The sequence below is a fragment of the Gorilla gorilla genome, chromosome 1, assembly GCF_029281585.2.
Source record: "Gorilla gorilla gorilla isolate KB3781 chromosome 1, NHGRI_mGorGor1-v2.1_pri, whole genome shotgun sequence".
NCBI lineage: Eukaryota > Metazoa > Chordata > Mammalia > Primates > Hominidae > Gorilla > Gorilla gorilla.
Genome location: NC_073224.2, coordinates 132,509,039 through 133,085,754, shown reverse-complemented (window position 1 = coordinate 133,085,754; position 576,716 = coordinate 132,509,039). Strand labels below are relative to the sequence as shown.

The window sequence follows — 576,716 nt, the reverse complement described above, 5'->3', positions numbered from 1 at the left end:
CCTTCATTTTCATCCATAGTTTATGTATTGATTTCTAAGTTTTACTCAAGTTTGAGTGAGATTAGATATCTGCTGAAAAATAATACATAAAAGGGTTGGGGAGGATGAGTTATAAGATACAGAATTCTAGAGTCTGGACTAAATTTGTGATCTCAAACACTCTCATACCAAACTATTTGTTTCCTTTTTCTTGAGTGCAGGACTATTTGGTATTCAAGTAGTCACTGAGACTCACAGAAAATCCTTTTATGTTAAATGTTCCCTAGGCTGCTGCTTCAACACCTGCCTTACTTTTGGCACTCACCCTTGCATAGCAGGGTAGGCTGCAGTTAATAGAACAGGGAGTATCAGTTTGGTTTTTACTTTGTTGCCACTTCCTCTTCCATTCTATGCTATTAAACTTGTGTTCTACAGGGATGATCTGCACTTTTCTGCAGCCACTGTACTCCCTGAATCTTACCATTTTTTATCATAGAAGCATTATAAATGCCTTCCTGGACTGTAATATTTACTTTTAGACATTCTATATCCATCCATGTTCAAGGAGGCAGGTGTTGGCTCTCAGCATCCTGCCCTGATTTGGTCCAGATTTTACATCATTTGGGGGAAATAGTTTGTAGTTTGAGATTACAGCTATTTCTTTGTTTCATTTTAGCTGGAATTTTTCTTTTTTCAACTTTCTTTTCATTATTTTTCATAGATTTCAGAAAAGAAAAAGAATAAAAATGCCTCAGCACTGCCATCTTAAACCTGAAGTTTGGGTGCATTGATTTAAAAGTGCTGCAACAATGGGGCACTTCGATAATTATGCAAAGAAATACTGAATTATTGTGATTCCTTAAATAGTTTAGGAGGTTGAAAAAAGTACAATCCCATATAAAGAAACTCTCCTTTTTGAAATTGGGACCTTTAAGGTGTGTAACAGAGAAGTCAAGAGAAAGGACTGGCCTGGATGTAGAGCAAAAAAGTTATCCTTACATCATTAAAAAGTAAGAGAATATCAGATGGATTATTTCTAAAGCGATACCTGTGAACATTTAAAGTCATGTACCCTTTCATCTATTTGATTTTAAGTGCCTGTCCTAACACTATCTATTTCTTGTTATGAGGAGAAGAAAAGTTTCTGCCTGAAAGATTTTATCCCTTACAAGCTACATTCTCACCCAGCCTGACCCTGCAGTGAAGTCAAAATGACAAATTCGTGACATCATAATAATTTTTTTTCTCCAGGAACAAACTGTGAAGCCATTAACACAGGATGGTGACTTCACTGCAGGATCAAACAGAGCAGCTGGCTAGGGAGGGAAGAGGGAGCATTCTTATTCAAACACACATATATCTTCAATAATAACCAGGGAAATTCAGAAAATTACTGTCAAAGTAAATTGCATTTTGTATAAATGCCATCTCCTTTCAAGTTTGCCCCAGCATGATCATCCTTCTTTATTTAGTGGTGTTGCCCTTTTCTCCTTAGAGACCTTTAGCAAAGTCTCCTTTTATATTTCATGTATCTTTAAAATGACTTAAATGAGTAGGAATGGGGCATGCCTGACATTTATTTTTAATTATTTACATAAATAAAGAGGTGTCTTTATTTTATGACAACTGCAGTTCTGAAAATATCTTTTACCAAGTGAATTTAATGTTCAAGTTAGTCTAAAGCGCTGAATAGGTAATAGCTACTCAGTAGTTAGTTCACCCAGCCAAAAACTGTATATTTTGATTCACAAGAAATCCCTTGAGGTGATAATTATTTTTCAGTAATTATTATTCATATCTCTATTCTAATCTATGCTACACATGGTGAGGGATAAAAGGTAATACAGTCATATGCCATATAGTGATGTTTTGGTCAACAGACTACATAGGCAACAGTGGCCCCAAAGATTATAATATAGGTGAAAATTTCCTATCACCTAGTGACATGATAACCATCATAACACTGCAGCTCAATGCATTACTCACGCAAATCTATAATGAAAATGGAGAAACAAACCAAGCAGACCACGATGGACATATTTCTGTAATAAAAGAAGAGCCTCAGGCAAGTCTTTCTTGAAGCATTCCAGAAGACAGCATTGTAATCATAGGAGATGACAGCTCCATGCATGTATTGCCCCTGAGGAACTTCCAGCAGGACAAGATGTGGAGGTAGAAGACAATGATATTCATGATCTTGACCCTGTTTAGACCTAGGTTGTGTTTGTGTCTTAGTTTATAATAAAAAAGTTTAAAAAGTAAAAGTATATAAATTTTTTTTTTTTTTTTTTTTTTTTTGAGACGGAGTCTCACTTTGTTCCCAGGCTGGAGTGCAGTGGTGCGATCTCGGCTCACTGCAAGTTCCGCCTCACAGGTTCACGCCATTCTCCTGCCTCAGCCTCCTAAGTAGCTGGGACTACAGGCGCCCGCCACCACGCCCAGCTAATTTTTTGTATTTTTAGTAGAGGCGGGGTTTCACCATGTTAACCAGGATGGTCTCGATCTCCTGACCTCGTGATCCACCTGCCTCGGCCTCCCAAATAGCTGGGACTACAGACGTGAGTCACCACGCCTGGCCTGTAAATAAATTTTTAAAAAATTGAAAAACACTTAGTATAGCCTAAGAATATAGTGTTTATAAAGTCTACAGTAGTGTACAGCAATGTCCTAGGCCTTTAAGTTCACTCACCTCTCACTCATTGCGTCATCTAGAGCAACTTCCAGACAAGCAAGCTCCATTCATGCTAAATGCCCTATATAGGTGTAGCACTTTTTAATCTTTTATATTGTATTTTTATTGTACCTTTACTATGTTTATTTTCTTTTCCTAGCCACTAGATGATTGAGGATCTATGTTTAGATGTGTTTAGATACTAAATACTTACCATTGTGTTTAAATTGCCTACAATATTCAGTACAGTAATGTGCTATACAGGTGCATCACCTAGGAGCAATAAGCCATACCATAAACCTAGGTGTGTAGTAAGCTATGCCATGCAGGTTTGTGTAAGTACACACTATGATGTTCACACGAGGACAAAATCATCTGATGACACATTTCTCAGAGTGTATCCCCATCAATTGATGCATGATAGCATATGTTCTCTGTACTTAAGAGACAAGGTTAATATACATGACAAACTAAACAATAATGTAAGTAAATATGAATACTACCAAACAGACCACACATGCCAGGAATTCAGTGGAGAATCTCATGAGCGTGAAGGACATAGGGATTAAGAATCCAGGCTCTGAAGTGGGTCAGCTCAAGGCTCAAATCTCAACTCTGCAGCTTAACTGCTATATGACTTCGTTTCTCAAAGCTGTGATGTCCTCAGCTATAAAGTAGGTGAAATTGATATCTATGTCACAGGGTGTGGTTGTGAAATGCAAATGAGTAATGCATGGAAGGCACATAGCAAAGTGTGTGACACAGCGAAAACCTTCAGAAAATGTAAAAACAAAAGTGAGCTGCAACTTGAAATCAGTTTGCCCTTAGAATTTTAAGTCAAAACAAGATTTAAAAGCCAGAAATCTTAGATCATTATTTTGAGAATTCTCAGAAGGAAGTGATTGATAAGATGTATACAATATATTTGGGAAGCAAGATGTAAATTAACCTATAAAAGGAAAGACTCACAGAAAGCAGTGAAGAAAGATAGGGTGAAATTAGTAGACTGGGGTTAAACTCTGGGAAACGTTGAAGTCAGCCTACATTTAGAGTGGATCCTTTATTATATTATTTATTCCATAATATTTATTGAAAACTTACTCTTTTTCTGACAGTCATCTAATAACTGAGGATATACTAGTAACTGAGATGAATAAAGACCCTGTCTTTATGAATCTTATACGAAGTGAAGATATTGATGGCTCTGAATAAGGACATAATGTAATATAATTTATACTTTAGAAATATTAATTAGATAGTTATAATCAGAAGACATGGACGCATACAGGGACCAGAGTTTTCTTGTGGAATGCTACTGTAAAGATGCAAGGTCAATGGAAGGAAATTCAGTATAAGACTAGAGACAGTGAGACTAGGAAGAAAGGTTTTAATTTGAGAAAGATAGAAAAGAAAAATAATTGTAAGAATTAGAGACTGATTGAATGTGAAAATGTCGAAGTTCAGAGGAGATTCTATTCTTATTTTAAATGCAATAGAATATTCAGGTGAAAATTTAGTAGATAAATTCCATGGGTGGTTTGTGATTTCCCTCCTGCCTTCTTCTCTTTTCCCTTCTTTCTTTCTTACATTGTTTTCTGGAAGTTGTTTTCGTAGTAATGATGGTTGGAGATGTGAGTGGATAAAATCTTTGAGGGAGATGTTAACAAATAAGAGACAAGGTGGGAAAATATCACATCAGATATTCTGGAAAAGAAAAAAATAAAGCAGAATGGAAAACATAAAAGAAATAAAAATACATAGTTCATAATATTTCATAAATACCATGGGAGGAGTTTTGTGATAAAGTGGTCAATTGTGTTAAATGTACCCAAACATCAAAAAAATGAGAACAAAGAAAGGACTGTTGTATGTGACAAATGAAGAGGTCAGTGGAAGTGATTTCAATGAGCAGTCTCACTAGGGTGGCGAAAGAAATCATTAGATTGCGGAAAATGAAGGCAACAGACAGACCCCACTCATTCAATAAGTTTGGCATTAAAAGAGAGAAGTGTGTCTCAAGTGCCAAACAGATGAGTAAGTCACTAAGTCACTCTTCTCTTCCATTCCAGATGTTAACTGTAATCCCAACCAATCATTTCAGAAGTACCTGCTTTTGATTACTGGGAAAACTAGTGAGCAGAAGTAAACGGCTTGATGCAGATTCACCACCCTTGAAAGAGAAGAAAAATACTTTGTAATGATGTCAAGTAATTACATTATCTTTGTAGTTAGAGCATTCAATTGACATTTTTAATATTACACAAAATTCTGAAGCCCTTGAGGGAAAGGAACTATGTTTAGAAGAAAAAGTAAAAAAGACAACCTCTGCCTGCTACCTGCTGAAATACTTATCTGTACAGAATTCTAACAGAATGTCTGCCCATCCTATACAGATTTATGAATAAGCTTCTTTATTACCAGATATCTTTCCTTCTTGAGGATGACAGAAACCTACAGCTGTCAATAGCTAATAAGGTTAGTTTTCCTGCATCACAATCCACTCTACAGTGTGTTTTCCTTGTAAAATCCCAAGAGAAAGAAAAAACAAAAGCATAAGATACATATCTGCAGCCGACTGCAGTGAAGCTGTCAAATATCCAATCTGATTTGTCCCTATCTCATGTCTGAATTAACTCATACAGTTCTGAGGCATTTCTGTCTGTCAAGGTGAGGCCATAAAAACGTGCCACACTTATCACCCCTTTCAACTCCTATTATCCCAATGTGCATGCAGTCTGGCTTATTCCGATTTGCATTTCTTGATTAGATACAACCTACAGCATTACTTCTGAAAACCCTAGCCCCTAATGATGGAGAATTAGAGACCCTGAAAGATGATCCACCCATCAAGTCACTGAATACTTATAGTCCAGGAAATTTTTTATTGTACCAAAACTTATGCATATTCTGAGTCCCATAGAGAGAGACAGGCTGACTTTTGCTATTTCTTTTTGAATTTTGTATTATAACAATGAGAAGTCTTAGAGTGCTTGTCGTTGCCTTAGTTTTCTCCCCTGTGTAGAGACTATAATGAAAGAATCGCTTCTACATGCCACACATTTCCCTCAAATATCTTACCCCTTGGTCACAGATTCATGTTTTCTATACTAGTGCAAAAGAAAGTCATGGCCTACACTAGCTCATGATCTTTTAAGAACAGAAATCATCATGAACATTCCTATCACCATGAATTTATTTAAAGAAATGTTGGAATTGTAGCACATGACATTTATCCTGCAGTTCAAATCCAGTTGGGAAAAAAATCATCCTGTAGAGAATATATAAATGAAAAACATAAAACATAATCATCCTTATGAAATAAATTGGCTTCAATCTAATTATGATTAAATGTCTCTGTATCATCAGTGGCAGTCCAGTTGCCATGTGAAATAGAGAAATAAAACTGGCAAAACTCACGGTGACTTCTCAGTTTAAGCTCAAAGTACACTAAGGTATCAAAAAGACCACAAAGAATGTGTGTCAAAGTCTCCTTTATGAAGACTTCACAGAGGCCCTTCACTAACCTCCTGGGCACTGCATTCAATATTAAAATATGTCCAAAATATGGTGACTCCCTCAGGGTGCTTACAGTTTTAAGAGGAAAACTTGCGCATGTAAAGTAACTAGATAATTACAAAGCAATGTGTAATGATAATTTGATGTTTTACATGTGCCCTTTATGTTTAGGGGAAATGGAACATAAGCGTGTACACAATGTCATAGGAAGAAAAGAGTTTTGGGTCCCACTTGAGAAAATGATAGAAATAAGTGGGTGAAGAGGAGGAGAAAGGAACAGAGATGAGAATGATGGTGACGTAAGAAAAAGATAAAGTAATAAAATATGAGCTGGGGCATGTCAATCAGGTTCCGTATTTTAATAACAGCCAGGCATCAAACTAACCACTGGTAGGGACACAAAGTTACATGCCAAAAGTCATAGAGATGATTCAGAGATCATCAGAGACAGATCCTTTATATATGTATAAAATATAGTATAATAATACACTTATAATGTCTATATAATGTGTTACAATAATGCTATAGAAGTGCTATAACAGCATTGGACCCATTATGGATATAGGGACACAAAAAGAACAGATTTTATGCCAGGAAAAAACCGAACAGAGAGGCAATATGCTCAGGAAAAAATGTGGAAGAAAGCAGCTTATCAATTCACAAGTGATTTGATAAAAATTCTTAAAATTTTAAAGAGAATTTACCACTTCAGAAGGCTCGTCTATGATTTCTTCAATGATAATGGTCGCTCAATCTATTTGCACGTTAGCATTACTTGTGGAGATTTAAATACTATCAGTCAATATCTCAGGTACAAGTATTGGTAAGTTTTAAGTGTTTCCTGGGTATTCGTTACGTGTAGCAGAAGTGGAGAATATTGCATCGAATGATGAACCAATGAGGTAAGTAGAGCAGGTAACACTTACTATATTCATTGGTATGTGTGAGTTGAATAGGCAAGGAGTGTCCCACTCCCACCATGGACCTCTAGAGTCCTGGCAGCAGGAAACCCCACAATCCGCATGGACACTTTAGGTGGCAGGTAGAGCTGCTTAGAGAGCTGTAGGTGTGGGACTCCAGCCTGGGCAGAGCCCAGAGTGTTTGATGCAAGAACATCTGCAGTGGAGCACAGCCAGAACACCCATCCACCAAGGCTCACCATGATCCCGTAGGAGACTTTGGCCGCAGGGTGTCTGTCAGACCTGGACAGAGCAGGGTGGCCTTGCCTATGAGATGAGACCAGTCATATCTGAGCTCCCCTCCTATCTGCTGGCCTTTCCAAGAACTCCAGCCTGGCCATAACCACTGGCAGTGCAGCATCAGATTCTCAACAAAGTCTCTTCCTGGGTGCCCTCATTATAGCTCCTTCATCAGAAGACCACTCCTGACCATTGGAGAGCTCCAGCAGAGCAACGTCCACTGATGTGCACCAGGCCACCCACATCCTGCCTGTACCACCGCCTCCCTCATGCTGCTGAAAGGCACTAAAAGCAATTACAACAAAAACAAAAATTAACAAATGGCACCTAATTAAGTTAAAGAGCCCTTGCACAGCAAAATAAACTATCAACAGAGTAAACAGACAACCTGCAGAATGGGAGAAAATATTTGTAAACTATACGTCCAACAAAGGTCTAATATCCAGAATCTATAAGGAACTTAAGCAAATTAACAGGCAAAAATCAAACAACCCCATTAAAAAGTGGGCAAAGGACATCAACAGTTTTCAAAAATAGACATACATGTGACCAAGAAGCATGTGAAAAAAATGCTCAACATCACTAATCATTAGAGAAATGCAAATCAAAACTACAATGAGATACCATCTCACATCAGTCAGAATGGCTGTTTTTAAAAAGTCAAAAGTAACAGATACAGGTGAGGTTGCAGAGAAAATAAAACTCTTATACACTGCTGGCTGGAATGTAAATATTTCAACCACTGTGGAAAGCAGTTTGGTGATTTCTCAAAGCTCAAAAAAGAATTGCCATTTGACCCAGCAATCTCTGATTGGGTATACACATAAAGAAATAGAAATTGTTCTGCCATAAAGACACATGTACACATATATTAATCGCAGCACTCTTCACAACAGCAATGGCATGAAATCAACCTAAATGCCTATCAGCGTTAGACTGGATAAAGAATACTACATAGCCATTAAAAAGAATAAGATCATGTCCTTTGCAGAGTCATGGATTGGAGCTGGTGGACATTATCCTAAGCAAACTAATGCAGAAACAGAAAACCAAATACTGCATGTTCTCATTTATAAGTGGGAGCTAAACATTGAGTATACATGGACATAAAGAAGGGAACAGCATACACTTGGGCCTACTTGAGGCTGGAGATTGGGAGGAGGGAAAGGATTGAGAAACTACCTGTTAGGTACTGTGCTTATTATCTGAGTGACAAAATCGTCTGTATACAAATCCCTGTGATATGCAATTTACCTATCTAGCAAACCTGCACATGTATCCCTGAACCTAAAATAAAAGTTTTTAAAAAGGTAAAAATGGCTGACATAAGGGCGCATGGCTGGATAATGGTAGATCCTGACATGGAGTCTCCACCTATGCTCTTAGAAGCAGTTTACACTGCTTTCTTTATACTGCTTTCTTATATTAGAAACATTCTGAATAGCTGGACAACTTGCAAAAATGGTCTTTGAGGTACATGAATCTACTTCCTGTGAGCAGTGCTGAGTAAAAAGAGCCTGAAAGCCTGTCACTTAGGAATATACTACAATATATTGGATACTAGGGGATGCTGGAGATGTGTGCAGGCATAATTCATAAACGAGGATATGCATTGACCAGATAGCAATGTGAAGTCAGGTTTACATCTTCAAATTTGAGGCATTTTCCAAAACCTAGAAAATTAAAAGCCTACTTTTACAGTCTATTTATATATCGTTAGACTCATAATTATTCTAATCAGTGGTCAGCTTCAACTTACTGGTGATGGCTATGCAAATCAAACCTGAAAGCACAACTGTAGGTCAATGAATTGTAATTAAGTTTTAAACACTTCTACCTTGTGAAGAAAATGCAATACCTTCCAGTTGATTAGATACCTGGAAATGTCTGTTAGATAAAAATTCTGTCTCATAAATCACTGAGAAAAGAATGAGTCACAATTACTTGCAGAAATATTGCTTAATCTCAACACTTGTGTGTGCATTATTAATTAATAACATACATTGCTCATAAACTACTTTTAATGCTTGTTATCAAGTACAACAGTTGACCTCGAATAGATTCATCTTTTATGAATTGCCAAATGGCAATATTCTTCTAGATGTAAATGAATTTGACAGATAAAAGGATTATATTTGTGTGTTTACTCTTAAATTTCTGAAAAATTTGAAGATTTATGCTATGTGGTTTTATGGAGAAATTCTTTATATTGGTAAGGACTGAATTGATTTAATATGAAAGCCCATACTTGAAAAGGATTACCCTTCAGCTCAGAATTTAGTTCCCGATAGAAATAATAAAGAATGTGTTATGAAAGAGAACTGGTTGACCTCCTTGTTATTAACTTGAATTTACTCATAGCTTCTTTTAGAAAATTGTTATGGAGCTATGATATAAAATCTAAGATTTGAAATACATAATTGTATTTGCCAGTATGTAGCTACTTTTTATTATTATTTCGAATGTGTATAAGTATTTGGGTAATGAGTTCTATTCTTTTACCATAAGTTTGTTACCTGCAGTGTAAAGCAGTGCTTCTATTTATTTGAAATGTTTGAAATGGGCCGGGCGCAGTGGCTCACGCCTGTAATCCTGGCATTTTGGGAGGCCGAGGCGGGCAGATCACGAAGTCAGGAGATCGAGACCATCCTGGCTAACACGGTGAAACCCCGTCTCTACTTAAAAAAAAAAAAAAAAATACAAAAAATTAGCCGGGCGTAGTGGCAGGCGCCTGTAGTCCCAGCTACTCGGGAGCCTGAGGCGGGAGAATGGCGCGAACCTGGGAGGCGGAGATTGCAGTGAGCCGAGATTGTGCCACTACACTCCAGCCTGGGCGACAGAGCCAGACTCCATCTCAAAAAAAAAAAAAAGAAAAAGAAAAGAAAAGAAATGTTTGAAATGTTATGAGTGCTAACAGTTAGTCACTTGTTGTATAAAGACAGATATGCAACAGAAATACCCTACATAAAGCAAGTTCAGAAAATGACATTGAGCAAAACCTGCAAGAAAAAAAAGCAGCCAAAAATTGCAGCTCTCTAGAACTCTCAAGAAATTAGTTATGAACAGCTGAGTTCTCTACATAGCTAAAATGTACTCCTTTAAGCTATAAAATTTTCTTTAATAGTTATGAAGTTAATACCTGCAAGAGCCATGCAAGCTAAAGACGACGGCTACTCAGTCTCAATTATTTGTTTGTTCGTTTTGTTTGTTTTTATGCTAAAAGTAGTTACTGAAACATAAGATGCTTACAGCAAAATATAGAACTCTTAAGTGTATAGCTTGATTAATATTTACAAATGTATATAACTATCACTTGGATCGAAATAAAGAATATTTCCATTTGCCCACAAATTTTACTTCCCAGTCAATTCCCTTGCCTCCTCCCCTACCCCAACAACTGCTATTCTGATTTCTAGCATCATAAAATTAATTTTTTTGTTCTTAATTTATAAAGAAATCACGTACTTTTTTGCCTGGATTCTTTTGTCCCATTATAATATTTTTAAGATCTATCCATGTTGTATCAATAATTTGTTTTTGTTTCAAAAGTAAAATTGTTTTATAAGGCAATAAGCAATACTGTTAGGTAGTATTCTCTGTATGGCTATAACAGTTTGTTAAACCATTCTTCTGTTAATCAATGTCTAGGTTGCTTTCAATTTGAGGCTACTATGATTAAAGTTGCAATGACTATTCCTAAATAAGTATTTTTGTGGATATGTACATATATTTCTCTTGGTTAAATTAGGAGTGGAATTTCTGGGTCATGCTTTAGATGTATATTTAACTTTATGAAACGCAGTCAAGCAGTTTTCCAAAATGATGACATGTTTATTCCAAATAATAATGTATGAGAGTTCTTATATATTTGAATGTTGAAAAGTGAGAATATGGGTTCATTATCACCATATCTTCAAATTGTTCCAAGAAATCCAGAAATTCCAATTTATAGGTGAAAGTTACTGATTTTTAAATACTAGTGAGTAATGCATTGTTCTAATAAAGTGACCTAACCAGATATATTAACCAGCCAGAATCTTCCCACAGCCACCGATTTGATAATTTTGGTGCATTACATACTTCCTTAACTTCTTAAATAAAGTAATCTTATCAGATTGAATATTTCTTGACAATTCAGGCTACTTATAAATATTAATTATTATTCCATATTTTTATAACTTTGTATGTTGTTGGAATCTATTGAGGTAAAAAAGGTCTTTCTCAATACAAGTAATCCCCATCATCCACGAATTTATTCTTTTACATCACTTTTGCCTTTTATAATTTTTCTGTCTCCCTTGTTGTCATTAAGCCATTAGCTATATTCTTGATGATAGACATATGGTCATTCTTCCCATTTCTAATTTACTGCAAAAATATCATCTGTATGAATTCAGATAATGACTTTTTCTTAAAGAACTACGTGTAAAATATGGACAAATAAACTTTGAGTGAAGGCCTAAAAAATACCTCTAAATTAAAGTGGGAAAATTTAGGATATAGATTTTGTGACATCTAATTTTCTGCTTATAAAGGCCTATTTGTTTTCTTGTACTAAGCCAAGTTAGTATAAGCTAAAGAAGGGAGTTAGCAAGAGAGCTAAATTTTTAGATAGCTACAGTGTTAGTTGTATCAATGAGGGATTTCCAACAAGGACAAAGATATAAATAAGGGACTAATAGGCAGAAGTGATATGATGTTCCATAATGTAAGTTTCTTCAGAAAAAAATAAGCGTTTCCATGTTAGCCTTTCATTATACAACAGTTGTATTTTATGATATTTATCGTGAATATTTATAAACCGAGGCTGATAGAAACAATTGGTTCTCAAATGATGGTTAAATATTTTTGGGAATGCAGAAAATACTCCCAATTTCTGGTTTAATTTTGAAACAATAATAGTTAACAGCAGTCGAGTGGTTCATGCTTGGCCCCATCTAAGCATTTTATGTGCATTGTTTGATCAGCTTTTCACAACCATTCTACCAGTATAGTAATTATCATTATGCCCATATTCAAACTGAGGAGACTGCAGCTCCAACAAGTTAGTCAATGGACTAAACTCACTCAGGCAATAGGTAGTGGAAAAACAGGTGGTGGAAGGAAAAATTGAACCCAGAAATTTTCTTCCAATGCCCATTATATTGTTCACAAAGTAACATGCTTCTGTGTCTACACCTTTTTCTTTTCTAGGTCGAAATTTTAAGAAAATACTTTAATGGCACATTGCAATGACTTTAATAGCTTGCTATAAATCATTGTCCTGGTTCCCTATGTTCCACTATAAACTGACAGAAATCATTACAGAATGAGCAACATATCATGTGTAGGCTTTTTGTTGTTGTTGCTGTTGTTTGTTTTTGTTTTTTTGAGACAAGGTCTCACTCTGTCACCCAGGCTGGAGTACAGTGGCACTATCACTGTTCACTGTAGCTTTGACCTCCCAGGGCTCACGTGATCCCCTAGCTCAGCCTCCCAAATAGCTGGGACTAAGGTGCATGCCACCATGCCCAGCTAACTTTTGTATTTTTTGTAGAGACAGCATTCATCATGTTGCTCAGCCTGGTCTCGAACTTCTGAGCTCAGTGATTTGCCTGCCTTGAACTCCCGAAGTGATAAGATTACAGGTATAAACCACTGTTCCTGGCCATAGGCTATTTTATAAGAAGCCTTTGTAGTAGAGGACAAAATCGTGAATCCACTGTGCTTGCTTACATAATAGATGCCTTTGAGGTGTTATAAAGAAGACTATAAATGGTCCATTCCATTTATTTCCATAGCCATATTTGCAGTGTATTCACAAGCAGACACTGACTACGTAAGTTAGTTTGACATCTCACTCAGAAAATCAAGTGATTTGCATCCGTAGGTACTTAAAAGAGAACAATTAGCTTTCAACTAGAAAAAAAACTCTGTTTAATTGTACATAGACACAGTACAAGTTGCAGTGTTTCCTCATGTTAAATAATTAATCGCATATCTCTAAAAATGTTCCACTTACTGATGTACTGAGAAGGCCTTTCCATGTTTGCTTGCTAGTTCACAAAGTCCTGCCATTCTGGCAGCTATAATTAGGAATGAGTAGGATTTCTAAATTTGAAATATTATTTGCTTGGCAATTAACATAACTTTTAATACAAATGTGTGAGTGGGTTTGAATATGTTCTTTAAAAAAAAAAACTCCCACGAGAATTATAAAATATAGAATCCTTGAATGTAGACATTCTCCACACTTAATCTTAACTAAACCTCACACCTCTTCTGCTTTTTCTGGAATTGAAAAGGTCAACTAAGATGAAGGATTCTCCTTGTTTGGAAAGGCAGCCTCTACTGGGCTTTCTACACCAATCTTGCGTTCAACTAGGCCTTCACAAGAACCTTGTCAAGGGTTTCATGACTCATTCAGCAACTCACTGGGTCACTACAGAGTGCTAGACATTGTACTAGCTTCTTCAAACACAAATATGAGTAAAGAAAATATTCACCTTTCCATAGTGACTTAACAACTTCTCCCAACAGCTAAAAAGATACTTTAAAATTTACATTATTCTTTTAAAAAGGTAAAATAAAAAGAGTACTACAAATGGGGCATTTTAGATTCAGATATGAATTTAAGGCACTCTTGTTTAACAGAGTGCATATTAAAGCTTGCCATGATACCTTGAAATAATAATCATTTTAATTTGATTGTCTATAAGAAATTTTAAATAGCTGTTACAGGGGAAAAGGCTGAATAGGACTAATGATTCTGATAAATAATATCAGATTCAGATAAATAATATCTTTTAACAGAAAGGCCAGTATTATATATTGTATAGATAAAATATTTGATGCAAGGGGACATCAGGTTAGGAGTCCCATCAGTTTACAAAAATCAAAGTTAATTTTCTGAATACTTCTGTTTATATCAGTATAGACATACATAGCAATTGCTATTATTAGAAACAGTCTTTGAGGTTGTTCACGCCTTGACAATATGTTTTGACTAAGCATTCCGTATTAGGTCTAATTAAGCAAATTTAAGCATATAAAAGCTTTCAGTTCCACCAGGAGTTCTTTCGGTGCTTTAAAGACACCCCATTGAGAGAAGATATGGCCCTCTCCTCCTATCATAAACAAGGTCCCATCAAATCTCCTTTGTGAAAGTCCTAAGCAAATTGTATGTAAGAAATATTATAAGTATATTTTGCTGCTGTTTCACTGGGAGATTAATAGGTTCTCAGTGGGATTGCTCAAGTTTTTTAATGCATTGTATTTTTATACGGGAAACAGATCACAGCCATTGTTCTTCTTAAGGACAAAACAGAAAGAAAATAGAGTAAGAGTTAACACATACTGGTTTTATAGCATCTAAAAGGAGTAAGTTCCTTATAGGAGCAACTGATAATTACTGGAATGTATTATGGAAATTTGTTTCTCTGGAGGTGGCAAACTGGTGGCCCGTGGACTGAATCTGGTCATCAGATATATTCTTCTTTGCTTGCACAATATTTTAACACATTGAGACATATCATGTAAAAAATCATATTTTATGCTTCTCTCAAATGATCTGGTAGCCCTGTGCTCAAGTGACTAGCTGACTACAACCAGCTGGAGCTGAGCATCAGCTGTCCCCTACAGATTGGACATGCTCTCTCCAGTTTACCCTGGTTCCTTTTGATTTCCAATGCCCTATTGTCTGCCTCTCAATGGCAGCTGTACTTTCCACTGCTGTTTCATCCATCCATTCTAGCCGGTCATGATGTACTAAACTTTTGCTACTGAAGTTTCAAAAATCTAATAATTTTCCCTCCTCCTCAATCTTAACAAAATGCAGAGAATGAAGTAGCAACTAGAAAACTCAAAAGTTTTCAATCTCCAAAAACAGGAGAAGGAGGAGAGAAAGAGAAGAGGAAGAGGAAGAGGAAGAGAAAGAGGAAGAGGAAGAAGAAGAAGAACAACAACAACAACAAAAACGACAGCAACATAGGCAACTCCAAACAGCCCCCATATAGTCCAAAATATCTGGAAAATCATAAGTTTTGAAATAATCAGTTTAAAAGCATTTAGTAAGTGTCTTTGGTAAGTGTCTTTGGCCAACAGCATATGGGTTAAAAAATATTTAATTCATTCCTACCTTCATGGTAAGTGCTGGATGCAAATTAATATAATACATGGTGAAATCCTAGAATCCCTTAAGGTCCCATCTTCTTCTTAAGTCCTGTGTTGCTTTTCAGATGTAATTAGATAATGTCTTGTTTGAAAAAGCAAAGAAATGACACACTTCCAATAAATAATAATTTCCTGGGGCCATGATGGCTCTGCACTGAGTAAAACCTGGATCATTCTAGTATTCAAGTTCAGGAAATTGGAAGAAACAGAAACCCAAGCGCTGTACCAAAGCCATTTCTGACATCAATGTCTGGGAGAAGTGATGTACCCAGAGTATTTGAACCAGAGTAGGTCAATTGTTAATACCCCATCCTGTACAGGACAAAATTATAGCACTTATAATCATGTAATGAAAGGAATACTGATAATAGCCAATCGAGAAATCAGATGAGAATTTTCTTTTATTGAACTGTATGTAAAATTACACCAGTAAAAACAATTTTTAAAAAATAAAATAAATATTACAGCACAAAAAATAAGGAATTAATATTTTAAGGGGAAAATACTTCTATTAGTCTGTAGCAGTAATGGATAATAATGTTGTAATGTTTATTAAGTATATTCAATAAAATCAAAACATCTCACAATTTACCACTGATGTAAGATTTTATTTTCTTTATTTTCTACTTTTATTTTTTATAGTTATTATTTTTTCATTTCATATTCATTTTTAATGTGACCTAGGAAATAAACTCTTGTAAATGTCTTCCAAAACCATTTCTTTTTTTTATTGTTGTTGTTTTGGTTTTTTGTTTTTTTAATTATACTTTAAGTTTTAGGGTACATTCTCAGCAAACTATCGCAAGGACAAAAAACCAAACACCACATGTTCTCACTCATAGGTGGGAATTGAACAATGAGAACACATGGACACAGGAAGGGGAACATCACACACCAGGGCCTGTTGTGGGGTGGGGGGAAGGGGGAGGGATAGCATTTGGAGATATACCTAATGTTAAATGACGAGTTACTGGGTGCAGCACACCAACATGGCACGTGTATATATGTAACTAAGCTGCACGTTGTGCACATGTACCCTAAAACTTAAAGCATTTTCTACTTTTAAAACAATGGTTAATAATTTTAAAAGAATAAATTTCATTTTTAGAATACATTATTCAAATTCCATAAAATATTTAATGCATAGATTAATATTTGCACTTTCCAAACAGAGTAAAATATTACTCGTTTGTGCTCTGTTTCACTGTCCTAAATTTTAAACACAAATAAACACTATAAGGGGTCACGTAGAATAACGAAACTAAAATAGCCTGGCTTCTCTTTCTTTGTTTTGACAGCCAATGTGACAGTGACTGCCTGCATCCCAACAATGACTCCCACTACTCTGTCCCAGCTCCAGCTTTCTACCTCTGTCCTGACAGGAATGCTCCAGTGTGGCTGGAAGGAGAGAGAACCAGAGTAGTATTCCTGGTCAGGAATACTAATGTATTGTATTCCTGTAATGATTCATTCAATCTTGTCTGCTCCCTTGGCTCTTGGGGGAAGGGGCAACACTGCATGCCTTAGCCCTTCATTCTAGCAGCTACGAGACTGCATGAGCAGCAGATTTTCAAATAGAGGGGCATTCTCCTGGGCAATAAGCACAGGACATTCCAGACTCCATCCCAAAGCACTTCTAACTCAAGATTACCAAGAATAGGCTTGGTTGGAAATGGAAAGTTATCTGGTACTAATTTAGCTTCTGAAGTATTCATGCACCCCCTAGAACAATTGCTTCCCAAGCTTTATTGTGCATATGAATTATCCAGGGATTCTGATTTAATACGTCCAGGATGGGGTCCGGGATTTGTATTTCTAACAAGCTCTCAGATAATGCTGATACTTGCTGGTCTAGAACAACCTCCTGCATTTTTCATAATTTTTTCAACAGCTCCCAAGGGTCTGGGATAATGTATGGATCTTAAAAGGAACAGTTAAAGAGACAGAAAGAGTAAAGAAAGAGAGAAACAGAGTGTGAAATTATGTGGTAGGATAAGCAAACTTCTGAGAAATCATCCACGTAATAGTTATAAATTGTTTAGACTGAACTTTCAAACATTAAAATGGCTAATCAGTAAGTCTGGTTATTAGTATTTGATTTAAAATGTTAAAATTTCCATTTTATTTATATTTTAGGTAAAGATCATTTGGCTTAATTTCTAGTGATATTTATAAATAACAATCAAATGATGCTAAGGATTTCACAGTCTATTCTGTTATTAGGCTTGTGAACTAACTTTAATGATCATTATAAGTGATTGTTAGTATGTCACCTTTAGATAATTTCTTATTTTAGATCATCCAAAATGCTATAAGAGTTCAAATTACTTTTTAGTTTATCAGTATTTATACATTAATATAAATATCAATTTTTAATAAAATTTTGACATAGAACTTAAATGTATATTTGGTATTCCTCTGAGTATACAGGTTAAAAAAATGATCAGTTCTAGATTTTTTGTGTGCTAAACTCCATGTGGTTAATGCAGTGGAGAGAGTTCAGTCATTTCTTTGGTCTAGATTTCAGATTCAATCCCTTAGTTTTCTTATGTCTTCCTTCCTTGTGTAGTAATCAATTTGGGTGAAATAAAGCGATTTTTAATGGAATAGACTATTCAAATGACCCTATTTCCTGAAGAGGGCATTTTCATGAATATTTATTTAATCTCTTTTACTTTTCTCAGGTTTTATTTTAAATTATGTTCACCAGTATAACCTCAGGAGTTGAAAAATCTATTTTTTCATGAAAGCATTGAATAATAAACATATACCTGTTGTATAAGTTTCTGATAGATTTCCAGAACTTGCTTTTAAAATATTCATCTAATGCCATCTGCCAACAAATAGCAGATGCACTTCCTCTTTTCTTTAGATTTTTTTTAAATAGAGTAAAAACCAAGGCATACAGAAATGATATAACTGAAAGGTAAAACAGAATAATTTTATTATTTAGAAAATAATCACAAATACAAAATATTGGTAAGTTTGTGATGAAATGGGGAAGTATGCATATCTACTGAATACAAAATTTTATATCTCTGAAATACATAAACAAACAGTTTGCATAAAATGTTTGATGACTGCTCATCTCACAACGTTTGGTTTCTTAAATTTTTGTACTAACTTGGGCAGAAATAACTCAGTTAAATGTTTTCTTACTCATGCTTTAATCAGAACCATTAAAATATTTATTTAAATTCTAGTTAGTAAGTGTTTTAAATAGCTGAAAATAAGTGTGAGTAAATTTGGTCTATAATAATTCTTTTCCCAGATCATTATAATTAGAGTTAATGAAAGGGGAAAAATGTATTTTTCAGAAACATTCTGATTCCTCTAAGTTCTAACAAAGAAGATAGAAAACATGCAGCCCTAGACTCATCAGTACTAGATTTTTTAAGTTACCATTAGGTACAAATGTCTCTGGCTGAGGCCATCTTGTCTTGTGCCCCTATAAATACTAACAGGGAAATCCTCTTCCATATATCATAGGTTTGAAGGCATAACTAACTCACCTTCCTCAGAACCAATGTTAAAAATGGTATTTGATAGCAGGGCTTGTGAGATGACTGAGAAATTAACCATCATTTTGAACAATTTTAATATTGGAAGCATTCTGGGCTTTAAACAAACTTACAAAAATTTGCACACAGGTTGTGCACAGTTTGGGGCCTGCTAAGTTATTTAACTTTTCTTGTTCTCCCTGTCTATGCTTTCCATATAGAGGATTACATGAAATGACTAACTCCTACTGCCTAACATCATGCCTAACTCATAGGAAACAGTCCACAAAGCAGGACTTTCCTCTCTTTTGTCTCTCATTGTCCTCCCCACCAACCAGATTCTAAGAATCTTTGAAGCGGATGGCTGCTTGAAGTTGTTTGTCATTATAATAAATGGCACACTTGTCAATTTTAGATTTTAGAGCCAGCAAATCCAAAGATGAATCTTCAAAATGTCATGTACTCTCTGTATGAGTCACAAGTTTGCTACATTTCCTCATTAGCAAAATCCTTAACCCATGGGCTGTTGTGTAAATCAAATTAGGTAATATATATGGATGTACTTTGTGAGCTACTTAGGGTAACAATGGTCATGAAAGCAAGTAGAAAGCTAATTTTAAACTCAGAGGTAGACAGATCCTAAAGCTCCACTAGAACATGGTGCAAAAAGAAAGAAAAAGAAGGAAGGAAGGAAGGAAGGAAGGAAGGAAGGAAGGAAGGAAGGAAGGAAGGAAGGAAGGAAGCAAGGAAGGAAGGGAGGGAAGAAGGAAGGGAGGGAGGGAAGAAGGAAGGGAGGGAGAGAAGGAAGGAAGGAAGGAAAGAAGGAAGGAAGTGAGGGAGGGAAGAAGGAAGGAAGGAAGGAAAGAAGGAAGGAAGGAAGTGAGGCAGGGAGGGAGGAAGGAAGGAAGGAAGGAAGGAAGGAAGGAAGGAAAAATTAGCTCCTAAGAAAATGTTTGCCTTCATACACTTCTTTCTTCAGAAAACCAAATGCTGAGTGAAAAGGTAACTACTGCACTACATAAAAATCAACACGGTGCCAGATCCATTTGAATGCAAAACCCAGAATCAAATTATTATTTCTCTTCACCTTGATATAATTTTCTCAGTGCTATGGATAAAAGGCCACAGGTATTAAGTCGACTTCTCCTTGACTTTCCCATAAACCTTCAAAAAGAAGCAAATCACAGCAAGGACTGAGCTTATTTTGTTCATAGGTGTAAGGCTTGCCAAGGAATGGACTTGGCTTTTCATATGAAAAAGTCCTGAGGCTTTTAGTTGACTACAAATTCAATATAAACTTTCTCTGCGAAGCATCTGCAAATAATACTGATAATAGCAAAACCAATAATAGTAATAGTCAATATTTATTGAGCATTTACAATATACCAGCCGTTGTTCAAAGAGCTTTATATGTTGTCATTTATTTAACCCTCATAATAATACTATGAGATAGGCGTTATTTTCTCCATTTTTCAAAGAAGCTACTGACATTAACAGCTGGCACTGAGTAAAAGCTTATTATGTGCCAATTCCTCACCTAGATGTTATATGACCTTTATTTTATCAAATTGTTAGCATAATTTTGTGACCAAAATGCAAAAGGGGAAAAAAGGGCCCCAGGACAGGACTGTCATACACTAAAATTCAAACTTTATACATGTTTTTCAATTGGGTGGGACTGTTCAGGGTGCTTCAGGACAATTAGCATCCCTCACTACTAAATGTCAGTAGTAGCCCTTTCCTAGACCCCATGACAGCTAAAGGTTTTCTACTGATATCTGTCTTATTTAAAGTACTAGCTTACTCTTTATTCAGAATTAAATTAGAGGGAGAATGGCAAAATAGTTCTTTTGTTTAGCCAGGAATGGATTTTGAATGTCTGTTTATAATCCATTAATTCAGTATATGTTTATTGGACGTATTATCTTCGTAAAGCAGCACAATAGGTGTCACTGGGCCATGAAGATGAGATGCACACAATCCATGTCTTGTTCACAGTGTATTAAAGGGGTAAGACATGAATAGAAATAACCATTTAAACGAAAGCAACATGTACCACAAGACATGTGCAAATTAACATGCTCTTGGAGCTCAGAATAGAGTAGTCATTGCTAGCTGGAGAAAGACCCCAAAGATTCCATGGAGAAGATAGGGATCAGGACTAAATTTTGAAGGAAGTGTAGTAGACTTTAGACAAGTAAAATCTAAAATGAAGAGAATTCCCATTAAAAAAAAGCAACATGAGTCAAGATGTGGCAAAGTGTATGGTATTTTGACAAACCATGATAGCGCTATTATGGCTGAAATTGCCTGGCTGGGGATGGGGAGTGAGTGGGGAAGTGAGAGAAATAAAGAAAAAATCAGAATGAAAATCAAGGAGAATTGCAAGGGTCAAGTTATAGTGGCAAAGGGAAGTCACTGAACATTCTGAGAAGAAAACTATGACGACAGACAAAAACTGTCTGTTGAAAATATTTATCTAGCAGCTATAGTAGAATGAATTGAAGAGGACATAGCTTGGAGACAGAGTGAAATATGAGGAGAAAATATTGCCTTTGTCCAAAAAAAAAAAAAAAAGTACTAGCGGAAAGAGGAGATGGATTCAGGAGATGTTCCAAGATTGGCTCCACTCTGTCCACTGATTTAATGTGCCTGGGTAAGCTTCACTCACATTGGAGTTTTGAGCTTGAATAAATTAATAGTTATTTATTTAAACAAAAATTACGGAATACTTATGCCTATTTGTGCAAAGTAATGTGTTAGGCACGGGAGATGAGGAATAAATGATTCATAGCCTTGGGCGAATAGAAAGGAGTTAATGACAGGTCCAGTAAAAGAAAGTCAATAAGAGGAGTAGATTTCATGGGCAAAGATAAATGCAGTTATGGAAACAATGAGTTTGAAAATCTGTCTGAACATTCAGAAAGATGTGTCCAATAAACATTGTTTTGAGTGCTGTCTATGCGCTAAGGACTGCATGAGACTCAGGGATACAAATTTTTCAGTGCCATTGACTCTATTTGATTCATATCTCTCTGATCTGCCCAATTTTCTTTGTGCCCAAACAATTACTCTAATTCAGGCCTCCATCTCCTCTCAACTTCGTGAATGTACCAGCATAACCAGTCCTTTACCTGCAGTTTTACCGTCTACAATTCTATTCTTTATACTGGATCCTGAGTGGTTTTCTAAAACATAGATCTGATCATATCCCTCCCTTGCATAACACTTTTCGGTGGTCTCCCACAGCTTGAAGAATAAAGGTCAGATCATGCAACATTACCTGTAACTCTTAGCCTCTGCTCAACTCTCCAGCATCTTCTCCCGTTGCAGGCTTTAGCTATACATTCAGATCATCAAATCCGCCATCCTCTCCTTCACTGCCGGGTCTCCTAAGGTGCTGTTCTTTCCATGTGCACGACTGTTGTCTTCCTCCTCATTTGCCTGACCACTTTTCAACTTTCAGTTAATCTACCTATACCCCCAATTTTTGATCAAATGTCCCTATAGTATGTTTTCATAACACACTGTGTTTATCCAATCATAGCACTTATCATTTTTTTGTTTTTTTAATTTTTTATTTATGCATTTATTTATTTTTATTATTATACTTTAAGTTCTAGGGTATATGTGCACAACATGCAGGTTTGTTACATATGTATACATGTGCTATGTTGGTGTGCTGCAGCCATTAACTCGTTATTTACATTAGCTATATCTCCTAATCCAATCCCTCCCCCCCCAGCCCCACCCCACAACAGGCCCTGGTGTGTGATGTCCCCCTTCCTGTGACCAAGTGTTCTCATTGTTCAATTCCCACCTATAAGTGAGAACACATGACGTTTGGTTTTTTGTCCTTGCGATAGTTTGCTGAGAATGATGGTTTCCAGCTTCATCCATGTCCCTACAAAGGACACGAACTCACCTTTTTTATGGCTGCATAGTATTCCATGGTGTATATGTGCCACTTTTTCTTAATCCAGTCTATCATTGTTGGACATTTGCGTTGGTTCCAGGTCTTTGCTATTGTGAATAGTGCCGCAATAAACATACGTGTGCATGTGTCTTTATGGAGACATGATTTATAATCCTTTGGGTATACACCCAGTAATGGGATGGCTGGGTCAAATGGTATTTCTAGTTCTGGATCCCTGAGGAATCGCCACACTGTCTTTCACAATGGTTGAACCAGTTTACAGTCCCACCAACAGTGTAAAAGTGTTCCAATTTCTCCACATCCTCTCCAGCACCTGTTGTTTCCTGACATTTTAATGATTGCCATTCTAACTGGTGTGAGATGATATCTCATTGTGGTTTTGATTTGCATTTCTCTGACGGCCAGTGATGATGAGCATTTTTTCATGTGTTTTTTGGCTGCATAAATGTCTTCTTTTGAGAAGTGTCTGTTCATATCCTTTGCCCACTTTTTGATGGGTTGTTTTTTTTTTTTATTCTGGATATTAGCCCTTTGTCAGATGAGTAGGTTGCAAAAATTTTCTCCCATTTTGTGGGTTGCCTGTTCACTCTGATGGTAGTTTCTTTTGCTGTGCAGAAGCTCTTTAGTTTAATTAGATCCCATTTGTCAATTTTGGTTTCTGTTGCCATTGCTTTTGGTGTTTTAGACATGAAGTCCTTGCCCATGCCTATGTCCTGAATGGTATTGCCTAGGTTTTCTTCTAGGGTTTTTATGGTTTTAGGTCTAACTTTTAAGTCTTTAATCCATCTTGAATTAATTTCTGAATAAGGTATAAGGAAGGGATCCAGTTTCAGCTTTCTATATATGGCTAGCCACTTTTCCCAGCACCATTTGTTAAATAGGGAATCCTTTCCCCATTTCTTGTTTTTCTCAGGTTTGTCAAAGATCAGATAGTTGTAGATGTGTGGTATTATTTCTTAGGGCTCTGTTCTGTTCCATTGGTCTATATCTCTGTTTTGGTATCAGTACCATGCTGTTTTGGTTACTGTACCCTTGTAGTACAGTTTGAAGTCAGGTAGCGTGATGCCTCCAGCTTTGTTCTTTTGGCTTAGGATTGACTTGGCAATGCAGGCTCTTTTTTGGTTCCATATGAAGTTTAAAGTAGTTTTTTCCAATTCTGTGAAGAAAGTCATTGGTAGCTTGATGGGGATGGCATTGAATCTATAAATTACCTTGGGCAATATGGCCATTTTCACAACATTGATTCTTCCTATCCATGAGTATGGAATGTTCTTCCATTTGTTTGTGTCCTGTTTTATTTCATTGAGCAGTGGTTTGTAGTTCTCCTTGAAGAGGTCCTTCACATCCCTTGTAAGTTGGATTCCTAGGTATTTCATTCTCTTTGAAGCAATTGTGAATGGGAGTTCACTCATGATTTTCCTCTCTGTCTGTTATTGGTATATAAGAATGCTTGTGATTTTGCACATTGATTTTGTATCCTGAGACTTTGCTGAAGTTGCTTATCAGCTTAAGGAGATTTTGGGCTGAGACAATGGGGTTTTCTAGATATACAATCATGTCATCTGCAAACAGGGACAACATGACTTCCTCTTTTCCTAATTGAATACCCTTTATTTCTTTCTCCTGCCTGATTGCCCTGGCCAGAACTTCCAACACTATGTTGAATAGGAGTGGTGAGAGAGGGCATCCCTGTCTTGTGCCAGTTTTCAAAAGGAATGCTTCCAGTTTTTGCCCATTCAGTATGATATTGGCTGTGGGTTTTTCATGAATAGCTCTTATTATTTTGAGATACATCCCATCAATACCTAATTTATTGAGAGTTTTTAGCATGAAAGGCTGTTGAATTTTGTCAAAGGCCTTTTCTGCATCTATTGAGATAATCATATGGTTTTTGTCGTTGGTTCTCTTTATATGCTGGATTACATTTATTGATTTGCGTACGTTGAACCAGCCTTGTATCCCAGGGATGAAGCCCACTTGATCATGGTGGATAAGCTTTTTGATGTGCTGCTGGATTCGGTTTGCCAGTATTTTGTTGAGAATTTTTGCATCGATGTTCATCAGGGATATTGGTCTAAAATTCTCTTTTTCTGTTGTGTCTCTGCCAGGGTTTGGTATCAGGATGATGCTGGCCTCATAAAATGAGTTAGGGAGGATTCCCTCTTTTTCTATTGATGGGAATAGTTTCAGAAGGAATGGTACCAGCTCCTCTTTGTACCTCTGGTAGAATTCGGCTGTGAATCCATCTGGTCCTGGACTTTTTTTGGTTGCTAAGCTATTAATTATTCCCTCAATTTCAGAGCCTGTTATTGGTCTATCCAGAGATTCAACTTCTTCCTGGTTTAGTCTTGGGAGAGTGTATGTGTCGAGGAATTTATCCATTTCTTCTAGATTTTCTAGTTTATTTGCATAGAGCTGTCTATAGTATTCTCTGATGGTAGCTTGTATTTCTGTGGGATCGGTGGTGATATCCCCTTTATCATTTTTTATTGCGTCTATTTGATTCTTCTCTCTTTTCTTCTTTATTAGTCTTGCTAGCAATCTATCAATTATGTTGATCTTTTCAAAAAGCCGTCTCCTGGATTCATTGATTTTTTGAAGGGTTTTTTGTTTCTCTATCTCCTTCAGTTCTGCTCTGATCTTAGTTATTTCTTGCCTTCTGCTAGCTTTTGAATGTGTTTGCTCTTGCTTCTCTAGTTCTTTTAATTGTGATGTTAGGGAGTCAATTTTAGATCTTTCCGGCTTTCTCTTGTGGGCATTTAGTGCTATAAATTTCCCTCCACACACTGCTTTGAATGTGTCCCAGAGATTCTGGTATGTTGTGTCTTTGTTCTCGTTGGTTTCAAACAGCATCTTTATTTCTGCCTTCATTTCATTATGTACCCAGTAGTCTTTCAGGTCAAGTTGTTCAGTTTCCATGTAGTTGAGCGGTTTTGAGTGAGTTTCTTAATCCTGAGTTCTAGTTTGATTGCACTGTGGGCTGAGAGACAGTTTGTTATAATTTCTGTTCTTTTACATTTGCTGAGGAGTGCTTTACTTCCAACTATGTGGTCAGTTTTGGAGTAAGTGCGGTGTGGTGCTGAGAAGAATGTATATTCCATTGATTTGGGGTGGAGAGTTCTGTAGATGTCTATTAGGTTCGCTTGGTGCAGAGCTGAGTTCAATTCCTGGATATCCTTGTTAACTTTCTATCTCATTGATCTGTCTAATGTTGACAGTGGGGTGTTAAAGTCTCGCATTATTATTGTGTGGGAGTCTAAGTCTCTTTGTAGGTCTCTAAGGACTTGCTTTATGAATCTGGGTGCTCCTGTATTGGGTGCGTATATATTTAAGATAGTTCGCTCTTCTTGTTGAATTGATCCCTTTACCCTTATGTAATGGCCTTCTTTGTCTCTTTTGATCTTTGTTGGTTTAAAGTCTGTTTTATCAGAGACTAGGATTGCAACCCCTGCCTTTTTTTGTTTTCCATTTGCTTGGTAGATCTTCCTCCATCCCTTTGTTTTGAGCCTATGTGTGTCTCTGCACATGAGATGGGTTTCCTGAACACCGCACACTGATGGTTTTTGACTCTTTATCCAATTTGCCAGTCTGTGTCTTTTAATTGGAGCATTTAGCCCGTTTACATTTAAGGTGAATATTGTTATGTGTGAATTTGATCCTGTCATTATGACTTTAGCTGGTTATTTTTCTCGTTAGTTGCAGTTTCTTCCTAGCCTTGATGGTCTTTACAATTTGGCATGTTTTAGCACTTAATCATATTTTCATTGCCTGTAACTCTTCAGTGCTTGTCACCCTCTAGACTGTAATTATCAGAAGGACAGGGGTTATTTTTATTTACTTCACAATTGTATTACATAGCAAGTACTTCATAAATATTTGTTGACTGAATGAAAGGGGATTACATTATAATACAGTTGAATACTACTTTTTCTACCAATGAACCCTACTAAATACGGGTATTATAATCCTCATCTCAACATAATCACAATTATTTGTTTCCCCAATATATTATGAACTCTATGAAATCAAGGATTTTACTTTATAATTTCTGTATGCTTTGTGTCTTCCAACCTTTCTTTAACATGGTAGGAACTCAATAAATTTTTGCAAAGTGAAAAAGTGAATAAAATGCAGTGCATTTCTATCTATATCTATCTATCTATCTGCATATATATCACTGCATCTAATTCCCCCTCCCTGCCAGCAACCATGTATTATATTTATAGACAAGGTATTGGATAGTTTTGCAGCATATAAGCAAATACTATTTTCTAAAATTCTAGATAGGCTTAATAAATTCACAGTAATTCATATGATAAACATCTCCAAGATCTTCACTCCAATCAATTCATTTTCATGTTATTCTGATAGGCTAAAACAATGTTCCCTGAGACAAGCCATGGACCACTTTTCTAAGAATTGCTTGGGGTGCTGGTTAAACTACTGATTCCTGGGCCCCACCTACACCTCGTGAATCAAAATCTTATGACAAACAAAATTAGAGAATGACAGAATACATAAGTAAAAAAAAAATCTCACTCACACTCACCTAAAAAGATTCATTTCCCATAATGTAACAAAAATTCAAACAGTTGTCCTTGACAAAATTATAATCACATCTGTTCTCAGGAATCTCTATTTTAGGATCTAGACATATTTCAATTACCAGTTAAAAAGAAACTAAAAAAAAAGAGAAGCAAGCAAACAAAAAAACCCAAAAACCGCATTCCTTGAGCACTTCCTACATAAATATTATTCTCTCTTTATTCTCTAAGGCAGTCACATTTTTGATATTAAGTAACACATTGACCCCTTGCAGGAGCAAGTGATCCTTTGATGGGACACAAAGCTTGCACTGGGAAGAGGATGTATTTACTGTCTGAGTATATCCACATATAGAAAGATACAGCTGATGAGGCAAGGACTACCCAGATTAATAGGTCACCAAAAAATGAGAAAATTTATCTTATTCAGAGTTCTCTTCAAAAAGATTTTTAAATTTTTATTTTCAGGCCCAGCATTTAAAATATATTTAATGCTCCTTAATGATCAAATTGTCATGTTTTTATTACTGTACATATTTACAACAAAATGTAATTATGAAACTGGATGTGAAGTTCATTTATTCATCAATAATAGAAACATCATTATGTGAAAATATATCATTCTGTTTTTTGTTCATTTGAAGGAGTAATGAAGAGAACACCTCTCAGTGGATGGAAATTTGTGGATCACAAACTTTGTATTGCTATTTTATTAACTGTGATCCTGAGAACCTTATTTTGTCATTCAGGTTTTTTTATCTATTGTATTAGTAAAGATTTTTTTGACTATAAGCAACAGAAAAGAACCCTAGCTTACTTCAAGAAAAAGAGAATGTATCGAAAGGATATTAAAGTATCTCACAGATTTCAAAGAAGGGTTTGAAAAAAAAAAACGCAGGCCTCTAAAATGTGAGGGACAGGAACATGTCATGGAATTCAATATATTCTCATGCTTCCATGGATGTATCTAATGAATCAACAACTCAGTCTTTTGATCCTAAGCTCAAGATTTTAAATTATAGAGAAGCAGAAAAAGAGTTTATTGATCTATTCCTCTTCTGGCATGATGGTATTAAAATTAAGGATATCTGTTCAACACAAATAATATACCCAAAGTTAAGGAAGAGATAAGAGAATGAAATAAGACACTTAGAAAGTCAAAAACTTACAAAATATTTGTAATCAGAACATATCAGGAATCCTTGCAAATTAGCTAGGAAAAAAGGCATCCCCAATAAAAAATGGATACAAGTAATGAACAGACAATTGTAGAAGAAAAAATCCAAAAATTCATGAATCGTATGAAGAAATGTGAAAACATTCTAGTAATCAAAGAAATGCAAATTAAAAGCCACAATTAAAAAAAACACACTCTACACCTATTCAGCAAAAATTAGAAATGTGAACAATGCCAAGTGTTGGTAGTAATATGAGTCTGCAGGAACCAGCAGGTACTATTGTTGAGACTGTGGAATAGAAGAGCTATTTTTGAGAACGACTTAATTCTACCCAGTCAAAATTAATATGTACATAACCTATAATTTCTACTTTTGATATAGATCCCAAAGAAGTCTGTACAGAAGTTCTAGGGGAGCATGTACAAGCTTATTACCATCAGCGTTATTTACGGAGGCAAAATTGTGTGTTAATCAATGAGACAGTAACAGGTAAAATGTTTTGAATGCACACCATGAAGTATAATGTACAGCTAAAAGTAACAACTTAGATATTATTATAGACACATGAATGGATTTAAAGGCATTGCTCAGAGTGAAAAATAGAAGTAAAACAAAATATATTACACAATGCCATTTATGGTCATTGAAAGTACACACTCACAAAAAATATACATTTTGTAAGGTTACAACAAACCAAAAGGCATATGTTCTGTACACTAGAAAATTTGCCTATGATATGGAAAGGGAGGGGAGAGGAATTGAGAATTGAGACAAAATGGAATTGTTAAATAAATCAAACAAAGGAGGGGTTTCATATGGACTAAATATGATAATGTACCATGAGATAAGTAGTTAGCCATGCTACTTATCTTGTGGTTATATATCTATATATGTTTTATTAACATAAGCCTCATTAAAAATAAAAGTCCACTTAAATGTATTAATTATCTGAACAATATAGATTGAGGTACAAGGAAGCTGGATGTCAAGATGGATTACAAGTAGTTACTCTCACCTTGTGATCCAGCATCCCTTCCACTATTCGAATACATTGTACAATGTTCTTTTATAACCACAATGTTCTACAACTCCATGGGGCCTATTTTCCTGGCACAACTGTGCATTTTCCTTCCAGCCTGATGTTCCCTTTCAGTCTTATTGACTTTTACATCCATGTCATGACTCATTCAACTTTCAGCCTCAGTTTGTGGCCCTCCGTGAGTCAGCCAACAGCTTCCTCTGCTATGCATTATTCATACACAGACTTGAACATTATCTTAGGCCTTATGTCACATTTTTTATAGGCCTCTAATAAATTCTTTACAGTGTGCTTTTCCAACTCCTTGCATTCACTAAACCTTCTACTTTCCACTGCCGTGTGGACTCTAAAAGCTCCAACACAGATTGTTACAATTAACAATTGACTTCTTAATACCATAGTCATCTAATTCTTTAACATCTAAAATCTCACTACTTCTTTCTTAGCAGATGGCCTCGTTTCAACTTTATTAGGGATATTGAGCTCCCTAACTACCGTGGGTCTCAATTCTCCAAATATTGGTCATTATCCCTATCAATTCATACTTTTATCACTTTCACAGGAACAGAAATCTTTCCTCGTATCCAACTCTTCCATCTCAGTCAGAAAAAGAAAACACTTTTCAATTCCCAAGAAACATTGCTCCCACATGTATCTTATTTCCTTGAATATGTCCAATTTCTCTCTTTTTACTAGGTCCATTCTCTTCTTTCAAGCATACCTAGGTCTTCTCTCATCTTGAAAACAACCTTTGCACTGAAATCATCCCTTCCATCCTCAGTCTTGCTCTCCATGATCTAAATACTGACTATATTTCTTAAATGAGACACTTAGACAAACACCACCTTGCATTGTGACTTAACATTTTTACACTGGGTAATTGTTTAACCCTTCCTGCTCCCCACCTCCTGACACAAACATATGGGGATACATACAATTGATTTCTTAGAATGCCAATTTTTGTTACAATATTAGAGACAATCTCATTCACTCTGTGGACATATCCTTCCCAATATCAAAGACATAGAAATATGAATTATTTACAAATTTTCCCTGGATAATTTCAATGGCTTCCTAATTAAATTTTACATCTCCATTATTCCTCCCTGCTCCAACTTCCTCTTTTTCTACAACACAAGTATCTTTGTTTCTCTATTGCCTATAAAATAAAGTTTATTTTTTTAGCATGCATATAATTTTTAGCATAGCATAGTATTTAATCTTTCAAAAATTTACCCCAACTCTTTTTTCTTTTTTTAATTTTTTTCCAAGTCTTCCTTTGTTTCATCTTCTACCAGCATCCTTCTCTTTTCCCATGTGTTTTAAGTACTAGCCATATCAAACTATTTGCATTTCCTGAGAGCAACCTGCTACCCTTTTGTTTTATTTTTATGCTTTCCATTTTTGTGTATCTACCCAGAATTTCCAATTTCCTTGTCTCTACCTAGTAAACTCTTAGTCACCCTTTAAGAACCCTCTCACATATTATCTGTCTTGTGATTTTCTCAGGTAATAAGGTAAACAGTCACTTTCTTTCTGTTCTCATGGCCCTATGTTAGCACCCTGTACTTCTGCTATCATAACACTCATCACATCTTATGGTAGTTACCTAAAGAACATCTGCCTTTACTACTGGAATGCAAGAGACAACTGTCTTAGTAACCACGGTATCGCCAGCAACTAACTCACTCCCTTTTTTTTTTAGACAGAGTCTTCCTCTGTTCCCCAGGATGAAGGCAATGGCATAATCTCAGCTCACTGTAACCTCTGCCTCCCGGGTTAAACCGATTCTCCCGCCTCAGCCTCCCGAGGAGCTGGGATTACAGGTGCATACCACCACGCCTGGCTAATTTTTGTATTTTTAGTAGAGATGGGCTTTCACCATGTTTGCCAGGCTGGTCTTGAACTCCTGACCTCAAGTGATCTGCCTGCCTTGGCCTCCCAAAGTGTTGGGATTACAGGCATGAGCCAACATGCCCAGTCCTCACTCCCTATTTTGTAACCGATAGTCTATAAAGATTTGTTGGATGAGTAGAAAAATGAATGAATGAATATATTAATTGTATTTATCTTTGTATGCCTTCCACTTCATCCACTACCCACATAATTGTTTCAGACCAATAGTTAGTGCTCAAAAAGTGTCTTTAGTAGATAAGTGGGCAAATGAATAAATGAGCGCTTCCATTTTCCTTCATCTAGATTTTGTCAAATCACACCCTCTTCTATGGGGGTTTGTTGTTAGACATTAAAATTGATAAGAGACTGACTTCTCTTAGCTTTATGGGTCCCTGACACTGTCAAAAATCTGTTAAATATTATTTGCAATATATTTACAAATATATTTTATGATAGTTTATTTTCATTGTTATTATATCCAGGGCACAGTAATGAATTAATTACAACCTTTGGTTAATGAACATTAACATTCTTGGTCATTAATGCCCTTTTTAATTCTATTTGTTTATATTTTTGCTTATTTTACTGAATGGATGTCTATAAACCCATCAAACGACCTAAAAATAGAATATTATCAATGACTTATGGCTATGTCTGTGTTATTTCTTATTGCGCACCTCTTTCCCTGCTGTGCCAAAGTAACCTATATTGAATTTTGTTTTTATCATTCCGTTGTTAGTTTTCTTTTCCCTTATCACATATTTGCCTTTGAACTGCATAAAAAGTATGCCATACTGTATATATTCTTCTGGGAATCCCTTTATTCCCTGAGCATTATACTAAAAAGAATCAGCCCATTTTTGTTTTTCCTGTAGCTGTAATGTTCTCTTTGGGAATGGCAAAAGTCTATTGTATTTTAATTGCACTGTCATTTACAGGAGAGAGATGCCTCCTCTCTGAGGAGTCTGGGTCCTTTCAGACTAGTGATTTTTAAACACTTATACAGTGATACAATTAGTATATTTTTAGATTGAGACTTCAAAATGACATATCCAAACTCTAAGCACATTGCCTATTGATTTATCTTTTAATAAGGCATAAAATTTCATGCATATGAGTCTGCAACTAACTATCCAAATATATCTGGGAATACCCTATGGCTTACTAACAAGAGCCCTCTAATCTCTTCTTGTCTAACTGGTTCATTCAAGAAGAGTTTTTTTTAGCCTGCCTACTATGTGCCTGGCACTGATTATAATGCCAGGTTCTCCTTTTGTTTAGTCATTTTCCAGACTTGTATTTTACTAGCCAATCACATAAGGGCTGAGCTCTGCATATCACGAACCCAGTGTACGATGATTAAAAGTATTCTCACCTGCCAATAGGACATGATTTTAGCGTGAGACAAAAGTAGGGAAAGCAGTAGCCACCTTTGACATCTCTAGTGAGATTGTCTCCAAAAAAGTAGAAGGCAGCAGAGTGTAACAGTGAAGGACACAGACTTTTTTAACTGGCTCTGCCACTTTTTGTCTGAGTGTTCTTTGAGCAAGTTATAAAAGCTCTGAGTACCTCAGTTCATTCATCTGTGTAATGGGACTAACAACAGCACCTACTTCACAGGATTGTTATAAAGATTAAATAATTTAATAAGTTCTTAGAAAATGTCTGTCCCATAATACAAGCCAATGTCAATAATTGATAAATAAATGGTTTTACCGATATTTCATGTCATATTTTTGCTTCTAACTTTAGCTACATTTTGATACCCTCCAAAAGTTACTAATAATTATCTATTGGCAATCTTTTTGTGAGAACTTTTGCTTTTGGAAACCATGATATTTTATCCAACTTGGAAATTCTGGTATAAGATCCTGTTCTTGATAATTACGGATTGTAGTTTTATTTTGAATATACTCAAATTTCAGGTAAGGACATTGTACTGACTGAATTCATTCATGTAATTATGCAATAAATATTTGTTGAGCTCTTTATGCAAGAGCTGTATGTATGCACTGCACAAAGTTTTTTAAATGTAAGAATAAATCAAACTTGGGACTTGACTTTCAGCTGCTTACTATCTAGCTGTGGAGAAGACATACACATACAATAAGGGAAGTAAAGGTGAATTATTATAGGAGTTTGGTAAAGGGAGATATTTTGCCCAGATAGAGGTGCCAAGAATTTGTGAGAAGGTTGCAATTCAAGTAAACTCTGAAGGACGAGCAGAACATGCAAAAGAAGAAAGCTATTCCAATGAGAGAACACAGGATTATGCCTTTGGGCAGCAAGTTAGCCAAGTATGACTGCAAGGAAACTAAGACCAGAGGATAACAACCAGTCATCATTAAGTATGTATTATGCTTCAGGTGCTGTGCTGACTGTTCTAATTACATGATCATATTTAATGCTCACAATAACTATGTGAGTAGGCACTAGCATTGCCCCATTTTACAGATGAAAGTACTGAAGGTCAGAGATGTTAAGTTAGATTCATAAGTTCCCACAATGACAAGTATGAGAATCAGAGTTATGAATCAGGTCACATGAATAATAAAGGCTCAACTGAAGACAATAAAGATGCCGCTCAGAATTAATTTTGAATTCGTCAGGGTTTTTTATTTTTATGCAACTGAAGCTATGGAAAGAAAGATTTGAGTTTTAAATAAGCAAATGTTAAAAATCCTTGCTTTACAAAGAGATACCATTTGAATAAGGCCCCAGGCCCATATGAAAGGAGTGTAGATCTGAGATACTTTCATTAACACTAACTCCTTGCAGACTCTGAGATGACATTGCGGTGCAGTACATTCCTATAAAGGTAGTGTTCTTACATCAACACCTGTGGGAAAGAGGAAGAAAGCGGGATTGGGTGGAAAAATTGTTCTGCAGTAAAATCTCAACAAACTCCTCAGTCCACATCGTGGGTAGCTCTGCCACTGAGTGACCCCTGAGAGACATCTCCAGTTGACTTCAGGGGGCCCAGCCTCTATACTGGCCTGTTCACCAGTCACTGGAAGAAATTCACTCCTAGAAAGGAGGATGACCTCGGATAAGACGAGACTCTTCTATCCAGGCATTCTTTTTTTTTTTTTTTAATAATGGAATTGTAGGGTGAAATGGTACTTCTGTTTTAAGTTCTTTGAGAAATTGCCACATTGCTTTCCATAATGGCTGGTGGAAATGTAAATTAGTATCCAGGCATTCTTAAAGGTGGCTGACAACTGAGGACACTCTGCTGGGAGCACTCCTGGAAAAAGTTCTTCACTTCTAAACAAGGACCTTCTTCAAGAAGGCTCATCCCTGCTTCCACAGTAAGTGGTAGATTAATCCCCAAATCTCAAAGACTTAATTTAAGAGAAATTTATTTCTTCCTCACATAAAGTCCAGTTGGTGTTAGTTGAGAGTTGCTCTGTTTATGCATCATTCAGGAGCATAGGGTCCTTCTATCGGTGGCTCCCTTCACCTTTACATCCTTGGCATCCTCTCCATTTATTCAGCAGAAAGGAAAGGGAAAGTAGAGGATCACATAGGAGATTTCACAAGCCAAGCCTGGAAGTGACAAATTCAGTCATATGGCCACACTCACCAGAAAGGGAAAGTAGGAAATGTAGTCAATATATGTACTCAGGAGAAAAGAGAAATATGTTTTGGAACAAATAGCCAGCCTTTGACAGAAGAATTTTCCTACTAATACATATTTTCCTGTCTTTTGTTTTGTTTTGTACTAAGCAATGTGCCTTCCAGGCCATTCAACTCAGAAAATGTGAACTCCTTTGTAGTAAATGGCACTTTTGAGATCAGGTAGGCCCAATGACTGACTGAGACGAATGCCAGAACTTAGGAAATGTGCACATGCAAAAAACACAATCAAAATGATTGAAAAAAGATGCATCTGTATTGTTGTTGTTGATCTTAAGTCACTGTTTTTCTTCCCCTAACTTGCTCCTAAAAAATCATAATCAAAATCATTTAATTTGTTTATAATAATATTCTATTACAAAGCTCATCAATTTTTTCTTCTTTGGGTTATACTCTCTAGGTTTGGGCCAAGTGACTAGAGGAAAACACCAGTAATCCTTGCTGTTGGAAATACTACAATATACATCCTGGAAAGGTCCTCAGTAAGCAAGGGGCAAGTGGCAGGTTTTATGGCACAAACATAGTAAATAATTCCAATTTATGAATTCCAAACACAATTCATAAAATTCCAAGTTTGTAAGAAAAACTTATCCCAAACCTATCAGTAAAAGAAATACATTACTTACCTTTTGGTCTTCTCTCTAGCTCAGATGGGCTGGCATACAATAATATACCATGCTGGCATGCGTATTTTCTTGTGCTGTACTATACAGCCATTTCTCTCCCTCGTTTACAGTGCTATATTTCTAAAATAACATCCCGACACTTTTTATCCTCCATTTGTATTATTCCAGCACTTTCCTCTTCCAACTGCAGCTTGAGATGTACATTCACAAATATAACACGTCCGTGGATTGTTTCATACATGGGAACCAGCACTACATTAAAAGCAACTTTAAAAACTCAAGCGTGTTGATCTTTCTGCCTTTTTTCTAGGTCTATCTGTTGCTACCTTCGAAATCCTGTGAATAGAAACAAACTATTTTACCTCTACACCCTTCAGTTTTCTCCTCTATGGAATAGGGGTAATGATAACCATCATACAGAGTTGCTAAAGATTATTGGAATTAACACTCATTATGTGTCTGGTATTGTTTTCAGAAATTTTAGTCATTTAATTATTAAATACCTAAACTGCATGAAATGGGGATGATTATCCCCCCACCTCCCAGTGTATAGATGAGAAAAGTAATTCACAAGAAAGTAACTTTCCAAAGGTCATAGTGAGAGCATGGGCAGGGCCAAACTCCAAATCCAGCCAGTCTGATTCCAGAAATTACACTTTCAACCAGCAAGCTATATACTGAGAAATGAAGCTAATTCACTCAGAATCACTTAAAACATCCCCACTGGGCAAAAGTCATTCTGCGTTACAGAATGGGAACCTAAGTCACATTCATGAATTATTTGTCCCAGACCCATGCTGTGGCTTAATTCTCTGAGTCTGTATCAGCAGTAGAAAATAGGAGTTCAAAATTCTTTGTCTTTTCCAATAAAGATGATGTTGATGATGATGACAACGATGATTTGTACAACTAAAATTTTACCTGCAGACTCAGTTTATCCTACTAATTATTCTCCATAAACCCAACAGGATAATTTTAAAATTGTTTTCTTTTAAAGTAAAATTATGTAAACAATAATGCTAATATAGGGATAATTACTAAAATCAATCATGTTTCAGTGATATGAAAAAAAATCCAATAACTGAAGTTTTCAATAAGTGAGTTGTTTTTTCCAAATACAATTTCATTTCAGAGTGTTCTTTCTTCATGACTTATAAGAAGTTAAAGATAAAATTCAACTTCATTTAAAATTGTCACTTTTCAAAACCTAAGAAATCGGAAGTGTCTTCTATATTTGTTATTAAATAAATCACTCTTGAAAATAACATTTTTATATTTATATAGCTCACTTATCTAAAACAGTCAAGCCAGAACACATATTGTAATAAATTACCCATAAAATAAAGCTTGAAATTATAACAGGACAAAATATTTAAATTTAGAACTTTATTGGTAAAAAATCCCCAGAGACTCTCAAGGATTCCTAGTTTGATGCCAGCTTCGAGAGGAATTGGAATCGAGTATAGCATAACAGTCAGGTGGAGAGAAGACATCATGGCTCCTTTTGTTTTGAACATCTGTGTGCTGCAAGGGGAACCTGATACTCCAACCTCTAGGACTGGGACCAGGATTACCTCAGCACAGGAATGTTTACAGAGGATGCCTAATCCTCTTGTGTGATACACAGTAGTCCATCACAAATCCTAACTGTTGCTGCAGATGGTGGCCACAAAGAAACTGCTTTCTTGTCTTCAAATATCCAACAGCATGTTCAATCTTCATATTAAAACTCTTACTGCATTCTACATTGTATTATTGTTTGTTTATATCCTATCTTTTCTTCTGGGTTAGAAATTCCTTGAGAAAAGTGACCAAGCCTTCTTTATTTTTGCATCTCCACACCCTTAGTAGATACTTATCATTTACTAAATGAATAAATTAATTAATGTGTGATGGATGAATGGATGTGCATGTCTGTAGAGTGATAGTGTATTAGTCCATTCTCATGCTGCTAATAAAGACATACCCAGGACTGGGTAATTTATAGAGGAAAGAGGTTTAATTGACTTACAGTTCAGTGTGGCTAGGGAGGCCTCAGGAAACTTACAGTCACGGTGGTCGGTGAAGCAAACACATCCTTCTTCACGTGGCAGCAGCAAGAAGTGCAGTGCAAAGTGGGGAAAAGTCCCTTATAACATCATCAAATTTCATAAGAACTCACTCATGATCACAAGAACAACATGGAGGTAACTGCCTCCATGATTAAATTACTTCCCACCAGGTCCCTCCCAGGATATGTGGGTATTATGGGAACCACAGTTCAAGGTGAGATTTGGGTGGGGACACAGTCAAACCATATCACATAGTGTCTGAAACTCTACTCCAGTCAAGTGGTGTGTATCTTTCTAATACGTGTAGAGTCCACGTATTCATGAGCTGTGGACTGTGAGCCTATTTTTGAAAACACATCACCAACTACCATGTATTGAATAGACATAATGTGTCAGGCAATGTTTAGATAATTTTCACAATTTATAGTCCTCAGAATAATTTTCCAAAATAGCAGTGTTATCCTCATTTTTTTAATAGAAAATAAATACCGAGAGGTTATGTAGTTTGTACACACACAACTAGTAAATAGGAAACCCCAGTCTAAATTCAGTTTGTGGTCTTAAAAAGGCATTTTAAAAGACCAGATTTTTCTCAGAGTACACTATTGGTATCATCATATTTTATAACATAGTAAACATAATGTATGAAGGTTAATGCAGTGTCAGTAAAGTATTTTCAGACAATAGGAAGATGTGCCCTATAATTCCCAAATCATTCTTTTCCTGTCAGTATTTTCTTTTTCTTGCTTGCTTTTGTAAAATACCTTTTATTATTTCTCAGAACTCAGGGTGTCACTTACCAATCCTCCTTTGCAGAAATATATGCAAAAGTTTTACTAGCCAAATAGGAAACAAAGTTCGAATTTATCAAACTATGTTGTATAAAGTATATTGATAAGCTATAGTGTTTAATGAGGCTTACACCTGAGGCTGAAGTGGGATTTCCTATCCCTCACCCTGTGATTGGTAACAGCAAAGCTCAAAGAAAGGCTCAGTCTGACTTATCTCCCATGGTCAACACAAAAGCTGGCATGCAGAGAGAACTCGAATCCCTGGTGCTCTGCCTATTCATCCCTCCCTCTTAGACAGAGTCTAGGATTTAAATAAGGTTTGTTTATAAAAATAGATTGTCAGCTACCATGTGACAGCTTGGATTATTTTTTTGGCTTTTCCAAGCTTGGCTTTTCTTCTCCTCTTTCCTCATTGCTCCAGGAAGTCCATGGTCACTGGTTGCCTCACACCACAAATGTCAAGTGCCCACATGCGCCCCCACCCTGCACAACTGAAGCTTTTGAGCCTGCTGCACACCAGGGCTCATCCAAGTCTCTGTAATTTTTAAGATGTAAAAGCTGCCATGTGCCTTGTGCCTCTGTCCTTTCTTTGTGTTATATTTTATCACATATGGGTAAAAGTAGAGCCCTTATCCCTCAATATCTTTAAGAATCCTTGCTAAAATCACTTTTTCAGGTATTATTCAGTACACTCTATCCAAGACAAGTCTCACAGGGAACCAAGCCCAGGGATAATTCTAAAGGCCTTAATATACTGAGTGGCAAATGGGTTTGGTGCTCTAACCCAGACTTCAGCAAAAGTGTTCTGTAAAGGACCAAATAGTAAATACTCCAGGCTTCGTGAACTTCATATGTCCTCTGTCACATATTCTTCTATTTTTGTTGTTATTGATTTGTTTTGCTTTTCTACAACACCTTATAAATGAAAAAAATAATTCTTAGTTTGAAGGCCTATTTCTGCAGGCCACTAACCAGATTTGGCCTGTAGTTTGCCAAATCCTGATCTAGATTCCAGCCAACCTTGTTTGAATTCTGTCTCTGACATTTACTAAATACATAACAGATATGTTTAATCTCTCTAAGTTTCCACATGTCTGAAAGGTGGATAACTGTTCTTATCTTAATAAGATAGAAGGAAAATTAACCACAATAACACCTTTGAAGCTCTCAGCATCATGCCTGAAACTTGGTAAGCACTCAATAAATTATCTATTATTACTATTTCTCAAAAGGATGTATCCTCCCTGACCACTGGGTCTTTATTACAGATCAAGCTTGTCTGACTCTCTCTGCCTTTAGGATAAATTCTCTTCCAGGAATTTTCTTGTTCCATTATGCAAATAGAATCCTTAGGGACCTTCCCATCCATCAGCCTGATTTGCCCAGATGTGTTTAGTGGCATTGTGAAATGTGCTTAGACATAAGCTAAGACTCCTCCTACAAAAATGGAAGTAGAGAATGATAGATAAGATGGATATCACCAATTAATACGTGTGCAGCAGATTGCTCAACAATAAACAGACCAGTTCAGTTTTGAATGCTCCAACAATGCCTAAATGAGCCAATTAGCAAAAATATTGGGGTGAGTTACAGCTAAATCTCATTACTTAATTTCCTCCCAATCTTACATACTACCCCCATCAGTTTCCAGTGAGAAAGTGAACATTTGCTCTTGGCACAGTCTGCAGTTTTTCAATTCAACAAGCATTTATTGAGCATCTACTTTGTGAAAAGCATTGAGCCAGGCATTATAGGGGAAACAAAGAAGAACTAGACACAGATCTGTCTTTAAGGAGGAAGGAAAAAAGAAGGTAAGTGCCAAAGCAGGCATATAAAAAGTGCTGTAGAAGAGGTGCAGAAATGAGGTATAAGAAAACTCAGTTTGTATTGCTTCAGAAATGCAATCAGAAATGTCTCCAAGTAGCTTTTTGGCTGCATCTAAAAGGATGGATAGGATTTCAACAGGATGAAACGGCCTTTCCATGATGAAATTACATAATAAGAAGAATGGTTTATGTTAGAAGATTTTTAGAGGTATAGTTGACCAAAGCACAGGAGTCGTGACTGAGGGTAGTGAGTACTAAGGCTAGAATTAGAACAAAATGAAAATAAGTGAGAGTTTATCGAGTCCTAACCTCTTGCATAGCACATGAGGAAACTGAATCTCACAGAGAGATTAAGTGCCTTTCTTGTGTCACACAGCTAATGGCTGAGCTGAAATGCACCTCAGCTCCCCAGCTTCCTGGGCTAGTTCACTTTCCATTACCTAATAGCTGGAGAAAGATAATGGATGAAACTGAATACCACACTAAGGTTTTTGTTTTTCCTCTGCAAGAAGTGATTTGACACTGAAAAATTTGAGCAGCAGCGTATAATAGTCAACGATATAAAAATCTGATTTAAGCAGCGCCATGAAAGGGGAACCAAGGAGGGAAGAGGCTGGAGGCAGGGAGGCAGATGAAACTGCTGCAATTGCTCTGGGCCTGAACTAAGGCAGTTGCACTGAATGCCTTGGATGGGACAGATAAGAGGATCACTGTGAAAGGAGAACCAAAATGACTGAGAGAATAAGTAGAGAAGAGAAATGAGAGAAGATGTCAAATAGGACCCCAAAGATTTTAGCAAATACCTGTTGAGCGTGTCCTTTATATGAAGTACTAAAGAGCAATTGCTTCTGCCTTTATTCTCCATATTTTTATATCTCTGCAGACCAAATACATTACCCTTTTGTACACAAAAGAGAAAGAGTATAGCAGAAAGAACATGGTGCTTGATCCCAGATCTGCGGCCAACTCCTTCACAGCTCGTAGCACGTCACTACTCTGATCTTTCAGTCTGCAATTCCATAATGCGAGGCATTTCCTGGATGATACCTAAGGCCTCTTCCAACTCTTATGATAGTGGTTGTATCTCAGATGTGAGAGGAAACACAGGGGCCAAGGGCTGCCACCTGGCACAAATTAGTATACACATCTTTGGGGTTGAACGGGCATGGGTTTGAGGAAGAAGTTGTTCTCTTGTCTGAGTTCAAGGAGAATTCTGTTTAGTTGTGCTTCATCCTCCCTGAACTCTGAAGTTAAACACATGGACTAATGAGATGGCAGGAGAGGTGCCAGAGAGATGTGCAATAGCTTAGCGGTCTGCCTCTACGCAGCAGGGTCCAGGAATAGCACACCCCAGGCAGGAGTTTGCCCTCATGTGTACCCTTCTCGAAAGTATGCTAAGCAAGTCACTGAGATGTCAGCTTCATGGCAGGTAGGCAATCAGGGAATTGTGTTCAGCTTGGGAGAACACCTCACTGAGTGTAAGGCTTTCTGGTTATTGAAGAAGACCTTCTACTTTTCACTTCATTATCCATAGCTCATGTCAGGAACCTGTGACTACTCAGTACTTTATTTCAGCCCCCAACATATTCTATACTCACTGTGTCAAGGCACCAACCAGAGCTCCAAACGCACAATCTTCTGGGTAGTTTTTCTGCTTCTTAGCCAATGCATGTGCCCTACAGCACAGTATGATGGATATATCTTTCAGTATCAAATAATTAATTATGCAGAATGCTTCATTAACAATAACCACTAGAGTCAATGGCCAGGGTCATCACAACACGGTTCATCTGTGCTTGAATTCACTGACCCCTCCCTCTCTCCTTGTCAAGAAATATCAAGAAACAGATTCATCAGGAATAATGGCCAGATGTTTGCTCATTAATGATCCTTCCATAATCAGAAAAGTGATGACCACGGGACACTTAATCTTGTCAATTTTTGTGACAGAAAACATGCTTAATTTATCATCAGCCTTTGCAAAAAACAGAGCTCTCATTCACCCAAACCAAACCAGAAAACAAAATAACTATTTAGGATTTAGTCTTATTTGCACTGTAAGCCCAACATAAGCTTTGCATGATTGGCCACACTGCTTCTGCTTCTTTAAACAGAAGTATAAACATAGTGTTGGGGACTTGACCAAGCAGCTCCCAGACCCCACTCCAAGTGTTGAGCTGAGCTGAGAGTTGTGCAAAAATGAGCAGTAATGTTATCAATGCCAGACTCCTCAACCTGGCTGTCCATCACGAGCTCCATCAAGGGCTCTGCTTTACTTCACAGTGTGGTCACTACGCACAAGCTTCTGCCACTCTCAGTGCCGATAATCCCCTCTGCATTTAATCATGCACTCTGGCAACCTAAATGTCACACAGACGACTGAGCTCCTGTTAAGGTGTGTGTGTGTGTGTGTCCCTCACAAGGTATTCTCAGCTAACACTAACCACAATGTACTTTTCTACTCCAAATATGAATGTGCCTACCGTCTACACGATATACAATCATGCTGTATGTGTGTCATCTGGTCATTGTATACAGTGCCATCTGGTTGTTTCATGTCTTATATCCCCAGCTGAATCAGACGGGATCCAAATATCAGCTCTCTGGTAACTTCCACAGTTTATGAATTGGGTAAAGATATAAGAAATCCTCACAGAGGCAATAAGAAATATAAAAAAAAAAACTTCAAATCTGAAGTTCAAAACCAAGCTTAAAATTGTAACTCTGACTTCTACCAGCTGTGTACCTGTGGACAAATTATTTAACATCTCAGGGAAGTTTTTGTGAGGACCAAGAGAAAAATAGAGACTCTGGCACAGTGCCTGGTATATAGTAAGGACTCTATAAATTGTCAATTCCCATTTCCTTTTTTAATTATCAAGTAAAAAGACCAGAACCTATAGAATCTTTCTCTCTCTCTCTCTCTCTCTCTCTTTCTCTCTTGCTCTCTCTCTCTCTCTCTGGGTTAATATACATTCATTCACACAGAATCTTACACAAACATAATGCCCAGCAATCGAAGGACAGATAAAAAAAGAAAAAAAAGTGTTAAAACCAATAGCAATATAAAAAGTATACATCTCACTTAATGAAGGGCTTGTTTTAACATTATCAGAATCTTTTCAGTCTAGAAAGAACACAAACGCACAACAGTGTCAGAGCCATGTCACATAAGTATTGCCCATAAAACTGCAAAATGAGCCAGACGCGGTGGCTCACACCTGTAATCCCAGCACTTTGGGAGGCCGAGGTGGGTGGATCACCTGAGATTGGGAGTTCGACACCAGCCTGACCAAATGGAGAAATCTCGTCTCTACGAAAAATACAAAATTAACCGGGCGTAGTGGCACATGCCTATAATCCCAGCTACTCAGGAGGCTGAGGCAGGAGAATCACTTGAACCTAGGAGGCAGAGGTTGCAGTAAGCCGAGATTGTGCCATTGCACTCCAGCCTGGGCAACAAGAGCAAAACTCCATCTCAAAAACAAACAAACAAACAAAAAAATTGCAAAATGTAGTCACCCTGTTATGTTTCATGACTCTGAAAGTGTTATGTGTTTTTTTAACAGTAAACAGTCACTTCAATAGTTTATTATTTCTTATCATTATTAGTAATATCATATCAATATTTTAAAGCTGAAGTTGTTTCTTCAACCCTTAACTTATAAACTAAAACGCAGAGTACCAAAGTTTGCTTTGCAGCATAAAACAAATTAGGAGGTTGCTCTAATTTAGTTTTTAACTGAGTTTTTGTTCCAGAAATAATAGAGACACAATAGACAAAGAGCAATAAAGAAAATAAAAATACACTGCATAATAAAATGCAATTCCATATTCCCCAGTACCTTGGGTAATGATGTTAAAATACCCCCAAAACTACAAATACTATCAGGAAAGCTTAACTAAACAGCACTGTTTTCCACATCTACCCCTAGCAAGGTTGAATGTCCTGGAGTTTTCCAGCTTCTGGATTTCAGAAATATCCTCTTTACTACTGTCCCTCAAGTCACACAAAAGCCCACTAAGAAAACCTCCTCTCCTGTTTATGTGTCAGCAGCTGGTGCCTATTCAATGCTCCAGTTCTTTCCATGGTGTTATTGTCTCCATATAAGGCTGCTGTTATGAAAATAAGTGTTAATGATGAAGGGCTAAATGCCGTGTGATAGAAAAAAAAAAAAGGAAGAGAAGCAGGGTAAGAAAGAAGAATGAAGATATGAAAGAAGACAGAAAAAATTTTAAATACCAGAAAAATATTTATATTTGCAAAGTACATCAAAAACACCAGAATTGTAGCAAGTGTACAGAAAAAGGAAGAGCTTTTGCACTGGAGATCTATTTATTTGGCAACTTATTACAAAATGTTATCATGAAATTTTTGATTATGCTTTCCTAAATTTAAATTTACAATTCTGGCACCAAATGACATTAATCTATTTATATAATAAAGCAGCAAGTTGGCTGGGCCCGGTGACTCACACCTGTAATCCCAGCACTTCGGGAGACAGAGGCAGGTGGATCACGAGGTCAGGAGTTCAAGACTAGCCTGGCCAACATGGTGAAACCCTGTCTCTACTAAAAATACAAAAATTAGCCAAGTGTGGTGGCATGTGCCTGTAATCCCAGCTACTCAAGAGGCTGAGGCAGAGAATTGCTTGAACCTGGGAGCCAGAGTTTGCAGTGAGCAGAGATCATGCCACTGCACTCCACCCTGGAAGACAGAGCAAGATTCGGTCTCAAAAAGAAAAAAACCAGCAAGTCCTTAATGGATAACTGCAAGTCTCATCAACAGCAATGCTATTAACTGAACTGGCTCATCAGTAATTGACACCCGTGTCTATCCACTTGCTCATGCCAAGATGTAGGTGAGTCACCCTTGAGCTTTGCCTCTCTTTCATCCTATTTGCCACAATTCATCACTAACTCCTCTCAATTCTACTTTCCAAATACATCTCTAGTCCATTCAATCTTCCTGGTCCTCACTCTTCCCAGCCTAGTCCTGGCCTCCATTGCCTCTCACTAGGACTTTTCCGGTGGATGTCTAACCACTTTTCATACATTCTTCTCCCAATCCATTCTCCAAAAGTAGCCAGAATGATCTCATAAAATGCAAGTCTGATTATGTCACTTACTAGCCTAAAATCCCTTTAACTCCCAACATTTTTTCAGGAAAAAAAATGTCAAAATTGTTAACAAGAACCTATACATTTCTACAAAACCTGGCCACTACTTCTCTCTTTAACTTTTTCTTTTCTCTCACTGTCCCCCTCTCTCACTTTGCTTCTTCTCACTGGCCTACTCTCTTTTCCTCAAATATGCCAATTTCACTCTTACATCAGCCCTTTCCTACACACTGTTCTCTTCACTTGAAGCAAATGCCACCAATCCTAGCCCCTTTATCTAGCTAACTCCTACTCAGTCTTCCAGCTTTTGAATGCTTCTTTTTCAGTAGATCTTTCCTAGCCACAGAGTTTAGTTTAAGGTCTCTATTATACTCTTTCATGGCACTAATTATATTTTCTTTAAGGCACTTGTAATTGCCGTCATACAGATATTTGTATGATTATCAACTTAATGCCTGCATCTACCACTCTGCTCTAATCAACATGACAACAGGGACTGACTCTTTTGTTTGCCACCGTATCCCCAAGGCTATCACAATATCCAGCATGAGTGTGTCAGCGCTTTGTTGAATTAATTCATTGGTAAGTTCCTTTTACTTCTCTTTAATCAAGCGGCTGTGTTCCCACACAGTTATACTGCTATACTAATCAATGGCTATCACTGTTTGAACATTTATTATATGGCAGGCACTGTGATAAGCATTTCACATATGTACTCTTTATGGCATCTCTACAGTGTAGTACAGTTATCATCCTCATTTTATTATTTAGGAAACTGAGCTGCTTCAAGTGACAGATTAGTAAAACTGCGATTCAAAGCAAAGCTTTTCAGGCTTCCTGGCCCATATTCTTAAACAATTCACTATACTGCTCCCTGGCAAGTACAGGTTGATTGAACTGCATAGGGTAAGAGAAGGGAGCAGGAAGCATGTGTTTTGTTAAAAGTTACCAGCATTTTGGCTATTCATGGTTACTGTTTCACACTAACCCAAGGACATTGTTTTTCTCTGTATTTGTCATTTCCATCGGCAGCCCCTCTTACTACACCATACTGAAGGGGGAAAATGTGTTCCCAGTTTCCAGAGATATTAAGCCACAGGTAGAGATGAATTGCAGCCTGCCTCTTTTAGCTGGCTGAGTTTGTTTGTTGGTTGGTTGGTTTTTCAATATGAACATGAAAGATTTCTCCTCTACTGTCCTCAACACTGGTTTTCCTGCTTAGCATACATGCTGGCTAAGGATTGTAGGTAATAGAAACAGTGGTATATATGTGCCAGAATTCACACCATGGGAAAGAATACAGTGATGTTTCCAAGGGAAATTAAAGACACCCTAGTTAGGCTTTAACTTAAATTGTGAAGGATATTGTTTAATTACTTTTTTGAAGGACAACCAACTCTCCTACCATAGGAGTATCTCAACCTTCAACTTTATCCATTAAAAATCCTGGTAATAGCCAACTCTCTGTTGTATAAATGTACCTTCAGGCCTTTGCTCCTCCAAAACTGTTCCCTTGGTGACAAGTCTGTTCCCTGGGTGATAACTGATGGATTCTTTCCTGATGTCACTCAGACACTCACTTTAATCTGAAGAAAGGTTTCAGCTCCTTTTGAAGCATTAAAAACAGGATGCAATCATGGCTCTCCTGAGGATAAAAAATGGAACTTTCTTGTAAAGCAGGAAAAGCTCCATTTTGGGAGAAACATTTCCATGCTTTTTTTTTTTTTTTTTTTTTTTTTTTTTTTGGCTAGTTCTGCTCTGTGTCTGGACTCTGAGTAAGTAAAAGTGAATGTCTGCATTGCACAAAAATGTCATTAGTGACTACAATTAGCCTCCCTTCACCACTGAAGTGACAGTATTTCACAATCCTGGAGAGAACCTTTAGACTGCATATCCTGTTTAGCCAGTTTATTAAAAAGAGGCTTTTTTTTTTATAAATCTACTTTTGTGGGAGACTTAAACTACAGTCAGCAATACCTTTGGTGTTTATTGTTTATTTATAAAAATGTTTATTTTCTGTGTACCTTTTTCTGCCTATTAAATATCAGGTGTTCCAAGAGGCAAAAATAAAGCAATTAAAAACTTTGAAGCTAGCCAAAATCATTTTTACAATACAATTATTTTTCTCTGATTTCCCGCAGATGATGAAATAGCCTAGTCCACAGGGGCTGAAAAACAAAATTGATGTCCACCTAAAACTATTCATGCTTTTTACAAGAATTATCAGGAGGCAAACAAAATATCCTAATGCTTAATGTCCATTTTGGTCATGGTTCTGAAAATCCTATATTATTTTGCATGGAGTGTTTTAGGTAGGTATGCACCTGGTACATATGGTTAGCATTCTAAATTAAATCTTTTAGCATCACAGTTGTTGCATTTTAACAGCTTATTTTAGGTGCCTTATTCACTTCAATCATTGCTATCATTAAAAGCAGGATTTTGAGATTTCATGTATACCATATAAGAATGCTAAATTTGGGTTATTATGAAATTTAAAATCTTAAAGCCTCAGATTAATATATCAGTGTGCTACCTGATAAAGTTTGTGTGCTCCTTTCCCACTTGCATTATCAGCATTGTTGACTCTTCCAGCTTCTTTTAAAAATCCTGCAATAAGTAATCTCTTTCTCTTATTGTTGAAAGAGAAATGGCTGCCTTTCTCTTAATGTTCCCTAAATAAATATTGCAGGAGGGACAAAGAAACACTGAGATATTGAGTCATTAGTGGCAATGAAAGAAGAATTGTGCATCCAGGAATAAAAAAAAAGGAAAGAATTTAAACTCTAACCCAGATTCTGCTTCTCATGTCTTTGGCCCTGTTATGTTGAGCTGTTAGAATCTGGCTTTTCTCAGGTTATGCTCTGATGTCTTTAATTTTTTTTTAACCTTGTTGCTGTCGAGAGTAGCAATGCTAATATAGTACTTTGACTCTCCAATAGTGAAGGCAGTGACTCAGAAGCAACATTTTGATAATTGTACATTATGGAGAAAGAGTACATTTTATCTCAGTTTTCATTCTATTGATGTTTCCCAAAGTCACAACAGTTACAGACAAGAACAATAAAGGTGACCAAAGTAACCAATTTAGGGTCAGAGATATTCTTGACTATTTTTGCTTACTTTTTGCTTATTAATTTCTTTACCATTACAATGGGTATGGGTTCTTCATAAATTGGTGCTTAATAAAAACTTTGTGAATGAACATATATAGTGGGGTGAGGAAGGGGTGCTGATGTGAAATTACAACTGACTGCAGCAGTTTCTGCCTCCTTAGAGAATGGCATAAATTCTCTCGGCTTAGCAAGACACATTGATGGGCCATTTGGGTGTTGATGTGTAGGGGAAGAACTCAAAGGCAGAAAAGAAAAAGGAGAATTAAATTTATTGCATAATTAAGTACAAACTTGGGCGTTTCCGGGAATATTAGGAAAGTAGAATGGCTTTCCAGAGAGAAAGAGAGGATAGAGAAACTCAGCAAGGTGTGAAAACTGAGGTTTTATATGAGTAAGCCAGGGACTTTTGATAACGACCCAGGGACTTTTGAAAATGTGGTAAAATCTTGATTTTAAATTTTTTGCATATGGACTGTGATGTAATCCATTGCCTACACATTTCAGTAAATGACTGCTTAACCACAGAGCCTTGGGTCACTGATACCTTGGGACCTGAAGGAGTCAGAGCATTATCCAGTTGGGGAAAGCTACTGGAAAACAGCTGCAACATATTTGTGATGATGACATCATCCTCGATTAAATGAATTCAATGGAGGCAGAAATCCCGAGCCAAGAGAGGCTAAAGGAAACATAAACTATCCAAGTCACTGCATAGAAAGAGAGGCATTTCAAAAATCAGGATACTCCCGCATATATCTGCATTACAAGTAGTACAAACATTATTAGCTTCTCTTCAGTTGAACCTGTTCCCAGTCTTCCAAATATTACTAATACAAGTGTTATATAAACTACAAACACAAGGAGCAAGTTTATACTATATAACATTGTGTTGATTCTATTTAATTGTGGATTGGGTTTTTTTGGTTGTTGTTCAAGGGTTTTTGTTTTCATAGGTATCTTAAATTATATAAAATACCTCTATGATATCTTTTAAGTATCATGATGAGACTATGTAGTTGACATTTGTATATCCATTTAAAAAGATGAAATCTTGGGTTCAGCAGTTAAGTAATTTGTCCAAAAGTCACATGGACAGTAAGATACAGAGTCAAACATTGAACCCATGCCTGCCTATCTCCAAGGCCTATGGTTACCTGTCTTTCAAAATGAGCTCAAAGGAGAGGAGGTAGGCCATTCTGAGAAGAAAAACAATTATTTCTCCCTTGAATCAATCTCTGATCCTGAGAGAAAGTCAGTCTGTAAAACAGAAGGCTTTCTGCAAAATCTGTTTTATATGGAAAACTATGAGCCCCACTGACCAAATAAAGAAGAGAACTCTTGAGTCTTTTCTATAGCATTCAGAATACCAAGAACTAATTGGAATAGTTCTAAAGCCAACAGGGCAAGGAGTAAGCAATATAATTAAATCATCTTGAGGGCCGTTAGTTCACAGTGCAAGACTGGGCACAGATCCAACTGCAATATCCACTTGTCTGTGTCTCTGTTTCTTCATCTGAAAAATGGGTATTATAATAATGTCTACTTCCCAGAATTGTTGTGATAATTAAATGAGGCAATGCAACTAGATTACCTGGTATGCATGCATCAAACAAGGTGAATGATTAAGAGGGTGATATACAAAATCATCCCTCCTGCTGAGTTGAACAAAAGTGTCCTTGATACTAGCACGTAATTCCTCTAGGGCTGCTGTGGGACTACAGATTATGGTAACCACTTTAAAGCAAAATTTTGTATGGATTTTGCTTCCTTTTAATTAAAATTCCTCCTGACATGCTGGATCAGGAGTTTCTAAAAGTGAGTACCAAAAGGCTTTCCAATAAGATCTTTGTCTCAGTATGTTTGGTGATAGCTAAAGGCAAGAAAACAAATGAAATCCTACACATTATGTATGTAATAATAGCAAATGGAACAGGTTACTATTAACAATTTTTATCACAGCTTATCTGTTCAAATGGTACAATTATTTGAGAAAGAGTTTTCTAAACGCCATAGAACCCGAAAGACCAAGTATATAGGAAGAAATGTTCCCTGAGTGAGTAGCATTGCTTTTGAGAATTCTCCTTTGTCAACCTAGAAAAATCATAACAAAATCCAAGCTAATTAATATAAAATAAATAAATTAATATCCCCATATAGGTCTTGAAAAGGGTGAGAAAAATGTCACCTATTCCTTATCTCACTGACAAAGACACTTTAAAGAAAACAAGCAGACACACTGGTGGCTTCTAGGTGTGTTTAACTAATTGGAACAACACTGAATTTTGAATAGATCCCTCTGTGTGCCAAGGGCCATGTTTTACCACGTAGGAATATAGCTGCTAATGTGAATTCAAGCAGTGCACTCAGAACTGTCTCAGTATCTTGCAGAAGAGACACAGAATATGTGGAAGATGTGGTCTGTCTCCTTGACAGACAAACTTCTATTTCACTATCGCTTCTCCAAAGGGTTAAACAACGGTGACGTGTTAAAGTGGGGGGAAAATGTATTTAGGAAATAATCAATCTTCACTGCTATATGGTACTCTGAAAGGTTGCTACTGTAATAAAATTAGAATACCACTTTATTATTGCAGTGTAAGTAATTTTATTTACTTTTTAAGTCAACACACACACAGGGCGGTGAGAGCAATCAGCAGCTGCACTTGTTAGCTCACTGATTAAATATGTTGTCACCTAACTCTGAACTAATTAAAGAAAATTGAATCTGTTTGTGCATTAGCCAACATGGTATTAAGTTTGTTAACTGAGATTTTTGAGCTTGCCTACTCTTTTTACTGCCATATTTTTTAAAATAAGTTTTATTTGTCACTAGCAATTTCACCCAGTTGCCACAACTTGTTAAGAGAGGTCTTTGAATATTACAGTGTGTTATTTATATAGTAGCTATTTACATCTTTTGATTGTGGAAGAAACCCTCAATGAGAAGTACTAGAAAATTGTAGGAGACAGAAATATAAAATTAATTTATATAAGTTTTAAGTATATTTTTCCTACATGATGCCTCCATTTGCAAGTGGACCTATGTATTTCAATAGAAGTAAACCTATAAAGCTACTCAAAGTATAACATCAAGCGGACGACCCTATAGAACCAACCTAAATCCCAAGAACTCTGTGACCCCACTCCCCTGGCTTCTGAAATCAGCTATCTGAAAGTATCTTGGTCAAAGGTAATGCCACTGTCTATGACCTTCTATTCAAGACCCCTATAGTCCAGCTGCCCCAGTACCCTAAAGTTGAATAAGTTGACTTGTCTATTTCCAAAAGCAGATAGATGTCAGAGGTCGTTTTCTCCAAAATGCTAGCTCTGAAAGGCTGTTGCTTTGTTTATTGCTGTTCTAGTTTTAAAAAGCAACTTTAGGGACGCAGGGATCCAAAAGAGAAAGTCTTAAAGTACTTCAGAGGAGAAAGGAAGCAAGGAAGGAAGACCTAGAGCAAAAGTTGAACCACTTTGCTGTTCAAAACCTACTTCACCCATGTTAACTTACCCAAATGAGAAATACCAGTACTTTATATTCATATGATGCCTTTAACTTCCTCAAAACACTTCCACCTATATCATCCTGTGGAACCCAGGAGCTTATTTTTTTAATAAGTGGAAAGAACATAAGCGATCCTAGGGTGTTTCTAAAAGCTCCATACCGAAAAAAGCTGTCAGGTTTAATTAAAGGAAAATTGCCCAGAAGAACTTCAGACTGGGGCTATTCAAGCAACATGCTTGAATATTATCAGGAGAAGAAAACACCTGTCCATTTAAATCGTTGAGAATTCAACAGTTTAAATGATGTAATAACAATTCTAAGCAGAGCTAAATGTGCAAGGATCAGCTGGAACCACTTTTAGTCAAAGTTGATTAATCTAGTTTTCACAGCATTAGCTGGCCAAACAACTAAACAATGGCTTTTCAACTCTGATGGTCTATATTGGCTTTAAACTCATTGTATCTTACTGGATTTTGAAAATTATAAATCCACAAAATAGTCTGGGAACAAAACGGAAGTTAATTCTGGTTCATTGTGAAACACACTTTTTAAAAATGGGCTACGTATACAGCATAAAATAGTAAGTGGAAAATAAAACTAGTTAGATAATGACCAATATACTCATTGTATTAGGTCCATTTTCTAAGAATTGCAAGACCATGGATTAGAAAAGAAGTGAACATCAAGGACAGCTATGAAAAAAAAAATCCGTGGTCCCTATATCAGTTGCCTTAAAGCAGTGGTTCTGAAACCTGAGTGTGTATCAGAGTCACGTTTAGGGCTTGTTAAAACACATTTCACTAGACCCCTCCCCCAGAGCTTCTCATTCAGAAAGTTTCAGTGGGGCCACAACCTTTGCATTTCTAAGTTTCCAGGTGATGGTGGTGCTACTGATCCAGATACCACACTTTAAAAATTCCTGGTTTGGAATTAGTGATTTGGGATCAGAGACACTTGAATTCAGGTACAGTTCTAAACACTTTACGCATGTTATATTATGCAATTCTTCCAACAGTCCTGTGGTAGAAATTAGTAACACCTTATAAAAAAGACTTAAAATTTGAGATGCTTAGTAACCTACCCAATGCTGCATGCCTAGAAAGGGTCAGAGGCCACATTCAAAGCTAAGTCTGACTTTAAATTCTATTCTCATTCTGCTACACAGTGTAGCCATCCAACCCACTTCCCTGTATTATATACATTGTGAGGCATTAATAAACATAAATTGATTATTATGGCATGTTGAAAAATGAGAAAAAGGAAGATAACCCTTTTCTTTGTCATAAGATACTGAGAAAATTTCATCCTAAATATAATAATAATGTATCTCTAAGAGAGTTTACACAAAAGGATTTTTCATAATATTGTTATTGTGCATCTTCCACAATGTTGTACCTGTTGGAAAGTTAATCTGCTAAAGACCTGAAAATCACAGTCTTAGGAGAAAAGAAAGAGAGAAAGAAAGAGAGAAAAAAAAGAATGAGGGAAGGAAGAAACCATCCACAATGAATAAGCAATTGGGTATGAGTAGAATTTATTCAGTTGGTGGCTACTTCCCAAGCAGAATGAATTGGCAGAATAAAGGAATATTACTCTATAATAATAATGTGTGTTCACAAATCTTGAGGTCTACACTTAGTTTCTCCACTAATTCTGTAAGTGGACTTGGGCAAGACACTGGACAAGGTTTTTCCCTAAAAGCCCTTACAGAATTAGCAGATTATGATTCTGTGAGGAACACCTTGAAAACATGTTTTATCCACATCTCTAGCCCTAGCAGAATATCATTGTTTACATTGTCATTGTCAGTCTTTCACAGAAAACAGGATGACCAGTTTATTAATGTTTTAAGGAAACTTCTCAGCATGGAAGTGGCCATCAAATCCATTTCTATACTTTGTTTGGATATAGAATCTCTCAGAATTTTCCATGAGCTTTCAGACACAGTCCCAATACACCCTAGTGGCTGGCCCTTGTTAGCTGCCAACTTAATCCATCAACTGCTTTAACTGAAAGCTCTAGAGAGCTGAGGCAGCCAAAGTTATTGGACTCTCCCAGCACAGCTGAGGAGACATCCCCTCAATAGCTGTGGAGACATGGCCCAGATTGCTTTTTCACTAAAAGGATGTAATTGCTAATGTAGTTATTGACTTGATGGATCTGTCCCAGTTTAGCTTATTTCATTAGGGCTGTTTCCTCAGCCATTTTAGGATAAAATTTCTTACGTATCTTACTACAAAGAAAATGCCTGTCTTCCTTTTCCCCTTATTTTTAACATCTCATTATCACTGGTTTGTGTTTTTAAGGGTTCACAATGTACTAAGTACTATATATAATGTATGGCTGTAATCTCTCAGCAGTTTATATTCTAAATATGCCCTATCAGTGAATACAAAAGCAGCCTCCATATTCGAGATCCCTAAGATGCCCGTGAAAAGCTTTGTTGCTTTCATGAGTCAGTTATTTTAGGCCACTTATGGTTCATTGATCCTCTTAAACAATTGCTTGATCATTTGCTTGTTCATCAAAATATGGGCAATGTTGCCAAAGAAGCAGTGTACCCAACAGCCTTGGAATTTCCTCTTGTGTGGCATGAGTTTTGAATCCATTTTTCAGTTTCAAATTAGAAGACCAAGCCCCTTATTTTTTGTCTTTTAGCCAAAAAAAAGATCCCAGTGATAACAGTTATCAAATGCAGCTTGCAGATCTAAGTCTGAGGTATGTTTGCTACAATAGCCCAGAGAAGTTGGTTTATTCAGAGTGTCAGGTCGCTTTGATCCAAACTGACAAATGAAGCTATTCATTATAACTCTAATGATAGTATTTTTTGGAAGGGGCAAAGAAACATAAATAAAACAGATCTATGTACAAACCTGATGACTTGGAGTTACACACTTTCAGGATTGCATCACCAAGCCCACTTGCATCTGAAGCATTGAGTGAGTGAAGGAGTTAATGCCACGCTTCTCACTCCAGCCCTTGCTTGCCACCCTGTAATTAAAGCGGTGTCAGCCTTCCACTATAAACTAGCGGTATGATTTTCAGAGGTTTATGACTCAACCATAAAATTCACTCTAGGCTCAAAACTGGCTGGCACAAGGCAATGAAACTTGAGAACACAATTTTTAGAGAAGAAAATCATTTCAGCTCTTTAAGGTTATAGAAACTTTCTTCCTTAGTTTTCATGCTCACATAATGAAAATAAATCTGCTTTATATATACAAATTTTCTATGAATTTATTGAATTTCAATAACCTATGATTAGAGCTTAAAAATATTTATTTTATATATCTTCCTACTCTTGAATAGAAATATATGATACTAGCAGGTATTAGGGCTTTGGAGAATTGAAGTTGGAAGAAAGCAGAAGAGGACCAGATCTCATCCCTTTTCTCCATGCAGACAGCTTCCCTAATGACATTTTCTTTCTTCCTCTTACTTCTTACTAAACGTTATTGATAGGTTAAGACTAATCCCTTCCTAGGGTTTCCCAATAATTCCTTTTAAAATCTGTAACCCAAATTTCCTAATTGGAAGCACAAGGACATTCTATTCTTTATAAAATGTCTGTAGAAGAATCTGTGGTAGGAAAGTAACGTGGTTTTTGCCTCAAAGAACATTGATTAAAAGAATTGGTTTGGCCATTGCAGATTGTAAAATACACCTTCTCTGTTTGGGAAGGAAGAATTTGTCTTGAAGCAGTAGAATCAAAAGAATAAATGAATTTTTCAGATACGGCAGTTACAAACCTATTCGTGTTTCTTTAGACAAAACTCACACACCATTAGATGGCATTTGCCATACATAAGCTGTCACTTCAAGACCTTAAAATGTGTGAAGACCCATTTATGGATTCAAAAATTCCTCCCATGAAACATCAAACAACTATTATTCTTAATAATAAAAATGATGAAGCCATTCTTCAGGCATGTTTTTCTCTATCTTTATAAAAACTGTAAACAAAAATATCCAGTCCTAAATTTATTCTCTGATGAACTCTAGATTTTTCCATATTAAGCATGTTATTTTAAGTCCACTGATTTAAAATAATTTGGAAGGTTAAGGATATGTTACGGAGATCACTAAGAGAAAAAGACAAAATATATTAATATTTTAATAATTTTTAAAAGATCAGTGAATCAGAAGAAATGAAATCATCTATTGTGGCTTAGACAGTTTTCTAGGCATGTTACATTCACATATTGAACTTAAGAAAGGAAAAAACTTTCATTTGAAGTTGATGCTCTCTCTAAGAGGTTGAAAGAGTCTAAATCACAGGGATTGGGGGTAAGTAAAAGAAAGCACAAGATCATAGTAAAATTCAACACTGCCTTTGAAGAATGCTCTTTCTTGCATTCATGTGAGTAGACATAATGTATGCACCAAGTCCACAGGCAGAAGGCTATAGACTGTCCTCAGAAAGCACATGGGAAAAGGTGAGCCCCTATACTGTCAATTAAGCCATAGGTTTGTAATAATTTATACTTTCCCAGTAAGTGTGAGGGTAATGAAGAAAAGCTCTTGGGTGCTCACTCTTTCTGTTAAAGCTGAACATACCCAAATGGCAGAGCTCCATTCTGTTGCACATTTTTTAAAAAGTTAAGCTTTTTCTCCCAGCTAAAGAATGGAATATTCCAGATGAGCAGAAGAATAACTAGAGGAAACTGATGGAGATTTCGCTTGTGGCAGCAGGCAAGAAAAATATTTCCAATGACCCAATTTAAAGGACTATAACCTTGTAGGGCACAGAGAAGACACAGCATCCTGTAGGACAAGTAGAAGCTTCATGATCAGAGATGAAACAATTCAGTTTGACAACACTCCGACTTTGAGGCCAAGACCACCAACAGAGCAGGCTTGGCAAGCAGCACTTAGAATCCTTGCTCAAAGGACAGAGTGGACTGGAAACCATGGTGTGCAAAAACTGCTGATTGGCCGCTGGGATTTTCAGCCACATCAGCACATACAGGAAGGAACACTGTCAACTCGGCCATCTCTAAATGCAATAGGCAGGAAGAGAAAATGAATGTAGTTTTGAAAACTAATGAAAAGTTCTTTCCAGTGAAGAGTTTTTGAATAGCAAAAATAATTTTACTGAGGATAGACTTGGGGTGTTGTTTGTTTGTCATTGTTGTGTGTGTGTGTGTGTGTGTGTGTGTTTCAATGTTCTCACCATGGATTTACCAAGTGAAAATATGAACTTCACACTTTCCCTTTAATATTATTTTTCTAAAACAAAAAGATATTTGATCAAAGACTGCATTTTTAGCAATTGCTACTTTCATTTCAATCTTAATAATATGAAAAAAGCAGAATTGAGATATAGATGTGGCCTTCTACCTTCTGAATATTTTTAGCCTCGGAAACATATATAATGATTTTTCAGGTAAATTATTTTTGGGATAATTTTGCACAAATAGATAAAATTATTTTATATAATTTTAGATCTTTTGTTCAGGAATCAATTTAGATTTGCGATCATGATTTATATTTTGATGTTCACAACATAATTAAGGCAGTTGCAGATGAGCTGTGAATTGATCTTTTATCTTTATGAATACCAGGAAGGAGAAATTACCATTTATTTATTTGTAATGGTAATTGCAATTGTAATTGTAATTGTAATGCCTGAAACCGCTCAGTTCACCTTGACTCACAAGACTGTCCAGGTTCCCAAACCATATACTAACTCACCTTCCCTGAGTCTAATTTCTCCTTCTTATTTATGCTCCCAATGTCTTGAATGCTGGAAAGAATGAGTATAAACTTATGAGCATGATCTTCCCTCTGCTTTCTATGATATATGCATTGTCCACTTTCTAAGCTGAACTCTGAACTTGCCAACATCCTCTTCCCCACCATAGATCACATATCCCCACATCTCATTGTTCTGAGGCCCTGGTACAGGATTTCTTACCTCACGTCAGATTTCATCTCTTGGTTTCTCTTTCCAATCCTTATCAAAACTAATTGTACAAGCTGTCACCTTTGAAAAGCCCAGATTAAGTAAATCATCACCTACTTAACATTCACCCTTCAGACATATAACTAAATGCCATTCCAGAAGCCTTCCCTAAAACTTAAGATTAGATGGTCTTACTATTATACGCCTTAAAGAACTTTGTTCTTTTCAAGATTCATCACGACTACGATCGTATAACTCTTTGTGTAACCACGTGTTTAATGTCTATCTTTCTTGCAGTACTATTAGATACTTGTGAAAAGGAAATTAGTCTGTCTTGTTTCCTGCTGTGGCCTCAGCACCCAGCACAGTGCCTGGAAAATGGTGGGCCCTCATGAAATGCTGGTCATTGCTGTTAAATTAATAGTCACTGGTCCCGTAAGACATTATTCCTCACAGGGAATATTTGTCTTTAAAAGGGGAAGAAAAGAAACATGTTTTTTAGTCCGTTTCAGGTACCAGTACTATGATGGGATCAAAAACATTTCCTTAGTGGTGTTCTTAATAACCCTATGAGGTATGGATTATTGTTCTCATTTTATAAATTACCTGTTCAAAGTCCCATAGCTAGGCTCCAGTTTAAAACCAAGTCGGCCGGAATCCTAAATATTTTCACTGCACCTTGCTTCTTTGTTCCCCAAAAAAATAATCTCTGTGACAGAATGCACAACATTCCTTTCTTTCTGACCCTTCATTCATATTATAGAGGTGATCACTTATGTTACTTGTGAGCTTTTAACTGTTCTTATTGTTTACTCTCCTGCCTCCTAAAATCCTTTCTCTCTACCACAGCCAGAGTAATATACTTAAAATATAAATTATGTCACACCACTGTCCCACCTTAAATCATACAGGTTTTTCAGTGCACTCAGAATAAAGTCTAAGTTCCTTGCAGTGGTCAGCAAGGCCCACTGTGATCTGACCTCTGCCTGCCTTCAGACCAGACTTTATCTCTCACCCCTATCCACTTTCATTACCACACTCACACAGGATAGCCCTTTTGGTTTTCCTAGGCTACACCAGGCTCATTCCTGTCACAGGGCTTTTGTATCTTCTCTCCTTCTGAAAGTCCACTGTTCTGATAGTCACATGGCTGATTTATTCTTGCCATTGAGGTCTCAACTCAAATTTTACCTCCTCAGGGAAACTCCTTTGACTCCCAATTTAAGTATCACCCTTTCCTTGATCCCTATGCCTCCCCACCATGGTGTGCTGAGATATTTTCTCATGTAGCCAAGTCAGATATTCACCTAGCTAACTCTTCTCATCTAGGCCTCAGCCTAATTGTCACTTCTTTAGGAAAGCTATCCCTAACACTCCAGACAGGGGAGGTTCATTACTTATAGATTGTTTAAAAAAGAAAAAAACTACACTTTGTATTTGCTAAACTTATAATCAGTCAAATATTGATATCTTTTAACTAACTGGTATTACCTTATTTAATTATGTGATTTCCCAAACATTAATAAGAATATAAGCTCATTGAGTAGAGCTTTATGGGTCTGTCTTTTGTACTGAAGTATACCCAGAAATAAATAGTTCTTTTTCATGAAATTTAGAGTATAGGAAATGGATTTTAAATAATTCAAAGCATGATGAATATTACAAAAGAGCAAGCAGAGAACTTGGGGCATGTACAATAGACCCATTCTAGTCTGGATAGAGGAGAAGTCAAGAAAAGCCTTTCAATCAAGTGATGATTAAGCTCAGAACTGCAATATAAGTAGGAGTTAGCCAGGCATGGTCTGGAAAGCAGGGTGAGATGGCAAGAGAAGACTGTAAGAATATTCCAGGCATCTAGAAACTCATGTGTATCCTAGAATCCACCACCCCAGACCTCCACTCACTCTGTCCCATTGCCCTGTTCTCTTAATAGAACTCACCACCGTTTGGAAATACATCATTCTCTTGGTTGACTGCCTGTCCCTCAAAATCGTTAAAATAAAATTTCCATGAGGGCAGGGACTTTGTCAGTCTTGCTCACCATTGTTCCATAGTGCTCAGAACAGTCACTATCATTTAGGAAGTGATTGATAAGTAACTTCCAAATGACTGTGTAAAGATCCTGAAGCAGTAAAGGTAAAAGCAAACACCAAAAGAAAAACAGCATGACTGTCACATGAGATGGGAGGAGATCATGGCATAAGATGATGTGGGCTTGGGGACAGATGGGTAAGCAGAGAGCTGAACTTGTAAGCATATTAAGGAGGTCGGACTTTATCCAAAACAATGAAAATATATTAAGTTTTAAGCCAGCACTGTTATATAATAAAATATGCAACTTTAAAACGTCATTCTTATTAAAGCATAGAGAATGGATAGAAAAAGAGCAAAACTGGAAGAAGAGTAGCCAATATTGGGAAATTTTACAGTTGACCACACGAGAAATGATAGTCTCCTGGACCAGGAGGGAGGCCATGGCAATAGAGAAGAGCAATTGGATTTAAAAGTATTTAAGTAATAGGATTGAATTTATATAATGAATAATTGGATGTAGCAAGTGAGAAGAGAGATGACAGTGTTGATTCCCAGGCTTGAGCCATAGATGAATGATGGGGCCATTGTCCAACTAGGAAAATCACTGGAGAAGGAGCGGGTTTAGTGTACAGGATGGTGAGTTCAGCTTGGCAGTGTGGATTAGAAGGAAGTCTGAGACTTTCTAGGGGATAAGTCTAAAAGGCACATGGATATACAGGTAGGTCAAGCTAAAGATAAACGTTTAGGAATGATCTGCATGCATTATTGTTGATTAGTTGGTTATTTTTAAGTTTTTTCCTCAACTTTTATTTTAGAATCGGAGTACTTGTACAGATTTGTTACGAAGGAATATTGTGTAATGCTGAGGTTTGGGGTATGACTGAATCCATCACCCAGGTAGTAAGCATAGTACACCATAGGTAGTTTTTCAGCCCTTGCCTCCCTCTCTCTGTGCCCCTCTTGTAGTCCCCAGTGTCTATTTTTCCCATATTTATGTTCATGCATACTCAAAATTTAGCTCCCACTTATAAGGGAGAACACGTGGTATTTGGTCTTCTGTTTCTGCATTACACCTTTGTTTGTCAGTTTTATTGTCACTGTGTATTGATAAGAATCTGGATTCAAACTGCCTAAGTTGGAATCTTGGCTCCCCTCCACTTTTGTTGAGAGATCTTGACTAACGTACTTAATATCTGCTAGTCTTGGTATTCTCATATAGATGAATGATGGGGCCATTGTCCAACAAGGAAAATCAGTTTTACTAACTATCAGTAATCAGTTTTACTAACTGATAATAAAACTATCAGTTTTACTAACTATGTACAAATGCAAAATGAAATCAATTAAAGGACTAAAGTGAAGTTAATTATATGTATAAAATATAGCCTGTATAGAATGAGCTCTTACTAGATGTTAACGGTTCCTATCTGCTATCAGCCCTTTTGGCATTATAAAGGTTATCAACTTCATGGGTTTTTGTTTAACAGTATAGAGCTCATTCAAAGCCAACAGACTTACAGGTCAAACTATTTCAGTCTTCATCCAAATACAGATCATATCATTCAAATCTTCAACAATAGTAATACGTAAGTTCCTACTAACAGGCTGTTACCTTTAATTATCATAGCAAGTACTGACACCATTTTTGACACATTCCATTCCATATTTTTTTCTGTTCTTCATATTATACTTTTGTCATTTTTGGTAAGTAGTTCCTAGAATTAAAATATGCATTACTTTATAATAAGGAAGAATTGATAGAAATTAAATGTATATCTTAAATTTTCATCATAATTGTTTTTCCTAACTCACCGATGCAAAAGCATTCAAAATGTAATATTATGCTTCCACGGGTATATGCTGAAAACTGTTACTGAATAATGGTTCTCTTTTTACCTATACCAGATAATATTGTCAAAAAAACATAAATAACTTTATTAGCTGTCACTATCTTGCTATTCTTCATCAAAAGACACTGTGGAATGAAGTCTAAATACTAAATAAAGATAGAGCTATATGTATGTGTGTGGGTATATGCATATATACACATACATATGCACAGAGTAAATTAAAATGGAATGTAAGTTATAAAAATGGAATTTTTTAAAAGATAATGAAGAAATATTCATCCTGGAAGGGATCCTAAGAATCACAGCCCAGTGGCTTTGTTATGCAGATAAGTGCATCTGTGGTCTGCAGAGGTGGGATGAATTGCTTGACATAATGCAATCATATGTGGCAGAGAATTCTGGTCTCCTAATTCCCAGGCCAGTGTTTCCCCACTATACTGTCATTAACACACTTACTACTGAGCTTCATTTTAAATTAATTCTGATAGAAAATCATGAATGTATTTGTGGTGTTAAACATCTCATATTCCCGCCATAGTAGCTAAACAGACTCAAATCACAGTTAAACTGATTATCTCTGCCTTCTTTATTTAACTATATATTATAGTGTTAAAAAAATAACCCCAGATAGACAATTAAAAGATTCACACAGAGAGTTATTGTCTACAAAAGATTTGAAAATAAGGCTGACATCTGTTACAAAGAAAGATTAATTAGGTATCATTTTAAATGATGAATTCTGGCTCCATTTCCCATGAGAACAGTTGGTAAATGTACTGTTCTAATTAGGGATTTGGATCAAAATATCATTTTATTCTAATCATGAAGCATATTAAGATTTTTATTAATACTATCAGTTTTACTAACTATGTACATCACACATGTTTATCTGACAAACACAAATACTTTTCCTCTGGTGAAAAAACAATCTTATATAAATGATATTTATAGTTAGGGTTATGAATTTAGGGTTAACCTACTACACTATAATTCCTTTGTCTTTCATCATATCATGCTTTCTTCATGATATCTTATTAAAAGTATTGTTATTAAAATCTCATAAAATCCTATAAAATAAGTGACAGAACAAGCAAGACTCTGCCAAGAAGTGTGGCAATCATGGCTGAAATCATGGGCTTGCATTCTCCATGAAGGTCCAGTTCCTCCAAAAGTATTTCCAAAGAGAAGCACATCCCAGAGTCCCCAGCTTTTATCTATTATCTCTCTAGTTCCACCTAAATCCAGTCACATGACTTGTCCCAGCTACTGAAGCACAGTTTGGAAAGGCAGTGTGGATAATAGAAAGAACACAGAAATCATAATGTGAGGTCCTGAGATTGAGTTCTGCTTTTCGCTACTTACCAGTTCTATCACTTTAGGCTAATTACTTAAGCCCCTAAACTCTTCATAATTTTATTTTGCCATTTGTAATAATGGGATAGTTATGATGATAATACACTTATTTTTCAAGGGTTATTGTCAGAATTAAGTGAGATAATTTTGGGAGGATGACATACAGTGTTATTCAAGGGATCAGTTATTCAATACTTTAAGTAACTCTCCCAGAATTTGTGAATAGCTGTCTTACACTTTCCAAAAATGTATTACATCAAGATTAGTTAGGGAAAAGAATGGGGAAAGTTAAGATAGAAATACATGTATATGTGTAATTAAAGACTAAATTGCTTGCAGGTTTCTACTGATAATGTGCTGATTTTTATAAATGTTTGATTATTATTTATGAATTTATTGCTGGAGAAGAATTATCTTAATCTTAGAGCAACCAGAGACAATCTCTTTTTTAAAACATTTCATTATAATGGGCAGGAAAGGAAAATAAAAAAACATCCTATTAAAAAACAGACATTTGGAAAAGCTAGTTACATGAGGAGGCCTGCCCTGTTGTAAATGCATCCTCACTGATGCATTTACACGTACACAGCATGCTGTCACCTCAAAAAACTAAAAGGTAATGATGGCAGAGATGAAGCTCACAGGCAAGCCCAATATAGCAGAGAGGTATTTGCTGGATGGATTTTCATAGATGGAAATGAGGGAGCTTTGCAGGAGCAGTGTGCATGTGCGTATGTGTGTGTGTGTTTGTGTGGTGTGTGTGTGTGTGTGTGTGTGTGTGGTTTATCTAAAAAACTTACCTAATATATTCCTATTTAGACTCATATGTTTAAACTCCTTGAAGCAAATTTAGAGCATCTTTCACCCAGCAGGCCAAGAAAACATCTGTGATATCAAGTGATGTTTAGAAAACAGCATTTTAGAATTCAAAATAAAAACACTTTTATAGCGATCCATAAAAATACTTATTCTTACAACTTGGATTACTGACTTTACTGAAGAGAAGAATGCCAGCGAGAAAATTGGCACTACATATTAGCTACTAAAATGTTCAAATCTAGACATATTTTAGAAACAGCAATAAAGAAACCAATATTAGCCTTCAAACTGAATATACGTCACAGGGCACAACTCAGAGTTAGTTCGACCACAAATAGCTTACTGCTACAAATACAAAATCTGCATCAGTCTATTACCAAAAGTTCTAAGCTCAACTAATTATAATCACTCCCTTGCAAACTACCCCTATTGGTCTCCTCTCACTGTCTTGTAACTGCTCTGGGAAAACTCTAAGCTGTATAAACCCAGTTGTGTGCCTCTAGGCTGTCTCCTTGAAGGTGAACATCAACGAAGAGATTAGTATAACTGAGTAGATCTGTTTCACCACAAATTTACAACCATTAATCTCTTCTCTTAACAAAGTCCTTTGACTCGTATTCTGAGTTCCAGGCTCTCTTGCCTTCCCAAGGAATAACTTCTTTGACTATTCTTTCTTTCTCCTTCATCTTAAACCTCTCCTCTCAGTTGGATTATTTATATTAACATATAAGCATGTTTTATTTCTGATCTTCAACAAAATAAAAATGTCTGATCTCCCAATAGTTACTGCTCTAGATTTCTCTGTCTGTTCTTATCCAAAACTTACTTTAGAATATTCTTCTTGTCCTGGTTTCACTTCTACACTTCCTGTTTACCTTTCAACATCAGACATGTCATCTGCCTGCAACACTCCACCCAAGCCACTCTTGCTAAAGTTGTACTGACCTCCATACAGTTTTTAAGCATTTGACTCAGTTGGCCACTATGTCTCAAAACACAGGCTTCACTGACGCTGACACCACACTTCCTCCTATTTCTTTGACAACTCTTTCTCAGTCTCTTTTGCTAACAACTCCTCTTTTAAAGTTTTCAATGTTGGAGTTCCTTGGTTTCAGACATAGTACTTTTTCTTCTCTCATTAGGTTCTCTTCCTAAAAGGTATCATCCATTCCCATGACTTTAAAGACAGTCTGTGCCAATGACTCCCAAACTGATATTACTAGTCTGGATCCCCAGAGTTACAGGCTTATATCCAACTAACTACTTCACTCAGTCACTTACATGCTTCTAGGTCCCTGCATACCAATGTGTCCAATATGGGACACTTATTCTTCCCTCCTCTCTTTCAATGGCTTTCCATTTCATTTAGAATAGAATCCAACCACTTTAACATGGCCTCAAACTCTGCATAATCTGGACTTTGTCCAGATCTTCAAACTCATCCCAAGCTTCTATATTGCAACCTCATTGAACCAATTTCAGTTCCTAGAAAACACCAAGCTCTTGCCTCCCTCAGGTATTGAATATGTTATTTCTTATCTGGACAGCTTCTTCACTTCTTCCTACCCATCAAGTAAGAGTCTTCATTTGGCTAAAATCAACTCATCTATCAGGGTCCAATTCAAGCATTGTACTCTCCAACTCTCCAAACCAAGATAGTTATCATTCCCCAGATGTTATTCTTTCTTATAGAATTCAGTTAATTTATTTCACATAAATTATCACAATGCTTAGCTAAGATCATATGTATGCTATGTCCAACTCTTCTATTAACAGTAGACAATAAACTTCCTTTAATAAACCAGTTTTTGTTTTATTCACCATTATAACACACTGCTTTTTCCGCAGCAAGTGTTCAACATACATGAGTTCCTCAACCAAATGAATAAAAGTTCATGACTGGCTACATAAGCAGATTAAGCTACTTAACCTTGCAATAATTCTATATATACTATCCATGTCTATTCGAAATACAAAACATTTCATGTTTTTGTCTCATTTAATACCTGAATTTACACTAGGTTTGAGACATGTCCTAACCAACTAGAGAGTTATCCAGTTAACAGAATGTCCCATTTTGTTGTTGCATTTGATATTCCAAACTTATTTTTGTTAGCAGATAATGAACGAGGCATAGAAAGATAAGACTTGCTAAAATTCACATTTCTAGTAAGAGAGCAGATCTTTAGAATCTCATCTCAAATATTCTTTACATTTATAAGACTGCTCCAAAATTAAATTTTAAGTCCTTGGAGAAATAGGTCAGAAACACAGTTTTGTTTTTCCTTTTTGTTTTTCTTTTTGAGACAGGGTCTCACTCTGTCGCCCAGGCTGCAGTGCAGTGATGTGATCTTGGCTCACTGCAGCCTCAACCTGCCAGGCTCAAGCGATCCTCCCACCTCAGACTCCCAAGTAGTAGCTGGGACTACAGGTGCACACCACCACACCCGTTTAAGTTTTCTATTTTTTGTAGATACGGGGTTTCACCATGTTGCCCACACTGGTCTCTAACTCCTGAGCTCAAGCAATCCACAAGCCTCGGCCTCCTGAAGTGCTAGAATTACAGGGCTGAGCCACCGTGCCCAGCCCAGAAACACAAATTTAATCTGCCACTTATTCCCTTGAAAGACAATTGCAAGAAATATTAACTTTGTTTTTATTAATAACATCAAATTATGAAATTTACCTTCACCACTCCCACCAAGTATAATGCTAAATAATTTTGTCAGCAAAGCGAAAACCTTTGAAACTATTCTATCTAGGAACAAACTATACTATCTTGGTTTTTCTGGTTTCATCCACTAGTTAAAACTAAAATAATGTGGTAATGGGAAGAATCCCCCTAATTTTGAGGAGAGGAAGTTAAAAAAGTCATGGCTGGTTTGGCCAATCTATTATAATGCTAATGACTTTCACAAACCTATCCAATAATTAGGTGATCCGCATTTTATTTCGATAGTTCTTTTCCAAGTTTAAACATATAAGCAGAAAAACCTATTTATTAGATAATGCAAGTAGATTATTTATAGTATTATCAAATGTAGACTCACATGGAGCCATTTCTCAAACAGCTGCTCTATTTTATTATTAAGAAAATAATAGATAACATTTACTGAGTACTTATGAAGCTCAATGCATTATCCTAAACTTTTAAAGTGCTACCTTATTTTATTCTTGAACCCCTCTTTAATATAGACATCATTTTATCATTTCTTTATAGTAATAAATGCTGAATTTCATGGACCAGAAGACTGGATGGACCCCAAGTTTACTCAGCTGGTAGGTTATTCATCTGAAATTTTAACTTTTTAAGTTGTGTACTTAAAACGCATTTTCTTAACATGTTGGTAATACTGACCATCTTTGCCTTTTTAGATTATAGTTGACCTTGGTTTTTTTAGCTTCAAGGTAGTGATTATAGCCCTTTTTTCTGGATGTCTAACATTTTCATGAAAATCCTTTAAAACCTACATTAAGAATGAGTGTCAGCTGTGAGCATGAAATCAGGCAGAAGCAAGAAATCCCTTTTTTTTCACTTACTATCTGTTGATCTTGGGCACATTTTCTTACTTCAATAAGCCTCGATTGCCTTGTCTATAAAATAAGGGTAAAAATAATCATAAGCTACTTCTCATAAAAAATAATTAATTCTCATAAGAAATAATTAATGCATGTTGTTCATCAAGCATGCTCCCTAGCCCATAGGAGATGGCCAATAGGTGAAGTTCATATCATATTTTTCAAAATGTTTTTGAGAAGTACTTGCAGTTCCAAAATCATGGCTTAAACACAAGCTGGCTTCACTTTCCCCCACGGAAAACTAAAAACAAGTATACAGCACCAATATTATCTCCAGCAATATCCCAGAACTCAAATATGATAGTCAGATCTCAGGGCCACAGAGAAGTTAAAAAACAAAAAACAAAAAACAAAAAACTATGAGCCAGTGGTAGGAGAATAGGCTTTTCATGGCTTAGCTGCCCCTCCCCGCAATCTTCCTGGCACCAAGCATGTGAAAAATTTCCCCTAACTCAGTTTCTACACTAGAAAAAGTGAGATTCAGGTGGACAACTGGCTTTTTCACTGTCAGGTTCTTTGTCAGAAGTTCTGTCCATGCCTCAATCCACACGAAGCAATGTGAGTGCCTGAAGGAAGACATATTCCTGAGGAAAGCTAAAGACAAAAGAGAGGAAACAGGACTACGGTCCCCACTCCTGGAAATCCTGCTGTATAACTCAGTCAAAGGAGATGCCAAAAAAGAGTGGCTGTTCGGCAGCACTACTCATGAAATGTATGTTCTACAGGTCCCCTGGGCAGGAACCCACTGCCAGGAGAGTCCCTTTGGAACCTCTGTCTTTCCAGATGGGTCTCACGCTGATCCTTTACTAAAACTGAGGCAAACCTGGCTTAAGGAGCCATCTAGTGTCAAACAGGAGGCAGTGCTCTAGCGGAACAAAAATATAAGAAATTCAACAAGTAAATTACAAAGAATCTCTAAGCAAATATATCCAGTAAAAACAATGAATGTTATCTATGAATGGTATGTTCAGAACAATTTGCTATATGTAGAATAATCTTAATTTTTGCTTTTTTATATTTAATACAAAATTATTTCTGTCCAAATATTTTCACAGGTAACATGTTTTACCACCATTCAAAGTATCAGTGTTGAACAAATATATTTACAAGTAAAATTGTCAATAAATTGATTATTTTTATTATTCTTTTGAATGTTTCTCCAAAATCAATAATCCTTTCAATTTCTTTTTATGATACTGAAAATAAATGTATACAAGTAAAACCAAAAACTACAGTAAAGCATTTTTCCCATCAAATAAGACTTTCTAAAATGTAATTATAGGATTTTAAAATTAAATTATGTAGAACATTTACATTCATATGCTTTAATTTTTTCAGTTCTATATTTTGCAAGAACAATTTCAGTGTCTACCTGCTTGTATGCTTTGTCTTCAATAATTGCAAGTCTTCCAAAAGCTTCAAAAGTTAAAATTCCATTGATATTCTATGATTAAAAACTTTCAATTATTTTAACAACATGAAACTACGTATTAAAGAACTTGGTTATTAAAAAATCAATATAATTGTAAAACGCCATAATTTACAAAATCATTCTTTGTCAGCTCAAACATTTCTAAAATTGAATTGTTGATGGGCTGCAAGAAGAGAAAATATATATTGCTGTAATGATAAATTTGTGTATGTGCATCCAATACCAGCTCTTTCACAAAAATTTTATAGTCGAATTTCTCTGAGTATGTATAGGATACTTGTAAATTTAGATCATTATAGCTTACAAAATATTGTAGCTTATTTGGATTATAAATTATACATGTACTATAACAAGTTTCCTGTATATATCTGCTTTATAAGTTTATTAATTTATGAAGAAACAATGTTTTGCTATACATTGACTACACAAAATACGCAGTCATATTATCACCATGAAAGCAAATATATCTTCAATGTTCACCTTTATAAATGAATTCACAAAGATGTTCAAAATAATGTAGATGTTTTGCTTTCAACAGAATGAACTTCCAAAAGATTTACTTAAATTCCACGAATTGGATTCAAAAGAAATCAAACCATTATTGGAATTTAACTAATTTTTCAATTTGAAATTTCACAATATTGGCATAAATCTACATGAGCTTATACTATGGAAATTGTATGTATGTATGTATGTTTAAAAGTGGATAAAGTCTCTTATGTGTGTGTATGCATGTATGTATATATTTAAATCATTGATGCCAAAAGTTTCTAGTGCCAAATAAAAGTTACCAAAACTAAAACCAGTAAAAATGCATAAATTGAAACAATTTGGTGAATGAAAATCCATTATAGAAAGAACAGAATACTCTCTAATAATGTTTCCAAATTTCTAATTGATACTAATCTTTGGGATTCGAGAACTAAAAATCAGAAATCATGGTAATTTTTACAAATTCCTGAAGTTATAAATTATTCTGCATTTTTCATAATATATCATTTACATTATTTTAATAAATAATGAGTGGCCATAATAATGAACAGCAAATTTTTCTTCTGTGATATGGTTATACTAAAATTTTCATAGATTTTTCCCTTTTAAGAAGACAATAATAATGAATGCATGGTTTTCCTTATTACTGTAATGCAATACATCATTATAAGATTATATATTTCAAATAAATATAAATTTATAGGATTATATATTTCAAATTTGCTATGTATACATAAATTTGTTATATATACATAAACATATTAAAATGGTCTCTGCTACATAGACTTTTGAAAACAGAAACCCTTAAATTAAGGTAACATTAAAAAATAAATAAAAATCATTTAAAAATTGAAATATATTCAAGACATAGAACACTTTCTCTCATTCTGCATTTACCTTAATCAAATTTTTAAGAATGGTTCCAAAATCATCCTCAAGTTGGGCATTAGGGTATGTGTTATTTTATATAAGCTCATTTCCTTTTATAGTGATGAAAATGTCTTGTCTCCCTGCTCTTATTTTAGTTTTGCCTTTGAAGTCAATTTTGGTTTTGCTCATTTATATTATAAATCAATTACTGATTTCACTTGCAGTATTTCAGAACAACATTCACATCTTTTCTTCTTTGCATTTCCTCTGGTAAAGTATATTTTAAAACATGGCCTACACTGAAAATTCAAACACTAAAAAATGAGAGTGAACATTATTGAGTAACAGTCAAATAATACAGTATTTGTATATCCTGGCAAGATAACAGCACTAAGTAGAATCACATGTCAAAATTGCCGATTTAATGACTTATTTTGCTTTCGGAACATGTTTCTTGGAACACCACTTATATTTTTTGGAACATCCCTCATAAAATTTGCGCAATGTATTTTATAAGTATAAACCTATTACTTTTTTTTTTTTTGCAAGAATGACTCACCATTAGCAGCAGATGGAGCCAAGAACATACAATTATATAATGGCAACAACTATAAGCAAGGCTGATTGATAAGATCGTGGCCACTTCTTTCCATTGTGCCCCTGTCCCATTTCCTCCAGGCTGGCTGATTGCATTTCAAGTACACAAAATAGTTCATCTCTAACACTCCCACTTCTCAGATTCTGTGATTGCTCAATGACCTATACCATGTGACATATTACACATAAACCCAGAAGTAACCATTAGACAACTTGCCAACCTGCCTGAAACAAAGGATGAAATTGTGCAGTGAATTATGTATTTATTCCATTTTCAAAGCAGTTAACTTCAGAAAAAATTGCCTAGGAAGCCTATACATTAATATCTTGGAGGTTTGAAAGATCAAATTAGGCCATCATTTGAATGCTTCTGTATCACATTAGAAAGAAAATCAGATGACCTTGAAGCCACTTAGAGCCCTGCAATATGGCTGAATTTTTGAAACAAGGAATTAATCCATTAAGTTATCTCCACTGACTGTTAGCAGGCTGATACTCTGAGGCTGATATGAGCTTCCATACTGCTTTGAGCTAAGTGACTGTAGAAGAAAGAAAAGTCATATTAAGCTGCCATACAAAAAAATTAATAATAAAATATACAACAAACTGGCTTAGGTGTTTAAAAATTTATATAGTTACAATTTGCATCTAAATAAAATATGGTCATTATTTTTAAATCACTGTATTCAGGGAAGCATGTTATTAATATTAAGGTTGTGACAGAAGTAAAGGAAATTTACAAAATGTACAGAAATTACAGCTAAATCCAAAATGGGTATATCAGTACATGAGTAAAACACATTTTCTTGATATGCTTGGCTTCTATCCCATACCACTAATTACTTCTCAGCTCAAATGGGCAAAATCGTTAGTGTTTTGCTCTGCAATAGGTGAAAAGATATGTTTCTTTTTTTTTTCCTTTCCCTGTGGAAAATTGTCTGCATTGTACTGCAATGCTGAGCAAGTTTATTCTCAGCAGCATGTCTCCTCAGACATTTTATGGCAGCATGGGGAATATTAAATGTAAGATTAATAAATAATTACAACTGTGTGTCCAATCTTTAGTTCATATTCAAAAGGAGTTTTGAATAGGTGAGACATCTGAAAGGAGTTCTGAAAACAATATATTTATACATTTTGATTTAGATTTGTTCCAGAGTTAAAGTACAAATATTTACATATTCCATGCAAACTTTACATATAGAATTATTTTAACCATTGCCAGTATACAGCTACCTCCAGGGAGAAATGCAATAAAAAACTGAGCAGCAGGAAAACATAGTAAACAACAATTTTGGACAGAAGGTAAAGAGTCTTGTAAACAAAGAGAATCTGAAATTAGAGAAAGAATTTTTAATTAGGTGGAATTTAATCACTCAGCTTGAATTTGTCTACATTACCAGAACAGGAGCATTTTGTTGTTGTGGAAAGTGCTTTCAGATATTTCATTAACAAACCAAGCAGAAAATCCCATTTCAGTTTTATCCACTGCCTCTCTCTCTCTCTACCTAAGAGTATAATGCAATGTGAGCTTAGCTTATCCATCATTGCACAGTGATGTGATAATGGAATGAGCACAACATTTGCAATGTGGTTTAGGTTCTGAACTTTCTGGAAAAGCCCCAAATTCCTACTTGATCAGTAGTCCTTCGTGTTAGGTTCCAAAGTTATAATCACTGTGACTATGAAAGAAAAGGCTGTGGACGTTTAAAAGAACACTTCTACTTCCAGCTCTACCACTCAGTGTGTGACCTAAAATGTCTCTTAAACAATTGAGATAGCAGTCTCATTCTCCCTTTTTATGCAAATACATGGATGCTAAAATACCAATTAGCCCTCTCATTCCATGGTTTAGCTAGTGTTAAGCAAAATGGCCTAGCAATTAAAAACACAGACTGGTACCATGTGCCTGGATTTGGATCCCAGCTCTGCTAATCCCAACTCTGTGTTACCCTGGGGAGGATATTTAATCACTCTGTTCTCGGCCTCAGCTTCTTCATCTATAGAATAGACTTGATGATAATGTTAATTTTTCACAGAGTTGCTATATGAGGCTTCAGTGAGTTGAATGTATACACATATATATATATACATATATAGAGAGAGAGAGGGCACCTAAAATACCACAGAATGTAATGTAAATTAATATATGTATTAATGTAAATTAATGTATGTATTGATTAAATAAACACACATTAAAAAGGACAGCATAGGAGTTCAAATTTGCTACTAACTTTTTCATTCAGTTGCTATTCTTTCTTTGTACTCCATCTCATAATACCCTAAGAAATAGGTTCTTTTCTATATGAGAAACCAGATTAGAGAGGTTAAGAAACATGCTCACAGTTTTGTCCAGTTAATGACACCTGATATTTAAATCCTTGTACATCTGGTTTCAAATCTGTGCTCTCTAAATACAATCTCCCCAAAGTTCCCAGAGGTTTTGCAAGCTGGTTATTATCCTGTTATAATATGTCTCGGTCCTGAGTTCATTGTCTGCAAAAATCTGTGTGGTGGTTAATTTTAGGTGTCAACTTGATTGTATTAAGGGATACTAGATAGCTGGTAAAGCACTATTTCTAGGTGTGTCTGTAAGGGTGTTTCCAGAGGTGACTGGCAAATGAATTGGTGGACTGAGTGAGGAAGATCTTTGCTCATTGTGGGCATGCACCATCCAGCGGGCTGGGGACTCGGATAGATAGAACAAAAGAGCAGAGAAAAAAAATTAGCTCTGGCTCTCTCTCTCTCTCTCTCTCTCTCTCTCTCTCTCTCTGTGTGTGTGTGTGTGTGTGTGTGTGTGTGTGTTTGTGTGTCTCAGAGCTGGGACACTCCTTCTCTTGACCTCACATATCAGATCTCTAGGTCCTCCAGTCATTGGACTCCCAGAATTGCACCAGCAGCTCTTCAGGTTCTCAGGCCTTCTCCCTCAGACTGAGAACCTCACCAGGGGCTTCCCTGGTTCTGAGATTCTCAGACTTGGACTGAGCCATCACCCATACCAGCATCCCTGGGTGTCCACCATGCAGATGACCTATCATGAGACTTCTCAGCTTCAATAATCTCATGAGCCATTTCCCTGAATAAGGTCCCTCTCATCCATCCATTTATCCATCCATCCATCCAATTAATTCTTTCTCTTTGGAGAAAGCATGATGTTTGGTAATAAAGTGATTAAAAAGCAATTCCTCTGATTTAGTTTCTCACTATAAAGAAAAGCAGTTAAAGAACCAGAGTCTCAGCAGGGGAGGGAGGCTCACACCTGTAATCCCAGCACTTTGGGAGACCCAGCTGGGAGGATTACTTGAGGCCTGGAGCTCAAGACTAGCCTAGGCAACACAGTGAGACCCCATCTCCACAAAAAAATTTATAAAATAACCGGGCGTGGTGGCTCATGCCTATAATTCCAGCTACTTAGGAGGCTGAGTCAGGAGGATTTCTTAAACCCAAAAGTGTAAGGCTGCAGTGATTTATGCTCATATCACTGCACTCCAGCCTGGGCAACAGAGTGAGAGAAAAACAAACAAATAAAAAAACAGAGTCTAGGGTCTAGACTAGACTGCCTATGTTTTTATCAATGACCTTGGGTTTAATCTCTCTGTGCTTCCATTTCCTCTTCTGTAAATGAGTATAACAGTATCTAATTTAGAGAATTATTTCAATATTAAATCAATTAATAAAAATAAAGCATTTGAACGGTACCTGGTGCATAGGAAGGACCATGGAAATGTTTCTTGCTAATACAATTATTACTACTCCTACTACTATGTGGGAGGGTTGGGGGTGCATTATAGGAGAGACCTTTATTGGTACTACATAGATGTAATCATGGTCCTACAGAAATGGGTAAATGTGCTTCCAGCTTTTATTCAAACAGAAAGTCACTCTTCCTGTCAAAAGGGATTTAATCCTCCCTCCTCGCAAAGTAATGCTTCAGTGTGTAGAAGGACATTGATCCCCAAAGAAGAAACACTTAAAATACTCAGCTTAGAGATACAGACAGCTGGAGATTATACAGGCCCAACTAACAATAAGCAAGAACGTTGAAAGGAAGCAAAGCCTTCCATGGAAACCAGTTGTTCAAGATAGAGTGCCTAATAACTAGTCTGTAAGTACTTTAAAAAAAAAAAAAGCTCTAAAATCTAATGGAATAAGTCTGACTGAACTTGACCTGGATAAATGAGAACAGTGTCACATATAGAAGGAAGTGCTGGCTGGAACAGAAATATTTCCTTGGCTACACCTGTTCAAAGTTTTCAATAATCAGTGAGTGAAGAGCAAAAGGAAACTGATTTCAGAACTCTTGTACAGTCTTGAAAGTTTATGTATGTAAACAGAGTATAGCTCTCAGTAAAGAATGTACCCTTAGTTGTTTTTCCATATTTATAGAATCCTAAATGAAAGAGCCTCTTCCAGTATTGTAAAGGAAAGTTGCCTGAACCAGCTGGACCCCACTCAGCTGTTAGATTTGATATACTGGTGCTCAGAATGTGCAAAATAAGTAGGCCTTACAATAGTCTCTCTTAATAAGGCTTATTTCTGGGTGGGCTCTTCTTAGATTTGTCTTGGTAGGGTTTTGCTTTCCCATTTGCTTTTTCCTTTGTTTTCAGCAGAGGAAGAACTGAATAGATCTATCGAGAGACTCAGTGAATGGGTCACTAAGAGGATTGGAGATTTTAATAGACTCTTCTCTTTCCTACCCACACAGCTAGCTATTTCCTAAAACTCTAAGTTTGAAGGATTTGAAATAGAACTTTAAATATTATACAGCTGAATCATCAAAGGGTTTTTAAACCTGCCACTGGATGAAGGACAGAAAGAAAGAACCATCTGATCTAATGACACAAGTTCTTAGCAGTTAGAATGGTTCCCCTGGAGCAGAACAGAGAAAAACAGGAAAGGAAATACTTAATTGAACCAAAATAGTCTGCTAGGACATACATGGAAATCAAAGCTTTAAAATGACAAATTAAAATAAAGAGTAAAGAAAGCAAAGGTGATTTTAACTTTCTCTCCTAGAGGAGGCTAACTTATCTAGGACAATGGTCCCCAGATGCTAAGAAAAGTGTTGGTCCAATAGTGTTTTCAATTGTCCCCTGCAAAGTAAGGACAAAGTGGTATTTTTTTGTTAAATATAATGTATCCAATTTAAAATATTATTTCTTATTTGGGGAGTATGTTCTACTTACATTTTGGAATTAAAACATCCTCTCTTTGGAAGGAATGGTGATAACATGTGGTAGTTTTTATTGTTGTTTAATTTCAATGTCCCTGCCTCAAATTAAAGGTCAGCAACACTACACTGCCCCCAAATCAAAAAAGAAAAATGTTCTCTCCTGTGAAAAACAAAAGTTGAGACCCAACAAACTGTCAATGTGCTTGCAGAGGATGGATCAAAACTACCTTGGAAGCAGTTTCAAAATAGGCATTGTCCCTACTCTCCTCTGTGAGCTCTTAGCGAAGAAAAGTAGAAGGAGGAGGAAGAATCTAATACAAATCTTAATTAATATCCACTGCTTTGGGGGGAGAATTGCCAACTATCATCCTTGGAAGACCCAAATATTCTTTTTATTTTCCTTGACTTTATTCACCTCTGTGTACAGGAAACAAATAGTTTACAAAGGATTTTCATAAATAAGTTGGATAATATTTTGGGAAACAAGTTTCTATGTTCCATGTAGAAAGATCTTTGACAAAGAAACTTCAATCAAATGACAGCTCTTTTCATAAAGAAATTATAATATTAAAACTCTAGGGATATAACAAATATATTCTTGACTGTGGTGGCAAGCTAAATAAAGTCCTTGAGCTAATTCTAATGGAGAAAGTTTCTACACATAAACCAAATAAGTAGACATACTCTATAAATATATGTTTCTTGAGCTCTAAAAAGCTACATGGAGGAAAACTAAACCAAATATTCAAACTATACAAGACGTGTGAGAGAAAGTGCAAAAGTAAATCTAGATTTTTTTTAACACTGTGAGGCAAAATAAAATGTTTAAGATACTGAGTTTCTCTCTGTCCTTGTGGAGGTCACAGTCTAGCATAATCCTTTGCTTTAATAAAGCTGATTTCCTCACTGGCCTATATTTTCTACATATATATATTAAACCAAGTATAATTTATATATATATATAAAACCAAGTATAATTTATATATATATATAAAACCAAGTATAATTTATATATATATATTTTAGATATATAATGAAATTTAATTGCTAAATACGTTTTACATAAAATGTATTTCCACTAAAGGCATGGCTTCCTTGCAATGTTATACTGTATCCTGTCCTTCTTCTCTCCTCACCCTCATGCCAGCATTGTGTCAACTCTTCCTATGCAAATCCCATTCATTTTCTAATGCCTATTTAGTGTATACAAACACTGAATGCTAAGCATGTGTCAGGCACTTGCTTGGCCCAAAAAGCCATGAAGAGCAATTATACAGTTTAAGGACATTTGTGTTTTAGAATCAAGACAATGGACTGGAATATGGCCTGGAAAAAGTCCTGAACAGGGGAATCCATTAGATGGCCATCGTAATAAACTAGTACAATGGTTGTCAAAATGTGGTCGCCAAACCGACAAAATCAAAAGCACCTGGCAACTTGTTAGAAATGCAAATTTTCAGGCCCCAATCCAGACCTACAGAATCACAAAATGTAGGTTCCATCCCAGTCACCTGTGTTTTAGCAAGCTTTCCAGGTGGTGCTGGTGCGTACTAACATTTGTGAACCACTTGTTTAGGATACTAGTGGTGGGAGACAAGATGAGTCACAATGGGTTTGGAGAGTGGAAGACACGCTTTCCAGATGCGATAGAACTGAAAGACATGATAACAGATTAGATGGAAATGGAAGTAAAATATAATTTCAAGGTTTATGATTTGAGTGACTGATGCCTACTAGAGTCTTTCAGAGATCTAGGAATAAAATATTAAGTTTGGGGTGGTTGGCATAGAAAATAAATGGTTATTTCTCATTGGGATGTGTCAAATCTGAAATACTGGACGTTCAAATGCAGACATCCAGAATGGTAGTGTAATAGAGAGATCTGAATGTAGAAAAAAAGATTATGATAAAAGTGATTTTAGGAGTGATTAAAGTTGGAGAGCTAATTAAAATCGTGGGAGCAGAAGAAGTCACCCAAGGAGAGTTGAGAAGTAGAGAAAACTGAAAGTAGAACCTAGAAAACACTAACATTTAAAGAACAGATTAATGGCAAAACCTAGAGAAGAAAAAACATAATTGTGGTATTTTAGAAATTTAGCAAGGCAAGAGTTTCAAGAAGTGTAAAGTAGTCAACAATTTTAAATGTCACAAGGAGATTAAGGTAAGGATATATGTGTCCATCAAGTTTAGTAATAAAGATAGTTGGACCTTTGCTAAGAAAAATTTTGATGGTAAAGAAGTCAGATTACAGTATGAAAAAAAATGAACGAATTAGAACTCCAACATGTAAAAAGCTTAGAATTTGTCGCTCTTGTCTGTATAGCAAGGAACAGTTAAACAAGCTGAAAATAAACAACTTTCTCACACCCATCAGAGAACTGAAGTTTCAGGGCAAATCATCACCTCAAAATCCGGAGAAAAGGAACATCCCAGAAGAAAGAGGCCAGATCTGTTTACCTGGTGTAAAAGCCACTGGAGCCATAGACTGATATGAACACTCAAATAGTAATTTTGGCCAATTACTGGGGAATGAGGATGGACTGGAGTGAATGTGAGAAACAGCCGGGAGCCAGTCTTGTAGGGGCTTCCACAATACCACAGACTCCTTTCTGGTGAAGATCTAATAAAGACTCCTTCCTGACTCTTTCAGCGGCAGTGTTTTGATTACCTCCTCTTCATCCCATTGGTGAGGAAGAGAGTCCACTCTAGCATTGTGGGAATGACTAGGCACACAACATCCAACATCAGACAAATGAGACAGACAGCACTTTATTAAACAGACTCACAGCACAGGGAGGAGGATACCACACGCAATACAGAGACATACGGGATTGCACTTGGGAGCACAGTAAACAATCAACGACTGTGGGAGGCAGGCTTTGTAATATCAAGAGTGGAGAGCACCCTCAGGTCCCATGTTGGAATGTGATTGGCCTGTCTGAATAATTCTGCAAGCTGGCAGGGAACTGAAACCCGACACTCATTGATGAGAGGGATCTGCATTTGGTCTATTTGCTAAGGAGGGCTGGTAGACTAGGGAACCTCATCCAAGGGAGCACAGTTGGCGGGTATAATAACCATGCTTCTGTATTTGATGCTTTGACACCCGGGGCGTTGCTGATCCTAGGGGAATTCCTTCCAGGGCCAGCCAATTCCTAGAGATAGTAAAGTCCTCAGCTCTGCGCACACTCTTTCTTTCTTTCTTTCTTTCTCTCTTTCTTTTTTTTTTTTATTTGACAGAGCCTCACTCTGTAGCGAGGCTGGAGTGCGGTGGCACGATCTTGGCTCACTGCATCCTCTGTCTCCTGGGTTCAAGCGACTCTCCTGCCTCAGCCTCCTGAGTAGCCGGAACTACAGGCAGGAGCCACCACGCCCAGCTAATTTTTATATTTTTAGTAGAGACAGTGTTTCACCATGTTGGCCAGGATGGTCTTGATTTCCTGACCTCATGATCCGCCTGCCTCGGCCTCCCAAAGTGCTGAGATTACAGGCGTGAACCACCGCGCCCGGCCGTGCACACCCTTCTTATGCAAACCAACCAATCCAAAGCCCACACCCCAAACTCCACCATTTACTGAGCTTTTACACTCCAGGCCACTATTTCCCTGCCCTTATTACCCCAGGACTTGTTACCGGAAAACAAAGGACAATTCCTATGCCATGCCCCAAAACCCACTAAAATTATTCAAATAAGCTAATTCTAAGCCTGCCTCACTTGTTTCTTCCCACAAACACCACAATAAAGGCTCTTGCCCACATTTTTCCCTCTCTGTCTGTCTCCTCCTGACTGACCTGGGTGCTTCCCTGTGTGGCCCTGCCTGGCATGCTGTGCCTCCTGCTTCTAGGGCTCTGTGAATATAAAAAGTCTTCCTTTATGACAGTAATGTTTGGATGTCTTACCATACCTGTTTCAAACAATTCCCTGGTACCTTTAAATCAAAGAATAACTTGTGGTTAGGCCATTCAGGACCCTCTCATTTTTACCAGATGTCAAGGCAGCAAATGATATTAATTTTGCAAAAAAAAATAGAAGCAAAGGGAATAATGCTTCCTAACTCAATCTATGCAGCCAGCATGTCCTAATATCAAAACTAGATAAATATATTACAAGAAAGGAAAACTACAGACCAATATCTCCTATTAACATGGACATACAATCCTCAACAAAACATTAGCAAATCAAATCCAACAGTTTATAAGAAAAATGCTCACAACAATCAGGTGAGATATGTTCTAGGTATGAAAGGCTGGTGTAACATTCAAAAATCAATTACTTAACCCATCACATCAAGAGGTTAATGAATTAAAATCCCATGTCACTGGATACAGAAAAAGCATTTCACAAAATCCAGCACACATCCATAATAAAAATTCTCAACAAATAGGGAATAGAAGGGAACCTCAGCTTGATGAAGAACATCTACAAAACAATCTACAACTAACATCATACTTAAGGATGAGAAACCGGACATTTTTCCCCTAAGATTGAGAATAAGGCAAGGATGTCACATCGCACCCATCCTTTTCAACATTGTACAGGAAGTCCTAGCTAGTATATTGGCAAGAAAAAAATATATAAGCTACATAGATAGGGAGAAAAGAGACAAAACTGTCTGTTTGCAGATGACATCAAAGTCTATATACAAAACCCCAAAGAATCAACAAAAACATCTCTTGCAGGATACAAGGTTAATATATAAAAGTAAATAGCTTTCTCTTACAGGCAATGAACAATTTGAATTTGAAATGAAAAACACACCACCATTTAAAACAGCGCCAAAAAAAAGAAAGTTAAATATAAATCTAACAAAATATGTACAAGGTCTCTATATGTGGGAAACTACAAAACTATAATGAAATAAATCAATGAAGGTCTAAATAAATGGAGATACATTTTGTGTTCATAGGTTGAAGATACAATATTAAGATAACAATTATTCTTAACTTGATATATAGAATCAATGCAATTCCAATCAAAATCCCAGCAAACATTTTTTATATTGACAACCTGAATCTAAAGTTTATACAGAAAGGCAAAAACCCCAAAATAACCAATACATCGTTGAAGAACAAATTAGAAGCACCGATATTATCCAAGATTAAGACTTGTTTTAAGGTACAGTGAACAAGACAGAGTGGTATTGGTGAAAGGGCTGACACCTTTATCAATGGAATAGAAAAGAAAGCCCAGAAGCTGACCCCTCAAATATACTCAACTGATCACTGACAAAGGAGCAAAGGCAATTCAATGGAAAATGGATAGTCTTTTTAACAAATGATGCTGGAACAGTTGGTTGTCAATATACAAAAAAAAGTAAATCTAGGAATAGCGCTTATACCTTCCGCAAAACCTAATGGGTCATTTGCATAAATATAAAAAGCAAAACTATAAAATATTTGGAAGACAAATTATGAAAAAAAATCTAGGAAACGAGTTTGAAATGAGTTTTTAGATACAGCACCAACAGTACAATCCATATGTATATGCTGTTATTTTTTAAAGCTAAAATCTTCTGTTCTATGAAAGACACTGTTAGGAGAATGAAAAGACAAGACACAGATGGGGAGAAAATATTTTCAAACCGTATATCTGATTAAGGACTTTCATCCAAATATACAAAGAACTTTTAAAATTTAAGAATGAAGTTTTAAAATGAGCAAAGGATATGAACAGACACATCACCAAAGAAGATATACAGATGTCAAATATGCTTAATAAAAGATGCTCAACATCATTTGTCATTAGAAAATTGTAAATTAAAACAACAATAAGAATATAATTTAGCAATAAAAATAAAAGAAAATTGTAAATTAAAACAACAATAAGAATATAATTCAGCAATAAAAATAAATGTTAACAAGTCATATTTTGTGGCTTGAAGGAAAGTTCATAACATTAAATGTCTACATCAGAAAGTCTGAAAGCGTGCAAATAGAAAACCTAATGTCACACCTCAAGGAACTAGAGAAACAAGAACAAACAAATACCAAATCCAGCAGAAGAAAAGAAATAACAAAGATCAAAGCAGAACTAAATGAAATTGAAACAAAAAAATACAAAGATAAATGAAACGAAAATCTGGTTCTTTGAGAGGATAAACAAAATTGATAGACCATTAGCAAGATTAACCAAGAAAAGAAGAGAGAAGATTCAAATAAGCTCAATTAGAAATGAAATGACAGATATTACAACTGATACCATAGAAATACAAAAGTTCATTTGTGGCTTCTATGAACACCTTCACATGCACAAACTAGAAAATCTAGAGGAGATGGATAAATTCCTGGAAATATACAACCCTTCTAGATTAAATCAGGAAAAATGAAAAACTCTGAACACACCAATAACACGTGAGATTGAATCAGTAACTTTTAAAATTGCCTTCAAAAAAGTCAAGAACCAGATGGATTCACAGCTTAATTCTATCAAACATTCAAAAAATTGCTACCAATACTACTGAAATGATCCCAAAAGATAGAGAGAGAATCTTCCCTAAATCATTCTATGAAGCCAGAATCACTGTAATATCAAAACCAGGAAAGGACATAACAAAAAAAGGAAACTACAGACCTACATCTCTGATGAACATAAGTGTAAAAATCCTCAATAAAATACTAGCAAACCAAATCCAACAGCATATGGAAAAGATAATACATCACAATCAAGTGGATTTCATAACAGGGATGTAGGGATTGGTTCAACATATGCAAGACAATAAATGTGATACATTGCACAAACAGAATTAAAAGCAAAAATCATATGATCCTCTCAATAGATGCAGAAAGAATGTTTGACAAAACCCAGCATCCCTTTATGATAAAAACCCTCAACAAAATTGGCATAGAAGGGATATACCTCAAAGTAATAAAAGTCATCTGTGACAAACCCACAGCCAACATCATAACGAATGAGGAAGAGTTGAAAGCATTCCCCCTGATAACTGAAACAAGACAAATATACCCACTTTCACCACTTCTATTTAACATAGTACTGGAAGTCTTGGCCAGAGGTATCAGGCAAGAAAAGAAATAAATGGCATCCATATTGGATAAGAGGAAGTCAAACTGTCACTATTCACCAACATAATCATACACCCAGAAAACCCTAAAGACTCATCCAAAAAGCTCCTAGATCTAATAAATGAATTCAGTAGTCTTAGGATACAAAATCAGTGCACACAAATTGGTAGCACTGATGCACACCAACAACAATCAAGCTGAGAAACAATTCAAGAACTCAATCCCTTTTACAACAGCTGCAAAGAAAGAAAATAAAATACTTACGAATGCACTTAACCAAGGAGGTGAAAGCCCTCTACAAGGAAAACTACAAAACACTGCTGAAAGAAATCATAGACTACAAAAAACAAATGGAAAAACATCACATGCTGATGGATGAGTAGAATCAATATTGTGAAAATGACCACAGTAGCAAAAGCAATTCACAGATTCAATGCAATTCGCATAAAAATATAATTACATTCTTCACAGAATAGAAAGAAATTCTAAAATTCATATAGAACCAAAAAAGAGTTCACATAGCCAAAGCAATACCAAGCAAAAAGAACAAATCTGGAGGCATCGAAGTACCTGATTTCAAATTATACTACAAGGCTGTAGTTACCAAAACAGCAAGATTTGTTTAAAACTGGTATAAAAATAGGCACATAGACCAATGGAACTGAACAGAGAACCTAGGAATAAAGCCTAATACTGTCAGCCAACTGATCTTCAACAAAGCATACAAAAACATAAAGTGGGTAAAGACACCCTATTAAATAAATCGTGCTGGGAAAACTGGCAAGCCACAGGTAGTAGAATGAAACTGCAACCTTATCTCTCACTTTACACAAAAATCAACTCAAGATGGATCGAAGACTTAAATCTAAGCCCTGAAACCATAAAAATTCTAGAAGATAACATTGGAAAAATTTCTAGGCATTGGCTGAGGTGAAGAATTCATAACAAAGGACCCAAAAGCAAATGCAATAAAAACAAAAATAAATAGATGGGACCTAATTAAACTAAAATGCTTCTGCACAGTAAAATAAATAATCAGCAGAGTAAACAGACAACCCATAGAGTGGGAGAAAATATTCGCAAACTATGCATCTGACAATGACTAATATTCAGAATCTACAAGGAACTCAAATTAGCAAGAAAAAATACAATCCCATCAAAAAAGGGGCAAAGGACATGAATAGACAATTCTCAAAAGAAGATATACAAACAGCCAAGAAACTAAAAAAATGCTCAAAATCACTAATTATCAGAGCAATGCAAATTAAAACCACAATAAGATACCACCTTACTCCTGCAAGAATGGCCATAATTTAAAAATCAAAAAATAATAGATGTCAGCATCTATTATTGGATGTCGTGCAAAGGGAACACTTTTACAATGCTGGTGGGAATGTGTACTGGTACAACCACTATGGAAAACAGCATGGGGATTCCTTAAAGAACTAAAAGTAGAACTACCATTCAATCCAGCAATCTCACTACTGGGTATCTACCAAGAGGAAAATAATTTATTATATGAAAAAAACACATGCACATGCATGTTTATAGCAGCACAATTGCAAAAATATAGGACCAACCTAAATGCCCATCAACCAATAAGTGGATAAAGAAAATGTGGTATGTATACACCATGGAATACTACTCAGCCATAAAACAGAGCAAAATAATGGCCTTTGCAGCAATTTGGATGGAGCTGGAGGCCACTATTCTAAGTGAAGTAACTCAGGAATGGAAAACCAAATATCATATGTTCTCACCTGTAAGTGGGAGCTAAGCTATAAGGATGCAAAGGCATAAGAATGAAATAATGGACTTTGGGGACTCAAGGGAGAAGGGAGGGAGATGGATGAGGGATAAAAGACTACATATTGGGTACCTCAAGCAGTGTACACTGCTCAGGTGGCAGATGCATCAACATATCAGAAATCATCAATCACCACTAAATAACTTATTCATTTAACAAAAAATCACCTGTACCCCCAAAACTATTGAAATTTTTAAAGTAAAGAAAAAAAGAAAGAAAAAAATATATATATATATTCCCTGACATGGAGTTTTAAATGTACAGATGGACCCCAATTAACAATACCTCAACTTATGAGCTTTTTTACTTTATGATGATGCTAAAAAGGTATATGCAGTAGCAACCATACTTCCAGTACCATACAACTGTTCTGTTTTTCACTTTCAGCACAATATTCAGTAAATTACATGAGCTATTCAATACTTTATTATGAAATCGGTATTGTGATAGACGATTTTGCCCAACTGTAGGCTAATGTAAGTGGTCTAGACTACTGTAGTCTATGCCAAGCTATGATGTCTGGTAGGTTAGACACTTATTATAAATGCATTTTATGACTTAGGATATTTTCCATTGTGATGGGATTACCAGGATATAACCCCATTGTAAGTTGAGGAGCATCTGTATATTTCAAAGTGAAAGAAATCTGAATACTTACATGCTGTATTATTCCAATTATATTACATTATAGAAAAGACACAACTATGGAGTTAAAATGTCAGGGAATGCTAGAAATTAGAGAGAAGAGAGATAAATACGTGAAGCACAGGGTGCTTTGGGGGCAGTGAAACCATTCTGTATGACAGAGTAAGGGTAGATACATGACATTATCTATTTGTCAAAACCTGTAGAACTTTATAGCATAGAGAGTGATCCTTAGTGGGAGTAAATTAAAATAAAAATCATTTAGGAGGTGAGGGGATCCCAAGAAATAATGCAGACTGTGATCTGTGATGAAAGTCATCTCGGCCGGGTGCGGTGGCTCAAGCCTGTAATCCCAGCACTTTGGGAGGCCAAGGAGGGCGGATCACGAGGTCAGGCAATCGAGACCATCCTGGCTAAACGGTGAAACCCTGTCTCTACTAAAAATACAAAAAAAAAAAAAATTAGCCGGGCATGGTGGCGGGCACCTGTAGTCCCAGCTACTTGGGAGGCTGAGGCAGGAGAATGGTGTGAACCTGAGAGGCGGAGCTTGCAGTGAGCCGAGATCGCGCCACTGCACTCCAGCCTGGGCGACAGAGCAAGACTCCATCTCAAAAAAAAAAAAAAGAAAGAAAGAAAAAATATACGAAAATCATCTACCGTATGTGCCAACCTAAGTAACTTGGGAAATAAATGAAGTCTGTAGATTAAGAGCAAAAGAAACTGCCTATAATGTGAGTCAATAGAAGTTGTTTTCCAAGGGGGTATAGTTATCAATTTTGATACTATTATACATGTATACTGGAATTGAAAAATTAGCTAAACGGATGGCAGATTGTGTAAGCCAGGTTTCTTGCTGTTGGAGTAGAAATTTAGGTATTGGCCAGGGAGGAGGCTAGAATGATTTATGTAGTAATGGATTAGAGCAAGAGACATCAGTAAGAGCTCATATTTAACTTAATATAGATACAGATGATTACAATATAGAAATGTTTATAAGTATGTATATACATATGGGTTAGTATACATGTACATTTATTTGCTCTGTCAGCTTAGAAGACCTAGAATAATTGACACTCCAGTAACAACAAGAATCCCCACAGCCTGGACATTGATTTCTAATACCATTCTCCAACAAGAGGAACCTAAGCTCCTTGGAGAAATTGAGAATTATAGAACTGGGGCAGAAAATATACAAGATGAACCTGGAGCACCTTAAAGTACCAGAAAGTAAGCAAGTGAACAAAAGCAAACAAACAAAATGCATTGATAGATTATGTCCAAAGGGCACAGGAACCAATGGAAAGAGCTCCCAATAGCCAAAGCTGGAGCACTTTGAGGAAGAGAATAAAGCAGTAATGGATTGCAACCCAATGTATGCATAAATTTCTATGAGTCTGTATTGATATAAATAAATTGTTAAATAAATTAATAATTATGGGAAAAGAGATAAATTGCCTATGCAGAAAATTTTCTAATAATCATATAGCTATCCTACCTTAAATAAGACAGAGCGTTAACTCCATGGGATGGGCATAGTAACTTCCTTATGAAGAGTACAGAATGAAAAGTTTGGGTGAAATAACGTTACAGTGCAGAAACCTGACAAACACTGCTTTAGCCAGGTGATCATAATCAAGATTAACAGTTATAAATCATGTTGATAGTGTATGCCCTCGAGATGGCATGATAAGAAGGGCACTTTACCTCTGTAATCTTTCTCCAGAAAGGCCATAACCACAGTTTAATCACGAGAAAAAGATCGGACACATTCCAATAAATTGTCATTCTACAATATGAGTATATCTGGCCAGCAGTCCTCAAAACTGTCAAGGTCTGAGAAACTGTCACAACCAAGGGAAGCCTAAAAATACCTAACAACTTAATGTAATATAGCATCCTGGATGGGATCCTGGGACAGAAAAATCACATTAGGTGAAAACTAAGGAAACCTGAATACAATATGGACTTTAGTTTATAATAATGTATCAATATTGATTCATTGGTTGTGACAAATACACTAAACTAATATGTTAATAATGATAGAAACTGCTGGGTATCATAAATTCATTTAATGTAATTGCTGTCTCAGCACCCATTTCTAAGCCCAACATAAGTTTTTTGAAACCCAGTTGTACCTCATCACCTTTGGCCTAATTAAAACTTCCCCTTCCCATGTTTTTTGTTTGTTTGTTGTTTGTTGTTTTTTTTTTTGTTTTTTTGGGTTTTTTTGTAATATAACCCACTGTTCCTCATCCTACTGACCAAAAACTCGACACACCCTAAAGCTGCTGAGCAGTGCAAAAATTTAAGAGTCAATACAAGAACGTAAATAAGTTCCTTCTTGGTATGTGTATCTATTAAACTAGCCAATCCACAACCCTCAAGGGAAAACCTAAGGGATAACACTCATGGACTTTAATAAAGGTGTAGTCCCACAGATGCCTTCTCTCTTATTCTCACTCCTCACTACTGGTTGAGTTTTGAACTTCCTCTTGGTCTCTTGTTGGCCCCCCTAACCTCTCTGGGACCTGTGAGTAATAAATTTTTGGTTTCATGCATATTGGTTTCACTTCCTCATTGTGTCTCACCTGACCAACACACCTGAATCTAACATTTTCCCCCGGTCAGGGCTCTCCTGGTAAGTGGTTATCATGTCTTATGACCACTCTCATGTGGTAGACCTCAAAACCAAATTAGAAAGAAACCATAACAATACAAATCACAACAAGGAGAAAGGGGGAATACACAGGAACTCTCTGTGCTATCTTTATCATTGTTTCTGTAAATCTTAAACTGAAGATTTCTAAAATAAAACAAATTTTTTTTATTATACTTTGAGTTCTAGGGTACGTGTGCACAACGTGCAGGTTTGTTACATATGGATACATGTGCCATGTTGGTGTGCTGCACCCATTAACTCGTCATTTACATTAGGTATATCTCCTAATGCTATCCCTCCCCCCTCCCCCAACCCCACAATAGGCCCCGGTGTGTGATGCTCCCCTTCTTGTGTCCAAGTGTTCTCATTGTTCAATTCCCACCTATGAGTGAGAACATGCGGTGTTTGGTTTTTTGTCCCTGTGATAGTTTGCTGAGAATGATGGTTTCCAGCTTCAACCATGTCCCTAACAAAGGACATGAACTCATCGTTTTTTATGGCTGCATAGTATTCCATGGTGTATATGTGCCACATTTTTTTTTATTATACTTTAAGTTTTAGGGTACATGTGCACAACGTGCAGGTTAATCCATTCTATCATTGATGGACATTTGGGTTGGTTCCAAGTCTTTGCTATTGTGAATAGTGCCACAATAAACATACGTGTGCATGTGTCTTTAGAGCAGCATGATTTATAATCCTTTGGGTATATACCCAGTAATGGGATGGCTGGATCAAATGGTATTTCTAATTCTAGATTCTTGAGGAATCACTACACTGTCTTCCACAGTAGTTGAACCAGTTTACAGTCCCACCAACAGTGTAAAAGTGTTCCAATTTCTCCACATCCTCTCCAGCACCTGTTGTTTCCTGACTTTTTATTGATTGCCATTCTAACTGGTGTCAGATGGTATCTCATTGTGGTTTTGATTTGCATTTCTCTGATGGCCAGTGATGATGAGCATTTTTTCATGTGTCTGTTGGCTGCATAAATGTCTTCTTTTGAGAAGTGCCTGTTCATATCCTTCGTCCACTTTTTGATGGTGTTGTTTGTTTTTTTCTTGTAAATTTGTTTGAGTTCTTTGTAGATTCTGGATATTAGCCCTTACAATTGCTTCAGAGAGAATAAAATACCTAGGAATCCAACTTACCAGAGATGTGAAGGACCTCTTCAAGGATAACTACAAACCACTGCTCAATGAAATAAAAGAGGACACAAACAAATGGAAGAACATTCCATGCTCATGGATAGGAAGAATCAATATCGTGAAAATGGCCATACTGTCCAAGGTAATTTATAGATTTAATGCTATCCCCATCAAGCTACCAATGACTTTCTTCACAGAATTGGAAAAAACTACTTTAAAGTTCATATGGAACCAGAAAAGAGCCCACATTGCCAAGACAATCCTAAGCCAAAAGAACAAAGCTGGAGGCATCACGCTACCTGACTTCAAACTATACTACAAGGCTACAGTAACCAAAACAGCACAGTACTGGTACCAAAACTGAGATATAGACCAATGGAACAGAACAGAACCCTTGGAAATAATACCACACATCTACAACTATCTGATCTCTGACAAACCTGACAAAGACAAGAAATGGGGAAAGGATTCCCTATTTAATAAATGGTTCTGGGAAAACTGGCTAGCCATATGTAGAAAGCTGAAACTGGATCCCTTCCTTATACCTTATTCAGAAATTAATTCAAGATGGATTAAAGACTTAAATGTTAGACCTAAAACCATAAAAACCCTAGAAGAAAACCTAGGCATTACCATTCAGGACATAGGCATGGGCAAGGACTTCATGTCTAAAACACCAAAAGCAATGGCAACAGAAGCCAAAATTGGCAAATGGGATCTAATTAAACTAAAGAGCTTCTGCACAGCAAAAGAAACTACCATCAGAGTGAACAGGCAACCTACAGAATGGGAGAAAATTTTTGCAATCTACTCATCCAATAAAATGAATTTTTAATGAATATATTAATTGTAAGAAAGCTGATAATAGTGGAGAGAAGAATAGTTTGTCAGAGAGACAGAAAAGACTGGAGCACTTACTTTTCCCTGTGGACCCAGCTGCCATAACAGTTTCAACATTGTAAGAACAGCTGTGAGAAGCAAAAGGAACCTCATTATCTCCACCAATTGCATGAGTCAGGTGAGACAGAACAGTCTTACAACAAATTCATCAAAGCAGATTTATACTCACAGATAGGAAACAAGGATAAACAAAAGCCTAGACTCCATGGAGAGCTAGTCCACCAAGGTTCAGGAAGGCTGCGTAAGTTGTATGGAGCATTGTCTGCTCATGCCCCACATCATACCACAGCTGAGGGACTCTGAAAGCACTCCACCCTGAGTGTATATACACTGTACATGACTAAACTTGCTGAGCACAAACATTAAAAAACTTCCTGTTCTCAGAGGAATGAGGATACAGCCTGGGTTATTCCAGACACATCGCCCTTATCTCAGGTTATCACTTTCTCAGTACATTCTGCAGTTATTCCATGGACTGCAAGTGGGAGGAGGAAGAGCTGGTTTGGCTAAGGCTCTCTGAGAACGTGTCCTCATAGAATCCCTACATAGGACTCCCCCAAAATGAATCATACCATTTTAGGAATAGAATCAGCTTTGGTAAGCAGGATTCTCAGAAGAAGGTAGTGAGATCAGCTATTAGAGAGACTTTAAGAGGAATTTTCATGCTAAGCAGGAAATTGAAAATTCCTTTATAGAGGTCTTTGATTCACAGTAAAGTCTATGGCTAGGAGACTGAGTTAAATCCACTGATTCATAAGATTGTAACTTAAACTCTGTTTTCTTTAGTACCAGAAATTAACCAATTGCTTTATCCAAAAAAAAAGTACTTAATGATTATTTACTAAGGAAAAGGAAATTCTTTATAAAGGTATTATAGAGGATTTACACTAATGGTGTCTACTACATTTTTGTTTACCGTATGCCAAGCATGATTCTAAATGCTATACATTTAATATCTGATTAAATCATCATAACAATCATTTAAGGTATGACACTATCCCCATTTTACAGATGCAAAAACTGGGACCAAAAAATGTTTTTTTTTAACCCACAAAACTAATAAATGGAAAAGCCAAAATTTGAACACCAACGGTCTAATCACGGATTATAACTTCATGCGTTATAGCTTTTCATGCATTTTTGTAATGAATTTCTTGTTTCACTGATATGTATCTATTATAATATAATGCAAGTTTAAAAGGGAAAATAAGAAACTATCTCAGCATCTGAATCCCTGTCTGCTTGCTCTTTTGACAACCTTCATTAATCTTTCAGAATATTCCTCCTGATTATAGAATTTTTCAATTAACTAGCATGAATATAGAGAGGTGTCTTCACTAAATGAAGTTTATTTATACTTGTAGGGTTACAATGCAATATGGCAAAATAATCTTTAGCATCCATCAACTCTAACCCTACAAGATAAAGTATTCTATCTACTAGAAAAGAGAGAAATATCTTTCATAAACAAAAGTTAACAGCTTCCTTTGTTTTTAACAAAGAAGGCTGAACTTGTGATTATATATTTAGGAATCTATTTTAAAGAAATAATCAGAAATATGGACAAAGATTTATTTAAAAGATATTATTTACAATAATGAAAATTGAAAATTATCTAAATGCTCCCAGGAAAGAGTAATGATCAAATTAAGAGTAATGAACCTACAAATAGATTTTCATCCAACCATTGAAAATCGTATTTTGAAAAATAGTTAATGTCACCAGAATATGCTCATTATATAATACTGGGGGAAAGGACCCCAATTTTTTAAAAAATGAATTAGAAGCATACCTTTCAAAATATTATCAGTAATTTTATCTTGGCAGTATGATTTGATTAGAGGTGATTTTAATATTCTTCTTGGTGCTTCTGTTTTCCAAAAAATGTATAAGCACAATATGATTTTATAATAAAAAATTTTTATAAAAGTTTTGTGGTTGCTTTTTGAAAAAAATAAGAGAATTTTTACACATTGTTCTGGAAATGATGAGTACACGTATGGAGCATTATACTAAAATGTATTTTAACATACTGTTTAATTACTAAAAGAAATCTATCAGGCTTCCACTTTCAGGCAAGATCCTGTAACGTAGACTGGATTTGCCCCTTTGCCTGAAGCAATGAAAAACTGGGTAAAATACATGAAACAATGGTTTTCAAGACACTGGAGGCATCAGACAATGAGGGACAATAATCTCCGAGGGACAATTCAAAAGATATAATTCTTACAATTGTCCCAGCTTACTGCCTTGAGAAGTTTCCAAAGCCTGGCACTGGGTGAATGGGGAAAAGCCCAGTCAGAGAATAATGATTCTCTGAGGTGAAAGTATAGATTTGCGAGTCCAGGGATATCAAAAAAGCTAAAGTTCACAGGAAAAGTCACTGAAAAAGAAATCTGGGCCGGGCGCGGTGGCTCACGCCTGTAATCCCAGCACTTTGGGAGGCCGAGGCGGGTGGATCACGAGGTCAGGAGATCGAGACCATCCTGGCTAACACGGTGAAACCCCGTCTCTACTAAAAATACTAAAAATTAGCCGGGCGTGGTGGCGGGCGCCTGTAGTCCCAGCTACTTGGGAGGCTGAGGCAGGAGAATGGCGTGAACCCAGGAGGCGGAGCTTGCAGTGAGCCGAGATCGCGCCACTGCACTCCAGCCTGGGCGACAGAGTGAGACTCCGCCTCAAAAAAAAAAAAAAAAAAAAAAAGAAATCTGCAGAGAGGGAACTCGAGATCAACAATGTGTGAGGAAGCTACCTGAGACCTAAGACAGAACCACCCTGCAGTATTGCACAGACTCTAGGATGAAAACCATGATCCTCACCTCTAAATATTCACAACTTTGTTTAATCCTCTCTCTCTGAGTGTGAGAAGGACCTGTGACTCACTTCTGATCAATAGAACACAGCAAAGGTAAAAGGATGTATGTGATTACATATATTACATAAGATTGTAGCATCATTGTTACTAAAAGACATTCTTCCTTGCTGGCTTTGAATAATCAAACTGCCAAATTTGTGAGCTACCATATGGAGTAGGCCACACAGAAAAAAGCTTCCAGCCAACAGCCGACAAGAAATTGAGCCACTTGCCCTGCAACCGTGAAAAAAACTAAATACTTTTACAAACCATGTGAGTTTGGATCTGAATTTGAAAGCAGATACTTCCTGATTTGAGCCTCATGTCATACCACAGCCCAAGCCAAAACCTTGATTCCAGTCTTGTGATATTCTGAAAGAAAAAGCGAAGCTTTAAATAAAACAAGTGCTATCTAGTCTCCTGATATTGCACTATCTTCCAGTTAAATCTTTGGCCCTTACAATCAGCTTGATGAACAAGGGCTCCATGTACCTCCACTTCCCCAGTTAAAAGTTAATATGGTCCAATATAAATAAAACAGAGTTTTTAAGGGTTAAAAATCTGTTAAACTAGACCTATTTAGAGAACAGAATGAAAGACACTGATTTCACCATTCAGAATATACAATATTGGGCTCTTGAATAAAGCGTTTAATATAACTTTCACCACCCTTAGCAGATACAGGTTGCAGATCTCATAAGTGCCGTAATGGCTTACTTAAGTGAACATGATACATTTCAATCATCAGTCAAACATCAGGAGTGAATTACGGTAAATGGTCCAATTCCATTTTTATTTATGTCTGACTATTTGCAACTTTCTTTTAAATCCCATTCCTCCTTCATCCCCTATTACCCTACTGTGAGCAAGCCCATGTGTTCCCCCAATCGCCACCACCATGGTGCTTAAAGCAGGCAAGCCCCAGCCTGAGTGCAGGAGCCCTCATTCCAACCCCACTTTCTAACCACAATAAAACTCAAAGCCAGTTATCCCTTCTTTGCTCTCTAAAGACATTTTCAGACCTGCTTAAGAGCCTGCCCTGTGCTCCTCACAAAGGCTCATTATATGAATAACAAATCTCTTCATATCCTCTTGCTGCACTTGTGGCATCATCAGTCTCAAAATCCAAACCAAATTGTGGGTGTGGAGTTGAGACTATCTCCTGTGGGATGATCATAATGGCCACTGAGCCATTATTCCTAAAATTAGTAAACAGAAAGAAAGAATCAAACATTCATGCTGCCTTTCTGTATCAATTACATTCTCAGGTAACAAATTGCAGACAAAATGAAAGAATGAGAAAAATCATCATATTGCAACCTATTGGAATACTGAGTTTAGGTAACAATCATCCAATGAATGCTAAAACCATTAAGTAAAAGATTAATGGGCTGCTTTATGATGGATTAAGCTGGAACTGTCTGAACTGACTGATAACTTGAATAGCCCCAGAAGAGAAACAACCAGCTCTATATGTGTCCTGACAGATGCAAGAAAAAGTACACAGCACCATCTGCTAAATTTTCTTAGTAAAATTGAAATATGCATCTAATCAAGACTTTCGATTAAACTATTAGCTAATAGAAAATGTGGTGGATAGAGGAATGTGTTAAATGTCACCATAAAACTGAAATTCTGAAATCTGATATATGAAAATTCCCTGAGACAAATCAACAGGTTTCTTTCAAATACAAATGGCATTTAAAATGAGAAAAGGAAGTATTACAGATTAAGACATTTTAGCCTATTGCAATGTGTGGACCTTGTTTGATCCTGATCTAAGCAAATCACTTATAAAGATTGTTTTCTGGCAATCAAGAAAATTTGTACACAGACTTGGTGTTAAATGATATTAAGAAATAATTGTTAAATATAGTAGATGTCATAATGATATGGTAATTATGTATGTTTTAAAGGACTTATGCATTAGACATCATGCAGACTTGTAGATGAGGGGATGTAAGGCAAGGAAGGAGGCAGATGTTAGAGAACACGTGCCACTGGCAGATATTAATTCCTTGGCTGAGACCTAATGGAAATGGATAGGAAGGAGAGGAAAAGAGCATTCCATGCAAAACAAATAGCACATGGAACATACTGAAGATCAGAAAGACCACAGTGTATCCAAGAAACTGAAAGACACAGTATAACGGTATTGCAGAGCCTGAAAGGGAACGTGGTAAATTGGAGAACTAAGAGGTCACCGGAAGCCTCATCATGAAGAGATTTGAACATTATGTTTAGGAGAAACAGAGACCATTGAAGAAGTTCAAGCAACAGAAAGACACCATGATGTTTTTGCTTTAGAAAAGTCACTTTGACTATAGTATGTGGAATAGAAAGGTAGAGTAAGATTGGAGACAAGGTGACAATAAGTAAAACGCTTTCCAATAGCAGATATATGAGGAAAGAGGAAGTATAATTGATGAGAAAATTGTTAATAATATAAGTGGAAAAGAACTGATGGGACATGGTGATTGTATGTTGGGGCAGAGGGTGAAAGGGAGAAAGTAGTTAAAGTTGATATCCAGGTTTCTAACCTGGGGAAATGGGGAGGAATTGTCTATAAGCTGAGAGAAGGAACATAGAGTGAAGAGCTGGTTTGGGAGCACAGATTAGTTTATTTGCAGCCTCACTGAATTTGAAATGTCTTCAACACACCTAACTGAAGAGATATCCAGGAGTCCTTTGGACATGAGTCAGAATCTCAGGGCTATAACTTTGACTATCATCAACATATACAACATATACATCTTACTTAAAATTATAGAAAAGTGTGAGAAAGCCTTGAAAGAGTGTATAACGAAAAGAAGAAAAGCTGATAAAGGAATCTTAAAAAAATCATCTAGTTCCAAAAGTCTTGCACTTAAAAACTATAACTATTCTGTCAAAATAACCAAGGGCAGATACTATGTTTTGTATTTATGCGTTTGATTACTATTTTTAATTTGTTATTGACTATTTCAGAGATTCATAATTATTCTCTTTTCAAACCCCTTCTCCTATCAAGTCACATATTTGCTGTTACTAATCATGCCACAAGGAACATTCTCACACATGTCTGCTTAGGCACAAGAGTTTTCTTAGGGTATATATGCAAAAGTAGAATTCCTAGGTGACAGGTGTATCAGAGTTCAGTTGTAGAAAGCAGAAACCACCTCAACCATTTTAAGCAGAAGGGGATCTGATATAGAGTATTAGGTGCTTGTAAAATCATTGAAGAGGCTGGCAGAGTCAGTTCCACACACCAAGGAATGACTCAGAATAATGCCACTAAATGAACTCAACAGGAGAATTCCACCTTTGCCACAAGCAGGAAGGTAAGAAGTCAGGAGGCCAATACTGTAACTATTTAAGTTAAAGAATAAACTACTGTCACTGTGATCCCAGGATCAGGAAATCACAGCCTCTGAACTATGACTACCTCTCAACTCTGATGAGTGACTTTACAGTCACTGCTGCTAGGACAAAAACAAAAACAATGTCTTTTGCCATAACTTTGCCTGCCAGCCATAACAAAGGTATAGGAATCGCCCCAAATCACTTCTGCCTTCAAAATATTGCCAAAATGCTTCTAACTAACAGAACATCATTTGCTTCCAGAGATCTAACTTCATAAAAGTTAGAGAAATGTTTATTTCTGGCCTTCAATCTTTCACAAGACAGAATGGCATAGTTTCCACAGATATGGAAATAGATGCTGAGGCTCCTTTTTTGTATCCACTACATAGTATCCATGCATCTTAAACTTGACCACACATTGTGAAATAGATCTGCTATCTGGTTTCACCAGTATACTCTCACCACCATGTAAGAGAATTCCCATTGCTCAACATTCTTGCCAATGTTTGGTATTCTTTCTCTCTCTCTCTCTCTTTTTTTTTTTTTTTTTTTTTTGCACTCTTCCCAATCTGATAGGTGCAAAATTATCTTATTCTGGTTTCAACATGTATTTTTGATTACCATTTAGTATGAACATATTTTTAATTGTTTCTTGGCAATGTAAACTTTCTCTTAAGTTTAAATGTATTGTCCATTGTTTCCTATTGGGCTTTTAATTTGTTCTATATTAGTTATAGGAACTGTTTATAAATTCCACATTCTAATCATCTCCTGCTTTTATGCATTGAAATTATCTTCTAGTCTATGACTTATATTTCATTTAACTTTTCTGTTGTTGTTTATAGCATCTCTTTATCCTACACTTTTTTACATTTTAATTTTTTGTATAATCAAAATTAAATTTTTCTTTATATGCTCTCTGGATCCTATTAGTCATATTCCCCCTCTAGATGTATTAAAAGATATTTTCTAACAGAAATTCTTTACAACTTCTAAAAGATCTAAAGACTTAATTTGCACGGTAGGTTTTATTAATATGTCTAATAGTAACTTTTGGATATGGCAAGAGGTAGGAGTCAAGTATATATTTTATTCAAGAGTTGTCTGAGCAACAGTTTTTATAACCAGATCCACCTTTCTCTCCTAATAGGTAATGTAACCCTCTGTGATACATAAAATTTCTGAATATGATTCTGAAGTCCCTATTATAGCTTTTCTACCTATACACAAAAATGCCTTAATTACTTTATAATTTTTTGTCTCAAAGTCTGTTTTATCAGATTTTAACATACTAGCTTCATTTTTTTAAAAAAATTATCTGTTCCACATTTAATTATTTTACTTCCAATTTTTCTATTTCTGTTGAAACGTGTGAGGTTTTTCCTTCAAATAACAGTAACGAGATTTTTTTTAATTCAAGTCTGATAATTTCTCTTTCAACTAACATAATAATCCATTCACATTTATTGTGATTGTAGATATCTTTAGATATGTGCCTTATTTTGTTCTTTCTGTTTGACCTGATTTTTCTGTACTTTGGTATTTTGTTATTTCTTGCCTTCTTTTGGATTCATCAGCTTTAAATTTTATTATACCTGTTATTATTCCATTCCCCCTACCCTATTTCTTTGGGAGTTATTTCCTCCATTTTATTATTTTAGCATTCATAATCCCCTTTTAATTATTTGATGTGTGTAATAGATTGTTAAAATGGGACGCTTTCTATTCTGGAGTTTCAGCTAAAACCCCAAGACCACAACAAATAGATAAAAGTACCTTCCATATTCAAAAATAAGTGTGTTAGATCATTTAAGAACAGTCAGAAAAGTTAGAGACCCAAACTAGTTCTGCTACAGCACAGGCCACCACCAGGCCATATAAGAAAAGGCTAAGGATTCATCAGAGGTAGGTTAGAAACTTCACTGGAAGGTATTGTCTCAGCAGTGCACTTTCTCTTTGTCTGTCTCCACCAAGGAAGTGAGGTGGGACTGGGGGATTCCGAGAAACGTTTGGAAACTGACTTGTACTACCTGGAGTTTGGAGATCACAAAGTAACTGGAACCTGACTCTCTCCTGGAGCAGTCTAGAAAGATGGGTGCTACGTGGGTCCACCCTGACAACAGGGCAAGTAGAGAGGGCTGCAGTGCAGCAAGTTGACACCGGGTCTCAGGAATACATGTAAAGACAGACATATTGTTTCTAAACAAACCCGTCTCACCTAAGAAACCCAGAAGGAGCGAAGTAACCTAATAGAGAAAATTCTGTGTAGGATGAACTGTCAGAAATCAGGGCTTGAGACAGAGACATGATGCCTCAAGAGAGCATTTCCCATGTTAAAGCCTGAAGAGAAGGAGGTGGCCATGAAGAAAAGTCCCTGAGAAACTAACAAAATTGCCACTTTAGAGAAAGTGCCAACATTTATCTGTCTGCTACACGGAAGGCCCAACATTTAATTAAAGAGTGGAACCTAAAAAACGCTGGAACTAAAACCTAAAAAGTGATGACAAATGTTTTAATACACTGAAGAACAGCAACTTACTCTAGCCAACATGAAAAATGTGACATAGTTCATCAGAATCTAATATTCTTACTATTTCTTCTTTCTGTTTGTCCTAGTTAGCTGCTGAAGGGTGTACCTCATAAGCTCTAAATATCAAATACTATACAGACAATAAGGAGAAAGTTGTTTGTTTGCCAGTGTATTTTTCAAGATTCTGCCAAGACACAGGAGATGAGCCTGAAAGCACTGCCTATCTCTTACCAGAGTGGGTCCCTCTCTCAGCTGATGATCTGCTTGCCACCCTGCAATTGGACTTTTCCCTGCCCTCCTCTACTCTTTGACTCCCCAGCTCCTGGATCTCCCACTGCAGCACATGACCCAGAAACAAGTTCTTAATTGGTTAATTTACCTATTATAAGAAGGCTGTTGTCAGGGAAGACATTATACCCAATAACCAAGAGCTGACTTTATCTTTTTTTAATTTTTTTTGACGGAGTCTGACTCTGTCGCCCAGGCTGGGGTGCAGTGGTGTGATCTCAGCTCACTGCAACCTCTGCCTCCAGAGTTCAAGTGATTCTCCTGCCTCAGCCTCCTGAGTAGCTGGGACTACAGACACGTGCCACCACATCCGGCTAATTTTTGTATTTTTTAGTATAGACGTGGTTTCACTTTGCTGGCCAGGCTGGTCTCGAACTCCTGAACTTAGGTGAACCTCCCGCCTCAGCCTCCCAGAGTGCTAGGATTACAGGCGTGAGCCACCACGCACAGCCTTGATTTTATCTTTATGTTAATTACTCATATGATTTCAGACTGCAAGATATTGAACAAAATAAATGGGCAACTAAATAGGTGGTTGTATTACAGTATTCCCCCCGTTATTCAATCCTTGATTTTGCTTTCTCCCAGTTTCAGTTACTTATGGTCAACTGTGGTCAAAAAATATAAAATGGAAAATTCCAGAAATAAACAATTTATACGTTTTAAATGACATGCCATTCTGAGTAGTGTGATGAAATCTCATTCCACCCCACTCCATCTTGATGGGGACTTGAATCATCCCTTTGTCCAATGTATCCATGTGTGCTACCCAGCACTAGTCACTTAGTGGCTGGCTCAGTTATCAGATCAACCATCATGGTATCACAGTGACCATGTTCAAGTGATCCTTATTTTATTTAATCATGGCCCCAAAGTCATTATACCAAAGTAGTGATGTTGACATATCGTTATAATTGCTCTATTTTATTATTAATTATTGCCGTTAATCTCTTACTGTGCCTAATGTATAAATTAAACTCTATCATAAGTATGTATGTATAAGAAAACTCTATCATAGGTGTGTATCTATTGGAAAAAACAGTACGGTGCTCCTTGACATATGATAAGGTTTTGTCCCTATATGTCCACCACTACTTGAAAATGTTATAAATCGAAATCCATTTAGTATAACTAATCTACCAAACACTATAGCTTAGCCTAGCTTAATTTAAATGTGCTCAGAACACGTCCATTTGCCTACAATTGGGCAGAACATCTATCACAAACCCTATTTTATAATGGTGTTGAATATATCATGTAATTTTTAAAATATTGCACTGGAAATGAAAAACAGAATGGTTGTACGGCTACTCAAAGTACAGTTTCTATTGAATGTGTATCATCAATAGATGATTTTTTTTTTACTTTTTGACTCCCATCATCAGAAAGTCAAAAAAAAGGTAAGTTGAATCATCATTATATATACTTATGGAATATGTACATATATATGGTACATGTGCATGTTGATATACCATATGTATATATAAAGTTTGTTTCTATTCATGGTTTCAGGTATCCACTGGGGATGGTGGAATGAATTCCCCATGGATTAGGGAAGCCTACTGTACTTAGGGTTCTCCAGAGAAACAGAACCTATAGGATATCTATAGAGACATGAGAAGGAGATTTACTATAAGAATTGGCTTATCATATAATTATGGAGGCTGAGAAGTCTGCAAGCTGGAGAGACAGGAAAGCCAGTGATGTAATTCAATCCAAGTTCAAAGGCCTAAGAATCAGGGATCTGCTGTTGGAAGTTCTGAAGCCCAAATGTCTGAGAATCAAGAGTTTCAACGTCCAGGGACAAGACAGGAAGGATATCCCAACTTGAGAAGAGAGAGAGAGAGAGAGAAGTCACCATTTCTCTCCCTTTTTGTCCTATTTGAGTCCTCGATGAATTGGATGATGCCCACCCACATTGATGGGAGCTGATCTTTACACAATCTGATTCAGATATTAACCTCTTCTGGAAACACCCTCACAGTCACCCAGAAACAAAGTTTTACCAGTTATCTGGGCATCCCCTATCCCAGTCAAGTTGACACATAAAATTACCCATTATGATATTTTTAAAAATGTATTTTCCTCTATATTCTTCAAGTTACTGTTATATTATTTGCTATTTTCAACATGAACAATATCCAAATAGCTAAGAACTCATGATTCTCTCTACTACTACAAACTTTCACAAATTAAAAATGTACCCCCACATTGTTGGACTGAGTCAGTGAGAGGGGTAGGATCGTGCAATTTGTGTAGCCAACAATACCAGCAGCAATTGCCAGTCAGCTACCATCACTGCCAAAGCTCTGTTTCTTCTTCTTTTAGGCTCTTTTTTGAAATCAGAAACTCAATTGACATTTGCTAGAGTGTAAAGCTTCCACTAAGCCTTGGCTCAATTTTGGTGTGAAATCAAGCTTTCCAAATCATGTGTGGATCTAGGCTGAATTCCAGGTTCTGATACTCCCTATCCCTTTCCATCCCTCAAGAGTCCGCCTCACTACCACTGTCTCCTTACGGGGAAAACCCTTCGGCTTGACATTCCTTCTTGTCTGATGTGTAAAAGCCAGGTGGCCTTCTTCCCAGACTTAATTTATTTGCCAATTCTCTCTGTCATTTTTTGAAGAGGACAAAATAGGGGAATCCTATCTTCTTGTAACTTTAGAAATGTTGTAAGATACTGGGCTTTGTTTTCTGATTTTTAGGAGGTGTTTTTTAGGATTGAAATGAAGATTTGAGATCTCTAAATTTCTGCCAATCTTCTGACTGTTTCTGCAATTATTTGGGATCCAAGTGTTACAATAACAGTGAATTTTCTGCTAATACACTGTAAAAAAAGAAAAACCTATCAATTTAGCTGATTGTTTGGGTGTCACATTTAGAATATAACCACAAGGTTTAAAAAGAGTCGCCACAACTGGGTCTTTCTAAATTTTTTTTTAAACTTTAAATGGCAGAGTAGAAAATCAGTGCAATGAGACTTTCCTCCAAAAATATTTGCTGACATATTTAATCACCATAGACAAACCAATGGTTCAGATAAAATTTCTCTTTCTGCTTCCAAAGAAAATAATTATTAAAACATATCAGCAGTTCTCAAATTGAGCTAATTGCATCTCTGCTCCACTTCATTTGCTTGTCTGTGTCTGATTCACACTCTTCTTTTCATTTCCCAGCCATTTAAGGCTGGCTGATTTCTTAGGTAAGGCAAAGCTACACTGCAGTAACAAATAATTTATTTTTTGGTTCACAGGTCAGGACTTTCACAATTATCCTCTATGTGGAAACTTAGAGATCTAGGCTTCTTCCATTGTGTATCCATGTCAGTGGGAACATGTAGGCGCTAAAGTCAAAATACCAGGAAAAGTTGTGAGTGACGTAGCTTACTGGCTCTTCTTCCCTGCAATGGGTACACTTACATTGTACTGTCTGGAGCCATCATATATAAGGGAGGCTAGGAAATGTAGAAGAACACATAGGTAGTTGGTGAGCACTAATCACTTCTGCCTCAAGAGTGAACTTTTAAAACCGGGCTCATGCTTTCTCTTTTTCCCTGAGTTTCTAATGTTACAATTTTGCTCATCATGAAAGAACGTTTTGTGGTTTTATTCCAAGCTTAGCAACTCTTTTTTTGGGAGTACATTAAATTTCCAGCAACTTGGTAACACAGTTTTTCATAAACATTTATTTACTCTGTCAGGGTCTTTGAGTTAGGCTGGAGGCAGGAGGTGAAGAGCTTGTCAATAGAAGCCTAGCTGCCTCTTTTGGTCATAGAAAAGGGAAATGAAATGTGGGACTCAGTCAGGTATGGAGGGGCTCTTTTAATTTATCTAAGGAATTTGTCATGTGAATCTAGTTCCATGTGTGCAGGAAAGTTAAAAAGAGAAAGCCCTGATGAATCCATTGGAAAGTACCGGTGTAAATCTACTACATGTTATTACTTGCCAACATATATTTTTCATGTTTTAATAAATCACAAAACAGTATTCACAATCTCACTCACTAGGAAAAAGTAGAAAATAGTTATCCTGTTCTTTCAGGGAATGAATTCTCATCAGCTAGCCTAGTGACCAGTTTAAGCAGAAATGATTTCAAATTTGCCTATACAGTACAGGAGAAAATGCATGTGGCTATATTAAAAATGTCTTCACACCATGCAAACACTACACAGAACCACCAATAAATAATATCTAGCCTGAAATGCAAATAAATGCCAGCTCAGAATTAAGGGAATACAGAGAGAGAAAAAGAAAAACTGTGGTAACGAATGACTAAAATATGAGGCTAGGACATTCTCCGAGCAGGTTAGGCCAGGTGATTTACCTATGCAGATCATTATCCTTGGAGGTTTTGGTCCACATCTAAAAGATTAGTAAATTGATAAAGAATAAATCAGACTAAGTCCCTCCTGCTACTTATGTAGAAGAACCCATGTAATTCACTGGGCCTCAAGATTCCCATTGTCACAACTATAAAAAATGTTTCAAAATACATTATGGCATGTAGCTAGTTTAGGTAAGCATTGGAATTTTTGATGCCATCCAAGATGATAACCTGATTGAACACACACACTTACACACATATACATCAAAACCAGTAGCTCTCAACCAGGTGTGATTTCGCCCTTCATGGAATATTTGGCAATCTCTAGAGAAATTTTTCATTGTCAAAACTGTATGGATGGTACTGGCATCTAGTGAGTAGTGGCCAGAAATGCTGGTAAGCATCCTGTAAGGGCAGAGCGGGGGGACTCCCCACCAAAGGAGTATCCTATCTAAAGCTTCAATAATACTACTTTTTAGAAACTCTGTCCTGAACATTAATAATGCTTTTTCAGGATAATGGAACTGAGAGTGATTGTTGTTCCTTCTTTGTTCTTTCCTATATTCTGGATTATTTACAAAAGGTAGGTATTTTTGCTTTTTTTTTTTTTTAATCAAGAGAGAAGGAAATTTCATTTGGGAAAAAAATATTATATTAACATATTTGAATAAATTTACATTTAGACCTAGACAAGTGTGGTTCAGATCACGCTGGAAACCTTCATTGTCAAGTAGAAAGATGGCAGATTCTATTCTGTGACCTTCCAATTCCAACGAATTTGTGCTGTTTTTCACTGTTACAACTGCTGCTCAACTTCGCAGAATTGCATTGTTGTAATCCTAAAAGTGAATTTGCCATTCATCATTCTTACAATAAAACCACAGTGTCTAAAGCATTCATGAATCAGATGCTGACTGAACTGATCAGGAGTTGGGAAAGACGATTCCTGATTATCTCAAACCATCCTAAACATTGCAGGCTATTTATCATCCCTGCCCCCCCACTAAATACCAGTAAGACCCCTCCCATTCAGTCATATAATAATGAAAATTCCCAAATACATTTCCAAACACTCCTTTTTAGGGGCTATAAACAGTCCTGGCTGAGAACCACTCAAGAAGATGATTTCCAAAAGTTTTTTCCAATCTTAGGATTCTTTGACTTCCCATATACCAAACAGGCCCCCATTCTTTCATTCAGGAAAACATTTTTTTCTCAAATAGAAACATCAATATTCTCAGACTTCTCATATTGAAGAAATGTCATTTTATAGGTAACTTGGGTTTTGATCAGTTAAATCAAAATGAATTCAAGAGACAAAACAATAGATGGTAATATAAAAGTCTGAGTGCAGCCAGTGGGAAATGAATGTTTATTAAGAACTGTTGGCCGGGCTCAGTGGCTCAAGCCTGTAATCCCGGCGCTTTGGGAGGCCAAGGCGGTGGATGACCTGACGTTGGGAGTTGGAAACCAGACTGACCAACATGGAGAAACCCCGTCTCTACTAAAAATACAAAATTAGCCTGGTGTGGTGGCGCCTGCCTGTAATCCCAGCTACTCGGGAGGCTGAGGCAGGAGAATTGCTTGAACCCGGGAGGCAGAGGTTGCAGTGAGCCAAAATCCCACCCTTGCCCTCCAGCCTGGGTAACAAGATCTACACTCCGTCTCAAAAATAAATAAATAAATAGGCCAGGCGCAGTGGCTCACGCCTGTAATCCCAGCACTTTGGGAGGCCGAGGCAGACGGATCACGAGGTCAGGAGATCGAGACCATCCTGGCTAACATGGTGAAACCCCGTCTCTACTAAAAATACAAAAAAATTAGCCAGGCGTGGTGGCGGGTGCCTGTAGTCCCAGCTACTCCAGAGGCTGAGGCAGGAGAATGGTGTGAGCTTGCAGTGAGCCAAGATCGCGCCACTGCACTCCAGCCTGGGCAACGGAGCGAGACTCTGTCTCAAAAAAAAAAAAAAAAAAAAAAGGAAAAAGAAAAAAAAGAAATGTTGACTTCATGTGATTGGTAAGAGCATTTTCAAAGATTTGACATTTCTCTTAAGATTACTGATTGCTTCTAATATGAGTTCTTAAGTAAATGCTATAAATAACCAAAATTTCCTCATCTCCATGACTTAATTTTATACATTTGGTCAGGTGCATTATTGTCTAAAGAGTTGTCTTTGGAAGTATTGTTACAGAATATTTTAACTAAATTTTTGCACTACTCTAAGGCACTACTGCATTTAAAAACACATTTCAGCCGGGCTAGGTGGCTTATGCCTGTAATCTCAGCACTTTGGGAGGCCGAGGCGGGCAGATCACTTCAGGTCGGGAGTTCGAGACCACCCTGACAAATATGGGGAAACCCTGTCTCTAATAAAAATACAAAATTAGCCGGGTGTGGTGGCACATGCCTGTAATCCCAGCTACTCAGGAGGCTGAGGCAGGAGAATCGCTTGAACCCGGGAGGCGGAGGTTGCAAGTGAGCCGAGATTGCGCCATTGCACTCCAGCCTAGGCAGCAAGAGCAAGATTCTGTCTCAAAAAAAAAAAAACCACGCACACACATATTTCATATTTCAAAAATTCATATTTTACATAATATTAAATAATTTTTATTTCTTGTGGAGATATACTTTTCTTAGACAAATTGTCATGGACAAACATATTTAGTGACTTTGAATTTATTTTATTAAGGTACAATAAAATCCTTTTCATTTGTCAGCTGACATACAGGGAAAGGTACACTGGGCTATGATTAGAAGATCACCTTAAGGTAGAGTTACAAGCAGAAGAGGAAGAAAAGAATTTTAAAAGTGGACTGGTGATCAATTTAGTGGCTAAGTAAGCCAATAATAGCAGGACTCTAGATTATTAGGAAGTTAATTTGTTTCTTGATGTCAAATACTTGCAGTGTTTTGACGGAAGTCCATAACTTTTCTAGAGACATATAATTAAAATTATTTTGAATATGCAACATAGGTGACAGAATGCTATGTAAGTTTTTAAGTAAAAACAACTTGAGTCTTGGATTTTAAAAAAACACCTTTATGAGGACTATAGAATAGCTCTTTTAGAAAAATTTGTGTTATGGGAAATTTCAAATACATACAGTGATAGAGGGTATGTATGATGAACTCACAAGTGGACATTATCCGATTTCAACCATTACCATCACAAGGCTACTTTTGCTGTTTGAATATGTTTGAATATATTTTAATTTTGACAAGTACCTCTCTGACTGGATGAATTTAGGAGAATCTTTCCCAGGAAGTGTGGACATAGCCTGCACATAGGATATCACAGGATTTCCCCTTTCAGTCTCCAAATAACTACTAATATTTCAGAAAGATTAAGATCCAGGATGAAAACATCAAATCGCATACACCCATTTACTTTTTCTCCCTCCAGAAGTCCCACCAAAACTATGGTAAGTATACTTTTGAGGGTCATTATCTCACAGTAATGAGGAGTACAGTAGAAAAGATGGGAGCAATAAGGTCTGGAAGTTGGAAAGCAGGTGGAAGAACGATATATAACTGAACTCTAAATGGGAACCAGGCAAAGCTAAAAACCAGTCCCATTTACATCTCAGAATCTCTGAAGAATTTAGGAATGGAAAACTAATCCCAGAATGACAGCAGCCATCCTTCAACTCCACACAGGTGACTAGAGGATCATTCTCTGCAGAATCTAACTGGCGTAAGGTAAAGCCCAAAGATAGAGATATCAGAGTCTTTCCCATCAACCAGCCCAGCCAGATTACCCTACAGCAAAGCTCACAGATAATAATTCCCTTCCAGGTCTCACAGCTTCCAGTAAGTTTTATTTCCCCACTTTGAATATGAGACAACTGAGTGGTACCAGACATCTGAGGAAATTATCTAACATAATAAATTGAGATCACGATAATCAAATAGAAAAAGAAATGTGGAGGAAAAGTGGACTATAGAGCAGCGCGAACTCAAAAACAAAACAAAACAAAAAAACTATCATCGATATCCTCAGAGAGACAAAAGAATGTACTACAGCCATGAAACAAAAATAGGGTATTATTTATAAAGCATTTTTAGAGAAACAAGAGAGCTCTTGGAAATGGAAAAATATCATAACAGATATGCAAAACTTAATAGCTAACACTGAGTACATCTGCCAGAAATAGGAGGAAAAGAAATAAATGGGAAATAGAAGAAAAAGATTAGAAAATAAAAGGATCAATCCAGATGATCCAATCTCCAAACAATTGAAGGAAAAGAACAGAGAACACAGAGAAAAATTTCCCACGAAGAAAAAAATGAAAAATTTCCCCACCGAGTGCCAGCAAAAATTATAAAAATACAGTCATATCACAGAACTTCATCAGAAAATGTCTAAACACCAACAGCAAAAGCTTCTAGAGTTTTTTGTTTGTTTGTTTGTTTAAAAAAAAAGAGTTCATATACAAAGAAACAAGGATCAGAGTAGCGTTGGACTTCTTGACTCTGGAAAAAATCCCCCAGTCTTAATAAGGTAAATGCTGAACACTATTCCAGCCAAAATTATAATATTGAGTTGAATAAGAAAGGAAAGTGAATAAGAAAGTGGGAAAGGAGGAGAGTGTGAGTGTTGACAAAATGAGACCTTCCTGATAGCTCAACAATTTTACATCAGAATAAGATCCTACAGAACACTGACTGAGAGGGCTAAATTGTTGAATTGCTTACAATCAGACTCTAATACTGAGAGTGTGTTTTGGGGGGGGGGGGGAACTGGAGAAGACAGAGCTAAAACCTTGCTCTCCATAGCAGGGAGTCAGTAGATAATGCTTAAAATTAAAAAAATCAAAAGGCAACAATATGTTATTTAGAAACATAAGATAAATACCATGCACACACATTCAGAGAGAGAGAGAGATTTAAAAGGAGCAAAAATGGTTTCTCTGGGGAAGGCAAAGGTGACAAAAGAAGGGAGAGAAAGATTATTATTTGCTCATACCAAATCGTATTTGTTTATTAAAATTAATAATTTGAGTTCTAAAATTTGTATAATTTTGGTAAAAATTCTAAAACTGCAACATTGACTTAAAAAAGAAAACTGTGTTCAATGTTTTTGTATTACTTGTAAATTGATAGTTGTGTTAATTTCATTTGGATAGACTCCTCATATAATCCGAACACCCCATTTTCTAACACTTCTGAATAGCCTGCAGTCCTCTGTGTATATTAGAAAACTGCTGCAAGGCAGATTTGAGAATGAGCTTTGACAAAAGTTATGAAAGTAAAACAGAAAACAACTGACCCACACAGTGTTTAATATGTCTGCTGGGCACACAAACATTTAATTAGCTGAAATGTGTTGACAAAGTAAGACCTTTCTGATGGCTCAACAATTTTACATCAGAAGATCCTACAAAACTGACTGAGATAGTTAAATTGTTGAATTGCTTACAATCAGGTTCTAATATCTACACATACTTTGTCTCGAGACAGGCTTAAAGAGCAATATGGAGCTTTAAAAACCACTAGTAGGTATTCATCAGACGATAATTTTCAGCCACTAGAGACTTAAAGTGAAAGTATAGTACTGATGCGGCCACAGCCCTACTTCCTAGTTATTTGCTGATGACAAGCAGGAATCTAAACTCTTCATAACTTAAATTATTGATTTACTCTACTTATTTTTTAAAATTAGAGCATCTTACTAATAGACCTAACCATTTCCATGTGCACCAGGACCAGTGTTCTCCTTCTACACACCACCACCACCATCAAATATAAAAAATGCTGGCATTTAGAGATGAGTAAACTGTGATTTAATTCATAGGAAAAACAGAATGTATCTATGAGAATCATTGATGTTTTCAACCATCAGATCAGCTATTTCAGAATATATCTGAGGAGATGTGAGAACAGTGTGTTGTTTTTTAAATAGATTAATGTTTTAATATTTATAGAGGGCTCATACAAATCATCAATATGCAAAAGGAAACTTCCACACAGTTCAAAGAAAATACAAAGATGTCTAAATTAAATGAGTTAAAAACCAGGACACGAAAGTAACAATAGAATTGAATACTTTTATTTATGATTTCTGCTACCAGACATTCCAAACATTAATGTCATACTGAAAAATATTGATCATCATTCCACAATTACAAGACCGAAAAGTCTCATACTTGTGTCTTTATGTTAATAATTTAATACAATTAAAATAATTTCGATTTATTTATTTTATAATTGGCATAGCTCTCTTATTGTTAATTTCCTTTGGTTTTTTAGACTATAGCAAGCTCTGAGCAATCAATGGGGAAAATAATGATATGACATGAAATATAATAAAGTTATTTCAAAATGCATGCACCATTTTAAACTTGCATGAAGCCTTTTTTTTTTTTTTTCATGCGGAGTCTCTGTCTGTCGTCCAGGCTGAAGTGCAGTGGCGCTGTCTCGGCTCACTGCAAGCTCCGCCCCCTGGGTTCACGCCATTCTCCTGCCTCAGCCTCTGGAGTAGCTGGGACTACAGGCGCCCGCCACCACGCCCAGCTCATTTTCTTCATTTTTCGTAGAGACTGGGTTTCATCGTGTTAGCCAGGATGGTCTCAATCTCCTGACCTCGTGATCCGCCCGCCTTGGCCTCCCAACGTGCTGTGAGCCACTGCGCCCGGCCAGCTTTTCTTAAAGGTAGTTAGCCATGTCCATATAGTTAAGACTTGTGCTGTAATTCTGCTGTGAGATTAAAAATCAGATATATGATTTAAAATATATAATATTCTCACTATTTAGTAACTAGAAAAGTCAGGGTCATAATTGGTGTGACCAAATTTTCTGACACTAGATTGGGAGAGTTCTGAGACTTTTTACTGCTTACACGTCTAGGTCCACCAGGAATAGTCCAAGAACACATACCGGCTCCAAATGATTGCAACTTTATTTCACAAATGCTCACAAACTATTATTTCATAATTGATTTTAGAATCCTGCCTAGATCTATTGAGGGAACTACAGTTTATAAATAAAATATCTTGATACTTACTGAAAATGTAGATCTTATCTATCCTTACAAATCTTTCATGATTCTTTCAACATTTCCTACATAAGTTCAGTAATATTATCTTCAAGTTTCCTGCAATTTTTCTGAATTCAGATATGTAAATAGTTTAGATTGCCAAAGATCTCAGAGCCTGCATAGAATGTATACTTCAGACGGACAGGGAAGCTGGTTGTGCACAAACTCTTGTCCATCATTAGTCGAAGATTTCTTTAAAAAAAAAATAATTCTCAAACTTGGGTTTGAAAATTAAGAAATTTGGGTTTCAGTTCCTCTTCATTAACATTTGTTCTACCCTTTTCATTGAAGGTACGGATAATTTTTCTTGACAGAGGAGGAAGAAGCAACATTGGTTCTGTTTTTGACATTGGTTAATGCACATTCCTCATATCTTTATTATTCATACTTTACTTTCTAAGATAGCCATTTGCGTTGTCTCCAGAAATTTTCATGGGCATTGGTTTATTCCAGGTTTACAGTTTTTTGGTTTATCCATATTCATCTTTAAGCTTTCCCTATTTTGCCATCTACTTTCAAAATCTGACCCAATCTGAGACCACCCGTCTTAGATTAGTTTCCACTAGAAAATCTTGAATGCAAGTTTATAAATGGTAGGTTATCCTAGGCAGCGTCCACAGAAAAGTGAGTGAGACAAGGAAAGAAGGAAGCCAATGCAAGGCATGTTACAAATTAGGATGCCACTGTAGCCAACAGGAGCTCAGATCTGCTGAGGAGCTTACGGAGACTGCAGAGAGCCCATCTCAGAGGGGCAAGGAAGCTGGCTTTTCATGCAAAAACTCTTGTCAACCATTAGAGTCTTCCTCAGAAATATTAACATCTTTGGCTCCCCCTTGCAGGCTGAGAACTCTCCACCTTCCCAAGAAATATCTCAAGCTAAGAGTTGTAGGTGTTTACTGTAGGAAGTTCTTGGGTGAGGTATGCAAGTTCAGGAATCATATGTGTCCAATGGATATAAACAGGATACTGAGTTCATCAGCTCCAGCACACTAAGGTGACTAATATATCCCTTTGGAAAACATTCACTCTTTACCGTGATGAGATCATTTCTTATATCATTATTAGAGTATGTTTTCAGAAATTCCAAATCCTACTAACCCATCCTCTCCATTACAGCCTCAAATCACATAGGCCTACTATGTTTCCTTTAATTTTTGAAACTCATTTCCCTGATGTATATGGTAAATACTGGAGTGAAACTGTAGTGTGACAGGTCCCCCAACAGGTTACTTAAGGTTGTATGTCTGCTGATTGAACCCTGAAGGCCGAGGAGTGAGCCACAGCCACAGTGCCCAGCTGAGAACCCAAACATCCTAGAGAGGATCTGAGAACATACCAAAAAAAAAAATAGTCCCATTGTGTACACACAGCAGACAAAGAGCCAGAAACTTAACTTAAAAGCGGCTCAGAGATGGGAAGTGGCACGGATCCCTTAAAGCTGTCTCGCTGCCATCCAGGAGTGTCTCATAATCAATTCCTAATAAACTCACCTACTCACCAAGCTAGACTTGTCTGATTCATTCTTTGGTCTCTCAGTTTCCTCTCAGTTTAGGGGAAGGTGTGTGTGTATATATATATACACAATTCTGTTTTTTTCTCAGTATGGAGCCAATTGTTCCTCTTGCCCATTATTCTAACATGATAACTCCACTGTTTCATAGCTTCAGCTAATAGAAAGGATCTCAATGTTCTCATGCATAAAGTGAAGATAACAGCATATCTGTTTCATAGGTTGCAAAGATAAAGTAGATTAAGGTGTGTAAAATGTTTATCATAGTTAATAAAAAATTGTAAGCACACCAGTGTCAGCTGTTATATTATTGTCATTGTGATTTTTAATTACTCCTTTCTCTAAAGATTTTTCTTAACCTCCATTTTTCCTTCTTAATCAAAATTATGCCTAGAAGAGTAGCTCCCTTCATCTCTGCATTTTAGAACAGGGTTTCTGCAGCACTATTAACATTTAGGGTTAGATAAACATTTATGGTGGGAAACAGGTCTATGTATTGCAGGATGTTTAGCAATATCCCTGGCCTCTACTGACCCTGTTCCAGTAATACCCTCACCCTGAGTTGTGACAACTAAAAATGTCTCCAAATACTTATTGTCAAATGTCCCCTGCAGGTGAAGGGCAAAATTATTAGGAGAAAAGTAATACATGACAAATAAACAAGAACTCAATAAATATTTCTTGAAAGAAAGACAAATGGGGAAAAAAGGAATTAAGGAGGGAGAGAGAGAAGGGAGGGGAGAAGGAAAGGGGGATTAAAGAAAGAAGGAAAGAAGGTATTTCCCACAATAAATGGCAGAGTGTATCCTATGTACCACCTTGAGCTGAATGGAAATTCCAGCAGATGAACTGACAGCTAATGTTCCCCAAGGCTGCTGCCATATAGTTTCTGTATCCATTTTATGATCAGATTCGTGGATATACATTCCCTGTGTTTAACCTGGACATGCAGTCCTCTGTTAAATTCTTTTGTCCTATTATTCGGTACCCAAATGTTCTTCAGTCTGTCTCAACCTTCAGGTTCATGAGTTTTTACGATAGGTGAATATTGTCTTGACGAATGCCATTACTTGATTTCTTCTGCTTAGAGCTCTAAGCAGAAATATATATCTGTTCTGCTCTGTCCAACATGGTAGCCACTAGTCAGCAGATTTAGTATGAAAAGAAAATGAATGTAAAATAGCTAACTAATAGTTTTTATTGGATTACCTGTTGAAGTGATAATATTTCGGATATATTTGTTAAAGAAAATATATTAGTAATACTAACTCACCTGTTTATTTTTACTTTATTAATATGTAGTTTAAGTGATCTGAACTGCAAAGGTGACAGCACAATCCTCCAGATTAAATGCACCCAAGACTCTGACACCAACTGCCTGGAGTTAGTGTCCAACTACAAGGTTAGAGGGAAAAGCACTCTCTCTTCGGGTAACAACTGCAAGTTTGTGGGGTTTCCAAAACCACCCTTAGTTTTGATAATTTGCTAGGACTCCAGGACTTATTGAAAGCTATTCTACTCTTGGTTATGCTTTATCATAACCAGGACTTATTGAAAGCTATTCTACTCTTGGTTATGCTTTATCATAGACAAAGGTTACAAACTGTACTCAGCCAAGGGAACAGACTCATAGGGCAGAGTCTAGGAGAGTTCCAAACATGAAGCATCCATTGTTCTCAGGACATATCACCATCCTGGCATCAATGTGTGTCACAACAAACACAGGGTATTGCCAATCGAGGCAGCTCACTTGAGTTTCAATGTCCAGAGTTTTTATTGAGGCTTTATTACATAGGTGTGATTGATTGACTGATTTCCCACAAGATTGTACTCAACCTCTAGGATGACCGATAGATACCATGCAACCCAAACCCCCTACTCTAAATCACATGGTTGCTATTTATGCTATTTATGGCATGAACAGCCCCATTCTAAGGCTATTGGGTGTGGATGGCATCGCTAATAAGATCTAGTTTAACTGGCACCAGTCAATGTATGTCATACCTGAGAGGAGTGTCTTTGTTTACAGGGTCTAAGCTAAACCTCTTTTCAGACAAGGTCAAATTCTTTACTACACAAAGTGGCTTCTAGAACATGTTAAATGTTAAATGACATATGTGGCTCACATTATGGTTCTATTAGACAGCACTTATGGATACCTTTCCGTAGACAAATTTCTTACAGTGAATCCCATCATACTGAATCTTAGTCATATATTGAAATTCATACAACCAGGTTGTGCCATCTTCTGCCATTTTAAGTTGTTTCTCTTTTTTTCATTTCCAGTATGACCTATTGGGAACTTTCTCCATTATTATTCCTATTTCCAGATCAGTTCAGGGTAGGTAAATGTATTTATGTTTTTTAGAATCCATGATCTATTTTCAGATGATCAATCTGGCAGATTTCTTAGCAAGTGAATTTCCTCAATCCTTAAAGCTCCATCATGAGCTCAACATTTTGGCAATCTTAAGTCATTGTCTAGGAAACACTGACATCATTTAGCAACCAAGTTCTTAATTGAACATATTCTCTTTTCTCTTTCATAGTGTATACCTTATACAGACAAAGAGGAACTCAAGGCTACATAAGACCTAGATATGCTCTCTAGATCATTTACAGAAGTTTCATTCATCCTTTAAAAATAGTAAAGTCTGAGGCTGGGCACAGCGGCTCACGCCTGTAATCCCAGCAGTTTGGGAGGCTGAGGTAGCTGGATCACCTGAGGTCAGGAGTTTGAGACCCATTACTGGGTATATACCCAAAGGACTATAAATCATTCTACTATAAAGACACATGCACGCATGTGTTTACTGCAGCACCGTTCACAATAGTAAAGACTTGGAACAAACCCTAATGCCTTTCAGTGATAGACTGGGTAAAGAGATGTGGCACATATACACCATGGAATACTATGCAGCCATAAAAAATGATAAGTTCATGTCCTTTGCAGGGACATGGATGAAGCTGGAAACCATCATTCTCAGCAAACTAACACAGGAACAGAGAACCAAACACCACATGTTCTCACTCATAAGTGGGAGTTGAACAATGAGAACACATGGACACAGCAAGGGGAATATCACACACCAGGGCCTGTCAGGGGGTGGGGGACTAGGGGATGGATATCATTAGGAGAAATACCTAATGTAGATGATGGGTTGATGGGTGCAGCAAACCACCATGGCATGTGTATACATATGTAACAAACCTGCACGTTCTGCACATGTATCCCAGAACTTAAAATATAATTTAAAAAAAATAAAAATAGTAAAGTCTGAATCATGTTCAATAACTTTCACCAGTTACCTTGTCTAATTGCTTTGAAGAGAGTCCTCTTTCCAGTTAGCCATTTCAGGACTTTATATAGCTCTCTCTCAGTCAATATTTTGACTGAGATATTTTGATCAGACATAAAATTATTGGTTCATGCACTATTTGTTGAATGCCTGTGTAATATTAAGCAAGCATGATAAAAAATGATGAGTTCATGTCCTTTGTAGGGACATGGATGAAGCTGGAAACCATCATTCTCAGCAAACTATCACAAGGACAAAAAACCAAACACCGCATGTTCTCACTCATAGGTGAGAATTGAACAATGAGAACACATGGACACAGGAAGGGGAACATCACACACCGGGACCTGTTGTGGGGTGGGGGGAGGGGGGAGGGATAGCATTAGGAGATATACCCAATGTTAAATAGTTAATAGGTGCAGCACACCAACATGGCACATGTATACATATGTAACAAACCTGCAGGTTGTGCACATGTGCCCTAAAACTTAAAGTATATTAATAAAAAAAAAGATTGAAGAGAAAGTTTCTGCCCTCACTGAGTTCTTAGCCTAAAATGGAACTCAACAAAAGGCCTTGCATAATCAGTGTGGGTTAAGATGATGAACTCTGTGGGAGAGGCCATCTGACAAAAGTCCAAGAACTGAACTTCTCAGTCCACAGATTATGAGATCCCTGAGGAACTTATTCCACATTACTATTAATCTATACCTTGTCAAAACAAAAAGAAAGTTGTTCATTTTAATAAGACCTTGATTAAGAAATACCCACTTTTAAGGAATGTGTCTTATAACAATTGGGTAAAAGCAATTTGTATTAGTCCATTTTCATACTGCCTTAAAGACGTACCCGAGACTGGGTAAATTTACAAAGAAAAGAGGTTTAATTGACTCACAGTTCTCACAGCAGGCAAGAGACAGAAGTGCATAAAACAGGAAGAGCCCCCACACTTATCAAACAACCAGATATTGTGAGAATTCACTCACTATCACAAGGACAGCATCAAGGAAACCACCCCCATGATCCAATCACCTCCCACCAGGTTTCACCCTCAACAAGTAGGGGATTACAATTCAAGATGAGATTGGGGTGGGGACAGAGCCAAATCATATCACAATTCAATTAGCTATGCCGTTGTAACTGAGATTCCTAAATTCTGAATCTCGTGAACTTAAAATAAGACATTAATTATGTTCAGTTTTCATTCATCTTCTTACTCCATTCTGTCATGGGGTATATGCCATTTAAAACATATACACATTGTTTTTAATGGACACATTAAATAGGGGTGACAATCACTAACACCACCAAAACAACTAAACTGTTCTGTTGTGATTAGCTCTGGAGGACAGCATTGTACGAAATTCTGCAGCCTCAAGCAGTTCTGTTGATGGCTTCCATTCCTGGCAAAACCACTGAGGATGACTCTCTAATAGATGTTATATCTGCACATATGCTGTTCATTGCCCTTCCTTCACGCTTATTCTGCCCTGGCTGACTTTGCACATCTGTTGTAATTTGAAGAATAATAATAAATACACTTTTGCAATGTGTGAAACACAAACAACTGAAAATTCACCAGGCAGCTAAGATTGGAGAAATAATCACATGGTATCATGAGCCACCTCCTTGTGGCCACTGTTTGCCAAACCAGAATTTAGGAAAGCTGAATTCTGATCCCAAACTTCTATTCCTCCTTTGATGAGAGGTATTGGGAAAAATTTCTTAATTTTTCTTCCTCAATTATTCATCTGAAGAGCAGGGCTAGTTTTACCTGTGGCTGTCGCTGCACAGAGTGATTATAAATATTAGTTGAGGGTTTTCTTAAGTACTTAAAAAAAGAGCCTTAGGCCGGGCGCAGTAGCTCATGCCTGTAATCCCAGCACTTTGGGGGGCCGAGGCAGGATCACTTGAGGTCAGGAGTTCAAGACCAGCCTGGCCAACATGATGAAACCCTGTTTCTACTAAAAACACAAAAGTTAGCCAGGTGTGGTGGCACACACCTGTAATTCTGGCTACATGGGAGGCTGAGGAAGGAGAATCACTTGAACTCGGGAGGCGGAGGTTGCAGTGAGCCGAGATAGCGCCACTGTACTCCAGCACTCCAGCCTGGGTGACAGAACAAAACTCCATCTCAGAAAAAACAAACAAACAAACAAAAGTCTCACGAGTCTGTACATAAATCTTTTAAGATTTTATTGACCTTAGCTTGATTTCCATATTCCTTAAATGAGATGGGTTTCAATGCCACTACATAATAATCAGTGCCTTTCGGGTGACAGGTTTGAAATTTCTATTACTATCTCATAAGCCTGACATTGTCTTCTGAAACAGAAGTCATAATGTTTTGATCATCCATTAAAAGATATGAAGGCAGCAGTTAAGAATCTTCTCAAACATGCATGCTAGTGAGAGAAACCTCAGAGATTTGGCCACAATTGAAGACTACAGACTGTTTCAGGAAACTTTTTATGTTTCTTCTTTCTTGTCAACAGGTGGTCGTAGTTTTTCCTTGATTACTAAAGCATTCCCTGACAAAAAGCCATATTACCACTGAGTGGTAAAACAACTCTCTTCTACCATTATTCTATGCCCATGGAAATGTTTTCTGCTGTTGACTCATTGCAAATTAACTCAATGGCGCTGAAATTAATCACCCATACTCTTTATCTCTATTTAGAAAAATAGATACTCCTTTGCTTTTTGTCATTGGTACCATGAGGAGCCCAACAGAACTTTGCATCATTTATAGTCTTCTGTAACTGCCTTAATAGGTTTAACTAGTATACTGGATTTTGTTTTCCAAGAGCTTGCATATTTTTAATGGGTTTGCTCTCTTGTTAAATACTCTAAATGACTTTCCATGAAGACCAAATTTCAATAGGGGTAGAATGGATATCAGTAAAAAATACTACTAATCTTAGATGTTTTTTCCCATGATTTTCAGTTCAAATATTTAGTGGTGAGTATTTACCAATTACAAGCACATAAAATACATTAATAGTAAAATTTCAAATGTCTTATGAAAACATTTTTCCGTGATTATAAGTTTAAATATTTAGCAGTGAGTTTTCAACAGTTTAAATATATGTGCCTTTTTTAAAATAAAAATAAAATGTCTAATGCTGGTTCAAGAAATATCTTCCATATCACTGTAGTCAAAATGTTAAAAAATAACAATATCTTATACCTGAAAAGCACTTCAAAGTGTCTTCATAAGCATTATTTATAGTAATGCATCCTAAGTGTTTCAATAAATGATGGAATACAGATGCTCTAAAGATTCTTACTTGGAGATAAGTATTCTTTTCCTGTTTCTTTTGATAAACATTTTTACATTCTTTACAAATTAGGTAGAGCATTAAAAGTGGTGGAAATTCTGACAATTTATTTAAAGGGGAATTATTTTATTCCATATGTTGCTACAGAAGAATTACAATCAAAAAAATCATGAAAGACATTTATTGGTATAATACCATCTAAAGAAGATAAAATATATGATAATTTTGTTTAAAGAGAGGAAAAATAAATAAAAAGCTGGTCTTTATAGATCAGACATTTTGAGAAATGTGAAAATAAAAGAAGACAACCTAAGAGTGTTTATATGTTAAAAACTCAATACACTAACAAATGTTTTTGGAGTGTTCATTAGATCCCAGGCACTCTTCTAGGTCCTGGAGACACATTAGTGAACAAAAAATAATCTTTGATGGAGTGTAATTTATATTCTCTTGGAAGAGACAGCAAAAAATGAATAAATAAATGTAAATTAAAATGTGCAGCAGAAAAGCAGGATCCAGGGCTGCAGAGTGAAAGAGGCACTCTTTCAGAGAGGACCATTAGGAAGGACCCAAGAAACTAAGTTGAAAGAAGACCTGATTGAAGTAAAGCAGACAGACTTGTGAATATCTGGTGTAAATGCATTCTGGCAAGAAAACTCATGCAAAGGCCCTGAGGCATCATGGTGCTCAGCACATTTAAAAAACAGAATTGAGGTGTGTGTCGCTGGAACACAATAGGAAATCCATCTTTTATTAGACTTCTTGTGACAGTGACTGTTAGATTTCCACATAATGGTTTAAAATGTCTATTACCCAACACAATGCAAAACAATAACAACCTTTGAATAAAATCCACAGACATACTAGTAAAAAGAAATGATGTGATCAGTATGTGGACCACACTTGTGTTAAAGGAAAAAAAATACTACTGAGATTATAAATCTATCTCACTACTGATAGATTATAAATCTATACTACAAATTATAAATCTACACTACAGATAGATTATAAAACTATCTCAGTAGTGTGGTTTTTTTTCCATAATCCTGGATTTTATGGGATTAACACAAGTCACTATGTTTTTTTGTTTTTTTTTATTATTTTAATTTATATAAGTGTTTCTATCTTTATAATTATTCATACAAATTTATTCTGCATCATTAAACAGATGATAGACTGATAAACTATGTATGCATTGATTTTATGTGCACATTAAATGGGAATGATAATTATGCAAAATAACATAATTAAGGTGTTCTTATGTTATTTGCTCTGGAAGTTATCTTTTATGAGATTTTCTTTGTCATATAACTAATCTAAACAATATTTAGCAGTAAAGCAACAAGAAAGCAAAAAAGAAATCTACTACTTCAAGTAGAACACAGACCAAGACATTGTGTTAAATCCCGGTTCTGCCACTTACTCACTGTGTGACAGCAAGTTTCTCATTTTTCCTAAGCCTTAGCATACTGTTCTGTAAAACCAAGATAATTTGATAATTTATTATTGTTTTCAAACATGCACTATCAAAATTATAGGCACAGTATCAAACAACTAGTAAGGTGCTCAAAAATTGGCACTTATTTAATTATGTGGGATATAATGGCTTTTTTAAAAAATAATTTGATCAATCTTTTATTCTTTAATTTATACTACCCCCTCCTTTCTTTTTCTTTTTCTCCTTTTTCCTTTTTGCCTTTGTTAGATGCCTAGCCACGCCTCAGTACCAAGCATTATTAGCACCTGCTCACATTCCTTTCCTTATTTAAAAAGGGGACTAACTTTCTAGCTCATTATAAACACCCCCTTCCCCTTTCTCTCCACTTTCTTTTACGTACCCACCCTACCTAAAAAAACTAAATGTTTAGCCAACCGGGATTAGTTGAAATTGTACAACCTGAGCCAATGGGGAAAGGGTACAGGGGCAGGACTTGCATCAGAAATAAAGGCTCTTGTGCCCTTTATTCAGGTGTACTCTTATGGCAACTGGCCAAGGAGGCACCCCTTTGAGCAGAAGTAAAACTATTTTGCTAAGAATCTTTTGTTCAAGTGTTTAATTTCCTTAGGATTTTAAGCATTATTCCTAACAATTCATATTAGTAGTTTGTTTTAATCCTCATCATCACTATTACTAACCAATTGTAAATCTCAATTGTTGACGGCAGTACAACAACATATTCCCCAGATGAAATTATAACACCTGACCCTGCCAGGATGTACTGGCAACTTAAGAGGACTTGCTCAACCTTGCATTATTAACTTACCTTATGGCAGATGGCAATTCGTGATAATGTTACTCCTGGGAGTTACGTTGTATTGCTATGTCATTGTTTGATGGTGAAGGCCAGGTTAGCACAGAAGAAAACAGTGACCAACATCTGCAGAATTACAATCCCAGTGAAGGATAATAATGAAGAAGGTTGTTCTCACAACATTTTTGTGTAAGAATTATTCTATAACATAAGTACACTTTAATAATTTATACCCTCTTCTTCAGTAAATGACAGTTCCATACTTCTACGACTTACCTTCTGAGAAAATCACATTAACAAAATGCTTCTATAAATGATGTAACACTTCTTAAAGAATATTTATTTTTATTAATCACAATAGTTTTAAAAACAATACACATAGGCACTAAATACAGGATACATATTGAACTTTAGCATTTATAAAGGTGGCATCTCAAATCCAAGGGGAAGAGAAGGACTATCCAAAACAAGGTTTTGAGCCAACTGGATAACTGTACAGAACAAAATGAATTTGGTTCAATACTTCATACAGTAAAACAAGATAAATTTCTGAATATTAAAGAGTGAAGCAGTCAACACATTTAGTGTAATACTCTGCTTCCCCAAAAGTCCCCAAGGCCATCAACATGGAATATTCTAAGATTACCAAGATAGCATATTCTAAGATTACCACCACTCCACTCAAGGCCGAGAACCTAAAACCATACCTGCTAGGACTTCTGTTCTCTTAATCAGAAACACAGCTCCCCCATCCCCGAAACACTCACACCCTCCAATTAATACACTAAGGCCTGAAGAGGTTCTCTGCCTTGAATACTCCCAGATTTACTTCATTATACCTTTACCTCTATTTATGGCCATGATCACACTCTTGGAAAATCTACCCTTTAATCATAGTAAGAATACCTACATCCTCATTCTGTCATCTTTTCCCAAGTCATCCAATTGCTGAAACTCTTCCACTGTACTCCCTGAAATTTGTGGGTCCATTAGCAGCAAAATTCTATCCCCTTCACCTCCTTTCCTAACTGAAACCTGGCTCTCCCTATGGGCTCTCCTTTCCGTACAGTGGCTGTTTTTTGATCCATAGCCCTAGTGTCACTGGGCCTGTGACTTAAATGTCATCTTGGTCCTCATTGCTGCTTTCAGAGCATCCCCCCTCCCTAAAAACCCAGCTTTGATATATTGTCATCAGATAATATCACCAAATACTCTACCTTTCCTGACATATTATATGCTCTGAATCCTTTCTCCTAATTTCTCAACAATTTTAGCCCCTGATTCTTCACTATCATTCTCTTCAATACAACATCTTCCTTCTTCCATGGTGATTTAATAGGCATGCCATATTAGTTCACTTGGGCTGCCATAACAAAACCAAAAACGGAGTGGTTTAAATAACAGAAATTTCTTTTCTCACAGTGCTGAAGGCTCAAAGTCCAAGATTAAGATGGCTTCAGGGTTGGTTTCCTCTGAGGCTTCTCTCATTGACTTGCAGATGGCCACCCTCTTGCTGCCGCTTTCACACGGTCTTTTCTCTGCATGCATGCATCTCTGGTGTTTCTCTTTCTATGTCCTAATATCCTCTTTTTACAAGGAAACCAGTCCATGTTGTTTTAGGGCTCACTATAATGTCCTGATTTTAGCTTAATTATCGCTTTAAATTCCCTGCATCCAAATACAGTCACATGCTAAGGTATTGGGAATTAGGGCTTCAACATATGAATTTGGGGGAGACACAATTCAGTCCATAATATATGCAGATGATCCATCTTATAATCTGTCTTCTCTTTTTTTTAACTTCATCCCTTTTAATGATCCGTCATTAAAGCTATGCCCTTTAAAATACATGTCATATGATGTTTTTTACCCTATCTCAGCTACTCATTCTCAATATCACATCATAGCTTTTGTCAGAACTGCAACCTCTCCATAACCTCACTTTACTTCCCATTCTGTCTCCCCCATTTCTCCTCACAATTTACTCCTACTAATATCTCGGTCTCCATAATTCCTCAACCCCATTAACATGAATCCTACCATCTTTTCCCTGCCTTGGTGTCCTCATTCCCCTCCTTACACAGCATAAATTATTGGTCTCTGTACCCCTTCTCTCACATCATTGAACTGATTTAGAAATGCTCCAAAACTGGTCAAACTAACTCTCACCATTCTGTACCTTCAGTGTCTCTGCTGAACATAGCTGAAGGAATACATGCTATCTAGTGTCACTCTAAATCCACGGTCATGAACATCAAGAGGGCCCTTAATGCTACCAGCATACTTTATGCCTCTAGTACATTCAGTCTCCCACACTCCAAGGTGACCATAACTCCTTAGTCTCTCTCCTCACCCCAGCACCTCCTCCCTCATCCTCATTCTTAAAGGCCTTGCCACTTATCTTCTATAGACTGAATGTTTGTGCCACCCACGCTCCAATACCAATTCATATGTGAAAACCTAATCCCCAGTGTGATGGTATTAAGAAGTAGGGTCTTTGTAGGTGATCAGGATATGCAGGTGGAGTCCTTGTGAATGAGACTAATGCCCTTATAAAAGAGATCCAAGAGAACTCCCTTGCCCCTTCTGCCATGCAAGGACACAAGAAGTTGGCTATCCATAAACCAGGAAGCAGATCCTCACCAGACACCAGATCTGCTAGCATTTTGATCTTGGACTTCCCAGTCTTCAGAACTGTGAGAGGTTAGTATTTATCACTTATAAGCCACCATGTCTATGGTAATCTGTTATAACTTCTCAAAATGAGTAAGAAATTACCTCACTGAAATATTGAAACATTCCATAGATCCTGGCACATAATACATATGCATCTACACCCATCTCCACACACAGGGTCTACTTTTCTTCCCATTGGCATAGATTAACTATCCATCTTCATAATCTAAATCTAGTCCCTCCATTTGTGCACCAGATCACATCCTTCCTGCCTAATCAAGACCATAATTTAGCACTTTTCACCATGCTTTCCATCGTCAAATCCTTAATCTCTTCTGTATCATTTCTATCAGTATACACACATGCTATTATTTCTCCCAACTTAAAACAATAATAATTACAAGAAAAAAGTCATTCTCTCAGCCTCACTTTTACTATCAGCTACAACAAACATTTTCCTGCACAATAAAATTATCTGAAAGAGTTGACTAAACTGATTGTCATCCATTTCTCTTTTATCATGTCTTTTAAACCCTACTTAAATCAGGGTTTCATCTCCACCACTTAATCAAAAGTCCTTAACAAGGTCACTCAATAATTCCACATTGTAAATCCTATCATCAATTCTCAGTCCTCATTATCCTCAATGCTTACTGCTATCAGCAACATGTGACACACTGTCTTTATTGTTAGCTTCTTTTGCTAATCCCTTCTCTTGTCCTCAGAGTCTTAATGACATGCCCCAGATTATGCTGTTTGGTCCTTCTTCTCTCTATACTCATTCACTTGGCAACTGCATCCAGTCAGGTGCCCACTCAACATCACTACTCAGAAACCTCCTAAAACTCTATGATAAAACAAGCTCATATGAAACTTCTGATTTCCCCCCAAGTCTTTCCACTGATAGCATTTGCATTTTGATTGCTGGTAACTCCAATTTTCTAGTTTCTCAGGAAAGCCTTCCAATCATTTTGGCATCCTCTTGCATTCTTTTTCCCATATCCAATCCATCAGGAAATTCTTTTGGTAAGCCCTATAGAGTATATTAATGTGAGCACATCTGACCATCTCTACTGCTTCCACTCTGTTCTGTCTTCATCTCCTCTTGTCTAGAATTTTGCAATATAATTTTAACTGATCTTTTCATTTCTACTCTTGCTCTTCTATATTCTCAACACAGCAGCCAATATGATCCATTTAAGACATGTCATATTTGTTATTCCTCTCCTCAAAAGTCAATAATGATCCCTCATTTCACTCAAAGTAAAAGCTAAAGTCTTGACAGGGGTCTAGAAAGCTTTACATGATCGGATCTCTATTGCCTCTCTGGATTTCTCTGCAACTACTCTCCTCCTCTTTCATTACCTTCCATCCCAATGGCTTCTTGCTTCTTCTCAGGCATGCTCTTGACTTAGGGTCTCTGCCTAGAATTTTCTTCTCCCAGATATTTGCATGAAAGTCATTTACTTTCTTCCTGGCTTTGCTCAGCTATTACCTACTCCATGAGGCCTACACTAATTATCTTATTTAAAATTGCAACTTATATACTCTGCTTGATACTCCAGTCCCCTTAACCTGCTTTTTCTCTTAATTTTAAGAGCACCCATCACTCTCTAACATTCTATATAGTTTACTTATTTCATTTACTTTTAATCTATTCCTCTTCACAGGAATATATGTCTGTTTCCCTCCACCAGAATGTAAGCTCCACAAAGGCAAGGATATTTTCCTGTCTTGATCACCAACATATTCCAAGTATTTAAAGCAGTTTAGACTACAAATCCTGTTGACTTATGATGGGATTATATTTCATTAAACTCATAGTAAATTAAAAATATCATAGGTTAAAAATGCTTCTAATATACCTAACCTACTGAACATCATAGCTTAGCCTAGCATAACTTAAATGTGCTTAGAACACTTACATTAACTACAGTTGGGGAAAATTATCTGACAACACAGTATACTGCGGGGTGTTGGTTGTTTGCCCTCGTGATCACATGGCTGACTAGAAGCTGCAGCTCTTTGCCCTGCCGGCATTGTGAGAGAGTATTGTACTCCATATTGCTAGCTCAAGGAAAGATGAAAATTCAAAGTATGGCTTCTACTGGATGTGCCTCACTTTCACAACACTGTAAAGTCAGAAACCCAAAGTCAAAGCATCTTCAGTCAGGACCATTTATATGTGACAGACACTCAACAAACATTTATTCAATGAATGAATCAATCAAACAAAAATTCAAATGTTAAAAAAATGAAATTATAAACTGCTGGAATAAACTTTTGTGTGTTGGAGAGGCAACTATAAAAAAAGGCCTTTTATTGTACCTCGAAATTCTAAATCCGAAAAAAAACTGAATTAAAATAATTTTGAAAGAAAAACGCAATAAGCCAAGACAAATCTCAAATCACACAAAAAAAACTTGGCTCACATATCAAATATGAAGACTAATCTTTGTAATATATAAAGACCTTTTAGAAACTGATAATAAAATCTAACAGTCCAATAGGAAAATAGGCAAAGGCTATGAACATAAAATTCATATAGAAAGAATAATGATGGTTTTAACCATATAACAAGATGCCCAATTGTTTTCATAATAAGAGAAATACAAATTAAAACTGCCCTGAGATTGTATATTTACCCATCAGAAAGACAAAATCCAGAGGCTTGATAAAGCTCTCTACAGGTAAGCTTGATAATATCACTCTCACACATTGAGAACATAAACTGGTGCAGCTCCTGTGGAAAGCAATTTATCAATATCTGACAAAATTACAAATGCGTACATCTTTTGACCTAGTAATACTGCTTCTGGGAATGTATCCTACACAAACCTATTTGGCACATGTCACATGAGGTCTGTAAGAAGTTATTTGTCACAACATTGCAAGTTGTAGTAAAATAATAGGAACAAAACAAATGTATATCAGCAAAGCATTGGTTAAATAAATCATAGGACAGTACCCCCATCAAATGAAATACTATTCAACTGTATAAAAGAATGCAGCTCTCTGTATTTTGGTATGGCATGAACTCCAAGAAATAGTGTTAACTAAAAACTTCAAAGTGAAGAACAATGGCGTCTTGTATTTAAAAGGCAGGTCAAAAAAAGTCATATAATTTGCACTACCTTACATGTTGCCTTAGTCCATTTGGGCTGCTATGAAAAAAATCTCAAACTGAGTTGCTTATTAATAACATAAATTTATTTCTCCCAATTCTGGAGGCTTGGAAGTCCATGATCAAGGCACTGGTATATTCAGTGTCTGGTGAAAGCCTGCTTCCTGCCTCACAGATGGCACCTTCTCAATGTGTTCTTACATAGTGGAAGGAACTAAGAGTCTCTCTCAGGTCTCTTGTATAAGGGCACTAATCCCATGTATGAGTGTTCCATCCTTATACCTAATCACTACCCCAAAGGACTCACTTCCTAATACCATCGCCTTCGGGGTTAGGATTTCTATATATAAATTTGGGGAGAAAGCAAACATTCAGACCATGGCACCTGTATATAAGCAAACACTGGAAAGATAGAGAAAACATTAATTAAAGTAGTTACATGTGGAGTCAGACAATAGGACTGGGCAAAAGAGAGAAAAAGGTGGGAGCAAGACTTTCATTGTACTATTTTGCATTTTTAATATTATTTTTGAATGATAAAAAGATATTATCTATCCTAAAAATTGAATGATAAAAACTGTTGCAGAAAAATAACTCATAAAATTACCTCAGTACTACATTATTGAAACACAAGTAACTTCATTTGATCAGTACCTAGATTGAACAGTTTACATACACTAAATATGGAGCCAGAGAAATAGAAGTTTCCTCCGTTTTGACTCCAGGAAGACTGTAGTGAGGGAGGAACTGGAACTGGGAAAGAATTCATCACTGTTATTTATTAGAACCTGCAGGCCAGCAAGCATGTCAGGGATCTGAATAAAACAAAGCAAAAAGCATTATTAGCATCAAAAAACAACCACTGGCAGTGAGCAACGCCACTTGCAGAATGAATAAACAGGTGTATAGCCACTTAAAACATAATTTCCACATAATAGAAGCAAATAGGTACATAAAAGAGAAGCCAACCCACTGAGACTGAGAAAAATTGGACCACAGAGCAGTAAAATGGCACTGTTGTTGAAATAACAATCAAGTTAGCAGGTGATGAAAACAGAAAGAAAACAGTGAGGAAACCCTCCATACATTTAGCATCAGTCAATCCCTTTCTAGGTACAGCTCAAGGCCAACAGTTGAAAAGAAGCCTGCACCCTAATGCTCCCATCTCTTAGTCTCAAAGTATAGTATTAAAAAGTGATATGTAGGGACAAGTAGGTTTCTCCCACCATCCTAACAAGACTCTTCACCAAAATCTGAGCGATCAAAGGAGTGTAGCCACATTAATTAAAAACATAATTGAAGAATATAACAATGAATATAATTGGGAGTATTTTACCTATAGAAGAGAGGGGTAATATTACTAAAACACCATGGGTTCAGTCTAGGCCTCGCCTCTTACCATGAGCAGAAAGCCAATGACTGAGACAAGAAGTATTGCTAAGGAAGAAGGTTTTAATTGGGTGCAGCAGCCAAGGAGATGGGAGATCAGTCTCAAATCCATCTCCCTGACTGACTAAAACTAGGGATTTAGATGGCAGTGAAGAAATGTAACTATGTGTGAGAAAACAGGAACTCAGGAGGGGTAAGGAAGCAATCATAAGGAATGAGGGGCCTGGAGTCTCATTGTCTGAATGCGATCATCTGGTGAGTTGTAGTTCTTTGATACTTTTCGAGAGGCATGAGAGTCCTTTTCTGAGGAAGAAACTCAGGTAAAATAAATTAAGTGTTCAAGCTTTAAGTCCAGAAGTGTCAATTTCTATGTTTATTCCCCTACCCCCACAAAAAAATCTATGGGACTACTGGGTCAGTTTCAGTAAGAAAAAGACCAACTATGATCAGCATCAACCAGAACAAATATTATTTGATTACCAACCAGTTTAGGTCTTGGGAATTAGAGAATAAAAGAATAAACCTTGCCTCAAGGAGCTTAGGAGATAAGGCATATACACTCAAAAAAAAAAAAAGTTGTAAACTGTTTCCTTATGGGTCGATCCAGCACAGAAATATGTTATATTATAGAATGATACATCAATATTTAAAATATTAGGCAATTTCATATAAAACTTTGGATCTCAGCTTTGCTTCAAAACCAGGACACAGAGGATTGTTGAGTGTTGAGAGGAGGAAGTGTTTCAGGGACCATGGGATATATTTTGCACTGAAGACAAAAGAAGCACCATGTATGAACTGATGGGGACTCTGGCCTATAAAGCGCAGAGCAAGATGAAGTACAAAGTTGAGAGGTATATTAGTCAGCTTGGGCTGCCACAACAAAATATCATAGACTGAATGGCTTAAACAAGATAAATTTGTTTTCTCCCACTTCTGGAGACTGGAAACCCAAGATCAGAGTGCCACCATGGTCAGATCCTGTTGAGGGCTCTCTTTCTGGCTTGCAACCAGCTGCCTTCTCACTGTGTCTTCAAATAATGGAGAGAGAAGCCCCCAGTCCCATCATGAAGGCACTACCCTCTTATAAGGCCCCCAATCCCATCACGTACGCTACCCTCTTGACCTAATCTAACTATAATTACCTCTGAGAGTACCCATCTCCAAATACTATCACACTGGGGGTCCAGACTTCAACAGATGAATTTGTGGAGGACACACTCATTCAGTCCATAACAAGGAGCTAAGGTAAACCACTTGCTAGATAATAGATTTGCATGTAATAAAAGCCTTGTTGGAAAAGACATGACTTTTCAATAATCTCATATCATCACTCTTTTATATGTTAAATTCAGTATACTTAATAATCTTTCTTTACTCCAAACTTCACCCTTTATTTTACAATACAAATATTATTCCCCAAAATGTTATCTTGTACCCCTTCCTACTCCTATTTATCATTTCTAGCCAAGGTAATGTACAATCCATTTCATACCAGTTATATACATAAAGCCATGAGCTCAATTTCACAAACCACATGAGAAAATTTGCCTTGTTAATTTATATTTGCTTTTCATACAAAATAATATTTTTAATTAGTAGAGATTTAGAATCTTGTCAATAATAAAATTAGTTAATTCAGTGATGCTAAAGAGAGTCAAATAAGGTAATGTTTTACTTTAAAATTAATTACCTGTGCACATTCTTTAATAATAAAGAAGCATTTCACTTATTTTGTAAAACTGCCATTAAATATTTAATATTTTAAAACATCCTGTTAAGATTTGCTTTTGTCCATAATAATCACCATATTTACAACACTATTATTCTCCATTGCAGCTCTTTTCTTTGAAAGCGGGTGGCTTGAATTTCATAATTAGTAAAATAGAGCATCAAAATGCAACTTTTGTCAATATCCTAAAAGAATAAACTTACATCAGAATAAGGTCCAAATTATACTGGTGTTAGAGCCGATGAAATCAGCAAAACAGGGGCTCCCTCTTAGTGCTCCATGTACAACTTTCCCTTTAGAGGTCTTCACCTCACCATCAGAGTCCCTGAAGCTGGGTTTGGAATCAGCATTTGCTCTGAGAAATGCAGGAAAAGAATGAGCTTATCTTTGACAAGAATGTTAATGCAAAAGAGACCTCAAAACCTGTATAGCCAATTTACAGATTTGAACCACTATCACAGCTCTACCACTTACTAGCTCTTTGGCCGTTTAAGCTGTCTGAAATGCAGTGTCCTCATCTGCAAAAGTGGTATGATAATAATGCCTATTACCTAGAATTATCATGAATTAAGTTCTTAGCACAGTGTCCTACAAAAAGAAAGCAATTCAATACAGACAAAAGAGCCAAATGAATACACGAATTTATTTTCCCTCCTTCCTGAAACCATATGATATTAGTTGCGTTGTTTTGTTCTGTTGTTTTGTTTTGCTTTACTTTGATTTTTTCAATATGCAAAGCTGAGAAGAGGAGGGGAGGGGAGGGGAGGGAAGGGAAGAAGAGCAGCAAAAGTTTGGAAGCCAGAAAGTAAATAATTGACTAATAGTAACTGACAGCAAAACCAAGAAAGCAAAATACAAAGCTGGTACTGGGAGAAGTGAGAAGCAACCCTATCTATTTACAGCAGGTAACTGCCCTCCTCTGGAGGTGTAGGTGAAAATAAATCCAGAAGACGAAAATTGGTCAAAAGTGTTTTTAAGAACCACTTATCTCACCACGATATTGTCAGATGAGCTCTGATATGGTTTGGTTCTTTGTTCCCACCCAAATCTCATCTTGGATTGTATGCCCATAATTCCCATGTGTCGTGGGAGGGACCAGTGGGAGATAATTGAATCATGGGGGCCATTTCCCCTATACTGTTCTCATCATAATGAATAAGTCTCACAAGATCTGATGGTTTTACCAGGGGGTTCTGCTTTTGTGTCTTCTCTCATTCTCTCTTTGCTTGCTGCCATCCTTGTAAGACAGGACTTGCTCCTCCTTGTCTTCCACCATGATCGTGAGGCTTCCCCAGCCACATGGAACTGTAAGTCCAATTAAACCTTTCTTTTGTAAATTGCCCAGTCTCTGGTATGCCTTTATCAGCAGCATGGAAATGACTAATAGAGTAAATTGGTACCAGTGGAGTGGGGGCGTTGCTGAAAAGATACCCAAAAATGCAGAAGCAACTTTGGAACTGGGTAACAGGCAAATGTTGCAAAAGTTTGGAGGGCTCAGAAGAAGATAGGAAAATGTGGGAAAGTTTTGAACTTCCTAGAGACTTGCTGAATGGCTTCACCCAAAATGCTGATAGTGATATGGACAATAAGGTCCAGGCTGAGGTGGTCTCAAATGGAGATGAGGAACTTGTTGAGAATTGGAGCAAAGATGACTCTTGTTATGTTTTAGCAAAGAGACTGGTGGCATTTTGCCCATGCCCTAGAGACTTGTGGAACTTTGAACTTGAGCGAGATGATTTAGGGTATCTAGCTGAAGAAATTTCTAAGCAGCAAAACATCCAAGAGGTGACTTGGGTGCTGTTAAAAGCATTCAGTTTTAAAAGGGAAACAGAGCATAAAAGTTTGAAAAACTTGCAGTTCGACAATGTGATAGGAAAGAAAATCCCATTTTCTGAGGAGAAATTCAAGCCACCTGCAGAAATCTGCGTAAGTAACAAGGAGCCAAATGTTAATCCCCAAGACAATGGGGAAAATGTCTCCAGGGCATATCAGAGATCTTCACAGCAGCCCCTCCCATCACAAGCCCAGAGCTCTAGGAGGAAAAAGTGGTTTCATGGGCTGGGCCCAGGGGCCCTGAGCTGTGTACAGCCTAGGGACTTGGTGCCCTGCATCCCACCTGCTCCAACCATGGCTGAAAGGGGCCAATGTAGAGCTTGGGCCATGGCTTCTGATGATGCATGCCCCAAGCCTGGGCAGCTTCCATGTGGTGTTGAGCCTGCAGGTGCACAGAAGTCAAGAATTGATGTTTGGGAACCTTCACCTAGATTTCAGAAGATGTATGGAAACTCCTGGATGACCAGGCAGAAGTTTGCCACAGGGATGGGGCCCTCACGGAGAACCTCTGCTAGAGCAGTGAAGAAGGGAAATGTGCAATAGGAGCCCCCAGAGATAGTCCCTACTGGGGCACCACCTCGTGGAGCTGTGAGAAGAGGGCACCGTCCTCCAGACCCCAGAATGGTAGATCCACCTACAGCTTGCACCGTACACCTGAAAAGCCACAGACACTCAACACCAGCCCATGAAAGCAAGTGGGAGGGAAGCTGTATGCTACAAAGCCACAAGGGCTGAGCTGCCCAAGAGCATGGGAACTCACCTCTTGCATCAGTGTGACCTGGATGTGAGACATGGAGTTAAAGGAGATCATTTTGTAGTTTTAAGATTGGACTGCCCGGCTGGATTTCAGAATTGCATGGGCCCTGTAGCACCTTTGTTTTGGCCAATTTCTCCCATTTGGAATCGTTGTATTTACCCAGTGTCTGTACCCCCATTGTATCTAGGAAATAACTAGCTTGCTTTTGATTTTACAGGCTCATGGGCAGAAGGAACTCACCTTGTCTCAGATGGGACTTTGAACTGTGGACTTTTAAGTTAATGCTGAAATGAGTTAAGACTTTGGGGGACTGCTGGGAAGGCAGGATTGGTTTTGAAATGTGAGGACATGAGATTTGGCAGGGGCCAGGGATGAATGATATGGCTTGCCTCTGTGTCACCACCCAAATCTCATCTTGAATTCTACTCCCATAATTCCCATGTGTTGTGGGAGGGACCCGGTGGAAGATAATTGAATCATGGGGGTCATTTCCCCCATACTGTTCTCATGGTAGTGAATAAGTCTCATAAGATCTGATGGTTTTATCAGGGTTTCTGCTTTTGAATCTTCTATCATTCTCTCTGCCTGCTGCCATCCCTGTAAGATGGAACTTGCTCCTCCTTGCCTTCTCCATGATTGTGAGGCTTCCCCAGTCAAGTGGAACTGTAATTCCAATTAAACCTATTTCTTTTGTAAATTACCCAGTTGGATGGCTGTTTCACCCCATTGAACATTTACATCCTGAATTCCAAGATCTTTGCCTTCTTACCCCATGCACTTCACAGAGGTTGAAAGCCAGGCCTATAACCTTTCCAGCAAGAGATTGGAAGCAATTACTCAAAAAATCTGACCTGTACACTGAAAAATAGGATCAAAACAAAATGAAAAGGCTTCCCAGAGAAACATAAACTATCCAGAGAGAAGAGATTTTCAAAATATTATTATTAAGATACTCGGAAACCTAATACAAGATAGTTCATCTATGAAAAAGAGAGCAGAATACTATTTTTAAAGAGGAAAATTAGAAAACAAAGAAGGGCTTCCTGATTTCCACTCTAGGCAGTGATACAGTAAGTGGAGTTAATATGCCCCCGTATGATTTCCAAAATCACACAAAGGCCACATGTGAATATCATTCAGCTCTGACATCCTGCTTTAACATCCTTTCTTCATATTCATCTTCCCTGATTCCCTATTTTGGTTTGAATGTCCCTTATGTGAATGTACAACATATCCTGTGCATATGTCTTTCATAGCTCATATACAATACACCATAAATTTTTATGTTTAGTTGTCCATCTCCCACAAAGAGTGTGAAAATCCTCCAGGGAAAGACCGGGTATCACCAACACATGGCATGATGTCTGACATATTAGTATGTGCTTAATAAACGTCTGTTGAATGAATAAATTGAATGGATGAGTGAAATGCTGTCACACTAGTTTGGTATGTCACCAGGACTGATAATCCCAAAAGTCCATTATCAGCTTTGCTGAACTCCCATGCTGAAATCAGCTATGCCACTTTGCAGAGGAAAAACAAAAAACAGAAAAATGCTTGGGTAGAGAAAGAAAAGAAGGATAGGATCCTTTCTTCAGTAAAGAATGCCCATTTGAACAAATAATATCTAATTATATACAAGAAAAATAACTCTATGAATCACCTATGGATTTCTCCTTCCAATTGCAAAGGCAAATGCTCTGTTACTATCTCCAAATTCCCACTCACATACTTTCAAACATTAACAGTAGTCAGATCTGAAGATTCTTTTTGGTTCTATATTTTCTGATGTTTCTATAGTAGACAGGTATTACTTGGATAATAAAAATTAATTATATATATATAATAATATAAATTCAAATCAATACTGAAATATACTTTAAGAAAATCCCCACCTCTTTCTGAATCAACAATGGCATAGGGTTCTTAACCTTGTTCCTACATCATAGTCAACAGTGAAGCTTGTTAAAAGATACTATTGTCCTGGCTCCTCTTAGATACGCAGAACAAATATCTATGAGAGAGACATCTAGGTATGCATATTTCTAACTTGCTACACAGGTGAATCTGATGTCCAAGCAAAGCTCGTAGTCACCACTTATAGAACATATAAAGGCTCGTTACAGATCTATGATCTTAATTAAAGAACCAGGACTCCACCCATTCATTGACTTCATTCACAACTGACAGGTAAGAAAGTACTCATTAACTGGGTAAGAAGAGGGAAAAAGAATACATAAATAATAGGATTTCTCAGGGTAATGACTGAACACAGTTTAATCCAAATCCAGAGTATCTATTAAATGAAGACAATGAGTAAAACAGGACTTACCAGGATTACTTCAAGTTTATCTTGCTTTTCTATATTTCTAACTGCTAAGGCATAATTTATTAGAGGATTACCTCCGTTAAAACCCACCCTCTTAGCGTTTTTGCCAGCAATTCTTTCCAAAGCATATAAAAGCTTATTTCAGTTCTTAAGAAGCTAGTTAATCAAATGGATATTCAAGTTCACTTGCCTGGTGTCCTTTGCAAAGAGTTGACACTGAAATAAGGGCTTATAGCATATGCATTTGAGCTATTAACCATGCCTTCTAACTATTTGTCTTCCTTCCCAGACTCAAAAGCTAAAATTTTGTTAGCCTGTCACTTTATTTTTATTCAACATATTGCATTTGGATAGCATCACTATTATATTAATGTAATGGATCATTTCTGTAATTGAGTGTGAATACTATCACTTTTCACCCTTCTAGAGTTATTAATTTCAGTTTATTCATTGCATTTTTGAATGTATCTGCACAGTAAATAATGCAACACAAAGAGGCGTTAACCTATTCATGAAGCCTACGACAAGGATATAAAGCCAGTGGTGTATTAACTTTAAAAATAGATTAATCTTATCTTGTAAAAAGAAGATAAAAGATAGTTCTGTCAGTAAGAACAACGATGCTTGAGGCTGTAAACCATACTTGAGAATATAAAGAGAAGCCTGGAAGCATATGTTAAATTTTTCTTTCTGTCCTTGGAGAAAGCCTTCAACTCAGTGGACATTAAACACACCACACACACACACACACAGAAATACACATACACACACGCACACACAAACACATACGCCTTCAGTCATTCAGGTATTTCTTCATATTGGCTATGTTGATAAAGCATAAACCCAACAATAACAACAATAATTATAATGTCATCTCACAGCACTTTACTGAAGCCTTTATATACATGAAACTGAAAATTGATTGAATTCTTAAGTGTGACCATTACACTGTCCAATAATATCCTAAGGCATATAGATTAGAAAACGAAGTAGAGAACGTAACAGTATTAATCAGACTAACACAGTAGTTCAAACTAGCAACAAAATTCAGTGCAAATTACATATCTGCAGAGTCATGTAGGAAAGATATTTGAATAGCCTAAGAATTATCCCCAAGTTTTTGAGAAAAGCACTCAACATCATTTGTAAAACATAGACAAACCTGGATTAAAGGACTGCCAAATGGATTATGAGCTCTCTGTATTGTGAGCTCCTTAGGGTGGACTGAGACTGCCTCATCCTCTCTTTCCTAAAGCCTAGCACAGTGCTAGCTATATACAAGGAGCTTAACAATTTTAAGGGAATAAACCAGCTAAGATTCTTAAATACAGCCTATTACAGAATAACTAGTGATACCCATACTACAACTCTGTTGAGTCAAACACATGTAGGATTAGATACAAGCACAATGTCTAAAGTGTTTTTTTTTTCCTTTTGTGTGTAGAAATAGAGTAGCTACAGGACAGAGATGGAAGAAACAAGAAGCTCACTTACCTTGTCTATTCAAAGTCGTTTATATGTAAAGCATAGTGTATAACATAGTGGTTTTACAGGAAGCTGAGAACTGAATATGATACAGCAATGAAAATGAAGGAACTACTGTTATATGCAACCACATGGATGAATTTCAACACACAGAGAACCTAGACCAAAGGCAAGTCACTTTGCATTTTTTTTGTGTGTGTTGTGGTCTGAAAAATGAGGCTAATAATACCAACCACATAAGTTTTCTGAAGATTGAGTTGTCTCTTGTGTATAAAAATCATAAAATAAATGTTAATCATCATCAAATTTATTAATGTTATGATTATATGTGTGGTGCTCCCCTAGCACTGTGGAGAGATTGTATCCTGTCAGAAAGTAGTTTACAATCTGGTAGAAAAGATAAATAAGAGGTGGATGTAGCTACTGTGTGCCTTTGTTTTTCCATTTGTGAAAATAGATAATAACACCCACCTCATCAGTTCACTGCACTCCAGCTTGGGTGACAGAGCAAGACCCTGTTGAGAGGTGACAGCGTGCTGGCAGTCCTCACAGCCTTCGCACGCTCTCGGCGCCTCCTCTGCCTGGGCTCCCACTTCGGCGGCACTTGAGGAGCCCTTCAGCCCACCGCTGCACTGTGGGAGCCCCTTTCTAGGTTGGCCAAGGCCGGAGCCGGCTCCCTCAGCTTGCAGGGAGGTGTGGAGGGAGAGGCGCGAGCAGGAACTGGGGCTGCGCGCGGCGCTTGCGGGCCAGCTGGAGTTCCGGGTGGGCGTGGGCTTGGCAGGCCCCGCACTCGGAGCAGCCGGCGGGCCCTGCTGGCCCCGCCCTGCCGGCCCCGGCACTGAGGGGCTTAGCACCCGGGCCAGCGGCTGCAGAGGGTGTACTAGGTCCCCCAGCAGTGCCAGCCTACCAGCGCTGCGCTCGATTTCTCACCAGGCCTTAGCTGCCTTCCCGCAGGTCAGAGCTCGGGACCTGCAGCCCGCCATGCCTGAGCCTCCCACCCCCTCCATGGGCTCCTGTGCAGCCCGAGCCTCCCCGATGAGCGCCGCCCCCTGCTTCAGGGCCCCAGTCCCATTGACCACCCCAGGGCTGAGGAGTGCCGGCGCACTGCGCGGGACTGGCAGGCAGCTCCACCTGCAGCCCCGGTGCGGGATCCACTGGGTGAAGCCAGCTGGGCTCCTGAGTCTGGTGGGGACGTGGAGAACCTTTATGTCTAGCCCAGGGCTTGTAAATACACCAATGGGCACTCTGTATCTAGCTCAAGGTTTGTAAACACACCAATCAGCACCCTGTGTCTAGCTCAGGGTTTGTGAATGCACCAATCCACACTCTGTATCTAGCTACTCTGGTGGGGCCTTGGAGAACCTTTATGTCTAGCTCAAGGTTTGTAAATACACCAATGGGCACTCTAGCTAGCTCAAGGTTTGTAAATACACGGATTAGCACCCTGTGTCTAGCTCAGGGTTTGTGAATGCACCAATGGACACTCTGTATCTAGGTACTCTGGTGGGGTCTTGGAGAACTTTGTGTGGACACTCTGTATCTAGCTATTCTGGTGGGGATGTGGAGAACCTTTGTGGCTAGCTCAGGGATTGTAAATGCACCAATCAGCACCCTGTCAAAACAGACCACTCGGCTCTACCAATCAGCAGGATGTGGGTGGGGCCAGATGAGAGAATAAAAGCAGGCTGCCTGAGACAGGAGTGGCAACCCGCTGGGGTCCCCTTCCACACTGTGGAAGCTTTGATCTTTCGCTCTTTGCAGTAAATCTTGCTACTGCTCACTCTTTGGGTCCACACTGCTTTTGTGAGCTGTAACACTCACCGCAAAGGTCTGTAGCTTCACTCTTGAAGCCAGCAAGACCACGAGCCCACCAGGAGGAAGGAACAACTCCAGACGCGCCGCCTTAAGAGCTGTAACACCCACCGTGAAGGTCTGCAGCTTCACTCCTGAGCCAGCGAGACCACGAACCCACCAGAAGGAAGAAACTCTGAACACATCCGAACATCAGAAGGAACAAACTCCAGACGCGCCACCTTAAAAGCTGTAACACTCACTGCAAGGGTCCGCGGCTTCATTCTTGAAGTCAGTGAGACCAAGAACCCACCAATTCCGGACACACTGTCTCTAATAAAGATAATAATAATCATACTTATATAATGGATTTTGGTAATTGGAAATTATTTCCTAAAATATAAATGTCATAAAAACAAGGATTTGTCTGTTTTGTTTACGCTTATACTTTTGGAGCCTACATGGTATTAGGTGGTTAGTAAATATTTGTTGAATTAAATGTATGCATGAATGAATGAATGAATGAAGCATATAAAACACTTAAGAAATGCCTAGCACATGAAAAACATACAGTAAGTTTTAGCTATCATTAATAATATATAATATGGTAAGAAAAACTAACATTTATTTACATAAAGTAGAAAATTTGAAGAGTTAAAAGACTTGTGCAAAAAAAAAAACCCAAAACACTATGAAATTCCTGAAAGGAATGATAATTTTTATTTAAGAGGAACTGTGCAACAACAGAAACACAGTTAAATAAACTATGGTATATTCATAATTTAAAATAAAATAAACCACAGAAAGTGAAAAAAAAAGCCATACATAGTCACATAGAAGACTCTCAGGAGCATATACTCTATTATTCCAGTTATATGAAGTTCAAACCAGGTCACCAAATATTTTGTAGTATTATTAGAATACTTACTTTTGGGAAAGATGGAAAGTATAGGATTGGAAGGACATAGGGAGGACTCTAGCGTTAGTAATGTTTTATGTAGTGACTTGGGTAATAATTCCACAATAACGATGTTACTGAAATACCCAGGGTTCAGTCTAGGTCCAGTGTAGGTCCTGCTGCACAGAAAGCCAATCACTGAGAGGATTATTGCCAAGGAAGAAGGCTTTAATTTGGTGCTGCAGCCAAGATCAGTCTTAAATCCATCTCCCTGACCCACTAAAATTAGGGGTTTAGATAGCAGGGAAGAAATGTAATAATGTGTAAGAAAACAAGTAGGAGGAGGGGTAAGGAAGCAATCACGGTGAATGAGGGGTCTGGCATCTCATTGCCTGGACTGGTGATCTGGTGAGTTTCAGTTCTTTGATACTTTCTTTTTTTAGAAGCCTGAAGGTCATTTCCTGAGGAAGGAACTCAGATAAATTAAATAAAAGTTTCAAGCCTTAAGACCAGATGGGTCAATTTCTATGTTTATCAAAAACAAAAAAGCAAACAAAACCTATCTATTGATGAGACTATTGGGTCAGTTTCAATAATTCATTCTGTATGTTTATTATTACTCAGATTTGTTTTTGCTATCGTAACAAATAACCCCAATATCTCGGTGTTCACAACAAAATGCATTTTGTTCCTTGCTTCCATTACGTGAGAACCGTGGCCTGCTATGTTCTCCTGGGTTCACTTAGGCTCAGCTCAGTTTCACTTCATTCCAGGAATCTCCTTTCTGTGACACAGGCTAGAAAAGTAGCTACTATTTGTGGCATGCTTTTCATATGGCAGAGTTTAGAAACTCAAGGGTGACAGAGGCAAACTATGCAGCTGTATTAAAATTTTCTGCTCAGATGTAGAGTACATACCGCTTGTTCAAAACTTTGTTTTTCGTCTATTTGACCCAGTCATTTCTGTTACCAGTAGAGGGTGTCAAAGTTCTTAGCATTTTGAACAAAGAATGGGACAAAATGCACAAATAAAGCAAGGAAAGAAAAGCACAGATTTATTGAAACAAGAGTACACTCCACAGAGTGGGAGCAGGCTCCAGTAAGCAGCTCAAGACTGCTGGTTACAGAATTTTCAGGGATTTAAATACCCTCTAGAGGTATTCCATTGGTTACTTGGTGTACACCCCATGTAAATGAAGAGGCTGAAGTGAAGTTACAAAGTTATTTACTTGGTGTACACCCCTTGCAAATGAAGAGGCTGAAGTGAAGTTACAATGTCATTTACTTGGGCTTAGAAAGTTGGGGTTTTTCAGTTTGATTTAGTTCTAGGAAGTCCTTAGGTTCCCTGCCTCCAGACCATATTGTCCTGCCTCCATCTCTACATGCCATGAGCCAGACACATATTCTTCTGAGACATAGATTTCTTGGCAGATATTTTAAGTTTATCAAGCTTTGGTGGGAATATACCATTAGTCTCTATCCTCAGTCATTTCTCCAGCTGAAAATATTATTTTATGGATATAAATGAGGTCCCATATTAGTGGAATTTGAGTTAATCAAAGTTATCCTGTAGGAGGGAGTGTGGACTTGGACCAGGAACCTTCCTGAAATAGGAAAGCTTCTCCTCTTGGCCTTGAAGAAGTAAGCTGCTATGTTGTGAAAGAGTCTGGGAGAGGACCACATAGCAAGGAACTGCCAGCAGCTTCAAGGAACTGCAAGTAGCCCCCATCTGACAATCAGGAAGAAAAGGGGAACCTCAGTCCTACAAATGCAAGGAACTGAGCTCTGCCAACAGCAATCACATGAGCTTGGAAGATAATTTGAGCTCCAGAAAGGAAGGCTGCCAGGTCAACACCTTGATTGCAGCTTTGAGAGGACACACCTAAGCTGTGCCTGAACTTCTGACCCATTGCCTCTGTGAGATCAAGAAAATAAATAAAAATAAAAATAAAAACCATAGTGTTTTAAGATGCTAACTGAATTTGTAGTAATTTGTTATACAGCAGTAGAAAAAAATAATAGATGCTCCATTCCATAAACTCTACATGGCCTCACATTGGTTCTTGTACTCTTCAAACTATCTAGGTAGGTAGTGGTTCTCAAATTTCAGCGTCCATCAGAATCACCTGAAAGCCTATTAAAAAGGAAGACTGCAGATTCTCTTCCCCAAAGATTCCAATTCATTAGATCTAGGATGGGGTCCAAAATTTTGTAATTCTAACGATTTCTCAGGTGATGCTGCTGCTATTGGTCTAGAGACCACACTTTGAGAACCACCAGACTACCGTGAGTATAATGTGAGTATAATTATTTCCATGCACTTCAAATGCCCTCAGTAGCAAACTACTATGAGAACATAAGACTCTGATAAAGACCAATAGTTGTCCAGTCTATCATTAATGGGCATTTGAGTTGATTCCATGTCTTTGTTATTGTGAATAGTGCTGCAGTGAACATACATGTGCATGTATGTTTAAAACTGAATGATTTCTACTCCTTTGAGTATATGCCCAGTAATGGGATTGCTGGATCAAATGGCATTTCTGGTTCTAGGTCTTTGAGGAATCGCCACACTATCTTCCACAATGGTTGAACTAATTTACATTCCCATAAACAGTGGAAAAGCATTACTATTTTTCTGCAGCCTCGCCAGCATCTATTGTTTCTTGACTTTAATAATAGGATTCTGACTGGCGTAAGATGGTATCTCCTTGTGGTTTCGATTTCCATGTCTGTAATGATCAGTTACATTGAGCTTTTTTTCACGTCCATTGGCTGCATAAATGTCTCTTTTTTTTTTTTTTTTTTTTTTTTGAGGCGGAGTCTCGCTCTGTCGCCCAGTCTGGAGTGCAATGGCACTATCTCTGCTCACTGCAAGCTCCGCCTCCTGGGTTCACGCCATTCTCCTGCCTCAGCCTCCTGAGTTGCTGGGACTACAGGTGCCCACCACCACGCCTGGCTAATTTTTTGTATTTTTAGTAGAGATGGGGTTTCACCGTGTTAGCTAGGATGGTCTCAATCTCCTGACCTGGTGTTCCGCCCTCCTCGGCCTCCCAAAGTGCTGGGATTACAGGCGTGAGCCACCACGCCCAGCCAAATGTCTTCTTTTGAGAAGTGTGTGTTCATGTCCTTTGCCCACTTTTTAATGGGGTTGTTTATTTATTCTTGTAAATTTGTTTAAGTTCTTGGTAGAAGCCAAATATTAGACCTTTGTCAGATGGATAGATTGCAAAACTTTTCTCCTATTCTGTAGGGTGCCTGTTCACTCTGAGATAGTTTCTTTTGCTTTGCAGAAGCTCTTAAGTTTAATTAGATCTCATTTGTCAATTTTTGCTTTTGTTGCAATTGCTTTTGATGTTTTTGTCATGAAGTCTTTGCCTGTGCCTATGTCCTGAATGGTATTGCCTACATTTTCTTCTAGGGTTTTTATAGTTTTGGGTTTGACATTTAAGTCTTTAATCCATCTTGAGTTAATATTTATAGAAGGTATAAGTAAGGGATCCAGTTTCAATTTTCACTTTTTCAATATGATTAGTCAATTTTGCCAGCACAATTCATTAAATAGGGAATCCTTTTCCCATTGCTTGTTTTCGTCAGGTTTGTTGAAGGTCAGATGGTTGCAGATGTGTGGCCTTATTTGTAAGATCTCTATTCTGTTCTATTGGTCTATGTGTCTGTTTTTATACCAGTACCATGCTTTTTTTGTTTACTGTAGCCTTGTAGTAAGTATAGTTTGAAGTCGAGTAGCATGATGCCTCCAGCTTTGTTTTTTGCTTAGGATTGTCTTGGCTATATGGGCTCTTTTTTGGTTCTGTATGATTTTTAAAGTAGTTTTTTCTAATTCTGTGAAGAATGTCAGTGGTAGTTTAATGGGAATAGCATTGAATCTCAAATTACTTTGGGCAGTATGGTCATTTTCACAATAGTGATTCTTCCTATCCATGAAAATGGAATGTTTTTCCATTTGTTTGTGTCCTCTCCTATTTCCTTGGGCAGTGGTTTGTAGTTCTCCTTGAAGAGGTCCTTCGCTTCCCTTCTTAGCTATATTCCTAGGTATTTTATTCTCTTTGTAGCAGATGTGAATGGGAGTTCATTTATGATTTGACTCTGCTTGTCTATTGTTGGTGTATAGGAATGCCTGTGCTTTTTGCACATTGATTTTGTATCCTGAGACTTTGCTGAAGTTGCTTATCTTAAGGAGCTTTTGGGCAGAGACTATGGGGTTTTCTGGATATAGGCTCATGTCGTCTGTGGTACATATACACCATGGAATACTATGCAGCCATAAAAAGGAAAGAGATCATGTCCTTTGCAGGGAAATGGATGGAGTTGGAAGCCATTATCCTCAACAAACTAATACAGGAACAGAAAACCAAATGTCACATGTTCTCACTTATAATTGGAAGTTAACAATGAGAACACAGGGACACAGGGAGGGGAACAACACACACTGGGGCCTTTCAGAGGAACAGGGGGAGGGAGAGCATCAGGATAAATAGCTAATGCATGTGGGCCTTAATAACTAGGTGATGGGTTGATAGGTGCAGCAAACCACCATAACACATGTTTACCTATGTAACAAACCTGCACATCCTGCACATGTATCCTGGAACTTAATATAAAATTAAATTAAATTTAAAAGAAATCATATGTACTTCATAATTATATACACCTAATATGTACCCATAAAAGTTAGAAAATAAAAAAGCATGACACAGCAAAAAAAAAAAAAGCCAATAGCTGACTTTCTTTCATGTTAAACGTTTGCACAAAAGAATAAAAAAGAGAGAGAAGTTCTATTAAATGATATTCATTAGGCTTAATATCTGAATTTCATTAAGCTACCCGATTCTCATTATGCCTTAGGCAAGTAAGCAGGTGTACATTTCCATGGATGCACTGAGACATAACTTTTCCCCACATTATAATTTATATTCCCATTTTTCTTTACTATTTTTATTATGGTTGGCCTGATTTATAGTAGAAATTGTTAAAATGTCATAATCAATATTTATACCTGAAGTTGTTACAGTTCAATATTCTGTATTTTAAGAGGGCTCAATAAATAGAAACTGAATTGATAATTATTAATTAAGCGTATAATATCCTTGTTTATACTACCTAAACAATTCAATACAAACTTTTCTTAAAGAATTACACCCACTCATAATAATATCATCAAGAAGCTACGAATTTGCTATTCATCTGTTTCAGTATGGGGTTTAATAGCTGGGCCAATACACCACGGATCTAAAAGACACTATACATATCAAGATAATAACATATACCTAGGCTTTCTATGTTTGATGTTCCAATTTGTTTAGACATAAAAGTCACCACTTGTGTCTTTATTTTCTGTAAATTTTTTTTAACAGTAGTACTTCTTTCTATGCTGGCAGCTTCCAAGTAACTGCAGAATGGCAAGAACTACATCATTTAACGAATATTCATATCAAAGAGACAGTTATAACATTTTTCATGCCATTGCTCCTTTACCCTTCCTCAACACACACTTTGAGAATTACAGTGAATTTTTGAAATCCTGAAGGAACTATCTTCAATCCTTACACTAGGCTTTAAAAAATATTTTTAAATAATATGCCTTTGAATTAAAAAGGGAAAGAAATTTAGAAATAAGTATTTGTGGGAGGATATCACATCAGCGCATCCAAGATAAAATAATACATGAGAGTTGAGACTTAAAAGTGGTATAATAAATTGCTAGTAAAAAAGCATAATAATAGATAACATAACATTAACACAAAAATATAAGTTCCTCAGAGATAAGAATGTTTGCTTTTTGTTTACTTTATTCCTTATTTCTAGAATGATAAAAGTCCAGAATGCCTGTTGAATAAATGAATGGTTGAACAAATAAATGAGTGTGTTTGATACAGAAAAGAGATCATGATTCTCCCAGTCATCCAAAGCACATCTGTGAACCTCAGTATACTTGGGAGCAACAATCTGGAATATGGAAAGGTCCAGATTCCAGCACAATGCACTAGGTTCTCAGCATAAAAGTGAAAAATACAAAATCTTGGTGTTCAAATGTCCACAGTCCAAAGCCAGATACATAAATAGTTCTGATACAATGATACAAGTGCAAAAAGAGTTATATGTATTAAAGGGCCATAGACTGGCTGAAAAAACATCATTTGAGCATTAGCTAAAAAGATGAGTGAGAGGAGGGAAGAGTAGAGGCACGCAAAGCAAAAGTACAGAAGTCCCAAAATTCATAGCGTTTTTGGAGAACAGTAAGCTGTATATTGCAAACTTTTAACCATAACCTGAAGCAAGAAATATACATATAGTACTTTTTTTTTTTTTTTTTTTTTTTTTTAGACGGAGTCTCGCTCTTTCACCAGGCTGGAGTGCAGTGGCACAATCTCTGCTCACTGCAACGTCTGCCTTCCGGGTTCAAGCGATTCTGCTGCCTCAGCTTCCTGAGTAGCTGGGACTACAGGCGCGTGCCACCATGCCCAGCTAATTTTTGTATTTTTAGTAGAGACAGGGTTTCACCATGTTGGCCAGGACGGTCTTGATCTTCTGACCTCGTGATCTGCCTGCCTCGGCCTCCCAAAGTGCCAGGATTACAGGTGTGAGCCACGAAACAAGTTTTATGAAATAATACCCACCTTTACTCATTTGACACATTTAGTATTTTCTGATCTATTATTTCTTCTTAATAGTGGTCAAGTTGCACTAAATTAAAATTTCAAGATCATTTGTTTGAAAAACTGGGTTTGAGCATTGAATAGACGTGGCAAGCAGACCGCTGAAATGAAAATACTAAGAATGCTCTGCCAGCAGAACTCCAACTCTTCTCCTATGCAGGTGGTTTGCTGCTGCGCCGCACGGCTTAGGGAAGGGCTATGATCTAGGTCCCTTTCCTACTTAAAACATCTCACTGTGGTACAAAAGATCAGTAAAGAACTCCTTCTCTATATCAAATAAAAGGGCAGGAAAGGAAAGTGCCACAGGCCTTTTTTAATCTGCTCTAGGGATAATGTTTGGTGCTAACCATTATTCTATCTAGAAGCATTAACAGTGTTTAAAATTTATACTATTCTCATTTCTGGGAGCATTCCACATTCTATCTATATCTGGATCTATCTCAGAGTTTACCAAGTCACATTGTCACACTGAACTAACGAAGCAAAACTCTCTACATCCACAATAGACTTTGTTGAAGACTATTTATTGAGCACTTTCTATGTGCCAGCTTCTGTTTTAGTGCTAGGGACTGCAATAGTGGGAATACAAAAGTCCAAGTCTCCTGGAGTTGATATTGTATAGAAAACAAATAAATTAATTAAATACATACAGATAATAATGAATGCTGGGAGGGAACAAAATAGTGTCTTGAGTTTGAAAATATTATTTAAGGAAGCCAGGAAAGGCCTTTTTCATGAGGTAACATTTAAGTTGAGACATGAAGGATGAGAAGCCACTAAAGAGAAGTGCTAAGGAGAAAAACAATTTTCTCAGCACCAGAAGAGTATGCATGAAGACCTGACACAGGAAAGAAATGTGTTATTAGAAACCAGTATATCTTGAGCCCAATGAAGAGTTGGGAAAAATGGTATGAGATGAGATGGGAAGTTACCTGAAGTTACTGAATTGTTCCATTAACTAACATGGGAAGTTACTGAAGAATGACATGGCCCAATGGGTTTTATAAAAGCTTATTCTTTCAGCTATGTAGAGAAGGGATTAGATAGGGTTGAGATTAGAAGCTGAGCGATCCCTTAGGAGACTAATTTTCAGGCAAGTAAATATGGAAGATTAAACTAGGGTGTTGACAATAGAAATGGAGAAAAGCAGATGGATTCAAGATATGTTTTGGAGGTAGAACCAGTGAAACCTATATTCAGAATTTTCTTAAAAGAGACCATAAGGAAGTGAATTGAAAATTGGGTGAAGGAATGAATGTATTTAAAAGGAAAAGGTGACATTTTGAGGAAAGAAAGAATGGCAAAAGTATACACTAAGTAACAACCTATTAATAAAAGTAACATATTAAAGTGGTCACATTTACAACTCTAATCTGATGTCCTACACTGGGCCTCAATTATCTTAAAATAAGATATTAAACCAAGGCAGAAAAAGAGAAGAAATACTTCAAGGTTTTTAGCCTTAAATGGTTGAGCCCAGGCCACTGAAAAAAATATAATTTACCCAATTAAAATAACGAAGCAAGATTTAACTAAGATCATTTTAGTGAGAAACAGTTGTTCTCACCCTGGCTGCCCATTAGAATTCCCTGGGGAGCTTTTTAAAACTAGAAGCCCAGGTTCCACTGGAGTGATTCTGATTTAATTGGTCTGAGGTAGACCCAGGCATCGGTATTTTTTAAAAAGCTCCTTAGAGAATTCTAATGAGCAGCCAGGATGGAGAGTCTCGAGTTAGAAGTAGAGTACAGCTAAGGATGCCACATCAATAAACCTATTCTGCTAATGAAAGATTAATAGAGAAAATAGGATGAAAGAACTTTGATCCCAGACAAGGAATACAGGCCTATTGGTTACAAGGACATAATTCAAGACCACAAGAAAATAAAGGTCCATTTTTCTCTGTGTGGCTTTTTTTTTAAGCTGGCAGAAAATGGCATTATGCCCACCTTGTTAATAACACGGACACTCATACAGATGCCACACATATTTAAAAATACATTTTATTTCCATTATGGACAACAAAAAGAGAGTAACAGCTGATGGTTGACTACAAGAAAAATAGAAGAGAAAGAGGAGAGTGTCAATATTGCCCAGACAAGGAAACACAGGAGAAAATGAATTGCATTGAGAAAGTGATTAAAAGAAATTGATTCCGTTATTTCTGAGAGGAAAAAAAAGCATATATATATAGAATACACCTAGCAACGAGTTTGCTTGTATCACATGGCTCTTGAGTCTGCACTTTTCAGGATTTAACTCTTGAGAGAGCCACAGAATTATCAGAGCAGAGCCGAAAGCCAAGTAACTATTCTTCTAAGTAGAACCAGAAACATAATTCTTCCCCAACTGCAATGAAGATTCGCTGGTGGGTGAATGGGCAACTGAAGGCCAGAGAAGTTCTATTACTTGCCCTAAATCACTCAACTAATTAGTGGTCATACTGGAATCAGAACCAAGATTTTGCATTGTTAGGTTTTAATTTTGTTACATTTGCACTCTAACTGCACTGAAAACAGAAAAAAGAAATGCGTAGTGCAATTTCTAAATTGCCACAGCTGGAGCACTTTAAGAGCTACAATTGTCCAGTTAAGGCGGTAGTGGGTGGATGGTGCCGCCCTGTTAATTCGGTGGAATAAAACCAGAGGGGAGTTAGGCCGGGCGCGGTGGGTCACGCTTGTAATCCCAGCACTTTGGGAGGCCGAGGTGGGCGGATCACCTGAGGTCGCCAGTTCGAGACCAGCCTGACCAACAGGGAGAAACCCCGTCTACCAAAAATACAAAATTAGCCGGCCCTGGTGGCGTGCGCCTGTAATCCCAGCAACTCGGGAGGCTGAGGCAGGAGAATCGCTTGAACGCAGGAGAATCGCTTGAACCCAGGAGGCGGAGGTTGCGGTGAGCGGAGATCGCGCCATTGCACTCCAGCCTGGGAAACAAGAGCGAAACTCCGTCTCAAAAAAAACAAAAAACAAAAAAACAAACAAAAAAAACAGAGGTGAGTTCAGCAGAAGAAACAAAGATGGATTATTAGTCTTAAGTGGGCGTGCCTACTTCAGGAAGGGAGTGAAAGCAAAAAACTGAGGAGCTAAGGGTAGGAGGGGAAATGAAAGGATCTCAGAATGTGGGCGTCGTGGGTGGGAAAAGGGATGCCAGGACACCAGAAGAGCAATACAAAACAGCTCCCGTAAGCAGGCACAGGAGACCTTCCGCGCCGCCGGCCGGGCGACCCCGCAGGAAGTAGGAAGGACGAGCGCGCACTACAAGTCCCAGAAGCCCCCGTTTCCTGGAGCCCGCGCCGTGCCGCGCTACGCCCGCCGGGAGCCGGACAGAGCGGCCAAGATGTCGCAGCCCAAGAAAAGAAAGCTTGAGTCGGGGGGCGGCGGCGAAGGAGGGGAGGGAACTGAAGAGGAAGATGGCGCGGAGCGGGAGGCGGCCCTCGAGCGACCCCGGAGGACTAAGCGGGAGCGGGACCAGCTGTACTACGAGTGCTACTCGGACGTTTCGGTCCACGAGGAGATGATCGCGGACCGCGTCCGCACCGATGCCTACCGCCTGGGTATCCTTCGGAACTGGGCAGCACTGCGAGGCAAGACGGTACTGGACGTGGGCGCGGGCACCGGCATTCTGAGCATCTTCTGTGCCCAGGCCGGGGCCCGGCGCGTGTACGCGGTAGAGGCCAGCGCCATCTGGCAACAGGCCCGGGAGGTGGTGCGGTTCAACGGGCTGGAGGACCGGGTGCACGTCCTGCCGGGACCGGTGGAGACTGTGGAGTTGCCAGAACAGGTGGATGCCATCGTGAGCGAGTGGATGGGCTACGGACTCCTGCACGAGTCCATGCTGAGCTCCGTCCTCCACGCGCGAACCAAGTGGCTGAAGGAGGGCGGTCTTCTCCTGCCGGCCTCCGCCGAGCTCTTCATAGCCCCCATCAGCGACCAGATGCTGGAATGGCGCCTGGGCTTCTGGAGCCAGGTGAAGCAGCACTATGGTGTGGACATGAGCTGCCTGGAGGGCTTCGCCACGCGCTGTCTCATGGGCCACTCGGAGATCGTTGTGCAGGGATTGTCCGGCGAGGACGTGCTGGCCCGGCCGCAGCGCTTTGCTCAGCTAGAGCTCTCCCGCGCCGGCTTGGAGCAGGAGCTGGAGGCCGGAGTGGGCGGGCGCTTCCGCTGCAGCTGCTATGGCTCGGCGCCCATGCATGGCTTTGCCATCTGGTTCCAGGTGACCTTCCCTGGAGGGGAGTCGGAGAAACCCCTGGTGCTGTCCACCTCGCCTTTTCACCCGGCCACTCACTGGAAACAGGCGCTCCTCTACCTGAACGAGCCGGTGCAAGTGGAGCAAGACACGGACGTTTCAGGAGAGATCACGCTGCTGCCCTCCCGGGACAACCCCCGTCGCCTGCGCGTGCTGCTGCGCTACAAAGTGGGAGACCAGGAGGAGAAGACCAAAGACTTTGCCATGGAGGACTGAGCGTTGCCTTTTCTCCCAGCTACCTCCCAAAGCAGCCTGACCTGCGTGGGAGAGGCGTAGCGAGGTCGGAGGGGAAAGGGAGATCCCACGTGCAAGTAGGGGGAATATCTCCCCCTTTTCCCTCATAGCCTCTAGGGAGGGAGAGTGACTTCATTCTCCATTTGAAGAGATTCTTCTGGTGATGTTTACTTAAAAAGTGATCCCCCTCAACAACGGATACAGCGTGCTTATTATTGGGCATTTAGCCTCAAAAGCATGTAGTACCAAGCACTTGTATTTCCGTATATTTTGTTTCGCGGGGGAGTGAGGGGGAAGAACACGGATGAAAATGTCAGTTTTTGAAGGGTCCATGCACATCCCTGACACCTCACACCTTATCTAAGTCTGAAGCTGGGGAGAAAGGGGTTCATTTAGACTTCATACATTTCCAGTACGACTTTAGTATCTCTCCAGAGCCATATTTTCTCAGTCCGAATTAATTCCCCCTCCCTAGGTGCCTGTAGGCTATGGTACTTCTTCCTCATTGTTTTCTAGGTAAACTTCACTACTGGTAATTAAGGGGAAGGATATGAGGAAGCAGTTTAAATAGCCCTGTTCTCATTACTCTGACCACATACATCATAGGGTGCTAAAGTTGATGAACACATTAATCCGTTAAGTAAAATGGACTTTGTAATTGTACAGCATACCTAAGAAACTCAGAAGGTGCATTTAAGAGAGAGACCTGAAAGAAATAGTATGGATTTTTTAAAATTCTTGTCTCTACTATTACAACCAAAAAATATTTCTTGTATGTCCCATAAAAATATTTGTGTAATTCTTATGAAACAGGCTGGTAGAGGAGGTTTCTGAGCCCAGCCCAAGGGCTTATTCATCACCATGGGTAAATTATTTAAACTCACTTAATTAAGGAAAATATTTTCCCAGCTAGAAAAGTATACTCATTCTCATTTAAACTCTCTCATTTGGAGGGATCATGTGAGTTGGCCTACTTACAAGTAGTGAAAGTTCCCTTTTCAGTTTTGTTTTGTTTTTTTTTTTTGTCTCTTTCACTCAGCCAAATGTGAAAGTTGTGAATTTAGGAAAATCACTTGTAATGAAGTGTGAATCTTGTTATCAAATTTATTTCACTGATGTTTCCTTCCTTATCCTTGTAGCCAATAAAACATTGACATTCTCACGTTTTATAGATGAAGTAAAAAGTCTTGTGTGCTGTGAGTTATAATGCTTTTGCCTTTTTAATATTATTAGTTCTTAAGTGTTACAGCCCCTTCAGAATATAACTTCAGGACAATTCAAACTATGCTTAATGTATGATTTTCGAGCTTCTGTATGCTAAGAAAATAGGTGTGAAAAACTGGTGTTCTGAAATAGCCTAACATTTATTGTAATTCTGAGTTTTCTGCCCTTTTATTCATTGCATATTAAAGTATTAGAGTATAAAAACTAATTTGCTAAACTTTGGTTGTATATAACACAGATCTTCCATCATGGAGAGACATACATGTACAGAATTATCAATTTACAAGATAATTGAGTAGCAAGCAGTACAGTTGTAACCGTCACCATTTTGATGCTAAGATAGTGATCATCTCATGTAAATGCTACAGTCACAGCAAGCTAGACTTAAGCTAGAGGGAAAATAGAGCTCCTTATAAGGTGTTCTATGTTTTAAATCAAATATTTCTTTAGAGTTTGAGTGTGTGATTTTGAGTAGGTTTCTGGTGGTTTGGTTTGTTTTTTAAAAAAAACTTGATTTAACAATTCCTTTACTAAGTGATAAATGAGAATATTCTTCCAAATTCTATTTTTTGTATATTTGATAAATACTATAGAGTTATCATTATCAGTATAAGCACATAAAGGGAACGTCAGTTAAAACTTGGAGGAACTATAGAAGTAAAGGGTATGTATTCCATAGTTAAAGTAAGCTTCAGGATTTTTATTACTCCTTCCCAAAAGAAAAATGAATTATAAAAATACAGCGACTGAAGCAATTAGTCAAGAGTTAGCATAACATAATGGCTACAAAATTGGACTCTGGAGCCAGACAGCCCATAGTAGAACCTAGGCTCCACCACTCTTTGTGACCTTGGGCAAAATATTAAACACCTTTTTTTCCTTCAAAATGGAGGAAATTCCTCTCGTATGCAAAATGGAGATAACGATAGTACCTATGTCATAGATGTGAGAATAGAATGAGTTAATACATGTGACTACATAATGTCTGGTATGTAATAAGATCTCAATAAAGCCTCAGTGTGGTAGTTAGGGAAGAGTCAAACCTGGAGCACTTGGATGCATGCAAAATGTGTGACAGAATAAATATTCAACATTTTGATTTTTTTACAGGTATTCAACAGTATGTGGTTGTACGTGAGGAGCAATGTATGACACTGTACACCAAATGATCCAAGAGGAATTCAAGACCTTTGGAGTGAGGACACCTCCAGAAGGATGAAGGTGTAAGATGTATCAACATCCAGGCACTGTCCAATCTGTCTGTATGGACTGGTACTGACTGCTCGGTGCCATTGGACCACAGGCAGGAACTACCAGGCCCAAAGGAGAGGAAAACATGGTAAAGTTCAACCTGCTTCCCTCAAACAACTTAAATTTATTTTGCGCTGTGAAAGTTTACAAATATTTTCATTAATTCATTGGACCAATGGACATTTTATTGAGTATACAATGTAACAGTCATTGTGATAAGCATTTAGGATACAAACCAACAAAACACAGTTTCTTCCTTCAAATGATATGTTCATAAGATAAAATGGTAAGTACAATAAATGATAATGGGCTAAAGACTGGGATGGTCTTGGTGTTAGAAAGGGCAAGTAATTAACTCAATTTACATACCAGGAACAAGAGTTATACAGATATTGAAGGACTTGGCCTAAGGTTACATAGCTAATTTTTGGCTTTTAATTCCTAACTCCAAACAAAAATTCACATGTTTATTATATTAATCTTGCCTGCTTCAATTAAAAACAGAAGTGGGCATGGTGGCTCACGCCTGTAATCCCAGCACTTTGGGAGGCCGAGGCGGGCGGATCACCAGGTCAGGAGATCAAGACCATCCTGGCTAACACGGTGAAACCCCGTCTCTACTAAAAATACAAAAAATTAGCTGGGCATGGTGGTGGGTGCCTGTAGTCCCAGCAACTCGGGAGGCTGAGGCAGGAGAATGGCGTGAACCGGGGAGGCTGAGCTTGCAGTGAGCCAAGACAGTGCCATTGCACTCCAGCCTGGGTGACAGAGCAAGACTCTGTCTCAAAAAAAAAAAAAAAAAAACAGAAGTACGTACCTCCTGAATGAGTGACAACAGTTTTTATTGTTTGATGAATGAAGGAATGGGAAACGTCCTTAGCTTAAGGAAGTCTCTATTAAAGATGTATCTCATAGGCCTCAAAGAACCACTTTCAGTGTATAGGATCTCACACTTGACAACTACTAGGCACTCATTGACGTAAATACCCCCATACCAATTTTCCCAACAGTTAGTCAATTGTGGCACTCTCTGAGGCCCCCAGAAAACTGACTCCTCAAAATAGTAGCAAAGGTAGATGAACTCACAGATGCTTGGTGGTGAGGAGCAGAGGCATCTGATGAGGCTAAAAGTGGGCAGGAGTAAAAAAAAGGTGAGTATGAAAGACACCTCCAGCAAACAAAACTGGCTAACATTTTGCTTATAGCCATCCCTGTTAGCATCTTCACACTTTATACCACCCAATGCTGAGGAGAGATGAATCAGTCAATGAGGCCCCCCTCCTCCCATATGTACATGTTTTTATCCATTCATTTCATGATTTAATAAACACCAACTATAAAACATTCAAGTTCTATGATAAGCAAATCCTACCCTCTAAAAACTAGTATACAGTATGGGAAATAAAATTACCTATATCAGTTCAGTAATTTGCATCCTTAGCCTGGAAAGACTGTCAGGGCCAAGGGAAAAGTTCTCTGTGGCCCTCCGAAGTTTCTCTGAGAAGTCAACTCACAAATGCAAATTAATTGGAGAAAAGGCATACAAATTTATATAATCTGTACACACGAGAGCCCTCAGAATGAAGACCCAAAGATACAGGAGAAAGTGTCCATTTTTATGCTGAGGTTCAATAAAATATGGATAACTATTTAGAAATATGATTGCACAAAAAGGGTATGATCTCATGCTAACAGACTGAGCAGGGGATCCCAGCAGGGCCTGTCTGTCTAGATTCTTGGCCTCTCTGAGCATGCATTCCTTCCTTCTTGGTGTGAGGCAACACCATCTCTGGAATGAGGGTCTTATAACCCATAGTCAAAGAAGGTAGGTCACATAATTTCTTTATGAGTAGTTTTTATATAGAAAGGCAGAGCGAAAGTGAGTAATGATTTTAGGTCTTATGACTGGCTTTGGGGAAAGGGGGTTCTGGTGTCTACAACCTGCCTTGGGGAAAAGCAATTCTAGTTTCTATGGCTAGCCTAAGGGGAGAATTGGACTGAGAAAAGGAGAGCAAGAGAAGATCAGAGAAACACTTTTGCTTCTGAGGTCTTCATTTTGGGGTATTTTCTGAGTCCCAACATCATTCCGACTAAATCTGTTGAAGCAAGGTTGAGAAGAGCCAGGCCACTTATCGTTAGTGGAAAAAACTCCCAAGTGCAAAAATATTACTTATCACATAGATCATGAAATCCTCAGAGAAAAAGTCTTCTCTGTTATTAGTTCCAAAAGTAAGTCTATGTCCTCTAAATAACTGGTTTGTTTCAGCTAATGAACACAGTATATTGCATAGACGACCCTTCTCACATAGGCTACTAGAGAGCTGAGCCAAATTTATGCTTTGCTGTGCTTTTTTTTACTTTACAACGGCTCCACTTCTATACTCCAATTTTTTTTCTTGATTTATCTTCTGTCATTTATAATAAATATTACGTGTTTTGTTGGAACGTGTGTAACCTTATTCTCTTCTAAATTTTTTGGCATGAAAATATCTTCCTACTTTTTGGAATACCTGCAGAAGCTCTGAGGATAAGGAGGCCAGAAGACTCTGAGATATGTCCCCATTATTTCCTACAAAAGGTGGTGTCTCATCACATTGTTCATATCGATGGGTAACTGATGTGATCTCATCCTTTTAGCCAAATTTATAGCATTTTACATTTTATAGAATCAAGAGACTATGTGAAAAATCTGAGACATGAAGACAATTTGTGGAAACTAAATGTTCTGCAGGACTTTCTAAGCCTAGAACAGGCCCTGATTAAAATCTTAAACACAACAGTAAGGAGAGTTACAGACTTCCAAACCTTTTCCATAATGTGTCAAAACAATTTAAGTGATAGGGAAGAAGATGATACAAGGAGACTATTTCTCAAAATATTATACATGCTCATAGGAAAAGACATTTGAAAAAAAGAATCTTGGACCTGATTAAAATTAAGAGAATTTTAGTAAAATTTAAGACGTGACCAGTGACATCGGAATTGTACTCATTTGGAACTTTTGGTAATTAAGTTTATCATTATTGATAATAACTGTAGGGGAAGGCACATGATTTTAGTTGACTGAGTAAACCCTTATAACAGACACTTAAAATGCAGGGAGCTGAGAGAAAGAAAAAAAGTTCCTTTGTCTCTCTCTCTAGGCTGCCTCCTACAAGAAAGGAAGGACAAAAAGAAGAGGTAGGATGGAAGGATATTTTCCCCACACTTTTTGAAATACTTTACAAACACTCCTATAATCATGTGATATATGTTCCTGAAAAACCCCCAAAATTCTGCAAAATTATTCAATAAAAATAACAAGCTTAAGGGAAAAGTGGGTTTGGTGAACCATCAAAACATATGTAACTTTGTAACCAAGAGTCTAACAAGTGTGCGGTGTGGCTCAGGCCTGAAATCTCAGCACTTTGGGAGGTCGAGACTGGAGGATTGCTTGAGCCCAGGATTGCAAGACCAGCCTGGGCAACACAGAGACACCCCATTTCTACAAAAAATAAAATATAATATAAAATTAGCTAGACATGGTGGTGCATGCCTGTGGTCCCAGCTACTTGGGAGGCTGAGATGGAAGGATAGCTTGGGACCAGGAGGTTGAGGTTGCTGCGACCCTTGATCGGGCCAATGTATTCCAGTCTGGGCGACAGAGCAAGACCCTGTCTCAAAAAAGTACTAACAAAATAATAGCAATTTTAATAAAACTTGTTAAGGAATATAAATTTTTAATAAAGAAACACTGCAGTAAATATAAATAAAAATAGCTTGATGGAAGGAAATAAGGAAGACTTATACAAAGTAAAATTCACAAAGACAGAGAGAAGGCTTAATAAACATCTCTAAGACAGAATGAGCCAATAGGAAGAAGTAGGATGCTGCATTCAATTGCATCAATATATTTTGTGTTCAGCAACTGTTACCTGGTGGTGCTAACGCTACATTCTATAGTGATGTCATTCCACTTGCCAATTGACTTCATTGATTTTACGGAAACATGCATTGTAACAAAACATTCTGTTCTTTGTGAAATTTCTAGAAACTAAATTCAGAATTCCATTTGGGTTTAAAAATCTTTTCAGTGAAAATTTTCTGGAAGGGAAGGGAAGGTTATAACCACACTTTAGTATGCATTAATTTTGTTATTTTAGTCAACAGGAAAGTTAATAGGAAGGGAGAATACAGATTCTGACCAGTGTAGAGTGAAAGGAAAATAGTTAAGTACAGTTACCTGCATTCAAAAGGTAGTTTGATAGAGGGCATTGGGGACAATAGCTGTTTTTCCACAGTCACAGGGTGACATAAAAACATCTTGGGGCCAAAAAAAAGCCTAAAGTGAGTGAGAGAAGCATATAAATGATGAGTAGGATCCCTATGCATACTTTCTGCCTGTGTCACAATTTCCTCAGGTCATTTTCTTCTTCCTTAAACCATGGGCTTATAACAGTATTTTGATTGACATAACTGTTGCTTATTTTGATATTTGACATTGTCCTTAACCTCACTTTTCAGCTTAATTTCTAAATCTATACAAGGGCTTTACTATGTAAGAACTACTTAATCCTCTCAAATTTGTGAAGAAAACTTTCCACTCCCCATTATTGCAAGCTGTGTGCAGTTTAGTATGTGGTGTGGAGTGGTGTGACTATTAGGCTTTCTTTTTAACACTTGCAACTTTGCTTTTGGTAAAATTATTATGTTATATATTATATATTAATTACATATATTAATATATTAAAGGTAATATGTTTATTATAAAATTTTTCTAAGAGCAAACTGTAGAGTTTTGACTTTAAGTTATATAGGATGGTAAAAGGATTCCAGTCCACAAATGGTTAAAACATTTATTTTTATGCATTCATTGGCATCAAACTTTTTACCAGGAATCTTTATTAAAAGGGCAAACTGCTTATTCTAATATGAACTTCTCACTCTACCATCATTTATCATCTGGTGAAATTATAAAAATAAAAAACATTTAAATGCTTTAGAATGAACAGTAAAAGAATTAAAAAGAGAGTATTTGGAAAATCCACAGATTAAATATCCAGTCACTGAATAATTAAGAATTTACTCTAGGCAAAATAATTAGAGGAAAACAAGGAGAGAATGACAACAATTACAAGAGGATTTTAATATAAAATGAAAATATAAATCGCTGGGAAATGTGTTTTTTGTAAAAATAAAATTAAATATTAGTTAGCTTTGCTTTAAACCCCAACCAAAGATACTTCATAGAGCCCAGGCATTATTGTAAGATAGGTTTACATATAAATTAATACCTTGGCACTGGGTCAAAGAAAAATATTATAGTAAAGTTTCAGAATGGTAAATCCATATACAGATAGGAGATAAAATGATTGAGTTACTATAAACAAAGTTCTAAAAATTAAAACCAGACGTAGAGGATGTGGTCATTGCACTATCCCCATAAACAGTAATGTTATTTAAAACATTAAAATGATATATTATTCAGTGATAACATATGTGATATGTCTGTTAATGGATTATAATTTTTCATTTTTTTATTCACTATATCTGATTTATTTTATACCAAATAATAGTGCATTTGCTGGGATAGGTTGTGAAGAAAGCATATGGTGAAACTTTATACCAAACAATATTCTAATGCAGCCACTACTACTCAGCATGTAGAATATTTTTATGCAATAATGGTATATTAATCAAGCCATGCAAAGTTCCATTAAAATCAATAGTATATTAACTTTATTTACTTCACATGAGTTATACATAATAAAATAATGTTCTATAAAGAGTGATTTTCATTCTAAGGAAGACTCCAAATCTATTATAAATTTCCATTTAAAGGAAATGCCTCCTTTTGTCAGACAGGCCTCAACCTACCTAGAGAGAAGCAGTCATGATACTTGTATAAAGCATCTTTGTTAATTTTTTTAATCATTATTGAGTGCCTAATGTGTTAGATAAATTTTAAGCACATTATCTTATTTACTCTTCGAAATAGCTCCATGAAGTAGTTCTATTATCAATCCTATCTTACAGATGAGAAAACAAAGGCATGAAGGAATTTGGTGACTTGTCCAAGGCCATGGTGTAAGTAAATGACCTAACCATGATACCTGGGCTCTCAAGAGTTAAAGTGACATCTGTAGGCATTTAAAGCCGACTGGTCATTGTCTTAGGTCAGAATCTCCAGGAACCGACCTTGAGATAAGGATACATGTAAAAGTGTTATCAAAAAGTGTTCCAAAAAAATGTCAGAAGGGTAGTTGGCAAATGAGACTAGGAATGGGAAGCCAGGCTAGAGTGTGATATCGAGCAAATTCCCAAGAAATGTTCAGTCTCACAGAGATACTCTGGCTGCAGGATGGATCACGCCTCAGAATGTATCCAGTGAAGAAGCAAAAAATCTGGAACATTCCTACCTTCTCACCTGCCAGTCATTCGTTAATGACTGCCCCAGGGGAGACATAAGTTTCCTGGCTTTCTACATGAATGTGCATCGCAGCTTCCACAGGCTAAGGACAGTCACCCAACAAAGGGTTGCCAGTGCAGTGCTGAGGGTTGAGATGAAAGCACTGGGGGAGCAGATATGGGAAAAAGAAGAAAGAAAAAAGCAAAGGATATAAAGCAATGTAATTGGAACACTGATAGGATATGGCTATAGTGGTAAATGTCCTTTTTAAGATTCCTTTACATTCTAAAATAGTTGCAGACACATTTGTTTTATGTCCCTCTTTCATTAGGTTTTTGAAGCTGCATTAATAAAGTGCGAATGAAACAAATTGTTTGGAAGTAAAAAGTTAATAATTCCCTGTTTCCACAGTCCAGTATATCTTTCCACTACATAAACTTACATACAAATATTTATATAATTTTTTACAAATATGGAAACGTATAATTCATGTTACTCTGGAAATTGTTTTTTTTTTCAGTTTAACTCTGCACATACTAAGTATCCCAAGAACTCAATACATGTACAAATAACTTATTATTGATAATAGCAATATGAAAGTTTATGGTATGAAAATTTATTGTTTTGTGTACTGATATTTCTGTATCTTTAGGCTAGATTCCCTTAAGTATTTGCTTATTTTTAATTTTAGTAAATCCTGGCAGATTGTTTTCCGAAAGGGTCATATAATTCACATTCCTAACAAGGATATAAGAGAAAGCCTGTTTTGTGATACACCCACTCACCTGGATTTTATTAATCTTATTTATGTTAATCTTATGGGCAAAAAAATACTAGCTTCTTGTTTTAGTTTTTATTACCCTAACTCCTGGGGGTTGAGCATCTTTCTTTATATTCATTATCCATTTATATTTCCTTTTCTGTGAATATATTACTTGCTTTACCCATTTTTCTATTGGATTTTATGGCTATTGGGGGCTCTTTATTAGGCATAGTCCATCATGTGCTATCGTGCTTTCATTTGATTTTTTTTTACTTCATTAATATTTGGTCATTCAGAACTTTTTTATTTTTATTACTCTAATCTATAATCTTGTTTGTTATTGCTTGTCAGTTTCTTTTCTAATTAAAAAAGCCTTCTCCTAATCCAAAGGTGAGGGACATATTCCCAAATTGTCATCCATTTTCATTATTTAATTTTAAATCAGATACTTAATCCCTATGAAATTTATGAGTTTTTTTAAACAACTTGAGGTAAAGATTCTTTTCAATGCAAGACCATAAAATCCATGTAAGAAATACTACTAGATTTCACTTTTAGCATAAGTTGAATCAATGATTTTCACACATACCTCAGCATTTCAGAAATATAAGAAAGTATAATTTTAATAATAGGTAAGATGGGAGAAAGAGAGAAAGCTACATATAAGAAAATATATGGAAAACAGCAATAGGTAGATTTTCATGGTAAAAGAAAGAGAAATAAAAAAGGCCTAAGTTAGAAAAGAAAATGCAAGAGGAGTAGACAATGTTGGAGAGGATCGAAACAACAGTGGCAGACTACAGCATAAGTAATGTTCTCACTAAATGTTAGGAGTTTGGAAACTCAACAGATGTTCAGAAGATAGATACAGGAGATGAGATAAAATGTCTGAGCTAAAGCAGAACAAACAAAATTTATCATTAATGCTTGCGATTCAAAAAACATATTTATTTTAAAATTATTTTTAAATTATTTTGGAAAGATGGTCTACTACATTGCCCAGGCTGGTCTCAAATTCTTGGGCTCAAGCAATCCTCCTGCCTCAGTGTCCCAAAGTGTTTGGCACCCAACCAGAAAAAGCATTGTTTCAAACTATTTTCTGCCCAAGCCAACTTTGATGCAATCTATGTAATGAAGAATAAATATTATTTCTAACATAGTCTGACATTTTCTCTTCTCTTAAAGGATTGATTTTTTCTTAATAAATATTTGTCTTTTTTATTCTTTATTATTAATATTAATAAATATTTATTTTAAAGCTTACAGCCTGGGCACAGTGGCTCACACCTGTAATCCCAGCACAGTGGGAGGCCAAGGTGGGCGCATCATTTGATGCCAGGAGTTCGAACCAGCCTGGCCATCATGGTGAAACCCTGTCTCTATTAAAAATACAAAAATTGGCCGGGCACGATGGCTCACGCTTGTAATCCCAGCACTTTGGGAGGCCAAGGCGGGCAGATCACAAGGTCAAGAGATCGAGACCATCCTGGCCAACATGGTGAAAACCTGTCTCTACCAAAAATACAAAAATTAGCTGGGCCTGATGGCGCGCACCTGTAGTCCCAGCTACTTGGTAAGCCGAGGCAGGAGAATCACTTGAACCCAGGAGGCGGAGGTTGCAGTGAGCCGCGATCGCGCCACTGCATTCCAGCCTGGCGACAGAGCGAGACTCCGTCTCGAAAAGTAAATAAATAAATAAATAAATAAATAAATAAATAAATAAATAAAACAGTTGTGTATGGTGGTATGCGCCTGTAATCCCAGCTACTCAGGAGGCTGAAGTATGAGAATTGCTTGAACCCGGAAGGCAGAGGTTGTAGTGAGACGGGATTGCACCACTCCAGCCTGGGCGACAGAGCGAGATTCTTCTCAAAATAATAATAATAATAATAATAATAATAATAATAATAATAATAAAGAAGAAGCAGGAGGAGGGGAGGAGGGGGAGGATGGGGGGAGGAGGAGGGAAGGAGGAAGGAGGAAGGAGGAAGGAGGAAGGGGGAAGGAGGAAGGAAGAAACCTACCCAATAGAGTTCGTTTCACATTCAACTAATGTACCCTGTTAGTCAAATATACACATAAGGCCGGGTGCAGTGGCTCCTGCCTGTAATCCCAGCACTTTGGGAGGCCGAGGCAGGCGGATCACGAGGTCAGGAGATCGAGACCATCCTGGCTAACACAGTGAAACTCCGTCTCTACTAAAACTACAAAAAAATTAGCTGGGCGTGGTGGCGGGCGCCTGTAGTCCCAACTACTCGGGAGGCTGAGGCAGGAGAATGGCGTGAACCCAGGAGGGGAAGCTTGCAGTGAGCTGAGATTGCGCCACTGCACTCCAGCCTGGGCAAGAGAGCGAGACTCCGTCTCAAAAAAAAAAAAAAAAGAAAAAAAAAAATATATATATATACACACACACACACACATAACACACACACACACACACTTTGTAGAGATTCTGGAAACGAACCCATAAAGCAACATCTATTGGGCAAATGTGGCTCAATTCCTGAAAAAAATATGGTGCTATCATCTCAAAAGTTGTCATGCAATTCCCTGGCTCCTTTCCTTTGCTCATGCTGCCATGCCTATCTAGAGAGCTCATCTGCTCCCTTTCTCTTTCCATATTCGACCTTCAAGATCCTGCTTAAATGCCACCTCCCATACTTAGTATTTCCTCATCTCTCCCTCAAAAGCAATCTGCTCTACTCTTTTGGGTCTTGCCTGTGTCTGCTTTGGTTTTGCTTTATTGTCCTTTAAGGGCCTGGCACATTTCTTATTCATCTTTGCATCCCCCATTTTGCCTAGGATTTAGTACTTGTTTCCATTATATAACATTTTCTTGGTTTCTTCAGGTTCCTCATGAGGGAAAGTGTTTTTATACTTTAAGGCCAATTTCCTGGCCTAACCAGTTTTACAAAAGGTCTTAGGTGAACTTAAATTAGGTGAAAATCCATTTAATAAATTCCATTACTAACAGGAAATCAGAATATTGTATCCCAAGCTGAAGATGGCTTATTTTTAATTGAATACTAACTTTGACAGCCTGGGCAACAAAGCACGACCCCACCTCTACAGAGATTTTTTTTTAATTAGCCAGGTGTGGTGGTACGCACCTGTGGTCACAGCTGCTTAGGAGACTGAGATGGGAGGATTGCTTAAGCCCAGGAGGTCAAGGCTGCAGTGAGCTGTGATTTTGCCACTGAATTCCGGCCTGGGTGACAGACGAAGACCCTGTCTCAAACAAAATAAAATAAAATAACTTTGAGACTAAGTTCTGCTTGGCACAATAATAAAAATATCTATTTATAAAACAAAATTGAACAAGTTATTGTTCCTCAGAAGAACCTTAACCAATTTACAGCAAGTTTTATCAGGAAGAAATTCATCCCAAACTGCAATACATATGCCAACTTCTGGCATAATGTGTTAGAATTGCTTCAGTGTAATGTTTGTGTTCCACCATATCTAATCTATACATATGAAATATAGCAGTATTATAGAGAGTATTTTTTCCAAAAGCTTTAAAGTAAAAAGTGCTTTTAATTAAACATTTATCTTAATATATTACCAAAAGTCACTTTATTTCAGAACAATTCGGCAATATTTTAAGTAGATCTTGACAAAAATGCACTAAATCTATTTTTTAAAATGTTTTATTACTTGCAAGTTTCAGCCTGATGTGATTTTAAAATAGCCAAGTTATAAGTCCCTGAAAATTGGAGTTTATAATGGAAATACTGACAGACCCTTAACTTTTAGGAGAGCGAGTGTGCTGTCATAATAACATTTGCTGTTGCTGCCTCAGTCAGTGTAGCAACATGACTAGGGTGCTAGATATGGTATTTCAAATATGAAGCTGGCTGAAAACTTGCTGAAATACTTTTCTATGTTTCTAAATTTTTAGAAAACTTGAATCTTGTTTTGGAAACTCCTTTTCTCTCCAGTTATTGCAATGAACAAGTATGAAGCCCTTTTCTTCTTTCTACAATATCTCAGTTGTCTCCTCTCAGTTGTCTCTTCCTCCTCCATGGCTGGTTTTTCCACAAAGCTTTTTAATCTCAATATACAGCACCCTGACACCTACCTCTTTGTTCAAGCCAGAAAACTAGATGTCAGTCTTAATTCCTAACATTACTTCTTCCCCCACATCTAATCTGTTGTAAACACTGAGGGGTTTACTGCCAAAATATATTTTGAAACCAGTTAATCTTCTTTGTCATCACTACCATCACCTTCATCTGTGTCACCATATCCTCTGATCAAGCCAATCACAATAGCTTCCTAGATTCCTTACTATCTTCCCAATGGACCTAAAATAAAATCCAGACCTCATATCATGAATCTACAAGATCTTACCCTCTCGGGCCTCATCTACATTTCACCTCCCCCAAAATCTCATCCACTTCTCTGCCCTGCATAGGGCACTGAAGTCACACTGGCTTTCTGGTAGTGCCCAGAATATGCCAAGCTCTCTGGGCTCTGTATGTTTTTCATTTAGAACACTTTTACCATATTAATCTTCATCATTCTTTATGCCTAAGTTTAAATGTCATTTCCACAGAGATATAGACCTAATCACTCAAGTGTACATGCCCCCTCCATGATTATGTTTTATCAAAATAGCCTCTTTAATTCATGTCATTTTACATAACGTGTAATTATTTCATTTGTTTTTTTCTTTCCTTCAAAAATTTAAGCTTCATAAGACAGAAACCATATTTTCTTTTTTTTCTTTGCCATGCATTTCTTTTGTTTAGCAAAGTATTAAAAATATTGGCTGATTATAAGGATAATTGGATGGAACAATGAATAATAGCTAATATTTATTGAGCATTTTCTATGTGCCAAAAACCATTGTATGTGCTTTAGAGTGCACATATAGTGCATATTTAATCTTTGTAATAATTTAGAGATAGATAGTATGTAAAAATAATAGACTCCCCTCTTTAGCCCTAGGTAAGCATTTTCCCCTAAGAACTGACATCACTTAACACCCTAGGGCCCCCAAAAGTAGCTGCTTTGCTCCAGCCAGAACAATTTTTATTTTTATTTTTCCCATCCTCTCCCAAACCATAAGCAGATGATATCCCAATATCTGAAAGCTCAGAACTGCCTAGCCTCAAATTCATCTCTGCCAGAACAAACAAGACAAACAATGTCTGGTCCTGGGCTGAGATTCTCCACCACTATCTTGAGGGTGTAGGACTTGGGGTTGTGTGCCAGTAATGAAGAGTTCATGTGCTTTAATTCTGTTTTGAGCATTGTAAACCTGTAGGAGTATCTTTCAATTCTGGTGCCCAAAGAAGAGAACCATAGTATTATCATGGAAAGGACATATGTCTCAATCTATTCCTTTTGGATGGAGTGAGAAGCATGAAATAGTTAACTTAGGAAAAAATAATTTTACTGGGAAAGCATAATATGATTGTTAAAATACAATCAATCAATTAGGTTGCAGTTTTTCAGAAAACATTTTGATTATTTCGATTAGATTCACAGAAGTCAACTGTGCCTTGATTTAATCCAGGATATAACTTGATCCAAGATTATTAGTAAAGTATCCCCTAAAGAATAGGAAGAATAATTTCTAGAAGTGGCTAATATCAACTACAGGTTGATTTTCTACTAATTTTGTTTTAATAGCCTAACATCTGATTGCATCTCTAAATTCTCAATGTTCTCTACTATGATTGCCTGTGCCCCATTAATAACAACATTAATATTTTGCTTCTGAATAATGCAAAGCTCTTTCACAGATTAAAAAAATTATTCTTACGACTTTTCCTTTAGAAGAGACAAAGTTTACTAGTATTCCTGTTTTCCTGAAAAAGGGATTAAAACACAGACATTAAAAACACTGTCCCCAAATCTATCAGATTTATTTGACTTACAGTTTAATTCTTATACTATAAAATTTGTATGTGTAAACATGAATATGTAAACTAAATGGGACACTTAGGAGAGTATTAATAGGAGGTTCCAATTCCTGCTTTGTCTCCTGAACTTACTTCCTGTAAGACTCATTTCAATTTAATCATCATGAATTAAAGATCTGGTATGTTTAAGGCATCTAGAATTTTGCACAAAGGCAAAAATATCAATTCATAATCATTTGAAATGAGACTTAACCCCAAAGTGTATTACGTTCATTCAGCAGGTCACCGTTTTTTACAATTAAAAATGACAGGTTGATGTCATTTTTAATGACATCATTTTTACAATTAAAAATGACATGTTGATGCCATTAGACTTAGCTTTTGCTGCTTTTGCTGTTGTTGTGGTTTTGCTAGTAATAACTGAACTTCTAATTCACTGATTTCAGTGCAACAAATGGAATTGTTCAAATTTTTCGTTCAATTCAAGCAAAACAAACAATTCAACTACGTGTTTCATATTTGACCCTAAATTGGGTAATCAGCAATCTTTACCATCCCAGTTGGGGACCCCCTTCTATACCACTTGATATTACTAGTTATATTTGGGTAGTTCAACTACATGGCAGTTAATTCAAGATTGATGTTTACTATTATTTGGGTATGTTTCTACTTACTTAACACATTTATTAGATGTACTAGGTACTCAATAAATATTGATTAATTTTATATTATTTAATTCTGACACTTTTCAATCACATCAGAATTGTTTGAAGGAAGAGTTTGGGTGTTCAAGTAGGCAATTAAGCTATTTAAGAATCTAACAAAGGTTGGAAGAGACGTTTCTGAACTAGAGAATTGAAAGAAAAAAAGAAAGAAACTTGTAAGAATGGTCATAACATAAAAATAAAAAATTAATAGATGTTGGCATGGATGCAGTGAAAAAGGGAACACTTTTCCACTGTTGGTGGAAATATAAACTAATACAACCACTATGGAAAACAGTGTGGAGATTCCTTAAAGACCTAAAAGTAGATATGCAGTTCGATCCAGCAATCCCATTACTAGGTATCTACCCAGAGGAAAAGAAGTCATTATACAAAAAAGATACTTGCACATGCATGTTTATGGCAGCACAATTTGCAATTGCAAAAATGTGGAACCAGCCCAAATGTCCATCAATCAACAAGTGGATAAAAAAAAATGTGATACACACACACACCATGGAATACTACTCAGCCATTAAAAGGAATGAAATAATGGCATTCACAGCAACCTGGATGGAATTGGAGAGCATTATTCTAAGTGAAGTAACTCAGGAATGGAAAACAAAACATCATATGTTCTCACTCACATGTGGAAACTAACCTATGATGACACAAAGGCATAAGAATGATACATTGGACTTTGGGGACTCAGGAAAGGGTGGGAGCTGGCGACGGATAACAGACTACACATTGGGTACAGTGTACACTGCTCGGGTGATGGGTGCACCAAAATCCCAGAAATCACCACTAAAGTATTTATTTATGTAACCAAATACCACCTGTTACCCCAAAACCTATTGAAATAAAAAAAAAATTTAAAAAGAAAGAAAGAAACTCGTGGCTTTGACAGAAAGTAGTTGAATTATAACACTTCTTGCAGTATCAGACAGGGTTGTGTATTTGGTGAAAAATAGGCCTACAAGGCAACCTCTGCTGCCAAAAGTGGTACTTCCAGAAGTCTAAAATGTCAAGATTATTGGTTTAGTAACCAGGACAATGAAGCTAGTAACATTGGAGAGGAAAGATGACAATCCAAAGGGGACAGACCAGACAGCCACTCTCTTGGTCACACCAGTGATTCAGTGAATTCAGTAGATTCCCAGGAAAGATCTGAGACTCAGCCAAGGCACAAATACAGCCCAAGGAGAAAATAATATAGTATCAAAGTATAGGTTTTGCATGCCAAGGTTGTCCAGGTATTCTGAATCTACATAATAATGAATGAATAATTTTTAATGGAAATATCTTGATTATTTTTAGTTATTTATGTACCAAGCATAAAGCTGCATGCTTAGGGCTAAAAATAAAACTGAATAAAACAGTCTCTGCCTTGCTGGACAACAAGTACTTCTTTGAAAAGGGATCTGTGGGAGCACATCTCTGGGTCTTCCACAAATCCTGTGTCTTGATGTCACTTCATTAGAAAGGTCTTCCCAGACTACTTTATTAAAATAACTCCTTACCCCTTCACCTGATAGCATATTGTGTATAATAGGTGCCACAATAGAACATGAGCACCATGACACCAAGGACTTTGGCTTACCAAAAATGCCTATATATAAAAATAAATATTTGTTGAATGAATGCATGAAAGAATAAAGAATTAATCTTGTTATTGTTTTTGAGCTATTGCAATCAACTTTGGAAGGAAGATTCTTATATTTATTTTTGTCTATTTGCCTAATTTTCTTAAGACAAATTCTTAGAAATTGAATTGTTAGGTATGTATATTTTTAAGGAATTTTGATAGAATGGCCAGTTATTATTCTGAAAGGAAATTCAAATTCACATTCTTCTACTGTGGGAGAGCACTTTTTTTCTGTAATTTTCCAAAAAAGGACATTATCATCAATTTTTAAATTTGTACTATTAAATAGTTTTATGGGTGGTAAAAAATATTGCAGTGGTGTTTTATTTTGAGTTTGTTTGATTACTAAATGGATTATAGTTAGGTTATTTTCATACTAATTATTGATAGTTCTTTTGTGAATTGTTACTACAGTTGACTTATCTTATTCTAATTAGTTTTTACTTTCTTTCATTGACTTCTAAAAGCTATTTGTATATTAGAAATATTAATCCTTAGCAAAGTCATGGAATATTCGAACAGAAGTGTCCATCAGTGGATGATTGGATAAAAACAATATGGTACGTGTATACCATCGAATACTACTCAGCCATAAAAACAAATGAAATCATGTATTTTGCAGCAACCTGGAAGGAATTGGAGACCATTATTCTGAGTGAAATGACTCGAAAACAGAAGGTCAAAACCCACATGTTCTCATTTGTAAGTGGGAGCTAAACAATGAGTACACTTGAGCATACAAAGTAGAATAATAGACATTAGAGACTACAAAAGGTGGAAGGGTGAGGCGGGGGTGAGGGTCGAAAAATTACCTATTGGGTACAATGTTCACTATTTGGTTTGATGGGTACACCAAAAGCCCAGACTTCACCACTACATGATGTTTCCATGTAACGAAACTGCACTTGTACCCCTAAATCTATAAAAACAAAAAATAAATAAAATTTAAAAATAGAAATATCAGTCCTTAGTCACATATGTTGAGAAATATTTTTAACCACTTTTGTTATTTGTTGTTCAGCCTTTTTCATTATGGGAGTTTGGCAGTAAAACTTCAAACTTTTGTGTCATCAAAACAACAAAATTGTCCTTGGAGGTTTGTTCCTGTGGTGGACTAAAAATTGCCAAGAATCCTTTGCAGCTTATTTCATGGAGAGACAGAGTTTACTTTCCCACTTACTGTAACTGGCAAACACAGTGACTGGCTATGAATGAGGCAGAAGTGACTTTGTGTAACTTTTAAGCTAGGCCTCAAATTCCTTGCAGTTTCTGCTTTTGCCTCTTTGAAACTCTGGGGTGACTAGCCTCTGAGGAAGCCCAGGTTAACCTCATTAAAGATGAAAAACCAGGCATTCCATTTGCCCTAGCTGAGCCCAGCCACCTTCTGACCTGATTGCAGCCACATGAGTCAACCCAGTCAAAAGAACCAAAAAGTAATTAGAAAAAATAAATCATTGTTTAATCCACTAAGAATGGTTTGTCGTGCAGCAATAGATATTTAATACTATGGCTTTGGTTTACACTCAGATACTTCTTTCTCAACTTATCATTATAGAAATGTATACCTAAATTTTATTTTGGTATATGTATATTTTTAAAAATTTATATCTCAAGTGGTCATTATTTTTGTTGTGATATGTGAGGTAGGATTTCAACATAATTTTATTTTCCAAATGGCCATACAATGTCCCCAAATCATACTGAAAAATGTATATTTATTTTACTCACTGTAATTCTATCTCTATCACACCAAGATTCCCATAATTGGGACTTTTTTTTTTGGTAACACTTAAAACTTTCCCATTCTTTTATTTATTCCTGATCAAGCATCACACTTTTAATAAATGCAGCTTTGTAATATGTTTTAACAAATTAGATAGTTGTTAGAGTTCGTTGAGACTAATTGTAAGGCCTTTGTTTCCTTTTTATTCTACTACAGAGTTTTCAGATTAATGCTCCCTATACTTTATTTGGCTCAACCATGGCAGTTCTTAAATACTTTCTATTAAAATTCAAATAGTTTTAAATTCAAAATTTAAGAATCAGAAGATTTTATTTAAAAATAGAGAATATTTACTTCTCTTAAAAGTTTGGATGATCTGGCAATACTGCCCTAGAATTCCTCATGACGGCAATTGGGTACAACTGACTAGCAGGCATTTCTATCTCCAGAACAAATGTCTTTTATAAACCATAGACCATATTTCCAACTGTTTACTGACATTTCCTTGTCCATAGAAATAACTTTTCTGGTTTTTGCTGTTGCTAAGGAAAAGTCTGAGAACAATCTATTTTTTCACTCTTCTTCAAGTAACCTGCTTCATTTCCTTGAATTTTTGGAGGAATTTTTCTTTATAGCACATACACATTGAGCATTAAATTCCATGACAGTCAACTCTTTATGAAAAGATTTCTTCAACATTCTCTAATTCAGTCTCTACCTCCGTATCTCTTTCCAAAATGGGAAATGTTACTGGAGACTTTCCAGACTTACACCACTTGTTCCCTAAATCACTGAATCACTGCTTTTAGAAAGATTATTTAATGTCGAATTATAGTGTTGACTTTCAATTTTTTTTTTTTCAGTTTATACTGTTCCTAAAAGATACTCCATAAAGTTTGTGGTATAAGTTTGAAAGTACTTTCTAGTTTCAATTTTCTTGCCTATTTTGTTTATTTTGGTAAATTTTTAGTGAGGGCTAGGTTATAAGTCTTCTCTTATTCCTACATCTTTCCTGGAAATGGCCTCAATGTTTGATGTGCATGTTATGTAATATGTGTGGTTCATTAAACTTCTTAATATAACTTCATTATAAAAGAGCTTGCTTTTCTTCTTTCAGATATTTTCTTTTCAAAGATAGGATATACACTAGCTGTCAGCATTCAATAAAACTAATTACATAGGGAAATTTATGAACAGTTTATTGATGGAGTTGCTACGTGAATACTTGGCTGGTGTTCATGGTTGTTAGGCTTAGATATGTTGTCACTTTCCTTCTCGCTTAACCTACAGGTCAGGAAATAAGGTACTTTTAATCTTGTATTTACTCTGAACATTCTAAGAACTCTCACTTAAAAGCATGTTTTAGACTGAGCCTAATGGCTCACACCTGTAATCCCAGCAATTTGGGAGACCAAGGAGGGAGGATTGCTTGAGGCCAGGAGTTCGAGACCAGCTGGGGCAACATTGCAAGACCCTGTCTCTACAAAAAAATTTAAAAATAGCCTGGTATGATGGCACATGTAGTCCCAGATACTCAGAAGGCTGAGGCAGAAGGATCGCTTGAGCCCAGGAAGTTGAGGCTGCAGTGAGGTGTGATCACACCACAGCACTCCAGCCTGGGTGTCAGAGTGAGAACTTGTCTCTAAAAAAAAAAAATTTAATTTTTTATATAGGTCAAATGGCTTTTCTAAGGTAATTGTAAGGTAATTTTTCAAAGTAATCATATTTATAAAAGTATGTTTTTGGCATATTTGTGTTATTAGAAAAGAAGATCCATCCTCTGGTGAGCCGTCTGTTTGTTTACTCTTAATGTGAACTGACTGGAACCATAGCTATTTTAAACCAGCATTATCATAACACATTACAGGAACTGCATATGCTGAAAAAAAAACTGGCCAGTAAGACATATTGATGAATAGTTATTGACAGCTTTTATTCAGGCATGCATTTGCAGAAACATTGAGTTCATATTTTTGCAACAAGCATCTTATCACAAGTCTGCATAGATCAGAATATGCATATAGTCTAAGCTCAGAAACAAACATGAACTGAATATTCAAGTGTTGCTCTAGTGTTCACAGATACATCTGAAAAGTTAGATCCGATTTTTTTCTTTTTTTTTTTTTTGAGACAGGGACCCACTCTGTCAGACAGGATAAAGTACAGTGGGGCACCATTACAGCTCAAAGCAGCCTCAATATCCTAGGCTTGAATGATCTTCCCACCTCAGCAGCTGGGACTACAGGGGCATGTCACCATGCCCAGGTAATTTTTTTTTATTTTTTGTAGAGATACGATTTTACCATGTTGCCCAGGCTGCTTTCAAACTCCTGGGCTCAAGTGATCCTCCTGCCTCAGCCTCCCGAAGTGCTGGGATTACAAGCATGAGCTACCACTCCCAGCTAGATCCAGCTAGATCCATACTTTGATACAAATATATAGAAAGAGGGGGATGCATAATTCTGTGGAAAGCCTTTGCTAGGTGTACTGTAATATTATTCATTGAAATGCATACTTTACATAACAGTTTTTTAATTGAGAAATTAACCATTCTTTTCTCTTGGAAATATTTAGTACATATTCCCTTTTTTTAGGTCTTTATTTTTTCAGTCTGGGGAGTGAATAATTTTACAGATATAGAATGTTTGCTAACCACATAACACTTTGTACTTAACAGAAATGCCGTGAAATATCCTGCATTTACTTCATCGTTCTGCACTCAGGGTTACCCCATGCCAAAACTTGGCACTGCAGGATTTTGATTGTTAACTTGTCCTTTACATAATATAACTCTCCCCTAGTTGACTAAAATAATCTTCTAGTTGCTACCAATAAAATCACTACTGGTTTAGGTTTACTCGCCATTTTTTTCCAAAATAACCACCATTTAAAAGAAATTCCTATTTGTGCTTATGCCACTCTTTATTCTGGAAAAGTGCTCATTCCTCTTTCAAGCTTTACTTTAAAATATTCCTCTTTCAAAAAAAATCCTGAAATGATTCTGTGTAAAATGGTTCCAACCGAGGACCTCTTTCTCTGGGCTGCAGGTGTTCTGTGGCATTGTGTATGTGTGTAATGGTGTGCACAGAGGGTAGCAGGACAAAACAGAGATTTGTATCATGAATGACCATTACTCTTGCTTTGCATTCAGAGTGAAAGTAGATGTGGATGTGTCATAAAAGAAATATTTTCTTTAGGACTTCAGGAGATTCAACAAAAACAGTTCTTGAGTCTTAGCCATGATGATCTTGCTTGATTGAAAGCAAGACCCAGCCCCCGGGAGGTACTTCCGTGTCTTATCCATTGGTTTTTCATTGTGTCCACTCATTAAGTTATTCCTTCTCTTCTCACTTGAAAATTTTACTGGAATCAGTTAATAAACATTAGGAACCTCATTGGCTGACTACTCCATCTCCAAAAACACAAAATTTTTGTCATCTCCAAAGTTCTTCCTACAATTTGTGCCCCATGTATACTGCACCCATCGCCAGAGTCACTACTCAAAAAATGTAATCTCTTCTCTTTAATAAGATACATTAATGGGCCACTAAAACAAGACCTGAAATAATCAGAAATAGAAATACAGGCTTATCTGAAATAGTCCCAGGATAGCAAAGAAAAGAAGGAAAAAAAAAGTGTTAACTTTCCAAGCTAAAAGTTTGAATATTTATACTCTGCTACAATGTCTGTGTGGGGAAATCAAGAGATTTAATAAACGGCATTTTCTCTGGAAAGCTCACAAACAAACCTTTCTTCTCAAATAGTTTCACAGGATGCTCCCTGCATTACTTTGCTTTTATCTGCTTTCTCTGTGTCCTCTCTAATAGAAACAGCTTATCTTCCCATCTCCATCTATGATGTGGCCAGAATGTGAGATTCTGACAGGGCTGCCTGTTGTAAGCTTTGCATGAGACAGTTTCTTTGAGACAGTTTGGGACGGAGGAAAAGGATAGCATCTCTGTGTACAGTGATGAAGGAGAGAGATGCAGTTTGTTTGCAATGCCTCCTGGGCTTATCTGGCATTACAAAAGAAAGAGAGATAGACGGAGAGAAAAAAGGAATGAAGAAGAATGGAAAGGAAGGAAGGAAGGAAAGAAGGAAGGAAGAAAGGAAGGAAAGAAGAGAGGAAGGGAGGGAACAAAAGAAAGAAAAAAATGCTATGTATTTCAGGTCGAAGCATTCCATTCCTTTCATAACATAGCGGGAGATCTTTATGCAATCCTACAACTTCAACCACCGCCACTACTTTGATCACTCCCAAATCTCCATTTCCAGCCTTTCGATAATTGTATGAGACATTACCATGCTTGCAATCTAACAAGTTAGATTGCCACAGGTTCATGGATGCTGGCAGAAGACTCAAGGCACTTGGGTCAGAGACAAAGACCTTTCTTACTCATAGCACAGCAAACTGAGTAAGCCTCATATTCATGCCAGTTATCTTTTTCCATACAGGCCCATGAGGGTACTGTAGATGTAGAGAGGCCAGTTTGATGCAGTGGGTTTGCACCGAAACTGAGAAAATCTGAGCTTAGGATACCCCCAAATTTTAAAATGGACTACAAGAAAACCTGTCCAACCTGTGCTCCAGAGGAAGATATTATCTCCTAGCCCCAATTTTTAGTGGCAAAATGCCTGTAATGAAAATGTATAATCTCAACCATTTTTAAGTGCACAGTTCTGTAGAATTCAATACATTCATAAAGTTGTTTAATTAACACCAGTATCCATCTCCATAACTCTTTCATCTTGCAAAAATGGAAACTCAATGCTCATCAAGCAATAATTTCTCATTCTTCTGTACTCCCAGCCCCTGGCAACCACCATTCTATTTTCAGTCTTTATGATTTTGAGGTACTCTTAATATCTCCTATAAGTGGGACTATACAGTATTTATCCTTTTTTACTGGATTATTTCACTTAGCATAATGTCCTCAAAGTTCATCCATATTATAGTATACATCAGAATTTCCTTCCTTTTTAAGGAGAATAATATTACATTTTATGAATATATCACATTTTGCTTATCCATTCATTCATTAATGGGCATTCATTTTGCTTCCATGTTTTAGATATTGTGAATAGTGCTGCTACCAATGTGGGTGTACAAATATGGCTTTAAGCTCCTGCTTTCAACTCTTTTGGGTCTATATCTAGAATTGGAATTACTTGATCATATGGTGTCTGTTTTTATTTTTTTTGAGAAGCCTCCATACTGTTTTCCACAAGGGCTGTTTCATTGTATATTTCCATTAACAGGGTGCAAGGGTTCTAATCTCTCCATGTCCTCATCAACACTTGCTATTTTCTGAATTTTTTGTTTGTTTGTTGTGTTTATTTTTTTAATAAGTGCTGTCCTAGTGGGTATGAGATGCTATCACATTATAGTTTTGATTTGTGTTTCTCTAATGATTTGCAATGTTGAGCATCTTTTCATGTGTTTATTGGTAAATTGTACATCTTCTTTGGAGAAATGTCTATTCCAGTCTTTTGTCCATTTGAATCAGGTTATTTGGTTTTTAGTTGTTGAGTATTAAGAGTTCTCTATGATCTGGATACTAGTCGCTTATCAGGTATATAATTTGCAAATATTTTTTCCCATTCTGTGGGTGGCCTTTTACTTTGTTGGATATTATCATTTGATGCACAAAATGTTTTAATTTCTATGAAGTCCAATTTGCCTATGTTTTCTTTTGTTGTCTGTGCCTTTGGTGCAATATCTAAGAAATTATTGTCAAATCTAATATGTGGAGCTTTTGGTAAGTTTTCTCCTAAGATTTTTAGTTTGAGTTCCTACATATAAATACATTATATATTTTGAGCTAATTTTTGTATATCATTTTAGGTAAGTGTCCAATATCATTCTTTTGTAAGAGTTGTCCAGTTTTCCCAGCACCATTTGTTGAAAAGACTGTTCTTTCCCTCACTGAATGTTCTTGGCACCCTTGCCAGAAATTATGTGACTATATAGGCAATGGTATATTTCTGGGCTCTCTGTTCTTTTAGATTGGTCTATATGTTACTGGGTTGTTGTTTTTTTATGCCAGTATCACATTGTTTTGATTACTGTGGCTTTGTGGTAAGTTTTGACATCGGGAAATATTAGTACTCCAGTCTTGTTCTTCTCTTTCAAAATCATTTTAGTTAATCAGGGTCCCATAACACTCCACATAAATTTTAGGGTGGGTTTTCTAGTTCTGCAAAAAAGTGTCCTTGAGGTTTTGATGGAAATTGCATTTGTAATTCTCTTTTGGTAGTACTGACATCTTAAAAATATTAGGTTTTTCAATCTATGAACATGGGATATCCTTCCATTTATGTCTTCTTTATTTCAGCAATGCTAGCTTTCATTGTACACATCTTTTACATCTTTGGTTAAATTAATTCCTAGGTATTTTATTCATTTTGCTTCTATTGTAAATGGAATTGTTTTAATAATTCCCTTTTCAGATTACTTATGTTAGTATATTTAACGCAATTAACTTTTGTGGGTTGACGTTCTATCCTGCTACTTTGCTGAATTCATTTATTAATCCTAGCAGTATTTTGTGGGTGTATGTATGGAATCTTTAGGGTTTTCCACATATAATATCATATCACTGTAAGAACAGAGAAAATTTTACTTTTTTCTTTCCAATTTGGATGCCTTTTATTTCTTTTTCTTGCCTACTTGCTCTGGCTAGTACTCTATTTAATAGAAAGGACAAAAGTGGGCATCTTTGATCCTGATCTTAGAGGAAATGCATTCAGCCTTTCACCATTGAGTTTATAATGTCCACTGTGAGTTTTTCATATATGGCTTTTATTATGTTAAGGTAGTTTCCTTCTAGTCCTTATCTGTTGAGTGTGTTCACTGAGAGTGTTGAATTTTTTCAAATGCTTTTTTCTGTATCAATTGAGGTGATTATGTGTTGTTTTTTCTTCAATATGTTAAGGTGGTGTAATAGATTGACTTTTGCCTGTGGAACCATCCTTGCATTGCAGGAATAAACCCCACTTTGTTGTGATGCACTATCATTTTAATATGCTGTTGAATTAAGTTTGCTAATATTTCATTGAGTGTTTTTGCAGCAGTGCTCATAAGGAATATTGGTCTATAGTTTTATTTTTTTGTAGTGTCTTTGGTGTTGGAATCAAGATAATGCTGGCATCATAGAATGAGTTAGGAAGTATTCCTCTTCAACTTGTTTGAAAAGTTTGGGAATAATCGGTATTAGTTATTCTTTAAATGTTTGGCAGAATTCACCAGTGAAGCCATCAGGTCCAGGGATTTTCTTTTTGGGGAAATTTTTGATGACTAATTCAATATCCTTACTATTTATAGGTCTATTCAGATACTCTGTTTCTTTGTGATTTCATCTTTGTAGGTTTTCCATTTCTAAGTATCTGTCCATTTCATCTAGCTTATCTTATTTGTTGGTGTATAATTGTTCTTAGTACTCTATTATAATTCCTTTTTTATAGAATTGATAGTAATGTCTCTGCTTTCATTACTGATTTTAATAATTTGAGTCTTCTCTCTTTCTTTCTTAGTCCATTTAGCTAGAGGCTGCTCAATTTTGTTGATTTTTTCCAAAGAACAACCTTTTGGTTTTATTGACTTTCTATATTGTTTTTCTATTACCTATTTCATTTCTCTCTGCTCTATTCTTTATTATTTTCTTCCTTCTACTAGCTTTGGGTTTCATTTGTTCTTATTTTTCTAGTTTCTTAGGTTGTAAAGTGAGATTGCTAACTTGAGATCTTTCTTATTTTTTAATGTAAGCACTATACATATAAATTTCTCTCTTTACACTACTTTCTTTGTGTCCTATAAGTTTTGATGTGCTGTGTTTTCATTTTTATTCATCTCTAAATATTTTCTGTTCCTTAGAATTTCTTCTATGTTCCATTGGCTGTTTAAGAGTGTGTTGCTTAATTTCTACAAATTTGTGAGTTTTCCAGCTTTACTTCTTTTATTGGTTTCTAACTTCATTCCATTGTAGTTAAAAAAAAACTTTGCTTGATATCTATCATTCATTTTTTTAAATATTTTGTGACCTAATATATAGTCTATGCTAGAAAATGTCCTATGTGCCCTGGAGAAGAATGTATATGCTATTGTTGTAGGGTAGAGTGTTCCATATATATCTGTTAGATCCAATTGGTTTATTGCTGTTTCTTTCTTCCAAATCAAATCTGCCTTTGAATCTCTCTGGAGAGTTTTCACTTCAGTTATTGTATTTTTCAGCTCCAGAATTTCTTTTTGGTTTCTTTTTTATTTTATAAATATTTTATTAATATTTTGTTCATAAATCATTTTCTTGACTTTCTTCACAACTTTCTTTAGTTCTTTGAGCATCTTTAAGACAGTTGTTTTAAGGTCTTTGTCTAGCAGATGTGCCATTAGTAATTTTTCAGAGACAGTTTCTGTTGGTTTTTTCCCCCTTTGAATTGACCATACTTTCCTATTTCTTTGCATGCCTTGTGATTTCTTTGTTGTGGAAACCTGGGCATTTGAATCTAATAATATGGTAACTCTGGATATCAGATTCTCCCCTTCCACAGGCTTTGCTGTTTTCTGCTGCCGTGCTTGTTTTGTGATTGTTGCAGGCTGTCTCTGTGCCAAATATCAGCCTGAAGTGTAAATTTAAGGGCTTATCAGGCCTTTTTTGAGTTTCAGCTTTCCCTGGGCTTGTACAGTCACTTTCTATTTTTCCCCACATATGTAGTTGCTTTTGAATTTCCTAGTCCTTAATGTGTGGCTCCATAAAAGGAAAAACAGAAAAAAATGAGGGTGGGGAAAAGAATTAGTGCTGGTAGCCCTTTAATTTCTCTGGAAAGAAAGCTGGAAGAGGAAGAGTTTACACCAATAGAGAAAGGTGCAACAACAATGTTTACTCAACTTTTTCCCTGCACCTCTGTGATCAGAAGGAGAAATAAGCAATTACAGCATAGATTCCTGATATTTGGATGACAGGGTCCTTTTTGCCCACCCCGGCCCCCACAATCTGTGTGCAAGCTGCTCCAGGAACATGTGCACAGCTGACTGCCAAAAGGCTGAGGGTAGGAGATAGGTAGCTGCTATGTGTTGAAGCTGAAATTGACCACAATTAACTGAAAGTATTCTCCAAACTTTTCCCTGGAAGTTTCAAGCCTTCAATAGGCTCCAGAGTCCCAACATACTTACATCAGACAGATTCTTCCAGTCCAATCGTTATCTGGATGGGGAGACAAAGTCCTGGTGATTACTACTTCATCATATTCCCACAATCCTCCTCTGACATACTATCTGTATTATACTTTAAAGCAAACAAACCTGCTCTGTCTTTCAGAGTGAGACACTATCACTATCTTCAAGCCTTGAACATCCCTATATAACCATCCTTGAAAAGATGGTACAGAACCAAAATCTGTCAACATTTCTGCCCGAAAGACATACCAAGATGTTACAGATCTCTGCAGAATTGTCTCCTATCATAGTCCAGCTCTCTTCTATTAATTCCAGACCCACATACACAGTTTTCTACTTGATACACCACCAGGATATCATAAAGGCATTTCAAACTTAGATTGCCACAGTGAACTCAGAAGATTATTTCATAATTCACTTTTCCTTTGATTTTCTATCTTAGTAAATAACTACTTATCTAACCGACTGTCTTAGTCTGTTTTGCACTGCTACAACAAAATATCTGAGATGGGGTAGTTTATACGCAATAGAAATTTATTTCTTGAAGTTCTTGAGTCTAGGAAGATCTAGAGCAGTGCACTAGCAGGTTAAGTTGTCTGGTAAGGGCTGTTCTTTGCCTCCAAGACAGTGCCTTGTTAATGCAACATATGGCAGGGATGCTGTGTCTCACATGAAAAAAATGCAACAGGGCAAGAGAGCCAAATGCTTCATGAAGCCTCCCTTATAAAGGCCTTAATCCCATTCACAAGAGGAGGATCCCTTGTGACCTAATCACCTTTTAAAGTCTGTACCTCTTAATACCATCACGTTGGCCATTAAGTTTCAAAAACTGAATTTTGGAGGGGGTATATTCAAACCATAGCAACCATCTTGATACCTGGGGGTCATTCTACATGTCTGTTCTCTCTCATCCCATCTCCCAGTCCCACTCCTAGCTAATCAGTCACCAAACTCACTCAATTTAATCTCATTTGTAGCTTTTATACCTGCCTACTCTTCTCCATAATTATGCTGTTCTCTTAATTAAGGTCCTTAACACCTCTTTCCTGGATTTTAAAATCCTACTGGTAGGTATCACTCCAGGCCATTCTTCCCACTTCTACCAGATAGTTCTTAATGCTGTTGTCTATAAAATAAAATTCAAACCTCTGTGTCACATAATGCTATTTGCCTTCTGGCCCTACCTTCCTTTCTCAGCCTTTTCTCTCCTCTAATTGTATACATTTGTTTAACTGTCAGCCTCCTCGTGGTAGAATATGAATTCCTCAATCTCAGGGACCTATTTATTTGACTTTGATTCTACTAAGAACACAGTGGACGTTGAATAAATTTGTACTAGATAAATGTTTATTGAGAACCTATTGTGTACAAAGTTGTTTATACTTTGCTTTGTATTTCTTGGATTTGTGTTTTGCTTACATTTATAGGCTAAATTTTAGAAATAATAAGAAAACTAAATTTTAGACCAGCTGTCTTATTGAAACTTTAAAATTTTCATTTTTGTCATATTTATAGACTTTATTTTTTTATTATACTTTAAGTTCTGGGATACATGTACAGAACATGCAGGTTTGTTAGAGAGGTATGTATGTGCCATGCTGGTTTGCTGCACCCATCAACCTGTCATCTGCATTAGGTATTTCTCCTAATGCTCTCCCTCCCCTAGCCCCCCACCCCCAACAAGCCGCGGTGTGTGTTGTTCCCCTCCCTGTGTCCATGTGTTCTCATTGTCCACCTCCCACTTATGAGTGAGAACATGTGGCGTTTGGTTTTCTGTTCCTGTGTTAGTTTGCTAAGAATGATGGTTTCCAGCTTCATCCATGTCCCTGCAAAGGACATGAACTCATCCTTTTTTAATGGCTGCATAGTATTCCATGGTACATATGTGCCACATTTTCAAAGAAAGAAGCTATTTATTTTTCAATGTTTCCATTTGCCAAAGGGGACATCCTGTAAATAAGAGTTACTAGCCAACCAGCTATTTTTACCCAAAAACTAACTCTCTCTCTCTATATATATAACTGACTATATATATATAAAACTATATATATAACTATACATATGTATATATAACTATATATAACTAACTATAGTTATATAGTTATAACTAACTATATAACTAGTTATAAAAAATAAAAAATAACTATATATTTATAGTTATATAACTATAGTTAGTTTTATATACATATAGTTAGTTATATATACATAGTTATATATATAGTTATATATATAGTCAGTCATATATATATAGTTAGTTATATATATATGTGGTTAGTTATATATAGTTATTTTTACCCAAAACTCACTAAATATATATATATTTAGTTAGTTTTTATACTATAGTTATATATATTTTATACTATAGTTATATATAGTTATATATAGTTGGTTATATATAGTTTCTTAACCCAAAAACTAACTCTCTCTGTATATATATAACTATATATGCATATATTATACATAGAGAGAGTTAGTTTTTGGGTAAAAATAGCTAACTAACTATATATGTATAACTATATATATAGTTATATATATATTTAGTTAGTTTTGGGGTAAAAATAAATATATGTAACTAACTATATGTAACTATAGTATACATATATAGTTATATATAGTTAGTTATAGCAAAACATATATATATATGTGTGTTTTGCTATTGTTGTTTAATTTAGAACAAGATTTCTCAATCTTGGCACTATCCACGTGTCCTTGGCAGATAATTCTTTTCTGTGAGGGCTGTCTTGTGCATTGTAAGATGGTAGCAGCATTGCTCCTTTCTATTCATTCAACCCCAGTGGCACCCCCAATCTAGTTTTGACAACCAAAATTATCTCTGGACATTGCCAAATATCCCAGGAGGATTGCAAGAGTGGGATAAATTGCACCCTGTTTGAGAATCAGTGATTTAGAGCCACTTTCTGGCACTTTTTAGCTCTCTACAAAGTATTCAAACAGAGTAAAGATTCCGTACAAGTTTCTGTAACTGATATTTATGAATTAGTAGAAATATACATCCCAGCCAGAAAATAGTGCACTATAGTAACAATGTTTTAAGCTGTTTCACAGAATATACATACATATTAATGAATGGGATATTTACTGTGTAGAACAAAACCAGTGAAAGATATGATGCTCCAAAAGCTGCAGTGGTAAACCACATGGACCATCTTAACCATATGACTGTCTTTCTCGAACCATAAAAGAGATTTATAATTTCTCTGCATTTATAGAATCATCTAGCTGTATAGAGAGGGCTATTTTAAACTGTTTAGAAGATTTTCCTGGCTATTAAAATTCTTACGGCACTTTTATTGCCATAGTCAACATTAATTTATGGTAATACTAATAAATGTTTGTAAGTGTGGTTGATATTTTCCAGGAGGATATTTTCAGAATGATTTTTAACAGTTGAAGTTTGCAAAGGGATTGCCATCATATTGTCCAATTCTTCTTGGTATTTTGAATAGAAGTGTTTAAAACTGCTGAGATATTATGCCCTAGAAAATGGACTTGAGTGTTGTACAATAACAGCTTTTCATTTGGGTTATGAGTCTTAACATTCACTTAGAGCATCAACTCCAGTAGTTTCAAATATGCTTATGAGCCATTTGGAATTTTAAAAGCATTCATAAATGAATGCAAACCAGAACAGTTCCAACTGGTTGGATAAATAATGTACATTTTTAAAATTAAAGTAAAATAATATCAAAATGCATACAGACTTTGGTTAAATAGAATAAGTGTCTTTTGAGCCGTTCAAATAGATTCTTTATCACATTGAGTGGGCCTTTCAGAAATGTTGTTTTTACATTTTATAACAAGTAGCAAAGAGTACACTAGAACTAGCAAATGTCAGGAAGAGTAGTCAAGATTTCAAATAAGAAAAGGATATTACTATATGATTTTTATGAAGAGTGAAAATCAGAAATCTGTTGCCATTTCATTTTTAAGAAACCTTATTTATTAAGAACATTAAAGCAAAGATACACAAATGAATGAGAAGCCTTATATTACTTGTATTCAGCAGGCATAGTATTTGGAAAGAATCAAATTATATCACACAGACTGAAAGTTAATTAATAGCTGCTTTTTAAACTTTCTTATATTTCAGACTTTATAACTAAAAATACCAAATACTTATTTTTTAAAATCAAAATTGTCTTATTCACCTCCCCTCCTGCCACAATTCAAGAATCCTAAGGTCGGTGAGAACCACTCTGCCACTTCTCACCAAGGTCTTCATGGTCCTTTCAGCACATTTGTGTGCTTTACTTCTATGCCAGGTATGAATGAACACGGGAATCTTTTTTTTTTTTTTTTTGAGATGGAGTCGTGCCCTGTTGCCCAAGCTGGAGCGCAGTGACTTGATCTCGGCTCACTGCAACCTCCACCTCCCGGGTTCAAGCAATTCTCTGCCTCAGCCTCCTGAGTAGCTGGAATTACAGGTGGCCGCCACCACGCCCGGCTAATTTTTTGTATTTTTTTTAGTAGAGACGGGGTTTCACCATCTTGGCCAGTCTGGTCTTGAACTCCTGATCTCATGATCCAGCCACCTCAGCCTCCCAAAGTCCTGGGATTACAGGCCTGAGCCACCGCTCCCAGCCAGAATCTTTATCAAGAATCCTGACCTCCCTGGGCACATGAGCAGCCTTCACTGTTTGAAGTCATACCTGGCCCTAGCATGATGGTATAAATAGGAAACACAGCCCCTTTACTGATCCCATAATACCTGTGTCCTTCGAGGCTCAGGGTCTGGCCACCTTCATCATCTTCTCAGATGCCTATTCCCATTTTCTCCTCTTCCTTAGCAGTCCTATGTGATTCTCTAACATGTTAGATAGAAATTTAAAGTTGTTCTTAATTACTACTGGAGCAAGAGAAGCAAGAACCAGGTTGTTTAGTTGCTCGTCCATTCTTTCTATTTTCCCAAAATGGTGAGAATAAATTGATAATTTTAGTAGGCTTATAAATTATCTATTGCCTCTCCATATATTTCTCTACTCCTCACAAAACTTGTGCAACACATGTTACCATTTTGCAGCCCGGGAATGACACTGGGATCAATCATCTAGCTCTTTGCCCAAGGTTATAAAAGTAGAGGAGGCAGATCTGGGACTGCAACCCAACTCCATGTGAATCAAGCCCCTCAAACTTTGTAAATGTTTCAAATGAGATTAATGAGTCAATGATGACAAAGTCCTATTATTAAATTTAACCTTAGATAACTATAGAATAGTAATTTCAATCCCAGTTTTTGGTGTCTATGATAGGAAAAGTAATGGTCCCACAGGAAGACCACACCTTAATGCCCTGGACCTGTGAATATGTCAGGTTACAGGGCCAATGGGAATTTAGGTGGCAGATATAATTAGGGTTGTTCATCGGCTGACCTTGAGAGGCCTAGTTTGTCCTGGATTATTTGGGCAGTCCCAGTTTAATCACAAGAGTCCTTAAATGTAGAAGACGGCGGCAGAAGAGTATGAGTGGTGTGAGAGGGACTCAACTGACCATTGCCGGTTGTAAAGACGGAAAAGAGACCACAAACCAAGGAACACAAGCAGCCTCTGGAATCTGGAAAAGGCAAGAAAACAGAAGTTCCCCCTAGATATCTAGAAAGAGTGCAGCCCTGATAACACCTTTATTTTGGCCCAGTGAGTCCCATTCTGCACTTCAGAACTAGAGAACTGTAAGATTATAGTTTTAACCACTTCATCTGTGGTAACTTGTTACAGAAGCTATGCAAAATTGATACAGTGTCTATATCAATTTTATGTTTTCAAAACATTCTAAACACAATTAACATTTGCTAATAAACCAGACAAAATCAAAGAAGTTAATATTCCATTATCTTTAAGAAATTTTTTTGTCCAAGGCTGTCCTAAAACTACAAATCCAAAGTTTCCAGTTTTGGTGTTTTTTTTTTTTTTTTGAGACAGAGTGTCGCTCTTTCACCCAGGCTGGAGTGCAGTGGCGGGATCTCGGCTTACTGCAAGCTCTGCCTCCCGGGTTCACGCCATTCTCCTGCCTCAGCCTCCGAGTAGCTGGGACTACAGGCGCCCGCCACCGCGCCCGGCTAGTTTTTTGTATTTTTGGTAGAGACAGGGTTTCACCGTGTTAGCCAGGATGGTCTCGATCTCCTGACCTCGTGATCCGCCCGCCTCGGCCTCCCAAAGTGCTGGGATTACAGGAGTGAGCCACCGCGCCCGGCCCAAAGTTTCCAGTTTTTCTTTCTTTCTATTTATTCAAGTATATAGTTATTCAATCAACAATTATTTATTAAGCACCTATTATTAACTTGGTGTTGAGGAGATAGTGGGAAGCAGACAAAGTTTCTGGCCTTCATACATTCAAAAGTCAATTCATTCAGTGCTCTCTGAGCACTCACCTCATATCCTATTGGTGGCTTGAAATCAGCCATTACAGAAGCATACACACCAGAGAAAACAGTAAGTGACCCCCAGGCACTGTCAAACATTTCCTAGTACACCCATGCCTGTATACCAAGTACCTGGGGTAAGATGGTGCCTGATCCATAGTTAGCACATAATAAATAATTGTCAAATGAATAACTGGAAAAGTGAATATAAAATATTTCATAACAACTAATATCACAGGAATAATATCTTAATAGAAAATGCTTTGGGGACTGTTTTGTTGAAGGAAGAGCCACCTAAGGAAATGCCTTTAAGGAAGTTTTGCCAAGAAAATAAATTTCATTGAATGACCTCATTTCCTGTTCTGTCACTGTAGAACCAATGAGTTGAATGGTGATTTTTTAAAAGTCTTCCGCCTTTATTTTCACCTTTGTCTCAACTGCAAGTAATTAATTTCTAAAATATCAAGAAACCAAATTATGCTGTCTAATAGACCAACCCAGTGATATAGTTGGGCTGTGTGCCCACCCACATCTCATCTTGAATTGTAACTCCCACAATTCCCACATGTTGTGGGAGGGACCCAGTAGGAGGTCATTGAATCATGGGGGCGGGTCTTTCCTGTGCCATTCTCATGATAGTGAATAAGTCGTATGAGATGTGATGGTTTTATAAAGGGGAGTTTCCCTGCACGAGCTGTCTTCTCTTGACTGCCACCACACCATGTGAGATGTGCCTTTCATCTTCCACCATGATTGTGAGGCCTCTCCAGTCACATGGAATTGTGAGTCCATTAAACCTCTTTCTTTTGTAAATTGCCCAGTCTGTCTTTATGAGCAGCATGAAAACGGACTAATACACCCAGTATGTAATACCTAGTTTTTCAGTTGTTTACACTTATCACCCAATGGTGGTGTTAAAGAGGTTGAGAATGTGTATTCTAATGTTAAGTCTTTAAGTGAGAATGATGGAGAAATAGACTCTATTTTGTCTCTATTAAAAATAGTCTCTATTTAGAATAGTATCTATTATTTAGTCAGCCAGTAATGTATATTGGTTGACTAAAAGTAAAATCAAACATAATACTGTTGCCCCTTGAATAACATGGCTTTGAACTGTTTTGGTCCACTTACATGCAGATTTTCTTCCACCTCTGCTACCACTGAGACCACAAGACTAACGTCTCCTCTCCTCCCTTCCCCTCAGCCTACTCAACGTGAAGACCATGAGGAAGAAGACCTTCATGATGATCCACTTCCATAGTAAATATATTCTTTCTTCCTTATGATTTTCTTAATAATATTTTCTTTTCTTTAGTTTACTACTTTTCTCTATCATAAGAATACAGTATATAATACATATAACATACAAAATATGTGTTAGTTCATGACTTAGGTTACAGGTAAGGCTTCTGGTCAACAGTAGGCAATTTCGGGGAAGTCAAAAGTTATACACAGATTTTTTTTACTGCTTGGGGGTCGGCACCCCAACTTCTCACATTGTTCAAGGGTTAACTACAAGAGTAAAATAAATCCTTATTCTTCCTGTATATCTTAAGACTTCTTTCCCTTAAATTATTACCTTCTCCAAGAAGATTTCTATAACCCTCTAGGAGAAAAAAATGGGTGTTCCTCTCCCCCAGGCTTCTATGGCATAATGTATATGCTCCTATGTGCATGATGTGTATTTATCATATATAGAACAATATAATTGCATATAAGTATCTGTCTCCTCAATGTGAGTAAATAAAATGTAATGACTTTGTTTTTATTAATAATTATACACTCAGAGTATAAGGAGTTCAGTAATGTTTGAGTTTGTGGTCAAACTGGTACACTAATGGATTAATTAATAGTCCTTTATGTCTTAAAGGTAAACCCAAGACTTTTATAGAAGTAAACAACTAAGAAAAAAAATAGAAGAATGCAGATTTTTTTGAGGCCAAACCGATGCCAATTGTTCTTCAGATTTAATGAAGAGTTGTCCAATGAACACAGGGTGTTTGGTATTTGTTCCAAGGCATGAGGGAGAACAGGGATACTATGTTAACTCTTGTTGAAAGTTCAATGACAAATGAGTAGAAACAGGAATTTCTCCAACATGTATTGAATAGCCAACACTTCTAGTAAACAAGCATCTGGTTGAGATGTTTTAGAATCTCTATGGAAAGGTTATGTCCACTTAAATTCCAGGACTCAGTAATGTTTCAGCACATTTTACTTAGGAACTACTTATACCCACGTTTATTGTTTGAATATATTTCATTCAGGAATTGTTTGACTCATTTATATTTAAGCACAATTAGATACAATCAGTAGAAAGATCAAACGTACATTTTCACCAATATTTAGTGTAAATAACAAATGTGGTACGGGCGTGGTGGCTCACGCCTGTAATCCCAGCACTTTGGGAGGCCAAGGTGGGCGGATCACCTGAGGTCAGGAGTTCGAGACCAGCCTGGCCCGTCTCTACTAAAAATACAAAACAATTAGCCAGACGTGGTGGTGGGCACCTGTAATCCTAGCTACTCGGGAGGTTGAGGCAGGAGAATTGCTTCAACCCAGGAGGTGGAGGATGCAGTGAGCTGAGATTGCGCCATTGCACTCCAGCCTGGGCAACAATAGTGAAACTCCGTCAAAAAAAAAAAAGACCCCACAAAATGCAGAGAATAAACAGCTGAACTGGTTTACTGCCCTCTGCATTTTCTTGAGTAGATGTTACAGATGCATCATTTTCTGTGTCCTTTGGTTTCTTCCAAATCACAGCAGCCAATCAATGCATATTCCTCCTCTCAGTCCCTTTGGTGCTATTGAACAGAAACAAGTGCAACTCTCCACTTCAGTGATCTGGGCTGGGGTCCAAGAGAAAGGAAAATCTTGAATTTAGAATTTTGGCTTATCCACTGCTCAGCAAGACATTCCAAAATTTAAAGAAGATGTAACTAACCAACATACATGAATAATATAACTGGGGCCTGTTTTCACTGGTCATGAGACACCATACTCAATTGGGGAAATAATCATTTCTGTCTTGTTAGATTTCAGACTATTGTGCCATCACTTGGACATGTCTTTTTATTATGTACTATGTATCTTTAAATAAGTATTCCCTATTTTGGTAGTTGTTATTTTAAAACATTTAAATACTAGATTCAATAATATTTTGTATAATAACTATGAATCTGGAAAATATGATATTCTCTTTGGTAGGGTAATTATTAGTTTTATGCCCATCAGGAAGTAAAGGCTAAATCTCACCTGGGCACATGGGCAGGGGAATTCCATGACTGGACACAAGACTTCCTGTTCTAAAGATTCTTTTTAACATCAACAATTTAACATCAACAATTTGATTAGAGACTTTTATATCAATTGATTTTTTTGTTTTCATTCATTTAAAAAAATAATTTTGGACTTGTGAAACATTTTGTGATACCATTTTAACTGACTATTATCTTAAAAATTATAGTTTGTATTTATAAAGACATAAATAGTAAATGCTTTTTCATAAAACTTTCTATAATTTTCTGTATAAAAGAAAACTATATCTTTTTGTGTTAAAATAGTAAGATAACTGATACAAAACAATTAAATTTTAAAACATGGAGGGGGTGTGTGTGTGTGTGTGTGTGTGTGTGTGGTGAACACTGGGTGTAAGTTTTCAGGGGCAAACACAGTTTCATTTCCAATTTCAAAATATTGCACTAAGATTTATTTTAGAAGAGAAAAAAAAATAAGGAAAAGTAGAGCCTGTTTCTTTAGTTTCACACAGACCCAAACTGTGATTGCCTTTGATTCTCAGCAGCTATCAAGGGCATAGTTAAAATATCCTAAAAAACAAGGATTGTGATCTACTTTCATTTTCTTCCCCCGCAATCTCTCATTCACCCATTCTCCAAATAGTGATTGATTGCCTGACGCTCTGCTAAACACTCATAACACTGTAGTGGCGACTGTATGTTCCGAAAATGACAAGAGTATTGCCTATTCTACATGCTCTTTTATGATATGACCAGGCCAGGGCTTCCTCAAGAATTCACTTCCTTCCTGTTCATTGGTCTAGCCTTAGAATTTGCTTCTAACAAATTGAATGTAGCAGAAATGAAAATGCAAGTTTTTTTTTTAATTTCACTTTTATTTTAGATATAGGTACATGTGCAGGTTGTGTTATGAGCATAGTACCCAATAGGTAGTTTTTAAATCCACACCCTGCTCCCTCCCCCAACCCTCTAGTGGTCCACAGTGCATATTATTCCCATGTTTATGTTCATATGTGCTCAGTGATTATCTCCCACTTATAAGTGAGAACATGTAGTATTTGGTTTTTTGTTCCTGTGTTAATTTGCTTAGGATGATGGCCTCCAGATCTATCCATGTTGCTTCAAAGGACTTGATTTTATTATTTCTTATGGCAGTGTAGTATTCAATGGTGTATATATACCACATTTTCTTTATCCAATCCACCGTTGATGAGTGCCTAGGTCGATTCCATGTCTTTGCTATTGTGGATAGTGTGGTGATGAACACATGAGTCTGTGTGTCTTTCTGGTATAATATTTTCCTTTGGGTATATACCCAGTTATGGATTGCTGGGCCAAATGGTAGCTTTGTTATAAGCTCTTTGAGAACTTTCCAACCTGCTTTCCAGAGTGGCTGAACAAATTTACATTCCCACCAACAGTATATAAGTGTTCCCTTTTCTCTTCAGCCTCACCAGCATCATTAAAGATTTTAATATAAGACCTCAAACTATAAAAATCTTAGAAGAAAACCTAGGAAATACCTCTCTTGATATTGGCCTCAGCAAATAATTTTTGACTAGTTCCCCAAAAGCAGTTGCAACAAAAACAAAAATTGACAAATGAGATCTAACTAAACTAAAGAGCTTCTATATAGCAAAAGGAACTATCAGTAGAGTAAACAGACAACCTACAGGATGGGAGAAAATATTTGCAAGCTATGCATCTGTCAAAGGTCTAATATCCGCAATCTATAAGGAACTTACATCAACAAACAGAAAATATATAACCCCACTAAAAATGGACAAAGGACATGAACAGACACTTTTCAAAAGAAAACATACAAGAAACCAACAAACATAAAGAAATGCTCATAACCATCATCCTCATCATCACTATTCAGAGAAATGCAGATCAAAACCACAGTGAGACACCATTTCATACTAGTCAGAATGGCTATCATTAAGAAGCCAAAAATCCAGGTTTTCTGAGGCCAGGTCAGAAAAGATCCTTGCTATGGTTTGAATGTTCCCTCCAAAATTCATTGAAATTAAATCTCCAATGCAGCAGTAATGAAAGGTGAGACCTTTAAGAGGTTATTGGGTCATGAGAGTCTTGAATCCATTCATGAATTAATGGATAAATGTGTTAATGGATTGATGATTATTACGGGGGTGGGACTGGCAGCTTTAAAAGAAAAGCAAGAGGCCAGGTGTGGTGGCTCATGCCTGTAATCCCAGCACTTTGGGAAGCCATAGAGGGTGGATCACCTGAGGGGTCAGGAGTTCCAGACCAGCCTGGCCAACATGGTGAAACCTCATCTCTACTAAAAATACAAAAATTAGCTGGGTGTGGTGGCGGGTGCCTGTAATCCCAACTACTTGGGAGGCTGAGAAAGGAGAACGGCTCGAACTCGGGAGGCAGAGTTTGCAGTGAGCTGAGATTGGGCCACTGCACTCCAGCCTGGGCAACAGAGCAAGACTTCATCCCAAAAAAAAAAAGAAAGCAAGAGTGACCTGAGCAGGTTAGCATGCTCAGTCCCCATGCCATGTGATACCCTGCACTGCCTGGTGACCCTGCACAGAGACTTCACCAGCAACAAGACTCTTACCAGATGCAGCCTGGGCCTTGGACTTCTCAGACTCCATAACTATAAGAAATACATGTATTTTCTTCATAAATTATGCAATTTCAGGAACTGTTATAAGCAACAGAAAGTAAACAAATACAATTATGCATCTTCTGCCTGGTTTTCTTGAAAGTCTTGCCCTAGGGGAAGTGAGCCACCATGTAAGAAGTTTGACTTAACTGAAACTATCTGATGAAGAGACCATGTGTAGGCACTTTGATCAGTCATTTAGCTGAGATCAGGCTTTGCAGTATGATCACATATCAGATGTGAATGACTCTGTCTTGAATCTTCCAGCTGCTCCCAGTCAGCGGTACAAGGAATAGGAAATTGTCCAGAAAATCTCAGCTTGGATTTCTGACCTACAAAATTGTGAAACATAGTAAAATGGTTGTTTGTGTAAGCCACAAGATTTTAGGATAATTTATTGTACGACCATAGATACCCATAACAATTACTATTAATAAAAGCTAGCATCCATTGAGCTCTTTTTTATCTCTTAGGCACTTATTTAATCGTTAGGTAAATACTAACATTGTCTCCATTTTCTAGTGGGGAGCAAAAAAACTGACGCAAGAACACACAGTTTGGAAGAGATGAAGTCAGGATTTAAATGCAAGACCTGGATTTCAACTGCTATGGTCTACAAAGTCCCTGCCTTCAAGGAGCTCACAACCAGTAGAGAAATAAGCTCGTAAGTAATTATAATAAAATGTGACAAGATGCTATGGGCTTATGCAAGACGCCATGAGAATTTAAAAGAGAGGTAATATACTTTTTTTGGAGTGAGTAGAGAATAGGAAAAAAGTAAAACAAAAATTGAAAACATAGTGTGATTGTGTGAAGATCAGGTGCTTCAGAGAAGAATACTGGCCATCATTTTCTCTTTTTCTTTCTTTTTTTTTTTCTTTTTTTAGTCGGAGACAAATATAGCTGAAGCAAAAGAAAGTGACAAGATGGAACAAAAAATTTGAGGTGGTAATATAGGAAAGGTTAGCATGGACCATCTCATTCCATGCTAAAGCTTCTGTAATTTTTTATATAAGTGATAAGAAATCATTGAAAAAAATTGATTAGAGAAGCAGCAAAAGAGAGCTTGCAGTTTTACAGTATAATTCTGGTTGAAGTGTGGAAGACAAATTGAATTGGATTTAGAAATAGGTACTCAAATACATATTTTATATAAAAGAATAGATGGATTAATTTAAGTTGTAATTTCATTTCTCTTTGTCTTTCTCTACTGCCTTAGGCAATTTGTCTTATCATTTACAGAAAAACAATATAGAATATACAAAACAGTACACACAGCGATAATAAGAAATAACATTTATTGAACACTTACTATGTGTGCTGTCCTTTAATCCTAACAATAAATCACATTGTAAAACTTAATATCTTTTTTATAGGGGGGAACTGAGGTATAGTTTATTAAAGATTAGTTATTTGGTCGCAGAGCTGGAATTTCAGCCAAATTTCAGTTCCAAGTTCTGAGACAGAGTTCAGTAGTGGCAAACCCTGAAGCAGATATTTTTAATTTAACTTAGTAAAATTTATCATAGAAACATGGATACAGTGCTAGGAATATAAAGGAAAGGGGCCCTTAGCCAAAGTGAAAAGTTTGGGAAAGGCTTTCTCAAGTGCATAAGGGAATCCCAAAGGATGAATTTCTTCCTTCAAGTATTCATTCTTTCATTCATAAAATATTTTAGAGTGCCTATGATCCCAGGCACCATGCCAAGGGAATAAGAGAGTTGTGGGTTTTGCATACTTGAAGCATAGTTTGTAGAATGTAGCATTAATAAAAAAAATTACAAGATTAAATAACATTATGAAAAGAAAAGTACATGGTTCTATGTAAGCTCCTCAAAAAGGAATCCTCATCTAACCTGGGGAGGTAAGGTTTAAGCCAAGTGTTAAAGGGTGAGTAAGAGTTACTCTGGTGAGGCGGGGGAATGTGATGTAGGAAGAGCATTTCAGGCACAGGGAAAATCATAATGCAGGCAGACAGATGGATGAGCACATGAATGGAAAGATATTAAACGTGATGACAACAGAGAGTAAAAAGCAGAATTATTAGTGTAATAGGCAGGCCTAATCCATGAGGAGTTTAATGGCATCCTATGGACTATGAGTACCATTTGAAGGCATTTAAAAATTTGATTTAGGGTTTATTAAGTTCACTCTGGCTGCTGTGTGCAGAATGAGTTGACAAAGCACCAGGATGGAAGTGTGGGTACATGGATAAATTGTAAACATATTTTTGAAATATAACTGGTAAGATTTGGTGATTGATTATATATCAGGATTGAAAAAGGAAACAGCAATGTAAAGGATACTTTGTCCATTTATAGATTGCATGACTGCATAGATGGTTATACATGGAGAACTGCAGGAACAGGAAGAGGACTAATGGGGTAGGGGAGGGGAAGAGAAAATGGGGATGGGAAGGAGCTAGTCCAAGCTTAGTATGAGCTCTGAGCTACTCAACGTAAGAGCTAATTAATAGTTGGATATTTGGAGTTAGGAATGATATCTGTAGTGAAGATATAGATTTTTAAATCCCTGCAAATAGATATATGGTACATGAAGTCATGTAATTACTTAGGAGGGGAAGATAGAGTGACAAGATAAGGCTGCCATGGGCAGAGGGGTGAAGAACACTTCAGGGTTGGATGTGTTAGGAGACAAAGGAGACAGTAGAATATCTTAGAGAGTTAGGAGTTAAACCTGAGCAAGACCATGTAATAGAGAGTTTCAATGTGGAGGAAGTAGTTTATATGTCATTTGCTGCCAATAGAAAATGTGGAGCTGAAAATGAAAGTGTTGAATTGTGCCCTTTAGGATAACATTTGTTTCAGTGGGGTGTTAAGGGCAGGTTGCAGTGTGAAGGGGGGAAGTCTCTTGAAAGAAATTTGACTGTGAAGGATATAAAACAGCACCTGGGTGAGATTCAGGATCAAGGAAGGCATTTTATTGTTTAATGGAGGTTTGTCTGTTTTTATTTATTTATTTATTTATTCTTAGTTTTAGAGTGGAAGATTCTAGGTAGTATTTGAATGTTCTTGTCAGAGTTCATCAGGCAGAGAAAGGTGAGTATTTGTATGTCAAGTCTTGCTCATCCCACCAAGGGAACGGAGTTATTTCAAAGAATGAGATCAAAGAGAAAAAAGAGATCACAAAGATCAAAATTTGCTTGGAAGGTGAGAACATGACCAGAAAATATATTACTACAATAATTTTAAGAAATCTTTTCCAGAGTCTTTTTTTTTCTTATCACTTCAAATAAATCTGTGGTCATTTGTATAGCCATTAATTCTGCCTTGTGAGATTTGTGGTTCTTTTAATGCAGTTAATAACCCTGATGTTTATTTAGAGTAGATATCATTTCAACATTCTGCATGTCAGATGTGCCCAATGAAAGCATATTTTCATGTCTGTATTTCTCAAATACCTAAGCTCATCTTCATATTATAAACAAGAATTTGTTTTCTAAAAGTAATTCTAGATTCTCGGTTCCTGAAAACACAAAGACTTAACACAGGTTGCTAGCAACCTTTATTGAAATCCAACACTTGATGTGACATAGAAATGAGATAAAATTTCTCACTCTGAAAAATTAATGATGACAACAGCAACAGCAAAAATTAATCCCTGAGGAGAACATTGCTGGCCCCTTCCTCACTGTAAAATACAAAAAAGCAGCTCTAGTCAGCACCATGGATGGTAGAAGCTAAACAGAGAGGCACTCAAACCCATATTGCTATGAAGGACATGAAAACAGGTGCTGGCTGACCATGTAGCTCCTGGGTACTTCTACTCACAGTTCTCCCCTACCCTGACTCCAACATTGGAGCCTCAGTCATAGCATGGTTAATGTAGACATGAAGCAAACTGGCTGTCCATTACTGGGAGAACAGAAAATTAAATATGGTGGACACATACTATGAAATACTATGCAACAGTTGGAAGCAATGAATTAGGTATGCATTCAAAATCATGGATAAATGTTAATATATTTTGGGGGTTTAAAAAAGTGTAAGAAATAGAAAGATAACTATAATTTATACTATAATACCATTTACATAATTTTTTAAAGAGTCAAAACAATACTTAACAAGGATAGAACATACAAATGGACATATCTTAAACAAAATAGTGTGAGTCCCTGCTGAGAGAGGGGGTTGGAGAAGAATGGAACTGGTGACCATTGATGAAAAGGATAATTAGTAAAAATAAAATGAAATGAGAACTAATAATGACGATGTGCCATGAACCTAGACTTATGATTAAAACATGTCTCTGTATCACCATCCAAAAAAGATAAAAGAAATTATAACAAAACCAGCTGTAAAAAATTGCATAATGAAATATGCAAATAGGTTTATAGTTAATGTAATTTTCAGATTGCAAACTGCCCAAATGTAAATTTAGAAGGGGATAGGCTTTCTGCTACTGAGTCATTTCAGATGAACAAACAATTCAGCAGCCATTCCTACAGGCTATTATTGATTCATCAAACTCTCCCTAGTAGTTTCAAAAGGCACATAGTGAAAAGGGTCATAGAGGGTACAAAATAAGATTTTCAATGAAGTGACCCTTTGATGAAAGAACAGGAAATTTGGAGAAGGGTTAAATAATCTCAGTAGGCTAGTAAAAACCTCAAAAGATTGATCAATTTTGTCAAGCTCATTTTGAAACTGCTTTCATATATCATAAAATATTTTTGAGAGACAAAGATATAAGGCATTACCAATTAATAAATAACAGAAAATCTATATACTGGACAATTTTATCGAATTAATATTTTATACTTGTGTTGAATGTCAGTCTTGACCTAAACAATGCCATGACTTTGAGTAGAACAAAAGAAGGTTGAAAACGTCCTTCACATGAAAGTTTTATATTCTGACAGTACAAAGGAATGAAATACTTTCTCATCTGAAATAGCAGTTGTCTGGGAGGTTCTTTTATTCTTTCATTGGCACATAGTAAATTGAGTCTTTTCAACAGTAATGCAATTGGGAACTTTAAAGATAATTAAGAAATATAAAATATGTCAGTCTTCTCAAACATAGTTGGAATATGAGTTTTAATCTCTCTCCTTGAAGAACAGTAGTATAAGTTTAGGTCTCATCATTTTTTAAATAATATTATTTAAATACGTACCAAGAAAAATGTCTAATAACTGTGTACAGAAAAATAAAATTTCTGTGTTCTATAAATATTTAAGAGCTGTACTTGAAATATATTGCTAATATATGAGCAAAAATATTTTAATATTTTGATACAATGTAGCAACAAATATTAAAAAAGAGAAAGGAAATCCTGTAATAAAAATTAGGTTTGATGACTTGCTCTGGTATAAATGTAGGGAATCAGTTCTCTCCTGACTATCTTGGAGGTCACAGACAACACAGAGGGACAAGCAAATATCTATCTGTCCCAACCTCTGCAGCTAAATTGATTGCAGCACAGCTTCACTGGTTGCAGAACTGACACCAATTCCCTATAGTATCTGTAGTCTCCATGAGGTTTCCAACCATCCCATCTAGTTTATAGAATTTAAGATGGAACCTTGTGATTCACACCAGCAACATTAGCATAGGTGATTCGTTCCTCAACTCCCATTCAAAAGAGTAAATTTTCATGAAATTTCATATAGGTGAAACCCTTCCGAACATTGTCATCTTATTCATAATCCACTCTCAAATTACTCTTTTCCCATTTCCTCTGTGATCTGCCTCCACATTCTACAATAACTCAGTCTATGATCAAGAGAGACATTACTCCCAATTCAGAGTTGCTCCTGAGAAGCACATTTTAGTTCCCCCTTAAAGGCTCTCGATACATTGAGGACATAAATCTCTGAGCAATTAACATTGACAGTCCCCACCTGGTCCAAGATATGATTGACCTCTTGTTATCAGAGCTCCTACTCAGTTCCAGTGGTGTTTTCCTCAGGATCCATCATCATTACAAAAGTTGAACACCAACATTGCATAGGTCCTATATAGCACATGTGGAAATAAAACAGAATCCTAGCTATAGTTCTGCCTAATTAAAAAGAAAATTTTGCTGTGCTCTAAAATAAAATACAGAGTCTCACCAAGAAGTCTCCTCAAAGAGACGTAAGACGGCCATTAAAGTATCTAACTTTTAAACATCTCAGACCCAGGGAAGTTTTCTGTATGCTAATTTAAATATTTCTAACATAAAATAGAGAGCTTGTCATTAGATGACACATGCACAGAATAACATTCAACCTTCAGAGTTACAAGGCCAAAGCAGTTCTCATCAAACAAGACATCGACAAAGAGAATGGTTCTCCGTTCTGTACATCTTTATGGAGAATGAAGGAGGCCACCTTTCCTGGGCTCATGAATTCTCTTTTCTCCTTTCAGAGCAGGAATTCATCACACAAGGTTTAATTTGAGAAAACATCTCCTTGGAGTTACAACTTAGCATAGCTGAATACAGATCTACATTTTAATTCCAATTTTGCTACTAATAAGTTATGTGAGTTTGGGGGAGAAAGCAAACACTTCAACTCTATAGGCCTCAGTATACAAATGTACGCACTAAGAAGTTTATATTAGATGATTTCAAAGGTTCTTTGTACCTCTCGTTTTTATGTTTCTTTATTCTAAACTGAATTTCATGGTTGTTTAATTTGTTTGATAATTGCATCATATATATCTAGGGAATGCTAGGTGTGTGCTAAGCATCGAAATACAAAGCCAAAAAGCCACAGCATACATTTTATATATCTATAAAAACATCAATATTACATAATATATATTATACGAACATTATACGAAAGATATTTTCAAGATGAGGAAAAGAAGTGATGAATTCTTTCTGGGATATAGAAACAGTTATCTCAATGGGAAGCGTTATTTGATTCAGACCTTGGAGGATGACTTATTTCCTGCAGATTGGGGTGGACAGAGATGCCATTTCCAAGTCCCTTCAAATTCTGTGATTCCAAAAAATAATTTACTGATATTTTGACCAAGTATTAAACAAATAAATATCACCATTACTAGAAATAATAAATATTTGAGTGTGTACCTCAATGTTAAAAGTTATAAAATTGAAACTAAAGCCACTGGATTACCTCACAGTCACTACTGTATCAAAGACTAGACTACTAACATTTAACTTCCTTTTTCCATTTGTATTCTTTCAGGGCTTTTGGTGGCAAATGACAAAACCCAACTTGAACTACATAATGGAAAAGCAGAAATGCTGCTAGACCTGAGGGACAGTGGAAATTCAGAACAACAGAAACTGCCTACACTCTAAATTGCCAACTTGACTTCATTCTCTTAGTTTAGTTTCTTCTATTTGATGAAAAACACAGCTGCTAGCAGCATCTGAAACTCTAAACTTACAACTTCTACTCTTCCCGCTCCACCTCCTGCTTCTACTGGTTCTTCTTCCTCAACTCCAATTTGGAAAAGAAAATTACTAGTTTGGGTCTTGTGCTCCCCATCAGATGAGTCAATTGAGGTTTTTGCGACAAGTAATATCATCGGACCCATTTGGTTCTGGTAACTAGCATAGAATTAGCACTGTCACTAGGAAGCGAAGGCAATATAAGTACATGTTCAGGCCCCACCATTTACTGGCTGTGTGATATTGGAAAAGCGACTTGATTTTTCTAGGTCTCCTTTTCCTCATCTGTAACATGGAAGAAATACTAATTCCCAGCTTAGAGCGATCTTGTGAATATTAAATGAATTAATGTACATGAAGTGATTAGCATAAGATCAGGTACATATGAAATGCACAATTAAATAGTGAATAGTATTTTTAAATTATTATGTTCATCATCATCATGGAAGCTCTCATCAGAATCACATTTTTGGAAGAGGGAAAGGTGAGTTCCCCAGAAAAATAGTGGAAAGTATTGGACAAGTAAAATAGATATTTTATTTACACCGCTGCTAGAACAACTTATTTTGAAAATTATTTTTGAGCAAGAATATAAAAAACAGTTAAATAAAAAAATGAAAAGATGAATCATTCATCTAATGGAGAAGAAAAACAAGGATAATTAGAATAAATTTACAGATAACTAAAAAGAAAGCACAAGTCTTTTTTATAGTGTAGCAGCTAATATATCCTATTTTTCCTTTGATCATATAAATGCATTAGAGTCACAAGTTTTACTCACAGTGCAATTCAGATGTCTTCCTCTGGGGCCACACCCACTGGTACAGAGGAGGGGAGAGATGAAAGAAAATAAATGAAATATTAATTATAGACTTTATACATAATTTATATATTATAAATTATATGATTTAGTATAATACAACTTTCAGGTAGGGTCCAGCTTTCCTTGGCAAAAATATTCAGTGGTTTATTTAGATTCCTCTCCTTGCTTCTTTCTCTGAAATGTTGTCTGGATAAGTGATTGTAGTTGGAGGAAGGAGAGGAGTTTTGCAGCTTTTATGTCCTTGAGGATTGTCAGGGGTGATAAGGCTTACTAGCTGCATGCAGGTCCCAAGTGGGACACACTGGACTTAGGGATACTGGCCCTGCTGACATCTTGTGAATCAAGTTTCTGATTGCACTGTTTATGATTTGGTCTCTCTTGCTTGGTCAGGGCCTGGTAGTTCTCCTTGACTATCTCCATCTCAGTGTGGCTACCGCTGACTGGAGATACTTTGGTGAACACCAGCCTTTTCATCCAGCCTAGACTGGTTCTTCTGCAGCCTCTGCCTCTGCTGGAGGTGTATCTGCCCCTGACATGGTGAGTCTCATGACAAGCCTGCTGGCACTCAAGGCAGCATTAGCCTCACCCGGGAATGCCACTCTTTCAGATATCCACTTGGTGTACTGCCTCATCTCCTTCAGGATTTTACTCAAGGATCACTTTTCAGTGAGGCCTAAATAAAAGTGTATCTCCCACAGCACTTCCTATTCCCCTTCTTGCTTAGCTGGTAATGCCATCTAACTTTTAACATATTTTATTTATTTATTTTTTAATGTGTGTCTTTCTTTCACTAGAATGTAAGCTCCATGAGGGTAGAGACTTTCATCTCTGTTTAATACAGCATATCCCATGTTTAGAACATAGCCTGGAACAAAGCAAGCAGTGAATATGTATTTGTTGAATACATGAATAAACAAATAGAAACTAGGAAATGCTGCAGAGTCCAAATACATTCTCTCTCTCTCTGTGAATATACTGTTTAATTCTCCTAACTAGTGTGGCTCCTGGCACATAGTAGGTGAATGAATAAAAGGGTCTACCTTCAATTTGTCCCTTAGTCCTTGGTATGGCTCAGCCAATGTGGTCCTTGAGCTAGCCATTTGGCCCCTTTCCAGTGTTTGCTTTCATTCCTCAACTGTTACTTGATGACTCTCCTTCCAGGGTTTTCAATTCTGATTTAATTTTATGTAAACCACTGTAGCATCCCTCCTTGTGATATGCCCTTGAAGATTCTGTATCTGTCTTTTACCCGTGCTTTATTCTAGCCCCTGTAACTCCTTGCCTGCTAAAAAGAGGAATTCCTGTGTAGACAGATCTCCACTATCCTTACTTGGTTTCAGGCTGTTAGATTGACTACTCATTATCTCTCTCTCTCTTTTTTTTTTTTTTTTTTTTGAGATGGAGTCTGGCTCCGTCGCCCAGGCTGGAGTGCAGTGGCTCAATCTCAACTCACTGTAACCTCCACCTCCCTGGTTCAAGCAATTCCCCTGCCTCAGCCTCCTGAGTAGCTGGAATTATAGGTGCACACCACCATGCCTGGCTAATTTTTTTGTATTTTTAGTAAAGACACGTTTTCACCGTGTTGGCCAGACTGGTCGCAAACTCCTGACCTCAGGCAATCCGCCCGCCTTGGCCTCCCAAAGTGCTGGCATTACAGGCGTGAGCCACCATGCCCGGCCTGCTTATTATCTTTATGGTTACTTCCGGAATGCCTTGTTCATCTCATTTGGACTTCATTGAACAACACACTCAAGTTACCCTGTGTGAAGTTTCTTTATATAGTCGTACTGCACCTTGCTCCATTTAAAGACCAATGTATTAAGAATCCAAATTCTATAAGCATACTATGAGTATTGCAAGTTTATGTACAAGCTTGCAGCTTTAAAAATAGCAAACATTTATTGAGCTTTTATTATGTGCCAGACACTATGCTATGCATTTTTTATGTATTGCCTTATTTAATTTGCATGTAACTTTATGAATAGAGGTTGTGGTTTTAGCCCATTTGCTAGTTAAATAGACTAAGATTTAGAGAAACTAAGAAATGTGCCCCAAATCACACAGTAAGCAGCAGAATTGAGGTTCATGGTTAGTTGTGTCTGTCATCAAGGCTTATGTTCTGAAGGACCACACTAAACAGCCTCTATTATTTACGGCCACAAAAGAGGAATTTTACCTTTCCACAATTCATTTATTAAATAAGTGAACTGTGTCAATTCAGAGCCAAGAATTCTTTTAATTTATAATAGAGCAAAAAAGAACATTTTTGTCCATCAGAAATATCTTATGATTTGGTAAATTCCCAGAAGGACACTGAGATCACAAATAAACAAATGGATTTCAATAAGACAGAAATATCTTTTTTCTTTTACACCAATATCATCTTTTCTTCATCTTTTCTTTACTCATTTGTCATGCTATATTGCATTCATATTCCATTGTTTAGAAAAGACAACACAAAACTATTTCTCTAATACTCCCTCTTATCTCTTTTCACATGTTGATTTTGTCTATTAAGCCACCAACGTATACACATTTTATTTGGCAATAGTTGCAATTCCAATTAATAGCTTAAATAAATGCAGCAGCAGCTGGCTGATCAATAATGTGCTAGACCACATTAGAGCATGCAACTCACTCTAAAGGTATTTACTGGTCCTCATGATATTTTAATTACCAATATAGTCAGTGACAAAGCACATTTTGTTGTATTTTCTCTCTCTTTTTACATGACTCAGCATGGATAAGCTGTGAAATATATTAGAAAACAATGTTTCTAATGATTTTATTTCAAAATATGTTTCAGATTCTTCATGCTGAGAAAGTTACCCTCTGAATCCTTAAACTGCCAGGATGAACCAAATGCTTAGAATTCTCCTACAATCATTTCTGAAATCTCTAAAACGAGGGAAATCTTCAGAACAGGAATCACTTTATGAACCATGACCGTCTCCCACTTTGTGTTCACATGGGGCTGAATTTCTGTGGCCTCATAAGTGAATGTTTAAATCCTAAAATAGAAATAGGGATAGAAGATGGTCCACAGAAGATAAAAATTAGATCAATAGATTATAACTGCCCCGGGGACCACAGCCATAGCAATTTAGAGCTAAATTTCCTCCATATCAAATCACTCAAGCATCATTACTAAGTCTATACACACACTTGCTTTCTCTTTCAGCAAATAGGGTCTTTCATGCCTCTTTCAGAGCAGCAACTACTTTTGTCAACAACAAAAGCAGCACACTGCTGTGAAAATAACTTGGAGTAAAAACCAACCAACCAAATAAAAAATATATTTGTTCCTCAAAATCGGAGTGGAAAGGAAAATACCTGGGGATATTATATTCAAAGAAATATGGTAAGGAAGTTTGCAAAATAATGCTGTAAGCCTTGTGGGATACACAGCTCTAGAGTTTGAAATTCCTCCAGGAAGGAGGCCATTCTGGCATCCTTTAACAATGAATACTTGTTAAATGAATCTTCCACATGCTGTTGTGCATTGACAATTCGGTTGAATCAAGAAGCGAGTGAGGAAAACGGGGTTAAATGTATTTATGTTATTTTGTGATTCTAAGGTTCAATGTTACTGAATCTACACGTTTCCTGGAGCTCTGACACATAACTGGAAATTCATTAAGTGATTTTAATCATACTTAGACTGTGATTGATTGAAATGATTAAAAGAGCCTATTATTGAAAAGAGATGCAGAACTTAGCTCATGGAACTCAGCTCCTGGCTTGAGAACAGAAATGCCCTAGAAACCCATAATAGGAGATATCTGAAATTTGAACATTAATACGTTAAATAACAAAAATAAGTTGTTTTCATGAATTCTGGGATAAAATTAGGGCGTTTGTGAAGTGACAGTGAAGCTGAGATAAAGTTAGGTGTCCTCATTTATTTACCGTGATCAGATACAGTCCTGAAACAGGGACCATAAGGCATGTTAAACATCCACTATACAAGGTGCAGTCACATGACCTTTGCTAGGATAACTCATTATTTACTGACACTGAAAAATGTGGGTGAGCACTCGTTACATTAGAAAGATTTTGAGAAGTACCATATACCTTATCCCAGTAATTACACAATATCACAAAATAGGTCACACCCTTATTGTTGTTTACAATTCCAAAAATTTGGTCTACTGCCTCTTAAACAACTTTTCCTAGTCCAAGGTACAGTACAAAACATATTCACAGAGAGAAACATTCCCAAGAAAATTTCATTTAGATTTCAACCCTTCTGTTGGATGGTCACCTTTTCTGGTTATTTTGATAAATTTCTTCACATGGGCAATCCTCAGTATAAAATACTCTCCTAGAGATCCTATTGCAGCCATTTGTTTGAGACACAGGAAATATTTTCCTAAGACTTGATGCTATTAGGCTAATTAGAGTCACCCAAGCTACAGTGCCTATTTAACAAATAAAATCGCAGGTCTATTTAGGTTAATGTACATTGTGTCATCAGAAAACATATGCTAGATCCTCCTGGGAAACATCTTTTCTGATCCTAGCGGTAAAGTGACCTTAGTTGTAGTTTGTCCAAAAGCCTTCTTCCGAAATCACTTCTCACCTTGTCCAGTGGCTTAAGGATTTGATCTTCATTAGAAAGTACAACTTTAATTTCTTTGTAGTCATTTACACTTACACTCTTTTATTTTATTTATTTATTTTTTGAGACAGAATCGCGCTTTGTCACCCAGGCTGGAGTACAATGGCACGATCTTGGCTCACTGCAAACTCCATCTCCTGGGTTCAAGTGATCAAGCAATTCTTCTGTCTCAGCCTCCTAAGTAGCTGAGATTAAAAGTGCCCATCACCACACCTGGCTAATTTTTGTATTTTTAGTAGAGACAGGGTTCCACCATGTTAGCCAGGCTGGTCTCAAGCTCCTGACCTCAAGTGATCCTCCCGCCTTGGCCTCCCAAAGTGCTGGGATTACAGGCATGAGCCACCATGCTTGGCCTACATTTATACTCTCTATCAGTTAGCATCCAATCAGAGAAGCATGACCATGATGTGATGATAGATGATAGATAGATAGATAGATAGATAGATAGATAGATAGATGATAGATAGATAGAGAGTTTTGTTACAGGGATTTGACCTTGCGAGATTTGGAAGCTCGAGCTGCTTACACAGTCTCACTAAGGCTGTTTTCTTTGCATCTCACTCTAGACTATTGTGTAGTAGCAATCTATTTCCCCTTCATAGTCAGGATCAAACACATCAGCCAATAGAATAATCCTTTGCACTGTCTGTTGATTCAGTGGCATAAGGAAACCAAAGTATCCAGGCGGCAGTTTTAACTACCAGTTGATTGGAATAATTGTTGTGTCCCCAGCAGAGTGTAATGTCATGGAAATGAGAAACAGAAATGTTGCTAGTAGATCACTTAAGGGATTAGTAAAATGAGTCACTCTCCTTTCTATCCACGAATCCTGGCTATAGGAGGCCAGCAGCATTGGATGCTGATTTCAGGTATATACCACATCTGAGAGGATACTGCACTACTTCTTTACGTGTTGCCACTGGCCTAGCACCAGTCTTTACTTAAACCAGCTGCTCCAAGATGATGAGGCCATGTTAAGACCAGTGAATTTCATGACCATGGGCCCAATGTCACACTTGATTCACTGTGAAATGAATTCCTTGGTCAGAAGTGATGCTGTATGAAATACCATTAGGATAGATAAGGCACTTTGAAGTCCATGGTTGATAGTTTTGGCAGTAGCATTAGGGGAGGCAAATTCATCTCTAGAGTAAGTGTTTATTTTGTGAGAAATAAGTGTTGCCTCCTTCACGATGGAAGTGGCCTACTGTAAATAACTCAACATGAAGTAGCTGGTTGGTCTCCCATGGGAATAGTGCCATATCAGGAGCTCCACTAGTTCCATGTTGTTCTCTGCAGCTGTTGTCTGCTATAATTGAGTACTCAACAGTGAGTATAGTCAGATAAGCCTGGTGAGAGGAAGTTCATAATGCTGGGTCTACGTATAACCTCTATGTCTGTTATCATAGTCATTTGTTCATGAGTCCACCAAGCAATGACAGCAGTGACTGAAAAAGGAGGCTGACTTTGTCCACAGAATGGGTTCTACTATCCATCTGGTTATAAAAATCCTTCTCTGCTGAGGTCATCCTTTGATGCACACTCACAGGGAACATAAATCTTCAACCTCTCTGCCTGTTTGGAAAGGTCTCCTAACAAACAATTTTCCAATGGTGTTCCTTTGAAGTCCCTGACAAACCAGTCAAACCATTAGCCATAGCTTACAAATTAGTATAGACTTGGCTGAGCACAGTGGCCTCACACCTGTAGTCCCAACACTTTGGGAAGCCCAGGCAGGTGGATTGCATGAGCCAAGGAGTTTGAGACCAGCCTGAGCAATATGGTGAAACCCCATGTCTACAAAAAATACAAAAATTAGCCAGATGTGGTGTCATGCATGTGTAGTCCCAGTTACTTGGGAGGCTAAGGTGGGAGGATCGCTCGAGCACAGCAAGTCAGAGCTGCAATGAGCCATGACCATGCCACTGCACTCCAGCCTGGGCAACAAGGTGAGACCATTCTCAAAAAAAAAAAAATGGTATATACCCATGTATCATGCCAACCCTTCATTGAGGCAGAATGAAAACCAAAGGCACTGCTTGAAGTTCTACCCACTGGGAGGATTCCTTCCACTCCAGTTCTTCAGCATTATCCCAGAGTAGAACTGCGGTGCTATAACCGTCCTCTTTTGGGTAGTGCCGACACATCATGCAGAATCATCTGTAAAACAAGCACAAGACTTTTCTTCCTCAGTCAACTAGTCATGCACAACTCCCTGTAAGTCCATAGTTACATGTTGAGAAAGAGAAGGTAATGCAACAGAAATCGTAACAATGAACATCTGGGCCACTTTCTCATGCAACTTACTTTTGCATTGTGGACTTGTTTAAACACTACATTGTATATACTATTTCTATTTGATGATGCAGGGTAGTTGTACACATCCAGTTTTATGGTTTGGTAGGCCAGGTATCACATGCAGCTCATGACGGGCAGTTCAGACTACTTGGTAACTTGATGGTCCATGGTCAAGTGGTCAGTGTCAGTCCCCGCTGCAGATCAAAAGCTGTTACTTACTTCTTTCTCTCCCTCTCTTCTTTCTTTCTTTCTTTCTTTCTTTCTTTCTTTCTTTCTTTCTTTCTTTCTTTCTTTCTTTCCTTTTCCCTTAGATCAGTGAAATATGTGAACTACAGAATAGCTATCATTTCACTTTTGTCCTTCAAATCTCACAGAAAAATCTCTCTGGGGCCCACTGTAACCAGAAACATAGGGAAAAGGAATTCTGGGAAATGTAGTTCCCCCTAACAAATTTGACACACTACAAAGTCTCCATACACCTGAGGGGAAAACGCTGTATCAGAAATTTTCTCATAAGATTTTTGACAGTTGATAGGAAGCAAAAGAGTCGAAATGTTCCGAGTGAGTGATTAAGTGGACAGATAGTACATAGCAACTATGTTTAATGGATAAACAGTAAAGAGGCTCCTGTGTACCAAAATAGAAACTTATCTACTCTATAATGTTATGCTATATTGGCTTCTAATTTCCCTTATTGATATCTTCACTCACAATAATCCTGTTTGCTTATTTCTCACAGATTCTGGTAAAGATTTCTTTTTCTCATGGAAAGTAGATGGAGGTGGGGTATGTGATTCCTGTGCTTAAAAATCTGGACCTTGGTTTCTGCCTCCTTAATTCCTTTGAGATATTCCTACATAACTATTTCTATTTCTTCAGTTGCAAAAACATTAGGTTTATTTCTCTATCACAGAATTGCTGAGTTTATTAAACATGTAAGTGGTTGCAAAGTGTTATATCAATACTGAGAAGTTGAATCAATCACAAAGTATAACTAAATACAATTGAAAAGTAAATTAACCATAGTTATAGTCAGATTACTATGTTCCTTCAGTATTATTTATGGCTTTCATTTCCATGGTAGATTATAAAATTTTAATGTTTTTATGTTATTAATATCTTTATTAATGAAATTAGGATACAAAAAGATTTGTTTAAAAAGATTAAAGTTTTCAAATCCTTTGAATTTTTGGCAGGGAAAATAACTATGATGGATACTGTCTCAATTATGAACTTCCCACTTGGAAATAACCAGTTGCATGTTCCATTTCAAACCTTCTCCTAACTCACCTGAACTTTTTAAAATTTTCAGCTCCAACGGAAACAATAACTGTTATTTATTGAATACTTTCATGTGTCAAGCATGCAGTTTACTGATTTAGCCTTCCAAAATTTGAAATGGGAACCTCTACTATGTACCTAGCGCTTTACCTGGCACTGGCGTTATGATAGTGTTTTCAAAGCCATCTCCACCTTGTGGAAGGTGGAGATTAAGGAACAAAAAAACAAAGAGGTAGTTAACTGCAGCAAAATTAAGAAAAACATAAGAAGTCAAGGTGGCACATAATAGGGACATTTAACAAGCCTTGATGGGTCAAGAAATGTTTACGGAAGTGAGACCTGAAGGATATTTTGAAGTCCGGAAAAGGTGTCATAGAAAATAAGGGAAGAGCATTCCATAAAGAGTGCATACTATATGCAAAGTCGGAAGGTAAGAAAGAAAAAGAAAAGAACTTTGAAAGAAGTACAAATAGCTAAATAGGATTACAGAGTAAATTCTGCAGGCATGAGTGGTGATATGTGAGGATGGAAAGGTAGCAGAGGTCTTCTAAAGGGTAGAGCCAAGTTGGAATGATGACATTCTATCCTAAGGACAGTAGGGAGCCGTTAAAGACTGATGAGCATGTGAATACAGGATCAAGTTAATATTTTAGGAAAATCTGATGCTTTTACGGAATAAAATGGAAGAAAAGAATGGTGGCAAATAAGCCAGTTCATAGGTGAAGAATGACTGGGACCATTGTCAACGGCCTTAAATGGAAATGGATCAAGAGACATTTAAATGATAGAGCTGTCAAGCTTTACTGCACTGATTAGATGACAGGAAGAGGTAAGACCAAGATGATTCCCAACATTCTAACTTGGGCAACTGGTTGGATAGTGGTGCCAACCACTGGGTTAAGGAACAAATAAAGAGTAGCAAATTTTTCTCACAATATTCCTTACATTAGGTGTTTTTATAGACACTTTAGAAATGAAGCTCAGAGAAGTTGGATAATATCCTAAGGTCAAAGATCTAGTAAGTGGTGGAATCTACAGGATTATGCCTCTTACAGACTCTAGAGTCCATGCTAGCAGTAGATGTTGTGGTCTGCTTCCCAGATCTCCTCTCAGGATTTATCACCTTGTTCTCCCCAGCTGTTGGGAGTGCTGCCAGCTGACAGGCCCCCTTCCAGGAAATGGACTATACCAGTGATTCCCCAAATACAATCCCTGGACCAGAAGTAGCAGCATCACTTGGGAACTTGTTAGAAATGCAAGTTCTCTGGCCTCCTTCCAGACCTCATTAGAAACTCTGGCAGTAGGACCCAACAATCTGTTTTATTAAGCCCTCCTGGGTTCTGATTCTGATATATGCTAAAGTTTGAGAGTCACTCACCTAGACTGATGAGAACTACCTTGGCAAAAGTCCCTGACAAAAGTCTTTCCTGAAATTTTTTGTTTCAACTTAGAAAAATCCTGTGGCAAAAGGAAAAGCAAACATTATCAGGCAGAGGGAGAAATTGGTCTGCAATGCCGTCTTAAGGGAGGCCTCAAAGGATCCACTGGAAGTATGGAAACTGAGATAGCCACAGGTATTTCTCCTGCATGCTAATCTCCGCCTCAGATTTTGCCTCCTCAGTAATCCAACCAGCAATTGTTGATACCAGGAGTGGCCAGGGAATACAAACACTAAAACGGAGCTTGAACACCTGCCATTATCCTGGCAATGAGGACCCTATTGCTGGTGGTAGATGGAGCTCCTGGCAAAGGTAGCAGTGACATTGTTAAAATGCTTACTGGTGGTGAGTGGGGTTGGTATAATAATGGAAGGAAATGCACTAGTGGTTGCAATGTATCAGTTGTTTGAGAAACACAAGGTCATTGTAAGGATAGTGAAATTATCTGGTTATTGATGGGGACAACTGATGCTTTAGAAAAAGTAATAAAAGACTGAGAATAGAAAATCAACAATTAAGGGGTTGGCATGAAAGACTGAAATCTTAGCAGCATATGAAGAGACTTTGATCTCTTGGAGCTGGATGGCAAAAAAAATGCTGAGAACCAGGCCCCAAATTAATTTTTTATGAAAAGTATCAGAACTCCAAAAATGGTTGAATTATCAACTTAAGCAAATCTGCTGTCAAGACCAGGACCTTAATTGGGAAAGAATGGGATCCTCTGATAAAAGATGCTCTTGAACATCTTAAATCACCAGTTTTAAGTAGACCTACTTAAAACTGCAGACCTGCAGACACTGTCCAGTCCTCCAGAGCAATAATTAGGGTTAAAATCACAACATAACCTGGCTGGAGAAGTGTTAGACCTGACAAGGGGGATAAAGGACACCAAAGGAGGTGTAGGATCTAGTCAACATGGACCAGAAAAAACTAGGAGTCGTAGTAGATTCTAGGGGTGCTGGATCAAAAGGGACAGAACATAAAGTTGAATGAGGAAAAATATGTTGATGTGGGATCATTGTCCTGGAATACAGAATGTAATATCCTGTCAAGGACCCTTGGGAAAAGTGTTAGTGTGCTTGGAGGAAGCAACAAGCAACAGCCTACCATAAATGAAGTAGAAATGTCAAAATTGCTATGGTAGCAGAAGGAAACAAGGGCTCAGAGAAGCAGCATGCATGAGTGGGTATATTTTGTAAAGCCTAAAAACTCACCTAATGCCAATGTTCTGAGATATTCCATTTACCAAAGCAGTAAAGAATACATGAGTGACGAAAGACCATTCATATCACGAAGAGTGCATTGGGGGCTTTCCCTTACAAACTATGGCTAGAGATGTCACAGAACTAGGCTCTCAAATGGCGATGCAAAGATAGGATCATAAAATGATAAATGCAAAGTGGTGTGTTTCTTTGGCTGCCTATTACCAACTGATCTCACACTGAGATCAGGACTTCCATAAGCCAGTATGTACCTGTAAGGACATTCAGTGAGTTACAATGTTTAAATATTTCTGCACTAGTCAGTAAATAGCCATTGTCGTAAGCACTGTGCACCTCCCAACTTCTAGTGTCCCATCTCCCCATAACCAAAGGTTTAATTCCTGGCACAGCATTAAACAGGCTCCTATGTTAGCTCTGTCTGGTAGGGCCCTGTGCCATACAACTTGTTTACCACTGCAATATTTTGAAGAGTCTTATTTATTAAGTACATTATGGAGATTTGAAGAAAACATTAACTATTCCTTGTTGTAACATATATAATGCATATTTATACAGTAGTCCTCCTTATCCACCGTTTCACTTTCTGCAGCTTCAGTTACCCACAGTCAACCGTGATCTAAAAATATTAAATGGAAAATTCCAGAAAAAAAAAACAATTCGTAAGTTGTAAATTGTACACCATGCTGAGTGACATGCTGAACGCTCTCACTATCCTGCTCAGTCCCACATAGGACATAAATCATCTCTTTGTCCAACATGTCCACACTGTCTATACAACCCACCCATTAGTCACTTAGTAGCCTGCATAGTTGCAGGATTGACCATCCTGGTATTTCAGTGCTTGTGTTCAAGTAACCCTTATTTTACTTAATAATGGCCCCAAAGCACAAACATAGTGATGCTGTCATATTTTTATAGTTGTTTCATTTTATTATTAGTTGTTGTTATTAATCTCTTACTCTGTCTAATTTATAAATTAAACTTTATGATAGGTATGTAGGTATAGGAAAAAAACGTAGTGTATATGGGGTTTGGTACTATCCTCAGTTTCAGGTATCCACTAGGGTGCTTGCAATGTATCCCTCATGGATAAGGGGCAGGGGGCTACTCTATGTATTAACTATATATTAAAAACCATATAACATCTTCTTTTGTATTATATTAACAACACTTATTTAAATGGAAGTACATCAGGATAGTATGGAGGCCATGGTATTGGGGAAAAAGTAGCATAGAGGATGGAATGAAAAAAATAGATAACATGTTTTCTGGTTACAATCTACAATAAGAATATCAAATATATAAGCAAGATTTAATTATCCTCCACCTTGTTTAAATTTTCACAACTAAGAAATTACTACTTTTGCAAAACCTTACAGTTTTATATTAGAGCATCCCTTTGAATCTAAAATATTTTTAAGCTTTCAATAAAACATGTATTTAAATCCCTTCGTTTGCTGACCTATTATTGAAAATTGTTGTAGGCAATAAAAACACATTTAAATAATTCTCCCAAATTAAACATACTCCAGCCAAATATTCCCCAATGTGTGAAACAACAAAGGCAATAGATGAAAATGAATGAGTGATGCTGTCTGGAATTTTAGTTTAATTTTTTTGCAATTGCTCAAATATTAATAACCTGAGATCTGATCTTTTTATACATGCGGAATCTGCTTAAGCCTTTAAAAAATAAAAAAGCTAAACAGAGATGTAACACCACACTGTAGGGAGCAATCCCAATCTGGTGGAAGAAAAAATCAGGCAATTCAAGATGGCTTAGGGTTGTTATTTCTATGCATTCCTACAGACTGTGTCTTAAATGGGGTTACCATGAGGAAATTGACTCTGCATTCCATTAAGTACTAGACTACACCTGTGCTGTTTTGTCACCTATTCAGACATTAACAGAAATTTTTGAATGAGTGGATCAAGATGGTGGGTTTTGAACTGCAGGTCTGAACAGACAGAAACAACATGCAAATCACTAAAAGCAGGAACTGTTTTGTTGTCATAGTTATGGGAAATTTTTCAAAGGCTGAGAAATAAGTATTGAATCCTTAATTAGAAAAATTTTATATTTTATAGATTTTGCTTTTAAAAATATGAAATAAAGAGCAAAAATATCTTGATTGCTGAACTATCATGGGTTCCTGAAATTTAAGCTGCTATTCTATTAAAGTTAGAATTAAGAATAGGAGGCATATGAACATGAATTTTCTCCTAAAAGCTATGATTGTAGTTTACTTCCACTTGATTTTTTTTTCCTTGTTGGGATCCGTATGCCTCATTTTCTTTATCTGTACAATAGGCATTATGATAGTAATTACTTCATAAAGTTTGGGGTAGCTAATATACATCAAATGCTGAAAATATCACCTGGTATTTTGTAAGTACTAAATAAATATTAGCTATTGTTATTTTGTCAAATATTGGTATTTTGTCAAATGGGAAGCCACAGCATTTTCAGTAGAGAGTTTTGCTACCTTGTAGGCAAAATGGGCTTTTATGGCCTTGAAACTTAACTGGTTTTAATAACACAGGATCTATAGGAAAATGCATTCTCTAGTCTAAGCTACCAATTTACATTTCTATAAAACGTGCATGTATGGTCCCTAAGGAATCATTTGTCTAATGTTTTCTTAGGTCTTAGGTCACTCTTATAACAGGATAGTTTTAAAGTCCAGTCTTCAACTATTTGACCATGGTTTTAAAGAGGAAGGGCAATGAGGCATCAGTTTATGTGGTAGGAATTTTCCTCTAAGGTCCCTAAGGTCCCTAAGGAATCATTTGTCTAATGTTTTCTATACTAGGCTTATCTTTGGAAAGTGGTTCAGGTGACAAGATGCCCACATTTCTTACCTTTCTTAACTTATTAAGGAGAGCAAGGGGCAAAGTCTCGTGAGATCAGCCTGACTAGGTAGGCAGGTGCTAGAGCACATCTTTCCTTACAGGCCTTGCTAATGGTTTTGTTTTCATCCTCAGAACAATGGAGAGACACCAAATGTGTTAAGCAGAATGTGATAGAAGCTTAGATATGTTTATAAGAAGATCACTCTGGCTGCCATGTAGAGAATGGATTGGTGGGAGGTTAGTTGTTTGAGAACATGTTAATGTAACAGAGAACAGTCTATGACTAATGCTGTGGGCTGATGAAAAACAATATTTTGGACTGACTGTGGTTGTAGCGGAAATGAAGAGCAGGAGAAAGTACATGAGCATTTCTTTGAGAAAGTTGAATTTAAAGCCAGGCAATTTTCCAACATCTCTGACTGTTTCCACATTTGTAAGGTGGAGACATTGTAGTTGCTATACACAGTAGCCGTAAAGATTAAAGGGAATGTAGGCACAGGGATCAGCAAGGCCATATAGCTAGAAAGTGATGATGCCAAGATTTAAACCCAAGATGTCTCACCCTTAAAGCTTCTCTTTGTGTGGGATGCCATGAGAATTAAATGAGGTGTTACCAATTGTTGTGGCTGTTAAATTTTTTTTAATTGCATATTTTAAAGTACCATGATAGCCAAGTTATAATGCTATCCATTTAACAGAGACTGGGTGTCAGTCACTCTTATAACAGGACAGTTTTAAAGTCCAGGCTTCAACTATTTGACCATGGTTTTAAAGAGGAAGGGCAATGAGGCATCAGCTTATGTGGTAGGAATTTTCCTCTGCAGATGATTGTTATGTGTTCCTCCTTGCTGGTTGCTGTGGTGGTTTTGAGAGGGGATGCCAAGAAGAATGAAGCTGGGTCTCAATGCCCTTATCTGAACAAACAAGATGTGGTCTGCAGCAGCCCCACCCCACCCCAATTGGGATTTATCCTTGTAGTGAAGTCGTCCATCCTTGCCTCACTGGCATATACTTGTTCATCCAATGAGAAGGAAAATGGATCCCAAAAATGTTAGCTTACTACTCGGCAATATTCTTATCAAGGGGTTAGCCTAAATGTCAACAGAACTCATGCAGCTCAGAAGAGAGATCTAGTCAGGTTTAGGGCTGCTGAGGAGCACACTTAACTGGCTCGGACCGTACTTTGAGACTCAACTGAACCTTATTTGACTTTACCTTAAAAACAATAAGCAAAGCAAATGAATTTGATATCCCAGCACCACTGTCAGATCTGAAAGAGATTATTGACATCACATGCCTTTCTCTTTGTATCCATCTGAACATGTCTGAATGCCTGGGCCCAAAGAACCTTCCATGCTAGAAGCAGGAATGACAGATTAGGGAGAGAAGGCAGCAGTGCCTTTTCTATCCTTTCCTTTTTGTTTCCACACTGTTTAAATGAACTTTCTCCTTTTTTAAGCACCAAGTATTAATAAGTGCTTAATTAGGTCAAAGCTTGGGTGTAAGCTAGGGAGAACTGAAGTAGGCTGCCAATGAATCAAGTTAGCCCAGAAGTCATGCTGTAGTATTTGTGCCCTTGCGCAAAGTACACACCCAAAACATATGTGTGGGGCTGATTAATTGCAAAATTTGGAAGAGATGTAAGGGGCCCTGCAATTCCAGCTCCATGGGAGAGTTGAGTCATTTGTCCTTGCCAGAAGTTCACAATGTGCACGACACCAGTGGAAGCCTCATGTGCATAAAAATCATGCATTGTGCATGGAGGTTCAGGTGGTAATAAAACCTGGAATCAAAATGGTGAATTTTACATTTGCAAAATGTGGTCCATGAAGTGAGTCAGCTAGAGTACATCATAAATAGTACCGTTAAAGAAACGGCAGTGAGATGGACCAGGTTACATTTTCACAGAACATCTGCCTCAGACGCTGTAACCTCTGCACCTCTGTCACTTTACTTAAATGTCCATTCCATCATGAATCTGCATCTACAGCTTATTGAGTAGTTGAAAATATGTTCTCCGCATCTCTTTTAAATACCTTTAATTTTCAGTAGCTTCCAATAGCACTATATTATAAACTAAAGGAAAATACAAATTCTAATGTGTTTCACAAAAGCACAAACTTACTGACAATAAAAAGAAAAAAGTAGCTTCCTCCATTTCTTCAAATAGATATACAAAGAGCAATGAATAGAGATAATAAACCCCAACCAAATGCAACATTTCTTGGTGACCGAGATGGAGACTTACCGATTATGACTAAGGCAGATGTATCCATAAATATAAAATTGAATTTGCAACTTGAAAGGTATTACAGTTGAGCTTCAGCACAGACCTGCCAAGTCTCTCCAGAACTGGCCTTGCTATTCAAGAGAGAAAAAAATGAAAGCATTATGGTACCAAAAAAGGCAAATAATAATTATTTATGTTTTTCAAATCAGTATGAGACTCACATCTTTGAACTTAAAATGTGTGTGACAAATGAAGGAAGCTAGGTGTTAGATATTGCTGTGTTGACTGTTTAGCTAACTCAGGAATGCTAAAATGGAATTAAGTTGATGATCTTTTGTACTCCTGGCTCCTTCAGCTGTAACATGTCTATAACTGTGCCTCCTGTTGGGCTCAATTATACTTGTTGAATCCCTTTCTTCTTTCAACACAGCATGGATTGTGAATTGTTTCATTTGTGTTCTGTTGTGTAATCAGAAGTTTAACAAATAAAGAAATAAAAGAATTTAGATTTTAAATTAGGATCTTTCTGAAAAAATGATGCCTACAGAAAACAGGTATCTAATTCCTTGCTCCCTGTGGCCAATTATACATATTCACTCTTTTTATATCTTTTACATATAAAAGTATCTACTATACTGAGCCAAACATAGTGTGAACATTTATTGGAGTAAGACTTATTAAGTCTTTAAAAAGCTTAGTAAGTTTTATAATCCTGCATTTAGAATAAGGAGGATGGAATTATAGGATGTGAGAGTATAAAGGACCTTACAGAACATCCATCCCATAGCATTTTGCAGAGGAAACATAGGTTCAATTAGGTCAAAGAGGCAGCATTCTATTATACACGGCCAAAGGGACAGGGCTTTGAAATCAGTCAGTGCTGGGTTCAATTTATGATGCAATAATTTCAGAGCAGGTTACTTAGTGCAAGGAAACCTTGGTTTCCTCACCTGAAAAGGGTGTAAGAATGCTTATATCACAGGCCTCTTGGGAAGATTAAATTAAATAAAGATACCAACTGTCTAACACATGACAAGGTACATAGTAAGCATTCAAAACATATTCTTTGCCAATCTTTCCTTACCCAGGTTCCCACCCCCATTCAGTGGCAGGATGGAAATGGATACTATAGGTCTCCTGAAGCCCACTTATACAGCATCAAAGTGGGCTGAGTTGTGGTTGATCTTCTCAAAGACAGCCTTGTCACAGAAGCCCAAGCAGCCAGGGAAATTTGTTCCAAACTCTTCAAAAGATAACAAGGTGAGGTGGAGAAGATGGGGAGGAGCTAAGACGTTAACTGCTTAAGATATAGCACATCTGAGAGTGTCCAGTTGCTCCTTTTCCATTCCTCATGGATTTCATTATAATTAAAAAGATGGTGGGTGCTCCAACTTCTGTGAGCAAGGCCAGTAATATCCTTCAATATCGACCATAAGTAAATACACTGAATAAGTCCCCAGAAACAGGGGTCAAATTTTTCATGCTCACCTGTGGACATTATGTCAGAAACACTCTTGTAGGGGCCAAGAGGTTAACATTTATTGAGCACCTACAAGGAATGAAGCACTCTTTTCAACTAGGCTGTGAATTATGAATAGATGTTATTACCGTCATTTACAGACATAGGCTAAGAGGAGTCAAGGATATAACCCAAGGGAAATAGGGCAGTAAGTGTCAATTCCAGGATTTAAATCCAGACACATCTGAATTCAAAGCCCACACTAGTTTCACTGCACTCCCGGCCTCCTGGAATTGTTCATTTTAATACACACTGGCTAGGGGTGTTCAAATGAAGCTGTATGAGTAGTTGAGACAGTAATAATCCGATAATAAATCATTGACAGGGGCCACTGTGGTTAAAGACATGCTGTGCAAACTGTATTTTATGACCCATCACATGGGTACAGTACTACCCAGAAGACTACTTTAACTAGGGAAGGACATAATAGCAAGTCAAAGAGCAAGACTATATAGTAGGAAGTATTTCATTATTATCTTTCATAGGAAAATATGTTTTCTAATCAATTTTCACTGGTCAGAGAGTCTAGAATATATTCACTATGAAAAGATATAATGTTAGTTTTCCTTTATGTCTTTATCATACGAGGCTAAAAAGTAACTTTTTTAAAAGTGAGGAACTCAGTATAGAAAAGTTTTTTTTTTTTCAATTTTAAAAGACTTGGAAGGAAAAAAGAGCAAATTAAGTTACCATGCATGTTAGAAGGTCCAAATGACAGAATTATTATTTTAAAATAATTTCACTATAATACTTAAGAAGTGATTTGTTATAGTTCTGGTAAGTAGTGATTGTTCTGCTTGGCTGTGATGTATCTGGATTCTGTGCTTAAGTCGTAGAAACTGTACTCACTAAGGTGCAGTTCGGCCACTTCAACAAGACCCAAAAAATCTCACATAACCATCCAAGCAGAATAGTCCAGGGCTAATATGGTGGTCTGTTACATCATGAAGACAGGATTCTTTCTCATTTGTTCTGCAACCCTCAAAGTATGGTTTCCATGTCACGGTTCAAGACAGTTGTTCTAGCTCCCACTTTCCCATCAACATTTCAAAAGGAAGGAGAAAAAAGGAAGGTAGGACTCCTATCCTTTAAAGAGATTTCCTGGAAGTTTTACATACTATTTAAGCAAGGCTGGGAAATGTCCTCAGCTAAAATTCTATTACTAGGACAGAAAGAAAGACCAGGTAATGGGATAACTACTACAGAGCTGCAACCTACTATCCACGATGTGGATCTTAATGGGGCAATTTGAAAATTACTCTGTCATAAGCTATTTCACATTGAAAAAATTTCACAAATTTTATAAGACATACTAATTTGCTACTGAGCAGGACATAGTCCAGAAGTGCATACTGAAAGAGGAATGTGATAAGGCAAGGCAGGGCTAGAGAAGGTAGATGACCCTGATGGTTCCTTGCAAAAGAGCTGTGGCACTAACCCCTTCCTTTGTTTCTCTGGAAGCAGTACAACCAATAAATTGCAAAGATCAGCAAAGATTTCCCAGTAAATGAAATTGTCATTTATTTTTTAAAAATTATTATATATGCTTGATAAAAAAAGAAAAAGATTATGCATCACAATTTTTATTTTGATATGATAATTTATAAGTAAATGCAATAATTATGTTCACATTACTAAATAAGGTTTGTATAGTATCTTATTTGCTGCATATTTTGTTACACAATCCAAAAATGACAAAAGTTATAGAATGATTCTCTAATTGATTTGCCTGGCATATTTATGTTAAATAACATTCTTATGGGCACAGGCCATTTAACTTAACCTTCTAGTAATTGTAAGAGTCATATAGTATCCCCATTCTACACATCAAAAACAGGTTCAGAGGGAATGAAGTCACTTGTCGAGATCACATCGATCTTAAGTAGATGAGTTGGAGATCACATCAGGGCAGTCAGTCACCAAAGGCATATATCTGCTATAAGAAAGCCCAAAATCTACACCTATTTCCTAATGGCTATTCTAGAATATTTTAAGGCCATTAAAAGTCCTTACATCAGCTGGGTGCCATGGCTAACACCTGTAATCCCAGTACTGTGGGAGGCTGAGGTAGGAGAATCACTTGAGGCAGGAGTTTAAGGCCAGCCTGGACAACATAGACAGACACCCCACCTTCCTCCGCCCATACCTACCAAAAATTTTTAAGAAGTGAAAAAAAAGGGTGGGGGGACAAACAAAAAAGTTCTTGCGTCATACTTATAACCCAGCAGTGAAAGATAATTAAAGTGAGGTGTGGCTCCCAGCCTGGGGCTGTCACCTCCTTCCTCCCTCTGACTTATTTTAATCACTTAGGATAAACATCTTCCCTCCCCCAACTTTTAGCATAGTGTAGTAAGAAATTAACTTAATCAGAAAGCTCTGGCAAAGTGTAAAATATGTTACAAGGAGTTTTCCCCTTTTCTTGTATACATTATTAATCTATGGCAAAAGAATTTGAGTTCAAGTCATGAACTGAAATGATACCTGAAAAAGAATTTATTTGGTTTACAATTGTATCAGTTGATGTTCCAATGAATGTAATTAGTCTTTTATTTTTAATTTCAGATTAATAAAGCCTTAGGATGCTTATGCATTCAATGCTATATTTTGGATGGCAAAATTTAGATGGTCTGAAAATATTTAATTTGTTATGTTTTCCCAAAATAGCCACGGAAAAATCTTTAGTTTCTTCTTGTCTCTCTATAAGTTCTGTGAGGACCAACTGATTCTGAGAGGACAAACGGTCAAGTTAATCATGAATTTTTGTGCATGTTAGGTGATATTAAAGTTAGCCTATCACGTGCTGCAGCAGAATCGCTTGAACCTGGGAAGTGGAGGTTGCAGTGAGCCAAGATTGCACCACTGCACTCCAGCCTAGGTGACAGAGGGAGACTCTGCCTCAAATAAATAAATAAATAAATAAATAAATAAATAAAAGTTAGCCTATCAACACTGTTGATAATTTGCAGCAAATACCTTTATGTTGAACAAACTCAAACATTTTTCTTTACAACTTGAAATAACAATTAGGCTTTATTTGTTCAGTGTTAGAAAACTGCTGGCTGGTGCTGCCCTTTACTGGTTTGCAGTGGTACCACAAATCACTACTCATGGTTAGCTGTCAAAGGTGTGAAGATCTCTACTTGCTATGCATCATTCCAAGTAATGGGTATTTGTGAAGATCAGCCAGGCAGCCAACTGAAATCACTCTTCCTCACCCACAGGCTCACAGAGGCTGTGTGCTATTTATTACGTGTCACTGTTTCCCCACTGGAAATCAGGTTCATCAGAATTTCCTATTTATTTTTTCACTATTATCTTATCCACCTAATTGGTCATCTGTGTCCTTATGACAAACAAAATTGATATGGTCAGTGAGTAGACATTTTCACTGATTTTCATATAAATCTAACACATGAAATGTAATTAAGAGTTGAGCATGAGATAAATATTACACATAATGATAAATATATAATGGGTACCATACCAAATGCATACCATAAATCCACTGAAAAAATTTCTGTACTCTCAAAACAACTTTTAAGAGTATCATCAGTAAGTGGAGATTCTTAAATTGTGATTTTTAAATCATAATGCTGCCTTGCAGCAGCTCTACAGCTACTGATTTTATGTTCTGATTATTCTAAATTAGATTATGTTCTAATTATATGTGATTATTATATATATATTCTAAAACATTAATGTGCTGTTTCTCCTGGACACATACACAATGGGCATTAAGTGTTTCCCATGACAGTAAATTTAACAAGTTTGGTAAAAACTGGAGTAGGAGAAAAGCCTTTCAATCTAACCTTGGTCATGATGCTACGGCTCCTGTGCTCTTTTTTATCTTTTTGAGATGAAGTCTAACTCTATCGCCCAGGCTGCAGTGTAGTGGCATGATCTCGGCTCACTGCAACCCCCACCTCCTGGGTTTAAGCGATTCTTCTGCCTCAGCCTCCCAAGTAGCTGGGACTACAGGTGCATGCCACAATGCCCAGCTAATTTTCATATTTTTAGTAGAGACAGGATTTCACCATATTGGCCAGGCTGGTCTTGAACTCCTGACCTCGCTATCTGCCCGCCTCCCAAAGTGCTGGGATTACAGGCGTGAGCCAACGCGCCTGGTCCCAGTCTCCCATTCTTAAGCATTCTTATCAAGATATGTAACAAAACTGGCAATTCCATCCAAATTTCCCTGGTTTGAATTCAGGATCTTAATATGGAACAAGGGACAGACATGTAATTTGTAGAGTTTGTAAACATGTGGTTATGTGACATCCTAAGTGAGAAAATGAGATTCTTTTCTGCTACAACAAGTATAATTTCACGTGTATTCCATGCTTTTCCCAGAGGTGCTTGAGATAATCAAATGAGGTCGTGAATTAAACTGCCTCTCCCATGAAACATTTTTCTCTATATTCATATCTATGACAAAGTTGTTTAAAATATTATTTCATCACATCATATTCTTTTTTTTGAGAATCTCCAGGAAAAATGTATGTATGGTCTTATTACAAAAAACATAGAAAATACTTTTTCTCTATACATAGGTTTTTAAAAATATCATATATGTTATCAATTGAGTTATAAGATTTTTCCTTTTGATTATCCACTAGCAAGCTTAGGGGAAAGTTAGTGGTATGTGGATATTATGAAGTGCATTTTAAGCCTTTTTCTCACTTCACTTTGTTTTTGCTCTTTTTTGGGGGGATATCGCCTAGCTATGCTTGTAAGTGGCCTAAAATCCTTTCTGGACTAATTAGTAATCCTTTCTGCATGAAGCACAAAATTGAAAAGGAATGAATAAAAAAACCCCTAAAACAGAAAACTACGGAAATAAAATATTCATATAAAATCAATAATATTAATTAAATAATAGTAATGCTAGCTGACATCAAATGTGTAAAGCACACTTTTTTCCATGCTGTTCTTCACTGTACATATTTATATACATACATATGTATATTAGAAAGGCTCACAATTGCCTCATAGAGGCCTGTGTGACACATAAAAATAGTACAAATATGGTTAAACCTCAAAGAGTTGTGTAAGCACAAATTTGAAAAGTGATTTGCTGTAAGTTTTTGTCAGACTTTAAAAATAAATTCCTGGCCAGGCTTGGTGGCTCACACCTGTAATCCCAGCACTTTGGGAGGCCAACGAAGGTGGATCACTTGAGGTCAAAAGTTCTAGACCAGCCTGGTCAACATAGTGAAACCCCATCTCTGCTAAAAATACAAAAATAAGCCAGGCATGGTGGTGGGTGCCTGTAATCCCAGCCACTTGGGAGGGTGAGGCAGGAGAATCGCTCGAATCTGGGAGGCGAAGGTTGTAGTGAACCGAAATCATGTCCACTGCACTCCAACCTGAGCAACAGAGCAAGACTCTGTCTCAAAAATAAATAAATAAATAAATAAATAAATAAATAAATAAATAAATAAATAATAAATTAAAAATAAAACAAATTCTTAAATCTCTAGCTACACTGGGCTCTTCCAACATGCTGGGGAGGCTCAACCCTTGAGCTATTTGTTTCCTCTGCTGTAACATTCTTCCCCCAAATGTCTGTGAGACTAGCTTGCTTTCCTCCTTAAGACTTTGCTGAATATCACCTTCTCTGCAAGGGCTCCACTGACCACTCTATTTACACTGGAAGCGTCCTCAATGTATCACTCCAAATCCCTCATATCCTGTTCTACTTTTTCTAATTTACATATATTTTTCTCTTTCAATAATAGTAATTACTTATTAATTATGTTTAACATTTCTTCTATCCTTTGTCCCCCAAGTAGAACGTGAGGTTCATGAGTTCAATCTTTGTTTAGTTCATCATTGAATCTCAAACTCCTACAACAATGCATATGATGCCTTCAATAAATATTTGGTTGAATAAAGGAAAGATATGTGCAGTTTGAACATTTGAATGAAAATGAAAATGTAAGTGCTTTAGAGGACTGTTTTTATTCTCATATAATTTAAAAGAATTGTTTAGCTGAAATTATTTGTATAAATAAATTCTATCAGAAATCTCACTGTTGCCTCACATATTCATATATTCTTTTTTTCTATTTTAACAACTACTGTTTTGGTATAAATCATCATCTCTCTGGCTTCATATAGTAGACTCCTGATTGCTCTCCCTGATTCTAATAGTATCTCCCTAGTCCAATTCATTATGAACAATATTTCCAGGTAAATTTGTTTAAAAACACCACATTATTCATGAGTCTTTCCTGCTCAGAACTTTAATTGCTCCATGTTATCTCCTGCATAAATTTCAGACTCTTCACTGGGGAATTCAAGAAGCAATGAACTTTGGGCTTATTGAATTTTCCAAAAGTATGTCCACCATTCTGTAACATGCTACCTTAATTCCAACGACGCTGCTGCTCCCCGATCTCTTGAAAATGGCTTGACCTTTCTGCCTTTCCTGAGTTTGTCCTTGTGCAGTCTCCTTCTTGCTGAGATTCCTTCCATTATTTGCCTATCAAACCCTAAAAGGTCTAGCTCAGTACCTCACCTGCTTCAATGAAACACTCCTTGATCTTAGAAGGTCAATTGCTAGCCAGCTTAAAACATTTGTATTTCAGAGTTTTTAAGCTTACACTTTGTGATACTGTTATAAAACCTCAAGTAAAATTTAAGTTTTTTAAATGTAGAAATTACAGCTTATATTTTTTCTGGATTTATTTTCCAGAGCACTTGGTACAGTGTTGTGAGCATAACAGATTGTCAAAAATGATTGTTTACTAAATAAGTAAGTAATTAAATAAATAAATGTCAGAACTTATGCTATTTATAATGGAAGCTTCAATACCATAATATAGAAAGTAAATAATATCTAATATTTGCAAACATTTTTTGTTATATCAAAGAGCACATTTATTCTTCATAGCAATCCTATGAGATACTCAGCAATAGTCCTATTATTCCCATTTTGTAGCTAAGGAAATACAGGCTCAGAAAGGTTAAGCCAGTCATCTAAGGCCATGCAACTGTTTAGCAATATATCAAGGACTTTACCTTTGGTCTTTGAAGACTTGCCAATACATTAGAATACATTTCACAATAATTAAATACACAGAAAATGCAGGCAAATATACAATACATATATACATATATATTGTTTAATTGAGAAGTTTTTACTCTGATATGTTTTGAAAGTTCTAACCTTTGTGGAAATCTGATTGCAATAATTTACAAGGACATTTTATAAAGACATATAAGCTAGTGCTGGTAAAGAAAGTCCAATAATCCCTGACTAATTTTAAAGAAACTCAACTGGAATAAAAAGTTCAAAAGCTTTTAAAACCTCATGACTGCATCTCATGGTAGTTTTCAGAGAACTAGTTTTTACCAGTTGAGTAACGGACTTCTAGGAGAGATTATGGCAGCTTATAGCTAATACATGTGTTCCAGAAATTGGACATCAGTGAGCATGGTTTTGATTTTTTTTGTGTGTGTTAAAAATATTATTTCAAAGTCCTTGGCCTTTATTGTATCTAATCTTTCAGGGAATCAAACATATATCCCACTTAATTCCAATATATAGACAGTTATATACAACTTTTAGAAATCATAGCTCCTATTCTATCATCCAGAAACATGAAGGATAGATTTATTTTTGTCTTAACTTTCATTTAAATTAATTCCAACCTCAAAGCAAGACTCAAAATGCAAAATCTGGAGCAAACCTTAGGCTAGTGGTGTTCAAACTCTAATGTGCTTAAATAAGAACCACCTGGGGAGTTGCTAATTCAGGCAATGTGGGAGAGGATGGACTCTTCTACCTGCTTTTTAGCAAGCCCCTAACATTATTCTGAGGTAGGAGGTTTATGAAACCTATTTTAAGAATAACCGCCTTAGAATCATCAGATTCAACTTCCTCATTTTACAGATGAGGTAGTTAAGGCCCAGAGAAGTAAAATGATGTAGGAAAATTCACACAGCAAAAAAGTGTTTTAACAAGGGCTTAGTTTCTTGGTTCCTAGTTTAGTGATTATTTACACTATATCCCACTGGATTTTCTGAAAATTCATTTGCAGTATCTCAACATACGAATTTTAAGCTAATCTTGCATTTCGATCAGTCTCAATTTTCTACTACTGAAGTCCTAGGTTATACTTGTGAAGGCTTTAGTGCGCTGTGAGTATCTGGCTCTCCTTGCCTATCAGTCAATTCTTAATATAAGAATAATTGAGCCAGGTTCACACCTGTCACCCCAGGACTTTGGGGAGGTGAAGGCAGGAAGATTTCTTGAGTCCAGGAGTTCAAGTCTGCAGTGAACTATGTTTGTGCCACTGCACTCCAGCCTGGGCAACAGAGCAAGACCCTGTCCCTTAAAAAAATGATTACAACATCTATACAGTGATATATATACCATAATATACGGTAACTGACAGTCTACCTCTCTTTCATTATTGTGCACTCAGCTCTCAGGCTAGTGGGGGCAGATAGAGTTTCAGGGCAGTGGCTGAGGTGATTTCCAGCATCTCATTTTACATAGATATCTAAAAAAGAGGTTTAAAAATGCAGAAGGCAGTGGGAGTATGTGGGGAAAGCAGGTAAAAAATAAGAAAGATGATTCATTTTTTTCTTCATCACCAATATATCTCCTGACCTTTTGGTCATAAACCACTTAAGAACTTGATTAACCAAATTCACCAAAAAAGGTAAAGAGAAAACGTGAATTTCACTTTGTCTTAGAGAAGTACTTGGTTACTGTAATCATCAGTTTGTTGCTGTTTCCTTGTATCATGTATAACGATTTCTAAATTTCTTGATTTTTAGCATTATTTCCTATATTATATTATTTTCTTCTTTATTATTGACAAATAATAAAGAAGTTTTTCTCCAACTGGAGTTGGAATGAAACAGTGATTTAGGAAGGCAAAAATGCAAACCATGGTAGAATGATTGAGGACTGGTTCTTTATGTCCAAGGCTTAACTGGTATCTATAATTACTAATTACTAAACTTTTCATTATTCATGTGTGGCGTATGCCTGGTTAAATGCTTGAACCTTGGGTTTCTCGGTCACCCACAGTCTGCTCTGCAGGCACGTTCTCATGCTCAATGCCTACTCAGGGAAATCCAGCTAATTTTAATACCAATCTTAGCACAAAATCTCATTAGGAAGGTATATCTCCTGCCAAAAGAAGGAATATAACGTATTCCAAAAGCAAATATAGAAGTTTAAAAATTATTTGCTGTTTTATTCTCTTCTCTTAAAACAGGTTACTAAGAACTAAATTGGAAGTACTGGATGCTAATAGGTTGAGACATATGAAATTGCCATTTTTGTAGGTCAATAATGATAAATTATTGACATGTTAATATATCTCAACCTAAATAATATAAGATACTTTCTTATTCTTGATTTTTCTCCTAATGCCCTCAATTTTTGTTATTTTTGGTATCAAAATGCTTGTAAATGTGCACTACAAAGGCCATCCATATAGTGCTGTGAGCTGTGCAGTTGTATCAGATGACTTGGAAGTGTCAAAATATGCTCTACTGTCTTCTACTTCCTGACTTTGTACCACCTGCTTTCTGGTCACAATGTCTTTTGTGTCTTTGTCTGCTAGGTGAACGGCTACTCATCTTTTGAGGTGTTACTCACATATCATCTCATCTATCTAGCTTTTCTCAGAATCCCAAAGGAGAATTATACATCTTTTCCTTTGGGGCTAACCTGCTCCCTGTGGGTGTCTATCTCAGTTCCTACGGTAGTATTACATTGTTTGTTTACAAGTGTATCTTCTCCAACAGACAGTAAGTTATAGAAGGGACTGTGTTATTTATCTTGTTATTTCTAATTCAGTCCCTAGCACATAGGAGCTAAATTCATGTCTGAGGAAGAGGAAATAGAAAGGCAGCAAGGAAAAAGAATTTCTATAAGATCATAGAAATCTATTGTAATATCTTACTATTGTGTCATTTTCTATGGGACTTCAAAGTTTGAAGAACTGACAATCAAGTTTCTTCCTGACTTACTGAAGTAAGAAGAGAATTCATAATACTTCTGACTTTATTCCTCTCTCTTACAAATCGAGGCAGGATTTAAGAGAATTAGTCATTTTCTGTATGAGAGGGAGAATCCTTGGCAGCCCACCGGGAAGTAAAGGCCACTTGGCATGACTCCAGTTTACTTACTAGAAGCCAATATCCAGCTTATATCCATTGCTTCCATTCAACATGGAAGCTAAAGGATGGCAGCAATAGAGCTGCTAAAAACAGTAGTAAAAATAATAATTTTAGAACAGTAAACCTCAAACTAAACCTGGGACCAAGAAGTCAAGAAAAGCAGAAAGATGCATCTGGACAGAGTACACCCCAAACCAAATAGCACCCTGTGACCTATGTTTCTCTTCTGTGCCTGTTTTTCTCTCTCTCTTTCTTTCTCTCTTCTTTCTTTCTCTTTCTTTCTTTTTTTCTTTCTTTCCTCCTCTCCTCTCCTCTCTTTTCTTTTTTCTTTTTTTTCTTTTCTTTTGAGACAGGGTCTCAGTCTGTTGTCCAGGCTGGAATGCAGTAGCGTGATCTTGGCTCACTGCAACCTCTGCCTCCTGGGTTCAAGTGATTCTCCTGCCTCAGCCTCCAGAGTAGCTGGGACTACAGGTGTGCACCACCACCCCTGGCTAATTTTTGTATTTTCAGTAGAGATGGAGTTTCACCATATTGGCCAGGCTGGTCTTGAATTCCTGGCTTCAAGTGATTCCCTGACCTTGGCCTCTCAAAGTGCTGAGATTACGGGCATAAGCCACTGCACCTGGCCTGTGTCTGCTATTTTTCTATCCTTGAACCATTTTTGCCCCATATTTATATGACAGTACAAGGATTGCCCACAGAGGCTACTAAACCAGAGAGGTTGCACTCTATTTTCCTTTGGGTCAATGGCATGATACAGATATTTGTGGACATTTAAGAGTGCACAAAAGGAGTCCCTAGACTTGACCTTTACAGCTGCCTTTCCCTTAAGCTATCTCTAATATAATACTAAAGATGCACATTACAATTAGTTATTCAGTTCTCTCTAACATGATTGTTACCACCTACCTAGACTCGAGAGCTTTGCATTTCCTCCAGCACCAAGGACAGTTCCCAGCAGGCCACGGGTGTTCCACCAATGTTCACTAATTTGAGGAGAACTATTGGTATGGAATTGATGTAAAGTTCTCTAAATGAGGCAAAGGGCATTACTCAATCTTCTCCACGTATTTTCCTTCTCATTTTGAAAAGGCTGCTAATTTTGTTGTTGTAGAGAAACTGAAATTATGAAAATTACATTTGAGGAAATCCACACAGCTGTTGATTTTTGGGGCTGAACTTTTTCAGCCAACACACTAGATTAATTGTGGAATCTCCTGTTTTCAAAAAATAAGTTGAGGATCTTAGGCTGACAAATGAAGCTCAATAAAACATAAGCACATGGGAGCTTATTGAGTTTGTTCAGACCATAGAATTATCCAAACCTGCTGGTGGGATGCCTTTATTTTTAATAGCCTTAGAAGAAAGATAAACTGTTAAACAAATATTGACTACATGTTCTGTCTGATTCTCAAAGAAAATGGGTAATAGAAGCTCAGGGTGTCATGATTTTAAGAGATTCACCAGTTGGATAAAAACATCTAGTATCACATACTCAGAGCATAAAAATTAAAAAGTGATTTCTCTTGATTATTTTATGGATAAGAAGGGGTAAACAAAAAAAAAAGAAAACTTTATTTTCCATTAAACATTTCTAGGGCCCTAGGATTGGAATAGAAAGGAGACATAAAATATTTGACTAAAGTTAGTCATCTTTTAAGTTAGCATGCTTTCTCTTCAAAAATCCATATTTTGCTCATTTAAAAAATATATTATTTAACCAAGCAGCTAATTTTATTATTTCCAAACTACTTTACACAGTGCCATATACTAGAAAGTACATGGGTGCTAGAAGACATGTTCCCTGCATCGGTCACTAACTGGCAATATCTTATACCATTTGCTAATTTTTGTGCTCCAGTATCATTAACTCAGTAAATATGTATATTTTATTAGATTAAACAATATGTCCTTTGGTCTGCTGTTAGCCTTGAGAGGAACTAAATGAGACTGTTGGTATACATATGTTGAGCATGATCAGTTACTTGAATTGTCTGGGCTTGCGAATTTAAAGCTTTAAGAGAAGTACCTTGGTATTCTTACAACAGAAGGAAATGACAGTATAATCTAGTTTATAGAGCCCAGACCAATGCTTAGGGCTTGCTGGAGGTTTAAATGTCAAAATATTTGAGCATTAAAAAAGCCTGTCAGGTAAGAAACTTCAAAACTTGTCAAAACTATACAGCTAATGGCTTTGTAGTAAAACATGTCCCTGAGCACAAAGTGAAGGCAAGAAAGAGCTGAAGGATGTTTCTATTGGGACACAAGCAGCAGTTATAAACAGCATCTACCACATAGTGTACAATTGGTCAAATAGAACTTGGTCCTTGTTATGAAATAAATGTTTTTTTCTATACCCACTAAATTCATAAGTTGAAATCCTAACCCCTGATGTGATGGTATTAGGAGGTAGGGCCTTTGGGAGATAACTAAGTCAAGAAGAAGATGGAGCCCTCATGAGTAGGATTACTGCCCTTATAAAAGGGACCCTAGAGAGCTCCTTAGCCCTCCTTCAACCATGTGAGAATACAAGGAGTCAGTCTATTGCCTGCAACCCAGTAGGGGGTTCTCACCAGAACCTGACCATGTTGGCCCTCTGATCTCAGATTTCCAGTCCCTAGAGCTGTGAGAAATAAATTTCTATTGTTTTAAAGCCACTCAATCTATGGTCTTTGTTACAGCACCCCAGAATGTCTAATGCACCCATGATTTGGATATTTTAGACATCTACATATTAATTTAATATGGTGAGAGTTAGCTCCTGTTACCAAAGAGGCCATGAATCTTGAGAATAAGCTAAAGCTATTCACACCTGCACTGAACATTTATCTTATACCTACTTTATGTCAAGTATTTTACAGTATTTATAAAAAAGACACATTTCTTTTTGGACCAGATATATTGCAAATATGCCATCACTACCACTTTGGCATATTGAAGTTACAAATATTGAAACAACCCTGCCAAATCTCTAAAGAGAAGATTTTTAGGCAGCTAAGAACCTAGAAAAATGAACAACAGTTAGAGACCTAACAAGATTACAAATAAATGGATATCTAAGTTGAAGAAGAATGAGGAATGTGTAGAAACCAGCCAAAGATCTAAAGCCAGAGAACTGAAAGATCAAACCATTCTTCTCCAAAAGGAAAAAGAAAAAAAAAGTAGAGTTGAAAGGTTAAATAAAAACAGAAAAATAGTCTTTTCCAAAGAAAGTTAAATATATATATGGCTAGAAAAAGCAAAGAATGATAAGAAAAGGTAGGTATCCCCTAAATAATTTATCTTGGTGGCAATGAAAACTCTAAAGTCAATTTCTGATCAGTGTATATCATATAAACAAATATGCAAAGGTATATTGAGGAAAGCTGGTTTAATATATGCACGTTAGTTTGGGGAAGTATATCAAATCCACTTAAAGTGCTTTTTTGGAGAAAAAGTCCTTACTACCTGATTGCTGCTGGAGGAGAGAACATGATCTGGAAGGGAAGGGGTTTTAATGTTGAAAAGTCTCTGATGATTCTGATTTACTTCCTTGAGTTTAGATCCACATGTTTAGTTGGTGATTCACTGAGCTTCTGCAAAGGTCAGAGCACATGTTCCACAGAAAAACTCACCTCTGAAAGACTCTCCCACTCCCGTAGTGGGAGGTGTTACCTAATTGGAGAGGTTCCCATTTACATATCACACTTACTTGGGATTGCCTCATAGTCAAAGGAATCCTGGGAATGAGGGATGATACAGGAAGAGAGGAAGGGAGGTCAGTTCCAAGATTTTGACAGATGAAAACAAGTATTTTTCCAGGTGGGGAGCCAAAATCACAAAGATCTTGGTATATTCCAGAAGAGAGTTCTCTAATCTCTGCATAGATTTGTTTTATTTTTACTACAGAAGGGCCTTAAATGACCAGATAAAGCAGAGGATGAGAGTTCAGAAAGGCTTTCTTGGCTTGAGAGAGAAGGGCGAGAGAGAGAGGAAAGGCTGAGAACTGTCTGTATTTCAGGATCTAGGCCAAGGGGCCAATGAGAAATAAGAAGGCCACTCTTGGTATTGTTTCTTATATCCTATTGCAAAGGGCTCCCATAGAAAGAACTGGGATCTAAGGGCCTGTGAAGGAGGATTAGGTGGTGAGTAACATCTCCATATAGTCAGTATGTTTTAAACCTGGAGGAGCATGGCTAGAGACAGGGGGAAGAGCCAGACTTGGCCACTGTCTAAGAACCCTTGGTAGGAGTTTCAGCCCTGCAGGTAACTCCTTTTTGCAATGTCAGCACTACAGGACAAAGGTGGGAAAGAGGAAAGCACATGAATCCCAGATTCCTGCACTCAGAGATTCCGAAGGCGACTTATTGTGGCCTCTTAGGTGTTAGAGGGAAGGCTGGGGGTGCCTGAAATCCCTGCCCACTTCCTGGCTGCCCAGGGCCAAGGAGGGCCTGGTTATAGGCCCAACTCAACAAACTTCTCCCCCATCCATCCTTTTACCACACCACCCCCAGTCATCACAGAAAAATGACCCAATTACTCAGCCTCCTGCCTTAATTGTGGGACACATAGTGACTAAGTGTTCACAATTGCCCATTTCTTCCCCCCCCCAACTTTGCCTTGACCAAACATGAGTCAGGCTTCTCTCCAGCAGGTCCCTGGAATTTAGCTTGCCCCCCAAATCTGAGCAAGAACTAAAATGTGAAACATTCACCGTTGTTAGCTTATCTTCCAAATTCTCGGACCACAGAGACACATTTCTTGTTCAACCATGAGGGTCTTGAAGTGAGTTGTTTCCCCCATCCACTTGGCTTTACCTATTGCTTGCTCCCCCTTATATATATAGAAAAAAAAGGCCGATTTCTGTTTGGTTTTGAGAGGTTTGCAGATTTCTGAGATCAGAGCGTTTTCCCTGTTGCAATAGTCTTTCTTTCTAATGGAAGTCTCCCTATCTTATCTAAATTCGGATTTATTTCTGTTTGACGTTACTGTGTAGCTAAGAGTGATCCCAGGTGAGTCTGAGCCCGCCTTGGTGGGGAATGAAGCCTGGAGCATCGGAGCATTTGTCTTTCTCTTAGAAAAGGCAAGGAAGCCTGAAATGCGCAGCTCTCCCTTGAACTTCAACTTTTTAAAGGGGAATGAATTTCTAAAGGAGGAGGTTCCAGTCTAGGGCTGTAGGGGCCTCCGGGAAAGGAAGTGCTTGTTGAAAAACAACATTGTGATCACTTCCAGCGGCGAAGGGTGTGCTTGGGAACGGTTTGGGGAGGGGACAGAAGAGAGAGGGGTGGGATGGACGGCGGCAGAAGTGGGAGGTACACGAGGAGTTACTGGAAACGGCGCTTCTGTGGAGGAGCCGGGGGGATGGGGAGTAGGGGGAGGGTGCCCTGTTGCCTCAGCGCCCCGAGGTCGTGGAGCGGTAGCAGCTGCGGCCAGAGCAGCACCAGCAACAGCAACAGCGAGCGGGACGGAGTTAGGACCGCTCGGAGCGCACAGGTCTCGAGGTAGTATAAGGTTTGCTATCCTTTCACTTGCTGGCAGTTGCAGAAGAAGATCTGCTTTTTAAGTGAAACGTACATGCCACCCCTCCGAGGGCTGCGGCTTCCCCGGGCTTGCTTCTTTGCCGCTCCTCTTTCCGGCTCTCGCGCTCACTCTTTAATTGGCACTGGCCCCTAAGTTTGCCAGGAGCTCGCTGCCCGCTCGGAGCGGGGTCCCGGCCGGGAGCCGCTGGCGGGGGCGGGGAGTCCGGGAGCCGCAATCCAGAAGCGTCGTGGGCCATGTATATTTCATCAAACGGACTTTGGGTGCGTCGCGTCTCACTGCCATCAGTGCTATGTGCAGTGACATTTCTGACTTGAGTGGAGGAATGCGCGAAGGAAACCTGGGCGAAATTGGTATTAGAGGATCTTCTTGGCGCCAATGCTAATTGTCCTGATTTATGCCCCTTCTGACTAAGCTCAACGTCTTCATCTGAAATAAAATGAAAGCGGTGCCAAGCGGCATAGAACCGCCTGGCCGCTGGTTCTGATCCCCGGGAAGCAGAAAATCGTCCTGCGGCTTGGAAAAAAAAAAAAAAAAGAGGAAAAAAAAAAGAAATAGAAATAGAAAAAAGAAAAAATATCCCTCAGTAAAAGTTTAAGGCGAGAAGTGTCAGAGGCAGCGGAGCGAGGAGGCGCGGAGGAGAGCCGGCGAGCAGGGGACTGGGCTGGCACGACCTCCGAAGGCTGAGATCTCATTATTAATATCACTATATTTTTGGAGGGAGAGGCACCTTTCTCATCCTCTCTTCCTCTCCGCCCACCCTTACTCCCTCCCCCTCATCTACCTGTCAAAGTCACTGATCTTTTGCATTTCGGAAGAGGACGTCAACGGGAAGGAATTCCCCCTCTGGGTGCCGGCTCCGAGAGGGGGCGACTTGCAGGAGGCTCCCCCCGGGGGCGGAGGCGAAGGTAATTAAGCGGCGGGGAGTGGCGGGCCGGCGCTCGGTTCTCGGTCCTCGGGGTCCTCTCCCGCCGGCTGCCGGGCGCGATAGGGATCCCCGGGCTGCGGCGGTGGCGGCGGCTCGGGTCCTCACGCCCACCCCTCCCGCTCCGCCCGCTCCCGCCCGGGGAGGAGGCTCCGCGGGAGCTGCCGCCCTCCGCCCGTACGCCGCCCGCGGGCTCCGCTGCTGCGGCCGCCGCCCGAGGCGGACCAGGCTGGCTGCGCAGGGCCGCCGCCCCGCGCCGTCGGCTCGGCTCCCGCCCGGCGCAAGGGCAAACGAGCCACACGGTAAGTGCCTGCGGCTCGCCTCTCCTACTGCGACCCGCGCCTCTCGCCCGTGCCCCTCTCCCCCGGGTTTCCCCACCCCCCGCCGTCCCCCCCCCCCCACCCGCTGCGATGCACAGGCGGGAGGGAAGGCTCCGGGTGGGCGAGGAACTTTGTAAAGCGCCCCGAGGAGGCAGTGCGCGGAGCCCTACGCGCACACACACCGGCACACGCTCACACCCACACATAAGTCTTCCCGGGGGTGCGCCCCGGGCCGGTGATGCGTCCTCCTGCTGTGTCCCGAGCCCAGGCGCGGGGTCTGAGCCTCCATCCGCCGACTGACAGGGGCCCCGCGCTGTCCCTCTCTCACGCACACCTGGCCACACACATCGCTCAGGCGGCTTGTCGTTATTTTTTCTTTCTTTCGCCAATTATATTTGTTTGGGGAAAAGCAAACAAAAAAACAAAAAAAAAAAACCAAACAAACACTTGCCCTATTGCCGGCCTTGGGGATCTGGTGGCCACATCGAGAGCTTTTGAAGTCCCTTCTTTTAATCGCCTTTATTGGTGCTAGATTAAAACATTACTATCCCATGTTGTGCAGCTGGCGAGAAAGGGAAATTGAAAGAGGGAGACTTGGTGTAGGGATGCTGTTTGGAATATTCTCTCATATTCTTTACTGGCATCATATTAATCGGTTGATGGATTCGGCTAGGGACATTGAATTGCTCTCCTGTATGGATCTGTGGATATCTATATATAATACAAATAATACTGAATATTATTGGGCCTAAAATAACCAATTAAGTGATTCATACAAGGAAAAACTTAGATATAAAAAGAAACTGCGCCCTCTGCTGTTAATTTTAGTACCCTCACCCGGGGACTTTTTTTTTTTTTTTTCCTTCAGAAATCCACTTAAGAGTAGGCTGTCATCTTACAGGGCAAGGGAAGAAAATTCCTAGCGGGGATTTTAAAGCAACTTTACTTGGAAAAGTCGCAGGTTGAGCTCCTATAGTTGCATCAGGTACAGATTTCCAGTGAGTAGACGGTCCTCCTCTCTCACCCATTCTTCTCTTTATACAGGGAATAATGGAGCCACTCCTCATAACAAATTGTCAGTCTTTGGAATGGAAAATTCTGAGTAAGATTCAGAACTCCACCAAACATATGGTGAATCTGGCAGTAGAATTGCTCTAGAAATAAGGCCCTGTTTTATGACTGAAAATACTAAAAGTTGTTTTATCTTACAGAAATGAAAAAAAAAACCCAGGAAGATCTTCCATTAAAATCACTTATTCAGATATGCTTAGTAGTTAAGCTTGTTGGAAAGTTTTCCAAAAAATAATTTTTTTTTTCAGGGGAGGCTTTTCTGTTTTGTTTGTCCCTTGAGGAGGATCTCTAGTGAGGGAATTAGCAATTCCACATTTCATTACGTATTTTGAACTGTGTCACTTTGAATGCCTTACCCGCCTCCCTTTCTCTTTGGCAAAGGAAAAGCAGCTCAGTAACTGTCCAAGATTCTTTTTGAAAATAAGCAACTTTCGATTTTTCATTAAGATAAAATTTGGATCTCTGCATGTGGATCAACATGCAAGGAAAAATGTGCATCAAGTATTTCACATGTAATGTTGTTCCAGGGATATATTTTCTTTTCTGGATGCCGTGAAATGAGATATATTTCACCCACTGAAGACCACCATGAAGGCATTCAGGATTCTATGTACTGGACTACTAATTTGGTGGTATTTCCTACTGTGGATTTTAAGACGGATAATCTTAAAACTTTTGCATGGAAACAGTTTATTTGAACATAAAGCTGGTTTCCTGTTAATATTTTTGTTTTGTCAGTTTTCAATGGGTATATGTGTTAAAATGATTCAGGTTAGCCTTTTTAGGAGGAGGCAAATGTATTTTGCAGTTTCCTTTTGTATATTTGCAAGTGGTGCAAATACCTATCTTTGCTTCCATTATTATTCTGAAAAATATTCAGGTAATTTGTTTAAAAAGTTAAACCATTACACATTCATTTGATAGGATTTCTAAGTGTCATAAAAATTTGGAGAGTTTTAGTTACAAAGGCATCAAGTCACTTGGAAAAAAGAAAATTGGATTCAACTTTGAAAACCAATTATATGTTAACATGGAAATATATGTGTGTGAACTATATTGTATAAGAGATTATATTAGTAAAGTCTTAGGTTAGTATGAGATTTAGCATACTTTAAAAAATAATTTTATTTGCAGAATCCAAAGTTCTGTTTCAAAACTTCAGGTAGGTGTAGATTTTCTCATATATGCGTTTGAGACCTTAGATCTCTGAACTTCCCTGCATGAGAATTAAATATTTGTTTTTCATGTGGTAATTAAACTCCAGATTTCTTCTAGGCTTAACTGATTCTGAAATAGTTTTGGGTATTATCCCATCCTCAATCATCCTGCAAAACATGTGCTATCTAATTTCTTGAATCAGTCTTCTCTCAATGAAAATAGAGATCTTTCAAATACCAAGGTGTGTTATTTGGGTTTATTAAGAATCTCATGATAGACAGTTGCTCATAATACCCAATCAAGTGTGAGTAAGCTATGCCAATGATGTTGCAGTACATGTTAAATTCCTTATATTTTGAGAGACAGTTAACAAAAGGATAGAAGCATATGTTTTCCATTAAGATGACTAGAAAATGCTTTCTTCAGAACAAATAGCTGCAAAGAGCATTGAATTCATGTTAAAATATCTTATGTAATAAATTTCATTATGACTGCTGGAAGCTGCTAATTTTGATAGGTTATAATTTTGTGTATCTTTATCTTTTTATATTTTCACTCAATGATCTATATAATTTTCCTTTTGTTTCTTCCCATTCAGAAACATGCATATTTATAAAATTCTTAATGTGAATGAGGAATGAGTCAATAGTTATGTATTTCAGGTACCCCTGAAAAGCTGAATATTTATGAAAAAAAATAGCTTACTACCACCATTCCCACCTGCTAGTGAGATTATATAATAAAATGAATGCTGAAAACCAGCTAGATTAGGAGAATTACTGATACTGTCTTCCTCTCAGTTGATGAAACTGGCAATTGCTTTTGGAATATAATTGCCTATAATATTAATCATTATTACTTCCATGTAATATTTTGGGAGGCTTTTTTTTTCTGGTGAAAGAAAGGGCCTGTGAAAATGGCTTCTGCAAAATTAATCCAAGGTGGAAGGGAATTAGCTGCAGAATCCTGGACAAATACATGTTTTGTGTGTGCAAAGGCATTTTATAGCCCATTTTAGTCCTGATCAATAATATCTATCAACTTGAGGGCCATGACGTAATTTTACCTTTTATTATTGGTTCTGCAAATTTATACACCGGAGGTCTACGGGGTACTCACAACCTATTAATGGGTATTTTTATCAAAGAAGACTTCACAGTACTTTAGTTCCCAAGTAGAGGTGGTAGCATTTTTGATTACAGTGAGTTCCCAAGGTCTGCAAAGTGAAGAGGTAGAACTGGAGCTGCCCAGAGCTCTTATGAATCTGTTCTTATTTAGGTGATACGGACACCTGAGACAAATTTAAAGGCCACGTCACTTCACAATTAGTTCAGTTATGGGCCAGAAGGGATAGGTTTAGTATATTAAGTCCCCAAATACGTTATTCACTGTCCTTCTCATAATTGGTTTCCCTAGCTGTTTGCTGTGATGACCTAGCTTTTAAGAAGCTATTGATAATTTTAACCTGTTTGAAAGCACAGCAGATAGACACAGTGCCATTAAATAGTGGAGGTTCAGTTGTAAATAATATTCTATTTTTACATCATTGTATTTTCTTTGAAAACTCCATAATTATACTTTAATAACAAATTCCTGATTTTCAGAGGCTGCTTTTCCATTGTGTGTCATGGAGGTTCATGGATTTAATTTCTTACTAATTTGAAGTTAAGAGGATTTCCTTTGAAGTATATGTGACACTGAAAAGTAAGAAGACCCTGAAATGCAGGATACATAATGATAGTACAAATATGAAAATTAGAATGAAATCAAATAATTATGTTAAATAACAGCTTAGTGTCCCTCTGCTCCTGATCTGTAATACGCCGTGGTCAATATCTTTTTCTGTGTCAATGGGAGCTCATTAAATGTAAACTCTGCAGACTAACTGAGCCATGCCATATTAGTGCTTGCCAAAGCTTGACATTTTTAATACATTAATAATATGTCTGTAATGTAATGGAAAACTATTAATCACAACTGGTTATGTGCCAGAAATTTAAGCTATAATTGGCTGCCTCTTGTCAAGAATGTCTGTTGCACAGTCCTGCAACTGCCTAATATTCAAATATCTTGCACTCTTCTGCATTTTTCCTTGTCAGTTCTGTAAATTCGATCAATGGTGTAGTCCATAATTCTGTGTAATGACCATCATTATAATCCTGGTATACTTTAATGAGAATTCGTTATATTGGGATTGCTGTTGTGTCAGGAGATAGCAAAGGGTTCACATATATTTCCTTAGTGTTCAAATTTTTCCTGTACAAATGTATGGTCACCCTTTATTTTGTGGTTGCAGTAATGCAAAATGTGGTTGAGGACAGAGTAACCGAGAATAAATGGATGAGGAGAATATCATTTGTTGGTTAAAAAAGAAAGTGAAGACTAATCTCAGGAAGCACTCAGATATATTTAAAGTGGTATTTTCAAACTAATATTAAAAATAAACACACAATGCTCACTCCATTCAAACTCAAAACAGTCAATTCCGGGTCTTCAAGATTATATCATTCTTGATAAATAAATTACTGTGTATTTGAAACTAAGAATTAAAGTTAATAATTTCTGACCTAATAGATTTTACACTGCTTCAGTTATAATGCCTCCATCCCCGGGCCCTTTGGAAAGTATTTGTTTCCTCTTATAAAAACTAGTAAACACAGTTGAAAAATTCATCTCAAAAATGTAAATTTGTATCATTTTAACACCTCAGATTATTAATTGTCAAATTGTTGGATGTGTCTGAAAATATCAACTTAAAATTACTAATGAATCTGAAAAAAAGCAGAAGGCTATAGTAGCCACAACACATGCTTCTCTGATTTTTTTCTTTTTAGCTTAAGATTTCAAAATGTGCTTTACCCAGTATAGTTTTTAGGTTACAAGGAAGAGGCTGATTCAAATCTGTAGTTTATACATATTTAGACAAACTACTAATTATTGCTTCATAGGAACTCAAATATTCAACACTTTTTCTATTAGAAAATATCACAAATTGCAGCTGTATGATAACATTTTATGAATTGAATATAATGAAAATTGCACTTGCATCCATAAAGCAATTATTATAAATTACTTTGCTATGGAAACACAATTCAACCATCTGTTGGCATTTCATAGTTTCTGTGGCTTAGTTCATTTTAAGATGGTACATTATTTAAATATAATGAATTCCCTTTATAAGATTGTTTGAAGATAGCGAACTTCCATATTTCAACTGTTTAATGTGAATTGAAGGGTCTGTGATAGAATTTTCTAAAATTGTAGGCTTTTTTGTCCTTTTTGCGTTGCTTAAAAATCAGTTAACTTTTAGACTATAAATATAAGTAATCTAATTAAGAAATTATACTTTTTAATACCTGGTTTCCAAATGTTAGCATTTGTTTAGATTTGGATAGTGATCTCTAAACAGAAAAGTGGCCAGTTAAACTCACCAATGACTTGTAGCCATAGTTATGTAGGATGCATTATCAGTTAATCAAAAGTACTTTTACACAGTAATTTTTATTTTCTCTTAGAATTAGTGCCATATTATTCTGCTTCATGGCCTGTTAACTCACCCTCGGCTATTTTTATATGTGCATTTTAAATTGTGCATTTTACTACAGAGCTTTTAGTTTTAAAGCAGCTTATAATATTCGCCTTTGGGACAAATTCTCTTCTGTTACAAAAAGTAACGGCAAATGCAGATGTAATGGCTATAAAAAGATGTAAAAATATAGAAAATTCTTATGAAAGGAAATTTTGCTCCTTTGGTTTTATTTTTGATTTTTTTTTCAGAGAGCCAACTTATCTTTATTACTAAATGCAACTAAACAAAAGATGCTAAATTCTTCCAATGTAATGAGCAAATCCACAGGGACAGGCTCATGCCAACAATGCTGATTTTCACTCCAGCAAACAAAAGCTAAGAAAAGTACAAGGAATTTGGAGATTTTTAGGGTCTCTTTGCCAAGAGACAAAAGGGATATAAGTAGTTGTCATTTCTTTGTCATCATTATAAAAGCGCTCATTTACCCCATTGTTCTCTTGGAAGATTTTCTAGCACTGCAATGTATGAGAAATGTTCAAATCTAGCTGCTTGCTCTCAGTTTTGTCAAGATGGAAATATAATTTTTGAAGTGAAAACCTGTAACTCACGCACACGTGTCTGTCTTTGTTATGGAAGAGTTAAATCCTTCATATTGAAATTCTCCCCAATGTGAATGATTTCCATGGTTTGCTCATTCTAGCAAAGCAGCTGAGTAAAGGTTATCTGTATTACACCAATTTGCTTTATATTGCATCAGACCTCCAAAATGTCAACATACTGTACATTTCGTAATACATTGATTCTGGGACAATAACTCTTACTCTTATTGTTTCTAAAAGGGTGTTGGTGCCAGAAGAAAAGAATGATTGATGGGAAACAGACACCGGGCTATAGACACTCATCCTTTTGCTTCAGATACTGATATCTCAGCCTGCCTGAGCATCCCTTGTGAGCTGTGAACATTGAGGATCACTCAGGGTTATCGGATGTACAACGGGAGAGCCATCACTTTGCTAAATTATTATCTGCAATTGGACATCTTTTACAAAAACCAAACTAGACCTGAGTCTAATAGATATGTTCTAAGACAAAGAAAAAGCTGCAAGTTGTTAACGCCTAACACACAAGTATGTTAGGCTTCCACCAAAGTCCTCAACATACCTGAATACGCACAATATCTTAACTCTTCATATATGGTTTTGGGATCTGCTTTGAGGTCCCATCTTCATTTAAAAAAAAAAATACACAGACCTACCTACCCATACGCATACATACATATGTGTATATATATGTAAACTAGACAAAGATCGCAGATCATAAAGCAAGCTCTGCTTTAGTTTCCAAGAAGATTACAAAGAATTTAGAGATGTATTTGTCAAGATTCCTGTCGATTCATGCCCTTTGGGTTACGGTGTCCTCAGTGATGCAGCCCTACCCTTTGGTTTGGGGACATTATGATCTGTGTAAGACTCAGATTTACACGGAAGAAGGGAAAGTTTGGGATTACATGGCCTGCCAGCCGGAATCCACGGACATGACAAAATATCTGAAAGTGAAACTCGATCCTCCGGATATTACCTGTGGAGACCCTCCTGAGACGTTCTGTGCAATGGTGAGGTAACCCTTTTGCATAAAATATTTCATATAAATAGGGTCTAATCGCATATGCATACAGATGTGGTGAGTGTGAAGACAATTCATGCAATAAGTTGAATCTGCAGGTGGCAGATTTGTGTTAACAGGCTAGTTTCTTTCTCAGTGGAGGCTTACACTGCCTGGAGTTACAATTTGCGCAGGGCGATTGATGCCCTGGAAGGAACTTACTTTCCGCTTCCCTGAAAACCAATAGTTTCACTGAGGCAGGTACACTATAGCATATATTATAAAAGAAAAAGTTCGATTGAAGGTTAAATTTTAGATTGGAGGTTGGAAATATGATTAGGTCATATCTGTCATGTTAAGGATAAAATGCATTGGCAAACCAACTTTAAAAACACAAATGTTTCTTCACATGTGTGTATAAAGCCAGTCCTAAATTCTGTAGTTCAAGGAGAGACTAGATCTCATAATTATCTTCATCAGGAAGCTGCTATGATTTGGGAGTCCTTGGTTAGGAGATCAGCAAGAGAAAAAGTAGAGGAGAGAGGAACTAAAGCCTTGTGAGAAGTTTTTCCAGAAAAATCTTATTTGCCAACTCCCCTTATTGTCAAGGTCATAGTTTTCTATGTATATTTTAAAGATGACTTTTGGAATATAGAAAACTTATTTGCTGAAAAGCAAGGACTCGGCATATACAAATTCAGATACTTTTTTTTGATGAGCAAAGTTACAGAATTCATTGTTCTGAAGGCTTATATAAGTCCTTTTTTTTCTGCACAGAAAGTTAAATACCATGTGGAAAAGGTAATATTGGAGTAACACATTGAATTTTTAAGAAAGACATGGCTGACAATATTTCTATAAGTATTAGTAAAGAGGCTGGTGATTAAAATAGTATACATTAATGTGCTAAAGAGTTCAGATGGTGAGTTCATTTGGTTTGTTTTTTTTTTATTATAGGTGGTTTTTATTTGATAGAAGAACTGCGATCCTGTTTTTCTCCACATAACAGATATAATTGTATGGCAGATTTTAATAATAATCTTACCTGACTATATTATCTTGAACCTGGCCTGGCATTTTCAGGATAGTGAAACTATTAATCAAAGTAGCATCTGTTCACAGTCCCCAGTGAGTTAAATTAGCATAAGATCATCTTAGACCTAGCACCATAAAAAAGGTTTTGTAACAGGAAACAATTTTGAGCAATAAAGAGTGTTTTCACCTTAAAGCTAAGGGCTTGCCATTTTTCAGAAGTGCCTTTGGGGACTGGTTTGAATTATAGTCTAAACCTGATTTTGTGGAGAGTGAGAAAAAGCGCTTGGCTATTAGGTGTCACTGTTACTAAAGTGCCCTGAAAGACTAAATATTTCAAAGAGAGGACCCGTCTCTATGGGAACAGGTATGTGCTTTGCAAAGAAGTTGCATTTTGGAAAGCAGAGACTTCCAGAGAAGGAGTTTATTCAAACACATTAGCAAAATCATAATAAATCTGTAAAGGAGCAGAGACATTTGTGGTGGCTTTATGTGAGGTCTTTAATAATTTCTCATAAAAGGTCAACTATAAGAGCTCATTACAAATCTGGGTTGAAATTGCTGTTTGGGTGATAGGTTGTATAGTCGTCTACTCCTTATAGCAGAGGATGAGTTCCAGGCCAAGTCTGCATATTGTTAAGAACACTCTAGCTCTGTATATTGGTTTACATGACACTTGTAACAACATGTCCCTTCTGGAATTGTTTAATAATTTACAGATCTAAGTAAAATAGCAAATTTCCTTTCTCAGGGTGCTGTTTTCCCTCTCATAGGCCCTGTGTGATGTTTTCAAGGTGTGATTTGTGGGTGCAGCTTCCCTGATCTCAGTCTCTGGCCAGAGAATGCTTGCTCAGCACTGCTCCTGTCTGTCATGTTGAAGGGTTTACTTGGTGTCTTCAGCATGCGTCTTCCTCCCATCATGAGTGCAAAGGGCATGTTACGGATCTTCCCATGCCTGCCTTTCAAAGGGCCATGGGCTAAGGTATTTAAACAAGTCAATTCCTCTCAGTCCATTGGCTAAGTGATGTTAGAGACCAAATGGGAAAAAAGAATTAAAATGATATCCCTCAGCTTTCTCAAGTGCAGTAATGTGTATACTATGTATGTTCACATGAAACTCCGTAGGACAGTCTTTAAAAGGCTGCATCTTAGTGTGATGCAGATATTTGGAAGCCCTGGTGGATGTAAACTTGTCATTGGACAGAATGGTTTTCCAAGGGAGAATGTAAGATTTGTGAAATGTTACCTATCAATGCTTAATTTGTATTCCTTAATATGCATATGATAGGCATAACAAATTTAATAATCTATCCTTTAAATATATACCTTGTGACTATTTGTATGCATATTATATACCACGTCAATGGTAATGGCCTAATATAGCAACACTTCCACTCTGCAGTTTTGGATGTTCCATAAAACTCTTTAGCATAAGGATTCCTGACAGAAGGTTGGGAAACTGTCTCAGGATGCTGTCATATCAAACCTGTTTAGGTACTCCTTAGCCCAGGGTGTAATGGGGATTCATAAAGTCATTTGTGTTATGACTTATGCGTTCTCCCCTCCTTGACGCTTGCATCCATACCTACTCCCTCAGAGTCATTATGGCCTATTACATCAGGGGAGCTGCCACATGAGTACAGCCACTGCTTAGCCCCTATATGTAAATGTTTGCTGCAAAATTGTTTCAGTAATCACTTGTTCAGCTAGTGACACTCCTAGTAGCTGTGGCTATAGCTGTTCTGAGCATCGAGGGAACATGTGCTAAGAGAAATACCTATAATTCCCAGGGCCAATTTCTTTAATATAAAGTTGAAGTTCATTGGCATTGCATTAAGAGTCTGTGTTGCTGCTTTTTTCATTGACTTCATCATTATATGCCAGTGACTATCCATGAATGTTGCATTTATTTTAATATAGGGTAAAATTTCAGGAAAAGAAGGAGCATATGGATTCCATTTAACAATAGATCTCTGCTTATTAACCTGGATGGCATACTTAATAAATCTTCAATGTGAAGTACTTTAAAATTGTTCTATATTAATTGTACCAGTATTTATAAACATTAGTTTTTCAGGAGCACACTGCCATTTCTATTAATCATAGTGGGTAAGGAAGAGGAATATATATATATGCACACACATATATATACACACACATATATATACATACATATATATACATATATACATATATACATACATATATACATGTATATACACATACATATATATAAATTGCATATATTGAAAACCATATATTTTCTTTTTAATTTGATATATTCCTTTTGAGTTGATGATGGCTAAAGAAAATCTCTGTTTTTGTCAATGGGGAAGAATCTGAAGGGAAGGTGGGGGTTAACCCTTTTTTTAGGCTGGGAAAACACATTTGAATAGATCCTATCTTTTCAGCCACATTGAAAGCTTCAGGTGGCAGAGCTTTGTTAGGAAACACAGATCATCTAGTGACTACAATTTGTTTCAATTTGCATAAAGAGCAGAGAGGATGATCTGAACCTGTGTGTAAAGCTGAAGTGACAACACAAAGCTATGACTTTTTCTTTGTGTTTAGACAAACTTAGCTGTCATATCTTCCCGCACACCCCAGTGGCTTAAAAATGGCAAAATTATCTGCAATTATCTCTAGCCTGCAGCTAATTTTCTGGATAAGTTAAACAGACGCTTTGAAAAGGAGCCTACAGACGGAAGAACTCATGTGTGTTTATACAATTTATGGCTCAGAAGTGCTGATCACTGTAGAAATGGAAGCCCTTGAGTGCTGCTATGGATTTCAGAGCCAATCAAAACTAAATTAGGAAACAAAGATTATTAAAAAGTCTTCTGTGCATGTAATTTTGGCATAATATTATGAGGTGGACATTAAATGTTTCCCTTGGAGACGTTCAGCATCATTAATGCAGCATGCCTTTAATTACAAGTAGACTCATATTACTAAAAAATTGGAGAAAATAAAGTACTCTGAGGTATAGTTAGCAATAACCTCATTATGTTTACTGAAATAAGTAAAAGAAAAGGTATAATTTTTCTAAATAAAATGTCAGAATGTGAAATGAAAATGGATTTTACTTAGGAAATTTACTAATGTGTGCCTTTGCTCTCGATAGGCATTTATTCAAGTACCTTAACAGATCTATTAATGATCATTCCATATTGTGCTATTTCTAGATACACTTCTATTATGAAAAAAACTTTAATTATTGTAAGCATTGTGGATAGAGCATATTTCATTATGTTCAAATGGAATTTACAGAAGTGGTACAAAGACTTTGTGTTTTGTGGTTTCAAAGGAACGCTGAGAGATGAGTGACTGGTAACTCATAGTCTCAGGGCTATCTATAATTTCAAGTTCTGATTTACCTTTGGCTCAGGTTGCCATCTGGTGGCTATCAGGTGACCCTTGAGAAATGAACTTGATAAACTCAGTTACATTTTCCATGACACGGAATTACTATCAATTTTCCAAAAACTGGAAATGACTTTGATTTATATAATAATCAAATAATCTTAAAAATACACTCTGTTCACGTGAAACATAATTCAGTAAATGAATGAAGTTTTAGTAACAGTGACTCCTTTCATTTGAACTGATTTATCCCTTAATTATGCCAAAATGGAATTTTTAAAAACCTTCAGTTCTTTCATTATTAACACTTCATTGTTATTAGTTCATTATTTAGACTTATTTCTTAGAAAAGTTTAACTCATGTTTGGAATGAATTAAGTTCCAAGGAAATCAGTCTTTCTCACATACCACTATATCAAGTATTTCCTTTTTGAGGAGCCTACAATAGCTCCTTACTATCTATTGCATCATGTCTAAATTACTCTACCTGTTTTTTGAATTTGGGTGCATACAGCCTATCGTCCACTACTTCTCATCAGGACTCTATAGCATCTCCAGGGGACTATGGCTGACAATCTGATTGGAAGGGGACAACTGGATTTGAGTTGAAACTGCCTCGGCATAACATGCATGGCTTGTTGGAGAGGTCTTAGGAAGGAGCTGATGAAGATTATGGCAAATGTAACAAAACCTAAAACCACCTCATGTCATTTATTGTCCCAGATAGTGTGCGTAAGTGTTCTTTGTTGAGCTAATGCCTCACAAACATTACTGCAAACCATTGTTTGCAGAGTGAAGTGAACAGAGCATTCAGCACATGCAAAACCTAGTGGTGGTGGAGATAACTAATGTCGAATAATATATGGTCATTGCGGCCAACAGAAGTAGAGTCCTGAGCAAAATTAATACAAAGTGGTGTGTATACAGAGGGTAGAAGAATAGAGAAATAAGACCAGCACTCAGAATTTAAAGGTGAAATATTATTTTGCAACATGTCAAAGGGCCACTTGGAAAATACTAGCTGGTAGCCAAATGCCAGAAAAGGAGAAAAAATATTAAACAGTGCCAGAAAGGGAGAGAAAATAAGGCTGGGTTGGCCAAGTACAGTGGCTGACACCTGTAATGCCAGCACTTTGAGAGGCTAAAATGGGTGGATCTCTTGAGCCTAGGAGTTCAAGACCAGCCTGGGCAACAGAAAGAAACCCCATCTCTATAAAAATTAGCCAGACATGGTGACATGCACCTGTAGTCCCAGCTACTTGGGAGGCTGAGGTGGGAGGATCTGTTGAGCCCAGGAGGTCAAGGCTGCAGTGAGCCAAGATCATGCCACTGCACAACAGCCTAGACAACAGAGCAAGACCCTGTCTCAAAAAAAAAAAAAAAAAAAAACTGGGTGGAGCAGATGGTGGCGCAGTGTTTTAATGACTGCCTGGTGTCCTGGTTAATGGTAGACTTCTTCTTCTATCTGGCAGATATAGCCAGGATGGAAGAGGAACAAAATAATAAAGAACCTGATATATATATATCAGGTAATATATATATGTATATATATATTTCAAATATGCATAAAGAGTTATTAATTTAAGAGATACCAGACTATGTTGAGTAAAACAAATATGGCTTATCTACCTGGAACTCCAATTTCACGTTAAGATTAGGGGAAACATTTAACCGAATGCAGAGATGCAACATTTTTAAAGGTGAAACATGAAACCTCAAAATAATGAATGCTTTGCAGTGGAATACTGAAGTTACCTTCTTCAGTCCCCCCGGAGATAACCTTGTCTGCTTTTAATCTAGAGGATCATCACTTGCAAAGTGTGAGAAGCATTGTCCTAAAGCATCAGTCTCTCTGGACTGTTTTGAACTATAATGAGAATATTCTCCAGAATTTTGGAAGGCTTGCTCTGCTTTTCTTTGATTTTTGTTTTGTTTTGTTTTGTGTTTAACATGGGCTTTAGGATGGTCTCTTGATCCTCTGATTTTGAGGACTAGTGTTATCACCATGAAGCCCTCATGTCATCTCTTGTCTCTAGGAGGACAACCAGAAGACATTTCTTCTGTTTGGCATAGTCCGTGCTCTTCTCCACTTACTCTGATGCCACCTATCTTTCAATGTCTAGCTCAAGTTAATTTCAGGTCATATCATTCTCTTGACTTTTAAACTCTTGTTAAATCTCTCTCTCTCTCTCTATCTCTATCTATCTCTCTATCTCTCTATCTCTCTATCTAATATGTATAGATCTCTATATCTAGATAGACATATATAGTAGCCAGCACTGCCTGTGTACTCAACTGTACTCCACCGTTTAGCACCTCATTAGATCTTATTGATTTATATACCCACATACACATTCGCTTCATGTTTACTGTATTCTGACTCTTTAAGTGGGTCACTACTCTTTAAGTGGGATGATATGTGAGAGAGCCACCACACTTGCTAATGCATAGTAGGAATTCACTAAAGACTAAATATTATATTGTTTTTTATTCCTTGTAGCATTTAACATACTCCAAGGCAGCAAATAAATGATAACATGGTTCTAGCTAATTAATTGATTTGAATATTTTAAAGTCATGCACTACATAATGATGTTTTGGTAAATGAGGGACTATTTATACTACAGAGTTCTCATGAGATTAAAATGCTGTATTTTTGCGTACTTTTTCTATGTTTAGATAGATTTAGGTTCACAAATACTTAACATCATGTTATAGTTTCCTATAGTATTCAGTATAGTGACATGCTATACAGGCTTGTAGCCTAGGAGCAATAGACTATACCATATAGCCTAGGTATGTGTAGCAGGGTATACCATCTAGATGTGTGTAAGTACACTCTATGATGTTCACATAACAACAAGATCACCTAATGACACATTTCTCAAAATGTATCCCTGTCGTAAAGTGACACGTGACTGTATTTGATTACCGTAATGTTTTCTATTTCTTGAGCACATTTATCATAAATCTAATGTTTTCCTCTGTAAATTAAGAGACAACTAGTAAAATTTAGCTACTGTACTTGGGCAGCTTATGCTGCTCTCAAAAAAGAAATTGTAGAGGCAAAATCTACTCTGAACTCAGATACTGAAATCTCTCTCTCTTTCTCTAGACTATATATGAGAATTTTTTTCTATTTCTAATTAAATATAGGAGGTTTGGTATATGAGGAAATAAGACTCTGTTTAGATAAAAAAGGCTATCCTGATATATGTTCAACACAGCATTATAACCAACGGAAAAAAGAATGAAAATATCATCAAGATATCCAAGTGGAAGGCAATTAAATAAAATATTGTATAGCCACATAATAGAATATGTATAGCTATTAAAGTAATATTTCTGAAGGATATATAATGAGAAAAATAAACATGGAAAACATAGTAGTAAATTTGTTTAAAGAATGATATGGCAAAATGATTTCAATGTTGTGTATGTTTTTAGGGTGTTGAGCTCATTGTATTGTATTTAATTGAGGCTAAAAATTTAGGGCTACATTCCTGTGTGGTCCAGGGACGGAACTGCCATTGAATGTATACTCCATGTCAGTCATGGGGAAAGAGGTGTCGGGGAACTTAGGCAGGTCCCACTCTCTGGTCATTGCTCTCTTTTGTCTGTGCTTCTGGAGGAAGAAGGAAGATAGCCTTGACCACATGGTATTAAGCGAAGTCAGGCCATCTCTTTGGAAGCAATAAGCTGAAGATGAGTAAATTACACCTTGTAAACTATACCTGTGGCTTTAAAATTTGCTTTAAATTGATCCACAGTGAGAAATAGATTTTATGTTGGAACGCAGTAAACACACACTTATCCCCACACACAGCCAAAACAAAAGCTTCACAAAACAGAGCTTACACTTTCTATGTGTTATGGCCTCTGATATTTTTTCTTCCATTATATTCTTTTCTCTTATTTAACAACTAATTGGAAAGTATATACTGATTATGATCCACAAATTATATGTAGCATTGTTTTTGAAACTTGAATAAGTGGAAAAATACTGTACCAAACATTGCATAATGTCCTTTTTTAAATTGAACATGATGAAGTTTTTGAGATAAACTGTTGTATAGTATTCTACCATATGAATATCTCTTCAGCCAGCCTTCTATTCCTAAGCACTTCAGTTTTTTGGATTTTACACTCTAAGGTTCTTGATTGGTGTTGTCAAATTGTCCACCAGAAAGATAGAGAAAGATAGTTAACAATTTGTACTTCTACCAGCATGTTATGCAAATATGCTAGTCATTAGATCCTCATCAATACTGCACATTATATTCTCACATTTTCTTCCACTAAAAGGCCTTAGCAAATAAATGAGGATATGGAGTTTAACCAAAAGAGTAATGACAAAATTATCTTATTCCCACCATCTGTTTTCCTAAGGTTATAATGTTTTAAATTTGAGATTGATATAGGGACATATTTGAAGGTAAAAATGGCATTTCATTTTTTTAAAGATGCATTTATTGAGAGGGTTGATTTTTAATATGTTTCTTGGCTATTTAAATTTCTTTATTTCTAACTGTAAGAGTTTTAACTCCTTTGTGCTTTTTGCCTCTTGGACTCTAACTTTTTACTAAAGCCAAAAATTAATATTTATTTATATATATGTAATATTTGGACCTTTTACAAAAACTCCATTTTATGTCAGCATAATCCATTCAAAATATGAATATCTTTTTGCCATAGAACAGATATCATTTCAGAGACTTTTCCACACTCCTCATTTTGTGGAAATGTTATGTGTTTCTGCACTGGATTTTGGTGGTAGAGACATAATCTTAGGGCTGGGAAAGATTCATCTGAGTGCCTGCTTCTGTGTTTTGTTCCTATTATAAGAACTTAGCTAAGTTGTCATTTACTCTCAGGCAAAGCATCCTTTCCACTTAGAATCAGTCCCTTTGAAAAAAGTTGAATCCTAAAACATAATTCCTTGTATTAAACTGCTGGTATGAAATCTGCTCTAGTTTTAATTCGCCAGTCTAATTGGCAGGCTGGTTTTTTGTGTGCCATTTAAAAATTTCAGAGTTTCTTTTCTTACAAAAGGGGTAAATGATGAAATTCGTTTCATAAGCATAATATTGGAAAAAACTTACTGAGATCGGCAGGTTGTAAATTTCTTTTCACCTTGCTAGGAATAGATAGATTCATATAGTAACTATTCCATGAAAATTAAAGATGTGAGCTGAGGAAAAAACAGAATTGGTTTCTCTTTGACCTGCTTTGAAGCTGACTTCTAAAATATTAAGTGAAGAATTGAACTAAGTGTTGCTCCAGTACAAAGAAATAGCCCTTTTGTTTCAGAGAGTTGATGTCCATTGAGAAGTCCAGCTGCTGACATTATCATGAGGCCATATCTGCACAGTGATTTTTCACCGTCATATGTGACATTTTGTTGCTTTCCTGTTGCTCCCTTTCCTTCTTGGAAATTGTAAAATGAAGAAATCAAGTACACTTCCAAACAATTTCTAAGCGTGGCCTGGAAACTAGTCTTGTGTTTCAGCAATGTTGTCATGGTTCCTCTATAGTGATTCGTATGAAGGAAAAAATTATAAACTGGTAGAAAAGATTAGACAAGTGTAAGGAATATGAAGCCTGCCGAGAAGTTAAAAGACTGTTCTAGAAAAAGAATTCTATATTTCAAAGAAAGATATTTTAGTGTATGCATAGGTGCCAGAAGACATGAATGTGGGATGTGTAAAACTATAAATTATCTGCCAGATATGGAGAGCTGAGATTTGTAGGTCATATGAAGGTTATACCAAAGGGCCTCAATCTTTTTGAAAATGACATTCAAAATTTTTGGATTCCTTTGTGGGTCAGAGTAGACTGAGGTCATTCATATTGTGGACCATCTGCATGCTCTCTCAAGAGAGAACAGAACCCAAAGTGTGTGGTCTGCATAACTTACAGAAGAAGATGTGTGCATGACATAGAGAAAATGAGTTGGTGGCCAATATGCTAATCTGAGGTTGGTTGTTGATGCCTGGGCCACTCCATATGGGTTTTTATTTCAAAGTTTAGAAAGACTAATCTTATATGAGGTGTTAGGGAGCATACTCATCAATGTGGCTACTATCTGGCTCAGAATCATGTTCTATTTAGCCATCACGGGAGACAGTGCTTTTATAGTGCCGAGCATGGTGTGATGCATATAGGAGTAGTTACATGCTTGTTGAATTGAACTTTGTGCTATATTTTTACAAATAATACGTGTAGCTGATATTTATGAAGAACTTACATGGTGTCATGCACTGTACTGAAAGCTTGGACTGTGTTGGTTCTTATAATCCTCAGTCCTGTCTTATCCTTACTCACCAGAGTAATTGGAGCCTGAGGTTAAATAATTATTCTAAGTAAGTAGTGCAAACAGGATATAAACCCACTCTGACACCTACGTTCCACTCTTAAACTATTCTATTCCTCCCCTAATTTTATTTGCAGCATATGGAATAAGACCATAGTGAAAACCTTTTTTAAAAAATCAAATTTTTGATTTGGGCTGTGAGCTACAATACTATGATTTTGTTATTTAAAAAGCCTTTCATCTGAAATAACCTCAGAAAATTGGATTGTGTAAACAGAGTGTATGGAAGGTTGAAAATACATATTACGTGATGAGTGTCTTCATTCAGGGACAAGAGAACTGATCAACAGTGTTTGTTTCCATTCTTGCTTTGTTTTCCATTAACGTGTTCATATAAATGGAAATAAGCTGTTAGAAATCATAGAGAGCGGAGTACATATTGTATTCATCATGTAAAAAACAGAATAATAAATCAGCAACTGTTGGCTAGTTAACAAAATCATATTCTTGTGGGTGAGGTGTTGAGAAAAGTAGTTAGTGTGATGCTTTTGTTTTGTTTTTGGTTTTTTACAGTATCAATAACAACTGTTATCATATAGCCAACTGCCTACATGCTGTCTCTACTTGGATGTCTAGTAGGCAGTTTAAACTTAATGTGTTTATTATAGAACTCTTGATTTCTTCTTCCTAAATCTATTCTGCGTCTAGTATTTCCCATATCTGTAAATGGCAACTTATATTCATCTAGCTGCTGAAGATGAAAAATCTAAGAATCCTCCTTAACTCCTTTATATCCCTCACAACATATATTAGCAAGTGCTGTTAGCAAAATCATCAAGATATATTGGAAATCCAACCACTTTTTACCTTCTTCACTGCCAACAGCCAGGTCTCAACCAGCTGTGTCTCTAGGCTAGACTCCTGCAGTATCTCCTAATTGGTCTCCCTGCTTCCTACTTTTGTCCTACTATCAACATCATTTATATACTATATAATATAAGCTATTATAAAATAGAGACGTACGTAACATAATAATGTATGTGTGTGTATAATTTAAAAAATCTCAGCCAGTCTGACCCTTTCCTTGTTCATTTTTTCTCGTAACTTTGTGTCCATTCAACATCATATGCTAACCCTTACTACTGTCTGGAATTTCTTATCTAATCTGGCTCCTGCATGCCTCTCTAACCTCCACTGTCATTGCTCCTACCTTGCTCAGTCCTCTCTAGCTGCACCCTTTTGCTGTTCCTTGTAACACTGTTTATTCCTGCTTCTTTGCTTGGATCTGCATTCTCAATATCTTCCTATAGTTTTTTCCTAACTTTTATTCAGGTCTCCACTTAAAAAACCTCAAAGGGGCCTACCTGACCACCCTATTGAAATGCATCCTCTGAATTTTTTATGGGGATTATAGTAAAAATATTTACAAACTGGGAGAGCACAAACACTGACCAATCAGAAGAGATGACAATGGTTTTACTCCTTACAGGCCACTTTCTGACTATCAGACTATAACTGATATCTCATAGGTTATATATTTGCTCATTTATTTATATCTCTTTTCCCCTCCAGAATACAAGCTCCAAAGGGTAGGAACTGTGTTTCGTAGTGCCCATAGTAGAGCCCCATAAACATTTGTTAAATGAATGAATGAACTGTTAAACAGAGATATATTTGTTTGACCATAACCTTCATATCAAAGATTATTGCTCTGATATACACAAGGTCTTCGGGGTATTGGCTGTGCTGGAGGCCCTTAATCTCTTAAAGGTCCTTAACCTTTAGCTTTATTTTTCAATTAAAAATATTTTAAGGTACATAAGCAGTATAATAAATACACATGCAACCACAACTTATAGGCCGGGTGTGGTGGCTCATGCCTGTAATCCCAGCACTTTGGGAGGCTGAGGCAGGAGGATCACTTGAGGTCAGGAGTTTGAGACCAACCTGGCCAACATGGCAAAACCCCATCTCTACTAAAAATACAAAAATTGGCCAGGTGTAATTGTGTGCACCTGTAATTCCAGCCACTTGGGAGGCTGAGGTACGAGAATCACTTGAACCCAAGAGGCAGTGGTTGCAGTGAGTTGAGATCGTGCCACTGCACGCCAGCCTGGGTGACAGAGGGAAACTGTGTCTCAAAAAAAAAAAAGAAAAAAAGAAAAAACACCAAAAAAACCTCCATGACTTATGATTAATAGTGGTAATGTTATATTGTTTTTGTTAGAATTAAAAAAAAAAGATATCACTGACAGAGTTGAAATAATCTTTGTCCCTATTTCCCTAAGAAGAAATCAGTATCTTGCATTGCTGTATTTCCTTCTAGTCCATGCTTTTATGCTTTTATACATGGATTATGTGTTCAAAAATAACACATACTTTTGATTTTGAATTTTTTTAATGTTACCATCCTGGAAAAAAAAAAACTATTCTGTAACTTGCTTTGTCATTCAATGTTATATTTGTAAATTATCCATTTGATCTATATGATCATGTTAATTCATGTTAATACTATATATATGTACATATGTATGCATATGCATATATTTCATTGCATAAATACATAACTCATTAATGGAAATTTAGGAAGTTTCTTTTTTTATTTTTAGTTTTTGCAATTACAAGCCACTCTACAAGAAATATCCTTGCACCAAACTCTTCGTGTGTATGAGCAAGTTTTATTTTGTTTTTCCCAAGGAATGCACCCCAAAGACAATCTGTTGGACTGTAGAGTATGAACATTTTCGTCAAATGGGGATGCACTACTTTGAACTCCTATCAACAGATTTTAAATATTCTCCTTAATAAGTTTTGTCGTGTTTATTGATATGCTTCCTCTTATTATGTAATTACTATATTAAGAAATCATGTTTCTTTTATTTCCTTAGCTGACAGGAATAGATTTTATGATGTATCATGGTAACCACAATTAACTTAGGATTTTTGGTAAAACTCTATGTACTATGCCTCTTAATGTCTCACTTTTGTTTTACTTATTTAATAACAAATCACTTGGAAGTTGTATAAGCATCACCAATAAATATTTAGAATGGCAAAATAACAGAAAGAAGCATGAAATTTGGATAAATAAACATTGAGCTAAATTATGAGCAAATTTCTTTGACTAGAACTTTACACAGGGGGCAACAAATTTTAAGAGTGGCACCTTACATCTGGCCACCCGAATTGAAAGGTATACTCTGAGCTATACAATTTGTATAAAAGTCCCTCTTTTAAAATTTTTAATACTTAACCATATATAATTTTTTTCCCAAGTTTACTGTCTTCATTACTAGACTATAACAATAGCCTTATAGTGCTTTAAAACTGGAAGTCTTTTTGCTTACTTTGCAAGATGATATATAAATATTGCATCATCCATCAGTGGAATAACTTGTCTCCTAGATGAAAACCTGAGGGTGATGTGTAACTGTAATAAATTTGGACAGCAAGGAAGGGTTCTATTTCCAATTAAAACCACAGCCAGGAAGTTTACATTTAGACTGACAAGGGAGGTAGATCAGTACACATTTTGTACATCTTCTTGTTTGTTCATGGGGAATTGGAGGATCTTTTAAGAGTAGCAATGATAAGTCTTTACATTTCTTTATGACCTCATAAAAAAGAGTCAATTGTCCCTTCTTGAAAGGAAGTTTCTGGGATCAGAAGCTTTTTGGGTTTTTAGACATTTAGAGCCAGGTGTTCTGAAGTGCCGTGTCTAACATGGGGAAGTGCATACCTTTATGGATATTTTATTTGGATTTAAACAGGTCTGAAGGTTCAAGATGTACCTCAGTCAAGTTATTTTACTTCTTTGTTTTGAAAAATAATAAGATGATGTACTTAGCACAGGGCCTGGCATATAGTAAATACTCAATAAATATTAATTATCTTTATCATTGTGATTATCATTTATGTTGCTAAAACGTACAAGTCCTTCTGATGCTTATTTTCTGCTTTGAATGAATCTTCTGAAGGTTTTCCTATTAGTTTCCCTTTCTGAAACGTGTCTGGCTTTCCTGGATGTTACTAATGGCAGCTAGTAGCTAACTGCTTGTGAGGTTCAGGCTCCAAGTAAGGTATTTAAAATCAAAATAATTTCACAACTGTGATTTTAAATTAAACGAAGTGTATTCTAAATAACACAGAATTAAAATAATCACTCATGGATACAATGACATTTGCACTGAGATTATATTGGCTCGGTGTTTTAACAACTGCTTTAGAAATGTCTACGAATGATGTAATAACTATTTCTGAAAACAAAGAAAGCTAACAAAATAAACAATTGTGCAAATAAATTAAAGCTCTTTTTATTAATGACATATTGGAATAGGCTCAATATGTTGGCTCTCATAAAGGCATAGCAAGTGAGAGGAATTCCTGCTGCATGGGAAATGGAAATGCTAGGTTCTAAATCAATTATTTTGGCTGCCATATTATCCATATTATCCCCTTCCTCAAAAGCATCCAATGGATTTCCGTCACACTGCTACTTAACAAAACAAAACATTATTAGATGGAACCTTAGCTCCATAATTTCTACTTACTCCAGTTGCATTTTTTACTTCACAGTGTGTTCAATTAGAGACAGCAACAAGTTGCATTATCAAGGTGACTGTGAATTAAAAAGAGGTGCTATTTCCTTCCAATACATGTAGCTTTGTACTGTGGCTTGAGGAAGGGAGAGCAGGCTGGATCTCAGCCTCCACCTCTAGCTTGGTTGGACTTCCTTGTGCTGGTCACAGCCTGGCCAACAGTGCCTGCTGGTCCCAAGCACCATGCAGGCCTCACAATTATAACTTGATTTTGTGCAGGACTCATACTACATTCTGGAAAGAGAAACATGAAGGATGAAAAAGCTGTTGTAATCCATACAGAAACTTTATTGATGTGACCATTGGGTGATAAAAGTAACAAGTGTTAGTAATTTAACTTACTGAGTACCTGTTATGTGCAAGGTACTGAGCTAGAGGTACAAAAATGTGCAAAACAGACTTATTTCCTAACCTCTTGGAGCTCATAGCGAAAGCAGAAAGAAATACTTAAATAAGTACACCAGTAACTACTACTGTGATACACACTTCAAAGAAGAAATTTAAGCTCCTATGAGAGTATGTAATCTTAATGCTGGTGATGTCAGGAAAGTAAAGACCACTGTTCTTGAGGAAAATATGAACGTTGTCAAATGCTAGATTTGTGCAGTAATGGTTTTGGTTTTGCATCTACATTTTTACAGCTGTTAGAAACAAAACGCTTGTTCCTCAGTGCCACAAAGAAATAGCACTCAAACATAAATTTAATTTTCTCAGCAAGGCAATTTTTACTTCTATAGAAGGGTGCAACTCGCGACTGAATAATGGCGAGAGCATACCTAGACAAGGGAGGGGAAGGGGTTCTTATTCCTGACGCTGTGTGGTTCCCCTGTTGGCTAGGGTTGGGCCGCACAGTCTAAGCTAATTCCGATTGGCTATTTTAAAGAGAGCAGGGATATGAGCCAGAGTGGGGTGAGTAGTTTGGCGGGAAGGGCGGTTACAGAACAGGTGACTCGGAATGATTCAGGTCAGAGAAGGTGACCAGGAGTGACTCAGGATGGAGCAAGTGACCAGGGGTGACTCAGGTCAAAGCAGGTGACCAAGGGAACAGATGTGAACTACTGATTAGAACTAGCGGGAAAGCTGTTTACTGAAACTAGAGGCAAGGGGCGAAGAGAACCAGGAAGTTAAACTTTAAAATGGAGAATCAAAGAATAAGAGAGCTGAACATACTGACATACTGATTCTTTGAAGAGAAACTTGGAATTCACTATATCTAACACAGCGATTAAGACATGCAACTTTATTATTAAAATTCCTACATTAAAATAGCTTTGCTGTTATAAGACGAAAAATCCCTAACTCCTCTTTGTCACTGAAACTATGTTTTTAAGTTAATTAAAGAGCAAGTTTTCTTAGCAATGCAACTGCCCTCTTGTAGTAGGCAATTCTCCTTAACAATGCACTCACCATTTCATTTTGTAATTATTAGTTACTAGTCTGCCCCCCACATCAGATTGTAAGCTCCTTGCAGACAGAAATGAACCTGTGTTCTCTATTGTATCCCTGGCAATTAAGTATAGTGCCTGATACATAGTGAGCCGTTAATATCTAAGCATGGAATGAAGAATCCTTCTACCCTGTCTGCTTTCCTAAATTTCTGCTCTCCACTTTCACTCTTTCATTTTAATTATTGTCCGTCAATAATCTTTTCTGCCACATTTTTCTTATTTCCAGTGACTTTGCCATTATTTATTATATCAAAGTAACCTCATGAAGAATCTGGCAGAAGGTGATACTTGGGGCTGTTTTGTGGGAGTATTTAGTGGTTTCTCTCCACTGTGAAGTCCCTACGTTGTGTTCCCTAAGTGTTCTCTAAACAGTTAGTTTAGTGCTGCATGTATTTATGAAATTCCTTGCTCTGTAGAGCCCAGGGCTGGGCATAATGGGAGATAACAATGACAGACTGGCCTCTGCCTTCAAGAAGCTTTATAAAGTAAATAATTGTTTACAAAGAAGAAACAAATATTATGCCAGCACTACATGTAAATAGCAATGGGAACACAGAAAGAAGCCGTTCATTGCAAACTCAGAGGGATCAATGATAGCTTCATAAAACCAGAAGGCCTTTGAGCTAAGCTTTGAGAAAAAAGTAGACTACTCTAAGCTGGAAGAAGAAATAGAAGGACATTCTAGCTTAAGGAAACTGCAAGGTCTTGTATTTCGCTTTCCTTTTAGAATAAGTTTCTTTTGTAGATTTATCTCAACAGTAACAAATGTTACCATTGTGCTATCTGTGAATTAATCTAAATCCTGCTCAGCTCTCCTTGTGTTTCCCAATACGTAATATATACTACCATCGTTTCTTATACTTGGCTTCGTCTCTCTATAAGCAATCTTTAAATGCAATAATGTAGGTGAAGGTACTTTATAAAATTCACAGTACTAGATAAAATAGGAGGAAAGTGGTATACAAAAGTAAGTTACCATAATTCTTATTTTGTATTTATTTGCAAGCTCAGTGATCACAAATCATAAGTACTTAACAGATAATATAAAGATCCAATTCAAAATATATTTACAAAAGCCTAATCAAGTAATTTTGGACAAGTCACTTATTTAAACTTTCTGGGTTTCAGGGAGTTTTTAATTTTTTTTTTATGAAGATTATCTGAAGCAATTAACTGTGAAACCAAAAGTACAAGAAAAAGTCACTCTTAATAACATACCAGACCCTTGGATTGACTCAGGCCTTTGCCTATCAAAAGCGTTCTAGAGATATGAGACTTACATAATTGAGATATACAATATCTACATAACAGTAGATGGGTAAATATCAAAGTCACTGGTACTGTCATTAAGTACCATGGGTTTAAGTGCTTTTATTTAGAGATGGGTACAGTCAGAAGGATCACAATGACACAGAATTCAGATACAAGCAACTTAACCTGCTCTAGGTCATAATCTCTGACATTCAGAGGGCGTTCTGTAATCCCAGCCCAAACCTCAGTTTTCCCTCCAATTCTAAAATATGATTCATGACTATATGACAATTTCAGTGGTATATTGGACTGTTGGTTTTACCACTGTTTTCCAGTAAGAAAGATTTATAAAATTGCTTAAGTTCTATTTTATTTGATTTGCTCTTCAGTGTTACAGAACAAATCTTCATAACTCCATGAGACTGTCTACAGTTATCCTTAGAGTGGCACGAATGTATACATGTTCACCGAGAAGAACTTTATTTTAGAAGAATCTATCTGTAATGACAGAACATCGGCATTACCTTTTCCACAGTTTATTAGTAGTGGGGATAATATATATTCTATATGATTTATTATTATCAGTGTTAAAATTTCAAAAGTGCCCAGAGTTCAAGACCCATATTTATTATACTAATAATTTGTATAATTATTAGTACAAATATAAAAATAATATGTATTTTTATATTTGTATAAAAACTTAAATATGGTTTTATGTATCTTTAGTCATGTTAATTCTAATATGTAGGTAAAAGCCTCATTTAAAAAATGAGGAAACTGAGGTGAAGAGGTTAAATGACTTGCCATAAGTCACAGTAACTAATAAAAAATAGTTGTGAGATTGCTGGATATCATTAAGGTGATAATAATTAATTTTTATTGAGTATATTTCATCAGGCACTGTCTTAAATGCCTAACATGTATTAATATAATATTTGAATGAAAGCGTGAGTAGATTTTAGAAAGATGTAAATATATTGCCCTTAAGTTTTCCAGTTTTTGTAAAGCCATTCTTTTTTTTCATGTGTATATTGTTTGTTAGTTAAGTAAGCATTTGGAAAACAAAACAAAACTTTACAGTCATAATTGATGCTTCTTACCTTGGGTTGTCATAAGGCTTATGAAAGGCTCTGCAGAAATAATGCTAAAACAGACTCCTCTGGGCACTACAGGATGGAAGGCTTTGGGCTATTGACAAATTGATACCAGAAGAGAACTTTGAGATCTCTGAAGGAAAAACACCCTGTAATTTCACAGTATAATTAAAGGGAGCTTTACTTTGAAACAAGATTATTCATGAAGTCTAGCCTGAAATGAACAAGACAATAAGTGTTGCTCTACTGCCCTCCCTCCCCTCATCCCCCTTATTTCCTTCCTTCCTTCTTTCTCTTTTTCTTTTTTAAGGAAGTACATCATCAGCACAGGAAATCACTGGTAAAGTCCTCATTTTCACTTTAGAATCCTGTCAAAAAATGACCTTAGCAACTAGATTGTAATAAAAATAATTTCAAGAAGCTGTAAAATTATGTCTACAATTAGTTATTAATCGATGAAGTAAGACACTACATCTAGAAGAGTATTTTTCTGATATATAAATCTTATTTGTTTTTAATATTCTGGACAGTTTAAAATATTTCTCTCTCTCAGTAGAAACTTTTCCATATCTGCTTTAACTTGACACTATGCCCCTGTCTACAACTGTTCATGAGCATCTCTGCTCCCTTGAGGAAAATAGAAGTGGAACTACTTTGAGGTGACATTTACCAAGGACAACAAAATAAACCCAATAGTAAATCTAGCTTAAAATAATCATATTTTAAATTGCATCCTGGATAAACATAGGAATAAGCACATCGTATTATATCTATAGCAATATCTGTGATTTCACTCCTATTTGGCTCAATCCTCCAAACTCAGGACAGGCCCATTAGTCTCTTAACCATAAAGGGCTGATTCATAGAACCAACATAGCAAAACAAAATCTGCAGAAACATCTCAAAATAATTGGATATATTTGTTGAGCTGATGACATTTTGAAAAATTGATCAAATTGGTCACCAATTTCAAATATACATCATGTTTTTGACAGACTGAAATTTGCTGAAGTCATTACTAAGGCTTCCATATGTAGGCTAGCCTTCTTTTTCTATTCAATCTGTACCCATATTTAATGTATAGTTAAAATAAAACTAACCATTGCAAACAGTTTAATCTGTAAATGCATTATTTGACTCCATAGTCTTTGAATCAAATTCTTTTTTCTTGAATTTATAGATTTTACAAAGAATGGCAAGAGTATTAATATTTTAGAGCATCTTGGTAGGTTCCATTCTGATAATGAAATCCTTTGGGTATACATTCCTATCATTTACAGTCTTGGCCACCTGGGAGAAGTCAAACTTGTAATTCATTAGAAATTCAAGGATATGTGGAGAATTACTAGTTCTGAGAGGACTGGCCCTTGGCCAAGCTACACAGTAGCAACGCTTCCATTTGATGCTTACTCTTCTGCTGGTCTTTTATTATTATTAAAGATTTAGGGTATACAAGTGCAGTTTTGTTACACAGATTTTCTGCATAGTGGTGAAGTCTAGACTTGTAATGTAGCCATCGCCTAAATAGTGTACATTAGATCCACTTAGTAATTTCTCATTTGATGGTCCTTAGAGCTCTCCTTCATATGTTCATATGAAGTGCCAAGAAGCACCTCAAGCAGAAGTAGGGAACCTCTAATGGTGAAGGCCTTCATAGGAATAGTTTATGCTGTTACCCCTTCTAGAAATACTGAATTTTTATAAAATCTTACAAATAAGTGAGTGGCTATCCAATAATGAAATTTAAAAATGGTAAGGTGTATATTTAAAGCAAGTAGTTTTTACTCTGTCTATTTTCTGACACAACCCCCAGGACGCCTTGCACTAGCCTACTGTATCAGTCAGGGTGAGTCATTCATTAAGACATCGAATCTTCACTGTAACCAGAGAAGCAGAGCTAGTAGATGTGCATTAAGAGATGCCTCGCAAAGAATTGGTTTATGCTATTGTGGAGGCTGTCTAGGCAACTGAAAAATCTTTATGGCAGGCTGTAAGAAAGGGGAGTCTGGAAGTCTTGTGCACAGACTAAAGCTGCTGTCCACAGCTGGAATTTTCTCTTTTTTAGGGAAGACTCAACTCTGCTTCTAAAACATTTCAATTGATTGAATCAGGCCCACTCAGATTATCTAGGATAATCTCCCTTACTGAAAATCAACTGACTATGGACTTAAATCACATCTATAAAATATCTTCACGGAGACACCTGGATTAATGTTTGGCAGAGTAACTGGTGACTGTAGCCTAGACCAGCTGATGCATCAAAAAGACCATCACCTCTACTTTTTAGGAATACTAAGAAAATTATTTTTAAAGTGGATTATTGATTAAGGCTTCTTACGTAAAAATAACTTAGACCTAAAGGAAGTAAAAATGAAAGGGAGTTTGAGCCTAAGGAAGATAAATAAGTTATTTCTTTTTTTTCTTGGGCCACATCAATGTCATGTATGAAAATTCAAATGAGTAGCAAATTTTAGTACCCATCTATTATTTTATTTATCTTTATGATCATCCTGTGGATGATATACTAGGTTAAGGGAAGTCTGTTCAAAATTGATTAGCAGTCTTAAAAAAAATGACGAATGTATTAATTACAAGCAAAAAATTTTTGTCACTGATGATACTGGTAAAAGAAAATAATTATTTAAATGGCAGATTTAACATCATTAGGATTAATAACCAGATATAAATGGAACATAATTATTGCTGCTGAGAATCTAAACCCATTGGAAGTGGATTAATTGGATAGATTATTTGGTATTTATATGTTTTGTTTTAATAGTAGCTATTGTATTGAATGTGATTTTTCTTGAAGGGGAAAAAAAGAATAAAAAATGGAATAAAAGTAGCTATTATAGGCTAAGTTCCAAAAACACATTATAATTTATTAAGTTACCATTGCTGACTCCATAATCAAATATGGGCAGTCATTGAAGAATATATTCAAGCTTGCAATTCCCTTTTCTTTCTTGGGAACTCTTTAATCAGAATAGTAGATTCTAGTAAAGAATGCATTCTTCATATCTTAATAATGGGACCATCAATACTTATAGCATCGTACAAATATTTAGTGTCCCAATCCACATTTTAATAAGACAAAATTTTATTGTGCTGAAATCTAGCCTTTAGTATGTGGTAAAATCAGATTGACTCATCTTATTCTGTCAGGTCAAAACCAGATACAGTTTTTAGCATGACATTTTCTATATTTCAAATCAATACCATACTCTGTGCCCTTTTTAATATTTAAAAATATTAATGGCTAAGTTATTGATGTATAAAAATGCTCAGTAAATATTTTTCCTTTTCCACCTTATATTTTTTGAGTTGAGTTTCAACACATCACAATTTTTCACCCCCAAAAAAGTTTCCATTTTTTCTCATTGTATGTGTGTGTATATATATATTTATAATGATAACCCTTGCTCATTTTCCATGTCCATTCTATACCAGCTCTGAGTTTTGCACTTAGATTCCTTCCATCCTTCAGCAAACAGCTTTTTCTCTTCCTCCTGGCCTTTCACTGTCTCCTCACAGCCATTGGCAGACAGGACTGGAAGGACTTTTATGACTTGAGATTCAAGTTTTTCTCTCTCAAGGAGTCTGGATGACTCAAAGACACTGGGTTCTTTTTCGGTCTCCTCAGCAGCCAGTGGTCTGCCATTGTGTGTGCCAGCAGGAGGCTTAGAAGCTTCCAGACTGCCCTGTGTGTGGAACCTCCATGGGGCTCTGTACTGCAGTCGTCCTCAGTATTAGTCACTGCACACCTGCTGCATTTATCGCTCTAAAATCCATTTCTCTGCCCCTCACAGACATAACTGCCATCCACCCTCTGAAAACCTGCAGTATTTCTGGAGATTCTGCAGTGACAACTGTTCACTTTATCTAAGTCAATATGTTTGCTGAAAGCTGACCAGAGTTACCAGCGATTTCCTAGTCTCACATTCACATTGGAACATAGGATACTTTTACCAACAGCCTGGATTTTTTCCCTTTTTTTTTGTTTTCCTTGGTTTTTTATTTTTTATTTTTATTTTTTATTTTTTTTTGAGATGGCAAGTGAGAAATCTAGGAGTTTTTAGAATGAAATATTAACTTACTTTTAGTCTGTTTTTTATTCTTTTGCCAGTTTGACAATCTAGTATATATGCTATTTATTCACTTCAGTTGCTACATGCTATTCAGATAACCACCTGACTACGTATGCCAAGCATTTTGCTCCTTGCTTGTTTAATCCTCAAACAGTTGTATGACATAGGTATTATTATCCTGGAAACACTTGAGAACACTGAGACTCAGAGAGCTTGTCTATCACGAGTGTTGTCTATCATGACAAAGCTAATGAAGGACTGAGCTGAGATTCATCCCAGTTTCAAAACCTGTACTCTGCCAAGGGAATTCTTGGGGACCTTAGCATAAATTATTAACAGCTAACTTCTGTCAAACATCAACTGCGTATCAGGCACTATTGTAAGACTTTTATATGTGTTCATTCATAACCATCTCAATGATTAGGTACTATAATTGACCCCACTTTTCAAATGCGGAAGGTAGGACGCAGAAAAAATTACAAAATCTGTCCAAAATCACACAATTAGCAAAAATCTTGGCAGTCTGGTTTCTGACTCCTTATGTTTACCCTGCATCCCATAATGTGTGAAGTTAAGTTGCAGAGTCCAAGACTTAAAATTGTCTTTCTACTGTCACTATAAAAGAAAAGAGGCCAGTGGTTTGGTTAAGACATTCTTGGGCTGTGGCGAATACTGACTATGCTTTTAAAAGTTGTCTTAAAAGGAAATGGAATTTTTATGGAATCAACCTGATTAAGGGTTTGCCTTAAATTATAGACTCCTTGTCCCACGAGTCACTAGGGACTCTCATAAATAGAAATTTGCTATGTTATACCAGAAGAAATATTTAAAAACTGGCATTTTTCAAGCAATAGGTACTTGGTAGAATTTTGTGATAGAAGAAAGTAATTTTTCTTGGCAGACTCTAAAGTAGATAATATGGCAGTGTCCTTCTGCAATCTATGTGCTGTGAACTTGACTTTTGAGAACAGCTGCCTTTCTAGAGAAATCACCTCATTCAGAAGAGAAGACTTTTCTGTTTCCAGATTAGTATGAGATTTGTTCAGGAGAGCTCAGTAATGAATTAACTGGTCCACGAGAACATCATAATGGCTCTGTAGTAGGAACAGAGATTATACTTCACTTCCAGGCCATTATATGATATTTGTCAAAGAATCATGTAGTAGTGTTTCAAGGATTTATTGAGATATATACCCAGCCAGGATTTTGTTGTGTTGCTGTTTAACGCATCTTAAAACCTCACAATTCACTATTCTAGCAGTTTTTCATTTTATGTTTTGTTCCTTTTTTCCTTTATGCTTTTTAAAAATTTCTAAACCTTAGTCTAGGATACAGAAAGACTGGTGATTCTTTAGAAATAACCATTTCAAAGCCCTGGTGGAAGAGAATTGGTGTTTCTCTCCTTCAGTAATAGATAAATTGAATAACCTGGCTTATTGTTTGCTTGAGGCAGGGAAGAAGTAAAGGATTGGGCCTAAATTTCTTTGACAACAAAGTATGATCCACAACACTTCGCTTTGCCTGAAAAACTATATGCCAAACCCGGAATCCTTCAATAATGCCCAGCACACTCAATGCCTTAGAAGTGAAGGTTTTACAGCTCTCTGGTTCTTAAGATCATACCAATCTGGTGAAAGGAGTGTGAGGTGTTTAATAAGTTCTTATTTAGAACAATGAAATACAGTGGGAAAAATTGTAGCTCTTTTTTTTTTCTTTTTTCTTTTCTTTCTTTTTTTTTTTTTTTTGCCTGCTATTTTAAGGTAGATAAGCAAATCTAAAGAATGAAATGATTTCATGAAGAAAATACTTCAGAGTCACACTGAGAGTTTGTTTTGTCCTGGAAGGTAGATTTGATTTTTAACATTTCCTTTTCCATATGGAATCCGAATTCCATCAGAATTTTCTGGTCTTGATTAATGAAAGTGTTACACTAGTCAACACTACCTTTGAGAGAGGAAAGTTGAGTCCTGTTTAGGATTAATGTGGCATAAAAAGTAATGTGCACTAGATCCCATATTCCACAACAGAAAGATAAAACAGGATTGTTCTTATTTAATCTTGAGGTTTCAGTCTTCTAAACAAATGGAAATTATCACCTTAATCGAATCACTAAATTATTGTTTAATTTAAATAGTATCTGGGTTAGAATCCTCTAGATTTACTTAATGATGAGTGTTCCTGGAACGTTTGCTTTATGCCATATTTTATTTCTGTTCTTTATAACAATCCTATAAGGTATCTATTGCCCCCAATTTAAAAATGAAGACAAAAATAAAAAGCACAGTTACTTGCCCAGGAGCATATTGTTGATGTTTGAGCTGAATCCCTTACTCCTTCCACTGTGGAATGCAGCACTTTGGCTGAATGTTTGCCCTTTAGTTTATTGTGCTAAAACGTGCATGTGTTTTTGCCTACTTAATTCTTTATTTTCTTGTCTCCCTCTTTCTGCCCTGATCCTTTTTGAAAGTTCTTTTGTTCTTCTGTAGAAGCCATTAGGTTACTTTTATTGGTAAAACTCTCCCTGTTCATTCCTCTACCTGCTGCCCACCAAGGCTGAGTTTTATGACCTTCCAAAGTGCTCCCATAACATGGGGTCTGTGCCTATGACAGCAATTAACACAGTGCATAATGATTTCCCATTTGTTGTGCAGTTCACCTCTTAGAGCAAGGATCTCATTCCCAGCTCCACATTAGAACCTCCTAGGGTATTTTTAAGAAATGCCAATAATATTTGAGAACTACTTTTGGAGATGAAATTTAGAGATTTTTTTTTTTAGTTGTCTACCTAATTTTAGTGCAAGCTGAGAGTTGAAAATTTATCTTATAAATTCAAGGGCAAGGATAATTCAGCCATATTCCCAGAACTTAGTACCATCCGTGATATATAACAGATACTTCACTAATAATGACTGGTTGAATGAATGAATGGATGAATGAATGAATGAATGAATGAATGAATTTTTAAATGCTGACTTACCATGGTTTTCGTAATGTAAGTATTTTATTTATTGATTTGATCGTTGTATGATTCTTGAATGCCTTAATGGTGAAATATTATCAAGCATTAAGCAGCAATTATAATAGTTTCAAATTCAGTTAGTGCTTTACGATTTTCACAACGAAATTGTATTTGCCTTTTGAAACCTAGCACAGTGGCTCTTCTATGATGCTTCTTAAGAATTCCAAACTCAAGAAAAATCAGCTTATTGAGATGACTGAAGTTTAACAATAGTGCAATCAGAATGTGAGGGTTCTCTGCAATTTGATTTGGGACTTGAAGGATCTTTATCTACTGGTATGTTATATCCTGATCAAACTTTGCGTCAGAAAGCAAGAGGCATTTTAGAATTCAACAGCCTGCAAAAGGATCCTGGCACCAGCACACAGCAGGTTACTGCCTAGGGCAACTTCATAGGAGAAATTGCTTGTTTCCCTAGGTAGCCATCAGGATATTACTAGATTTCTTAGAGCCATGAGAACATTAAGTGGGGTTTTCAGGACTATAATATATCCTTCAGCTCTCATTTCAACGGCAATCAATGTTCATAGTCCTCCTTTCAAAGCACTGGCAAACATTCTGGTATAATTAATGTCACTGAGGTATTGTTTTTCCCATTGCTTTCTGTGTGTGTGTTTTTTTTTTTCTAAGAAAGGCAAGTTACAAGACAGATGTCCTATATGAAAAGCTATTATGCTATTATGTAATTTGAAACAAAAGGCCAGTCTCTAATAATAGTGTGGGTGTTAGAGGGCACAGAGTAAATTTACTTGAATGAGATAATTTATGGAAATTCTCTAGGACACCATATTTCAACTTGGCATAAAAATTCCAGATTCATTTAACATATGCATGGTGAGAACAACTAATAGTTTTAAGGCCAGTTTGGTAAAGATTCATAACTTTGTCAGTTGATTATGTCTCTGCATAGGATCATAAGTAATTTTAGTGTTGACAAGTACAGATTCTTGCTGGGGGTTGTGTGAAGTTTAATTCAGCAATTCAATACAAATCAATAGCTACTTATTGAGGGCCCACTGTTTTCACCTGGGTATTTTGAGGAGAAGGCAATTGAGTAAGACAAGGTTCCTACCTTCAGGGAACGTATGGGTAGTTGAGTAAAATTTCTACTATTGGGTAGAAAAACTGCAGCTTTTGATTATAAAATAAAGTTTTGTTGCCAATAAATTAGGTCTATAGAATAACACCATGGTAGGAGAGATTGATTTAGGGAGAGTTAAATGTTTTCCCATTTCCTATGAGTATCTTTCTTTTCTTTCAACTGCAATCAGCAACTTATTTGATAAGGGAGGTTTGGAAAATTATGTACATTGTGTATTTCTGAAATTAAAATAAAAGTATGCATTTTCATAGACATGAAGAGCATACCTTTACTCTTAAGTATCTGAACACAAGATGCTTTGGAGGAATAAGTTCGCTGAATTAATCTTTATAAATAACTCAGTTGCATTCATCCTCAAGTAAGGAATTCAAGGGTTGCCTTTGCCCATCTGTTTGACAAAGTATGAATCTTAACATCACTGTTAAGTGAATTATCTGACAGGATGAACTGCATCTACACTTACAGTGAGGCTTAAGGGTGCTGTGGTACTTACATGAATTGGAGTATTTTGAAAATGTTCAGGTTGACTGCAATGCTATATTACGTTAGGAATTGACTAACATGGATAAATGGAATGTAATTTTTTACAATCTGTATTTTCAAAGGTTTTTGATTTTCATTTACCCATCCAGGTTGCCCCCAATACTACCAGTTTCTCCTCATCTTTCATTATTTCACTCTTTCCTTTATGTTATTTGCTTAGTTTGGTGTCTTTTTATCTCTCATATAAACAAATATACGTAGTCTAAAGCAAGGTTTCTCACACTTGGCATAATTGACATTTGAGACTGGATAATTTCCTGTTATAGGTGGCTATCCTGTATAGCAGCTTACTGGCACTAGATGCCAGTAGCACACACATCCAGTTGTGGCAAACCATCATATCTTCAGATATTGCCAAATATCCTCTGAGGAGCAAAATTGCCCCAGTTGAGAACCACTGGTCCAAGTCAACTTCCTAAATCTTCTTCTTCAGTCTCAACTTCCATCATGATAGCTGCTATTCTAATGATTCTAATGCATTATTTTACTGAGAATCACACGTCTGTCTTGTGCCACTGAACTTCCAATGACTTTTACCATAATATTCGAGTCCCTAACTGCCCTTACCCTGTTTTATTTAAGTTTCATTTTTAGCAAAATACTACATGCTCATGTTAACAAATGAGAGAGTACAGAAGAGCTATGAAAAACAAGTCACCTGGTCTCCTTCTCCCCACTCTCATGTCTAAGAAGCAACTTTTTTTTTTTTTTTTTCCTGAGACAGAGTCTTGCTCTGTCACCCAGGCTAGAGTGCAGTGGCACGATCTCAGCTCACTGCAACCTCCGCCTCCTGGGTTCAAGCAATTCTCCTGCCTCAGCCTCTTGAGTAGCTGGAATTACAGGCACCCACGACCACGCCTGGCTAGTTTTTGTAGTTTTAGTACAGATGGGGTTTCAGCATGTTGGCCAGCCTGGTCTCAAACTCCTGACCTGGTGATCCACCCGCCTCAGCCTCCCAAAGTGCTGGGATTACAGGCGTGAACCACCGCTCCCGGCCTTAAGAAGCAACTTTTAAAGAACTGTTTCTGATTTACTTCTTGCGTTTTTCTCCATAACTCTAGATATATTTATACTTTTGTTTGATTTATCAACTTTAGGCAACATTGTCTCTCTGTTTTCAAGATGAAGTTTTAGATCAGTTATATAAATTGCCTTTTTTCTTCCCTTTTTTCCATTTTATGATATTTAGGTGATTGTATTCATGTATGTTGATCTTGTAAACATAATCTATTATTGGTCAATCAACTTTCAGGACCACATTGTTGTACTTTCTGGAGCTAGGAGGGACTAGAGACCCAACTGATTGTATCTCTCAACCCTCCCATTATAGTAAGTTGAGAACTTGACTGCTTTTACCTTTTCTTCACCTCTTCCATATCCTACCTGCTGTCAGCCATATTTTTATTTACACTACTATTCACAGTGTTAAGATTTTTATTCTGCCTTGCAAATGCAACTAAGTCTTATGTCCTTTATTCTTAGGTTAACTCTTTAAGTTGAAAGTCATTAAACCAAATTTACATTATCATGACTCTGCAGACATTTTTCAATATTACATCAAGTTTAGATCTATAATTTTATTTTATTTTGCATAGGTCCAAAGTCATGATCCTTGCATCACATGGAGTATAATGATTAGTATCAGTGTCAGATAAATTCTTTTTTTCTTCAATTCTTATCAGCTGTGAAAAATCATGCCATATTTTACAAGTAACTCCTGTCTTTCTTGTGAGTTTTCATTTGCCCCGTTTCTTGCACTATTTGCATATTTTCCTTCATTATAGTCACATGTTTATGAGGTCAGTCTTTTCTGGATCCCAACCCACCACCTGGGTTTTTTTTTCACTGTTGTCCTAGGTAGGACCCATAGTTTCCCGTGTCTTTCTAGTTTTTGTTTTATCTTCATTTTGTTAGGACATAGGTTCAATTAACTTATAAAGAAAAAGTGTATGGGCAGTCAACTTTGCATGGGTACTTGCTTGATGAAAAATTTTTCTATTTTACTCTCACCTTAATTGATAGGTTGGCACAGAATCCTAAGTTAAAAATATTTTTGTCCACAATTCAGAAGGCACAGTTAGACCCAATGCTGCTGAAAAGACATACTGTTTTTCTTTTCTAGGTGACATATTGTTCTCTTGCATTAAGTTTCACTAAGTTAAGCCATGGCGACACACAACATAAAAATCTTAGTGGCGTGCAACATGTTAGCTGCAGATTAACTTTAGCTTGGTCCCACATGATCTAGACTGAAGAATTAGCCCCATCTGGGAATTCTCACCTCTTGGCTAGAGAAAGGAGCTGTGGTAGATCAATGTGGCTGCTTGGACATAGCATATGTTATTTCCACTCATATTTCAATATGTCCAAGCTTGACATTAATGTAATAGGAAACATTCTCTCCAAGCCTCCTCCTTTTTTAGCCCTGCCCTCCCCGCAAAGAGAAGACCCAGGGAGGGGCCCTGAAAGATGGGCCCTTTAGAGGGGGACAGTGAATAACTAGAAACAATAAGACAATGTACCACACTCTTGAAAGAGTTGAGGACGTTCTTTTTATCCTGAAAATTAATAATGAGTGTCCAGCTGGTTCTTTTATTCATTTATTATTATGCTGGAACTTGGTGGATCTACCCAATCCAAAAGACTTAAATCTTTCTTGTGGGAAATATTTTATTATCTTTTAAATAACTCTTCTTCCTGTTCTTCATTCATTCATCCTAGAAACTGAAGCATCTCAGTTGTTTTTATCTGTATCTTTTATGTTTTTATTTTTTGAAACACCTGTGTCATTGTTTTGTCTTTTTGCTCTATGACATTTTTCCAGGCATTTATTTCAATATTTTTTTAAAAAATTGACAATACAAATATTTTTACTGTTTTCTCTCAAAATATTTTATTTTTGTTATATGAATATAAAACATTCTTGAACTTCTCTGAGTAGATTCGTTTTTGTTTTTAACCTTTATTTGAAGTTCAAGGGTACAAGTGCAGGTTTGTTACACAGGTAAACTTGTGTCATAGGGGTTTGTCTAAATTATTTCATCACCCAAGTATTAAAACTAGCACTATTAGTTATTTTTCCTGATCCTCTCCCTCCTCCTCACCCTCCACCCTCCGAAATATTAATGGAATTACTTTAATATTCTTTTCTGTTTCCTGAGTTATCTCCATTTCCCTTAGGGTGAGCTTTTCTGCTTATTTCTTTTGGCTTTCTTTTCAAGAGTTTCTGACTAGAAGCATTGTGAGGGAGTAAGTCCAGTTTTACATTAGTAAGTTGCATGTCAGGAAATGGTTGTCCAATATGCAAGATTGCAAAAGCTCCACTTTAAAACTCCGGTGTACACACAGGAGACTTAAATTTGCCCAGTTAACTCAAGGCCCTATTGAAACCCTTGCTTCCTACATACCAGAGAGTGTCTTAGATTTTTCTATCTGAAGATAGGAACCTGGATTGATTTCCACCCCTGGCAACAATACAGGAGTTGTAATAAAATCTCTGCTTCTTTTTGCAAAGCCCATTAGGAAATAAAAATGTATTTGTGTTCCTATAAAATTGTGAATTTCTCAGAGCTTACATTTTAGATAGGTATGGAAGTCTTAGTCAATCCTTTTACTTAGTAAGCATAATAATCAAGTTTGTCTGGCTTATTTGCGCTCCTTCTCAGTGTCAATATGAACCTTGGATGATTTGATGAAGGGCCCTAAAGTACAGTCTTTCAAACTTTTTAAATCTAAAATTAATGGTAATGCATTTTACATCAAGACTCAGTAAGCACATATAAACATAAATATGCATTTAAGTGAAATAAAAGTTTCACAAAAATGCCTTACTGTGTACAAAGCAATTTTATGTTTTCTATTTCAGATTTTAAAACTATGATCAAGATTTGCTAAACTGGTTTATGACATACTGATAATTTTATAATGTAAAAACTAGTGCTATAGTACATGGTCCTGAGAAGTAAATAAAAATGTTCTCTAGGTATTTAAATAAATGTCACAAAATCCCTATTCTGAATATATTGCCTTTATTTTGTAACATTGCTCCTTAACTCAGAGGTTTATAATTTTTGGCAGGCTTTGTTATCCAAAATTTTCTCCAAAATTAAAGCTTAGGAGGAAACCACAAAACTAAAACATAATAATTGCCTAGATTAATAATGGATATATGTGTCCATTGTCCTAATTAGGATAATGTGTGGTTAGTATCGCCTAGATAATAGTATCTTCAGTATCTCCTAGATAATATTTCTTATAGCAGGGAATTTACAACATATTTCTCTTCATCAAAAAGATTTAACCTTTGTTGCTTGATTTTGGTCCACCTCTGTATTTACAGATCCCCTAAGGAAAGTCAGAAACAAATGGCCAAGGACTGTGCTGCAGATTCCCCTCCTGCAAGTGGCCACTTATGCCGAACTCTTTTCTAAATATTTTGGTGAAAAATAGAGTCAATCACACTTGCACAAGATTAGCTGAGCACTCCAAGATTGATTTAAATCTGGGACTAGCAGAAAAAGGGATTCAACAACAAAAATAAGACGTGATATTTTGTTATGCAAGGAAAAGAATTTTGTATTCAGAGCTGCTTTCTTAGAAAACTAGAGACAATGACAGTGAGTTCTAAATAAAAAATACATTTCAGTGAAATAATCCATGACTGAAAAGTAACTGTGAGCACACCCTTGGTTCACATCTATCAGTTATATATTGCATAAATGAGGGTTTGTTTTCAATTGTTATTAGAGGAATTGAGTACCTTTTAAGTGGCTAGAAAGTTGCATAAAGTGCAATTTTAAGTGGCTTTTGTTATGCTACTAAAAGTCTTAAGTGTTGGTTAACTTGTATGAAAGAGAGTGTGAAATACTCCTTGATAACATTTTTTCTTTCAGTAGGGTTTGTGAGGAAGGTGGCTTTTAAAAATTTTCCAGAATCCTTTCAAAAAACTGTGGCTGAGGATTCTTTTAAGTAATAGCCACACAAATAATTGCGGATTACAGTGTCATACAACTCCATTAACTCGGTGAAGGAAAATAACAACATTTTCATTTTAATGAGATGTCAGCTCCCTCCCTTGCTGTACTGCGCTTCTTAATGTCCTTGCTGTCTGCACTGACTTGGGGCTCCAAGGCTCTCTCATTACTTGGCAATTCCTTTCTCTAATTTCTTGTGACACACGGTGCTTAAATCCACAAGAAATGTGAGGTAAGGCTGAGAGAATTCCTGCAGACTGACTTACTATATGCAGAACGCTCATTTGCATTATTCATTAGATAAGAGCACTGATTTGCATCTCATTCTGGTTGCCTCCTTTAGGTGAAAAAAAATGCCAGAGTACTCTCAATATTCCCCTGTTTTTTTTATATTAATAATAATTATTAGGGGAATTAGGGTTGATTCCTCTCCTGTACCATTTGCAATTTCTCTTTAAAAGAAAACCCAGAAAACTCTAAACACTCCTAAACCCCCAAACCAATGTGCATTTTCCCTTTTGTCTTTAAAGTATTTGAAGCTTTAACATTTGATAAAAGATTTGAATGCATAAATATATTTTATTGAAATGCAAGAGAAGACATTTATGATCCATATCTAACATTAGGAATGGGAAGGAGGAGGAAGCAGTTAAAAAAAGTATAGGCACAAGTACAGCGTTTGAGTCTCCCCAAATCTCATTTTAGAGAAATTTCCTAGCAACAGAAACATGCCACATGTTTAATGATAACTGCCAGTAATAAATTCTTCCCCCCTTGATGGTCAAAGCCAAGTGAAGAAATTTTGCTTTGCATTTTGTTTTATTAATTGCTTTGTCAATTAAGATTATACTTTATTGTAAACATCAGCTCATCATTATTAAAAAGTCATTGATGTCTGACTATGTGTTGAGCTCTGTGCTGGCACCTAGAGTTCCTGTGTTAGATAGATACGAGAAAAAAATGATAAAATATCCTTCATTCCTTGCCTATACTCAATTCCCCATGGTCCTAGTAAACTTCCAATCACTCACCATTTCCTTGGCACAGACTCTGTAGGCTTTATTAAATGTCATCTAGTGATTCTCTGGGATTTTGAGATTTGAGCTGCACAGGAGACCCGATCTACAATCGCACATTCAATTGGGACCACTGATGTATTCACAAAGGGAAAGCAGGGCATAGCATGGATGGCAACCTTCTTTATCCTTCATGAGAGACAAGGACAGACAAGGACAGAGGAGTCAGAGACCATTCCTCTGTCCGCTGATTCGCTGTGATTCAGTTGCCCCTTGAATAAATGATAGCATTCTGTTGAAGGTTGCAACAAACCTAGTGTCATGGATCAATCACAACATCCAAAAATGAAGGAGAATTCCAATGATATTAAGGTCACATTGTAACCAGAAACATGGGATCTAGCAGGCTGGGATGATTTGTTTTGAGTAGAGGTTTTGTACAAATTGCACATTGTTTCATCAACACAGGTAACAGAAGACCGAACCGATTCTTTTGCTCTACTTTTTCATGTCTCCCAGAGCATTTAATTCCGTGCTGGAAGAGGTCATCACAAACATTCATTATCCTTGTTCATGGGGCACCCCCTACCTTAACTGCTGTTTATTCTTGTCTGGTTCCTGTGATTAATGCTGGAATGCAAAACAGCTACTTCTCTTCTTTATGGCTGTATCTGGCACACTGATCTGTTTAAGGTCTTTGGCATCCCCATAAGGAACACCAGTTTTGAAATAGCCCTCATTTGCATTTAGACTGAAACTAGAATCCAGTCCAGGATTTGATTTTCGGGAAGCGATCAGTTAGATCAACCTCAAATTGTGTTTTTGTTGCAAGGGTGATTATTTAAATATGTTTTTTCTACTTCAAGCATTCAAACATCATCAAGTAATAAAGTTGTATTTCTCTTATTTAATGAGGGCCAAATGGTCCCCTTTCAAAGTAACAAGCACTAGTATTAAAAATGAGGGGCAGCTTATATTTGGTTGTATTAGTTTTGGATGATTATGCCACTTGGAGGACATCGAGCTTTTGTTTTTGTTAATGTCACAATGGGCTTATAGTGCCATGCTTCATAGAAATGTCACTGCTAAACTAATTCTACTATGGAAGTCATACTGAGGTTTCAGAATCCCGAATGAGCTAAGGAGATTGCATTTGAATGTCTCATACACATTTCAAAAATAACCTGGACAAAAGACAACTGTGATTTCCTCTCCTGCACTCCTTAGCCCCCTTCCCCCAAAACTGATTATCTTAGCAAGTGGGATCACCTTTCAACCAGTTGCCTAAGCCAAAAACTAGTAGTCCTATGTGATCCCCCTCCCTTTTCCTGCCACAATCTGATTACTATTGCTGTGTGACAAACTATCCCAAAACTTAGTGGCATAAAGCAGAGAAGAGCATGTGAGATAAAAGATGCTGTAGTAGCCATCTTCAGTCAGTACAATTGATATATCTACTGTCCACAACTGTTCACAACCTTTCTACATGTAAAATACACCCAGTCCTTCCCCCAACATTCCCAAAATCTCACCTCATGACTTTGAAGTCTAGGATGTTGTCATCCAAGTCATGCCTGGTACTGATGAGGCTCTTTGGATGCAGTTCTCCTAGCATGGCTCCTCTTAATTTCTGAAGAGCTGTCAACAAGATGCTAATTGTCTTCTTTCCACATACCACCATGCACTGGGGGTCAGGCATGCATTCCTGTTCAAAAAAGGGAGAAATGGGAGACACACAGCAGTCACTGTCCAACAGCAGTTCAAAAGTCAATTGTTGCCAGATCCACCTTCCCAGCATCTGACACAACTTTCTGAGTTATTCATCCTTTTCCATAGTAAATGGCCCGTTGTTGCCACTGAGTAGTTTTCTCATCCTGCTTCCTGCTGAAAGTAGTTCATGGGCCCAGAGACCTCACCCCCTTCATTTTATGGTGTATCTCTCATTTTAGTTCAAGCTGATGGAGTTCCTTTAAAAAAACTTTATGGCTTCCTGTGTATCAATTTATATATCCACTACATTAGACAAAAGACACACCCACAGATCTCTTTAGTGTAAGCCTTTTTCTACCATGGGCTTCCAGTGAAGCTGCCATGGACCATCACCCTTAAGATTCATGGGTGCCTGTTGTTTTAAAAAGGCAGGTTCTTAAATCCTGAAGGCTTTGTGTATGTGTGAAAAGTTTGTAAGGAACCATCTTAAATCTTTCCAAAACCACTCCAAAATTTAGTGGCAGGAAATATTCATTTATTATACTTAAAGATTTCTGTAGATCAGGTATTCAGACAGGGTAAAATAAGGATGGCTTGTCTCTGCTCCACAATTTCTAGAGTTTCCACTGGGAGAACTCAACAGCTGGGGACAAGTTGACATCTGGGATTGGGATCATCTTGAGTTGAGGTGTCTCCTCACGTGTCTGGCAGTTGATGCTGGCTGTCAGTTGGAACCTCACCGAGGCTACTCACTGGAGCACCTTCATGTGGCCTGGGCTTCCTCACTGTGTGGTGAACTCAGAGTAGTCAATTTGTTACATAGCAGCTTTGAGCTTCAAGGTGAGTCGTAGCAGACAAGGTGTATTTTAATTTCCTGGGACTGCTGTGACAAAATGCCACAAATTGGTTGCCTTAAAAGCATGCATATATCTTCTCACAGTTTCAGAGGCCAGATGTCTGAAATCAAAGTGTTGGCAGGACTGCACTCCCTGTGAAGGCTCTGGGGAAGAATCCTTTGTTACAGAGTCCTATAGCTTCTGGTGGTTGCTGGCGACCCCTGGCCTTCCTTGGCTTGCAGCTGCATCAGTCCAATCTCTGCCTTCCTTATCTTTACACGGCCTTCTTCGCTCTGTGTGTGTCTGTGTCTGTGTGCCCTTTCTTCTTCTTATAAGGACACAAACCATATTGGAATTAGGGTCCATCCTAATCCAATATGTCCTCATCTTACCTAATTGCATTTGCAAAAACCGTATTTCTAAAGAAGGTCACTTTCTGAGGTTTGAGTGGCTATGAATTTTTGTGGGACACTATTGAAGTCAGAACAAGGTGGAAATCACATTGTCTCTTTAGCCTTGAAAGTTACATAGCATCGTTTGTGCTGTGCTTCAATTGGTTACAACAGCCACAATCATACTGAGGTTTAAAGGGAGGAGACTTCCAGATGGGGGACAGCTAGGATCACATTGTGGAGCAATATGCGGCCTGTGAAGTGGCATTGTGTTCATTTTTGAAAAATGCAGTCTACCACGTCCTTATCCAGTCTGTGACCAACTTCTATTTTTTTTAAAATTTGTATACGTGTAAGGGGTAAAAGTGCAGTTTTGTTACATAATTATATTCCATAGTGGTGAAGCTTGGGCTTTTAGTGCAACCAGCACCCAAATATCGTACATTGTACCCACTAGGTAATTTTGCATCCCTCGCCCTCACGCCCACCCTCCCACTCTTCAGAGTCTCCAATATCTATTATTCCACTCTGCATGTGCATTATTTAGCTTCCACTTATCAGTGAGAACATGTGGTGTTTGACCTTCTGTTTTTTAGTTATTTCACTTAGGATAATGGCCTCCAGTTCCATCTGTGTTGCTCCACAAGACATGATTTCATATGGACTTTACCTTCAAAATATATCCCAAATCTGTTCACTTACCTCCTTTGCCACCCAGTCATGCAAAGCACCGTTATCTCTCATCTGAATTATGGTATTAGACTCTTATTTGATCTTTCTGTGTCTACTCTTGCCTCTTCTAAACCACTCAGCACCAAGTGGCAATAAAAGAGATACTAAAACTATGAATGGACTTATGTCACTTCTCTGTTTAACTCCTTTAGAGACTTCTGATTACACTTAGCGTAAAATCCAGATGTGTCTCAGAGGCCTAACTGGCCCTGCATGATCCCTCCGAGCCTGTCTCTTCAACTCTATTCTATGTCAGCTTCTTCTTCCCTATGTACTATTAGGTTGGTGCAAAAGTAACTGCAGTTTTGTCATTAAAAGTAAGGCGTTAAAGTAAAGTACTAACTCTCCGGCCACCCAAGCCTTCAAATTGTTCCTGGACCAAGAACTGTTTGTACCTTAAAGACTTTGCGCTTGTGTTTTCTTCTGCCTGGAAATCTCTTTATTCAGGTCTTTGTCAAGCTCACATTTTGCACACTCTAAGTTTCATCTTAAATGTTACCTCTTTAGACAATAATGATAATAATAATTATAGTTAACATAGTTTTGAGTTAGCTCAAAATATAGGCCATGCCCCAGAACTAGACATTCTACCTGGATTATCTCTTGCGATCCTTGTAACATCTTATGAAAGAGGTTTTATTATTATCGTTATTTTACAGATAAGGAAACTGAGGTTTAGGGACGTAAAATAATGTTCCCAAATCATACTATTGCACACATATGCAGTATACTGTATACAATGAAGCACAGAGTTTAGAATTACACACTGGGCTTTCTGGCTCCAAAGGCTGCCCTCTAAACTACCAGTCTCTGCTGCCTCTAGAGAGAGGCTTAACCCTCATTTTATTCTCAGTTATAGCATCTGTTTCTTTTCTTCGTTTTGCCTATTACTCTTTGTATTTTTTTTTAAAGAGTGTATTTATTTGTTTATTGCCTATCTTTACCACTAGTACTGAAAATTTTTATTGTTATTTTTCATTGTTATACCCTAGCACCCAATGCAGTACTTGGCACATAGTAGGTACTCAATAAGTAATTGATGAATAAATTTAGTAATGTGTTGATCTAACAGCTAGCTTTGGGTATAAGGTCAGGGATGATTTATAGCTTTTTAAAATTTCCATACTCTTACTGCCAACCAATTTCAAGTTGCAAACAGTTTAACAATTGGCTTACAAGATCTCTGAAAGTTAAGCTCTAGCATATCACTGAATTAATGAATAAATGAATGAATGTTGCAAAGAACAGAGTAGCTCATCCACAGTAATTGGTTTCCTAGCAGGGTAGGGGGTTGCCGTTTCTGCATAAACCCTTGTGGTTTCAGCTCCAAACAGATCACATACATTGGTGTGAGGGTTCAGAGCACAGCTGTTATCAGAGCTGCAAAAGGACAACGAAGAGTTAACTCTGTATCTGAGATACTAAATATCGCTACAACAATGTGGTGAGAAACACTGAGACCAGATACTGTCATTTCTTCATCTGTTTTCACTGCCTCAGGTGTCGGCAAGGACACATATGATGCAGAAGCAAGGGAAGAATGACTTTCTTTTACCCTTTAAAGGGAGAGGATGGCAGAGATTGGAGCAGGAAGGAGTGAAAAGAGAAAAGGGGAAAAAGCCATTAATATTTTACATTACGCTTAAAAATTCTCAGTTACAGCTTTGGCTAGGAGGAAACATTTCCTTGAGAATGTTTGTTAGATGTTTTATGCTGCATGATCATACAAAGGACTGATTTATAATTAGTCCAGTTACTTACCTCTGTGTGTAATCGGGAATGGCATAGGCATTTTTTTTGACAACTATGTGCCACTCAGCGTTGCTGATAACATCTTATTTGACAGTTTTTAATTACAAAAGTATCAATTGATTTTTTTTTTAAATCAACAGTTCCGTAGTCCTGATTGATGTGAAGCGACAATAGATCTGAATGAATTTGTAGAACTTGGTGGGACTGTATTTATCACAGTGGGTATGAGATTCCTGACATATGTTGCCTGGCTGCAGCACCAAGGCAGTAAGACAAGGGGTGATGCTTGGATGTCTTGTCTCAGTCATGGCCAGGGTGTAATGTGTCTGTCATTTAACTGACAGGTCTACACCTTGGCCCCAGATGCTACAGCTCTTCACACTCTGCATAAGTAATACCCCCTATTATGCACATTCACTCTGGGATTTTGAATGAATAAATTCTGAAATGCTCTCACAGAAAGCTCCAGAATCCAGATTTTTTAAAGTGCACATGTAATTAATTTTGCTTTAGAATTTTGAATTAATGCCAAGAGAAATGCCTTGCTCTATCTCTTTATTAATTTCCAGGTATGAGCCTGAAGAAAACAGCCAGCACTTTGCTTGAAATCATATGAATAATATTAGAGCAAGAATGTCTCCGTTGGAGACAAAAACATTATATTTGGGTCTCTTGGTAATCTATCCATTGGTTAATGGACCCAGAACCCTCTAGACAGTTCACAAATCCACATAACAGGGCAGAATTTTTCATTAGGATTCCTGACTTAGCTGAAAACTGTGAAAAATCAGATGCAGCCAAAGAGTTCCCTATTGATTACAAATGTAGGGATCAAGAGTAAGTTATTCCGTCTAAGGCAGCATTTATTTAAATTTAAAATGGTCCTTCCTGGTAATCTCAAATTGGATAATGGCATACAAATCAATGGAATTTTTCAGAGTATTAATTCCATCTCATTTGAGGGGCTTCCTATTCAATATTTGAAAGAATAGGTGTTGGTGTACAGTCATATTTTGGGGGACTGTAAGAGTTTGGGTGAATATAGGCCTAGCACCGTGGCTCTCACCTGTAATCCCAGCACTTTGGGAGACCGAGGTGGCTGTATCCCTTGAGGCCAGGAGTTCAAGACTAGCCTGGCCACGTGGCGAAACTCCTTCTCTACCAAAAATACAAAAATTAGCTGGGTGTGGTGGTGCACGCCTGTAGTTCCACCTACTCCAAAGGCTGAGGCACAAGAATCGCTTGAACCCAGGAGGCAGAGGTTGCAATGAACCGAGATCAGGCCACTGCACTAAAGCCTGGGTGACAGAGAGAGACCCTGTCTCAAAAAAAAAAAAAAAAAAAAAAAAAGTTTGGGTGAATTTAGAAAAGAAAATGAAGTTTTGGGACAAAATTGTAAGTAACTCTTAGTTTTTTTTAAAGGAAAATAAACAACCAGTGGTCTTGAAAAAAAAAAAGGGGCGGGGGGGCACGTCAAGCCCTGTCAAAGTACTCTTTGCTGCACAAGTATCTTCATAGTTTGCCAATATCATTGACTCAATTTCTTTCTCTAGGATTTGAGCATAGCACCAGGTTCATATAGGTAGGTTTATAAAATGTTTTAATATTCTCTACATTTTAAAAATATCCTAGCTGAATGTATAAACCGTCAGTTGCCCATCATCCTGTCTGGTGTATAAATTCCTTGTATATCACCCTGGACGACAAATAGACAGTTCTAGCTCAAACACATCTAAAAACAGAAAGGTCTCAATGCCCTAAGACAATTGAAGCAGAGCTATGGCCTACCAAGTCAAGAGTTAAAAAAAAAGGGGCCTTACTGGATCAGGTATTTGTGTACTAGTATTCACAGCAGCATTATTCATAACAGCCAAAAGGTGGGAATAGCCCAAATATCAATTGACAGATGAATGGATAGACAAAATGTATATATATACATACAATAGAATATTAGCCTTAAAAAGAATGAAATTTTGATACATGCTACAATATGGATGAATCTTAAAGATATTATAAGTAAAATAAGCCTATCACAAAATGGCAAACATTGTACAATTCCACTTATGTGAGCTCTCCAGAGTAGTAAAATCCTAGAGACAGAAAGTAGAATGGTGGTTTCCAGGGACTGAGAGGAGGGAGGAATGAAGAGTTATTGTTTAATGGGCACAGAGTTTCAGTTTGGGAAAATAATGTTTCCGAGAAGTATTGTGGTAATGGTTGCAAAGCAATGTTAACACATTTAATTCCACTGAATTGCACACTTGAAAATGGTTAAGATGGAAAGTTTTATGTTGTGTTTATTTTACCACAATTAAAAACAAAACAACAACAACAAAAAAGATGTCTTAGAAGAAGCCAAGAGTTCTTGGGCATCTTTTTGTACCATCTTTTTTTTTTTTAATTTTATTATTATTATACTTTAAGTTTTAGGGTACATGTGCACAATGTGCAGGTTTGTTACATATGTATACATGTGCCATGTTGGTGTGCTGCACCCATTAACTCATCATTTAGCATTAGGTATATCTCCTAATGCTATCCCTCCCCCCTCCCCCCACCCCACAACAGTCCCCAGTGTGTGATGTTCCCCTTCCTGTGTCCATGTGTTCTCATTGTTCAATTCACACCTATGAGTGAGAGCATGCGGTGTTTGTTTTTGTGTCCTTGTGATAGTTTGCTGAGAATGATGGTTTTCAGTTTCATCCATGTCGCTACAAAGGACATGAACTCATCATTTTTTATGGCTGCATAGTATTCCATGGTGTATATGTGCCACATTTTCTTAATCCAGTCTATCATTGTTGGACATTTAGGTTGGTTCCAAGTCTTTGCTATTGTGAATAGTGCCACTATAAACATACGTGTGCATGTGTCTTTATAGAGACATGATTTATAACCCTTTGGGTATATACCCAGTAATGGGATGGCTGGGTCAAATGGTATTTCTAGTTCTAGATCCCTGAGGAATCGCCACACTGACTTCCACAATGGTTGAACTAGTTTACAGTCCCACCAACAGTGTAAAAGTGTTCCTATTTCTCCACATCCTCTCCAGCACCTGTTGTTTCCTGACTTTTTAATGAGTGCCATTCTAACTGGTGTAAGATGATATCTCATTGTGGTTTTGATTTGCATTTCTCTGATGGCCAGTGATGATGAGCATTTTTTCATGTGTTTTTTGGCTGCATAAATGTCTTCTTTTGAGAAGTGTCTGTTCATATCCTTCGCCCACTTGTTGATGGGGTTGTTTGTTTTTTTCTTGTAAATTTGTTTGAGTTCATTGTAGATTCTAGATATTAGCCCTTTGTCAGAAGAGTAGGTTGTAAAAATTTTCTCCCATTCTGTAGGTTGCCTGTTCACTCTGAAGGTAGTTTCTTTTGCTGTGCAGAAGATCTTTAGTTTAATTAGATCCCATTTGTCCATTTTGGCTTTTGTTGCCTTTGCTTTTGGTGTTTTAGACATGAAGTCCTTGCCCATTCCTATGTCCTGAATGGTATTGCCTAGGTTTTCTTCTAGGGTTTTTATGGTTTTAGGTCTAACATTTAAGTCTTTAATCCATCTTGAATTAATTTTTGTATAAGGTGTAAGGAAGGGATCCAGTTTCAGCTTTCTACATATGGCTAGCCAGTTTTCCCAGCACCATTTATTAAATAGGGAATCCTTTCCCCATTGCTTGTTTTTCTCAGGTTTGTCAAAGATCAGATAGTTGTAGATATGTGGTATTATTTCTGAGGGCTCTGTTCTGTTCCATTGGTCTATATCTCTGTTTCGTTACCAGTACCATGCTGTTTTGGTGACTGTAGCCTTGTAGTATAGTTTGAAGTCAGGTAGCGTGATGCCTCCAGCTTTGTTCTTTTGGCTTAGGATTGACTTGGTGATGTGGGCTCTTCTTTGGTTCCATATGAACTTTAAAGCAGTTTTTTCCAATTCTGTGAAGAAAGTCATTGGTAGCTTGATGGGGATGGCATTGAGTCTCTAAATTACCTTGGTCAGTATGGCCATTTTCACGATATTGATTTTTCCTACCCATGAGCATGGAATGTTCTTCCATTTGTTTGTATCCTCTTTTATTTCCTTGAGCAGCGGTTTGTAGTTCTTCTTGAAGAGGTCCTTCACATCCCTTGTAAGTTGGATTCCTAGGTATTTTATTCTCTTTGAAGCAATTGTGAATGGGAGTTCACTCATGATTTGGGTCTCTGTCTGTTATTGGTGTATTTTTTGTACCATCTTACACTCTACTTGCTCTGTGCCCCTGTGTATCTGACTTCTCCTTCATGCTTTCGACCTTCTTTTTACACAACCATCCTGGATGGATAAGCCTGCCCAGAGTGTTTCCTAAGACATAAGTAGATGGATTTTGTTCAAAAGCCTTATCCCAAGGGTTGACGTCAGTTCTAATGTGTCTCACTATGGTTTCTTCCAGGAGTCTTCTCAAAACCTCTTGGCCCCACAGTCTCAACTGTTAGCCCCAAATGCCAGTATCTGGAGATTCTTTGCCAGGTTAACCCCTACTTTCCCCTTTCAAGTCACAGGGGCCCTAGGGACACATGTATTTGCCTGAAATCTCTCTCTTTTCTTGTGTTTGCTAATTTTCTGGCATATCTTTTCCCTATCTTGATTTTTTGTATTTCCAAAATGTGTACATAGTTTAAAATTTTAGGATACAAATGCCATTCCTGGGTAACTAAAATGGTCTTTGCTACAGTTATTATTCCATGTGTGAGTACCTTGTGCATGCTTGGACATTATCAGCAAAGCCATGGGATTTGATTCTAAAGTTTATTTTAATTCAGCTGGTTCACATTATATAATAAAATCTGACTAATTCTGAATAATGGAAGTTAAGACTACTGTGATTTCCTGAAAAATGAGAATCATTGACTAATTTTCAACATAATTAAATTGTTTTCCTTTTAAATTCCGTGTGTATCATAAACAAAGTAAATAGAAACTAATAGGTAAAATGAGATCAGTTACAGAATGATTATGAACCAAAATATAATGGCCTAATGAAATAAATGCCCTTGAACATATACTAATTGTTCAATGGTTAGACTCAGAAATTAAAAGTACCTTGATAGGTTTCTCATTGTCTTCTCTGCTGGATAGTAGGATGATTTTCTCTCCAGGTATTCTTCTTACCTTTTTGAGAACCCCTTCCACAACTTCTTCACTCTTGTCACTTCTCAATACTCTCATCTTTTTTGCTCACTGGTCTTCTTACTTCTCATAGTCTTCCTGACATAATTTCAAGTTCTGCCTACTTGCTGCTGTTTCTCCAACTTCGGTCATTTTGTGTTCTCCAAGCCTGGATTCTCATCTGCCAGCTGAACACTTCCACATCTCAGAATAAATTGAAACTCTAGATACTGTGAACTGAATTCATGTTCTTTGTCCTCATAACTCATTATTCTGGTATTCTCTGTACTTCTCTGGCCAGAAACCTCCTTCCTTAATCTTTTAGTAATAGCCAGAGTAGTGTCTAATATTGTGGAACTGTTGCTATGTATTGGCCACTTTCATACGCAACAGCCCTTGCAAGTGTACTTAATTATGTCCTCAGTTTATGGGTGAGCAGATGTAGATTGAGTGAAGTTAGGTGAATTGCCTAAGAGGTCCAAGTGAAGGTTCAGGCATTAAGACTACAAGGTTTATATTTTTAATGCCACTATCTTAGTTCAAACCCTCATAATTTCACCTGGAATATCTATTAATTTGCCTTAAATTTCACCTTACTCAGGTCCATTCTCTTTACTGCCACCAGACCTTCCTTTCTCCTTCCTTCCCTCAATTCCTTCCTTCTTTTTTTCTTCCTTCCTTCTTCCTTTTGAGTGAGTAAAAAAGAAAAGACCTATTGTGTCTCTCTCCTGCTTAAATGTTTCGAAGTCTCCATCTTGCCATCCTAATCAAATCCAGACTCCTTAACCCTTTATGATCAGGTCCCTGAATTCTTGCCCAGGATTTTATCTCACCATTTATCTAATGATTTCCTTCTCATCACTTCCAACTGTACCAAACTGCTTGAAATTATCAACAGACCATGCATGCACTTCCACCTTTGCCTAGAACTCTCCTTGTACTGGCAAACTCTTACCATTCTTCAGAACTCAACCTGTCCTCCCTCCACCTCCACCATGTTCCTATATTGCTCTGGGCTCTGGGCTTCTCCAATGCTGTTAGGGACAATAACCAAATGTTTTTGGATGGTTATATCAGGTGGTTACCAGTGCAAGGAAGTCTCTGGTTTTAAATCACTTCCCTATGGCATTCACAGCATTCTTCTGCCTTTTTTCCTATTATTCCTTAGTTAATTACATCTTAAATCAGTACGTCCTTACAGAAACACAAATTCACATCAGTCTCCTCTTTTCTCCTAAAACTTTTTCCAGTTAATTCAGCCACAGAGGTGAATACTTTGATTTATTCTTCTTTCTTTCTCCCTTTCTCTCATATATTTTCATCTGAGAGGAAAGAGACAGCCCCAGTTACTGGTCACATATGCAAACTGACATCTGTATCCAAGAAAAGAAAATGCAAAATGTTTAAAAGTGAGATCAGCATAGTAAACCAATAGCATCCATCTGTAATGTGTTTAGAAATTTTTGGTAGACACTGTTAAGTCTTCACAATGTTTCCATTAACTTCTGATTTATCACAATGCAATTTGCTTTACATCCTACAGCTCCATTAAAAAGTAAATAAGAATATACTTCCTGTTAGTTTTGTCTTGGTTAATTATAAATATGGCAACATGCTTAGCTCCTACTATATTTTTAATTAAAAGTATCTATGGTGATCAACTAGAATACGGATTATACAGATGTTATCGTTTGATCTGGAAACTAATAACCATTTGTAAGAGTATTTCTATAGGGAAAAAAAAGGCCTTCCAAGTTTTTAATAGCTGCCTTACAGACTTTGAGGCATAACCCTTCTAGAAGCTGTGGTCTTCTTACATTTAAATTTGTTAAAGTTTCACTGCATATTTAAAGAAAATTTAAATTGTTTTCCCTGCATGCTTAGGGAACAATGAAAATGTAATGAAAAATGCATGCGTTTTCAAGTGAGGCAGATTGGTGTTTAAATTCCACTGCGACCATTTGTTTTTTCTATGTTTAGCTTTACTTAAGCTTTCTGAACCTCAGTTTCTTGATCTGTAAAATGAAGATTAAATCCACGTACATTCTGCATCCGCCCCATTAATAAATCATGTTCACTTTATTCTCAAAAGGTATTCAGAATCGTACAATTTTTTTCACCTGCACGCTGCCATCCTGCTCCTAGTCATCATCACCATTATCTGGATTGCTGCAATGGATTTCTGTTTGGTTGCCTTACTCCTGCCTTTGCCTCCCCTTCAGTCTATTTGCAACTTTGGCAGCCAGAGTATAAATATTAAAAAGTGAGTCAGTTACACCATTCCTTTGCTCAAAAGTCTGTAAGAGGTTCTCATTTCACATGAGTAAAAGCCAAAGTCCTCACTATGTCCCACAAGGCCCTACATAATTTGATTCCTATCCTTCACTATTTCTGACTTCCTAAACACACACGCAGGCAGACACACACACACATACACACACACCTGTGCCTTAGCAGTCTCCCTTGCCCACCTTTTTCCAGCCACATTGTCCTCCTTGTTCTTAAATATTCCAAATATTTCAGGTATGTTCAGGCCCTTGCACTTGCTGATTCCTTTGCCTAGAATGCATTCTGGATATCTATATGACTTGCTCTCTTGTTTATATCAATTCTGACTCAAATATTTTCTTCTTGATAAATCCTTTCCTAGACACGCTTTCTAAAATGGCCAGTGACCCTCTTTCTCACCCTGTGCCCACACCTCATGTGCTCCTTTGCTTTATTTTCTCCTTAGCATTTACCAGTCTCTAAACACTGTATCTTTTATTTACCCTCATTGATCTCCCCTCCTAGAATGTAAGCCTCATGGAGGATGGGAATTTTTGTACTATTTGCTTTTGTTGTACTCCCAGCACTTAGAACCCAGGGCCTGGCACATAGTAGTAGGCACTTGATAACTTTGGTTTAATGACTTCCTACCTCTCCAATTGTTTCAAAGATTAAGTAAAATAATCCATATAAAGGATCTCCTACGTAGCAGTCACTACCTCTTAAGAAATTTGGCTTTGGTGGGAGTGGGGGCAGATGGACTTATGTTTAAACATACCTCTTTTGACTACCAGCTCTTGATCTGTGGGCAATTTACCTAGGCTCTCTGAGCCTCAGCTCCCTCCCCACAAAACCCCTTCCATGTATAAAATGGGTTATAATTAACATCTCACCTTACTATATGGAATAAATAATATAATGTATATAAACTACTTGGCACAGTGCCTGGCATATAATTAACACTCAGTAAGTCGTAACTGTTAATATGCTGATTTTTAAACATCTTATCCCATGGAAGTTGAGGAAAGTAGATGGTGGGAAGTAGTGGGATGGACTCGGAGTCCTTGGGTCCTGTCTTCTGTTTAATTCTGCTCTTTGATAGATGTGTGCCTTTGAAAAAATAACACAACCTTTCTCTGCTTCAACTTCCTGTGAGGAGTACAGTAAATGATGACAACATAACGCCCAGGCAAGAACTATTTGTCAAAGGGAAACTAGTTTCTCTATGGAAAAACTGTTATGAGTTTTATTAATAAACTAAGTATGTTGGGTAGAAAAGAAAAGTTCTACATGCCAATATCAATATGCATTTTAAATTTTAGATAAAATAAAGATAAAAATATTTTATTCTAATTATGGATTATCTGTGTCTTTCAGGACTGTATGTGCATTCTCCCAAATATCAGCTCTAATGTCATATTTTTCTATAATAGTGTCAGACTAAGAGCATATGAAAACCTTGTCATTCTGGGGCGGGTGTGTGTGTGTGCACACGTGCATGCATGTTGGGGTTAGGGTTACCAAATAAAATACAGGACAACCAGTTAAGTTTGAATTCATTGTAAACAATGAATATGGTTGTTATACAAGTTTTAGCGTATAAAAGTTTAGTGTAAAACTATTTATTGTTTATGTGAAACATTTTAACTGAGCATGCAGTACTTTTAGTTGCTTAATCTGACCAACCTACAGGGGGCGCTGTATATGTCTGTATGATACCCTTAGGCTTGTGACACAGGAAATGCGGTCTGATTAGTTCTGCAGCCTTAGTTACAAGGGTCAGCTGTGCTGAAACTAGGTAGGTCTCTGCTGGCTTACTGCCACTCCCAAATGCTGCCCTCTACAACAGCCAATTACATTGTCACCGAGCCTTCTCATTAGACACAATCTAATGAGAAATGGCAATCGTCAATACTTTGGAATTTTGTTCTTTAGAAACTGTGTGGCAGATGTAGCAATTTTTCAACATTTAGTTTCATAATGAAATGATATCTTTGAAGTTCTGCATATTATATAAGAATGGGTTGACAATATTTAGACTCATTGAGTGTTAGATATGGAAGGGTCTTCAGATGCCATCTTGGCTACTCTTTTTATGCTGATAAGGCGACACTCAGAGAGTTCAACAGATTTGTGCAGGACTACATTCTGGCTTGGATGAGATTTTGGCCCTCTGTCTTCAGGCTCCACTGGTTTTCCCTACAGAGTTTCCCCTATGGTGCTCCCTATCTAATCCCTGCCATGACATTAGAATACACATTCATGTAGTGACAGAGTAGGATCCATTTTTCTTTCTCTGTGTGGCACCTTGCCCAGGATCATTTGGATGTATGGATATAATTGATAATCTGGTGCACCATGGTGTGTAAACATTGCCATCCACCTGGCCACTGTTATTTTAAATCATAAGCTCATCTCTATTCACATAATTTTCTATGCATTAAATTGGGTCACTTAATGTGATTATACAAAAATAATGAGCCTATTCCCAGGCCCTTATGATAATGCACATTTTTTTCCTATTCTTTGAGGTGCAATGTCAAAGGTAGATTCTAGTGTAACTTTCATCACTACAGCTTATTTAGATATTCTGCATTTTCAATATTTCAGTAAAATTTAAAATGTTCTTGCTTCAGAACAAATTCTAAATAATATGACACCAATGGGACAATTGGAAATTTAAACAGTGACTTTAACGGTGATGGAAAAGAATGATGTTTCATTCTTTAGGTGTGATAATGGTGTTGTAGTTACGTTTAGAGACACATACTGATATACTTATGGATGTGCTCTTGGCTTGACTTCAAAATTATATTGTGGAAGGAGACAGGATTAAGTAGGGAATGGATCAAACAAGATTGCTATTGAGATAATTACCGAAGGTGGATAGTGAGTACATGACAGTTTCATTATACTACGCTGTCTACTTTTGTATATGCTTGAAATTTTCCAGAACAGTAAAAACTATATCCTTATCTCCAAACTCTAGTCTGCTTATACAAAGACAAAATAAAATTACATCACAGGAAATCAAAGATATTAATGCTCATCTTTAGTGGGGAGAAATAATATTTGTCCAAAAGTTCAGTACTTGTGTGTCTGCTTCTTTTGTTCCCCTTCGTATTTTTGTGTTTGGGGGAGAGTAAACATGTAAGAGAAAGAACTTAGAACTGGGGACTCAGGGAGTCTAGATTCTAGCAAGTTTCTGCCTTTTGTTAGTTGTGTGACCTCAGGCAAGATACTTAATCTCTTTGGGTCTCAGTTTTCTCATTATGTAAAATGAGAACATTGCACTGTGTGGTTTCATAGGGCGTTTGGCTCTAAAATTGTTTGACTTGATATCACACGCAGGCTTTCCAAATCCCCTGCAAACTTGGCTCATGGCGTGTTTAGTCCTGTATTCTGTCTCTATTAATGGAGCAATGGGCTATATTCTGGGGACAACTGATTTTGACTTAAAGATATTAGGAATGAGACACCGAAATATTTTATGCTTCCCATGAATCTCCTGTGCAGCAATTTATTATTTAGTTTCTTCTGAAATTGCTATTTTTTTTTGAAATTTTCTAGTCAACAATGAGTTACAGAAATTATTTCTCACTTTGAAAAGTTGAAATTTCTTGATATAGTGCTAAAATAAACTCAAGATTTTAAAAGTGCACCCTTCTTTTAGTAGGCCAAGGTCTTCTTAATAATACCATATATTCTATATATCATTTTATGATTTTATTACCTTCAGTTATGTCCCTAGTTTTCTTAATTCTTTTATGTATTCTCATGTAGCCAGATCTCTTCACCAATTTTATTACTTCTTTTTTTTTTTCTGTTCCTAATTCCGGAATTTGGCACACATTACATATGTTGTATTTAGGCCATAAAAAAAAAAGCTATAGTGAGACTTCTGAATATGTGAAGCACAACCTTAGCTCACTGTAGATCTATATCTATGTAACTTCTACACGAATATTAAATTGTATTGCAGTCCTATAATCATTGCAAAACATTTGCTTATTTAAAATATGTACTGGATACTACTTTATAGTAATACTAAGTATTATCTCAATGTCACATCAAAATTCATCCATTCAACAAATGTTTAATGAATGTCTTCTAGATGTGTTAATTCTGAAAAGCGATTTCACAGGAAAGAAGGCTTAGAAGAAATTACCAGAGGACACAGATTTCCAATTTTAAACTGATTTATTCATCAGAAAATGTTACTAAGTGACACTTACTTATTCATACACACAGTCCTCCTCTTGCGTAGATACTTCAAAATTACCATAATTAATTCAGAGACCCAACTCTGGTCCTCTTAAAGTGACTATTTCAGTGGAAGCCATAATGGAATATCCCTAAGAAATCCATTGTCACCCTTAAAAAAATACAAATCCTCTTGGCTTACTCAATGTCTTTGTGATAATCCTTTTTATCAATCAGTAACCTTCTGGACCAGGATTTGTTTGTTTAGTTTCTATGAAGCAGTGATGCTTTTATCTAGAATCTTTCAGCACCAGTTTTTGATCTTCATGGAATCATGGGCTTTTCTCTCAATTTGTTAGAAGTGCTAGACATGACAAGTACTATGATTTGTTCCTTCTTTAGCCAGATATGTACTCTAGTGACAATGCCAGATTCTTGGATACTGCTTTTGTAACCATTCCTTTCTTTCACCATAATCTCTGACTGACACATTAGGGTGGGCTCTGTGGTTAGCTATTAATATTAACATTCATTCATTTAGTCATTCATAAACATTCTTTTGGTCATTCACTCTTTGTTAGGTAAGTACAAGAGTGACAAAGATAATCCTGGCACCCTCCATTTCAAAATAACATGTTTCTTGTTATATAACATTTCTTGTTAATAACAAAATAACGTATTAGTGATACTTGGTAGCATATCAACTAATCATATGGTCTGTGGTTGAACTTAAATAGTCTGTGTTCTCTTGATCACAGTGTCTTGGGTTTCTTTTTGAGTCTTTAATAATATTTTCATGAAGATTCCCATCAGGCTGCAGGGGAACATTAGGGGAACATGTGTCCAGGGGAAAGGATTAACCAAATCATTCTCCCTTCTTGGCCAACCCTTTGGAGATTTTTGTTGTTGTTGTTTCACCGTCCTTTTAATACTCTTTCATGAGGAATATTTCAAAGCCTTTTTAAAATGAAAAAAATTAGGGTCACTGGTTGCCCTTTGATCATATAGTTCTCTCATTTTCACATAACTGCTTTATGTAAAAGAGGGCTTGATTTTCTATTTCAAAAATCAATTTCCTCCCTGAGCCCCTCCTATTACTCTCCATAGTGACTTTTTATTCATTCATTCAACAAATATTTACCAAATGCTTAGTGTGTGTTAGCATTGCATAGATAAAAAACTCAGTAAGTATATTTTTCTTAGGAAAGCTATGACTCAGTTCTTTTCTCTGACCAGCATTATTTTTGTTATTGATATCCCTCCCTTGAGTTGTGTTTACTTCTTATACTGAACATTTACTGTGTTTGTTTGTTTCTGTTTGCCCTAGCATTCTAAGCAACACAACGCAATTTTGGGTACTGTAAATTTTTTCAATTTTTTTAAAAATTAAAACTGAAGGAAATAATTCAAATATTCTTCAAGCCATATCTATATTATCCTCAAAAACTTGTACCTTTATTTTTTTAACATTATCCTCTAAATGTATAGTATTAAACTTTTCCCTAATTCTCACAGATAATGATGGAGTAAACTTTACTTCCTGGGCAACTATCACTTTTAGGCATGGAGAACAGGGAACTTTGCCTTCCTTTTGTGTATTTGTTCCCAGAATCATCTTCCTAAAGTCCCTGAATTTGTCTCCTGACCACATTTTAAATTGTCCTCAATCTTCCAATCTGAATCTCGCTCTTCTCTTGTGCCAACTTGTTAAATAGCCCTTCAGTTCTCACTTGTAATCCTCATATAATTTTCCCTCATTGTGTTACAAGGATTTCTTCTTCATTTCCCTTTTGTCTTATGAATTCCTGTGTTTGGGGAGTGGGTGGTCACTTCTGTGACAAAGGAGAGAAAAGATTGCCAAAGATGTTATCTCTTGTGCCCTTTTTTTTCCTTTGCTCCACACTCTCCATTCTGTATTCTTGATCACATATTGTAGATGATTAGGTTGGGAGGAGAAAGAAAATCAGGCACATATTTCACATGTCAATTTGCCTAGAATGTATCAAACCTCTTAACTGGTCTTCCAGGCTGTACTTTCTACCCCAGGCAGGCAATTCAGCAGACAGATAACATGTAACCTGTTAAAATGCAATTGTACTTATTCACACACAGATATTTCTTCAGGCACATTAAATAATGCCTGTTCCCATTTCCTTAACATTCCCTTTATTTACAACTATCCTGATATTCAGTTCATTCTTTAAGGAAGAACTCAAATGCTACTTACTCCATGAAATGATCCTTCACATTTGTAAGAGAATTAATTCCTCTCTCCTCTGTTCTATAGTTTTACTGGATTATTCTAATTATATAATGTTCCTCTTTATCCCTAATAGTTCTTTTGGCTTTAAATTTTATTTTGTCTTATATTAATATTGCTGTAGCTTTATTTTTTGTTTTATATTTTCTTTAGTATTTTACTAGAAGAGTTTTTAAAAAACCTTTTTATTGTTTTGCCTTTCCATGTAATTTTGCTTTAGACATGTCTCATAACTGGACTTCAAAAAAAATCCAATCTGATAGAATTTAATCCATTTGTATTTATTGTTATTCTTGGCTGACTTGTACTTTTTCCTATTTTCAAATCTCAGTTTCAACCTTTACTAACTTTGTGATTTGGACTATTTGTTTAACTTATATATATCTTACTTTTGTCATCTGGAAAATGTTGGTTATAATAGTATCTACCTAATTGTAAAGAATCAATCAGTTAATGTACGTAAAATGCTTTAAATGGTGCATAGCGAATGCACAGTGAGTGCTATTACTACCACCATTGCCAGTTCTACTACTACTATTTTACCTTGTTTTCTAAGACCTTATTTATTTTATTTCTTTGTTTGCTTTTTATAATTTCCTGACTCACTGTAGAAGAACTTTTCTACTCTTTTTTCCCTTTCTACCGGATTGAAACTATAAATTTTAGTCCATTATTTTATTGGTTACAATTATTTTTGTTTATTTATTTTTAAATTTACTTACAGTAGCATTCATCCATTTGGTGTACAATTCTGTGAGTTGCAATGCATGTACAGATTCTTGTAACTATCACCACAATCAGAATTCTAAACAATTCAAAATGCACTATTTTCTCCTGCTGACCTGCGTAGTCAGACCTCCTACTACCCCTAAAATTTGGCAATCACTGATCTGTTTTCTGTCTCAAAAGTTTTCCCTTTTTCATCCAAATGTAATCATAGAGTATGTAATATTTTGAGATGGTGTTCTTTTACCTAGAAAAATGTCTTTGAGATGAATCTATATGGAGATCTATTACATTTTAATGATAAAAATTTTTACCAAAATTTAAAATTATTTAATATATCCACACTTTTTAAATGAAAAGATCTTAGCTATATGTACACACACTGACCCTCCATCCTTCTGTTTTTCTTCTTATTGTTGTCTAGAATTTTAATTCTACTTTTAAAAACATAATGTTTCTTTGTTTTTCAGGTAATTAAATGTAGCAAGAATGTTCTTTAATTCTTTCAATCATTCATTTTTTTCATCTTTTGACCCCTTTGTATTTACTATTTTTCTTACTGATGCACATTCCTTAATAGTTTTTTCATCAAGGGTCTGTGAGTAGTAATTTCTCTTACTCTTTGTCTGAAAATGTCTTTTTTTTTGCTATTTCTTCAGTGTAAAATGATAGTATACCTTGAGATAGAACTCCAGATTGACAGTTTTCTTTCCATTTTCAGAAGATATTTTCTATTGTTTCCTAGTCATATTGCTGCTAATGAAAATTTATTGCCAATTTTGTCAATTTTATTTTTTGTAGATAAGCAGTTATTCTTTCTGGGAAGTTTATATATATGAATATATAGTTATATGTATAGTTATTCTTATAGAGTTATTCATATATATAGTTACTGTGTGTGTGTATATATATATATACATATATATATAGCTATTCATTCAGTTTCACTAAATTCTGCTGAAATATTGTTTTATGTTTGGTTTTTCAACTTGACTTTTGTTTTATACTTTTAATATAAGAATATCTATTTTTATTCAGACTTGGAATTTTTTATCTATTCCCTTTATTCTATACTTTGAATTTTTTTAAGTATACTTGAGAGTCTTAACTGGCATTTTATGTCTCTTAATTGCTTTTTTATGTATTTTAAAATATCTTTATCTTTTTGCATTGCATTTTAGGTGAATTTATCAATACTACATTTCAGTTCACTACTTATCATTGACTCTTACTAGTTTAAAGTTTATTCCACTAACTTTATTTAAAAAAAATTAAACCTTTATTTGTAATATTCAAGATTTCTAATCTACTTACTCTTCTTAGCTATTTGTATTTCATAGTATACGGTTCTATTTTTTTTCCATATTATTGCTTCTCTGTATCTTTTTGAAAATCCTTAAGGTTTTTATACTGAAGTTGTTACCAGGATGTTTCTGTTTTGTTTTGTTTTGTTTTTCCCCCTCTGGAATACATTTATTTCCCACTTGTTGATTTCTTTGATTACAACTTTTAGCATTAAATTTTCATTACTGTTTTGGAGTTTTGGTTTGATATAGCAGATTAGTTGATGCTATTTCCGTTGAGTCACAACTGTGAATCTCTGTCTCTTCTTTAATTTGATGGAATTTCTAACTATTTTTTAAGAACAGACAATGGTGGAACTGACACTGCATCAGTTTCTGGATACTTCTTATCTCTCGTATCAGTCACTTTAGAGCCTTAAACTGAGACTTGAGAAGTTTCACTACCATGTGAATGACCACATGGAAAGACCCTGAGACTTCACGGAGAGGGAGTGGGGCCCAGCTGATCCCAACCTTCCAGCCATCTCTGCCAGGGAACCAGGCATGTGAGTGAGTCTGTCTCTGACCCTTCATATCACCCCAGCCACCATCTGAATACAATCAAGGATAATAATTGATACCAGGTGAAGCAGAAGAATCATTCAGCTGAAACCTGTTGAAATTCCTGATCCACAAAATTATAAGATAGAATGAAATGGTAATTGTTTTAAGCCATTAAAGTTTTAGGGTGTTTTGTTACTTAGCAATAGACAACAGAAATGGGGTTTTATCTTGAATCTGACTGTTTCCCTGCCTCCTACCCACACCCCTGCAATCTGTGTACATACCCTTCTTGACTACTGGTTTTGGGATGCTTCACTAAATTTCCCCATTCCTCAGTCCAGAACTAAGGCTTAGAGCGTCTGTTGAGAGCAGGTGATACGGGAGTTACTGCAGATTGGAGTCACTGAGCCAAAAGCATCTTGGTCCAGTTCCTCACTTACATGAAGCACCTCTACTATCATCCCTTCCTTCTGCCAGAGCCTCAGGAAGTCTTTAGAGTGAGAACCTGGAAGCAAAGCGCATGAAAATGTGGAGCTCCACTAGGACTTTGACCCCAGAAGTGTCTCACTCTCATTTAATTCACACTCAACCTCCAAAAATTCACACTCAACCTCCAAATTCAAGCTACTTCGAAGTTTCAACCTCCAAAAATTCAATAATCCATTTTAAATGTTTCTATGAGTCTATGGCTTCAGAGTTTTTAGCTTCAGAGACTTCTGTTCCAGGTATGTAGATCTAGGCTGTGTCTCTTGAATATGCCTGTCTCCCCAAATTTCAGGGTGATGGTTTGCTATACAGCCTCAGTTCTCTGACGGGTCCAAGAAAAGTCAGTGATTTTCAACTTATCCGGCTTTTCCTTGTAAGGATGACAGTGAGGACTTCCAAGCGCCTTGCCTGTCCGAGCTCAAGCCAGAAATTAGTTATGGCTTTTTTATTTTAAATTTTCATAATTTTTATAAGTATATATTATTGTTAAAAGTTTGGACCAGGATGCAGAACCTCCAAGTGTGAAATCACAATTCCCCCTCTACCACAAATCCTAAATATTTTCTTTACAATTCTTTTTCAGTGTATAAAGCAGACTTTAAAAAAAAAAAAAAAAACTATATAATCAGTCTAACATACACGCAGAAATATGCCACATCCTAAGTATACAGAACAATGAATTTTCACAAACTGAAAGTCACCAGTACAACTGGCACCCGGGTAAAGAATCAGAACATTACCACACTCCCAGGAACACCTCTCATGCCCTCTTCAACTGCCCTTTCAACTTTACTAATTGCCCCCACTCCCAAAAGACAACTACTATTTTGACTTCTTATAGCATATGCTAGTTTGGCTTGTTTTTGAACTTATACGTGGAATTGTACAGTATGTGCTCTTTCGTATCTGACTTGTTGGGTTTAATGTTAGGTTTTAAAATTAATCTGCATTATTGTATATAGTTCATTCTCATTGCTCACTGTGACAATTTATCTGTCCATTCTACAGTGTATGAAGATTTTCATAGTTTCCAGGGCTGCTGAAACTTTCTAGTACATATTTTTGATGAATATATATGTGTGTTTCTATTAGGTGTATACCTTGGAGAAGTGTAATTGCTGGGTCATAATGTATGCATACTTTCAGCTTTCGTAGACACTGAAAAAAAAGTAATTTTCTGCATGGCTGTCCCTGTCCTCCTTTACTCCCTCATTGCCCTATCCCATCAACACTACCCAGAACGTATGAAATTTCTGGGTGCCCCATATCCTCATGAACATTTGATATTTTGCGTCTTTTTCTCTTTTGCTGTTTCTAAAGTGTATAGTGGTGTTTCACTGTGGTTTTAATTTTATTTTCCCTATGGGTAATAATGTTGAGCATCTTTTTACGTTTACTGGCCGTTTGAGCATGCCATCCATTATGATGGACTTTTAGTCAAGTCTGTCTTTCTAGCTAGACTGGGAGGTCTTTCTAGGCAGGGTTCTTATCATTACCTTTGCATCTCTCAAAATCTGCCATGATGTTCTTCTCATGTGCCTTTCACCCAGTGTTACGGAGATGTCTGCTTAACTGAATGAACATATAAAACATATAGGGTCAACTTTTATATTCCAAGCTGCACTTAGGAGCCACCACAAGGATTATTCCTGAAAAATCAAATATGTAAGTTTTAGATTTTACAAATTTAAAAGATCTTAAGTAAATATTTATTCAGTGCCTAGTATATATTGGGTTTTGTGTGAAGCTGTGTTGGTGGAGGGCTTATCAGTGAATCAGAGACAATTCTTTTACTCATGGAGCATTTAGACCATGGGCCGGCCTAGATTAAGTGCTGGTTTTGAACGAACCTGCCTTTAATATTAAGACCTCGATGTATATTCCACCATCTTGCTGGTGCAATTGGATGGGAAGAAGCTGACGTATAGTACTTTAAGCATATGAACATGGAAGCTACTTTGAAATTTCATCGTGTGAGATTTCTGCCTAGTAATTTTCTAAAAGGAAAAAAAATAAGATTTTTCACTGATACTTTTTTCAAAAGTGGTGTGAAGTGTGTTTCGGAGATGAAAACATCCAATTACTTGGTTCCTAATTTCTCAGCTATCCTAGACAGTCTCAAGTGTCACTGTGGGTTTTATTAAAGAAATTCTCTTCCCAGTCTGACACAGCTCTGTTATCCTCTATAATAGCAGAGCTGCGACCTCCACCCTGAGGAGACACTCTTCCTGGCACTAACTATGACACCTACAGATTTCATTTTGCCTCAAACACTTTCCTATTTTCCTCCCATAACTGTGAAAAGCTCCTCTGTGGAATCAGATACTTTATGCAGTAGGTACACACACTGAAAAAATGACTTTCAGACTGTGGACAGCCACCTCCCAAAGGAAAAATACTGTAGCTGTGAAGGTGGTGGCACAAAGCCAGTTTCTCCATGGTGCTTAGTGAGAGATCCCATTGTGTACTTATTTGCTTTTTTAAAGTTATCTTCATAGTGCTTTTCTCTTCTAATCAACTTCTGCTACAGAAAGTAAAGAGAAAAATGAACCCTTTCATGGAGAAACTACATTATGTTTAGTACCTAAGGTATAAAGGGTGGCTGTTGTTTTCTTGTTTTCATCATATTCAAAATGATTCAAAACTTTTCACCTATTGAAGATGAGGTGACATGCATATCTCAACAGTTATAATGATTCACGTGCTCATTTCTTCACTCTGTGCTCTGTGAAGTGATAAGAGATACTTTCGTAGCTCGTGTTTCACGGAACTTGTGCCTGTAAACTATTATAGGATTTCTGGCCTAATGCACTTTCCGTCAATGGTAGTTAAAATTCTGTGGGAAGGTTTCCACATGCCATGGACTTAAACATGTCCTAGCAGCCACAGCATGGCAGTTGAACTTTCTTCTCCTTCCACCCTGTCTGTGGTTCCAGTGACTCGCTACCAGGGACTCGTACTCACAGAAGAATGTTTTCTACAGGGAACCATTGTCCCTGTCCCCCTCCTCTTCACCATGATCGTGGAAACAGAGCTGATGCTGAAGTGCTCAAGGCATCGAAGCATGTGTGTTCCCCTGAGACCCCAGCACATTAAGTTCATATCTGATTCATGCAGAAATGGAGGGAGGCTGGGCGTGGTGGCTCATGCCTGTAATCCCAGCACTTTGAGAGGCCAAGACGGGCTGATCACCAGAGGCTGGGAGTTCAAGACCAGCCTGACCAACATGGAGAAACCCCCGTCTCTACTAAAAATACAAAATTAGCTGGGTGTGGTGGCGCAGGCCTGTAATCCCAGCTACTCAGAAGGCTGAGGCAGGAGAATCGCTTGAACCTGGAAGGCGGAGGTCGCAGTGAGCCGTGATCACACCACTGCACTCCAGCCTGGGCAACAAGAGCCAAACATCATCTCAAAAAAAAAAAAAAAGGAAAAAGAAAGAAAAGAAATGGAGGGGATACTTCTTTGCTTGCTTCTCTGTTAATCTTTTTCTTTATCAAATATGTCCCCAAGCAACACACCTACGCCCCATGTCTCACTGAGTTTCTAATGAAGGAACTCTTTCGTTTTCCATCTGTTGTCCCTGTCCCCAGAGGCCTGGCAGGGAGAAATATGCAGGTGACCAGCACCACGCTGCACTTAGAATCATCTCCCACTTCCAGTGACCAAGGCATTGTCCTTGGGTTAGGCATGTATCCCCTACTCTCCCTTCCCTTAGCTGGAGTCCCTCCCAGAGGGTGCCTCAGTTTCTCAGGAGAGTGGTCTTTTGTGGGGGCTTACCTTCCAGTTCAGCTGACTGAAATGTCTACCTTCAACCACGCTCACAGCTTCCATATGCCTTTTTTCTGGGACTCCACCACCACTACTGCCCTCAAAGCCCTGACCACATGTCATAGCATTTATTTGTGAGATTACTTGTCTCGTTGGTAAATACAGCTAGTTAGAAAACATCCTTAGTTATCCATTATCCAAACAAATAAAGCTCAAGTTTTGTATTTTGTGTTCATGAGCTTCTTTATGTGGTTTCTGAGATTCCAGATTCCTTTGATACTTTTTCAAACCTTCTGCTTGCCTTTTTTTCTGAGCTGCATTTGTTATTTCCTTACCTCGTTTAACTGCAAATACCCACATGGCATTTGAGTCCTTGCTTTTCTACTCTGTCCTGCCCTCATCTGAAACCTCCTTACCTATTGCTTTGATTACCACAATGTGGTAATTACACTATGTGTATCTCTTTTGATCAGTCACAGATTTGACTTTTTTTGGTCTATTCAAGTAATGTTTTTCCAGACACCACTATGTGCCAAGAGCTGTAGTCATGATGAAGATGCCTCAAAATACACTCTTAAGGAAGGCAGAAAAGGAAACAGATGATGAGATAGTGGCGACTTAAGACAGTCATATGAAAAAGGGGTGAAAGGAGCACCTATGGGAGATGACAGTCTTAACAGGTGAGGTAAGAGAAGTCTTCTTGCATTGGCTACTGTTTATCCTTGGCTCAGCTCTCAGTTATTCATCACCTTCTCTCAGTAATCAGTCCCTGACATATGACCTTGATTGAGACAATAATTGTGCCTCATCCTTCCTCCCACATTAATAGGTCCAGGGATAGACATATGACCTTAGTTGGGCCAATGGAAGATATTCCCCTAGAATTTTCCTAAGAATTCTCTATCCTCTTTCATATAGTGGCAGTTGCCTGCAACTGTGTTTGCAAAAAGCCTGTTTGTACAAGGAAGAAATTAAGTTATTATATTATGGGAGTGGGGAAGGGAGGCAGGATCCACAAAGAGACCTGGCAACAGGTGTCCCTAGATCAGGCCATGCCTGAAGTCAGGGCCATCACCGTTCTTTCTGTCAATATAGACTTCTTTTTTTTTTTTCTGTTTAAGTTGCTCCAGGTTTTGTTTAAATTGGATGGGTCAGGATTTCATTTCAGGATTGCAACTAAAAGAGATGCAATTTAAATGTTCTCTAAAGGAGGTGATGCCAGAGTTGAGTGCTGAAGAAGGAGAGGATCATCACAGAAAGGGGATGCACTTTGAGCAAAGGCTACAATGAGATGGAAACGTGAACAGTGAGTACATTAACAGAGGGGGAGAGGACACTGCTCAAGGATATTGGAGAATCATTTCCACCGGAGACCAAGCAGAGGAGTTTGGGGTTTTACCGTGGACACAATAATAAAATAATGAATTTTAGGAAGATAGCTTTGGCACCCCAAACTTTTTTACTCAAGTTCGTTTGGAGAATGACTTGGAATGGAACAAAAACAAAGCAAGGAGAAAATTTAAACAACTCCTCTGTTACTCCAGTCAACAATGATAAAGACTTGAATTAAGGCAGTGGTCCGGAGAACAGAGTAAAATGGTGGCTTTAAAGAAGAATAAAGAGATGAAACTGCCAGGGCAGGCCTTGGGCCACCCAAGGATGAAGGAGCCGTTCCACTGAGATGGAGGACATCAGAGGCAGAGAAGGTCTGGAGGGAAGATGAGGCATTTGCCCATTGTGCCTGGCAGCTCAGGCTATCCTCAAGCTATCCAAGTCACCGCCAGATGAATTTTAATAAAATACTCTTTTCAATGTATTTCTTCATCTGTGAAAAGATTGTGGAGGGAGGATAAGTTTAGATTAGTTGATCTTTAAGGTTACTTCAGGTGATTAAAAAAATTGATTATGTGTCACTGCCAAGGAATCTACACAAAGATTCAAATTCTAATCTCTCACCCTAGATTCTAAACCTTCCATTTTCATTTGGCCTCTCTGTGCCTCTTTAATCTTATTTACAGATGCTTTCCATGCCACACTCTCTGCTCTAGACAGAGCGGTTCCTTCCATGTTCCTGCAGATGCCAAGTTTATAAGACGCTCCTGTACAGAATCCTGTTTTCCATTTCTTTCTTAGCAATTGTCTTAGCTTGGCTAGTTCTCCATTCTATTGAGATGCCTTCCTTCTCCATACTCTACTCTGTCCTGGGGCCCTTATATGTCTTCTCTGAACGTGCACTGTACTCAACTCCTATGTAATACAATCAGTCATACATATTCTCTGTAATTTAGAACTCTAATTATTTCATATGTGTTGGTTTGCTTTCTAAACCTAGTGCTTCTTAAGGGTCTTTGGTGTCTGGAACAGTGTTGGGTGAATTGTAGAAGCATCATATAAGTCAGTTATACATGTTCTTCACATCTCCTGGAATCTTTCTCCACCTCTACTTTGTCGCAAAATTCCATTCATGCATCCTGTAAGATGCAGTTCAAAGTTTGTCTCATCTGTGAAGCTAAGCCCCAGACTGAAATGAATTATTTACTCTTATTTTCATACATATGTAATATATAATATATATTTGAATATTTGTGCATATTTCAGTCATAATATTTTTCAAATAATATAGAGCAGCATTTCCAATAATACATATAAGAGGCAGATTTATTTTAATATCCCTAAGCCACCACACCTAGTACAATGATTACTTGACCCTTGGAAATATTTTTGCAGGGAAGAGGATTTCGTATTTTATCCATGAAGTCCCATTAGCACATTGCAGCATGAGGAGAAGGTTGAGCTCATCCAGGGAATAAGCCCATCAGCTGACAGAAAGCAGGTGATGAGATCTCTCACCAGATTAAAAAGGGAAGGGCAGCAACTCATTAGGAAACACAGAGATGTCTGCTTAATTACTTGAAAAATGTCTGAGCCAGTACATTTTATGACACCTGGAGGGTATAAACATGCCCATAAATTTAATTAATTTTCTTTATTCTTTCATTGCACCTGTATGGCCTAAAGGAAAGGAAGTCTAATGAAAGTACAATCAAGCACTTCTGCCGGACTTCCACAGTTCATTTGGGCAATATTCAGAAAATGAAATACTGAATTTCTTATCAGTTTATGGGGAGAAATGTATTTGGAAAAATGCAGCCCAGCAGTGAAATTATTCACATGTCAAACTCTGATCAATGGCTTCTTCAGCTTTATTTCCAAAAAGAGCTTAAATCTCTTTATAGATGTGTTAAAACATATTTAATACTCATACATCTCTAAGGAGAAAATCAGAACTAGATATTATTTTTTTCTTGGAGGAAAGCATTATATGAGAACTAGAAGATGTAGGGGAGTTGGTCAGAACTATAGAGCAAGTAGCCCCGTTTGCTGTCTGTTGTAGTAGCATCACCCACACTTTTGTTAAAAATCTTCAAATCTATGATATTGCTATTTTTATCAAATGAAAATGTAATAGTAATGAGTATGCTTGAATATCCATTGCAATATTACATCATTTAATGAGTGCTCACTCTTTGCCAGAGACTGTACCAGTACTTTACATATCTGATCTTGAATCCTCATAACAGCACTGCAAAGATAGTAATAACCCATTTGAAATGACTCCCAGAAAGATTACAGGTCTTATCCAAGGCAACATAGCTAGTAAGTTTTGAAAGTAGGACTCAAATCCAGGTCCTTTTGGCTCCAAAATCTGTGCCCATTTAATTTTGTTATATGAACAGTAATGTCAAGCCATTTTTCTCCTTGTTAATTCAGTGTCACTGAACATATGAAAAGTTTGTAGACACTTCTTGTTTTCTTAAAAGAATTTTGACATCATTGAGCTTTGAGTAGTGAATTATTCATTGGAGCTTCTGGACATAGCCTGAACAATCTGCCCTCCCAAGAACTTACTGAAGAAAACTTCAACTGTGTATGATTTCAATCCAAAATATACTTGTCTGCCTCCAGTTTTTCCTATAGATACCAGGAAGGGGTGTCTTACTCAGCGTAGGAGAAAGGGAAGGAAACTATCGCGTATTGAGCTCCAACTTTGTGCTCAGTATATATCCAGCCTTTTGCATGTATTAACTCACTTGATATGAGTTATGTGGGGAGAAAGGTGACCATTCAGAAGCCTGTTACCAAGTAATTCTCATTGGGAACATCCCAGGGCAATGCTGCCAATTCCCTTGGCATTCTACTTTTAAAAGAGTGGTGGTGAATGCTAAGATTTATAGTCGAACATATCCTGAGGTGATTTGAAAATTGCTACTAGATAAAAGTGAAATGAAATATTTTCATTTTAGCTGTTAAATTTCTCATTTTGTCATGAAATACCATAGTTAGTGCTGTTTTCAGTTTTAATCTCTTGTAAACTCATTGACTGTTAATGTTTAGTGGGCCCATAAACTAATTTGAATTGATCTGATTTTGCACAATCAAGCCCATTACACTTGTTTCAATTTTTTGCATCACAGCTTTAACATCTGGAAGCTATGAAAAGCACAACAGCCTGTCTAAAGAGACTGTCACAAGAAATCGTGTTAAAGGACATATTATTAAGACCTGGCTAACCATTGGCACTAACGCTCCTGCCACGCTCTCTCCGCTTCTGTATCCAGCATTACAGATGGGAGTAGACAAGAGGGGTGGAGCATACGTGGAAGGCTGCTCCACAAGCCTTAGTTGGGAAATGCATTTCCCAAAACAGATTATTTTCTAGGTACCTACTAAGCTCCCCAACCCATTCCCCCTCCCATGGCCCTCTCTGATTTGTTTATCCCAAGCAGTTATTAAACTAGCGGTGATTAGTTCCTCAGTGATACTTTGGACTTAATCAGGGCTAGCTGACATATTCCTGGGGCAGAGTCAGAAATACTTTTCTATTCAAGATTCTGAACCATCATATGTGTATCAGTATGGCTATATGTCTTTGTTCTTTCCTAATCATTATTCTTTGAAGAAGCCAATAAACAAATAAATCTGCCTTTGAAAGTGCAACATGTTAAAAAGAGTCAGCCTGTGATTATTTTCCAGACATAGCAAGGGAGAATTAAGGCACCAAATTCATTCACATTTTTGCATGCATTCTTAACCTTGATTTAGATTAATATATATTTGTGCCTTTTGCCGTTATATTTTATTGTTTTTTGCATTTTTATTGGTTTGTAGGTTTTAAAATATATTTTGGATACAATCCTTCATCAGACATATGTATGAAAATATCTTCTCCTAATTTTTAGTTATTCTTTTCACTCTCTCATTGATAGTTTTAATAAATATAAGTTCTTAATTTTAATGAAGTAAAATTTATCAATCTTTTATGATCATTGCTTTTTAAATTTTTAATGTATTTATTTTTTATTTCAAGATTTTTAGTAAACAGGTGATGTTTGGTTACATGAATAAGTTCTTTAGTGGTGATTTGTGAGATTTGGTGCACCCATCATCTGAGCAGTGAACCTGTACCCAGTGTGTAATCTTTTATCCCTCACCCCTTCCCATACTTTCCCCCGAGTCCCCGAAGTCCATTGTGTCATTCTTATGCCTTTGTATCCTCATAGCTTAGCTCTCACTTATGAGTGAGAAGATACGATGTTTGATTTTCCATTCCTGAGTTGCTTCACTTAGAATAATGGTCTCCAATTCCATCCAAGTTGCTGCAAATGTCATTGTTTCATCCCTTTTTATGGCTGAGTAGTATTCCATGGTATGTATATAAGCCACATTTTCTTTATCCACTCATTGATTGATGGGCATTTGGGCTGGTTGCATATTTTTGCAGATGCAAATTATGCTGCTATAAATATGCATGTGCAAGTATCTTTTTCGTATAATGACTTCTTTTCCTCTGGGTGGATACCCAGGATATCTACCTTGATCCATTTGCTGGATCAGATGGTAGATCTGTTTTTAGTTCTTTAAGGAATCTTCACACTGTTTGTCATAGTGGTTGTACTAGTTTACATTCCCACCAGCAGCATAAAAATGTTTCCTTTTCATCACATCCATGCCATCATCTATTTTTTTTTTTTAATTTTCTGATTATGGCCATTCTTGCAGGGGTGAAGTGGTATCACATTGTGGTTTGATTTGCATTTCTCTGATTATTAGTGATGTTGAGCATTGTTTCATATTTTTTTTGGCCATTTGTGTATATTCTTTTGAGAATTGTCTATTCGTGTCCTTAGCCTACTTTTTGATGGGATTGTTTGTTTTTTCTTGATTTTTTGTTTGAGTTCCTTGTAGATTCTGGATATTAGTCCTTTGTCTGATGTATAAATTGTGAAGATTTTCTCCCACTCTGTGGGTTGTCTGTTTACTCTGATGATTATTTATTTTGCTGTGCAGAAGCTTTTCAGTTTAACTAATTATCATCTATATATCTTTGTTTTGGTGCATTAGCTTTTAGATTCTTGGTCATGAAGTCATTGCCTGAGCCAATGTCGAGAAGTGTTTTTCCAAAGTTATCTTCTAGAATTTGTATGGTTTCAGGTCTTAAATTTATTTAAGTGTTTGATCCATCTTGAGTTGATTTTTATATAAGGTGAGAGATGAGGATCCAGTTTCATTTTTCTACATGTGGCTTGCCAATTATCCCAGCACCTTTTGTTGAATAGGGTGTCCTTCCCCCACTTTGTTTTTGTTTGTCTTGTCAAAGATCAGTTGACTGTAAGTGTTTGTCTTTATTTTTGGGTTCTCTATTCTGTTCCATTGGTCTATGTGCCTGTTTTTATACCAGTACCATGCTGTTTTGATGACTATGGCCTTATAGCATAGTTTGAAGTCAGGTAATGTAATGCCTCCAGATTTGTTCTTTTTGCTTAGTCTTGCTTTGGCCATGCAGGCTTTTTTTGTTGTTGTGGTTCCATATGAATTTTGAGATTTTTTTTTCTAGTTCTGTGAAGAATGATGGTGATATTTTGATGAGAATTGCATGGAATTTTAGGATTGCTTTTGACAGTGTAGTCATTTTCACAATATTGATTCTACCCATCAATAAGCACGGGATATGTTTCTATTTGCTTGTGTCATCTATGATTTCTTTCAGCAGGGTTTTGTAGGTTTTTTTTTTTTTTTTTGTAGAGGTCTTTTTACCTCCTTGGTTAAGTATATTCCTACTAATTTAATTTTATTGTCTTGCAGCTATTGTAAAAGGGATTGAGTTCTTGATTTGATTCTCAGCTTGGTTGCTGTTGGTGTATAGCAGGGCTACTGATTTGTGTACATTAAATTTTTATACTAAGACTTTGCTGAATTCATTTCCCAGTTCTGGAAGCCTTTTGGATGAGTCTTTGGGGTTTTCAAGGTATACAATCATGTCATCAGCAAACAGAGATAGTTTGACTTCCTCTTTACCCATTTGAATGCCCCTTATTTCTTTCTCTTGTCCAGGTGCTCTGGCTAGGACTTCCAGGACTATGTTGAATAGAAGTGGTGAAAGTGGGCATCCTTGTCTTGTTCCAGTTCTCAGGGGGGATGTTTTCAACTTTTCCCCATTCAAGATACTGTTGGCTATAGGTTTGTCATAGATGGCTTTTATTACCTTAAGGTATGTCCCTTGTATGCCAGTTTTGCTAAGGGTTTTAATCATAAATGGATGCTGGATTTTGTCAAATGCTTTTTCTGAGTCTATTGAGATGATCATGTGATTTTTGTTTTTAATTCTGTTTATCTGATATACCACATTTATTGACCTGCAGATGTTAAACCATCCTTGCATCTCTGGAATGAGACCCACTTGATCATGATGGATTATCTTTTCAATATGCTTTTGGATTTGGTTAGCTAGTATTTTGTTAAGGATTTTTACATTTAGGTTCATCAGGGATATTGGTCTGTGGTTTTCTTATTTGGTTATGTCATTTCCTCGTTTTGGTATTAGGGTGATACTGACTTCATAGAATGATTTAGGGAGGATTCCCTCTTTTTTTCTTTTTTTTTTTTGGAGTCTTCCTCTGTCGCCCGGCTGGAATGTAGTGGCATGATCTCAGCTCACTGCAATCTCTACCTCCCAGGTTCAAGCAATTCTCCTGCCTCAGCCTCCCAAGTAGCTGGGACTACAGGCGTGTACCACCACGACCAGCTTAATGTTTGTATTTTTAGTAGAGATGGGGTTTCACCATGTTGGCCAGGATGGTCTTGATCTCTTGACCTCATAATCCACCCTCCTCGGCCACCCAAAGTGCTGGGATTACAGGCGTGAGCCACCGCACCCAGCAGATTCCCTCTTTCTCTATCTTTTGGAATAGTGCCAGTAGGATTGGTACCAGTTTTTCTTTGAAAGTCCAATAGAATTCAGCAGTAAATCTGTCTGGTCCCGGACTTTTTTTGTTGGTAACTTTTTAATTACTATTTTAATCTTGCTGCTTGTTATTGGTCTGTCCAGAGTTTCTGTTTCTTCCTGGTTTAATCTAGGAGGGTTGTGTATTTCCAGGAATTTATCCATCTCCTCTAGGTTTTCTAGTTTATGCATGTAACTGTGTTCACAGTAGCCTTGAATGACCTTCTGTATTTCTGTGGTATTGGTTGTAATATCTTCCATTTCACTTCTAATTGAGCTTATTTGAATCTTCTCTCTTCTTTTCTTGGTTAATCTCGCTAATGGTCTGTTAATTTTATTTATCTTTTCAAAGAACCAGCTTTTTGTTTCATTTATCTTTTGGATTTTTTGTTTGTTTATTTGTTTCAATTTCATTTAGTTCTGCTCTGTTCTTGGTTATTTATTTTCTTTTGCTGGGTTTCGGTTTGGTTTCTTCTTGTTTCTCCAGCTCCTTGAGGTGGGACCTTAGACTGTTTATTTGTGCTCTTTCAGCTTTTTTATGTAGGCATTTAATGCTATGAACTTTACTCTTAGCACTGACCTTGCTATATCCCAGAGGTTTTGATAGGTTATATCACTACTACTCATTTCAAAGAATCTTTTAGTTTCTATCTTGATTCCATTGTTGACTTAACAATCATTCAGGAGCGGGTTATTTAATTTCCATTTATTTCATGGTTTTGAGGGTTCCTTTGGAGTTGATTTCCAATTTTATTCCACTGTGGTCTGAGAGAGTACTTGCTATAATTTCAATTTTCTAAAACTTGTTGAGATTTGTTTTGTGGCCTATCATTTGGTCTATCTTGGACAATATTCCATGGCTGATAAATGGAATGTATATTCTCCAGTTGTTGGGTAGAATGTTCTGTAAATATCTGTTAAGCCCATTTGTTCTAGGGTATAGTTTAATTCAATTGTTTCGTTGTTGACTTTCTGACTTGACCTGTCTAGTGCTGTCAGTGGAGCACTGAAGTCCCACACTATTATTGCGTTGCTGTCTGTCTCATTTTTTAGGTCTTGTAGTAATTGTTTTATAAATTCGGGAGCCCCACTGTTAGGTGCATATTTATTTAGGACTGTGATATTTTCCTGTTGGACTAGTGCTTTTATCATTATGTAATGTTCCTGTTTGTCTTTTTTAACTACTGTTGCTTTAAAATTTGTTTTGTTTGATATAAGAATAGCTACTCCTGCTGGATTTTGGTGTCCATTTGCATGGAATATCTTTTTCCATTCTTTTACCTTAAATTTACATGAGTCTTTATGTGTCAGGTGAGTCTCTTGAAGACAGCAGATACTTGTTTGGTGAGTTCTTATCATTCTGCCATTCTGTATCTTTTAAATGGAGCATTTAGGCCATTTACATTCAACGTTAGTGTTGAGATGTGAGGTACTATTCTATTCATCATGCTATTTGTTGCCTGAAAACCTTGGTTTATTTTTCATTGCATAGTTGTTTTATAGGTCCTGTGATATTTATGCTTTAAGGAGATTCTATTTTGGTGTATTTCACACATTCATTTCAAGATTTAGAGCTCCTTTTAGAAGTTCTCGTGGTGCTGGCTTGGTAGTGGCAAATTCTCTCAGCATTTGTTTGTCTGTAAAAGACTATCTTTCCTTCATTTATGAGGCTTAGTTTTGCTGAATACAAAATTCTTGGCTGATAGTTGTTTTGTTTAAGGAGGCTGAATATAGGACCCCAGTCCCTTCTAGCTTGTAGGGTTTCTGCTGAGAAATCTGCTGTTAATCAGTTTCTTTCCTTTGTTGTGACTTTAGATAACCTGATGACTATGTGCCTAGGTGATGATCTTTTTGCAATGAATTTCCCAGGTGTTCTTTGAGCTTCTTGTACTTGGATGTCTAGGTCTCTAGGAAGGCCAGAGAAATTTTCCTCGATTATAGCCCCAAATATGTTTTTGGAAAAACTCTAACTTTTAGACTTATCTTCTTCCTCAGGAACACCAATTATTCCTAGGCTTGGTCGTTTAACATAATCCCAAACTTCTTGGAGTTTTTGTTCATTGTTTTTTTTTTTTTGTTTTTTGTTTTTTTTGTCTTTAATAGATCAGGTTAATTGAAAAGCCTTGTCTTTGAGCTCTGAAGTTTCTTCCTCTACTTGTTCAATTCTATTGCTGAGAGTTTTCAGGGCATTTTGCAATTCTCTAAGTGTGTCCTTTATTTCCAGAAGTTGTGATTGTTTTTTATTTATGCTATCTATCTCACTGGAGATGTTTCTATTCATATCCTGTACTATGTTTTTGATTTCTTTAAGTTGGACTTCATCCTTCTCTGGTGCCTCTTTAATTGGCTTAATAGTCAACATTCTGAATTCTTTTTCTGGCAATTCAGAGATTTCGTCCTGATTTGGATCCATTACTGGTGAACTAGTGTGATCTTTTGTGGGTGTTAAAGAATCTTGTTTTGTCATGTTACCGGAATTGTTTTTGGTCCTTCTCACTTGGGTAGATGTCAAAGGGAAGATATAGGACTTAAGGGCTGCTGTTGAGATTCTTCTGTCTCATGGGATGCTCTGTTAATGTGGTGCTCTCCCCTTTCCCCTAGGGATGGGGCTTCCTGAGAGCTGAACTAACTGTAGTGATTTAGCCACCCAGTGGAGCTACCCAGCTCTGGGCTGGTACCAGGGAATATCTGCAAAGGTCTTGTGATGTGATCTATCTTCAGGTCTCTCAGCCATGGATACCAGCACCTACTCTGGTGGAGGTAGCAGGGGAGTGAAGTGGACTCTGTGAGGGTCCTTGGTTGCATTTTTGTTAAGTGCACTGGTTTTGTGTTGGTTAGCCTCCAACCAGGAGGTGGCACTTTTAGGAGCACATTAGTTGCGGTAGTATAGGGAGGATCAGGCAGTGGGTGGGGCCATAGAGCTCCCAAGAGACTATGTCCTTTGTCTTTGGCTACCAGGGTGAGTAGAGACAGACCATCAGGTGTTAGGCATATCTGATTTCTGACTCTCCATGGGCAAGGCTTGCTGCCCAAGGAGTGTGGTTTCCAGGCCAATGGAGTTATGTTCCCAGGGGGATTATGGATGCCTGTACTCTGTCACACAGGTTGCCAGGGAAGAGGAGGAAGGCCAGCAGCCACAGGCCTCACCCAGATCCCATGCAGCCCTCCTCACCCCCCGCCAACAGCACTGAGTTTATTTCCAGGCAGCTGGTGGTCAGAGCTGAGAATTTGCCCCAGGCGCAGTTCCTTGGCTCTCCCATGGAGCCTGCAGTGGCAATCCACCACCTTCAAAGGGTCTGTGGATTCTCTCAGCTTTCCTGGTATGTTCTTGTGGTAGTTCTTGGAGCACAAGTTCATGATGTGGGTTGCCACATGCTTCTCTGTCTGTTCAAGTGGGAGCTGCAAGTTAGTCTTGCCTTCTATCCACCATTTTCCTACCTCTTTCACCATTTTAAATATATCCTCTACATACGGTATCAGCTTTTGCACATATGCATGGCATAGAGGTTAAGAGAATGATCTCTGAAGTCTGACTACCTGCCAAATCCTAACTCCACTACTTAGTAGCTGTGTGAATGGGGCAAAGTTTTTAACCTCTGTCAGTCTCAGTTTCCTGATTTGTCAGGACTATGTCTCATAGGATTGTTGTGAACATTAACTGATTTAAAGGAATTAGAACACTGTTTGACATAAGATAAATGCCTAATGGATCTTTATCATTAAGACTCTATGCATTTCCTAGTTATTTTAATAGCAGTCTTATTCACAATCAGGCACTATACCCTTCTTGTGGAAAAGGGAAAAATACAGAAAATGAGTAAAAATGACATGTATTTCCCTTATCCCACCACTAAGAGGCAATTTATGTTACCATTTTGATGTGTTTCATTCCAATCATTTTTTTTTTACTTAATTAAACTTTTCCACTTATTATCAATGGATATTATTATCAATGTAACCTTGAGCAAATCATTTACCTCCTCTAAGCCTGGCAAACTTTGTATGTAAAATAAAGGTAATTTAGTACCTACATTATAGGGCTATTGTGTGGATTAATTGAGTTATACCATGTAAATTACTTAGCTGGGTACTTGGCCTATTTTTAGGTTAAACAACATGAAATTGCCAATATTCACCTTTTTTTTTACTATGAAAAAGGCAATTTCATACAATCCATCCTAATGAGAATATCTCAATATACTTACTAGCTTTTATGATAAGGCTTTGCAGGGTGTGATGGTACACAGCAAATTGCCCTTGGGCTTCAGCCCGCAAGGAGACCACACTCCTACAGGCAAGGAAACATTTGTTTAAAAAGAAACAAGCAAACACCTGCAAGGCAAAGCTGATCATGGCCTAACAAAGACAGGTTAAGTGTTGGAAGATTCCAAGCAAGGTGGACTACCTCCATCTGCAAGGATTCAGGGTGGCTCTATGATAAAGTTGACATCTGAGCCTGACTCAGAGCCTGAAGTCAATCTTTCCTGACATTTCCTACCAAAATGTCAGGAAAGGCTTTCTAGGTAGAGGGAACATTCAAAGCAAAGAAAGAGCAGTAGGAATGTACAGTGTGTAATTTCTTTGGTTAGAACATAGGGTACATGAGAGCTGGAGGTGGAAGGCAAAGCCTGTGTGTTTTAACGCTCAGCACAGTACTTGGGCCGTGGTTGGCACCTGTTATGTGCTTGAACCGGTGCATACTAAGGGATGTGAGCTGTGTTCAGTAAAAAAGAGAGTGGGACATTTCTGACCAAAGGAGTACAATTGTCAGCGCCATCCTTTGGAAAGTTGAGTTGGGAATATATGTATCCTTGAAAACTTGAAGTGAAGCTCCTAGAGGCAGAGACACTTCTGTTTGTCCAGGGTCCTGCTAAGCTATCCAGCCTCATTTCCAACCTTTCCTTCCCTCCTTTTCCCCTACCTCCATCACAACTAATGTCTAACTCTGCTTAATTTATTTTAGTTCCTTCAACTTGCTGATCTCTTCTCTTGTGTCTCAAACCTTCATACATGTTGTTGTGTCTGCTTTGAATCTCCTTCTCTTCACCACTTGGCCAACTCCTGCTCATCTTCCATCTCGGTGGATACATCATTTCTTGTAGAAGGCTTTCTCTGACTCACTCTAGCTGGCAAATCTGGATAGCTTCTCTTCTGGGGACTCCCATAGCACCCTGTACTTCCCACATGTTATCTGTCTCTCTGTACTTGCTGCCTAACTACTGCAGACTGAAAGTTCTAAAAGGGTGAAGACTATATAACTTATTGGCTAAAAGTGGGGATTGAGAGATATGTATAAACCTAGTTCTATATCCCGATTCTGCAATTCAGTACTAGAATGACTTTGGATGAGTTACTTGATGTAGCTAACATTCATGTCTTATCTGTACAATGGAAATAATAACAGAGACTAACTTTAGGGTTGGTGTGAGGAATGAAATGTGGTAGCATAGGCAAAGTTTAGCAGAGTGCCTGGAGTATAATTAAGACATCATAAGTACTTATTAAAATTTTGCTGCTAGTAGTCACAATTGGACCCCTTGGAGTGCTCCACAGCAGTACACTACTGGGAGCATACTAGGTGTGCCAAATATTATTGGATGATTGAAACAATGCCCGTGGAAATGATGAAGATGTAGATGTGAAAAATGTTTTAGAGGTAAGAGCCAATAGAACTTAGCAATTTACCTAATTATAGGAGGAGACAAGGGAGTGGGCAGTCTTTAACTCAGGCTTGAGCCTAGAGAAAGGGAAGACCAGTGCTGCTTTTTTTTTTTTTTTTTTTTTTTTTTTTGGAGCGGAAGTGGTGGGTGAGACAACATCATCAATTCAGAACTCATTTAGGGAGCATACTGAGTTATATGTTTAGTAGCAAGCTCAACCAACATTTGGTCCTGGAGCTGGGGAAAGAAATTATAGATGGGAGAAAGGCATGAATTTCATTTTAAGAAGGGGGACTGTTTTGAGCCAATGCTTCTCTAACTTTAGTGTGCTTTGGAATAACCTGAGGAGGGTTTTAAGGGGCATGCTTCTGGGCTTTACCTCTATAGATTCTGATCAATAAGGTAGGTCTGTGGTGGAATATGCATTTTGACAAATAGCTTAGATGGTTTCACTGTGACTGTAAACAAACTATTTATTATGAGTTTCAGTTTCTACCCTTATTAAATGAGAATGGTATCTACCTTTTGTAGGGTGAAAAGGAGGCGAGAACACGCAGGGATGTGTGTGTGTGCGCGCATGTGTGTGAAGGTTATATAAGGAAAGGAAGTAAAGAGTTTCTGGAAGAAAACATGGTATCCCATGTGGTATGACGAGTCAGTAAAGGAAGGAGCGAGTGAGAAATGAAAGAAGGTTAGTGAGTTTGACATGCAGAAGCCACAGATGAGAGAATTGTGTTCTTGGACAGAATACTAGGGCAGGAGGAGGTTAGGAAGAGGGCAATGGGTGTTCCTTACTAATAGAATATTTAGTGACACAGAAAAACATTAATGACATGTTTTTAAGTAAAATATAGTATAAATCAGAATGCCACTATGTTTTGTTATATCTAAGTAGTTATATTACGGGCAGTTTTTATTTTTTCCTTTTCATCAATGGTATTTATTAATTTTTCTACAGTTAAAGTATTGGTTTCATAACAAAAACAGTCCTGAATTTTCTGAGTGGAGCTGAAAGAGAAAAGGTATCTCTAGGGATTACAGGACGGAGAGAAAGGCCTTTTCTTTTAAGGTCAGAAAACATTTTTGCTTGCTCTTTAGAGAAGGTAGAGGTGTTGTCGGGTGAGGATGAAATCCTGGAAGAACCCTTCTGGAATTGTGTCAGATTGAAGGGTTATCCTTAGGATGGAGAAGGGAGACATTTTATGAAGAATTTAAGAGACAATTGATGAAAATATTAATGACAATACGAGAGCTAAAAGTACTGTCCTTTACATGGGAATTTTCAAAATGCTAGTTCCATTGTTTTGAGATATTTTAATTAGAGCACGAAGTCACAGATTTGATCCCCTAACGGACCAGTTAACTTCTTCTCATTCATAAAGGCTAAATAACTTAAGCTAACATCAGACACCTGTTTTGTAGAAAGATGTCGAGGGTCACCAAAACAAAAACACCATGCAAGAGAGGATGAATGGATCATTGCCAATTTATTGGTATCATGCAAGGAAAAGCACATATGTATTCATTACTAAGGTGCTCCAGTATGACTTAGAACCTAACCTTACCTGAAGATCTGATTGAGGATGTAAAACCCTAAATCAAAGCTCACGTTGTAAAGTTTTCTTTCCTTGAAATGAACTGCCCGAAAATGTTTGCCCATAGAGATCTAAGAAACACATTTTCAGGAAAATTGGTGCTTATCTGGACACTCGAGGGCATTGGTCACTGATTTCTAAGGCTGGTGATTTATGATATCGTCTTTCATGTAATGAGTTTCAGTTTTCCTGGATATTCAGACTGTTTCACCCTCTCTAAACCTTCCCCACTCAGGGAACTCATCAAGAGGATCATGAAGCACAGTCATCTGAGAAGAAGCTATTTGAGTAGCTTCTTCTGTGGTCAGACATTTGTTGGTCCCTAGAGCGTTTACTAAATGGGATTCGATTCCATTTACCTGCCTGGAACGCTGCAGTTTTAAGTACTCCCTACTGGATTCCTGTCTGCAATGTCTTCTGAAATGTTGCCTGGTAGTATAACAGAAGCTGCAGGGTTGCAGTGCATTCATTTAATTATGCAGGAATAATGAGAAATTAAATAGCATTCTGATTCACAACTGAGGCTGAATCCGTAGCTGTTAGAAATATAGATACTGGTGTCAGACAGAATCTGGTTTGAGACCCCCCTCTGCAAATCATTAGCTCTAAATCTCTAAGGCTCGGTTTCTCAACTGTTGTATAAAAGTCACTTCCTTTATAAGGTTATAGTGAGTAGTAAATAAGATAATGCATGTTTATTAATTAGTATAGTACCTAGCATATGTTAATAGTAAATGCTTACTAAATATTAGTGGTTACTACTTCTCCTGTTACTGTTACTTGTCCATATACCCAGAGAGTATCTCCAGGAACATAAAACAAGTGTGTTCCAAGGAAAGATATTAATTTGCCACATAGCCAGAACATAAGATTTATATAGGAATGAAATTAGAAGAATTAGCAATTTTCCTTTCACAGTTAAGGACTTTGGATAAGAACATGATTTTGGATAGGTGCTCTCTGGGGGCAGTTTTGGGATTAGCAGACATCAAAATCCAAGACATTATATCCATCTCCTAGGTCAAGGCAGTTGAGAAGCACCTGTTTATGGGACAAAGGAAAATAAAGTGTGAATTCAAAAAAAAAACCTTGCTTATCTTCAATGCTAGATTTTGTGTGAAAATATGTAAATAGGTCTGTGCAAGTTTTGTGTATAGTTCAGACAACATGGATTGGGGGTTCAGACATTGCTTTGGATTTAGACAGATCTGTGTTTGAGTGCCTGATGAATCACTTTACTATCTGTGAGCTCCTGAGCAAGTTACATAACCTCTATAAACCATATCCTCCTCCCTCTGTGGAAACTAATATAGATGCTGAACACCAGTTAGCAGAGAGCATGGCATGAGATAAATAATCAATACATGTTAGTTATATTTTTCTATGTGCGAATGTGGCGTCAATATGTATTCAGGCAGACAACAACGTTTTATCCCTAGGAAGTTCTCATGTGTGTCCAGATAAAATCAAGAATTTGTTTTTCAAGCCTGTTACTGTATTGATATAGAAATGAATAACCCAGAGATTTTTTTTTCATAGAACCCTTTCCAGGCAATTAACATATGAATTGCTCAGATAGCCACTGGGGACAATCACACAGCCTAAGGAAGTACAGGGGGAAGGGCTATGGAGGCACAGGTTCTATGTGCCCAGTACTGTTCCAAGCACCTGCCAAGTAATCTCTTTTGCAAACCTCACATTAATGCTATGAGATAGGCAAATCTCATCTGTATTTATAGACAAATAAAATAAGACTCAAAAAGATTAAGTATCTTGCCCAAAGTTATATAGCTTGTGAGAGAAGGCAGGACTTGAACCCTGGCCTGTTGTCTTTAAAGGCACTTTTAAGCTAGTGTCAATTGTGTAGCAAAAACAAATGTAATATTGTTATGACTATATTGTGGAACAACAACAGAACCCCCATGATGTCCCGGTGTACTCTTGTGAGTCTTAATTTGACTGAATTGATCCCAGATGTTAAACACTAAATGCAATGCACTGTTTTAGGTTTTTTTCTTCCTCCCTGCTATTCAGATGCAACCATTAACACAGTCAGGAAGTAAAATGTTACATCTGAGATAAATGCCATGTTCATGTTCCTTTTTTCTCTCTCTCATTGTGTAAGAGAAGAATTTTGTTATTAATGCGACAACAGTTTTATTAGGAATAAAACACATGTAGGTTCATATGCCTCCAGGGCAATCGCATGCAGACAAGGAGCTCAGCACCCAGCAGGCATGCATATGGGAGTTTCCTACCCAACTATGTTTCTACTAACCTTACTTTCCTTAGCACCTACAGTGGTTTACCCAGGCCACATCAGCCCAGGGGTGAAATTCAGTGGTGGAATACCATTAACAAACAATATCTCTTTGACTGTCTATACTTTCATTATTGTGTGACCCCATCCCTACAGAAGGATTCCCTCAGTTATTACACAGAGAGTTGCTCATGTACAGAGTCTCACCAGATACCAAAGACTGTCAGCTGGTTTCTTCCTTGCATATTCTGACTTCCTGAAATGATGGTGCTGTGCAGGCTTGTGTGAAGTAACTGGCTCAGTCTCCAAAATATGTTGTTTTGGGGCCTCCAAAACAGCATTTGGAATCTTAAGGATACTGCTTGGTCCAGCAACTGAGCAGCACCAAGGGCTTGCTGTGTTCTCTGGAATTCCTGAACCCACATCTACTTCTGTATGCTTCAGTAATGGGGGAATACCCAGCTCTCCCATTTGAGTGTGTTACTCTATAAACCGTAGTGGATTGCAGTAGGGGTGGAGAATCATACTCCCTCGTCCTGCGGTCTGAGTTTCAGCTCTTCTGTCTGGTGGCAGTGTGACTATGGGCAATTATTTAATCTCTGTTTGCCTACGTTTCCTCATCCGTAAAGTGGGGTTAACAATAAGAGTACTTACCTCACAGGGTTGTACCTAGTCCACAGTGAGGGCTCAGCAAATGTTGGCCACTGTTAATATTGTATGAGTCCTCAAATCTAACTGGCTCTGGCACCCAGGATACAGTGCAGAGATTTTTATCTTTTCCTCTTTCACTTTATACTTGCAGCTCCTCTCCCTAGGACTCAACCTTGAGCTGGAGGATGCTGTGAGTAGTAAGCACTTGGGTTTATTCAGGAATGCTCTCCTTTCCAACTCTGTGGCACTAACCTTCGTTACATTTGTGTGCCTTTATTATTCCTTCCTTAGGTTTGACTAGCTGGCTCCTCGGTCGGTCCCTTGAGCAAATCAATTCTGTTGGTACTAGGTTCGCAGGCATCCAAATGGGCTAAGATATGTCTGATGTTTGAATCCTAGCTGAATTTCCTTTTGGCTCAAGCTGGAAACAAGGATTCATATTCTCAATCTGTCTCTCTCGCTCTCTCTCTGTCTCTCTCTCTCTCTCACACACACACACATACACACACACACACACACACACACACAGATAGACAGACACATGGAGTTATATTTTTTCAGCCCTGAAACCTTCCATTACCATTTGGTTATATACTTGACTTCTTAGATATACTTGAATTCTTGTTAAATCTCATTCAAAGATACTTTTTCACTGAAATTTCAACAGAACATCATTGTGAAATGATGTTTTATATGAAACCTCCCAAGTAATCTTTTGATGATACTAATTAGTTCTTCTTCAGTTACCTGAAACCAGAATTAAAGAATTGTTCACTAATGAAAACTTTCACTTTAGCAGTTTGTTCAAGAATACCTATTTGTATGACTTCTAGATAATAAATTATCTATTCTTCTTTTGTTCTTATTCGAGTACTACGTAAGTATCAGGTAATCCACATCTGCTATTCTTGCATCAACTTTAAAACATTTAATTTTTTTTCCTTGTTGAGATTTGAATCACAAGGATTCTTTTCTAAAGGCAAAGTTGAAACAATGCCTCTAAGACAAAAATAGCATTATCCCTTATGCCAGTAATATTTGAACTTAGGTATTCATCTACTCTCACTTTCTTGCTCTTTCTTAGTATTAATACACTATTCAGTGTTTGCTTGTTACATGCCAGGACATTTTACATCCATGAGGTCAGACTCAACTGTTATTTTGTGAACTATGAAGTGTGTATATATAATAGTTTTTCATTCAACACATCAGCAAAGATTCCAATTTAGGTTATAGTAAACTACTTGCATGTTTACAGAAAAGTCAAATGCTCACTCCTGTTAAAGTATGGCAGTCATTTCCATGTTAAAGTTTATTCCAGAGTCTTGAAGTCAGCACATTTCCAAGTAGCTGAAAAACAACTGCAATAATAATAATCATTAATATTGACTGTATGACTACTACATGCCACCCTCTGGGTGAGATAGTTTACAATAACTTTACAATAAATTCATTGTGCAGGTCCTGTTATTATTCCAGTTTTATAAATAAGGAAAATGAGGTTCAGGGAAGTTGAATATGCCACTGATATGGATTCAGATTCATACAATAATAGTGTTTCCTAATTCTGATGAGGCTGTAAGAAAGACCTGAGTCACCAAAACCATCCCCGTCAGCCAGTGGGGAGTCTCAGTTGGCGTCACGTATGAACCAGTTAAGTGAACATAAATGGCAAGACAAGCCATGTGCTGTGGTCAGCCTTCCAGGGCTGGCAGCATTGCTCCCCGCAGTGCATTTCTGTTGAACTAATCATGTTTAATGTCATCAGAATAACTTCTCAGTGAAGCAAGAATCTCCTCACCAGCAGGAAACTGATAAAGATGGCTTGAGGATGCATGAAACATAGCCTTGGACTGGCTTCATGCTAGATGCCTTTCAAAGATGTGTAGCTGCATGCGTAACCTAGCAAGTTACTAGACTGATTGGAACTGCTCATATTGAGCAAAGGGCTGGCTGCAAGTCTAGGAAAGTGGAAATGTCATAAATGAAGAAGGGCTCTTCGGATGGCAGCCCCACTTAATAACTGATTGAAGGGCAATCAATCTTTGCTCAATATGTACATGTCCCTCGGTTGATCCAGCATTGGCCTTCTCAGCCTCATCTGTATACACTTGATGTCATTTTCTCATCAAGTATGCCGTCTCTAAAAATAAAAGACAGCAAGCAATACTAAAGCTGGAATGATTGCTTCTAGGCCTTTTGGCTAAGATCAAGTGCAAAAGCTGGAATGAGAATATTCCTTTGCTGCCCTCTCAGGCTCTTAATCCTGTCTTTCCAGAGCAGCTTATTTATACTACAGAATTTGTGATGTGTTTAATACATTTCAAAGTTTTTTCATTTATTTTTAAATGAGAATTTATGGAAAGGGTACTGTTCTGAAAAGAGAAGCAATTGGAAAAATGCTTAGAGATGGAGGTACCAGTGTGTTGGGCTGCTCTGTGGGGAGTTGGGAAGCTGATTCCTATAACATCTTATCTTCCCTTCTCTCACTTCTAAAGATTGCTATGCCATGACAGTTTGCAAAAACTTTTGGGCACTTTTTTTTTTTATTTAAAAATATTCTTTTTAGAGTCCCAAGTGATTCCTTCACTTAAGTCATAGTGCCTAGTATTTCTGCATTTACTGTGAATTCTGTTGGAAATAGCGATGATCCTCTGAGAGACAGCTGGAAAAAAATGCAGTGGTTCCTCTCTTGGAGGAAGGAAATGTATTTCCTGAGCAGAGTTGCTCTGCTTTGTAATCTCATGGGAATATGCTAATGACCCTGAAAACTGAATTTATTTTTTTAGAAACACTGTTTTGTGGTTTCTGGGATTTTGGCTTATTTGTAAAGATGGCAAAGACTGGTTCTAGAATTCTTCACTGAGGCAAAATATGGAAGATAAATTGAGGAAACTAAGTATTAAATATATAAATGATAATATTGGAACCTACTCAAAAATGTGTAGTTTCTTATCATTTGCTGGATTATTGTGGCTGTTTGTTACACTAGTTTTATAATCACTTAAAATAATTGTGAAGGCTAAAGAAATAGTGATATCACAAGAAATTTTTACTTCTGGACATCCCTCGGTGTAACAGTGATGTAAGGTCCCGACCTGTATGCGGATGGGGGAAAAGACAGCCCTTATGCCCTTTCCTCCAGGTTCCAGTCAGTCCACTGATGGGCAGTCTGTATCAGACAGATCCCTAGAAAGTCTGCAGTTTTTGCAGGATTTGTTCCGGATAAGAACAGATAAGAAGATAAGAGAGCTCTACGGGAATAAAGAGGCTAAGAGTGGGTACAGTGCAGCTGGAAGCTGGACCCGAAGAAGCATTTTTAGGACTCTGGAAAGACTGAGTCAATAGAATAGGATTTGAATACTGTTTCTTTACATAGCAGCCAAACAATTATCTAAACCTTGGTTTCTTCACCTTGTTTTCCTTTTGATTCTTGACCTTAGGTATGGTTTTCTATATTTAAGATGGGAATATTAATAACAACATTTACCTTGTGATTTTCAAACATGCGTTATTTAGGAATGTGCTTTTTAAGCCATAACAGAAAAACAAGTTATTCTTAGGTCTGCCAAAACTTTGAACACATATTTAATGCTGAGAGCCTAGAAATGTAGAGTAGTTGACATTTGACCCACTAGTTGACTTTGGTAGATAATACAGCAATAAGATGCAGTACTAACCAATTTCAAAGATGAGTGAATTTCTTTCTTTGTACCACGTGAAGTACTTCCTAGAATGAGTAGCTTCTAATGTGTTATCCATATATTGAATTACAATGAATAAAGGAAGTATTGTGATAGAATGGGAGAGAGCTTGGACTTTGGAATTAGGTAAAGATGGGTTTGGAGCCAGTTTCTGATAATAACCAAATGTATGATGAAGTACTTGACTGAGAGTCTCTGTTTCCTCGTCTGTAGAACAAACATAAATATCCCTACCTTGCAGATTTTACACAGAGATGATTCATGTAAACTACCTGTACAATAAAAGATCAATACAATGCCATGATGGCCATGATGATCATCATAAAAATCAATTCTAATTAATAAGCTCAATTGCTGGCATAAACAAGCAGAGGTGCCCACCACTGCACCCACTCAGTACTGGATCGCTTCTCAGTACTGGATGTAGCCTCTGCACTGTCTTGAGTTACAGAGGTCAGGCGAGCAGGCTGTGGAGCTAAGCAGCCTGACTTCAACTCCTGAATGCCATTTACTGCGGTAAATGGTGGTTAATTCAGATAAGAGATTTATGCTAAATACAATTCCATGTGTCTTCTCAACAGATTGTATACTTTTTCTAGGACTATTTGTGGTATTTTGGGGCTAATTCATCTCAGATGGCTAGTCTTTTGCTCCTTATGATATGAGTAGGTTAGATTATCATACATTGCCAAATTAATTACAATTCTGAGAACTTCAACACTTGTTAAATTACATTGCCTCTCACAGAAGGGAAGATAACCAAACAGATGAACTCCTGGATGATAACCATCAAGTTCAGGCCAGTGAGGTGTGCAGACTGAAGGAGGGCCAGTTCCCAGTATCTGTAAGCTGGTCCTCGGTGGCCTCTGTCTACTTTAGCATCTTGGATACTGCCAGGCCATGGAAGGAAGGCAAATTGTTGCCAACGAGAATGAAATGAAATTAACATATGGCTACAATAGAAGAAATAGAGTTAGTCCATGGATTGACCCCTCCATTTAGAAAGTCTCAAGTGAAATCAGTCTGGAAACTTACCAGGCTTTTTCCATATATCTGTGAGTATTTTATACTTTGGATGGTTTTCCTATACACAGAAAGAATAATGAAGGCCTCTTGATTCAGAAACTCTGAATAGCAGCTTGGTACTATGTGGATATTTAACAGATCAAATTCTAAGGTTAGCCTCATTTGGTCCTTATTGTCTTAAGTCAAGGTGAATAGAATGAAGGGACACAATGTGTAACCTTCTTTATTTTCTACTTACTAAAACATTTCAAGATCAGATCCTTTCTACTATAATAGTATCTTTTCAAATGAAGACAAGTACAGATCCAGAATAACAACATGTAAAGGACACTTAATGCACAGTGGAGTTTTTATAGGTGAAACATTCCAACAAAGTATTGGTTATACCCCACCCTTAAAGAAACCACAAAATGACTGCTTAAACCAATTCTTCTCTATATACCTTTCCCTTCTTCCATGGAAACCAGAAGCTCTGGGTCTTGTGCCTTCCATGGTTTCTCCCTTTTAACAAATATGCCTTGTGTTCTTTCACTTACTAATTAGTGTCACCATGTGCTTATATTGCTAACAATTTAAATAGAGCAGTTCCTTTGAAAATATAATCTCCTTTTAAATGCATCATCATTTTGAAGTGGTCTCATAAATTTTGTTGCTGGTTTGGGACCTTAAACGGTATATTTATTTATATTAAAGTCTGCCTGCTGTTCGTCTTGAGATATTATATTTGTATAGTTAAGAGAAGTGATGAGCCAAATTTAATTTTCTTCCTACTCTGGAATGCCTTGCATCTTGTAATCACCATTGATTGCCTACTTACTAGTCAGAATCAATAAAAGGAATAGAGGTAAAATTGTCCAATCTCATGTTTTGTAATATAATAGTCTAGTCAAAATGGAGGGTACTAATAGCATTCAGCTGCATAGACATTATCTGATAATGATAGTGTGTATAGCTCAGACTACAGAGAAACGAATTAAAGCTGGAAGCTCAAATATTGGACTTTATTTTATTTAGGATAAGGTTTATGCACAAATCTCATCAGAATATGCTTTTTCCATTTTATGGATAATAATGTAATTTTTATTAGCTTTTTATCATTTTAATTGCATTTCCTTTCAGAGACCACTAACATGTTCTACTTTTGTTTCAAGGTTGTCTCTAATATGACTGATACATTTGCCTAAAGTCCATCAATATGAGATTATGGAAACATTAAACCATATAGACCTGTGCTGAGAATAACAGCTTTCAATTTCAGGTCTATATAAATAAGCAAAATCTTGGAGATAGAAGATAAATACTACTAAGCAGTCAGAGACTTGGTCTGCTATTTTTAAGCATTCACATTTCTGTACTTATTGTGCTTTGTAGATTTCAGAAAATACTTTTATTGAGCTTAAATATTTCTAACAGGATTGTTGTTTATATGAAGTCTCTTGAACTCTAGCATTCCACTGGGAGTAGACTTTAGATCACTCAATGATATTCAAACTTTTAGGTCTTTCAGTAAACAACCTTGATTTTAAAAAGAAATGCAATGTGTACAATTTCAAAGCCCATCCTTAAATGAGCTTTACTGAGGAAATCAATCTTAGCAATTGATAAATTACGTCTTTTATTGGAAGAGAAATTGTGCTCATGGCATTTTGGAAAACATTCAGCATGGTGGTCAAGTTCTTTTAGTGAGTTCCCCGCCGATCATGGTCTTTCACTGTTCCCCACATCTAGAAGCCAGAACCCTTCCCCAGATAGCTTTCAAATACAATGATTAGAGAGTGTACATGGAATAGAAATCTTACTTGTAGATTTTGATTAGGGGTTAATTACTTAATTTTCTGTTGCCTGTTCATGATGGTTAATGACCATATGGCTTTGACATTTTTTTGCTCCTTTTTATATTTTTTCTTACTGGAAGCCATGTAATTAGAATCACCTTTCCTATCTCATGTTCCTGTCTTCATTGGCGTCTACTCTAAAGCCATACAGGATTTTTGTTTCAGAATAAGAGTTGCATTAGATCGAGGGGTGGATAATTAGCTGAACTAATTTTGCCTGTATTGTTCTGTCACTTTATACCTCGAAGCCCTGGAGATAGGCTTTTTAGTTATTGATTTTTACCTTTATATGGGATAAAATTTTGTAATAGAGAGGGAATAACTTATACATCTAATAGCATAATGACGTAATGGGCTAGGGCTGTTAAGAGAGGGGGATTTGAGATGGAGTCTCACTCTGTTGCCCAGGCTGCAGAGCAGTGGCATGATCTTGGCTCACTGCAACGTCTGTCTCCTGGGTTCAAGCGATTTTCCTGCCTCAGTCTCCTGAGTAGCTGGGATTACAGATACCTGACACCCGGCCCAGCTAATTTTTATATTTTTAGTAGACATGTGGTTCCCCCACACTGGCCAAGCTGGTCTTTAACTCCTGACCTCAAGTAATCTGCCCACCTCGGCCTCCCAAAGTGCTGGGATTACAGGCATGAGCCACCAAACCCAGCCCCTTTTCAGTTTTTTTTTCGGAAATATATGTTCAATGATAGTCATTTTTAATGCTTATTGAGTGCTTACTCTGTGGCAAGCACTGTTCTAAATACTACATATGTTTCCTCTTTTGATCCACGCAGCCATTTCATGAGGTAGCTATTATTCCCCTCTATTGTATGGATAAGAAAACTGTTGCACAGAGAGGGTAAGTAACATGCCTAAGATGATACAGCCAAAAAATTACAGAAGCAATATTTGAATTTCTCTTCTTCCCACTCTTAACAACATATTCTAATCACATATAAGCCCAAAGTCAACTGGTCCCCATGGAGAAAACATTGATAGTCGGGAATCTTTTATTAGATAAAAGCCAGTGATTAAAATGAAGTGTGGGGATGTGCTGCTATTGAACCCACAGCTTCTAAATTTATCAACACTGGAACTGCTCATGCAGTATCAAGCCTCATGCATGGAACAAGGGGACAGGATACAGAAAGATGGGGCAAGACCTCCAGCAGAGTATCATGCATAAGCACAAATGAAAATGGCCCTTGGGAAATAATAGAAGCTAACTTTTATTGGGCGCTTTCCATGTGCTAGACCCAATGTAATGCAATGTCTTATTTAATACAGGCTTCCTATAATTATTCCAACTTTATCAGTGCAGCAATTGGGGTTTTAAAAGGTTAGGTAATTTTCCCAGGGTTACATAGCTGATAAATGACAATAGGAGAGCTCAACTCCCTTTGTCTGATTTCAAAGGGCATGCTCTAGGACTTGAGATTTCAGTTCTGACACGGAAAGAGCTTAGAAGCCATCACTATTGTTTTAAAACCAAGAAAAACATGGACATTGAAAGTCAGTGACTTCCATGGACCCATTGGACTTTTTGGATCCATCAGAAACGTGGTTACCGGGCAAATCAACATCGCAAATTCCAGAGAGACAGGCACATTAAAAGAGAAATGACCTACATCTTCATACCTAGCAGCCAAGCCGCTGGAGCCACATACTGGTAGGAACACGTCAATGATGATTTTGATGAATTGCTAAACACTGAGTATAGACTGTTATGGATGTGAAAAATGCCAGGGAACCTCAGCCTCTGGTCCCCACACTTTCATGGGCTTCACCTTCAGGAACTCCATCAAGTTCTCATGGTGAAGCTTCCATCATTGCTGTGGTTGGAAGGAATTATTGCAGTATATACCCAGAGCCTTCTCCATAGCAAAGGCTTTAACTCCACAGTAATAGACTTTATCCTCAGTTAAGGAAAGTATACTCCTTCCACTTTTGATCCCTTTAGCCTGCCAATCTCATCTAATAGAGAAAGAAATAGGACATAGGGGTCAGATCTTCAAGGAAATATATTGGGAATGCTGCAGCCAGGGAAGGATATTGGGAGATGGTGGGAGGGAGATTAGCTATGCCCCTGGAGTAACTTTGGGAAGACTACATCCCACTGTCCAGGGCTCACTAAGATACAGAAATTTAATCAGAAGATTATAGAGTGCTCCTCTCTCTCACACTCTGCCCCCACACCTACAGAGTCCCAGTGTAATAACAGTGGATTACAGCTGAAAAAGCTGTACGACACAGAATCTCAAAGTCAAGAAGGAATACAACATCAAGGATGCCTACATGCATTTTACACATGTGTGCACACACACACACAAACACACAACAAATCTAGGCATATCATGTTCAATCTGCAGAAAATAAAAAACAGAGAAAATCTTGAAATTAGCCTGAGGAAGGAAAACACCTTACTTTTAGAGGAACAAGTGAAATAATTACAGTGGACTTCTGGTCAGAAATTATTCAAGCAGGAAGAGCCGGGAGTGAAATACTTAAAGTGTTGAATGCAAAGAATGCCAACATAGAATTCTACATCCATCAAAGTTATCCTTCAAAAGTGAAGATTTAAGTTTTTCAGGCAGAAGGAAGAGGTTATAAGTCAGAAAACAGGCAGGCAGACAGACCTAAGGCATATGTGTTATTAAAGGTATGGGCAGAGAGTCAGAAGATAGGAGCACTGAAGGAAGAGAGAGGCAAAGTGAAGTATACACGTGATGATCCAGATAGCCAGGGTTTGAGGAGCTCAGAGTGTGGTCAGAATAGAAAAGATTGCTTAAAGCCCCTGCATGCCATCTAGGCTGAAAAATGGTTTATAATGTCATATGATTTGGCTATGTCCCCACCCAGATCTCATCTTCAATTCCCATGTGTTGTGGGAAGGACTTAGTGGGAGGTAATTGACTCATGTGGGCAGGTCTTTCCTGCACTCTTCTCATGATAGTGAATGAGTCTCATGAGATCTGATGGTTTTAAAAATGGGAGTTTCCCTGCACAATATTTTTTTTTGCCTGCTGCCATCCCCGTAAGATGTGACTTGCTCCTCCTTGCCTTCTGCCATAATTGTGAGGCCTCCCCAGCCATGTGAAACTGTGAGTCCAATTAAACCTCTTTCTTTTGTAAATTGCCCAGTCTCAGGTATGTCTTTATCAGCAGTGTGAAAATGGACTAATACAGTAAATTGGTACCAGAAGTGGGGTGTTGCTGAAAAGATACCCCAAATTGTGGAAGCAACTTTGGAACTAGGTAACAGGCAGAGATTGGAACAGTTTGGAGGGCTCAGAAGAAGACAGGAAAATGTGGGAAGCTTGGAACTTCCTAGAGACCTGTTGAATGTCTTTGACCAAAATGCTGATAGCAATATGGACAATAAGGTCCCAGCTGAGGTGGTCTTAGATGGAGATGAGGAACTTGTTGGGAACTGGAGTAAAGGTGACTCTTGTTATGTTTTAGCAAAGAGACTGGTGGCATTTTGCCCCTGCCCTAGAGATTTGTGGAACTTTGAACTGGAGAGTGATGATTTAGGGTATATAGTGGAAGAAATTTCTAAGCAGCAAAGCATTCAAGAGATGACCTGGGTGTTGTTAAAGGCATTCGTTTTTATAAAGGAAGCAGAGCATAAAAGTTTGGAAAATATGCAGCCTGACAATGCAATAGAAAAGAAAATCTCATTTTCTGAGAAGAAATCCAAGCCAGCTGCAGAAATTCACATAAGTAATGAGGATCCAAATGTTAATCCCCAAGACAATGAAGAAAATGTCTCCAGGGCACATCAGAGGTCTTCATGGCAGTCCTTCCCATCACAGGTCTGAAGGCCTGGGAGAAAAAAGTGGTTTTGTGGGCTGGGCCCAGGGTCCCTGTGCTATGTGCAGCCTAGGGACTTGGTGCCCTGTGTTCCAGCTACCCCAGCTGTGGCTGAAAGGGGCCACTGTAGAGCTCAAGCAGACCATGGCTTGAGAGGGTGCAAACCCCAAGTCTTGGCAGCTTCCAAGTGGTGTTGAGCCTGCAAATGCACAGAAGTCAAGAATTGAGGCTTGGAAATCTCTGTCTAGATTTCAGAAGATGTATGGAAACACCTGAATGCCCAGCCAAAAGTTTGCTGCAGGGATGGGGCCCTCATGGAGAACCTCGGCTAGGTCAGTGTGGAAGGGAAATATGGGTTTGGATCCCCCCAGAGAGTGCCTACTGGGACACCACCTAGTGGAGCTGTGAGAAGAGGGCCACTGTACTCCAGATCCCAGAATGGTAGACCCACTGACAGCTTGCACCGTGAGTGTGGAAAAGCTGCAGACGCTCAACAGCAGCCCTTGAAAGCAGCCAGGAGGGACACTATACCCTGCAAAGCCACAGGAGTGGAGCTGCCCAAGACCATGGGAACCCGCCTCTTGCATCATCGTAACCTGGATATGAGACATGAGTCAAAGGAGAGCATTTTGGGGCTTTAAGATTTGACTGCCCCACTGGATTTCAGACTTGCATGGGGTCTATAGCCCCTTTGTTTTGGCCAATTTCCCCTATGTGGAATGGCTGTGTTTATCCAATGCTTATACCCCCATTGTATCTAGGAAGTAACTAACTTGCTTTTGATTTTACAGACTCATACTTGCCTTGTCTTGGATGAGACTTTGGACTGTGGACTTTTGAGTTAATGCTGAAATGAGTTAAGACTTTGGGGGACTGTTGGGAAGGCATGATTGGTTTTGAAATGTGAGGACATAAGAATTGGGAGGAGCCAGGGGTAGAATGATATGGTTTGGCTGTGTCCCCACCCAAATCTCATTTTGATTTCCCACATGTTGTGGGAGAGACACAGTGGGAGGTAAATGAATCATTGGGGCAAGTCTCTCCTGCGCTGTATCTGTGAGCATGAATGAGTCTCATGAAATCTGATGGCTTTAAAAATGAGAGTTTTCCTGTACAAGCTTTTTTTGCCTGCTGCCATCCACGTAAGATGTGACTTGCTCCTACTTGCCTTTCACCCTGATTGTGAGGCCTCCCCAGCCATGTGGAACTGTGAGTCCAATTAAACACTTTTTTTTTTTTTTTGTAAATTGCCCGCTCTCGGGTATGTCTTTATCAGCAGCATGAAAATGGACTAATACATAATGCTTTCCATATTCCTGGCATTGTCTTGTATTAAGGTAAAAAAAAATGAATATGATGTGGCCCATACACCTAGGAAGCTATGCTCCAGAAAGAGGCAAAGACAAACTGTTATCACCCAGTTCATTGATTTGTTCAACACAGGATTTTTTGAGTGCTGACTTTATACCAAACAAGGTAGTAACTGCCAAAATGAAGAAGTCTAGAAAGTGCTATGAAATCACAAGTCGGGGAGCAAATATAATGCCTAGGATTGTGAAGGAAAAGTATACATGGATAACAGGAGAGTTAGGCCTAGAAGGAGTAGAAAGTAACAGATAAGAACCTGAGCAAGCAACATAGGCTGCCAGAATGTAAACAATTTGAATGGCAGACATGGAGCACTAGAAATTTCTGATTTAGAAAATTTAATGAATATTTTATACTTTGTCTCAAATCAGTCTCATGGATTATATAGCAAGACCCAGATCAAAGACAAACACTAGATTGGAATGGAAATGAAAGGGTGGGACAGGTTTGACATCTCATTTTGAGTTTAAATATCAGATCTGAAGTACTCCACATTGTTCTACCATTTTTTGGAATTAACACCTGAGATTAAACCTACTGGACATTCTTTATCCAAGCAAGAGTAAGAAGTCTGTTTTCTGGAGGACTGCTGACTCTTGGCCAGAGATTAAATCCTATCATTCTGAAAACCACAGCAATGATAGATAAATAATTCGACCAAAATCCAAACATTGAGAGCTCACAATTTGTTATTAAGTCTGTCAGACCCCTGACTGGTATAGGCCACTGGAGCCATGATGTTTAGTTATACTAAAGAGAGAACAAGAAGCCATCACTGACTTCTGGTCAGGTTGGCTTAGAGTTGGGGTGTGGGGCAGAATAGATTAGGACAATAGCTTGGGACAGGTGGTTAAATAAAAAAAAAAGTCCTTGATAGTGGAGGTGGGTCTCAATATAAAATGAATCATGAAATAAATAGAAGATAATACTAGGATCTCTATAACTGTTCTGTTCAACAACAAGGTCACTAGCCATTTAAATATAAATTTGAGGTAATTAAAATTACATAAACACACAGATCATCAGTTACACTAGTCACACTTCAAGGGTTCAGTAGTCACATATACCTGTTGGCTACCATGTTGGACATCACAGACACAGAACATTTCTATCAATGCAGAACGTTCCATTACACAGTAATGTTTTGATGTATGTGAGGTATGATGATACAATAGAGAAATGCAATTAATGTCTTTCAGAAACAACTACAAAATTGCTTTTTTTAAAAAAAATATGTTTATATTTTGGGAGTGAATATAGTAAAGCTCTTGCAGCATAATGCCCTACTTTGCCAACAAACATTTTTAGGGATGTTTATCCCTTTTGAGTGGAATATCCTTATTATTATTATTATTATTATTATTTTACACATTACGATATTTAGTTTTAGTGAAGTCAGGTCACTTCACACTAGCAGTAAATGGTGACGGTCAGTAGTTGAAGTCGCGCTGCTTAACTCCAAAGCCAGTGTACCTGACCTTTGCACTCCAGAAGAGCCCAGAAGCCACCTTTGGGACTGAGGGGCCACCTGTGGGTGTAGTAGAGGGCAGACATCTCTGCCTGTTTATGCCAGAACTGAACTTAGTAGTGAAGGTGTCCATTCTGCTTGTACAGTGCCCTGCTGCAGCAGTCATTTGATGTTGTAATATCACTTTTGCCAAAAAATGTGCACATTCCTCTGCAAATCCTTCTTGTTCTCTGAAAAGCATTACGTGTATTAAGTGCTCTTCATTAATACCTGGCTATCTGTTGGGTGTTCATGAGTCCAGTTTGATTTTCATTGTTCAGTTAGTGAAAAAAGGTGAACAAACTATATGCAATATGAACACACTAGGTTTTTCTGTAGTGAAGATTGATGTAAATTTAACCAATTAAAATATTTTAACAAATAATTTTGCTGCCATATGCTGGAAAAATTGCTGAATTTCTCAGTTAATCAGAAATTATGTGAATTTCCTTCATTTAACCTAGGCTCTGTACTCTTAGTTTCTTAGTTTCTTTTTTTGGGAGATGACAGATCTAAAACAAATTTCTTTAAAATCACTTCGGATTTTTTTTTGAAGTGCTAATTACATGATTCCCTTACTTTTTGGAAGTAACTATTGAGATTTCTTCATTAAAAAATATTTTTAATAGTAATAAAGCAGATCCTTACTAAATATTTTGGGACTAAGGTATTTCAGATAAAATGCAGTTTTCAGGCTGTGACATGGACCTTCTACTCTTTTGGAAAGCTTTGGATCATTTGTGATTGACAGTTCAAAAATACAGTGATATGTTGTGTCTAGCCCATGTCATGCTGGAGAATACTAAATCAATAGTAATGTTATCAAAACCAGAAATCAAATGCAAAATAGTTCCCTTAGCTTCCTGCATAATGACATTTGCTCTTTTGATAAATTACTAATGGGTTCTTGGACAGGAGACCTCCTGGAACAGCCAAGCCTGGGTATAAATGGAAAGGAGGAAGCAGTAATATTTACTATACAGAAAAAAATTGCCTTCAGTTAATGTTCTGTATAATGTCCAAATATAACTGAATTCCACATTGTGATAGGATATTAGTAAAGAGGCCAAGAACAAGCTAACCATAAACCACAGTGTTTTAACCCTACTAAAAGTAGTTTAGAGCGTCCTGCGCTAAATCATGTATCCTACAACCAGAACAACTCAAACAGGACAAAGCATCAGTGACCAAAGCAACAAAATGCCAATAGTTGTACCACAGTTCTACCTGAAATACCCTGTTCCCTCAAGAAAATGCAGTCATTGGCACAAGGGCATCACTACTATACCATGTTTTAAAAAATTTGATTGCTTAATTCAATTTGGGGGATAACTTGATGCCAGGAACATATTTTAGGGCAAAAAAAGTCGGGAGGGAGTTATATAATTGTCTTTAAAATCTTGAACCATCAGTTTTACTTTAACTTCTCAAGAAAAAAAATCTTGAACTGACTTAAAAGAGTTGTGACCTCCTGCATCACAGTGCTCACAGACGTTTTAGTTAAAGTTTTGATTATGAAATGTATCATACATATATTTAGAGTATGTTTGATCTTTAGGCCGGGCATGGTGGCTCATACCTGTAATCCCAGCACTTTGGAAGGCCAAGTCAGGCAGATCGCTCAATGAGCCCAGGAGTTCGACACCACCTGGACGTCATAGCAAAACCCTGTCTTTACAAAAATACAAGCATTATCTGGGCGTGGTGTTGCGTGCCTGTAGTCCCAGCTACTTGGAGGAGCGGGGGTGAGGGGATGGGGTCAGAGGAGTGGTTGGGGAGGCTTGAGGTAAGAGAATCCTTTGAGCCCAGGAGGCGAAGATTGCCGTGAGTCAAGATTACACTACTACACTCCAGCTTGGGTGACAGAGTGAAAAAAAAGAATATGTTTGATCTCTCTCTCTCTCTTTATCTCTCTCTCTCACTCTCTCTCTATATATGCATATATTACCTAAAAATTTTTATGAAGTATATCCAAATACCGTCTAACTCAAAGGCTTTAGGAATCTGTGGTAAGAGAAAGTCTTCCAACCACATAGTTGTATTAAATAGTATAACAATTGCAGATCAGCCTCTGAGCTTTACTGAACACCACATAATACCATGTAAGATGTGTTAGGTAAGACAGCAAACCAGTCTGTGTTTCCTACACTTGCGGTCTACAAAATGAACATACCTAAAGCTTTGGATTCACTGTCATCCTAACCTTGTGCTGTCCTTATAAGGTAGTTGCTGTATTTTTATATGGAAAATGAATAGGAAGACTTGCTTTGCTGCAGTAAACAAAAGATCTCTTCCCTCTCTCCACTTGACCACCTCCTCTCCCTAATGTTGTGGCTGGAGCTCACTGAGCTGCTGAAGTGGGAACATTTGTGCTTTGAAATACCTTTGTTTTGTTGGATTTATAATTTAAAGGGGGAAAATTTTTATACTGAAGAGTTAAATGCAACCAGAGAACAAAATAATAAAAAGCCTTATTTGAGAAGAAATAATTCTTTGGAGTAAGAGGTTAGCACATGTCAATATGTCATATACAGGGAAAGTGAGCTTTTGATTACTCAGAGGTAAGGTTGCCAGAGGGTTTTTGATTTAAATTTCTAAGGCTTGATCAGAGCATCAAGGGGTTTGTTGAAAATCCTCGTAACTTGTGAACTTGACTTTTATTCCTTTGAAAAATTATACAAAATATTTTTTGCCCACATTTATATTCCATGTGGCATGTTTCTCCTTGTAGCTTTGCAGCTATTCCTGTGCAGGCTTTATACTTGTTATAACATCAGTGGTTGAAATGAATTTGAACATTGCTAGAAAAAAAGCAGAAAGTTTTGAAAGAGGAAAAGTGACCCAAAAGTTGGCTCTAAAAATGTTTCAAGCTTGCAGAATTCCAAGGAATAACCTAAATGAACACGAATAGGGACTATTTAAATAAGTCATGGCACATCCTTAAAATGGAATCCTATTTGCCAGCTTAAAAGATCAGATCCAAGCTATACTGAATGAAAAAGAAAAGTCCCACCACTGTTAAATGCCTTGGTTTGTTCATTCAATATTTTGATGTACCTATATATAGAATATATTTCAATGATAGAATTGTATAAGTTGGTTGTGCTGGGGTTTTTTTTGTTTTTGTGTTTCGTTTTTTGAGATGGGCTTTCACTGTATTGCCCTGGCTAGAGCGCACCAGCTGTTCACAGGCACGGTCGTAGTGTGCACTGCAGCCTTGAAGTTGTCCTGCCTCAGCCTTCCAGTAGCTGGGACTACAGGTGTGTGCCACCACAGCTGGCTTCTTATGCTGCTCTAGAGAGAGGGAAAGGAGCTATGTCTCAAGAGACTGAGAGTTTTTTTTTTTTTTTCCAATATATGACTCTATGCACTCGAATCATTTTAATGTAAGGATAGATATACCGATAGAAGAAAACTATTCAGTTCCTTATGCCCTCACTCTTTAAATATATTATTTTTCAAATTTTGTTAAAACGAGGCATTTTGTCCAGTGAAGTAAAGTGGCTACAGAAAAAGTTAGTAGATTTTGTTTTATTTTGACATGAAAAATGAAATTACAAACAAACTTGGAGGCAAATTAACCACTTAGCAATAGAGCATCTTTCAATCCATGGCAATAATTGCTGGAAGCTAAAAACATGCTGGTATAATAAATACATTTGAAAAATACACCTATCATTGCCACTAATGTGTAGGTTACTAACTTTATATATAACGTTGCCTGTTGTTTAGTTTTATATATTTGCTTTATATACATAGAAACCAATAAACAAGAGTATGAGTGTTACCTACATTTGCTTATCCTGTGGAGACAAAGTACTAATAAAATAGATACAACTTAAAAGTTTGAATGATTTATTTTTCTCTTATGCTGCCTGTAACTTCTAAAACTCATGATTCTGAAAAAGTAAAAAGTGTTGACAATTTTGTTTCCCCTCCAAATCCCCATCATTTTAACTTGTTCTGAAATGTGCCACGTGAGGTATCCTGTATTATGTGCCCGCATCTGCTGCTCCATACAAACCGATGCTGCTGTCTTAGAAATAATAGGCCCCCTTTTATTCCCTAATAGACACTGCCATTATGTGAGATCATGTTCGAGCTTTAAATTTTTCCACTCTGTATTTCTGTTTTCAGTTTATCTTATGGAATAAATGGTCCATTATTTCAGTAATTTTGTATATTGTTATATTTTTGAGTTTCCTTTCTCTGTGTCTCCCTCTTCCTTCCTCCCTCTCCTGCCAGCTCAAGGTGTTCTCTCCCTTCTTCTCTGTCTGTCTGTCTGTCTGCCAGTCTAGCTCTCTCTCTTACACATGCCGTACACAGATCTTCTGAATGAGGTGAAGAGTATGGCGCGAACAGCAGGACCTTGACTGTGGCACGGTCTGGACTGTGCATCTTGCACTGGAGAATTTAGCTGTCACTTTGGAGCCTGATAGAACTAGTGTGCAATTCACATGCCCCAAGTCCTGAAAGGGAAACTGCATCTGGTGTCAGCGCAGTTCACTGATAAGATTTTATCTTTTCTCCTGCTGATGCTGATAGAGCCATAGCCAGGTGAGCAGTAAATAAAGAAGATTTATTGTGGGCTGGATTTGTTAGCTAACAGAACTTTCTCGGAACTGTATCAAAAAAAGACCCATAAGTGTTCATCTTTCACATCTATAGAGCTCAATAATGAATGATGTGGTGGGGGAGGGACAGCGGCAGGAATTTATCCGGGCAAATTCCTTTTAAACAATAAACACTTCGTACACTATCAGCCTAATCTGAATAGATGACTAAAAATCCAGTGGTTGATAAATTATCAGCATGGCACCTGCATCTTATGCTTGAAAAACCTTAAGCAAACCCAGGGCTATACTTGTGGATTAATTGAGCATGCATAATTTACCACTGCAGTTTACATAAGTGTAAGTATTTTTCTCATTCTGGTAAATAGGCATTTCCAGCTTCAGGAGAAAAATCAGAATGTTGCTGTACAAAGAAATGAGCCATCAGTCTATTTGGCTATTATAAGAAAAAAGAATCTCTGGTCTTGCCACCACTGCTTAGTTTTTAAATTGAAATGATTTTTCAAGTTTAATTTGCTTTTCTCCATTTATGTATATTTCTTTTTATTCATATTTATTGTCTTGCTTTCACTATTGTTTGTAATCAATACTGTTTTCTTAGTCTAATTTGATGCTACTTATTTGAATGATTTACAGAATGTTAATCTAGGAAAATACTTTCATTGCAGTTGTTTTATGTAGCCAAGGGTGAAAAGCAAATGCGTAGGGATTAAGAGTCACAGAAACACATCAAGGTTTGAATGGCTTGCTACATATTATCACCCATGTGCTTTTTAATTAGGTGTTAATACTAAGTCACTATTTTCTCATCTATTAAATGGGAGTAATACCTATCCCAAAAATGGTTCTATTACATGTTATAATGAATAAACAGCCTCATTTAAAGCCATAAACATACTAGATGCTCAATAAATGATATGCATCCTTGCACTTCTCTTATTAAAACAAAATTTATTTCATATATATCAGCAGTAAATTTTACATCTCTAGATTAGTGGTTTAAAAACATTTGTTGCTATAAGAGATTTTATTTAATTATTATTTTTGTTTTGTTTTGTTTTGGAGACAGAGTCTCGCTCTGTTGCCCAGGCTGGAGTACAGTGGTGTGATCTCCGCTCACTGCAAGCTCCGCCTCCCGGGTTCATGCCATTCTCCTGCCTCAGCCTCCTGAGTAGCTGGGACTACAGGCACCCGCCACCACGCCTGGCTAATTATTTTTGTATTTTTAATAGAGACGGGGTTTCACCGTGTTAGCCAGGATAGTCTCGATCTCCTGACCTTGTGATGTGCCCACCTCGGCCTCCAAAAGTGCTGGGATTACAGGCTTGAGTTTATTTAATTATTAGTAGTAGGCTATACAATATAAAGTCAATATGAGAGTTTTATTCTCCTTGTTTAAGCAAAAAAAACAAAAAAAATGTCCTTGTGGGAAAGGAAAGCTTAAATGCAACTGTTTTTAAATGCTACTATTATAAATATATTAATCCCTGTTTTACAATGGGGAAATACCTTTAAACCTCAATTGATGTAGTAGTCATAATCGTGAGTGGCTGGGTTTCCATCTGATTTTTCTCATCTACTCCTATTTCCTGTAATATAATATATACATTATAATTTTAAAAATGTGTTTTACCTATGCTTAATTTTTTATTGCAGTAGCTACTAATGCTGAAATCTTAAATTTTGCAATCTCAGAGCCCCTGTATAGTAAGTTATAAAAAATGTAAATATAATAGGAAAACTGACTACTTAAAGGAGCTTTTCAGTGAATCTTACATAAAATCCAAGATCCCGTTTATAATAGAGGTTAAATTTATTTATATAGTAAATCTAATTTTTCATGATATACAACACCCATATGTAAATTGTAATAGCCATCGTACGCTTCCCTTCTTGGTGAGAACTACAGCTATCAGCCAGGCATTGGGTTATTCCTATAAAGACATGTCACACTATCTGCCACTTCTCTGTGGCTTTATTGATGTGGCTGTCACCCTAGAAACCCAGCGGATTCGGAGATGAGGCTGTCTTCCTACTTGATTTTTCACTAAAGTACATTTGAGGAGACCACTGTGAGGCTCTGGTGGAAGAAGCTGAAAGGGTAATTCTCCATAAGAATAGTTGTAACCTTCTGAGACTTTGTGTCTGCACTAATGCAATTGGTCATTTCCTGAATACTAAGTGGGACTTGTCGCACCATTAATCATGTCACAACAGCACCCTCAATCCTGCTTAGAAATAATCATTACTTAATTAGCTGGTCTTTTCTTTGTGTTTCTATCTCTTTCAGTCGTAAGTTTAAAATGAGGCTACAGAGTGATGAAAAGGAGAGAAGCAAGCTAAGAAGATCATGTAATGACTAGCACAGAGCTTGGAGCTAGACAGGCCAAGTTTCTCTACTACTAATGAGCTGTATCATGCAAAGTCATACAAGTTACTTAAAATACTTAAGACTCTGATTCTTCTTCTGTAAAGTGGGTATAATAACGTCTTTCAGTGTGTGTTAGTGATTTCTTGACAGACCTATGCTCAAAAACATGGACCTTCTCTTCAATTTTTGCCTGAATACTGTGAGTTTGGGTCCCAATCTTAGAACTTGACCTTTTCCCTCCCCTCCAGATAACATGATCAGCTTTTCTTTGTCGGGTTCCGAATGTCAAACTTGTAATGCCAACCATTTGCCACATAAAGGAGAAGATCTTATTTACTCCTAACAAATGAGTTCTCTTATAAAAAACAAAAACAAAAAACCAATATCAATGTCAAGTGAAGCAAATCTCAGCTGTGGGCTCCATCAGCTAGCCAGACCTTGAGAAGCTTTGTGGTTCTCTGCTCAGTTAATATGTGTCTGACACGCACCTTTTCAAGTGAAACCAGTGCAGTGAAGTCAGTCTGGTGCTGCACAGATGAGGTGAAGAGTGGATGGAGAGGCTCAGACTCACCAACTACAGTTGTTCCTTCATTTAGATAGTTGTAGAGTTCCCACAGAACTAGGAGTGGTCATTCAAAATGATCCCTTGCCACGGTAGTAGACTTTTTTTCTTTTATTTTTTAGCAATCCCACTGCCAACATGCCGTTCTATTTAAATGGAAAATGCCACTGTGTATACTATTATTGTAATAAGGTACCTTGTCTCCAAGTCAGAAGTTAAGAAAGAGAAATGAAAGTTTTCAGGCCTCTTGGCAGCTGGGGCTCAGTCCTGTGACCTTGCCTTTGTTAACCAGATCATTCTGTTTGGGGTCTTGACTCCTGAATGAGAATGGTGAGGATTCATTCATGATCACTTCGATGATGGCAGTGGCAGCATCATGTCACAATGCTATTGGGTTCACCTGTGTAATACGATGTCTTCTCCAATTTCTAGAGGGAGCAGCAGGTGGTGAAGCCAGTTTTTGGTTTAGGAATGTCTGGGATTTGTAGCTGCCTTTACAAATTTGGTGCTCAACAGACATGAGAGGTAACAAGGAGTTAATCTTACTAAGGAACTAAGATTACCTAGCGTACTTTCACTACCCACTTGTCCTCAGGTCTTCTGTGATTTAAGGCAAGCATTTTTCATTGCTTTTGGCCATCAAGCAGAGTTCACTGAATCTATAATGACGATCACAATATAAGCGATTTTATGAACCTGTCAGTTACTATACAACTTTCTTATTCTGGTCACATCCCAAATCCAGGAGGGTGGTGAAAATGCAAGACTGTTCTTTATTCCCAAAGTACTGAATTTCACATCATTCTTTCATGAATGGGCACAGGTATACTTGTATGTATATCTGGCTTATAAATCCTTAAGAATGTTGGTGGTTTACTTCATCAGAGGTTTATTATTATTGATTGAAATGTAAAAGTTAGGCCGGGGGTGGTGGCTCATGCCTATAATCCCAGAACTTTTGGAGGCCAAGACAGGCGGATCATCTGAGGTCAGGAGTTCAAGACCAGCCCAGCCAACATGGTGAAACTCCGTCTCTACTAAAAATAAAAAAATAAAAAAATAAAAAATTAGCTGGGCATGGTGCAGGCGCCTGTAATATCAGCTTCTTGGGAGGCTGAGGCAGGAGAATCACTTGAACCCGGGAGGTGGGGGTTGCAGTGAGCCGAGATTGCACCACTGCACTCCAACCTGGGTGACAAGAGTGAGACTCCATCTCAATAATAATAATAATAATTTAAAAGTTAGTTTGGGTAAGGCCGGGCACGGTGGCTCACACCTGTAATCCCAGCACTTTGGGAGGCTGAGATGGGCAGATCACCTGAGGTCAGGAGTTCGAGACCAGCCTCAACATGGAGAAACCCCATCTCTACTAAAAATACAAAATTAGCTGGGCATGGTGGCGCATGCCTGTAATCCCAGCTACTCCAGAGGCTGAGGCAGGAGAATTGCTTGAACCTGGGATGCCGAGGTTGCTGTGAGCCGAGATGGCGCCATTGCACTCCAGCCTGGGCAACAAGAGTGAAACTCCATCTCAAAAAAAAAAAAAAAAAAGTTAGTTTGGGTAACTATATGTGTATTTGGACATTATCTCTAAGACACTATTACTTGCATTGTTTCCTAGAAGTTCCCCAAATGTGTTATTGTGATGAGACTACCCTAAAAATGGGTTCTGTGTTCATATGAGTTTTCAGAGAACTACATAAAATCTCTTTCTCTTAATAATCCACACTGTATATTAGCACGTTAAGGACTTCACAATTCCTGAGAAAATGAGCTTACTTCACATCGTTTGACTCAGAGTTTTACAAATTTGCATGACTACAAAGACCCTTCCTGTAAAATAAAAACTATGGGACTAACACTTTATGAGATATATTTTGGGAAATGTTACCATAATATGCATTTTTCTGTTGTATTTTTCTGCGTCACATGTTTTCACCAACAGATGCACTGGGCTTACATGGGAGAAGAGCAGGTACTAACAGAGATATTCATTTGTAAGTCAATTCATTCCAGTGGTCCTTCCCCATGGTGACAGTCTCCCATGCAGTGTAGGGGCAGGGAGAAGTGCTTTTCTTGTTATATAAAAGGATCAGAAACTTATTTCTTTACCTACATTTACCTACAGTCTTTGATGAAGGCTTCCTTGGCACAAATTTATACCTTTAGACATAGGTCCAGGTTGTTACTGTCTTCATAGATTTAATTCACTGATTATTTTAACCAAAGAGGTCTCCAAAGTGATAAGATAGTGAGATGGCTTCACAAAGAATGTAGAAAACTGAAACCTCTTCTGGTAAAAATACAAAGAACTGTATGAAAATGAAACACACCAAATTCAGGATGGTGGTTACTGCTGCCAGGATGTGGGAGGTGGTCAGGAAGTGATACACAAAGGAAGGCATGGCAGGTGTGCTCCTGGAAAACACTATGAAACCCTGAGGGTTGAGCCCAGGGCAGCCTTCAGGAATGCTCTCAAGAAAGACAGCTGTCAGAACATGTGGTGTTTGGTTTTCTGTTCCTGTGTTAGTGTGCTGACCATGGCACATGTATACCTATGTAACAAACCTGCACGTTCTGCACATGTATCCCAGAACTGAAAGTATAATAATTAAAAAATAAAAAAAATAAAAGAAAGACAACTGTGAAAGAAAAAGGGAAGAAGAGAGAGGGAGAAGCTGAGCTGTAATACCTTTGCAAAACTGCCTTCAACCTAACTCTCGGCCCTTCAGAGATGTGTCCAGAATCCAGGCAAGAGGGTCGGGTATTTGTACCCCTGCATCAACCAGTCATTGGAAGTGAGCTGCTCCTGGAGAGGAAGACAGATAGGGTGACTTTGGTCAAGGCAGCTTCAGCTGAAAGCAGCCAACCCGCCGGGCAACTGGTGGAGTGGGTGTCTGGGTTCTGAAGTGGGAATCTGGTAGCATCACTCTATGCCCTTCAGAGGATTTACCACCACTGGCAAATTTGTATTTGTTTAAATACAACATCTATATTTTATTAATAAAATTTATTTTCATGCATGGTTATTCTTACCTTATTCTTTATATCTTGTTATTGTCTTCAATCATGCAAAATAAATTTTAAGAAAAAAATGTTGAAAGAATACATTTATCATGAAGAAATTTCATGCAGTAATGCTTCAAATCATTCCAAATCACTGGGAAAAGAATACGTTCTGCATGACTGACTCTTCTAGTTGAAAAATTTACCTAAGTGCCAAAACTTTTAAACACTATTTTTAAAGGAAATCTTACTAAAATCTTGCTCATATATCCACATCTTAATGAAAAGGCTGAAATGTGCATAATAGAATCTTTCCTTGATGAGTAAATGTTTTTATTAGTTTGGGTCCTCAAACATACTTTGTAGAAACTCGTCTTATCTCCCCCTCACACACAATTAATCTTTGTTTCTCTACTTGTATTCCAGCCAAACCCATTCCTCTTTTTGGCTTTTAAACTTTTTTTTAAATTGGAATCACCATTCTCAAATTCCCTTAGGTTTGTAATCCAGAATCAACTTTACCTCTCAGCCACTCCTTCACTTTTGCATCTAGTTAACAAATTGGTCAACAAATCCCACAAGTTCTGCATCTTCACTACCTCTAGCATCTGCTCTCTCTTTCTATTCCCTGGCCATAAAACCTCTAACTGGACTAGTACATTGGCATCTAAATTAATATCTCTAGTTGAAACTATCAGACCAGTCTCCTACAACTCAACTCTGATCATGTCAGTTCACTACTTAGAATTCTCAGTGGCCAGAAGCTAGACAGTAAGGGCCCTTCCTGTCCACTGTTGTCTTACTTTGTCTCACTGTTGTCTTACTGTTGCCACTGACCTCTCCAGTTTCTCCTCCCACTATTTGTCCCTAAGCACATTAGTTTTATCCATAAGTGCATAGTTTATGCTTTTTCAGTCTTTGCTGTTCCTATAATCTGTGGGATCCTAAAGGCAGAGGAAAGCCTACATACCAAAATACTGAGAACAGAAGGGTATTTAGTTTAAGAGAGTAGGCTCTGGAACCAGCCTCCATGGTTTACTTCTATCCACTTACTAATTGTATGACTTTGAGTATGTTACTCAATTTCTTTCTGCCTAAGTTCCTCATCTGTAAAATGAGGACAGTAGCATCTGCATCAGACGTTGTGAACTAAATGGTTCATAGATGGAATTGCTTAGAAGACTGCCTGGCTTATAATAAGCATTCTATACATTTTGTCTATTATTATTGCTTTTGTTCAGGCCAAATTAAAGTCTTCACTGGCACCTACTTTTATATAGGATCTTTTACTGTAGCCCCATGATGCATTGTCCTTTTAAAGCCATTTGCTGATTTGCTACTTGCTAATTGTATGTCTGGTCCCAGATTTTTTAATTTGGTGATTCCTTCCTTTCCTAATTCAAGAAATGTATTTTATCGAAAGTCACAGAAACCAGTGCATGCAAGCTTGATGTTTACTGAATGGCTCCAACAGGTAATCATGCCAATATCTAAGAACAGGAAATTGCAGACAGCTAGGCCACATGGGATTAGGCTGAAACTTCTGTCTGTTCCAGGCCATTTCATGCTGTTTTAGTCTGCTTCTGAGTTCTTTCCCTAGTTCTCTTAGCAGACTGACTTTCTCTGCTCAGTTTTGCTGTTTCCCCATATTCTTCTTGCACATGAGTGGATTGAGTTTGCTAAGACACTGATTACTGCTTGGATATCACTTGGCTTTGCATCTGGGCTCCCTACAACTAACAAACATGGTCTTTTGGTATCTGAATTCCAAATTCTTAGGAAGTAGTATTTTACTGGCTCAGGTGGAATATGGTTTGGTTCCCTAGATTAAGTGCCCCCTTCTATTTCAGTTGCTGTAGTCAAAGCTATAGTTTTATCTGATTCAAAGATAATAACTTAGAATATCCCTCCTATAGCGGCAGTGGGTGGGGAATATTACCATTACCAAAGATGGGCATAGGCACAGTGCAGATGCCACAAAATAGGCATGGATCCTGTCACCGTCTTTACTGGAGTAAGATATATCTTAGTGTATTCTTGCAGAATGCCTGCTTTCTTTACTCTCTTTTGCCACTCCAGAAGCACTAAAGAATACCAGGGAAAACCTATTGGTACCAAGTATTTTGAAATCCACTCTTAATTTCATGGATATTTTCCAGAACAGACCTACAAGTCTTAAGGTGGTTTCACTCAGCTTTCATGGGTTAAAACAGTCTTGAGAAAGCTCCTGGTACTCAGTAGAGTCTGACTTAAATTGAGGCTTAATGCCACTGTACATTACATTCCTGAGCCACATGTTTGTTATAAATGCAGTCTGGTGACTTCTTACTCTTGAGGGCAGCCACACTCCAATAAAGGTTTGGTCTTCATGGCATAAGGTGAAGTTCAATGATAAGAGTTAGCTGATAACATTTGAAATTATTGAATTTGGAATCCAAGTAAAGAAACAGCTAATAAGGAATATATCTTTATCCTTTTATTCTAAATTCTCAGAATTAGCTTCCATGTCACCCATTTTCCCCAGAAAATCAGCCAACTCTTCTAACCAATTTGTGTGTCACAGGTGTTAGAGAAGGGTACTCTTTTGGCTCTATTTCTCATTTCATTTCATTTTCATTTGTTGGGGCATTTATAATTAAGTTTACCTGCCCTTCCCCAGAAGGCAATTATTGGTTTACATTGCCTTATAATTGTCTCAGGTCTTTAATGGCTTCACTGATATTTAGCAGTGTTGCTCCTGTTTCCTCTTTTATTTTAAACCATTTGTCCTTTTTGTTTTACCCTGACATTGATCTGTGTTGTTCCTCTCTGCAAACAAAAGAACCAACATCCCACATTGCATAAACATTTCTGTCACACTTTCCTCTCGAAATTAGTATTCTTTTAAACTGGTTAACACATTTGTACTGTCTCTGACACCTTTAACTATGACAACTATGAAACAAAATAGTGAACAGTGAACAAACACATCACTGAAAACCGATTAGATTAATTACTATTCGGGACAGTGCTTAGATTAATTATTTTGTTTGTGTAGTATGTTCGTTAAGTGGTTGCCTGATTGCTGCTTAGAAGATTGATTGCTTCTTACATTTACCTTGTGGTTTCTGTGGGGAAAATATCTTTTAGGATTCATCACTTCTCAAAGCCCAGGGGGCTTTGTTGACATGAGAATGCTCCAGTAAAGCTGTAAAATGGAGAACCAACTGAGGAAAATGTATTCTTTAAATAAACACCTACAATGGTGGCTAGAGTAGCCATCAGATCTGTTTAACATCAGGAGAAACAACTGATGATAAAATTGAGTTAATACGAACTATACAATCTGAAAAGCCAGCACACCAGTTGGATTGTAAAATTGAGGTGAATAAGCACTTACCAAGATTTTCTCTGTATCCAGTAAGCTAAAATAACAAAGTCGTGGTGACTTTATGCTCATTTTACCTCTTGACTGTCATGTACCTCACTTCCCAGTAGCAGCCGCATGAGGACTGCTGCTGCTACTGCTGTTTGAGTCTGCCCTGGCAATGGGGCTCAAGAGGTCCCCGGGCTCCTTCTGAAGAATCCACACCACTGCCCTTTGAGGCGCTTGCCTCACTGTAGGAAACTTCATGGGGTTATGTGATGCATAAAGAGCATGCATTATCTACTGTGTTCAAGGGGTGACTGCCTGCACTAGGAAAGGATTTACGATAATAGGATTTTGTGTAATGGGGAATCGTAACAAATTTAAATAGAAGAGTACTTTTGAAAGAAAAAAAATGAGTTAAGGATTAAAAATAGAACAGATTTTTGTTTAGTGAAAGACTGAGCTAATCTCTCCATTTGGGGACACAAAAATACATTGCTTGCCCATGATTGTGTATTATACCTATCTGTGACTTTGAATGCTTATGGCAGTATTAGACACACAGTTTTAGTATTCAAAGAGGCTTCATACATCCCTGCCAAAAATACTGTACCTTTGTCCAGAAGAGAAAGACTAAAGAATCTTTCTATGTTTCTAGTCTTTTGACCTTAATATTTGCATCTATTAATGATATTCATAAACAACTACAACACAATTACACAAAATACTTAGAAGTAGGGCACTGAAAATACCTAGGACTTTTAATACTATAGATTAAAACTAAGGGAGCATTATAACTAATATGCATCCCAGCAAATGAGAAGGAAATAACCAAAATAGTAAAATAATTAAAATAAAAGTTGCCTCATGTTTTAATCAGTCTTCCCTCTGTAGCTTGAGATTTCAGAAGGTAAGCTATTTACAAACATAAAATGTTTTTAGCACTTAAAATCATTTTGAACTTAAGATTATTAAACATCATAACCATCATGTCATTATGGCAAAGATAGTTTTCCTCCATAAAGACACAGTCATTGCCCAAAGGAGAAGCAGCCAAGAGCATAGGTATTAGGACAGTGATAAATGAGAGGATGAGAGATGGAGCGGTTGTTTGTGATTTGGTTGGCTTTCTACAATGGTGCAAAGACTGAAATAAAAGGAAATGCATTAGCCCAGATGAAAATATATTTAAGGCCTTTTTGGTTAAGTTCTTCTTCTCCTGTGTGACTTGAAAGCTGAAACTCGATGAGAATTAATTTTTTAAACATCTTTCTTTCTCATTAACTGCCCTTTCGTGTCTTTGAAGATACCTGTCTATATTCCAGTTTAATACAAAATTCTAGTAATTCAAGTTTTTCAACTTACCATCCACATTCCTGGATTCTGACAGACAGTGGGGCTGAGACTATTGTGGGGATAAAGTGCCTATATAACAAGTTTTCTCTGGTTTGAAAACTTAACTTCAGCACATTTAGAAATAGCCTGGAATCTTGAAAAATGAGCCCTGTTTTTCATAGCATCCCTGATACCTTCCTTTCTTAGCCTATTCACACATAATTGTATCTTTTACAACTAAAACCTATTCTATTAAAATGAATTGCTTATAGTTATTATTATACTTAAAATAAAACTGTTTTGAGAAAGTTGAAAATATGTGTTTGGAACCTCACTGGGCTGTTCATAAGCTATTGTCTTAATTGTAAAAGCAACATATTCAATGCATCTGTAAGAATGTGATTTTAAGTTAATGAAACTAGTTTTCATGTGTTGTTTATTAAAGTTATTACATTACTTTATGGTCACACCTCAAACATTCTCTGTAATTATTTGATGGCTAAATGTGGCTGTCCTTTTAAGAGGAAAATGACATTATTGATCCATTGTTACTCCCCACCCACAATTTATTTTGTCTTTTCCTCTTGTGGGCCATGAGCTTCCCACTGGCCTCTCGATTTCCTCATGTAACCAAAGATATCTCTCAGAAGCTGGTAACCAGGGTGGTGAGTACTTGGTGTTTTCTGGAGCTATGAACTGCTGACTGGACTCATTCATTCAGTCAGTCCATCAATGAGTAAATGTATTTATGCACTATTGAACACACAGATTCTACACCACATACTTCTATTTTCTGTATGAATAGATGGCATAACTCCTGTTTTCAGAGAGCTCAAAATTTTGTGAGAGGACCTGCAAAGGAGCAAGCAATTAACATAAAGAGTATTCGAAGTTAGCGTAACAGAGCCCAGAGAGGTACAGAAGGTGTCCCAAGGGAAGACAGAATAAGAGCTCTCAGAAAGGAAGAGCTAAGGGGAGGATGTCCAGGCAGAGAATGCCGCATTTGCAGGCAGTTGCAGAGAGAACCTTGCGCCAGTAGTTCCATGAGCCTGGACGGGAGGAGAGGAGAGAGCGGGAGAGGAAGACAGGGCAAGGAAGCCGTTGGGGAAGGCTTTGGAAGCCATTCATTTGGTGTTTACCCTGCAGAAACTAGAGAGCAAATGAAGGATTTAATCAAGAAAGTGACTTCTGTCCAATTAGTATCAAATTCTAACTGAATTAATCAGCTATACTTTATGCCCTTCCTATACCTGTCGAAATGTCCAAATTGTTATTTTTTTTTATTGTCCAAACTGAGTTGGCTTCCATTTCTGACAGATTTGACTTTGAAATGTTTTTGCTTATCTGACAATATGGAGATTTTTCTTTCTGGTCTGAATCTCTGACTGCTATTTTCCTTCCTCAACTACCTGCTGGAAATCTTTTATCATGCTAAATTAGAAAGGTAAATATGCTCCAAAAAATAATGGTAAACAATATTAAAAAAGAGATTATGTGCTATTTATATGATATTAACTACCTGCCTTTATCGTCATTTGGACTGAATGAACCAGTTTAGAAACCAGTTTAAATCATAATTCATAACATTCAAAATAGAAAAAATCTTCAGAGGTCCTCGTGGAAACATGACTGAAATGTATTTTTGTTAAAAGTATCCCAAGACTGTAGAACAGCTAGATCTAGAGAAATATTTGAGAAAAGTAGGCCTTTTGATATGTGTCCTTCCAAATATTTATTTTGTATTTTAAGTATAGACTGGAAAATAAAAAGAATGCCTTTCATTTCTTTAATATTTTGCCTCAACTTCGCAGTCAGCTCTTTGGAACTAGAGGATTTACTTCTTTTTTCTTTAAGATAATGAAAAGACCAAAACCTATCAATATGGTCATTTTGTATATCTTAATGAATAAACTGAAATGCTACACAGCGGCTCCAGTCACCTGATTTGGAATTGATTGTGAATATATCCAAAAATATGCAGCCAATTTGATCCCTGCATGTAGATGGAGGTCTATGGATGGGCACTGTGTGGGGGGATTAGAACCCTCTTTGCATGGACTCCAGCTGAGAGAACCCTTCCACATGTTAGCCAGAGACCCAGAGTAGGGGTAAGCAAATGTCCTGCAGAGGCATGGCAGAGAGCAAAATCACAGATGCAGCTTGCTAGAATTTCCCACAATCAAAATATCTTATTCTTCCAATGACCTCAGCAATGAAAAAGTATCCTACATTTCCACATTAATAATCCAGTTTTCCTTTTCATGTTTCTCCTTTGTTTCAGGAGCCTCAGGCCTAGGGTAACACAGAAAGCCTTCTTTCCTCCAAGGTTATTTTATTATTTAGGACATCATCGGTGATAATAGGAGCTCCTTTCCCATTTTAAAATTTTGGACACGTAGGATTAAAACATTATATGAAAGACACTCTAGGGTTAATCACTAAACCTACAAATGGCATTGGCAGTCTTGCCCTGTGTAGATAGGATCATCTATGTTTGGGTTTATGGGATGAATATCATTAAACTGAATGCTCTTACTCGGATTATTTTTTTTTATTTAATGTTTTGCCCAAGGAAAGTCTTATTAAGTGTTTTAATGGCTCTAAGAGTTGTTGTTTTTTTTTTTCATTTTATTAGTGGTTGAGAAAAAAAACACCCATGATATTAGTAAAACTAATTGTCACTACATTAAAATAATTCAGGTTTATCTCTGAATTAAAGCATGTTACTTTATCTACTCAGACAAGTGACCCCAAAAAACCCACCTCTATAATAGACTCCTTAAATTGCATTTTATTAAAAAAAATAATAAAAGAAGTTGGAGTATAAACTTAGATCCTTTTTAGTGGCATGCATAAGCATAGTTTATAATAACAGCAAACACTCATGGCAATTTGAACATGCCAGCATTCTTCCATGTATTAATTTCCTCACAAGATACCTGTTTTAAGGTGGCTTCTATTATATCCTGATTTTCCAAATGAGAAAACTGAGGCATGGGAATTAAATAACTCACTTGAGTTCATAAACACGGAAGTGGCAGAGCAGGATTTGAACTCAGGGCCCATCTCCACAGGGTACAATTGGCCACTTCACTGAATGCCTTTGACAAGGGAGAGAGTTCAGATTCCACGCAGTCAGCCCACTTTGGCAGGCGCGATCTTGAGGAACAGACTTTGGTCTGACAGTGTAGCCATCTTCATACAAAGAGAATAAAGTCTTTTTGTTGTTGTTGCTGTTGTTGTTATTATTTGTTTTAATCCTTGGAGAAAGGGAAAAAAAGTAAGATTAGAGAGAATGCATGTGTTACCTGAAAAATCCAAAGGGAAAATGGAAAATAAAGTAAGGCAATAATTTAAAGGAGTCCTAAAAATTAATCAGCTCTCTAATGGGGATGACCAAAATTTGATTGATATTAGAGGCAGGAAAGTAAATTATTAGAAAATGCTGGCTTAAGAAATACACTGTAAAAATGGTTGGGTTTAAAAATCATAAAACCATTACGATTGTAAGTACTTTATTATTCTAATTTTCTTTTCTATTTTTGTGCTATGTTTTTTTCCAGTACATTTTTATTCAATCAAAGCTCCAAAGCAGTTTGTAATGTAAAACTTCAAACTGTTTCCATCTGCATTACTGGCTCTTTCACACTAAAGTGCCCACTAGATCAAGGTAGCAAGTGTGTTCATTGGAAAAAGCTCGGTGCTATAAATAACAGGAATAAATTGACAAGGTTTCCTGAAAGGATCACCGGTGTTAGGAAGCATGTGTAAGGCATGAAATGTAACACAGCTTCAATTTACTAGCCCATATAATCATCAAAATTAGACTTAGGAAATATCTTTAAAATCATTTAGTTTAACTCTGAACTTATTATTTTGGATAATTTTCATTGATATAAATCCAGAACCTATTAGAACTCATTTTTTAGGTTGTTTCCCTCAAGCTCTTCTCTTTAATTTTCCTTCCTAAAATATTATTCTGCTGGGAATGAATAATTTACATTTGCTACTTCTGTTTTACCCTCATTATATGTTCCTCCCCCGCAAGATAAAATCTCCATCTTACTATTTGCTTTGTTCAAATACCAGTCAACTATTTCTCTCTAGTATGTGAGATGTGTGTGCGGTAGATGACATATATCTTTCGCAGACTGATTTCTTTTGATTAGGTCTCTACGTTTCTTCTTTAAATAATTATTAAAAATCTTTATAGTTTTCTGTATATCTTGGGTCATAAATAGATTTCAGCATTCTGTTATTTTAATTATAATCCTACTGATTCAGAGTCCAGAATAAGTCAGAAACTTGCTAAAAATACTGAGCTAGGTGAGAGGGACACCACAGAGCCGAGAGAGTACAAATGGTTCATTCTCTTCATTTGAATGCAAATTATAGGTTATCTAAAATATGACTCTGGAATGCACAAGAAGACACACACTGAAAATTAAAATTTTGGCCATGTCTCTTCATGATAGTAAACAGTGATTGAAAAGTGAAAATACTCATTTGATCCTCTCACGATACTAGTGTCCTGTGATAACATCATATAAAAATGAATGAGCTTTTTGATCTCCCAGCTTTCCAGATATCCTACTTGAACTGACCTTGAGAAGAGTGATTTTTGCCAATACAAACTCTAAAGAGGCTTTGGCGGATGGAGAAAAGATGATCCTCTTCTCGCTGGCTACTTTCTGGGGCTGCTTTGGGACTTCTTTTCACACTCACCTCAGAAACAAAATGTAGGGACAATGGGATCCCCATTTCACTCTGATGTTCTACAGCAGGCAGAGGGTCTACCCTGCCACCAACAATAGCTGTAGTCATGACAACAGCCTTCTTAGAATGATATTCAGTTGTAGCATCAGCAATAAGACAAAAGAAAGTCCTGGAGTCATGTACCCGTAGAAGCATCTGTCTCTGGCTTTTGGTCAGGGTGTTCCACAGCAGTCACTACCATCATTACAAACCATGTGTTTCAAGAACACATTACTTTTGAGAATGCCAGGGCTGAGTTACTCCTGTTTGACATTCTCCCATCTAGCTTCTCTAGGCTCCGGAATAAGAGCATCCCCACCATTATTACCAAATAATACTATTGTCAAGATGATGATGTTTAGAGATCCCAAGAAATCAGTCAGGTGAGTACTCCCCTTCTACACCACACACGTACGGCTCTGGTTTCTTCTGTTGGCATTTCTGCTGCTTCTGTTGCCTGACAAACCTGATAAATGAAAGCCACTGATTCAAAGCCAATATTTTACACAGAGAAAGGAGATTCCAGCTGGGACTACTCACCAAGGTTAGTTCATAGGCAAGAGAAAAAAGCAAGGAAAAGGATCTAGAGATCTTGGTGAACTAAAGCTGCAGCCCAGGTAAGTACATCTGAAGAGTTGTACAGTTATGATGGATCAGAGCCCAGAGAAGTAGGAGTGCTGTTGATATTACTCGTTCTTTAATTCAGTCACTTTTAAAAATTATTTATTCTTTAATTCATTGATCCAGCAAATGTTTACCAGGTCCTGGGTACTGTGCCAGGTACTATACTAAGTACTGGAGATATGAAAATGAACAAGGTAGACATAATCCCTGCCTTCATGTAATGGATAGTCTAGTAGGGAATAAAGATGTTAGACAAACATAAAAATGATTATTTAGTCACAACTATGATAAATGCTTTGTAAGCATCTAAGATTTTCTTAAAATACCAGACAACTTTCAGTAGCCAATTTGATAACAATAAGGGAATTTGTTAACATCAGGTGGAAAATGCTGGCAGTTAAAACTTTTTGTCTGCATGTTTCACAGGATTAAAAAAAAAAGCTCTTCAGAAGATTTTAAATATTATAATTAATATTTTACTTTCAAGCCTGTTGTTGATTTTAGATGATAAATTTGCTATTTAAAAAGATAACTAGGGCCGGATGCGGTGGCTCACGCCTGTAATCCCAGCACTTTGGGAGGCCGAGGCGGGCCGATCACGAGGCCAGGAGATCGAGACCATCCTGGCTAACACAGTGAAACCCCGTCTCTACTAAGAATACAAAAAATTAGCCGGGCGTGTGGCGGGCGCCTGTAGTCCCAGCTACTCGGGAGGCTGAGGCGGGAGAATGGCGTGAACCCGGGAGGCGGAGCTTGCAGTGAGCTGAGATCGCACCACTGCACTCCAGCCTGGGCGACAGAGTGAGACTCCGTCTCAAAAAACAAAAACAAAACAATAAAAAATCGACAACAACTGTATTATAAGACATCATTTGTGAATTCCACATTCTAATATGTAAGGTAAACACAAAGTTTGTATGAGGTTCTCTGTCCGGGCAATGTTAACTATAGAAAAATTACATTCTAGGAGTTTCCTCTGATTGAGGAAAATAAGATACACCTTAAAATAACCACAAAACAATAATATGAGCTAAGGCCCTTGGCAGTTAATGTACCTAAGTGTTGTTTACATATTTTGAAGCTAAACGTTACAAAGACTTTTTCTGATTTATATATTTACATTAAAAGTCTTATAAAGGTATTTTTCAAAGCCGTTACGCATGTAGTAACACAATTAGTAAATCACATGAAATCTGAATGACTTTAGAAAGACAGGGACACATGAGTGGAGACTGGGAGGACGACTAGGTTCACTACTTAGGGAGGCCAGAATGGAGTCCTTTGTGGGTAATGAGGGCAGTTCAGGGAGAAGAGGGCAGTAGAAAAGGTATTTTGTCACAAAAGATTAAAATGTGTCAGGGAGACAAGCATAGGTCAGTTGGCTAGTATAGAGATTTATTTTATTGTTATAAAACAGAATATAAAAGTAGGTTGGGGTCTAACTATTGTGGACTTCGAGTGATCAACGAAGGAGTTTATATTTTTTCTGATATTTTATGCCATTGAAGGTTTTAGGGCAAGAGATTGCCATGATCAAAGTAGAAGAATCAGTCTGGCTGCAGCCCACATAATCATGGTGTCATAATAAATTGTAATGACTCAAGGTAGTAGCTGGAAATTGAGAAAGAAATACATGAATTAGAAGGTGTTGAAAATCGCTTATGTTGACTTGAGACAATGGTATTCATCTTTTCTGTGAGTGTATTTGTCTTCTGTTTAGAAAAAGACAAAGCAAATGAAAAACAATCTCTTCATTCACCCCCAGAAAGGGGTTGGGAAAGACAAATAAAGGGTTATTCATAATCTGTTGGTTACCATCTGTTGGTAGTGGACAGAGATGAAACACTTTTTCGCTGGTGCACAACTTTATTCTTAGCCGTGAACATCTGTAATTAGAGGAACCACCATAGTGATGACTGAATTGAGAAATCAGCCCATTAGAGGATCTGGTGGTAAAGGAATGGAAATCATTATCTAGCACAAATAATGCAAAGTTGGTCACTTACTCATGTGTGAGTTACTGTGCAAACAATTCTGATAAAAGAGGGGGGAAAAGCTATGGAATCAATATTGTCTTTATTGTGAAGAGGAATGAGAATGAACAAAACCCTGAAGCTTTGAAATGTGGTAAATCTCAGTACATTTACTCTGAGAATGTGACTGCATCCCCACAGTTCTTCAGAGAAAGGATGTGTGGGTGTGAGAGTGAGTAGGTGTGTGGGAAAAGCTGATAACAGTTCTAGGTTAGCTTCCTTCCTTCCTTCCTTCCTTCCTTCCTTCTTTCCTTCCTTCCTTTTTTTCTTTTTTTTCCTTTACAAAGCCTTTACAATAGCAGTTTTACCCCTTTGAGGCCTTTGCTAATTTTTGAGACATTTTATACTCTTTCTATTTAGGCATTAATCAGGAAATTGGTCTTTTCAAAGTGTGAATCATGAATAGTGAATATGAAACATTTTAAGAATGTAGTAGGAAAGATATTAGCACTTTGGGGAGGTTGCTTAGTGGAGTGAGGGAGCTAATGAATACTCTGAGTTATCTAGCTCTTTTCATCTATGCTAATTAGCCTTAACAAGGCAAGTTAAAATAATTTCTTTCCTAGGCTTGTACAGTGTAACTTCCCACTTAGCATTTCTTGTCTCCTTACAAGCCTTATAACCTGAGGCAATCCCAGATATTCCCTTTGGGAAAGAAGTATTTGAGAGTTATGCTCACGGCACTTGCCTTTATTAGTTTTATGAAAAAAATCCATTTTAACATTCATTTTCATATTCGAGTACTCAAGAATTTGAGGTTTGTATGTAACCATTGTTGGGATTTTGTTAAAAGAAATGTTATAGTATAATCCATCATGACCCAAACACATCTTGATGAAATGTTCTGAAGTTTCGTATCTTTAAAAAAAATGTATTATGCTATTTCTCTTATGGTTCTTATCATAGTTTGTTGAAACATTCCAAGGAATTATAGTTCTAAGCTACCTTGTATTTGACAGATGTCAGTAGATGACAGGAGATTAATCTATAGTCCTCGCTCTCTCTTGTTATTTGATTAAACAGATCCATGCCACCATCTTTCCTTCTTGCCTGTAGAATACACACACACACGCCCACAAACACACACATGCCCTTCTATTTTTCAGAATTCTTAGCCACACCCCCTCCCCTCACCACCACCATTTTTCCACCCTGGTGCACATTTTTGTAGCCATTGCTCTTTAAGGTGACAGTGAGAGAGACTTCTTATCGATCATCTGACCTCCCACACAATTTGTTGGAGGTTGACACACTCCCTGCCATTTTTGCTTTGTGGAGGCTGAAAGGCCCATTCATTACAGGGATGGCTTTATTAAAGAAGCAACCCCCAAATTCGAGTGGATTAAGCCATCTAGCTACAGAGTGAAATCCTTCACAATCTTATGACAATCTATGTCCCCCATCCTTCCCTATGAAGTTAAAAGACTATATATAGATTTTCCTTTCATTTTTTATAAATGCTCCTTGGATTTTTCTATCATACTGCCCTCTATTCTCTGAGGATAATTCTTAGCCATAGCTCCTTGTGCTTATTTCTTTATAAATTGGCAGTTTTTAAAATGAAAATCATTTTGCATCTATTTAGATGATCTCAACATTTTCTCTGTTTACATTAGTTTAGGGCACCTTTGAGTCATTTCCTTTTCATTTCTTTTCCATTTAGCCTGGATGTTTGGCCCCATCTGTGGTTAGTGAGAACTGAGGCAGAAGCTGAGTCCACCCTTCAGTCACTCTGTACAGCTTTCCTTGGAAATTCCAGCCTTGAGGAAACATACATTCACACATAGCTTGTTTCCCCCGAAATAAAGGTTTTGATCAAATATGCAGGAAGGATGTTTTCTGTGACTTGGGTACAGTGGGAAGTTTTGCATATTGGCCTCTCTCACCTGCTGTTGAGCACCTTGGCTGTGTCTTTGTTCACCTCCCCCCGTCAGTGTTTTGCACAGCAGACACTAACAAGTATTTATTGAATGAATGAATGTGCAGATGAATGAAAGTAGCATGAAGGACTAATGCTGGTGTGGTGATTGTGTCTTGTTTTCTCATTGTTCCAATATTCTATCTCAGTTTCCTCTCTCAGGAGAATGCCTCTTTGAGGTCCCTGAAGAATTACAGAATAGTAGATGCTGATAAAAATTTATACCAAATCAGTAGGAGGATAAGGAAAGGAATCTAGAAGTATCTACAACTATACTTTGGTAAACTGTTACAAATTCACCCCTCCAGGCTCTATAAATTACTTTGCCAGAAAAAAAAAAAAGGATTTTCTTTAATGAGAATTCAAATACAGCACTTCTCCTTCCCTGATTTTAAGAGTTTGGCAATGGATTAAAATGAGAGTCTGGAGGTAAGAGGACTTGCTGAAAGGGAGTCAACTAATAGCCAACTAACTATGATTAACAGAATATAAGCATTGAAAATTCTCCATTGTGAGTTAAGATTTGCAGGCCTGCAAGCCTAGTGACATAAATGTCACATGGAGATTCTAAAAAGCAATGAGTTCTCTCTGTTAGGTGATTTAATTATATTGACCCTTAGTTATTTTGAAATCACTTGTTTACAACTGGCTCTAAATCAGCTTTCTGTTAAATTTTCAGTATAAGAAATTGAAATTATAAGAATTATGGGTTTAGACATGTAAGTTGTTTTAACATATTCAGTCGTGTTCCTCTTTGGTGAGAAGTAGGAGAAATTATTTGTTTAAGAAATATATAGGAAAATAAAGCAGAGCTATGAATGCATAGCAAAAATGGGAGTACTCTCTCTGGTGGTCTGGTTGGCCTTCTACCAGGAGATGAGTCTCTTTAATTCAATATCCAGTAATAATCAATGTATTTGAAAAGCACATCTGTACATAATGGACAAATTGAAAATGCTTCCATCTTCCTGCTCCTTGTCTCAGAAAAAAAGTCATCTTTTCAATCTTTGTGCTTTCTTTGCATTTTTTGGGCACAATTCTAATTGCACGCTAGTCACATTTTGGAGTCATTTTTAATTGCTTATCTTCTTCTTTTTCCTGGAATGTGAAATCCTATGTCTCATTCATCTGTTTTCTCCTATCAGTGTCTAATATGTGGTAATATGAAATTGGGACCACTAAGAAGTATCACTTGAATAGTGAATATGGGAGGGGAAATGCTTATATGAGGAAAATGTGCTGGACACCCGTATTAGTCCATTCTTGCAGGGCTATAAAGAAATACCTGAAACTGGGTAATTTATAAAGAAAATAGATTTAATTGGCTCATGGTTCTGCGGGCTGTACAGGAAGCAAGGCTGGGGAGGCCTAAGGAAACTTTTAACCATGGCAGAAAGTGATTCAGGCATGTCTTACATGGACGAGGCAGGAGGAAGACAGTGAAGGGGAAGGTGCTACACACTGTTTAGCAACCAGATGTCATGAGAACTCACCCACTATCATGAAAACAGCAAGGGGGAAATAGGTCCCCATGATCTAACCACCTCTCACCAGGCCCCTCCTCTAACATTGGGGATTACAATTTGACATGAGATTTGGGTAGGGACACAAATCCAAACCTTAGCAACGTTGTTTTTTTTTTTTTTTAAGTTTAGACCTGGTGTTACAACTACATAACCTGGATCAAGTCATTTAACTCTCTAAGGTGAGAGTTTCCTATTCATAGGAAGAGGAGAATAGCCACCAAGAAGAAGCAAAAGAAAGATTTTGTGTGGACTGCTTTCAGACCTATAAAGAGCTGTTCAGTTTATGTTATTATGTTAGCATTTCAGCCAGTGGGAGTGCTCTTTGGGTCTCTCTCCACTCCCTGAACATGTTCAGTGAAAACTATTGGTTTATCTAAAGTTTTAAGCTGTGGGTCTTATGTACAGATTTCTTTCACTTCATGTCAACATTGATTTCCTTCCCTCATAAATTCAAAGCACTAAAGGGTCAGAGTTAAAGGTGTATGATTGCATCTTGGAAACTACAGTCTCACTATAGTCACAACACATTGTAGTACAATGTACAAAAAATGTCAAGAATATAATTCAGAAACTGTTCCTCAGCTACTTTAATTCTTCAGTTGTGCATTGGGAGACGTGTTAAAATGTCCATACTGAGCCTTCACCTTTGTCATTTGTAAAAAGGGATGGCAAGACCCACCTATAGGGTTGTTATACAGATAAATGAGATAATACATCTTAAACACCTTGTACAATGCCTGGTCATCATAAGACTTGTAATGAATAGTAGCAATGTTGACCATTATTCAAGGAAGAGAGAGTTTAGTATGGACTGGAAGAATACTGGGGAGCTAATGTGTGTGTTAGATTTGAGTGCAGGAGATGAATTTGCATAGAGGTAAATCATGAAGAAAGGCTCTGAGGTGACTGAGCTAATGCAAGAATCAATATCAACCCAGTTGTTCAAACTGAAACCTGGATATCAACTGTAGCTTGTCCCGTACCCTCATGCTCATTCCTAAAATATTCAATTCACTACCAACGTCTATCAATTCTAACTTCTTTCAGATCTACCTAATCCTCTCAAATCCCACTGCACTTTTCCATTCCCAGTACCTCTCTCCAGCCAGGATCCCTCCCACTACTGTCAGTCCCCAGGGTGTCCACCATACTCTTGCCCTCAGGTCTTTGAACGTGCTGCTTTCTTAACACAGAGCAATTAGCCCCTGGCTGCCTTTCCTTCCCCAGTTGAGCACACACCAAGCACACATACATTAACTCCTAGACTCCTTTCCTCCAGTTGGTCTTTGTCATAACATTGCATTTCCTGTTTATTTCTCTCTGTCCTTCACTAGAATGAAAAAACAAAAAGCACTCTGCTAACCATCAAATAAGAGCCCACTTTCCACAAATTCTCAGCACACACCAGACAGTCTTCTTGCATTCAAACTCTGCCCTTCTTTCCCATACTGTGGATAAATTGTCCCCATTCCAAGACCAACCTTTCTTCACATACTCAATCCCATCTCTCTTACCAAAGTGAGGACATTACTGCAGATATTCTTCTCCTTTTCTCCTACATTATCATTTCTCTTTTATAACATCATTTGTGCAGATATGTAAAAATACATCCCATCTTCAAAAAGAAAAACAAAAATCTGCCTGTACTTCATATCCCCTTCTAGACATTGCCACATTTCTCTACTTCTGTTTACAACAAAACTCCTGGAAAGATTTGTCTATACTGGCTTTCTCTACTTCTTTTACTTCCATTCCTTTCCTAACCACTCTAAACACGCTTGGGTCCCCACCATTGTAACAAATATAATTCGTGTCCAATAACCACTGATCTCTGTATCACCGGTTCCAAGGGTGAGATCTCAGACTTCACCTTTCTGGATTGATTGACACATTGGACTCAGTTGGTTACTCCTCACTTCTTGAAACTGTCTTCACTGGGCTTTTTGGCTGTCTCTCATCATTTTTTTTTTTTTTTGGCTTTTCTTTACTGGTTTCCCCTTATCCCCCAACCTCTTAAGGTACACTGTGTTTCCTCTTCTCTATCTGTACTTTCTAACAAACCAGTCTCATGGCTTTAAGTGTGAACTATATGTTGATAAGCCCCAGATAACTTAATCTCAGACCTCACTACTGAACTCCAGAGTTGCTACCTATTTCACATCACCGAGTTCCTATCGAGCATTTCATGGTGAACTTATCTAAGATGAAATGTCCAATTCCCACCTCCTTCCCAAAACCATTCTAGACAACTCCAGTTCAATGCAACTCCATTCTGCCAATTGCTTAGGCCTAAAATCTTGTAGTAGTCTATCAGTAGTCTTCATCACATGAAAAACCTTGGCATCTTTTCTTTATCACATCCAATTTATCAACAAATATATCTAGGAGCCAACCCTCCAAGCCACTGTCATCTCCCATGTGGATAACTGACGTAATCTATCTGGTCTGTTTCCACCCTTACTCCCTGTAATCTTTTATCAAGATGGCATTCAGTACAAATTTTTTTTAATGTAAGGCATGCCATGTCACTCCTCTGTTAAAACACTTTCCAGTGACTCAATATCTCTAGTAAATAAAAGTCAATCTATTTTTAGTGACCCAGCTACCTCCCTGACTTCATGTCCTACGAATCTCCTCCTTGTTAGTTTACAAATCCTGTAGGACTCTCTTTTGGCTTCTACTACATCTTCAAGGATGCCTTCACTGAAGGGCCTTTGCACTTGCTATTCTCTCTGGCTGGAATTTTCTTACTCCCCAAATCTACATGACTCACTCCCATTCTCTCATTTTCCTCAATTCTCTGCTCATTTGGCACCTTTTCAGTGAAATCTTACTTTGTCACCTAATTAAAATAGTATCCTCATTTCTACCCTTGGCATTTCCGGTTATTTACCCTGCTTTATTGTTTTTCCCCGTAACAGTTACTGCTTTCCGATATACAACGTTAGTTTGTTTGTTTGTTGGCTATTATTATCCACATGAAGGCAGCTTTGTGATAACAGGGATTCTATAGGTTCCCCCTTCCCATCATTTGTCTTTATCCCCAATACCTAGAATAACATCTGGTACATGGAATGTGCTTAAGAAAACATTTGTTAATTGAATAAATGAATGAATGTTCCTCTTAATTGATTATGGGAGACTAGGATATCAGTCATTTCTTCTAGCTCTGCAGCTAAATATACTAGTGTAGAGTAAGATTCTTATGGTTGTAAACTTGGCATGTTACATTTTATATCTTTAGACTACTTAGCAGATTCCATGGCTGAGTTACTTTTAGAGATTTTCTTTCTTTTCACGTTCAGACTTCTGCCTTTAAATATCATAAACTCAAATGAACACATAGACATCAGCAGCTTTAAACAGTTCTGTACTGATGCCCTCACAATAGTGGTCTAAGCAATTGTTTTGCTTTTAGCATAGCTGGCTCAGTAATTTCTATTTATGTTCCAAATGCCATTGAAAAGCCACTGAATATTACTCAAAGTATGCCAATATGAAAAATATCATCAACTGCCATTTTATTTCAAGCTGGGCTTCTGCACAGCAAACTGTTCCAAAGTTGGTGAAAACCAAAAATCCAAGTCACCTTAAACAGAAAGACAGATGTAAAACAGTGAGTAACTTTTTAAAACAGAAAACAAACTTAATGTGCTGTATATTATTTTATTATTTTCTTAGCATTTTTTTGACCTGTTATTTGTATTGAGTTTTTTCTGTTATAGTGAAAACTGTTTTATTATTTCCACAAATAGTTTAGTAAGATATGAAAATCTCATTGTAGACTGCCATGGTTGGCTTATTTCTTCACTTATTCTCATGATGTCAAAGTTCAGGCTTTGGAATCAGGCTTGTTCAGTTGGAATCTAAGCTCTTTGAATTTTCATCTCAGTAACATCAGACAAATTACTCAACATCTCTAAGACACAGTTTTCTCATGTTTGAAATGGGAATAATAAGGTTGTCATGATGATAGAAATAAACAATTCCTATATAACGCTCAATACGTATTTACCAGTATTTCTGATGTTATTAATGGGTTCTCTTATGCTGTAGGAAGAGCTGTTTACCAGTAGTTCATAATTTGGAGCTGGATATATTATCTCCAAGATATAAACTTTTTGTTCACTTTCTAAACAAAACCCATTAATCTGAATATATGGATTCCCGCCCCCGCCCCCCGCTCCGCCCGCCAAAGTGCAGTGTTTGCTCCTTTCTCTGAGTCATGGTCTGACGTATGTCTTTGAACTTAAAAATTAAGTTTTTCATTTATATTACATTTGCTGGAAAGTTTGTTTTATTTGCATAATATAATATTTATTTTAAGAGAAGACACTTATATTGTGAAAGCACTCTCTCCATAACAATACACAACATATAGGATGATTCTGATGATAAAAGAATTAGACTACACATCAAGTAAGTTCATTTAAAATAATGAAATAATTATTAAGCAACAGAAAGTGTTCTACATATTCAACCAAAAGGATTTAAAAAGCAGATTGCTTACCACAAAAAGTAGACAACAATATTTAGACATAAATCTAAAATTAAGATAATTTAAATAGTTACAATAACTTTGTCTATAAAGATACAGATTGTAATTTTGTACTCCAGGTAGCATAAATCAATCCAAACTATATTTTAATTGATATTGTAAGAATTTTTTTTTATTATTATACTTTAAGTTTTAGGGTACATGTGCACAACGTGCAGGTTAGTTACATGCATATACATGTGCCATGCTGGTGTGCTGCACCCATTAACTCGTCATTTAGGATATTGTAAGAATTATAATCACACAAACCAGTTAGAAATCAAGTCTAACCTAAGCAAATTTAACCTCTTGAGGCCTTTATTACTATTGTTTGTAACCTCCATGTTTTCCTTTACCATTTTCTTCCATATTCAGCTTATAAATAATTAATTCCCTATACTCAGAAGTTGTATTTAAAACAAAACAACAAAAACACATTAATAACTAGCAGACATCAAAGAGTTTAATAACCCAGACCAGCGAAGAATAAGAATCCAAAATAGCTTCGTTACAATAGCAAACTGATATATTCTATTGTAACCTTTATTTTCCTGTAGATGGATATTTCATTAAAAATAGATATTAGAGGTAAAATTATGTATACAACACAGAGAAATGTAGTTGACTTTTCCAAATCTGGTAAAATGGATGTTTCCCCATCTTTAGGTGAAAAAAAAAAATGCTACTAATCTGAGACAAGAATATAAGATATAGAGCTTTGCAGAGTAACACTCCAATCATGTTTGCTTCATGAATATATATTAGTGACTTCAAAATCTAGGGCATACACTGTCTTTTAAATGCATTTTTAAAAATGACATTAATGAAAAGAAGGAATTATGGGGAGTTAAGACCTTGTTCTGTCAAGTTTAGTACCTGTTCTAAAAACAATGATTCAGAGTTTTAAGCTAAAACCATCTCTTCTAGTTAAAATACCCTTCTGACCAAATAGTGATGCAGAGAACTTTTAAAAGTCAAATGGAAATCAGCTTGGTAAAACATTCTTGGTGTTTGTAAGTGACTCTCCAACAAATATTTATCGAGCACCTCGTTGTGTCAATACCATGCTTTTGCAAATGGCTCAGTTGTCATCAATAATAGTATTGTCTAGATTTTGAATAATAATAATATTACTAATAATACTACTAATAATATTCTTAAAGGATCTAAAAGAACTTTCCTCAGTCTCTTTTTCGAGTAATGTTTTTTCCATGTGGCAAAATGTTTCCTTCCCTGAGCTTTTTTTCGGGAACACAGAATAATCATCATTGTTCCTTCCTTGAGTTTGTAAACTAATGATTCTCTCCATTTGCTCCACCACTATTTAGCTCTCCGCTGGGCTAATCTAAGCATCAGAATCCTTGGTGGTTAATAAATGAGCATCTTAGAAAGAATTCCACTGGGAACATGGTATTCAAATCAGCCCTCCAGGGCATTTTGTTGCAGGGAATTCCCACAGGTACGTGGTGCAAGATGGGAACTTCTCTTGGGAAGGTTATTTATGTGCTCAGCCTGTCTATATAGAATTCAGGTATAGAATACCTGAAAACACTCAGAAGCAGCCGTCAACCCCCAGAAGGAGCCACTTCCCCATGTATACAGTTGAGCAAGTGAAAGCCATTCTGTATGTAAGAAAAGTTGTCAAGGGGCAATATTGAGGTTTAATAGTGCTCTCTAAGTCACTTGAAAACCAGATCTTAAAAATGATGTAATGTATACATTTGGCCTTCATTAGTGTTGTATTAAGAAGGTAGGCATTATCTTGGTCTAACCATTAAGTACAAATGCTTAAGCAGCTTAAAGCCCTGAAGTCGGAAGCACTTAGAAGCTCTGGTAAAATTGTCCATAATACAAACTAATCTAAAGCATCATAAATACTTAAAGATTGCTTAGCATATCTTTACTATCATTGTTTTGCAAGCAGCTTACTTTCTCTAGGATAATAAAGATGCAAAGATCAATAATATACTATTTCTTAGTAAAGGAATCAAATACATATCTATTTTTTCCTCTCTATGAAGGCTGTCGATTTTTTCTTCTTGTTTTTGAACAGTATCAGGCCTTGCTAGATGGCATGAATTACTCAGAAGCTTACAGACATCAAGGTAGGGGGGTCCTGAAAGGTGTGGCAGGGTCGCTGAGCAGTGAGAATAGCCGGGAAGTGAGTGCTGAGTGATGCAGTGGAGAATGTATAGAACTGGAAGGGAGAGCCTGGAATCAGACGTTAGGTTGTTTGAATCCTGATAGAAGAATGTATTGGCTTGTGAATTAAGGCAAATTATTATAAACTACTGAAGTTATTTAAATCTCCCCTCTGAGAATTCTTAAGGGAATAGCATGAGATAGGCCTTTGAAAGTGCAAAATGTAAAGCAACATAGTTATTGTTGTTGTCGTTGTTATTTGTAGGGAAGGGGTTAGTTTGGTTTGGTTTTTTAAATAGAAGGAACAGGGATCTGAAACAGCAGCCATGCTTGCTGTCTTTCCCAGCTTCTTTTCCAGTCTGCCACAGAATGCCTCATGCGGTGACTTATACCTGGTAGGTGCTGTCTGAATATTTAAGGAATGAATGAAGCTTTTTTCTCACAGTTCTGAACTTTGCAATGTGAATTATGTACTTCCTTATAATGATGTTATTTTTATATACGTCATCTCACCTGTTAATTCATGGGCCTCTTGTCGAGTACATATCAGTCATAGTCATGTACCCATAGTACCCCAGTTGGTGATCCCTGAATATGCATTAAATGAACTAAATGCATGAGATATAAACCCATCAAGCTTAATAGTTTCACTTTCACTTTTTAATTACTTTTTCTTTCTGACAATATCTTCTTCTCTTCTGAATTACTGAAGTGATTTATCATGATTATCCAGTAACTTGACTAAGTGCTAAGAATTTGAGAATTAAAGCAAAGCTCTGTGCCTTTGGAACTTACCATTTACTAACATCAAACATGTAGTAGCTCTTACCGTGTGCCAGTCACCCTATTAAGGAGTATATTTGCCACTGAGTTTGTATAATAACCCATTAAAGTGGGTATTATTATTATTCACTATTTCCAAATGGAGGAATTGGGACTTAGGGAGTAACTTTCACAAGTCCCCAAGGGGGTAGCACTGGGATTCTAACCCAGGTAGGCTGTTTCCAGGGCCCATTCTGGGAAAACAAGTAACATGATGACAAGGTATTATGTGCTAAGTGTTCATGGAGAATTTTTAAAGTGCCATCAGATTTCAGGGAAATGAAATCGCTATGAATTTGCTATTTGAAAAGATTTGGTGGAATCAGTAGAACTTGAGTTTGAACTGCCTAAGAGCAGTAATAACAACTGGAAACACTTGTATTGTACTTGACATGTGCTAAGGACCTTTGGTTAATAATTAGGTCATTTATGCCTCACTACAATCCTATGAATTAGGTACTGTTATCATCCCTTCCTTTTACCAATGACCAAACTGAAACACAAGCCTTAAATAACTTGCTCCAAGTCACCCAGCCAGTATAAGGGATTTGGGAACAGCAGAGAGAGAACAGGTTGTCCAGATGAAGAGAATGTGTAACCATGTAGGCTTTGGAGAGACTCGAACATATTCTGCTACCTGTGGATTTTCTCTGGGCAATGAGCAGGAAAGCACTGGAGACAAGTTAGCTCCCACTACAGACAGATTGTAGAGGGTTTTAGATGTGTTGGCTGAAGAAATTATATTTGATTCTATGCAGGCATTGGAATACTGTTAAAATTATTTATCAGCATTTATTGTTTAGCATTAGATTATCTATAATGGTTGCAGCACTGTGTCAGCTTAGACACTTTTGTCTGGGAAGCCTCCTGACCACCTTTTCACCACTTTCTCCAATTCTGGAATAGATGCTTTTCTGTGTTCCCTGAGGACCCAGAAATCTTTGTTCTTGTGGCTCTTACCATATCTTTGTGCTTCCCTTTTGCATTAGTCAGGCTTCTCCAAGGAAACAGAACTAACAGGGCATGTGTACGTGTGTGTATAATATAACATAAAGAGATTAATTGGCCGGGCATGGTGGCTCACACCAGTAATCCCAGCACTTTGGGAGGCTAAGGCAGGTGGATCACCTGAGGTCAGGAGTTCAACACCAGCCTGGCCAATATGGTGAAACCCTGTCTCTACTAAAAATACAAAAATTAGCCAGGCGTGGTGGCAGACGCCTATAACCTCAGCTACTCGGGAGGCTGAGGCAGGAGAATGGCGTGAATCCGGGAGGCGGAGGTTGCAGTGAGCCGAGATCGCACCACTGCACTCCAGCCTAGGCAACAGTGAGACTCCGTCTCAAAAAAAATAAATAAATAAAAATAAATAAATAAATATAGAGATTTATTATGAGGAATTGGCTCATACAATTACAGAGGCTGACAAGTCCCAAGATCTGCAGTTGGCAAGCTGTAGACCCAGGAGAGGCAATGTGTAGCTCCAGTCTGAGTCCAAAGAGCTGAGAACCAGGAGAGCTGATGGTATAGTTCCAGTCCAAAGACCAGCAGGCTCAAGATCCAAGAAACAATGATGTTTCAATTAGAGTCCAAAGGCAGGGAAAAAAAAACCCATGTCCCAGCTTAAAGGCAGCCAGACAGGATGAGTTCTTTACTCAAGGAAGGGTTAGCCTTTATGTTCTATTCACTAACTGGATGGAGCCCACCCACATTAGGGAGAGAAATCTGCTTTACTCAGTTTACCAATTCAAATGGTAATCTTACAAAAATACCCTCACAGACACACTCAGATTAATGTTTGAGCAAATGTCTCTGCACTCTGCATCCCATTCAAGGTGACATATAAAATTAACCATCACATCTTCATCATTCCACCCAAAACCGATGGGCTCTAGTAAAAGAGAAGAAGGGCTTCTCTCTTATTTTCCTGAGAATCCCACAACACTTAGTACAGAGCTGGAATGCAGAAGGTGCTAAACTTAAATGTGTTAGCCTCCTGAATATGTTCTGGACAAAATATGCTATAAATCAATTTTATCTAGTTTTGTTTTATTCTTTGTTATCTTGAGTATATATATTTGATGCTTCCTATGTACATCACAGGTAGGGATCAGACCTTTTTGCCTTACAACTTCTGTTCTGAATCTGATTCCTTACTAAGGAGACTCTATTAAGTACTTGTTGATTACAGTCTTTTTTGTGTGAGGAGGAAAATAGTACATGCAGACATTTATTTACTAGACTTCAGCATTAGCAGTCAATCATTATCTCTTCATAGCAACATTGTCTCACTTTTCAGGTCTACCATGCTCCCAAAAGTCACTGTCAGCTCTGACCATACCTGCTGTTCACCACTGCTCACATATCCCACATACTTGCCTCCCCTCCTGCCTTTGCTTATGCCATACCTTCTGATTGGAAGCTTTTCTTCCTGCATTCTTAACATGGAGAATGCCTACTCGAATTTCAAGGCTCACATCACTGAATCTTCACCTTCAGCCTTTCTCATGTGGAAGAATCCATTGTGTCTTCAAGCAAGTTCCCATAACACTGGGTATCTACTTCTGCTAGAGTTTATTCAAGGAGTATTGCCTTCCTTGCCAGTCAGTGAAATTATAGGGGTCAAAGACGAGGTCATATTCAATCTCTGTATCTTAAGCACCTAGTACTCTACCTGACACACAGTAAGTAGTCACTAATTGTTGGATGAATAAACTAATGTGTACGATAAGATTATTAACAATGATATTCATGCCTAGTATTCCCTGGCCTCCTTCCAGGTCATTTAAATTTTCTTTTTTTTTTTTGTCTTATTGAAGAGATGGGATAAACAGTCATTCTTAAAGTTTTATCTTTAATGGTGAATAGAGGTCCTCCAAGAAACAGCTACTGTAACAGGATTAGATATGAAAGAGATTTATTGGGGAGAACTGCTGTGAGGAAAAAAGAAGAGGAAGCTGGGGGAGGCTGGGAAATTTGTCAGATCACCATGCAGGTTTAATCCTTGTGAAGGAGAGAGGAAAGGAATGAAGGTTGGATATGAAAAAGTGTTACACTATGGTGCAGTTTTAAGAATGTTTCAAACAGCCAATCGGGAATCTTCCAGTCAAAGATCGCCCACCAGAGGGAGCTTTGTATCTCTCAGGAAGTGGCTGCGTTACTATCCTTGCTGAACTCAGTTGTTCGCTGGGAGCAACCCTTAGCAGTATGGACTTCCTAGTCAAACTCAGAGATGGATTTCAGAGCCCAGAAGCCAGGGCCCTTGGTCAGTTACAATCCTTGCAGTTAGATTTCAGAGCCCACATTTTCATGGTGACCACAGTGGCTTGAAACCCTTGAGGCAGTAGGGAATGTCCTTTATTCCCTCTACAGTCTTGCATCTAAACATATTTTAAATACAAAAAGCTCTCTTTAAATAATGAAACTATAGAAAGTGCATGGAAACCTTAAAACCACTTGAAATTATTTAGAATCCTAGGTAAGCTTCAATTGTTAGCTAATTCTGACATGATAGAGAAAAGTAAAATACTTAAGCGAACAAAATTAAAACACTACAGGAAACTGTGGGCACAAATATGTTTCAAAGAAAAATCAAAGGTATCTTTTTTGCTTGGAAGTTTCTAATGAGTAGATGTTCTACTAAGGTCATAGTTTTTTGGATCTTACAGTTTAAATTCGAATGGCTTCCTCAGAAGAATCACATTTGACAAATTGTTGATGCTGCATATCTTGTGAGAAAGAACATGTAAGTCTGTTGTATAGAATAGAGCATATCTAATTTATAGGAGTTTTAAATGACAAGCCTTTTCTAAATTCCAAAAGGCTTTAAAAATTTGCATTCCTATAAATAAACCAGTCTTTCTTAGAAGCAACCTTAACTCTAATAAATAAATAAAACCCAATCGTTATTTCATATAACATTTTTCATGCCAGAAAGAAATGATTCAAGATAATATATGGCATAACTTAGAAGGCAGTGCTATTAAAAACACGTGATTGGTTTCCCTGCTCAATCCCACTCTAGTTCCCAGCCCCTGCATTTGTCCATGCGCTCACTACTTCTCTCTGGATATTTTCTCATGGGCTACATCTTGTTGAAAAAGGCCTTTGCATTTCCTCCCCACCCATAGTAATCCATTACTTCCTTGAAGATACCTTGAATTGGGAAGGACTACTCTTTTCCAAGAAGTATTTCCTAAAGAACTATTCTCTCAATTACCTCTTAGAGACTACAAAAGTAATATGAAGTATTGTCATTAAGTATTTGCATTCCTTTAGCACCTATATAAGTATACTTTACACTCTACTAGGTACTCTCTTACATGTTGTCTTTTCCTTAAGATCTTGTCTCACATATTAAATAGAAAAGACTTCAGGGAAATAGATGATTCTTTTGTTCCTTTAGTATTCATAAGCATGTAGTAGATCCAAAACAGAGGCTTTTATTTTGTGTTTATTACTTTTTAAAAATCAGACTAAGTGCTTATGATAAGAAAACCCAGGAATTGAAGGTCTTTTATTCATTGAATTTCACTGCCTAGAGGCAGTCTCTTTTAGGCTTTTCTGTTTTTGTTCTTATGGTGAATTTATCTCCATAACCTCTCTTTCAGTGAGGAAGTTTTAGACAATATGTACTGATTCCCCACTATGAAATATGAGGATCTAATAATGGGTGCAGCATTATTTTCACCAGTTTATCTCCTTTTTTCATTGTTTGATGGTGGTTGTATTAATTTGTCTTCTGTTGATTATTTTTGTAACTTAAAACAAAGATTTTCTTGATGTCTTGTTCCATCAACATCAGTGAGCACTTAAATTCTCAACATGAGAATTTTAATGACCCTAAACTTTCTTCTACTTTCCCTTCTCCCATTCCACTGATCACCTCAGTTATTCTTATTTTTATGTTGTTAGGATTCTTAATAGTTACATTTTGTGCTATAACCATAACCAGGGTTTCATGTTTGATCCATAGGTTGATTCTAAAAGTTAAAATTCAAGTAGACTGGGGTTACTATGACTACAATGATGTTGGTCATGGATGAAATGAGTAATAGGATTACATTTCCTTCTCTATAGAACTATGGTCTTGACCCTTCAGTCACTCAGAGAGTATTTCCAGCACCAAAATTAAGTAGATTATTTAAAATGACCTCAAATTGCTTAAAATAATGTCACATTATTTTTTGGCTCATATCTGCCTCATATTAATCTCTATACTTTTTTGTACAGTTTTTTCTTTTCCTCCTTGTTTTGTTATTGACAGTGGAATGTATGTTTATCATAGTCTAAAGTTCTTCATCTTCTCAATTACAAAATTGGTTGTATATTGTCACCATTTTTCCTGTTTTCTTCCCTCTTGAATTCATGTTGGAGCAAAATTATTTAACAACTAGCATGACATCATCACTGACCAATCAAGGCAGAAGTCACTTTTAAACAGCCAACTGGGCATTCCTGTGTGTACACACTAACAGCTCTGCCTAAGCCAGCAGCACAGATGCCACACTAGGTTTCTACCTTTCTGTTCCTGCAGAATGGCCTAATTATTTCTTGACTCTCCTTACTTCTGTTTTCTCCTTCATCTTTCTAGAATCCATCTTCAGCTTCCTCCAAAGAAAAATGTGGAAAATTAACTTTAAAAGAGTGAAAAGTCTTTTACCTTCATTCTGCATTGATGACTTGGCTTGGAATATAATTCTGGGTAGAAAACAGTATTTCCTTGGCATTTTTAAAGCATTACTCCATTGGCTTTTATTTTTCATTTTTAATATTTTTAAAGATGGGGTCTCTCTCTGTTGCCCAGGCTCGAGTGCAGGGGTGTGAACATAACGCATTGCAGCCTCAAACTCTTAGCCTCAAGCAGTCCTCCCACCATGGGTTGCAGTCCTACCTGTAGCTGGGACTAGAGGTGCACACCACCATGTTTGGCTTTCAATGGCTTTTGGCCTCCAGTGTTGCTGATGAAAAAGTCTGATGACTTCTGAATTCCTGTTCCTTTGTTGATGTGTGTGTGTGTGTGTGTGTGTGTGTGTGTGTGTGTGTTTTACTCTAAACCTTCTTGGATCATTTTTTTGGATTTAACTTTTTAATTTATATCTCCTAAAGATGTATGATGTGTTTCGGTGCTAGCCTTTTTTTTTTTTTTTTTTTTTTTGTCCTCACTGTTTTGGTTATTCTATAGGGCCTCTCAATCTGAAGGTTAATTTACTTCTTTAGCTGTGGAAATTTTTCTTTTTTATTTCTGACAATTGCTTATTCTGTGTGTTCTCTGCTCTCTTCTTTGCAACTCTACTAGACGTTCTTTGGATGTCATGGGTTGAATCTCTGTATTATTAACCTCTTCTCTCATAAGTGTGTATGTGTGTTTGCATGTCTATCTTTCTTTGAGTTTCTCCTGTATTATTAATTAATTACAATTTTAATACCATTCTCTGTTTCCAGAATTATTTGTTTCCTTCAAGATCAGTTTTCTTTTTGTTTGTCTTGACTTTTCTGAGGCATGCTGTAACTCTTCCTCCAATATCTCGTGATTTTTGGTTATCCATTCTTATATAAGAGTCGGGTTTGGGAAGTTGGCATGGCTTTTTTTTTTTTTTGGCCACTATATAAACACATCATCCTATAACTCTCCTTTATGAATGAGAAGCCTAATTCAGAGCTCGTTACTGGGCAGGTATTCCCACCTGGCAGGGAAACCTGCCAAAGATCAAACTGCAGGCTGCAAGCCTCAGGACCACAAATGCCAAAATAAGGAGGGGTGCCAACACTCATAACAGAAACTTAGGTCATCCCTAGACAGTTTATTTAATTTATTTCACAAACAGTCCTCTGACTTTTTTATTTTATTTTATTTTATTTTATTTTATTTTATTTTATTTTATTTTATTTTGGCTGAGAACGAAGGCCAAGACTGCCAATCACTTCGAGTAATGGAAATGGAAGGGCAATTGTTCTATATAATATGTTCTCTTTCTCTTCCTGTTTTAAGCCCCACATGTCACCCTTACTCTCATGTAACCCTCCGGCCAAGAGCCTGCAGCCTTTCAGGTTTCTAACCTTCTCACCTTCTCAATAGTCCTCGTATAGCACATTCTGGTGACTGCATTTCTGTTGACCTATCAACATTTCCATTTGTTTTCTCCCATAAATGTGTTGAAATCTTATACCTTTGTTGTTACATGTCTATTCCTCTTTGTACTTCCACACAATTATGTACATATAAAACACTGCTACTTCAGAGCCCCCAGGAGAGCGAGGACACAAATGACTAGCCTCAGTCTATCTTCTCCCACAAGTCCCTTAACTGCTCTTGGAATTTATATTTAGCAGGGATTTTTTTTTTTAAGAAAAATAATATGATTAGTCTTCTTCTAAAAAAAAAGAAAAATGAATTTGTTTGATTTTGTTTATATTTTGCAAAACTTGATGGTTATGTTCAAGAGTTTTCAAGATAATTGAGGATTTTGAATCAGTTCACAAATGTGTTAAGAGTTGTAGAATTTTCATGTTGTTGGCACGGAACTGTGAGGAAATGAACCAATCCTAAATTAAATGTCTACTTTGCCCTGCATTTTCCTCAATTAGATATTAAGCTTAACTTGTGTACTTGGTTAAATGGTTAAATAGACATATATATGTGTGTGTGTGTGTATATACCCATAAATGTATAATACACACACACACACAAATTTTATTTAAAATATGGTCTGTGGGCTACTGCATATCAATATTTGCTAACTGTCCATGACAATATAAACTTTTACCAGAATGTAAATCAACTAAGTTACTAAGCATATTTTGCAGTTAACATTTTTTCCCAGCAAGACATTCCCAATGAAAGAAGGAGTGTAATGACTCACATTTTGTCAAAAAAAGATACTGATCCAATCACAGACAGGTAACAGTTTTCAGATCAGCACTAGTCCTCAGTTCACATCTTGAGAACACTTGCAGACATCAGTTAGAACAGTGCCTGGCAGAGAAGGCATTGAATAAAGTGCTAGTTGAGTCTGACACGTGGACTTTTTGGAATAAGTTTGAGAACTACTATGATCATTTACAGATACGATGCTTAATTGTGTATCTCTTTCTTAAAACAATAGGGGAAGTTTCAGTCATTTCTCACAGTGGAAGTTTTGTTTTCTTTCAGTTTGACAAAATCCCGTAAACCACTTTGGTTTGTTTAATAGAAAGCAATCATTTAAGTTGCCAATGAGATAATATCCAAAACTGTTTCAGACCTCTACTTGTTGCCAACCCTTGCCTGTCCTTTCTCCCTACGAACCTTCATCCTGAGACTTCATGCTAGCTGATTCTAATTAACACCCTGGGATCTGCAAATCTTTATGTGTAAATTGCTAGTGAGGTGGGTAGTGAATTTACTATATCAATATTTGTCTGCTATCATGAGGCCCTCCAGAATTTAAAAATGATCTCTCCATCTCTACCTGCTGATGAAAGGTAAGACATTTCTGTAACACTACTGAGAAGGTACTACCTCCTGAATATTCACTATTGCATAATCAGGCAATGGTCAGTCACCTTCTGTTGGCCCTCAAAATTCCTTGATTCTCTTCCCAAACACTTTTACCTGAAGAGAAGGCCTGCCCACATTATAGCTCACTGTCTGATGCTAATCCACCCTTGGTTCTAGTTAGCTTCACATCCCAAAGATTATATTATAGCACTGTCCTTCAGTCTCATTCAGACCAAATTCCTGGAATGGCCTAGTTTCTAAATGGTGCTTGTCTTAGACTGTTCAGGCTGCTATAACAAAATACCCTCAGGTAGGTAGCTTATAAACAACAGAAACTTACTTCTTACAGCTGGGGAGGCTGGCAAGTCCAAGACAAAGGTGCTGACAGATTCAGTGTTTGGTGAGGGCCCACATTCTGGTTCATAGATGATACCTTCTCACTGTCCTCACTTGACAGAGGGGATGAGGAAGCTCTCTGACATCTGTTTTATAAGGGTATCAATGCCATTCATGATGGCTCCACCCTCATGATCTGATCACCTCTCAAAGGCCCCACTTCCTAATATCATCATTTTGGTGGTTAGGTTTTAACATACAAACTTTGCAGGGACACAAACTTTCAGACCCTAGCAAGGCTCTTACCATTTTTGCCTTTTACTCTGAGAGTAGCACCCAGTCTTTCCCAGAGATAACCTTCCCTCTGACTTCTACCACTCAGTTGATGCAACATTTAAGAGGCTATATACTATAGTCCAACTTGATTAGAATCTCTAACCTTTTTCAGCCATGAGTGCTCTGTCTCCTTTTGAGACCTACCAGCTCTTCTTTCCTAGGATGCCGTGTTGGTGGAGGGCATCACTTGGGGCAACTCCTAACAGAGCCTGCTCCAGTCCTGCTAAATTTCAACTTGCAAGCTCCACCCTGTCCAATCCTCAGATAAAGAGCACCAAACCCACATGGGTTATGTTAGTGCAAATAACCTTGTTAGTTTGTCACTTTATTCATTTTCAATTTTCCAAGTACATATAGAAACATTATTCTTTTGTATTTAATGATTACCTTGTAATGAGCAAGTTAGATTAATTGCTGTATTGCCATTTCAAATATATTAGCCGTATTAGGCCTAGACCATTTCAATAGATCTGACCCAGAGACTTGGTATTTTTTCTCTGTTCAATCCAATTTACACACTGTTGCCATGTTACCTGCTTCAGTTTGCCACATGAATCCTCATACTTGTGCTGAAGAACCTATGGTGGATCCCTATGGCATAACAGATGGAGTTCAAGAACTGCTGCCTGATCATTAAGCCACATCATCAACTCAGCCATTGACTCCTATACTCTAAGCTGTCTTTCAGTTATTCATTTGCATGCCCTTAATTGTTGCCTCTAATTTTGGCATATTGCTATATCTTTCTTTTGCTTTCTACTGATTCAGTTTTTATGCATCTTCTACAGCTCAGTTCAAATGCTGTCTCTTCAGAATAATCTTACTTGATAACCTCAGGCAAATGTTATCTTCCCTTCTTCAGAGCATTCATTTTATTTTCTGTCATTTCTACTCATTTGTTAGTATACTTATCTCCTTTTTTGAGTATTAGCTCCTTGAGGGTAGGTGTTACCCTTTATGCATCAGTGTACCATCATAGTGGCTAACACGATCTCTTTCATGTGGATAATACTCAATACCTAGTCAGTGAATAAATTATTGATTGTTACAGAAGAGCAAATAAAGTAACTATTATAGTGGCCACTCAATCAAGGTGATTTGTGAGAATTTAAGGAGAACCAACATCAGGAGAATTTGGGCCACTCTTGATGAAGAAAACCTAATTGTGATGATACTTGAATATCCCCACTCTCAAGAAAATAATTTACCTTAAAGTATTGATTGGTTTACAGATACCTGCAGAAACTTTTGTTGTATATATGCAATAATGGTATTTGGACTAAAGAAGGTAAGAAATGATGTTTTATTTGCAAATCTTCAGCAAATCTATACTTAAGAAAATTGGCCTAATAATTGATTCACTTCATGGAAAATTAGATAGCCATTAAAAATTATACTTCACAGGTTGCAGTAACATGGAAAATGTTTACATAATGCCAAGCAAAAAAGTAGAACAAAAATTATATATATACTATAATCTGACTGTGCTTTTTTAAAAAATACGCATAAGAAAAGATTGAGGGAAAGAAAGAATCACCTCCAAAATGTTAACAGGTAAGTGTGCTGGCATAACTATGGGTGCTTTTTTCTCCATTACAGTATTTTGCATATTCCAAGTTTACTTTAGTGAGTTTAGTAGACCGATATTAAAAAGTGAAGAATTACAAAGGGAAGGAAAATGCCTAACAGAATTAACTCTAACTTATTGGTAGCTGTTGATAGATTGATTAGTCCACTGACTTAGAATGATATACAGGGAGGAGTACAGGATTCTAAATTTTATTTAGATTAGTCATGGATACATCTCAGTGAATAATTTGTATCTCACTGATTGTCAATCACATGTATAAAAAATATTTTTGACCTATATTAAGTTTTGTGGGACATTTGAGAATTACTAATTTTTCCCCAAAACTGGGTTATTCTACTTGATGCTGTAGGAAAATATGGATTAAACTCAGATACAACTTTGCACAACTATCCAGAATAACACGAAGTAGAGTGGATAAGTAATGTCACTCCTTTCTAGAGAATTATGCTCTATAATTTGAGAATACAAGAAAGCCTAACTCCAACCCATGCTAAGGAGGTACATTTACTCTGTTGTGTCTAGCTTTTAAATGTGCTTTCACAGATGTTGGATTACATGGTTACTGATGTTGAATCATAGGAAAAATGAACAGCTAAACAGCCTAATGTACCTTTTTATAAAAGTGAAAGGAAATTAGGTTCCACTTCTGATTGTCATTTTTATTTACATTAACTTTCTCCCTTTCAAAGGCTTGTATTCACACAAGGATTATTGAGAGCTAAGATGTGCATGAAAGAATGATCAAATACAACAGAAGTGAGTGCTGAATTTTATGGTAAGAATAAGGCAGCTTTTTAATATATGAAAATAGTGTTTCTGCATACAATCAGCAATTTTATTTGTGGTGCTTGACATTCAGTGTTAATCCACCAACTCTAAAGCTTATTAAAAATGGCAGGAGACACATTGGCAGCATAAAGCAGATCAGAAATTGTCAAAAACAATGAGAGCTTTATGATCAACCATAAAATTGCACTTATTTTAGAAATCTGACTTTTGCATGGAATCCACAGGTATAGAATCAATAGCCCACAAATAATGCAGACAATCCCAGCAGTACATTTCAAAGATCTCAAGTTGCAGGAGGGGGAAAAGAGCCTTCATTTGTTGTTTTTCCCTTTGTTCTCTTTTTATCTTGATGTGTGACACTCGCTCCTCACCGCTATCTCTTGGAATTAGCAATAGAATTAACAATAAAAAAATAAATGCCAGTCTTTCTTTCTAAAGGAAGGAAACACATCAAAGAGACTATGAAGAGGCTGTAGGAGATCTGCAGTCGCTTTGTCATTTCTGAAGATGTTTGCTACAAATTCCCTTAAGCAGATGTAAAGGCTATGGGAGCTATTTCTATTGTAACTTCTATATCAATTTCATCTAGGAGCCACTCCTAAACTCTAATTCCGTAATTATCCAGGTGCCATGGGAAAATGAAAACTACTCAATGGTGTAGAAGTGGCTGAAGGTATGGGAGGATCATCTAATTCAGCGTGGCATTTTTGGTCTGCTACTTGCTAAATGAGTAAGATCTGAGGCCCTCTTTCATATTTCTCAGTAACAACTCTATGCTTTGTAGCATGTCTGACAGACAAGTCATTTCACTCCTGCCACCAATGATGAGCTATCCTAGTGATGCCTAAACCTTCTGCTGAAGAAATAGGAACCATGCAAGGAAAAATTAGTAAACTGAAGCTGACAGGATCTTGTAGAGCGTACCCATTAATGAACGCCGTGGAGGATTGCAAGCTTACCATTCATTTTCTTTCTGCAATTTATATCCGATTTTCTACAGATTATGCAGAGGCATTATATGAATATTTGTTATAGCTACACATTTAGAGAAGCAAATAGAATTATTTAATAAATAGGTGAAAGTGAGAAAAGAGAAATAATTCAGTTCTCTTCTGCAATTCACAAAGTCACTTCCTTAGGGTGTATACTCCAACAAAGTTAAGTGCCTTTTATGCTATTTTTCTGCTGGTAGTAAGTTTATTTACATAAAAGGGCTTACAAATAAATATTAATTCCTGGTTGTTGGTGTGATTTATTATAATGTCCATAATTTCCTTTATTCCAGTTCTAAAGATTTTGCCAAGAAAAGTATAAATCTCATCATCCAATTTTCAAAAGAATTAATATATTTTTAGGCCAACAAAGATTTAGCATATTCAAATAATAACACTAAGCACTGTATCCTTCACACATCTGTACAGGGTGTTTATACATTTATAAAAACTTTGTAAATCATGTGCAAAATTGTATAGCGATTTACAGCTGCATTTGGTTTTCTGAGGCATTTTGAAGGCTCATTTTTCTTTCACATGTAGAATACCTATTGATATAAAGGAATAATAGATGTATTTATTTATAAGAAGAAGAATAGGGTGTTCTAGCTGTGGAGGCTACAGACCAAAAAATTGTGCATAGTGTATATATGGCTTTACATAAAGCATTATAATAAATTAGTTACTGTATTTTAAAACATCTCCTCCCTCTCAACCAATAAAAAAAAAGGCGATGATAAAACAGTATTTAAATAATTAGCATAAAGTGTAACCAGTTCATCACTACTTTGTTGATTAGGTGTAACACAGAATGCCGGTTACATGGCCCTTGTTTAACTACTACATATTTTTTGGAGCATTAGCCTTCAAAGACTTTCCACTGCTTGGCATGCATGCCGGAAATGTAGTCAAACTCATTTAAAGCATAGTGCAGTGGCATGTGCCTGTAGTCCCGACTACTCAGGAGACTGAGGCGGAAGGATTTCTTGAGCCCAGGAGTTTGAGGCCAGCCTGGGCAATGTAGTGAGACCTTGGTCTCTATAAAACAAACAAAACTCTTAAATTTAGAAGGTTGATGGTAGGGAAAAAGGTTGAAGATGGACATTTGCAATACATTTTGAAGACTTTGAATGTGAAGGTAGGGAGTTTGACTTTTACTCTCTAGGTGGGAAAGTAGTGGTTAGGAGCAGAGATTTACAGTTCACTAAACACTTTATTTGAATTCCAGCTTTGACATTAGTTGAGCTCTATGACCTGTGGCACTCTCAGTTGTAAAATGGGTACAATACTCCTTTTTTAGATTAGGATGAGGACAAAGAGGGTATATAATATAAGGTAATATAAGATAAAGATTGCATACTGTCTGGCACTTATGAAAGCTTAACAAATGACAGCTATCACTATTGGAACCACCTGGGAGAATTTTGAGCATGCAAATACATAATCGCACCTATCATTTAGGAAGATTACTCTGACCACAGCATGAAGGACAGAGTGAGTGAAGCCTAAAGGAAGAAAGAATAGAATTATAAAGATCATTTCAATTATCCAAGCAAATATTATTTAAAAGCCTGAAGTAGGGTACAGAAGGATAAATAAACGGCATCATAAAAGAATAGCATCAACAGGGTGGGATAACTGATATGCACATGAGGTAAAAGCAAGAGAAAAAATGATTTCAAAAATGTGAACATAAGGGTCGAGGAGGATGTTAACTCAAACTTGGAAACACAGTGAAATGATAAAATAGGGTTTGGAGTTTCCATGGGACATTCAGACTGGGATGTCTGGCTGGACCACTGAAAATGAGGACCTGAAGTATAAGGAAAAGTCTGGCTTTGGAGCCTGTATGTTTGAGAGGCATTTGCATTGAAGTACAAACGGAAGCCAAGAAATATATAACATGAATATTGTGAAATAGTAAGGGGAAAGAGAAAAGGTCTAAAATCGCACCACTGAGAAATTGCAACATTTATGATGGAGCAGGAAGATAATCAAATAGAGGTATTCTAAGAGTTTCTGAAAACATTTCAAGATAGCAAGAGAAAAGGGAGTAAGGAAAGGTGGTATAGTATGAAGCCAAATAATTTGCAATTAAATCATCTATATCCTTAGAAACCTCGGTTTTTATTGCAAAGGATTGACAAATGAGTGGGGGTTGATTAAGAGGAAACAAGTATAAAATACTGCTCTGAGAAATTTGGTAGTTAATGGAAGTCAAGAAATTTATATTTTGAGAAGGTTTAATTTATGTATTTTGTTCAAAGGTTACATATTCAATCTCATTGGATGAACGTTGAAGTCTTTTCTGAATCAAGGTTCAATGATTGTCTTAGTTTCCCTTCTTTCTAGTTTCTCAGTTTCATAGATAAAGGTCAAGATAAGTTTTATATAATACAAGTATACACACAAGAAACCTCGCCTTAATAAAGTATGACTTTCTTTAGTCAGTTGTCTCTTCCATTGACCTCATGATTATTTCAGAATCTACATATTCCTCCTAACTCCTCCTCTAGCTTCTCTTTATTCTTGTCAGTCTACTTCAGTGAGAAACACAGACCATCAGAAGTGCTGATTCTTTCAACTTTCCACCATCAAATCTAAAATTCATACGTGCTCTGAATATCCTGGTTTTTACTTCTCTCTTTTTACAATGGTGTGGGCTGATCCACTCACCTACTATGCTGGATTTCTCTCCTCTGTCTTCATCGGGAACCTTGTGCTATTAGTTATTACCTCATCCCCATGTATATGCAGCTTCAATTAGATGTCTTCCTGTCAGTCATCAAACAAGCTCAAATCTCAACCAAATATTTATAAAGTCCTCACTTTACTAACTCTCTCCAGCTTCTTTTATAAAGAAATTGATGTTAATTTCAAAGCTTCATAAAGTTTGACCAATCTTTAACAGACAGATACTCGCCTTGCCTCCTAGCTTTGCAAGTTTCTCTGCTTGGAATGTCATTCCCACCTCTCAACTGCCCTCCCCACCCCAGGGTTTCTTATACTTATGTTGTCATTCTCAACTTAAATATCACTTCATTATAACAGTCTTTCTTCAACCCTAGCCCAGGCACTTTTCCTTATTCTAGTCCTTCTAGTCACCTCTTGTCTTTCTTTCCTAAGAGACTGTAAATTCCACAAAGAAGAGATAACGTGTCTTGTTCATTCTTATGTGGTGTATACTGCATACAGCCTGGCATAGAGTAAGCCCTCATTAAATTTTTGTTGAGTGTTCCCTGCAGTTTCTCATTAATACATTCCCTAGCACATTTATTATAATGTAATTTACCTAAAGAATTGATTTACATTCAGTTGATTTTTATATTAATTGATTTTTATACATTGAATTTTGCAGTAAACCAAGGAATATTTTCATATGAAATCATATTTTCCCACTAAGAACAATTATATTTTCAAATATGTTTCCACTGAAAGAGTATTGACCTCAACATATGAAAAAACCATCCTTGACATTTCTGTATTTATTTCAACAAGTATTATTTCTCTGCCATATGTATTTAATTTTTCAGTTTGTGCATTTAGTTCTCCTGTACCACAAATAACTTAGTCAACCAGACACATAATGCATACATATTATGTGTCCTGTTGAATATTATGTGTCTGGTTGACTAAGCTATTTGTGTTATAGGAGATACCTATACCACTTAAGGGTATACATATTGAAATATCAAACAGAATTATCTCACAATTCATTGAGTGTTTTAACTTACTCATGGCTTGAGAGCCTCAATGACCCTGACTTCAAGCCAAGTTTATTTTAGCAGAGCAGTACATGTAGAAGAGTGAAACGAAGTACTAGAAAAAAAGAGTATGGAGATAGAAAGGTTCCTGAAGTGACAGCTGAAAGACGTGGACCCTGACCCAAACACAGTCACTGATTAGCTGTGTGACCTTGAATAAGCCATTTTTTTTAATCTGCTTCATTTGCAAAATTAGTGTAAATAATTTACACCTAATTTTTAAGAGGATAAACTTGCCTTAAAAGTGTATTATATTTGTTAAGCATTGTGAGGGGTACTGGAATTCAGGCACAATCCTTATTCACAAATATGTTATCTTCTTCATATGGACACAAACCAGGAAGGTCTAAAATTGAATGAAAGTATGCTGTTGTATTTGAGGCGATTAAGTACCTAATGAACAGAAGAGACCATCCGTGCTATAACATATAAAGCAAGTAGGATTTCTTGTTAAATGATAGGACCTCTTTCCTGTTAATACAATAATAATAAGATTGAGGGAAAACAGCATATAATTACATGCTTGCATGTGAAACCCACTCATGTATATATACTGAATAAAAAAAGGAAAGACCAGATGGGTTGCTCAATGAATTAGATTGTTTAAATATTGGTTACACATGTGGAGATATTTTAAAGTGCATATATATATATATATACACACACATACATACACACGCATATATATGCATAGATAAATATAGTTGACTCTTGAACAACACACATTTAAACTGTGTGGGTCTACTTATACACAGATTTTTTTCTACCTCTGCCACCTCTGAGACAGCAAGACCAACCCATCCTTTGCCTCCCCCTCCTCAGCCTACTCAGTGTGAAGACGACAAGGATGAAGACCTTTATGATGATCCATGTCTGCTTAATGAGTAGTAAATATGTGTTCTCTTCTTTATGATTTTCTTAACATTTTCTTTTCTCTAGCTTACTTTATTGTAAGAATATAGTATATAATACATATAACATAGAAAATATGTGTAACCAATTGTTTATTTTATCAGTAAGTCTTTTGGTCAACAATAGGCTATTAATAGTTTAGTTTTGGGGAAGTCAAAAGTTATGTGTGAGGTTCTGACTGTGCCAGGGGCTAGCACCCCTAACCCATGTGTCATTCAAGGATCAACTGTACATGTACATATGTATATGTAAATATATGCCTAGACAAATATGTATGTGTGTACATGTGTGTGTATTTTTCATAAATGTATAAGGTTAGCATTTCACATAAAAGGAAAAATAAATAATTCAAAAAATATTGCTGATTTATCAACTGCTTGAAATATAGCAGAAATGTAGAAATTTTATATTATACCCTACCTCAAAATATGTTTCAAAGGAATAAAAGATTAAATGATGCATTGTATAAACTTAAAAGAAAATACAAGTGAATAGTTATATTTAGTTGGATGTGAATACATTTTCTAAATTCTATCTAAAACCAAAGGTGGGATCCAGAAAGGAAAACAGTTTTTAGACATGAACTTATTAAAATTTAAACTCTGTTACATCAAAAACATTCATAAGAAATATTCAAATGACAAACTAGACACATTTTGCAATGTATATGACAGAGTTAATAATCTTAATAAAAGAACTCTTTCAAATTAACAATTAATAAGACAGAGACTTGTAACCAGAAGATTTTTTTTTTTTAAGTAAAGGCAAAGGGCTTAAATAAGAAATTTACGAAGAGAAGCGAGGAAGGCAATGGGTTGATAAACATAAAAAAACTGTTCTACTACATTAGTTCTTAAAATGCAGATAAAAACAAGATGCTTCCTGTTGATAAGGGTGTGAAGAAATGGTCACTCACATTCCCTGCTAGTGGGAATATAAGTGTGACCTTTCTAGCAGACAGTTTAGAAATACCAGTGTTGCCAGTGGCAAATCTGTGTGGGTCTGCGGCAACCTCAATTCTTGCGTCCTCAGATGAAAATTTGACTGAGGGGCATAAGGCAGGCAGAAGGAGTGATGGAGGCAAGTTTTAGATCAGGAGTGAACATTTATTTAAAAGCTTTAGAGCAGGAAATGTTACAGTAGGTAGCTCGTCAGACATGAGCAGAACAGGAGAGGGTTTCCCCCGCCCTACCCCACACACCAGGGGTGTCAGGCGATCCTCAAGTGATGGTCAGGCAGTTGTTAAGCGGTCTTTCTAAAATAATAATTGGTCACTGCCAGCACCAGGGAAAGGCAGTCTCCCCCAAAATAGAAGCACCTGAAGCTGGTGATCAACACCTTCCCAATAAGATCTCGGGAGATGGGCAGATGGGTTCACACATGCTCACTAAGAGACAAAATGGCGGAGTTTAAATGGTATATGACCTCATAGGGTCATTAAGTTGGTAAGGGAAGAATGCCTCAGTAAACACACTGCACATGCTCACCTCTCAAGTGCTAGCAGGCCACTGTGCATACGGACAGCCCACCCCAGGGAAGAATCAAGGGAAATGGGATGCAAGACCCTGCAAGTATGCCTACATATAGAACCCCAAGTCAAAAGGTCAAACTGTGCACTTGTCTTTCAAGCTACCCCCATGGCCTACTTCCAAGTGTAATTTCCTTCCTTTTGTTCCTGCTCTAAAACTTTTTAATAAACTTCCACTCCTGCTCTAAAACTTGCCTTCATCTCTCCTTCCGCCTTATGCCCTTCAGATGAATTCTTTCTTCTAAGGAAGCAAGAATTGAGGTTGCTGCAAACTCATGCAGATTCACTGCTGATAACACTATAAGTATTAACAGCTTTTAAAATGTGTGTACCCGTTGATCCAACAATTTTATCTTTAGGAATTTAAGAAATGATCAAAAATGTAACCAAAAATAAGTGTACAAATATGATCACTTAGGGGTTATTTACAATAAGGAAAAATGAGAAATGGCTACCTAAGCATTTTGGCCAAGGTAGATTTAAAAAGTATGAAGAAATTTTTATAATCTTTTGTTAAAAGCAACTCTGTAGCATTCATCAAGAATGATATTTCTTAAATATTTATACCCTTTGACATATTGATTCATATTCTAGGAATTTTTCCTAAGGAAGCAATTGGAAAAACAGATAAGCTAAATTCATGAAGGCACTCATTGCAACATTATAGCAATCTATAATCCATTGGATTATGAGCATTGGGTAAACCAATAATACAGCCTTAAAATTGGAAAGTATGTGCCTATTAAAAATGTTGTTTATACAATGTTCCCAATGTCTTGGAAATTTACATATGTGGAACATTAGAGTAAGAAAAGAGACTGTTCCTGGGTCCAAACCAGCACTCTGTCACCATCTATTCTCCCTTCTCTAAGCTCTAATTTCTTAATATATAAAGTGGGGGTATAATTGTTCAATGCTTATAGGGATTTTGTGATGTTGTAAGGATTAAATGAGATAATGAACATAAAGTACTTATCAGAGGCACAGAGCACTCAATAAAAATTAACTATTTTTTAATGACCATATAAGAGTCTATAAAAGGATGGCTATAACTGAATACAGAGTGAAATAATTTACTGCAGCATTAAAAGTGGTTTTCTTGGAACGGTGCACTTATAAGTGATTTTTTTTCTTGTGTATATTTTCCAGATTTCTTTACTTTCATGATTTTTTAAGTATATTGGTTTTGTTTTTTATTTTGTTTCCAAGTGGAAGATAGATAAAGGATTCTGAAAAGAAAGAGTAAATCAGACAGGCAGCAGCAGTAGCCAGGAGCTGGACAACCAGGGCAGAGCCTCTGTCAGCCAGCACCATCTGCCACATAGCAAGTAGGCAGCATCCTGGACGAGGAGGTGTCTCCTAGTTGGCAGAGCAGTGGTTCTTCAGTCGTGGTGTGTATCCAACCAACAATGGAGCCTGAGAACAACAGGGATGCCAGGGGCCCAAGTCCAGAGCTTTTAATTTGATAAGACTGAGGTGAGATATAAGTGCTTGAATTTTTAATAAAGACTCCACCTGTGATTCTAACTCATACCAAAATTTGAGAATCCCTAGGCTACAGCATGGTATGAATAAGGCCAAAGTTCCATGTTGCACCCCCGAGGGAGTCCCATAGTTAGCCGCTTTGTGTGCCTGCAGGCTGCATGCCTGTTCATTGCCATATGTCTAACCAAGCCTGGGCCAGTTCAGAGCATGAATAGAAAGGAGCAAATTACCTCCTTCCTTTTTTCCTTTCCATTTCCCTACCCCTCCACTACTAAACCTATAATCCGAAACATATATCCTGTTATTAGTGAATCGGTAACAGCACCTTCACTAGACAGTAAGGGGGTATATTTTTAAAAGAAATAGACCTAGACAGCTAAATATGGTAGTTGATGAAGATCAGATGAATCAGGCAATCTAAAAAAGTGGTCAGTTTGGTGAGATTCATGTTTAAGAGGGCAGAGTAGCTTTGCTTTACAGAGATTAGTGAGAGTTTGTAGTTCTTTAGTGTTCATCTGGAATCCCCTAGCATTTTCCTCATACTTTTGCTGGTATCATTTATCTGCCATTTTGTGACATTACATTAAAATATAATGAGTTCTAGGCCTGAGTTCATCTGAAGTTCAGGGTGTTGCAACATATAAAATGAGCTGACGCCATGGGAGTCAGAAGTGTTTTCATCCAATACAATATCAACCTAAGTGCACTCAGTAAGTGAAATCTGCAACACTCAGACATCTGATTTTTACTTGCCCTTTTGCAAATTCCATTTATGTTTGCTTTTGAAAATAACTTTTAATTAAAATCATCCCATGGATTTTACACTGTGTTCAGTTTCTGATATCAGAAGGTGGTTGTGTAATTACATTAGGGTTGGTTGGGATGTGCAGAAGAATCACTTGTGCTCTTGCCTTTTTACAGTGGAGCCCAGTGGAGCAAATTATATCACTTGAATATTCCTGTAGGTCTCACCCAACTTTGCTTCTTTTCTTGTGGTTCCCTTTAGATGTGATTGTTTTAAGCTTCATTACCTATACCTTTTTGCTCATTCATTGTGGATATATCCATTTTCACTTTGCTTCATATTAACAAATCCTCTTGCTTCTATGGTGGATTAAATAAGCCAGCTTCTTTCAAGGGTTGGAAACATCAAATAACCTTGCTGTTTGTCACTAGTTTCCCTGTGCCATAATGAAGCTGCATTTCATGGCTTATGCAATTGACACCCAAAGAGAACAATGGGTTTGTAGTGTAAGCATGAAGAAAACAGTTCCTAATATCTGCTGGACTTAGTTCTGGTCCCCTCTTCTTTGAATTCGAGTTATGGCAACCTGTTTTTTCATTTTTAAAATGAAGATGATAGTATGAATTTTGCAGGATTATTTATACATTAATAACAATGTACATAGAGAACCAGGGATATAGTAGGCATTTAATAAATTGTAGCTATTGTTATGAATGCATAGAAAGTATATATATATATACACACATATATATATAAATTATGCAAAGCAGAAAAACTAGCTAAAGTAAATGATGACAGAATCAAGAATCAAAACTGTGTTTCAAGTAGTATTACACTTAACAAAAGCAGGCTGCTAACTGCCTAATTCAGTGGGTATTTTAATATCTTTGTGCACTATAATTTACTGCCATATTTGTCCCTGTTGACCACTTTCAGTCTCTTGTAACTTCGTATGCCCTTGACCCATTCTTTCCTTATTTTCTTCTGACCTCTTTGGCTCATCCGTCTTTGTCTCTTTTAAATAAGTGGTTTCTGCCTCAGTTGATCCTCTTAACGATGGTATTACTCAGGTTTCATCCTCAACCTTCTGATCTTTCCATTTCATGTAGCCTTTCACGGATTTGACTAATGATTCACTGGTAAACATCAGATTCACATTTACTGACTGTTACCTATCAATCCTGCACCAATATTCCAAAAGGGAACTTACTGAATTTTCATATGCCTTCAATTAATTCTCCACCTGGATGAATGATATCAGTATTTACACAGATACACAAACCAGAAATCTAGACTTTTCAGTGGAAGGAATCATAGGTCAACATCTTACTGAGGACCTAGAGGACAAGTTTTAAGAATAGCTGCTTCAACATATGGAACATAACAACCAAGTACAATGTATGCACATTGCATGAAACCTGATTCGACAATCTAACTGGAAAAAGACAGTTTTTAATCACTAAGAGAAATTTAAATAGGATTATGCATTGTGGAATATTGGGGATTATTTTTGATTTTAATTAGATGTGATAATATCATTCCAGTTATATATACATATAATATAAATATATACTACACATAATTATAAATATATGAAATTGATATTATTTATATGAATATATATTATTTATATGAATATATAAAATATATATTATTTACATTTATATATAACATATTTATTATACATTATATATACTAATATACTATTACATATTAATATAATTCCAGTTATATATAATATTCCAATTATATATATATCATTCCAGTTATATATGTTATGTAATATAAAATATATATTAGACATCTATTATATATATATATAACTAAAAGATAATAATTAAGGATGATTATAAAAAGATAATCAGAGTACTTGCCCTACAGTTTCCTTTTAAGACTTTACATGTCTTACTTATTTCAGTTTATTTCAGTACTTACACTGTGTTAGTTTTTGTTATCAGAAGGTGATTGTGTAATTACATTAGGGTTGGTTGGGATGCTCAGAAGAATCATTTTGCTGTTGCCTTTTTAAAGTGGAGCCCAGTGGAGCAAGTACTATCTGGTAAGTACTCTGGTTATCTTTACAGATGAGGACACACACACACACACACACACACAAACACACACACACATATATATATACCATCATATATATATATACCATCATATATATATATACCATCATATATATATACCATCATATATATATATATATATATATACACACACACACACACACATACACACATCAGTTAAGGATGCATGTTGTAAATTTAAGATTGAAGGACCTGATGTATTCTAGCAACAAATAAATTGAAAAGATAAAGAAAAAACGGGGGCAGTGGTGATAGAAGACACAAGATGATCAAAATAGTGGTAACTGTGAAAGTTGGGTCATAGGTGCATAGTAATTCACTATATGATTCTACTTTTAGGTATGTTTGAAAATTTTCTATTAGACATCTAACAGATGATATTTATGGGCACCCCACTCCAGTATCAAGATCACCAGGAGTGGATCCCTGGAATCTGCATTCTTAAACAGTTCCCCAGGTGATTCTTATGTGCTCTATGATTTAAGAACCACTGTTGAGATTTAAGATGTCAGGATCATTTCTGTAATAAATTTGTCTCTCCCCAAACAACAATTGCTGCTATTGGAGATGTCCAAGAAAAATCTTAACTTCAGGGGTGAAAATATCAACACATCAATCTCAAAGATGAAAAACACTAGCAGGAATTCTGCCACACAGCAGAGCCTAGTTACATTGTGGGGACATAAATCTGATCTATTTCATGAAATAGAAGTCACGTTTTTAGAAATTACCTACTTTTTATTCCTAATGCAATAAAAGATGACATTGTCTCTATTGAGCAAAAGCAGACCTGGATAAGAAGAGCATGCTACATAATGAAAATGACAATAACTGAAATAAAAGTCTCATTTGAAAGTAGTAAAAAGCAGACCTGACATTGCAGATAATCAAATCAGCCATACCCAGAATACTGAGAAAATGAAATCATGGATTTTAAAAATGACTCAAAATATAATTGGCATAGAAGTCAGTCATGAAGATAAAACCTATAGACTCAACAAATGGATCAAAATTAATCATTAAAGTTATAACAAAATGTATTTCTGAATTCTGGGGATAAAAAGACCCCAAAATAGTTGAGTTTATTATATCTCAAGTAATGCTAGTAGTCAGGGTAATGACACCAACTGTATCTTGTTATAATTTTTAAATTATTGGAGATAGTGATGATGAATTCCATGTCTCAGAGCAGGAAAGTCTCTTTACTTCGACAGGAGTAAAAGTTACCTTTTTTCAAAGTTCTCATCTGCACTATCATAGACCTTAAGACAACGAAGCAACTCTAGTATTTCTGGGGTGAGGACAGGGAAATACTGAGTTGTTATTCATATAAAAAGAAATCATATGATAGGTAACATAGCAGAGAATATGCCATCCAAGCAGCTGTTTTGCCAAAGTTATTCACACATACAGTTAAAGTCACTGAAGGAGAAATCAAGAAAAGGGTCTTACATCTTTTGACTCTTATTTTATGATAATATTCTATTGCATCAATCCTAAATTTAACTTTTCCTCCTGCTTATTTTGTCATCACTGAAGTCAGGATGCAATCAATAGTGTCCTACAGTTGAACTTTGACAGGTGGCAGTTGTGACATAGTTGTCATTGCCTGCACATGCACACATCTGGCTGCAACTCCTGTTGACGTGACTGAACAAGGGCAACCCCTTGATGCCTCAAATGAACCATTTCAGCATGATTGGAGAAAGGAATATGAGTTGTGATTCTTGCCTGAAAACCTTCTACTGGCATCCTCTAGGAAGATCAAGAAAATATAAGCACCAAACTTACAAAATGGTGTTAGCAGCTTGGGAGAAAAACCCTGAAGATGGTAAAAAGCACTTTGTGAAGAGTGTTGCTTTGGACTATGGGTACATATGGGTAGTGTTGCCTTGGGTTATGGGTACATTATGCTATTCTCTCTGTTATTCTTGGAAAGTTTTTGAAATTAAAAGTCTTTTTAAAAATCAGAAGAAGAGGAAAGCAGGGAGAAAGCAAAAGGAGATAATGCATTCCTAATGCTCCTGATTGTCCAGATGATATTGAGTAGAAAAGCACTGAGATGGACATGTGGACAACTCAAAGTTGCAAAGAGATACAGCAAAGTCAGTCTAACCAACTAAATATATATGTTTCTTTTAATATATGAACAAGAGTGGTGTCTGATGCAAATCTGTACTTAGGTCATGTACTTAGGTCTGTACTTAAAAATCAAGTATAAAATAAAAATTGTAATAACAAAGCGTTATGTCATAGTTTAATTTGAAGTGTTTTTTTTCTTCCTTCATAGCACATACAGTGGTACTTCTCAAAATCAATGGTGTAGTGGATTTTATGAACTATAGAAATAACTATTATTTTTTAGGCACTTGCTATCTGGTCACAGTTTTAAGGACTTTACGTATCTTATTTATTTCTTAAACGGACCCTGTAGGGTAAGTACTCTGTCTTTACAGATGAGGAGATTGAAACATGAGAAGCTTAAGTAGTGTGTCCAGTATCTCACAGCTAGTAAGCAGCAGAGCCAAGATTCAAATCCAGACAGTCTGACACCAGTGTCCAAGCCTGTCACTATTATATCAGTGCCTCAGAATGACTCTAGACTGGGGGCATCATTGTGATCACTTTATGAATGTACAGATAAGCAACTAAGGCCAGGAGAAGTTAAGCAGCCTGACAAGAAGTGTGCAGTATAGTGGATAGACAGTAATCTAATCTTGTTCTATGTATACACACATACACACACACACACACAGACACACACACTTCCCATTATTGCCACCATTGGAAGCAAAATTGAAGAAAACAGATACAGTATATTTTAAAAGAGAGATTGTTGGCTGTTGGTTTATGTTATTTAATCGTAACAACTGTGCTTCATGGCCGTTGCCATTTTCCTTTGTGTAACAGCTGTAGAAATGAATTCTATAGAGCACAAGAAACTTGTGGCCAGTTCCAGAACTCTTCTATAGCAAAACAAGAATGCGGACCGAGGCATATTTGCCCCCAAAGCCCCATCGTCTTTGATTTTTCAAAAATAATTAAACGCATGTACTGATGCTGAAAGGAAGAGTGTTGCTAAGCAGAGGTTGCACACTGGCAGCTTGCAGTTTGAATTTTGCCTATAGATGTGGTTGGCTCGTCACATGCCACGTTTTCTTTAAAAATCATGTCAATTTTTAAATACTGAAAGGTCACCTAAAATCTGGATTTTTGCAGCTTCTCTTGAAAAATGAGAGAATTTGGCAATATTACATCTGATTCCCTGCATGACAGTAACAGCTGGAGCTGAGTAGCCATTGCTTCCCTAATCTAGTTCCCCAGTTCACCTCTGCCCCAACACTCAATTATTCTTTTACACAGGTTGACTCTGCCTGCCTGGCTTTTAGTTGGTGACCTCACATCTAAATGGTTATTATAATTAATACAGCTATTTCCTTCAAAACAATACGCTTTGACAGTTGCAAGCAAGTATAAAAATTTGTAAGTTAGAAGGAGCAGTGAGATCTGTTTTGTGATATCCAGAATTATATGTGGTAGTCCTTTCACAGAGAATTCAGATCAAGCAAGTGATTCATCTCTTCTTTTTTAAAGTTGATTGTAGTATTTATGTCTCCAGAATTTTAAAAAATTTACATTTTACTTTCACATTTTAAGATCCTGAATACAGTTAATGTTAACATTTTAAGACTTAGTAACTAATTACAATTGGATACTTAAATGTTAATAATATTCACGAGAATCCAGATTATATGTTTAAAATGTATGTCAGCAAACTTATTTCGAGAGAATTTTAAGGGCTGTGAAGAAAAGAGATTTATAAATTCAAATAATTGCAGTGTCTGAATAGATTCTTTCCTTTTTTCTTTTTTTCTACCTAAAAGCTTATGACTTTTTGACATCAGTACTTTATTTTACTTAAAAAATTCTATATCTGACCCTAAGTAGTTATCGATATTAGAAAAAAAAGTAATGCTGATTTCTATACAGAAGACTTATCTATGAACAAATGATTAGTATATTGCTTTTAAAAATTTAATAACAATAACAACCCTATGTAATGTTTAGATTTATTTTGATTATTAATTTGAAGGGGCATACATTTACATTACCTTTAAAAGACTTCATATGCTGTTGTTCAAGTTGATACTGGTACTTACCACTAACAGTTCACAGTGGCTAAGAGTGGTATATAGGAGGCTAAAATTATTCCTGGACAAACACAGAAAGAAACACAAACAGAGGAGGAATGTGGAACAGCCTCCAAGACAGACTAAAGTTACACTGTGATAGGGAATATCCACCTAAAACATGATCTCCTCCTCCTCCTGGCTGACTTCAAACCCATCTAATGTGTACTTCATCAGTAGAATATAGGCAACATGCACCCTCAATATGTTTACATTTATTTATATAAAAATTCAATAAATTTTCCACTGCAGTAATGTATGTCATACATTATAAAGCATATCCTAATAAGAAATTTTAAAGGATGAGATAACAAAAGTAGAAATAGATATTCCAGTATTTTCCTCAACTCCCATAATGGACTACTTTGTTCCTTCTTCTTCACTGTGATCATCCCAGTTCTTTTCCAAATTCTATTCTACGCGACACAAGTTCAACGTCATTTTAATAAGAATTCCATGAGAAAGAGTTTCATTTTCAAGTAAGTTTGGGAAATACTAGGTTAAAATTAGATAGGTTTTCTTGTTGTGTGACTTCTCATCTTTAATACAGAAGCCTGTTGTGAATCTTTATGAGGGAGAGCGTCTATATGGCTAATACTCCTCCAAGATCTCTGGGAAATCCTGCTGTGTTCAAGTTTTCTGAAAATCATCTTTGCTTGCTGTTTGCCGGCTCTTTCCATAGGGTCTCCACTTAATCCCAGGAAGATCCTGGTAAACATTTCCAACCTCTTTATATTACAAACCTTTCATCTCACTGAACTTTCTCTTATTTCCTAGGACCAACGTCCACCCCTTTGTACTCAGAACCTAAGATCTTTTTGGATAAGCCCTACTCAGATCTTAGCCTTTGCCCTTCTCTTGTCCATGTACGTGGAGTACCGTGGCCTTTCACAAAACTTGCTAGCATAGCTTCACTACAGTTTCTAAGATGAATCCTGGCTTTGGGTCAAAGAGAATTAAGATAGGTCTACCCCATAATTTGGGACTCATCACAAATTCACTCTTCCTGCTTGGTCTTGATCATGTACAGGAACACTTATTCTGATAACCTTCTAGTTCATAGGACCCAGTCCCCACTTTGTTCTCCATTGATAACCAGGTTACTGCTCACCTGCTTGGCACCTGTCCATTTCAAGAAAAATATTATTATTATTATAAATACTATCATTGTTTTAGACAAAAGCAAAACTTGAGCCTGTTTTACAATTCAATAAAATCAAACATTTGTGTTTGATTTGAGGGTCAAAGATGTACATTTTTTTCCAGCTTTAGTATTTTTTTAAAGTATTGCTCAATAGTGAGTCTTAATATATGTCAGAATAGTACAGTTGAAAAATAATATTGACCCACTTTAGTATTATGAGTGTGAATCCTCATAATTATCTTCTTTTGTTTTTGTTTTCTACCTTTTTTATGGCATCAACATACCAGAATGAACAGAGGCAGTCTTCCTTGGAGAAACATTTCTTTTTAGAGGCAAGACCACAGATGACTTACAGACATATCCCTTACTTTTCTAAGCTAGCTTGGTATTTTGTTTTGTTTTATATTTCTTTTGCTACAATAGTAAAATATGGTTTGGCCATCAGATGCTAATAAATTATGGCACTTAAAATGTGGCAACATTTGTTTTAAAGCTTAGGCTATTCGCCACTCAATAAGTAGTGTAAATATTTCCCCCTACCTTCCTACCCTGTAGGTTCATGAGCCATCAAATACTGTAGTAAAACAATACTGATCCTGCAGCAAGATATAAAAGAAGGCTAGCAATAAGGACAATGTGATTTTATACTTTAATATCTAAGATTAGATCCTAAGTCCAATATAAAATAATCTCATATTTAAAATTCAATATCTTCTGACTTCCCTGTTCTGAAATCACTTGAGTAGACCAGTGCAATGCATTCAGGACAAGCAGGTTTTTTGCTGATATGGTCCTGAACTAATACTGAGGAAAATTTTAAATTGCCTAAAATCAATCCTTATATTGGTCTCTGTTAGTGAGAGTTAACCACAGCAGATTAATGAGATTAGAAAGTGAGGAATAAAAGAGACATTTATCCAATAATCTTAGCCATAGAGCATACTGACTACTAACTAAAAAGATCTATCCGACAAGTAAGAGTTTTTTTTTAATAGGAATCTATCCTGTGTTTCAAAAATTACAATGCAGATGCTAACACCTTAGTCCTACACTTAACCCTTGTTTCATGAATAGATTTATCTTTTCCTTTTTCACTACATTTCTTTGCACTCTGTCATCAAACATTGATAAGTCTTAAAAGCACATTACTAGATTCTCTTCTCCACTTAAACTACTATCCCATTTTCCCTGCCTTCATTTTAACACTTCTCTAATGAGTGTTTCTTTTTTTGTTTGTCCTGTGTTTGTTTTGATATGGAGTCTTGCTCTGTCGCCAAGCTGTAATGCAGTGGAACGATCTCGGCTCACTGCAACCTCCGCCTCCCAGGTTCAAGTGATTCCCCTGCCTCAGTCTCCGGAGTAGCTGGGACTACAGGCGCACGCCACCACACCTGGCTAATTTTTTGTATGATAGTAGAAACGGGGTTTCACCATGTTGGCCAGGATGGTCTCGATCTCCTGACCTCATAATCCGCCCGCCTTGGCCTCCAGAAGTGCTGGGATTACAGGCGTGAGCCACCGCGCCCGCCTCTAATGAGTGTTTTGAATCCCTGCCTCTTTTCAGAAAAAAAAAATAGTAATTGCAGAATTATCTAGTAAAATGACTTCTGCCTCAACAGCCTATTATAACAAGTATTTCCAAGGTCACTGACAACCACTTTCAAGACAAATCAAAAGATTTTTCTTACTCCTTATCTTCTTTAGAGTATCTGGCACTATTGATCACACACTTTTTTTTTTCTTTTTCTTTCTGGCGTTTTAAAATAATTTTTTTCTTTATTCTCTAGGATATGAATTGCCTTTTCATTTTTTGGAGGTCAGATTAAATTTTTATTTCTCTTCTAGTACACACATTCAGCTATCTAGAGTGACCTAAATTATATATAGTAACTCAAATTTGAGTTGTAAGCTGCCAATAAAATCAGTTGTAACTGAATTTGGTGTTTTCACATTTATGGCCAAATACATGAATTCTTCCTTCCTATAGAAGAGCTCATCAACCTCCTACATGGTAGATTCAGGAGAGGCACTTCCAGAAAAAGTAACTCCATTTTCTACCCCTTCTAAATTCTATAAAAAACATATTACTACTGGGATTGAGAAATCTCCAATTATTTTTTTGGACACACATAAATGATCCTTGTTGCAGTTTGATTCTTGGACATCCAGTTGATATTAATTTTCATGTAATTTATGAAGAATTGTTTTGTCCTAGGGCTAATCTCTCTCTGTCCTTCCCAACCATGAAAAACACAAGGCTCAGAATGTTCTTTTTTTTTTTCTTTTTTTTTTTTTTTTAAATTATACTTTAAGTTCTGGGATACATACATGTGCAGAACATGCCGGTTTGTTACATAGGTATACACATGCCATGGTGGTTTGCTGCACTCATCAACTCATCATCTACATTAGGTATTTCTTCTAATGCTATCCCTCCCCTAGCCCTGCCACCCCCTGACAGGCCCTGGTGTATGATATTCCCCTCCCTGTGTCCATGTGTTCTCATTGTTTAGCTCCCTCTTATGAGTGAGAACATGTCGTGTTTGCTTTTCTGTTCCTGTGTTAGTTTGCTGAGAATGATGGTTTCCCGCTTTATCCATGTCCCTGCAAAGGACATGAATTTATCCTTTTTTATGGCTGCATAGTATTCCATGGTGTGTATGTGCCATATTTTCTTTATCCAGTCTATCATTGATGGGCATTTGGGTTGGTTCCACATCTGTGCTGTTGTGAACAGTGCTGCAATAAACATCTGTGTGCATGTGTCTTTATAGTAGAATGATTTATAATCCTTTGGGTATATACCCAGTAATGGGATTGCTGGGTCAAATGGTATTTCTGATTCTAGGTCCTTGAGGAATCGCCACACTGTCTTCCACAATGGTTGAACTAATTTACACTCCCACCAACAGTGTAAAAGCGTTCCTATTTCTCCACATTCTCTCCAGCATCTGTTGTTTCTTGACTTCTTAATGATTGCCATTCTAACTGGCCTGAGATGTTATCTAATTGGGGTTTTCATTTGCATTTCTCTAATGACCAGTGATGATTAGCTTTTTTTTCATATGTTTGTTGGCCGCATAAATGTCTTCTTTTGAGAAGTGTCTGTTTATACACTTCACCCACTTTTTGATGGGGTTATTTTTTTTTTCTTGTAAATTTGTTTAAGCTCTTTGTAAATTCTAGATATTAGCCCTTTAATAGATGGATAGATAGCAAATATTTTCTCCCATTCTGTAGGTTGCCTGTTCACTCTGATGATAGTTTCTTTTGCTGTGCAGAAGCTCTTTAGTTTAATTAGATCCCATTTGTCTATTTTGGCTTTTGTTGCCATTGCTTTTTGTGTTTAGGTCATGAAGTCTTTGCCCATGCCTATATCCAGAACTTTTTATTGTTCTGTTTTTCATCTTAGGCTTTGTTTTCATCAGCTGATGATTTTTCATGCCTCCTGTACCTATGTTGTTATTTAATATTTTATTAATTACTTACCTATTTATTTTGTGAGCAAGCTTATGCCCTTTCCTGGACTACTGCTGGAAACAAACATTCAAGCACTCATTGGTGCTAAAGGCAAAGGCCTCTTCAGTCTAGGCTGTGAGAAGTAGAAAGCACCACTATGATATTTCATTTGCCTAATTATTGTTTCTTTAATCACATCAGATTGATTACTTAAACTACTACTATCCTATAGAAATATAATGTGTCTATATAAGTAATTTTAAATTTAACAAAGGTAAAATGAAACAGGTAAAATGATTTTAATATGTTTTATTTAACCTAATATATTTAAAATATTATCATTTCAATATGCATCAGTATAAAGTTACTAGCGAGGTATTCTTACATTGTTTTCTTTTTGTACTAAGTCTTTAAAATCCAATGTGTAATTTATACTTACATCACATCTCATTTGAACTAGCTGCGTTTCAAGTGTTCAGTACCTTCATGTGGCTCATGGCTCCCATATGGGACAACACAGGGCTGAACTGTTAACACAACAAAAGAGTGGAAGTGGAGGCCAGGCGTGGCAGCTCATGCCTGTAATCCCAGCACTTTGGGAGGCCAAGGCAGGCAGATCACCTGAGGTCAGGAGTTCAAAACTAGCCTGGCCAACATGGTGAAACCCTGCCTCTACTAAAAATAGAAAAATTAGCTGGGCATGGTGTCACGTGCCTGTAATCCCAGCTACTCAGGAGGCTGAGGGAGGAGAATCGTTTGAACCTGGGAGGTGGAGGTTGCAGTGAGCCGAGATCACGCCCTTGCACTCCAGCCTGGGAGACAGAGCAAGACTCCATCGCAAAAAAAAAAAAAAAAAAAAAAAAAAAAGTGGAAATGGAAAAAAATAAATCTATATTGCCAATTATATTTCAATTTCTATAAGTGACTTGGTTGTTTTCTAATGAATTAGGTACTTTAATCTATCTGGGAGTGAGACATAGTCTTCATTGTATACCTGGCCAACAGGGGCTCCGAAAGGTAGATCATTTCTCAAACTTGATTCAGCTCATAAAGTCAAAAGTGTGGATTCAGTCTTGTGTTTGATCTTTTCTCACCTGAATTTTAATTACTCTGAATTCTGTGTTAGCTGGCAAGGCTGGGAGGATTGTGTTCTTTCTAATTTGTCCATAGCTGCTACAACAGCTTTGATACTAAGAGATAGGTATGATAGTACAATCAGAGCCATCTGGGGGATGTTTTTATTTTGTCCACAAGAATATCTTGGGACCTTTTACAGTTACACCATAAATAGTAGAAATTGCATTTTGCATTTAGATCTGTAAGAGAATGGCTTATTCTGTGTATTCTATGAAGAGATTGATTTTCATGCCTGCATTTTATTAACTGAGTGCTGACCTATTAGGTGACACACAGGACCCTACAAAGGAGGCTTTTATAAGATGGCAAGCTGGGAAGATCACAGATAAGAATAGCAATGATAGTGATGATGATGATGATGATGATGATGATGCTAGTAATTTCTGACTTGTATTGAGACCTTACTATGTTCTAGGCCCCATGTCAAGCTCTTTTTAAATGTTAGTTCATTTAGTCCTCACAAAAACACTATGAAATGTGTAAAATTATTATTCATCCTGCATAGATGAGAAACTGAGACACAAAGAATTCACAGAGGGCTGGGATGCAAACTCTGAGAAAATACAGTTTTGTGCTCTTATTCATTATAGGAAAGACATATTTCCCAATAGAAAAATTATTTGTTCCAGTTGTCCAGACTTGAAAATGATGACTCCATCTTTGTCCAGTGCTAATGCCCCCATTCATCACTAGTTTCCATCTAACAAGGCTTATTTTTAACTTATCTCTAACTTCCTCCTATTTTTACTGGTTTCTCTCTGTCTTCTAACACTTAGCCCTGTTCTCACTTCTACTTAAGCTGTTTTCCACTTGGCATTTGTCCTTGGCCTTCTAATCTCTAGTAACTACGTTGGGGAGGGTAACATACATTGTTCCTTCCTTGGGTTGAAATTCCCAGCTTTAGCCTCTTGTCAAAAATATTGTTGGGACCACTTAGGTCCTTAAGAATATTCACAGCTCATGTCTTTGCCCACTTTTAATAGTGTTTTTTTTTTCTTGTAAATTCATTTAAGTTCCTTATAGATGCTGTATTAACCTTTGTCAGATGCATAGTTTGCAAATATTCTCTCCCATTCTGTATCAACTCTATTGATAGCTTCTTTGCTGTGCAGAAGCTCTTAAGTTTAATTAGATCCTGTTTGTCAATTTTTGCTTTTGTTGAGATTGTTTTTGGCATATTCATCATGAAATCTTTGCCTGTTCCTATGTCCAGAATGGTATTGCCTAGGTTGCTTCCAGGGTTTTTATAGTTTTGGGTTTTACATTTAAGTCTTTAATCCATCTTGAGTTGATTTTTGTGTATGGTGTAAGGAAGGGGTCCAGTTTCAATCTTCTGCATATGGCTAGCCAGTTATGCCAGCACAGTTTATTCAATAGGGAGTCCTTTCCCCATTGCTTGTTTTTGTCAGCTGTGGCAAAGATCAGATGGTTGTAGGTGTGTGGCCTTATTTCTGGGCTCTCTATTCTGTTCCATTGGTCTATGTGTCTTTTTCTGCACCAGTGCCATACTGTTTTGGTTACTGTAGCCCTGTAGTATAGTGTGAAGTCAAGTAGTGTGATGCCTCCAGATTCGTTATTTTTGCTTAGGTTTGCTTTGGCTATTTAGGCTGTTCTTTTGGTTCCAAATGAATTTTAGAATGTTTTTTTCTAATTCTGTGAAAAAATGTCACTGGTAGTTTGATAGAAATAGCACTGCATCTGTAAATAGTCTTGGGCAATATGGCCACTTTAATAATATTGAATCTTCCTGTTCATAAGTATGAATGTTTTTCCACTTCTTTGATCAATGATTTGTAATTCTCATTGTTGAGATCCTTCACCTCTCTGGTTAGCTGTATTTCTAGGCATTTTATTCTTTTCTTTTTGTGGAAATTGTGCATGGGATTGCGTACCTGATTTAGCTCTTTGCTTAGCTGTTGTTGGCTTATCACCATCATTTTCACCATCTTCCAGACATTACACGTTGATGTATTATTGGTTCTTTCTTTTCCTTTGTTCTCTACTTCCAGTCAAACTCTTGCTGAATCTTCCATCATCTTGCTCTTCATCAGTCCCTTGTTCTCACAACTAGATAATTAAAGCTAAATTCCTAACTGGCTTTCCTACCTCCAATCTATCCTCCTTTCATTTTATACTGCACTGCATTTATCATGGCATTCCACTATTTCTTAGGATGTCTCAGCCTGTGTCTTAGGCTTCAGTGGAAATAGAGTCACCAACTCTAGGCCAGTTCTGGACCCTTTCTGGCTCACAATAGGGTCTCTTAATTTATAAACTCATGTTTGAGAATTAGGCAGTATCTCTGTAAATAAAGAGAGAAGTCAAAGATAATGCTTCATCTTTGCTAGATATTCCAAAAGTGACTCATGCAGCAGATACAGCATTGAATTAGAAGACATATAATTGATTCTTTAATTTTTGAGCAGTTTCATATTTTGTAAAACAGAAGAATTAATTATAAAATAGTTTGTTTTATATTCACTTGTTTGCTCATCTTTTATTGACTATCTACTCTCTGCCAGGAATTTTGAAGGATACAAAAATGAATAAGATATGTCCAGGATTCTTTGCATGCCCACTACTGGCATTCTTACCAAATCTTGCTTTTGATTCTGCTTCATCGCTTGTTTGAGATGACTTCCAACATTGGACTCAACTTGAACTTTTTGTTTTCTCTAGAAAGGATTCTGGAAAACTAATGAAGAAGGTTAACCAAGTATGAGACATCTGCTATAAAAACCATTAATGGCTTTCAGTTCTCCAATTAATCAAACCCAACATTTCTACCCAGCTTTTAATGCTCTCTAAAATCAACTTCTTGTTTTATATTTAAACCTATCTCCTACTACCTCACAGCCTTACTCCTGGCCTCCCAAATATTAGGTTTGTTTTACATCCTTACAGACAAACTCCCACCATTTCTTTTAACTAGGTTCCATGACATTTTGGACCTTAGTTTATTCATAGGTAAACCTAGGATAATACCCGGCTCCTAGGGAACCATGAAAATTAAATGAAACGACAAATAGAAAGCCCCTTTTAAAATTCCTAACCATAAGGGTGTTGAATGGTCATTGATTCCTTCTCCATTTCAAAAAGAGAATGTGGTTCACTTATGCAAATATGACACATTTTTCAAAACCAAGACTCTGCCTCCTCAACATTTTTCATAATGACTTTCTAACTTTCATCTCTCTCTTTAACAATAGATTTTTGCACATGTTGTCTTCACATTAGAATATTACTAACTGCTATTTTATTTCCATTTATCAAAGTAGCCCTCTATAATACATTTTCTTAGTTTCAAAATGATACAGCTTTCTCAATCTTGTCTTGCTAGTATATTGTAGCTAATAGGGAAGAATCAGCCTTATTTTGAACTAACCTACAACATCTAACATAGTGCTTGGCACATGACAGATGCTGAATATATTATATAATTTAATTTACTTTGGTTCATGATGGTGGATCTGATAGATCAACAGCTATTCCAGTCTTACAGATAAGTGAAGATCATATTTATTGTTGGTAACACACCAAGAGATTTATGTGTCTGCTGATCTGAATAAAATATACTTGTATTTTAATGAAACACTGGCATGTTATATATCAGGTATGAACTTGGACAAGCACAATTTTGAAAATTGGATTTAGAGAATATATATCTCAAGATTGCAAATGCTGAAAATAAAAAATCTTGGGGGGAAAGAACAACGAAATTAATTGAAAAGAGGGAATAAGAAGATAGAGTTGTTTTAGTTCAGTGGGCCCTGAAATACACTACCCATGTCCCAAACAGTGACAAGACCAGGTTTAATGAACTTGTTGCCTCTTCAGTTCTGAGGGCCTTCTTTAAAAAAAATAAATAAATCCAAGATTAGCAATACAAACCTACATAAAAGGCCTGAGAAGCAGCTTGTGTAATGGAGTGTCTCTGAGGGGTAAGTCTCATTAGCTTATAATGAATCAACCTCGGAACTCAGGTAGAATTATCAGAATCTCTGTAATTAGCCACTGAAGCTGTGGCAAATAAACAAAGAGCATATCCCTCTTCTCTAGCACAATAAGGTTTTGTTCCCCGTTCTACACCTATTTCTACCCTATATCTGACAATTTTTTCAAGACTTTTCCCAACTGAGACACCTCCATGTATGACCGTTGTAAATTTACAACCGTGCCATTCAGTGCTTTTTCCATCAGTTTGTATTTAGCTCTCCATAATTGCTCAAGAACAAATACATTCTTCATGTTCAGCTCCTCCTGAGAACGCAGAAGGATGCTGTGGATTGGATAAATAAGGCAAGATAGGATTAGGGAAAGAGATGGTCAGCTCTGAAGCCACTAGGAGAAATACTTCTTTGACTGATGGAGAAAAATGAAGAAAAAATGAACAGCAAGAAAGAACTGGGACATAATTGCAGCTCATGCCATTTGTCTTTGTCCTCTAACCTCACCTGAAACCCCAGTAACTATATCAATTACACAAATAGGCACTCTGTACTTGGAGTTGGACTTTTTTTTTTCATTGCTTATTACATTATACAAATTCCATATACAACTCATTGAAATGGTTAGTTCTTTAAGCTTGATTATGTCAATTCCCAGTGACCAACCTATGAGCAAATCCATTCCATCTTATCCCACACTTCCAAACTTACCTAATTTATCCTATCTTCTTCCTGGCTTTTTGTCTTTTCTGCTTTTCTTACTTTTCTTGAATCATTAAAAATGTTTGCACACTTGTTATGTGTCAGTTCTTCATCTCAAAGAATTATAGTAGGAGAGATACAAAAAAAATCACAATTTTATATGATGAATTGCATGATGGTGCATATGTACACACTCATAGGCTGATATGACTGACTTATGAGGTGTGAACACCACAAGTGAGTGAAAAACTAAAACGTATGTTCAGAGACTTGCAGAGGCTATTCTTGAAGAATCTTACATGCTATGCTAAAGAATTTGAATGGTACCCTCGAAGGGTAGTGAGAAATCCATTCAATAGCTTTAAAAGGGAACATGATACAGTCAGATTTCGGTTGTAGAAAGATCACTTTAGCAGCTATGCAGAAAATAGGTTATAAGATGGCAATACTATATGGAGGGAGATAATTTTGAGCCTATTAATGATAATTCAGAAGAAATATATTTTTAAAAAACTAACGAAGGCAATGGCAATATGAATGAAGCTGCGGTGAAAAATTTCATCTGTAGACTTCTTTGATAAACAGATTGATGAAGAATAAGGAATATAAGATGACTCCAACCTTTCCTATTTAGGAAATGGAAGAATTTGGTATTACTCTCTGAGTCAAGAAGCACAGGTGGGGGAGTAGGTTTAATGCTAACTACTAATTATTGAGCACTGACTACACCCAAGGAGATGCTAAGCACTTAACGTGCATTATATAATTGTATCTCAAATTAGGATCATTAATTATATTGAATTTCAAGAAGAAGTCAAGGCTCACAATGTGAAGAAGGTTGTCAAAAATTACACTGTAGCTAAGTGGTAGAGCTGGAATTCAAACTTAGGAAGATCTGACCCAGAGCCATGCCTCTTAACAAACACTATACCAGTGCGAATTGAAGTGTGGGCCAGAGGCTACTTGCATGCAGATGATCTAAGGTACTTTCTAAATACAGGTTCCTGGGTCCAACAGGAACCAGTTTATTCAAACAGAATTCCTGATGGGGGACTGGACTTACCAGGCATTTTTTATGCACCTTAATCTTTACATACCACTGCAATGCATAGTAATATACTACTGCTTGGTAAAAAGATGATAACAAATTCACTTTTTTATATGAAAATCTTTAGCATTTTTTCCAAATCTCACATTTATAGAAAAGATGCATACAATAGAAATAACTTTTTTTTCCTGAGCCATTTGACTGTAAGTTGTCAACCTGATGCTCATAACCTGCTAATACTTTAATACCTCCTACAAATAAAGGCATTCTCCTACATAGTTACAATTTGACAGTCAAAGTCAGGAAATTAATATGGACCCTTTAGTAGCATATAATCTTCAGACCCCTGACCAGTGTCACCAGTTGTCCCAATAATATCTTTTGTAGCAAAATGATCTACTTTGGGGGGCATTAGTTGTCAGATCCCTTTAGTCTCCATCAGTCTGAAATGGTTTCTCAAAATTTTTATGATATGGTTAGATACTACAGGGCAGTTATTTTATAGAATACCCCTCAATTTAGATTTGTCTGGTATTTCCTCATGATTAGATTCTGATTATGCATCTTTGGCAGGAATATTTCCAAGTGATACCTGCCTTGTTTGGACCCACCCAATAGCTTTAGGAGTGAATTATTCAGGAAGGAAGAGGGAGGGAAAGAGGAAAAGTTAACTTTTCAGTATGTGGAGTTTGAAATTCTTGTGGAGCAGTTAGATGATGTCTAATAAGTACTTGAATAGATGGATCTGAGGTTCACCTGGGAAATCATATCTGAAGACAGAATTTTAGAGTCATTGAAGTATAAGTGATAGTTGAAGCTGTAAATGGGAATTAACTCAATGAAGGACTTTATGTAGAGCTAGGAGGGAAAAGGCCAAAGGGTGAGAAGACCACGGGTGCACATTGATTTTAAGAACCTAAAATAAGAAGGAAAACAGGCAAAACAAAGTGAGGAGGAGTAGATGATGGAAAGGTTAAAAAAAATAGTGAAACAGGATTAGGAAAACTAATGGAGATGAAGGCTGCAATCCTAAATTAATCCCTCCTGTTGATGTTTTCTTCAAACTGGCCTTCCATTTACTCTTCTTTACTGCAGCTGGACTTTCACTGATAATGTGGATTCTTTTATAATTCCTTCAAGTGGAATCTGCTCCTCTCATGTTATTAAATTCACTATTCCAAAAAAATTGATATACCATTTATTTATCTTTTATCTCTGCAAGCCCTTTGTTTCCCCACAGCAGGCATGATATTCTTTCTTATCATAAATAAGTGATCTACTGAAAAGTTTATTTTCTCCCAAACCCACATTTTAAAAAGTTATTCTTTACTAAAGTCGACCTTTTTCCTTATTTTAACCCCTCAGGTGACCTAGAATCCTCCCATTCAAATCTGCTCTTTAAAAAATGAAGGCCAGGTGTGGTGGCTCATGCCTGTAATCCCAGTACTTTGGGAGGCCGAGGCAGGCTGGTCATGAGTTCAGGAGATCGAGACCATCCTGGCCAACATGGTGAAACCCCGTCTCTACTAAAAATAGATTAGCTGGGTGTGGTAGCACATGCCTGTATTCCCAGCTACTCGGGAGGCTGAGGCAGGCGAATCACTTGAACCCGGGAGGCAGAGGTTGCAGAGAGCCAAGATCGCACCACTGCACTCCAGCCTGGGCAAAGAGGGAGAATCCGTCTCAATAAATAAATAAATAAATAAATAAATAAAAATAAATGAGATACACACCTAGTTAACAGCTGGTTTGTCAGGTATTGGTGAATAACATCCTTGGGCCTGGTAAATGAGTGAGTATTGCCTACATATATGAGTTAACATAGGACACCGTCCTAGGCCTTTGCCCTTTTATCCCTACACTTTCTCCCCCATTTATTCTTATGTATTCTCACTTTTAAATACCTCTGTAAGCTAATGTCTCATAAATATATGATCTGCAGCCTGGCCTCTCCGCTGAGGTCTAAACGCACATTTACTTGAAGATCTCAATGTATAGAAAGGTGGTATAACATAGTGGTTGAGAACATTGACTGTTAACTCATTGACTGGACTCGTGTCCTGACTTTTGAGACTTACTAGCTCAAATTTATTAAATTTAGCAAGTAATAACTTAGCAAGTTACTTAAATGATTTGTACTTTGATTGCGTTATCTGTAAAACAAAGTGAATAACAATATCTCCCTCATGGTGTTGTTATGAAGATAAAATGAGCAAAACATTTAGAAGAGTGTTGAACACATCCTAAGCATCACATATGCTTACTTCTATTATGTCTCATAAGAATATCAAATTTAACATTTCCAGTCTTGAACTCTTGCTCGCTCCACAACTCCAAACCTGGCCTTCCAACTCAGTAAAAAGTACCACCAAACACCTACTTGGTCACTCCAGAAACCTGCTTTTTATCACTTCTTGTTCTTCATCTTTACCTCATATCTAGTCCTGTCATAAATATTAAGGAGGTATATAAAGCTCCATTGATTGTTCTTTAAAATATACCTTCCATCCATCCTCTTCGGTCCATTTCCACTCCTCGCACCCCGTATCAAGCCACCAACATGCCTCATTCAGTGACTCTAGTAAACCTCCTATGGGTTGCTCTGCTTCTGCTCCCTACCCCCTTAGGATCCACTATCCACACAGAAAGCAAAAAGAACATTGAAAATGTAAATCAAATTGTGGCAGGCCTCCCCTTACAACACATCAGTTCTTCCATCTCACATACTCTTTATTTCCTTCAGGCTCATGCATGATCTCCTCTGTGACTTCTTCCCCAGCCTCATCCCCTTCACTTCCCTCTAGCTCATTACATTCCAAGAACAATCACTTTGTATCAGTTCCTGTGAAACCCCAAGTTCTACCTCAACTTAGGGCCTGGCATTTGTTACTCCCTTTGCCAAGAATGATCTCCCTCCCAGCCTTGAGTCCCAAGGTGTAGTCTTTCTTACTTTCTGGGTCTCAACTTATTTTTCCTTCATAGAACTCTGTGATTTCCTTTTGCAGTTTATATGTAATTATATAATTGTTTACTTTTGTAGGGGCTGCCTTTCCAACTAACCTGTAAATGAACTTAGTCTATATAGGGACTCAGTTGTTTAATTTACCACACTATACCCAGTATACAGCACAGTGTCTGTCATATCCAATAACTATGTATTGAATGAATGAATCAGTGAGTAAGTAAATAAAAGATAGGAATATAGATAAAGTACTCTTTCAGGTTCTGGAGAGCTTTCTTGGAAGCTGGAGATCAACAAAAGTTCACTTCTTTTTTCAGGAAAGCCATGAAAATTAAGATGTCATTAATAAACAGGTGTTTCCCTAATGCCTAAGTTGTGAGTGCTTGCTTAAAAAATACCAGTTCCTGTGCCTGTACTCAGAACCAAAAATTTAGAATTTCTGAAGCTGAAGCCTAGGAAGCAACATTGCCCTTATGCCCTAGGTGATTCCAATGCACACTAGATGCTGTTATCATGAGAATAAAATATATTTCTAAAAAAAGCAATCGGTGTTCCAGGTGCTATCTTCTACCTAGAAGTGCTGACTATGGAGACACCACCCAGATGGCCATAGGGTGGAGTGAAGCAAATATTTTCCACTAGGAATTTTATGTCGGGATGGTGAAACTCACAATTCTCAGACTTAAAATGACTAGTTTTTCTTCAGCCACCCTGTGTTGGTTTGGATGAAGTAGAAAATTCAAGATGGTGGTGGGATACAGTAAATTATTCCCAAGCCTCCTAGACTTCTCTTTCCTTCTTCATACTCTCCTTCGGTGGGTTTGAGCACATATCTCCAAATCTGTCCCAAACATGAAATGTCTTTGTGGCTTTGTTTCCCTACAAATGCTTGCAAATTGTTTTTGCATTTTACCCCATAAAATATCTGTTTTTTATATAAAATTACATTGAATTATGTACCAAGAGATGAAACTGATGCTCCAGGAAATGGCATTGTGTTGTTGATGACTCAGTTTACCCTCAAGGACACCTAATCCTCTCTTTAGGCGCATGAGCAACCCATTTGAGAAACAGGTGATTGTTGCCTGTATATGTCTTATCTCCACACTTAACTGCAAATACCTTCTTGTATTATGTTATGTTCTTCACAATGTTTTCAACACAGTAGATATCCAATAAATAGCTAACGAATTTGGAACACAAGAGTTTGAAAGAAATAAGGAATCTGAGAAAGCAGGATAGACCTGCCAGAAGCCAGACGCTATTGGAAGTGCCACCGTAAGAAGGTCCTTCCTGCCTCTCAAGATCAAGCGATCACTTCAGCAGAGAATGCTTTTGGTCTTAACATAGTCTCTCCAAACTCATGGCCTTCAGTAAATGGACTTCAAAGAGGTCTTGGACTTGCATACTCATGCGGAGAAGAAAAAAACTTTTCGAACATCAAATTAGAGCTTTCAGGATCAAAATGCTCAAACTATCTCTCATGATACCTGATGGAATCAGGACTCAGAACATTCCCACCTCCACGATATTTTAACTCCCCTTGTTTTTCTCAAGTTGCATTAACTTAAATGCTAACAGCCTACTTTAGCTTTTTTGTAATTAACATTTTTAAAATCTGTGCTCTGATCTAATTCAAGACCATCTATAAGGTGAAATACTCTATGAAACCCTTATTAGTGATTTTTTAAAGAAAATATTTTTTAAAGAGCAACCTCCCTACCACTTACAATAATGTTACCTCAGTACACAGCTTTTCTGCCGACATTCATATTCAACCCCACTTGATTCTGTTAGTATTTATTTCTTGTCCAGTACATGCAAAGTAATAATTGACATTGCTATATAGGAATCTGTTTTTGTGGCTTATGGCTTGGGAATTTATTTGGCTCCTTCTTAAAAACTTGGTCTTCTTGACCCCTCAGCCTTCACCAGTTTGAAAATTCCAACCATAATCCTCTGTGGGGATTTACACAGGTGTCTATTATTGCCCATAATCTGTGATAGGGCTTCCAGTATCCTTGTTGCAGAAAGGTTAAACCCTCCCGTCTTTATTCCTGAGTAAAAAAGTCCACAGGGTTTTAGTATTGTCAGGGAGCAGATTGAAACAAGCTGCAACTTCAATCAGGCCCTAAGCTGGTGTCTGTGCCAGCGGGGAATCTCTCTGATGAACAAAGGATTCCATTAGAAAACGGAGCAGTTAGTTTTTAACTCCAGAGTTATACAAAAACAAAACTCTTTATCCTCTACTATTCTTAGAGTGGCCATATTTTCCAAACCAAAATTTGAGACTCATATTCTGGCAGATGCATAGGTGCTTTTGTCACAACAGTTTCAGACTATCTAATGTTGGGACAGTCTCATAGTATTTAGGATGTAGTAGTCCCACTTTATCCACAGTTTTAATTCCCATAATTTCAGCTATCCCACAGTCTGAAAATATTTAATGGAAAATTCCAGAGATAAAATAATTCATAAGTTTTAAATTGTGTGCCTCTATAAGTAGTTTGATAAAATCTCACACCACTTAGCCCCGTCCCTCCTGGGACATGACCCATCTTTTTGTCCAGAATCTCCACACTCTAGATGTTACCCACCCACTAGTCAGTAGCCATCTCGGTTATCAGGTCCATTGTCATAGTATCACAGTGCTTGTATTCAAAGAACCCTTATTTTATTGAATAATGGCCCTAAAGCACAGAGGTAGTGTTGCTGGCAATTTGGATACGCCAAAGAGAAGCTGTAAAGTGTTTCCTTTGAGTGAAAAGGAAAAAGTTCTCAACTTAACAAGGAAAGAAAAAAAATCATATTGAGGTTGCTAACAGCTATAGTAAGAACAAATCTATCTGTGAAATTGCAAAAAAAAGACAAAGAAATTTGTGCCGGTTTTGCTGTCACACCTCAAACTGCAAAAGTTATGGCCACAGTGTGTGATAAGTGCTTAGTTAAGAGGGAAGAGGCATTACATTTGTGAGTGGAAAACATGAACAGAAACGTTTCGACTGGCAGCGATCGGATTTCATACTATCCTCGCTTTCATGCATCCAATGGGGGTCTTGGAACATTTCCCCAGAGAATAAAGGGGGACTGCTCTGTACTGTGGCTGTATGCATACCACACGTTGGTACCCAGCATACCAGTTAACAAGGAAGCTTACAAAATGAGATTGCACTACATGGCCATTAGTAGAGATCACTGCCCTTTTTGTCCTGAGGGCCAGTGGGCAACTGGAAACATATGGCCTTGTGGACCTTCCTGTCTGAAGATATACAGTCTATCTCTAGAATTGTGGTCATCAGGGCTTGTTAGTATGTTTGTGCTGCTGATCTTTATCTTTCAGTCTTCTGAATCTGAAAGAGATGTCCACTATCTTAGATTGTTCTTACCTCTGGTACTGACTTGTCTCTGCCTCTCCCCAATGCCAGTAACTAAGCTATAAGACCTGAAGGAGGCACCTCAGCGTGACCTGTGAACGTCAGCTCCCAGACTCAGAATAGTCTAAGTGTCTTCAGAAAAGTCACAAAGAAGGGGCCTTCCCATGCTATAGCCAAGCAAGAATTTGGGAGCAGAAGGACTTGAGGCAAGGAGGAGTGGCCGGGAAGTGGCAAAAAGGAACTGGGATGGGGAGTCCCTCCACCAAAAATTATACCTCTGATATAAAGGAGTCAGTCACTAGCCTCTCAGAAGCTGTCTAGACGATGCCCCAAACTTGCAGTTAAAGCATGGTTCTCATGGTTTCAATCTCTGAGAAACAAATAGTAGGCTCTGCAACCAATTTCTACACCCTTTAAAGGCCTTGCATTGGAAACACCCTAATGGTATCTATCTCAGTCACAGCAGGAACAGGTTGGGAGTGCTGTTCCAGAATGCTGCTTCTTGCCTTTGTGTCTTTTTTGACTGTCACCAATAAAACAAGCAAGGATGAGCCAGATGCAAATAGGTGCAGGACATCTCTGTGTCATTCTTTTTTCATGATTCGTTTAAGTGTTAATCCAAACGCATCTCACAATCACTTCTGTACATGTCTGCTTGGCATGTAGCTTACAGTTCAGTAGCAAATCTCACGTAAGAATTCTCTTCATTTTCAACTGTTGTTTCCAATAGTTTGCCCATACATAAAGCTTGGAAAGGCAAAGTCAAAATGATAGCAACCGCAAGTGTTACATTGATACCACTTACGTGAGGTTTATGTATATATATATAAAACTCTGAAGGGCTTAGCAGATCTTAGGTGAAAGGATGTTCTTTTCAAAGTGTCACTTTGCCAGAAGAAAGGAAGAAAGACACCTTCCATCAATAGAAACAATAAAAGCATGCCTCAAATTGTATTTATCTCTAAATTCTGAAAGCGTATTAAGGAAGAATAGCAATATTCCACTTTGGCTACAAATTGCTAATTAATAACTACTATTCTCCCAGAGGTAAAATATTAACATTTTAAAAATGAAATTAAACATCACAATCTTCTTGTAATTGTTACAAAAATATTTAGCAGCAATAGCTGTTTAATTATTTAGGCATTTGTTAGTGGTGTAAATATTATCAGCACAGTCATAAATATTTTCTGCTTTGTCCACAATCAGCTAAGGATATGTTGCTTGTGGGACTTAAATTAAGATCTATTTAAGGCTGCCTGCTGGCCACAAAATAATTACTTACACTTCCTGATGCCTGAATCTGTTAGATATAGCAGCAAGAAGTGTACTTTGTTTTTGTAAGTCAGGAAAAGTTGCATTTTCTTATATAAATTTCATTGTTGATGTTATTAAAGAGGATTAGGGTGGGGTTGAAGTAGCTGAAAATTTAATTAATCTAATCCCTTTAACAGGAATTATTTTCATATTGATAATTCTCTGTAATAACAGTATTACAGATCACGCCCCGTGAAATATTTACACTAAATATTGTAGCCTGTAATCTCTCCTCCAGCTTTTTCTTTGGGGAAGGATAAGATTTACGGCTTCTTCACCTTTCATCTTTTTTTTTTTTTCCTTTCTCTCACCTGAAGTGCAGGGGACCAAAATGAAATCTTTTTTTTTTTCCTGCTTCCTCTTTTAATTTTCTGTCAATGTCATCATATCTCAGTAAGTTATGTTAATAGCCATCAAATCACTAATCTCCTAAAAGAGCACGAGTGTTATGAAATAGGGAGAACAATTGATTTTTTCCCTCTTTGGTATCTACAGTCATTTGGTGCAGATTCTCATTTGAAATGATTTGTTTACCCATTGATTTCAATAAATTGTTATGCTGCTGAAAATATCACTAAAAGTAGAGTCAAATGAAGGACGAAACTGTCATTCTGATCAACTTCCTCTGATCATCTCCAGTGTAAATTGGGAATTGTTCTCAATCAGCTCAAATGTCATGTTATCAGGGAGACCTTCTCTGACTTCCCAAAATAAAATTACAATCACCATTGCTTCCTTTAATTGGCTTTATTTTCTCCATACAAGTTATCTTCATGCAACATTATAACACATTATGCTTGTTTGTTTAGTGCCTCTCCCCCAACTAGGATGGAAGTGCCACAGGAAGCAAGGACTTGGATTTGTTTATTGCTGTATCTTGAGAGCCAAGCTGAGTGCCTTAAATATGGCAATCAATAACACATTGTTGCATGTATGAATCTTTACTCTCATTTTTTTAGGTGCCTAAAGCACCAGATCTGTGCCAAGCAATGAAGAACTTGATACAAATGTAGACATCTGCCCTGAGCTGGCTGATCCACTCAGCCTCAATGGAAGGGTGCCCACTGAGAACAGACCTGGTGCTTTCTGTAGCTATGCCTTCATTAAAGGACTAAAACTGGGTTGTATAGTGCTGTTTGGCCTCCTCATGTTTACAATATCCAGTGATACAAAGCAGAGAATCTTTAAGGATGCCCTCCAGGATACGACTTCTGTAGAATATGAACAGGAGTTACTAAACTAGAAAGAGACTCCGTGGTCACATAAACCTATGTAACTAGGTATTATGTGAAGCTAAACAAGGTTCTTAATTTCAAGGTATATCAGATTATGATAACATTCATTAGGACTCTCCAAGACAAGAAGATTAGGCTGTGTTTCCTGAACTTATTTGGTCTTAGACATTTCCTCTCTACCAGCCAATCCTGTTTCTACAACAGGGCTACAACAGAGGGAACTCCAGTGACTTGGGAATTCAGCAAGCCAGGGAAGGGGTAAGAGGCACCAGTCTCATCACTGCCTCTTACTGACTTTATTATGTGACCTTGGACAAATTACTTAACACCTCTGTGCCTCAATTTCCTCTTTTGTAAGGTAGGGATGAAAAGGATTACCCAGCAAAATGTACATAGTGTCCAGCACACAAGTGCTAACTAAATGGTGGTTATTGCCAATACTTTATATTAAGTATAGGCGTGAGAGCCTTTTACATAGATTTCTTCAACCATATTTTATAAAATAGGTTTGTTAGTATTGACCAATTTCCAGAAGCAGCCTAATGTGTCATCTCATGTGGTCCCAGTGCCCTATCCCTATCTGAGAAGCTCTGCACACCTGTGCTGAAGGCAAACAAATGTTATCTTTCAACACAACTTACTACAAACATCTGATAACTCACTTTGGTGGATCCCGCAGCGCCTTTCCCCTTGTTTCCATACCCCTGACCTCAGATGAAGACACTTTTGTCAGGAGGAAGATGGCAGCATCCAAGTTAATGATAGTGCAGATGGCTACATGCTGACAGATTTTGAAGTGACCATATTTTTTCAGTAAATTTCAAATGAAGGTGTGATTTGTGTAAATCTGACCTCTTCATGTAAAATGTGCCTTTACATATATTTAGAATTTATAAATCCTGACAGATTCCACAATATTTATAGCCCTCCATAAAAAGCCTTTGCCAGTTTGTAGAGCTTTGCATTTGGCTCTCTGGCATGCTTAAGAGAATTTAAATAATAATAAATTTGGTGATTTATTCCACCTGGAACAGAAACTTATTTCCCCCCTCCCCTGGCTCATTTTGAAGGGGATACTATAAATAGTGCCACAGACGCTGGGATCAGGACTAGGGAATTGAAATTTGAGAGAGAAGTACAGAAACATTTTCATTATCACTGATTCCTTGAGTGTATTTTTAAAACAGTTCTGTTCCTCAAATAATGTACCTTCTCTTCTTTCTCCTGCCCTATCACAATTATACTTGAATCTCCAAAACCTGTTGCCAACTTTAGGATTCGGTTACATTAATGGGAAAGAGAGAGTGAGAGTATTAGCTGACTAGGTAGGAGAAAGTTGCCTCTAGGGAGACCAAAGCAATTCTCCCATGTTCATCTTATATTTCATAGGAGTCAGCTAGTAACTGAGTGTCAGTGTCTAAAGTGTAAATTCATTATCTGAGACCTCGCTCCTGTATCCTACAGGTATATGGAGCTCACAGTATATGGAAAAAAAAAAAAAAAGGAAAGAAAGAAAGAAACCTAATCGTAATTACAAAAGGAAGCCCAAGGACAATGTCCGAGGATCAATTCTTTTCACCTAGCCATGCTCATAATAACTGAGTACAGAATAAGAAACACCTGAATAGTCAAGTCCTAATGATACTACTTGTTTTCTTAAAAACAAAATCAACAAAAATCTGGTAACTTGTCATTTGCCATGGAATCTACTGATGAAAGCTGAGAGTAGCCATTTAGTGTAGCATAAGCAGTGTTGTAACTTGTAATGTAACTAGGAGATTTATTTCTAGCTTCTTGTTTGAATGTCTGTAAAGGAAGTAGCATTTGTTAAAGGTAGAATAATAATAACTAACATCCATGAAGAACTGCCTGTGGGCAGGCACAGAGTAACAAACACATCAAGTGGCTGTGGTTTGATGTGCAACAGCCTCCTAACTGAGTAGTACGTTTTCTTGTCCTGATAACTTGGAGCACACTCCCAGCCCCAAGACTTTCCTGAACAATCCTTTTATCTTTACCTAATAGTCTGGCAGGTATTTGGACCAAGCCCCAGAGCCTTTAGGGTACCACATTTTAATAATTTGTGGTGAACAAAGTAAACGTTGTAAAACCAGACATTATGAAGCAAGGACCCAGTTAACTATGACGGATTTCAGGGAAAGCCAAAAAAAAGGCTGAATGTTGTATGGGGGTATTGTCTCCCCTACAGAACACAGGTATCTATGGTTCATGGCACATTCTAAAGCTTTGCTTGAAAAATGACTTTTTAAAGAAGTGTACTCTTAAAGAATGTCCTTCAGGCAGGGAGGAATTTCCCTTGCTTTTCTATAGCATCTTTGTAAGAGGAAGCGGAGGTATTGAGCTGTTAGACAGTTGCTCGGTGCCTTCGTGCTTCTGTGACCACATCATGGGTCTAACACATATGGGATAAATAAACTGTTTTCATTTCTTAAAGCACATGGAAGGAAACAAGACAAGAAAATTACCATATTGCTTTTTTTTTAAAAAGCTATTAAAGAGGAGAATCCAGTTAGGGCAAATAAAAATGATTACTGAAAACAGATTTTTTTTTTTCCTTTTCTAGCCTCTTACTGAGCAACAGCAATATGGCAAGACTTGTGGCAAACCAGTGTTTTGATGCACGCTCTTTTGTTCTTCTTCCATAGGGCAATCCCTACATGTGCAATAATGAGTGTGATGCGAGTACCCCTGAGCTGGCACACCCCCCTGAGCTGATGTTTGATTTTGAAGGAAGACATCCCTCCACATTTTGGCAGTCTGCCACTTGGAAGGAGTATCCCAAGCCTCTCCAGGTTAACATCACTCTGTCTTGGAGCAAAACCATTGAGCTAACAGACAACATAGTTATTACCTTTGAATCGGGGCGTCCAGACCAAATGATCCTGGAGAAGTCTCTCGATTATGGACGAACATGGCAGCCCTATCAGTATTATGCCACAGACTGCTTAGATGCTTTTCACATGGATCCTAAATCCGTGAAGGATTTATCACAGCATACGGTCTTAGAAATCATTTGCACAGAAGAGTACTCAACAGGGTATACAACAAATAGCAAAATAATCCACTTTGAAATCAAAGACAGGTTCGCGTTTTTTGCTGGACCTCGCCTACGCAATATGGCTTCCCTCTACGGACAGCTGGATACAACCAAGAAACTCAGAGATTTCTTTACAGTCACAGACCTGAGGATAAGGCTGTTAAGACCAGCCGTTGGGGAAATATTTGTAGATGAGCTACACTTGGCACGCTACTTTTACGCGATCTCAGACATAAAGGTGCGAGGAAGGTAAGAGAAAATCTGTCTGCCTTCAATGGGAACGGGTGTGTCCAAAGAAAATGCCAGTGTCTCACAGCTGTAAAGTGACATTTGTCAATTTCTACTGCAACGTTTTCTTCAGGAACTCCAGTGTAGAAGTAGGTTCTGAAGGCATTCTGAGACCCCTCATCCTCAGCAGTAATTTGTAATCGCAAACTTGCTGTCCCTGAACCTGGCATGATTCTTCAGAATTTAAATAAAAGTGAATTTTAAAAAGTAACTCCCTGGGTCGGGAGGTCCTTTAGGTCTTTAAGGCAATGAAGCCAGGGGAAGCAAAACCATTTGCCCTATAATGAACTGAAAAACTAGAAATACAACATACCATTGTTTACAAATGCAAAGCAGGGATTCAACATGGTACAGCAGTCAATTTATGTTTTGTGTAATATTGCACAAAAAAATCTGGAAAATAGAGTTATATTTCTTTAAATTTATTAAATCAGAATCAATAGCATGTAGGAAACATTTGTTAAATTGGGACACGCTCTACTTTTCATGTTTTTGGATGTTATTATATAAAAAATATATACTAGCATTTAAAATATAGACCTGAGTTTGGCTCCCTTCATCTTGTAGATTAATCACAAATGGACAGAGTTTAAACACATTAATTAAACACAGTCAGGGATAGCTTTGGTTTTGATAATATACTAGAGACAGAATTGAGCAAATTTCCAAGAATTTTGAAGATGTTTAAATGAAAAACTTCAATAATGAGAACCAGAACCACCACATAGGGATTTTCAACCAGCTTTTTAAGTGTGGTATATTATCAAAACGACCACCTGATGGGAGTGGAAGCATGAGATAATGAGTGGGAAAACTAAAGGTAAGAGCAGAGTATCTAGCAAAGGGAAAGGCAAGCAAAGAAATAACACCCCAGTAAAAAGGCCAAGATATCTTTAAATTGAAATATATGAGGATAAGCATATAAATAGTATATATCATGTAGGTTTAATTATTTAATGATAAAATTCAAACAGATAAGGCAGGATTGATTCAATTTATTGGCTGCCAACATCCTTTAGGCAGCCCAGTTCTCAGAAACTGGAGAAGTGTTGAGACTTTCTGGTCTGTTAGAGATTTGCCTTACCTGTGTGTGCTGGGAGAAAGGTCACTGCTGTTAAGGTAAAGACCATAGTGGGAACACAGAATGGAGTGGTGGGCTTGATCATAGTGTGGTGTCAAAGGTTTCAGAGTCTTAGCTGTGGAAAAGCAGTAGAAACTGGTGGCCATCTACTCGCAGCTTTTTCTAGCTTCATGTTCCTCATGGAAGAATCAAGAGCCTTTATCTGCGAAGCTTTTCCTAAAACTTTTGACCAAGGTCTTGGTGGTATATAACGAATATATCTTTAAAGCAGAATGATGTTGAACTTGTGAGTTCTAAGCTGTAGAGGATAATTCATGTATTATTAGCAGAGTACATGGCAGGGCAATACAGGAGCTGTTGTCTTAAACATGAGTTTGCTATTTATAGTAATACGCAGCCATTATACTGATGAACATGTTAGCAAAAGACTATTAGTTTCCAGGATCTTATACTTGGGGACGTATGATATATGAAAATAGTTGATATTGTTATTATTAATGATAGCTTGCCACAATGAAGTAGCAAATATTCAATTCATCTACATGAATAATGGTAAAAAATTAACAAACTAAGATGTGGATTTTAATCCTAGTGTAATCTACATTGCTCGGTAGATTCATCTAGGTCAGTTTCCTTGCAGTTTAAGAAATACTTAATCTGAGCCCAAATTCCTATTGCTCCACCTCCCCATATACCTTTATTTGCCACTTGTAAATAAGGCAATCTTCTGAAGCATTTTGGTTGGGAAAAACCTATTGCTGATGCTTATTTTTGTTATTAGTATTCATTTGGTTTCCTCTAATAATTTAAAAGAAAATGTAAAATAAACTTGAAAGCAAAAGGCATTTTTCTGCATTCTCCACTGCTGTCAAGCATGCCATCTCCTAAAGGTGGTGTGTTGGAAATGTAGATCCCTTCATATCTATCACATTTCTCCCATCTCCCAGACTAGTCATTTCCTCCAACTGCATTTCAGTGGTTCTGAGGAGTTTGGAGGGCTCCTCCCTCCTTCTCTGGACTCAGCTCCACTGTCTTTTCCTGTTCACTAGTCAACTGTAAGCTGAAGAGAAGCAGCTGGGCAAACGAGAAAGGTCCAGTAGAGGTGAGCCCCTTCCGTAAGGTCTTCTTCTGTCACCTCCAGACTTTGTCCAAATCCTCAGGGCAGAACTGATGCTGGTGTGTACTGCACTAGGCACCAGATGGCTGGAGTATTTTTAGTCTTAGGGGAGGGACTAAAGAAGCAAGGTCTGATGGCTCGGGCGTGTCTCCAGCTTTTAAGTTATATAATGAAGATCTGCTGATGATGGAGCCAGTGAAAGGAAATGTTGAGCTATAGTCTGGTTCAGGGGCCTGTCAGCATAGAAGCTGATCTAATTATTTTACTCTTGAAAGTTTCAGTAAGATTAATGGTCTAGATTGTCTTTCTGTTATATAACAAATCATCTATAGAAGGATTAAATATTAATTGATAATCTCTAAAAGAAAGTTCTAAAGTTTCCCTTTCAAGGCTCTCATAAATGTACACTTTTCAAAATACAACTGAAGTTCTTGTTCCTTGCACCCACCCCCACCATCCCATGAAATGATTGCAACATTTAACATACCTTTACATGTCTGTATCTGATCATGATAATGATATTTTTCTACTTGTTACTTCTATCCCCACCCCACCATAATGTGGAAATTGACATAAGTTATTTTGGAAAAGTAGAATGGAGACCAGTTGTAAACATCTATGGTATAGTGGACAGAGAATTCAAAATTTTTTTACCTTGAAATCTTAAACTGTGAGACAAAAACAGTTGATCTTTGCTGAAGATGACTGAGCTTGTGAGATCCAATTCTCCGTTTCTTTGTGCATATGTTTGTTTTATACTGGCTAGTGTTGTTTGATAGAAAAATAGTGTTTTGATTGACATTAGACTAATGTAGCATTTATGTTCTTTTTGGAATGTGATACATCTGATACCTATTTTACTAGTAAGAAAAAAGTGTAATCTCATCATAAAAAATTTATTCTTCTTTTGCCACATACTTATTTTGCTTCCATTTACTCCCTCTCATTGCGTATTTATTAAGATAATGAAGGAAAAAGAGGAAACATGGCTGTTGGCAATTTCAGCAGCTCCGTAGTACTTACATTGTTCAATAAACTTAATAATCTACATGGACTAATTCTGACTTATGGATGTCCTGCTTCAGTAAATCAGGGTGATTTTCTCCAGTGAATAACAGACGAGTGCAGTGTGCCAGTACCTTAATTAAAGAGCGGCTCTCTTAGTCTTGATCTCATTTTAATTTACAGGGTAATACTACAATAATATCACTAATGGAAGGTACATTAAAGGGCATCAAGTAGCATTAACTGTATTAAATTATGGTACTTATGTTAATTAACTGCTGAAGCAAGGTGGTTCTAATGGCCAAAAAGGTCGTCTAATGCATAAATAAAATCTACTCAGATGAGGGGCAAGAGGAGAAATTAGAAGTAAATGTTTGTTCTGAACATCTTTTTATACAGACAGGGGGTTAAACTCAAAAGCTGTTAAATATAGATAATGTCCAAAATGTTTTCTTATTTACGCCATTGGAAGCTTTGATTTTTAAGTATTTTGTTTCTTTCCAAGCTTTCCACAATTAAAATAATTGAAAAAGCGAGCACTCTATTTGTCAGCTGCATAGATTTTATGGAATATAAACTAAACATTATTTATTGTTTCTTTGAGGTAAACAATTTCAAAGAAATAATGTGATTTAATGTAATAATTTGTAAATCTGAAAGACAAATGAATCTTTAGTAATCTACTCATTTATTTTTAAGATATGCTATCAGCCATTTATCAAGTTACTGATTTTAGCTGTAAGACAATGGAAATTCTATTTTAACAGTAAGAACTTGAAGAAAGTGGACTGGAAAACTCCCATCAACATCTTCAGTATTTACCCGTTAGCAAAATATTCCTGAAGGTAATTATCGGTCATTTTTTCTCAATGGTCATTACACATTTCTTATCCCTTGCAGTGCCTACTCAGGCTCCATTATAGGTAGTTGACTGCCATAATAGTGCACAGTATTTTTTCCTTTTTCTACCTCCATTGTTTACCTCCAAGAAAGAAGCCTTGGAATATTAGCACAGAAGTTTCACTTCGACAAAACTTTTTGGTGCCATCTTCACTTCATGGCTGCCCCTGCTCAGAATCACACTCTCCCTGCCTAATCCCAGGACCTGCAAAGGGCCAGGACCAGAGCCACTATGACTAGGTGCCAGGAGTGAGGCAGGCCCCCTACATCACTCTCAGGAGTCCAGCTTCTATGTGTAAACCTTATTCTTTGAATGTCACTGCCTTTATATTTCCTGTAATTAGAACAAGGTGAAGCTGACATCATGTTCTTGAAGCACAGCTTCCACATGGTTAGTGCGAAAGATGTGATGTCAGGTAAGCAAGAACACTCGGGGAAATTCAAAAGCATAAAAGCAGTAGAGCACTTTTTAAATTTCTGGAAAAATCAGTTATTCTGAAGGTTCCCTAAGTCTTTTTCCTAGACACAACTGAAATAAATCTGAAATATTTACTTTTTACCTCTTTTGTAAGAGACATCCCACAAAAATGCTTTTAAAGCATTGAGCCTGGCCTTTATCTATTCTTTTCCAGTTAGTCTCAATTATTGAGGTTGGGCTTTACTGCCACTTAACAGATTCTGCTTTTTATAACACCTTCTTGCTTTCTGTCATCCATAAATACTTATCCTCTACTCTGGGACAGATGCTGGCTTTGATGGTAGACAGACGAAGATGCACCAAGCATAGTCTCTGCTCTTAAGGAGCTGATATCCAGAAGGGACACAGACTTTATAAACAACAACGACAAAAAAAAATGATGATAATGTGGGTTAAGTGCTTTTACTGTGTGAATATTCAAAGTGCTGTGGTAGCAGAGAAGCTACTAATGTAATCTGGAAAGATTAGTAAAACCTCTGATAAAGATGTGACATGTATGATGTCTTGAAATATGGGTTTTATTGTGCCAAGCAGCCAGGAAAGAATGGATATCCCAGGCAGACAAATTATACCTAAAAACAGCACAGTATGTTAAGGAACTCCAAGCAGTAAGGAATTGATGGAGTTAGAGTCCTGAAGATGTTCTACCATCTTCCCTTTATGGGTCTTCACCATGTTCAGGAAGCTCTGAAGGATTCCTACCTCTTTCTCTCTGATTCTCCCATGCCGTAAGAAACCCAAAATCTTATGGAGTCTCCGTATTAATTGACTATAAGTGAGGAACATTTTTTAAGGCAATTGTAGTAAAGGCTATTCTGGTGTAACTGTGCAGACTGGAAAGCTATAACATTGCTTAATTGTGGAGCAACTATAGCTCCAAGCCCTGATGCTCAAGTGGAGAATCCAGAAAAGCTCTCCATATTCCACAGGAGCCATCATATGGCAGTGGTCTCAGATTTGCTTACAAAGTCAGTAGGACTTGTTGACCAGTCAGATTTTGGGGAAGACTTCCTAGTGAATTAGGAATGGTGGGGCCAAAACTAAAATGGGGAATAAATACTGAAACAGGCTTTTAGTTAATTCATGATTTAGCTAGTTATTTTGTTGTGCCATTTCAAGTAGTAGAAATTCAAGTAGAGATTCTAGTTAAGGATTTGAAAATACTTGTCTAGTGTTGTAGAGAGAGATTTGAGCTCAAATATAGGTTTGAGAATTATTACCTTATGTGTGATGGTGGACTCTTTGAGAATCGATGATGTTGAGGATTTTTTTGTTCATAGGTATAAATGACCATTATAGAACATTTACAGAATCCTGTGGAATACTACTATGTAAAAGGTAATTTCTGAAGGAAATTGAGAAATAATCTGAGAAAATTCAAAGAGAAGGGAATGAGTTAATGTCATTCTAATAGTCCCCACTCATATTTAAGTAATAATCCTTCAAATTTGTATAGCATTCAGTTTACAAAATTCTTGTCAGGTACCTTATTTCCTTTAGTACTTACAGGACACTTGTGAGGCAGGTGTTGGTTAACCCCATTTTATAGAGGAGAAAACTGAGGACCACTGGAGTGCCATGACTTTTTCTTTAACGTCACACATAACAAAGTGGTAAAATCAGGTTTTTCACGGCAAACCTTAGGCTTTTTCCAAACATTATGCTCTTACAGTCACATCAGCCAGAGATCAGCTTAGTATATATAGAAGACCCCAAAAATTCCCAAAGAAGCCACCTTTAAATAGCAACAATGAGTCAATACATCTTATGACTCTGCCCCTCTTAGAATGTTCTGGGAGTCACACTCTCCATGGCTTTTGGCTCAGTATTTTATTACACCAGGCTGCTCTGTGTTTATCTGAACTCTTAACTTCTTACTTCATTTTTATCAACTTTCAAATGTGTGATTGGGCTCATTTGTCACATTGTGTTAAGTCTAGGTGTTTTACTACTAAAATCAAATTGTGATGATAGCTTCTTATTTTTCCATGGGGAGACAAAAATAAATAAATAAGCTGCATTTTCTCAATGTTAATTTTTCTCCCATATTTCTTCATAAACTTTTATTATGTACACCTGCTTTCAACTAATGGGCATCATCAAACACTAAAACAAGTCATATATCTTAATGGATAAACTTGGAAATGGCCAACTACCTTCGCTTATTTTAAGCAAGTGCATACTTCAAGTGAGGGCAATATGTTTTTCCTTTTAACTTCCACATATAAGTCCACATTCTCTCTTCTGAAACTATTTTGAATAAGTGTGCTGCCTCTTTCATATAATAAAATTTCATAAATTTTTAATCAATGATTCTCTCCACCAGGTCTTTTTTTCAAGCTAAATGGATATTAAACCATTCCACTAAAATTTAATTTACTCTCCTTTTAAAAGGCAGAATGAAGTCCAGTAAATAAGAGTATTCAAATGAAAAGCATAGTAATCATAATTAAAAATTAAAAACCAACATAAAATATTGCTACTTAACTCCAGTGGAAATACTTAGAATAAAGACTTTATCGTATGCACCCATTGTAAGTGGACAACTGAGGGCCATTCTGATTTGGAGCATATTTTTAAAATCCATCAGAAAATCTTGAATTATGAAGAGAATATATGCATAAGCAGCTCATTTTCCTCTGAGGTTTGTACTATTATAAGGAGAGAATGTATCTAATAATTCCTCCATTTAAATTATGAAATTCATTAGCATGCAGAAAAACAATCCGGTTTAGGAGCTTGTCTCTTTATCCTTAATTCCCTAGTGCCATAGATTTTTTAAGCTAGTGGGTCATTAAAGGAAAGATGTCCTTTTTTAAGAAACATAAGGATATTTAAGCAAAATACCACAAAATGGATAAATAAAATAATTTCTTCCCTCATTTAACTTAGCATTTGTAAGGGAAGCTACATTCTAGCTACATCTGCATGCCCAAACAATGGGAGGCAGGAATACACCAGCTTCTGCAGCCCTGTTTTTTATCCTAAATCTGTGGTCTGCATCTTTGGAATGTCTTGCTGTCTTTCTGTACCTAGGATCAGAGTTTTTTCTTAACACGTTAGGAGATGTTGGCCATTGTTTGATACTTAGCGTAAGAGTTTTTTGAGACCTATTTGATCAATGGTTCAGTAAAGAGACTATTTCCATTCATTCTCCAAATAAATACAAGAACAAATGTGTTAATGTCATGAATTTTATCACAGTAATTTGATTGTGTGGATTGATATATTGATTCTGTTGCAATATGGGTCTATATTTTCAATTCAATAAGCCACTTTTAGAACTAAGTATATTAGTTTAACCAGAAATGACTGCACTGCATAAAAACTCATGGTTACTGTTTCTACCTCCCTTTTATAGGTAGGAAAACTACATCTAAACAAGGTTAATCAATAGCAAAGGGGAAAGGAAAATTTAAAAATTACTTATGTTGGTGTATAAATTTGTTTCTGAACTCCCCTTGAAAAACATTGAAAAAAATGGATAGAAAGGCTTTGAATATGTGAAACAGGAGCCTCACAAACCCTACTGGTCCAGAATATTATAAAAGTAGGGTAGTTACTGCATTGGCTCTCTCTTGCATTGTGACTGGTACCTAAGACAACTGATATTGTGCTATAAATATATTGAGAGGATAGAGGACAAGTCATTAGGATTTTAAAATCATTATCTATCTTATTTTAGAAGGAAACATTGGCTAAGAGTCAAGAGAAATAGATTCTCACTCTGGTTGTGCTAATAATTCTTTGTGAGCTCAGAACAGGTCACAGTTACCATAATCAGAGTCTCCTCATCTACAAAATGAGATTTTTATACTATTTTACTGTTTCTCAGGGTGTACTCTTCAAATAAAGTCCATGATGGTCAAAAACATTTAGGAAGTGTTCACAATACTTCCTTCTACGAGAATCACAATGTATATTCATATATTAAAGACCCTGAGGTGTCCTACAGTAAAGAAACATTTCTATTTTATTGAAGACAGAGCCTCTAGAACTTACTTAGTCAAAAAACATATATTAGTACCCATAAACGACTAGTATTCGCAGAACTATTTAAGCTCCAACATTGCTGGACTCTTTGTAAGATTGAAGGAAATACATGAAAACATCATGTGTGTGTGTGCATGTGTGTGTTTGTGTGTGTGTGTGTTTAAACTATTTGCAGTGCTAAAAACAGATTGATTTTTCAAAGCAAGTTCCAACTTTAGTTATCATCCTTCCTATATTACTGCTACTTTGGGTGAAAAAGTGAGACTGTCTTAGAGAAAGACTAACCTCAATGAAGAGTATCTCTTTTTTTTTTTTTAACTGTCGCTCTTATTTTTTGAACCTTGGAGTACTATGCATCTTTCTTTAAGAATTATAGGAAATTAAGTACTGTATTGGAATAAATAGGGATTTTTTTGTTTTGTTTTTAGGCTAGTGAAATTGTGATGGAAGAGTCAGCAAAGATGTGAAAAATGAAATGCCAAGTGGTACAATCTGGTGTATTTTGTAGATAAATAGAGATGCTAAAGGATTTTTATTCCTCCCATATGTAAGTGCCTCAAACTCTAATTACAGCAATGAGCTAAAATCATGTATTTAAAGAAAAATTAGATTAACCAGTATTTAATATATTCTTTTTTTTTTCATTTGCTTTGGAGGATATTCTTGAAACCACAAGCTAATTTTAGTTAAATGAATCTTGCCTTTCTTTTGCTAATTAGGACTGTTAATGAATAACAAATCAGAGCCCAGTAAAACTGAACATTGTATATAACTAAGGATATCACCTTGTCTAGGAATTGTGTTTTTGTCCTGGCCGCTTTTACTCATTTGGTGTTACCAGAGTATCAGGGAAGCAAAGCTGTTATAACATATTGATGACATCCATGTGTAATTATAGATACTCCAGTGCTGCTGGGAACAGGGAACAGATGGGGGAAGGGTGGGCCAAGAGATGATGGGTGGGGGAAGTCTAAGAGGTCAGAGATTTGTCAGGTTGGAAGGAGACAGCATCATTAACTCCAGTATTGGATTTGTATAGACAGGGTGTATGCCACATAGAGTCATAGCATTGCAAAATCATTTCTTTTAGAACTGAAAAAAAAACATCAAAATAATTTAATCTAACTCCTTCTTTTTCAGATGTGAAACAGAATGGTTAAATGAATTAGTCAAGGATGACACTGTTGCATAACTAGAATTTAGACTCAGAGGGAACTTTCAGTTTACTCACGGATCTGTGTCCCGTGCCTACAACTGGGCCTGGCGCATATTAAAAGTTCAATAAATATTTATTGATGGAATGAGAGAATGATTGCAGAATATCCTTCTGAGCATCACGTAGAGGACCATTCTGAGGACGGTTTTCCCATTAGGTATGCTATGGCCACCTCTAAATATTCCCCACACAAGACTGCAAGAGAATTGGAGCTTAGCCCATTGTTTTTGGCTATGTCACTTCATCCAATAAACCAGATCGCAAAGCTTCAGGCTTTAACCAATAGTCCAAACTTAAAGAATAAAATATATCTACTTCAGATAACAGAGTAACCCATGTACTTGGGTTAAATGAATACCACTCCACTCAAATACACACAATTTCTTTTATTATTTGTTTGATTGGTCCTTTAAGATCAGAAATTGTGACCCTTAATCCCTTTCCTGGATGAAGAGAAGTCCATGAAAAGGAATGAACTGCTCTCATTCTCAAGCAATATTTAGTAAAATCGCAATATCACTATACATCCACGTCCCAAAGTTGTCTTCAAATGATGTTTGCTTCTTGAGTTTAGCAACCAAGGAGATTTAAAAAGCTATTTAAAAACCTTACAACTTGTAAATGATGTCTTTACATATTGATAGGTTCAAAGCTGGGGTTTCAAAGAGTTTGAGCTGAGGAGACATGGAAACAGGCAGTGGCCAAACTCAACTATATACATGTATCTGCTGAAACTTTTATGAACATATGTCTTTATGAAAATAATTGAAGTTCATTATATACTCTTAAGTGGCAAAATAGGATTAAAAATATTAATAGCATGAGGCTAATTACGAGAAGGAGGAAAAAAGAGAATGAGACAACACAAATATAGTTGGCTAATAGTGGTGGAATTGTGAGTAATTTTTATCTAATTAGTTACGATTTTCTATTTTTTTCATTTTACTCATTGTATCATCAGAAAAAAATAGTTTTTAAAATTAAGTTAAAATTCAGCAAAGTTGCAGGATACAAAAGCAACACACAAACATCAGCAGTGCTTCTATACACTAACAATGAAGGTCCAACAGGAAATTAAGAAAACAATTCCATTTACGATAGCGTAAAAATAATAAAATGGTTAAGAATAAACTTAACTAAGATCCAAAAGCCTTGTACACTAAAAACTGCAAAACAGTGCTGAAACAAATTAAAGAAGACACAAATAAATGGGAAGACATCCTATGTTCATGGATTGGAAGTCAATGTTGTTAAGATGTTAATACTACCCAAAGCTATGTACAGATTTAATAGAATCTCTATCAAAATCCCAATGATGATATTTTCAGAAATAGAAAACTTCATGCTAAAATTCATATAGAATTTTAAGGGACCTGGAAATAGCCAAAATAACATCGAAAAAGAAGAATAAAGTTAGTGGCCTCACTGGGGTTTTTATGTTGTTGTTCTTTTTTTTTTTAATTTCAAAACTTACTACAAAGTCACAGTAGTCAAAACTGTGTGGTACTGACATAAAGATAGACATACGAACCAAAGAAATAGAATAGACAGTCCCAAAATAAACCCTCACATATATGGTCAAATAATTTTCAACAACGTTGCCAAGACCATTGAGTGAGGAAAAGACAGTCTTTTCAACAAATGATGTTGGGAAAACTAAATAGTCACATGCAAGAAAAACAAACCAAAAAAGGAAGTTGGACCCTTACCTTACACCATATACAAAAACTAATTCAAAATGCATTAAAGACCTAAATGTAAGAGCTAAAACTATGAAATGTTTATAAAAAAACAAAGGAAGAAAACTTCATGACATTAAATCTGGCAATAATTTCTTGGATATAACATCAAAAGCACAGTCAACAAAAGCAAAAATGGGTAAGTTGAACTTCATCAAAATTAACAACTTTTGTGCATCAAAGGACACTATCAACAAAGTGAAAAAGCAACCCACAGAATGGGTGGAAATATTTGTAAATCATATATTTGATAAGGGATTTTTATCCAGAATGTATAAATTACTCTTACAATTCAACAACAAAATAATCCTAATTAAAAAATGAGCAAAGGACTTAAATAAACATTTCTCCAAAGAAGATATATAAAAATGGTCAATAAACATAGGCAAAGATGCTCAAGATCATTAGTCATTAGGGACATGCAAGTCAAAACCACAATGAAATACCACTTCACACCCGTCAGAATGATTACTATTCAAAAAAATAAAATAACATGTTTGGAAAGGACATGAAAAAATTGGAGTGTTTTTGCTATACTAGTGAAATGGGACAGACACTGTGGAAAACAGTGTGGCAATTACTCAAAAAACTAAACATAAAATTGCCATATGATCCAGCAATTCCATTCTGGGTATATATCCAAAATAAGTTAAAGCGGAAGCTTGAACAGATATTTGTACATCCTGTTCATAGCAGCATGGTTCGCAATAGCCAAAGGTGGAAGCCACCCAAATATCCATCGATGGATCAGCGGAAAACCAAAATGTGGCATATACATACAGTGGAATTTTATTTAGCCACCAAAACGAAAGAAATTTTGACACATACTACAACATGGATGAAACTTAAAGACATTATGCTACGTGAAATAAGCCAGTCACAAAAGGACAAATGTTGCATGATATGCAACTTATATGAGTGTCCTAGAGTAACCAAATTCATAGAGATAAAGTATAATGGTGACTGCCAGGGGCTGGGGGCAGATGAAAAAGAAGATTCATTTGTAATGAGCACAAAGTTTCAGTTAGGGAAGATAAAAAAGTTCCAGAGATGAATGATGATGATGGTTGCACAACAATGTGAAAATATTTAATGCCACAAAACTGTACATTAACGATTAAAATAGTAAATTATGTGTTATGTGTATTTTAACAACAACAACAAAAATAACTGCACAAACAATACTCCTTGACTCAGCAAAGTAAAACACAGAAATTCTGACATATATCCATGTGCCTTTCTTCTCTGTCCTTATGAAATCTTCTAGTCTTTTCCCACTTTTAATGTTATTATTGGTTTTGAGATGGAGGAAGATGTTCAACAGGTTTCGAAGTTTGTACGGGGCTTCACAATGAGGGGTCTAGTTGGAGGAAATAGGATGTGAAGCAACAGAAAATAAGTTTTAGAGAAATAATTTGGCCAGAACTTAACTAATCAAAGAACATTTTCTGTGTAGAGGAGCAATGAAGCGCAGAGAGGAAGGGAGCTTAAGGGGCAGATATAATAATAGTAGTGGAGGATATTTAATATCAGACTGAGTTTTTATTTCATACTATAGGTAAGCAATTGGAACCACTATAGGCCCTTGTAAAGTGGCCTGTGTTGGGGATGATGCCACTGTTAGAAAAAGACTTAAAAGAGTGTGTTACTATCTGTGCATAAAATGGTTTGGAAGAGGGATGTAATTGACTGTTGAAATAACTTTCATGAAACATGAGGGTTGTGGATAGAGAAAGGAAGAAGTAAATGTGAAAAGTAGGTTTTAATAATACAGAAAGTAGGTTTGCCCCTAACATTTGCAAGGTTGGGGAAAAAATAAAAATACAAGCCCACATACCATATGCCTAAATATGTATAAAACATAAGCTGAACTACACCACTGTTTGACTCATGTTTCCATCCTGAGTCCCATAGCTCACTCCCCATAGTGTGACAGAAGGGGCCATCATCTCTCCCCAGCTAGGTCTGCTGCTGCAAGCCTGAGCTAGAGGAAGGTAGAAGCTATGTCCTTGACCCAAGACTCTTAAGTAGTAACTGGATCTACATGAACTTGGGATGGAAACTTACCCAGGCAAGCACCTAGGAGGCCAAGCCAGGAAATTTATCCTCTTCCATGATTCACTTCTTCATTTCAGGATTTCCAGGTAGTTCTAAGCACCTCCCAAAATTACACCAAGAGTTCTTCTTCTGGTAGTAGCCAAGCATGTCTTATCATGCTGACTCTCCGGTGCACAACAACTACAAACTCTGAACTAAATATCAAAACAATTATTTGAAGGCCCTGGAGAATGACCACAGAGAATAGGGTTCTGTACTTAGAGGCAGCAGCCAAGGTCAAAACTTTAAAAAAATAATAATAATAAAACACAAAGATAAAACAAAGTAAGAAGCTTTAAAAAAAAGGAAATAGGATTTTGGATAGAAAGTATATTACAAAAATATATTGTTTTTCTTTGGAAAAGTGTTTTTAAAAAAATGAAGAAAAAAGTAAGTGACATTTTTGTGGGAAATTGTAAAGCTTCAATAGAGCTCTTTAACAGCATAGTACAATATTCTACACTCCCAGGAAGAGCAAGTCAGTTGAGAAATCCCATCCACATTCACTTTAGAACCATTATTATTGCCCACCTGGCTGATTATGGATGGAGGAATGTAAGGATGCAGCACATAACCCTTCCTGGTTCAAAGCTAGGCCTCCAGCTCCACTAGGGGCTCTCAAATTCTCTTTGGTTCTCTCAGATCTTCCCACTTCGCCAGCCATTGTTAATTTGGGAAGTCAGCAGGTTACAATCTATCAGACAGGGCTTCTTCTGTATTCCAGGGTGACCCATTTAAAGGAAGCGATGAAGTGTTCTGGAAATGTATAATGTTAATATCAAAGGAGACCCTGGCAACCGCCTTCTTAACCTCTGCACTAAATAGAATTTAAAATATAAAGATCCTATAATGTATAACATACACTTAAATGAAAAATAGCCCAAAGAAAGTGAGAAATATACTATAATTTAAAAAGGAAAGGGTTTCATTTGGCAAATAGCTGTAACCATTTGATTAAATCTGTTAATACCATGCAGACATTTTGCTACTTTAGTAGTAATTTATGTTTGTGGACTAAGAAAGAAAAGAATAATCAGTTCTGTTTAGTAAACTAGAAATGACTTTGTTAGCTTTGTGAGAACATGACAATTGGTAGGAATATAAAGGAGTAAAACATTATTTAGCTGGGAATCAGATCACGTGAATTCTTATCCCAGAACTGTAACGTGGAAAATAATATCTACCTACTTCTCTTTCACGAATGTAGAATATAATACAAATAAATGTAAACTCTTAAGTGTTTTGTGCTTAGTATAATAGTTCCTGGCAGGGTTCCAGTTGCTAGAGATACAAAGATGAAAAGCCACAGTCCCTGTCCTCAAGTTGCTACCATCTGGATGAGTTGACAGATACTTCAAGAGAAAAATTATGAAGCATCATGGTTTGTGCAATGATAAGGATGTGCATAAGGGTACTGTGGCAACAGCAGGGAGGAGGAAGAGCAGCAGCCCAGACCTCTGGGAGGACAGACGCTTTCTGGATGACGTTCTGATAGTCTCAATTTCATCAAGGTTATTTCTAAACAATTATCTCCATATGTTATATTAAACTAAATGAAATTCTCATTATTAATCATTTTAAATGGTTGATTATCTAATGGTTGAAAATATCTTATGCCTTATTTTAGTACCAGATCTGTATATATGCTTAGAAAGACATGCTTTATTTCTCCTTTCCCTAAGATAGGCATATCCAGAAAATTGATAGGCATAACCAGTGGAGGTGGTTTCAGACACACAGAAATACTGAGTAAAATGTGGACTTGCAAGACCACATGTTGTTTAATCAGACTGAATGAAAGGCTCAATTTTCAATACTAAGTTAATCCTGTTTTCATTAAATATAAATGTTATTTATGGAAAACAGGAGCCCTGCAGAAGCAAAAGAATATCTCTCAGGGTTACACATTTTATATTTGTTTAGCACTGATGAGTTTAAACCAAGAGGCTTCTTTGCAATTTGATTATTTGCTGCTTTCCTTGATATTGATTATTCTATCAGATTTTTCTACCAACAAAAACATGTAAAGATTCCAATGTTATTTTACTATCAAAATGAGATGCCAGAGGAAATTACACACCACAGGTAAGTTTTTAATACAAACTAAAATCAGAAAAATCAAGTGTGGTTTGTTAATGAACTCTGGTTTACATAGAGAGGCAACAGAGAGTGGCTTTAAGGCTGACAGACTTGGGTTCAAATCACAGCTCCTCCATTTGCTTACTTGATAGACATAATTTAAACATCTCAGAGTCTCAGTCCCCATCCATAAAATATACAAATGCTACCCACATTTGCAAGTTATTTTCAAGTTTATTAATGTGTATAAAATGCAAGTACATATTAAACTAAGTAGTGCTTATTACCATGAGGCTCACGAAATGGTAGCTACAATGAATATTGTGACTTTGAAAGTAGCTTTGGGCCAGGTGCAGTGACTGTAATTCCAGTGCTTTGAGAGGCCAAAGCGAAAAGATTTCTTGAGGCCAGGAGTTTGAGACCACCCTGGACAACATAGCAAGACCCCATCTCTTATAAAAAAGAAAGAAGTAAGTTTTGTTTTATTTTTAATTATTTTTTATATTAGTCTCACAACAATATATTGGCCCTGTCAAACTTAACCACTAGTATTTTGTCTTCCACTACTAACTCTTTCCACTTTCTTATATTGATGGACCGAGTTTATATTAATTCTGCTATATAATTCATATCCTATTGTACTGCCATTAATATGCACTTATCTGTCTTAATTGTTTCCTTCCTCTTTAAAGACCTCAGCAGCTTAAATTTATCATTACCATATTCCTAGAGTTCTCTATTGGTAGAGATTCCCATGAAAATTAAAACTGGGAATTACAAAGGGGGAAGAGCAAGCTTAGTTTTCTAAGATTGGCTTCTTGAGCCCTGGGTAATGAAGTTATATTATACCCCATTTCCTCTGGGTTGCAGATGCTCATTTATCCTCACCGATGATGGATGGCCTACTTTGACATTTTGCATGGATGGCTCTTGAGAATGAAAATCATGCTTATAAAAGATTCATTGGCTCATACTACAGTCCTAACATTGTCACCTTGACACACAGTGACAGCATTGTAATATCCATTGACCCTGTTGGTCAGCACAAAAAAGGAGAATATGTTTCAGGATCATCTATGAGAGAAAAAGAGTTTGGGATTTCTTTTTCATAGAATGCAATAGCTAATGAATTTTTAGTTCTATTTCTCTTCTGGCTTCAGGAAAGCTGGTTTTGAAAGACAGCAAAACCCTTGTGTCCTGGGAGGTTAAGAGGTCACCAACTTAAGAATCACATCCAGTTTAGAGGTGAATCTATGAGTTGTGAGGAAATTGGAACAGGGGTTCCGCAGGAAAAGGAAAAAAATATGTGAGTGCATTAGAGTGGACAATTTACTAAAGAAGATAGGATAAAAACAAATTATGTATTAATAAATGACATCAAAAACCCATTTAAAATTAGTCACTCTTTGTAAGTCACTTTTTGTTTAGTAGTTGTATTTTATATACATTTTATATTGAGTATATCCTATTTTAAAAGCAAAGTAGACTTATTAAAATAAGCATTTTGGTGGGTTTAGGAATAACTTATAATCACTTTAACCACTTAAAAATAAAATGTGACTGACATCAGCTTCCAGGGAAATTCTGACATACAAATATGTTAGCCCCCTGAATTAAAGAAAGAGTATGACTGAAGCATTAATAGAATGATAATTACAGAGGCATTACCATAATCATAAGAGGAATGCCATGGTTCAGATTTAACTGCTTTGCACAAATAAAACAGTAAACTATAAAAAGTGTAAAATATAAAGGAGGGCTCTGTACATTGAAATATGTGTCTTTGCACTCAACTAATTAGTTGCTACTGAATGTTTTTGCTTTGCTCAGTGGCATGTGGTACATAAATCATTGCAATATGTTAAATGCAAATGGTTGTTAATAGAGAAACCATCTGCTCCATGCTGGAGAGTTTGTTAAAAAGAATGTGGTGAACCTACTTTGGATAATGTTGAAAAACTCAAATGCCAAATTTCTAAAATGAGCTGCCTCTGTTAACCCCAACATTACTAATACTCCCCTGGCCTTTTAAATTCTCCAAGTTCATCACTAAAACACTCGTAACACAGTCTGTGCTGTTTTAAACAACCCCATTGGCTACTTCTAAAGGCAGAATTATCCTATAGAGGTGTCATACCACAGAGACCTACAGTGTTCTAAAATTGTGTTTGGGGATTTAGAACGACCAATAAATAATCAAATGATCCTCTCCAGAATATCTTTGCTAACATGGATAAGACACACTCCCTATCCCTGTGCCTCCTAAAAGCTATTCCTTTGCAGCTATAGATCACTGGTAAGTTGCTGGCTGATGATGAAATATCATGGGTATCATCAGTGTTTGCAACCTCCACCTCCTGTAATCTACAATACTGTATTTCTTCAAAAGATCATCAGTACAGAGGGGAGCCATGATTTCTCTCCCAACATACTTTATTAGATGTTGTCACGTAGCTTCCTAATAATGTCTGCCAGACTCACTGGTGACAGTATAAAACTTGGGAAAATTAGTAATAGGAATCAGAACCTTCATAATTTCCAATGTCACGCTCCACTTTTTGGCAAAAAAGGGAATGTTCCTTAATCCTGCCCTTTCTAATCAGCTCCTGGTCAAGGTTGTTGTCAATATATTTAAGAGCAAGCTGCCATGATGATCTATTATATTAACATCCATTGGAGGTGTGTTCACATGATGCAATACCCAAAACAGAACCTTGGCCGTGAAAGAACAACCATAGAAATTAACTATGGATGAAGATCTTCAAGCCCACAATTTCTTTGAAGCCAAATGCAAGGTATGATTATTGGCCTACTGCTATCTTGGCTTTCTTGACCCTACTTTTTTTTTTTTTCCTTTCATTTCCCCCTTCTACTTTTGGCTTTTACAGTACCTGATTTAAGATTGCGCTTTTGGGGATTCGCCTGCAGAAGAAAAGGCTGCAGGAGAGCTCATTAGCCCAGCAGACGCTCTATCCCTGAACGAATTATACAATGAAAAGCTGCTTCTGAGGGCCACCAAAAAGAGCTAGGGCTTTGTGGAGATGGGCAGCCCTGCAGTGCAATACAGGCTTTTTATTTGTTAAAAAGGAATTTTGTACTAAAAACATTTCTCTTTGTTTGTTCTCGTGAAAAAAGGAGCCTCCTGAAGGCTGAATGCATTTGATGACTCCATTTTAAAATGAACACTTGTCAGTTTCCAAAGGGGGCTGCTGCACTTGGAAGTTACACAAAACCATTCCGAGATGGAGAGAGACTGGCACGATAATCAGACAAGCGATACCTGAAAGGCAGAGTTCTGCCTCTGAATTTGAGAAGCTGGAATACTGAACTGGATTCCAACAATGATCCTGAGTCCTTACAAAGCCCATGTTTTAAACTTGGAGTCTAGAAAAAAAAAATCTTACATTATCTAATTACATTAGTTTATTGAGCTATGGTATCACTTTGGTTCCCAGAACGCCACTTTAATTTAATTTAGATTTTGTTACTTCTTCCCCTCCAAAAGGAAAACTTTACCATAGAGGCATATTTATTGTTTTTAATGCTTATGTTTGGAAACATTTACTAATTTATTTTCCCACTTAATTACAGGGAACAGGAGGATTGATTCTTTAAACCTACAGATGATATTTACCAAAGTTTTTATGGAAAAAGAAATGAAAAGTTTCTTTGATCTAAAATTATGATCTGACTTTTTTTGTTTGTTGTTTTGTTTTGTTTTTATTTTAGGAGAGGACAGGGCTCCTAGGGAGACACGAAGAGCCAACAAAAGCCAGCTGCATTCATCAACCTTGAGTCTTTTGTGTAGGGAAGTGCATTTGGGTCATTGCTGCCTTCTCAGCAGAATCCTATGGGGCCTCCCCAGTATACTTGCTGATATTTAGTGACACACACACCAGCAGGGAGGGGATTCAAACACATTCCATCTGTTGGTGTTTTAATTTTTTTCAAGTCTACTTGATGAAGTGTTTGTCAGCAAACTTGTCATTCTGTTGTATTTGTGAGGTTTGGGCCCTCTTCTTGGGCCCAAAGATATCTCTGAGATGCAAAACAGAATTTCATAACCCTCCCTTAATACCTTTTTTATACTGTCAGTGTCCTCAATTCTAAAACATTTTTCTCACTTTTATTCTGAAACTCTTTTAGGTCATAAAGTTCAAGTTGTCTAGTTGGCTGACAACAGTGTTTATCCTCAAAGATAAGGTTAATTTTTTAAACCTTGCCTTCTCCTTTACAGTGTGGCATTCTGCTTTAAAACAGCAGGAAAAAAAGTTGATTTGTGAATAAAACATCTAGTTTTCTTTAAAACAGATGAAAACTATGTAGTTTATTTTTACTATCAGGAAAAGCATAGCATTCAAACACTGATATCCCTGGAGTAGTTCCAAAATGTCACTTGTAATATTTTTGTCTTTCTAAGAAGGATAAGACCCAATAATTCCAAGAGAGACTGGGGATCACATTGTCTTGTAGGTCTGACCATGAAAATCTCTCCAAATGTTTTGAGTTTGTCTCATTTATTTACCTGGGAATTTAAATGCAGAGTTCCAGAGCTATACGGAAAATCCGGGTAAAATCAGATAACTGATCTCTACCCTGCTTGATGACAGAATTAGTTATCAAAATAGAGAAGAGCTAACATTCGAAACATTATAAGCCGGAACTACTTACTGTTAGCTAATACTCAGAATAACTGACCCTTATTATTCTTTGTGTGAATCCAAAGAGCCCAAAGGGTCATTTTCAAAGTTCTGTGGATTATGCTGGAAGGCAGTGTGCTCAGCAGGTCACTAGACAGGTGTGAGCCGCTGTGGCACAGAAGTTACAAACATAGCAGCAAGGGAGAGCGGATTACTTTGGCTTTCTCCTTTGAAATGGCATTTTTCTGGGATAGGAATTTCAGATGGCATTTCATATTATTCATGACGGCAACCCTTCAGTCCAGCACCATTGTTCTAAAAAACCCACCTGCAGGCTGATAACTGGCCCCCATCTCAAACAGTCTGAATGTCACCCACTGTATTTTACATGCAGCCTTTGCAGTACCTTAGAAATTCTTTTACCTCAACTAATCCCCATAAGAAAAGTGTACTGCCTGCCCTAGATTTTCACTGTTTTTTCTTTTTCTTTAAAAACTTTCTGATTGGAAGGATTTTCATTCCTAGGTTATGTATGTGACATGGTGAGCAATACCCGCTTCTCATTTCCAGACTGAGGGTATATATAGTCTTCTCAGAATTGAAAGTGTTCATTAGTTCACTTGGCATAGATTGTATAACTTGTGAATCTATTTTCTGAGAAGGGATTTCCTTCAGGCCCTAATGTATCAGAAAAGGTACAGTTACATCAACCAGCAACACACAAAAAAGGCACACCTGATAAGCCTCGATTTCAGTTGGGGTCTGGTGTCTCCCTGCCTATGTGGCTGATGTGTTGCAGTCTGATTTGCCCAGGCATTGCAATTTCTATAGATTTCAAAAAAGGAAAAATGTAGGAGACTAAGAAATACTGAACTACAGCCAACAAGAAATGACTGAAGTTTTTCTCCATCAGTAATGCAGCTCTGGAAGAAGATTGATCCCTGATCAATTTGGCACTATGAGGAAACTGCATTTCTTTGGCTCTGGGTATAGATTTAGTACAGTCAGCTGGCCAGAGGCAAAGTGGTGTTTGAGTGAGCCATTCTGATACCCTTTAAGACTGCAGGCTGGAGAAAAAGACCATTCATTTGAGGGCAACCCAGATGCAGAGTGGGAACTTACCAGATAACTGTATTTCAGGTAGTGGCATGGACATGACCCATGCCCCTTTCTAGGATGGCAACTTAACTACATAGGTTCTGATGGCTGTTCTGGATTTAGAGTACTTTTCTCTCAAGGTGCACACACAAATCTGCTATATATTTAGATTTTTTTGGCAAGTTTTAAAAAACTCCTCAGAGATGTCAAAACAAGTGAAAAATTTATATCCAAGATAAAATGTTCAGTAGCTAGTTTAAAAAGGAACTTTGATCAAACTGAGGGGACCAGAATAGCATTTGGAGGTTTATTGCAAGGCACCCCTTACTTAACACATTCTTTCAAGATTGCTTAAAGATGACTAATCTTGCCCCTATAACAGCCAGGACTTTCTTATTTTGTATATGCATTTGTGAAGAATGTGAACATAGTAGGAATTCAAAAAACAGCAGCTGCACCTTAGTTCTTTCACCTCTGCCATGATCTCTTTTCTATCCTAAAAAAAAAAAAAAATGAAAAATCCTTTTTGTGGGGACATGTGCTGACCCAGGAAAACAGTGGTGGCAGAAGCAGCTACAGCATGTTTTAGGGGTGGAAGGAAGAGGAAGAGGAAGGGAATAAAGAACAAGGCAAAGCAAGCAGGAGGAGCAGACTTCTAGAGTGAGACAAAAATGGTCACAGTAAGGCTTCCTATCACTTGATGGGCATCTTTGTAGTCATACAGACTGGATTCAAATCCATCTCTCCATCATTTACCATCTCTGTAACTTGGGTGATGACTTGTCTCTGAGCAATAGTTTCCACGTCAGTAAAGTGAGAATAATAACGGGCCTCAGGCTGGGCATGGTGGCTCACACCTGTAATCCCAGCACTTTGGAAGATCAAGGTGGGAGGACTGTTTGAGGCCAGAAGTTCAAGATCAGATAGGCAATATAATGAGACCCCCGTATCTAGAAAACATTAGAAAAATTAGCTGGGCATGGTGGTGGGTGCCTGTAGCACCAGCTGCTTGGGAGGCTGACGCAGGACGATCTTTTGAGTCTAGGTGATTGAGGCCGCAGTGAGCCAAGATTACTCCACTGCATTCCAACTTGGTCAACAGAGCGAGATCCTATCTCTTAAAAACAAACAACAAAACAAAACAAAACTGGCCTCATGAGATTGTTGAGAGAATTAGCATATAGTGTGCTGCACTTGGTGGCTAGTACATACATGGTAAGAATTGTTATTTGTCATGATTTATCTGTGTTAGTCCATTCTCACACTGCTATGAAGAAATACCCGAGACTGGGTAATTTATAAAGGAAAGAGATTTAATCGACTCACAGTTCTGCATTGCTGGGGAGGCCTCAGGACACTTACAATCATGGCAGAAAGCAAAGGAGAAGCAGGCACCTTCTTCACAGGGTGGCAGGACGGAGTGAGTGCCAGCAGGGGAAATGCCAGATACTTATAAAATCATCAGATCTCATGAGAACTCCCTCACTATCATGAAAACAGAATGAGGAAAACTGGCCCCATGATCCAATTACTTCCACTTGGTCCCACCCTTGACACGTGGTGATCATGAGGATTACAATTTGAGGTGAGATTTGGGTGGGGACACAGAGCCAAACCATATCATATCTGTGGTCCTGACATCCTTGCCTTCTGACTGCCTATCTTCTCTGTCCCTATATTGGTACCCAGTTTTTTTGTTTGTTTGCTTTTTTTGTTTGCTTTTATTATTATTATTATTATTATTATTTGAGATGGAGTCTCACTCTGTTGTCCAGGCTGGAGTGCAGTGGCATGGTCTTGGCTCACTGCGAACTCCACCTCCTGGGTTCAAGCAATTATTCTGCCCCAACCTCCTGAGTAGCTGGGACAACAGGTGTGCACCACGACACCTGGCTAATTTTTGTATTTTTAGAAGAGATGGCGTTTTGCCATGTTGGCCAGGATGGTCTCGAACTCCTGACTTCAAGTGATATGCTCACCTCGGCCTCCCTAAATGCTAGGATTACAGGCTTGAGCCACTGTGCCTGTCCCTGGTACTCTTCTTAATCACTATGTTAATACCTCTATTTTACCAGCTTCCATATTAAGCCATTTTCCTTAAATTATTTCATTTTTATCAAGGGCTGTCCACTGTTGTGCCTCAGCCACTGTCAGATGCACCAGCCTCAGCTCTCAGACCTCCCTCCCACCTCCAAACATTGTCTTGTTCTGAATTTCATTGTCCCCCTGATGACAATGGGTAATGAACATTTTAGTAAATTAATTCAAATACACTGATTTCTGCTATGGTGCCTAGGATAAAATAGAAAATTTCATATCCAAGTTGAACCCTGCCTCTCTAAGAGACTTAGGATAATGCTGATAATGCTGTGTGCCTTGCACCTAGTAAGTGCCCAATAAATCTTGGCTTCTTTTATTACCATTATTATTGTTGATAGGAATATTATTATACTGTTCTCTGTGCTTTTACTTATGCCTCTCTCAACTCTATTTTCCACTCTACAGTCAAAGTTCTCTTTTCCAAACTTAAATCTACTACTTTTGTGCTTAATATCCTCCCATGGCTTTTAAGTGCATTTCAGATAACATCCAAACTCTACCTCCTGACTCTAGTGCCCTCCATAGTGAGCCCTTGCCTCTCTCTGACTTCCTCTGGGATTACCACTCCATTGGTCCCTCAGCTCTAGCCACAGAGCCTTCTTCTGTTCCTCAGTTGCCAAGCTTGTTCCTGCTTCAGGACCTCTTCATGAGCTTCTGATTTCTCTACCTGGAATGCTGTTTGCTGACATTTCATGGATTCCTTCACATTAATCAGATATCATACCAAAAGCCACTTCTGAGAGTCATTTTCTCTCCAACAGCAACCCCACCCTGATTATATTACCCTGTTGTTGCTGTTTGTAGCACTGAGCTCTGTATAAAATAATCTTAATAATCTATTTTTTAATTTATTTTAAAATTTTTTCTATGCATATATGTAATTTAAGTTATATGCATAAAATCCTTTTTAATGAAACTTACAAAGAATGTATGTAGAATAGATCTAGGTTAGGGAACTGAATAACAAAATTACCCACCTATGAACCCACCACAGAATTTGAGAAATAGAATATTAGCAATATTGTTTAAATCCCTTATGTATTTCTCCCAAGTGACAATACCATGCTGCTACATGTCCCTGACTTTTTGACCATCCACACTCACATCTAGGATAACCATTATCTTGCATTATTTTTTCTCATTCTTTTGCTTTGCTCTGTAGTTTTAGCACATGGATACTTATCCCTAAACAATATACTGTTTAGGTTAGTTTTAAGTGTCGTAGTGTATGCCTTCTTCTGAGACTTGCTTTTCTAACCTAATATTATGCTTCTGAGAATCATAAATATTGATGAAATAGTATTCCATTGTGTGACTATACCACAGTTTATCTATACTCCTGTCGATGGATATTTGGGTTGTTTTAAACTGCTGCTCTTATAGATATCCTTGTGAAGAACTTTTTGGTACATGTGTGCAAAAAGTATCTAGGGAAATAAATACCTTGGAAGGGATAGGTAAGAAGCACATATTCAGCATTATAAAATAACCCCTACTTTTCTTCCAAAGTGTTGTACTAATTTATATTTTCAACAGCAGGTCTAAAAATTGTACTTTCTCTCTATGAGTTGGTATTGTCAAACTTACTAATTTTTTTCATCCTCATGAATGTAATATAATAAGTTGTGGTTCTGATTAATAATCTCATTACTGATGAAGATAGATGCCCTAAATGTCTGTCATTCTTGTTTCTTATATTGGGAAATATCTTTCCCTGTATTTTGCCCATTTTTAATGAGATAATTTATCTTTCATTTTAATTGATCCATAGAAATATATAATCAATATTCTAATTCTTCATCAGTTTTATCTTCCTTTCTCCAATTCATGGCTTGAATTTTCATTCTCTTTATGGTGACTTTTGATGAATAGATGTTCATAATTTGTAATTAATCAAATTTATCCATAGTTGTCTTTATGATGATTATGTTTTTGTGTTTTACTTAAGAAATTAAATCTTTATTCAACTACCATATGATCCAGCAATCCTACTTCTGTGTATATATCAAAAGGAATTAAAATCGGTATCTCAAAGAGATATCTGCACTCCCTTGTTCACTGCAGCATTACTCACAATTGCAAAGATGTGGAATCACCCTAAATGTTCATTGACAGATGAATGGATAAGGAAAGTGTAATGCATATATACAATGTGATGTTATTCAGCCTTAAAAAAAGAAGAAAATTCTGTCATTTGTGACAACATTGATGAGCCTGGAGAACATTATGCTAAGAAATATAAGCCAGGCACAGAAAGACAATACTGCATGATCTCACTTATATGTGGAATCTAAAGAAGTCTAACAAATTGAAGCAGAGAGTAGAATGATGGTTGCCAGGGGATGGGAGGTGGAGAAAATGGGCAAATTCTTGTCAAAAAATGCAAAGTTTCAGTTCATGCAGGTTGAATAAGTTTTGGAGAGCTAATGTACAGCATGGTGACTATAGTTAGTACATTGTACACCTAAAATTTGCTAAGAATATAGATCTTAAATGTTCTCCCCACACACACAGAGGTAACTATGTGAGGTTATGGTTGTGTTCATCAGCTTGATTGTGGTAAACACTTCACAGTGTTTATACATGTCAAATTATCACTTAGTAGTATTTAAATATACACAATTTTTATCTGTTAATTATACCTTAATAAATCCATAAAAATGCAATCTTTGTCCTCCCCAAATCACAGAGATACTCTGTCTCAGCTTCTTCAAAATGTTTTAGGATTTTGCCACTCACAATAAAGTCCATGACCCACCTGGAGATCAATTTTATATATGACTGTTTTAGTCAGTTTGCTCACTGCTATAAAGAAATACCTGAAACTGGATAATTTATAAAGAAAAGATGTTCAATTGACTCACAGTTCTGCAGGCTATACAGGAAGCATGGCAGCAGCTGCTTCTGGGGAGGCCTCAGAGAGCTTTTACTCATGGTGGAAGGTAAAGCAGGAACAGGCATCTTATCTGGCAGGAGCCAGACCAAGAAAGATGGCGGCAGTGCTACATACTTTTAAAGAATCAGATCTCATAAGAACTCACCTGTACCAAGGGGATAATCTGCCCCCATGATCCAATCACTTCCCACCAGGCCCCACCTCCAGCATTGGTTATTGCAATTCAACATGAGATTTGGGCAGGGACACAGACCCAAAACAATATCATTCTGCCCCTGGCCCTTCCCAAATCTCATGTCCTTCTCACATTGCAGTATATAATCATGCCTTCCCAACAGTCCCCCAAAGTCTTAACTCATTCCAGCATTAACTCAAAAGTCTGAAGTCCAAAGTCTCATCTGAGATAAGGCAAGTTCCTTCCACCTATCAGTCTGTAAAATCAAAAACAAGTTAGTTACCTCCAAGGTACAATTAGGATACAACCATTGGGTAAACATTCTCCTTCCAAAAGGGAGAAATCAGCCAAAAGAAAGGGGCTACAGGCCCCATGCAAGTCCAAAACCCAACATGGTAGTCATTAAACCTTAAAGCTTCAAAATAATCTCCTTTGACTCCATGTTTCACATCCAGGGCACAGTGGTGCAAGGGGTGGGCTCCCAAAGCCATGGGCAGCTCCATCTTTGTGGCTTTGCAGGATTCAGCCCCTGTGGCTGCTTTCATTGGCTGGCGTTGAGTGCCTGTGGCTTTTCCTGGTGATGGGAGCAAGCTGTTGGTGTATCTACAGTTATGGGCTCTGGAGGACAATGGCCCTCTTCTCACAGACCCACTAGGCAGTGCTCCAATGGGGACTCTGTGTGTGGGCTCCAGCCCCACATTTCCCCTCTGCACTACCTTAGTAGAGGTTCTTCATGAGGGCTTTGCTTCTGCAGCAGGCTTCCGCCTGGACATCCAGGCTTTTCCATATATCCTCTGAAATCTAGGCTTTTCCTGGTGACAGGTGCAAGCTGTTGGTGTATCTACAATTATGGTCTCTGGAAGACAATGGCCCTCTTCTCACAGACCCACTAGGCAATGCTCAAATGGGGACTCTGTGTGGAGGCTCCAGCCCCACATTTCCCCTCTGTGATAAGGCAAGTCCCTTCCACCTATGAGTCTGTAAAATCAAAAACAAGTTAGTTACCTCCAAGGTACAATTGGGTAAACATTCTCCTTCCAAAAGGGAGAAATCAGCCAAAAGAAAGGGGCTACAGGTCCCCTGCAAGTCCAAAACCCAACATAGTAGTCATTAAATCTTAAAGCTTCAAAATAAGCTTTAAGGTGTGGATCAGCTTAAAGGTGGGCAGCTCACGAGGTCAGGAGTTCTTACACACTCTGTTTGTAATATGCCTGTTACTGCTCTGCATTTTTAAATAAGTTCTGTGCGCCTGCAGGCTTAACACCACATGGAAACCACCAAGGCTTATGGTTTGCACCCTCTGGAGCAGTGGTCCTAGCTGTAGGTGGGCCCCTTTGAGCCACAACTGGAGCTGGAGCAGCCAGCATGTGGGGAACAGTGGGCCAAGGCTGTGCAAGGTGATGGGGCACTGGGCCTGGCCCAGGAAACCATTTTTTCCTCCTAGGTTTCTGGGCCTCAGATGAAGGGGCCTGCCATGAAAGTCTCTGAAATGCCTTCAAGGCCGTTCCCCCATTGTCTTGGATATTAACATTTGCATAAGTAAATTAACATTTTTCTTATGCAAATTTCTGTAGCCTGCTTGATCCTCTCCTAAAAATGGGCTTTTCTTTTCTACCACATGGCCAGGCTGCAAAGTTTCCATACTTTTACACTCTGCTTCCCTTTCAAATATGTGTTCCAGTTTCAAGCCATTTCTTTGCCCACACATATCAGCCAAAACTGTTAGAAACAGCCATGTCAAATTTTGAATGCTTTGCTGCTTAGAAATTTATTTTGCCAGATACCCTAAATTGTCATTCTCAAGTTCAAAGTTCCACAGATCCCTAGGGCAGGGCACAACGCAGTCAACATTTTTGCTAACACATAACAAAGGTGACCTTTGCTCCTGTTCCCAATGACTTCCTAATTTCCATCCGAGACCTCCTCAGCCTAGACTTTATTGTCCATATCACTATTCACATTTTTGTCACAACAGCTTAGCAAATCTGGAAAGTTTGGAAGTTCCAAACTTTCCCTCATCTTCCTGTCTTCTTCTGAGCACTCCACACTCCTCCAGCCTCTGCCAGTTACCCAATTCCAAAGCTGCTTCCACATTTTCGGATATTTTTATGGCAATGCCCCACTCCTGAATACCAATTTTTGTGTTAGTTTATTCTTGCACTGCTACAAAGAAATACCTGAAACTGGGTACTTCATAAAGAAAAGAGATTTAACTGGCTTATGTTTCCACAGGCTGTACAGGAAGCATGGTAGCATCTGCTTCTGGGGAGGCCTCAGGTTGATTTTACTCATGGCAGAAGGCAAAACAGAGCACATGTCTTACATGGAAAGAGCAGTACCAATGGGTAGAGAGGTGCCATGCACTTTTAAACAACCAGATCTTATGAGAAGTCACTCACTATCATGAAACCAACACCAAGGGGAAATCAACCCCAATGATCCAATCACCTCCCACAAGGCACCACCTCCAACATTGGGGATTACAATTTGACATGAGATTTCGGTGGAGACACAGACCCAAACCATATCAATGACCCTGAAGTGAGATCCAGTTTATTTTTTTCTACTTGGATAACTGATTGTTCCAGCACCATTTATTGAATAGTTGTAGAGATATAGAATTAAATTGGCCAGGCATGGTGGCTCATTCCTGTAATCCCAGCACTTCGGGAGGCTGAGGCAGGCAGATCATGAGGTCAAGAGTTCAAGACCAGCCTGGCCAATATGGTGACACCCTGTCTCTACTAAAAATACAAAAATTAGCCGAGCATGGTGGCAGGCACCTGTAGTCCTAGCTACTCAGGAGGCAGAGGCAGAAGAATCGCTTGAACCCGGGAGGTGGAGCCTGCAGTGAGCCAAGATTGTGCCACTGCACTCCAGCCTGGACGACAAACTGAGACTCCATCACAAAAAAAAAAAAAAAAGAATTAAATCACCCCAAGTATTATGACATTAATTAAACCATTAAACACCAGTCAGTATGGGTGGAAACCTGTAGCGCTCAGCTGCATCCATGCTTAAAACCCTATGCTCAGCTACATGGGGATCATCAAAATGCCACTTGCATTCATTTCTGCTGAAGCTCAATAAGTTGCATGACAGGGACCCTCTCCCATCCCCTTTTGGTCCTCACCAATACAGTCTTTCAAAACTTAGCCTACCCCTAACATCACTGAAAATTCCCACTTGTGGCCCGCACACTTCCTCATCCCCTTCCACTGGACACTCTCAGAGAGCCCTTTTGTGGGTGTGCTCTGTCTCTCATTCAGGGAATGCCTATCGCCTGAGTGAGTAATAGATATTTCAGTTTTTTATGATAGCATACTTTAGTGTGATGGGTTTGACATTATATACCTTAAAAGACAAGGGAGCAGTGTGCCCAGCTGTTAGTATCCTAAAAATAATTCACCCTTTCCTGTTGATAAGCAATGCTACTTCTGTCTTATATTGAGTTTCTCTCTACATGAAACTCTTATCATTGAATTTTTCATTTTATTGAGCAGATATTTTATTTCTAGAATTGTGTTTGGTTAGTTTTCTTTTTTTCTTTTAAACCTTCCTGATCATTTTTGATAGTCTCTGATTCCTCACTTGTGCTTTTAATTTTCTCTTTATTTCTTAAGGCTATCAAACATGGTTATTTTGATCTGATTGTTCAACTTTTCAAAGTCTTTGCAGGTCTAGTTTTTTTTTTTTTTTTTTTACTTTTTTATTGTTTTTTTTTAATTGACATCATTCTTTTTACTTTTTCCACTGATTCTCACATAAGGCAGTAGTTTTCTGCTAGCTTTGTGAGTTTTTTTTAATTCTTAGCTTATAATTGATGGTAATTTATCTTTCCCAATTCTTTAAATAATAAAGCAAATTTATGTTTTCTTCTTTGCGTTATTTAGGGGTAATGGGGACTGGATCTATTTAAAGTTATAATTCACAGATTGCAGTCTTAAGGAACATACCAATAGAGTATATTCAAACTTCAGAGCACATAGTGTAGTAATCAGAAACCGAGATATTTGTTCATTTTTAACCACTACTTAGAGCCAAGCCCAAACAAATAAGTTTCCTTGCCAATTGTCTCAACAACATTTATAGGAAGTGTGGATGTCTCTATGAAATGTGCATATATAAACAGACACACACTAATTTGCCCTTTCTCGTGAGGCCTTAAGCTTTCTTGGGTTTCCTTCTTTATTTAGGGTGATCTTTGATGCAATGGCCTCAGGTCTTTTCACAATACGAGTCCACCCACCGCCACCCTCAAACTCTAGGCCACAGAAATTCGGTAATCCATGGCTTCAGTAATGCTCTGGTTTTATTGTTTATTTCTGACCTCAGTGGATTTTTCTACACTGTTTTACACAGTCTCAAAAGTGTTCATAGATTATTGTGTACTAAAAAGATTTTTGTGTATTTCAGACCACCGTCGTGGCAGAAACAAAAGTCTTCATATTTTGGGCTGTTTTACCTTCGTGAAAATGTATTCACTATGAAAGGGATTTAGTCTGTTCTTCTCACCTTTGTCACCTCAGTGCCTGGAAAGTGTCTCCATCCTGGTTATACTTAGGTTTGTATCCAGTGATTATGCACATCTGGCATAAGGCTTCACATAGACATATTTTAAAAGCTCTTTAAGAAATTTTAATCCGATGCTAAGATTAAAATGTTATTGACCTAGAACATACCTGGTAGAGAGTATATTCTCAAAAATATTTATTGAATGAATTAATAAATTTATTTATTTGTTTATTTAGAGACAGAGTCTTGCTCTGTCACCCAGCCTGGAGTGCAGTGGCACGATCTCAGCTGACTGCAACCTCCACCTCCCAGGTTCAAGTGATTGTTGTGCCCCAGCCTCCCGAGTAGCTGGGATTACAGGCACCCACCACCACACCCGGCTAATTTTTGTATTCTTAGTAGAGACAGGGTTTTTCCACATTGGCCAGGCTGGTGTCGAACTCCTGGCCTCAAGTGATCTGCTTGCTTCAGCCTCCCAAAGTGCTGGGATTACAGGTGTGAGCCACCATGCCAGCCAGGCCTGTTGAATGAATTAACCAATTTATAAGAATGATTTTTTTTAAGGAAGAATTTGGCTATTTTCTGAAGGGAGTTAAGTCGTTAGAAGAAACGTATTGTATCCTTTGGGTATAGGAATTAAAGACCAATCTGGTGGTGGCTCACACCTGTAATCCCAACACTTTGGGAGGCCAAGGCTGGTAGATCACTTGAGTTCAGGAGTTTGAGACCAACCTGGACAACATGGCAAAACACTGTCTCTAAAAAATATATAAAAATTAGCCGGGCATGTTGGCACATACCTGTAATCCTAGCTACTCGGGAGGTTGAGGCATGAGGATCTCCTGAACCCAGGAGGTGGAGGTTGCAGCAAGTGGAGATTGTGCCACTGCACTCCAGCCTGGGCAACAAGGTGAGACTCTGTCTCAAAAATAAAAGACCAATCTGATGATGGGGAGAATTTTACCAAGTCTGTCTCCATCTGGGCCTAATCAGCAGTGCCTAACCAGGCAACACAAATCACCAAATATAATTTTTAACTGCATTCACTGCTGGGCCCCACCCCAGTCAGAACTGGCCCTGACAATTGTGTCCATGGATTCTTTCCCTAGGTTACAGAGCACTAACTTATGCCCTATAGTATATGAGAGTACTATTTGAAAGAAATTATTTTCTGCTGACCTGATCCATTATAGTAGTTGACCTCATTGAGCCATGATCTCAATTAAAAAAAATTCCTAAATTTATACTTAACTGGGCCAGAAAAGATGAGCAGGCATGCAGTGAGCATGAGAAAGGGAAGAAAAGCTAAACATGATTCATTCAGGATTATAACATATTTTCTAGATACTTTGATTGTAATACCTCCTTGTCAAAGTCTTGGACCCCAAAATCTCCATAAACATATGAGAGCTCAGCTTTTAATTTTAACTACTTCATTTCTTCCACAGCCATTTCATAGTTCCTTAAAAACTTTAGCTAATTTCATTCTTTACTTGGCTGATCTGATAGAAATAGTTGAGAAATGGCCAGAAATCCTGAATCACCAAGTTAACATTGGAAGAAAGAGGACAGCTTGATTTTAAAAGCTAACAAAGAACAAAGGGAACTGGAAAAAATTTATTTTTTGACATAAAATTGTAAATATTTTTTTTCAGTGATATTTAACAATTCGTTTTTCACAATGACAGCTGTAAATTATTCATAACAGGCTATCTGGTCCTTAACTTTCCAGTTATGTGTGATTATAATGGTGAGTTGATCTGAAATGAAGGAAAATATTGATTAGAAACATTTGAAATATAGATGAAGTTCTTTAGTTAGAATATTAAAGTTGCACTTGGTTTCATATATCTAAGGAACATTTGAAACTGTAACAGTGGAATTTATAGCATTATATACTACTCTTCTATGTAAGTCAAATCGTTTCTTTTAAATTTCTGACCACTCAAATAATAGATCATTCCATTCGAATACATGGTTAAAATTTTGAAAGATATCAAATTAAAAATGAGCTTTTATTGTGACTCTAAACACTGTGAGAAAGTGTTTACATGTCCTAAGAATGCATATATAACAATATGCACAACCTGAAAGTAAATACCTAAGGTATGAATTTTTTTAATCTTTGTGGGGAAAAATGCAATTGAGAGAAAATATTACACTCTGGACTAAGAAATATTAAGTGCCACCTCTACTTGAGTTATTTTAAACATTTAGTTCTTCAAGCCTTATTGAAGAAGATGATACTCTCAAGTTGAGCACTGGAAAATAGATGGGCATGAGGAGATAGTACTTAATTTTTTTTTTTGACATCTATGACTAGAATTAATCAACAGCAAATGGCCATTTGCACATAGATTTGGTCACGAGTGGGGGTTTCCTGTTCTGGATGAGTCTGTCTAATGTAAACTTTTTCTTTACAATCAATTCATTTGTTGCATTCTAGTGTTGATCTAGCCCACTGAAAATTTGGTCATCTTTTTCCAAACTAATACAGAGCACTGACCTATGGTGGAGAAAAGCCTAAATTTTAGTGTATCTGTTTTGAAAGTAAGGAATTCTAAAGAGGACCTTACGATGATAATCAAATCATTCCAGGAAAAAAAAAAAAGGCAGAGAGTTTAACAACATCTACAAGCTGCTGTTGCTTGAAAACACAGTATTTGAACTGCAATTTGAGCATATTTTTACCCTTCAGACATTACAAACATGCCATAACACCCTGCTGTGAGGACAGCTTTGGTGCCCCAGAAGTAAAAGAGTTTAGCTGTGATTAAAGGATTGAAGTCTGTGCCTTGAACTGACAGATTAGTTTATGCTAGATTTTCTCTGTTAATTCTAGGCTTGACAGCTCCACCGTAAATTAATCTAAATTATGGCCAACTCCTACAAGGCTGATCATTGTCTCACAAAAAAATATAAAGTTCTATTGAAAATGCGGACGTCTCTATCACTAAATGTTACTCCAATTTGCTAGAAATCTGAACAAGGCAACTTAAAACACACACACAGGAAATTGCAGCTCCTAGATGCCAGTAGAGCTATAGAGATTTGGACACACAAACTGAGCTGTTGGGTAGAACGGGTCTGACTTCTGTGGTCACTGATGTGTGAGCCTCAGTGTTTGTCTTTAGCAGCTCATGACAATGTAATTACATCCTGTGTGCCCAATTTTTCTCATAAATGAAGTTGATAAATATAAACTACAGTTTATGATTGTGAATCACAGCCTGAAGCAATACAGCATGGTCATTGATTGCAGAGAAATATAAATAGGAGATGATAATAGATTGACTGAATCTGAACCCTATCGCAGACCAGTTAAGATATCAGAGAATCAGAGATGGCTTAAGAGAAGCCTTAGTTTCTCAGGAAGAGAAGAGAAAACAGGTCTGGTGGGCAAACAAAGGCTTTATAGCTTCATTAACCTATTCATACCTATAGGATGATCATTTCTCCGGAAATTGCCCCTCTCTGAGACTTGATTGAGAGTAGGCATCAGAAGTGAAGGGTGACTTTTTCTATTTTCTGTCTGTCCTTGGCAAGCTCCCCCACCCCCAACACATTTGCATCACTGATTCTATGTTCTTAAATTTGGAGCTTCCTGTTTCTGTGATTAGAAAAGCTACAGATAGGTTTACATTTGCATTCACCGTTCATATCATTAGGGAGCTGAACAGACAGTATTGAGTGCATAAACTGTGCTAATTCACCTTTACATCTGAAGGAAAAAATACTAAGTGTGATAAGATGAAAAAAAAGGAAAAGAGAGAAGTGGAAATACATATTTATAGAAAACAGTATTTTCTCCAAAACTATCACGAGATGGTCACTGCTATTTATTGTGTAACTTATGTAAACCCAAAACAGTTGGGCCCAATCTGGTCCCCAGGTATATTTTATTTGGTCGACACAACATTTTACTTATTTTTTATTTGCATACCTCTTAATCAACCCTAAACTGTTCACACATGGTTGCTGCTCCCGCCACACCCTGTTGTCTTATACAGGGTCTGCTTACCTGCCTGACAACCGACCAACCCTTTGGTCTATAGCACCCAAACATATTGATTAGAAAAATTGATTTTTTTTAGGGAAATGTTTACTGGGCATTATATACCAGGTACTGAACTTGACACACCAAAACAATAAATATAATTTCAGGCAGTGATATATACCATGAAGAAAAATGAATCAGGGTAAGGGAAAGAGAATAAGAAGACAGCCACTTTAGGAAGAGGTGGTCTGAGAGGTCAGAATATCAGAACAAAAGTTAAAGGATGTGAAAGAGTGGGCCATGGAAATATCTGTGGAAGAACATTCCAAAAAGAGAAACAGTGAGTGTAAAGACCCTGAAGAGAAATAGAAAGTACAGTATGGAATACTAAAGGTGGAAAATGATAGAAATTAAGGTAGGAGAGATGAGCAAATGCCAAATTGTTTAGGTCCTATAGGCAACAGGAAGCCACTGGAAGACTTTCAGCAAGGAAATCAAGTAATATAATTTATATGAAAATGAATGGATAGTCTCTAATTCATGGGTAGTACATAAATAATTTATTTGAATTCTGAAAAGTATTTGCAAAGTTAAGTAATGCCTGTGAAATTTTATCTGCATTATCAGTCTGCTTAGCAAATCAATATATTAGAAAGCATGTAAGTAGCAACTAATATGTGCACATCCTATGCTAAGCCCTGTTTAGGATGTAAAGATCACTTAATATATGGTCCTTGACTCATAGCCGAGAGGCTACTTTCCAATATCTAGTCACCAGTCACTGAGTATCTCTCGTCCATGCCTCCAGAATACATGTTACATATTTCTTCCCGTGATTACTAGACAGACTTAAGAAACTTAGTTTTGTTATTGATTTGTATACATGACACATAAATCTGCTTCTCGTGTAACTGCTATCTCACTTCTTTAATTCTATAAATTGCATTGTTTTAAAGAAGAATCAGTTCTTATATTGCAATATGGAAGTACATAGCTCCAAAAAAAAGGCAAAAGATCTTTGAAATGGGTTTGAAAATATATATATAATATATATAGTATTATATATTTATTATATTATATATTTCTTATATAAAATATATTATATATTATATATAATTATGTATAAAATAAATATATATAAATTATATATAAAATAAACATATATAAATTATTATATAAAATATATGTTATGTAAGAACTATATAATATATAATTTTTATATAAAAATATATAACATAATATATAACATATAATTGTTATATAATGAATATATACATTATATAACATATATATATATATATATTTTTTTTTTTTTTTGAGACACAGTTTCGCTCTTGTTGCCCAGGCTGGAGTGCAATGGCGTGATCTCGGCTCACTGCAACCTCTGCCTCCTGGGTCAAGCAATTCTCCTGCCTCAGCCTCCAGAGTAGCTGGGATTGCAGGCATGCACCACTATGCCCAGCTAATTTTGTATTTTTAGTAGACATGAGGTTTCAGCATGTTGGTCAGGCTGGTCTCAAACTCCTGATCTCAAGTGATCCACCCGCCTCGGCCTCCCAAAGTGCTGGGATTACAGGCGTGAGCCACTGCACCCAGCCAGAAAAAAGCAAATATTTTAATCACTGCCAGTACCTCCTCATCCTGTTGAAAGCTGATGTCATTTTTGACACTCGGGAAATGACTTCTTTATGGAAGAAATGATAAACTAGTCTGCATTCTGCTGCAATAATCTGAAGAAAGAGTGTTTGCTATTTCAATTCTGAGGATCACTTCATAATTGTAACATATCAAATTAGCATCTTGGCTTATGCTACACTATTTTGTAGAATCTTAGAGCGTGGCTGACAGGGTCCATGGAGTACTCAGCTGGAACAGACTGATTTAAATATGGCAGAGACAAGAACAGGGACAGGGAGAGCCCTGAACAACATTGCAGAAAGCGTGAAGCTCATCCCATATCCAGCACTCCCTCGTCTCATGCTCTTGTACCACCATCACAATCTCCTTGGGCATCCAAAGAGCACCCATCCCTGAAACCATCCATCAGAATTACCCCAACCTCTACCCATTTTCCTCAGAACTCTCTCTCTGATCAATTTTCTTAAGTCTGTGTGCCATGATATTTTCACCTCAATAAAATAATTGCTATTTAAAAGAGACGGTTACACCTTGCCCAGAGGAATAACTAAAATGGTGGAAATTCTGGATGCACTAGCTGGCAGCTTAGGAGAGTTATGGAGAAGAGGCCTTTTATTTCCTTTGTAATACTACCACTTGATGTCTAATGTGAGGTATGCTAGATACCTGTGGTTGTTGGTTACATGTTATCCTACTGCTTTAATTACTGGAAAGCTAAGTGTTCACTAGTTAATTTTCACTGTGGCCTCCACTATGGGGTGGCAGGATCTGAGTAGGAACATGAATTAGTCTGTGCATTATTCCAGCACAAATGAAGCCAAAGCTGAACAGGTGCATGACGTAGTGCAGTGAAAACACCATGAGCTTTGGAGTCTGAAGACCTAGATGTGTGCTCAGTGTCCACTGCTTGATGAAGCAGAGGTGTGGGCAGGTCCCTAAGCCTCTGAGACTCTTGCATCAGCTGTAAAATCCAGAGTTGCTGTGAAACTGAAACACGACGTATATGTTAAAACACTTTGTAAACTGTAAAGCACAAGGCAAATGATGCTATTTTCAATTTAAGCAAAAATAGAATAAGGGCAGATGAAGATTTCAAGACCTTTCAGATTTTTTTAAAAGTTTCCCTACCCTTCTTAACAATCTGTTTTTATTTTGGCTGATTACTTGAGGATGAGCTCAGGATAATATTCTGAGCAAATGTTTGAGTTTGGTCTTAGTGCCTCGCCCTTTCCCTCCCTTCTGTTTCTTGGCTTTTCCATGGCTGGCTTTTATCACACAGAAGGCTGGCTGACTGAATTTCTTAGGAACATTTTTATATCTTGTCTAATGGATGGTCAGGGTTTCATATTGCTTCTTCTTTTTAAAAGTTAATCAAAGAATTACAGGCAGGTTTTTTCCTTGTGTTGTAAATATGAATTAGTCTAATTATAGTTTTCAAAAGAAAGCATTTTCACACCTGAATTTCATGAACATATGATGGAGAAATGACAGGGTTTATTCATTGGATGGTTTTCTGAAGGAAAAAAGCCCCATTGCAAATACAAATAAAACAGTGTCTTGCTGTATTCCTAGGGAGGGAGTATAGAATTGTGTAGTCTCTGTGCCAGAAAGCCACATGGAGTATATCATTGCAAAGTCTCATAGTCATGAGGAATATGGGGGGTCATCCAGTCCAATTCAGTCATCATTTAGAATACACAGGAAACATGATTTAATCTGCAATATAACTGCGTTCAACATCATGCCTAATTTCATCTCCTTATCTGAACCATAGTTTGCACTTAATAAATGTTAGTTAAGTAAAATTAATAATTATCCCACTATTATTTCCCCCAATAAAAAAAAACCTGCTAATAATATCAGTCTCTTTTCTGGTTAATTCTATTCACTTCATGCTTTTATTTGCTTTTTCCCTTTGTGGAATGTGGATCCTCTCTTGCCAGTTATATAAAGATTGCTTCTCCTTCAGACTTTAGCTCAAGGCTCATCTCCACCAACAGGCACCATTTCATATTGATCACTTACTTTCATCTTATCTGAACTCAATTCAATTTAACATTTAATCATTTCAACATGCACATGTATATTTCCTCAAATATTATATACAATACTTTCATTATTAAATAAGATGTAGTATGACATAATTGCTACCTATCTTACATTGTTCACTATTGTTTTGATCAGTTATTTTTTGTTGTTGGTCTAGGTAACATTTGGGGGAAAAGGAACTGTCTCTCTTTATTTCCTGATGCTGCACAGTGCCCAGTGGAGAGAGGAGCATAGGATAGATGTGAAATATTTTGCTTGACTGACTAAGAAGAATGTATAAGTATTTCTTGGGTAAACTGCTTACACTTATTTTATTGAGAATATGTCATAATGATATTAATAATTTAAGTCACTTTACCCTAACACAATTATTTCTATTTTTGCAAATTATCTTCCAAACCTTTTTCACACCATACATATTTTATATAACTGTTTTCAGAATATACTTACTATTTTGTATTCGGAATTTTAATTTGTATTTACCATAATCATTTCAGTAATTTTACATAATTCTCGTGGCTATCATTGTTAACTGCATAATGAGGTACAGCACAATATTCCCTTGTTTATTAAGCTATTCACTTATTATTAAACTTTTAGCTTTTTCCCATTTATTTCTTTCATAGGTTACACTGCAGTGAAGACCTTCATAATAAAGGTTTTTTGTTGCTGTTTTACTTGAATTATTTCATTCAGACATATTCTAGGAGTGAACTGACTTGGTTAAAAGACTCATTGAATTTTCTCACTACATTTTACATATAGTTTCACAAAGTGCTTCTGCAACCATTTACGACATGCTCAGAAGGGCCTGGAGTACTCTCACATGAGCTCTTAGTGACCTGATCAAAACTGCACCCCTTGGTTTCACACATAAGAGAGCATCTCCATCATTTTTTTCCTCCTAACATGTATTGAGCAATTGTTCTGTGCCAGGCAACATACTAAGCGCTTTGAATGCTTATCTACTCTGAATCAATTATTCTACCTTTACAGATAAGAGTAGTTCCAAGTGCGAAATTACCTGCTTAAAGTCAATTGTGTAGTAAAATACAGAACCAAGAGTCCCAATCTGTGTCTATCTCATATGCACATAATTGTTGATCTACCTTTTTGTCTCCCAGTCCTCCTTCATTATGTAAAAAAGTACTTCCCAAAGTATAGCACTTGTAACACTGATGGGAAACAAAATAATTTATATGATGCACAGTCATGTATTCATTTTAATGAGTATATTGAAGCAATAACATTTTGGATATATTAAATTAAATACATTGTTAAAATTAATTTCAGCTGTTACTTTTTTTGATGTGGCTAGTTAGAAAATTTAAACTTACATATGGGGCCTTGTATCCAAAGCTCACATTACAGCTATATTACAAAGTGCTGACTTAAAAGACAGTTGAGATCCAATATATGGTTTTGGACTATGGAGCAGATTTCTTTCCTAGAAGACTTCATTCAAAATGGTCAAAATCAACTCTGAGATATTGTCTTTTTTCACACCATAACTCCATAACTCCAGCCTGTATTAGGAACTGTCCAAAAAAGTATTGATGTTCCCTACCAAAAAAAGATAACCAAAGGGTCACCAATGTGGTGAATGATTTACTGATGGTACGCATTAATCTTTCTTGGCACTCCAGGGCCCATAAGAAACAACTGGATTCCAGCCCCATTTTTAAGAAGTTAAAGGATAATAAAAAAAAATTGTACACATGAATATATATATTCATTTGCATATAGGTAAGCCAATATAATTTTTATATACGCAATTTTACAGTCGCTTACCATATGTGATGTAATGATGTCTATAAATATAAAAATTCAAATTCAGCCATAATACAGAATAGACAATATCTTCAGTGAAACATAATCATATTTTTGCATATTTTTTCTATATGCCACTTGGCATGAGATATGATTTGTAACAACTACTTAACATAATCCCTCAGGATCTGAATTCATAAGAATTTAAAATCTGCTTTAAAGGTCTGAAACTACATTGAGTTTGTTTTGCTTGGGGGAGGGCAGATTTTAAGCATACCACTGTTATGCTCAAGCATTATTTTATTTTATGTTCATTCGAAGCTATATTAAACAGTATGGAATTAACCTCTTTTGTTTCTCCAGCAGCAGTAAACAATTCCACAGAAACTCAATTTTCTTTCAGTTCATAAATGTACTATATTCCCCACTGTGTCAAATTACCTTCTCTTCCTTTCCAGTAAGCTGATGACAGATAAAGATTCTGCTACCCATGTCTGTTTCATGCAACAACAGCAGTTGACGCAGATCTGTAACAGCTCACCTGCGCAGTTCTGTTAGTGTGTGTGTGTGGTGGGGGAACATAGCAGAGAGTTAAGTAATATTTTTAATGGTATTGTAACCATGTCCACTCAGAAGGTAATTTAATCTCCACAATGTTAGACCTCCCACACAACAAATTGTTCCCTTTCGGTGTGGCACGGTAGAGAGAAAAGAGCACGACACCAGCTGGCAGTTGCTGCTATGGAATACTACCTACAAATATAGATCGGAAGTTGTGGGTCATCACTCATATCTCAGAAGGACTTTTTTAGGATGGCTACTGAACAGATGTAAGGGCACTTTTAATTAAATATAGACCCAAAAAATCTGTCTCAAAGTAAAGTTTGTTGTGACACACTCTCTCCAGAGACCTGGAAATTCGTAGCTAAAATTAACTTTAGAACAAAAGGGTTTAGAGTCAAGGATGATGTTCCAAAGGGCTACAGAATGCCAGCATGTTGGGTTATAGCTCTGCAGACAAAAACTATTTCTGTAAAGCTCTCTGTATATGTGTTTATATTTAAAGGTACTCGAAAGGAGAAAGTCAGACTTCAAATTCTTCCCAAGTTATCAGCATATAAGCTACTAGGACAAAATGAAATCTTCCACATTTTATTTCTAGACTGAAATGATGCAGAATTAACTCATCTATTAGGGATATAGGATGTTCTCTGCTTTTTATGTTTTCTTCTGAAAAATGTATATGAAATACTTCTAAAATATCCATTTCAAGATGTTTCAGTTCATTTCGTTCACAAAAGCTGCGGACCTTTAAATTTCTGGTCATTTAAAATCCTATTTTAGTATTCCAAGAAGCCTGGGTTTCTCAGTCAGAGTTACTGTACAAAATCTTGATTAAATATTTATAAATTTCTTAAAATGTATATTGCTTGCTTGATCTATTGAATAAGCATATATTCATTAGTCATTTTGTACAAAGTGCTGCTACAAAGGAACAATGTCTTTTATCTGTTCGTGTGTGTGTGTGTGTGTGTTTCTCTAGCACACTATGGGTGCATAATAAATGTTTAATGACATCAAGCCATGTGATAAATCAGTACTGTCCTACAGATATAACAGGCAAAGGGGCTGAATCCTGGACTTAGGCTTGGCCATTTTAAACCCGTGCCTGCTCCAAAGAAGAAGTACAGATCTTAATGTTTGCCTGAAATTGATTTTTTTTTAATACAAGACCCTGAGAAATATAGATAGGAATTAGAAACACGCAGATTTGAAACTCCTCGATGAAGGACACTGAATCTTCTGAATGTCTGACACCAGCATGCTTGGTTCATGTCAAATATGTAGTAAATAATTCTGGAGTGAATTATTATCATTATGGCCTAAAAAACTTCATTTGTAACTAAGATCAGATTTACCCTCAGGAGAAAGTTTTCCTATGTGACTCTTAAATCCTGGAATACCTTTATGCCTGTGGATCCCTGTTGCATCATGGCAAGCCTGGAATGTCACAACAATTTTTCTCATTTGTAAACAGGCAATTTTACCACAAAATAAATAAATAAATAAATACATGGCAAATACATGAGCCATCCAAATTTCCCCTAGTCCCTAGTCTACTGTAGTTACTCTGTGCTAAAATCTTTATTTTTTATTTTTTCTGTCTGTGTGTTTTTGTTTTTGTTTTTTTGTTTTTTGGGGGGTTTTTTTGTTGACATGGAGTCTCACTCTGTCGCCAGGCTGGAGTGCAGTGGTGCGATCTCAGCTCACTGCAGCCTCCGCCTCCCTGGTTCAAGCGATTCTCCCACCTCAGCCTCCTGAGTAGCTGTGACTACATGCACACGCCACCATGCCCAGCTAATTTTTGTAGTTTTTAGTAGAGACGGGGTTTCACCATGCTGGCCAGGGGATCAGGATGGTCTGACCTCAACCCGCCTGCCTCAGCCTCCCAAAGTGCTGGGATTACAGTCATGAGCCACCGTGCCCGGCCTAAAAACTTTAAACAAGGATGGCTGAAACATCGATCCAACATATAATAGGAACCCCTTTCTTCTATCTTCATGTCCCCATTATCTCCAGGATTCTTAGAGGATTTTCTTATATCCTTATTACCTCTGGTTCCAATGTCTTAGGTCTCCTGTCTTCCTTCTGTTTCTCCCCTCTTCCTTCTTTTCCTTCTCCCCCAACATGAATCTAAATGTGTGCAATAAAGATGATTCTCAGGTGTGCAAAAATACCACATTTGTTTATTTTCTTTACCTAAAAAAAAAAATTGGTGGCAGGATTATGTAGTACAAGTTTCTCATTTCACCTTGCATAATGATCTTGTGTGGTAAGTACTGTTGCTTTCCTCATTTTACAGATAGGGAAACTGAGAAGGAGAGAAGTTGACTAACTTATGTAAAGTTTCACAGCCAGTACCTAAAGTGCTAGAATTTGAACTTGACTTCTAAGTTGACTGTGATTCACTGCCTCCTTCATTAGAGCCACCATGAAGTAACATACTAACAGTGAGCACTCACTGAGTACTGCCTATGTAACAGCATTCTTCTGAGTCCTTTACATGCATTATTTCACTTATTCTTCATATCAGGAACATGAGACTTGCACTGTTGTTATCCCAATGTGACAGATAAAGAAACTGAGTCTCAAGGGGTTATCTAAGTTGTTTATAATCAGACACCTAGTAAATAATGGAGTCAGGATTCCATTCCAGGCAGTCCAACACTAAGACCTTGTCTTTATTTTGTAAACAGTTTTATTGAAATGTAATTGACATACAATGAACTGCCCATATTTGAAATGTACAATTTGATATGTTTTGACTTATGTATACATCCGTGAAGCCATCACCACAAGCTAAGTAGTGAACATATCCATTATGCCCAGAAGTTTCTTCGTGCCCCAGATCAACTTTGTTTTTACAGATTAGTTTGCATATTCTAGAGTTTTATATAAATAGAATTATATAATATGACTCTTTTTTATCACTTCTTTTATTCAACATAATTATTTTGAGATTCATTCATGTCATATTTCATTCCACTTTATTGATGTGTATTATTCCATTATTTATCTATTCACCTATTGATGGACACTTGAGTTGTGACCAGTTTTTGGCTATTACAAGTAATGCTGTTATGAACATTCATGTACAAATATTTTATGGGCATATGTTTTCTTTGAGGTAAATACCCAGTAGTAGAATGGCCGAATCATATGGTAAACATAAGTTTAACTCTTTAAGAAACTGTCAAACTGTTATCTGACTTAGTTATAATATGTTACATTCCCACTCACAGTGTATGAGAGTTCCAGTTCCCCCACATCCTTCACCAAACTTGGTGAGGGTCAGTCTTTTTAATTTTAGACACTTTAGTTGGTGTGTAATGGTATCTCATTGGGATTTTAATTGGCACTTTACTAATAACTAATTGCATTGAACATCTTTCATTTGCTTATTTGCCATATATCTTTCTTGGTGAAGTGTCAGTTCAAAACTTTTGCTCATTTTAAAAATTGAGCTGATTATTTTCCTATTATTGAGTTCAGAAAGGTCTTTATGTATTCTGGATGCATATTCTTTGTCACATGTATGCTTTGCAAGTATTTTATTTCAATATGTGGATCTCCCAATTTATCTTTTCCTTCTCTTAACATTGTCTTTTGAAGAGTAGAAGTTGATCTAGGTGTGTTCTTTATGGATCATCCTGTTGGTGCCACATCTAAAAAACCTTTTCCTAATCTAAGGTCACCAAGACTTTCTGCTATGTTTTCTTGTAAAAATGTACAGTTTTAGGTTTCATATTTAAGCCTATGATCAGTTTTGAATTAATTTTTGTAAGCGATGGAGGTATGAATAGTTCAGTTATTATATGAATATCTAATTGTTTTAACAGCATTTATGGAAAAGACTATCATTTTTCCACTGAAGTGTCTTTGCATTTTTGTCAAAAATCAGTTGTGTATATATGTGTGGCCTATTTCTGGATGCTATATTCCGTTCTCCAATCTATCTTTATACCAGTATCACACTGTTTTAATTACTGTAGCTTTATAAGTCTTGAAATCAGGTAGTGTTAATCTTTCAGCTTTGTTCTTTGTAAAAATTGTTCTGGCTATTCTAAGCCCTTTACATTTCCATGTAAATTTTAGAATGAGCTTGTCAATTTCTTAAAAAAAAAAAAAAAAAAAAAAAAAAAAAAAGCTGCTGAGCTTTTCTCCAAGGGAGAGGATTACTTGAGAGTGCATTGAATCCATTGATAAGTTTAGGAAGAATTGTCATTTTTTTTGAGAATTTTTTTCAATTTTTGTTTCCATAGGTTTTAGGGGAACAGGTGGTACTTGGTTACATGAGTAAGTTCTTTAGTGGTGATTTGTGAGATTTTGGTGCACCCCTCACCCAAGCAGTATACACTGAACCCAATTTGTAGTCTTTTATCCCTCACCCCCCTTTCATACTTTCCCCCGAGTCCCCAGAGTCCATTGTATCATTCTTAGGCCTTTCCATCCTCTAGCTTAGCTCCCACTTATGATTGAGAACATACAATATTTGGTTTTCCATTCCTGAGTCACTTCACTTAGAATAATAGTCTCCAATCCCATCCAGTTTGCTGCTAATGCCATTAATTCATTCCTTTTTACAATATTGAGTCTTCTGGCCCACGGACAAGGTATATCTCTTCAATTATTTAGATTTTCTTTAATTTGCCTCAGCAATTTTGTTTATTTCTGTATAGGTTTTGCACATATTTTGTCAAATTTAATCGTAAGTATTTTATTTTTATGCTAATATAAATGCTATTGGCTTTTATTATAATTTTCAACAGTTTGTTACCACCATTTAGAAATACAATTGATTTTTGTATATTGATCTTATATACTGCAACTTTGCTAAATTGACTTATTATTTCTAATAGCTTATTTTAAATTCTTTCAGTTTTTTACACAGACAGTCAGAAGTGGTGAGAATGAGCATCTTTTCTTGTTCCTTACATTAAAAAGAAAGCATTCAGTCTTTGACCATTAAGTGAAATGTTAAATATAGGTGTTCGTTTATCATTCTGAGGAAGTTTCCTTCCATGCCTAGTTTCCTGAGAGTTGTTATCAGAAATGGATGTTGAGTTTTGCTAAATGTTTTTTGTGTGTCTTTTGAGCTGATCTTGTGGTTTTTCTTTCTTAGTTTGTTAATATGGTGAATTACATTAATTCGTTGTTGAATGTTAAAACAACCCTGCATTTCTGGGATACATACACTTTACTTAGTCATCATGTATTATCCTTTTTATATATTGTTGAATTCATTTTGCTAAATTTTTGTTTAGAATTTTTACATCTATGTTTATAAGGGTTATTGGCCTATACATGATAGATTCTATAGCTAGTAAGAGGAAAATTAGGAAGTACTGTGAACAATTTTATGCCTTTAAACTTGACAACTTAGATAAAATAGACAAGATTTTTTGAAAGATAAAAACTACCAAATCTTACTCAAAAAGAAACAGACAACTCAAAAAGCCTCATATTTATTAAATAAATTGAACTTGTAGTTAGACATCTTCCCACAGAGAAAAGTCCCAAGGCCAAATTCACTAGAATCAGTAGTGAATTCTAGGAAACATTTAAGAAAGAAATACCAATGCTACACAAACTCAGCCAGAAAACTGAAGAGGAGGGAATACTTTCTAAATCATTGTCTGATGCAAGTAATAGGCTGCTACCAAAACAAGACAAGATCTTTACAAGACAAGCTGAGTATTACTTATCCAAAAAGCTTAGGACCAGAAGAGTTTCAGATTTTGGATTTTTTTTATTTTGAAATATTTGCATTATACACTTAATGGTTCAGCATCCCTAATATGAAATCCAAAATACTCCAATGAGTATTTCCTATGAGTGTCCTGTCAGCCCTCAAAAGCATTTTAGACTTTGAAGCATTTCAGATTTGAGGTGCTCAGCTTGTAGTGATATCACCTCTCTCATTCCTTATGTAAATAATTTATGTCTTCTCTCTTTTTTCTCAGATCAGTTTAGCTAGAGATTCAACTTAATTTATCTTCTCTAAAAACTATCTTTTGGTTTCATTGTTTTTTTATTATGTTTATTTTTTCTATTTCATTGGTTTCTGCTTTGGTATTCATTAAGCATACTTTGGGCTTAATTTGCTCTTCTTAATATGCTTTTCGTTTTCTAGTTTCTTAAGATGGAAGGTGAGGAAATTGATTTGAGGCTTTCTTCTTCTGTAATAATATTGGGATTTAGTGCTATAAATTTCCTCCATAAGTACTGTTTCAAAAATTTTGATTTATTTTGTCAGTTCAAAAACCTCAAAAGGGAAACTTTTTGAGATTTAATTTGACCTGTGGTTTATTTAGATGTATATATTTATTTACCTAATATTTGGGGATGTTTCAGACATTTTTCTGTTATGAATTTTCAGTGTAGTTTCATTATAATCAGAGAACATACATTGTATAACTTCATTTTAAATTTATTTCAACTTATTTTATGGCTTAGTAAATGCTCTGTATACACATGAAAAGAATGCATAATCTGATGTTTTGGGGTGGAATGTTTTAAAAATGCCAATAAGATCAAGTTGGTGGGTAGCGTTGTCAAGTCTACTATAAACTTGCAAATTTTCTATCTACTTGTTCTATCAATTACTGAGAAAGGACTATGGAAACACCTCGCCATCATTTTTTTTTATTTGTCCTTCAATCAATTTTGCTTAATTCAATTTAAAGTTCTGTTTCAGGAAGAATAAACGATTAGAATTATTTTGTTCTTTTCATCAGTTAAATCCTTATTATAATTAAATAACCTACATTAACTCTGGCAATAGTCTTTGCTCTGAACCCTGCTTAGTCTGATATTGATATATCATTCCAGCTTCCTTTGTGTTAGTGTTAGCATGATCTATTTTTCTCCACCCTTTTCGTGGGCAGCATATAACTCGTCTTGTTTTTTTTTAAATATCTATCCTAATTATAGTGTTTAGATTATTTATACTTAATGTAATTATTGATATCTTTAGACTTAAAGGTAATATCTTGCTATTTATTTTCTACTTGTCCCATTCTTATTGTTCCCTTTTCCTCTTTTTCTGCATTTGTTTGGATTAATGGAACTTTTTAAATGATTCCTTTATATCTCCTTTGTTGGCTTACTAGTCATTTTTCATTTTTTTATCTTAGAATTGCTTTAGAGTATATAATATATAACTATAATTTAACACAGTCTAAATTCAGGTGATATCATACCAGTTCAGATGAAATATAACAACCTTACAATAGTACTTCCATTTCTCCCCTCTCAGACTTTATGATTTTGTTTTCACATGTTTTACAGATATATATATATCTAATATACCTCACAATATATCATTTTTGTTTTAACAATTATGTTTCAAATAATAGATAAAAACTTACATATTTACTCACATAGCTACCATTTCCTGTTCTCTTCATTCCTTTGTGTCTAAATGCAGAATTCCATATGTTATCCTTTTTTTTTTTTTTCCTAAAGGACTTCCTTTAACATTTCTTGTAGCACATGTCTGCTGGAAATGAATTCTTTCAGCTTTTGTATGTCTGAAAATGTCTTTATTCAGCCTTCTTTTTTATTTTTTATTTATTTTTATTTTTTTTAAGAGACAGGGTCTCACTCTGTCACCCAGGCTGGAGTGCAGTGGCACAATCATAGCTCACTACAGCCTCAACATCCTGGGTTCGGGCAATCCTCATGCCTCAGCCTCTCGAGTAGCTGAGACTCCAGGCGTGTGCCACAACATGTGGCTATTTTTTTAATTATTTTTTGTAAAGACAGGGTCTTGCTTTTTTGCTCAGGCAGGTCTCAAACACCTGGCTTCAAGAAATCCTCCTGCCTCGGCCTCTGAGAGTATTGGGATTACATGCATGAGCCACTACACTCAGCCACAGACTTCTATTTTGAAAGATATTTTACTGGGTAGAGAGTCCTAGATTGACGTGTTTTCTGCTTTTCTTTTATTACTTGAAAGATTTTACTCTACTGTCTTCTCACTTGGATTGTTTTCAAAAAGAAATCTGTGTGTAACATGTCCTTTATTCTTCTGTTGCTTTCAAGATAGTCTGTATTGCTGGTTTGGGGCATGTTTGTTTATGATGTGCTTGGTGTAATTTTATTTATTTATTTTTATTCTTGAGGTTCATGACATTCCTTGGATTTGGTAAAGTCAGAAAAGTTTTGGTAATTATTTATTCAAATATTTATTTGGCCCACCCATCTCTCTCTCTTCTCCTTTGACTATTCCAGTTACACATGTCTTAGGTCACTTTACATTGGCATGCAATTCACTGAAGCTTTTTGCATTTTTTAAAATTTTTTTTATCTTCTCTATGTTTCATTTTAAACCATTTCTATTGCTGTGTCTTTCACTTCACTGATCATTTCTTCTAATTTCATTCAGTGTATCTTTTTTTACAGAAATGTACTTTTTGGCTCTAGAAGTTCAATTTGGGTCTTTTAAAAATGTATGTCTATATATTCTATTACTTTAATGTTTGAACATATAGAATACAATTATAATAATTGTATATAACTGTTTTAATGTCCTGTCTGCTAATTCCAATATATGTGTCAGTTCGGAGTTGATTTCAGTTGATTATTTGTGTCATTTTTCTGCTCCTTTGCATGGCTGGCAATCTTTGATTCTATAATAGATATTGTGAATTTTATCTGGTTGAGTGTTGAGCCTTTTTGTATTTTTATGAATATTCTTTAGGGTTTTTTTTTCTGTGATTTATTAAGTTATTTGGAAACTGTTAGTCCTTTCGGATCTTGCTTTTCTGACTTGTTCACAGTAGTCTAGGGTTAATTATTCCTCATTATTGAAGCAAGACTTTCCTGGTTATCTACTCAATGCCCTGTGAATTAGAGATTTTCTAGTCTGACTAGTGAGCACCGGCACTATTCCTAGCCTTGTGTGAATACTGGGTGCTTTTCTCTAATCCTTTTGGAGGTTTTTTCCCTGCCTTCATGTAGTTTCTTCATACCCATACACTGACAAGTACTCTGCTAAATCGTTCAGGGGGACCATGTACAGCTCTTCAGTGTTCTTTGTGCAATTCTTTTCTCTCCAGTACTTAGCCTTGACTCTAGCATCCTCAGTCCCCTGAACTCACCTCAACTCCTTTGATCCGGGGAGTCTAGTAGCTCAGCCTGTGTTCCTCCTTTCTACACTCTGGCAAGCTAAGGCAGTCATTGGACTCATCTCATTTGTTTTCTGCCTCTCAGAGGCAATTGTCCCTCCTTACCTGATGTCTTAAAAACGTTTCATATATTTTGTTTTGACTTGTTGTTGCTGTTGTTTCAGGTGGGAGGTTAAATACAGGTCTTGTTACTCCAACTTGGTTGTTAGTAGAAGTTCTTCTGGAATCCTTCTTCTTAATTAATATTTTTTCCAGTGATTACTGGCATGATCTACAGGGTACTACTGATCAGCTATTTGTAAATGGCAGATTCATTGACTAAAGTGCCCTTATTGGATATGAAAGTTATATATTATTATGTTTTAGTCAAAAATGTTGACTTATCTTTTGATTCTGACCCAAAAAGGGATTACAACCCACAATGAAACCCACTTTAGTGCCTCCACCTTCAGGTCATAGATTGATCATTTGACTGATAATTGATAATAAGCAGGATTTTTAGCTACCCCAAGAGGAAGTAAATATGAAGTTCACCATGTCAGACATCAGACCAGCTCAGAATCATAGTCTTCTTGGTATTCACACTTTTTTGCTCTTTTAACTGTTTTTCCTGTGCTTTAAATTCTTGTGCCTAACCTCCTCATTCTTTCTGTTTACCTCTTCCTCATTTTGAAGAGAGAAAGACAGAGAGTAGGTGACTAGTCAGGACATTTCATTATTAATCAGTTGCTTTTAGCTCATATCTGCCTAGAAAACAATAATAGTAATGATAGTAATTTGCCAACATTTATTGAGCGCTTATATTGTGTTAGGAACTCCTATAAGCACTTTACTCTTATTGACTTATTTAATCATCAAAACATATAATAATATTGCTATTGTAGGCTGGGCGCGGTGGCTCACGCCTGTAATCCCAGCACTTTGGGAGGCAGAGGTGGGCGGATCATGAGGTCAGGAGATCGAGACCACAGTGAAACCCCGTCTCTACTAAAAATACAAGAAATTAGCCGGGCGCGGTGGCGGGCGCCTGTAGTTCCAGCTACTCGGGAGGCTGAGGCAGGAGAATGGCGTGAACCCGGGAGGCGGAGCTTGTAGTGAGCGGAGATCGCGCCACTGCACTCCAGCCTGGGAGACAGAGCGAGACTCCATCTTAAAAAAAAAAAAAATACAGAAACAAAATTAGCTGGGCACGGTGGCGGGCACCTGTAGTCCCAGCTACTCGGGAGGCTGAGGCATGGGAATGGCGTGAACCCGGGAGGCGGAGCTTACAGTGAGCCGAGGTCGCGCCACTGCACTCCAGCCTGGGCGACAGAGTGAGACTCCGTCTCAAAACAAAAAAAAAAAAGAAAAAAAAATTTGCTATTGTATTTCCATTTTACAGATTGAGAAGCAGAGGCATTAAGAAAATTGTCCAGTGTTGTGTACCCAGTTAAAAAGGCAAAGGATCCCAACCAGGAAACCCTGTGAGGAGCCTGAGATCCTACCCACTCTGCCGTGCCACCTTATGCCCAGGCTCCCTCAACTTTAGAATTTACACTGGCCCTGAATTTTGTTTTGTTTCTGTTTTTTTGTTTTCCTTGAGTTTCTTACATGCTTTTCTCTGACTTTTAATTTGTATGACATGGGGATTTTTAACCTAATTGCTGACATAGTATCTAGAGTGAACCTTACTGGATAATTTCTTAGCTTTCTTGGTCCCAACTTCCAGTCTTCTTTTGCTGCCCCCCCCTCCCCCGGCCACCAGCCCCAGCACATGCAAGTGTCCCGTCTTCCCCTACTGTTTATGTTCACAGCTCTGTTCCTTTGTAACTATCTGAATAATGCCTCTTCTCAAATGAAGATCACTGCCTCTGCCGACTTATTCATTGACTCAGCAGCAGAGCTTCATTTAGAGTAACATAGGAAAAGCAGGGAGTTGCAGGTCTGCAAAGGGGGAGATTAAAGTGCCCTGAGCCTGATATGTGTGACTTCAGGATCCCCCTGACTCCTGTTCCTGGCTTACATGGGGCCAATTGAGCTGCTTGTCACATATCTGTTTCCCCCAGTTTTGGACACATACTTCCTTAAAACAAGGTTGTTGAATTTAACAACACTTGATGGAAGCTTTGGGGAGCACTGAATACTAAACTGAGAGTAAGTCACTAGTTTTAAGTCCTCACATTGAACCTCCCAGGAGGCATCATGCAGTAGTGATGTGGCCAGGAACGGAGGTGTATCTCAATCACCACCACACCTCCAAGCTCCCCACTGCCTGGCTCCAGAGAAAGAGAAGAGAACTTCTTTATCCCTCTAAAGCCCACCTAATTTCCTGCCTAAGGATAATTGTCTGAGAAGATTCTATTTCTGTAAGGGAAATTCTCACATCTACCCAGAGAATGCAGCCAGACCTCCTGGCCCAGGAGAAAAACAATGGCTCTGTTCAACCAGTACATTTAAGTCTGTCGAATCCACCATAACTTCACCTTTGAAACAGCAAAATTCAGTCCTGGTTGTGTGCACAAGCTCAGTCTGGTTCCTCTTCACAGCATTTTCTCCAGCAAGAGGATAAGAGATCAGAGCACCACACTCCTCCTTGTGCCCTGCACTCTTCTTATTTCCTATGAGCAAGTGCTTGGGCAAAAAGATGCATGTATCTACCAAGGACAAGTCAGCATTTTCAGGAATAAGGCAGCATACATTGCAATTTACTGGGGAATCTCCCTAGACGTGTGGATGTGCAAATGAGGCACCAAACTTACGTCACTAACCAGAAAGCTTACCATCTCAAGCTGAAGTCCCTGCACTGGGCTATTTCACAGGATCAGGGCATTCCCAACAAGAGTGGATAGGTACTTGCATTATATATTGCATAAAGGAAAAGCTCACCAAAGTGTGATTTTCAGAACTAAGGTAGACTTTGCCACACAGATCTAATCCAATGGTGATGTTTCTGGCAGAACTGCCAATCAGTTTCATTAACATTAAAGTACATTTTTACCAAATAAATGTCCCTATTTAATGTAAGTGCTTATATTTAGAAAAGAAATGAGAAGTGGAATTATTTTACGTGCTTGCAATGTAGAAACTGAAGCTCAGAGAAATTAGACAATAGGTCTAAACCAACCCTGTGCTTCCCCAAGTGAAATAACACCAGGTTCATGAGGAACTCCTGGGTCAGCAGTAGAAGCACTCCTTCTCCCAGCCTCAGCACATTGCCTATGACCCTTGAGGATGTTTCTGATGAGGTGAAAGACTAATCGCATAGCCAGGGAAGAAGATATATCCAGAGACCTGGCCAGGTGATTGCTTTCAGCAGGGAAAGAGCCCTTTCTAAACGAGTGACCAGAATGTAAAAATCAGGGTCAGACACTTCAAATCAAATCATCCACAAACGCAGAAACCAAGGATGGATACACATTGATCTTGGTTAAAAGTAGAGACTCAAATCTGGGGTACTTGGGGATGGGGGAACAGCTTTGGAATGCAGAGTCACAGCCACGGGAGCTGGGAATGAGTTTGTTAAACCTGACTCACCAATGACGGAAGGCAGAGCTGGTTATGGAGCCAATGTCAGGCTCAGGAGAAGAATGTCGAGGAAGGAGAAAAGCCCAAGGTACAGGTTCACAGGTCGGGACAGACTACAGACAGAGAGGCTGGTCTGGCATAGCTGAGAGTGTCTTGACGGACTTAAATCCCTAGAGCCACCCTTGGAAGCACCTGTTCCTCCTGGCTCAGTCTGGTGGGTTGTGGGGCCAGCCTGCCTGCTTCCTGGCAGGGTCCTGACACCAATCAATGGTGACTGCACAGTCCCACACATGAAACAGAGGGCACTCTGTCGGGCAGATTCACTGTCAACCTTGTATCTTACTCTTTGTCATAAAGCTCTTGTGTTTACCAGTGCATTAAATATAACCCTGCAACAGAAAAATCCTCATTTTCATGCTTGAAATACATTATCTAATGGCATATCTATTTGACTTTTACTACATGCCTTTCATTCCTTTAAGTGAGGTAATTGACCTTTACTTTGCTACCCTGTGGATTAAAAGGCTACCACACACTCTGCATTTGATATTTCCAGTCCTGCAGGAGAGGCAATTTCCATTTGCTTTTGTTGCAAGGCTGCTCTTCAGGCGGGTCCTCAAATGAAGGGAAACCTCAAGGTCTGGAACTGCATTGTGGCAGTTATTGTCTGCATCATGTGGTTTTTATTTTAAAAAGCACATGTCGCTTCATTTCTATGGTCATCTCTATGGAATTGTAAAGGCCTATAAGACTTCCAGAACCTTCCACCTTAGTTTCAGATGCTATATTCTCACTCTCTGAGGATCAGGGATCAACAGTGGCCTTCAGATTTGATTCAAGCACCTGAAAGTTTAAAATTGTGTCCAAACTACACAATTCATGAGAGATAAAAACATGAATGGTATTAGTCATATCCTAAGCTGCCAGCCATATAGATCCAGAAACCTTTCATGTGATAATTTAGCAATACTGTTACAAAGAACTCTGCAAGTCAGGAATTTGGAGATCTTGGCTTTCTCTAGTGCCCCATCAGCCCTCCTTCCCACAACCAAAATAATAACAAGAATAATGAAGGTGGTAATAATGATAGCAAGCACTATGTGTCAGGTACTATTTTTTAAATACTTCAAAGATAATAATTTGTTATTCTTAACAACCTAATAAGGTAGGTACTGTTAAAATCCAGTTTTCAGATGAGGAAATTAAGATACATAAAAGTTAAGCAACCTGCTAGCAGGTGGTAAAGCAAGTGGAATTCAAATTGGAGCATTTTGGACTTGAGACAGAAGACCAGGATACAAGAGAAGGAAAGAACATCAATAAAGGTGCTATTCTCAGAACTATCTCCCTGGGGTGGGAAAAAATACTGGAGTATTTATCCTCAAACATCTGTTTCTTTGAGAGTTGCTCCTGGGAAGTTAAATCACCTCTGGCTTGTTCAACTTGGCTGGCCAAGCATCAAGCATGTTAAGGCAAAAGGCAAGAGACTATGAAGCTGACTGTTGGGAGAACTGTCTGCAGTGACCTTCAGGGGAGGCCACAGGAAAACTTGAAAGGCAATGATGCTACCGACTTTTTATTTTTTCAAGCACAAAACCCTAATTAATCTCTCTTTTTTTTTCCATCAAATGATTTTGATAACCTGTTAAAGCCATAGCAGAAATTTTTGGCAAATAAAGCAAGGCAAAGTGATCTCTATTTTCAAACACTTAACAGATAAAAGTTGCCTTACTTTGTTTAAAGTATTGCTAATAGGACTTGGGGGAGATGGGAGAAGGAGGTGTGTGGAGAAGAGCTAAGTCATTATGTTATCACTTTAAAACCAGTTTGGCTTTATATTCTGTTACACATATACTCCCTAGGGATGATTTTTTTCTTTATCTGTAAAATAGGGATAGTGATACTTTCTTGTATCTCTCTCATAAAGCTGCTGTATAAATGAAGTAAAACACCATTACACTGTTAGGAAAATGTACTCTTATGAAGGCATGTTTAAACATGAAGTAGTTCAATAGTGCTAGCTAATTTACTATTGTTATTATTATTTCTCTGATCCTGGTTTTCATATTTCCACAGCGAGGAGATAGAATTAGATAATTTTTTCAAGCAAGTGTTTATTAAGAGCTTACTGCACACCAGGCGCCATGGAAGGCCTTGCTCAGGACCTGGGGATTCAGCCCTGCCTGTCCCCTGACCATACCCTGACCATCCCCTGCTGGTCCCTTACCCTCAAGAAGCTCATAGTCCTGGTTCCTTTCCTCCACACTACTGTTAAATATAAAACAAAACACTTCTGTTAAATATAAAACAAAAATATTTAACACTTCTGTTAAATATAAAACAAAAATGAGAAAATCTGATGACCCTGGAGTATGAGTTGAAACATCAGGTCCCTTTTATCTGTTTGTTTTGCTTGTTCATCAATGGTTCAATGCTCAGAAATAGTAAAAACTTAACCACAGGGTCCTCTATATTGTGAGTATTAAACAACTATTTTATAAATGATTGATTATGACATCAGGTAGGACCTAAAACTTATCAAGTACCTACTCATGTGGTGTTGATGGTGGCACTTGACATGTTATGTCATTCAAAAGTCACAATAAAACCAAATGAAGAGCTTATTGTCATCTCTATTTTACAGATGAGGAGCTAGACCTAGAGAAGCAAAGTCACTAGCCTAAGGTCAAACAGCTTTTAAAGTGATAAAGGGCAGAGTCAAATCCAGTTTTCTCTAACTCCAAAATATAGCACCTTTCTCTTTAACTAAAAAAAAAAAAAAAAAAAAAAAAAAAAAAAAAAAAGTCACTTTATTTTAACTAACTTGTTTCGTAAGCATTGCATAAGATTAGAACTAGAATGGGCTTTGAAATTAGCATATTCTAATGCCTGCCTCCTAGTGATATCATTTCTCCATTTTCCAAAGCTAAATGCTAGGTAGAAAACTCTGGTTGATCCAGATCATGTTTTCAGGCCAGGCCATAAGTTGCAGATTGCTGCTCAATCCATTGTTTTGCATCCAGTCCAGCTCATTCAGGTTGGGAGGTGAAGTAACATGATGTACTCTGTGCTGTAGTCAGGTATGTTAGTTAGCATCTTTGGGTTGCAAGTGTTAGAAAAATAATCCAAACCAGTTTAAACCAAATAGAGATTATTTGGCTTACATAACTAGGAATCCAGGACACAGCTAGATTCAGACAGGCTGGAGCATGGGCTACATAAAGTCATCAGGACATTGACCCTGGCTCTTGCTTCTGCTCTCTTCTGTCTTGGCTTTATTCTAAGCCGGGATTCTCCATGTCATGGCCAAAATGATGACCAGTTCCAAGTTTACCTTCTATCAGGTTGGCAGTATTGTAATTAAAAGGACTTGTCTCTCCCATGATCTCAGCAAAGGCCCCAGGGCCAATTTTCATAGTTGGTTTCAAAATTGAACCAATCACAATGGTTGGTTCAATTTTCCTTGAACCAACCATTGTGTCAGGAAGATAGAATGGATTGATGGGCTGAACCTGGGTTCTCTGTTCTCCCTGATTGCTGGAAGTTGGGAATTACTTAACCTGAGAATGAGGAAGAGTGGTCCCAAAGGGTTGTTATCAAAAAAGGAAGAAGGTATTGGGGTGTGCAAAAGCTACAGCATGCAACCTCACTACTGGCATATTAGATATTGTCAGAATCTAATATCACAACTTAGATATTGCCAGAAGGTGGGGACAGTCAAGGAGCCAATGTGAGACATTTTTCAACATAGATCAAACCCGTTAAATTTCAAAGAAATTAGCCCCAGAAAGCCAGCCCAGCCCAACTAGTGAATCAGCTAGTTAGTGATTGAACCCAGGTCTCTTGATCGTATATCATTTGACTCTAAAAATGTGACATTGATCCACGTTAAATTATTTTAAATTTCACTTTTCATTAAAACACTTGTACACACTTTGTGCAGACCCCATTTTGGAATATTTAACCAGATAGGCAGAAAGATTGCAGGCATTGACTATAATTATGACAGTGTCAAGAAGTCCAGTAGTCACTATCTAGTTATTTTTTTCTTGGCCATGTCCTATCTGTTGTATCATTTCAGACATCATTGCTGTTCTTCATTTCTCTTTTCAGGGTTCTTTGTGTCTTTGCTTTAAAACCTTTGTTTCTATTCTTAAGTGGCACAGTTTGGGTCATTGGTCTTGACAAATAAGATCAGATTCCTTTGGTGGGCTTGGGTTTTTGGTTTTGTTTTCCCTTTTCCTCTCTCTCTCTGTTTATTTTTTGTTTTGTTTTTGGTCTTTAAAACTTCAACTTTTCCAAGGCTTGTTAACAAAAGTAGGCCACCAAATAAGAGGAAAAAAAAAAGAGCTTTGCTAGGTGCACTCTTCTCTATCGGAAATTATTTTATTTCTCAGAAAAGGGAGAATTAGAAGAAAGCTATTTTCCCCAATTTTCCATACCACCCATGGGAATCCAATTCAATTTCCTCTCAAATTTTGTAGTAAAAACTAAAAGTATGGAATAAAGTTGCTGGAGTGTAGTATTCTTTTACGCAGATTTGATGTTTTAAAATTCTTAGTCATAGAGCTATTTACTCAGCCTGATCCATTTCTAATCAGAGTGTAATATAACCATTTGATGAAATAATCTTTTTTTAAGTAGACAAGTATACATATTTAAGAGTTATCAAAACCTTACCTGATAATCTAGCCTGATAGAAGAGGGCTATGGAGTCAGATGGCTCACAGCTCTGTAGCCAGAGCCTGCCTGAACTCTGTGCCTTTGCAAAACCCAAGAGAGCATTAGGTTTATTCTTGCTCTATTTTTCTTTTCTCACAGTTTCCCCTATAAAAAATTATATTGTTTAATCCAAGGAAGTATATAAGAAATTATCATGGTATAGTTCACATCAAATCGGAAATAAAAACGTAAGTGAAAGAAATATTTCACTTATGTGGTTCTATAAAGAGAAAAAAAGAAAGAGATCTAATATAGAAGTTGGTTACCATAAACCACAGAATGGATGAATATGTGTGAAAATAGCTTGAATACATCAAAAATCTTTATAAGCTCTAGGACTATTTTATTTATCTTCATAGCAGTCCTACATTATAGCTAATAATAATAGTCTTGAGTTACACAGAAGGAAGCTGAGACTCAGTTGGATGCACCCAGCAGGTTAATGAGAGAGCCAGGACTTGAACTCAGCCCCTTTTGTCACCAGAGTCCAAGCTCTTAACACTATGTTACCCTATTCCTCTTATAGACTCTGGTTACTTGAACGTTGTTCATTTGTATTTCTGGGGCTGGAAAACCCTAAATTTTCTGTTTCCTCAAAAGGACGTAGAATATAAAAGTTTGCCACACCTGTGCATATATTAAGCACCTAGTTTTATTAATGCTATTAATTGCTTATTGGCCTTGGGTTAACTTAGTTATAATTTAACAAGCCCTTTGCCTACCAGTCTTCGGATAGATTGGCTTTGTGGAAAACGTTTGCAATCTGGATTGTAGTAATTATCTTGTTATGTCTTTTATCCTTCAGCACTCCTTATCTAACCAGATTCCTCATGAGTTTAGCAAATGGTCATGGAGTACCATCATATTCCTGCACCAATCTTGAACAGTTCATTGTCTCAAACTTATAAGCTCCTATCTTCATTTTATAGTCATGGTACTCTAGCCTCCCTTGCAAGCTTAGAAATAGAATAGGGCAACTTATACTATTATATAACAGAACCAGCAGTTTACTGAATCATGTAATCTGATGCTTCACTATACTCAAGTTTAGAGGCTCAAGTAAGGTTTAAAAGGAATTTTAGATAATTTTTTTAAATGCCAAGATGTCTAACTCATTTATTGCCTAAATGTACAAGAAGACTTTCTGGTCCTTGTTCCATCAACTTCTGGGGCAAGTCAATTGCTCTCTCTCTATATATATATATGACCACAACATCCCACCGTCCATGAAGAAATGATCAAAATCTCAGTTTTTAGTTTACATTCCCAGAGGAAACTGCATAGCAGTCGATTTCTCTGTTTATTTGTTTTTTCTTTATAGTCTATACCAGTCAGTTTCCAAAGATGATTTTCTCAAGAACAGAGCCCAAGACAAGAAAATCCCATCAACCAGGAGCTATATTAGGTACTCATTATATTTGTGAAAGAATGAGCTCAAGAACTCTATGGAAACCTGGCCTCTGGGTTTGCAGAGAGGCTGCCTAGAGCCCTAATGCCCCTTCTTTCATGTATGCTTCTCCTATAATACAGGAATTTGTATGCAAATTGGCTGTTGTCCTCTTTGTTGGTCTGTTGACAAGTGGCTGCTTTCAAAAAATTATAAGAAGATATCTATTTCACATTAAACTTTGGTCATTGCCTATTTTGGAAAAATACATCTTCTAAAAACATTTTTGCTTAGCAGTGATAACTACTGTCAAACTCTGGGTTTTTATTAATAAAGAAAGGAATCATAGAATGCTGAACAGATCGGAGTCTTCTCTTTCCTCTGGTATCAGGATCAGGCCAGGCACACTTGACATTTCATGATCTAGGCTTTTGCTGCAATACTGTACTTAATTATACAAGTGATGATAATAATAGCTTATATTTATTAAGTGATTAACATATACCAGGTCCTGTGTTCAGATATCAGTTGTGTGAAGACAGACTCACGTTAACAGTGCCCTAGGGCTGGGATAGTGGCCTCTGCTCCATATACCCACTTTGACACACGTTCCCTAACTACAATGGAAGTTGTCTGAGGGCTGGGATTCAGTCCCCTCACCACCACGCCACCACTCTCTGGTCTCTGCCATAGTCCATGTGGTTCTGGTCTCTGCCATAGTCCATGTGGTCCATGATGGCTCCACACTGTGTTCTTATTCCAGGAAATAAATGAGAAATTGAGGAATCAGTTTCACAGACGCCATGCCTGCTAATACCCCATCGGTCAGAACATAGTCATATGGCCACACCTAGCTAGAGAAGGTGTTGAGAGGTGTTATCTTTATACTGGTGACTGTGTACCCAGCTAAAACTGTGCTGTTGTGAGGAAAAAAAAAAAAAGATTATATATCAGTTACCAGTCTTGGCCTCATTGTGTCATATCATTTAATGCTCCTAACAACCTCTTTTGTAGGTATCTTATTATCCTCATTTTACAGAGTAAGTAAATTGAGCTTAAGGAACTTGCCTAAAACTTCCTGCTGCAGCAGGGCTACATGATTCCAGGGCTGAAACTCTTATCCACTGTTTTCTATTCTATTTTGGATAAATGCCATACTTTTAAGAATTTTGTTGTTTTTTTTTTAATGTACAATTCAGTGGTTTTTAGTATATTCAAAATGTTGTGCAGCCATCACCACTGTCTAATTCTAGAACATTTTTATCACTCAAAAAGCCCCTATCCATCAACAGTCACTCCCCATGTGCCCCTTATGCCCCTCTCCCCATCTCCTGGCATCCACTAATCTACTTTCTGTCTCTATAGACTTGCCTATTCTGGACATTTCATATGAAGGAAACTGTATATATACATATATATGTATTTATACATATATACACATGTATACATATATACATATGTATATATGTAATGTATACATATGTATACATATGTATATATGTTATGCATACATATGTATATATATGTATACATGTGTATATATGTATATATGTATACATGTGTATATATGTATATATGTATACATGTGTATATATGTATATATGTATATATGTATACATGTGTATATATGTATACATGTGTATATATGTATATATGTATACATGTGTATATATGTATATATGTATACATGTGTATATATGTATACATGTGTATATATGTATATATGTATACATGTGTATATATGTATATATGTATACATGTGTATATATGTATATATGTATACATGTGTATATATGTATATGTGTATATATGTATATATGTATACATGTGTATATATGTATATATGTATACATGTGTATATATGTATATATACATATATTTTTTTTCTTTCTTTGAGATGGGGTTTCACTCTTGTTGCCCAGACTGGAGTTCAATGGCATGATCTCGGCTCTCTGCAGCCTGCACCTCTTGGATTCAAGCTATTCTCCTGTCTCAGCCCTCTGAGTAGCTGGGATTACAGGCGCCCACCACCAGGCCCAGCTAACTTTTTTTTGTATTTTTAGTAGAGATGGGGTTTCACCATGTTGGCCAGGCTGGTCTTGAACTCCTGACCTCAAGTGATCTGCCTGCCTCGGCCTCCCAAAGTGCTGGGATTACAGGCGTGTGCCACCACTCCTGGTAGGAAATCAGATATTATGTGGTCTTTTGTGTCTGACATTTTTCACATAGCACAATGCTTCCAAGGTTAATTCATGCTGTAGCATGTATCAGTACTTCATTCTTTTTTTATGGCAGAATAATATTCCATTGTATGGATATACTGAATTTTGTTAATCTATTCATCAGTTGATGGACATTGGGTTGTGCTCACTTTTTGGCTATTATGAATAATGTTGCTTTTAATATTTGCGTACAAGTTTTTATGTGGACATATTTTCAGTTCTCTTGGATAAATACCTAGATGTAAAATTTATGGGTCATATGGTAACTGTATCTTTTTGAGGAACTGCCAGACTATTTTGCAAAATGGCTGTACCACTTTGAAAGTATAAAAACACATTTTATACTCCCAATAGCAATCTCTGAAGATTCCAATTTCTGCACATTCTTGCAGCATTTGTTATCATCCGTCTTTGTTTTATTACAGCCATCCTAGTATGAATCGGCGTCTCATTGTCATTTTGATTTCCATCTCCCTTAATGACAAATAATGTTGAGCATTTCTTCATGTGCTTATTGGCTATTTGTATATCGTCTTCTTAAAATATCTATTCAGATTCTTCACCCATTTTCTAATTGGGTTATTTGTCATTTTATAAATCAGTTGTTAGCATTCCTAATATGTTCTAAACATAAATACCATTTTAAACAGTAAGTGCAACCCATTTTGATATAGTTAAATTGTTCAGTTATTGTATGAATGCACCAATTAGTAGATTTGACAGAATTTCCAAACAAAATAATCAGTCCAGTTTGTCAGCACAGCTAGAACCTTAGTGCTAGTCCAGTTTGGGCCAAAAATTTTCTAACAGAATTCTGGTAGAAGGGAGAGGGCTTGCATAAGCCTCAGCCATATTTTAGTTTTTCTGTTCATCAGAACTCTGACATGCTGGTGAGCTCTAGAGTGTTTCTCAAAGCTTACTGTGCATCTAAGTCATGTGAAATCTTGTTAACGTTGCAGATTCTGCTTTAGTAAGCCTAGAGGAGGCCTGGGATTTCTAACAAGCCCTCTGGTGATACAGAAGATGCTGGTCCATGGATCACACATTGATTAGCAACATTAGAGTATTAAGTGTTAACATTGCTGTCTAGAACCTTGAGTCTAATTGTTATATGAACCAGATTGCTTAGTTCTAATCTCAGACAGAGTAATGTCCTAGATCCAGCCTTTGGAATTGACTCTTGGCTGCCACTTACCAGCAGTGCGTTTCTTTGAGCAAGTTACTTTACTGCTCTCAGCCACACTTTCCACATCTGAAAATAACAGGTAATTATACCTCCTTCTCAGAGTGATAATGAGGATGAGGTGAAATAATGTACATAAAGCATCTATTACAGTTCCAGGTATATGAAGGGCCTTGGTAATTGTTGGCCCTCTTTTTTCCACTTGCCTTCAGTAGTAGAGACTGTCTCCCTCTGACTGTTCAGTACAAAGGCATCATCATCACTGGAGAGACAACTAAGTGTCCCTACCCTACTTTGTTATATTGTCATGATTAGATACAGAGAGTATTACTCTGTTTGTAGTCTGTAGTTATTCTGTGTATGTTTCATCTTCTCTACTCAACAGATTCTATGTTCTTGGGGATTAGGACTATATATTGCCTTCTGTTTGAATCCCTATGCGACCTCTCATGGTGCTATCCATAGAATATCCCATTAATTAATGCCCACAGAATGAATCAGACAGCCCAAGTCCATAGTAGTAGAGATAGTAACTATAGAAATAATAATGGAAACTAACATTTGTTAAGAACTTTGTGTCAGATACTATCTTAAGGGCTTACATGCATCATCTGGTTCAAGCCCCACAACCGTCCTTTGAATCCCCTCCATTTCTTGCCCTTGTTTTACAGAAAAGGCAGCTGAATTTTAGCTGTACTCGGGAAGAGTGAATGCCCTCTGCAGTTGTAAGAGCAAAGTTCTGGAGGCAGGCTGTCCATGGTCTAAATCCCTGCTCCATTTTGTACCAGCTGGGATTCAGAACAGTTTAATATTCAAATGCATGATCATCTGTAATCATTAGTGCAGGTCTCATGGGATTGTTGTGAGCTTGGTATGAAACAATATGTGAAAAATGCAAAAAGCAATGAGCACAATGCCAGGTGCTTAGAATTATTCAGACAATGATAGCTTTGTTTAGTTGTTGATTTGTTAAGTTACTTATCCTGGCCTTACAGTAAGTAAGTGGCAAAGGAGGGATTTGAACTCAGGCTGTCTATTTCAGTGTCCCATTGTCATAACTCATCAACTCTAAGTTATGTTGCTGCACATCTCCCATTTCAAGTAATGTGTTAAGGTGGGAACTGGAAATTCATGTGCTTATGTAAAGAAAGTCAAAAGTCAAGGTGGCTGCAGAGACAGAAAAAGAATGTGAGAGGCACTGTATAATGTATCACTCTTTTAAAAAGATATTTACAAGCTCCAATATTTGTGCTAACACGTTCTCTAAAAGCATTTGTATAGCTAGTGCCAATCCAAGGGAAGAGGTGCAAGCAGAGGATGATCCACGTTTTGGAATGCCTAAAACTTACTTCCTTTGGGGATGCAGGGACCCAAGGGGCCTCATTAAGGAAAAACCCTCATTAATAAAAATAAATAAATATCTTACTTGAGTAAATTATACCAAAGCATATTACCATGTGAACATATTGCTAGGGTCGTCCTCAGAGCCCTGAAAGGGCCCCGAAGCTAAACTTCATCCACTTCATGGTGAATCCTCCTATGGTACAAAAGTAACCAAAACTCTGACTGCACAACAGGAAGCCTGTCCTGCATTCATGTTTTCCTTCACAAAGGGACATTTTTTTAATTTATTTGTCTCAGTACCTCTATTTTGAACATTAGTAATAGGCTATATGGACCTCTAGCTCACAGGAAATTCTGGCAGATAACAGGCTTCCCAGAATAGATATATTAAGTTATAAAAAAATAAAATGAGGCAGACGGTATAGGTTTTTCATACCTACTGGCAGGTGGCACAGAACTAAATGTTGGAGCATTTTTATAAGCAAGATTAAATTGACTCATGACAGCTGGTCACTAAAATACAGGAAGTGCAGATCTGGTTGAAAGCGAGAACACACTGGTGTTCATAAAGTTTGCATCACAGACTAGAGCTCACTTTTTTTTTTTAAGTCTGCCTTAGTGACACCCTTATTTGGCAATGTCTGCCATTTGTCACTTGCACACAAGTAGATCTTCAAGGAACACGCAGGTCAATTAGTTCTATCTGCAGTGCTTAGGTATGAGTACCGTGGGTGTAAACAGAATCGGTGAATAGACTTGGCTCTCGAGAACATCAGACATGTGACTGCTAGCAGAGCCTTTTAGGTCTCCACTTGTCCAGTCCTCCCCTGCCTAAAGCGACAGGATAAATAGACGTGGGAGCTGGATGGCCATGGGAATGGATAATGAATCTGTTAGAGACAAGTGGGATGTCACAGAAGTCTGCCCTCTACCCATCATGAGGCCGGAGGTCACAGCACCAGGAATTGACAGCAATCTCCCAGCATTGTGAAATGTGTTTTTTTTTTTTTTTTTTTTCTGGTTGGAGGAAGAGCCCTCTGGCAAGGGCTCTAAATAACAGGTTTTCACATCTGATTGGAATGGGGCTGGTGAGGATAAACTGAGTTGTGGAAAATGAAAGGGAGTCATCTCCAAACAAAGGCAGTGTCCTGGTGCCTCACCCTCTACTTGCAGTGTTCAGCCCCAGCACAGCAACTGTTACAATGACTAAGCAAAGACAGCCCAAAAGCTTCACCAGATGTGAAGTTAAACTTTTAGCCAACGTTCAAGCAATGCCCTTCCTCCAACTTCAGCTGGACCAGGGTGGCCATCCTTGCATGAGACATTAAAGCTAAAAGAGGCACATTTCAGAATAATTATGCTATGCAAATGCTTTGTTTTTTTCTCTCCCCTGAGGTGTGTTCTTTTCCTAGGTCTTTCAAACATTGTTTAGGAAGCTCTTGTTTTGGGTTTCAGTCATCTGATAAATCCCCTGGAGTTTAAATGAAATTAAACTGGGTTTATGATATCTCACAAATTTCATAGCGTCTCCTTTCTCCAATGTAGTATAAGTTATGAAAACCAACAATTAGGGCATGTGGCAGTTTTCAACACACATCATGGAGTGTTTAATTTAGTACAATGTCTATTAATTTTTCATTAATTAGTCCATTGTCAAATTAGACACAGTAGAACATGCATATGACATTCCTGCTTTCAAGAAGCTTACTTGTTTATTATCATTTGTCTTAATCATCTAAGTTTTCAAGCACTTATTATGTGCCAAGAACCGCAACACACACTAGGGATGTTACAATAAATAAAGCAGACATGACTGCTGCCTCCCAGGAACTTATCCTCTAGTGAGGATGACAGAATAAGCAATTAAAATACAGCCTACAGTCTATAGCAAAGATGCTATGTGTTTTATTATGCAACCAGCCTTGCCTTGTGTCATAGGAGCACACAGAAAAGGCATCCTGGTGGACCAGAGAAACATTCCAACTATGGGCAGATATTTTTTGTATACCAGAAAGGAGCCAGCCACTGACATATACAGGTTAATATCTGAAGGGAAGAATTATCCTGATCAAAGAGGTAGGAATAGGAGAGAAGAATGCTGTAGGCAGAAGAAACAGCTTATAAGAGTACCTGAAGGCAAAGCTTGAAGAACTAAGTGTAGAGTTAGGAGTGGTACAAAGGAAGCTGGAAAAGGGGCAAGAGATAAATTGCAAAATGAACTTGCAAGCCATGTAACAGAGCTTGGGCTCTATCCTGAAAATAATGGGAAATCTTACAATGGTTCTATTCCAGAAGTGACCCAAAATATATTTGTGTAAAAAAATATTTGGACTATTGTGTTGAGATTGGGTAGAGACAACCATGCGTGGAGCACAAAATTCTGTTTAGAAGTTCTTGTAATAAACCAGATCAAAGATGATGATCACAGCTAAGAAAGTGATTGTTGCTAGAACTGTATGGATTGGAAAGAGAATCAAGGAAGAGTGCATTAGTCCATTTGCACTGCTATAAAGGAATACCTGAGACTTGGTAATTTATAAAGGAAAGAAGCTTATTTTGGCTTACAGTTCTATAAGCTGTGTACAAGAAGCGTGATGCCTGCATCTGCTCAGTTTCTGATGAGGGCCTCAGGAAGCTTCCACTCATGGTGGAAGGCAAAGGGGAAGCAGGCATGTCACATGGCAAGAGCAGGAACAAGAATGGGGGAGGGAGGTGCCACACTTTTTAAACCGCCAGATCTTGCAAAAACTCATGGAGTGAGAACTCATTCGTTACCACAATGAGGGCACCAAGCCTTCATGAGAGATCTGCCCTCATGACTCCAATACCTCCCATCAGGTCCCTCTCTAGCATTGGAGATCACATTTCAACATGAGATTTGGAGGGGACAAAATATCTAAACCATATCAAAGAGGAATCTCAGGGCTTGGTGAGAGACTGAGTAATGCCAGATTAGATGTGGTAGGAAAAGGAGAGGGATACATCATTCTTGCCTAACTGGGTGGAAGATGGTACAATTTACTAAGAAAGCACAGAAGAAAGAATGGGTGAAGCAGGAAGCCAAAGAGTTTAGTTTGGGGACATATTGAGTTAGATATGTCCAGGAGGCATTTTGATGAATAAGTCTGAAGCCTTGGAGAGAGATTTGAGATGGAGATACAGAACCCAGACTTACCAGCATTTTGATGAGATATTCTTCATGTGGTGTAATGGAGGGAGGGGGCTCAGTGGACCCCTGTGGGTAACAGAGAATCTTCGAATCTCCTAAAATGTTTTCACACTTTGAGCTTCCTTTAAATATATTTATTTGGGGTGGGGAAGATGATGTGAATTTGCTTTAAAAGGTTTGTAACACGAAGGAAGTTAAGGAGTGCAGACAAAGATTGAAGGGACAACTAGATAAGAGTGCGCAGGGAGAGTGAGCTGGCTGTGCTGGGCCAGAACCCAGAGAACAGCATGTGTAGTCAACAGGCGGAAGAGGTTCCTGAAAACGAGCTTGGGTATCCAGAGGGGAGAGTGTCAGGGGAGAGGGTGTGGTCCAGACTCCCAGCCCCTGAGGAAACAAATAAGGCATGGAAAAGTATCCATTGGATTTTCAACAAGGAGGTCGTAGGTGATTTGACAAGGGAGGCTGTGGTCATTTGGAAGGACTGAGTGAGTGGGAGATGAGAGAATGGAGATGGCAAGTATAGGAAACTCAAGAAGGGAGGGGAGAGGACTTAGGAGGTAGCTAGAGAAGATGACCAAATGCACAGTAGGTATTTCCTCACCTTAAGATGGGAGAGGCTTGTGCAATGAGTGAGAAAATTTATAAGTATGAAAAGCCTTTAGTAACAACCAATCCAAGCACACGGACACATTTAGAACCCTGAGTTCTAACTCAGGGTTATGTACAGTGGTCAGGATGGATTTCAGAGAAGGGTTATGAATTGAGTTGAGCCTTGAATGGTTAATAAGCTTTTGGACAGCTGAGAATGAGCCATTAATTGGAAGAAATCTGAGAAAAAATAAGACTAAACATTCATCTATTCTCCTTTTACCTCCTTTTATTATTCAAAGAATATCTTCTCAGCTAATATAATGTCTTTAGAATGGAAATTGCCTGTAACTCAGAGTGACTACAAGTATGAAAGTATTAACAGTTACAAGATATATAATCCAATTTACAATTACTCCTTGCATTCTTGATCTTCACGCAGGAAACCAGCATATTCTTTGGGATCACATTGTTCAATTTCCTCATTTGGAATTTTTAACACCAGATATGGTGCTAAATCAGTATAAGCTGGTGCTTCTATCACTTAGGTTTTAAACATCCTCCGTATATAGAAACACACCCATAAATAAAGGTGTTAATGTTGGAAGGAGAAAGATGCTTTAATAAGCAACCTAGCACAAGTAATTCCCTGCATATAGGAGATTGTTATAGGACCTAGCTCATAATTAAACATTGCCTATTTAACTGAATTATTTTTTATCTTACCTTTTTAAGGAATATACAAATGTTCATTTTCAAAGGTGACATTTATGTGTCTAAGTTGAACAAGCTTATTATAATTCATAAGTACACAGAGAACAGATTGTAGCAAGAAGTATTAAACATTGTAATAGACCCCCGAGAAAGCTGTAGCTTGGTCTTCCCAGACAGGTTTGAGTAGATGGTGATTGCTTTAGGACTACACCTTTTAGTTAAAAGAGGGCCCAACAGCTTTCAGTAATAGTCTTAATCATTCCTTTTTTTCCTTGTCGTAAGTATGGGTCAGTGTTCCAAAAAGATTATGGAGGCACTAAAGAAAAACTTGGCCATTGCTATACAGACATTAGAGAAGCCAACATGGTTGTTAAGGAGTCTTATCTTCCTACCTAAGAAAGAGCATTCTGTTCTTTTTCCCATTCATGGGGTTTGGCCCAAGAGAAAAATAAAATAAAATAAAATACTATAATATTTTTTGGTCTTTATGAAACTTGATTTTCTATATTTTTGTCCTAGTTCCTGGAAAAGGCCATGTTTCTCTCTCACACACACACACATACACACACACACACACACACACTGTCAATCTCTCTCTCTCTCTGGTTCTGATTCAGACCTATCTTGGTTCTCTACCCGCCCAGGCTGGATGCCCAGGTTCTCTCCTATGTGTGGACCATCTCTTCCCACATACATTATTCTGACCTCTGGTTGTGGCCATTCTGTCAATGTAGGTTTTACCTTTCCATAGGATATGGTGTGATACAGTTTATATCCTGCTGCCTCAACAAATATCAAGTTAGCCACTGCAATTTTATAGTCAAAGACTTTGGGCATTGGGATGTATTTTTGTGGAAACTGCATATTCCATTGTTGCCTCTCATATATCATGGCTTTATTCGGAGGCAGCAAAGGCCAGGCCTTGGCTAATGACTTCCAAACCCTGCCACATGAAGGATTTTTTTTTCTCCTTTAGGATTCTATGCATTTTTAATTAGAGTCATTTGGCCTGTTTCTGAGAGCCCTTTGTGATTCCCCGATTTGCTGTGAGTGGGATGTCTGAGGATTACTGTGTCTCACCTCCCTTCGGGTCTGTTAGCGGCCTTGGTGGAAAATCTCTTCTGATCTGAGGAAATGTCATTTTAGAGTGCAGAATGAGAACACTTGATTATAATTTCTTGGGTTTCTAAGAATAAGTCTGAATAGCAAATTATTTTAATGGTTATCTTCCTTTTTAAACGAATAAGAATTGTCTTAACGATTTAAAGAAAAAAGATAACATTGTTCTTTAAACCTAAACGAAGCCCAGATGAAATTGTCATAGATTTGTTAATATCACAAAAAGACCTTTTCCTAAATGACAGTATTTTGGAACCTGTTGGGAACCCCTTGATTTTGGAGCACAGTTATCTTGCGGGAGCTTCAGGCCCCCACTGACTTGACTGCTATTCGGCTTTCTCAATGTGCAGTGTGAGGACAGACTACATTGTAACAACCCTGCCCCCTGCAAACGGCTCTTTTGGGGAAGATTCTGAGGGCTGGGCCTGCAAATCTATCTCTTACTAAATGCCTCTGTGTATCACTAAAGCACTGCATGGTTTGAGGAGACAAATCAGGAAAGCCTCAGTGGTCACCAAGACCAACTTATCTGACAATGAACTCTTTGTCTCTCCTCTGCCCAGGTGCAAGTGTAATCTCCATGCCACTGTATGTGTGTATGACAACAGCAAATTGACATGCGAATGTGAGCACAACACTACAGGTCCAGACTGTGGGAAATGCAAGAAGAATTATCAGGGCCGACCTTGGAGTCCAGGCTCCTATCTCCCCATCCCCAAAGGCACTGCAAATACCTGTGAGTAACTTTGCTTGGTAACAGCATATTCTGTGCACCATGAGGTGATAGTTCCTCTCAATTTTGCTTACAATTGTGATTTTATTCCTCTTACCAGTTGTCTCATTCTTCTTTAAAGTGCAGCGAAAGTTTCAGTCCCTATCTTACCTCATGTAGACATCTTTTAGCACTCTGATCATCAGTAAAATTCAGTCATCTAACATTCACATCAAATGTGTTGGGAAATGATACTTGACATCACAGAAGGAATTTTTTATAAGTGGATGAGACATGAGGTGATTTTTTTCCTCCCCCAAATTAATTTCCTATTAAAATATCAAAGGCCTTGAAAACTCTCAATCCTAATTTAATTTTAGCCATAAACAATTTACAGAAATTATTTGAATGTTTACAGCCCCATTTCCCCTACTGAGTATCCTAAGAGATGCTTTGTCCACAATATTTCTCCCCACTACAGTTTTAGCTAGGACCTAACTTTGCCTTGTGAAAAGTTTGGCTGTTTCCAAACTCCAGCAATTGAAACATACCTGCTTTGGATCCTGTGTGTAGAGGCCCCCTTTGGATAAAGAGCATGACTGTAGGCCTGTGGGGACCACATTAAGAAAACAGATTTTTCTACGCATGTGAAAGAGTGCAAGCATTATCTGCATTTACAGAAACCATCTGTGTGCCCCCACTGAAATCCCTGATTCCCCATAGGAAAACAGGCTCTGACATGCTCACAGAGAAATGTGATTATTTGCTGAATAATTTGCCCAATTCCATGGATGGACCAATTAACTACCTGCAACAGCCCAAGGTTTGCACTCTTTAAAAAGTGGAGAAAGGGGGAGATTAGAATGTCCCCATTCAGTGAGAACTAACAGAAGCAGCCAGACAGTGAGCACAGGAGAATCAGAACTTGAGAAGCCACTGGTTCCGTAGAAGGGTAAGAATGTTATCAGGCCCTTCAAAGCAGCAGCTGTGAGAAACCAAACCTAAGAACTAGTATCATAGGAACCAGGACTTTATCAAGTTAAACGTAAGAGTAATGGACCAAGTAACAAGCCATGAAGTATGGGGGGCATGAAATTATGATAACATTTCTATGAAGCAGAAAGAAATCCTTCAAAAGGTTTTAAAAAATCACTCTTTGTAAGGGTATTCAGTTGCTTTCAGTGTTAAAGAAAAAAAACTGACTTCTTGCTCCTAAAATTAATACGTTAATGCTCTGTTGAGCAGAAACGTGGATGTTTCAAGGTGATTTTATTGATGGAGACTCTGTGGCCTTTCCTCAATTGTTGAGGGCCACAGACTCATGAATTTGGAAGGGATCTTGCAAGGTTATTTATTGCAATACCCTGTGGCTGGCTACCTAAGAACTCCTATGACCCCAGTTGTCAAATTTAGTTTAAAGCTTTCCTAAAGTAAAAATGGCTCAGATTTCCTCTTTAATGTCTGCTCCTTCTTTAGTAGAAAAGGCTGGAAGAGTGTGATGTTCACAAACACTTCCTGGCATTCTGGCTTGTCCTCAGGGCAGGTCAACTTGCCAAGGCCACTGGAGAGGCAGCAGGGGAAGGCTGCTGTTGAAGTCCTCAGCTTCTATTCTAACATAACCTTGTTCTTCTACCCATAACTGTACTTTGAAGTTTTTATTTCAAGACATTTTCACTGGAAAGACTTTCTTGTTTTATCCAAGCTTTCGCATTGAAATTGATTTCTTGTTATTCTCTTGTTATAATCATCATGGAAATGACTCCTACCCCGAATCCTTTGCATATTGAAGATCACCAAGTCACTTTCTGACCAAAGGAATGAAACTTCTTTCAGTTTTCCTTGTAGGTCCAATTGTCCACCTATCCCTTAGTTTTACTGGTTTTCTCTATACGTTTTGGACGTTTTTCCTCATTGATGTTAAAATAGGCAGGTGATGGATGGACCCAGTGTCCAAAGGGGTTCAATTCAATATTCCAATCATCAGCATGGCAGAAATTAGATGAAGGGTTTTAGAAACTATCTGCAGATCTGCAGTGGTCCAGTCTTGCAATGGGAATAACCCCTTTGACTAAATCTCTGACACATCAGACTCTGCTTTAAAGCATCTGAGGATGGAAGTAAGCAATTTAGTAGTTTAGTGCACAGACTCCAGGCTGGAATCCCACTTTCTCCATTTACTAGCTATGTGACCTTGAAAAAGTAAGCTAACCTCTCCAACACTGTTTCCCATCTCTAATGTGAGGATAATAACAGTTATTACCTCCTGTGGATTTTTAGGATTTTTAGATGGTTGACTAAGCTAACGCATGTCATGTGTTTAGCCTAACACCTGTCACAAAATAAGCATTCAAAAAATAATTTATTTTTAGTTTATTTCATAAGACAGTCTTGTCCATTGTTGGACAGTTTTAACTGGTATAAAAGTTACTTCTTATCAAACCTTTTTTTTTTTCTTTTTAAGTAGTAAAGGAAGTATATCGACCCTGGCTTTATTTCTTCCCCAGGTTAACCATTATCGACTCCAATTCTTATGTGCTAGTGTTTTCATGTCCTTTACCTGGTTGCCTGCTCTGGAAGTCCTCTAATTCATTAGTGTAGTACTTCCAGCCAAGCACAGGACCTTCAGCAGTTTTATGATTCTCACTTCATATTGGCTTTTTCTTACACATATGCATACAGGTACACACACATGCACTCACATGACTCTAGTGGGTACGTTACAAGTCAGTTATCTATGAGGGATACTTAGGATATATCATCCCCTAACATAAGAACACAAAAGCTACAACTTCTGGTCCCTCAAAATCAACTTTTCAGGGACCTAGAAATGCCACTCATCCTGGATAATCTCTAGATTTAGCAGAATATCAAGTAGCCAGGATATTTTTCAAATAGGATGATCAGTTTCTGTTCACCTTCACAAGTTTTAACAGAACAACTAGGAGGTCTTAAATTAAGTCAGGGAATGACAATATTCTTCCCCAAGACACTCAGCCCACCACTCAGGGATACCATAGATGGGAACTTGCTGGGAGTCATTTGGCTTTGGAGGTCCTCTATTCTAGAGCAGTTCAAGACCACTGTTGTATGAAACATGTAGAGCTAAGCAGAAGTGTGCAGAAGGCCAACATTCTAAAACATAGCCACCCCAGTCTGTGAGACACACCACATTTCCCTATGCTTTTCATGACAATAAACTTGACAGAGGCAGAGTAACTTTTGTGATATTTTTATTCATCATGCTTTTATTCAAGACCCAGTGTGTTTTCTTGGACTTTTAAAGCCATGCACATGTATATCAAAATCTTTTCTTTCTTTTTCTACAAAGCTTATGTTTTATAGAAAAGACATTTTTCTTCTCCTTATTGATCTTCATTCTTTTTTGATAGAATTCTATTTTGGATGTCCTTTGAATTTTATTTCTGTCTTCCAAGTAATAGCAATTCTGTCCAACTTCATGCTTAATTATGATTCTCTTGATTCCCCATTGTCCAGCTCATGAATAAAAGTATTAAATAACTCTTTAAACTCTGATCCCTATGGAATAACACATGTTTTTCTATATATAGATGCTAAAAGCTTAATAATCACTATGTAGGAATCCTAACTTCAGCAAATATAATATTATACCTATACCTCTCCTTCTCGGGCTATGTTCTATGACCCATAAAAGCACTCCATGGCCAGATAAGTCTGAAAAATGCTGTATACTATACTGACTATTCATATTACATTACTATAATAGAAACATTTGAAAAGTCCTACAATAAAGCAACCTATTTTACCCAATGTTTCTCAAACTTATTTGCTTCATGGACCATTCAATAACTTTCTATAAAACACTCTTATGGGGACATGCTGAGCTAAACAGTTTCTTGCAGCCTAGCCATAGAAATGTCATGGAGATAGACAGAAAACTGAGCTAGTTCAGCTGTATTCAGTCTTTTCCTTTTCTCTTACCCACATGGTCTAATATTCTTCAAAGAAAGAAAATCAAATTGGTCTGACTTTGACATTATTTGTTCATAAATCTAACTTGAATTGTTACACAGTATCTAGGGGTCCTCTGAGTGATGGAAAGTAATTTGATGATTGTTCTATTATTTTCTCTGGTATCAAGTTTGCATTGACCAATTTATATTTTCCCAGGTGTACACATGTATGTGTCTTTATCCAGACAATTTCCTAAGTGCTTTATATACATTAGTCCATTCTAAACTCAAAATAGTCTTACAAGGCAAATACTACTATTTTAATTTTAAACACATGGAATATTGTGATTTCAGAGGAAAAAGATCTGTTTAAGATTTGCACAGCTAGAAAGGGTTAAAGGGAGGATTTGAATCCAGGTGGGTCTTGACTCTGAGGTCTGCACATTACACTGTATCGCTGATCAAGTTAAATTTGGATGACTTTCTCTGTCCTCCACTGGGATTTAGGCTCCATTTCAATGCCTATTTGAACAAGTCAGTTTTCTCTAAACCTGCCCTCTTCCTTCATCTCTGCCTGTTATTTTTCTGCCTTCAAAGATTCCCCTTCTATTAGTCTTTTAAATCTCCATGTTCCCCACCCCGCCTGTTCTCAGTCTACAATTTTTTCTTGACATTCTAGCCTATTCTTGTGGTTTCAGATCTTAGTATTATTGATTTAGTAGTAATCAACCAATTCTAACTTCAATCTTTCTAATAAATTCAGAAAAATTTTTCAGCTGTCAGTAAAGATCTCAAAGTCAATATGCTAGATACTAAATTCATTTTTTTCCCCTAAAGCATTTTTCTCTTCACTCTATATTGAAATTCTGCTCATTTTTCAAGACTGCTCCTCAATGCCTCATTGAAGCCTACCTAGACTCTCCTATGCAAAATCAATTACTTCTGTCTCTCTCTCAAATATTGATAGTGTGTGTAGATTTACAACTGGTCAACTATCTTTAGCCAAAATTATTATAATAATGATAGCTACCATTTATTAAATTCACTACAGGCTTTTACACTTCATAAAGTACTTTATGCTCTTTATTGGTTTAAATCCCCACAATATCCCCATGAGATATGTACTATTATTATCCTCATTTTACAGATAAGGAAATGCAGACACAGAAAGGTTAAGTTGTTCCAAAGTCCCATAGCTAATGTATGACAGAGCAAGATTTAAACTTAGGTCTGTCTCATTATAGGAACTAAAATGTGAGAAATTTAAGAATAGGTCCATGTTTTATTCTTGGTCTTCATCAACGTTTGTGGAATTTTTTTTTTTTTTTTTAGATGTAGTTTTGCTCTTGTTGCCCAGGCTGGAGTGCAATGGCATGATCTTGGCTCACTGCAACCTCTGCCTCCCGGGTTCAAGTGATTCTCCCACCTCAGCCTCCCCTCCCAAGTAGCTGGGATTACAGGTGCCCACCACCACACCCAGCTAATTTTTTGTATTTTTAGTAGAGACAGGGTTTCACCATGTTGGTCAGGCTGCTCTCGAACTTCTGACCTCAGGTGATCCACCTGCCTCAGCTTCCCAAAGTGCTGGGATTACAGGTGTGAGCCACCACGCCCAGCCCATTTGTGGAATTACTTTTGTGAGTGGATAAGTAAACCTAATAGCCCTGTAATGTGCACGTGGCTACACTGGCTTCCCATTGATACTCTTGTATCTCCTGGAATATGTGGCCTTCACAGGTCACCAGCTCCAACACAAGAGCCTTCAATCTCCTACAGGAGAGACCATCTGAGTTCTTGGAGGAACTTTAATGGGAAAAAGTCTCACTGGTGCTCATGGCCAATCGAACCATCTAGATAGCATATCGGATGGCGGGTTTTCACAGGCCTCCCCGAGGGTTATTTACTGCCTGGGTGGCTTGACTACCAGCCTTTCTGGCTCAGAACCCTAATTTTGTCAGCGCAGTAAGAGAGGTTCTTCCACATATGTGTATGACCAAGCTGTAGGCCCAGTGTTGAAAACCAGAATACCAAGTTATTCAGGTACAACCACTGATCTATGGTCTGTGGTCCCTCATCTGACCAGATATGATTTGGAATTCAACATCTTTAGGATTTTACAAAGGTAATACAGTGCACATATATTACAACAATACCCACAGCAGAATATTAGGCAACACCATTTAATCAAACATTTTAATATTTCTACAGCAAACATGATTATTCTCAGCAACTGGGATGAAGTAAGACTATAAATAATACCCTCACACCAGTTCCAGTACAGTTTTGCCACCAAGTTAATTCAGATCACAGTAGGTCATATTGCAGGTACATGTTGAAAAAAATTTTAATTTTCATAGTTTTTTTTTTTTAATTTGAGGGCTGAATAATAAAGTTCAGGGCCTGAAATAAATGGAAAGACAGTATAGAACGGTGGCTATGGGCCTGAATTCTGGTACCTGGACTATGGGCTCCAGTTTCCTTCCCAACAGACTGAGATGATCTTGGGCAAGTTACTCAGCTTCTATGTGTTTGAGTTTCCTCCATCTGTAAAATCAGCCTGATTATTGACGTCATAGGATGGTCATAAAAATTAAATGAATTAGTACAGTGCCAGCCACGTAGTAAGCAGCAGTGCAATTACCTGCTACAGTCATTATCTTTTCCCTGAGACCCAGCACGTAAGCAGCAAATTCTCCCCTTGGAGACAGCAGCTATGTAGGGAGATATATTGTGGCCAACTGCCTGTCTATTCAACCACAATATGAAATAACTGTCATGGTGTTCAGATTATTCAAGTCCTTATGGCCAGTGTATTATCTTTCCTGTAATTAAATCTATGTGCAGAGCCAGATAATAATCAGGAGGTTGCTTGGTGAGCATGGGATCAGGAAATTTGAATGACTTGAATGTTAATAACATTGGGCTGAAACATCCTGACCCATCCATCCTGCCTCAGGGTCAGCCTTCTTCATGCCAACAGGACACTGAAGGTCTGAAAGTTTGCAGGTTACCACTCTCGCTCTTGAGACCATGCTAGGACGGTACTGTCACCATAGGTGTCAGGATGCTCTTTTTGTGAGGCTTCCACCTTCTGATTAGCTAGTTCTTCCACTCTTCAGATATGCTAACATGGTAAGTCAGGTTAATGTCACCTCTGTTGAGTCTGCCACACACACTCAGGCCCCAAGCTCTGCTACTGCTATAAGATGACTGTAGCCATTTCTGCTTGGATCATTTATATGATGATTTCACAGCATACTTCTTTGAAGGTGATCTTATTTCCCTCACTTTCAAGTTTCTGGGAGACAACTCACTGCATCTCCTATCAACAGCAGTTTATACTAGGGGCCGGGACTGGAAGAACATTGGAAGTAATTCCTCTGGAATACAAATGAATCTGCAGAATGTTTTCATACTCATTATCGGCATTTTCTTCAACTTGAATAAGTTTTTTTGGAGTTAGAATTCCTGATGGCTGCAGTCTGGCTATAAGATCTAGTTACTCACTTGATGGGTTTTTCAAACCATCTATCACAACAGTGGTAATTTTTCCTCTCAATTTGAAGCATGCCAAATCCTTATCCCTTCTGCTTCCTTCCTGATGAAAAGCCGCTGAATCTTCCATTGATTCTCAAAAGGAGTTATGGCACTGTATTAATCAGCTTCTGAAGAGGAGGGTATTTATTTTTGAAATCATCATTTTGACTTCCTTAAGCATAACAGTGTACCCTTAAGCTATTTACTTGGTTGGGGGAGTAGTAAACTTATTTAAAAAGAAGAAAACATCACATTATTATATTGTGTAATTCTACTAGGTTCTCACCCCCCTAATTGCAGCAGAATATCTTTAAAACAAACATAAGTGGGAGAAGGAAGGGCTGATTGAGGAAAGAATAATTGCAAGTACCTGCAAGACAAGTGCTTTCTCATTTTTTCAGTGCATGGTAGCATAATAGCCCTTTAGCTTACTCAACAGGTATGTATTTCTGTGGTTGAAGTGACATTTCTATTCTAGAAGAAGCGTTATTATTAAAATAGTACTAATTGCAGAAACTTCTGTTAAAACTCATGCACCGGGGCCGAGCATGGTGGCTTACACCTGTAATCCCAGCACTTTGGGAGGCTGAGGCAGGTGGATCACCTGAGGTCAGGAGTTCAGGACCAGCCTGGCCAATACGGCAAAACCCCATCTCTACTAAAAATACAAAAATTAGCCAGACGTGTTGGCATGTGCCTGTAATCCTAGCTACTCGGGAGGCTGAGGCAGGAGAATCGCTTGAACCTGGGAGGTGGAGGTTGCAGTGAGCCAAGATCAAGCCACTGCACTTCAGCCTGGATGACAAGACTCTGTCAAAAAAAAAAAAAAAAAAAAAAAACCTCATGCACACCTGTGCTTCATTTCCTCTGCACAAATTTAACAATGCCTCCCACAGGGACTAGAAGTTACATGCTCCAATGTTGACTATAAAGGGATGGACTTGGACAAGGCACTTGAGTCTCTTTGTGCCTCTTCTATAAAATGAAAGGGCTGAAGCTTAAATCCCTTTCAGCTTTCATTTTTTATCACTCTTTCTGAATTAACTTATCTAGTATCTTTCCTTCCTTCCGTTCTTTTTAATTTACCTGTCATCTCTTTATCTTTGCCAAGTATTTTTGAGGTTGTTCCAGAGATGAATTTAAGCTAATGAAGCTTAAACTTCAGGATCCCTCACTGAACTCCTTCTTAATTTATATATATATATATATGTATAATTTTATATTTTAATGTTAAGTTGTTTTTCTTAAAGAGAAGTCACAGAATTATACACATTTTATGTCCTACAAAGTCTGCACTTGCCCCTGGGTGTGTTAGGAAAAAAGACAAATACAAATAAGAGTATCAACAAATAGAATTTAAACAGAAGATCCGAGAAAAAGAATAGAAAGAAAATAGGCCAAACATTAAATGCTAAACAGTTTCCCCAGCTGAGCACCAAACTGAGCTCTGAGTTTCATGGAAGGCAAAGTGGTAAAAGGAATTTGTACATTGCCTAACTCTTGTTATAAGAATGTTGCATGTGTCCAAAGACAATATGTATTATTAATATTAACAATTAATATCCATTAATCCTGAACTCTGAGAAATCTCAGTGGAACACTTTACAGGGGATAAAATCACCCTTTGACCAAAAAGTGATGTTTTCACAATGATAGGAAGTTTCATGGAAATAAGTAATAAATTTTTTGATCCAATATACATTGAGCAACTCTTATGTCATCAGACATTGTCCCAGGCAGATCCAACAGGTGCAGAAGGGAACAAGACATGGAACTTGTGCCCTCAGATCTGTCAGGCAAACACATCAAAAAAATGCAAAAACAAGTTGATAAATTGATCATGGAGGCCTGTACAAAATGCTATGGGATCACAAAGGAGAGAGTAGCTAACTCACATCAGGGATGTGGAGGAGGAAGGAAATAAATAACTTCTGAGCTCAGTTTCAAAGGTAATAATATTCTTTACATGGTAGTTGTCACTTCACAGAGAATGCTAAAAAACTGCCAACATGTGCCTAGACAGTTTTCCTAAGCACAGTCTGACTGTCATTCCTGTGGCTTTTAGACATAGTCACTGTTTGTTGTAAGATGGAATTGCATTCATTGATTCATTCCTCACAAACCCCAAAGATACCCCACCTTTCATGAAATAAATTGTTGCAGTTCATTTCTAGCCCTTTCCATCTTATCCCCTCAAGTGTTTGAGGAATTTCTCCTGGCTTACCTGTAGCCTTTCTAGTGGATTTATGAGTTTATTCAATTCTTTATCTGTGGATAACCACAAACAAGGTATTTGGACATTAAAATAAGAAGCATTAGAAAAAAATAATGATATTTTAAAATATAGTAGTGGACATCCCTTGGTGTTCAGACATTTTCAACTTCAAAGGTCTTTATTCAAATGAGCAGTTTAAAAATCTTTTCTAAGCAATTCCCATTTTACAGCAGAGGAATAGAAAAAATGACTCATCTGGCAGCACCTCAAAAAATTGTAAGCCACAAAATGAGGAACAGCCTGAATTTTAAGCAACCAATGTTAGGTAATAGAAAACATCTTCGTGAGAAAAACAGAATCTCCTAATAGCCTCGCTTGGTGAGGTTTGGAAACTTGGAACAAACATTGCTCCCCTGCCCTGGTACTAAAGGAATGAAAAAATTTCCGCATCTTTCTGAAGTATTCAGCTGCAGCAAATACTGCATCAAACAGTCTTGCGGCTTTGTTCTTCATTGTATCGTGCCAGACACCCTGAGATCTCTGCCTTGCATAATGCCTGGCCTTCTAGCACCATGTAAGTTTGTAAAGACATGAAAAGTCTCTTCCTACCATCCCAACTTCCATTCTCTTTGATGGATTACAACAGGCAAGCAGTGCCTTGCAATGGAGCAGGATTTTCAATCATGGGAAAATTTGGAACTTCTGCAATTGATACTAAAATTATGATGCTGCCATCATATCTCACTCAACAGAGGATTTGCAAAAAAAATAAAGATTCAGTATCGAGTCACTGTCACACTGCAGCAAAGGTAGTCTACTGAAGTGTCAGGTCAGGAATTCAGCAGTCCTTTGCAGAAATCACGTTCAGCTTGAAATTCATAGGGTAGAGTTAAAACATGGACATGGAAATTTGGATTTCTAGTTTTGGTTGATCAGTAATTAAGCTGAAGCACTACAAATTCTGAGCATTTAAAATCAAGATATTTTTATGTTTCTAATAACTAAAATTAAGACTTCATTCTTTCCAGGGTTTAAAAGAATCAGAGTAAGTCTTAATTTCTTATTCTCTCCTACCCACTAAAAAATAGGAAAATAGTTTTTGGTTTTAAAGAATACAAAGCTAGAAATCTCCGAGCAAGCTAAAATGATTAGTTAAAATAAAACAAGGGCTGTTGTTCAAAGATAAATACTAAAATAGAACCTTAATGATTTTCAGTTACCACCTGTTACTATACTTCAATGATGTGAAGAACAAGTCTGAACAACTCATTAACAGCTACCGTTTATTGGCCGCATACCATGTGTCAGACATTTTTATGGATTATCTCATTCGATCCTCACAGCAGCCCTATGCAGTAGATCTTATTAGCCCTTTTTCAGATGAGGAAACAGTGCAAAGAAGCTAGCAGACTTGCCTAAAATCACCCAGCAAGGCAGTATAAAGCAGAATTCTCACTGAGTTCTGTCTGATTTCCATCACATGCTCTCCTACCCAAATTAGTGGTGAAGATGTAAATCTCTGGCTTTTAATTAACAGCATCTTATCATAATGTTGCTTTGTGAATGAGCTATAACAATAATAGTAATCATTGCAAAGATGGACCTAGTACATACTACCTGTCAAGCAATACTCTGAGTGATTTACATCTATCAGTTTATATAACTCTTGCAGCAACCCTAAGAGGTAAAAAACTGAGCTACAGAGGGCATAAGCAACTTGCCCCAAAGTCATGTGGTCAGTGAAGATTTAGGAGTTGGAGTCAAGCATCAGACTCAGAGAGCCTGGCTTCTGAGCCCAGACGATTGGCCACAGCACTATATTGCTGGGTTAGATACAGACTAAATTCATGTCCACATTTATACCAAGTCCAGCCATATTCTGAAATGGCTTCTCTACCTTAGCACAACTTGTGAATTAAAGTGAAAGCTGAAAAATCGATGAAGTCTGTGATCAATATGCACAACCTAATGTATTCTTGAATTATTCTGCTCAATTGAGTTTCTATTACAGAGTTTAATCCACATATCTGACAAGTAAAAGAATAAAAATGATGGTTATATGAAATTAATCAAATAAAATGCCAAGTGATTTTCAACAGCTAACACATGCATCTCATAACACATTTTAAAAGGTCTATTGCATATATGAATACATTTGCACAGGTCCATAGAATGTATATTTGGTACTCTGTACCCATAACTTAAGCCTGGTTTAATATCTAGTTTGAACCACATACAAATGTTCATTAACCTTATAGGGAAACACAAAATGTTGGATGTCAAAAGCTTACTTGGACCAGATGCCGAAATGAGTATTAACTTCCCAACTCTGATGAACCCAGGAGTTCTAGAATGAAACAAAATGGTTTCAATTGCTGGAAATTGTGTGTGTGTGTGTGTGTGTGTGTGTATAATGTGTATATGCATATATATGTACACATGTATTTTGTGTGTATGCTAATTTCCTAATAGTCTGAATGTTATCAAGTGTCAAGTTTCTAAGATTTTTATATTAAGTTAAAGATGTTATGTACTAATAAATAGCTAACAGCTTTTCTTTATTGTTTTCTTTTTCTCCAGGTATCCCCAGTATTTCCAGTATTGGTAGTAAGTAAAAACAAAAACAAAAAAAACCACCAAACCAAGTCTAGGCTAGCTTTGCTATGTTGTTCACCTCCTCAGATCTATTTTCCCAGTGTCCATTTCTGATGTAATAGGGTATTTTCTTTGTGAATTGCATTTTTGTGTTGGTTTTCTGCACAGATCTGGCGAGAACACAGATAAAATGATTATTTGTGCATAACTCCATGAACATGGCAGTGCTATGACTTTTCTGACTACTCTTAACCAGTGAGGGCTACCTTGACTCAGGTGCAATTCCTTAGATAATCATCATCATTCAGGAAAAATATAAGTAGTCCTATTTATCCATACTTAGCAACCAACAAACAAATTGAACTCTCTCTCTTAGACTGGATTTGGATGTCTGACATAATTTTAAAAAGCAGAAAACGAAAGCCAATGAATGCCTTGGGTATATGCATCAGAACCCAAGAAAAAGTCCATGATACCAAGGGGAGGGAATTTTGTTAATGCATTAAATTCTATGTTTTGTGAAGGCCTGAAACAGGCAAATTTGTGATCAGTAGTCTCTCTGGAGAGATAAAGGAAAAAGAGAATCTGTACATTCATTTCTCCCTCCTAAAATACGATGATCTATGTCTTCTTGACTACTTAGCTTTGAGTTTGATATAGAAAGAGTATAAAAAATATGTGCAGTATTTGGGAGTGAGAGTACTAGAAATTCCTTTAATAAATCTGTTAGTATGAATCTAAGCAATTGAAGAGAAACCCCTCTTCAACCATCTATAGAACACTTCTCTGGTATCACTACAAAGAACTTTCTTCCAGCTATCATGGGAGAACCAGGTGTAGCTCCCGCTTCATGTGTAAAATAATGATGCCCTCATGCCAAGCCTGAAATTCGCATTAAGAAAATGCCCAGTAACTTTACAGAGCAAAATTTTAAATTTTTTTTTTATACATTGCACCCTTTATCTCTAATGGCTAAAATCTTTGAACAACTACTAAGTAACTGATTACAAATAAATTACCGAGGAAGCAAGATTACGCATGGTAAGCGGAGAGAATTTTCACTGTAGTGTCACCTCCTCACAGGCTTGTGTCATAGGTGCTGTGCCAGGCAGGGTGATCGCAGTGTAAATAGCCATTGAATGATTGCAATTCCCAGCATCCATCTAAAAAGCAATACTCTGATAATTTGGATAAAGCAACTTCCTGCTTCTTATAAATGTCAGGTGTCCCAATTTATAAATCAACCCAGTTTACTTGAGCTTGTGAATAGGCCTGGACACTGATTTGTTAAGCGCTAGATGTGGTAAATGCCATGAAAATTTGCCACTTTGTAAATAGAAGTAGTGTTCACATCCATTTAGAGATACCAGCCTAATGCTACAGCATCCTCTTTGTGATCTTGTTGAAACAGCATCAGTGTTATAAACTTGCAAATGAAAACCTTCAGCTCTAATAGTCTAATTTTTCTGCTTTAGTATCCCCCTTGGCATTTGCCTAACTGTATATATACCCCACAATGTGCTCCTTTCAGGCCTTGACAATTGCATTTGCACGTGCATTTTAGTGCAACAGGGAAGCAAGTAGAAGCAAGCTGACACAGATTATTGAGGCTGCTATAGTGATCTGGCCTGTCAGAAGTTTCAGAAATGGATGGATGGAAAAGTAGTTCTTTGGCGTTGGGGTGTCTTTCTGTTTGGAGTGTCAGTTGTATGTTGCATGGCCCCTCTAACTGTACTGCTCACTCGACATCCCATTCGGCCGCCTCCACCACATTCCCCATATCTGAGCATCAGCAGATGTTGACCTTTTACACACCAAATCAGGAAATTTCTGTTTTGTTTTGTTTTGTTTTGAAATCAGTGGTGACCTGAAAGGATGCTTCGTTGTGCCTTTGAAAAAAATATATTAACCTTTATTATCAAGAACCTAGGAAAATTTACTCCTAATAAAACCCTCTGACTAAAAGTGATATTTTGGACTCTCCCTTTAATATGCCTCTGGCTGTTCCGCTTAGAATGCAATGGGTATTTTCTCAGATTTCCAGCAAACAGGATGTAAGAGCTTCCAGAGGTCACCCAACATCACACATGACTAGCTTACCTGTTGCCTGGCTTTTAAGGTAAAGAGTTACAGTAAAACCATCAAACGTGATTGTATCTTCTAGGCTGCTTTAATGGCATTCGAAAGTTCCTTCTTTGTGGGCTTGTAAGTTGCTTTTTGTGTGCACTCGTGGATTCCTTTCCTCTCCAAAGGGCAAGAATTCACACGTAGACGACACTGCCTGTTCCAGAGGGCACGGGAATGGGGTTTTCAAGGTGCAAGCCAGAGAAAAGGAAGCTGTTTGGATATTTAGCTAAGTTATGGGTGTTTGCCAGTGCTTTTTGCATTACCCCAAAGAAGGAATCAATGACTATAATTCCACTAACTATATAGAAAGATACCATTATAGCAGATGTAACACCCCTGAGACCCCGATTATCACAGCATAGCCCAAGGAAAATAAATGATGTATATTATCGATGTAGATTATTGATGTATATAACCATCAGTTTACATACATATTCTGTATACACAGTGATTAAAGGTTTTGGAGCCCCAATAAATTTCAGTATAGATCTCAAAATGCCAACGCCTGTATTAAGGTTCAAATGCATGGATAGAGTGGTCATCCTTTCCGATCATCTGCTAAAAATGTTTTTGAAACAAATTTCCCATTAAGGTCATTCGTACCTGCTGTTGTCTATCTATTAACAAATAGGTTTCCCATAATCCTAAGGATACTTGACTTAGAACTCAGTCATTCTGATCTGCTTTGGCCATGGCTGAAAAAATGCTGGTGATATTGTCAGCAATTAATGAATCCCAAAATAAATCTGTAGCCTTTCAGCCTTATTATCTATGTTTTCACTTTACCTGATGTGGTAGGAATTCCTTCAGATTGCATTTTTTAATAAAGTGTATTATGCACTTATAAATAAAATTCGTGATTTAATCCAAGTGAATATTTGTTGCTGCTGATAATCCAAAGTAATAGTTGGCTTGGTGTGGGTGTTTTTGTTCAAGTGATAAACTGATCATTACCTTCTAATATATATCATATGATCTTTGGTCCTGAAAAGCAAATGATTACACAAATTATGTTAAACATTATATTATAAAAAGCATAATTAGACCAGCAAGAATTGGCCTAATGTGCAAATACATTTGTGTGGGTGATTATCACTTCTTACAAAACTGAATGACAGATGAGTCAGAGGTTAAAGTTAAGCTATCCACAAAACAAAGATCACATCAAGGAAGACCATTTCGAACTCTTGGAGTTTTGAAATAAATAGAATTTTTTAAATAATACAAGCAAAAGAAGAGAGATGTAAACATTTTGTGAACCTGACTCTAGATTATTTCCTTAAATTACTTTCGAATGACTGGCATGATGTTATATGAAGCATAGAATACTGAGGAAGGTGTTCGGCTATTCCTCTCCTGTCCCCCACCCCTAACTTATTCAATTTAAGACAACAGTTCACTTACGGGAAATAGCTAATTGTCCTGTTTTATCTTATAATAAGCAGTGTCTTCATCACAGAGTTAAAAATTCATCTCTAATTTGATGTAATTGGCAAGACCATTAAACAAGGGAAGTGCTACCTGCAGGGATCTGTCAGCCTGTTGAGGAAGCCCAGAGATGTTTTCGTACTTGAAAACATTTTATGCCAGTTGGAGACCTGGTAAAAGTTGTTTTCCATACAGCATCCAAATATTTCTGTGCAGTCTTGATTTATTGTAGAAACCTGGATAGTCAAGAAAATAACAAGGTTAATCATTTTCCCACCCAAGGGTTATTAATAATCGCATTCATGTTATACAGAGAGCTGCAGTGTTTGTTTGGATTTTTTTCCCCTTTGCTTTAATACTTCTAAATCCCCCAAATAAAAGTTTCATTTGAATTGCCCTTTAACTAATTAGGTTTTATGTAATGAGGACAAAATTATCAGACTAGTGTAGCGATAGGCAAATTGCATGGTGTGCTACATTAATTTTGAACTGTTTGCTGATGTTCTAGAAGGAAAGCTAAGGTCCCAGGTGAAATGCCTTTGGGACTATCATGTACCCAGTATCCTCATCACAGAACCATTTCATATTTGTGTAAATGGCATTTCACATTCATGAAATCTTGTGGTTATCCTAAAATTGAATGAACATTAGGATATAGCTGCCTCTTTAATCCTGAAGAACAAATCGAATATTCCAATGGAGGAGCTGAAATAATCTCCTACTTAAATGTCTTTTTAAAATCCAATAAGTTTACCAATCTTTATTGACAGCAATTGCCCGCCTTGAGCAAATTAACTTTATCATGTATTAGCATTTTCCCAGGTGACTTTACAATGTCAAGCCACTTTTTTTTTTTTTAAGTGTGAGCTGATATCTCTGCCTTTGCCAGTTATCTCTGTGGGGTCAGGAAATTTGTAGCTTAAGCAAAAACTTGCCAAGATCTCCAAAAGGTTTTATTTGATGAGACTTTAGACATGTTAACTATGAATTCCTGTACTGTGCCAGTTACTTCAAGGATGTGGCTATCAATTGAAGTCTTCTTGGACTATCATTGGAGAGCTGTCCAACTAACCATGCCACTGCCTAGGAAAAGTTATTGTAGGGAGGTATTCCCATATGTCTACAGAATTCTATTTTACAAATGGTGAATCTGAGGTTTAGCGTGGCCACATAACTTGCCCAGTGCAGTACAACCAGGAATGCCTATCTGGCTGCAAAGGCTACACTCATAACATTATACCAAGTGGAAGAGATTAGAAAAGAAAAATTGTAGATTAATTGCCTCCTACCCTAGACTTTTTCCAATCCATTACACTGTGCCTTAGAAGACCTGTTGATCCCTAATCGACCCATTTCTATGCAGGGAACTGTAGAGTCCTGGAGAAAAATCAGAGTTCATTTTCGGATTCCTTATTGTGTTGTCAGCTGGAGAACTTACAAGCATGGTGTCTGAGGACAGAGATGGAGGACTGTGACCTCCCCCTTTTAAAATATACTATTCCTCTACCACCAAACATCCTCAATATATTGAGGAAGAGGGAAAATGTATAGATGTCAGATATTTTGTAGAACATGGAACAGTTTGTGAAATTAGCTACGCAAATTGTGAAGCATGCTTATGCCTACTCTGCGACAGTAAACCAAAAATTTTTCTTCATCAGGATAGTTGCTTATAACAAAATAAAATTCGATATGCCATCTCAAGGAGAACCCTGCCAATATCACACTAAACTCTGTTTTCCCCATCTGTTTAATGATGGTGTGTTTCTGATAGTAGGTAGTTGCTGCGAAGATGGTAAGATTACCTCCAAGGCTCTGGGGATTTCTCCTGTAGAACTTTGGAGTTTCCTGTGGATTTCTTTTCTTTTCTTTTCTTTTCTGTTTTTTGTTTTGTTTTGTTCATTTTTTTTCTTTTTTTTTTTTTTTTTTCTGAGATGGAGTCTCACTCTGTCACCCAGGCTGGAGTGCAGTGACGCAGTCTCAGCTTACTGCAAGCTCCACCTCCTGGGTTCACGCCATTCTCCCACCTCAGCCTCCCAAATAGCTGGGACTACAGGCTCCTGCCACCACACACGGCTAATTTTGTTTTTGGATTTTTAGTAGAGACGGGGTCTCACCGTATTAGCCAGGATGGTCCTGTGGATTTCTTTCTGGGCATCAATAATGCTATTTCCATCCCAAGTGCAGTGTGTGCTTAAAAATTTTTTTCAATTAAAAAAATGCTATTTCCAGATTTCCTGAGGAATGACAGCAGTGACTGTATAAACCCAAAGGGACCTTGTAATTTTATCTCCACCAGATAGTTTCCTCATATGCCAGGGAAGAAGAATCTTTAAGTAAGGTTCACTAACATCCTCACAGCAGTGGCACATCATATCATCGTGGTACCCTGTTTCTCACAGGTTGCCATATTTTAGAACCAAAAATTATGTAAGCATTAGTGTTGTTAGGAAACTTAATAAAAAAGCAACTCATCCACCTCATCATTTTCTGACCAGGCAGCCAAGTCTTAAATGAATTCCCTAAAGCATCTAAATAATGACAGAGCCAGAATTCCAGCTCAATGTCCAATTTCCAAACCAGGACTTTTTTCATTCTACCATGACATTAGAATTGACCTTCTCATTAAATTAAACTAAAATATGAGATATTACACGGTAGACAATAATAGGAAAAAAATCAGAAAACTTTTTCCTTGATGGGAAAGTTACATTTTAAAATGTTCTTAAAGGCCATCCACAAAATGACTTGAAAGCTGCTCAGTAAATGCCATGTGTGATAGAAGACAACTTAATATTCTAAAGCAATTCTACCTCTAAAGCTTTCTTGATGTTAATAAACTGTCTTTAGTTTTCTGTTTCAAGCTTGCTTTGCAGCTTGACTCACTGGGACGTCAGCACTAGACAGTCAGGTTTAGCAATTCTATCATAGTTTTCTTCAACTTACAATGCAGTGAGCTTTCCTTGGGTGCAGAAGAGCAAAACATTTCCTTCCAGGGTCCAATTTTTATAACCAAAATCTCAATTTTTCTCATTCATGAAAATTGATTTCAAGTGCGACCACTAAATTGTCATGTAACAGTTTGGGGGTGGGTTCTTAAAAAAAGTGGAGAAACTACCTATTTGATTCATATTCTAAGCTGATGTGGTTCTAAACCAAAAGAAATTTAGGAATTACTATTTTCAGATTAAAGGTTAAAAATCAAATATTGTCCACAGTATTACAAAATAATTTGTATTGCTTTCTGAATAATAGTAATTGATAGAGGCCCTAGAATTGGATTATTCTCTAAAGTAAGCTATATCTTAAGAGATCTTTTTAACTTATCAGATCACTTGGTTTAAGAACAATTAATACGGAAAAAAATAGGGGAAGACATTATTTTCCTACTTCGAGTCAGTAACTGTTTATAGTACAGCAATCTGAGTTTTGTTTACAACAGCAACCGCAAATAGAATGCGCTAACATTTACTGAATGCTCACTATGATGCCAAGCAAATATTAACTCATTCTGTCTTGACAACAATGAGTAGCAGACAGTGTTATTATCTATTCCATTTTGCAGATGAGAAAAGCTAGGCACAAAAAAGTTAAGGAATTGTCCAAGTGGCGGAACTGGACTTTTAACCCAGCCTGAGCTCTATTTACATGCACCATATCTTAAATAAATTTATCCTAAATAGATTATTTTCTAGGCTTCCCACAGATACAATCTGAAAATTCAGACTAATAATAGCAACTGAAAGGCATTTCAGATATTTTATTTTTTAAAGGAGGCAGTTGTGGAATAAATGATTTTTGGTCTCCATACTACATACGTAGACATAGTCTTTGGAGCCTGATCAGGGAGATCCTCAAGACAAATTCAGTCAATTTTAACAAAGGTATGGAACCAGCATCGTTAAGAAGAAGTGATTTCCATAAAAAGCTATTCTTGAATGATTTGTCATTTACAAGCATATCGTGACCCTTCCCCTCACCCTTATAATAATTTCTCAATTCAGTTTGGGTTTCACCAACAGTCAAAAGGTCCATAGTCAAGGCATGTAGGGATAATTTCCTCATCACACAAGGAATTCTTAATCCACTAGATTCTCCAAATGGCATATGCCTCATATATACAGGCATCACCCTTCCATGAACTTTACTATGATGCTGCTAGGCCATGAGAAAACCACTGGAGTGATGGAAATTGTCAGCTGAGAGAAACCTTAGAAATCTCTTATCTGGCATTCCTGTTTTACAGAAAAGGGAAGTAAAATCCAGAGAAATTAACAGCCAGATAGCTCCTCAGTGGCGGAACGGGGATCAGACCTCTCATCTTCTGAATCCCAGTGTCCTTTGCCTTGTAACAAAACACCACTCTGAGACATTCATATTGACCCAAAGATTTTCCCTAGTTGATTTGTGAAAAAAAATGAAATTAATACATTCTACAACAGTTCATACAAAGAAGCAATACAAATATCGTTGATGTATTATAATTCGTTTCCATTGCTGAGAATTTTTCTCACTAAGAATTCTCAGAAGCTTCATGTCCTACAAAAACTTTCACTGGACTTGGATGTGATAAGATAGAATTGCTCTCAGACATACTATTAAAGTAGCTTCTAATATGCTTAATTTACTTCTGGGAATTAAATGTTAGTAATATTTTTTGAGCATTTACTACATGCTAAGTATTAGAATAAAGAGTAAAATTACTCAGAGAGTAATTGGCTAATTTTAAGTTGTTTTCTTACTTGGCCTTGCAATTATGAAACAAAATACATTTAAAAAATTAAGATGAGATATTAACTTAAAAAGTCTCATGATGGCCAAATGTTAAAACGTATATGTGCAGTCAGTAACACACTATAGGAGTTTACAGGCCACAAATTTCAATATCCATTTTTACAGGATGACATTTTTCCTCCCAAGGAAGGCAGAGCACATAAAATTTTGTCCCACTGGAGATATGTATGGATTTGATCCGGATTTTCATATGATGGCTGCTGGTGGTTCTGAGTTTTAGTAGTTTAACGAAGTTAGGCATTCTACATAATGAAAATTATTTGAAAAAAAAAAGTCGAATTACATTCCTAGGCAAACACAAAGGCTTCCCCCACCCAAGAAAATATTTTAGATACACAATACAGAAGACAATTATATTCTCAGTAGGAACAGATTGTAAGTGAGGTGTCTATCTTGATAAGTCCATACAGTTCAACAAGTCTCAGCAATTTGAAAGTAGAATGGCCTACATTAATTTTTTAAATACATATACGAAGATCCATAAACTGGAACCTCGGCATCCTGGGGGAAAAAAATCATAAAACACTAAGAAAGGAGTTACACTAAAATACAGGCACAGACAAATATTTAAAATATTAGTATATGAAATAAAGTTTAATTTATAGCGTTATTTTTCAGAACTCATTTCTAAAATTGATTTAATAAAAAATTATTATCTTTACTTAAATTTCTTGGCAAAGCTCAATAACAAAATAATAAATCATACCAGTACTTGCATTTCATCAAGACAAACAAGTCACTACTTAACATTAAGCTTGCAAACATCACCCCCACTTAAGACCTATATTTGTTTCTGCACAGAAAAAGATGGAGAAAGCTAGTTCACCAAACTAAGATTGTCTTAATCTGATACTAATAATACAAATACATTTTTATGTAAAACCACACCAATAATTTGAAAGCTTTATTAAATAAAATAATTTCTGGGAATACAGACAATATTAATTTCCTCAAAACACAAATTTATAGTTTTTCAAAGCTGATCATCACAGATCAAGTAGGCTTGTCCTATTAATTCAATATCTACCATGCAATATCTACCCATCACCAAAATGCTCAAGTGAAAAGCAACATTCAGTCAATTGACTTTCATATTTTGCCTACATGTTACCAAATATGTACTTATTTAATAACACCTGAGTACAGATGTGGAAAATTATTACATTCTTTCTTCATTCATAAATTTTCATAGATATCATCAAGATTGCCTTTGCCTTTGTGGATATATATATGAGAACAGAGCAAAACAGAGCAACATTTCTGTTGGCTCTATCAGGTCAGCTTTTCTAACAAATATTTAAAAAAGCAAAGTGATAGTGCAAGTCTCTTGTCTTGGAAGAATGCGCTATAATCTAATTATGGAGGAAACAACATGATAATACCTGTTTACAGTAGCATAGCCACTTGATATCTATTTCTCAATTATCAGATATTTACTGAAGCCCTCTGCAAGGCTTTGCCCTTCTTCAAAGAGATCCAATCCAATTAGAGAGATGAGAAATTGACCTATACAATTTTAACTGGCAATATTAAAACTCAGGCCTGTCCACATATCGGTGAGAAAACAAGAACACTGGAAGTAACAGGTTACAGAAATTTAGAGCCAAGAGCCGTCCTTATGGACCTGGGTGGTACCAAAGGACAACACAAGAGATGTGGTTTTGAGACTGGACTCAATAGATGGTAGGATTTTCATCATAAAATAGCTGCTTTAATAGTCATGCCCATGCACCTTCACAAAAATAGTTTAAAAACATTAAATCCTAGCCTGGCTGTTCTGCCTTCCATAACTGGAAGACACAAATAATACCAAGATATAAATAATACCAATTCTTAAATTAATTAATGCTTTTATTTATTTCTGCATTGAAACCAATAACTCTAGGAACATATTTTGAGGTAAAGGCATCATGAAAACACATACACACCCATACATACAAACCTTAAATACAACTGGAAGCATCTTGGACTTTTCTCCATAAGCCGAAACCACCAGTTATCCCTCTTTCCTTTTCTGAGAAACTACACATATAAAAATAGGAAATATATCCACTCCTTTTCAGAGATAATGGCTCACACTTAAAACATACCCCGAAGAATCTATCATGAAAGATGAATGCAACCAGTTCATATCTGTAAATATAAATTGAGGAGAATGGAATCCTCAACTGAGAAATTATTTCTTTAGTGTTATCTTCTAGTTTCAGGCACCAGCTTTACATAATGGTTTGGATTGCTGAAGTCCTTATTTGTATTTTTGTGTGTGTGTAAGAACACTCTACCTTATTTTAAAAGTAAATCTGTAGCTTTGGTAGGGAAGTAGCTATATATTTAATGTCCATTCAATGTTTTGGGAGTCCTCAATTGCTTGCTCTTGTTTGATGTGGGAGTCATGTTTTGTTTAAGTGCATCACGGCCAAGTTAAAGAGCAGATGTGTGGTTTGTGTCTTTATCCATATAATTTTCTGTTTAGACCAAATGACATTATAGCTGAAAATAACATACCCTGATTTTTCCTGATGCGTGCAGATCCTCCAAAGTTTAATAGGATATGGCCGAATATTTCTTCCCTTGAGGTTTCTAACCCAAAACAAGGTAGGAGCATGTAAAATTCCTACGGACATAAAATCCCACATGTTTGGGGGAAAATCCTATATGCCATTTTTAGCACAAAATAAGAGCATTATCATGAATGTTATGTCTTGGAAAGAATCATAATTCAATCTTTTTTTCTAATATGAAGAGTGTCCCAAAAATGTTAGAGTGAAAGATGAAGGGGAAAATTAGATGGCATGGAAGTTAAAAAGCCCTTTACCAGATTACACTGAAGGTCAGTCAGTCCCAGGAGAAGCCTAGACTTCTGTTACCACCACAGTGTGGAGGACAAATAAGACTTAAAAATGTGTGAGTGGCACAGGCATCCTTTCAATGTCTTCCTCTTATTTTTAAGTCAACCAACTGGTACCTCAGTTGTACTGAGGGTCTGGGTAAATACATAGAGGTAGTATTGTGACACCTAACAGATCTGTTTTCTCTGACTATTGCTCCATATTGACTTGCAAAAATTTGGAGCAATCTGTCTCTTTCCCTTCCTCCTTTTTCCTCTCTTCCTCCCTCCCTTTAGCCTCTCTCACACACCCTTTCTCACTCCCTGTCTCCTCTCTCCCTCTCCCCGCTACCTCCTCCCTCCTCTCTCTCTCTCTCTCTCTCTCTCTCTCTCTCTCTCTCTCTCTCTCTCTGTCTTTCACATCACAGTAAATTTTCCTTGTTGGAACTTTTCCTTTTATCTTCTTTATCAATTAACATTCATGTGTTCCAGCATTTAGAGCAATCTGTTCTCTTTCTGTCCTTAGAGCAGTAATTATTTTCTGACTCCTAATGTCAAAGAAGAAAAAGAAAAAAAAAAGAAAAAAGAAAACAACACTGATAGACAGAAATGTGATTACGCAGGAAGAAAGAGAACTTTTAAAGGCTGAGCAATAAACTTCATAAGCTGCAGTGTAATGTTAAATTTATATTAACATCTAGCCTATAGATATATATGGTCATGTATAAATAGGAATTTATTTTAATATAGTATTGTATTATTTTGCCTTCTTCCTTCTTCAAAAAAAAAAAAAGGCACATCTTTGGCTTCCACCTTCCTTAGCTATATACAGGATGTTCCTTTTAAACTCTAATGAATACAGATGGAAAAGGAAATGAGCAAAAGGAGGAACCAGGAAATAGCTGCTAAGCAAAACAAAATATATTAGTAATTTGTTGAGGAGTCAAATTGGAAGGGCTGCATTTTCAGTCCTTGATCAGAGTGATGAAATCTAGACTGTCCTAGATACATATATTGCTAGCAAATAGAATTATCTTAATCATCTGCTCCAAATGAATTTTTTCAAGTTTCTGCATACATATATGAAAGAAGAAATACAGATCAAGCTCACCCCTATTAGTATAATTCTAGGAGGATTCAGAAGAGGTTTAGTGGCTTTATTCCTTGGCAAGTTCAATGACAGCATCTTCAGTGAAATGTCACTCAGTATTTCCTATTGAATTTCATAGTTCACAAATTATACAACACAGGCTCTAAGACAACACTTCTCCACAGTGAGTTTTGAGCTGAACAAGATTATGCATCATTGTTCAAAACCTGAAATAGGCCCATTTAATTATTTTGCTGTGCTGTCTGTGAGAGTCACAGGACAAAACACTTTCAGAAATATCATTATGTAATACCAGTTGCACTTTCTTAGAATGTGGATAATGAGTTCAAATGAATCTGTTGAGAAGCAGCACAGTTGAGCAAAGTGCTTAAATTTTGAAATTTTAGCGAAAGGTGCACTTTGTAGCAGAGGCCAGTTCTATGCAGCCATAATTTATCTTGTCAGCATCTGCAAAGAACATCAGGCTCTGTTCTGTTTTGGCTGTTTTCACAAGCAACTCTTCATGAATAATTGGAAAAGAAATGGCAGGCAAACATAGAGAGAAATCTCTGCCATTAACAAGCTGATATCATCAAAAAGGTAACAAATGCTGAGAAGACTACAACTCTTAAAGGTATACGTGTTCAAGGTGACTCTGAGATAGGCCCAAATGCTGCTGAATGGCTGACTATTGGGACTGACTTATGTTCTAGGATGCCTAATTAGTTCAACAAAAATAGTCTAAATGGTGTATATGTCAAATAGTTTATCATGACACAGAATGTCATGGTGAACCCAGGCAATGATAATGTCAACTGACAACACAACTCCTACTTTAAAAGATTGACAGTAGGGGATCCTACTATCCATATTGTTATGGGAACAATCCTTGCTTCACTGGATTCTTGATTTAAATGGTAATGATTTTTCCCTCTGAAAAGAAAACTTCTAAATTGTATTACTGACAATGTTGAACCATTTTCAGCCAAATACAAGCCTTACTTTGTGATTGAAACAAACTCCCAGAAACAACATAAACAAATAGTCTCTTAATTTAGGGCTACTTTTCAAGTGGGTTGGTGATAAGTTATTACAGTTTGAACGTTTCACTATTGTTTCTAATTTACTGTTCATTCTTTTAAACCTATCCAGTTGCTCCCAAATTAGCTTTGTCAACAGTTTCTTCTGTTCAAGTTGCAAACCACAAGAGAGGTAGGAATTCTTGGATTCATACAGTGATTTCATGGTGTTATGTGTTGTGAAACATTGCACTGTATGAATCTGGAATATCTGTGAAGTGTACCCATCAGCTTATTGGTGAGGCATGTTGACTAATATCAATCAATGCATCGAATAGTACTGAGAATCATCTGTAAGAAAAAAAAAATGCTTCACTCAGAAACTTGACTGCAATTAAAAATGTTACATTTGTTTTCTGAAAGATTCATGTGTGAATAAGAATTACAATGGTTGAGGTTCCTGTTTAGAACATGAATATTAGATCACTATCATGGATACTCACTTGCATTGAAAATAAGGAAACCCACTTATAGTGAGTTTCAAGGATGCTTTTCATGAGACCAGAAAGGCAGGTTCCATGTATGGTGCCCATTTCACTTTGTGACAAATGAAACACTTTGGAATTTATGCTTCCAAAAAATTGTTTCGAATAACTTTGAAAAACACAAGTGAAGATCTGCACTGGATTAAGTGTTGCTTAGGATCCAAAAATAATAGTTATATTACTTTGTTTAAATGAAAGTGAGCAGCATCTCATCTGTGACTCATGAATGGCCCATTCCAGCTAGCATCTGTCATTCACAGAATGAAGATTTTTCAGGAAACGTGAAGACTTCTGTTTTTATTTCACCATTTTTTCTTTAAATGTCCTGTGTAACAGGTGTGTCTTGTTTTCCACCCTTGACTGTTGGGCATATGTCACGTTTTAGTTTTGTTTTTTGTTTTTTCATAAAACACCTCTTACAAAGAAATGCATTTATTAATAAAATCTGAACTTAGTTTGACCCATTTGGTGAAAATGACCATAATGTTTTCCTATTCCTTATTGAATTTAGTCATTTCCTAGATTTTAATCAATGTTGAATTTGTCCTTCCGTGGCATATAGAGAAAAAGTGGAAACTGGTCAGGAAATGGGAAAAGGGAAACCAAGAGTATTTAAACCATATGTCAAAATTTTCTCAAATGTGCTTTTAACCGTGGAACATAGAAGATGCCAATTTGGGTTGAGGGGAACCCAATTAGGTTTGAAATTTTGGGAAATAAGTCCTGTATGAGAAGAGCAGATGCAGGCTCAGAGGGTAGCAAATCAATTTGGGTATGTGGTGTGTCATATAGGCAGTCACTGAAGCCACCATAGGGATGCCATATGGAAAGAAACAAAGGAGGTGAAGGAGAAAGGAAGGAAAAAGCACATGCAAAGTTCATCTCTTTTCTGTCATGTCAAGCATGCTGGATATATAAGAGGACTCTGAACCTGGAATTTGAACCTGCATCTCTAGTTTCTTGAGGACACAGCACCAGTGAGGTCCAGACACATTCCTGGGGGCAGGGAGAAGCTACCCAATGAGGTAGACTTACCAGAGACAAATTCACATCATCGTCAAATGATATGTGTGGAAGAGCTTCAACAGCTACATAAGGATGCAAGACAGGGTGGTGGGTGGGGAAAAGGCAAAGAAAATGCTAGAGCCTCTTAATTCCCAGAATCACTCCATTTAATGCAGTGAAGGGAAAATTCTTCTTAGAGTTCCAATTCCTTCACCTTTGAGGTCTTTTTCTCAAATTCTTTCTTTTTGAATGTCTAAAGTGAATTTTAATCAGCTCTGGATTTGAATTAGCTTTCCTCATTTGGCCAAAAAAAAAAAATCTACCTGTTCTAATTGTGCCACATTCATTGTATTTTATGTTATATTTACAGAGACAATTTACTAATGTAATTATAGGCAACATGGGGAACAGTAAGAACGAGGATGCAAAGGAGAAATTGAATCCCCTCCTCTTAGTAACATTCTTTTTCTTTCATTCTCTGTGTCCAACCTCTTGATTTCCTGGAAATCTTAACTGCCCAGGTCTTCCCCAGCCAGTGTCAGTCAAAAGGAACCTTTTAAACCTTAGAGGGGACTTGGTCCTTTCCTTATCTAGAAAGTCAACTTTGAACCCTTCCCCTTGTAAAACACCTCTAGCCTTCATTGCTCTTAACTGTCTAAGTACTAAGTACTTTATTACAACTGCCTTCTATGTTTCAATATATCATATATATTACACATATATAGTATTTTTTCTATCTTCCCACTAGAACAATAGTACTCAATGGGGATGTGGGTGGATTTTGCCCCCCAGGGGACATTTGGCAATGTCTGGAGAAATTTTTGTTTGTCACAGTTTGGGGATTGCTAACACATCTAGTCATCTAGTCCGTAGAGGGCCCAGGGATGCATCTGAAAAGCCTACAATGCACAGGACAGCCCCATACAACAAAATTATTTGGCCCAAAATGGCAATCGTGCCAAGGTTGAGAAACCCCACACTAGACTCTGAAGGCCTGGATCGCATTCCCTTTGTCTTCTGGTACATGATGGCTGTACGTGGTACAGGGTAGTTCTCAATAAATATGTGTTGCCAATGGTTGCCATGCCACATTGTGTATACATACAGCTAAAGACCCCCTTTAGCTTTGCTTATACAACATTAATAAAAGTTGTCTGAAATGCAGTTTGACATTAAAAACTATATAAAACCACAGCAATTTTCAGAAACCTGCTTTTTCTCTGCCTAAGCTGATCTGTTAATAGACATGTAGTGAACTCTCAGCTAAAATAATCACTAACTCAGCTGTAGCTTGTTCTGTGGCTATTGTTTTTCTAAACTCCTTAATATATAGGATATAGCCAGATTCTCTTCAGGAATTCAAACGATGAAGGAATGAATTTAAACATAACTTTTCTCTATCTTCCTCTGTTCCCCAAAGGAAGGGGTCTCAGGATCATCATTCATTCATTCATTTGACAATATTTTTTCAGTGCTTAGTGTATGCCAGGCAATATCTTAAGTTCTGTAGTTATAATTGTGCACAAAACAGACACAGTCTGCCCTTGAATATTTACACTCAGAGAGGGAGAAATTATTTTTGCATATACTTTTTGAATATTATAAATTCTATGAAAAAATATAAACAAGATTAGGAAATTGAGGGATTAGGGAATGTGGGTGGGGGCTATTATCTCAGATTAAATGGTCAGAGAATTTTCTTTGAGAAGATATTTTAAAAAGAAGTGGGGAAACAAATAATGGAGATGTCTGGGGGTGTTCCAGACCAGCAAGTGCAAAGGCCCTGGGAAGTGCTTGGTGTGTTTGAAGGGCAACATGGAGGCACTGTGCCATGAATTAGGAGGAGAGTGCTAGCAATGAGCCCCCAGGGAGGACAGGGGCCAGGTCACTAGAGAATGAATGAAGTCCTCTTTTATTCTGAATAAGATGTGAAGCCATTAGAATTATGAGCAGAGGCATGTCATGACCTCACTAAAGTTTTGAAAGAGTCACTCTTTCTGCTGTGTGGAGATGACATTATCACAAGGGTTGAGGCCAGAAGAACAGTTTGGGGATGATGGCAGTAATCCAAGTAAGGGCTGATGATGCATCTGAGGAAAAGGTGGTAGAGATGGTGAGAGGTGTAGGCTAAGCAGTTGGAGGAATGGAATAGTCATGTAGTGAGATGGGGCAGCCTGGGTGAGTAGCAAGTTTAGGAAGGCAACCCAAGAGCTCAGCTTTGAACAAGTTAAAGTTGAAATGTTTATAAAACGTCCAAGTGGAAATTCTTGGAAGGCAGTGGCACACAATGGAGGACTCTGAAGGGAGTCTCACTAATTAATTGGGGAGTCAGTCCACCCTGGAAATAACTATTTTGGAATGGCCTGCATATAGACCAGGGTGTTGGGTAAAAATCATCTAGAGTGAATGTAGAGAACAAAGGGTCCAAGGATTAAACCTTGAGACATTTGAAGAGATGAGGACAAAAAGCAAAAGAGAGAAAAAAGCAATGATGGGTAAGGAAGAAGAAGAATCAAGAGAGTGTGGTGGCCCAGAAGCCCCTGCTTCAGGAAGGATTACCAGGCAGATCAGGGGACCCCATTGAGGTTTATGGTCATGAACTTCAAATGAGACTTGTTTCTAAATGGCTGGAGAAAAACTAGTCACATTTAGCTACTGGGATATGAGCATGAAGAGATGAAAAGTTGAATTTAAAAAAAAATTAGATTCAGGGGGTACGTGTGCTTGTGTGTTTCATGGATATTACATGCATAGTGGCCGGGGATTGGGCTTCCAGTATACTTATCACCTAAATATTGGATTTAGTAATTACCAGTAGGTAATTTTTCAACCCTCAAACGTCCCCCATTTTAGAGTGCTCACAGTCTATTTTCTCCATCTTTATGTCCGTATGTACCCTTTATTTAACCCCCACTTATACATAAGAACATGCAATATTTGATTCTCTGCTTCTCTGTTAGTTCACTTAGGATAATGGCCTGCAGCTCCATCCATGTTGCTGCAAATGACATGATTTAATTCTTTCTTATGTCTGCATAGTATTTCATCATGTATATGCACATTTTCTTTATTTAATCAACCATTGGTGGACACTTAGGATGGTTTCATGACTTTGCTATCATACATAGTGCTGCAATAAACATATTACTGTAGTTGTCTTTTTTATATAATGATTTATGTTCCTTTGGGTAGATACCCAGTAGTAGAATTGCTGGGTCAAATGGCAGTTCTATTTTTAGTTCTTTGAGATATCTCCATACTGTTTTCCACGGAGCTTGATCTTATTTACATTCCCACCAACAGTATATGAGTATTCCTTTTTCTCTACATCCATGCCAGCATCTCTTGCTTTTTGACTTTTTAATTACAGTCATTTTGACTGGTGTAAGATGGCACGTTAGTGTGATTTTAATTTACATTTCTCTGTTGATTAGTGATACTGAGAATTTTTTCATGTGTTTGTTGGCTACTTGTATGTCTTCTTTTGAGAAATGTCCGTTCATGCCTGTCCCAGTTTTTAATGGGGTTGTTTGTTTTATTCTTGTTGAGTTATTTGAGTTCCTTGTAGATTTTAAACATTGGTCTTTAGAGGCATAATTTCTAAATACTTCTCCCATTCTGTAGGTTGTCTGTTTATTCTGTTGATTATTTATTTTGCTATGCAGAAGCTTTTTAGTTTAAGTCCCATTTTATTATTTTTGTTTTTGTTGTATTTGTTTTTTCGGTCTTCATTATAAATTCTTTGCCCAGGCTGATGTGCAAAAGAGTTTCTCCCAGGTTTTCTTCCAGGATTTCTATGGTTTCAGGTCTTATATGTAGGTCCTTAATCCATCTTGAGTTAATATTTGTATAGGGTGAGATAGAGGTTCAGTTTCATTTTTCTGCATATTGCGAGCCAGTTTTCTCAGCACTGTTTATTGAATAGGGTGCTTTTCCCCATTGCTTAGTTTTGTCCACTTTATGGAAGGTCAGAGGTTGTAGGGTATGTGGCTTTATTGTTGGATTCTCTATTCTCTTCCATTGATCTATGTGTCTATTTTTGTACCAGTACCATGATGTTTCAGTTACTATAGCCTTGTAGTATAATTTGAAGTCAGGAAATGTGATGCCTCTGGATTTGTTCCTTTTGCTTAGAAATGCTTTGGCTTTGGCTATTTGGGCTTTTTTTGGGGGGTGGGGTTCCAAATGAACTTCAGGATTGGTTTTTCTGATTCTGTGAAAAATGACATTGGAAATTTGATAGGAATTGCACTGAATTTTAGATTGCTTTGAGTAATGGGTGATTTTAACAATATTAATTCTTTCAACCCATGAACATGGGAAATTTTTTCATTAATTTTTATTGTCTACAATTTCTCCTATCAGTGTTTTATAGTTCTCCTTGTAGAGATGTTTCATCTCTTCTGTTAGCTGTATTCCTAGTATTTTGTTTTATTTTTGGGGGCATGTAAATGGGATTGAGTTTTTAATTTGGTTTGCAGCTTGAATATTATTGGTGTATAGAAATGCTACTGATTTTTGTACATTGATTTTGTATCCTGAGACTTTGCTGAAGTCGGCAATCAGTCTAGGATTCTCCTACAGGATCTTTAGGCTTTTCTAGGTATATGATCATGTTGTCAGCAAACAGAGATAATTTGATTTCCTCTTTTCCGATTTGAATGCCTTTTATTTCTTTCTCTTGCCTGATAGCTCTGGCTAGGACCTCCTGGAGAGTTGAATTTAACCAGCATCAACTTTTAACCGGGATCAAGATTTCCTTATAATTGGAGGGTGGAAGGCCAAGGGAGTATATAAAAGGAAGTGATTATAAGGATTGGACTATGGATACTATATAAGAAGAAATGGGAGGTCATGGGAGGTCAGTGATTTGAAGAATCAAATAATTATTAAACTATTAATATCATCCCTTCAGAAACTTAGTAGGATAATGCAGCTCAAGCTGTATCTTAATAGGTTCTGTGCCTGTGTGGAAAGACCAGGTATTAAAAAGTAGGAAATTAACAGAACACCAGAAAATAATATAGCAGTTTAAGAGTCATATTTGAAATACTTTGCATTTATATAGTACTCTCATGTTTTTCAAATCACTTTCAAAGATCTGTTTCTTATTTTATATTCTCAAATATATTATGGCCAGAGATGACAGCTTTATCAAAGTCTCAGAAGAGTACTAGAAGTCTTAAAAGAATCAAGTTATTATTAGCCATTTTCTACATCATAAAACATTTTAATGCTGATAAAACATTTAAAGTATCCAGTTATCATTTGAAATAAATTTATACTATTGCATGTTTAGCTGAATATGATTTCTTATACAATTATTTATCATTTCCTTTCTAAATTAATAAATTAGTTTTTAAACAAGACCCATAAATAGTTAATGTCCCCACAGAAATGTGTACTATTCATTAAATTCTAATAATAGTAGTGATAATATCACATTTAACATTTTTATAGAGATTCATGGAATGGGTCTTAAACTGTTGAACTTGGGTATCTTACAGATTTGGTTTTCTTACTCAGATAAAGTTTTGTCAGGTAGATTAAAGCATGTAGTTCTGGCCATTGGGCAGACTCTACAGAATCCTTTAGGTACCCACAAAGGAACCATACTATGAAAAGTCACCAGCCTTATTCTCTACATTTCCCTAACTTCATACCTTTGCCCACTCTTTACTCTATTACTTTCACCTAAAATGCTCATTCCCTCCTATTTTGTTTTGTTTTAATAAACTCTACCTGCCCTGAGGAAGATTCAGAGTGCACATCCTGTAGGACATTTTTTCTAATTCTCCTCCTGTTAAATGAAGTTCTCCTTCTACTTAGATTGCTTTATGTCACTGTTTTTTCTCTGCACATACTATTTTTTTCTGGTTATCTGAGCATATGTTTTCTTATTTACTAAATAAGCTTCCAGGCAACAAGCTTCTATGTAGCTGTAGAAAGCTCCTAGATGAATTTTTGCACATAAAAGATACTTTTGAACAAAGCTCTGTTAATTAAATTAGATGTACCAATAACCAACCCGGGTTAGGGAACGTGAAGAAGAACAGCCAATAAGAGACCTCTTCCAGAGGAGGGGACCCAGGGGCAGGGCTCTTATTGCCCCTCCTCAGGAATTCCAGGCAGTTCTCAAAAAGTCCTTGGGAAGCAATTAGGTTTGAGAATTGGGTTTCCTTCCTTCAACCACTGCTCTCAAAAGGCTCTAGTCCTGAAAGATTGTCTTTATTCCAAACTCTCAAACAGAGAAGGCTCTAGAAGCCTTTCTGACTTCCTCAGGAGTCAGTAATGCCAGTATAAACAAGGCGTAACTCTGAGCGGTACAGAGGATTGGTGGGAAATGCTTGTTGTTTTACAAGAGATTTTAATTTAGTAATCTGTAACTCTATGATTATTGGTGGTAGTATTATTATTCACTTGGCATGCTTTTACTACTACATTTATATGGATATTTCCTTACACTGTCTCCTACATTGGAGTCTCAATGCCACCTTCTTCCAGTACTCTCCCTCTCCTCCATACTCGCCTCCCCTCTGACTTCTTCCTGTCCTGACACTCACCCTTCTCTCCCTGTTCATGTACACATGGTGATACAGCTCACCTCAAATAAAGGAAGTGGTTTGGCTTCAGGATCCCCCCTTTCTTCTTGCCTCTCTTTTAGCAACTGGGGTTCCGAAGTTGCTGACACTGTTTCTGGTTATCTTCTACTCTTCACCATTTCGAGTATCCTCCTCTGCTTCTATCCAAATTTGATTTCATTCCATCAGGACCTTGTTCTCAGCTTCCTATTGTAGTAACTAGCTCTCTAACAAATGAATATGAACTTTTCTGATGAGTGGTAGCATATTAATTTTTTTAAAAGTTTAAAAGTTAGCCACCTCTTATTATTATTTACTTGACAACACTTACTCATTTTTACTCTAGTCATCAAAATATAATATTTGAAAAATTTTATATAGGCCAAAATAGTAACTCAACACCTAGCCAAGTTCCTGACACATAGGTAGACCAACTCAATAAAAATAATTATTTGTTGAATGAATGAATGAAAGAATGAATGAATGTGTTCAAATAATGACTGTGCTTGGCTTTCTAGTGGGATAAAATAAAAGCAAGACAGATATTGATGTAAGAAATATTTTTAAACAAACAAAATTTGCAGTATCCTGGCTGACCTTCCTTATAAATGTCCAACTAGGCCTACCCTCATATTCCATGAAGACAAAACAGATACCCCACCTAGTTACCACTCACACTTTTGTGATAATTATTTCTACCAACAGAGACTTTGTCAGTATCATTTATTTTAAAAAGGTTGAATTGGATTTACAACTTCTTTCTCTAGTTGAGATGCAAGAAAGAAGAAATCTAGTCACCCTCCATCCTTCCCCAACTACTCTCATGCTCTTCTTCATCTCCCTGTCTAGTCATTACCACCATCACTCCTAAGCCTCAGAGACACCTCTAACATTTTAGAGAAACCAAGGAAAAGAAAAGTGGGGTTACAGTAGCTACCTAATTCTTCTTTCGTAGCAAACTATTCTTGAAACTTAAGAGAAAAGGAGGAAATCTTAAAAGCACTTTTTCACACAAATTATCTCCCTGCTTTTATTGTCTTCTCTCACACATATACATACAGATTTGGTCGGAAGAAAGGCTTAAGAAAGCCATCTTCTCTTAGCATTGGGGAAAAACAAAAATAAAGAATTGTTTAGTTGTCTAGAACTCTATTAAATTTGCCATGATGTATATGAAACCCCGACTGAGTTGCTGTCTTGGCATGATGTCAGAGAGCTAAAGGAGCCATGGTGATGGTACTTAGACTCTCAATGCTCACACAACCCCCTCCCACTTTTTTTAAGGCTGAAAAGATGAAGAGAAAACAAGGGAAATGGTGCAAAAACACTAAAATTCTCCATCTGCAAGAAATAAAAATAATAGACTCTTTCATCACTAGAAACTGAGGCTTCCCAAATTTTAAAAGGTGTACACCTGCAAATGCTTCTGTTCATCTTGTCTGCCAAGAATTAACAATCTTCAGTCTTGTTCCGAATGTCCGACCTTTCTATCCTGCTTGAAACAGATGCTATTTCCATGCCAGTCACGACCACCTGTTGCCACCATGTGTTGTGTTGAATCACATATATGTAATGCCATTCCACCGTCTTTTCTCCATCCCTCATTTTACCCAAGCATGTAGTATGCTATTACTCTGCTACTGTATACACTCTGTATACATTTCTGTTCTTCCTTGCAAGATTGTGAATGCTTCGGCCACTCCAATCGATGCAGTTATATCGATCTGCTAAATACAGTCATTTGCGTGAGCTGTAAACACAACACTAGAGGGCAGCACTGTGAGTTATGCAGGCTGGGCTACTTCAGAAATGCTTCTGCACAACTGGACGATGAGAATGTGTGCATAGGTCAGTTCCATTACAATTTCAGCTATTCTTCTGTGCCTTTTGAGCTACGGGGAGATATTTAGGGTGGAGAGGCTGGCGATTTGCACCACGGTTGAGCCAGAATGAACTTTCTCAATGTAGAAAATATCCTATGGTAGATTTCACTTGTGATTTCACTTGTATTGGTTGAAATCATAGTTGGGGGATATATTTTGAACCCTTATGTTGTTGCTTTAAATATGATGGTCTCAGAAATCATGTTAAAGAAATTAAGAATTTTCTTTCTTCCCGTTGTTTGTTTTTGTATGAAATTTTAAAACCTGATGATTCTGAACTAATCTTATAGCCTTAAGTTATACATTCAATTTTCAAAATAGAAACTCATTATATGGGATTTAATTATAGATATGAAAAATTGGGATACAGATTCTTGCATATAATTGGTGATCAGCGAGTATTGATAGATTGAAAATGTTGCTATTTGAGATTGAAAATGATTAGCAACTGGAGATGTAAAAGTTTGTCTGACTTCTTCATCCATAGCAATGAAATTCCATTTATTGAATTTTCCTACAGCTCCCAAAAAGGAGGAGTAATTTCTCAAAAGTATTCTAGGCAACTAATTATCTTAGCCCTGGAAAACTGCGTCCACAGAGGCCCCTGAGCACTTTCCCTTCCCTCCCCACCAATGACTACTGCTCTTGGCACCTAGGGAGGACCAGGCACCTTTCCCACCCAGAAAATCTCCTACCTTTTACATAGTGAAACCTGTCTTTAAGAATATGGGGGTGCCAATGGAAAAATAAGAAACAATAAATGGAATTTCACTTCATAATTCACTCTGAAGCAATGCATATATATGAAATGCTGAAAAATATATGTGTAGCCATTACCACACCAGTAGGTAGCTATATAGGCACCCAGTTTTAAAGGTAGACTTTTTCACATTGAGGTACGTTCAATAGGATACACAAGCTGAATAATGACAAGCGATCTTTTTATCAAGAAAAGAAATCCAATTCGTATTTCTGTGATCATTGTCCTCTGATTGGATCGTCAAGATCCAAGTGTCACAAAAAAAAGCTGTAGAGTTGTTTTTAATCAAATTGGGCCAAGTATATATAATACTGTTGGTGTCTACAGTACTTTCTGTATTTCAAAGCATCTCCTTATTTATTATTTGTCAATTAGGAGAGAAAGTACTGGACTTAGAGGCCAGAAAGCTAGGCTCAAATTTCCATTTACTATCTCATGGCTGTGTGCCATAGGTAAGTCATTTGAGCCTTCTAGTCAGAAAAGGATAAATGGGATGCACAGGAAACCCTTGGTCAACTGTGAACTGGCTTGCAGATGTCTTGTTTTGTTTTTACTTAATCCTCATTAACAAAACAGTGGGGTAAGTATTGCACTAATTGTTTCCCCTATCTTGTCATTGAGAAAAGTGAGGCAGATTGACCCAAATCTTACAGCAAAGGGTTTCTGACTTCAAAGCTTAAACACTTTCAACCACTGACACAATTAGCAAAGCTAAGCTTGTCAGACTTTTACTTATGGTATGTGTTTTGGATGACAGTAGCAATTCCACTCTGAGTTTATGAACAGAAGTTCAATTGTCTTCATAACACTTGGGTTACAAAGATTTGAGGATATTAATGGAAACCAAAAGACATGTAGTTGTCTGAATTTTGAATGCAGAGTACATTTTACTGAATGTCATTTATAAAAATATATAAATGTCATGCTATAGATAGGTAACCAACAGAAAAGCTAAAATAAATAGGAACACAGGATAAAAAACCTAACCATTTTTACATAAGATTAAAATGTTTTATAATATTTAATATGATTTTAAATCAATCTAAAAAAGTCCTTAAAAGAAAATATTTTATTCCATAAAATTTCTCTTATCAGGTAACTTAACAATATCACAATATATTTTATTCAGATTATTTTATTATTATGAAGTTTGGCCTTTTTTCCAGTTCTGAAGTAAACTATGAACTCCACATCTGCTTCTTTCTATCCAGTTTTAAGAGGTATAGTTCAGTTGTAAATCCATATTTGATTATCCACAGACTAGAAAACAATCCATTCAGTGTCTATCTTTTAAATCAGATAAACTACAGAAGAAATATGAAAAAGGTATCAATTTTGTATTTATTTTTACTTTTAAAAATCAAGAAGAGTTTTCTTCTCCATTTCTAGAAAGTTTATTAATTAAAATTATAAACTTTTGGAAAATTCCATTTTATTGAGGTAAACTTGTTTCTATTTAGTATTTTGTACTTGAAACCAAGCGAAGTACTTGGTGAACACAAAGGAGTGCATTCCTAGGTACTATTAAAGTTAGCTACATTAGGCCAGGTGCAATGGCTAATGCCTGTAATCCCAGCACTTTAGAAGGCCCGGGCAGGTGGATCACTTAAGGTCAGGAGTTTGAGACCAGCCTGGCCAGCATGGTGAAACCACATCTCTACTGAAAGAAATAAAAAATTAGCTGAGCGTGGTGGCCTGTGCCTGTAATCCCAGCTACTCAGAAGGCTGAGGCAGGAGAATCAGTTGAACTCAAGAGGTGGAGGTTGCAGTGAGCTGAGAGAATAGCGCCTCTGCACTCCACCCTGGGCTACAGAGCGAGACTCCATCTCAAAAAATAAAATAAAATAAAAAGTAATATTAGCTAGATTATTCCCTCACCCACCATAATTTCTTAAATTATTGCCCTTTTCTAAAGAAGAAAATTGTGTTTCAAGAATGAATTGAAAAATTTGGCTAGCTGATAGGTACTAAGGTCTATCTTTTATCTGTAGTGCTTATATGCACACAATGAATTAATAACAATTTCCTTAAAAAGCTGTAGATTTCACTTACCCTGCTTGAGGCACTGAGGGGAGTGATACTGGGGCTGCCTGTGCACAAGGCTGGAGTTTGCCCTCTCAGGGCCGTTGGAAGCCCCTGGCTCCATTGCTAAGGTTTGCCCTATGAGACAGCATGAACCTATTTGCTATTTTCCACAATTAAGATTCCTAAAGGGCTTGAGGCAAGACTATTAAATTCAAAAGGATACATCACAAGTAATTGAGAGTTAATTTCAATACCATTTTGTATAGAAAGCACTAATGAAAATGAAGGGCTATTTACCCCATTCACTTTCACAGAATAAGGCACTAATCTTGGAAACTTTGAACTTCATCTAAGTCTCATCTACATTAAAAATAAAAAAAGAACACTTTGCCAATTCTTTAACAACTGACAATAAAATTCACCACCCTTGCTGTAAAGGAACAACTCATATCTTTGACAAAATGTAGGCTCTGTGTGATGAAATACATGTTGTAAAATACTTGCATCATTTTATATTATGGCAAATATAAAATGCAGCAGGCTATTCCATGTTGCCACAGTGATTGCTGCTTTGTAATTACTGGTGAATTTGCCCATTTTTTCTACAAATTCCAAACACAGCCATGTCTCCAAAGATACATGTAATTACCCTATAATGACACAGCAATTACATGAAGATGACATCCTTGCATGCTTCTGTTTCATGTAAACTTGAGCATTAAGCAGGAAGCTAGAGGATATATGGTTTGTGACCTTGAGTAATCACTGTTAATAATCCTGCTGACAAGCTTTGCATCACAATGAAACAGAGCTCAGCAGCTGCTGCTAAGCATTTCTTAAAATTATGATGTATAATTTTTAATTCCCCTTTGAAACCCATGATTGGGTAATCAGAGGTACCTTAAATAGAATAAGGGGAACATAAGACACTTTTAATACCTGTAAATCAATTCTAGTATAACTTTTAAATGAAGCACCCCCCGCCAGGTATTTTATGTTGCTTTGTAATCTAACAGTCCTGCATGTTCTTCCTAATTTCATGGAATAAAATATGATCCTCCAAGACTCTTTGCATTACTCCAGTATCCACCATTGACCATCATTCCATAAATGGACACTTTTTAAAAACTGAATTATTTGTTACATAAGGTGAAGGGAAGGCCACACCCCTTCTTGTCCTTTATTTTCATGACTGCAAAACATTACACTTACCCACATTTTCCTATGACAATGACTGGGATATATTATGGTTTAAATGTTTTACTGTTTTGTTTAATTTTGTTTACATTTTTTGCCTCTAAAATCTTATATTAATTAATGGTCATGGGCTAATTGACTGGAGGAGTATGTGAATTCACGTTGGCCAGATGTAACTCTGCTTACTGGTTTACAAAACGTTGGTGATTTATTGTCAACTTACACACTTTAAACAGTAAAAAAAAAATTACAGTTTCGATATAGGTACAAATTTATAATGTGCCTATGTACAGACAAACATTAAAAGCTTTCACAAAATTAGTATTTTAAAATATTTTTAATCTGCTTCCATATACACACGCATATTAAAATAGAAAATATTAATTTAAAATAAAACTCTAGTTGTTAAGTATAAACTAAGCCAGGCAAGGAGAGAGCATTTTAGAGTTTATTAAGTTTTATTTTTACCTACATATATAACTATTCATCATATAAATGTTTGTTTTATAAGAATGCTGAACTTGAAACCTGACTTAATTAGCATAAAATAAATCATAATTCTAAGGTACTCCACATTTATTTGAAGAATATCTAATTAGTGTCTGTGACATAAACTTAGAGTCAAACCCCTAGACCCATCTATAAGGCTAAACCCTGAATCCCCATAGCGAATCTAATAGGCCAAACTTGATTATATTAAACTAAATTTTCAAGACTTCTCTTGGTTAGTTGGATGGTATAGTTTTATTTGGTTTTTCGTGAGGGAACTGCTTAATGTACCCATTTTTAAATAATGGAAACTGAGAGGCACAATAAATTCCCCCAAATTATTAGAAGAGTAATGAGGAAAGAAACTTTAGCTCACAGTACCCAAAAGCTGCCAGCTACCTGCACTATCTTTCCAGCTAATAGAAGCCTAAAGGATATCCATTTCTGGTTCAAGCTTTAAGCAAAATAGAGCTTCAGAAGTAAAAATATCCTATATAAGAATGTGTGAGGAATCAAGAAAACACTGTATTCATCTTGTATTGTGCAAAGCTGTATTGTCCTGCCAGCAGACATTATAATGAAAAATATACATCTTAAATTATAACTATGTTGAAAATTATTTGGGATTACAAAGTTTATTTTTCTTTCATGATTGTTAATCTGGGCTGCGTAAAAGCTGCATTAATATGCCTAGCAAATACAACATCTAAAGGCTTGTCACAAAATGGTATATACATGAATAAGTTAAGATGCTGTCCCAAATCATAAAGTAAAACTACCTTTGAATGAGCAAAGTGCATTCATATCGTACTTTTAAAATGTTCAGCAGTTCTCAAATATTGAGTGCAATGGCTAAGCCCATTTGAATAATTTAAAACACACTTTACACTGATGGCATATTGATTTATCCTTGATATACAAACTTCTCATGGTGTTTATTAAACCATCTAAAAATATCCTAACAAATGGAATCTCCGTTACAATCTCTTAGCAGTGAAAAGCATGTCTTATTTCCTTGGAAGTTTTCAGTTGATTTCCTCCCATATCATAAAAATGGTATCATGGAAGGCTAAGCAAATAAATAAATGGTTGTGAAATAGCCATATTTGCCGAAGCATTTCATTAATGGACATCTTTCTTTAAGTAAGTGATGCATTTAAGCACATGACGCTCCTGTGTTGATAACCTATAAGCCATGCAGACTTGTCTCCAGCCTGTGTGTTGTCTTGTTTCTACAGAGTGTTATTGTAACCCTTTGGGCTCAATCCATGATCGTTGTAATGGCTCAGGATTTTGTGAGTGTAAGACTGGAACAACAGGGCCTAAGTGTGATGAGTGTCTGCCGGGAAATTCCTGGCACTACGGCTGTCAACGTAAGTAACTCTGGGAGCTGCCCTCTGCCTGCTGCAGCATGGCTGATTTCTGCTTGGCTAGGCCGGTGCGTGCAGCTTCTCAGAGCAGAAAAAGATCCAAACCGCTGACAAGTTTTAAAAGCTACTTAATGCTGCGGCCAATGTATGGGAGAGCAATCCATCAGCTGTCCAACTGGCTTTTTTGAAGCCCATCTTCATCCCCTCAGTTAGCTGGAGCAACTTATATTGAAATATTGTATGGAGCTCCATATACCTGGCCAGACCATAAATTAAGTGACACAATAGGGACCCAGTGTGGAAATCTTCACCGCAGAATGAAGGGTGATGTGCCTGTGGTTAATATATTTCTTGAACTGAAAGTTACCCTAGAGCTCCAGAGTTCATAAATTAAATGATATCTACATAACTTATTACTACCCTTGCTATCATACCCATCACTGAATCTTAACCAAAAACCTAAAGGTAATAAATCTAAGGAATATTTAAACGTGGGGTAAAATAAATGGCAAAAATCGATATTGATTTTAAGCCTCTGAGGTTAGGCACTATGCGGGGAGCTGTGGACAAATGCCATTTGGTTCAGCCTCATTTCTCTTGAGATTACCAGGTCTTCAAAGCTTGTCAAGGCACGTGGCATGTCAGTGTGTACAAGGAACATGAATTTTAAAATCAAGGCAGAAGGTTCCTTCCGTCTTGTATAACCTTTTCTGCTTTTGAATTCCGAACTAACTTTCCATTTCATCTATAGACAGGTATTTTGCTAGTATTAAAGCACCACAAGACATATCCTGTGTAGCAGTGTGGTCCAATAGAAAATCAAGCAAGCCACATATGTAATTTTAGATGCTTTTGCTTTCCACATTAAAAAAGTAAAAAGAAATAAGAGAAATTAATTTTAATAACTATTATATTTAGCTCAAATTATATAAGATACTATTATTTAAACATATAACTAATATCAAAATTATTAAGGCTATATTTTTCATGTTTTTTTATTGTCTTTGAAGTCAGATGTGCACTTTATACTTGCAGAAAATGTCAGTTAGGGCTGCCCATATTGTAAGGCTTAATAGCCACATGTGTCTACCATATTGGACAGCACAGCCCTAGAGTTATTTTTGCTTACTTTTCACTTGAAACAAATGTCAGCATGCAGGAAACATCTAAAGCCAATTTCTATAGAAAACTGTATATTATTTGTATAATATAGTAGTAATAGCAACTTTTATATTCTATAAAATAAATTCTGCATGATGAATTCTATAATAATAACTGTGTAGATCCAATTTCTATACAATATTATAGAATGTTTTATCTGTTACTTATGGAATACATAGTTATCTGGCAGCCACACTTCTAAGTAATATAACTCCAAAGTGAAATGCCATGGGCAGCAATGAGCTCTGGCAATAGGTTGAAATTTTGGCATTGAGCAGGCCAAGGTTAGAATGGAATCCAAGAACTGGGAACTGAGGTCTCCAGCCTTGCTGGAGAGGAACACTGAAAGACAGTCAAATAGTCAGAAGTCAGGCCTCACACCTGTGTATAAGGTCTAGATGAAGCCATGGTTTAAAAGTCTTGCATGCTGTTGTTTTCCAGAAAATGCTAGTCCTTAGTGCCTGGGAGAGTTGGTGGATCCCAGCAACCATGTGAAGTGTCAGGGCTCAGAGTGAAGCTATCAATCATGGCACAGCTAGATCTCAAGGCCTAGAGCAGGCCAACAGTCAGGAGAAGAGGAGAATAGGCAGAGGAAAAATCAAAACTAGCACCAAGACTCAAGGCATAAAGAATAAGGAGACTTTGTAATTAAGACACACTTCTCAAAGAGAAGATCTCATATAAAGCTCCTGAGGAAGCAGGACCTAAAGAATGGGTTGCTGGAGTGTACTCAGGGTAAGACTTGGGAGAGGAAAATAAATCGATCCTGCTTTGGGAAAATGCATCTCAAAAAGGACCTAACCCAATTTTTCTAGATTCATTATTGCAGTATTATAAAAAATATGGTGTTGCCACCAACTTTTCCCTTCTGGAATCAAAAGACTGAATTTAAGCCTTACCCTGCCACATACAAATCATAAAACCCTCTGTGCCTCAGTTCCAGAACCTCACATACTTGTTAGGTGGATCACTGAGATGATGAGAGGACATGCATTTATTCTTTTGAGTATGTATTGAGTACCTACCGTGACTTAGGCACTGGGCTAATGGTAGGGCACAGAAGGATGAAAAGAGAGAGCTACTGTGGACATGTGGACATGGAGTTCACATCCGAATGAGAGGCCCAACAATTACGATAGAAGGTAATCAGAGCTCAATAAGAGGAATGCACATGTTATTTGTTAGTGAAGCCCAACATGGGGAGTAAGTCTTCCCAGAAAAGTGACATGTAGTTAAGCACTAAAGGATCAGTGGAGCTTTCCAGGATAGGAATCTTGGGTAAACGTGATTGAGCTAACACACTGTGTTCCAGAACTTGCGTGTGTGTGTGTGTGTGAGCATGCACATGTGTTGGGAGTAAGGGAAGATGTTAAACAGCATCCAGGGACTAGATTATGTGGTTTCATGAATCCCAAGCTAAGACATTTTATGTTGTCAGGGAGGAAAATCGGAATCATCATATGGAGAAGATATGGGATCCATCATATGGTTTTAAGCAGAGAAATGAAAGGAACAGATTTGTTTTTAAAAAGATTATTCTAGCTACTAAGTAAAGAAAGGAATGGAATGGGTTGAAATTAGATTTGATATATAAATTTAACATCGTCCAAACACACCTTTGGGAACATAGGAGATTTTTCTCACTCTGAAATCTTTGTTCCTTCTCTTCGACCCACCCACATAGGGCTGGTATTCTATGTTAAAATATAGAAATTCTTCTGTCAGTTAGTAAATGGCTACTTCACCAAGATCCTGAAGTGCCTTCCCCTGGGATCTCTTGGGCTGTCACCAAGGATCAGCAATAACGGGGTAACACGTGTCACAGTAGCATGCCACTAGCACCTGCTCCAGGATTATAGTTGATGTGCATTCTGATTAGTTGGTGCTGGAAGGTTGATAAATATTTTTTTTCATTTTGCTCCTGTCCTCACACACATGAATGCACTCAAAAATGCCCCTTGAGTGCATCCTTGTCTTCCTTTCCCCTCTCCCACTGCTCACCCTGACTTCCACTTGCCCTGAGTTGAACCCATCCTTGGATTTGGCCACAGTATTAGTAGAAGAGCTATTAACCTGGCAACACAAAATCAATGCCAAGCAGAAAACCAGTGGGAGAGCAGGGCTGACAGTGGTGTTGCAGTGATGAGCTGAGAGTAAGCAGGCAGTTAGGTAGGCACTGCCAGGGAGGCAGTAGGAGATATCAGGAAGAGTCCAAGGGATCCAGGCCCAAGTTTCCAGTCCTCCCAGAGGATTGTCAAAAGGAGCCATGTGGAATTGTGGTCCAAAAGGACTTGGGTTTGGGAACAGAAGATTTTAAAAAGGGATTCAGTAACTGACACTGTTGCCTATATTCTGTGAATAGAAACAGTGAATATGCTCTTTGAGTAGACTCTGGATTCATAGAGACCAGGGTCTGAATCCCTTCTCCACTTCTTATGACCTGCAACACTAAGAGGAAATTACTTGGCCCGTCTAAGCCTGGTGTTTCATCTAAAATGGGGTAATAATATGACCTAACATATATAGTAATTGTGAAGGTTCAAATAAAATAATGAATGTGGACCTCGTAATACATAGTAAGTGCTCAATTATTATTACTACTTCCAAGCACATGTTGATATGCCATAGAACTAAGCAAGAATCCATGTTCAAAAGCTTTCATGCAATGTTACTGTAGAACTTGTTGGGCCACTATTGAGGAATCAAACTGTTGACCTGGGGGCTTCTAAAAAGCCTCCTGGTTAGAGACAAGACTGATTCAAGAAAGTGAAGCAAAGCTGACCCCAAAGCAATTATGGGGTTTGGGCTGGGGCCATTTTAAAAACTCCAGGCTCATCAGCAAACTTTCTGCTTGAGACGCCACCAATTATGTACTGTGTAAATGTAGGCAAGTCTTTCTGGATTAAATGGTGAAACACTTCTAAACCACTAGAATGAATGGTCTTTAGACAGCACAGAACAAATAACCTAGGAAAGAAAACAGAAATAATAAGATTTCAAGGAGGCCTGGCAGAATCAAAATTAGTGTTGAGGTTGCCCAATAGAAAAATGAGACATTGGAAAGAAAGAGAAAAAAGTTTTAAATGATCCTTTTGAAACCAGAGAAGAGTCAACAGCTAGGTTCCAGAGAATAAAATTGAGCCTTCTACATAGGAAGCAGCATTCCATGCTTTATATAAAATATGAAGGGTTAACATGTATTGGGAAGTAACTAAATAGTTGTTATCAGCCCCAAAGTAACTGGACATAAAGGAGATTTATGACTTTTCAGTTTGGGAGAGTAGAAATAGCCACTGGTAGAACTAATGTGACTGGTGAGGAGATATGTTTGTCTTCCTGGAGGATGTATGTAAGACACGTGGGAATATGCTGCAGGGTTTACTAAATCCACCAGTTGTTAACTTGTGTGAATACTAATGGTACTTTCAGAAGAATTCATAGTCTGCTTATTTAAGTGAAAGTCAAAAGATTTGGTGATATCAGTTAAATGTTATGATTTTGGAAGACACTAGAGCTGTAGGAAATAAAAAGCAAAGTACACATAGCAAGGGGGAGACAGATCACATCCTTCTCTGAGCACAAGTGGGAAAGGCTTTCCATTTTTAAGGAACCATGTGACTAGATTGGGCCCACACATGTAATCTAGGATAATCTCTCCTTTTCAAGATCTTTAATTTAATCACATCTATAAAGTCTCTTTTGCCAAGTGAGGTAAGAGGTTCTGGGGATCAGGATGTAGACATCTTTGAGAACACATTATATTTTGCTTATCATAATAATAATCAAAAATGTCAAAGTTTCATGTCAGAGATAAATATGCAGGTGTTATGAAGACAGAATGCAACTCGTGCTGGGGAAAAAGATATGCAATGGTAAAACATATTCAAAAGAAATATTTAAAAGGATTCGAGAGGAGTAATGTATGTCAAGCAGGTATAGATGTGCATTGTGCATTACAGGGTAGAGATAGTGAAATATGTTTCAGTCAAGACCAAAGACTGTACAAGAAAGGTATTGTGAGAGCATATTGTAGACCACTAGACCATTTAGAGGATACATTGTTCAGAGGAAAATTGGAAAACTTAAATATTTTATCTTCCAAAAGGGGGGAATTCAAATATCAGGAGTTCTGCTAAAAGATTTGTTCTGGTAAAATAGTTTACTTGCATTAATGAGAATTTCTTTACCCAAAAGAGTGGAAGAAGCAATCTGAGGAGCTACCACTTATTGTTACCATGGAGAAGGCATTGTCACATAAGGGAGCAAACACTATTAAAAATCTAAGAGGTATTGTTCTAAACATTAAGAAAAATTCAAAATATTCCTGGGGGGAAAAGGTAGGATGTTAGACCTTTTTAAAAATGGGTGTGCACATATGCACATACACATACAATCACTTTTATTAAAAATAAAAGCATAAATTGTTCCCAATAGACTACCTAAAAAAAAAGAGAGAGACTTCTACATTAACCAACTTGATTATCAAACGCTCTTTCTTCTGAGATTTTGATGAACATTATTTCAGTCCCTACGCTGTGTTGCAAATTTAGGCTAAATAATTTGCAAAAATGCAGATGGTATAGGGCTGTGCTGACATAGTTCAAATGACAAAAATGTAAAGATATTAGCTTACATTAAAGCTCAATTTTAGACAGTATATTATATAAGTGGCAAAGGAACTAACAATTTCAGGCTGAACAAAGATCAAAGGAGATTACAGTCCCACTAAAACATGTCCTGAGCAGCCCACATCAGGGGGCCAGTTCTTGGAAAGAGCATTCTAGCATTGCAGACAGTGATGTAAGAGAGTCCCTTCTTTGATGAAGTTTTTTCATATGAAACAGCATTGAAGCAGATTGGTAACATATGTTACAGATGTCAACCAGTGTTTGGAGGGCTAACAAGTAGACATGGTTCAGGAAGATAGAACAGGGACCATGAATAATGGAGATGGGTTTCAATTTAGCATTTTCCAACAGTTACGCTTTCTAGGTGTCTGAGAATATAGTAGGTGCATTGAGTAATGACAACTTCCCCAGACTCTGGAGAAGTTCCAATAGAAGCTGAACAGGCTCCTATCAGTGACGCTTTCTGGAGAGTTTTGGCTTAAATGAGAAGTTGAGTGAAAACTCTTTAGGGCCTCTTCAACTTCCCAGCTTTAACGTCAGACCACACTCATGCAGCAGAGGGGAGGCATCGTGAAGTTGCCCACCTCAGTTTATAGTAAGAACCACAGTTTGATCACTTGGCTGTCCTCTACACTCTAATCTTTCTTTACCCACAGATCTCAGACTCTCATACTTCCCACTAACCGTGTTCTCAGTCCTCGCTTCTGGTTTCCAAAAGTCAGAAACTAGAGACTTAAATAACTCCTTTTATTCTAGGGATTAATTGGTTCCTATCAAACTCTTCTATTACTATAGTTCAGGAGGTTTTCTTTTTTCCTTTTTTTTTTTTCTTTTTTTCTTTTTGGAGGGGATAGGGGATTAACTACTACAGTCCTGACGAATTGTGATCATGAAGGTATTAAGATGATGCTTCCAATTGCCTCTGTGAGATGAAGATTATACCTCCCTGGACAAATACCTTGCGCCTAACTTGTAATTTTTCGATGTTTCTAGTTGCTGTCTCTTCCTATTTGTCGTGTTACATTAAAATGTCCAGTTCACATTTCACCAGTTGACCTCACACTTTGAATTCATTGACAGGCAGCATGTCACTTAAAAAAGGATGTGTCTGTGATGCTGCAGAGCATCTGCAGTTGCTAAACATATGATTTCCCTCATTTGGCCCTCACATCTCTATCAATCTCTATCACTACAAGTTGGTCTCATCAAAAAAATGAATGGCATCACTGAATCCAAGTTTTTAATTTCCTTAGTTTCATTAGTTTCCAATAGCACCTTGAACACAGCATCATTTCCCTTGCTACATACATAAGGGTGATGAAAAATAAATACTCAGAGAGAGGCACTTGATGTTACTGTGGTACAACTCCTAAGGGTGGGAAGGAAGTGCTCTTTAAACAGAACCAGTAGGAGCCTCCCAGAGGCAATTTAAAAAGGAAAATATTAGGAAGACAGAAGATAGAAAGTGGCAATTTGTAGGCATTACAAATAAGCTGGTAGTACTCCTGGGGGCAAAAAGGATCGTTTTGTCTGCTAGATGAGCGAATCCCAGGGTTGCCCCCAGTTGTGAAGTATCTCTTGATTCAGCAGGAAGATGCCACACCACTCAGTCTTGCTAATAGCCATTGCATTCCAGATGCAGCTCTCATTTTCCCTTGATTCTTAATGTAAAAAGCCCATAGACCTCTAACACATCAGGGACCTGATGCTACCTCTGAGCATGGAGAGTCAGGGCTTATGCTGTGGAAAGGACTTTAACTCTTCACACACTAAGGGCTCCATTCAGAGCAACAACAAAAGGGATACACTGATGGAGCTGGCTTGAAAGCAGTGAGGTGTTCTGAATGTACTCCACAGTAGCATCATATCCTAAATACATTCAAAACCCACAGCTCCTGAATTGCTGAAGCTTAGCCTAGGGCAAATGCAGACAGTGGACATACCAGACAGCAATTCCAGGCACCCACTGGCATTCTGAGGCTTGCCTACTATTTAGCCATCCTGTGCTCAGCTCAGAGAGGGGCCTCCACTTTGACCTGGATGGCAACTTTTCATATTTACTTGACAATCCATGTTAATCTCCCCCTTTATTTAAAGAGAATATTGAGAAGGACATATATGCTCAAACTCCACAATTTCACACCACAGAACCACTGAAGCTTAACTGTGAAAGGTGTATGAAACGCTGGAGCTCATGGAAAAATGCAGGCACAGTTTTATCTGCTAGCAGCCGAGAATCAAAGCAACAGCCTGATCCTACCTGATAATAAGATGATAAGAAGGCCAAGTGGTAATACAATATGTGAAGCTCTTTTCTTACATAAGTACATAAGTGGAGTTTGACCTTGGGCCATTCTTTACACACTAATGAGTGTATGTGTGAGTGTGTATGTAAGAAAAAATTTCAAAATTTTCTAAAGCTACATATATAAAGATAATGTCTAAATGTGAAAATCAGCTCAATTGCAAAAGGGCCATCCTGCTTGAAACTTGCAGAATAAATATTTCAGTTAAGCCAGGGCAAGTTTTCAGCCCCCAGCGGAACAGAATTCTGGGGAAGAGGAGTCACAGATAGACTATGATGGGAGGGTTCTTGAAAACTAAATTGTAGGAGTCAACACAGTGAGGTGAAAAGAAGCCTTAGATTTGGAGTCGGGGTCTTGTTCCAGGTGTAACTCCACCACCTCTCCAAAGAATGTTTGTTCAATCATCAGCCTTTGCATTTCCTTCTGTGAAATCCTAGAGAGGGCTTGGATAGTCCAAGGTTCCTTCTTGGTCTGAAATTCTGTGATCCTGAAATCTTACAAATGGTCCCATCAGTTTACATATGGACTTATTTCTAGTAAAGAATTATTATTATTTTAAAATAATAAAAAGTGTTACTTACTGAGTCCTTTGTATGTGTTGGGAACATGTATGCATTATCTCATTCCACAGGAGAAGATTATTTTCCTTATTTTATAGATGACAAAACTGAGATTTAAAGAGGATAATTCCACCAACTCAAATACCTGTTAAGTGGCACACCAGTTACTAGAGAATATTTATTGTTAATCAAATGGCATTTTATAGGATTTTGTCACTTTTACTTTGCAGATGGAGACAGAAGCTTTGATAATTTATTCCAGGGGTCAGCAAATTCTTTCTGTAATGGGCCAGATGGCAACAATTTTAGGCTCTGTAGGCCATACAGTCTCTGTCACAGCTACTCAACCCTGCTATTGTACTGCCATAGACAACGCTTAAATGAAAGAGTGTAGCTGTGTTCCAGTAAAACTTTTTTTATGGACGCTGAAATTTGAATTTCATGTAATTTTCATGTGTCAAGAAATATTCTTCTTTTGATTTTGTTTCAATCATTTAAAAAAGGTAAAAACCATTCTTAGTTCATAGGCCATTGTAAACAGGAAGCAGGCTGGATTTGGCTTGCAGATCATAGTTTGATTTATTCCAAACTCAAACAGCAATTCAAGATGAAGAAACAGAGGACCTGTTAAATAAAGAATGTGAAGCAGAAGGCAGGAAAGAACATAAGAAAAACATACATTTCATTAAAATGTGTCCTCTCTCTTGACATGGGTATCACAGGGAGTTGAACTAACTGGTTCTTATTTACAAGGCCCTAACTGTTCTTAAGAAAAATGTTAGGGTTCCCAGAAACATGAGGGCTTTGACCATATCATTTCCAGGACAAGATCACAGACATAATCAGTGCCGTCTGTTTAAAGGCTTTAAGAGCCAGCTGAGCCAATTTAGCATCAATTTAGTACAATCAGCAACTAATGAAAGAGAAGTCAGGGTGGCCATAATATGATCAGGATTGCTCATGTTGGTGTAAGGGATCATTCAGTTGTATTCTGCAGGAACAACCCGTCATCTTGAATATCAGCAAAAAGCTCTATTTAGAGACAATTACAGTAATAATATCAGGTTATAATACCATGTTCACAGGAAAAAAATACATACAGAACGTGTTCAGAATGTAGGTTTTTACCATTGCCTTTTAATATCAGAGACAATTATTCTGAACACAGTGCATGACAGTGCTGTGAATGTGAACCCCTGCATTTCTGCCCAGCTCTCTTTTCAGTGTGATTGAGCCCATTGAACCCAAGAGATTCTGGATTACCCACAGGAATAATGTTATAACCCATCACTGTTAAAATGCATATATGCTTTTCATCCCATCTTTGTAAAGTTTTCTGTTTACAACCTTCAGTTATCCATTGCTACAAGGAGGGGAGAAAAGGCCTTCATAAATACCATAAATACAGAGTGATTGACTGTCTTGATGTAAATTCCAATATAGGCACATACTGTGTGCACATGGAAATTTAGACTTACGCACAGTTCATCTGCTCTGCCTCTGCCTTAATCTTTGACTGGTTAGCAGTCAAGATCATCCAGACGTTGCTGGATGTTCATTTTTAAACAAACAATTGCTAAGATATATTTTTAACAATATTCTTTCCCTTATTCTGCAAAAGCGTAGGATTAACATTACATATTACAGATATTTTTTTCTAAACTTACAACTCTTTTGGGGAAATGGGTATATGTCTCAGAGATAAAACACTATAAAAATGATGAAATATTGATTTTATTTTTAAGACATACATTTAGGCCTCTTTTTAATTAGTATTGTTGACCCTATGGACTTAGTCTATGTGTTAACCCATATTCCTTATCATGAAAATCAATAATATGGACAACTACTATGTTCCCACAGATGTTGAATGCAAAAAGACAAAGTTAGGGAGTTTACAGAAGAGCTTGTTATCAGGATAACTTGACAATTTATTAGTGATGCAATGTCAGAGGCCACCATCACTGCATTCTCTGTGGTGTTGCTGGCTCACCAGATGGAAGTTATTTGGGCATACTATTAAGTCTTTCCTGAAATACTACACCCTTGTTCTTTCTAATTAAATGAAAGATTAAAGTTGCTGATTTTGCAACAAGGATGCTAAAGTACATAGAGACGTGATGTATGAATTCCATATAGTTAAATCAGGCCTCGAAATTTCTGAAGTAACAATTTTAATAAAGACTGTCCAGGGTCTTGGCATGGAGGAGTTTGTGCTTCACTTGATAGAAACATCTAATAAAACATGGTTCAGTCAACTATGTTCAATACATCCTTTTAAATACAACAAATGAGATGAGATCATACTCTACTCTACAGAAAACTATGCCTTTGTTTCATCTTTGGTTACTGAATTTAATTTAGCCAAGGTGACAGAAGGGGCTTCTTAACAGAGCCTTGCTAAACCTTTTAAATTATCCTTCCTAGCAAACTGGCCTGGCTATCACACTGCCCAAAGCATTCACCTTTTATTCAATCACACATTCACTTATATTTTCATTCATTAATTCACAAATCATTTATTTAACAAATATTGAAGTCCTAGTGTGTGCCAGACATTGTGCTAAGTTTTGGCACTAAAAGATAAATGGGATTCCTGCCATCCAAGGGCCACAGTTCAAGAGGGGTCTCCAGTCTAACAGTACCTTCCTCTTGTCAAAATCTGACACGATTGACTTCCAGTACCACTTTTCTAGCTTGCTTTTCTGATCATAGTTATCTCTGACTTATAACCATAGAATTTGATATCTGAGCAGGAACCTTAACAATGTTCTGGTTTAGCCACTCATTTAAGTCATAAATTAGCTCTCCTTATTAATATGTAGTAGTAATGACAATGGACACTATTAATTATATGCTTGTCATGTACCAGGCACTATGCCAAGCCATTTATAGTCTTGCCAATTATAAACCCCATTGGCAGTTATCCCCATTTAACAGATGATGAATGGACTGAGGCCCAGAGAGGCTTAAGTAATCTGCACAAAGTTATATAGATCCTTGCAACTTAAAAGTGTGATCCCTCAGTGGGTATGATCAGCATCACTTGGGAATTTGTTGGAAATGCAGAATCATAGACCCACCTGCAGACTTACTGATCTGCATTTTAATAAGATCTCCAGGTGATTCATATGCACAGTGAAGTTTGGGAAGCAGAGGACTAGATAACAAATGAAGGTTTTAACTAGGATAAACTGACTCAAGCCCAAGGAGTTTTGTTGTTGCTTTTTATCACTTTGTATTTATAGAAAAATGGTGGCTGGGAAGTCAAGGGCATACATACACCTTGGAACATTTTATATAAGGGGCAGGAACTCATATAGTATCTCACGCCATCAATTTTTATGTATTCTATGAATCCAAATCATATTAAAATAAGAAAAATCATGAAAACTTAAACAAGTAGCCTATTTGTTTTCTTTCATCCCTACAATTTAAAAGTGGTTAATATTTGATAGGTTAATAATAAATATTTTAATATAGTATATTGCATTTGGTTATGAATATATCAAAAGGAAATACAAAGTGAGCTCCAAAAGATAAACTTCTATTGGGCACATGAAAGAGAACATAAAATTTGATGGCAATTACCATTTAATCTATTCATGTTTGGAAACGTATTGAAAGAGAAACTCATAACTCAGTTAATTGTTATGAATTATTAATTGCTTATTTGAAAAGAGATGAGCAGAACTGTACTTGTTGAAAAACTTTCTTTCTCAGTGGCTAACCTTTGTGTCATTGGTTTTATGAGAACAAAAGGGAAAAAATGACAGCAAGATCCTAATCATCCTAAACTAGAAAGTGACAAGACAGGGGACATCTCGGTGACTATATAAAGGTTAATTGAGATTGAAATGAAATAGTAATCGCTGGCCCCACTCCAACCTTCTTAAGTGTGATTCTCTGGGGGTGGGCTCCAGACATCTGTATTTTACAAAACTTCCTAGGTGAGGATAACATGCAGCCAGGATTGAGGACTACATATTTAGCAATTATACATTTTCGGAGAGATTTAATCCAGCCGTGAATTGACTCAGGATATTCAGAACCCCAAGTGAGATGCAAGCTGGCCTCCAGTTTGCCACTCCTAGTTAGACTTCAAGGTAACTAATGCCAAGAGCACTGCAGACTGTGGGAAGCTTTATAAAGACATGTTCCCTAGATGGTCAGTGATTTCTGATCCCAACAGGCTAAGACCAAGAATATGTCTGGATTTAAAAATACCTGACTTAAAGAGTCCTTTTTTTTTTCCTCAAAAATCAATGTTATGAGCTTCTTCTGCTGGATTAAAAAAAAAAAAAAACCTTCAAAAAGTGGAAGCTTTTGTTATTAACTAAATCCAGGGATTTATTGTTTAGTGTCAGCAGCATAACTGCTTTATAATTGATTTTTCTGAAAAGAACTGAAAACTTAAGCTACCTTAATTTCCTTTATCTTGACACACATGATTAGCATTGCACTGAAATATATTTTACCAGGTTCCCAATTACCATTTTTTAAAACCAACTTCCTCATTGCATACTTGTCTTTATAAAATATTTCTAGACAGGGAGAAAGCAAGTAGGTATAAAGAAAAATGTATGACTGCTTTATTCCTACTGATAGGTTTATCCTGTTTCTTCAAGAATTCCTGTTTATGTTCAGTTATGTTTTTAAAAGTGAATAGAACTAGAAAAATATATTAACACCTGTTAATTTTTAAAGTCTTGGGATAAAGAAGCAAGAACATTTTGGACAACGACAGAATTTTAAAGATAATGAAACCAAATGTAATATTTGCAACCTAAGCTAATGTGCCTAAATTCTTATAGAATTAGAATCAGCTAGCAGTATATGTCTGTTATTGTTGCACAGACAAATATTTAGTGTTGAAAAATGCAGCCTCAGCCTCAGTTTGTGCATGTAAAATGAAGATAAGAATGGGACCCACATCACTATCCGTGAGAATTAAATAACACAATGAATTAAAATGTTTAACCCAGTTTCTGTCAGAGTATGGGCACGCAGTAAGATAATAAAACTATAAATGATGGTACCCATCCTCAGAGTTTCATTGAAAATGGTGAGGAATGGATTAACAAATTTAAGAAATCAATTTACAAACAAATGACATAATAAAACGAAAGCTGTGATAATCATGGCTCCTTCCTGGAAAAAAAAAAGAAGGCTACAAAATTATGGGATTTAATACCTATTATGTCTTTTTCTGTGGTCATTTCAAATACTAATTACCATCTGTAAACGTGAATTTTAAGTTAAGATTTTGTCCAAAATCAATGCCATTTAGTCTTACAGGTTCCAAATAGGAAAATAAAGCAACCTCTGATAAGTTGTATTCATTAAATTCATCCCAACCTTAGCAGCAATTCTTCATCAATTTTAGGATCACCCTAAATCCTGGAAATTACCCTGTAATGCTAAAATACCTGCCTACTGGAAGGGTCTTGAATTATGGTGACCCCTAAACAGACCAAAAACTAAGTGGGGTTCTCTACTTGGGCAGAAACCAGCTATCCAGGAGTGATTACTGGGCAGTCACAATTCATAGAGTCACCATCAGACCTACTGGATACTTGACTATTATCAGCTTGGTGACTGTTAATACCCTTAGGGGTTTGTATGTCTGAAACAAGCACTCAGTTCCTCAATTCCCTTTTTTCTTTTTTTCTTTTTTTTTTTTTTTAGAACTCCTCAGGGGACTTTCAACGGGGTTATTTGGCTATTCTTAGCAAGTTCATGCTATGTGCTATTTTTCAGCAAAGTTAAGGTTTCTCTTTTTATGCTAGAAAGACTAACATTGAGACTCTAACTTTGAAGAGAATAAGGTTGTTTATTCCTGTAAAAAGATTTTTTAAAAATAGTATGATTAACAATTTCACCACATGTCACACTGCCCTTGAAAAAGTAAGGCTGAATTTTCCTAGTAAACCAAAAGGCGCTGAGGAACAGAGTATGAGTTAATACTTCTGCAGCCCTAACACGGTTAACCAAAAATGTAAAAATGAGAAGGAAACATAACCTCCACAGAGTAAAGAGACTGTAAGTGTGACTGTCATCAGCAGCACACTGCATGGACTCATTGTCAGGGGTCAGCCATCTTGGTTTAGTCTGCATTTGTAAAGTGCTATCCTCCTACACACTATATCAGTGTATTATTTTATGTTTTGACATGAATATATTAGTCGTTGCAGCTAGATGTTGAGTGAAGAACCCCCAGGAGAGAGAGAAACAGTGTAAGAATACCACTCTGAAGGAGTATGGTAGGAAGAGAGACCTTGGTTTGAGAGATTCATTAATCAGCAACCAAACATTTATTGACTGTTTGAATCCTGCAACATCATAGGTACCATATAAGATAGAAAACAAGTTTAACACAGCCCATGCCTTAAGGATGTTGCTAAACTTGAGATTGTAGTAAAACATGTGAAATCGTAGAGTGAAACCAAAGTTTCCTGTCCAGAGTACTTAGAGAACTCCTAATGGCTCTGGTTGTGAAAGGAAACTGAAAACTCTAAGGTCTATTCCAGCTCAGTAGCTCTCTCTTATGTAGTGGTTTGAATCCTGGCTCTGCCACTTACTAAGTGTGTCTTGCTGAAAAAATTATATAACTTCTCTGACCTAAGATTTCACTTCTCTAAAAAAATATTATTACACCTCATTGGGGTTGTTATGGAATTAAATGAAATGCTTGTAAACTACTAAGCACAACATCTGCAGTAAAATAACCTCCGTAAATTACAGCTATTATTGGTATTACTCTACTATAATCAAGTGGTGGTAGATAACCTTGATGAAGTGCTGGGAAGGATTTGCATCTGTCAATGAGCCACTAAACCTGTAAATGGAAATTCTGATCATAAATTTGGGTTTTTACAGAGTATTTGACAAAGCAGTAAATTATGTGTGTCCATCAAGGAAACATGGGAAGTCTTGGATAGTGGACAGTACACTTACTATGGATTCCTTAAAACTCTGAAATTCAGTGGCACTATGGTATAAATAGAGCCTGAGTTTGTCCCCACAGAAACTTGTATTGAAATTTGATCCCCACTGTGGTAGTATTGGGAAGTGGGGCCTACAGGGAGGTGTTTGGGTCATTGGGGTAGATCCCTCATGAATGGCTACTAGTGCATTCTAGTGGTAGTGAGTGAGTCCTCCTTCTGGTGAGACTGGATTAATTCTCATGGGAATGGATTAGTTCCCTTGATAATGGGTTGGTATAAAGGCAGGATGCCCCTTGGGTTTTCTTTCTTTCCAAGTGTCTGCTTCCCCTTTGACCTTCTCTGCCATGATACAATGAAGCAGGAATACCTTTTCCAGAAACCAGCATCATGCCCTTGAACTTCCCAGCCTGGAGAACCATAAGCTAAATAAAATTCTTTTCTTTATAAATCACCCAGTCTCAGGTATTCTGTTATAGCAACACAAAATGGACTAAAACAAATGGGGAGTAGAAGTATAAAGAATTGAAAGTCCATCCTTCACTGAGGAGGTACGTGACAATCCCTGGTCTCATTCCTTGGCCCTAAGGAGGTGACTAACTTCTAGAGAGTGCTTGAGGCCCCCAGCATTGCTCAGGATTCCCTCTGAGTAAGCTGAGGCAGAGTATGGATCTTCCATTCACTGTGGCTCACTTTCCTGAATGTTCAGTGACACTGAGACTGTTCGGTGTCTCAGCGGTGGTCAGCATTAATCCTTTGTTTTAGTGAAAGAAAGAATTTTCTCTTGTGCCTGACTTCAAATTAGAATTTTATTTTTTTGTAAAGCAGCACAGTAAACTTCAAGTTTGTTAATAAATGTGGAGGCAAAGGAAGTCTTTTACTTCTTTTTCATCAAGAAGGCAAAGCACTACCTATTCCTAGCTCCAACTTTAACACTAGTACAGAAAATAATGTTCCTCTAGGATATGGATTTTCATCTAAAACTTCATCCAGAAACTGACAGTCAAAAAGGACACTACAAACACATTTCCTTTTAAGAGAAGACAGTAGTTCACTGGGGATCTTTTCTTTCCCTCAGCAGGTGTCTAGTTTCCAGCTACAAGAGTGTGCATTACTTACTGAAGAGTGTGTTTGAAAATATGAATAGAGATCATGACCAAAGCCTCCCAGGGGGTTTCTTCGGTCCAGCATAAGCCTGGATTTTTTCTACAATGTACTTAAGATTTTCCTGCTGACTACGTCTTTCTTTTCAAACTGCCATGACTTTAATAAAGAGGAAAGTGGATGCCATGTAGGGAAGTGGGCTAGACTCTTACACATAAAAACTCTCATGTTGTAACCACTTTATAAATTGAACTAAATTTAAAATTATTTCAGTAATAAACACACTTTGTGCCATCAGTATGCTTGGACATTTCACACATGTTACTTTATTTATTCTTCCAATAACCCTGCAAAGGAGTGCTAATATACTCATTTTAGAGATGAGGAAACTGAGTCTCAGAGAACTTAATATGCTCAAAGCAAACAACTAGTAGCTGATAGAGCTATTATAAAATAAAAATACAGATTTGACTCCTTGCCCCACATGCCACACCAACTCACTGTGATAGGTCCAAAATAAACCCACCTCAAGCCCAACCCTCCTTTAGAACCAGGAGGGTAATAGGAACTTGCAGTGTTCTAATATTGGACCACAGCCCAGCTACAGGATCAGTTTGCTTTCAGTGAAATGAAAATAGCCCTCAGTACTCATTAATGGGAGTGTTGGTAAACACAAACAATACCACACAACAGAGAAAGAGGCTTTAGGATAAAAACAAGCAGTGACTGACAAGGCTTACCAATTCTCTCTCACTGTCTGTTTATCATCTATCAGGAACAAATGTTTGTTCACTGCCCTCTGTGTGCAGGGAATTTATTTCTCAGAATCAACAACTATTGCACCCATGCATACTTTGCACAAGCAAGTTATACTCAGATTACCAGCTCACAAGGACAGTGTTTACTTGCATGCAGAGGAGAGACCCTGCCGTAAAGTAGACACTGCTGAGACATAGTCCCTACCCATTCTCATAGGCCTAAGATATTAACGGAAAGAATGGGCTTTCATTCCAAGGATGCAAATGATGCAATTCAAGCCAAATATCCTGTGTCTTTTTACCAAAAAAAAAAAAAAAAAAAAATCACTCTGACCAATTCCTCAAACCTGTCAAAAATTTAGGTAAATAAACATCAAACTGTGGCCCAATAAGCAGACCCCATGTCACTTCACTAATTAATACCCAAAGGAGGAAACAGCATGCATAAATAGCTATCATCTGTTTAGTCACTGGATCATATATGAAAAAGAGGTAACCTCATTCCAACATCATCATCATGGCAGGCTCTTCGCATCATTTTATCTGATCTTTGCAATATCCCTATAATAGAAGATATCATTTTTTGCGTCTTACAGATAAGGAAACCAAGGCTTACAGAGGTGAAGCACATTTAAGGTCAGGAATTTAGAAGAGAAATGAATGACGCTCAAACCCAGCTCTCTTCCCTTCCACCCCACACCAACATACATTCATCGTTCAGGTGCTACATGTGAGCACAGTGCTGTGCCAACTCTGTGGTAAGCCTTGTAGGGAAGCAGAGGCAAGAATGAGGAAGACTCTTGAACATCAGTCACTCACATGGTGACTATTTTTTTTTTTTTTCTGAGACTGAGATTTGCTTTTGTCGCCCAGGCTGGAGTGCAATGGGGCGATCTCAGCTCATTACAACCTCCACCTCCCAGGTTCAAGCGATTCTCCTGCCTCAGCCTCCCAAGTAGCTGGGATTACAGGCATGTGCCACCATGCCCGGCTAATTTTTGTATTTTTAGTGGAGACGGGGTTTCACCATGTTGGTCAGGCTGGTGTCGAACTCCTGACCTCCAGTGATCTGCCCTCCTCAGCCTCCCAAAGTGCTGGGATTACAGGCGTGAGCCACCACGCCCAGCCCATGGTGACTTTAAAAAGCAATAAAAAGTCATTATGCACAGTGTTGTCCAGTAGCCTAATGTGGCGCTCAGGATCAAGTGAACCTGAGGGTTGGATGCTGGAAGCAGGAAGGTGCCCATCTTTTCCAAAGCAGCAGGCTTGTTCTTCTTCAACAGCTGTGTTAGTGTGCGTAAAAAGTTATAAATGCCTGACTTGCTCTGAGAGCCCAATATTCTCAGACAGGCAGGGCAACCACAAAGTGACTCTACTCCACAGCTCTGTGGTGAGATGGAAGGTAACTGCTGTTGCACTGCAGCCATTTCTGTGAAATGAGGTGACAGCACTGGAGAGCGTGACAAGAACAATACGCGGATGAGCCTTTTACTGTGGTAGCGACTTTCATGCTGTCGTGTCAGTGCTACATGGTCAGGCTGCCTCTGTTGCCCCGGAGACAGGAATGGTAAGAATTCTCTTCATCATCAAATCATTAGCTGCCAGTAGCAGACACCCTGTCTCAGCTCCATGTCCTGTGCCTGTCATTCCTTCTAAAATGGTGTATGAGGAAAAGTAGAGATAGCTCGATATAGTGGTTGCACATCCTAAAAACAGGATCTTTGAAAACATGGAGAGGTGCCACAAAATAATCCCTGAAGAGGTTTGAAAGGATGCACCCATTTCGAGAAGGGATAGAACAATTCCCCAGGTCATAACACAGTGACCTATGATGATGGGAGGCAGGTCATTTCATCTTAGAAACAGAAAACCATTACATGCCAAGAGGGATGAGCAATGAAAGACAAAGGCCATGAAGGAGCAGTGAAAAGCATCCTGGAATCACTTAGGGCTTTAAATTGCATGGATGGATCTTTTTAAAGTGAGTAGTAAGATAATAAAGTGATGCATAGGAAGACTTGACACCCTCCAACCCTGGTCTGATAAGCCAAAGGCTTACTTGGCTATGAGCTAGCTGGGTTTAACAAAATGAAGGCCCTTAGATGCCAAGAAGATGTCTACATTCCTACTTTTAATCTTTTGAAGAGAGAGTGGGATTTGTACACAGCATGAGCAAGTTCTGTCTCATGCTATCTGATTTTGGAGTCTCTTGTAGGTCCATGCCTAATCCCAGAGACTGTAGTATTGGAGGATTACTCCCACTCAGATAAATCAGCCATGCCTCTCTCAGAGCTCCCACCAGAATCAAGTAGAACCCTTGGTAGGCCTGCTTGCTTATCAGTACTCCTAGCTGGATTTTAGAATAGCCTTTGATGTGGCTGCAGATACCACACTACATCTTATTTAATCCTTGACTCTGAAAGTAGGTTAAAGTATTGGGTAGCAAGTAGGGAAGTCAGAGCTAGTGTTTCCATTTGGCTTCATGTTTGTCCACAAAGACCTTTGTCTGGCTATGCAACGCAATATTGTTGCTTATGTAACATGAGGCAAGACCTCAATCCCCAAGTTGGATGACATTTGTGCTTAGAGGGACCATTATTACCAGATACTCTGTCATAAAATCTTTCTTCATAAGGCCATACTGGAATGCCAGGTCTTAGGTCCATGGAATGATATATTTGGAGTGTTGTGTCATATAAATCAATATACTGATGAATTAATAATTCTTCTGCAGAAATGAAGCACAACACCATCCACACATGTAAGAAATGGCTTCCTTTTTATTCTATCATGATTATAACCACTAGTACATCTAGGTTATATTATCTGAGGAAAATACAAATCTCAAACCTCAGGCTTGCTTGGCCAATGCAACCTTTTCTGTGCTGCATTAGGTGTAAAAATATAGAATTGTCCCAGTCTGTTCTCCTTCATTAAGAAATCACTCTTGGAGAGAAATAAAAGCCAGTAGACATCATCCAAATACAAAGTAAACACCATACACCTATCATTCAGCTTATTTTGTAGTATGAATTTCTGGCTCTTTTGGTACTAAATCCCCAATCCAATACTTCAGCTTAAAAGAGCAGTACATATTTGGAAAAGTCTAGAGGCAAGGCATTAGAATTCCATTTGCACCTTTTACATTTACCCATGGGCATGGCACTGTGCTCAGTGCTATAGATATACAGATATGAGCATTCATCCAACACAGTTATGTTGATTGTGTGATTATGCTCAATTAATATGGAACTTGGGAATATTATCTCATATCATGCTAAATTAAAACATACATGTGTCTATCCAATATTCATGTAATGCTCTAAGACAAATAGATTTTTGGGGGGTGGGATTGTTTTCCTTTTATTAATGATCTAGAAAATCTTATGCACTTTTTAATAATAATTTACTTTTTAAGTTTTTATAACAAGAAAATTGCCACATTCTTTTATAAATATTACAGTTTGAATCATACATAAGCCACTGGAATAAATTATTTATGCTGGTAGACTTATGAGTTTGTAGTGTGGGGATGTGTTTGCCTCCTAATGTATTAGAAAATTATGAATCTAATACTTTGCCGTAACATCTAAGAAAAAGCACATAAATTTTGGGGGGCTTTTTGTGTTATGAGTACTGTAAGGAAATTTTTCTGAAGACATTTTTAATTTGTATATCCCAGCTTCCTTAGTTAGAGATATTAGAGAATGAGCCCGTCCTCAGCATGGTGTGTTTTTAGCCATCATGTTAGAGAAAAAGGCTGTTTCCCATTAAAAGTTGCTCTCATTTGCTCTAATAGCCCAAGTGCAGATATATTCAATTCCAACACGTTCGCATCTAAAAGTTTGGAAGTGTAATTCACCATATGCCTAATGTCAAATATTAAAACACACAGAACAATAAAAAGCTGATCCAAAATCCCCTTACTTTAAATCTATTAGTCAGATTAATGGGGATGACACATTAGTTCCACTGTTATACTACTGCAGTGGCAATCTTCTAAAATTAGGAACTGCCAATCTGGGGGAAGCAAAAGAACTCCATATCATTTTAAATTTAACTCCAGCCTACTCTGAAGCCATTAGAGGCGATTAAAGGAGATCTCTAGCCATTAAATTTAGCTCAGTAATCTTAAAGTTCAAAAGGTAAAAAGCACTTTTCACCATAAATAAACTGAGAGGCAAAATTATTTTCAATGAAGTTTCAATTTCAGTGAAAATAAAGTAGGTAATTACATTGGCTATTACTAAGGTCACTGCCTTCATTGACCATCTGGCTTAAAACTAAAAAATAGGTATCATTTGAGACATGGACAGAAATGAGCAAAGTGTGCACTGCTTCCTTTTTAAAGTCCTGCAAATTCAGTTAATTCACAGATTAACAATATTCATGAAACAATTATTCAAAAATTAACCTGATGGCCTTTGTGAAGCTGAACAACTCAGGAAAAGAAGAAGAAAAACATGTAATGTCTTACCATTAATTACCATTACCATAATACCATAATTACTGCTTTCCATATGATAGTTCCTTGGCATATCATTTTTGCATACAAAAATTGGTAGGCCAAATTTGTCATGCCAATTTCTATAGGTTTTCTGTATCTGGTGTCCTATTTGCTGGATGTGAACTTCATTTTCAAATTGGATACATTGTTCTCTGGTAAGGAATGTAACTTAATGTTTGCCTTGTTTCGTTCTACTTCCTACAATCTCAGGAGGGATCAAAACAGTTTAGAAAGTTGAACAGATGCTGTTTTAAAGTCATTTTCCATATGTATTGTTTTTTATTTTATTTTATTTTTATCATTATCTTTTACCACTGAAAAATGGCATTACTGGATTTTGATATAGCTTAGGTTCACACTATCTATTATTACCTGAAGTATATCAAAGAGGAAAAAGTTAAATTAGTTCATTGCTTTTCCTCTTTTGTAACTTTGCAAAGACATATATGCATATTGTTCAAAAAGAGAGAGAGAGAAACTGCCTTTAATTTTATTTGAGTCCTAAACCTAGGATAACTTTATTCATATATCCTTTGTAAAACTCAGGTTCTGTTGTGTTTTGTTTTGCTTTCCTAACATAAAGGCCACTAGCTTCAGGTTATGCTATTCATTCAGCCTGAAAATAGAATACGTACTTTCTGAAGATCCCGTTCTCTGCATTCACAGCTGTTGGAGAGTCTTTGAAAATACCCTTGCCAGTATACAGAGATGTCAGCCTAAAGAACAGAAAGAGAAGATGGGGGAGGAAAAAAGGCAGGGTAAAAAATAAAAAGTTGCCAAAAGAAAAAAAATGCATTTTCAATTCAATTTGAGATTATTTCTATTCATTCAAGTCATTTGGAATTATTTGCAGTCAAGAGTAATGATTCTTTACAGGTGGGGGGAGGACTTAGCAGCATCACCACTGATTTCTCCTGACAAAATTTATTATGCATTGATGCTAGCAGGACACCAGCAGGAGAGAGTTTGTTAAAACACCTTCAGAATAGAGCACTTTAACCTAGAACGTTGCTCAAACTAGCTGTCCCAATACACAGTTTTGGAATGTTTTAACACAAGCATTCATAGCTGCATTTTAAGATGGAGCCAGCCGGGTACTCCTAGGGCAAATTATTTGCTTGTGGATTTTCCAGTGGGGAAATTTAAATCACAATTCAGTATCCCTCAACTTTCCAACTAGTCCCATGTACACTCAGGGAGAGCAAATGAACTTTTGAAGTATAAAAGTACAATTGTGGCTCTCTTTTTTTTCTCCTAATTTCTCACTTTGTTCTTTTCCTTTTCTTTAAAATATTAAGATAAGATTAGAAAATAATTTGCTTTGTCAGGAAAGGAAAACCTCTAGAAAACAGTTCTCAGTGCAACGAGCATGCAGGCTAAGGCCCGTTTCATCAAGGGCAGAGTTTCAGAGTCACAGATGGTTAGTCTGGGTTCTCGTCGTGAGCTTCATGAAACTCAGCTCACGCCCCGGTGCAATGCCATCAAACCATGGCCTGCACAGTGCCGAACTGACAGTTCATCATGAGCGCACTCCCAGGTCTTTAGTATCCTCATTTACCATGACATCGCTCCTCTGCTCTTACTGTCAGAAAGAGGTGAGCTCATTTCTCCTCAGCTTTCCTTCTGAGCCCTCACAGATAATATTTTACCAGGCAGGACAGATTTTACACTTTGGAAAAACTTTGGCAATTAAATCTCACAAAGAAATCCAATAGTTTTCTATTTAGGAAATGAAATTATTTCCTCTATGGCCCATGGTTTAATATTGACTTCTTACGAATATTTATATTCACAGCAACTTGGCTGCACTGCCGGGGAAAAAGGCAGCTCTATGTGAAATAATAGCTGTAATTATTCGATAGCTTCTTTTTTTGACAGCAGTACATCCTTCAGCTTTCACTTTTATACCAAACTGGAAATTAGGAGGTAGCCTAGCTGTGAAAACTGATGCTGGAAACTGTCCATCCATCACGAGGAATGATCCTTTCTCTGAGGGGAATTTGCTGCTGGATTGCCAAGTGCATAATATTCCCCTGGAGCAAGGCTGCATAAAACAACACTGCTGTGACACATTCTGAGACATTTAACTCTAGAGGGTCTGGCAGCCCAGTGTACTGGGCTGGGCTGCTAATGGTGTTCAGTAGTTGTCATCGGGTCTTAGGGCCCAGAAGGTCAGAAGAATTTATCTAATCCTAGGGTAAGAGACCATTTAAAATCCATCCCAGCCAGGACAGTCTCCACAAAATCTGTTATCCCTGGCCTATTTTTAGGCCCTTAAAGGATGGATGCTGGGTGAAACAAGACAGAGAAGGCTTTAATTTATTCAATACATGTGTAAAAAGCATGAATTCTATACCAGCCACTGCTCTGGATATTGAGTATACTGTGGTAAGAAGACATACATAGACCCTGCTCTCAAGGAGCTCATACACTGGTGGGAGGCCCGTGGAAAACAGGGAAAGAAATAAACAGTGGGCAAAGACCACTGTAGACTGAATAGTCATTGAAGGTCTTTCTGAGAAGGGAGTACTTCAGCTGAGATCCAAGTGTTAAGGAGACCCCACCATGGAAAGTTCTGGAGGAAGAGTGTTCCAGGCGGAGGAGACACTTCCTGCAAAAGCTGAAAGGCAGGAAGGAGCTGGGCCAGTTCAGAAAATGGAAGGAAGCAAGCATGGCTGGAGGGTGCTGATGAGGGAGAGGTGGTCTGAGATGTGAAGAGGAAGATAAACACCAGATCACCCATCCTTGAAGGCCAACACTAGAGATATGGATTCTCTTTTTTTCTTTTTCTTTATTTTTTTTTTCTTTTGAGACGGAGTCTTGCTCTGTCTCCAGGCTGGAGTGGCACAGTCTCGGCTCACTGCAACCTCTGCCTCCCGGGTTCAAGCGATTCCCCTGCCTCAGCCTCCTGAGTAGCTGGAACTACAGGTGTGCACCACCACGCCCAGCTAATTTCTTGTATTTTAGTAAAGACAGGGTTTCACCGTGTTGGCCAGGATGTTCTTCATCTCTTGACCTCGTGAACTGCCCACCTCGGCCTCCCAAAGTGCTGGGAATACAGGTGTGAACCACCGCGCCTGGCCTAGAGACATGGATTCTATTCCAAGTTCACTGGGCCTTGAGCAGAGGCGTGCCATGATGTAGGAGTTTAAATTAAAAAATAACTCTGGCTACTGTGTGGACAATGGATTGCAAGCAGGGGCAAGAAGGAAAGGACAAGGTTTGTAATTAGCAAGATTACAGTAGACCAGGTAAGGGGTGTTAGTGGCTTGGACCGTTAGGAGCAACGCAGATAATGAAAATAGATGGATTTGGGATCTGTCGTAGTCTCTGCCTGCCTTTGCTGAAAAAGTGTTAAATCTAAATTTTCAGGTGGTCTGAAGCAAGGATGCACTTTTTCTGTTTTCTATTGCCCTTGCCACGTGGATGCCTTGTAATAATGGTTCCTACCAGTTTCTGTTTCGTGGAGAAAGAAACAAGGGCAAAAGTAATAGCATTCACAGCATTCCAGCATAGAGACCTCGAACAGAACATAATGATCAGGCAAAATAGCAAAGTAATTAAGCTCACAGAATTGGGTGGGTTACAGGCTCTGCTACCCACTACCTGTGTGACCTTAGAGAGATTATTTACCCTCCTCAAGTCTTGGTTTCTTCACCTGTCAAACTCTTAAAAGTTCTTTCCTTGTAAGATTGTTAAAAAGATTAACCAGTGCATGAAAAGCACTTGGGAAAATGCCTGATAGGAGACCAAGTCCTCAATAAACAGATGTTCACTTTTGTTACTATTATTATCCTGTTTTAATTTAAACCTCACCTTCCACCACCAAACGTGATACATTTAATGGCATATCAACATGTGCTTTTCCTTTAATTTCCCAAACAGGAAGCCAAACTATGTAGAGGCTTTTTGTTGTTGTTTTTAAATATCTCTTCTAAGGAGAAAAGGAACTAACATTTAAGAAGTTCTTACTGTTTGCCAGAAGTTTCATATATATCTCATTTAGACCTCTCTATAATCAACAGAGTTACCATTTGTTGGTAAGATTTTTATTTGTTGGTACCTATTCTCATCTTCAAAACTGCCTTACAGTGAAAACATGCTGTGCCTGTTTTATAGATGCAGAAGCCAAGGCTCAGGGAGGTCACTTGCTTTGCCAACGCCCCACAGCTAATGAGTTGAGGATACAAGATGGGACTCTAGATCTGTGTGACTCCACAATCCTTGCAATTTCTCCCATACAGTGGGGAAGAGACAAACTATACCAGCCTACCTCCAATGGACTCTTAGCTGCACTATCAAACAAACCAGGAAAGTAGGTTTCTCCCCTCCCTTTCCTCATGTCAGCCCAGATTTTCATTGTGCCTTGACTAACTTCCAGTTAGGAATGTTCTGTGCTAGATTCCTAGTCTAGTTAGCATGTATTGATCATGTATTTGGATGTCATTAGGCAAGTACTCATCATCAACATGAATTCATTATGTGCTTCTTAGGAAATTAACTGATAAAGGTTGGAAATCACTGAAATTCCTTTCCTTTTTCAAGTGGTCATCCAATCTTTCCCATTATTCTCACTTTATTGCTCTTGGCAATATAGTTAAGGATCTATTGACGTTAACATTGTAAACTCAATCTGTATCATGTCGTTTATAACTTGGTCATAAAAATCCATTTATCTTGAGATTTTGGTGTAATTCTTTACTGGCTGAATTGTCAAAATTTTCATCTTATTAGTTATGTAATGCTAGAAAAAAAAAGACACAATTTCATTCCACAATAACCTTGTTTTTTTTTTCACTTGTTCCCAGAAAAATAAAGCAATAAATTTAAAATAGAAAATGAATAATCTATAATATTAACTAAAGCATTTTTAGCTATTTAAGCATTACATCAAAAGAAAATGTAAGAGTTTTTATCAGCAAATTATTGAGAACCAAAATGTACCTGTGGCTTGTAAGATTTTTTTTCAGTTTACTCACCAGTCTATACAAGGCAAGAGCCCTGATTATGTCCTTAGGAGTCATTTCCATATGTTTACTAAATTATAGTCCTTATTTCTTCTTCATATCGACAGTGACCCTAAAAATCAGCATGTGTGACCCTAAAAATACAGAAAAATGCAATGTATTCACTTTTAGATACATTTTCATTTGGTGGATTTGGGGGGTTTGAGGTTATTTTGAAAATATATAATTTATTTCCTAGACTATATAAAAAGGAGGCATCTAATAATCATTTACTAAAAATTAAAAGCAATTAGTGGCAGTTAGGATGAAGGCTTCAGTATTCAAGTCTGATGTAATGACCTTGCCCTTAATTCAATATCCTTTGAGTTGTGTGTTTCTTCCCCTTTAGTTAACATATATAGGGGCATCAGCTTTACACCCTTAAAAAAACCTTTGTTGCCCATCTTGTGAATCTTTTCTTTCTTCGCAATCTGTGAATAAACTGCTTTGCTTTTTCTTGTTAAAGCCAGGCCAGCCATAGCCTTGGCCTTTAGACTACAGTATTTAAACTTTATAGGTAGATTTGACAAGCATAAAGATTGATAATCAGTCACATCGTTAGCACAAAAGAATTGCCCGATTAAGCAGGACAGAGACCAGCCTGAAACAGATCCTGATAGGCTGAAGGGATGTTCAAAAGATTTGCCTAGTTGGGGCCCCGGGTGTAAAAAGCAAGCCCAGCATGGAAATGAGTAACTCAGACATATATGAAGGGGCTAGCGCAGCAGTGACAGGTAGCAGGAACCTACGGAACGAAGGGTGAATGGGAGCAAAGACCTTTAGATTAACCAAGAGGCTTGCATGGAACAACAAGTGAAAAACAATTAGAACCCTGGAAGATAAAACCAAATGAAGTGATCCAAGTGAGGTCACACAGCATACCAAGCAGCAGCACATCCAGTGACAAGAAAAGTGTTTGTCCGTGCAGGTCTTAGCTTCAGCCTCAGGCCAAGTTCGAATGGTAATGGGAGTGCAATAGGTGGAGAATCTGCCTTCCACCCTCCTGCACCTTTTTATGGGAAGTCTGTGAGATTCATTCATCACTCTGATACAGGAAGCTAAATCCAAGATACAGTTTTAGTTTAATACTTTGAAGGTTTTAAAGTTTAAATGTGATTCCTATCCCTAAACAAGCAGAGCTGAGATGCCCACAGGGAAGGACGGGCCCCACGTCTCTCCATTGGCTTATGTGGTGTTTCTCTCCAGGTCGGCCCAACCCCACATTCCCCCTCCTTCTCTGTCCTCTTTATCTCCCTCTACTGCCCTTCTCACCACAATACAAGAAACAGAAGCACAAAGTTTTAAAAACTGCTAACGAAGGGACTTTTTTGAAACCAGTACTTGGAGGCGTTAATGAAAACCCAGGTTATTTCCAGTTACAGTCTCAGGAATTACTGAATCCTTCCATGACCTTAGAAATGCAGAAACCACGTGAAAAATCATCATTGGAAAAGAAATCATTGAGAATCCCGTTAGGTGCCAGAAAAAAAAATGGATGCTTAGGATTCAAAGATAAAACAGATATCTGAGGCTATAAAGATGAAAAAGGTGTCTACTACCTTTAAGGAATAGTGCTTATAGACGGACTGCTCTATCATGCACCATACTATTCTGTGTGGACAATGAGAGGAGGTGCAAGACAATGGCCTGCCCTCAGAGTGCTTGTATTTTGGTTGAGGAGACAAGAAATGCACATGGAAAAGGAGTGTTTGTTGTAGATTTTGCAGAGTCATATAAAGCTTACATTTCTATCTATGTCTATATCTTTATCTAGATCATCTGCCATAAGGCTTCAAAGGAAGGATAGTATCTGAAGGCTTAAACACTCACAGAAATAAATTTCCATGGTGGGGGTTGTCCATGAGCAAGATCTTAAAGAATGGGTGGAGAGTTTAGGGAAGGACATATCTGGAGCAGAGACACCTCTACAGGGGCAGGCATGTGGCAGTCCAGGGACCGGGGAGAACATGGACAGTGCTTTGCAAACAGAAAGACTTCAGCTCTGATCCTGCCTCTGCTGCTCAGTTGCCAGGAGGACTTATGTAAGATCCACAGGTCTCCCATACAATTGAAGTAATAATAACAATAATACCTATCTGCCAGATTATTAGATATATTCAATTAGATAACAGATGTAAATGTTTCTGGCCTTTTAATTATAACTTGTTAATTTTAATTGTGCATGTGTGCATGTGTGTGTGGGGAGGAGGTATGTAAGTTTAAGACAGTAAGTATATGATCCAGCAGTAGACATTTCATGTTGTGGAGTAAAAGCACATGATGGGGAGATTCTGAACACACTGTTGGGAGGTCCTGACTACAGTATTTGCAGTTAGCAGTGGGGAGCCATGGAAGATTGTGAGGGAGAGAATGAGTGAGAAGTATTGTGTAAACTCTTTGTGAGGAAGCCCCATCTGGCTGTAGCATGTCTGTGCAATTTAATTTAGGGGATATAAAATAGACACAGTTAAGAAGCTATTTTAGAAGTAAAGAGGAAGCAATGGATATGGAATATGTCATTTTTTCTATGAAATTCATTTATGCATTCACTCAAAATACTCATATTCATTGAGTACAGTTTGTTATCAAGCACTGTTCTAGGCATTGCACATACAGCAAAGAAGAAAGCAGTCAAAATTCTTATCTTCATGGAGCTTTTATTCTAGAATAACTCCCTATTCATATAAAAGTACATATCTTCAGAAAATAGAGTAAGAAATGTCGAGGAAAGTGAAATGTGTTAGGACAAGATATTTTAAAGCACGTCATGTGATTAGTCTTTAACAAGTCCACCCAAGTCTTTTTCATCACTGCTTAATCTAACCTGGGTATGTCTTAGTCTGCTTCAAAGAGAAGCTCTAACATCTTTTCCCTGTGTTTTAAATACCATGCATAGCCTCCCAATTGTATCCAAACCAATTCATAAATTTTTTCTTTCTGCTGCTGGATCTGAAAGTCCCTGAAGGCATAGCTTCCACACATTTTTTGCCAGACTCTGATTTTGGTTTAAGTATCTCACCTCTCTCCTGAGACAAAACAGCCTTGGTCTTCTTCGAAAAGCTATAAAATACCCTTCTGCATGCCCATAATGACTTAATTTCCCCCCTTTTCAGGTCCACTAAGCAGATCTGTTCTCACTCAAATACCTTTTTCTTAACCAATGAAGAAAGGATTCCTCTGGATATTAGGAAAGAACTCAGTACATCCTCTTTCTGTCTCATGTTTGAAGTTTGGCTTTAGTAAAAGTTATGTTGCACAGAATTACTTAATGTTACTCATGAGCTTGTCTAAAGTCACTGTCTTTACCTAAACTTTTTTTTTTAATGAGAGCTCTTGTTTATTTTTCTCATCATTAAAGAAAAAATGAACAAATAGATCTTTTCAAGAGGTAAGCAGCTATTGATTCATCCAAGAAATTGTAGGAGTGAACGATGATTTTTTTCAAATTGACAAGTATTCATTAAGCTAGAAATTGCTAATGATAAAAGTGAACTAGAAGACACAGGAGTATGCACTATGTGAAACTTCATTACCTAATGAAACATAAAAAGCATGAACCTATATTAACAATTACCATTTCTGTGACTCTGACAGTCTATCTTTTATTGTAGGACTTTGAGCAGTGCCTGGCACTTACAAAGCACTTAATAATAATCATTGAGTTGAATGACCTCTCATGTTCACAACAGCCCTGTGAAGTGGCCTCTTTTACAGATGAAGAAATAGAGGCTCAGAAATCCAGATTGCAGAGCCATGCGTGGTAATGTCAGTATTGAAATCCAGACTTCTGGACACCACCACAGTAAATGACCAAGTACTAAACTTTGTGGTTCAAATTTTGAGTGTCTCAGGAATTTGTAAGTGGGAAAGACAATGTGAGTTACAATAGTCAGCATCAACTTCATTGAAAAGGTATGCCATGACTTGTCTATAATCTTAACCTCTTTGTCCTTTCTTAGCCTTGCTAATGTATTTTAAGAAATTTAAATGTTTGGTCTCCAGTGCAGTAGCAAATATACTTTTGAAAATTAGCAGTCATTTTTACTTGGAATCAGGCATCTCTAAATGACTCCTGTCATCATTTTGCACATTCTTGTGATTCTATAATGTTGTTTTCCTCACCTTGAATTTATTGACACCAATTCGTTTTGCCTTGACATTGGCATTAACAGGGAAATGGCTTTGTTTCATCCTGACATTATAAAATCACCTCCCAAGACTTGGTTTGACATTGTCAGGGGGTGGTTATGGTGACAGCAAGGCCACAGCAGACAAGAGTGAATTACAGCGATTCCCTGGAAAAAAAAATCATTAAGAAAAGTTACTGCTGTGTGATTTCAGTAGCTATTTTTCATACTTAAATATCCCTGCTGTTTAAAAATCCTAAGAGGGCTTAGACCATATTTAGAACACTCCTGCCAAGTATGTATAGGAAAAATTAAGTCTCTAAGGAGACATTTGGCTATAGCTTGACAAACAGGAACCTCAAATTATATTTTAGCTTTACAAAGTGCTCAAAGGCATTGAAATTCTGCCTTTTAAAAAAACGCGTATTTGAATTAATGACACAATTATCTCCTTTCAGCTGCAGATACTTGCATTTCTTAATGCTGGGATATCAAAGGCCTGTAGTATTTTCCTACCTCCTAGCCAGAATGTAGAATGTTTTACAAATTTGTCTTCAGCACTGTATGGGGTTGGAAAGATTGTCTTTCATAATTCCAACATCATTTCAAAGAACACCAAATCCTTTTACTTGAGTTCTTCTATGTTCCCATAATGGTTTCTCACCTCAGCTGTACTCCCACAAAGAACAGCTCCATGTGGATTTTCCTTTACCCTATGTTCCAAAGTTAACTAATCACCTTCTCAATTAAATAAAAAAAGTCACTGAGATCCTTCAGGTCCTCAGGGCCATGTTGTTTTCACCTTTGTGTTGCTAGCAATGCCCAGATTATAATAAGAGCTAATACATTTTGCTCAATGAAAAATGATAGGAAGGCCAGGTGTGGTGGCTCACGCCTGTAATCCCAGCACTTTGGGAGGCCGAGGTGGGCGGATCACGAGGTCAGGAGTTTGAGACCAGCCTGACCAACATGGTGAAACCCTGTCTCTACTAAAACTACAAAAATTAGCTAGGCGTGGTGGCACGCGCCTATAATCCCAGCTACTCAGGAGGCTGAAGCAGGAGAATCGCTTGAATCCCGGGAGGCGGAGGTTGCAGTGAGCCATTATCATGCCACTGCACTCCAGCCTGGGTGACAGGATCAAAACTCCGTTTCAAAAAAAAAAAAAAAAAAAAAACGAAAGAAGCGTTCTTGATCTTTTATTTCAAAGCACCAATCATCCTTGCTGCTTCTCCTCTCTTCCATCCTTTCCCCAAGTGTATATTGTTTCATGAAGAATGACTTAATACAAGTCACCATTCTCTTCCCTTTCATGCTTCCATTATCAAACCATGTGTATGGGAATCTTTGACAATCATGGTATCCAACCTGAGTTGGCAAGTCAAAGCTGCTCTGCAAGTTTTCCATGTGTTAGTTAGCTCCCTCTCCCATTCCCTGCCAAATAATTTTCCCATTCAGCTAGCTAGCTACTAATAATAGACAGACATCCACCATTCGGAAACAGGCATACAACAAAATTTTATTTATTTTATTTTATCTTATTTTATTGTATTGTATTTTTTGAGTCAGAGTCTCTCTCTGTCTCCCAGGCTGGAGTGCAGTGGCACAATGTCAACTCAATGCAACCTCCGTCTCCCAGGTTCAAGCAATTCTCCTGCTTCAACCTCCCCACCATGCCCAGCTAATTTTTTGGTATTTTTAATAGAGCCTGGGTTCGACCATGTTGGCTGGTCTTGAACTCCTGAGCTCAAGTGACCCTCCTGCCTCAGCCTCTCAAAGTGCTGGGATTACAGGTGTGAGCCACCACGCCTAGCCTATTTGTTTATTATTTATTTAGCATCTATTCCATGCCGGGGACAGTGCTGAATACTAATGACATAGCAACAATAAACAGGTAAAAGACGTAGTGCAGGTACGTACAAGGGCAGAAATAGGTTTTTTTTTTTTAATTAGTTTAAATTCAACTTTGATCCCCTCTGCTAGAAAGGTGGTGAGATATTCAGCCAACTGTCACTGTGGCTCAATCTACAAATGTAAAAATGTCCACTCATTTAGCACCGGTCTCTACTAATTACCAAGAAGATGGTCATCCGTTGGGCTGCAGATCCCTTTAGCTCAGGAAGCTCTGATGGTTCCATTCACATCTGAGGCTGTGGAGTCATTGGCAAGCCAAGGAATCAAGTCTAAGACCCCTTCATGGTTATGGGATTGTGTAGAAACTCATGCCTTTTCTGAGATAATTGGTAGTCCTACTAGAAATATGTATTAGTAACACAAATACTGGAATTTGATAAAATGTGATTACATAATTCATTTCTTAACTGAATTACCTTTATTATCTAAGTAAAAGACACATATTTCTTAAAAAAACCCAGCAATTTATTTTATTAACATTTTTAATATCACCAAAGGACTATATTCTAGGCAGTTTGGAAAGAGTGAAAGGTATAAAGATGAAAATTAAAATTACTAAAGTTTATTGCACTCCTACCAGCTATAAATAAACACTGTTCACATTTTGGTACAATTGATTCTAGTATTTTTGCTAAGGTTTATATTACACAGGTATGTGTAGAGTTACATGTCTGTACTTATGGAGATTATACTGGATAAACATTTTGTATCTGCCTTTCATCCTGGCACAATGCCATGTACTTTGAAACGATGATTTTTACCCTGATATGTGTTGCCATTTTGTGTGAATATGCCTCCCCATGAATTCCATCTTTCACCTTCAGCTGAGAGTAGAGGTTGCAACTCTTATTAAACTAGACAAGTGCATTTTCTGATACCTGATGAGAAAGTCTGTGACTTCTCAGCACCATTTTTATGAGAACCTTGTCTGTGTCTGTGTCTGAAGGTGTTGACCTAAATAGGATTTCAATACATCATTAATGATCACTTTGGGAGAGGTGCCCAGCCTTCAGCTTGTAGGATTCTCAGTGAATTAATTCTTTCTCAATATCAGCAAAGGCTTTTTTTCAGGTTGCAAAGGCCAAAAATTTTAGGGATGTTTGGGCAGGGCCTCCTGCTCCTGCATCAGAGTCACCTGTCACCTCTTTCATGCTAGCCAGGATACTGTGAACTGCAGAATGGTCTCCTTCTAAATGAGTGAGGCTCTTTAATGGTGTTTTAAGCAGTTTTTTCTATGGTTTGGCAAAAGAAAGTGTCACTCTCATAACAGATGCTTTAATATTAGATGAGTAACAATAGAAGGGCTACTCCCTAGGGTCAGAACTTGCAGTCCTTGATTACCTACATGTGTCCAACCACCCAGCCAACAGCTTCCACATTGTTCCCTATAGCAACTTCAGCTCTGACCCTTGGGTTCATTATGCTGAAACCAAGTAGGTCGGATGCTGTCACACAGAGTCTTGCCACCGAAGTACCACTGTCTTCAGATGCATACAGACAAACTTGAGTGTAAATTAAAAGCAGGAAAGCAAGGGTGTTTTCACATGAGTCTACCAGGTTTCAGTCTGTTGTTTGCATCCGTACCTCCCCTGGCCCCCTACACCATCAACATTGCAAAAGACAAAAGGTGGGCTATGGAGCAGTAGATGCAGGTTGATGGTCTCCAGCTCAGCCCCTCCCTGCTACTCTGGAAACACACTTTATTTATGTGCTCTGATTGATACAGGAGAGTGCACATTGAATGAGAATATAGAAGTCGTCTTTGAGAAAATGGGCACTGCCACTCTAAGGTGACCTTGCAAGGCTTTGTAGAATACGCAGTAGTTGAATACAAATATTTGAGAATTGCATGTTTTGACCCCATGCTTGCTCAAGATTCATACTAGCAGAAGACATGCACAGATGCTGTCTTTGAGGAAGGACATTTGCTTTCTTTTATACTTCAAGTAGCTTGGATTGGATAGGTAGTGTTTAATTCATTATTCTGGCAGAGATAGGAATTAGCACCTCATTCTTCCATCCTGAGCTTCTAGCACTGGGCGGATTGAGGAAGAAATTGAACTTTAACAAAGTATACTTAGGTTGTGTTTTATATTTTTTTAGAGCACCTCCACATAATTCATCTTGAGGCTACCAACAACTATTAGGCGGGTAAATAGGACAATCCTATTTGTGCTGCTTGTGAAGTGAAGAAAGGCACAAAGAGGTTAAGTGATTTCCCCAAGTTCACCCAGCCCATTAACTCCAGGGATGAGACTTGAATCACAGGATCTGAGCCTAATTCTCTTTATACTACCTCACGCTTTTAGTGCGTATGAGGGAAAAAACTATCCCTGTTCCATGGGGCAGCAGATAAGACTGAACCAAAACAGATCAAACAGAAACAGTCACCTAAGTCATCACCAAGGACTCTATTACACAAGACCAACCATCATCATATGTTTGGTCAAGAAGAGGAGGGATTTCTAACACTTTGCCTTCAAAATGATAGGCTTTCCATTAAAAATATTCATGCAAATCATAAAACTTGAGAAAACTTTAGAAATACCAACTTCAAACCTGTAGCCTGTAGCCTAACATTACAGCTGCAACTAGAATACAAGCCCCTCATGTGCAGCTCCACTGTGGGTCTGGCTTACCAAAATATGCCCACCATCTAGAGCAGTGCCTGGGTGGATGTTGGACAAACGCATGGATGAGTGTCACTAAATAGTTGCATAGTATGTCCAAGGCCTTGTCGTAAATGGATGACTAGTGAGAGACCTAGATCTCAGGTTTTCCAGTTTTATGACGCTCAGCCAATGTGTTTTCCCTTTGCACCATACTACCCCTCATGGCCAGACCAGACCAGACCATAAGGTGAGGGAAGAAAAAAGGTTGTTTTTTTTTTTTTTTTTTTTTTTTTGTGGGACGGGGGTGGATTGCAGTTAGTGTACCTAGAATTCCAACCACAACAACAAAAAGTGATTAGATAACAATCTATAAAGTTTCTTCCATGGCCCGGGAGCTAACCTGTAGGTTCAGTTTTCCATCTCACATATCACAACTTAGCAAAACAGCTGCAAAAGCTGTATAAATGGGTCATGATCACAGCTCTTCAACTCCCTGCCACACAGTCTCGAATGCCTAAATCAGACCTGAATGTAGCCCACATACCTTTGTTATTAGCCTGTTTGGTGGAGGTTATTCACTCTTTGATGTTTCTTTGAAAAGGACGGGAACAATTTGGAACATCTTTCTCTCAGCAATCCCGGGCTTGTTTCAGGTGGTAAAGGTAGAGGTCACTTTATTAATACAACCATCAAGAAAAGCTGTCATGGTAACGCATTACATCGATTCCTTGAAGTGCAGGAGACAAAGCCAAAAAGAGAAACTTTCAAGTCTATAAATACAGACCCAGCATTGCTCAAGCATAGCAGCTCACTGACAGCATGAACCTAAATGTATAACGTTGAACAAAACCCAAACAGAGAAAAGAAAACTTCCCTTTGGTAGTGTAATGGATCATCATGACCTTAGGGGAATAAGCGACCCCTCAGCTCATAAAAGATAAAAGAATAGAACAAGTGGCAACACCAAGTCCTGGCTAATACCCTCTGAGCATAAGGAGTCCATCTGTGGTCAGCTTTTCCATACCTTCCAGAAAGAACTCATAGAGGGGAAAGGAATCAAGGTCTTGTAAGTCACATTTGACAGTAGATTGCAGTTTGAGAAGAGGAAATGTATGTGACAATCAAGAAACCCACCAAAAAAATGAAAGAATTAAATAATTTAGCTATATCCCTGTGTCGCTCCTCATCCAAGATGGTGCAAGAAAAATAGATAGAAGTAAGAGAGGAAGAAATGCTGCTTGATCAGTTCTTTCACTGTGGAAATTCTAAATGTTTTTATAAACTCATGGCAATTGTGAGAGCTTGTTTATCTACCTTGTGGCTTGCTTACTAAAGCTATGATCAGAGCTGTTACAACACCTTTCTGACTTCAGCTTTTCCACCAGGTTTCCACACTTCATCTTTTGGCCACATAACTCTGTTCGAATCTAACATTAATACTCTAACCTTATCTGTCAAATTCCACAAATTATCTTGGTCACTCCATTTGAAATCATTCCTAATATCAAAACATCAGGGGATTATAGTATGTGATATTGGATACTCCATAAATGAATTATATTTATCAATACTAAAAGGAATCCTTTAGAATACAGTCAAGCTATTACCAAAGCAGTATTAGTTTTTCTGGTATCTAAGGATCATATTTTACTATCACAAAAGGAATTCTGTCTAGCAAATAACTATTTGCATCCAGCACTGGATCAAGTGTTGTATAAGGATTTTAAAATGAACCTTTCTGTTTACTGACATAGGACACTCTAAGACTGTCAATAACAATAAAGAGAGAGTTGGGACATGCTTAAAATGAATACACCCACAGAATAAGTTTAGAGTTTTCAGTCTGAGGTAAACCCACAGAGCAGGGCACCAAGTAAAAAGCGTGATCACTGAAAGATGCCTGTTGGGTAGAAATTTTCACTTGGATCTTTAATTTGCAACTATATGCAGGATTATGTGAGATAATGCCAGGATTGTAAATGGGTGTTTATCCTCATGCCAGTACTATCAACTCATGGTGGATGCCTGGAAACTTGTGTTGAGAAGCATTAGAAGTTCAGTGCAAGAGAGTCCCATGATTAACTAGCTGTATTTCTGACTTATTCCATTTTATGCACTATAACAGAATACCACACACTGGGTAATTTATAATGAATAGAAGTTTATCAACTCACAATTCTGGAGGCTGACAAGCCCAAGATCAAGGGGCTCACATCTTGTAAGGGCCTTCTTGTTGCACCATAAGATGGCAGAAGGCATCACATGATTGAAGGGCAGAGAGAGAAAGAGGAGAAGAAAGGGTCAGCCCACCCCATGATAACAGACCCTCTCCCAAAATAACAGCATTAGTCCATTCATGAAGGTGGAGCCCTTATGAGCAAAACATTTCTTAAAGGTCCCACTTCTTAATACTGTTACAGTGGCAAATAAATTTCAACATGAGTTTTAGAGAGAACACACGTTCTGTACATAGCAGTCTCCTATGTACAGGGGAAGAGGAAATGACAGTGTAAATGCAGACATATTTGCCATTTTCAGCCTAGACATTGGCATTTCTGGTTTATTTTCTGTATGAGCTGATTTGTACTTGGAGCTCTACCAAAATGTGGTAAAACCCTAGGATGAGTAACAATTGATACTATCAACAAAGACCTCTGCCTAGTCAAAGTGTGATATGAAAGCAGAGCACTTAGTCAATACAGATGCAAATCTACTGAGTATCTATAGAAGAGTTCATGTCTTCCTGGTAAGTGGGAAAGTCAGCTATGTCTTGAGGAGCACGGAATGTGGCACTGTGCAATATTATTTACTACATTTCTCCTGAGTGTTCTTTTCTATGTGAAGAGCAGTAATCTATAAATCGGGAGACCTGGATTCTAGTCCCAGTTCTACTCTCAATTGCTTATCTACAGCTTCCTTATCTACAGCTCATCTAGATGGTTTCTAAAGTTTCCTGCAAGCTCTGATTTTACTGCTTCTATGAAAGCAAATTACATGGCAGGGGTGCTTTTGGTTCCTCTCACGCTTTCATTGTGAACAGTACTAAAGGGTCTGTCTTAGATCCCAGTCTCCTATATTTATTCTCTGAAGAAGATAATCCACTCTTAACATTTCCAATTCAAGTACTTAGTCACCTCTAATTCCCACAGCTCAGCACCTGAAAACTTACTATCTTCCTGATCTAGAAATGACAAAGTTTCTTTATTGTACCTTCCCCAAAATATATCAGGGACAACTGCCCTTCTTCATTGCTATGACTGATGCCCTGACCCAGGCCTTATCGTTTTATCTTTTACATTAATTGAGAAGTAATTCTTTGTTGTGGGGGGTTGTTCTGTATACTGCAGGATGTTAGCAACATTCCTGGCCTCGCTATACACATCAGTGGCCAGTAGTGTGCCCTCCCTACACACTTGTGACAACCAAAAAAATGTCTCCAGACATTGTCAAATACCCATGGGAGCAAAATCATCCAGTGTTGAGAACCACTACTTTAGACTGACATCCAAAGACATCCATTAAATGTTAACTCTTCAAAATTTTTCAATCCTTTTTCCAATTATTCAAGAACCCCTTATGACAGAGTCAATCAAGAACATGCAATGTTTATTTTGCATATTTCATTTGTCCAACTCAAAGTGCCCTTCCTCTCATACTTTTCCAGTTTGTTGATTCGTAGATACAGTCATTCACATCAGGAAGACTTCTGCGGTTAATTTCATACCTTCATAGGATCACTGCATTTTTCTGACATTGTTTTCTTCTCAGCATTCTTTATGGTCTTTCTCTTCCAATGGCCTAAATGCTGATGTTCTTCAGTTTTCTATCTGCAGTCCTCATTTTTACTTGGTCTATATTCTCCTAGGATGAAGTCTTCTACTCTTTTTGCTTCATCTTTTGCAACAATGACCACCACCACCCAGCTCCAAATTTGTGTCTCCAGGATGACCTATCTCCTGTTCCATTAAAGAGTTTTCCAACTAATAACAAAACAGCTGCAGAAGAACCTAGACAGTTCTAAAAGTCAATACGTCCAAAAAACGTTTCTCTCTCTCCTGACCAAACTCTTCCTCTTATCTTCTTTTCTCAATAAATTTATTATGCATCTAAATACCCCAAACAGGAACCTTAGACTCTCTCTTATCCATTCACATAATCTGTCTCCAAATCTTTTCCCTCCTTCCCTTCACCATTGTTCTAACCTCGTCCCAGTCCATTCTATTTGAGTATGGTCTCCTTACCTCCAGTCTGCCCTTTTTCTGGTCTAGATTCACCTTCCTCTTCTCTTTTAAACACCACCCTCCTTCTAAGTCTTTGACAGCTTTCCATTTCTTATTACTAAACTCCACTGTGGCACCTTCACAACCAGGACACATTTGCCTTTCCCTCTGTGCATCCATCATTCCAGCCATACCAGTCCATGCATCATTCACTAATGTGTCTTTCATTTGGGCTTCAGGCAGAAAACTGAAACCATTTCTAGGTATTTCAACAGAGAGAATTTATTAAAAGAAATGGTTTAAAAAGTATTTGAAATTTTAAAGTGAGAACAGGATACTGAAGTAATTCCTATGTTAAGCAAGCAGGAACCATCTATCACTCTAGGACTGAGGGATTACAGGAAAGAGGATGGAGTTATCAGAAAGTAAAAGTTTGGATAAAAGGGACCCCCACAGAGCTGAAACCTGCACCTCTAAGGTGGGATAATGGCTGGCTGCTGCAGCTGCCTCTGAAATGCTGAGTAGAGCCTCCTTGGAGCTGAGGCTTAAACCTCTAGGGAAGGAGTGCCACCAGGCTGGTGTAGGAACCTCTAACGGTGTGATGAAGCTGGTTATGAATAAAGCTCAACACTGGAACCACATGTTGCTGTTGATGTGAAGGGCCGTTGCTGGGCAGTACTGTTAGAGCACCATCAAACAGAGTCAAGGAAACAGGATCTTCCATGCCTACTACTTTCTCTGCTCCCTCTAGTGCCCCCTGTTGGTGGGATCCAGCAGACAACTTGCAGAGTTCTGGCCTCAACATCAGAAGGGTGGATTTAGAGTTAAAAGACAATTGCTTAATAACCAATACAATACACTTTCACATCTCCTTGTCTTTACTCATGCAGTTTCCCTATTTACAATGGCTTTTCTACCAGTATCTGCCTGATGAATGCCTTTGCTCAAATACAATCTCTTTTTTATAATCTCCCTTAATCTTCCCAAAAGTAATTATTTATACTATCAAGTGAGTTTCCCTAGTAATTTGTAAATACATTTTTTGTAGATTTTTTTATACTGTATCATAATGTGTGTTTGTGTGTTTATTTTCCATTTATTTTCTGCCAAACCAGGTACTCCTTTAGGACAGTTAGTTACAACCATAAAATATAGCAGGGTGCCTGGCATACAACAGATATTGGTTAAGCTCAATGGAATTGATAAGGGCATTTTAATGACATTAATATTAGATCATTTCTTATAGATATTTTATCATCCCAGCCAGATTTAAACTCCATAAGAGCAGAAATCATCCTTTATATTTCTTTTATTTTCTTTGCGGGGTTAAGTGCAAGGTTGAGCACACTGAAGAAGAGCTCAGTGATATTTGTTAACCACCTAGCTTGTTTATTAGCTACCACAGTTTTGGTTCAAAATGACATGAAGATGGAGCATGATTATGAATATCAGGTAAGATCCATAATTAGGTTAGATGTGCTTCTAGCCCATGATTCCAACAGTTAGAGGGCACTGTATGTATGGTAAAGTTCTGTATTTGTTGGAGGACTAGCACAATCAAGAGACCAAATGTAATATGTTTTATAGTGAATTCTAAATAATGAAATATATTATAGTTTTTATTTTTCTCTATTGATCTCCTACAGAAAATATATCCTGCCAATCCATGAGATTACTAATTCTGGGCTATATCTGTTCCTAGTATATTTATTAAATTTCTCACAACTATCAAAATCAACTAGTAATTACTTAAATGTAGGAAAAATATTGAATTTTAACTTAATCACCAGCTTCTTGAAAAAAGAAACCTCTGTTCAACAGCTGATTTATATTCACCTCCAAGAAGAAGAAAAATAGCTTTTTTTTTCTAAAGGGGAGAGTGATATGTAATTAACTATTGATTTCTTCTCAATTATTCAAGGCAAGCAATTATCGATATTGATGGAACAGATATTTCCCTACCTCTAGTGCCCAAATGAAAGGAAATATCCCATTCAGCATTCTGCTGCCTGGAACAAGAAATGCTGAGGATCTTTAACTTTAGCTGAAAACAGTTATCTGGATCTGTTTATTCCATGTTGCCCCAATTAAACATATTTCTTCAAGTGCAAGCAAAATAAAATCCTGAAAACCTACATATGCTTTCCAAATTAACTAAAGCCAAAAAACAAGAGCTTTTGTCAGTTTTGACCATGAGGCTAACCACTCTACACTTGTGGACTTTGCTTCCCAGCTACAGATCTTGACATTTTTAACCATGACTCATAAAATAATGTGGTTCTAATATTATGATTTCTAAGCCACTCAGTAAGAGGTAGCTTATATAATCATTAGAAACCATGGAACACTGCCTTGCATATCAATATTTGGAGCCTGAAGGATTTAGTAGGCCTTAATAGTCACTTCTGACATTTACAGATAGCAAACGTGGATACATTTGAAAATTATGCCAATACACTACGCAACCGTGTTAGAGGTCACCAAGGAAATGTTGAGGAAGGCAGTAAAACAGTGGTCTATTTAGGGCACTCTGTTATTAACCATGTGGGTATCCACCACCATCTTTTCTAAGCTCATTGACACACAAAGCACTGGCATGTTTGTGTGTAAGAAGCTTCTTTTGAAGCTGACATGACTGTTGAACATTATTAATGGACAAGGCAACATTCTCTATTGAGTTACTACTTGGAGGGTAGAGTTGTTTTCTTTTAAAGCTTTGCACTTCATAGTAATATTGGGTATGTGTATATGAGCGTGTAGTGCGTTGAACTCATGTGGCATCCCTGGGGAAATTTCACCATGACATTTTTTAAAAATGGAAAATGTTACAATTTATAAAAAGCTACTTTTTCTGCTCTGTTCCCCACCTCCCATTCCAGAGGGGTTCTATATATTAAATGCTTAAGCAGCATATGTTGCTTGGGAAATGTTCTTGGCTCTTTTACTCTTTGTTGTTGTTTTAATTTCCCTGGGTTCTATTTAACATTCTGCTAAATCAGTGAAACAGTGATTATCTAAAAGAATAGGAGACATGGAATTAATGAGGTTAGTCAGAATTTTGAAGAAATAAGAAATTATTAGAGGTGAAAGTTACATGACAGGGTCTGTGAATGAATTCTAGTCTCTGCAGTTGCTTGTCTTGATTTACTCAAACTGATTCCATTAATTGATGGACATAATGAAATTTTGGTAATCAGGGTTTCACCATCGCATTTATTACTATTCCCGGAAATCAAGGTAACCTTGGGCTATACTTCCCATATTTACAAGGTGATAAAAATCCTTAATAGGCTGTCAGGGACGAATGTGACTGCTTTTCCTCACACTCCTCCCATGAAACAAGCTTTCTCTCTTCCCATCTGGCTGCCGCCTGCCTGGAGCATGCTACTTTCCCCGTGTCCCCACCCCCCCTCATCCCCATGCCTCCCGGTGGATTCTGTCTTCATGCATGCAGCGCTGGAATCACGCACCGAGAGAATGGCCCACCCCTTAGAGGTTTTTGGTCATTTTAGCAATACTGCTTTGCATTTTAAATACCATTCATCTGGCTTCAAAGATCTGCACTCTTGCATCGGGCACTTGTCCTTTAAAAACCCAAGAGATCACAACAGGTCCCAGTTCCATGAAGAAAAGATACTGCCAAACTAGGACTATTGCATTACTTTGTATTCTATAGCCTGAAATGGACAATGATAACATCCAAGACTGAAGCAAAAATCTATATGAAAAGGACTAATATGATAAAAACAAAGGCAGAAAACTACATTTGTTTGGAAATTGGAGTCACGGGCTTCGTTTGGAGGGGAGGGGGGAGCACAAAGATCGATAGAGATTTTTTTTTTTAGGCTGAAAACATGATGTACCAGATGAACTTAAATTGATTCTGCTTCTCCTCCCCGCGCCCACCCACCCCTACCTTCCCCCTCATTCTGCAGCGAATGTCTGCGACAACGAGCTCCTGCACTGCCAGAACGGAGGGACGTGCCACAACAACGTGCGCTGCCTGTGCCCGGCCGCATACACGGGCATCCTCTGCGAGAAGCTGCGGTGCGAGGAGGCTGGCAGCTGCGGCTCCGACTCTGGCCAGGGCGCGCCCCCGCACGGCTCCCCAGCGCTGCTGCTGCTGACCACGCTGCTGGGAACCGCCAGCCCCCTGGTGTTCTAGGTGTCACCTCCAGCCACACCGGACGGGCCTGTGCCGTGGGGAAGCAGACACAACCCAAACATTTGCTACTAACATAGGAAACACACACATAGAGACACCCCCACTCAGACAGTGTACAAACTAAGAAGGCCTAACTGAACTAAGCCATATTTATCACCCGTGGACAGCACATCCGAGTCAAGACTGTTAATTTCTGACTCCAGAGGAGTTGGCAGCTGTTGATATTATCACTGCAAATCACATTGCCAGCTGCAGAGCATATTGTGGATTGGAAAGGCTGCGACAGCCCCCCAAACAGGAAAGACAAAAAACAAACAAATCAACCGACCTAAAAACATTGGCTACTCTAGCGTGGTGCGCCCTAGTACGACTCCGCCCAGTGTGTGGACCAACCAAATAGCATTCTTTGCTGTCAGGTGCATTGTGGGCATAAGGAAATCTGTTACAAGCTGCCATATTGGCCTGCTTCCGTCCCTGAATCCCTTCCAACCTGTGCTTTAGTGAACGTTGCTCTGTAACCCTTGTTGGTTGAAAGATTTCTTTGTCTGATGTTAGTGATGCACATGTGTAACAGCCCCCTCTAAAAGCGCAAGCCAGTCATACCCCTGTATATCTTAGCAGCACTGAGTCCAGTGCGAGCACACACCCACTATACAAGAGTGGCTATAGGAAAAAAGAAAGTGTATCTATCCTTTTGTATTCAAATGAAGTTATTTTTCTTGAACTACTGTAATATGTAGATTTTTTGTATTATTGCCAATTTGTGTTACCAGACAATCTGTTAATGTATCTAATTCGAATCAGCAAAGACTGACATTTTATTTTGTCCTCTTTCGTTCTGTTTTGTTTCATTGTGCAGAGATTTCTCTGTAAGGGCAACGAACGTGCTGGCATCAAAGAATATCAGTTTACATATATAACAAGTGTAATAAGATTCCACCAAAGGACATTCTAAATGTTTTCTTGTTGCTTTAACACTGGAAGATTTAAAGAATAAAAATTCCTGCATAAACGATTTCAGGAATTTGTATTGCAATTTCTTAAGATGAAAGGAACAGCCACCAAGCAGTTTCACACTCACTTTACTGATTTCTGTGTGGACTGAGTACATTCAGCTGACGAATTTAGTTCCCAGGAGGATGGATTGATGTTCACTAGCTTGGACAACTTCTGCAAAATATGAGACTATTTCCACTTGGGAAAAATTACAACAGCGAAAAAAAAAAAAATCTAAGTGATTGCCAAGATTATGCCAAAGCCTGTTGGCAGAGTACTAAGAGACTTTTATTTTTAAGTCATGCTATTTTCACAGATTGATGGTGATCATGTGACTCTAGGGATGCTGATCTATGTATCTTTCCAAATACAGTGTTTACATGGAGTATCACAAGACGCAACCTGGGGAACCAGGAAAGGAGCAGGGAAATTGAGTGATTTGCAATTTGACTTTGAATATATTCAGACTTAAGTATTTAGAGGAAATACCAAAATATAAAGCAGCAAGTAGACATAACTGCTGTTCCTGAGAATAAAGTTTGTTTTAAGTACTGCCCAAGGTGTAATAAATTCTTGTTTCTGCCTTTTATTAGGCCAATTACTGTGCAAGACAGCAAGGGGAGGCAGGTGGGGAAGAACCTTTGCAAAGTTTCAAAGAGGCTAAGACAGTGTGCATTTCGTTCCCAGCACACTGTTGTCCTACAGATTACAAGTGTGTTAGCAGCAGCATCTCCTGGAATCAAAAACAATTATCAGCCCAAACCAGAGTCTTAAGGACAATGAAATTCTACATGACTTGGTAGAACAATAACCTATGATAGTGTAAGGTCAGAAGCCTAGTTCCAGTCTGAATTCTTCACCCTGCTGCCACTCCTTGCTGAAACAGGGAAGGGGGGAGGAATGTCTCCTGATACATAACCTGGGTAAAAACTAGATGAAGGAACAGCATGTCTTATTGGTTTTGTTCCCAGAAAAGCCAATTCGAAGAAGGCAATAAAAGGTAAATAGGTAATGCCTGTGCCGCCTGCCACCCCACGTCTAAGTCTATTGAATGTTTGTTATTCAAACCAACAGTCTCTTTTGATGTAAGAAATAAGGAAAGATGGAAATAAATTAGAGCTTAGGCTTAGTGCCAGAGTGGCCAACCAGAAATTGGAGATTTACGTTGCAAGCATAAATGGAAAATTATATTTCAGGGTCACCAAAGAAACACATGAAAATGCTGATAACATAGGGAGTTTGAGATGATTTATAATGAGGTGGATTTCTGATATTAAAATTAGAGTTTAAGTTGTCTTATAGTTTATTAGCACAAACCAAAGGCAGCCCATGTTATTTCTGGCAAAGATGCACTTTATCGTTATCTGCTCATGGCTTTGTCGCAACGCTCAGGAATCAGACACTGCACACTTCAATAGTTGGGATTCCAAAAGCTAGTTCTAAAATTTAATGAAGGCCTGATTTAAACTGATTCATCTGCATTTTATCTTTATGAGGCTATAAGAATCTAAATTGATGAGGAATATCTTTCATTCAGTGTATTTAGATATAGTTTTCTGAATTTCCTGAAGCGACGTGATCTGCTTTTAATAAAAGTTCACTTTTAGGTATACAGCAAATGGAAATGAAATGTTCTTTTTAAATCTGGATTCTCAAGTTCTTCTAAAGGAGCTACTCCTTTGAGGAAACCTCAACTCAGTGGACTTGATTCATCTGTTACTTTCCAGCATTCTTACAAAGCTGGTTTCATCTACAATGTTGTGCCCTAAGAACAGGACTGGGGTGAAAAGCGGGTATTCAGTTGTTCATATATTTGAGGCCCTAATTCTTGTTATTTTTTC

At 37.2% G+C, this 576,716-nt stretch overlaps 2 protein-coding genes and 1 long non-coding RNA gene across 18 annotated transcripts; 2 read left to right on the top strand and 1 right to left on the bottom strand.

Annotated features, from left to right (window-relative positions):
• The first annotated feature begins 145,635 nt into the window (after positions 1–145,635).
• PRMT6 (protein arginine methyltransferase 6) lies at positions 145,636–153,735 on the top strand. The gene is made up of 2 exons (XM_055375984.2): positions 145,636–150,497; positions 152,786–153,735. The coding sequence occupies exon 1, from the start codon at positions 149,306–149,308 to the stop codon at positions 150,431–150,433; it is 1,128 nt and encodes a 375-aa protein (XP_055231959.2). The 5' UTR covers positions 145,636–149,305; the 3' UTR covers positions 150,434–150,497; positions 152,786–153,735.
• A 78,749-nt stretch (positions 153,736–232,484) lies between these two features.
• NTNG1 (netrin G1) lies at positions 232,485–574,894 on the top strand. Of its 16 annotated transcripts, none has more exons than XM_063696447.1 (8): positions 232,502–232,749; positions 240,629–241,401; positions 416,830–417,470; positions 488,300–488,472; positions 500,713–500,739; positions 523,824–523,991; positions 529,736–529,870; positions 573,650–574,894. In XM_063696447.1, exons 2-8 carry the CDS (start codon positions 241,156–241,158, stop codon positions 573,877–573,879), a joined length of 1,620 nt encoding a protein of 539 aa, XP_063552517.1. In that variant the 5' UTR covers positions 232,502–232,749; positions 240,629–241,155; the 3' UTR covers positions 573,880–574,894. The 16 variants fall into 16 exon arrangements, with proteins under 16 accessions (XP_063552548.1, XP_063552517.1, XP_063552524.1 ...); XM_063696454.1 differs by lacking the exon at positions 523,824–523,991 and adding an exon at positions 511,606–511,671 and having other exon boundaries at positions 232,609–232,749; XM_031003220.3 differs by lacking the exon at positions 232,502–232,749 and adding an exon at positions 233,165–233,694.
• On the bottom strand, positions 343,273–353,034 carry LOC134756873 (uncharacterized). The gene is made up of 3 exons (XR_010130241.1): positions 352,846–353,034; positions 351,256–351,501; positions 343,273–343,360 (listed from the first exon to the last, which is right to left on the bottom strand). It is a non-coding gene; the product is annotated as an uncharacterized lncRNA (long non-coding RNA).
• Positions 574,895–576,716: the final 1,822 nt, after the last annotated feature.

Excerpts from the sequence above, each read along its gene's own strand:
- PRMT6 (XM_055375984.2), top strand. The coding sequence starts at position 149,306 with ATGTCGCAGCCCAAGAAAAGAAAGCTTGAGTCGGGGGGCGGCGGCGAA.
- NTNG1 (XM_063696447.1), top strand. The coding sequence starts at position 241,156 with ATGTATTTGTCAAGATTCCTGTCGATTCATGCCCTTTGGGTTACGGTG. Across the intron at positions 417,471-488,299 it reads GACATAAAGGTGCGAGGAAG|GTGCAAGTGTAATCTCCATG; the intron begins GTAAGAGAAAAT and ends TCCTCTGCCCAG. Across the intron at positions 523,992-529,735 it reads CGATGAGAATGTGTGCATAG|AGTGTTATTGTAACCCTTTG; the intron begins GTCAGTTCCATT and ends TTGTTTCTACAG.